General features: G+C 39.8%; 4 protein-coding genes and 2 pseudogenes across 30 annotated transcripts; 2 read left to right on the plus strand and 4 right to left on the minus strand.

Moving 5' to 3' along the window:
* Positions 1-28,758: 28,758 nt before the first annotated feature.
* LOC308343878 (uncharacterized protein) lies at positions 28,759-419,864 on the minus strand. 23 transcript variants are annotated; one of them, XR_013966930.1, is made up of 8 exons: positions 418,466-418,527; positions 413,982-414,106; positions 351,540-351,602; positions 327,490-327,580; positions 218,555-218,613; positions 205,168-205,202; positions 202,633-202,767; positions 165,651-165,778 (listed from the first exon to the last, which is right to left on the minus strand). XR_013966930.1 is itself a non-coding variant. In XM_080805090.1 (4 exons), the coding sequence occupies exons 1-2, from the start codon at positions 418,927-418,929 to the stop codon at positions 414,028-414,030; spliced, it is 543 nt and encodes a 180-aa protein (XP_080661216.1). In that variant the 5' UTR covers positions 418,930-419,864; the 3' UTR covers positions 28,759-29,409; positions 115,869-115,904; positions 413,982-414,027. The 23 variants fall into 23 exon arrangements, 1 of the variants encoding a protein (XP_080661216.1); XR_013966937.1 differs by lacking the exon at positions 351,540-351,602 and adding an exon at positions 329,940-330,065 and having other exon boundaries at positions 165,652-165,778; XR_013966923.1 differs by lacking the exon at positions 351,540-351,602.
* On the plus strand, positions 347,251-374,210 carry LOC308343348 (peptidyl-prolyl cis-trans isomerase A-like; annotated as a pseudogene). The gene is made up of 2 exons: positions 347,251-347,409; positions 373,846-374,210. The product of its transcript is annotated as a peptidyl-prolyl cis-trans isomerase A-like (transcript).
* On the plus strand, positions 418,588-477,618 carry CLINT1 (clathrin interactor 1). Of its 2 annotated transcripts, none has more exons than XM_080805089.1 (12): positions 418,588-418,806; positions 451,108-451,212; positions 451,751-451,847; positions 453,266-453,374; positions 454,349-454,513; positions 457,371-457,548; positions 460,951-461,197; positions 461,997-462,066; positions 469,199-469,273; positions 472,580-472,872; positions 474,733-474,883; positions 475,858-477,618. In XM_080805089.1, exons 1-12 carry the CDS (start codon positions 418,766-418,768, stop codon positions 476,202-476,204), a joined length of 1,878 nt encoding a protein of 625 aa, XP_080661215.1. In that variant the 5' UTR covers positions 418,588-418,765; the 3' UTR covers positions 476,205-477,618. The 2 variants fall into 2 exon arrangements, with proteins under 2 accessions (XP_080661215.1, XP_080661214.1); XM_080805088.1 differs by having other exon boundaries at positions 474,679-474,883; positions 475,858-477,606.
* On the minus strand, positions 434,711-437,023 carry LOC308342630 (Y-box-binding protein 1-like; annotated as a pseudogene). Its single transcript has 2 exons — positions 436,987-437,023; positions 434,711-435,917 (listed from the first exon to the last, which is right to left on the minus strand). The product of its transcript is annotated as a Y-box-binding protein 1-like (transcript).
* A 30,364-nt stretch (positions 477,619-507,982) lies between the features above and the next one.
* LSM11 (LSM11, U7 small nuclear RNA associated) lies at positions 507,983-518,503 on the minus strand (the record flags this gene model as incomplete). Its single annotated transcript, XM_080804567.1, has 4 exons — positions 507,983-508,393; positions 508,848-508,931; positions 511,393-511,532; positions 518,059-518,503. The coding sequence occupies 4 exons, from the start codon at positions 518,501-518,503 to the stop codon at positions 507,983-507,985; spliced, it is 1,080 nt and encodes a 359-aa protein (XP_080660693.1).
* Positions 518,504-520,705: 2,202 nt separating this feature from the next.
* On the minus strand, positions 520,706-527,812 carry THG1L (tRNA-histidine guanylyltransferase 1 like). 2 transcript variants are annotated; one of them, XM_080804810.1, is made up of 6 exons: positions 527,612-527,812; positions 526,615-526,791; positions 525,729-525,898; positions 524,847-524,935; positions 523,321-523,428; positions 520,706-522,309 (listed from the first exon to the last, which is right to left on the minus strand). In XM_080804810.1, the coding sequence occupies exons 1-6, from the start codon at positions 527,800-527,802 to the stop codon at positions 522,148-522,150; spliced, it is 897 nt and encodes a 298-aa protein (XP_080660936.1). In that variant the 5' UTR covers positions 527,803-527,812; the 3' UTR covers positions 520,706-522,147. The 2 variants fall into 2 exon arrangements, with proteins under 2 accessions (XP_080660936.1, XP_080660937.1); XM_080804811.1 differs by lacking the exon at positions 527,612-527,812 and having other exon boundaries at positions 525,729-525,894; positions 526,615-526,745.
* Between the last annotated feature and the right edge of the window lie 26,848 nt (positions 527,813-554,660).

Genomic DNA, 554,660 nt, shown 5'->3' on the forward strand with positions numbered 1-554,660 from the left:
TTTCTGAGCCTATAAGGCAGAGAGCCTGAGTATGGAGGGTAGTGAGTTTCCCAGACGAGATGCCTCCCAGGAGCACTGCTCTGAGTGATTGGAGATCTTCTCAATTGGTACCCTCTATTTTGATCTGTGTGCCTAGCCCAAAATGTAGTTGGCCCAGCCCAGTGCAAGACGGTAGAGCACATGATAAGAACATAGATTTTGGAGTCAGACTGCCTTGGTTCAAAATCTATGCTACTCCTAAAAAGCCATGTGACTTCGGAAAAGTTATTTAACTTTCTTCAATTTTCTCATCTACAAACACAGATAAAAACAGTACCTTCCTCATGTGGTCGTTTAAATGACTAAAAGAGATGATACACATAGAGCATTTAGCACAGAGCTTGTTACCTAATAATCTCTCAAATATTAATTATTACTCCTCAATAGGCATTCTTTTTATACTTTTCTGTTTTTAATGGATTTTAAGTGAATATGTCTCATTTCAGTTCATAATCAGAAAATGATGTTACTCAAAAAACTTGAAATAAATGTAATTTTTGTTCAACCAGGAACGAAAAAAGAGTAAAGAACAGAGATGGAGGAAGGAAGAAGAAAAGAAAGAAGCATCCAGAAATGCTAATAAGGGACATTTTAGAAGGACAGATTATTGAAATCCAGGCCTTTCTGTCTAATACAAGCCATCTGGTGACTGCATCTGAACCAGCCTTACTGAGATTTTTCTTATGAGAGTTCTTTTGCCACTGTTTATTTCACACTTCATCTCAGCAGGCAAATAGGTGTATTTACACTGCACAGAGTAGGGAGGGTCACTGGAAGGAGGTGAGAAGGAAAAATCCAATGACAAAAGTGAGGAGCGATTAAGGGTAAGAGGCAACAAAGACCCCTTCCCCACATTCCTCTCCATTCTCTCAGAGTTGGAATATAAGTCTGTGGTTTTAGACAAAGCTCACGCACGATTTAAACCACAGATGCAGTTCCTTTTCCCAGTCCCCAAGGCTCCCAATCAGCCCTCGGCCTTGTGTAGGGAGCTGCTAAACCCCTACCCATGGCTTAATTAATTTTCTGAAAAAAGTGATTGGCTGACACGACAGCAATAAACATCAAATTCCATTAATTAATACTGAGACATCAGTGTCTGTGTTGTTTCTCAATTACACATTCAGATGCAGCCCCCCTCGTGCTGGCATCAATTTGGTCATGAAGCCCCAGAAAAGACCATTACAATGGAAGGACAACCAAAGGTGGGGTGGGGGCTGGCATCTGCAATTTCACTGAGATAATCAACTTGGAGGAATTCACACTCCAAAGTGCATTCCCCAGAGAAGGGTTTTAGAGACCTAGATGAAAGGATTTAAATGTGGTTGGGTGAGGCATTTTCATTTTGCTGATGGCCTGGAAGGGTAACTATCAGCTTGATGAACACAGAGCTTCCCTTGGGTTCCAAGACACACTCTTCACACTGGTTTTCCCAGCCTTCTTTCCTGGCTCCCTTCCTCATTGTTCTCTCTCTCACTCTTTTTTCCCCCTAACTACAGTCATCTTCAATTTCATGTTAATTCAGAAGAGAGTCAAAGGGGAACAAAAAGCAATCTTTGCTTTTTCAACTCAAGTAAAAACCCTAAAGGGACCATGGCTCCCATAGAGGCACATGCCTTAGGGCCTGAAGACAAAGCAAAATGTTCCCATGAACACTCAGAGGTTAGATCCTGGAGATAAAGCAATGTGATTAAATCTTGATAGATTTTTGTTTTAAGAGCAGAAGTGGGCGGGGGGAGGACCTCTTGTTTGCCTGGTTACAAAGAGTGCCGTTGGCAATCCCTGCTTAATCAGGATCTTGATGAGCATATTTTCCCTCCCAGGACTGAGACACCAAGGAAGAGTCTATTTGAAGCAGCCTCCGGCCCATTCCCATGTGGTTGCTCCATCCCTGCCACTTCACTGGACCCTGCCCTGAGAAACAGCTGTTTCATTATTCCAGCAATCTTATGAAAATTGTTTGTGACTTCAGTTTGAAGATTATGAAAATAAAGCCTCAGCCCCACCCAGCCCCAGAGGGCAACATGCAAAGTTGATCATTGCTAAATGTCTTCCATACCTTTATAGGGAAGTATTATTCCCTTGTAAATAAATTAATAATCTTTTCCATTTTAAGAACAGAGAAACAAAGACCCAAAAAGTGAAGATATCTGCCTAAGATCACTCCCCAACAGGGGAGTTACAGGTCTCTAACACATACACAGCGCTGGGAACCAGGAAGGAAGGGAATGGGATGGGCTGAAACGATAGTATGCTTGCTGGATGCTTGGACTGGGCCTCAAGAGTCCAGATTTTGAGGTTCATATTGTTAAGATAGGGAGGATTTTTTATTGTTATTTATCTCATGCGACCATATTTCAAAAGGTTAGAAAGAAGGTGAGCACTGAGGACTGAAAAGTATAGAGGTGCACAGATAGAAATTAAATAGTAGAGATCACTATGGCATGATTTCATGGGCACCTGGGTGGCTCAGTCAATTAAAGCATCCAACTCTTGATTTCAGCTCAGGTCATGGCCTCAGAATTGTGAAATCGAGCCTTGTGTCGGCTCCAAGCTCAGAGGAGAGTCTGTTTAAGATTCTCTCTCTCCAGGGAACCTGGGTGTCTTGGTCACTAAAGTGTCCACCTTCACCTCAAGTCATGATCCCAAGGTCCTGTAATTTGAGTCCTGAGTTGTACTCCCTGCTCCATGGGAAGTCTGCTTCTCCTTAGCCCCTCCACCCCTACCCCCAACTTGTACTCTCTTTCTCTCTCTCAAATGAATAAAAATCTTAAAAAAAAAAAAAAAAACTGTCTCTTTTCCTCTGCCCCTCCCCCTTTCCTCTCTCTCACTCCCTCTCTCTAAAAACAAAAACAATGGCATGATTTAGGTTCAGATGTACTCTACATGCAAAAAATAAAAAGAAAAATTTTTAATCTGATATAAAGGATTGGAATTAATGCTGAGGAAGAAGTCAAAATATTTCATTCTATTCCCAGGTCCCATCACCACCTTGCATAGGAGTCTTGATCATTTCACTTAACCTCTCAGGTCCATATTTCATTCATTTGTTTAAAGGTGCTTGGTTATACCTGCTCTATTGGTATGAGTAAGAACCAAATTGTCTAGCAGAAGGTTCCGTAAAAACTTCAGATGGACCCAGATATGTGGCAGCAGTTGGATGCCTACTACTTAGAGAATAACGGATAAAGGTAATAAATTTTTTAAAGATTTTATTTATTTACTTGAGAAAGAGAGAGAGTGAGCACAAGCAGGGAGTGAGGGAGAATCCGGTTCCCCACTGAGGAGGGAGCCCAAAGTGGGGCTCTGTCCCAGGACCCCAGGATCATGACCTGAGCTGAGGCAGATGCTTAACCAACTGAGCCACCCAGGCGCCCCTAAAGTTAATAAGTTTTTAATAGGTCTCAGGCACTAGATTACTTTGCAAACTATCCTCATTCAATCTTCAAATATTGTATGAATTAAATACTAGCATTGCTCTAGTTTAAAAGATGACAAAACTGAGGCCACAGAGATGTTAAGATACTTGCCTGAGGGCCACACAATTAGTAGGTGGCAAAACCAGGATTCAAAGCTAAATTTGTCTAATTTCAGAGCTTGAGCATTCACACACTAGGCAATTAATTCTACATGGCAAAAGTACTTTGGTATAATTCAGAAAAGCTGTAGCATACTTCCACTGAACACAACATAAAAAACCCACAGTTAGAACATATTCATACAAAAGGAATAGCATTTCCAGTCTGGAAAACCCCCATCAGATTGGTCTCAGTGTCCCCTCTCAGATTGGAGCCTGCAAGCAAAGAGGGCAGATGGAGGGGCTTTGGGGACAAGGCAGGACTTGGGGCAGACACAGCCCTGGAAGAGCCCTTCTGCTCCACAAATCAGTGACAGCTCCCTCCACTTAAGTTCATTCCAAACAAATCCATTAAAAGCATCATATTAATGAATATTTTATATAGTTATGACATAGCAAGTCCCATTCAGAAGAGGCTCTTACTAAAGGCTGACGCAATGAAGAACTAAAATAGCCAACTAATCATCAAGGCCAATAGAAATTTGGTCAGGGGACACAATAATTTTGCACAAAGAAAAAAAAATGAAAGTCATATACTCCCTTCTTGCTGATTTAAGAAAGCTTTTAAAAAAAATCTATCTAACATGTTCAAATATTGCCATCCATGAGCAAAAGACATCTATTTGGATAATTAATTTGTTTTTCCTTGGCCTATTCATAGTGTCTGAGGAAAGTCAATGTAATACTTGTTTGTTTCTCTTGAATTAGGTCTCTTTTCTGGATCCTTAGCAAACATACATACACATACACACACACACACACACACAGAGAGAGAGAGAGAGAGAGAGAAATACATAAACACATCTTAACCTACTTCTCCTAGAAATAGAAAGTGAAGAGAATCCTAAGTGACAAATTCAGTGGCTGCCATGTACTATGCACTCCCCCAAGTCTTGCACCTCTCCCAGGAAAACATGGTTCGGAGATTTTGGGGGACAAAGGGCAGAACCTATAATACAGAAAGCAAACCAGTGGCCTGTGTGTAAAGAACAATTTGTAGGGGCAATTTGTAGGGGCACCTGGGTGGCTCAGTCATTAAGTGCCTGCCTTCGGCTCAGGTCATAATCCCGGGGTCCTGGGATCCAGCCCCGCTTCGGGCTCCCTGCTCAGTGGGAAGCCTGCTTCTCCCTCTCCCACTCCCCCTGCTTGTGTTCTCTCTCTGGCTGTGTCTCTATCAAATAAATAAAAATCTTTAAAAAAAATAAAAAAGAACAATTTGTAGATGTGTTCTATTTGCTCTGCCAGTGTTGGCTTGTTGGCTTGCCTATTGTTTTTTAAGAAATCTGAATTCATTGTCAACATTTAAAAAACATCTCTGAGTTTCTGACTTCTCTTGAACAATTAGAAGATCTGGCATGATAGAACCTGCATTCCTGCACAGTGACAGCCAGCTGGAGCTGAGCTGGAGCTCATAGTGGGGCCAGTAGCCCTAGTTCCCAGACGCCATCATGTTTCCATGTCAGAAAGACAGTCTCACTGCCATTTGTTATTATCCTTGAGGGTTGTTGTTTTTTTCCCCCCCTTAGATTTGACTAGAGCAACAGAAGGCATATATACCAATGGAACAGAATATAGAGTCCAGACATAACCCATGCATATATGGTCAACTAATTATTGACAAGGACATCAAGAACACACAATGGGGAAAGGACAGTCTCTTCAATAAATGGTGTTGGGAAAACCAGATTATCCACATGCAAAAGAAGGAACTAGACCATTCTCTTGTACCACTCACAAAAATTAACTCACAATTGGTAAGAGACTGAACCGTAAGACCCAAAACTATAAAACCCAAAGAAGAATACATAGGGGAAAATATTACTGACATTAGTCTTGTCAAAGATTTCTTAGATAAAACACTAAAATAAGCAAGTGAGATCACATTAAACTAAAGAGCTTCTGCATAGCAAAGGACGGTTAACAGATGGAAATGGCAACTAAGGAATGAGAGAAAATATTCACAAAACATATATCTGATATAGGTTTAATATCCAAAATATATAAAGAAGTTATACAATTCAATAGCAAAAAAGTAATAGTATGATTTTAAAATAGGCAAAGGACCTGAATAGGCATTTTACCAAAAAAGACATACAAATGGCCAATAGATACATGAAAAGATGATCACGTCACTAATCATCAGAGAAATGGAAATCAAAACCACGATATCACCTCAGATCTGTGAGAATGACTATTATCAAAGACAAGAAAGAACAAATGTTGGAAAGGATATAGAGATTAGGGAACCCTTACATGATATTTGTGGGACTGTAAAAATGGTAAAACCATTAGAGAAAACAGTGGCACTACCTCAAAAAATGACAAATTGAACTACCATATGATCCAGTGATCTTACTTCTGGGTACATATTTGAAGGAACTGAAATCAATTACTCAAAGAAATATCTATACACCCTTGTTCATTATGGCATTATTCACATATACAAGATAATGCAAACGACCTAAGTATCTGTCAACAGATAAATGGCTAAAGAAGATGTGGTACATATATCTGTACCACACATGTATATACAAATACAATGAAATAACATTCCTTGAGAAAGAAGGAAATCCCTCCATTTGCAAGAACATGAATAGACCTTGAGGGTATTATGCTAAGTGAGATAAGTCAGACAAAGACAAATATTATATGTTATCACTTATATGTGGAACTTACAAAATATAAAATATATATAAAATATAAAAATACAATATATGTCAAACTTGTAAAAACAGAGTAGAATGGTGGTTACCAGGATTTGGAAGGTGGGAAAATTGAGGAGATATTGTTTAAGAATACTAAATTGCATTTAGTAGATAAATAAGTTCTATAGCTCTAATGCACAGCATAGTGATTATAGTCAACAATGTTGTATTATAAACTTCAAAGTTGCTAAGAAAATAGATCCTAACTGTTCTCACCACAAAAAAGAAATGATAATTATGTGATGTGATAGAGGCATTATCTAACACTAATGCTGTGTAATCATATTACAGTATATAAATGTATCAAACTGACACGTTATTTACTTTATACTTACACAATGTTACATGTCAATTATATCTCAACTAAAAATTTAACCAGTTAATTATTTTTTAAAAAAAGGAAGTAAAATAGTTTTCAAGACTACATCTCTGTCTAAATTGGGAAAATGAATGGCAGACTGAGATAACCACATATTGGAAGAAAAATGGGAGAAAACTCAAAGTCTTCTGAGGAATCTTATGGAATATGTGTCAAAACTGTCAGCCGTTTGAGTTTATCTTTGTGTATGGTGTAAGAGAATGGTCGAGTATCATTTTTCTATACATAGTTGTCCAATTTTCTGAGCACCATTTATTAAAGAGAGTGTCTTTTTTCCACTGCATATTTTTTCCTGCTTTGTCGAAGATTATTTGACCATAGAGTTGAGGGTCCATATCTGGGCTCTCTACTCTGTTCCACTGGTCTATGTTTCTGTTTTTATGCCAGTACTATGCTGTCTTGGTGATCACAGCTTTGTAGTAAAGCTTGAAATCAGGCAACGTGATGCCTCCAGTTTTGTTTTTTCTTTTTCAACATTTCCTTAGCAATTCAGGGTCTCTTCTGGTTCCATACAAATTTTAGGATTGTTTGTTCCAGCTCTTTGAAAAATACCGGTGGAATTTTGATCAGTATGGCATTGAAAGTACAGATTGCTCTAGGCAGTAGAGACATTTTTAAACAATGTTTATTCTTCCGATCCATGAGCATGGAATGCTCTTCCATCTTTTTTGTCTTCTTTAATTTCTTTCATGAGTGTTCTATAGTTCCTCTAGTACAGATCCTTTACCCCTTTGGTTAGGTTTATTCCCAGGTTTCTTTGGTTCTTGGTGCTATAGTAAATGGAATCAATTCTCTAATTTCCCTTTCTATATTTTCATTGTTAGTGTATGAGAAAGCAACTGATTTCTGTACATTGATTTTGTATCCTGACACATTACTGAATTGCTGTATGAGTTCTAGTAGTCAGAGGGTGGAGTCTTTTGGGTTTTCCATATAAAGTATCATGTCATCTGCGAAAAGAGAGAGTAAGACCTCAACGTGAGGCAGGAATCTATCAAAATCATAGAGGAGAACACAGGAAGTAACCTCTTTGACATCAGCCACAGCAACTTCTTTCAAGACGTGTCCCCAAAGGCAAAGGAAACAAAAGCGAAAGTGAACTTTTGGGACTTCATCAAGACCAAAAGTTTCTGCACAGCAAAGGAAACAGTCAACAATACAAAGAGGCAACCCACAGAATGGGAGAAGATATTCACAAATGACACTACAGAAAAGGGCTGATATCCAAGATCTATAAAGAACTCCTCAAACTCAACACACACAAAACTGATAATCATGTCAAAAAAATGGGCAGAAGACATGAACAGACACTTCTCCAAAGACAACATACAAATGGCTAACCATCATTAGCCATTCGTCATCATTAGCCATCAGGGAGATTCAAATCAAAACCACACTGAGATACCACCTTACACCAGTTAGAATGGCCAATATCAACAAGAGAGTAAACAACAAGGGTTAGAGAGGATGTGGAGAAAGGGGAACCTTCTTACACTGTTGGTGGGAATGCAAGTTGGTGCAGCCACTTTGGAAAACAGTGTGGAGATTCCTTAAGAAATTAAAAATAGAGGCACCTGGGTGGCTTAGTGGGTTAAGAGATTAAAAATAGAGCTTCCTTATGACCCTGCAATTGCACTACTGGGTATTTACCCCAAAGATACAGATGTAATGAGCAGAAGGGCCATCTGTATTCCAATTTTCATAGCAGCAATGCCCACAGTCACCAAACTGTGGAAAGAACTATGATGCCCTTCAACAGACAAATGGATAAAGAAGATATGTTCCATATATACAATGGAGTATTATGCCTCCATCAGAAAGGATGAATACCCAACTTTTGTATCAACATGAACAGGACTGGAGGAGATCATGCTGAGTGAATAAGTCAAGCAGAGAGAGTCAATTATCATATGGTTTCACTTACTTGTGGAGCATAAGAAATAACATGGAGGACATTGGGAGATGGGGAGGAGAAGTGAGTTTGGGGAAATCGGAGGGGGAGATAAATCATGAGAGATGGTGGACTCTGAGAAACAAACTGAGGGTTTTGGAGGACAGAGGGTGGGGGGTTTGGTGAGCCTGATGGTGGGTGTTATGGAGGGCAGGTATTGCATGGAACACTGGGTGTGGTGCATAAACAACGAATTTTGGAACACATACACACAAAAATTAAATTAAATTAAATTAAAAAAAATAAAAAACTATCAGCTGGAGACAAAAGCTTTTATCACTTAATCCTGCACCCATTGGTGGAGGGTCATGCCATGATGTGTTAATGTCCCCAGACAACCAAAGGAAGCCAGAGAGAAGAGCATGAAGTGAAGTGGTAGCCTTGGCTGGCATCAGTGGCAAGGTCAAGAAGATATAAAATGGTGTACACAGGATATCCTATATAATGACTGTGGTCAACTACTTCATTTCTGGAAACCTCAGTTTCCCCTTCTATAAGGTAGGCTAACACTAGTGCTTCCCTTTTAGGAATGTAGGGGGAATAGAATGAAATAATCTCTGTAAAGCTCATAGCAAAATGCCCAGCACATAGTACATGCTAATGAATGGTTGTTTCTAATATAAACTCTTACCTCCAGGACTACACAGTATGGAGGACCTTTACTGACAGTTCTGCAGCAACAATCAATGAAACCAAACAATGATATTTATAATCTCAGTATTCACTTAGTGAGGGATTGAAATTGGATACTGCTCAGCCAGTTCTGTCCTATAAACATGTATTATTTTGCCTTCCCCCCTACCCCACTACAAATATATATATATAAAATTATATATAATAATATAAAATATATATATGTGTATATATACATACATATATATATATATATATATTCAACAGAAATGGATTGCCCACCCTTAAAAATCAGAAAAAGTCACATAAAATTCAGATTTCTAGCTGACCCTTGAAAAATAGAAAGGTCTGACCCCACCGAGTGGCAGCTTTGCCACTGTCAGCTGGAGCTGAGTAGTGGTAGTAGTGGTGACCCTTTCAAGTGGGGCATGTTTTCTCCAATTTGCCACTATCCTCTCCAAGTCCATTTCACTCCTTCGCAACCTGCTGCCCCCATGGACATTTGTGTCTGAAACTCCTGGACTGATACTTAACCTAGAAAGGCAGGGTTCCTGGAAACCCTGCCAGGACGCAAGTTGGAAAAATGCCTGAGACGACAAGACCTTTGTTTTCCACTGAGACAGCTGAAGAGCCACCCCCGAGGCTGCAGAACTCCAAGTGCCTGTGATGGAGAGCTAAGTGAATCCTGCTGAGGTGAGAGTGTGTGGTTGCGGTGAGTCTGGCTATTACCAACCTGAGGCTGAGGTCACCCCAGCTGCTCCCGGCGCCTGCAACTCTGTTTATTTCATTCTGGTTCATACCAGAGATTTATTTTTATGAACAGTGAACATTTTTTGCAACATTCCCTCATTTAACCTTCATTATCAAAGTCTCTGCCCAAAGCCCATATAAGCACCATTATTGCCCATATAACATTTTCCAACATAAACCATTTAAGTCATTTTTTTTCTCATTTTTATTTATTTCTCTTCCGTTACATTTCATTTGAAATGTGCATGGGGGAGAATACGTCTTGTTTTTATGTTGTCTCATACAGACTATAAGCCCTAATGGTGGGGGCTGCCTATTTTGGAGGTTAATAAGCAATGGGGACATTCATCATGTAGAACAAACAACCAGGATATGCTGGCCTCTTAAAAAAAGTACTAGAAAGGAGTTTTGTGTGACTGAGGATATTGAAAGGAAAATAAACCAGCTTCTTTGTCTCTTCGGAAAGTCAAGAAAAGAAGAAACATGGTGGCTCCAAGAAAGGAAACCAAGAAGATTAAAAGCACAGTGTTACAATATTAATCTTCAAATCACCCATTAATATGCAAATTCTGTGTGGAAAGTGATAGTTTGTGTATCCCTGCACCGCTAGTCCCTGGCCAGGGTCTGCTACAAAGTGGGTATAATTTAACAAAACTTGTACTTGACTCTAAGAAATTCAACTCAACTGACTTAAGCAAAAATGGTAATATGCTAACATACACAGCTGAAAGTTCAAGATCTGTAGACACATCTGTATGCAAAAACTAAGTGTGTTTAGGATTCAGCTCCTCCCCCCACCCCCTCTAAACATTTATTCTACTCTCCCCACTATTGATTTTACCATAAGCAGACTCTCTTCTGTTGATAGTCAGCTGTTTACCAGAAACTTTAGGCTTATATTCCTATAAGCTCTGGTAACTCTAGTAATAAGAAAGAGAGAGAGGGGGGTGCCTGGGTGGCTCAGTGGGTTAAAGCCTCTGTCTTCGGCTCAGGTCATGATCCCAGGGTCCTGGGTTCAAGCCCCGCATCGGGCTCTCTGCTCAGCGGAGAGCCTGCTCCCCCCCCCCCCCCCCGCCTGCCTCTCTGCCTACTTGTGATCTCTGTCAAATAAATAAATAAATAAATCTTAAAAAAAAAAAAAAGAAAGAAAGAAAGAGAGAGAAGAAAGGAAGGGAGGAAGAGAGAGGGAAGGAAGGGAGGAAGGGAGAGAAATCAAAGAAGAGGGGGGAGAAAGGCAAGAAGGAAGGAGAAGGTAGAGCGAAAGAACAAGCCTCTTGCCCAGCAGCTCCATCAATTTGGATCTCTGAGCAAATCACTATGGTCCGAGGTAAGAACTACATGGATCTGAAGCCCTATCTTTGAGGACTGAAATTGGCCAAGGTAGAATGCATGCTGGGTGGGCAGAAACAGTAAAGGTCCACAAGAGAAGGCATGAATGATGCTGTTGCATGAAGAGAACCACAGGAGCCAGGAGCCCTGGGCACTTCCTCCCAGCTCTGGAGTAATCAGTGAGGAAGTCTTGCAAGTTCAGTTTAATTATGCATAAGAAAGCAAAGTTGAAAAACGATTGACAGTCATCAGTAAATCTACTAACTGGTAGGAGTCACAGCTACAAAAACAAATCATTAGGAAACCATGTGCTAGAAAAAAAAGTAGAAGTAGGTGCAAGATGCATCTTTGAAGGTTTATCTTTGAAGTCCTCCAGAAGCGGAACCTGAGATTAGGTTCTGAGTGGAAATGATAAGATTTTGGAAGGCAATCTAGGAAGCAGGGGTAGACTAATGGGGAAGTAACCTGAAAAAGGAAGGATGCCAGTATAAGGGGGGCTATTATACTACTATATATATATCTATCTCTATATATATATGCCAGCATACGGGGGCTATTATACTAATACACACACACACACACATATATATGTATGTATATGTATATATTTATGTATATATTATACATATATAGTAGTATAATATTAGTATATATATAATCACCTGTAATATATAATATGTTATAGTTACCACCTATAGCAAATGTTATTATATAATTATAAGTTAATTATATTAAATTATAATATAAGTTACCATTGTGAGCAAGTAGAACATAACAGCTGGGAGCCCTGGAGTGAGTATAGACATAAACACAGGCCTCAGAAATATTTAATAGGCAAGGTGGGGGCTGATGGTGAAGAAACTGGGGTACTTATTTATGGATGTCTATCACTGGCAAAAGACTGCTGGAGTATGGGGCAGTAATTCCCCAGGCATTTCTGGCCTGTCGTTTGGGTGGACAGAGTGAGCTTCAGGGGCAAAAGGAAAGCCCTCAGACAAAGAGGTGAACCTCATGTTAGCGGTCAGGCCAACTGTACTGCAATGGTGGGGTCTGAGGCTCTGGGTGTGGCAGTGGCAATTTCTGATCTTTGGGTAAAACGCATGTTGCTGCTCTTTCCTAAAATGAGGAAATTGAACCAGAAAATCCCCGAGGGCCTAATCAGCTCTAAAATCGTAAGATACAGGAGTTAGTCTGGCAACCTTACATTTTATACTTCCATGTCAGCATATTTCAGGCTAGTTCTAAAACAATTTAAAAATGTATGGGAAACGGGTGGGTTGGTGGGAGGTGGAGGCAGCTGGGAGAGTGATAACATTAATAGTTTTATGATCAAAAAGTCCAGGACTTCACACAAAAATGTATTCATCAAAATAGCTTAACTTGGAGTACCTGGGTGGCTCAGTCGGTTAAGCTTCTCCCTTCAGTTCAGGTCATGATCTCAGGGTCCTGGGATCGAGCCCCACATCGGGCTCCCTGCTCAGCAGGGAGTCTGCTTTTCTCCCTCTCCCTCTACCACTCCCCCAGCTTGTGCTCTCTCTCTGTGTGTCAAATAAATAAATAAAATCTTGGGGGAAAAAATAGCTTAACTTGCTTAGAAAGGATTTGCTTATATTTAATACTGTGGTCTTTGCCCTTGTACTTATAAGGTGGGATCATGGACTGCAGGCCATCATAAGAGGACCCTCAAGGCTGTGGATTCATAGAGAAAATAACTTGAGATTGAAGTGTGGATATGAACTCCAGGTTCTTCAGACTCCTCACTAAGTGCTCTCCCTTCTGCATGGACAGAGACAAGAATCAAGAGGCAGATGTAGCAAACAAGGCTTTATAAAAGAACTTGGTTTTTCTTATGTCCAGGGTCTTAGCTCTACACCACCTTCACGCTTCACTTCCAAATCTTGCTCCTAACCCAAGGAGGTTGGTGATATTTTTTTATTATTTCTAGCATTTCTTATTATCCTTGGAAGTGTTTTAGTAGCTGTTAGGTCAACAGGCCAAACACTTTTGCAATAGGCCTGTGGCTCTGTGGCTCCCCTTTCCAACAAAACCCGTTTCTCAGAAATCTGCCTCTAAAACCCATAGCCCTGTGAACCTACAATTGGCCCTGTACTGGAGCATGAGAGTTCCAAGAGACAGGTTTCTCTTCTTCTCATTCCTTAAGATGTGTTCTGGTAAATTAGATCTCTTCTCAATTTTTTCCCTCCTTTTCTTTTTCCATTCCATAAAACATCACAATTGTTGCTTTTAAATGAAGCTTAAGAAATGCATTTGATTGCAAATGATGGAGCATTTAAAGTGGTAAGTCCGGGGATGGAAAAAATGAAAATCATATAATCCAATAATAAACCATGACAATGGAGGGGAAACTCTTCCTGAAGCACTCTTGACGATAAAAGTCTCTAAATGCCTATGTGCTCAACTCAGAAAGAATCGCATTTCTCTCTTGGTCAAACACAGAATCAAACTCCTGGTAATTAATCTCCTCAGTACACACACAATACTGGATAGCCTGCAGTTGTTTTCCTCCCTCTGTTTGGGTCATTTTCTTAGAAAAGGACTTAATTGGGGCGCCTGGGTGGCTCAGTGGGTTAAAGCCTCTGCCTTCAGCTCGGGTCATGATCCCAGGGTCCTGGGATCGAGCCCCACATCGGGCTCTCTGCTCCGCAGGGAGCCTGCTTCCTCCTCTCTCTCTGCCTGCTTCTCTGCCTGCTTGTGATCTCTGTCTGTCGAATAAATAAATAAAATCTTTAAAAAAAAACTTAAAAAAAAAAGGACTTAATTTAGCAAATTTGGGGAGTGATTTGAGCATTGCTGAGCCCTGTATATTTTATTGGGAATGGGAAAAGGACACCATTTTCTCATAGGGAAAATGCTATTTGTGTTCCTATTTTACAGATTAGAAAACTGATCATATCTTCCTCTTTTCTTATATCCTAAGAAAGAAATACTAAAAACTATAGCTCTGGTTACTACATCCACTACTATTATTAATAATGACAAGTATTAATAATGCATCAATTGGCTTAATTAATTTCACTAGTTAATATCTATTATTGAACACCCAAAGTTTAAGATAATGCCAGACATTACTAGTAAAAATAAGAGAAACAAGAAATTATACTCAGATATATCCAAACAGTGTGAGGGCACAACACAGTACCTTGGGAGCAATTGTATGCAGTGAGCTTCCTTAAGCAAAATACTTTTGTTGCCCCACACTGTATCTGGAAGGAAAAATAGAGAAAATAAACATTGTGGTATTCTTAACAGAATTCTTTCCCAATCTTGACATGTTTTTAAAACTAAAATGTATGAATAAAACTCTTACTGAACCTCAGAATAAAAGTGGCACAATATGTATCAAATATCTTTGTTGATAGAGGTTCATAAGAAAGGATGCTTTTCTAAAAGAAACAGTAATAAAAATTTAAAAATGTGAACAAAATTGAACAAAAAATGTTTTTTCTTTGCTTTCTTTTAAATAGGAGTAAGTGCTAATTTGGTGATATTTCATGTTCATATTACAATTAAATTGAATAAAATAAACTTGCACATGCGTGCATGCGCGCATGCGCAAGTAATCATTTTTCCAGAACTATTGATGCTTTCCTGATTCATGTTTTTAAATGATGTCATGTCCTTAATTTGACAATATGAAACACAAACATTTCTTCATGTAAAAGGCATCGTTTTCTTGACATGTAAAGAGTTTTTATAAACCTCCAAGAATAAGCTTAACAAACAACACAAAAAGAAAACAATAAAAACAATCTAATATAAATAATGCACAACGCAATAGAAAATGGGCAGAAGAGATATGAACAGAAAGTCCACAATAAAAGAAATACTTTATTCAACTTTAGTTATATCAAACAATAAGACACCACTTTGGTCTATCAGTTAAAATTTGGAAGACACTGTCAAAGAACACATATTTCATTGGCCCCCAGTTCACAATAAACATTGGAGGTAGCTCAAATGTTGGTCTCAATGTTCTTCATAAAGAGCACAATTGTTTTTTCCCTTTATTCTTCTTTTATCCCCAGGCTGTGATTTTTCTCACTTTGCCCTCTTCATATTTTCCCTCCAGCAACAATGTTGGCTATGTCTACACAGAATTCCTAATCCAAACAGTTGAATCCAAAATATTTTTTAGATTGTGTATATAATATTAGAGAAGAAAAGTTCAATGAATCTAAATTCCTATGTAAAGAAAGTTAAAAACAGTAGTCTCATGAGGGTACTCATTAATGAGATCTTACTTTTGGGTTGTTGTTTTGTTTTTAAGATGATTTATTTATTTATTTATTTATTTATTTATTTATTTATTTATTTTAGACAGAGAGAGAGAGATTGAGAGAGAGAACATGCAGATGTGAGTAGGGGGAGCATCATAGGGAGAGAATCTTCAATTAGACTTCTCGCTGAGCCCAGAGCCCACAGGGAGTTCAATCTCACGTCCCACGAGATCATGACCTGACCTGACCAAGAGTCAGATGCTTAACCGACTAAGACACGCAGGCACCCCTAAACCCTAAACCCTTAGGTTTTAAATACAGTATTTCCACAGTTGTTGACATTCTTTGAAAAGAGCTGTCCAGATGAGATTGGCAAAGCTATCTTTTTTGACATGAGTCAATGGGGAACAAAAAGAGAAGAGGGAGGCCATTTAAATGAATTTGATTTCCAATTTAGATAAACTTTTATTTTGGAAAAAAAAAAGTGAGTCAGCTTATCTATGAAATTTTTACCAAAATTACCTTTTTTAAAATTTAATGTAAATTTTTAAATATAAATAATAATTTCCCATAATGATCCATTATGTAATTTACCACATTTAACTGTCATAATAATCTTATGACGTAGTGCTATTAGTATTCCTAGTGTACTGATGAAGAAGCTGATGTTTAGAGATCAAAGAATTTGTCTAAAATCACATGACTAGTAATGGCAGAGCTTTGATTCAAACTCTAAAATCTGGATTCTTGAACACTGTTATTCAGTCTATAAACTATTGCTTTGTCTAGAAAATAATTTTGTTTGTTTGCCCTCATGCTATGGATCCAAATGCATTTCCATAGAGATGAACTTTCTTTCCTAGACTCTTCTGCTCCTTTGGGTAAGACTGGTATTCAGTGATGTCTAGAGAGGGCAAAGGTCATCTGCTCTGTGCTTTTCACACCTCTAAGTTCTCCCAGTAGATTAACTTCAAATACAACTCTTGGTTGGATGTGCTCCAAAATGTCCTCTTTCATCTCTGCTTTGGAATGCTAATCAGCTTCAATCATCAAGCAAAATTCCCCATTAAAACAAAACAAAAAACAAAAGCAGATCAAGTCCAGTGGTACATCAGAGGTTTGGCTAAGACCTCAGGGAAAGAGCCAAAAGTCTGCCCTGTGCCATGACCTCTTCACAGATATTTTCTACCTAGCCTAAAAATATAGAATGAAATGGAGAAAAATTTCAGAGAGATAGATTTCGGCTTCATCTGCACTAAGCTTATTGAGAATTGGAGTTCCTTCAGAAAGTGAGATCCCTTGTCACTGGAGGTATGCAAGCAGAGGATGAATAATTACTTGGCAGAAATGTAAGGGGGTCTCAAAACTCAGATGAAGAGTTAAACTAGTTCAGAAGTTTTCTTTTTTTTTTTTTTAATTGTGTTAGGTTATTCACTATTCAGTACATCATTAGTTTTTGATGTAGTGTTCCATGATTCATTGTTTGAGTATAACACCCAGTGCTTCATACAATCCATGCCCTCCTTAATACCCATTACCGGGTTCACCCATCCCCCTACCCCCCTCCCTTCTGAAACTCTCCTTTTGTTTCCCAAAGTCTATAGTCTCTCATGGTTCATCTCCCACTCTGATTTCTCCCCCTTCATTTTTCCCTTCTCTTAATGTCCTCCATTCTATTCCTTATGTTCCACAAATAACTGAAACTGATGATAGTTGACTTTCTCTGCTTGACTTATTTCATTTAGCATAATCTCCTCCGGTCCCATCCAAGTTGATGCCAAATTTGGGTACTCATCCTTTCTGATGGCTGAGTAATATTCTATTGTGTATATGGACCACATCTTTATCCATCCATCCGTTGAAGGGCATCTTGGCTTTTCCACATTTTGGTTATTGTGGACATTGCTACTATGAACATTGGGGTGCATATGGCCCTTCTTTTCACTAGTTCAGAAGTTTTCAACTTTGCTTTCTCATACATTGCTAAGGCCACAATCATGCATATGGTACATCATAGGTAATGTGCTACCACTACATAGGAAAATATTCATAATTTATTTTTTAAACTTATAAATTGAAGTGGCTCTGCGTCCATTTCTTGATAATAAGCAAACAAAACTATTGGAGAGATATGGAATAGCTAAGAGAATTAAAAGATAAGAATTGCACATACCCACAAACCAAATTATCTTTGTAGTGTATAAACTTGACTAACCTACATCAATGGGAGATTTTTATCATTGTCTACATTATTCTTCCTTTTATTGTGCATAGAGTAGAACTTTTCCAGCCTCAGATCCAAACTTGGATATTTGAGGGCACAATTAACAGGTCATGTTGCTAAGACTAAGTTTCTGCAACTTATGGTACTAGAATAGTAGACCAGCACCTTTGGTTCTCTCTGAGGGTGTTGAAAGGGATAAAACAATAGAGCTACTTCACTTCTAGAAGATGTGAGGCCATCTGTGTGAGACTCAAGCAGAGAAATCCAGAGAGAGGCATTTCCCTAGCACTGATAGATGGGGATAAAGCAAGGACCTATCTGAGGAAATTCTTAACAAAGCATGAAGTATATGTATATATGTGTATTGGGGAAAGGGGAGATCTAGATAAACTTAAAAAAATGCAGTGCCTGGCAGTGGAGCCAGGGTCCTGGGCTCAGGGTCACATGGAATTACTATGACATCTGGGGCCTGGGGCACAGCACATTTACTGTAGCATAGGTACCAATGCCTGAGGTATAGGCATGTGTCTAGGATCTGGGTCTAGATCACCTACAGAACTAGGATCTGGGTCTCTAGGGCTCACCATGGTGAATTGAGAGTGGTGAGGAGGCAGGATGCACCAATGAGTATGGGCCCAGGGATGATAAGGAGTACTACTCGCTTGGGCCCAGGAAATGTGCCAACAGCCTAACCTCCTGGGGATGGCAGGTCTAAGTCCCAACTCAGGCCCCAGAGGACAGGGTGTAGAGCAGCAGCAGCACAGCTCTGGTGATGGTGGGTCACATCTGTAACTCAGGACCCATGAGGCAGAGTACAGAGCACCAGCTTCATAGTCTCAGTGGTGGAGGGTCATTAGGACTCAGGAGGCAGGGAGTAGGACAAGGCAACTCTAATTCTGTAAATGGTAGGCACTGTAGTACCCCAATCAAGAAGTGCAGAGCACAGCAACAACTTGGGCCATTTGGAGCAGGTCTCAGCACAGGAACACCTCCAGCCCCAGGAAGGAGATGAAGTGGTAGGGACTCCGGGTGGCTCTATCTATTGAGTTCAACATCGGTGAAGACTGCAGCGGTCCTCAGTAGCAAAGGCTGCAGATGTCCAGGAAGGTGACAAGGATTTCTGGGATCCTCCTGTTTGCCTTGTCCCATGTAGTGAATTCCCTCTGAGGGGATCTTGGCATTCAGCTGCTCCAGACTGGGGGGTTGGGATGATGCAGATAAGTGCTTCCTATACTTCTCTATGCCACAATAAATTAAGACTACATAGTATTGGTGAATGATAGACACAAAGATCAATGAATAGAATAGAGAGCCACAAACAAACCTACACATATAGAACCGAGTGATTTTTAACCAAGTTGTAAAGGCAATTATGGAGTGAAGATAGTCTTTTCAACAAATGGTGATTAAATAATTGCATGTCCGAAAAAAGTGAACTCTGACCTATACAACACTTATTAGAATGGCTAAAACAAACAAAAGAACAACACACGCAATACCAAGTTCAGGCACTGATGTAGAGCAACTAGAATTCTCATATATTGTTGGTAGGAATATGAAATGGGAAAGTCATTTTGGAAACAGTTTGGAGATTTCTTACAAAGTTAAACACAAAACTACCATACTTTACGTAAATGTAAAAAATAATAATAACAAACCAGGATGTGGCAGGGAAGATATAACTCAGTGTATGGCAAATAAATTTAAATGAATTTCAAATGAATCACATAACCACACCGAAGGGTTTGGAGACAATGTAGTTGGCCTAAGTACTTTGGGAAATAATGTTTTGGGAAGGTAGTACTATTAGGCTAAAGACAGAAAGTATTTATACACAAGTACTATACTCTAGCTAGTAAATCTGTTTAGGAAAGGAGGACTGGTTAGAAATTCTGAAACACTATTTGTGTATAAGGTTGAACAAATAAATATATGCATTTTACGTAATGAGAGTCAAGTTTCTTACTGTCATAGAAAGTAGTTAAAAATAAGGAAAGAGGGAAGACTAGAATGAACCTTACAGTGCTGGATTAAGTTGAAGGTATCAATATGGAACAGATAAACAACTAGAGATCTGTATGTATGCATGAGTTAGTACACATACATGTTTTTTCTAGCTCTATCCACTGAGAGAACCTAGAAAGAGTGAGACTTCAATAGCAATAACCACACCTAACACCCAAACCCTCTAAGTTAACATTCTCCAATAAAAGGAACCAGGTGTCTTGGACAACTGGTTGGTTTCTAGGCTGGAGTGAGGAATATACACTAGGGGCCTTGAGTATCTTGTGGAGCCAGAAAGTAAGGAAGTGCCCAAGGGCTCAAAAACAAAACAAAACAAAAGAACAACAATAAAAACCCAAATGATAGTATATGGAAATGCCACAGGGGCCAATCTGGAAATGCTGCCAATGACCAAAATTCAAACAATCAAGCAACAAAATAAATAAAATAATACTGGATCATAATCCGAGTAACAAAAATGTACACGAGCATACTGAATAAATAAATACATGAAGAAGAAGTGGTAACTCTTCCTTACAGAAGAATTCCAACTAATGCATGTAAAAAGAATGAGAGAAATAGAAGATCACCATTAAAACATCACAGTAGACAAGGGCCATCCATGGACGCTTAAATTGGTGAGTAAAAGTTTAAACAGAAACAGAATATCTGCATAATCCCAAAGTATCCTCTAAAAAATATTTAGTAATTTCAAAAGAGAAAATGTTTACAGTGGAAAGTCCAGGCAGCCAGCCAGGCAATGGATGTTAGCCAAGTGGTCAAGGTTAACAACAGCAATAACACACACTGATACAATGTCCCCCTAATATGTGCCTGGAGTAGGGCACCTCACCTCTTTTGTATTCTTCCCAGTAATGTCTAACATCAATATAACAAAAGAAAATATCAGACAAATTCAAACTTCCCAACATTCTACAAAATAATTGGCAAGTACTCTTCAAATGTGTCAAGGATGTGAAAGACTAGGGAAGACAGAGGAACTGTTACAGACTGGAAATGACTAAGGAAACATAAAACTAAATGCAATGTGAAATCCTGGGACATAAAAAGACATTGATGGAAAAACTAGTAAAACCTAAATAAGTTTTGTATTTTGGCTAATAGTATTGTACCAAAATTAATTTCTTGGTTACATTAGCTGTTAGCATAAGTGTATACTGCATGAAGGCTATGGGTACTATTTTGTAGGTCTTCTGCAATTTAAAATCATTTCAAAATAAGAATAATTTTCTAAAAGTAAATGACATCTTATATGGTTACAAAAATTATCTATTATATCTAGAAGCAAAGCCCTGTTCTCTGCTTTCTAGGTAACTAGGATAGCATCTTTCATCTAAAAGCTTGTCATTTAAAGAAAAAAAAAAGTTGCCTCCTCCAACAATTCTTTCCTATTCATTCTCTCTCTCAGGTTGTGAGAATTTTATCCTTGTTCATGAATTCATTGGCTTTTCATGAGGATAAAAAACCAAGGGAGAAAGGAATCATTAAGAAGGTGAAGAAAATGAGGAAAATTGTTTGCTGGAAAAATTCCAAGCTGGCAAAGCCCTATTTTTAATGTTTGTTATTGCTCACTTGCATATGTATGTACATACGTACAGTCACCTGAGCCTGATGAGAGTCATGAATCTCTGGATTAAATATTGCTTGCTCTCACTGCTTTTGGACTCTCTGTGATATGTGTGATCAATGCACTGCTGCACTTGGACCTTTTTCAAATTCCCACTCATTTTAACTGTTTCCTTGTGCCAAGGGAGGAAGATCTGAGGCAGTAATGGAGATAACCTCACATGGTTTCCTCAATGGGTTTCAAGAACAGACCCAGACCGAGCTTCCAAATGGAGAAGGCAGGCCAAGGCGTGTTGAGCTCCATGGAATCAAATGATTCGGGAGCTATAGGGGCCCATATCAGGTCACCTATCTTCCTAAAGGATTTGCCCTATTCTATAAATTTTTCTCCTTGAACAATATCTCAGCATCAACATCCCATCAATTAAATTTGGAGAAATAAGGGTGTATTGGGAAGTAAGGGAAGAGATGCTTTTTGTCATCAGGTTGTCTTATAAAATGGAACTTGGCAGTCACCTGGGAGGACATGATTCTAACACTGTTTTCTTGGCTACAAAAAGGGAGAGATTGTTGCCCTTCTCCATGTCTTAGACTTGTCGTAAAGAAACAATGGAATAACTGAATTATGGTATGAAAAAAATGTAGATCAGCTTTCACTGAAATGTTAGAATTCTCTCTTTTCCATTCTCATTACCCTCAGGGTAAAACGAATATTCTTTGAATGTGTTTAACAAAGCCCTTCATATCTAACTCCAACCCTCCTATCATCTCTGGACACTCCTCTCTTCATACCCCTTATCCAGTCACATGGGGCAGTGCCTCATTCACTTTCCTACATTGTTGCCTTTAACATACTTCTCTTCCTTTCTGGAATAGTTCTCTGCTCTTACCCATTCATGTCTCTACTTCAACTGAGTAATTTTTGCTTATCTTTCAGGTTTTAATTTATATATTTCTCCCAGAAAGCCATTGCCCAAATCCCCAGAACTTGGTCCCACTGGTCTGCTTTACTATGTACATCGCCTACCATGCCATAAATTCCTACAATTAAAGAATCTGCCTTTTTCACCATTATATGTATATTTGTCTCCAAATGGGGTCTAGCATACAGTAGCTTCTCAATAAATGGCCATTGAATGAATGAATGAATGAATGAGAGATGAATAAATGCATGCTTTCAATATAAGTTCTTGGATACAGGTCCTATTCAGGGGACTGAGATGTGGGGAAAGATTTCCAAAGACTAAACTGATTGAATAATTAATGAATATGCAAGAGAAAATTGTGTAGTAGAAAGACATTTTAAACCAGGAAGAATCTAAAACTTAAATCCTGGGCTTACTATTATTAGTGTTATTATTATTTTAGCAATATAATATTATAGCAGCTTACATTTATGTATCCTAACTATATGCTCGGCATCTGGTCAGGTGTTTTGTACATATTAGCATTTTTAATCTCCCCTCACAATCGTCTGAGATCAATACTAGTTTTAGCCCCTTTTACAGATGAGAAAAAAAAAAAAAAATCAGAGAGATCGGGTTGCTTGCCCAAAGCCGTACCACTGTTAAAGAGCAGAGTCATACCTCATGCAAGAATGCTGGACCCCAGAGCCAGAATTGTTAAAAGCTACATTCTCCTAACTCACCAAGTCCCCCTCCTACCTCCCCTGCCAGACAACCAACCTCCAAGGTCTTCCAGGTCCCCAAAGTGCAACAAAACTAGCCTAAATCCAATCCTGGCTGAATTCTTGAGTTGGGGCTCGGCATTGTTCCCCATCATCTTCTCAATCGCTAGCAGGGCTACCCTACTGAGTGGTTCTGACTGCAGGTTCTCTCTGCTTAAACCCGGGGCAATGATTTCTCTCACGGATCCCTATCTGAACGGCTAAGTTTATGCTTTAATACAATTATGTAGCTCTCCCTCCCCCACAGATCCTCTTTTTTTCTTCATTTGCTTCCAATAAAGAGACATTATTTGTTTGGGAGCTTTCCAGAGTAACATCTTTTGAAAACTAGGCTCTGCATCTGGAACATTGAATGATGCTTTGGTGTTGGTTGAGCAAGAGAGTTGGTCTGTGGAAACAGCATTGTTATTTTATTATCTTTAATGCTGTTAAGCCATATTAAGCAGATTTAATTTCCAAAGATGTCTTTTCTTGCCACCACCACCCCCCATCCTTTTTTAAATACACAAGTCCGTTTCTACTTTCAAACTGGTTGCTTTCAAATATGCCACTGAGCATTGATTTGGCCACTTAGCTGAATTAGCCACATGGTCCATTTGTACCTTCCTGCCCTTCCCCAGCAAAACAGGTGTTGCCTTTAACATAATGAGAAGGCTTTTTCTTATTAGACCACTTCTTATCATAAAATTAAATACACACACATCCCAGAATCTCAAATCCATCATATAAATACAAAAAGCACACTCCCTCAGTCCACAAACAGCAGTTCTCTTACAAAAGAGACGTCTGACATCCCCTCGTCCATGAGCCAGAGAGATTTTGATCACCCTAGCCTTCCCAGTATGGCTTTTTATTCTTTGCATCAATACATGTTCTAAATGGAGATGCTCAGTGCCAGCATGCAATAGCTTTGGTAATCATCTCATCTGCAGACCAAGAGACTGCTCTGTTTCTTCACACCCCAGGTAAGATTCTGAACCTTGGAAAAGCTAAAAACAGCTGGTGACTGGTTACTCACTCGTGTTCCCTATCCTCGAATAAAGCAAATAAGAACATAATGCAAAGATAAGACTTCTTTATTTTAAAGAAGAAAATTTCTTCAGGATTTACTCCTATATTTAAAAATTCATATACTAAAATTCCAACTCAAACATTGAAACACATCACCACCATTATAGGATTAAATAACAATGGAATGAGGGGCAGAATAAAAAGATTCCCATGAATTTCCTTTCCTCAACTGAATTTTTTAATCAAAGACTAAATTTGTTTGCAAAATGTGTCCTTTAGCATAAACACACAATTAATTGTTTTAAAAAAAAATAAGTGTTTATGGAACTGAGAGTAAACTCTGTCTATTCTATTAAGTTGATTGTAGGTCCTAAAAGGGGATACTAGGAGCACCTGGGTGGCTCAGTCGGTTGGGACTCTGACTCTTAGTTTCAGCTCAGGTTATGATTTCAGGTCCTGGGATCCACCCTATGTCTGTGCCTGCTCAGCAGGGAGTCTGCTTGTCTTCCTCTCCCTCTGCCTCTACCCCTACTCGTGCTCTCTCTCTCTCCAAAATACTTAAATAATTTTTAAAAAATTTTTAAAAAGGGGGGGTTGTAAAATATAAAGAACCTAAGATCTGATGTTAGAAATGATCCAGTGTTATTTCATGTCTTTTGTCAACTAGTTGGAGGATAATATCTCTGTCTTTTTCATTAAATTATACAAACGGTCTGCAGTGGGATCTTTTTTTTTCTTTTAAGATTTTATTTATTTATTTATTTGACAGAGAGTAAGAGAGAGAGAGCACAAGCAGAAGGAGCAGCAGAGGGAGAAGCAGACTTCCTGCTGAGCAGGGAGCCCTATGTGGGACTCGATCCCAGGACCCTGGGATCATGACCTGAGCTGAAGGCAAATGCTTAATGACCGAGCCACCCAGGCATCTCTGCAGTGGGATCTTAATAGAGAAGGACTCCTCACCCACTGCTGATAAGGATCATCTCCACAGTTAAAAGAAAGAGCTTCAGTTTTACTTTTTCTCTTTTTCTTCTATTATAATTCATTCTACCCAATAATTCAATTGTACAAACATTGCACACCCACTAGGAGCAAATGACAGTGTTAAATGTGCACAAAAAGACCCCAGGCAGCCTAAAGTAAAAAACTTTCCTTTATTTGTATGTTAACTAAAGACATATTTATTACCAACAGCAAAGGCAGCACACCGTTATTAAATCTACCATGTGTAAATGTATTTAGGAAAAACTCCTTTTTTCCCCCTTTTTTCCTTCATGCCTAATTATCTTTAACACTACTATTTCAGGGTTTACTCCTGTTTCTGGATCCTTAGGGATCCAGAGAGATGTGAGATGTGCTACCAGACTTTGAGGACTGCCTAGCACCCCTGCTTGGACACTCCTGCAAATATCTAGCCAAGAAAAATCCAAATGATTTAAAGATGAATAGTAAAAAAGGAGTAAGTACAGCATTGATGCAAATATACTGTGGCGAAGAAAGTGGAGAAGGGCAGCAAAATTCACTGGTAGATAAAGAACACTCACTAGAAAAGTATTAAAGGGAAGCAGGCTTTTTTTTTTTTTTTTTAAGTGACCAAACTTCATTTCATGAATTTAAAAACAATAGTGAAACAAACATGCCTACAAAGGAATACTACAAAACAGAGACACAGAATGCCAGGTAACAGATGATAAGACTATAGATGATGAAACAAGAACTGGCAGGACTCAGTAAGAAATACAAAGAAATGTTTGAAAAATAAAAACCTTCCACCTTTAACAAACAAATGGGAAAACAGACACTGTAGGATGTTCAGTAAGAGAAATAATAGACAAGAGAGGCAAACAATACGGAATAAAGAGTTTAATAGGATTCATGGTTAAAGATACTTATAAAAAAAGGATAAGAAGTTGTAGCAATCATGTAATTGGAGTACACATTCAATAAAACAAAGGCAATGGACCAGAACACATATGGAGAATAAGATCTAAGAAAACTTTAGAGATGAATTTACTCACTGAAAGATGTTAGCATGTACCAGAAAAAAATGATACAAGAAGATAAACAATGATAATATCTAGGAAAGTCTTGAATTTTAAAGACAAAGAAAGAATACTCTGGAGTCAGTGAGCCACAATTAAGTCAGTTATAAGGTGGAGAAAAATGCTCCCAGTTTTTCCACTTCAATATTCAATAAATAGCAAGAGACAGTGAGAAATATCTATAACATTGTTTGGAAACTTTACCTCAAAAAAAAAAAAGGTAAACAAATATTGAACTCTGGTTCCTAACATGCATGCTGAAGTATTTGGGGGACAGGCTGTACTAATATCTATTGCTTATGTTTAAATGCATGAAAAAATAAAATGGATTGAAGAAGTGTTGGCTAGAGGGCTAGGTATGTGATAAAGCAAATACAATAAAATATTAATTGTAAAATCCAGATCATGAGAATATGAGATACTTATTATAAAACCCTATAGCTTTTCTCAACATTGGAGGGTTGTGAATCCTTAGCATTAAACATTTCTATCAATAAAATAGAAAATGAAAACAAAAGAATTTTATGATTTTAAAAGTTATAAATAAAACAATAAAGTAAACCAAAAGAAAGCATAAGGAGATAAGAAGAATAAAACCAGAAAGTAATGAGTTATACAACAGAATGGGAAAACTAATGACAAAATCAAAAGCAAGTTATTTTTTAACTTTGAATTTTGCAATACTTTTTGGTATGCAGAAAAATTACAAAATCAGTACATAGAGATCCTGTATGTCCATTATCCCACTTCCCCAGTGTTAACATATTGCATAACTGTAGTGCAACCATTGAAACCAGACAATTAAACAAATGCAATACCATTAGTGAATCTACAGACTGTACTCAAACTCAAACTTGGCCAGTTTTCCCACAAATCCCCTTTTTCTGGCCCAGGATGCAGTCCACGACTCCACATTGCATTTAGTTTAGTCTCCTCCAATATGTGACAATTCCTAGCTTTTCCTTAACCTCATGACCTTGACATTTTTGATGAGTATTTGTTAGCTGTTTTCTGGAACGTCCTCCAATTTGGGTTTCTTTAGTATTTTCTCATAATCGGATTCAAGTTTGAGTCTTTGGCAAAAATATCTCAGAATTACACTGTATCCGAACATACCGATGTTTGTATGTCTCATTACTGATGATGTCAACTTGGTAAGGAGGGATAGGCCATGTTTCTGCATTGTAAAGCTACTATTTTTCCCCTTGTAGTTAATGAATATCTTCTGGGGAAATATTTTGACACTATGTAAATATGTTGCTTTTCACTGATTGATTTTAGTACTCACTGATGGTTCTTGATTACAATTACTGCAGTGTCCGGCTAATAGTGCTTCTTCTTTTTATCATTTGTTCTACATTTATTAATGGGGTGCTACTATAAGGAAGAGCGGCATCTCTCCCCATTTATTCATTCAATCATTTATTTATATTGACAGAGACCCATGGATGATTTAGTTTATTTTACAGATTATAATGCAATCTAGCATTTTTAATTCTCTTGTCCAAAATGTCTGTGCTGGACACTGGTAGCTTCTTCAAGTTGTTTTCAGTATCCTTTCAAACAAGTCCCCAGCAATGAAAAAATATGTCTTTACTTCTGGAGTCACAGTTCCTTCTAGGCTCATCTTGTCTGTTTTCTCTGCTGCATCCTTGAAATCCACTATTTCTTAAAGAAGCCCTGGTTCCTACTGTTGGAGAACGATCTATGGAAAGCACACCTGAAGTATTGGGTTCAGTGTCTAGCCCCTCTCTGTGGACACACCTAGGAAGTGTCTGTACATGTGTATACTAACACCTGCATACACATATCTCTCCATTTACGTCGGTATTTATGTATCTACTAAAAAGTATTAGTTCCTATTAATATCTCTAATTTTAATCCAACACCACACAGCCTATTCTCTGCCTTCTCCCTTTGCTTATTTTAACTTGTTTCTCTGAAAATAAGAAACCTGCTTTCATTACATGTATTAATTTGTACAGTTCTAGTGTATGCATAGTTTCAGGCTTGCTCACCATATCCCTACGAGAACCACATTTAGTGGCTAGCACACAATATTTATGTACAGTTCTTTTTGTCATTAGCCCTGTAGTGTACAGTACAAATACTATTTCCAGAGCTGCTTAGGTTTGTTCTTTTCTTCCCCATCCCCTTCAGTGTGCTTGTTATTCATCTGTAATACAGTTAGTTTCATTTGTGATTTTCATATTCTATTTTGGATTCCACCCATATCCCAGTGGATACTAATTTTCTTTTTCAGCATGTGAAGTATTACCATGGTTCTAAGCATCAGAGCTAAACAAAAACATTCTTAGTAATGCATTGTTCCCCACTCATCTCTCCTACCCCATTCTCATCCCCTCATTCTTTTTACCCCATTACTAACCATCCCTGTAGGTAACCAATCTTCTTAGTTTATGGTTTACCCTTCCTGTATTCCTTTTGCCCAAATAAAGAGATACATGCATTTTTTTTTAAATATCTTTTCCTTTCTTACCTGAATGTTTACATATTCTTCTGGCCTTTCAAAACTGGTTATTTTGAAACTAAAATAAAGGATAAACTACCTAACCTAAACAAGAAAAAGAGAAAAACACATTTTTTAATAAAATTATTAAAGTTTTACAAAGTAAGAAACAATTTTATTCAGCTCTATGTCAATAAATTTGAAAACATAGATGAAATGGGTAACATTCTTGGAAAACATACCTTACCAAAGCAGACTCTAAAAAGGATGGAAAAATGTAAACTCTAATTTTCAAAGAAGACATAGAGAAATTAGTTTGGTTATAATCATTCTTCATTCCTGCATCTCTACATGTCCAGATGATTTCACAGGGGAATTTTCTGATCTTAAAAATAATTCCAACACTACCTAAAATGAAACAAGGACCTGGCAAATATCAAGCATGTGCTCCTATAGACACACATACACATACACAAATAATGAAACTACTGGCCCAATTAACTTATGAATATTGAAGCTTATTAAATAAATATTAACAAACACAATCTAATAACATACTTTTAAAAATAACACATCTGACCATTGGGGTTTATTCTAAAAATAAAAGGAATTTGCAGTATTAAGATATCCATTGGGACACCTGGGTGGCTCAGTCAGTTAAGCATCCATCTCTTGATTTCAGCTCAGGTCATGATCTCAGGACTGTGAGATCAAGCGCTGCATTAGGCTCCATGTCCAGCGTGGAGCCTGCTTAAGATTCTCTCTCTCCCTCTGTATTCTCCCCTCCACCTAAAAAAAAAGATATCTATTAATATATTAATATGATCTATCATATTAACATAGATTTATGCCTAAAAATCTTATGATCTTCTATCTCCATATACGTTGAGAAATCATTCAAAAAAGTCAATCATTCTTAACAAAAATACCCAATAAGATTTAAAAAAAAATATATCTCAAGCCAATAATCACTGGAAAACACTAGAGTCATGTTTTTCTCAACAAATGTTCTATTAACATTTTACCCCTGAGTCACGCATACTAAATTCCAGAAGCAACTTCCCTGAATTATTATAAAAACAAAATATACCTGACATTCCCAAATGTCCCTCTAAGGAATTGGTATCACCCAAATGTGAGAACCACTGAACAGTGAGTATTTCCACTACAGTGACAGTCAAGACAATCATACACTACCATTGCACTATTCGTTTTTTTTTTTTAAGATTTTATTTATTTCTTTGACAGTTAGAGATCACAAGTAGGCAGAGAGGCAGGCAGAGAGAGAAAGGAGGAAGCAGGCTCCCTGCTGAGCAGAGAGCCCGATGTGGGGCTCGATCCCAGGACCCTGGGATCATGGCCTGAGCTGAAGGCAGAGGCCTTAACCCACTGAGCCACCCAGGCGCCCCCATTGCACTATTCTTTAACACTGTACTGGAAGTACTGGAAAACACAATTAGAAAAGAAAAAGAAAATATGTGTACGAATGTTAGAATTGAGGTAATCTACTACTTTTTGAAGATGACACTTAGTATGCCTGAAAAACCTAAGAGAATTATTCAAAAATGATTATAAAAAATTATAGAGTGAAATAAGATTGAAAATTTGTATAGAGAAATCAATAATCTGTATGTATAAACATATAAATAAACAATAACCACTTAAAAGATATGATGAAAAAAGAGCATAGTTATATTAGCACAACATAAATAAAACTATTGGGGATAAATTAACTATCAAAATGTGACACTAAATAAGAAGAAAACTTTAAAACAGAGCTGAAGGATACAAAATAGCATTTAAATAAATTAAAACACCATACTTTTTGACAGAAAGACTCAATATAATGAAGATTAAAATTCTTCTTTTGTTAATTTATAAATGTAATGTAATCCCAATTTTTTAAAAAGGGTTTTCTTGTGGGGTTAGTTTGGAATTAGACATTCTCATTTTATCTTCATATATATGTGTGTGTGTGTATATATATATACACACTTCATATATATGTGTGTGTGTGTATATATATGTATATATATACACATATATATGTGTGTGTATATATGTGTGTGTGTATATGTGTGTGTGTGATTATATATGTGTGTGTGTACATATATATATATATAAAATGTGTGTTATGTATATGTATATTATGTGTGTGTGTGTGTGTGTGTGTGTGTGTGTGTAATGACCAGTAAGACTTTGAGGGGAAGGGGAGGGCAGAATCTTTCAAGAGCAATGAGAGCATCCTATTATTATCAAATGTTAAAATATAAAGACTCCATACCAGCATAATGCTATTTAAGTGTTGAAAGAAGAAAATCACCAGCCAAGAATTCTGTATCCACCAAAATTATCCATCAGAAGTGAAGAAATAAAAACTTTTTCAGACAAACAAAAATTGAGAGAATTAAACCTGACTTGCAAGAAATATTAAAAGAAGTTCTTTAGGAAAAAGAAAAATAATATGAAATTCTGATAAACATTTAAAAAGGAGCATCAGAGAAAAAATAAAGAAGGTAAGTTAAAATATTTCATTTGTCATTCATCTAATAATTTGTTCAGAATAATAATAGCAATATATATTCAATGGCTCTGATTTGTAGATAAGTGAAATGAGTAACAGTAATGTCATAAAAAGATATAAGAGGGAAGAATTGGGAATACTGTGTTATATAAAATAACCTCATTAACCACAAAGTAGCATAATTAATTTTTATATATGTAAGATACATAAATGGTATATATGTTCATAGTATAGTGTCTATATATGAATAAATTTAGATATACTGTATATTGCAAACTTAGGGAAACCACTAGAAGAATTCTACTAGCAGGGTGCTCAGGTGGCTCAGTCAATTAAGCATCTACCTTTGGCTTAGGTCATGATCCCAGGCTCCTGGGATGGAGCCCTGAGTTGGGATTCCCACTCAGTGGGGAGTCTGCTCCTACCTCTGCCTCTCCCTCTGCTTGTGCTCTCTCTCACGCACATGAGCGAATGAGTAAAACCTTTTTAAAAAATTAAATAAAAGAATTTCATTCTAATACTTTTATTCTATTCTATTTATACTAAGAGAGCAAAGAAAATGAAATCATATGAAATGCTCAATTAAAGCCATTGAAGGAAAGGAGTGGAAAACAAAAAGATACAAAGAACTAGGGAAATGAATACAAATTAATTACAAATATAGAAGATATTAATCCAAATATGTCAATAATCACTTTATAATTTTAAATATTTATTTATTTGTTTGTCTATTTATTTATTTATTATTTTTGAGAGAGAGAGGGCATGTGCATACAAGTAGGGGAAGGGGCATAGGAGGAACGAGAGAGAACATCAAGCAGAATTCATAGTGAGTGTGGAGCCCAACACAGGGCTCAATCTCATGACCCTGAGATCATGACCTGAGCTGAAATCAAGAGTCAGATGCTTAACAGACTGAGCCATCCAGGTGCCCCTCAAGAATCACTCCATAATCACTTTAAATGGAATGGTATAAGCACACCAAATAAAAGACAAAGACTATTAGACTATTAGAGAACAGTTTAAAGAAAAAAAAAAAGACCCAATTATACACTGTCTATAAGGTATGTATGTTAAACATAAAGACAAATAAACCAAGGATAAAGAGAGACAAAACATGCTAATACTAGTCAAGGGAAAGCTAGGGTGACTATATTAATTTCAGACAAAACAGACTTTATCAGTGATAAGGAGGGCATTAGATAATGATAAAAAGGTCAATGTTCCAGGAAGACATAACAATCCTTACTGTGCATGTGCCTAACAGTGTCAATGAGGTAAAAAGTGACAGAACTCCAAGAAGAAAAAGATATATTCACTATTATGTTTGAAGACTTCAACACCCCTTTCAATAATTGACAACCCAGCAGGTAGAAGATCTGTGAATGTATAGTTGAACTGAATAGGACCATCAATCAACTGGATCAAACTGACTTTTATAGAATACTTCACCCAACAACAGCAGAATACACATTCTTCTCAAGCTCACATGGAACCTTCACCAAGATAGACCAAATTATGGACCATAAAACACACTCTAAGAAATTTAGAAGAATAGAAATTAAATAAAGTATGCTCCCAGACCATAGTGGAATTAAACCAGGAATCAATAATAAAAAGATAGCTAGAAATTCACAAAATATCTGGAAATTAAACAACACACTTCTAAATAACATATTGGTTAAAGAAGAAGTATCAAGAGAAATTTTAAAATATTTGAAAATAGAAATGCAACTTACAAAAAATTGTGGGATATAGTAAAAATAATGTTTAAAAGGAAATTTATAGGGGCACCTGGGTGGCTCAGTGGATTAAAGCCTCTGCCTTCAGCTCAGGTCATGATCTCAGGGTTCTGGGATCAAGCCCCGCATCGGGCTCTCTGCTCAGCAGGGAGCCTGCTTCCTCCTCTCTCTCTGCCTGCCTCTCTGCCTACTTGTGATCTCTGTCTGTCAAATAAATAAATAAAATCTTTAAAAAAAAAAAGGAAATTTATAACATTGAATGCATATATTAGAAAAAAAGAAAAATCTAAAATTAACAATCTAAACTTCCATCTTAGGAAACTACAAAAAGGAGAGCCAATTAAATCCAAATTAAACAGGAAAAAAGGGGCACGTGGGTGGCTCAGAGGGTTAAGCCTCTGCCTTGGGCTCAGGTCATGGTCTCAGGGTCCTGGGATCGAGCCCCACGTCGGGCTCTCTGCTCAGCGGGGAGCCTGCTTCTCCACCACCCCCCCCCCCGCCCGCCTGCCTCTCTGCCTACTTGTGATCTCTCTCTCTGTGTCAAATAAATAAATAAAATCTTTAAAAATAATAAAATAAAAATAAAATAAACAGAAAAAAAATTTTAAATAGAGCAGGAATCAATGAAATTGAGAACAAGAAAATAATAAAATCAATAAAACCAAAAGCTGTTTTCTTTTGGAAAAAATCAATAAAATTCACAAACCTCTAGCTAGGTAAAGTAAGAGGAAAAAAGAGAGAAAACACAAATAACTAATATCAAAAACGAAAGATGGGCCATCACTATCAATCTTATGGACATTAAAAGGATAATAAATGTGTGTTTGGCAATTCCATGCCCACAAATTTGATAACCTAGATGAAATGGACCAACTCTTTGGAAGGTATAATGTATCAAAACTTATAAAAGGATAAAAAAAGTAATCTGAATATGCCTGTATGTATACAGAAATTGAGTCAATAATTACTAAATTTCCAAAAGACATAGCATCAGGCCACTCATAATAAAAACTCTCAGCAAGCTAGGAATGGAGTTTTCAACATAGTAAAACATAGTAAAGAACATTTTCAACATAGTAAGAACGTTTTCAACATAGTAAAGAACATGTACAATAGAGCTAACATAATACATAATGTGAGTTTCTAGATACTTTCCCCAAAGTATATGAACAAAGCAATGATGTCCCCTCTTCCCACTGCTTTTCAACAACCTACTAGATGTTCTAGTTAATGCAATAAGGCAAGAAAAAGAAATAAAAAGTAAACAGACTGGGAAGGAAGAAATAAAACTGTCTTTGTTCCCAGATGACATGAGAAGTTATGTAGAAAACCTCTAAGAATCATTAGAAAAATTTCCAGAACAATAAGTGATTACAGCAAGGTTGTAGGATATAAAGTTAATATACAAAAGTCAATCACTTTCCTATATTCCAACAAACAACAATTGGAATTTAAAATTTAAAACATAGCACCATTTACATTAGCATCCCATTCCCCCATTAAATTGAAATACATCGGTATAAATATAACAAAATATATGCAAGATCATATAAGGGAAGTTCCAAAACTCTGATGAAAGAAGTTAAATATCTAAATAAATAGATATTCCACATTCATATATAGAAAGACCAATATTGTTAAGATGTCAATTCTTCTCACGTTGATATAGAAATTCAATGCAATCCCAATAAAATCCTGGTAAGTTACTTTTTGTATATTAACAGGGTGATTCTAAATTTTATATGAAAAGGCAAAATATCTAGAATCGCCAACCCAACTCTGAAGAATAATAAAGTCAGAGAACTAACTCTACCTAAATGTAAGACTTAATTACAAGGTTACAATAATAAAGACAGTGTGGTACTGGCAAAAAATAGATAAATAGATTACAGAAAAAAATAAAAACCCCCAAAATAGACTCACACAAAAATAATCAACTCATATTTGACAAAGGAGCAAAGGTAATTCAATAATGAAAGGATATTTTTTAAAAACAAATCATGTTGGAACAACTGGACATTCACACACAAAGAAATAAGCCCAGTTCTTGCACTTTTCATAAAAATTAACTCAAAATAGACCACAGACCAAAATGTAAAATGCAAAACCATAAAACTTCTAGGTGAAAATACAGGGAAAAATCTAGGTGACTTACACTGGGGAGGGTATGTGCTATGGTGAGTGCTGTGAATCGTGTAAGACTGATGATTCAGAGACCTGTACCCCTGAAGTAAATAATACATTATATGTTAATTTAAAAAAATCTAGGTGACTTTGGGCTTGGTGTTGAGTTTTTAGATATAACACAAAAAAGTACAATCCAAGATGGGGAGCTTGGGTGGCTCAGTTGGTTAAGTATCTGCCTTTGGCTTAGGTCATGATCCCAGGCTCCTGGGATGGAGCCCAGAGTTGGGAATCCTCACTCAGTGGGGAGTCTGCATCTCCCTCTGACCCTCCCACCTCCTCCCCCATGCTGTGCATCCTCTCTCTCTCTCTTTTTCTGGCAAATAAATAAAATCTTCAAAAAAAAATGTACAACCCATGAAAGAAAAAATTATGTTAGACTTCATTAAGATTACAAACTTCTGCTCTGCAAAAGACACTTATGAAAATGAAATGGCAAGTCATAAACCGAGAGAAAATATTTGCAAAACATATCCAATAAAAAACTTGTATCCAAAATATGCAAAAAACTCTTTGGGCACCTGGGTGGCTCAGTCAATTTAAGCATCTGACTCTTGATTTTGGCTCAGGTCATAATCTCAGGGTACTGAGATTGAGCCCTGAGTCAGGTTATGCACTGGGCATGAAGCCTACTTAAGATTCTCTCCTCCTCTCCCTTAGCCCCTCTCCTCCCCTACTAGGGCACTCACGCTCTCTAAAAATAAATAAATAGGGAGGAGACAAGATGGCGGAGAAGTAGCAGGCTGAGACGACATTGGGTAGCAGGAGATCAGCTAGGTAGCTTATCTAACCATTGTGAACACCTACAAATCCAACGGGAAATCAAAGAGAAGAAGAGCAACAATTCTAGAAACAGAAAATCGACCACTTTCTGAAAGGTAGGACCTGTGGAGAAGTGAATCCAAAGCGATGGGAAGACAGACTGTGGGGGAGGGGCCGGCTCCCGGCAAGTGGCAGAGCAATGGAGCACAAAATTGGGACTTTTAAAAGTCTGCTCCACAGAGGGACATCGTCCAGAGGCTAAACTGGGGGGAAGCACAGACGGGGTCAGCGTAACCCCAGGTCCTGCGGGGTCACAGAAGGACAGGGAGTGTCTGAGTGCCACAGAGCTCACAAGAATTAGAGCAGGGTAGCCGGCTACAGCAACAAAGCCGAGGAGTGAGCTCTCAGCCTGGGGTTACCTTGTGCCGGTCGCAGGCTGGGTGGGCTTGGAGCGCGGCTGGAGGCCACAGAGACGGAAACGACCGGGCACATTTCTCCAAGTGCCAGCAGTTGACTGCTTTCCTACCGGCGCGACCGCAGGCCAGGGAGGTGGGGAGGTTGGGCGCTTTTCTCTGAGGGCGCACTGAGGAGCGGAACCCCAAGCTCTCAGCTCCTCTGGGCCGAGAGATTGGGAGGACACCATCTTCATTCCCGTCCTCCGGAACTCTACGGAAAGCGCTCAGGGAACAAAAGCTCCCGAAAGCAAACCCGAGCGGATTACTTAGCCCGGCCCCTGGCAAGGGCGGTGCAATTCTGCCTGCGGCAAAGACACTTGAGAATCACTACAACAGGCCCCTCCCCCAGAAGATCAACAAGAAACCCAGCCAAGACCAACTTCACTCACCAAGAACAGCGGAATTCCACAGCAGGAGAAAGCAAATCTTATCTGGACAAAATGACAAGGCAGAAAAACTCACCACAAAAAAAAGAACAAGAGGCAGTACTGAAGGCTGGGGACCTAATCAATACGGACATTGGTAATATGACAGATCTAGAGTTCAGAATGACGATTCTCAAGGTTCTAGCCGGGCTCGAAAAAGGCATAGAAGATATTAGAGAAACCCTCTCCAGGGAGATAAAAGCCCTTTCTGGAGAAATAAAAGAACTAAAATCTAACCAAGTTGAAATCAAAAAATCTATTAATGAGGTGCAATAAAAAATGGAAGCTCTTACTGCTCTGATAAATGAGGCAGAAGAAAGAATTAGTGACATAGAAGACCAAATGACAGAGAATAAAGAAGCTGAGCAAAAGAGAGACAAACAAATACTGGACCATGAGGAGAGAATTCGAGGATAAGCGACCCCATAAGACGACACAACATTAGAATAATTGGGATTCCAGAAGAAGAAGAGAGAGGGGAGCAGAAGGTATATTGGAGACAATATTGGAGAGAATTTCCCTAATATGGCAAAGGGAACAAACATCAAAATCCAGGAGATGCTAAGAACACCCCTCAAAATCAATAAAAATAGGTCCACACCTCGTCACCTGATAGTAAAATTTACAAGTCTTAGTGACAAAGAGAAAATCCTGAAAGCAGCCCGGGAAAAGAAGTCTGTAACATACAAGGGTAAAAACATTAGATTGGCAGCGGACCTATCCACAGAGACCTGGCAGGCCAGAAAGAACTGGCATGATATATTCAGAGCACTAAACGAGAAAAACATGCAGCCAAGAATACTATATCCGGCTAGGCTATCATTGAAAATAGAAGGAGAGATAAAGAGCTTCCAGGACAAACAAAAGCTGAAAGAATTTGCAAACACCAAACCAGCTCTACAGGAAATATTGAAAGGGGTCCTCTAAGCAATGAGAGACCCTAAAAGTAGTAGGTCAGAAAGAAACAGAGACAATATACAGTAACAGTCACCTTACAGGCAATACAATGGCACTAAATTCATATCTCTCAATAGTTACCCTGAATGTTAATGGGCTCAATGCCCCAATCAAAAGACACAGGGTATCAGAATGGATAAAAAAACAAAACCCATCAATATGCTGCTTACAAGAAACTCATTTTAGACCCGAAGACACCTCCAGATTTAAAGTGAGGGGGTGGAAAACAATGTACCATGCTAATGGACATCAGAAGAAAGCTGGGGTGGCAATCCTTATATCAGATCAATTAGATTTTAAGCCAAAGACTATAATAAGAGATGAGGAAGGACACTATATCATACTCAAAGGGTCTGTCCAACAAGAGGACCTAACAATCTTAAATATCTATGCCCCTAACATGGGAGCAGCCAACTATATAAACCAATTAATAACAAAATCAAAGAAATACATCGACAGTAATACAATAATAGCAGGGGACTTTAACACTCCCCTCACTGAAATGGACAGATCATCTAAGCAAAAGATCAACACGGAAATAAAGTCCTTAAATGACACACTGGACCAGATGGACATCACAGATATATTCAGAACATTCCATCCCAAAGCAACAGAATACACATTCTTCTCTAGTGCACATGGAACATTCTCCAGAATAGACCAAATCCTGGGTCATAAATCAGGTCTCAAACGGTATCAAAAGATTGAGATCATTCCCTGCATGTTTACAGACCACAATGCTCTGACGCTAGAACTCAATCACAAGAGGAAATTTGGAAAGAACACAAATACATGGAGACTAAACAGCATCCTTCTAAAAAATGAATGGTCAACCAGGAAATTAAAGAAGAATTGAAGAAATTCATGGAAACAAATGATAATGAAAACACAACAGTTCAAAATCTGTGGGACACAAAAAAGGCAGTCCTGAGAGGAAAATATATAGCGGTACAAGCCTTTCTCAAGAAACAAGAAAGGTCTCAAATACACAACCTAACCCTACACCTAAAGGAGCTGGAGAAAGAACAACAAAGAAAGCCTAAACCCAGCAGGAGAAGAGAAATCATAAAGATCAGAGCAGAAATTAATGAAATAGAAACTAAAAAAACAATAGAACAAATCAACAAAACTAGGAGCTGGTTCTTTGAAAGAATTAATAAGATTGACAAACCCCTGGCCAGACTTATCAAAAAGAAAAGAGAAAGGACCCAAATAAATAAAATCATGAATGAAAGAGAAGAGATCACAACCAACACCAAAGAAATACAAACAATTATAAGAACATACTACGAGCAACTCTACGCCAACAAATTTGACAACCTGGAAGAAATGGATACATTTCTAGAGACATATAAACTACCACAACTGAACCAGGAAGAAATAGAAAACCTGAACAGACCCATAACCAGTAAGGAGATTGAAACAGTCATCAAAAAACTCCAAACAAACAAAAGTCCAGGACCAGACGGCTTCCCAGGGGAATTCTACCAAACATTTAAAGAAGAATTAATTCCTATTCTCCTGAAACTGTTCCAAAAAATAGAAATGGAAGGAAAACTTCCAAACTCATTTTATGAGGCCAGCATCACCTTGATCCCAAAACCAGACAAGGATCCCACCAAAAAAGAGAATTACAGACCAATATCCTTGATGAACACAGATGCGAAAATTCTCACCAAAATACTGGCCAGTAGGATCCAACAGTACATTAAAAGGATTATTCACCATGACCAAGTGGGATTTATTCCAGGGTTGCAAGGTTGGTTCGACACCCGCAAATCCATCAATGTGATACAATACATTAATAAAAGAAAGAATAAGAACCATATGATACTCTCAATAGATGCTGAAAAAGCATTTGACAAAGTGCAGCATCCCTTCCTGATTAAAACTCTTCAAAGTGTAGGGATAGAGGGCACATACCTCAATATTATCAAAGCAATCTATGAAAAACCCACCGCAAATATCATTCTCAATGGAGAAAAACTGAAAAACTGAAAGCTTTTCCGTTAAGGTCAGGAACACGGCAAGGATGTCCGTTATCACCACTGCTGTTCAACATAGTACTAGAAGTCCTAGCCTCAGCAATCAGACAACAGAAAGAAATTAAAGGCATCCAAATCGGCAAAGAAGAAGTCAAACTATCACTCTTTGCAGATCATATGATACTATATGTGGAAAACCCAAAAGGCTCCACTCCAAAACTGCTAGAACTTGTACAGGAATTCAGTAAAGTGTCAGGATATAAAATCAATGCACAGAAATCAGTCACATTTCTTTACACTAACAACAAGACAGAAGAAAGAGAAATTGAGGAGTCAGTCCCATTTACAATCGCACCCAAAACCATAAGATACCTAGGAATAAATCTAACCAACAAGGCAAAGAATCTGTACTCAGAAAACTATAAAGTACTCATGAAAGAAATTGAGGAAGACACAAAGAAATGGAAAAATATTCCATGCTCATGGATTGGAAGAACAAATATTGTGAAAATGTCTATTCTACCTAAAGCAATCTACACATTTAATGCAATCCCTATCAAAATCCCATCCATTTTTTTTAAAGAAATAGAACAAATAATCCTAAAATTTATATGGAACCAGAAAAGACCTCGAATAGCCAAAGGAATATTGAAAAAGAAAGCCAAAGTCGGTGGCATCACAATTCCAGACTTCAAGCTCTATTACAAAGCTGTCATCATCAAGACAGTATGGTACTGGCACAAAAACAGACATATAGACCAATGGAACAGAGTAGAGAGCCCAGAAATAGACCCTCAACTCTATGGTCAACTAATCTTCGACAAAGCAGGAAGGAATGTCCAATGGAAAAAACACAGCCTCTTCAACAAATGGTGCTGGGAAAATTGGACAGCCACATGCAGAAAAATGAAACTGGACTATTTCCTTACACCACACACGAAAATAGACTCGAAATGGATGAAGGACCTCAATGTGAGAAAGGAATCCATCAAAATCCTTGAGGAGAATGCAGGCAGCAACCTCTTTGACCTCAACCGCAGCAACTTCTTCCTAGGAACATCGCCAAAGGCAACGGAAGCAAGGGCAAAAATGAACTATTGGGACTTCATCAAGATCAAAAGCTTTTGCACAGCAAAGGAAACAGTTAACAAAACCAAAAGACAACTGACAGAATGGGAGAAGATATTTGCAAACGACATATCAGGTAAAGGGCTAGTATCCAAAATCTATAAAGAGCTTAGCAAACTCAACACCCAAAGAACAAATAATCCAATCAAGAAATGGGCAGAGGACATGAACAGGCATTTCTGCAAAGAAGACATCCAGATGACCAACAGACACATGAAAAAATGCTCCACATCACTCGGCATCAGGGAAATACAAATCAAAACCACAATGAGATATCGCCTCACACCAGTCAGAATGGCTAAAATTAACAAGTCAAGAAATGACAGATGCTGGTGAGGATGCGGAGAGAGGGGGACCCTCCTACACTGCTGGTGGGAATGTAAGCTGGGGCAACCACTCTGGAAAACAGTGTGGAGGTTCCTCAAAAAACTGAAAATAGAGCTACTGTATGACCCAGCAATTGCACTACTGGGTATATATCCTAAAGATACAAATGTGGTGCTCCGAAGGGGCATGTGCACCCGAATGTTTATAGCAGCAATGTCCACAATAGCCAAACTGTGGAAAGAACCTAGATGTCCATCAACAGATGAATGGATAAAGAAGAGTTGGTATATATACACAATGGAATACTATGCAGCCATCAAAAGACATGAAATCTTGCCATTTGCGACGACGTGGATGGAACTAGAGGGTATTATGCTTAGCGAAATAAGTCAATCGGAGAAAGACAACTATCATATGATCTCTTTGATATGAGGAAGTGGAGATGCAATGCTGGGGGGTTGGGGGAGGTAGGAAAAGAAAAAATGAAAAGATGGGATCGGGAGGGAGACAAACCATAAAAGACTCAATCTCAAAAAACAGACTGAGGTTTGCTGGGGGGGGGGGGGGACGGGAGAGGGTGGTGGGGATATGGACATTGGGGAGGGTATGTGCTATGATGAGTGCTGTGAAATGTGTAAACCTGGCGATTCACAGACCTGTACCCCTGGGGATAAAAATACATTATATGTTTATTAAAATAAATTTTTAAAAAAAAACTAAACTTAGTTACGTCTGTTGAAAAACTCAAAAAAAATTAATTAATTAAAAAATAAAGATTTAAAAAATTTAAAAGCCTCAAATATAAAAAAACTCTTAAAACTCAACAAGGAAACAAACAACCAAATATAAAAACAAGCAAAAGATCTGAAGAGCCACCTAACCAAAAAAGTTATACAGATGACAAAGAAGCATATGAAAAGGTGTTCAACATCATGTCATTAGGGTAATGCAAATTAAAACAACATGAGATACCAGTACACATCTTTTAGAATGACTAAAATCTAAACTCTGACGACACCAAATGCTAGTGAAGATGTACAATAACAGGAACTTTTCTTGATTGCTGGTGAAATGCAAAATGGTACAGCAATTTTGGAAGACAGTTTGGCAATTTCTTATAAATCTAAACAACACTTAGCATATGATTCAGCAATTGTACTCCTTGGTATGAAACTTATAACCACATAAAAACATGCACATGAATGTTTATAGCAGTTTTTATTCATAGCTGCCAAAACTTGGAAGCAACCAATATGTCCTTTAAAAGGTGAATGAATAAACAAACTGTGGTACATCTATATGAATTATTCAGTGATACCAAAAAAAAAAAAAAAATGTGATCAAGCCATGAGAAAACATGGAGAAATTTGCTATGCACATTGCTAAGTAAAAGAAGCCGGTTTGAAAAGGCTACATACTACTATATGATTCCAACTATATAACATTCTGGAAAAGGTAAAACTATAGAGACATCAATAGTTGCCAGGGACGGAGAAAAGGATAACTACGTGGAACACAAGTAATCCTTAGGGCAATTAAACGATTTTGGATGATACTGTAAGGGTAGAAACAAGACATTATGCATTTTTCAGAACTCATAGTAGTGTACAACACAAGGAATGAACCCTCACGAAAATTATGGACTTTTGTTAATAAAAAGTGTGTTGATAGCGGTTCATCAATTTTAATAAATATACCACCCCAATACAAGATGTTAATAATAGGGGAAATGTGGGGGAGGACAGAAGCAGCATCATATGGGAACTCTGTGCTCTCTGTATCTTAGTAGTTTCTATCAAATTTTCTGTAAACCAAAAGCCATTCTAAAGAAATAAAGTCTATTAGCTAAAAAATGGAAAAGTAATGACAAGGTTAAGCTTTCTATTTATATGAAAAGACCTAAAAGATGCATGAGTTAGAGAAAACAGCAAGAGCAGAATAGTGTACAAAATATGTTACCTCTTATGTGAAAAAGCAGGGAAGAAATAAGAAAGCACATTCATATTTGTCTGTTTATGCATTAAAAAGCTTCAGAAAAAAATCTAAGAAACAGCAGTAGTTACCTGTGGGGTTGGTGTTTTAGCTGGCTGGATGAAGGACAGTAATAATAGACCAAATACGTAGATCTGTCATGTGATTACAGCGCTATTTTATTTTTTTAATTATGATTTTAAAAAACAAACTCCTCCAAAGGTTGGTCTCAGCTCTATGGGAAATTTGAACTTGAATATCCCAGAACAAATATGGTATGTTCATTCAAAACTCTGATTCAGCCTCTAGAATTTACCCTAAAGAAACTTCCACATGTGCACAGTATAATACTCAAAGAAACTACAAAGATATTCATTGCAGCATTATTTGTAATAGCCAAAATTTTGGAAACATCTAAACATGCATTGACAAGAGGAACTGGTTAAGAGAATTGTGTAATAGAGACATACTAGAAATTGCAAAGGACCAGTTTAAAAGAATAAGGTAGACTTACATGCACTGATGTGGAAAACGTCATGATGTATTGTTAAGGCACAAAATAAAGTTGCAGAAAAATGTGGACAGAAATTTTTCAAGTATAATATAATTTTGTTTGTAAATGCAATAAATAAAGATCTGGAAGGATATATAACAAACTGAAAACAGTGCTTACCTCAGGGGAAGTAATGTGGGGTTTTAAAGGTAGAAAGGGAGGGGTTTACTTTTCACTCTTTCTACTTCCTATTGTTTGATTTTTTTTTCCCCTTGCAACTAGGATGTATTGCTTTTTATACATGAATAAAAATATAAAGATTTTTAAAAACCCAGTGGAGTGCTCGTGTCCAGAAGCAGCAGCCATCTCAGGGGCTGTTTGCCATTATTCTGTTCATTTCTTTTATACCAGGAAGGGCTAAAGGAACCTCAGTGTTCTCCATAGCATTGTTAACCGGGGCACTGAATCTAACTCGCTATACCCTGTAATTGGATCCTTCCAGTAAAGCTGCCTCAATAAAATGTCCCAAGTGCTGCAGCCAAGTGTTTAGGAGGCACACAGGACCCTGGTGGCAGCTTTGGGGGGTGGGGAAAGGGGCCTGGGTCTGGGGCCTGGGTCTAAAATGCTGTAGGAGGCATGCATTAACGTCCCAGCAAGCTTAACTAGCAACAGAGGAGCACGTCTGCATTTTCCATGCAGGCTTAGGGAGACTTGTTTGCAGGGCTCAGGATCCCTGGTGAGCAGTTTTCTGTGGCTTCAGTTACAGCACAATTGCAAAAATATTAATGCAATGAGACTTTTGTATAACTACATTAGGAAAGGGAAAAATTAGCTCTGCGGTTCCTTCAGCAGGCATTCAGAACTGCTAATAATGAGTATATCTCAAGAAGGAAGTAATGGTTGAGAATTATCCCCTAAATCGCACTTTGCACAATACCTAAAAATAATGGACAGAGAAAGGCCTACAACTTCTTGTTTCCTTGGTCCAAATCATGATGTAGGTTCCATCCACATGGTCTTTCCTTTTATTGTTTCAGTTCCAGGGCCCATGAATTCCCTTATGATCTAGGGAGTAAGTTCTCTACCTTGGTCATTTTTGTTTTAAGCTTACAAAGTCCAAGAGCTGAATCCAGATGTGGCCTTTTAAATCATGCCAGCTTAGAGTCCCAGAGGGTTTGTGCTTAACACTTGTCTGTCTCACTCCCCCTTGTTCACACAAAGGGAACCAGAGGTCTTCAAGGATGAAATTACACAGAGGTGTCAGGCAGAGTTGGCACTGAGTTCAGATCTCTGGAATTTTATTCCCAGATTTCTGGGGTCATGTGTTCATTCCTTCCCACTTTCATTCATTTCTTCATTCAATGAACACTTACTGAACAACTATTGTGCATAGAAGAAAGATAACATTATAGCTAAAAGCACCAACTTTGGAATCATATTGTGTAGGTTGTCACCTGAGCTCCAGTACTTTTTAGCTGTGTGGCCTTTATTAAGTCATATAGTCTCTTTGTATCTGCTTCCCCATATTTACATGGGAATAATGGCAGAACACCATAAGGTTGTTGAGAACACACGTAAGGGGCTTAAAACACCTTGTAGTATACGAAATGGAAGCTACTACTTTGATTGTTATTGTTAGTCCTATTCTTACCTTTTTTATCATTATGCACCAAGCATTATGCTGTGAACTTTGAACATGATGAAAAAACCAATATGGGATTTGCTTTCACAAAATTTACAGACTAGTGGGGGCCTAAACATTAATCAAATATGAGGAGCCACAAAAACAAATTGTGAAATTGCCATTGTGACTGGTGCTTACAATGAGATATGCTACGTGTGGTGACTGGGATGCAGGCCGGAGAGAGTAGAGGGCAATGGAGCTGGATTTAACCTAATCAGGATAGTAGATAAGGTTTATCTGGGGAAATAATGTAGTTTTAAAGTGTAGAGAAGGAATTTACAAAATGGCAAAATGGGAAAAGAAGAGTCTTTGAGTAAAGGAAAAGAATGTGCAAAGGCCCTCTGGCAGCTGGGAGAGAGTACCTACACGGAACTACAAAAATATGTGTAAGGTTAGAGCACAGATATCAAAGATGGGGTAAGAGGAAGTTGAATCCTTACAAGCAATCACATCTCTTGGGGCCTAGTAGGCACTAATGGATTCATCATTATCCTAGTCACAATAGGAAGCCACTAAAGAGTTTTCAGCCTGAGAGTGCCATGACTTCCATTTTGAAAAAAATCACTCTGGCTGCTAAATAAAGAATGGACTGAAGGAATGATCCTTCTTGATTATCCATTATCTCTCTTTCTTGGCACTCATTTCACTGTATATAAATAGAGGAAGGTGTGCATTCCAGAGAAGAAATAAGTGATCTTTACAAAAGCAGAAACCAGAGAGATACCTAGAAAGGTTGAGTGTGGAAAGTGGGATAGGAGAATGCAAATTTAGCCTGCTTGCCAACTTAGGGAATTGCACACCCAGTCTTCCTTCTCTAAATGCTCACCCCATCAAACAGGGACAGGACTAATTTGTTGAAAGCAATGAAAACTGGTCCTGGACACCTATAAGCAAAAAGGGGATTTGTTAGAAGATGTACAGGTATCCCAGGATCAAAGGAAGGTTGCAAAACCAGGCTCAAAATGATTACAATCCAAGTGACTCAAAGCAATGGAGAAGAAATCTCCACCTCTGTTTGTCTCCAAAAAGAAATTGGAATAGATGCTAAACTACCAAAAAATAACAGATGACCACTAGAGTATTGGTTTGTGGAAGCATCTTCATCTCCCCACACCTAATCATCTCTACCACCCTCCCTCAAAACTCTCCCCTATGAATCCCCTCAAACATGTTTTCACCACCCCGACAGATTCCATGCCATCTGATCCATCTTTCTAAATGATACCATGAAGGAGGTCCTCTATAGTCCACCTTCCCATCATGATCTCCCACTTTGCCTGCAAATTTCCATTTTGCTCTTTGCTTGCTGACAGTGAACATCCTTCTCTCTCTTGGATTTTTAAAGGCAGTAACCTACTTGCTGGCAACTTTCTGGGGTATTCAGTGGAGTAAGAGAGAGAGCACTGGGTTTGCATATAGAGACCAGGATGCTGTCTTCTGCTCACCACGTGATTGTAAATAAATTGCTATCCCTCTGTGAACTTCAGTTCCTTCATCCATGAAATGAGGCAGCAACAACAGCTATCTCACAAATTCTGAGACAATCAAAAGAAATAGTGAATGTGGAAACATTTTTAAACCAGTGGTTCTCAACCCTTGCTACACTTTAGAATCTCCTGTTGTTTGAGTCTTAAAAGACATGCCTTTCCCAGATCTGCTGAATCAGAATATTCCGGGAGAGACCCCATTTCTAAGACGTTTCAAGTGTGATTCAAATGTGCAGCCAGGGTTGAAAACCACTATGAATACACATTTTAGGACATACACTGCCCCCCCCCACTTTTTTTTTAATAGTTGAGCTTACTTTAAGGACCTACACTCTTCTGTCCAACAACACTGACATTTCTGTAGTATGGCTACAATGCCCTAACTCTTCTCTCAGCTTTCGTTCCTAGGCCTCTCCCCACCACCCTCTACTGAAACTGCCCGGGAACCTCCAATCATTGTCAATTAGACATCAATAGTCTCACTTGAATACTCCCAAGAGCTTCTCACTCTTCTTAGGTTAAGGAATAGACTCTTGAACATGAAGGACCAAAGGCCTTACATGATCTGCTCTGTTGACCTCTGACCTCAACCCTTCCCTCTTTCCCTTCTCTCACTAAATTCTGGCCCGTGGTTCTTTCTGGTTCTCTAGTACACCAAGTTCTATTTCCATGAGGTCCTTTGCATTTGCTCACCCTCCTGTCCAGAATGTTTGGCTCTAGACATTTGAGTGGCTGCCTTTTTCTTAACACTAAGGCCACAGGGAGAGCTTCCAGACCATCCAATTTAAATTACTCCCACTCCACCTTCCATCCTTCATCAGAGCACTTAATTGGTGTTCTTCAAGTCACTCACCATCCTCTGAAATTATTCATTTATTTGTCTTCTTAATTTTATCCATATTCCCTAACTAGACTCTGTAAGAGAGGACTACTGCAAGTCAAGGTGACTGCTTTATCCCTGGTGCTAAAAGATGCCTGGTACATAGTAGGTACTCAGTAAATTTATTCAGTGAATGAATAAATAAATGTACATTTTCTCAGGCAAAGGAGACTCATGCTTTGTCATCCCCAATACTTTATCAGAGGTATAAAATGACCAGAATTTTTTCTGTAATTCATCTCCCAATTGCTGAATTGCAATTCCCAAAATTCACAGCCAAGTAGTATCAGGTGACCATAGACTCAAAAAGGTATCATAAATTGCTTAATACGTTTTCTTCTGGGGCTTAGGCAATGAACTTGATATTTACTGTTTGGCAAAGCCTTTCTGTTTTTCTTTGTTGGTAGGTGTAAGTTGATTTTTGCAGCCAAAAACACCTCCTTCTGGCTGGCTTCCCCATTTTTCTCCTTTTTACTAGCATACCCTGGAGTAGTATAACCAAGCTGAGGTGAGTTATGTGCAGGGAAATGGGCCTTAATGAATAGAAAATCCATGGAATTCATTTGATGTTAGCACATTAACACTCTCTTTGCCAAGTCTTCCAAATTTCAGCTTTCTCCCCCACCCACACACACACAAAAAAAAAAAAGAAAGAAAGAAAATAGTGGAGGATGGAATATCTCTCTCAAAGATCATGATCTTGGAATTACATAAGCAATAGTATACATTTTTTAAAAATGAAATGCACTACAAAGCAGTCAACCCATCATCAATGAACTCCAGATTTAAATGTCAACAAGCCCCATTGGTACAATATATGGGTTAGGAGCTTGGGCCATGACATCAATCCTACCTGGTGCTATGGCTTACTGGCTATGAATCTGGAGCAAGTGACTAAGCCTCCCCAGGTTTCAGATTCCTCATCTGTACAATAAGGGCAATAACAGTACCTACATAATATTGTTAACCATTGTTAGGATGAGATGAGATAGATATAGTCAGGTGTCCAGCAGAACACAGGCACAGAATAACCACTCTATGCACTTCACTAAAAACTGCATAAATAAATAGCATTTCACTCTTCCCACCTTTTAGTCTCCACTTCCCACAATATCCTTCCATACTATCCTCCCCTTTAGGAATGCTGACTAATGGGATCAATTTGGACAGAAAGTTGGGTGTGACTGTGGTTGTGCTTCAGCTTTCCTGAGTCCACGCTCCTGAAAAACAGCAAACATTTCTGTATTAGAAATGCCCTGATGAGGCACCTGGGTGGCTCATTTGGTTGAGCATCTGCCTTTGGCTCAGGTCATGATCCTGGAGTCCCAGGATCCAGTCTCGCATCAGGCTCCCTGCTCACCGGGGAGTCTGCTTCTCCCTCTGACCCTCCCCCCATTCATTCTCTCTCTTTCTCTCTCTCTCTCTCTCTCCCTCTCTCATTCTCTCTCTTTCAGATAAATAAATAAAATCTTTAAAAAAAAAGTTTTATTAAAAAAAAAAAAAGAAAGAAATGGCCCTGAGGTACTCTAGGTCACCGTATCTCTCCCATCAAATAGAGGTAATGCTGTATCCTATAGCCTGAATGTGGAGTGCAAATATTCTCAAGAGTCTGGTCCTTTGCTACGTCCTTCACCAGGTCCTGGACATGTTATACTAAATAAGACAAGGGCACTGACTCCACTGGTCTCACAGGTTCACTTCAAGTCTCGACTCTGCCACTAACTAGCAAAAACATGGGAAAGTCACTTGCCTTGCTCAACTTTAACTTTCTCCTTTACAAAATATAGAAGGAGATATCTGAAATCCCACACTCTCCATACTGAAATGGGACCAAAACAATATAAAGCTTTTCTGATGGTCAGAGACCAACTCTGGCTAACTTAAGTGGGAAGGTACTTTGATAAGGGTGTCAGATGACTCAAAGTATCAGCTCCCAAACTCAAAGTCCAGGAAAACAAGCTATATCCAAGAGATCCACAACTATTTTCAAAAGGAACACCGGAGGGAGAATATGACCATTGCTAGAACCAGTGCCATCACTACAGAAAGATACAGCTTTTGCCACTAGGTCTACCACTATGAATAATTCTACCTAAATTTCACTCCCAACTCCCAACCCAAAGGGCCAGGCAGGAACATCCAGTTGGCTGAACCCAGATCACCAGCCAACTGTCTAGTTGCCACGGGTTGGTGAGAATGGACTAGATCCTATCAGCTTCCAACATGGGAGGCAGAGCATTACTTTTCTCTAGGAGTTACACAGTAGAGATCTCTACAGAGGAGGGGTATTCAGGTGCTGAGCATTCCCCCAAATGGTAAATACCCCTTTGAAGGCTATAAACATACTGTGCACAGAGTTGACAGTTATGTCTCTGAATCACGCTGACTGGGCAGAGTTCAAATGCCTATGAGTGGGGTTGATTAGGACTTACAGACCTAAGGAGCACATTCATTGTGTTTTAAGAGAAAGAAGGATGAATTATCCATATCTGAAAGAGATTTACTGTAAGAGCCCACGGGCATTTCCTAGAAAAATTCCAATAGTTTCATGCTGTTAGGACAAGTCATTTGTGTAACTTCTACAGGGGAAATGGCTTATTGCTTTATTCACTAATATCAACCTGTCATCTCGTTACTATTGATTAGTACTGAATGGCCGACGGCATGTTGGCAGAGAGCTGGTTCTTCCAAGATTGGCCCTGACCTGCAAATCCTCCTACCCAGCACCAGGTACTTTCTGAAGGCTGTAAAAAATTCTCCAGCCAGTGGTTTCTTCCCTTATTCCTTCCTCCGCCTCAGGGAAAAGAAAAAAAAAAAAAAAAAAAAAAGAATGGAAGAACGAAAAGGAGGGAGGGAGGGACCAAGGGAGGGAGGAACGAACAAACGACATATATGAATTAAGGGAGAGAAGTATTTTAACCTTGCTGGGAACTGTCTTAAAGGCTACCTTCATTCAGTAAATATTTTTGTTACGCAGTGCTGAAAATTTTTAGAAGGAGGACAGGAGAGGGGAGAAATAATAGCTAGCTTTGGAGCTTGAGTCAAGTCTTGCTTGGGGTCGCCCGCCACCCCAGTCCCCTGCCAAAAGCATGCTTTCCCCCCACCACCTCAATCTTCCTACCTACCCCTATACCCCTTTATAATAAGCAGCCTAGATTGCTGTCATTTTATACACATACACAGGGCTCCCCTGAGCTTGGAAACTCACGCACAACTGTCTCCTTGATAGGCATCTAAGAAACAAATGAGGAGAAAAGATGTCTAAAGGCTCCATTAACATTGTTAGGTTAGAAACGTTGACAATAAGTCGATTCTTTTTGACATGACTGTCCTGGTAATGAAGGGACATTTCTACATGACTCTTCCTAATGTAAGATAAGATACGGATGGCCTCTGATTTTTTTGACACATGTCCAGTATATCAAAGGGGTGGGAACTGGTATTAAAAAAAATAGGTTGCTTCAGTGACACATTAATAGGAGCCCTGGTTGGGAGATTAATGATAATGCTACCTTGTGCTTGAGTGTTCCGGCAGCTCACCTGGGAATGAAAACTGGGATTCCTACACGAGGGGCTAGAAAACTCAGGGACCTGCACCTAACATCTAGATGGAGTTCCCTCATTTGTCCATAATTCCAGAAAAACACCAGGAGGAAAGGAGTTGCCCACACTCTAGAACATCACTTTTCATGTGCCACTGGCTGGGTTCTGAGTAGGGGTAACTATATGGGCCTTGTTCCGATGGGTTAAAAAAAAAAGGATCTACTGGAATTGGTAGCAGACAAGAATTGAGCTATGTACGTGAGATAGGCTTCTGGAGCAGGGAAAGCTGACCCTTTAGAAGGTAACAGAATGCAGAAGCAGCCAAGAATGGCAGAAACATAGCTCTTTCAGCATCCAGTTGTCTCCAGATGCTCAGGTCTGCCTACAGAGCTCAAAGAGATATTAAGAGGGTCACACTTGATTGAAAACAAAACAAAATAAAACCCAGCCTCTGTGATCCCAGTTCTCCTTACCCTGCCCTACATTTTTTTTTCTTTTTCCATGGCACTTACCACCTTCTGACATATAATAAAATTTACTATTATTATCTTAGATTTAGCTCTGACTCATGGCATGGATCTTTGTTTTGTGTGTCCCAAACGACCAGAACAGTGCTGGCACATGGTGAGCGCTCAGTAAACACTTGTTGAATAAATGACTGGTTCAAGAAAAGTGCCAAATGTCAATTTTGTTTTTAAAGAAAGTATAGCCCAGATAGCTCTGTCAGTAGAGTATCAGACTATTTAAAAAAAAACAAAAACAAAAAAAACAACCAAACAAACCAAAAAAAAAACAAACAAACAAAAAAACCACCTTTATGAAGTTAGTTATTTTGATTTTGGCAAGCTAATCATACTGTATGAATGAGAGACTGTATTATTACTATTACTCAAGAAATAAGTAATTGTCAAAAAGATTCAAGGGGAAAAGCAAGTACTTTGGAAAAGGTGAGCATTCAAGAGAAGATTCCTAAAAGCAAAAGACTATCAAAAAGCTGCTTGTTTACTCTCATGCATTTATTTCCCTTTTGATAATAATACAAACAGTTCTTGTACTAGCAAAAATAATAACCAATGTTTATCAAGACTTGACAATGTCCCAAGCAGGAGGCACAACTATTTCAATCCATTATTTCACTTAATTACCCTAGCAACATACTGGAGCACCTGACAAGATTATCAGTGGTGTTTCACAGAGAGACAGAACAACTCCTTGTACATCATACAGTTGGTGTATGGCAATTCTGGGCATTAAACAAATGTTTCTCATTCTGGGCTGCAACTTTAGGTCCCGTGTCATGCTACCTTTTTTTTTTTCTATTATTATTATTATTATTATTATTATTATTTGGCTTTTATTCACTGTCTTTTCCTCTAGCCAAGACCAGTAAAAGGAAGAATTAAGGAAGGGGAAGAAGTAATTTTTTTTCTAGGAATGGGGAAAGCAGAGAAAATGGATACATAATAGAGAACCCAAACATAATTTCAGCCAATCTCCCCTAGAATACATGATACTATGGATGCAGTTAGGAGATTTACATGAACTCAAATATGCTTATTTGTCTCTCCTCTCTTTAATCAGTTTAATCTCAAAGGATGAAGATTACACTTCTTATCGAATAGCGGGTCCCACCTGTGACCTGTGTACCTGATCTACCTCCTTTCTCATGTTGGCTCTTAGCTCAGTCAGTTACAGTCCCACCTCCAGCTTCACAGGGCAGATGGTGCCAGATGGTTCACTTACAAGTTCTGCTATTGAACTGCTGAGCTGTTGCCAAACTCCCTCCTTTGAGTCCTAAGAGTTATTCAAAGATGCCTCAGGTGTCCCCGGGGGATAGGCGGGGGACACTTTACCCGCAAGGGCTCTGCTTTTATCTGTTTCACACCTTAAATTTCTGAACCAGATTTGTTTGTAAAGATTCATCAGAAATAACAGAGAAAAGTATGAAATCACAAGATAGAAATGCACAGTTTACTAGAAGGAGCCCTTGGCTGACGGTCAAGGAAATCGGGTCCTGGTTGTCTCCTTGCCATGGCAAGGGTCAAATCATTTAACCCTCTGAAACTGTTTCTTTGTCTGCAAAATGAGAAGATTGTGTTTAATATTGGTTAATCAGTTGTGACAAATGTACTAGAGCAATGTCAACAAGAAGGGAAATGGTACAGTCTATACAGGAACTCTCTGTAATTCCTGCAACTTCTATATCAATGTAAAACTATTAAAAATTCTATAAGTTTATTAAAAATGTTTGAATAGAATTTATAAGGTCTGTTCCAGCTTAAAAAATTGCACTTGACATTAACCTTTAAAAAGAAAGATACCTTGGCGGGGCGCCGGGGTGGCTCGGTGGGTTTAAGTCTCTGTCTTCGGCTCAGGTCATGATCCCAGGGTCCTGGGATCGAGCCCCACATCAGGCCCTCTGCTTGGCAGGGAGCCTGCTTCCCCCCCTCTCTTTGCCTGCCTCTCTGCCTACTTGCGTTCTCTGTCTGTCAAATAAATAAGTAAAATCTTTAAAAAAAAGAAAGAAAGAAAGAAAGAAAGAAAGAAAGAAAGAAAGAAAGAAAGAAAGAAAGAAAAGAAAAAGCTACCTTGGCAATTTATCACTTACAGACTTTCAACCATACCTGGAAATTCAGAGGTAAACTCTAATTTCCAAAACAGTTTGAAATATTGGTTTATCTTAGAAAATTATGTTCATCTGGATCCCAGAGTTTCTTTCTTTGGGTATCTTTTGTTATGGAATCTTGGGCTTCTTCAGCCACCTTGGCTTTCCTGGTCCTCCTTCTCCACCACTGGTTTTCTAGCTATCTTCCCAGTTTCAATTCCTTCGGTACTACATAAAAAAAATAGATCATTTTCTATGCATCTACTATATTGGTTCATGATATGAACCACAATTATGCATGGTTAGATACAGAGCCATAGACAAAGATATAGGTATAAACATAGATACAGATACATACACAGATAAATACATGTATAGATATATAGATCTTCACCTTTATTGTACTAATGCTACTCCCTTAAAGTCCTGCTGGTACCAAAATGAAGCAGACAGTTGAAGACTTGACTAAGTTTAATAAGACAAGTCTCAATGATCAAAAATAAACTTTTCCCTATCAAATTTCAGCCATTGGGTTTTACTGTCATCTTCTGTGTTCTTTTTGAATCCCCCATCTGCACGCGACTGTATCTTGCTGGTTCCCAATGCCCCATGTAAGAAGTTCTCATTTAAAACATTACTGATATTCACAGACAATTTTAATATATATTGGGTTTTTGAGAACATAGGGTCAAGGGAGAGTGTATTGGCCCTACCACTTCATTTCATTGAACTGCCCTTCTTGTCAGGGCTTCCTGCCCCCTTCCCTGACCCCAAACCCCTTATAGATAGTTAATGACAATGCATAGGCTTCCAAAACCCCCCAAACACAATCAATTCTGTGGGGACTTTGACCAATCTATAAATCAGGTGTTTGAAACCAAACTGCACAGCTATCACTGACTAGAGTAGCTCTAATGAAATCTTAGCTATTTGACCTGCTAACTTGAAAGGCGTTTAGAAAAAAGAAAATCCATTAATCAATTTGTTTCTTGAGGCAACTTAGCAACAGGGATCCCAGTGGCTGATTGGGTGCTTTTGCTAACAAGCAAGTTAGACTGAATGAATATTTAGTTGCATCAACTTAATTTCACTTTTAGGATACCGATTTTCATTAGGAAGATTCAGTGCAAACTTCTCACCTGTATCTGAAAAAGATACAGCTATTTTTTCCCTTTTGAGACTTGCTATAATTCATATATATTTCATGCTCTATACAGAATATCTGCAGAAGCCCCTTACAACATGGGAAAATGTGTGGAATTTTGTCCGGCACCCAGAACTCTCCTTCATTAGGAAACCAGGACAGAATGATTTCCAAGTCCCATACTTCAAAGATCAATCCCCAACTTTTTTTTTTTAATTCCTACGCTTTAGAAAACTTTCTCATTGCATCTTTTAAATATCCCCACTATCCAAGGAACTTTCAGTTTAACATTCATTTATTTGTTCATTCCTTTAGTCATCACTTGTTTGACAAATATTTATTTAGCATCTACTATATCCAGGCACTATACTAGGTGCTAGGGATACTTTGGTAAGGGAAAGAGCCTTGTGGAGCTTATAATCTAGTGAGGAAGACAGATAATTAACAAGTAAATAAATACAGAATTGCCTTACATAATTGCTATATATAAGTGTGGTAAATGCTTTAATGGAAACCAAAAGGAAGCATAACAGTATTCTCTGCTTAATTAATAGGGGCAAACCAGCTTAGATATGATGGTCAAGGAACAATAAAAACTAGTATTTATTGAATGTTGTTCTAAATATTTTATATATATTTTCTTATTTAAACCTCCACATTATCTTATGGGATAGATATCATAACAACTCTCATTTTTTAAAAGGTTTTATTTATTTGACACAGAGAGAGATCACAAGTAGGCAGAGAAGCAGGCAGAGAGATAGAGTGGGAAGCAGACTCCCCGCGGAGCAGAGAGCCCGACTCGGGGATCAATCCCAGGACCCTGAGATCATGACCCCAGCCGAAGGCAGAGGCTTAACCCACTGAGCCACCCAGGCACCCCACAACCCACATTTTTTAAAAAGGGAAACTGAATAACAGAGAGGTTAAGGAATTTGCCCAAGATCACAGAGCTAGCAGTTAGCAGATTTGAACTTTAATCCTGGCAGGCCTTTCCCAAGCTCTACCCTCAACCACTACACGATCCTGCCTCCCTGGAGAGGTGTTATTTATGCTGACACCAGCAAGCTTCCGGTGAGGTGTCCATGCAAGGAGAAGGGCGGAGTTTTCCATGAAATCAGAGCAGCGTGCCCGAAGATCCAGAGGCAGCAACGCGGTGGGCGTTCAAGAAGGCAGGCAAAGCTACAGCATAATGGGTAAGAGAGGAACTTTATTTTCTGTATGTGCACCGTGAAGACATTTTAATATTTTCATAAAACTATGTATTGGTCCCAAACCCGACCTTCTGAAACACGCCAGGTGAAGGCTGTCATAAATGGGCTCATTCGACCACCGACAGAATGACACTGAGCTCCAAATCTGATCAGGACCTTCAGAGCTTCTCTAACTCTACAGAGTGGGCACTTTAACCATCTTTTTGGTTTCCTAAGCCTGTTTAATACCCATCCATGAGACCGAATTTGAACCTCTTGAAGAGAAATCACCATCACAGTCATCTTTGTGGCCTCAGTCCCTTAGAACAGCGTATGGCACAATGAAGTGAAGAAGGAATAAGTGACTAGTGAGTGAATAAATGATAGGCCTTGGATAGAGGATGAATCAATAAATGTCTGAGAAAATCTGAGGGGAAGAGTAGGGAAGAGATTATTGCAGCTCAGTGTTGGGGGCTGGGGGCCAGGGCAGGGAGTCACCAGCGGGAGCTGGTTGGGGGATGAAATTATTCAAAGTTCAAGGTCAACATCCCCACACCTCTCGGTGGGCTGGAACTATAGGAGTACTGCCTTGGTTTTTGGTTTCCTTCTGCCTGGAGAGAACTGTGTTTATGGACCTATTCAGCTGCTGGGAGTTCCAGGGGGAGATGACTTCAGAAGTATGATATTTAAGAGCAGGAGGAAGGAACAGCTCCATAAGGATGCCGGGCCTCTATTTATTCCACTCCGTATGCCAGGCTCCAAGCCTTCTCGGCTGATTCCCATTTGTCTTTCTCCTGTGGAATATTTCAGATTTACAGTGCCATCTGTTGAGGAGCACAGGCCCAGGACGTCACGGTTCAGCCTGCAGCCCTTCTGCCGCCCAAGGCGGGGAGGCGGCCCCAGAGCACAGCGGCTGGTGCCAGGCTCGTGACTTCCCTGCCTGCGCCAGGCTGAGTGATGGATTAGGGCCCCCACCAAACCCCCTCCTCTTATTTCTGCATCTGGATTGGTGGCCTAGGCCCGTTTCTGGTCCTCCGTGTACAACTGTACCTTACGTTCATATTCTCTCCCTCTCTCTCTCTCTCTCTCTCTCTCATTGTCTCCTGGCTTGGATCTGGGCTCCCTGGGCCTTTGCTCTACTGCACTGTACATTAACTCCCCTCTCTTCTGGCATTTTCAGAGACTGCCCTTGCCAGGGCTCTAGGGGGTGGCTGCTGAACTCTGTGACTCTGACTAAGGAATACTGTCATAAAATTGCTAGGTATCATTCAGACATCGAAGGGCACGATGCTTCAAACGTTTGGATGCTCTTTTGGAGGATTTGGGGTCTATCCATGTGTCCCATCTCACTCAGGAATGCCTCTTTATTTCCAAAGCAAAACTATCTGCCTGGAACTGACACATAAAAATGTACCCCAGCTCCTTTTCCATGGCAGGCACCGGTGCAATCAACAGGCCACATGCATGCCCTAGAATTTGCAATTGGGCCATCTCCAGCATCCCAGACTGAAGAAGTAACAGGCGGAAATGCAGGATTGATGGGCAGGAACCTGCTCTGTCATTCAACTTGCATCACCTCCTGCCGGAACAGCACATTCATCTTTTCAGAGTGCCTTCTTTTGCCCATGCTTCTTCTAATAGACTCCCATAATGACCCTGGGAAACACACAGAGTGGGTCTCATCACTCTCGTTCACATTTGGCTGATGAGATTCAAGGAGGATATGTGATTTGCCCAAGGTCATGCTTTTTTGTTTTGGGGTTTTTGTTTGTTTGTTTGTTTGTTTGTTTGTTTGTTTTTTGGTGGCACATCTTCCAATTCGTAATCTACTACTCTTCCCTGGGTATCAGATTTGTACTCCTCATTTCTGCTTTTCTTAACCATAAAATATTCATGCTTATGCCGGTATTCCCTGACACATAACCAAATGCTTGATTTTACAGTTCGCCTTTGAGGATCTCAGAGCCTTAATTCAGGAGTAGTTGAGTAATTTTAGTAATTCATACATGACTGGGTTAAAATCATGTAAGCGTGGACTGGCCCGGTTTCCCTAAAACTACCTATGCAAATGTGTGTGCCAGGCAATTTGCTAAGTAACATCAAAAGTTAACACTGAATAAGTGTTAACTCTATGCCAAGAAACCTTCTGCTCTCCATGAACTTAAGCTTCACCATGACTCTACCTGGTAGGTAATACTCTCTTCACCATCCAGGGAAAAGAGAACTGAAGCAAACAGGTCAAGCAGTTTGCATAAAATCACACAGTGATTATAGTTGAGGCAGGATTCGAACTCCTAACCACAGAGGTCATTATCCTAATCCCTTTCACTACAAATTAAATAAGATTGTTAATGGCAAAGAGAAATTGAGGGAGCAGATATTTAGACAACAAAAGAAAAAAAAATCAAGAATTCTTAAATCACAGTCTTCTGTAAATGATGGACTATGTATAAAAAATTCTTCTCTGTTCTTTAAAGCAGGCTCTGAAAAATCATATCTGATATCCATTAGGTCAGATCATATTAAAGACATTCCATGTTAAAAATCAGACAAAGAGATTAGGGATTTTTTTTTTTTTTGTCCCCCTAGTCTGACTAGCATTACAGAATTACTGTGTTATTTACTCTCTACTTGAATTCCCCACACACAGTCACCCTGCCTGTCATCCTGGGTGTGTTACACATTTTATAGCAGCCATGTAATAATAGATAAATCCCATCACACAGTCTATTTACAGGATCCCTCAGCCCCCTCTCCATCTGCATGTTCAAGATTACAACTTTATCAGTGCAAATAAAACATCATGTGCTAAAAAAAGCCATGAGATGTGATCAAAAGCCAATGGGCCAGAAAAGGCAAATATGGCAAAACAAGTTGCTCACTTCCATGAAAACAAATAAAATTTTAAGATGTAACAAACTCAGCAATTTCTTTTACTGGCAGCAAAAATTATCTCTCCATTCCCTGGCACAACAGACCCAACTGTATGAAAGCCCAACTCTGAGACACAGAGCTGTGTCTGAAAACAGTGGAGCTGGGGTGTCAGAAGAGACTAAAAGGGCAAACAACCATGGCGCAACAGAAAAACCTTCAAAATTCCTAACAATTTACCAGACAAAAATGCAAATAAATTCATCATTAGCCTAGTCCTAAGTTTAACAATTTCTCTCCAAACATATGCTTTATACATTTTTGATGAGATGTAAATTAATATCCTCTTTTTTATCCTTAATATTGAGTAATAAAGACTTAATTTAAGCCAATGTCTATGAAAATATTGGGGAAAACCATTGAAAAGGTTTGTAATATCATGTTCAGATCTTTGCAAAATTTCTACTTTATTTTCAGATTTGCTTCCCTTTAAAGTGAAACAGTTAAGGCAGAGAAAAGCAGATACAGCTTATGTGAGATTACTTTTTCTTAACCTATTCAACTTTTTATACTAAATTTCTTTGGGGAAAAGAATGATTCTAAGGATAGAGAGCCCATTGGGGTATTTTAGAGTGATTCCAAGATAGGGGAAGATAAAGTATCCTTCCAGAGTAGATAAAGAAAATGGTGCCAACCAATCCTCAGGAGCCTGAATTCTAAACATAATATGAATCTGTGGCCCCACCCATGAGGCCCAATTTCCCAATTAGAAAGAAAAAGGGGATTGGAGAGACTTATTAAGCAAGGTGACTCAAAATCCAATTTTGATGACTTAAGCATAAGTGCATCAGCAAGTTGTGGATTAAGTTTCCTTTAATATACACCTAGGTCTAGGAATACTAGAAAAAGGAGATTAAGGGGGGAAAAATGTGCTTTACATTTTCTTCTCTCAATGCTTGAGTAAAAAATGTCTGAAGACATTTAAAAATCAAAACACACAACCAAAAATTTACAAACCTCAAACAGATTTTGTTCTTACAACATCTGAAAGCTAAAGACAGAAGCATGAGAGAAAGAGAAAGAGAGAGGGAGAGAGAAGGAAAGAAACTTAGAACTCCACTGAAATCCTACCTTGCATTGTGAGCGCAAAGGAATTCTGACACAGTATATTGTTTTTCTCTGTCATCACCACAAATCTGTATTTCAAGCTAGGAACCAGCATATTGTTTCCATTGAGTGGGATTAGCAAAATTTGTTTCCAGGAAAACTTTAAAACTAGCCCCAAGTTTCAGTCTCCATCGGTTAGGTCATAAAGAGCAGCAATCAATTCCAAACTTTGATGGCTGTTCATGGTGTCATTTGCTGCTTCACATCTGTTTAACTCGGAAGTGACGTTCCCAATTGAGTGTGTTTTCGGCAAGTTCCCCCTTGAAATTATTTCAGTTTTATGTAGATATCATTGTGTACATTTCACGAATTCATATAGAGCTAAAATAAATAGACACTTTCAAGCTTCACAGTTTCCAATCTGATATTTTTCCAAATCCAGCAGAAAAAGGAGTGGGCAGGGAGGAGAAAAGAGAAATGATTGAACATTGTGTCTTTGAAGAAAATATGGCAAAAAGTAGAAAGGATTATTTTGAAGCTGTAAAAGTTCTGGAAAGATTCCCCTTACAGATCATTATAGCATAAAGTATTATTGTTCTTTTTACAGAGACTGGCTCATTTTTTTACTCTCTCCTATAGATGCTTCGGCTGTTATGTTCCAGAAGTCCCCAGTTTCACAGCTTCCTTGGCCGGCCAGGGCAGATGCTATAATTCTTCCTTGCTTTCCTATACACAAAGGTGGGACTGTCAGCCTTTCACCAACAGATGGGAGGCTTGTCTCCACCCACGGGTATTACCATTTCTGCCCAACAGTGAATTGATTCTTACCCCACTCCAGAGCCGAGCCTGGTGTGGTGGGAATTCCAGGTCAGAGGTAAAAGCAAACGTTTCTGGAGACACAGGAGAAGGGAGGGGGAGTTTAATCTCAATCCTCCTGATTTAGAGTCCCGGGGTAAATGCCGCTATAACAAGGCTCCAAACCAACAACAGGATGACATAAGCTCTTCCATTTCTAACCCAGTTACCCACCAGAACCCAAAGCATCCTGAAGCTCATGATGTATAAATTTAATTTCTCTTTTATGGCCAGAGCAGTATTTTCCATGATTTATAAATCATTTGGTCGGTGATTTCTTTGAAATCTTTGCCTCATTTATGCTCTTGACCTCTTGACCTCCTGATACATTTATTTATGCCAGAGATCTCTCTGCAGTGGTGCAGTCTAATGTCATTTGCCCGAGACTGGGTGGCTGAGAGGCAAAGAAACAAAGACAAGCGTTTAAGGAGGTTTGTGATGCAAAAATGTGTGTTTAAAAAGAAGGATAAACAAAGGAAAATGTGAACACTTAAACCATATTATTCCTGCACTATTGATTTATTGCAGGAACCCTCTATTTATTGAATACTTTATGGGTATCTGATTATATGGCAGTTGATGGGGCAATGAGAGAATACTGATCCTCACAGCAAAAATATTTGCTGTAAATGTCATGACATGCCTTGTCTATAATATGATTCTTTCCAGATGGTTATTTTTCAAGTTTCAGAAATGGAAAAATATGCCTTAAGACAAGTATACATAAAAATGATGCCTTTCTTCTTTGTCTCTTCTTGATTTTCATTTATTAATCTCTGCTGTTTACTATGAAGCAATGTGCTAAAGAAATCTGGTCAGAATGACATCTGATTAATTGGGCAGGGCACTTCCTACATAGCTCTTTGCTGATAACCCAGCTGTCCAAGAACCATTTCATTATAAGAGATGCAGAGGCAGGCGACAGTCACAAAACCACTGGGAAGCCGGGTCTGCTCTAACAGATTGGCACAATTTGTATCACTGGTGCTCAGAACCTACAGGGCTTGCATAGCCCAGAGCCAAGGACAGGCTCTGCCTCTCGGGACAACCTGTATTTCTCTACGCCATTTACTCGTTATTGAAACGTTGTGAAGAAAATGGCTCCTCTTCGACACTCCCTAATCCATTTACCTGATACAGAATTAGTTACTCTGGTTTTATATATATATAGATGGTGAGACATGCGTGCACACAAACACACACATAACCAAATACTCTTTCACAGATGTATTCTAGAGGTAAAATATAATATTCGGGTAGCTGTTACAGCTTACATTAACAATGCGTTAATGTGGAGCAACTGATTTTTGATATTTTAGAAAGATAAGTGTTTTAGCTCCTCTGGCTGCTCTGTTTTACTGAGAAAGTATGTCATTTGCACATTCAATTACATAAATTCAACCGCTGTCTATGGTCTTAGTGGAAAAAATAATGAGAGGGAAAGATAGAACAATTTAAACTGTGTGTGTGATTTTTGCCCTCCATTCTTTTCAAAAGACACAAGTACCACGGTGACTGAATCAGGCATCCTGAATCGGCAGGTCTCCCTACCTCTGGTCCTGGTTTTCTCATGCCTTCTCACATTGGGATCCTTTTGCCACACTGAACCTGGCTCAAGGATAAAGCTGACTGCATCATTGTTTTCACCATAGATGCCGATGCTACACATGAGTGCTTTAAAATGGGGCTAACTGCAGCCCGCGTCACAGCTAGGAATCCTGTGTGAACAGGCAGAGTGAAAGGTGCTGAGAAACAGCAAGTTACAAACCAGAGAGTTAAAAAGTCCAAAGGCAAAATAGAGGCGCAGAGTAAGAATCCAGTTCAAGCAATCAGAAACACAAAGGTCACAGTCAGTGGAAGGTGACAAAATGTTCGCACCGGTGATTTCAGAGTAGGAACTGTTTTCTTCTTTATAGATTCCTCCATTTTACAACTTGTCTGCAGTAAGCACGGGTTGTTAGTTTATGGGGAGAAGAAAACACACCGTGAAGACACTAACCATGAAAATGAGAGTGAGTAAAGAGAGAGAGAGAGAGATCCTGGAATAACACAGCCTGGACCTGGAAAGTACAAGGGCTGGGAAGACACAGAAAAGGCACTGAAAACCTAAGTTCACTTCTTCCCTATTTTTCTTTTCTTTCCCGTCTCCCCCTGCCCCACCTCCCCCTTCTTCTTCCTTTTAAATTTACAATCTCCTTCCTTTCTGTTGTTTAAAAATGAGTTTGCCTGCCCAGGTTTGTTTTTTTGTTTTGTTTTGTTTTGTTTTTATGAGGAGTTCCATAACTGTTGAGAATTCTTACATTCTTCTTTTTTTTTAATTTTTTATTTCTTTTTAGCGTAACAGTATTCATTGTTTTTGCACCACACCCAGTGCTCCATGCAATCCGAGCCCTCCATAATACCCACCACCTGGTTCCCCCAACCTCCCACCCCCTGCCCCTTCAAAACCCTCAGGTTGTTTTTCAGAGTCCATAGTCTCTCATGGTTCACCTCCCCTTCCAATTTCCCCCAACACCCTTCTCCTCTCCATCTCCCCTTGTCCTCCATGTTATTTGTTATGCTCCACAAATAAGTGAAACCGTATGATAATTGACTTTCTCTGCTTGACTTATTTCACTCAGCATAATCTCTTCCAGTCCTGTCCATGTTGCTACAAAAGTTGGGTATTCATCCTTTCTGATGGAGGCATAATACTCCATAGTGTATATGGACCACATCTTCCTTATCCATTCGTCCGTTGAAGGGCATCTTGGTTCTTTCCAGTTTGGCAACCGTGGCCATTGCTGCTATAAACATTGGGGTACAGATGGCCCTTCTTTTCACTACATCTGTATCTTTGGAGTAAATACCCAGAAAATACCCAGAAAATACAGAAAGGGAAATTAGAGAATCGATTCCATTTACTATAGCACCAAGAACCATAAGATACCTGGGAATAAACCTAACCAAAGAGGTAAAGGATCTGTACTCGAGGAACTACAGAACACTCATGAAAGAAATTGAAGAAGACACAAAAAGAGGGAAGAACATTCCATGCTCTTGGATCGGAAGAATAAACATTATCAAAATGTCTATACTGCCCAGAGCAATCTATACTTTTAATGCCATTCCAATCAAAATTCCACTGGTATTTTTTAAAGAGCTGGAGCAAATAATCCTAAAATTTGTATGGAATCAGAAGAGACCCCGAATCGCTAAGGAAATGTTGAAAAACAAAAATGAAACTGGCGGCATCACGTTACCTGATTTCAACCTTTACCACAAAGCTGTGATCACCAAGACAGCATGGTACTGGCATAAAAACAGACACATAGACCAGTGGAACAGAGTAGAGAGCCCAGATATGGACCCTCAACTCTATAGTCAAATAATCTTCGACAAAACAGGAAAAAATATCCAGTGGAAAAAAAGACAGTCTCTGCCCAGGTTCTTAAGCCTTACCAACTTGACTGTCAAATTTTAGGAGCCCCCCCTCCTTTCAGGATTCCCTTGCCTTTTGTATCTAAGAGAATTAGGGGTGGGCAGAGGGGTAGGCATTGGGGAGGTGGAGGGGAGTCGGTAATTACGTTACTTTCCCTGCACCCTGCCTCTCCAGCAGTTCCAGGTCTGGGTTCCATCACAGTGGCCTCAGAGCAGAAGTGAATCTCCTCTCTAGTCTAGAACCCCCAAAATCAAGAGCCGTTTCCCTTGATTCTGCACAGCAGTATTGAGACTAGCCTCCAACTTCTAATACGATTCCATTTATAGTTCAAGAAGAACAAAAGAAAGCTACAACAGAGAAAAACTTGCCTCTACACCTAGAATAGGTTCAGACGCTCCCTCTGGGAGTCACTTATGGAGATATCCCCTGCCCTAGCCTCAACTCAAAGTGTAGCCAAAGCCATCTCCCTTCCTTACAGTCCAGATTCCACAGCCACATCTCCCAAGGAGATCATCTCAGACCATAATCTTCATTCCTAATAGATCCACTCTTGGCCAGGGTGATTGACAGAGGCTATACCATTCCCACCTAAAGCAAAGGCTACCCTCTCCCACAAGAATGTGGTCCCATTCTTTGGTCCCAGCATGAAATTAATATAAAAGAACAATAATCCAGAATCAGAGCATTTCTCAAAGTCTGGATTACTAGATCTCCAATAGATCATCAAAAACTCCATCCTCTACTTCAAACCCGTCTGATCCTCCCAGGATGAAATGGAAGATCTCATTTGCTTATCCTTCTGGAAATCACTTCCCCTGGAGGCAGTAGTTCAAATAACAATTTCCAGGTCACCTGCACACAGACAACCATATCTAAGGCATTGTGCCCTCTAAATCACCCAGAAAAAAGAAACATGAGGAGCTCTGGCTCATACATGGGCCACAAATGTACATGATCATACAGAGCATTCAGTTTCTCAGTCAAGAGTATCTCCATGATTTTACAAGCCCCCCAAATAAGAGGTGGTCTTGCTTTACATTTGGGTAACATAAAGACAATTCGATGATTCTCCTAGAACAAAACACCAGTCTGACCTAGACAAGTTCAGAAGGCTGACTTTCTTATAAGACAGAAAATCTTTGCAGTTTCTAAATGACAGGAATTTTTTCAGCTTTTACTCATAAATGTTTCAAAATCTTCAGAAATGGTTTTAGTTAGGTCATCCTGCTACACTCATATAATTTTTACATGGCTATGATCATATTCCAGATAAAATATTGCATTTGACCTTTCTTTATTTAATATGATGCATACATATGTTCATGTCTCATCTATGTTGTTTAGAATTAAAATGGTGATATGAGTGCTGTAATAATAATGATATTAATAGTGAAGAAAGCAGACTCTCTAAGTGGAAAGGGTGGAAGTCAGTGCAACCTTAAGCAAACTCTGTTAAGTGTATCATTTATTTTCAGAGCTAGTCTCCTCCCTTCTGAAACCTTCCTATGTTCAGGTATCTACATCCCCAGCATTTGGTGCAATGCCTAGAGCTAAGCACATACTTGTTAAGTCTTTGTTGGGTAAATGAACAATCGAATAAAGAAGTGAGTACTGTTCCTGTCTGCAATGACCACTCTGACTTCTCTTCTCTGCAGCATCTCATGCCTCAGACCCATCGGAGCACCTCCCGCCAACATAGCCCCATTCTGTGTTCTCTGCAATTTTAAATCATTGCCTAATAAAAGCAAATTTTACAAACTCATCATTTTAGGAAGTACATTGGATCCCTAAGGAAGACCCCCACTAAATAGGCCAATGCTTTTTGAAAAATCAGTGGGTTACTTGACCTGGGAAATTGTGGCCTGCAATGGGTTAAGGTCAAAGTTGTTCCAGATCTGTGTTTTGCATTTTCTGTTCTCCACGCTCTTGTTCAATGTTCTCCTGGTTTCTCAGGAGACATGCTTTCTCAGCATAATGAAGAGGGGCATGAAAGGCCTCACTGAAAGCCCAAAAACAATCTGCCATATAAACAGTGTTTAGAGACATAGACTTTGGCACCCAAAAGACCTTGGTTCAATTTCTAGAGAACGAGTCTCACTGTCTTCATCTATACAATAGGAATGAATCAGATAATATATGCAAAGTGCAAGTACTGCCTGGCATATATGAAGAACCCAATACATGATAGCTCTCTCTCTTTTTTTTTTTTTAAATAATAATGTAGGCCAAGCAGCAATAAGAGGTGATCATTTTCAAGTACTTCAGGAAAACAGTGAAGAAGCTATTTGAGGAAAAGACATAGCCTTTGCTACAGCTCAAACAATACAGTTTACATCACGGATATCAAATATACCATATCCTGCCACCATTCTCTACTCCTGTGCCCACGACAGACATCATTAATCAAATCCAGACTTGGCCTCAGTCATCTTCTCAGAGTTGACTCTACCGATCAGTATCGTCACAAGAAAGGAAATCTATTTGCCATTCCGTGTTTATCTGTTTCCTGCCTCTGACTGTGCCAATGTTAGCCCAGGGAAGAACACTGTTAACCTAGACAGTTGTATAAAAAAAAAATTTTTTTTAAATAAGGCATTAGGGGCGCCCGGGTGGCTCAGTGGGTTAAAGTCGCTGCCTTCAGCTCAGGTCATGATCCCAGGGTCCTGGGATCGAGCCCCGCATCCGGCCCTCTGCTTGGCAGGGAGCCTGCTTCCCTTCCTCTCTCTCTGCCTGCCTCTCTGCCTACTTGTGATCTCTGTCTGTCAAATAAATAAATAAAATCTTTTATAAATAAATAAATAAACAAATAAGGCATTAGGACAACTACTCGGTTGTAAGCTTCCATTCACCTCAGGTTATAAAGTTACTGAGCGCCAACACAGGGAGCTAACAAACGCTTGTTTTTATCCCCAATGCGGAGCATTAATCCCTCACGCTGAGGAGGTCTTCAATGAAGAGCTGTTGGATTTCACGCTGTTTCAAACCCTGAAGCTGGAGTGTATAAATTCACCCCTGCTCAAACTTAATTCCCTTTGTTTTCCTTTCCCTCCACTACTTCTCTAAACACTCTCTTTGATTGTCATTAGCTAATTTACCAAATGAAGACTAAGTTTAGGAGCTGGGTATGTTTTCAGGCTGGACAATGCCTGTTTGAAGAGCAACCTGACATTTTATTAGACCATCCTCTGTCCCGAGATGCGGAGCAAGTAAAATAATATACCGATTCATTCTTTAACAATAACAACAGTGAAAGAACTTAAATTACAGAAGAATAAGTGTTTTAGGGGAATTTTTTTTATTGATATAACTCTTTTGAGGTCACAACTCAAGGTCTTTTCTTCAGGTTATAAAGGAACCATTTAGCTGAGCTTGTGTTTTCTTTGTCAATTTTATGCCAAATAAATACATGGTCCTAAGGCAAGGTGGCAAGGGACAAGATGATAAACACAGCTTCCAGAATTCTCCTTAAGAACGTCCATCTTACCTCTGCATCCTGGCATGCCAAGGCATGTGCTGGTACATCACAGCTGTGTTTATACAAGAAAAGTGAACTGGAGACTTACGTATCCAAGCAGTGAAACTGTTCCAATCTGGCTAATTGGGGCTCCTAACTTATCTTTCCTCACTAATATTTATTTTGGGGGAGGCTGAACACTTTTGAAAATGGCTGTAATTATATTATCCCTATAAACACAGCCTCAGTGACCTGTTCTGACCATGCCTCAAGACGAGTCAGTTATTTTCTTTCTTCTCACCTCTGTTTCTTTCATTGGGTAAGAAAATATAAACCGGTTTCGGATTCCCATAGTGATAGATAAGTTGCATCCTTTTTCCTCAAATACTTGCATATTTCTGAGCAGCAGGTAACAGACATCTGGGCAGAGTTCAGGGCTTGGGACAGTGTTTCTTACTTGGAGTTTTGTGTATTCTCTTCTTGCAGCAAAAGGGGAAAAAAATTAAAATGCTTAAACACTTCTAGACAGTGTTTCAGCCTATCTACTGCATCCTGCCATCACTTGTAAGTGAACCGAGCAACATGCATTCTGAATATAAAATTGCGGGGGAACCATGCTGGCTTTGATGAATGCAGTCCTGTGCTTTAGCAACCCCATATAACAGGCCAACAAATTATGTTCCATCTCTCCCTCTGTGCCTTGCACAGTCCCAGGAGGATTGCACCGTCGTCAGCTGAAAATCCCCAGAGTAGCTAGCTGGGAAGCGGGGGGAATGGCATAGCAAGGAATAGCAAGAATATTGATTGTAGGCCCACCTCTCTAATTAAGGAAACACGGGGGTTGTGATTCTGAGGAGCTTACAGCACCAATTTCCCAAATCAACCTGATGTACTTGCTTTTCTATCTGACATCCCCTGAGGGTCTACCAAAGGCTTTGTATTCAATGCAAGAGAAAGAAGCACAGCAACGGCGCCAGGTCCGTTTTCCATTTTGACTTCCGAGTATGGATGTTACATACTAAGACCCAATGTTTCGAATTGTTGTTCCGAAGGCCCGGGCAGGACAAGCTTGAGTAAAGGGGCAGCAACCAGTTCTGCCCGCTGTGGGTCTCTAGGTGGCCCATGTGGCCCACCATAGGAAGACCACCATCTTCTGGCCTGAAATAAAAATGCGATGACTACAAGCTAAGACAGAGGATGAGCAATATGGCATAGAGGTTACCAGTACAGTCTCTGGAGTCCCAGAGTGCCATGTTGCAGTGGCAGCTGTTCTACTTACTAGAAAACTTCTTAAATTCTCTGCTCTCCACTGGGCTCAGATGTTAAGTCAGGATAGTAATAGTATCTGCTTAAAATTGGGTTCCTGAGAATTTAATCATATAATTTATGTAAAATGCTTATAATATCATCTAGTAAATAGTAAGTGCTCAAAGATGCTAGCTGATAACTAACCCATCATTGAGTATATTGGGCAAGAGGATAAAAGTTCTCTGCTGAGATCAATCATGACTTGCTAAACTAGAGAATTAAATTGCCAAAGAGTGTTAGAAATAAGGTTTATCTGGCCTGCAGTTATATAATATTATGGCTGAGGGATCTTGAAATACCCCAACTTTTTTTTTTTTTTTAGATTTTATTTATTTATTTGATAGACAGAGATTGCAACTAGTCAGAGAGGCAGGCAGGGAGAGAGAGGAGGAAGCAGGCTCCCTGCTGAGCAGAGAGCCCAATGTGGGGCTCGATCCCAGGACACTGGGATCATGACCTGAGCCGAAAGCAGAGGCTTTAACCCACTGAGCCACCCAGGTGCCCCGAAATACCCCAATCTTACCCCAAACTGCAGCCATCCCCTCAAGTGCGAGGCTCAGGGGATTGATATGCTCAAGGAATAATGGCAGATGAAAATCAAAGTAATACTATCACTAGAGACTTGGGCTCCAAATTTCAGTGCAGAGAATCTGAGTGGTCTGGACTGGACCACGTGGAACACTGCTTTTGTCTTAGATGGTCTTTTGTCTTAGGTGGTCAATCTATCATACCTGCCACCTCCAAAATGAATAAACCCAGACATCCACAGACTACAAAAAAGAGCATGTTTGCTCTCAATGCCCCATTTCAAGCTGGCCTGGGCTGTGGTCAGTGAAGTAGCTTGCACACTTAGCTGCCACACAGGAGAAGAAACTGCAGAGAGATGACTCAACTGTTTCTGAGGCAAACACCCTGGCCGTGCCAGTACTTCGGCTACAGGGAAGGCAGAAGCAAAAAAGAAGAAAGGCCAGAGGAAATAGACAAAGAGACCCAGAGACAGAGAGAGGCGCAGGTGCAGACACCATTTGACAGCAGACTTATGTCTGCAGTGAAGAGAATTACCCGGAAATATAGAGAAAGAATCCTCCACTGGTGAGTGACCTTGGCCTACATCACTACATACACAATGACTCAACTCTATATTAACACTCTTGGTCCAGTCATTATGCTTGATTTTCACCAAGCCTCATTGGAGGGAAGGGAAAAAAACTGGCCTGAATATGCTGAACAAAGTCAGGGGACCTAGTGAAGAGTCCCCTGGGATAGAAGCCAAAAACTCAATGGGATTCCACTTGCTTTGGTAAACATTTGCTTATTGCTATCTCAATATCTTCAAGTCAAGGCCATTTCTACCATTCCTATAGAGCAGAATTGTAGACTTTTAGAATATTTATGTTATTTTAGCAAGCCACATACACTATATCAGGGTTTCTCACATTGGCACTATTGATATTTTGTGCTAAATAATTCTTTGTCCGGTAGGCTGTCTTGTCCATTGTAGGATGTTGAGCAGCATCTCTGGACTCTCCCCACTGCATATCAGCAGCACAACTCCCCCACCCCGAGTTGTGACAACCAAAGTTACCTCCAGACATTGTCAAATGTTTCCTCAAAGGCAAAATCAACACCCGGTTGGGAACTACTGCACTAGGTTATGCCATTATAACAAACAGTTGCCACTTTACAACCAGTGACCTTTATTTCTTGCCCATAATACTTGTCCATTGTAGGTAGGATGGGAGCTCTGTTTCTGTATCAGGCTAATGGAGCAGCCACCATCTGGAGCATTGCTATTCATTCAGCAGAGCTGAGGGAAAGACAGAGTTCTTTGTAAATCTTGCACTAGCAAACAAGTTTTCCACCCAGAAGTGACACATCCTCTTTCCGCTCACATTTCATCAGTCAAAACAAATCACATGGTCACACATAACTCCAAGGCCAGGGAAAATGCCACCCCATTAATCCAGGAGTGGAAATATTTGGTGAACAGCGCTAGTGACAATCATGGCTAGCATGGGAAGAAGTTCAAAGCTCCCTCCTACATTAATTTCTTCATTATCTTTACTAGTTCCTTGCTTCTAGTTCCTTGTTTCTCATTTTTTTCTAATTTAAATTAGATGTTTGCTTACTAATTTTAGCCTTTCTTCTTTTCTATTCTAACCAAATATAGCTTTGAGTTGCTTCTAGCACCATCTTTCTTATATCCCACAAATTTTAATATGAAATTTTTAAAAAGATTTTGTTTATTTATTTGACAGACAGAAATCACAAGTAGGTAGAGAGGCAGGCAGAGAGAGAGGGCTGATCAGAGAGCCCTATGCGGGGTTCGATCCCAGGACCCTGAGATCATGACCTGAGTCAAAGGCAGAGGCTTAACCCACTGAGCCACCCAGGCGCCCCTGTAATGCTTTTGCTGTTGTTCAGATCCAAGAATTTTCTAATTTTCATTATAATTTACCTTTTGACACAAGTTATTTAGAATTATGTTTCTCTTAGTTTCTATATGTAAAATACTTTGAGGGACAATTCATTTTTTTATGTCTTATTTACGGTAAGAAAATAGGGTCTATGTGAATCAGTATCCACATGATATTGATTTTTTTCTTTTTTTAATGTTGATTTTTTAAAATTTGTTGGGATTTGGTTTATGGCCTAGTAAAGAGTCAATTTCCATAAATGTTATATGTATCTGTGAAAATGAGTTATAGAACTGCGTGTGACATATAAATTAATGTTGTTAATTTTACTATTCAAATGTTCTCTATTCTTACCAATATTTTATCTGCCTGATCTGTCAGTTTTTGAAAAAAATTATGTTTAACTTCCCACTAAGATGTTTGTCAGTTTCTCTTTGTAATTCTTTCAATTTTTACTTTATATAATTTGAAACTATATTATTAGGTAAACGCAAGCTTAAAAATATTATCTATCCCTGATGAGTTGAAACATTTTCATTTAAACGGTAGCACTCTTTATCCTCAGTAATGTTTCTGCCTTAACACATATTATATATATATATATATACACATACACACACACACACATATATGTGTATATATATAATGTGTATATTATATACACACACACACACACACACATATATATATGTGTGTATATATATACACATATATATATATAAACACAGATATATAATCTTTCTTTTGGTTACCTGGTATGTCTTTTTCTATCCTTTTATTTTCAACCTTTCTATGCCCTCATAATTTTAGGTGGATCTCCTTTAAACAACAAACAGCTGGGTTTGTGTGTGTGTGGTTTTCCTTTTTCTCCTTTCATCCCTTCTTTTCAATTGCTTGTGTTATCTCATTCAGTCTTGTTTCCTAAGATTATTTTCCTCCCTTCCAAAGTCCAGCTTTTTAAAGATGTTTTTATTCATTTGAGAGAGAGATAGCACACACAAGCAGCAGGAGGGGTAGAGGGAGAGACTCCCAGCTTAGCCAGGAGCCCAACAAGGGTGCTAGATCCCAGGACCTGGGATCACGACCTGAGCCCAAGGTAGATGCTTAACCATCTGAGTCACCAGGTGCCCCTCCAAGTGATTTTGTTAGGAATTGTTGGTAGCTTATAAACACTTTCAGTTTTTGTCTGTATGCAATTTTCTTTTTTTTCCCCCTAACCTTTCTTGAAAGATTTAATTGGATCTGTAATTCTAGGTTGACAGATTTCTGCTTTCAGTCTTTGAAGATATTCTGGACTCCATTGTAGCTACTAAAATTCAGTGCTTGTTGTTTAATTATTTTTCATTTGTAGAAATTAAGACTAAGTATATAGATGATCTAGAGGTCTTTTTCTGTTTGCTTTTAAGATTTCTTTGTTTTACTCTTATGTGTTTGGCTACAGATTTATTTTTATTTATCCTGCTCATTATTCTTTCTTAATCTGAAAGTTTTATTAACTCCAGGAAAATCGTCAGTCATTATCCCCTCAAATATTACCCCCATTCTTATTCTCTTCTTCTGGAACTATTTAGACATAATTTAGATTCTCTTAAATCTATGACTCTTTCTCTTAACATTTTCCTCTTTTTCTGTGTTGTATTCTGTGTAATTTCTTCAGGTTTACCTTCTAATCCACTAATTTGCTTTTTAATTGTATCTAATATGCAATTTGATTCACCTAGTAACTTTTTCATTTCAATAATTCTACTTTTTTAAGTTTTATTTGCTTTCTTTTTCATATTCCCCAAGAGTCTTATAGTCTCAATTTTTTTACCCTTAGCATAATTCTCTCTCATGGAAAAGTAGTATAAAAACCAGATATATTTTAAATAGTTCATAATAACAACAGCAATCAAGACATGATGCTTCTTATACAAATACCTGTGAGGCAAATCTTCCCCCTCCCAAGTTCAAACTTAGGGAATGAAAGAGGTTTTCTCTATTTCACTGGATAATTATAGCTATGCAGACACATCCTCCTTTGGCCCTAAGCGTTTGAAAGCTTAGAACCTATATTTATCTCCAAGTGCAATGGCTTTCCTCAGTCTAGACTTTTTGATTCAACCATTCCTCTTTCCACCTTACCTTAAAAAACTAAAACAGACAAACAAAATTTGTACCCATGAACCCACTTCTATTATATCTGTATTTTCTATTATAAGGCTATTCAGATCTTTGGAAAGTATATGATGCAAAAATAACCATCATAACAAATGTCCCTAAGCCTCATTTTCACTATCTGCCAATTAAAAGTTTGCACTAGATTATTATTTATGGATTTAAAATATCTAATAGTTTGGTGCAAAGAAGAATGAGACTTCTAGCAAAACACAGTTGAAAACTTATGGTAAGTCCTCTAAACGAAGACTTTCAACCCAAACTATGAAGAACATCTTAGTATAGCAATATATCTTAAGTTTATTTGGGGGAATCATTAAAATAACCCATCTTCAAGCACTCTGCAACTCCACCCCTAGAATCTGCACTGGTTTTGTGACTTGTTCTCATCAGTAGAATGCAGCAGAAGTAACATAATCAGTTCTAAGTATAGGCCTTAAGAGGATTCTCATCTGTTTTCATCTTTTTAGGATAATCCCATCACTATGTGAATAAGCCCAAACTAGCCTCCTTGGGGATGAGAGACCACAGGGAGGCCCATCCCACAGCCAATACCAACCCCCGGATATGCAAATGAAATGAGGTCATGCTGGATCACTAGCTCACCCTAAGCCACCAGCTGATATGTGACCAGAAGAATGAGTCCAGTTAAGGCTGGCAAAAGAACCCAGTCCAAACTGCTAAACCACAGAATTATAAACTAATAAATACTTATTGTTTTAAACCACTGAGTTTTGGGTGGTTTGTTACACAGCAATAGCTAACTGATACTGTTATTATAGTCACTATTATTTCATTTGATGCTCTTCACAATCCTGTGAAATACACAAGATAGATAATAATCCCATTAATGAAATAAGAAAATAGACTGTATTACTACTCTGTCAAAGTGGACTCTCAAATGGAATGTGTGGAAAATGACTCAAACAGATATGGAAGTAGTACAGCTTGTTTTTAATCCGTATTTTCATTTAAAAAAAAGGAAACAAATGTAACTTTACTAATATCAATATATAGCAAGGGAGCAATATGTATATAATTTATCACAACTGTGCATACATTAGAGATGCATGCTCAAAGATGTTTTATTGATAGTGATATGACATGATAAAGTTTGTAAACAACCACCTTAAGCAAAATGGTAGAAGAGAACAGTTTAGAATACAGGTCTGCGAACACTACTATAACTTCCTGGACTCTAGGACCTCCAAACCCAAAGAGCAGGAAGAACTGAGTAGAATATAAAAATGAATAGAAGATTTGCTACAGCAAATGAAAGAAGTTCCAATGACTAATTGCTTTCCTTTGAGGAATTAGGCATGATAGTTAAAAATTCAAATTATATAGTTTTCCAAAGCATAAATAAAATATCTCAGTGTGGAAAGAATGCATTTTTTAAAAGCAGAATAGATTAATTTAAATTATACCCTAGTGGGCATTTCATAATTAGGTTTACATATGATTGCATCTGGAAAACATCATTCTTCTCAATAGGAAAATTATGCAATATGTATTGTATTGTGGGAGAATCACATGAAATTATTTTGCTGCTCCCATCAGCATGAAGGTCCCAACTTGCTTCAAGAATAATTATGAAACTATCCTATCACATATGTTATATGGAATAAAAAATATCACTGGCCTCCAAATTCCATATCCAGCAGATAGGAACGAAATTGTTTTGTGGAATTCAATTGATAATTCATTGAACTTCAACCACATTCTCTAAACAATGTCAATAGGGGAAAGACATTGGAATCCAGTTATGTGATCAGCTAGCCAAGCATTTTTATGTCTGTGTTTATCAGGAATTATGAGGATCAACTGATATAATACATATGAAACTCTTAGAATAATGGCACATAAAAAGTGCTCAGTGAAGGTTACAAATTACAAAGACAGGAATAGGAATAAAGATGTAATCTTTGAGGGACCTTTGGATTGGCCCATCTCCTTTGCCTTCACACACACACCTGGAAGTAGGAGCCGTTGTCAGCCTGGGTGCCTTAGAACTGACCATCATCTAAAGCAATCTTCCCAGAATCCCTAATTTTACAGAGGAGGAAGCAAGCTCATAGAAATTAAATGACTTGTCCAGGAAAACTCACATCAGAGTCTAAAGGTCTTCTAAGCATTTGCTCTTTGTATATATCAGGCTACCTATAGCCATCATTCTAGGACAGATGCAATTTTATATTAAAGCTAACATGAATCTCAGAAGTAACCCATAGACCCTTTGGAGTCCTCTCCCTTCATCCAGGTTCCAGGATAAGGGACTTGCCAGTTTATAACCAATGTGCCATGACCCCAAAGCCCTGATATGACATGACTCCCTTATTCACACACACATAAACACACCTAAGTGGCTTTACAAAAGACCCCATTAAAGCTTCACCAGGCAACTCCTACACCTATAATAAGTGTAACAAATACACCATCGGTTCATACACACTGTGAGGGGCAGGCAAAATAAACCGTCTTTCAGAGTTGAGCTCACTTTGGCCTTTCCTTTAGTACAGTAGCTCTCGACTGGGGGTGATTTTTCCCCAAGGGGATATTTGACAATATCTAGAGACAAATGGGGAGGAGGAGGTGTGTTAATGGCTTCTAGTAAATAGAGGTTAGGGGTGCTACTAACATCCTACAAAACACAGGATAGCCCTTTACAACAAAAAATCATCGAACCCCAAAGCTAGCTGCTGTCACAATTAGGAAACCCTGCTTTAGTAACTATTAAACCAATGTACCCTCCTGTAAGAGCATAGAAACTTCTGGGTCACATTAGGCAACTTGCTTTAACAGTCATGACCTCTTTTTGACTTATCAGTAAAATGGGGGTAATAATAATACTTACCTTACAAAATCCTTATGAGGATTGAACGAGAAAGTCTATGTTAAAGCCCCAGTATAGTATCTTTCTTGCAATAAACAGTTGACTCATTCATTCAGTAAATATATATTGAGTTACAAGACACAGCGGACATAGGGGTGTGTGAAAACACTTATGTTTTCCTGAACTGTGTTCAGGGAGCCACCGTTTGTGGGGGGGCAGACATTAATCGAAGAGTCACGCAAACAATAAAAATTAGTTGTCATTATTGTTGTCGTTATTAATAAGAAAATCTCCTCCCTTTCTGTGGACATCCCCATGCTTCTATTTCTAAGTCTTTCCTGTGCTTTTTTTTTTATTATATAATCCAAGAAGGGCTAATACAAAAGGTGAGTAGGCTAAAAGTCCTCCATGCCCACAATGGGATGGAAGAACAGAAAAGCTCTTTGCTCATCTGTCAGCTTTTCGACCTCTGAGAGAAGCTGCCCCCAACTTCTAATTGCCTGCTCCAAACTCCACTGTGTCTGGGGAAGGGGCACGTGATCCACAGGCAGCCCTGCCACCGTGCTGCGTTGCTATAGTAAGGATGCCCTTTATTGATCAGACTTGCCTGGAGTCATGTAACTCCCCAGACTGCTGCTGGGCTCCCCAAGGGGCAGTTGGCAGGCAGCAGTGTCTCTCTGGACCAAGGCTGATCCCCAGCCCTGCCCTCTCTCCCACCCTGGACACATGAAGCCTGCCCACAAAACACCTAATGCTTCTTTGTAGTGTCTTGTCATTCACACACTAATTTGAAGTCACAGATCAAAACTGCATAGAGACACCAGGGAAAAGAGATTTGAAGATTCCCTGCCTTCCCTAAAGCGACACTGCAGTCCTGCATCAGCAGTCAACAAACCCCATTGTTTTCCCCAGAGAATCTCTCTCCTACCCTTTAATTTCACCACTTTCTGGAGTCTCTCCATCTTGCCAACATTTTTATTACAGGAAATTTGACACCGTATCTTAGAAGAAGCGCAATATGTCTGCTACCGATTAGAAAGTCGATGCCCTGAGAGGTTAACGGACTTGCTCAAAGGTCACAATCTGGTTAGTAGCTACACAACCCAGAGACATAGCCAGTTTCTCTAGTACCCTCAGAGAATGAGGCAGCCAGAAGGTGTTTCCACATAGACTTTCTTTTTTTATTTCCCTAGCTTTTTAAAAGGCAAGATTAATAGTTTCTCCCTATAAATGTTTGCATAGAAATATAGGTGAGGGGTCATTATTTCTAAAAATAAGGCATTTAATTTATCTTGCTTTCTCGGGGACTCCAGATGTCATTGAATATCCACATTTATCTATTGAAACCCCACCTCCCCCCCCACACACACACCCCCACATGCGTTGGTGGTCTGAGTCCACTGTGGGTACTTGTTGGTGAGTGTGAGGCAGAGGGATCACATAATTAAGTAAAAATCTTATAGCAAGTCAGCAGCACAGCCTGAATTTTGGGCTTTAGTTAATGCAAAATTCTTTCAGCCAAAAAAGAAGAGATATACAGAAAGGATTCTGCAGTGTTCTATCCCATACCCATGGCAGGCATCGTTAATTGATCACAGCAACTTTTCCTTACAGGCATAGATTCAGTCTCAGAATCCTTCTTAAGACCACAGTCCAAACAGCTGTTACCCATCAACCGGTTCCACATAATATGTGGTAACACAGGAAAGCCTCTTCAAGCAGAGTGCATTTCACGTGAGACTTGAAGATGAAATGAAGACAGATTTGAGAAGTGAGAGGAAGAGCATTCTAGGCAGAGGGAACAACACATGAAAAAGTGACAAATGTGAAATGATACTGACATATTCAAGGAACTAGAAGAAGGAATTCTGGTTGTACTGCAATGAGCAAGGAAGAGCTAAAGGTAGGGGATTGCCCCCAACCATTCAATCACCTCCCATTACCTTAGAGTGAATTAACCTACTATATTCGTACGTAGAGCATAATAAAAAGAAGATGAAAAGTACAAGAAATTTCCCCAAGGAATACAGTTTGAAGAGAAGACCTGGACACTGGGGCATCTGGGTGACTCAGTCAGTTAAGCATCTGCCTTCAGCTCAGGTCATGAGCCCAGGGTCCTGGGATCAAACCCCACATCATGCTCCCTGCTCAGTGGGAAATCTGCTTCTCCCTCTCCCTCTGCCTCTCTGCCTGCTTGTGTTCTCTCTCTCAAATAAATAAGTAAAATCTTAAAAAAAGTACCTGGATAATAAAAAGAAGATAGTAGCACTGAGTATTTTGCCAGAAAAAAAGAATCACTGTCAGCTAGGTGAGGGTGCTTACAATCAACTATTACCAGTCAGGATTCAATCAGAGAACCAGAACCAGGAGAAGGGACATGTATGTGTGTAGATATGTATATGTACATATTATAGGATGTAGTACAGGAATTTAACTCTACACAATTGTGGTAGCTTGTTAAACAGATTTTATAAAGCTGTGATCTTTCCTTGCCTGCTGAATCATGGAGCCAGGGAAGGGAAGATCGGCTTAAAGTGACCAAAGACAAGCTGGAAGCCACTATGTGAGCTGGAGCCCACAAGGAAGTCCTGGAGCCATGTAAGTTCTCATTGCTTCCGACCTGGATGGTGTGGATTTCCTGCAGGAGCCTAGGTCTTTCATCATGGATCTAAACACACACATTGCCCAAGAGTTAGAAAATCTGAAGGAGGGTCCCCAAGAAGAAGGAATAGTTGGGAGACCTGCCTGACTGCTTCCCCATGCAACGGCGGTAATCCTTCAGATAAGGCACAATGTGTAAGCTACAGAATGACAACAGCTTCATCTCCAACCTCCAAATCTCACATAAGGAAGTTCTCTGCGACCCACCGTAACTGGACACATACCAAGAAGACAACTTGGGGACATCAGGTCCAGCCTACCAAGTTACTATATTACAAAGCCATCCATCAAGTGAAAGATGGACTAGTAATGCCAGTTCTTGCCTACTCATGGGCACCCCCAACTACTCTTCTCCCCTCTATAATCCCACACAGCCATGGTCATCTCTAGATACAGAAGACTGGATTAAGAATGACACTTGGCACAAGGAATATCAACCAATGGCTCACTGAACCATTAGTTATTCTCTCTCTGTCTCTCTGTATCTGTCTCTCTCATTTGAACCAAGAAGCATAGAGAAACTCCATTGATTAGATGTCTGAGGGGACTTTTAGAGACTGAGGACAGTAGAGACTTAGTAGAAGTTGATAGGTCCATTCAGACCCTGTGCAAGCAGGGAGAACTGGAGCGATTCGGTGATGCTTGAAAAATCCAAAGCCACTCGGTTCCTGGCTTTCTCTGAGGGACCCAACTGTACTTTGCTTTCTATGTAAACAAGTGATGGCCATTGGCAATAAAAAACTCCACTTTCACCTTTACTTTTGCCAGTGGGGCTGTTTCTGGGTTTTGCAGACAATCTGTCCCTAAGTCAGACAGTGGAAGTTGAAGTCAATCTGTACCTGCTTCCCAATCCTCCTTAGTTACCATAGTCAGTGACCCAGACGGCACAAGTTAGAAGTGCTTCAGTTAACACTCACAAAGATGTGCCATGAAGTCATAGCAACTAGGAGGAAATGGAAAAAAAAAAAAAAAGTGAGAGCCTAAGGAGTCACGGAAACATCTCCCTCCCCTGCTGAGCGCCGGGCACATCACGTCATGTCAGCAGAGGCTTCATGCTGTAGTGAGAGGGGGGCAATTTCAACTCACTGATACTCCTGAAATGCGCACTTGAGAGATGGCGCTCTTCCCAGAGCTGTCAATCTTCCAGCATTCACGATCCTAAAAATCGATTTAATAGAACATTTTAAAGTAACTTTTTCGAAACTTTATGCCAAAAAGAAAGAAGAAGAAAGCAAGGTGCTAATTGCACTTAGAGCTTCAGGTGATTTTCAGTCCAGGCAGGATCTCAAAGTATTTGATGAACTCTAATTTCACATAACCTTGCTTCACCCCTTAGTGGGAACAGATCAGTATTGTTGAGTTCATTTTACAATATGGAGAAACTGAGGCCCTACTCAAAAAAGATGAGAATGTCACTGCTTCCACTTATTGACTTCAAGAGGAATTAAAGGAAAATGTGGCTTGTCTGGATCACTGGTCTCAGACTGAGATACCATGTCACGCACATTTCAGTTGCAAATGCTCCACTCAAGATGTCAGTGTCACTGGTCAGTATGCCTTTGCCACAAGTTTGGAAACACGCAGGCAGCTGATAGCTCATATCCCTACAATTCTCCAAATAGAAATGGAGAGAAAGTGCATTTATCATCCAAGCTTCTTTTTGCTAAAAATCTCAAGGAAGAATTCTGACTGGGTGGTTTGGGTATGCATACCTACACTTGGACCAATTGTTGAGATCAGAAAATGGAGGCCAGGCCTAGATCACATGGGTCACCCCCCCATGATTGTGAATGGCCAGCTCTAGATCACATGGGTCGCCCCCCATGGGTGATGGGAGCATGGAATACTACCCAAAAAAGCGGATTAGCCAAGATATACCCCAGCAGAGGAATTGTGGCTTGAGGGGCCATCCCAGATTGTGTCTTCAATCAACCTTCTACCTCAGCAAAAAGAGGCCGCCAAAAACACACATCTTTTCCCCTCCCTATCTTAAGCCCTCTAAGATAAAGATGACTTGCCACTAAATCTTTGTGTGTGCACACACTTGATTCCTTAGGGTAAAATCACAGCAGTGGCACAACTGGGTCAAATGGTACTCACATTTTTTGAAGGTTTTGATCCTCCTTGCTGGCCTGCTTTTCCGAAAGGGGGTACGAATTTACATCCCCACCAGTATGTGAATGTATTATCATTATTCTTTTTATCTGCTTCCTAAAGAAAACGCAAAATGGCCAAAAGGAACAAGTGAAACAAAAGAGAAGGAAAGGATCCAAATAAATTACCATTTAGACAACCAAGATCTGAACAACTGAGAAATGTTTGCCCTGACAAGGTATGAATGAAATCAGGCAAAAGACAGACGATGCTGGATCCTATCTATGAGCAAGGGCCGTGACCTTTCAGAATCAGGCAGCAATGTGAACAAGAAGTGTCCTCATGTCAGGCAGCTGAGCATTTAGAAGTAGCCGGCCATGCATAGCTTACGTCCCCAGCCTCCTCTGACAAGAAAGCCAGATGAACTCCCGGCAGCATGTAGATGGGATTACATTTCTCAAGGATAACAGCCCATCAAAGCCAGGGCAACATACCTGTCAAAGGCAGACTCAGTCCCATACCTGCCCCGATGAACTGTGGGCTAATTGCCATTGCCAAAAATAATCTCCACAGATTATAGCAAGCATCATAAATAATAAGAGGCTCTGTGACGGTGCATTATGACAAGGTCTCAATCGCTCTTATCTTTTACTAGACTGGAGCTTGTGCATTCGTGTTACTAATGAATCGTTTTCATTTGTGCAAGTGATGTTTCCATTGACAATGACATGAACATAAAGTGGAGGTTAATTTACTCCATTGCGAGAGGTTCATTATTTAACCTGACGTTGAGGACAAAACAATGTAGCTTAATAGATGACAAATAGAAATTAGTTGTGATGAATTTTGCCATTTAATTCTAGCAGGCTCACTGAATGTTTGCCATAAACATGGCAAGAAAGCCAGAGTTAACTTCTCTGTGGGTGGGGTTTGCTCACTCTGCTATTTCCAGGGTATCATCCAAGGATCAAAAGACTTCCATTGGAAGTTTCCACTGGAAACCAGCAATATCCAGTTATATAAAAGACTTTAGAGGCTAATGGTGATACACGGTCATTGGGTCAAGTTTTATTGGATTGTTTTCCTTTAACGCCAGATAAACAATTGACTTACAATGCTAGACACTAAAGTTGTATTGAATTTTGATAGCTGTTAGCACCGGCATCTAAAACCCTATGCTTGTGCTTTTTGTTCTTCCACATGAAGGTAGCTGACCAGGAACAGGAATGAGCTATAAATCTACAATCAAACAGAGCTTGTGTTTGAATTCCAGGCCAACCAGTCACCAATTAGATGTGTTTAGATTAGTTATTCAGCTTCTCCTACCCTCGGTTTTCTCAACCACAGAATGGGAATGATAATAGTACTTCCCTCGTCCTATAGATCAGATGGGATTCTGAGGAGGAAGAGGTATACACAACTTGGAATTTTTATGGAGTCAGTGTTCTTGAATAATGGTTAGAAATTCAGTCATTGATTCTGATTTCCCCCCTCCTCTGTCAAGACATACTATCTGTAAGAAACTCAGGATATGTCATTTATGCCATCGCACAATCAATGTGTGCCTCACCCCAATGGTGTCTACATTTGTCTTGCTTTTTCGCTGTAGAGAGAAGGACTGTCCCCAAGTTAAGGAATTTTAGGTTCAGTTGATTGGGTAAGGAAGGAAAGAAAGGATAAGGCCATTTTAGACAAAAAGGACTGCCTACGCAAACCTCTGTGTTAGTAAGAAGTGTGGGAAATAAAGAAATCCAGTATGTTCAGAGTGTAGAAAACTAGAAGGTCATGTAGGAGAAATAGGCAGGGCCAAGATTTTGCAGACCTTTGAAGGCCAAGGTGAAGGGTTCTTGTCTTTTTCCAAAGAGCAATGACTGGAAGGTCAATGTCCTAACCAGAGTCATAATATGTTTGGATTTCACTTTAAATAGATAACTCTGGAACTAGTATGGAAAATAGCTTTGGGTGCCGGCAAGGGTAGATGCACTCAGGCCAGGCTGGAAGCTACTGCAGTGGCCCAGACAAAGATGGCAATAACTTTAGATGAAGCATTAGTAGATAAAGAGAAGTAGAAAGATTTGATAAGTATGTAGGAAGTAAAATTAACTAGACCTGGCAGTGGACTGGATGTGGAGATAAAGAAGGGGCTATCAATGATGATTTGCATGAGTCACTGAGCTCAGCACCCTTGTTTAGAAATAAAAGAATAAGTCTCAAGGAGAGTGAATTAATTTTCCAGAAATCAACATATCTATTAGTGACTAAGTTTATAACATGTGCTTATGTGTGTGTGGTATCTATATGCATGATTTGTGTATGTAAGTGAGAAAAAGTATTTGTGTGTATACTGTGTATATACACATATCCAGGATATATTATTTAGATAAGCTAGAAATTTGAGGATTATTTTATCTCTAAATAAAAGTTAGAAATCCTATGCCCATCTCCCATCTCCATTAGCTGCATCCCTGTGACATAGTATCCCTGTTCTGTGCTTATTTTTCTAAACTGCAGAGTGTATATACAGCCCTCTACATACTTTCTTTTATCTATCCAGTGTGTGGCCACCTCATTTTTATTGTTATTCTGGCTTCTATTCAATTTATTAGTTTGTGGTCTATGAAAGCATATTTTAATAATTTTGAAGGAATCTTTTCATCATAGAAGCTTGTCTTAAGAAGGCCTGAAATAATCAGTATTTCAGATTTTTACTACTCTCCAGCCCCTTCCCCCACCACGCACACATACTCATATATGTTTTGCTATTTTAAAGAAAGAGATTTAACAGCCATAAGGCACTTTTAAAAATAACATTCACATCTGGGCTGACCACCTGTATGCCAAAATTTAGCTTGATGTTAATTAAAACAGGCATGTTATAAACCTCAGGAAATGGCAGCTGACCCCTAACTATGAATGTAATGCTATAATAATACGTAGTAAAAATAAGACATTTTGAGGCTGTTGCCCAAACCACTCATGCATTAAAATTCTCACCACTGTATACCCTGCGAGAGGACGGGTAAATCAACTGCAGAAATGGTCCAACCAAAAAATAATAATGATAACAATTCAAGGGGTAAGAGCCATTCATTCATTCAACAGATGGCTGTGCTGGACAGACATGGGCATTCTGCCTCATGAGGAAGATTCTGTGTGGAGTTTGGAAGACTGATGAGCTCTATCCTGCCAGACATAATAATAATGATATCGATGCAGCTGATAATTACCAAACCTTTTATTCTGCCTCTTGCACTTACATTTAAGCTAGGCACTTAACACAGATGACTTCATTTAATCCTCCTAACTACGCTACGAGGTAGGTTCTATGATTATTCCCATTTTACAGATGAGGAAACAAAGGCTTATGAGATGTAGTGACCCTCTCCGGGTGGTGCAGTGGCAGAGCTGGCAGTGGAATGCAGGCCCTCTGACCCCATGGCCCATGTGTGTCACAATGGTTCTGCATGGCCACAGAAGCCTGCCCCCCACTCCCGCTTGGACCTTTCCACCTGTAAACTCACCCCATTCTTTTCATACCCACCCACAAGTGACCTCCTACATTTTCTACCACCTCCCTTCCTTATGCTTTTTTGTCACTGCACTCCCATGGGACCCCAGAGCCTCTCCCATGTCCTTTTCCCTTTTCCATCAGCCCCACTCTTGAAGCACTTCTCTGACACCCAGGCATTTGACAACCCAGCTTTTGCTCTGCTTTTCATTTGACCCAGCTATTTGCCATTGCCTCTGAATTCGAAAATTGTCCTCTTTCTCCTTGCACCTTAAATTTTTGCTTCATAAAGCAGGGTATTGGAAATTTGCATTTTAGATCTGAGGACACGTATATTTAGAATGTAACCAGGTAGAATAACATATATTTTTACAGCAACTGGATATTAGAATACACAGACACTGGCATTAAAAAAACAAAAAACCCAGGATTCTCTATTGTACAGACTATACTGTCAGGAGTGCCCACTGGCACAGTCATGAAGAGCATTTGAAGTGGTAAGTCTAAGTTCATGTCTAAAATTTCCACGTTCACTTCCAAATGTGTACTTCTATAAGTATTTTTTTTAACTTTGCAATTCAATTGTATTGCAGTGGATGGAGCTACAATAATGATGGTGCAAGGTACATAAGGGTCACTGAATCCCCTGCATATGCAATATACAACAAGATTTGACCAAACCCTCCCACAGGACCTCTAAGGCTTTAGGTATGCTAGTCTGGACTCCAGCTTGGAATCAGAAAGATCAAGGTTTTGTTCACACATCTACACATATTCACTAAGTGACCTTGGACAAGCCATCAAACTTCACTGTGCCTTGGTAAATTACTTTAAAATGTGAACGACTAAGTAGAGCCCTCCCTGAATAAAATGAAATGAGAGAATACATTTAACATGCCTCATCTAGTTTGTACTCAATAAATAATATCTGTTGTTTGTGCCAATTCTTTTGTAGTTGTTTTTGTACTCGTAGTAGTTGTCCTAGTGTTTGTTGCAACAGCACATCCAAGTTCTGAGCTAGGGAAATTCTGCCTGCTCCTTCCCTCTTCAGCCATACCAAACTGCTTGTGGTTACTCCCAAACACCATATTGTTTCATCCCTTCTATGTCTTTTTATACTTCCTTCTCCTTTCCTGGAAGTGTCAGTCCCCTGTAAATTGGCCTGATGAAGTCCAAATCACTGTCTGAATTTATGAAATTCACCCCAACTCCTCAAGATAGCCTTAAATATTCTTATCCCATTTTTCTTAGAGAGGTCTCCCTACTAAACTGAGCTGGTAGAGAACAGGGACTATGTTTTATTTTATTTTTTGATGCTATATTCCCAACACCTGGCATAGTGACTGGCGGGCTGTAGATACCTATGTAAGACGCCTTGGCATCAAGGAACAGAAAACCCCACATCAAACTGGCTGAGCATTAAGGAACTGTGCCATCTCATACAACACCAAGTACAGAGGCAGGATAGGATCCAGGGCTCGTGCAATGATTCAACATCACATCAAGAACCTGGCTCTTCCCACCTTCCTGCTGCCATCTCAGGGAGGTGGCCTTGCCTTCACGTGGAGTCTTCATGAGCATAAGATGGCTGCCACAGTTCCAGGCCTCTCATCCAGGTACAACAATAACCGAGGAAGAATGAACCATTTTTCTCCTGTGTCTTTTTTAGAGTAGCCAGAACCATTTTCCAGAAGCCCTCAGCATACTTCTGATATTCCATTTCCCAGGATTAGGTTTTATGTTTATTCTCAAACCATTGACTCACAGGGGAAATGAGATTACCACGATTACTGTAGGCTAGGGATCAGCAAACTTTTTCTGTTAAGAGCCAGACTGTAAATATTTTTAGGCATGGAGAACCATACAGTCTCATTGCAACTATTCAATGTGCCCTTACAGCACAAAAGCACTCATATATAATGTGTAAAAAAAAAAAAAAAAATGAGTGCTGTTACGTTATGTTCCGGTAAAACTATTTATGGACACTGAAATTCAAATTTTATATAATATTCATGTGTCATGAAATAGTCATCTTTTGAATGTTTTTCAACTACTGAAAACAATGTTGAAACTATTCTTTGCTTGAAGGCCACACAAAAACAGGCAGCAAGTCAGATTGGCCCAACATCTATGGTTTGCCAACCCTTGGCTTAGTGTTTGGAGTCAAATGTAAGTTTAAGTGCCATCTACCATAATTTCCAAAGTGCATAATAAATATTTTAAAAATTAAATGAATAAATGATTCAAGAGAACACAGTTCTTGCCTAGGAGAAGTTCATATGATATACATGCATATGATTTCCCAAAAGATATGTCTTAAATAACTGTTTTCCCTAATGATGGTGGAGTTAGCAGGACTAAACAAACAGAAAATTATGGTTTCTGACAGCTTAGATGCTAAATTGTGAAAATGGAAGGTAAATAATTTTTTGTGTTAGGATGTGTGGGAAATACAGATTTGAAAAACCCTTCATGAATCTAAAGTCATAAAAGGTTTGCTTTGATGGTAAGTAGGTGAAAGAGATTACTTAATGGGTGTTTTCTATGTTAACATCTTCTGACTTCACAATTTTCCAAACATAATGTTGCATGTATCCTGATGCAGGCAAAGAGATAATTATAGAGTAACTGCTTGCACTCAGTGTAAATTAATCAAATGTAAATTAAATAAACTGTAAATAGAAGATACTCCTTAGCTGATACGGCAAGTGAATCACCTCCATTATAGACTCATTTTTGCAAAATTACATCTAATCATAGTATTTTAAGATAGTGTTTGGCAAAACATCTCTAAATCTGTCAACAAAAGCAGCGATTACTTCTTTGCGGCTGAATACCTTTGCCAACAAACACCCATCTGTCTGGAAAGATTTATGTATGGTTCTGCCTAAAGGCAGGGCTAAAATCTCAATGACCTCTGGAGGTTTCTTTCACCTTTGTGCTCTGAGAGTCAATAAAAATTCATTTTAGAGCAATACTGCAATCCTTAAGAAACTACAAACCCACGATGTAATCAAGTCTGTTCCAAGAATCCCCAAAATAAATATTCTTCTAGGTAATTATATAACTTATTTTGCTTGATCAACATTTTAATCTTGCTTGTCAGTTGCGGCTTTAACAGAGTCTGACTCCTTAATATGGCTCATAAGACCCAGCATAGCTAGAGTTGAAGTCAGCACTGTTCTTTATGCTCCACTGGACTGATTTCCTCAGTTCTTCAAGCATACGGTGCTTGCTTCCAGGCCTTGGATCATGCAGTTCCTTCTGCCTGGGCCACTTTTTTCCTCTTCCTATTTCACTCACCCCTTGGTGTGGTTTATGTTTCCTCTTCCTTCAGGCCTTGGATTAGCTTGGAGGATCTGGAAGCCTCCTCTTCTCCTCCTACCCCATCATGGGTTAGGTGCACCTTCCATGCGCCCTGTACTTGTTGGCTCCTTTCTTTGTATTTATAATCCATGTACTTTCCTGTGTATTTGTTAGTCTCTTGAGAGTCAAGGACAAGAGCTGTGACTTATACTAATGACAATAAAAATTATAGTAAAAAGTAGAGGAGGCCAGGTCATGAAGGGATTTATATGCCTTGCTAAAAAGTTTAGACTTTGCCCTGAAGGGTATAAAAAGAAACCACTGGCGACATTTGCTGTGCTCGTATACGACTTTGGAAGCAATATCAGAGAATGGACTTCAAGAGAGCAAAAGGATGGATGGTGAGAGGTCCACACTAGAGGCAGCAAGACCATTTGGGAAGTGGTTTCTGTGAGAGAGGATAGATGTCTGATACAGCTGTGAATACAATGAATGGAACATAGTGGTCAGTGACATTTAATGGGTGGAAATCTATGGAGTTAGTGACCACCTATGTATGAAACTGAAAGACTGGAAGAGAGAGAAATCAAGGTTTGGACAGCTAAGCAAAGGACAGTGCTAGTTAAGTCAGAAGAAATCTAGGAGGAGAAGCAAGTTGAGGATGGGGGAAAAAGAAGATTAATTCCATCATAGACAAGATGATTTCAAGGAGCCTGCAAAGCATCTAGGAGGAGATGATCAATAGTTGTCTGTATACATATGGATCTTAAAGTGACTAAGTCCAGACCAAAGAAAATATGAGATCCATCTGATTATAAAGAGCATTGAAGTCACAGGTATTTAGATCATTCAAAGAGAATGTATATTAAAAAAATAGAGGAGAGCTTGGCCAGAAGCTTGAACAATGCCAACACTTCAAGGGCAGGTAAAAGAGGGGGGATCATAAGGAAAACTGAGAAGTGGCCAGAGAGGAGGGTAAAATCAAGAGGAAGTATAGTCAAAGGAAAGAGAAAGTTCGAGAAGGTAGATAATAGTAATCAGCTATGATTACATAACAATCATAAAATCTCAGTAACAAACTAGAATAAGCATTTATTAACCAGCTCACAGGTCTAAGATTCAGCTACAATGATTGGGGCTGATCTGCCCTATGTGTCTCTCATTCTTTTGGGACCAGTAAGCTTCCTGGGGTATGTTCTTTTCCTAGTGATGGCAGAAGTCCAAGAGGAGCATGTGGAAGCTTACAACGCTTTTAAATTCTAGTCTCAGACTGGCACTCTACCACTTCTACCCATATTCCATCAGCCAAAGTAAGTCACAAGGCTGGGCTCCACACTACTGAGTGGAGAAGTGATTAATAGGAATAAGAATTATGACTGTGGCTGAAGCAATTTCATAAGAGGCTTAATAATGCCCTCAAGTAAAAAGTGGCATTGTTCACTCAAATGAAAATATTGTTTTATGTGCTTTAAAACATACCTAGAGCCAGTGACCTGATTGGCCCATCCCTTTGGAGAACTCTAGCATGCCAGGGTCAGCCCCTACAAGTCACACCCTTATAAGAAACCAAAGGACTTCCCAGGAGAAAATAATTATATGTCATACTAATGTTGTGTGATTGTGGGGTCAGGATCTGGTATCAGGAAGACTGACTCAAGTAAGCTCATAAGAAGGAGAGTTCATTGTAAGTACATATGTCGAATAGAAATGGGAAGCCATCAAGAATGGAGTCATATCTAGGGGCTGAATACCTTGCCCAGCTTTCACACAGGTCTAATGGTCTCTTTTTCATATTATTTTAGCTACTCTTTGCACTTCTGCATAATTCTCCCCATCTGTCAACTGGATACTTCTTGTACTCATACAGTTTCTATTCCATTCTAAATTCTATTTGCATGTAATTCCGGGTGTCTGTGGCTCTAGCTTGGGGCGTTTTGTGTTCCTGGGCTCTCCAAGTTTCCCAGTTCAAACTCTTAAGGGTGAGATAGGCATCTCTTCAACTCATTTCTCACACTAACCTGTGTAACTGGCAAATTTATTAATTGGTTATCCTTGAGTCTTACAGCCGTCTCTAATCTAAATATTTGTGACCCGCTGGAGGGAGTTACAAAGAATAAGGAAGTTTCCCTCAGGAAGTACTATGGATAAGAATGTATCCGCTGAACTTTCTAGTATAGGGAGGTTCCAGGAACTTGGGAATTAGGATTCAAGAAAGAGCAAGTAAAATGCTTACCCTTTAACTATTGGGAGGGTCCCTACACAGAAAGTTCATCCTGAAGGAAGATGTGTTGGAGATATGACTAAAACCCACATCACTGATCTATTATAGATATAAAGAGAGATTTTAGCAAGCTACATAATGGAATGTTTCTTGTTTATCTCTCGGTCCAACCTCACTTTCAGGAGTTTATCTCAAGATTCTTGAGATAAGAACCAAAGAAATACATGGAATATAAAATTATAATACTGGGAGAGATGTAAGAGAAACTAAAGCCACACTGTTTGGAATCCCTACCCAAGGAATGAGATGGCTGGCAGAAGGTCCTCCTCCCACTTCCCACCTCACCAAAAGGAACGATACAATAGGGCAGGAGGGACCAAAGTCATGGTTATGTAAGATGACTGGTGAGATACCAAGTTAACCAGGATGGCTATGGTTTTTCTTCCTACATTATCAGAGAGGAGAAGCAATCTTAGAATAATGAGCTAAGAGTTCCTGGCTACATCATGGCATTCTTAAAGGGAATCATTTGAATTCCATTTCACAAGATTTGATTTCCATCCAGGAGCACAAAGAATAGACATCATAGTGTCTGATAGTAGGGCTGTCACTGCTCTTTCCACAGAATTTATAGGGAAGCATCCTTAATTGATCATGGGGCAGATTTTCTTCTCTATTCTCTAGAAATTATTCAATGAATACTGAGAATGTTATGTTCCAAATATGAGTTGTACCACCACTCCCAACCAAGGATGTCTCTGAGTACTCAATTGTTTTTGTTTTTTTTTTTTTTAACTGTGCATCTACTCTGCTTACAAAAGAATCAGATCTGAGATAAATGATAACACTGGAGACCTAAAACATATTAGAAGCAATTAGAGAATACCATATGGCCAAGTGTCACACAAGAGAGTACAAATAACAGTTCAAAGAAGGCAAGGTTAAATTAGCTAAAATCATGGTAATGGGGTCAGGGATAAAGAGAGGATTAAATTTGAGCTAACCCCAAGGAACCAGCTATTGAGGCCATTAAAAAGACTCCAAAGTACTTCTCTCTTCCCTCACCCTCAAAAATAAAGCAAAATAATAACAAAAATATATAAATAATTATTTAATTTTTTAAATAAACATATGCCACACCTGTTACTTTTAAAAGGAGGGAAAAGGTGTTAGCAAATCAAGCCATAAGGTGTCACAAATCCAAGAAGGTTGGAAATCACCACATTCAAGTCCCCCTTGGGTTTGGAGAGATTTATGCTTCTTAAGGGCGTTCAGACATTAACAGCTCAAACCCCCACACTGTACCCTGGCTTCATTTAAAGGACCCATAGGTCAGACCAAAACACAACAGAGCTTTATATGCCAATTTTTCTTGACTCTCTGTAGGTCAGGGGAAGTTAAGCTCATGTAATTAGGGGATAAAGACGGAGACTGGGAGTGGGGGATGGAAGCATGATGAAAGTTCCAGAGTTTAAAGGCTCAGTAGGAAGCCAGAGGAAAAGTCGATAAAGTCATGTCTTTATGAAACATGTGTTTTCCATGGTAGTGTAAACGTATTTGCCATTAAACCCAGGGAATCTCTCTCTGTGACTTGGCACTCTCACCCACCTGTGGGGCAAGGACAATTCAAAATCATTATGATGATTGTGAGACCATTGTTATCTCAACCTGCCTTCCCAATTATAAAATATCGATTCAGTTACATTCAGTCTAATATCAGCACTAACTACATTACATTGCATTAACTTTATTCCACAACTGATAATCCAGGTGACTTTTTGTAATTCTTTTTTAAGTAAAATTGTTGATTAATTGAACTATTCATAAAAGACACCAAAAAACAAAGAGGTTCCTCAAAAGTTCATTCTCAACATGTAATCATCAAAAGAGGTCAGTAAGCAATGACCAGCAGCAATACAAACAAAGCAGTGAAAACTAAGAACAGCCATAGCTGAGAAAATAAATGAAGAAAATCCCATAATCCTCAGAACAAATACATGGAAAAGAATCTTAAGATTGTCCCAATCACAAACATCAATACTCATATAAATGACCAGATCCCAGAGTCAGTCTCCTAGATTCCAGCTGTGCTATTAACAAACTAATGAAACCCATGAGTCCTTCAGACTGGAGACAAGTGTTAATGGATCCAGTGAGCTTCTTCTGAAAACTGGGTATCATATTGATGATCGTTTACAGTACATACTTCCACCAGGAACTATTAACAGTGGTATTTTTGTGACAACATAAAATTGCATGTGTTAGTCAAATAGGGTTTGTCTATTAGAAATTTTTGATATCTATCACTACAAAGAAGGAAGAAATTTTAATGTTTTAAGTTTTTTCAGTCTCTTTATTCATTATCTATCATCTGTCCATCTTTCCATCCATTCAATCATTTCTTTCTCTCTCTTTCTTTCTTTCTTTTTCTCAATTTCTTCTCTCTTTCTCCTTCCTTCCTTCCTTCCTTCCTTCCTTCTTTTCTTCCAAGAAATGTGCACTGAGCATCTGCTAAATGTTAAGCCTTGTCTGGGCTTTGGGAAGACAGTGGTAAACAAGACAAACAAGGTCCTTTTTTCAGTATACTTTACATTTTAGAGAGGACAGGCAGACAAAAAAGTAGTAAATAAATACATAAAGAAAGAAAATCTCCTTTTATAGACCGTTCCCCTTAATATTTATTGCAGGGCTGGCTTAGTGGTCACATATTTTTTCTGTTTCTGCCAGTCCCAGGAGCTCCTTATCACTCCAACCATTCTGAATGACAGACTTCCCAGCTAAAGAATTCTTGGCTGCATGTTCTTCTCATGTAGTACCCTGAATATGTTTTGCCAGCTGTTCTGACTTTCCAGGTCTCTATGGACAGGTCTGATTTTATTCTGATGTTCCTCCCTCTGTACTTAAGGAATCTCTTCCCCCTAACTGCCCTTAAGATGGTTTCCTTGGTTCTAAGATTTGTAAGTTTTACTATTACATGCTGGGGAGTTGGTCTGTTCTCCTTGATCTTGGGAGGGGTCCTCCCAAGGACAGGAATGCTTGTTTCATTCCCCAGATTAGGGACATTCTCGGCTATGATTTGCTCAAGTATACCTTCTAGTCCTCTCTCACTCTCCACCCACCTCAGAGATATCAATAATTTTGACATTGGAACATTTCATGGCATCATTTATTTCTCTAAATTTGTTTTCATGGATTTTAAGCTGTTTGTTCCAGGCTTCCTCCTGTTCTTTCTTTTCTATCAGTTTGTCTTCCAGATCACTAGTTCATTCTTTTGCCTTGTTTATTTAGAGTATCTAGATTAGATTGGATCTCATTGACAGCATTTTTAAGTTCTGCCAGATCAGCTCTCATTTCTGCCCTTAGAGAATCTATGTTGCCATTAATAGTTTTCTCCAGCCTAGCTATTGTCTTCATAACTGTTACCCTGAAGTCTATTTCTGACATCTTGCTTATATCCATATCCTTTAGGTTTGCAAGAGAGGTCATTGTCTCTGGGTCTTTTCTTTGCTGGGAGTTCCTCCTCCTAGTCATTCTGTTAAGTTGTAGTTGAGGGTATGTATAGCTGAAAATATTAACCACAATCCAGACAAGGTGTACCCTTGGAAAGTTCGGAGCAATTGGAAGCGACCACCAAAAAAAAAACAAACAAACAAACAAACAAAAAAAAAACAGCCAAAATGAAACCCAAGAATAAGATTTATGAAGTACAAAAACAAACAAACAAAAGGACCCACAATAAACAAATAAATAATGAAAAATAAAAGGGAGGGGTGAAGGGAAGGTGGCTTCTTTCACAACACATCTCCAAAGGCAAGGGAAATAAAAGCAAAAATGAACTTTTGGGGCTTCATCAAGATAAAAACTTCTGCACATCAAAGGAAACAGTCAACAAAACAACAAAACAAAGAGGTAACCCATGGAATGGGAGAAGATATTTGCAAATGACACTACAGACAGAGGGCTGATATCCAAGATCTATAAAGAACTTCTCAATCAACACCCCCCCAAAAAAAAAAAATAATCAAGTCAAAAAATGGGCAGAAGACATGAACAGACACTTCTCCAACGAAGACATTCAAATGGCTAACAGACACATGAAAAAATGTTCATCATCATTGGCCATCAGGGAAATGCAAATCTAAACCACATTGAGATACCACATTACACCAGTTAGAATGGCAAAATTGACAAGGCAAGAAACAACAAATGTTGGAGAGATTGTGGAGAAAAGGGAACCCTCTTACACTGTTGGTGGGAATGCAAATTGGTGTGGCCACTTTGGAAAACAGTGTGGAGTTTCCTCAAAAAATTACAAATAGAGCTACCCTATGACCTGGCAATTGCACTACCGGGTATTTACCCCAAAGATACAGATACAGTGAAAAGAAGGACCATACGAACCCTAATGTCCATAGCAGCAATGTCCACCATAGCCAACCTATAGAAAGAGACAAGATGCTCTCAACAGACAAATGGATAAAGAAGATGTGGTCCATATACACGATGGAATATTACTCAGCCATAAGAAAGGATGAATACCCAAATTTTGCATCAACATGGATGGGACTGGAGGAAATTATGCTAAATGAAATAGATCAAGCAGAGAAAGTCAATTATCACATGGTTTCACTTATTTATGGAACATAAGGAATAGCGTGGAGGACATTAGGAGAAGGAAGGGGAAAATGAAGGTGGGGAATTGGAGGGGGAGATAAACCATGAGAGACTATGGACCCTGGGAAACAAACTTAGGGTTTTGGAGGGGAGGAAGGTGGAGGATAGGATAGCCTGGTGATGGGTATTAAGGAGGGCATGTATTGCACAGAGCACTGGGTGTGATACGCAAACAATGAATCATGGAACACTACATCAAAAACTAATGATGTACTGTATGGTGACTAACATAACACAGTTAAAAAAAAATGAAAGAAAATCTCATATGATGCTTGGAGTTATAGAGAACAGAAAACAAAGTAATAGGAGAGAGGCTGCTTTAGAGAAGGTGGTGGGGAAGGCCCCTGTCCGAGAGAGAAGTTACATTTGAGCTAACACTTGAACATGGAGAAAGATCAGCTATAACTCAAGGTTTCTCAGCCTCAACATTATTGATATTTTGGACTGTATATTTCTGTGTTGTGGGGAGTTATCCTGTATATTATAGGATATTCAGCAGCATTCCATATTCAGCCAGCCTCTGCCCATGATTCTAGTTGCAACCCCACCGCTAAGTCATGACAATCAAAAATATCTCTAAACATTGCCAAATATCCCCTGTGGGACAAAATAACCCCTGCTCAGGAACCAATGGACTATATGAAGACCAAGGGGAAAATCATTCCAGACAAGAAGGACCAGCACAGACAAACCCTCTGAAGGAAATTAGTTTGATGCATTGGAAGAAAAAGAAAAAAGACAAATGTAGATGGAATGCAGTGAGAAAAGTTTAGAGTAAAGCAAGGTGAGGTTGGGAAGGTGCCAGATGAGGCAGGAATTTGCAGGCCATGGTAAGATTTGCACTTAAGTCATGAAAACACATTCTTGATATGGAAGCTGTTAGTCCAGTGCAATAAAGAATAAATGCATGAACCAGATTTTGGAATTGTCTATGTTTCAGCAATTAACTAAGGATATCCTTGATGTAATGTTCCACAGTGTGAGGATACTTCTTGCCTCCAAATGCTCATACCTGGAGCAGCATTAGAAAAGAATCATAATCATCTCCATTCTGGTAATTGTCTCCACAGTAGGTTACCATATTGCATTAACTGCCCTTTGTAAAAATGCTCCAACCCATTTTTAAAGGTTTGCTCTGAAAACAAAACAAAGCAAAACAAACAAAAAAGGTTTGCACTGAATACCTCCAGTACTAAGTGAAGAAGTACTTAATTTATCACCCTGTAGACAGGATCAGGATGGTCAATGGTAAATAAATTGTATGTCACCTTTGATTTGTGTTCAGTTTACATGTTACTTTATCAGAGGTTTAAAAAAAAGGTCTCAAATTTCCCCAGCACAGACACATCTTTTGGAAAGTTTATTCTGAGACAGGAACAAAATGATTCTTCTCTTCCTATTTTGCCAAAAGAGAGATATAACTAATGAAAACAGTCTTGAACACTGAAATAACCATACCTTAACATGGTATGGTAGGTAATATAGAATTTCTCAGCTGGGTTAGATCTAGGGAAAATAGTGCTGAAACCTGGAAGACCAACTCGTCAACACCTTTCAAATTTCAACTAAACAAAAGTTCCCTTGAAAATTACTCAAGCATGATTAGTTGAGCTGCAAGCTAAGAAATTGACTATATGTCAGAAATAACAATAAAAATACTGTGTGGAGCAATTTGTAAATGGTATGGCAGATACAGACTTCAGGTCACATTTAAAAAAAGAGCCAAGGAGATTTTGCAAATAAGCAATATTGACAAAGTGAATAGGAGAACAAAACACCTGTATCCTCCTTTCAGCTCAATAGTCATGAAAGCTGCATGATCTGGTGAAAAGAGTTTGGGGCAAGGAAATTCAGTTTCTAACTTGGCTGCCACTAAACAGTGGTCTGACTTTGGCAAATCTCCATGATCTGCCTCGGTTTTCTTACCTGCTGAATGGGTGCAATAGTTGTAAGTGTACTTAACTCACAGAGTGGGTTTAATAACCTAACATCACAAATGTGCAAAAATTACATATAAAACATAAAATCTTACAAGTGTATAAAGAATTATGGCCAGAAAATCACCTGGGTTTTACCCTATGAATAGTCTTTTTTGGGCTGAAAAGAAAATTCCAGGATAAAATTCCATTTCAAATGGTCTACATAATCCACAGATCCAGATGATTTGTGGAGAATTCTCAGTTCATTTCCCCTGCATGGAAACTGAGATACAAGAATGAGAAACAACTGAAAGATATCCTCTCTGGGCTTGATTTCAACAATTTCGTTTATTCACATGGAGAATTAAACTCATTCATTCTTTCATTCATTCATGCATTCATCCATTCAACAAATAGTAACCGAATGCCTACTAAGTGTAGGGATGGTGTTAGGTCCCGGATATGGAGAATGAAACTAGATCCTTGTCTGTGAAGAGTTTGTCACCCTGTGGCTCACAAACAAGAGAAGAGGGAGCTCCTAACATTTATTGAACATAGGACTATGCCAGGTACTTTCTAGATGGTTTTATACATTTTACAACCATTTTGCAGGTGACAAACTGAGAAATGGGATATTTGAAAAATATCTTGCATAAAATCGCAAAGCTCCTAACTCAAGAGGCAAATCAGAGCCTATTCATTCATTCACTCACTTTCTTTATTTATTGAGCACCTACTGTGTACCTGACACAATGCCAGACACTGGGGATGCAACAGGAAGTAGACAAGAATCTCTGTTCTCAGGATGTTTAAATAATTGTGAGGGGAGACAGATAAAATGCAATATACGTAAGTCTGCCTGACACCAAAAATCCAAGACCCATCCAAGCTGTCTTCCTCTGGATCACCACTGTATGGCAACAAAACAGAACAAGAAGGAAAATACATACCCATACACAGACAGAAAAAAGAAACAAACAAACAACTAAGTATCCCCAGTAAACCAGAAGGCTACAAAGAATAAAGCCAGATAAAATGGCTAGCAAGACACTAAAATGTCCTCTTCCAAAATCTAAATCGAACATGTTTGCATTTGCAATGGAGCGCCTGTAAACCCAAAGACAGGCAGCTCACAGACCACCGACAGCACAAAAACAGTGCCTGTCAGGGCACAAACATGAAAACCAGCTCTCCACCAGAAGGTCTGAGGCTTACAGGAATTAAAAGGCCTGGGTCCCTGGCTCTTGGAGACGGCGAGACAAGGCAGAAACATATGCCTGCCCGCCTGGCAACAGCTCTCCCTGGCCTGGAATGAGCGTGTCTACACCGTCCAAGGGAAGCTGGCAGCCTCAGTGGCCTCGGGTGGAGAGAAGCCGTCACCAGCCAGCACCAGCACGGGGCTTCCCTACAGGCAGCTCTTGCTGAAACAAAGAGGGACGAAGGGAAGAACTGTGGATGTCCAGCCTCCAGGCTCAGATCTAAAATCAAGAGCAGCGCTGCGCTAATGGAAGGCCGGATCTGCTCCAAAACCTTGACACTGCGTCTGGGATGCAATCTGAGTAATTTCCTGATGACTCTTCTCTGCATAATGGATTTGAGTTATAAAGGAATTTATGCCCTCAGGACCAAATTACCCAGATAATTGAAGATACAGTGGGGGGGAGGAGGGGAAGTAGAAGGAGCGAGAAAGGCCTCAATTACACGGGTTTCTCCTTCACTCTGAATGAGTTCAACATTTGAATTCACCACGGTGTTTAATTTTTAAAGTCACTTTACATCCACAAACGGACCTGTGAGGAGGACAATGAAATCGCTTCAAGCCCTAACTTAACGTAGGCTTGAAGATTTTGCAGCCTGGACCTACCACCCTCCCACCGCCCCAGTCCTCCAGGATGAGATTCCACTTCCCAGTTTAAGCCTCACAATCACAACTAAATCAAGGACACTGCATTAAGGGTAGAGCGGCTTAATATTAAAATAAGGTCCACTAAAACCTGTAGGTAGCCAGGCTGGCTTTGGGAACTCCCACACATCCCCTAGTCACAGCTAAGAGTTTGATGGGGTTTTTAAAGATAGAATGGTTTGAATTCCTCAGACCCGAACACCTACTCTGCTCCTGTTCCTTTTTGCAGTATTTCTCATACTTAGAGAATTACTTGCAGAATTGTAAGCACAAAATCACTAACTGCCTTGTATGAGCACATTAAGGGATCTTCAAAGGGATTTTCAAATTCTGTCACTTCTGTGTTGACTTGACACCCAAGCCCAAGAAAACTGTATCCCCAGAACATTGCTTTTAGGCCTACCTTTGGGATTAGCGACTATAAGGCAAATGCAAAATCTTGTTCCATTCCACACTCAGTGAAAGAAATTTTGAAACGTCAGTGTCTAAGGGCACCTAGGTGGCTCAGTGGGTTAAAGCCTCTGCCTTCAGCTCAGGTCATGATCCCAGCGTCCTGGGATCGAGCCCCGCATTGGGCTCTCTGCTCAGTCGGGAACCTGCTTCCCCCGCTCTCTCTCTGCCTGCCTCTCTGCCTACTTGTGATCTCTATCTGTCAAATAAATAAATAAAATCTTTGGGGGAAAAAAAAAAGAAATGTCAGTGTCTAAAAAAAATCACATAAGAGACCCCTAATCCACATGCTCTCCACCATCTAGGTTCCCTTCATTGCCATAGAAGGTGGGAAAAGGGACACAAAGAAGCTACTTTTTCAAAGTTTCCCATGATTTAGTCCAGATTTATTGAGAGACTGAGGAATCTTCATTGTGGGGGTACACTATATTTTATCTATTGACAGAGTCTCATTTTGTCACTATTTAGAGAACTGGATAGACGAATGAATAAAAGTCAAAGGCTCTGAAATATCACTGGAGTCTTGAAGCCCCAGAATCAGGGCCATAACAGATGGTGGCATACATAAGTAAACTTGGTAAATTATGTATAGAATTTATAAGGCACACAACACTGGCCAGCTCAAGTAAAGTCTGCCACGAAGCGCCAAAGGGCTTGGGAGTCGGGGAAGGATAAAGGGTGGTGAGTAGTCTGTAACAGGTGTTAAACCACTTATTCAAGCACTCCCACAAATGGCCTAAAAGATTTTCCCAGCATCCCCCTGCTCTCTATGAGTCACTGTGGGAATAGCAGTGAGGTTCGGAGTTGAGTTATAACCATTCAGTGAAGCATTTCCCTCCAGACTGTACAAAGGAAAGGGGCTATGTTAGTAAATTTATTGACTATTTCATTAGATCAATATGGAATATGATTTAAAAGGCTCTGCTCAGGCTCTTTAAATCTATTTAATCAAACCAATTAATAAAAAAGTAAGAAGTTGAAGCATATCCTGTAAGGTGCATCATAAATATATTCCCTTACTTGGGCTTTTGATCTCACCCAGGTAATTAACAGCTTTAGTTAAGTTCAGTCATTCCTTCATGCCTGGCTATGATCATAAAAACCCCCAGGCTATGTGTAGCTCTTGGATTTATTATGTTTTTCTTACTGCAAGAATGTCTCTCTCATTCCGTTTTCTCCCCTCCTTGAGAAAGTTTATGTAGCCATTGCTTTTGCAGCTGTCATAAAGGCTACACTGGCTGGTGAGCTCTGTGCTCCAGAGGCTGCGTGCACTCAGCTGTCGGTATCCAGTTCGGTAGCTTCTTCACTCTCACCCAACTATGCCACACTAACTCCTCTCTAGGAGTGGGGAAATAAAAACACCCTGAAGGACTGACTTCCAAGGTTCTTCTCTCCCATTGCCTATTTATTCTCAGCTACTTTTCATGAGGGAAATGGCCTCTCCTTGTTACACAGCATATGGTTCTTATGATGGGATTTGGAGCAGCCACTTTCCCTGTAACTACTGAGGAAGTACCAATCGTATCAGCTGTTCAAAGACCCCACTCTCCTCAAACTTCCTTCAAGTCCTCTACCAGTTCCCTAGGTCTATCTTCCTAGCTACAAAGCTTTGAGATGCCTAGTCAAGCCAACATATCACCTAAAGCTGGGAGGGAAAGTTCAGTGTCCTTCCAATGACAGTCAGTGTTAGCCTGGGTCTATGAGGCTGAGCTTGTAGCTTCATTCTGCTTTACAAACAAAGAAATCTCAGTTTGGAAAGGCAGCAAATGTTTCCCTCTACACTCTCCTCTATCTCCATTTGAGGAGAAGCCTGGTAAATATAATTACCCAGGTAACTGCTCCAGGGTCCCTCCATAGCTGAAAGCAGAGTCTAAAAAAAAATACGGTAGTTAGCTATCAAATCCAAACTATGTGTCAACAGTTGAACTTCTTAAATAAGTCACAATCCTTTGTGCAAAAAGTGGGGGAGATAAGACTCTCTCTTGATATGACCAGTTTTCCATGGGCAATCAACTTTCGTTTCCATGCCCTGGAAAGGCAGGAAGACTCACAAAAATTCGACTGAGGGTCTTAAATCAGAGCAATTGCTTTCTCAGTTTACGATCAATAGCAGCCTATTTTATTCTGCCTCCTTCTACTTACTTTAGCCCAATTCAGTAAGTATTTACTAAACCTCCACCACTCTAGACACGGTCAGAAAAGGCACAAAAGAAATACAAAACACATAGTGAGCACAAGGATTTCATAATCTGTGTAGGAGATAAAAGCAGGCAGACATGAAATGGTCATGTTTAAGACCATCTTCCCCTTAGCCAGCCCTACAAATACCTGTTTCCACAAACTCTTGACCATCATTCATTCAACATTTATTGAGCATCTACTCTGCACTATACATAAGGCTACAAATGGTGTGTGGACTGTGTGTGATAAAAAGATAAGTGAGCAATTATTAGTCTCTATGGGTTTACTGTGGAATAAAGGAGAATGAAGATGTTTACAAATAATGTCACGGCTCTTCACATCAAGGAATTTATATTAATAAAACTCAAAAGAGTTTAATTCAGATACTCATATAATTTTAACACAGTCTAAACTAGCAACTCTATCGTACACTGAAACCCCACCAATTTGTTCAAAAATAGGTAAAGGTCCCTTTGATTTAAGTAGATATCTGATTTAGAGAACATATTTAATAAAGCAATATTTTTAAAACTTAAGGTAATTCAAATTAGAATTGACAGAATATGTAGCAGAGGGCATACTTGAATAAGTACCTAAAAATAATATATGATTTCTATGCCAGTTGCTTATAAGCAGGGTTTAGAAGACACATGAGGGGAGCTGCAAACTATACTGAGTTGTTCAAGCATTGCAGTTCTATTATACCAGTGCCTTAAAGAGCAAATTTCTTCAAAGAAATCTTCCTTCTTAGACTAACATTAGTATAAGAAGAAACATCCTCTTCTAATAACATGATAAATTTTAGCTCAACCCCTCTGTAAATAATCACTTACAGAAAGAATAGTCATTATTATTCCTAGAACTTTTTGAGGTCTTGTGAAATGTCAAATACTAGGCTAAATGCTACGAGCGCATAATCTCACTGATCGTCACAACAACGCTCCAAGGAAGGTTGTCTCATTAGTTCGATTTTACAGATGAAAACATTGAAGCCAAAGGTCCCATAGCTAGTGAAGACTGTCTGAGTTCAGAGCTCCTCCTTTTAAATGAATCCAAAATCAATGGAGTTGTGTCGCTCATATGCAGTTCAGGGTTAAAAGAAGTAAGTAGGTTGGCAAAAGTCCCAAAAATATCCACAAGCACAGAGGGAACAAATGTGATTTTTTTTTTTTCTCTACCAATTTCCTTTCAACCTCCTGATTTCTAGGGGGACCATTTTTGCCCTGCGCCTCCTGTTCTTTCACCTGCTCTCCAATCAAAGATGCTCAAGTGGCCAAATCCATTTAAAATATTTAAAAAAAAAAAATGTTCCTTCTTCTTGCTTCAGGTGCTTGTCTGTATGAGGCGACTCAGGGACGCCTGGCGAAATGGGAGCCTGGAGAATAGTATAGAATTCCCATCACTAAAATTAAATTATTAATTTTTTATCAATTAATTGGATGAGGATTGGTGGGAAAGAACAGGCCCTCAGCTCAGCAGAGCTCTACTGGGTGCCAGATAAAACAAGAAATCTGCCTGGGTGAAATGGGTAAGAGGGGAGGAAAAGCCACAATAGTAATAAACGTGAGAATACCCTAGTTTCAGGAGAGGGAGAGCACACCAGCTCCCAGGAGGAGAAACACAGAATCACTAAGATTTCTCCAAGGGGGCTTTGACGGAATCAGCCCTTCAGGCCTTGTGAAAGAGATGCTAGTCTTTGCCCGGGAGTTGATTTTCTTAATTCTCTCCCATACTGAGGAAGATCAAATCCCAGAGAAGAGAGGTTTCGAGCCTCCCTTTGAACAGATGGAAACTGTTCTTACTCAAAAGACTGTTTAAAAAAAATTAAAATAGTTCATTTTCTGGGTATATAAATAAATCACTCATTATAAAAAATATCAACCTATTAAGAACACACATTTTTAAAAATGTCTTTTTTTTCCACTTGAAATTCTATTACCCCAAGATAACCATTGTTAACACTACAGGAAGCATTATTCCATTCATCTTTTTTTTGCTTATAGGGAAGTAGTGGAAAGCTACAAAAATCCAGTGATTAGTTTGCTGACAAATATTTACTGAATATGTATTATGTGCCAACAATCATAATTATACATGTTATTCTTTAACCTTTTTTAATTCAATAATATGATGCGAAATTCTTTTCATATCTACGGAGGTCTCTATAATTACATAATTATTTTGAATCATTTCATCACATTTGACCATAATTTCAGTGACAGGTCTTTAAGTGTTTTGCAACTTCTTGCTATCAAAAACAATCATGCAACAAGAAAGCGTTTAAGATTTCTTCGATTATGTCCTCCAGAGAAGTCACTTGGAATTCAAAACACCTTATATTTATGTAATAGTTCACTATTCAGTTGGTGTCATACGTATAGCATGATAATAAAAAGATTGGTTTCTGTAAAACTCACACCAGAACAGGTCTCATTCACAGTTACACTGCATAAATCCAGCTTTCCCTAATAAATTCGAGAGAGTAAAGATTTGACAGATGAGGAAATCACAAGATAATGTGTGTATGAGGGACAGAGATGGTAAGAGAGGCTTCAAGATAATTCTCTGAAACTAGAAAACAGGTATCTCAAAAACATCGATATGCATGTGCATATCGACCAGACCAATAGAAGATTCTAGTAGCCTCACTGATCCTTCTAGATAAAAAGTTCCCTGAGGATAGAGGTTTAATCTTACTCACCAGTGTATTTCCAGTACCTAGCTTGGGGCTTGGAATATGACAGGTATTCAATAAATAGTTCTAGATTGAATGAACAAACCACAAAACAGGTCTTCATGGACTGCTGCAAACCACAGACAACCTCCCTCCCACCGGCTGCCCCCTCCCCCCTCAGCAATGGAGACTCTGAAATGAAGCAAAGAAATCCATAGCTAGTAAATTATCTGTAGTTCTTATCCTACCATGAATTTCTCACTCTGAAGGAGCTGTGGATAGTAAGTCTCCCCCAAAGCCACAACAAATCCTTGAACTGGAAGACTTAGTTGAAGGAGCCTGTTAAAAAGTAAATGGAGGATTCTCCCACTGAGTGCTTTATTTTCCCCTTTCTGAAAATTTCCTTCCAACTGCTATTAGCAAATTCCATTCATCTCACCCATCTGTGCCCCTCCTCTTCTTCAACCTATAATATTACCTCACCCTTCGCCTCTTTGTCAGAAATCCGTCTTGTGTACTAATTCATATATACATACACTGTATATGTAAAGGAGCATTAGCAAGTGGGTGGTTCTTGAAAATCAGCCATTCATCATGCATATTGATCACTGGGGTAGTACGGTATGAATCAGAGAGCAGCAATCATTAAATCAAAGATTTATACTAGTAAAAGAGCACCAAAGCAATTCATCAATTCCATACCACCCTCAGTGATTAATTAGGTTCCAATCTGACAGCTTAGAAGCTAGTTCACAATTAAGGCTATTACAGTTAGAGGTAGGTTGCCTTTCTTTCTTTCTTTCTTTCTTTTTTTTTTTTCCTTCCCTTTAGGAAGAAAAAAAGGGGGAGGACACTAGCCTATTGGACTTATGGCATCCTGTACTTTTCCTTCTTAGTACTTATCAGAGTTTGTAAATATAGTATTGAGATTATATGTTTAAATTTTCTCTCTCTATTAGACCACAAGGTCTTCAAAGCCTTAGAGCCTCTAGCACAGGGCCTAGCACATGGTAGGTGCTCAATAAATATATGACAAACAAATGAATTTATTCACCAGATGCTTCTGATGCTTCAGCCCAAATATAGCACACTTACAATGGGTCTTCCAATGTTTTCCACTAGGTCTTGTCCTCTCAAAAGTTAAACAAAATATTTCTAGACTGGAAAACTATCCTGGAAAATTGCCCAGCATCAACTAAAGCCAAAAACACGCATTCGCATGACCTAGTAATTCCAAACCCAGGTATATACCCTATGGAAATGGAAACAAATGTTCACCAAAAGACACATCCAAGAATGTTTACAGAAGCACTGCAATTAATAAACCGAACTGGACAAAAAACTAGTTGTTCATCAACAGAAGAATGGGTAAATAAATTGTATATGGTCATACAATAAAAAACTACATAGCAATGAGTAAGAAGAAACCATAGTCTTATGCAACACGGATAACTCTCACAAACGTTATGTCGACAGAATGAAACCAGATGCAAGGAGCGTATGCTGTGTGAATCTACTTATATTGTGTTCAGAAATGTGCAAAACTGGTTTGTGGCATCAAAGTCAGAATAACAATTACCTTTGAAGGGTTAGTAACAGGAAGAGGGCACAAAGAAGGCTTCTGGGTGCTGGAAAAGTTCTGTTTCTTCTCTGGATGTTGGTTACACATGTGTGTTCACTTTGTTAGAATTCATTAAGCTATTTTCTGTTGTTTCATTTTGTGAAAATAAAGCTACATGGTTAGTGCTCTTTTCTGTATATATGTGGTAGTTCAAGTCAAAATGTATTTTAAAAAAGAATTAACCTGGTTTGTTTTCCTCTGTGTGACAGAAAAGTGGTAAACATCTTCGTATATATCCCAGCCCCAAATTCAAATTTTGCAAAGTATCCCTTAGTGAGGAGTCCAAAGAAGGAGGTTAGACTGCATATCCTTTCGAGTCCCTTTAAATCTACCATTAATCACCATTCTGTGATAACTTTTTTTTTTTTTTGGCTAATTGATATAGAATTCATTGCTCAGTCATTCTGGATTTCTTATGCTAATCTTGGCCACTCTCAGAAAAGTGAAATGATGCAATTAGAGATGACTGTCTCTCTAACTTATATTCATGAGTCTCCATCACCTTTTATAATGTCCACCAGCAACACTTGCAAAACAAGTAGGGGCTATATATTGAGAGGGTTTAGAAAAATTGTGTGTGATAAAGAAACACTGTGGGTTTAAGAAATTCAGAGATTCCTGATAATCCCTAGCATTCGATCAGAAAACCAAGATCTAGATTTATAATAATAAAGCCCTCCATTTTTTAAGGCTTCTTCTATACCAGGCACTACATTTATTTTTACATATTCTTCCAGTATATTATTTCATTTAATACTTAGAACATTCTATGAGATAGGTACAAATTCCCTCAACTGTAAATAGGGTGAATCATGTCCACTGTCGGAGGCTCAGATTCACACCTGCACCACTGGGAATAAAATGCCATGCTCATATAGTAGTAGTTACGAAAACAGGCTCTCAAAAAAAATAGCAGTGTTCAAATCCCAGCTAAGTAACTTACTAGGTGTGTACCCTTAGAAAAATATTTAACCTTTCTCTGCTTCAAGTTTCTCTTCTGCAAAACAGGATTACTAATAGTATCCGCCTTACAGGATTACTATTAGAAGTACATGACTATGCATATATGGCATTTAGAACTGTGCATGGCACATAGTAAGTCCTCAATCAATGGTAGATACCTATTAATGTTAATTATTTTCATAGTATTTTTTATATATCTACTCTTCATAAGTGCTATAAAATCAGCAAACATTACATATTCAATTTGTGTAATTTTTAGTAAAACAAAACTGCTACTAATAGTTCTTTACTGGTTTAGAATCTTTAGAATATAAAACATAGAAGATATAATTGTTATATCAAGCTCCAAACTTGTGAAAGCCAGGATCATGTCCGTCTTATACATTATTATATCCCTGAATCCAGTCACAGTGCCTGACACACACTAACCACTCAACAAGTATTTGATAAAGGTTTTATTAAATACTTTCCCAGTATATCTATCTAATCTCCCTACTTTGTATCCATTGAGAAGAGACCTGGTTATTTATAGACATTTTCTTTCAACATACAAATGGCTAACAGACACATGAAAAAAATGTTCATCATCATTAGCCATCAGGGAGATTCAAATCAAAACCACATTGAGATACCACATTACACCAGATAGAAGGGCAAAAATCAACAAGACAAGAAACAAGTGTTGGAGAGGATGTGGAGAAAGGGGAACCCTCTTACCCTGTTGGTGGGAATGCCAGTTGATGCAACCACTTTGGAAAACACTGCAGAGAATCCTTAAGAAATTAAAAATAGAGCTACCCTATGACCTGGCAATTGCACTACTGGGTATTTACCCCAAAGATACAGATGTAGTGAAAGGAAGGGCCATATGTATCCCAATGTTCATAGCAGTAATGGCCACAATTGCCAAACTGTGGAGGGAGCTGAGATGCCCTTCAACAGACTGGATAAAGAAAATGTGGTCCATATACACAATGGAGTATTGTGCCTCCATCAGAAAGGATGAATACCCAACTTTTGTATCAACATGGATGGAACTGGAGGAGATTATGCCGAGTGAAATAAGTCAAGCAGAGAAAGTCAATTATCATATGGTTTCACTTACTGTGGAGCATAAGGAATAACATGGAGGACATCAGGAGAAGGAAGGGAAAAGTGAATTGGGGGAAATCAGAGGGGGAGACAAACCATGAGAGACTGTGGACTCTGAGAAGCAAACTGAGGGTTTTAGAAGGGAGGGGGGTGAGGGGATGGGTGAGCCTGGTGGTGGGTATGGAGGAGGGCACGTATTGCATGGAGCACTGGGCATGGTGCATAAATCATGAATCTTGGAATGCTGAAGAAATAAAATAAAATTAAGAAAGAAAGAAAGAAGGGCACCTGGGTGGCTCAGTGGGTTAAAGCCTCTGTCTTCGGCTCAGGTCATGATCCCAGGGTCCTGGGATCATGACCTGCATCAGGCTCTCTGCTTAGCAGGGAGCCTGCTTCCTCCTCTCTCTCTGCCTGCCTCTCTGCCTGCTTGTGATCTCTGTCTGTCAAATAAATAAATAAATAAATAATCTTTTAAAAAAAAAGAAAGAAAGAAAGAGAAAGATAGGAAAGAAAAAAAATTTTCTTTCAACCATAATAACCACAGTTATTCCCTATTTTTTTAAAAAAGAACAATTTCATAAGATAAAAAAATTGTCTTTTCAAAAGGATTCACTGTGTGTTCTCAACACATCAAAATCTGACTTATTCTTACTTTTTTAAAATTTGCCCATTCTAACGTCAGATACAATAAAAACTTTCATTCTTAGAACATAAACTTCAAATGCATTTCCTTGTTCATTCATTCATTTGTTCATTACCAAGTGTTTATTAAGGACCTTGTATCTGTGTTCAGTGATCTCAGTTTTAAATTACAGAAACCTCGAACAGATTTATGGCACATAATGGGAGGTCTACAGGTAGTTGGGCAGGCTTTTTATTTGGTTTGATTCAGCAGCTCATTATGTCATCAAGGACTCGGATTCTTTCTGTCTGTCTACCCTGTCATCCTTGTGCTGGTTTCATTCATACTGTTAGCCTGATGACAATTGTTGCAGCCTGTGGCTGACCCTATTGATTATCTATCCAACAGTTACACACTCCCACTTCTTCCTTTCCAAAGAAGCCCCGCTTTGTTCAGGTATCAGACATCAGTGTACTTCATTAACTCCTCCTAAATCTGGTGGTTAATTATCTAAACCAATTATGGCCATTCCATTTGTCTTCCCACAATTGTTTGAAGAATGTGCATGTAACAAATCTTGGCAATATAAGGGGAAGTCAGCTTTGGCCCTTCTAATGTTTTCCAGACTCGTGTAAAGGGACACAAGTCAGGAACTTGCCCCATTTCCTGCCTCTAAACATTCTTGCCTCTCCTGTGTGAAATGATTCTTGGAGTTGCTATGACCATCTTGTCACCACAAAGAAAGTTACCAACACACATTACAGAAAGACGGAAGGAAACTTGTGCCCCTATTATTAGCCGACACTGGAACTGTCCTACCTCTGAACTTCATGTGTGACAAATTAGAAAATAAACCCATATTCTTTAAGCTGATTTTAGTTGGGTCTTCCAGAAAGTTATACAGCTCTGTGAGATATATATAGTTATCACTATACAAACACAGCTACTTCCAGAGTAAAGAAAAAGATAAACTTTCTGAGCTTTTCTCTTAAAATAGAAGAAAATTTACCCGGACACCTCAACCTCTCTCCCTCCTCGCCCACTTCCTCTCAATTCTGACTGGCCAGTATCAGGTCATACGCCCACTGTTGAACCAATCACAGGCTAGAGGAATTGGAATACCCTAAATCCAATCCGATCTACCCCTGGGATCTGAGACTGGGATCGGCTGTGTCTGAGGTAACTGGCTGTATTGGGGCGGGGGGGGGCGGGGGGGGGGTGGTGGTGGTGACTGCCTGAATGAAACGGAGTTCTGTTAGCAGGAAGAGGTTGGATATTAGGGACTCATTTGTTGTATCCTGTTTATTAATGTACACATGCTGTGTACTGGACTTGGGACTCATCAATGATAGGAAATGTTTAGCACAGCTCTACTTCAGTAATCAAATCAAAGTCTGTATCCTTCTTCAGGATCCTATTTTTGGAATCTCAAAATCTCTTACATCTAAGGCAAATCAGATCTCTAACTGGGCTGCTTGGGCTGAGTCCAAGTGTGGATTTTGCTAACAGAGATTTTTATCTGAAGTCAGGTCAAACTAGGCTTCTTTCTACCTCCCACTAATTTTGCAGAACTGCAGAAACAGTTCTTTTTTTTTTTTTTTTTTTTTTTTTTAAGATTTTATTTATTTGTCAGAGAGACAGGAGCAGCGAGAAAGGGAACACAAGCAGGAGGAGTGAGAGAGGGAGAAACAGGCTTCCCGCAGAGCCAGCAGCCTGATGTGGGGATCGATCCCAGGATGCTGGGACCATGACCTGAGCTGAAGGCAAATGCTTAACAACTGAGCCACCCAGGCACCCCTGCAGAAACAGTTCTTAAGCATATTAGCATAATAAGAAGTACTAACCTGCTTCTAGGCGCATTTCTAATACTCTCATTTCCAATTAAACTTTTCTAAACCTAAGTCATCAGACTTCCTGGAGCCTAGAAAATCATTCCTCAAATTGGAAAGAGCTTTTTTCCTTTGGAGGTAGTAAGGTATAGTGGTTAAGAGAGGTTTCAAATCCCTACTCTACCACTAACTAGGTGGTCCTTGAGCAAGTTGCTTAACCTCTCCATGCCTTAATTTCCTCAACCGTAAAATGTGAATGATAACCATAGTTCTTACCTCAGAGAGTTGTAGAAAGTATTGAAATAGTGCATGGAAAGTGCTAAGCACAGTACTTGGAAAACAAGATGTTATCTCAATAAGTATTAACTATTCATCGTGTTTCTCTCTTCATCTCTATCTTTCTTCACTCTTTCACTGAATTCTCACAGTTAGCACAACTAGTTGACTGACCATCTCTGACTGAGTTTTGTCAGTCAATTAAATAGCTCCAATTTCTTTTTTCCCATTTGGTTAGACAAATTCACTCTTTGGTATTATCCTTAGCTTGGCCAACTAAATGGGGAAAATTTATAACATTTATATGGTAATTATCTCTACCCTGAGTTTTCTGGGAGGTCGCAGGACTGCGCCTTTCTGGACCAGGCCTCTGTAGTGGAGGTGGCTTCCTTCTCTTTAGGCTGCCTTCCTGGCTTTCCGCCAGTTCATCTCCACAGCCTCAGAAAGCCTGAGCTCCGAGAGTGCCTTGGGGATTCAACTTCATTGACTCGCAAAATCAAAATATACAAATTCCCCTTTTAAACCATGATATATAACTGGGAGAATATTGCCTCTCCACTGCATTAGGGCCCACCCTATTACCTTATGGAATTACCCACAGTGGCAGAAATCCATTCACCTGATCCACTGACACCCTGGGGGCAGCTCAGATAGCATAAAGCCAATTGATAGATGTATATTTGATATATATTTTATGCCTGGAATTTATGTCTCCTGCATGTTTCATTTGCCATTCTGACTCACTTTATGCCACAGGAGAACTAGAGAAATTTCAAGAGGGGCTGAGAAAGAAACGGCACAGAAGAACAGTGTGGAAATCAAAATAGCGATTTTTCTTTCTGATCTAGGACCTTACAGCTGAGCATCCTGATCAGCTTTAAAGCAAAAAGGATGTATTCCCCCCACCCTCCCCTTCTCAGGAAGAGATTATGAGAAGAGCTGAACCTGGAAGAATGGAAAAACCCTTTTCCTGCGATCCAGTAGCTGAGCCAGGTCTCCACTACAAAGTGTGTGTACTGGGGGCAAGGTGCGAAGATATAAGGTATATGCATTTTGTTCTATATAGTTATCAAGCCCCCACTATGTATTTTAGCTCATTTCACTCTCAAGGTAGTCAAGACTGCTATTTTCAGAGCTATATTACTGATGTTTCAGGGAGGGGAAGGACCTGCCTAAGATCATAGCTTATGGCAAAGCTGGATCTTAGATCCAGCCTTCTACCTCCCTAATGTGAAGAAGAAGAAAAAAAAATTTTTTTTAGAGGGCTTCTTCATAAGCTCCTATATATATAGGGAAATAATTCACCATCCTGTGTACTACGCAAAGCCCTACTGTGTGTCCTATATTTTCCAACAGCTTAATTTTAGGAATTTATACCAATTTATAACAGCTTACACACACACACACACACACACACACACACACACACACACACACACATATTCAATCCTCATAACAACTCTATGAAAGTAATACAAAGGAATCTGACTCTGGGAACTGTGCTCTTAACCACTCTGTCAGCTCATGAATGGAGAAAGGAAGGCAACACCTAAAAGGTCTCCTATTGGCTCAATACCTGGTACATAAAAGACAGGGCCCAGGGAAAGACAAAAATCAACTGACCTAGTCCCTTTGATTAATTTCCTTTCTTCCGTTGGAGCTAAGCTGCTCCATTAGCCGTGGCTACGTAGGATGGCAACCATTCATTTTACCTCACCAGGTAACTATTGAAAACAAAGCTCTATGCCAGGCTGTGGTAATTCAGTGTGAACAAAATAGACATAGATAGCCCTCATCCTCACAGAGCTTACAGCCTACAGGGTAAAGGAGATAATAAGCTAGTAACAAGAAGGAAACCAGTGAGGCAGCTAGCCTTTTTTATAGCCTCTCCACTGAAAAAGAATGAAGAAGCCATGTATCTGGCCCAATCAATGCAGAAATCTCCTCTACGAAGGTCTCCTACAGATGGCCATGCAGCTTCTGCTAGAATCCTCAAATCCAGAAAGCTCCCTCTTCTAACAGCAGTGTAGTTCAGTTTAATCTACAAAGCTTTTCCAAATATTAAGTCTACATCTTCTGCCTTGTGATATCTCCCATTGTTTCAAATATGTCTTCTGCATCTCACAGAACAGTATCTATCCCTCTTCATCATGGCAGTCCTTCAACATGTTTGAGGACAGCCAACAAGTGGCCCTCAAGCTTCTTTCTTTTTAAGACTAAACTCCCCTCAAACGTTACTTTTAGGCCATGGCTTCCCAAACTCTTCTCTACAAGGTAGCATTCTGGGTTCTATCAAGTCTGCCAAAAACTAAAGTAAAAGCCTATAAAAAATACTTTAAATGTAGTCTGACCAATAGGCTAAAGTAGAACTATAACGTACTTTGACTAGGATTCTGTGCTCCAATTAATTATCGCATTTATAGTTTTAGTTTTAATACTGACCACAAAGAATTGGCTTATGTTGCACTCAGATAATCGCTCATGTTTTCAAAGAGAAAGGTATCAAAAATGGGTTTCCTTAAAGCTTTATTCAGACAACTGATTTTTTTTTTTTAAGGTATATGCAGGGCTTTACATCTCCTTCTGTTAAACTTAATCAGGTGAAACTTAGATGACAGTGTCAGTTATTGAATAACCAACTCTGTCTTAGCTTTACAAAAACGATTTTCATAAGAAATCTATTCAGGGGGTGCCTAGGTGGCTCAGTCCGTTAAGCCTTTGCCTTTGGATCAGGTCATGATCCTGGGGTCCTGGGATCAAGCCCTGCATTGGGCTCCTTGCTCAGTGGGGAGTCTGCTTGTCTCTCTCCCTCTGCTGCTCCCCCTGATTGTGCTCTCTGTCAAATAAATAAATAAAATCTTAAAAAAAAAAAAAAAAGAAATCTATTCAGACTAAGCACTTGATAAGCTGAATAGTCTTTTCTGAAGACCTCAGAGTTGTGGAGAAAGATCCCATTGTATGATATTTCATATGAAAAATATTTTCTCTGAAAATTTTTACTGTCCTCACCATCAGCTCTAAGGCCTTTGTTTCAGCTTCCCTCTCACAGATCACAGCCTTTCTAACTACTGTCCACCTGCCCCTTCTCCATCATCCCAACTCTGATCAATTCCTCTCTCGTCTATTATGAAAACAATCCAGTTCATCCCAAGCTCCACCCAAAATATTATCTCAACATACACCGAAAATAAAGTTAAATTTAAAGTTTCCCTTTATGTAATAGGCCTACTCTCCTTAGAAGTAAATGCATGTAGATAGATGGTAATCAGTATTCAGAAAATGTTTATTGAGCACATAATATGGGCTAGGCACTGAGCTCCTTGAAAGATGCAATATCAGTCATAATCCTGGACTTCATGGCATTTACCACCTAATCGGAGAAGATAGATGGCAATCAGCTAAATATACAGTCCATGTAAATTATAAGCATAACAAGCTCTGTGAAGAAAAGATAACTCCAGATAACTGAAGGATTTGATATAATCAGAGGGTCAGGAAGGGATTCTTTTACGAAGTGGTGAATGAGTTGAGACTGAGGAGAGGGATTAATAAGACTCTTCATTGTCACTTATTTACAATGCTGAAAACTAGAAGCAACATAAGTGTCTATATAAAGGAACCATCGTGACATTAATTTGTGCCATATCCATGTGATAGACTATTAGAAATCCATTAAGAATTAAACTTTTGACAAGTAAAATATCACAAATAGAAAATATGCAAACCAACCTAACTTTAAAAATATTAATGTAAAGTCCTAAATAAAATGTTAACAATGAGAGTAATGGCAGTACATTAGGCATATTGATTCACTCCAGGAATTCAAAAGTATTTTTTAATCTTAGAAAATCCATTAATGAAATTAATCATATAAATAGGTCAAAGGAGAACACTATGATTACCAAGAAAACTGCCAAAAGCATTTGATAAAATTTAAATCCATCTCCAAGTTAAAAAAAAAAAAACACTTACTTTTTGAAAAAGACACACATATCCCCCCAAATTAAGAATCATAAAAAAAAAAGAAGAGGAATCCTACTAACTAGTGAAACACTAGAAGGATCCCCATTAAAGCCAGCAATATGACAGAGGGGTGGGAGGGGCATTCTTTTTTTTTTTTTAAAGTATAGTTAACACACAATTTTATATTAGTTTCAGGTGTACAATATGGTGATTTGACGAGTCTATATGTTATGCTTATGCTTACCACAAGTGTAGCTGCCATCTGTCTCTGCACAACAGTATTATAATACCATTCACATACTCCCTATGCTGTACCTTTTATCCCTGTGACCTATTCATTGCATAATGACACCTGTATCTTCCACTCCACTTCACCCATTTGGCCCATCCCCCACTCATGGGGACATTCTTTTATATTTGTTATTTAATATTGTTCTAAAAGTGCCAGCCAGTACATTTAAAATCCACAAAATAAGAGATACAATTATTGGAAGAATGAATGTACAATTTGCCATTATGTGCATAGGTGATATCATACTTAGAAAACACAAAAGAATAAACAAAACAGTAGAAACAAGAAAAACATTAATAAAGTGGTCATTTGTAAAAGAAATACACAAAAATCAATTCTGTTCTTACAAACAAACTAAAACCTATAGTAACTTCAAAGTTTTGATTCTAAAAAAATAAAAGATGGACAAATGATACAGACAGAACAGAACAGAGGCTCAAATATGCATGAAAATTTAATATGTGATAAAGAAAACATTATAGTGATCATTTTTAAGAACTACATATGTTGAATCTATAAAACATGGGCACCTGGGTGGCTCAGTGGGTTAAGCCTCTGCCTTCAGCTCAGGTCATGATCTCAGGGTCCTGGGTCAAGCCCCGCATGGGGCTCTCTGCTCAGCAGGGAGCCTGCTTCCCCCCCAATCCCCTGTCTGCCTCTCTGCCTACTTGTGATCTCTGTCAAATAAATAAATAAAATATTTTTTTTAAATCTATAAAACACAACTAAAGCATCTGTAGTAAAGATGAAGGAATAAAAATGCATTAAACAACCAAATCAAAAGTTTGAAAAAGAACAAAATAAACCAAAACAAAGCAGAAGGTAGAAAACTAATAGCAAAACCTAATGTTTAGAAAAGAGAAAAAGGTAAAACTAATAAACAAATTAAAAAGCTGGTGTTTCAAGAAATCAATAAACCACTAGCTCAGTTAGTCGAGAAGAAGAAATGGGAGAAAGTGCAAGTATACAAAGTAAGAAACAGTAAAAAGCAAACAAAACTAAAAACATCATTAGAAAATACTTTGAATTCTGTGCAATAAACTTGAAAACCTAAATAAATGTATAATTTTAAGAAAATGCAACTCACCAAAGTGATCCCAGTAGACAAAAGTTGAACAATTTCCTAGAAGAAAAAAAGAAATTATCAAAGACCTACCACAAAACAAAACAAGAAAACAAAGCAGCAAACAAAGCAACTGGCCTAAATAATTTCATACAGAAACTGGACCTTCAAATAAAACATAATATAAAAATAAGATAAAAAATAAAATGAATAAAATGAAATAAAATATAAAATAAAAAATAAAAGCACACTCCCTCTGGCAAAGAGGACAAAAGTAGCTATGGCAGAATACACTGTATGCAGGTGATGTCCCAGGTGGGGCTAGGGGATCTGAGCAGGTTATGGGTGTCTGCTGCATTAGGGAACACACTCTAATTGCAAAATGTCAATATCAATAAAAATATCAAGGAGCCCACAGGCTACTTGCACAATGTGAAGGAAAAGGAAAAACACACCTTTACATTGCCTAAATCTGCCTTGGTAATTTCCAATGCAGCATCTAATTTAACCCTCCACACCACCACCCAAGAGATAGGTAGACTCATCTCTATTTCAGAGATAAAAATCTGAGGGGCAGAGATGTTTAGTAGTTTACTCAGAGTAAAGAGGTTGGGTTTATATCCAGGGGCGCCGGGGTGGCAAACTACTTTAGTTATAGGTCACTCTCCTCCCTCTATCCTGCTATCTTTCTAAGGAAAGCTAGGAAGCTTTCGTTATCAGGGATCTCCACTGCCAAACCCAAAAGGAAGCCAGAGGGCAGGGGAGCAGTGGATGGGATCCTTATCTGTCAGCCTTCCAGGTACTGAACAGGGTGCAGAAGTGTGAGGTACACACCTAGAGGGGCTAATGCAGGATAACAGGCATATCCCACTTCTTAACTGTAAGACCAGGACAATGAAGAGCTCCTGCCACAGGAGCTGTTCAAGGCTTGACAGGATATTGCATGTAAACATCTCAGCACCTTCTTGGCACTGATCAAACTCTCAACAAACGTTAGCCATGTGAAAGATCGTCATTAGCTTGCATTGGTTAAATGCTCTGAATCAATTAGACTTCATTTTTTAGTCAAAAGTTTGGCTTTGATAGTTTAAGAACAAAAAGCCACAAAGAAATGACACAGCTGGCTCCATCCATCAATATCCAGTGAAAAAAAACAGTTAAATATCATAAACAAACCAACACCTGGGCAGAGAATGCTGATAAAATGAGCAACACTGATTTCCCCTCCAAACAACACTTTAAGTCCATTTTTAACAGTGGTGCCAATGAGGAACATTCTTATTAAGGGAATATCTTTTTGAGCTGTGGCTCACTGTAAGAATATTCTCTTTGTCCCATCTTGTAAATGGTAAAGTTCATACTTAATAATTTTGGTCATGAATGACCACCTAAATATGTCAGGAATAATTTCGCATCTCTGACCCTCAGAGCCGAAAATATAGATGAATGTAATTAACCTACTTCCAAAATTGGAAAAAAAAAAAAAATCTGCTCTATTCTCTCCTGACTTGGGAACATATGGTGTCAGATTACATGGTTGGCACCTGGCTGACTGCTGGGTCCATGTGTCGCATTCTAACACAAACAGGCAGAGGCACAAAGCCTGCCCAGAAGAGTCGCCAGCCAAATCCAAAATGGGCAGCTCAAGCCACAAGCTCAGCCAGAAACTGCTATTAACATCCTGGTGGAGGAAACAGAGCTCTCAGCACCATCCTCTGAGCCCAGTTCCCCCTCTTGCCCCACGACCTCCTTCCATAAACATCTTGAGAAGGATCCATGAGGTTGGTTTCTCCGTTGATGTACATCGTCAACACTCCTGGCTCTATTTATCAGGGAGAAATTGAATTGGCCTCAACTCATTTTGGGGGATGGCTCTCTTCAGTTAAGGCATTTTGAAGCAAGTAGATCCAACGAAATGCTTTCCATACCAATTAAAGGTATGCTTGTCATTCTCCCCACCCAAGTTCCTAACTCCTGGCTTGTTTATACTGAGTGAAGGACATTCACCCCTAGCCTAGTGCAGAGAAAGCAAAGGGAGTGTCAGTGGCTTCCTGGCTTCACTTTTCTGTTCTCTCCCCATCTTCCTGTAGGCCCAGTCTCTGTCTCTGTAAATCAGTTCAAACTGCTGATACACCGTGAGACTGAATATACTCCTTCACACTCCGGTTCCCCAAATTGCCGTTACAATACCGAAATGTTGAATTGTATTATTCTTTCCTGCTTGTGATTATTTTATTCCTGCTTTTTACTTCTTTTTCTGAAATGTGCCCACTGTTTCAAACTGAATCGTGGATAAAGAGGGTTTAGCTCATGTCTGCTGTGGGAATTAAGAAACCGCAAGGAACCAGGTGGAGTGCTATGGTTAGAATGAGAAGCAGCCTAAGGCAAGAGACCAAGGGTGGCAGATGTGTGACTTTTTTGACTCACCTGAAGCAATCCCTTACAACAGACTGGGAGGTAGAAGACATAAGTGACAAGGAGGAAAGGTCACTGGTGGGATTAAAAACTGGGTCTTTTCTACAAGCTAGAAGGATCTCTAAGACCAAAGAGAAAAGATCATCCACATGCACTAGCAAGAAATTCAACTCTCCTACCCGCTTATCGGTACACATTTTTTGGCCAGAACAAGATAGTGGTATGGGAAAGTGTCCTCTTCTTTCCATAACCCTGTCTTGGTGGTTGTGGTACATATCTGCTGTTCTTGTAGGCCCAGAGTCTGTCTCCCATTTCTTTTGTTAATAATATTCTCATTTCCTCAATGGAAGGCTCCTTTCCTGCTCTAAGTGATTATTATGGGGCTGCCAATCTAAACACCTTGTCCCTACCCTACTTGTCCCTTTCATCGCCACTGGCCACACAGATAGGCATTTGACCTACACGAGACATCTTATTTTGCTGGTGTAAGTGAATTAATTCCAAGAAGTAGGCATGTAACCCAAGCCAGGTTAATGAAAAACTTCTCTGAAATTTACATAAAACTGGAGTCTTGGGGAGAAGCATTCTTTTTGCTATGGAGTCATCAAGCTGGGAACGTGTAAAACTGGAGCTGCCTGTGTCACGTTCCCCACTACATTGAGGAAACAACTACATAGTCTGTATGAAAAGGTTGAGAGATGGGGGGCGCCTGGGTGGCTCAGTGGGTTAAGCCTCTGCCTTCAGCTCAGGTCATGATCTCAGGGTCCTGGGATCCAGCCCCTCATTGGGCTCTCTGCTCAGCGGGGAGCCTGCTTCTTCCTCTCTCTCTTTCTCTGCCTGCCTCTCTGCCTACGTGTGATCTCTGTCTGTCAAATAAATAAATAAAATCTTTAAAAAAAAGAAAGAAAAGGTTGATAGATGGGAAAGATGTGGAGGAGAGAGAGTCAGATGGGGTAGAGAGAAAATGAGCTGGAGGAGACATGAGAGAAAGACAGGTGGGAGAGAGGTTGGGGAGAAGACATGAGAGGAGAGAGATGGGGGGGAGACAAAAATGGGAGATGGAGATATGGGTAGAAATGGGGTGAAAGAAAGATGGAGGGGAGAAAATGGAGAGAGCACAACAGGGGAGAATGAGTGGGAAGAGAGAGAAATGGAGAAGAGAAATGAAATATAGAGTGACGCAGGGAGAAAGAGAAAGATGGGGAGAGAGGGGTGAAGGGAAAGAGATAAATTAGAGAGGAAAGTAAAAATGGGCAATGAGGAAAAAAAAAAACAAAACAGGGAGAGGAAGATGTGAAAAGAGAGATGGGAAGGGGGGAGGGAGAAAAGACAGAAACCTGATGACGTCTCTTAAAGTCCTACTTCCAGGCCACCCTTGAGGCCACCTGCATCCTCGTGTATCCTCATGTACAACCAGGTTTGAGTTACAGCCTATCTTAGTTGCAACCAAGAATGATAACCATTCTCATGCCCTTAACCAAATCCAATCTTGTTTCAAACTTAGCTCTTAATGGCTGTGTCCTAGAACCCAAAGATGAAGCAGAGGTTTCACGGATCACCTCAAAACATAATCACTCTTAGAATCTACCCAGCTGATTTTCACACTTCAAATAAGTGGAGAAAATATAAGTTGCTTTTCCCTGCCTTCAGAGAGCATGTAAAGATCTTCATTTTTCCCTTTCTACTCCCCAATTGGGATCTGGCTATCAGAAACCAATCTTCCATCAAAAATACAAAAGAAACTACTTGGAGGTTAAAAGCATTTAGGGGAAAACCATGTTGTACATCGTACCAAAATTTAATATGACTTTATGCAAAATAGTAATGTGTCTGGTAATACAAAGATCCTGCTAAAGTAGGTTAATAACAATCCAATATTATTCTCCTTAAAAAAAAATGAAAATGTATGTCAAAAAAAGAGGCCTAAAGTAGCTGAATCTTGTACCCATTGATGGAGCTGATTTACATAGATAGCATTTAACATTCCATCATCATTATCCTATCAGTCTCCTGTCTAATGTGCAAGCCTAAAGACATTCAACGTGCTTAGAGGTTAAAAAAAAAAACAACAAAAAATCTATATCCACAAGCCAAAATGGTGGTAAGTGACAAAAAAAAAAAAAAGGAAAAAAAAATTTAGGCAGACAGATGAATATCAACTGGGATGAGAAAAAGACTGTCTCCCTGCTCCCTTCTGTTCCAATATAGTAACCTAAAAGACTGAATAAAAGAAAACGAAATATTTAAGAGTAAAATGTGGTTATCAAATGGAGAGAAGGGGAAAAAAAGGAAGCATTATGATAATGTCGAGTCTGCGTCTGCTAGAGGAAGCGGCTTTGAGTGTGTGCACCTTGACTTAAAGGGAAAGCAAATGTAAATGAAACACTGTTCCTCCTTTAGAGTCCAGTGTGTGAATATTTTCAAATGTTTTTTCTTTTAAAATGTTAAGTGAATTTCATTCCGGTGAGAAGAACCAGAGAAAAGAGAGGCTCTGGGGAGACTTGCTTGTCCATCTGTGTAGAGTGTGGAGAGGGGAAGCAGAGGGTTACATGTGTGTACATCTTCCTCATGTTGAGAGCTCCTTCTTGGCCACGTACTTGACTGTGGCCTTGCAAATCCAATGACCTGGCCTCTTTAGTCCCTCTGCCAGCATATCCAAGAAGGCCAGAGGGATTAGAGGCAAAACAGAGCCTGGGGTGTTGTAAAGCCATTGACCTCTGTTACCCTAACCACTACATAGTTCTGAACATATTTAGACTAGCCCAGAAGAGCCATAGTTACGTCCGATGTGTGTAGCTGGGTGAGTGTGGGGAGGTACACTTTAAATCAGCTGAAAGAGAGGTATGTGGAGGCAGAGAGAGAAGAAAAGGAGAAACAATGGAGCATGAGAAGAAAGAACAGGGAAGTAGGACCAGGGAGAAAAGGCAACAGTGAAAGAGACGATTATAAAGAGGTGGAGAAAAGATTAGTCAAGGGAAATGAAAATTTTCTTAGGCTCCATTCATCTGGTTCCTTACCCAGAGCACCTAAACTAAGGCTCAGCCTTTCAATAGTTGCTCCAAATCGATGCTACAAGTCCCCATCCCCTTGCCCCTGGGCAGCCATCACTAACACTGCTCTTCCCTACCATGCTCGAGTACACATTGGAATCCTTTCTAACACAACATTCCAGTCGCTGCTATTAAAGAGGACTATGGCCCTGATAGATAAATGCCATCCCTAGAGCTTTTCTTCAGCCTTAAATCCAGACTGTGTGCCCTCTAGCAACTGTCCACTCAACAGCAGGCCACACCTGGGATTGCTCCTAACAATGTTGAATCTTATTTACAAGAAAAGGAGACAGAAGTCAATGAAATAGAGTGTACTACCATGAGAAATATGCAGAAACTCCCCCCAAATTTTTTAAAACGCTAACAACCTTGAGCCATGTCTCTTTTTGTCCTACCCCACAGTGTGACAAGACTAACCCAGACAAACCAGGTTCTCCCAGCCAGCAGTCTAGTCTACTAAAGAACAAAGATAAAATAAAGTGACAGCTTTTGAATATTAATAGGGCATATCAGCAAGGGTGAGCAGCAAACAGTGGAAGTCATCCACAAGTTCTAAAAGCAGTTCCTAAAAGCCCGAATTCATCTCATCGCTCCTCACTTAAGAATTCCACTAAGAAAATGAATCTTTATTTCAAAAATAAACTTCTGAGATGACTAGAGATAAAAGCAGAGAAAGAAATACTGAAGCGCCACAGGACCATCCTTCACTCAACTTCTCCCCCTGGGGCCCATCACAATGCCAAGTATATTATAGATGCCCAGTAAATGTTTGTGGCATGAATGATGTGAAGAGAAAAAGAATATTTTAAAATCAACTTCAGAATGGGAATGAGCTTTGAAAACAAGCTGGCCCCAATCAGGATCACAGAAATAGAAAATAGAGTTTGAGGTCACTGAGAGCTACTCCAGATATTACCTATAGAAACTTTGGAGAGTTTTCATTTCTAAAGAAAAGTAGGAACCAAGTTTTCTGGAGCACCACATTTCTATTTTTTTTTTTTTAATTCACTCACCCACTTACTCACTCACTCATTCAATCATTCATTCACTCAATAAACGTTATTGAATGCCGACGATGTGCCAAGTGCTGTGCAAGGCTCTGGGGCTCTCGTGTAAAGAAAGACAAGCAAAGGCCAGACTCTCGTCGAACTTGTATTTGTTTTGTTCCTTCCCCTCACCCTAAACCTAAGCCTTACATGCTGAAGACATTTCAGCCAACTGAAGTGCCTCCCTTCCACAAATGTCCTCCACCTCTAATTCATTGCCCACTCACTCTGCATTAATTTTTCTAGAAATGAACTGTCATCTTGTTGTTCACCTGCTCAAAAACGTCCAGTGACTCCCTATCATCTTTAATTCATTCTGGGACCCATTTATCAACCAGGCACTCGATACAAAGCATGGGGCTAGGATTATAAGATAAAGTCTAAATTCAACATAGCACCAAGGGCTGCACTGATTATTTATTGCTATATAGCAAGTTATCCCCAAAGTTGGCAGCTTAAAACAATAAACAAGCGTTATCTTCCAGTTTCCGTGTGCAGGAATCCAGAAAAGGCTTAGCTGTCAAAATGAGATCGCCGTCAAGTTGCTGGCCAGAGCTGCTGTAATCTGAAGACCTGATCAAGGCTACAGGAATCACTTGCGAGAAGGCTTGCTCACATGGCTGTTGGCAAGTGCCTCCGCTCCTCACCAGGTGGGTCTCTCCATAGAGCTTCTGGAGTGACCTCACAACCTGGCAGCTGGCTTCCCCCAAAGTGAGACCCAAGAGAGACAAAGAGGAGGAAGCCGCAATGCCTCGATGACCTCGTCTTAGAAGTCACACAGCTTCATTTCACTGTATTCTATTAGAAGTGAGTCACTCTATACTTAAGAGGAGGGCAGTCCAGTTCCACCTCTGGGAGGAATATTGAAGAATCCATGGATTCTAAAACCTAAAACCACCACAGATGTATTATCGGGTTCTGTTCTGTTCTGTTCTATTCTAATCACCACCAACTATAATCACACCCAAACCTATTTACCTATTTTCATAATTCTCTCCTAGTATTCCCAGTATTAACCTCCAAACTCCAGCCCAGCTGTACCCATTGTAAATACTCTTTCCTCATTTGTTGCCCACACCTTTCTCCTGTTCTCTGCCCTCCCAATTCCTTACTCCAAGAGTAAGTAGTAGCTAAGATGTTGGACACTGGGCTACCTTGGGTTCAAAGCCCACCCGACTTCTGGTAAGTTAGTTAAGCTCCATCCACTTGAAGTTCCTCATCTATAAAATGGTGATAAGAGTATCTATTTGAGGGCGGCTGGGTGGCTCAGATGGTTAAGCCTCTGCCTTCAGCTCAGGTCTGATCTCGGGGTCCTGGGATCGAGCCCCACATCAGGCTCTCTGCTCGGCAGGAAGCCTGCTTCCCCCTCTCTCTCTGCCTGCCTCTCTGCCTACTTGTGATCTCGGTCTGTCAAATAAATACATAAAAAATTTGTTTTTAAAAAAAGAGTATCTAGGGATGCCTGGGTGGCTCAGTGGGTTAAGCCGCTGCCTTCATCTCAGGTCATGATCCTAGGTCCTGGGATCGAGTCCTGCATCGGGCTCCTTGCTTGGCGGGTAGCCCACTTCTCTCTCTGCCTCTGCCTGCCACTCTGCCTGCTTGCGAGCACTCACTCTCTCTTTCTCTCTGACAAATAAATAAATAAAATCTTTAAAAAAAATAAAATAAAATAAAATAAAAATTAAAAAGAGTATCTATTTGAAAAGTTTGTTAGGAGGATTAAGTGAATCAGTATTTATAAATTACTAACAATAGTGCCTGGCACGTAATAAGTGCTTTCTTAAGTAAATAATATAGATGTTGTCCTTCTACATCCAGTTCTAGTTCCAGGCTATAGCCCATAGTGAACTTCTTTAGTGAACTCCTAATGCTATAATTGTGCCCCTTCTTAATCCTGGTCAGATCTACAAATTATCACTTAATTACCTCACTTGTAGATGTTTTGCCTCATCTCCCAATTGCTGTTTCCTGATGGTCTTTAAATTCTGTACCTCCTTAGAGTGCTTAGGAAAGTCAGCATCCAATTCAAAAGGAAGACAGGAGGGAATTCATTCACATTAGTGCTTAGGAAAATATTCGTGCTGCTAGTCTAGTCATCCCAAATACCAAGAAAACACACTCTCATTATTTCCATGTGACCCTGTGGTATCAGTCAACCTAAATGAGGATCTCCTATAAGATCGGCCATGTATGGACTCCCTTCCTCATTAAGGGAAACTTAAGAAAACACATAATATGGAAGAGGTGAGATTCCCTTAGTCCTACAAGTAGGGAAGGAAGAACAGGTACGAGCATTAGCAAAGAGACCCAGGTACTACTATAACCACAGGTAAAGCAAACTTCAACATTATGAGATTGTTAAATCTTTAAGAGTCTAATATTTCAAAATCATCACTAACAAAAGGTCCTTCTCCAGCCCTAACACAAACACTATGGAATTTAGACTTCCTACCTACTTCTAGCTTCTGGTAAAATCCAAAACCTGTGCTGACCCATTTCTCATATTTGGAAACTGCTGGTACTGCCAGGTGAACATACAGGCAATGGCAATTAATAGGTGTAGGGGGGTTGGGAGAAAATGTTCCCTGCCACCCCCATCACAGACAGGAGGTTCAGTGGTCCTGATTTAGCTACCAAGAGACTGCCTTCATTTATAGAGTCATTTCTGCATTCATTCCTTTTTCAACTAATCTTTCTTAAGCATTTACTGGGAATAGTAGATGATACCAAGAAGTAGAATGCAAGTGCCTGGGCTTCAGGTAACTTACCTGGAACAAGTCACCCTCTCTGGCATCAATTTCTTTGTCTATAAAATGAGGAGGTTGGACAAAGTCTCTAGGGTTCTTTTCACTTAAAAAAAAAATTGCTATTTTTCTGATTCTAATGCTGGCTCTGCTTTGCCAGGCAGGGTTGCTATGAAGATGAAGTTAGAAAATGTGCATGAAAGTGCTTTGAAAACTATAAAGCACTGCTCAAAATGTGAGGCATTATCCTCATTGTTGTTGCCATAGCCCCAAAAATCCCTAGAGGAAAGTTTTCAAAGACCTGCTTGATAACATCCCACTGGGATCTTAAATAGGAAAAGCTCTTCCTCAAGTCTCACTGGGATCTCTCCTGCTGCTAGAAAGTCCACAAAGTTGTTTCTGTACATTAGCAGCTTCTCATAGCAAATGCTTTTCAGAGATTGCAGCTGCCCCCAGGGGAAAAAAAAATCATTATGTGACCTAATCCTGGAGGTCTAGTCTAAGTCCAGAAGGAAAAAGGCTGAGATCAATTAGTGATGTCTGCTATGAGCACAGGAAGAAGTGGTCACCAGCTGATCGACACTCCTGGACCAGGTCCTTCTGCAGCTAAGATGTATGTGCCCTGCATTTTACTAAATGTTTCACAATTATCTCATTTTTGAAATAAGGACTGATATCAATCCCATTTTACAAATGAGGAAACTGAGACCCAGAGAGGCTGACTTGCCAAGTTTACACTGCTAGTATGTGGCAGAGCCAGAATTAGAAACAAAGGCTGAACGATCCCAAGGCCAGTGTACTTTATTACATTACACTGAACTTTGAATGAGATCTTAAAAGAGCATACAGATAGGTAAATTAAAGGAACTTCCTTATATTTCATTTTCCTGTACAATAGGTGAAACTGTTAATATCAGTTCAAGGTTAGATGGTTATTGGCAGCCTCTAGTTCAGCACAGGGATTGAATCTCTAAAGTAACACCGTGTTAACATTTTTTGTTTTGTTTTGTTTTAAGTAGGCTCTGTGTAAGTAGGCTCAAAGCTCGGTGTGGACCCTAATGTGGGGCTTGAACTCACGACCCTGAGATCAAGACCAGAGCTGATATCTAGAGTTGGACACTTAACCAACTAAGCCACTCAGGGCCCCCAGCAGTCTGTAAACTTTGATTGCATACTCCATTAGTTAAAACAAAAAATGGTGTCATCCAATCCAACCTATAAATATCTATATATGCACGTATTTATTTTCATATCAATATCACATACATATATCACAACACTAATGCAATAGAGACATATTAAAACATACAAAAAATAGGAAATTCTTAAATGAGAAATCCATATAAATACAAATTCTAATATTTTCTACCCAAACCCCAAAAGGATTATTGGGCCCAATCCTTGGGGCACACAGAGTCACTTCTTACAACACAGAGCAAGAATGATGTGTTTTCCTTATTTTGCCTCTGTTTCCTCTTTGGGCTTAGCTTTAGGGCTTGCCCTAAGCAAAATGTTCAAAAACAGAACCAATCCCTCTTCCCAACCTCCCCTATCTACCTCTACTCTCCATTCCCCTTCCTATACCTCCATGCTACATGCCCCCTTTTCCCAGGCTCCCAGGCACACAGGCAGCTTCATGTTTTTCATAACCACTTCCCAAATTTCCCACTTTGAGTTCTTGTCCAGGGCTGGCACCTCCCGCTATGGCCAACAGCCATGCATTTATACATTCATTCATTCTTACAACCAACGAATACTTACTGAGCCCCTCTTATAGGAAGGCACTGTAGGAGCTCAAGAGAATTCAAAGATGAACCAGTCCCAGGCATATCCAGACAAGAAGGGAAATTAATGCACACACACAAATCAATATGATATTAAGTTAAAAGTAATAAGTTCATTATGAGAGACATGAGAGAGGTTCTTTCCAGGTGGAAGGGTAAGGGAAATGTGCACGAATAAGAAGGCTATGAGCACATGCGGATGGGACTCACAACAGCCAGGAAGTGCACTTCGGACTCATGGGATAATGGGGAGGAAAGGCAAAGAGGTAGGGGAATTCGCTCAGTGGAACAGAAGATGTGCACAACAGGTGGGGATCTGGTCCTATGTTATATGAACTGTGCAGTCCAGGCAGAGACAAGAGCATTCACAACAAAGTAAAAGAGGAAAAGAGCACAGTGGTTGGAGTCAACAGGCTAGGGAGTGCAGAACTTGATGAGGCTGAGGGGTGGGCATGGCTCAAAGCCTGAAAGGCTCACAAGGCTAGTTAAGTCATTGAAATCGTGCAGAGCAGCCAAAATCAGATTTATCTTCAAGAAAGATAGCTCTGGCTGCAGTGCACAGAATAGACTGAAGACAGGTAAGGGAGGGCACATCACTAAGGGAGGTACGGTACACGGCCCTCCAGGAATGAACACATCATTCCAGGGTGTCCCCTGAAACATCTTCATGGGGTAAAAGACTACTGCTCTGCAAAATGCTCCCAGCCTAGGCGCATCTTCTCTGGAGCCAGGCTATCAGGATTAATCACAGAACACAGGCTGCAAAAAGATGGCAGGAGAACTCATGGTCCAACCCCTGTACATTTTGTAGGCCAGTCCCTCTCTTTATGGAGACTTTGGGAAAGGATTTCCTGCCTCTGGGCCGCTTATTGCCTGGGGTAAGCCTCCTCCTGGCAGGACAGATTCTTCTCTTGGTCAATCAGAAGCTCGGGAATCAGATTTCCTGTTCAGTTCCCAGGGTGCTCCAGCTTGAGCGGACACACTGCCTCTTTAAACACATTATGAAGATTATCAGCAATGTATCAAGGTGTCTTTGCAGAATAGTATAAACTTCGGCTGCACTACTTATTGCCATAAACCACACTTCCAGGTTTTTATTTATATGTGCATTAGTTCAATATGATTGGATCTGTAGGCAGCAGAGGGGATTGGGGTAATTTATATATATATCAATAAAGGTCTCCAGCCAGCCACTGGGTGCTCTAAGGGGAACAGTAGTTCCATTTAAAACATTAGGAACTGAAGAAATTGAAAATAACTCTCTATTTAGAGGCCAGGGATTAAGGCATTTTGCAGGGAAGGTCTCAGTCCAGTCAGGCTATGCTAAAAAAGCTGTTAAAATGCCATTTGGCTGATAGTTAAGCCACAGAATTTACCTTAACTCCTTCATTTCAATTGGATTGTGCATGTGTGCGTGTGTGCGTGTGTGTGTGTGTGTGTGTGTGTGTGTGTGTGTGTGTGTGAGAGAAGCATTGCCCTCCTCCAGCCACCGACAGAGGAGACTACACAGCGTGGTGGGAAAGGTGGCTAAGGGCATGGGCATGATGTTGTTTTTTGCCTCCTAACCTGCATTTCACTTTCCATGGTAGCATCACCTCACTAAGATCTATCACACCCGGCAAATAAGGGATTAAGGTCTTCCTGCAACTGTCGGTCAAGGTTCGCTGTGATCAGCCAAGGGGACCTCCTTGTCAAAGCTGTGCCAATCAGACCCTCTTCCCCAAGATTCTGACTACTGATAAAGTGCCCCAAGGACCAACACTGGTGCTAACTGACTGTTCTGGGCAGTGGTGTCCCGAAGGGACTCTGTTAATTCCTGCTTCAGTGGAGCATTAGTGACTCCTGGGTCTTGTGCTTTCTCTTCCACTTTCTGAAGCATAAAATAGCTTTCCAATGAGTTCTTCTGCTTATGTTCGCCAGAGTTCCTATTGCTTGCAACTAAGGAATCTAAGTGAGCTGCCAGGAGCCCCGGCTGTTAGGCGTGGACCCATCGCTAGTTGTGTGACTACAGACAAATAACCTACCTGCTCTGGATGTCAGTTTCCGCGCCTGTAACAAAAAGCACAATGATTCTTGAACTTTAGAGAATGTGAGTACCTTGTTGAAAGTTTAGATTCTGATTCCTTCCTTTTTGGGGTGGGACCCGGGCATCTGCTTTGTAACCAGCAGTGATTCTGCACCTATCCAGGTTTAAGAGCACATTTTCAAATTATGCTCTCCAGGATCCCTGGTTCTGGAGACGACCCACAGAGATGGGCTCTGGTGCAAGAAAAGTGGACAAGGGTGGCCCTTTTGCTTCAACCAGGGCAACTCTCCTTTCGTGTTTTATATGTTGAGGTTCTACATTAAATTTCCTCTGTAAAAAAGGATCTACCACTGACAAAAAAATTAAAAATCAGTGAAGTACAATCACACGATAATTTGTGAGATACTTTACTGTCTGATTCCATGAAGCACCTTCGAAATGGCTTCCAAATGGAAGCAGGTGTCAAACCCTCTGGGGAACAGACCACTGTATTTGACTTGAACTTCAGTTTAGAGCAACCAAGTCAAGACCTCAATACTGGAATTATCTTCCTAACAAACCCACGAACAGTTTATTTACCCTACTGCTGATGAGGCAGTTGCAGAAGCCCTGAGTGACTTGCCCCGTGCGATGCAATTAGATAACAGAGAGCCGAGTGACCTCTCAGTCATACGGTGGGGCTCCTCCTACAGTGCTTCTTCCTGCTGTGGAATTTGAAACACCATAAACTGGAGCCAGAGGAGATCCATAAACAGCCCAGTTCTTATTTTTTACTTTAGAGTCCCTATGTGGCTTCATTTATTTTCAAAAGAGCATGTGACATGTTCGTTGGCACCTTCTCTGCCATAAAATATCTGTTGACATTTGTGGTTTGGGGCTGGGTTGGATTAGTTGCTGTTTTATTCCATTCACCTACTGCATGTCTTACCAGAAGAAACACCCTTCTGCCCTGAGCCCCCATTACAACTTCTACCCTCTACTCAGAACAAACCATGTGTGCCCTCTGCAGAATGGGAAGACTGAAAAAGAGCTACTCCATCTTGAATCAACTATGCATGACCTTAGACAAGGCATGGAACCTCTGTCTCCATTTCTTGGTCCATGTGAGGTTTTTATAAGGATGATAATTTTAAAACAAAGAAAAGAAAAGAAATAAGGAGATTAGTGACAGTGACTAACATTTTTCTACCACCACTTACTATGAACTAGAACACCTGAATTGTTTCCATTGGACCTCTCACAAGCCTACAATGTAGGTATAACTATCACTACCCCATTTTACAGAAGAAAAAATGAAGGAGTGAAAAAGTTCAGTAATTTTCCCAGGGTTACATAGCCAGTGAGCGGTAGAGGAGGCTTCAGTTTCATGAACTCTGACACCACAGATGTGTGTTTCATTGCAATACTATCTTCATGGTGCTTCTCCACATCTGGTTGAAAACTTTGGAGGAGGGTCAGGCTCCAATAGTATGTTGGAGGAATCAGATGGAGGGTGATTTAGGGAAAAATAATACAAAATAAAAGCGTGATACAACGGAAAAACACCAACCTAGCCCTCACTAGCAGTGGGATCTTGCGTTACTTGTCCTCCCTGAGGCTTAGTCTTCTCATCAGTAATATGGGGAGTTTTCCTACCTTGTAAAGAGAGTGTAAAAATAGAGATGTATGCACAACCACCTGTAAGTATTTAGTAAATCAAAGTGCTGTAATGTGTGTGCCAGCATTCCAAAAAGCTAGTGGAAAGCAAGACATTATTCATATAAAGTATTAATATATATTAGAGTAGCATTGAATCCCTTACAAAATTATAAAGCCAACCTAGAGTTTTCTTCCCTAAGTTAAACTCACAGAGAGATTCAGTCAAAAGTCCACAGAGTTAAAACAAACAAACTTGTCTCCATCTTTCACCCACCCTATTTACCTAGGCCAAGAGCCTTGAAATTCCTACAATAGGAATGTCAGGGCATTACATATGAAGGGCAATTTAAGTATTATCCCATATGGGAAGTAATCTCTTTTACACTTACCATTTAGATAGAATTTCTATTAATATGTGTACATAAATCCTTTTAGATATATTTCGGTACCTATACACATACACTCACAAATACATATTTACTTTAATGAGATCATACTACAAATGCTAAAATTGAAATCTACCCTTTTTACCTTAAAAATATGCCATAGACATCATTCTATGCCAACAAATGCAGACACATACCATCATTCTAATACCATCCTTATATTCTACTGTGTAGATTTACGATGATTAACCAATTGGAAGTTTAAGTGGCTTCCAATTTTTGCTATTATAAATAGCACTGGAGGGGGAGACACACCATGAGAGACTGTGGACTCTGAGAAACAAACTGAGGGTTTTGGAGGGGAGAGGGGTGGTGGGTGGGGTGAGCCTGGGTATTAAGGAGGGCATGTATTGCATGGAGCACTGGGTGTGGTGCATAAACAATGAATGCTGGAACACTGAAAAAAAATAAAATAAAACGGAAAAAAAACAGCACTGCAACAAACATCTCTGTACATATGTACATCTTTGTATTTTTATCCTTTAAGTCTTAGGATAAATTCCTAGATATAGATTACAGTGTCATGGGTGCCCTGGGTGGCTCAGCCTGTTAAGCACCTACCTTTGGCTCAGGTCATAATTCTGGGGTCCTGGGATCAAGTCCTGCATCCTCTGATCAGCAGGGAGTCCTCTTCTCCCTCAGCCCATCTATCCTGCTCCCTACTCCCTGCTCATGTGCTCGCTCGCTCTCTTTTTTCTCTCTCTCTCACAAAAATAAATAAATAAATTTTAAAAAGAAAAGAAAAGAACTGCAGTGTCATATATACACACATTTAAAACTTTGCTGTGAGAGCTTCCAGGCTGGTGAACACTTCCACATTCCAGGAGAGGGGTACACCCCAGTTCCATAGGGACAAAAATCTCCTCTAGGGACTATTAAAGACCTCACCCTATGTACCTCTTCATTGGGATGTTCATCTGCATACTTTATAAAATCTTTCATAATAAGCTGGTACACAGGGGGTTAAGAAAATTCAACACTGTGAATAAAATTTACCACTGGTCAAGTGCAGGGCTAGTAATAAAAACAAGTTTGCTGGACTCCAAAGCAAATGTCCTTTCTGCTCTTGCTGGGCCTCCTCATGGCTTGTTGGTCCAAGAGTCAGATCCTGGCAGTTGGCACGTTGAGTACAAAATTGCAGAATAAGAAGACTGGCCACTGTGAATAAATTAAAGATTCTGAGTGGTTATTAACTGACCTGTTTGGAGCAACATTGTTCATGGTGATGAAGACAGTTGACTGAATGTACCAAACAAAAATCCCTAAGAAAACTAAGTACAGGTTTGGACAGGAAAACATAGCTGTAGGGTGCTGGGAGCTCAACAAAGCCTTAGAGGATAAATATTAGACCTGTGAAGAAAGGATGAGAAATTTAGGCTTCCTTAGCATAACAGGACTGGGTGGTAATTTGATAATGACTCTACTATATATAAAGGTTTATTCTGTGGGACTACAGTCTGAATCCATGATGTGTATGTGGCTTAATCTGTTACTTTACACACAATTCTCAACATTTGCTCTTGAGAAGGCTTAAATATAGTGATTTTGCATATAAAAAAATACCTTGCTATGTATTTCTAAACTATATTTCTTCATAAACGCAGTTCCACCTTAGCTTCCCAATAGCTGTTATGAGTAGAGGGACTTATTATAATTAGTATGTTGAATCATATGAAATTGTCATGTTTTGTAGGTCAAAGTGGTTGAATATTGGTAAATTCATATAGTTCCATTTAATAATTCATTCCTTTTTTAAAAAGATTTTATTTAATTATTTGACAGAGAGAGAGAGCGAGCACAAGTCGGGGGCGGGGAGATAACAGAGGGAGTAGGAAAAGCAGGCTCCCTGTCAAGCTGGGAACCCGATGTGGTTCCCAGAATCGATTTTATTTAAAAGATTTTATTTAATTATTTGACAGAGAGAGAGAGCGAGCACAAGTCGGGGGCGGGGAGATAACAGAGGGAGTAGGAAAAGCAGGCTCCCTGTCAAGCTGGGAACCCGATGTGGTTCCCAGAATCGATCCCAGAATCCTGGGGTCATGACCTGAGCCAAAGGCCGATGCTTAACTGACTGGACCACCCAGGCGCCCTAAAATTCATTCCTAATGGGAACCAAACATTGCCTTTTCATTGCAAACACTATGTCAGCCATTAAGAAAAGGGCAAGTAACATATTTTCATTGTGTACCTTTTCAGGTGGGATGGGAGGAGGAAATAAATAAATGAAGATTGTTTTCACTGCCCCTCTGACGATGAGCAATATTTTAAGAACTCTTACTTTCTAATCTGGAAACCATCTTGCGTAAGGTAAGGCCCTGATTCTGCGTCACTTGATGGCGAGTGAGTTGTTACTCTACACCCCCACTTTTTTCTTTTCAAGAGAAAGATAGATTTAATAAAACTGAAAAGAAATCAGTGCACATTGTCACAAGCCCTTGAGACCATGACCTTAAACACAGACTAAATCTGGAGGAATGTAAAGCTGAAGAGACTTATGACAACCCAGGGATTCCTGGACCATGTTCCAGGGAGAGCCAGTCCTGCAAATGCTCTGAGAAGAAAAGTTCCACGGTCATACATGTTGGGATAATAGGACATCGTCTTTATTTTTTTTTTTTAAAGACTTTTATTTATTTATTTGACAGAGAGAGAGCAGCAGGCAGAGGAAGAGGGAAAAGCAGGCTCCCTGTTGAGCAGGGAGCCCAATATGGGGCTGGGATCATGACCTGAGCCGAAGGCAGACACTTCACTAACTAAGCCACCCAGGCACTCCAGGACATCCTCTCTAATTTAAAGTTTTTGATTTATTAAAATTAAATTACGTTAAAAGTTTAATCCTGTCAAGTCATAGTGCTCTGAAACCTTCAAGGCCTTGAGAAGCCCTACAGTAAAGAAACCTGCTCCTTTTATTGGACCCCGTGTTTTTCACACTTGTTTGACCACAAATCCCTTTGATCCCATGATATTTGTTACCACCCAGTGCAACAGACTTTCAAAAGTCTCCCAAACTCCCATTTTATTAGAGAAGAACTTGAATTATGAAGATTACACAGTAAGTCAAGGACAAAACCATGATTAGATGTGTTATCTCAAGCCATTTAACAGGTATTTATTGAGTGCCTGCTATGTACCAAAATCTGTGCCAGGCACTGGCAAATACAGTGAACAAGACCTAATCCTTGATCTCAAAAAGGTTATGATCTGGTGGGAGGAAAAAACAAATCAACAGGCAATTTCAGCTAACTGGAACTTGCAGTAATCTAGAACATGTGGCTATTGAACACTTAAAATGTGGCTTCTGAAACCGAGGAACTGAATTTCTTAATTTAATTTCATTTTAATAAATTTAAATTTAAAAACTAAAGCAGTGTGAAATATTTTTCTATTAAATGCAGCTTTGTTATTTTGGCAGGACTATATTTCACTTTAACCACTGAAAATTTAGCATCTAAATTGAGTGGAGCTATAAGTATAAAATACACACCAGATTTCAAAGATTTAGTTAGAAAAATGTAAAATATCTCATTAATAACTTTTGTATTGATTACGTAGTAAAACGTTAATGTTGTAGAAATATTGGGTTAAATAAAATAGATTATGAAAATTAATTTCATCTGTCCATTGTTTAATATTTTTAATGTGGCTACCATGAAGACCTTAAACTACATATGCAGCTCATATTCCTTATGGAGAGAGTTGATCTAAGACTTGGAGCTCAGGAAGCACACAGGAAGATGCTTAGCCAAGATCTAGGGAAAGCCTCCCAAGAGACGACTGTTGAAGTGAGACCTGAAGAAAGAAAACGAATGAGCCAGAAAAGAAGGAAGAGTGTTCTAACAGAGGCAATGGCTGTGCAAAGGCCCAGGGGCCAAACAGAGCAGAGCACCTGGTTTCAGATCAGTATCATTTCTAGTGCACTGCGCCGTCCCTGCTCCAGGCCAACAAATGCTCCCCCCACCTCTGAAACCCCTGGAAGCTCTTTATTTGAGTGGAATATCTCCGAACCACACGTAGATATTAGGTGCTTGAAAAAGAGTAATATATCCACCTTTCATGTAGATTAAAGCTAAGTGTAGACTCCACTCTTGCACAGGCCACTAATACATTCAAGCTGTACCATGATTTCAAATGTGCTCAAAGGAATCTTCTTTATAGGAAATAACTCCCACCAAAGCAAACATCATATTATTCCCAATAAGCATAATTATAACTGGTTGTTGGGAGGGCGGAGAGGAAGCTCACCAGCGAAGGATTGGTGCAGAGGGAGACACCAGGAAGCCATCTAGTGTGGTGATGAGCGCTCAGGCTCTGCCAGCTCCATTACTTACCAGCCGTATGACATCAGATACTCTCACAATCACTCTGGGCCTCAGTTTCCTCATTTGTAAATGAGGAAAGGAGTAGCATCTACCACCATTGTCGGGACCTGCTTGCTGTACTGCAGGGTGTTGAGCAGCTTCCCTGGTCTCTGCCTACTAGTTGCCAGCAGCACCCCTCACCCCAGCTGTGACAACCACAAATGTCTCCAGACGTGGCCAAATGTCCACGGGGGGAAATCACTGCTTGTTGAGAACCACTGATCTACCGAATGAGTTGTTGTAAGGCTTAAGTGGGATCCCGCCAGAGAAGCAGTGGTACAGTGCTGAAACTTGGCCAATGCTCAATAAAGGTCTGGTAAATAAATACAGAAAGGGAGGAAATGCTCCTACAGGGATGACAATGGTGCTTAGCAGATCTGCCATTTTGTGAATTTAACCAGCCGTCATGTTAGCCCAAGAACTTTCATCTATTCCCTCTCCTCCTCCCACCTCAAGAAGCCAGGCCCTGAGTCTCCCGGGTAATGTGGGCAGAAAGGCCCTGCAAATGGGACATGACTGCCTCAATGGATTTAATGGTGCTTTTTAAATGTGGATAATTATAGGGCCTCTTCTAAGCAAGTGCACCAGTGGCAGGAGGCTGCAGGCTCTGGGGCACCGTGGGCCCGCATAGCTCAGCTCCGTCGAGCTCATGGTAATGTTATTAAATGTGCTCTCTCCTTTTATTAGGCATCTTAATAACCTCTAAGTTGCACCCAGGAGAGTTGGTGCAGAAAAGGAATTCTGGCCAACCTAATTTGTATTTGAAAATACCCCATAGGCCAACGGAACAAGATTCAGATGAATTTCACAGGCAGCTGAGGGCTACACAAGGCAAGTGTTTCCAAATTGTACTCGATTACTGAATGCAAAATGCGTGCCTCCCTGCCTTCCCCACCCCCGTTCTTTGCCCTCCTTCTCTGTTAATGCTGTTGTACCCCCACACATGAATATACAACCCACACTTCAGCCACTGGCTAACTAAAAGGCTTAATGTGGGTCCTCCCTTGTCTACAGGGAAATAATGATAGGAGCTCAGACTTATTGACCATTTATTACCCTGAGGCAAACCCCAGTGCATTCCTTAGAATAACCCAAAAGGTAAGTGTAATCGTTATCCCATTTTATAGTTGAAGAAACTGCAGTTTGAAGAGGTTAGTGTCTTGCCAGAAAGAATTACACAACAAGATAATTACAGAGCATGGATAGAAACCATCTAACTCCAATTCCATCTAACTCCCGAACTGGTGCTCTTCACCATCCACTAACAGTATTCAATAGCCAAGCAGTGAAAAGGACTAAGTCTAATTATTAGTTCACCATGTTTGGGAGACCATATGTTTCAGAACTGTATGGAGTGTTGGGAAAAGACACTGCCCCTACCCTCAGAGATTTCACAATGGTCATTATACACAAAGGAAAGGACGTTTTAAAGGAATCAGGAAGGAGGAGTCACAACTCACATTCATTTAACAAACATTTCATGAGAAGTTACTATATACCAGGCAGTATGTTCCGGCTACTGGGAATATTGTCAGAGTTACAAATAAAGGGGACAGATTTGAGAAACATTCCAGGTCTAGAATGACTGAAAGGGAAAGCAAAAGAGACTTAGATTTCCCTTGTTCAAGAGGCTGTGAGAATGAGCTAGCCATTAGGAAAGGTTGAAAGGTAGAATTTGGAGAAGTGGTGAGTTTGTCTTTGGGATTGTTATGTTAGAATCATCATAAGACATCGTAATAGTTTCTTGTTACTGCTATAACATATTACCATAAGCCTAGTGGCTTTCAACAATGCCATTTAATTTCTTTCAGTTATGGGGATCAGAACTCCAAAGTAGTCTTATGAAGTAAAAATCAAGGTGTTTGCAGAGCTGGTTCTTCCTGGAGGCTCCAGGGAAATATCCATTCCTTGCCTCTTCTAGATTCTTGGGGCTGCCAGCATTTCCTGGATCCTTGTCACATCATTCCATTTCTTGCTTCCATCATCACATAGTTCTTCTCTGTCTTCTTGCATCCCTTTTGTAACCAGGCTTGTAATTACAACAAGTCCACTGGGATAATTCTGGAAAATTTCCCCATTTCAAAATCCTGAACTTTTTGTCATCTAAGTTATTGTTCACAGGTTCCCGGGACTGGGACATGGACATAGTTGGGGGAGCCACTATTGAGCCTATCACAGACATTTAGGAAGAGATGTTCTACACACAGTCAAAAAGGTAAGTCTAGAACTTGGGTGAAGTGATATTCATTCATCCGTTCAACTATTAAATAAACTTTCATTAAGCAGTTAATACGTGCTAAGACGATAATTGCATCAAAATAGTGGATTTGGAACTCATTCCCATCGTTCATAGGTGATGGGTGCTTATGCAAAGAGAGTGTAGAGAGTGAAAGAGAGTGTAGAGAGTGTTCTTTAGAGAGAACTAAAGACACCATCTTGGGGGAAATTTACACATTTCTGGAACAGACAAGAGAAGGAAAACCAACGTGAATGTGTCCAGATTAAAACTTATCACCCAGCACCCTTTGTGCAGGCTTGTTTGTATTGAACGGGTGACCATAGGTGATTATACATATATACGAAACGTGATTTTGAAATAAGCTGTTTAGTGGCAGGTAGGTGGGGCAGATAAAGGGGGGCGGGATCCAGGCACATTTCTTCTTGAGCCACAGCATCTCTGGAAGGTCTATTCTCCAGCCTCTGATCAACACTAGTCACTGTGGTTCTGGCCTATTCTTTCCTTCTCCTTTTCTCAGCCAAGTGCAGCCATTAAGCACTTCACATCCAATCGCTACAGCCCAAGCTCTTGGCTGCCCCAGTAATGGAGGCAGCAAGAATTTAATCCATGGCAGCCTCAGGTGCAGAAAGATGATACTAAATATTTCATTCCTGGGATGATGGGAACTGGAAGCCCCTGGAGAGGATCTGGCTGAATCTTTTAAGTGAGCCCTTCCAGGAATCCATTGGGTAACTGTGCTATTGGCAGTAATGATTGCCACTCGGGCCTTCGCTTCCCAGTGGGAGGGGAAGCAGCATTAATGTGCAACAGTGTTAAAAGGCCAACTCCAACTCTGGTTCAAGGAAATTAATTTTTTTTTTTAATTCTGCTTTCAGAGGTTTCCTGTCACCTCTCTGGATCCAAAACACATTTGTCACCCATTTTTCCCTTTTTTGTTTTTCATAAAGAGCCAAATGAAAGGAGAATAAAAAGATCTAACAAAGAGAAATCATTTAAGGTACATTTCTTCTCTTCAGGAAATTACCTGCTTTGGCTTACATCTTTAACTCCTCTCAATCTTTAATAGCAAGCACTAGAAGACGGTAAGTGTTAGAATGGACGAGAGAAAAACAGATGCATTATCTTGGTGAAAAATTGCATAGATTATGTTGGTAAGTAAATACCACTTGTTAAGTACTAAAGTATTAAAATGAAAAAAAAAGACTATTTTTTCTTAAAAAATTAAGTGTTTTGAGAAACTGGATTAGATTTTTTTTCGTTACTCTTCACAAAATTGAAAACAGATGGTATATGCTATAAACTTAAGAGTAAAAAAAAGAAAATGAAAAAGGTGAGTTTCAGTGTAATATGAAGGTGAGATGACCTGAAATATGACCTTTTTGCCTTTGAGACCTGAATCTGATTTGTGATTTTGATCAGAGCTGCATACACTAAAGGGGTAGGGTGCAAATTAAAAGTTAAAGAACTACTGAGCTGGAAACTGGGCTCCTATGGGCACTTGGAAGTAACCATTTCACAACTCCTCCCTAACCCTGCCCATCCTGCAGGAAACTCCACTATCCAACCCATGTCTTCTGCCTCCTGTGAGCTCCTTCCTTGCTATCTGGACCATTCCCCGTGTCATATAGCTTGCTTCCCTCAAAGAAATATGAGCTCCTTGACGGACAGTTGGATGGAAGCTATTAGGAGCCCACATGGTTTATTTACCTGCTCCCAAACTATTGTTTGCTTCATAGATTTGCAGATGGAGCAAATTTTTATGTATCCTTGTATCCTCTGTTTCCCATGGAGGGATGAGTGAACTAAAGGAAGTGTGAAAGGAGACTTTAGATGGTAGTACATTTTCTCTAAAGAGAAAATATTACGAAATAATTAACATTACTACATACTAAATAGAAAGCATTTTCCATGAATACCAGTATTATTTTAATGTGTCCTAGAAATAAACACATTAAGAATCCTTCAAGGGCACCTGGGTGGCTCAGTCATTTAAGCCACTGACTCTTGATTTCAGCTCAGGTCATGATCTCAGTGTCCTGGGATAGAGCCCAGCATCTGGCTCCCCACTTAGCAGGGAGTCTGCTTGTCCCTCTTCCTCTGCCTCTGCCCCTCCCCCTCTCACACATACTCGTGCTCTCTATCTCAAATAAACAAATAAAATCTTTTTTAAAAAAAGAATCCCTCAAAATATTATTACTGTGGAATATAAATATATAATAGCTTTCAAAGATGAATTTCTGTAGAAAAATGTTAAGTCAAAGTTCACAGGGAATTTAGATTCGGCAAAAATCATGAAGATGATGTACAAAGACTGAAGTGTTGGAAAACACTGCCCTAGGCCATTGAGCACAATATTTTTTATATCATCCAACAAATATTTGTCAACTGAATGTACCTCAAATGCTATCATTTGCTTACCATCATAGTAGTTTTTTTTTAATATATCCTGAGAAAATACCAAGAGGAGAATCATTTGACAGAATAAATAAATAGAAGCTTTCACAAGCGCTGATCATCATGGCAATGAGCTCCGGAATAAAAGCAGACCTCTGGTCAAGTTCTGGCACTGTTATTTTCCAGCAGAACTTCTAAGTGTAAATAATTATGAGTTCAGTGCCTCAGTGTTCCCATTTGCCAAATGAAATTGTTATGAGGAGGAAATTAAATAATGTTTTCAAAGTGCTAGCATAGTGCCTGGCACATAAAAAGAGCCCAGTATATGGTAACTGTTATTATTAACAATAATAGCATCAGCAATAACAATACCATTTGGCATTTGTATGGAAATTCGTGTCTTTCAAATGGATTTTATCCAACCATTTTCATTTATCCAACCCATCTACTAGGTGCCAAGTACTGTGTAAGACTCGGGGATTCAACTATGGAACAAGAAAAGCATGACTGCAGGGTAGACAGGGTAAAGAAACAGTATAAAAGAAACAGGTGGCCTATTTTGAAGTCCAAGTTTTGCTACTTCTACCTCAGCAAGTGACTTATCTTTCCGTGCCTTCATTTTCTCATCTATAAAATAGTAGTAATAATAATAATAATAATTAGTATTATTATATTGTATATAATATATATATTTATAATATATAAAAACATATATTTATAATATATTATATATTTATATATAAATATTATATTATAAATTATAATAAAATATAGTATAGTATATATAAAATATAATTATATAATAATATACATTATATATTACATAATATATACATATTACATTATAATTATAATAACCTTGTAGGGTTGCTGTGATGATTAAATAAGTCCACAGATATAAAGTATCAACATTATCAGAAAGGTATCTCTACATAGTACCCTAAGTTTATTTTGGCTTTTATTATTGTAGTTCTTGCCCTCACAAGGCTACCATATTCTTCAAAGGCAGCTGCTTTCCAAACTTTGTATTTGCCACAGATCATACCCACTAATTCAGAGACAAAGGTACAGCCATTTACGGATGTTTGAGGTTTCTCTGCTGAGAACATTTTATCACTGAATCCAAACAGTTACTTTATACAGATTCAGATCAAGCCAGTCTTATAATTAGAGCAGAAGGTCATCTACACTGTGCATTCTTTCCACCCTCGTCCACTATACCTAGAGACTAGAGCACACAAACATAGACACATACACTTTCCCATTGTGTGGAAGTTCTGCTGCTAATAAAAATATCAAACAAGGCAACTGCATGCTTCACACTTGAACCTGAGGCCAATTTGGATCAAGCACTGACCTAAAGCCTTCCGTAGGAATGACTGGTTATCTGAAAGCAGCTGTACTATCTGTGTAAGAAGGGATATAAAAAGCCTGATTTTTTTTTTTTAATCTGAAAATCTTTTTTTTTTTTTTTTTTTTTTAACGCCGATAGAAAATCCAGACAGGTACCTGAATGGCCCGATTCAACATGTAGATAATGTAGCTGCATGAACCCAGCCCCAGATAGTGTCAGAACAACCGTTCTTTTGACAAGTGAAAACAGCCAAATCAAGACATTTCCAACCAGAGACTGTGGCTTCTCCCCCTGATGAAAATAACTGCTTCAATCTGGGCTGTGCCAACGCAGCCTCAGACATAAAGGTGATGAAGGGCTGTTTTCAAAGCCCAAAGTCTTGCCTCAGGACCATTTAGAAAACACTGCTGGCTAGGGAGCCATCATACACATAAGTCAATGAAATATTACCCCTAATTGAGTGGGCCATTTGAGAATGCAACCAAGAGCATGTCCAAGGAGTCAGCACTCCCCTTTACAACTCCCCAAGCCCCTCCTGGGTTAGTATCCATTTAAAGAGAGAGGAAAAAAAAGACCACTTTCATCACTTAAGTGTAAATGAATCAAAGTATGATATGGATAGGGGAGCAATCAGGTTCCCCTGATGACTGATCTATTAAAGGGAATGAAGGGTGATTCATTCCGGATGTGGTACTCCTGAAACACACTACTGGGTCATTGATTCTAGACTCCCCAAACTTCCACAAACACAGAGGGATATTTAGGAGTTCAGTTGGCATGAAGGACATAGGAGAATCAGTGGCCTTAAACACGAAAATGCCTTGGATGCATCATATTTGGTCACCAAGGGCAATCCAACTTGTCTCTAAGTCACTCTTGAAAATTCCATTAAGAAGTCTCCTGGAGAAACTAATTCCAAAGCCAGCTTTGAAAAGCCAGATATCTCCCAGTACTAAAGAGGCACATTAAAGTCAAGCAGTAGCAAACTGATCTGTTTCCTTTGGTCTGAACAGTGTTTTGTTGTTTTCATTTAATTTATTGTCAATATATAAAAATCAAGATATTTGACTGGGATTTTACATCTCTTGAAGATCATCTGACCCTCTATTTTTATACAGTGAGAATCAGCAAAAGTTGAGTACTGACTACATCTTCATACAATCCCTGTGGTCTCTATCTGGCCTCTGTGATTAACTATTGGCCTCTGTAACCAATGACTTTGCAACTGCTATCAGGAAGTGCCTGTATAGACAGAAATCAATTCTATTCCCCCGGTACCAACAAAGAATCTATGTTAAAGACTGAGTATGGGAAAAGACAGAATTGTCTCTAATTGGCTTGACTTGAAACCCCACCCAACAGATGCCTCATGCTGAGTGAGGACAAACTGGCCAATTTAGATCCTTTCTCATGAAAGGTATGACGTATCTGTGAGGCAGCTTGAGCTAGTTGTCAGTTTGCCATAAGGTCTGCCATATATCCCAGTTTTGAAGATATCAGAATCCAGAATGTTGTGTCCACTAAGGTTGACTAAAATTTGCAATAACTCCTATTTCTGGAGATAGGCTAAGCTTGTCTCTTTTTAGAAGTTTTAGAAACAAAAATATGTGCCTTCTGCCTATCTCAAAGCTCTAATCTCTCTACAATTGCATCACCATGGGGTGATATTGCTTGAAGAGGAAGCATAGCAGAGTGGGGATGAGCAGAGCCTCTAAAATTCAAATGCCTGGGTTTGAGTCCCTGTTCTAGCCCTTGCTACATGATTTCAGTCAAGTTTCTTTACCTCTCTGAGCCAGTCTCCTCTTGTAAAAAATGAGATCAAAAATAGTACCCACACCCTGGGTGCCTGGGTGGCTCGACGGGTTAAGTGTCTGCTTTTGGTTCTGGTCATGATCCCAGGGTCCTAGGATCAAGATCTGCATGGCGCTTCTTTCTCAGAGGGGAGTCTGCTTCTCCTTCTCCCTCTACCCCTCCCCTCTGCTCCCGTTTACTCTCTCTTGCTCTCACTCTCTCTCAAATAAATAAAATCTTTAAAAAATAATAAAAATAAAAATTAAAAATGAGAATAGTACCCACATCAAAAGAAAGGGAGGGAAGGAAGGAAGGAAGGAAGGAAGGAAGGAAGGAAGGAAGGAAGGAAGGAAGGGTACCCACATCATAGGACTGTTGCAATAATTAAATAAAGCAACACATGTTGGAGTGCCTGGGTGGCACAGTGGTTAAGAAACTGACACTTGGTTTCAGCTCAGATTGTGATCTCAGGGTCATGAGATTGAGCCCCACTTGGGCTCCATGCTCTGTGTGGGATCTGCTGAAGGCTCTCCTTCCCTCTCCCCCTGCTACCCGCTCCACCTCACCCCCCACTCTCTCATTCTCAAATAAATAAAAAAATAAATAAATCTTTTTTAAAAAGAAAGCATGAAAAACACCTTGTGCAGCACTTGCCTAGATAACATGTATTCCATAAATATTGGGTTAAAAAAAAGTGAAATCTACAATGTGAAACTTTTCACCTATAACTTGTTTAAACCTTTCACTTTAGCTTTCCTGTTGCTCCCATGGACTACCCAAATATAAATTGCATAACCCCATATTTTATACTTTTGTTCCCAAAACTCCTCTCTTGTTTGAATACTTTTTTCTCTGTATTTAATATACTCTAATCAATATAATAAGGCTTAATCCAAGTACCACTTTTCCAACAAAGCCTTCCGTGACAACCCCAACTACAGCATGAATTCCCACTCTTCTGCAATCCAACCTATGAACCAGTAGCTATTTCAAAACTGCCCAGAGCATTGCAATGGAACTGATATTGTTGCACACTAACACAGCAACCTGAATGTAGCAAAAAGATAGAACTACGTACAGCTTTTCACCTTGCAGTCATGGTCACGTAGATCTATATGATACTGTGAACATTTCACAGTCACCCAAAGGCTTAGAGATATTTCATCTCAAAATTCCCTGCAGTAAATTCTTTCTTTATATTAACAGTTAATGTCTGCTTCCTAATCATTGTAGCTACTGAGTTTAATATGACAAAACTTAAGTATTACAATACAAAGTATTTATCATTGATGGGGGGTAAAAACTTTGAAAGTAGAGGGGCGCCCGGGTGGCTCAGTGGTTTAAGCCTCTGCCTTCAGCTCGGGTCATGATCTCAGGGTCCTGGGATCCAGCCCCACATCGGGCTCTCTGCTCAGCAGGAGCCTGCTTCCCCCTCTCTCTGTCTGCTTCTCTGCCTAGCTCTGATTTCTCTCTGTCAAATAAATAAAAAAAAAATCTTAAAAAAATAAAATAAATAAAAAAATAAAAAAGAAAGAGATTGTGCCATTTCCAACAACATGGATGAACCTAGCAGGTATTATGCTAAGTGAAGTAAGTAGGACAGAGAAAGAAAAGTGCCATATGATTTCATTTATATGTGGAATCTAAAAATAAGACAAATGAACAAACAACAACAAACCATACTCTTAATTACAGAGAACAAAGAGGTGGTTGCCAGAAGGGAGGGGAGGGGTGGGAAAATGGGCAAATGTATAATAGGGATTAAAGAAATACAAAATTCCTTGGGGTGCCTCGGTGGCTCAGTGGGTTAAGCCTCTGCCTTCGGCTCAGGTCGTGATCTCAGGGTCCTGGGATGGAGCCCCACATCGGGCTCTCTGCTCAGTGGGGAGCCTGCATCCCCCTCTTTCTCTGCCTGCCTCTCTGCTTACTTGTGATCTCTCTCTCTGTCAAATAAATAAATAAAATCTTAAAAAAAAAAAAGAAATACAAAATTCCAGTTATAAAATAAATAAGTCATGGAGATGAAAAATACAGCATAGAGAATATAGTTAATAACACTGTAGGAAAAAACTAAAGGTCAAAAATGTGAGTTTTAAGCTGCAGTTCTGACTTGGCCAGTTATTATCTGCATGACCTTGGTCGAGTTACTTGCCTTCTCTAAACCTCAGTTTCTTCATTCATAAAATGGGATAATAATAGCACCTACCTCATAGGGTTTTTATGAGGATGAACTAAGCTGATGTACATAAAATCATAATGTCAAATAATCAGTAAGGACTTAATAAATTGATAGCTATTAGTCTGATTTGTTGTCTTTTATTTCTGGTAGTTCAGGTATGAATTGAGAGGCCAAAGAATCTTTTTTTTTTTTTTTTTTTTTTTTAAGATTTTATTTATTTATTTGTCAGAGAGAGAGAGAGAGAGAGTGAGCACTGGCAGACAGAGGCAGAGGGAGAAGCAGGCTCCCTGCCGAGCAAGGAGCCCGATGTGGGACTCGATCCCAGGACACTGGGATCATGACCTGAGCCGAAGGCAGCTGCTTAACCAACTGAGCCACCCAGGCGTCCCTTTTTTTTTTTTTTTTTTTTTTTTTTAAGATTTTATTTATTTATTTGTCAGAGAGAGAGAGAGAGAGAGTGAGCACTGGCAGACAGAGGCAGAGGGAGAAGCAGGCTCCCTGCCGAGCAAGGAGCCCGATGGAGAGGCCAAAGAATCTTAACAACTGACAATGACTGGGAGAGAAATTCTAAGCAGAGAAAAGATCATGATCAAAGTCATCAAGGAAGGGACCACAAATCATATTTGAGGAAGAGTACAACACAAAGTAATAACAAAACATCATTTTGGGGCTCAGATTACAGAGAGTCAAAAGGAAATTCAAATTCACACAGATATGGAGCTTTTTTTTTTTTTATTGCTAGTCAATTATATCTGGGGACTCTGTGATTCATGAATCAAATGAGCATTTGATTCCTCAGCCCTGCAAGATAAGTCAGGCAATTACTGTTATTATTATGCCCATTTTAGAGATAAACAAATGAGGCTAAGAGAGATTAGGGCCATGAAATCTAATATGTCCCAGGGCCAGAACTAAAGTTCAGGTCTCCAGTATTTTCCATTTAGGTGTCTGATTACTTGGGAGAACCTAAATACAGCTTCTGTAGCATTTGATGATTTTATGATGTGCTTTGGGATTTATGGATGTTATTTTGTTGGTACCTCTCCACCTCATAATCCACAAAAGCAGTGTCTGCCTTTTGTCTATGAAACATATAAAAGTACCCAGAGGTTGTTAAGTGGTGGGTGCATCCAATAAATACATAAATCATAAAAATACAAAGAGCATATGATGGCTGGTTTCCTTTCTGACAAATCTGTTTCCTTCCTGACAAGAGATGCTGCCCTGTGGTTCTTCATGTGGGGAAATAAATGTCATAAGTTATCAGCCATTTAGTATTATGCCGTGTATGCACCTAGAGTCCTGTGGGGATTTAAATTTCAAATTGAGGCATATCATTTATGAGGGCTGGTCTAGTCCTGTACATAGGCAGTCAGTGGATCATTTTAAGAGATTACTTGAGAACCCTCAGACGTGTCTCTTCTGTCCCCAAAATTATTTCTCTGTTTTGCCAGTCTCTAGAATTTCCACCTTTATGCAGTTCTTTGGGTTAAGTTATTTGAGGTTCTTCCTTCATTATTCCAGAAATATCTGTTGAGTTATGACATATTAGCTATGACACTGTCCTTGGAGTTGAAGATGCAGCTATAAGTAAAAGAGATGAAGACCTTACCATCACAGAACTTTCATTCCATTGAGGGATGTAAGGGTAGATAGACGGCAGGGTTGAGAAACAGGAAATAAACAAAGATAACATAATAGTATTAAAATACTTTCATTCAACCCATATCAGTGAAGAGCCTATTATGTGCAAAGTCAGCACAGGTCTTGAGAGAGTTTACCCAGGAGGTCATTTAGAATAATTTAATTTGCCAGATTAGCCAGCTAATACCTTAAAACCTCAAAGAAATCCACATGGTGCCAAGCTCTATATAGCTTCTTGTCTGTGTCTCCTTTCCCTGCCTCTGAAATCATTTGGTTTAGTTTCATCTCTGGGACCAGTTTTCACCATATATGAACAGGAAGGATCCAAGCAATGCCAGTCACCAACCCTTTGGAATTCCTTCTCCCAAATTATCCCAACAACTGAGTTTCCTTCATTTCCTCAAAAGATATTCCTGAGTATCTATTATGTATATTAAATGTTAGAGATACAAAGATGCACAAGGTAATCCCTGCTCTAAATACCTCACATACTCTGGCAAGAAGAGGGACAAGTGAAAAAACAAATGAATTGTAGTCCAGATGCTAAAGCCCTATTACTACCTATAGACCTCCCTGCTATTTCTTCTAGATAAATTCACCATCTAGAATTCCCATACTGTAGAGCAGTATGCCTAATAGAACTTTCTGCAATGAAGTAAATATTCTATATGCATACTGTCCAATAGGACGCCCCTTGCCACATGTCAAGTTGAAATACGGCTAGTACAACTAAAGAACAGAAATCTTTGTCTTATTTATTCTAATTAATGTAAAATTCACATCTAGTAACAACATGTAGCTAGTGGCTACCATATTGGACAGCACAGGTCTAGAATTAGGAATGTTTCCCGGGGAGGCCAATCTTGATAAGAGATCTTAGAATCCAAGGTCTATGAGGTTCTAGGGTTCTGATGTCAGACTCTACAAAATGTTGTCATTGTCCTGAAAGTTCACTTGGGCTTTCTTAATTGGAGACCTTTTTCCTTCTCCATGTAGTGATTCAGGACCCAGGCACCTTCCTCTTGTAGCTCCAAAAGCATCCCCTAGAATCTTGGAGGCCTCTGTGTTTAGGCAGTACATGGAAAGAAAGAAAACAGAACTGTCACACTGACTTCTTAGAAAACCCAAGAAAAGTTTCCTCCATATTCCAATTGGATAAATTGGGTAATGGAAAATGTAGTCCCTGACTAAGCAACTGCTTTGCGGTGATAACTACATGGTATAGAATGAGGATAACAGATTTCTGGTGGACAGGTATCCATCTTTGCCACAACCAACTAACTCTCTGTTGGGATTCTAAAGTTGAGCTGAGAAAAGCACCTAATACATAGCCCCAAGTAAAAGCTACTGTTCTGTCAGTGAAAATAGGTATAGCATTCATCAAAGTGTCACTGAACTCAATTCACCAAACAGGAAATCAGAGGGTAAATTCGTGGTGAACTCCTAGGAAGGAATGTCCTTCCTAGCCAAGGAGAAAATATCTCCTTGCCTGTGGATAAAAGAAATTTGCCCTGTTTACACTATTTCTTTTTCATACATTCATTAAATGGTCCTCTAACTGTCCCCATTTCTCAGCGCATTTGCTAAAAGGCTGAGTTGTGACTCTTTCCCCATCCCCTTCCCACCCTCCATGATCAGCTTCAAAGTGTGCCCAACCATTTGACAACCTAAGTCCAGTTTGAAGGGAGAATTTAGGAGGTGTGAAACAGGAGGTTCCTTTCATCTCTGTGGCCCTGAAATGCTATAGTTGTATGTGTCAGAACAGGAGGAAGAATTTGAATATTTGTGATTTATGGCTTTTATTTCTGTTTTGGCAGCTTCAGCTTCAAATTCAGGTATCCTCGATGGTGAGACCACACAGAATGCATTGCTCTGTTGTCAGGATCATGAATTATGGTTGTATTGATGACACTGGAACAGTGTTATATGAATATCTTTCCACGAATAAATACAATGTAAGGCCCATATTTCTTGTTGTTCATTAGAATGGCCTGAATCACTAAAGCAAGAACATTCCTATACCAGACGATTCTTCCCTTGGAATTCCATTGTTCCTTTACTGCAAGAACAATTAGATTATCAATGGATATGGTCACTGCTGCAATCATGTTAGCACTAAAAAATATGTATAAATTCGCATCAAATCTACATTATGGAAAATGATCAATGATGTCATTGCCATTACTCCATAAATAACAAAATCTACCTCCTCAGGTTCTTGGGGGGGTCTAAATGAAATACTGTTTCACAGTATTTCATTTATAACACAGAAAAATGTTTCACACTTTTCTAACATACAGCAAGTACTTAATAAATATTAATTTTAAGTATATAATTTGGCTATAGTGAATATCCATTAACCTTTTGGAGACTAACAATCCAGTTTTCTTTTGAGGGACATTTCTACACCAATATTAACCTATGTGGTTGGCAGTGGAAAGCTGTCACCATCACCAGTCTCCAAGGGTGACCCTATAATCTAAGCCTGAGCAAACAACCACACAGTGCCGGACCAGTTCAGGGATGAGTAGGGTCACTCAAGCCAGGCCATAAAGGCACTCCCTAGAGACTTGCTGGAACAAATGGTAAAAAGGTGGTCTCAGATTTTTGTTATTCTTCCTAGCTGGTAGAATATAAGTTTTGAATAGCCAGGGACACCCCACCCCCACCCCAACCTCTGGAGAGGGTATAAATGCAGATAAAGTCAACAGTAAGGAAGGAAGAACTGAGACAGAGAAAAACAAGTCATGATAATATTTAGAACCCTGGGCCTCAAAAATCCTCTACCCAAACCCCTTACGTACCCCACCCCCAAAAGTTTCCCTTTTCTTATAGAGCTTATCCAAGTGGGATTCTGCCATTTGCAACATAAAGAGGTAAAAACAAGAGCAATTATGATAATGTGATGATCACTGCACATCTTTTATCAGTAAGAGAATATAAATAACGATTAAATCATAAAATATAAGTTATTTTGAAGTTTACAAAGGGCTTTCATATATTATCACCTGTTAAAACAAGCTGTTACAACAGATAAACCCTAGAGCTTAGCACAACAAAGTTTTATTTCCCATTCACATCATAGTCCATGGGACTTAGGTGACCCCTCTCCACTTTGTTGACACAATTCTAGAACACATGGTTCCCATGCAGGGAAGAAGAGGGCTGGAGAATCACACATGACCATGTAAAGGCAAAGTCCTGGAAATGGTGTACATCACTGCTGCCCGCGTGCAATTAGCCAGACTCAGTTACATGGTAACAACTCAGCTGCAAGGGAGGTTTGGAAATGTAATCTTCCTGCATGCTCACAAAAGGGAAAAAATGTGGTGGCTCAGTGGGTTAAAGACTCTGCCTTCAGCTCAGGTCATGATCTCAGGGTCCTGAGATCGAGTCCCACATTGGGCTCTCTGCTCAGCAGGGAGCCTGCTTCCCTCTCTCTCTGCCTGCCTCTCTGTCTACTTGTGATCTCTGTCAAATACATAAATAAAATCTTTAAAGGAAAAAAAAAAAGAAGGAAAAAATGTGATGAGTAAGATGTTATCTTTGCCATATCTCCTTTTATTTATTGTATTTAATTCCCTGCCAGACGGGCAGGAGCCTGGGGGTCTTGACCCAAGCCGGACTACTGGGTCCCAGGAGCCTATCTGGGGTACAGGGTCAGAAGCTGACTACAGAATATGAAACTGAGGTGAGTATCCTGGGAGGCAACATCCCAAGGTGAAACTGAAACTAGCTCGCCAACCTAAAGAAATCAGAGAGGATGAGAAAAATCAAGTACAAGTTCATACGATGGATCCAGAGAAAACAGATCCTGGTTAGAAGAGACAAAGTAGAGATCAGGGACAGAGCCTATAGGAAAGTCAGGGGCAGAACCTATAGGAATGTCTCAGCTATGAAAAAAGAGCTATAGACTCTTTTTGTAGAGTGCTAATCACCTCTGTATAAGCAAAGGGACAAGGATACTCATAATATCCCTTTGACATAGGCAAGATAAATATAATTAACCCTATTTCACAGGTAAGGCTCAGAGAGGTGAGATGACTTACTTGCCCAAGGTCACATGGCTAAGAAAGAAAAATAAAATTGAACCTAAGCCTTCTGACATTCAATTCATGGTTCGTGAGCTAGACTACTGAACCTACTCAGCCCTCTTCATTCTCTCAGCCCTCAGCAAATCCATGTGCTTGTTGATAAGCAAGAAAGGAAACATCTAATCCAAGATATTGAAGTTTCTACTAAGCAGGAAATGCATTCAGAGTCTGCAACTGTGTTCCTTCCGTCTCTATCTGAAATAGTGTGGGAATCTTCACTGTCCCCAAGTCCTGGGGGCTAAGTTGGGTATATTACTCCTGTGTCCTCACTACCCTTGTATCACCCATTTTAGTACACATCACCATGTGCTTTACTGGCTCATTCGCCTGTCTGTATCCTCCATTTGAATGGGAATTCTATGAGGACAGAGACTATACTGATCTAAAACACACTGATGTCCCCAAGATATAGCACAGGGCCTGGTACACAGTAGAGGCTCACTAAATATTTATCAAATTAATTAATTTAATTAATTTTTATCAAATGGATGAAGAAATATAACTTCTCATACTGTAATAGAATCTCCAGTTACGCTAGAATTCTTTAAATCTCTCATTAGATTTTAATCTCCATGGAGGGCAGGCACTCTATCTATCAGAATCTCTGAGTATCATTCCCATTGCCCAGTCTCTAGCATATATGAAACACATAATAGAGAAAAAAATAGTTATAGCAATTTTTTGTAGCAATTCTATACCTAGATTTTATACCTAGAGTACCTTTTTGGAAATCAAACCTACTCATTCCGCCTTATTTCTTTTTTTTTCTTTTTAGATTTTATTTATTTGACAGAGATCACAAGTAGGCAGAGAGGCAAGCAGAGAGAGAGGAAGGGAAGCAGGGTCCCCGCTGAGCAGAGAGCCCGATGTAGGGCTCGATCCCAGGACCCTGAGATCATGACCTGAGCCGAAGGCAGAGGCTTTAACCCACTGAGCCACCCAGGCGCCCCTCCGCCTTACTCCTTTAAACTTTACTGGCTGCTCATTACAGTGTCCAGAAAAAAAACTCCTTAAAATTAATCACAGAGCCCTGTCTGGAGAACTGAACAGGACAGCCCTCTATTTGAGAGTCACAAACCCTTGAGATGCTGATGAAAGGTATGGCCCTCTCTCCTAGAAAAAAAAAAGCCCTATGTTTATGAGGATATACTTCTGCATGCTGTTTTACAAGGTTGATAGAGCCCCTGATGTCTAATCCTGGGCCCTCCTGGGACCCATAACCCTAGGTTGAAGGCATCTCAGTGGCTCACCTAATCTGTTCTCAGAGCGAGGAGGGAGGTCAGGTCTGCTAAGGACCTCTCTGCAGCTCCTCAAATACAAGGAAGCCTACCCCCACTTGAATGCTAGCTCTCTGTTAGCAATTCAGAGTGATTTTTCAGAGTAATCCCTCAGTCTCCCATGATACTTGTCTGACAACCCCTTAATCTTGGCAAAAGCTGCATTAAACCAACCTGTCATCATCGTCGCTGCACAGAGCAGCAGCTCTGAGAGAGACACACACACTCACTTAGAAGCAAACCCTTCAACCCGTTAGAAGAAATTAGAATTTTGGGGGCCTATTGCTCTGTAAGTAGCACTCAAGAGCAGTCAGACAGGGCCCGCCAAGAGGCACTGGGCCAAATTCAGGCTTAAGGTGAGCTGCTTCCATCCTAGGCTCTGTCAGGAGTTGTCAAAAGGAATGTTTAAACAATCACTACTCTCAAAACCCAAGTCCATGCCCCCTTGGATTAAAACAAAGGCATGGAACCATGATATGAAAAGGTGTCAGGGGAAATTTGCTGAGAATGGAATTTATTTTGACAAATTGAAAGAGCCTTATGGTTACCTTGGTTCTGCAGAAACTGTTTCATCAGTTACTTTTGTGACCTGTGAAATCTTAGCCCTTTTTAAAAGAAAAAGTGACACTATATCCAGCTGACACCCCAATATATTTTGGAAACTTAAAGAAAAACAACAACAAAAATGCGTGATTGGTCAAAAGGCATGTATTGTCAAATCCCTCTCCTGGATTAACCCTTTTACAAAACCCATAGTTTATCAGGTAATTCTGATAATTGTTTTGACTACTATTTTTTATTATGATTTTTTTAACCATCAGGATTTTTTTCTTCAATTGAAGTATAGTTGACATAAAATATTATATTAGTTTCAGGTGTACAACATAGTTATTGGACATTTATACACATTACAAAATGCTCACCACAGGAAGTGTAGCTACCATCTGTCACCATACCAAGTTATTACAATATTATTGACTATATTTCCTGTGTTATACTTTACATCCCCATGACTTATTTATTTTATGACTGTAAGTTTGTACCTCTTAAATTCTCTTCAACTATTTTGCCCAAAACGAGTAAACTACCATTTTTTGATCCTTTATCATGCCCAAGCACTTTCAGATCCTTTTTTCAAATATTTACTGAGATCAATTGTGGTACATTGATTGCAAATTGGCCCCAATTCTTCACCTCTCCCACCTTGGTCCAAGTGACCTATCCTACAACTTGACTCTGGGCTTGGCCCAGTGGTGCTTTGGCCGGTGGTATATTAGCAGATGTGAAATAACCAGAGGCTTGAAAAAGCCTTTGTGCATTTCTACTTGCACGCTGGTACTCTGACATTACTATAAGAATGTGCTCAGGCTGTCCTTCTGCAGGAAGAGAGATATGTGGCAAATAACTAAGTTGCCTCAGGTACCCTAAACAAAAACCAAGTGACCCTCAAACCCATGAACAAACCCACACAAGATCAGCAGACCTATCTATGTAAGAGTCCAACAGACTCTTTTTTTTTAATTGAAGGATAGTTGACACACATTTTTACATTAGTTTTAGACGGGCAACACAATGAGTCAACAAGCTTATACTTAAGCTGTGTTCACCACCAAATTGTACCCAGCTACCATCTGACACCATACAATGCTATTACAGCACCCATGGACTATATTCTCTATGCTGTGCCTTTTACTCCCATGGCTTATTGACTCCATAACTAAAAGCCTTTATCTTCCATTCCCTTTCACCCATTCCCATTCCCCTACCTCCTCCCCTTGGCAACCATCAGTGTGTTCTCTGTATTTATGGATTTGTTTCTTTATTTGTTTATTCATTTGTTTTGTTTTGTTAGATACCACATAAAAGAGAAATCATATGGTATTTGTCTTTCTCTGACTTATTTCACTTTGCATAATGCCCTCCAGGTCCATCCATATTGTCAGAAATGGCAAGATTTCATCTTTTTTGTGGTTGAATAATATTCTATTGTATATATACGCCAGTTCTTTTTTATTTATTCATCTATTGATGAACTCAGGTTGTTTCCATATCTTGTTTATTGTAATTAATGCTGCAATAAACATAGGGGTTCACGTATCTTTTCCAATTAGTGTTTTCATTTTCTTTAGGCAAATATCCAGTAGTTGAATCACTGGATCATATGTTCTTTCTATTTTTAACTTTTTGAGGATCCTCCATACTGTTTTCTACAGTGGCTGCACCAATTTACATTCCCCACCAACAGTGTACAAGGTTCCTTTTTCTCCACATCCTCAACAACATTTGTTATTTCTTATCTTTTTTCAAAAAGACATTTTATTTATTTTATTTTTTTTTTAGAGAGAGAGAGAGAGAACATGTGCAAACAGTGGGGAGAGGCAAAGGGAGAGGGAGAGAGAATCTCAAGCAGACTCAACGCTAAGTATGGAACCAGACATGGAGCTCCACCTCACAACCCTGAGATCGTGACCTGAGCCAAAATCAAAGCCAGATGCTTAACTGACTGAGCCACCCTGGTGCCCCTATTTCTTATCTTTTTATTTCTAACCATTCTGGCAGGTGTAAGGTAAAACCTCACTGTAGTTTTGATTTTCATTGCCCTGATAATTAGTAATGTCAAGCATCTCTTCATGTGTCTGTTTGCCATCTGTATGTTTTCTTTAGAAAAATGTCTATTCAGCTCCTATGCCCATTTTTAATCAGATTTTTTGGTGTTGAGTTGTATAAGTTCTTTACGTATTTTGGATATTAATCTATTGGATATAACATATGCAAATACCTTCTCTTATTCAGTGGGTTGCCTTTCCATTCTGTTGATGATTTCCTTCAATGTGCAAAAGCTCTTTATTTGGTGCAGTCCCAGAATTAGTATTGTTAAAATGTCCATACCACCCAAAGCAATCTACAGATTCAAATTCAATGTAATCTTTATCAAAGTACCCATAGTTCTTGGGGGGGTTTTCCCCACAAAAATAGAGCAAATAATACTAAAATCTGTATGGAACCACAAAAGATACCGAATAGCCAAAGCTATCTTCTTCTTAAAGAAGAAAAACAAAGCTGGAGACGTTACAATTCTAGATTTCAAGATAAACTACAAAGCTGTAGTAATCAAAATAGTATAGTATCGGCACAAAAATAAAAACAAATCAATGAAACAGAATAGAGAGTCTAGAATAAACCCACATTATATGAGTTTATTCTATGACAAAGGAGGCAAGAATATACAATGGGGAAAGGACAGTCTCTTTAACAAATGGTGCTGGGAAAACTGGACAGCTGTGTATGAAAGAAGGAAATTGGATTACTGTCTCACATAAGAATAAACTCAAAATGGATTAAAGACCTAAATGTGAGACCTGAAGCCACAAAACTTCTAGAAGAAAACATGGGCAATGATTTGACGTCAGCCATGGCAACATTTTTCTAGGTGTATCTCCTAAGACAAGAGAAACAAAAGTAAAAAATAAGCTATTGGGACTACACCAACTGACTCTTGACATACAAGCAATAAAGTTACACTTTATTGCTCATTACTACATACCATTAAAGTTTTGTGAGTGGTTATTGCATGGCATTTTGGCAATGGATAGCTGATGCACCAACTATGTGTCCAGGCACTGTTCTAAAATAAGGCATACAACAATAAGCAAAATGGGCAAGGCCCTTCCTCTACGTTCCCAGATTGCATTACCTAATTCAAAATGTATAATAATTTTATAAAGTAAGCTATATTCCCATTCACACACACGCAAAGTGAGGTGTAGAATGGTTGCTGACACAAGGCATTATAGCCAGCAAATAGAGCCAGGCTCCCATCTCAGGCTACATGATGTGGTGGGTAAGTCACTCCATTCAGCCATGATTTCTGTGTCTGAAAGACAGGAATAATAATGTAATGCATACCCCAAGATTTACTGTGAGCATTAAAGGAGATCATGCATGTCAAAGCATTTAGCATAGGGCTTTGTACATGGGAAATTCAGGAAGGTTTTGCTGTGGATTATACTCTTTCTGTTATCATTATTACCATAGCTGTTGTTGTGATGCTGTCTGAACCCAAAGCCTGACTATTTAACTAGTTCTTTATTCTTTTATTCCCTCTGGTCTAGTTTCCTGCCCTTTCTACCTGATCAATGTGTAGATAGTACTGATTGATAAGCCTGGTAAATGTCACCACTTCTTTTCATAGGGAAATAATCAACTTTAAAAACCTTTATTTCAGTGACCCTACAGGGGCAATAGGCCATTTCTAACAGGTGCACTAATGAGGGCTTATTATACATTTAGGCTAGAAGCAGACAGATCTAAAGGGAAAAATGAGCTACATAAATTATAGGACTCACTGAAAAATAAAAATACAGGGCCCCTTGCTCAAATATTATTAGGAATTTATACCAGAGGTATGGTTACACAGGAGTATTGATTGAACCAAAGATGGGGCCCTTCTAAATTAGTACCTTCTTCACGGAATTGTTTTGAAGAACAAATGAAATGAGTATATCAAGTCTAAAGAAATGCCTGGCAAAGACAAATACTCAATACGAGTGGTCTAAGTTTTCACTGCTATCATTACACGTTTGTCAAAGTAATGAAGGGAATCCCAGCCAATGTGTAAGCCCTTTTCAATGACTCTTAGGCAGTCATTTGCTCACGTGGTTTTGTAAACAGCTTGGACAATCAGGCAGACTGAAGCCTTGTCTGTCCCACGGTTAAAGAAATAAAAGCTCAGAGAGTATTTGGGGATTTCCAGAAGCTACACAGGAAGAAGGATTGCAGTCAGCCATCTGGGATGCCCCAGCCCGGCAGTCCTCCCACCAAGTCCTCCTGGCTCCAGCTTTATCTGGTCCTGATGGAATTGCCACGCAGAGAGCATTTATTTATTTGGTATAGTCAGGACCCCAAGATCAGGCAGGCTAGAGAATACAGATTTACTTTGCACAGAGATCCCCACCAGAGGCTCCTGGTTTGTTCCCTTGAGTCACTTACCTCCCCCAGCCAACCCCATTCATGTTATAATGGAACTGTGTCTTCCGAGCAAACCATAGGGTGTCCAAGCAGAGGGGGACTGGGAGAATTGTTCAGTAGATGATCAGCACACAGGCCCTGGAGTCAGATAGGGAATTTGAATCCTGGCTCTGCTACTTAACAGCTTGGGCAAGCGCTTAACCCGGATTATCTCAATATTGATATTTTGGGCTGGATATTCTTTGTTGTAGGAAGGTGCCCTGTGCATTGCAGGATGTTTATGACAACCCTAGCTTCTACTCATTAAGGTGCCAATAGCACACCTGCCCACCTTCCTTACCCTGGCTGTCTTCAGAATGTCCATTGTTCCTTTTGTTGGGAGAGTGGGGAGGGAAATCACTCCCAGTTGATTACCACTGACTTAACATCTCCAAGCTTCATTGCCTTCAATATAATCTAGAGGTGATAATGAGAAAAATACCAGTTTCATCGGGTTCTGAGGATTGAATGAGATGATCGTGTACTGGCATGGCACAGGGCCTGGCACACAGTTAGATAGTCAATAAATATGATATGCTGCTATTATTGCAGTTTTGGCCAAGGAATGGGGACCTCTGCAAGAACTCCATAAGCTTGCTGAATTTAAAGCTGAAAATTCATTTCAGCAAATATGTATTGAGGACCCATTACCCAGGGTATTTTCCCAGGTACTGGGAATTAAAGCTTGAATAAGATTTAGACCCTCCCCTCAAGGAGCTAGTCTACCTAGTGGGAAGCTCACAGCCTAGACCCAGTTCACATCCTAGCTCTGTAACTTACATATGTGACTTAGGACAAGTTTGCAGCACTTTGTGGAGTCTCGGTTACCTTATCTGTAAAATGGCGGTAATAATAAAAATCCCTAAGGGACTTAGCTCTTAACCAGTCAGCTACACTGTCTCCCAACAACACCCCTGGCTCCCTGATTGTCTGATTCCTTTCCCCTCACCATGCAGCCTGCAACTCAGAGCATAAGCCCATAGCATTCCCCAATGGAAGATGCTCCTTCCTCTCTTCCGTGAACATTTACAATCACCCAGGAGGTGATTAGGAGGCTGAGTCATGAGATCAGATGGCTTTGGACTCATGGCCTTGCCCAAGTTGCTTTACTTCCCTCATCCTTCGGTTTATTTACCTGTGCGATGCGGACAACAATGTACCTACTTCATAGTGTCTCATGCGGATAAAATGAGATCATTCATGTAAAACACTGCAGAAAGCCCAGCACGGAGCAAGCATGCAATACCCTGTCGCCATGGCGATAAAGGTGTTGAGAAGGGGGAGGAGGACGCTGACCTACCGGGAAGGGAAGGAGGAAGATGTGGCTCTCCATGGCCTGATCCAATAGTCTTTTGAGAGCTGACACAGGAGCCCCGAACTCAATTCCCTCTCAGATGGTGGGGCATAACCTGCTAAACCTTTCAACACCCAAACCTCCTCTCCACCTCAGCCCTTCCCCGGGCCGGTTGTAGCGGCTTTTTCCCAGGCCCTCACCAAACCGATTCAAGCGGATTAAAATATGTATGTATATATTTATGCGGACAAGAAAGAGGAAAAGCGTAACTTCTAGTCATAGCCTAAATTTCCTGCCTCCAAAGCCCAGCTGGATAGCAGGAGTTCTAACAGAAAACAGCCGCACAATTAGCTGGAGTTCTGTAGCTGTCTGCAGCAGTCTGCTTACCCCGATGTCTCGATAGGTGGTCTCCCAGTTCATCAGTTCATAAATAAGTAATTTGAAATGTGTTCCTGAGGGAAATTTTCCTCCTGCTCTCCCCAACAGACTGTACTCATCAGTTTTCCCATTCTCCAGGTAGCTGCCGTCCTCATTTATAATGGCCAGAGGAACTACGCTGTTCTAATTCCTGCTTCATTACATTGTCTAATGCGAGTTTTCACCAGCCTCACAACTCTGCGTTTCTTTATATTGATAAGAAAAAAAAAAAAACTTTGCATATATTATTTATTGGCACTTTGGAGGTAGCTGGGCTACAGGTTTAAGTGGAATATTTTTACATACAAAGCAAGACAGGCAAGTTGAGCTCTGGACAGAGGTTTGGAAATGTTGATAAGCTCTCAAGTGGCACAAACATGTGCGCTGGGCGGGCACGCACATGTGGCACACAGACTATGCACACCGTGCCCCAGTCCACACACAGCCAAACCACCACCTGCCCCCATTTTACTTCCTCTGCCTTTGTTCCTACCCCTTGCCACACATTTAGGCCGGCAGATATTTTGTACCCATTTTGATGCATTGTTCCAACCCCCTATTTTTTCCACTCGAGAAAATGTACAACCAGATCAAAAGCACCTGGTGACTTAGGAAAACCAGGGTCCCCCACTGGTGAAGCTAATGGAGTCACTAATTTGCCTGGCCAATAAAACCAATGATTTCTATACTAAAAGCCTTTGAGTGAAGCCTCCGGGGCTTGCTCCAGGGGTAATGAAGGGGGGCTAGCTTCCTCTTAGCCAATAACCTAATTATTTTTTTAAAGCACTAACTGTACCTTTCATTATAATAATGCATATAATTGATTTTACTGATTATGTCTTTTATGGCATCTATTAGTCACTGGGAACTATATTTACTTCTTTTTGTTGTTTTTATGATTGTTTAGCTTTGGGGGTCTCATAATAGGTAATTAATAAAATATGTTAATCTGAGAGTAATTTACCTAATGAGATCTCCAGGAATGCTTTTCTCTCCTGATAAAGGAATTTCTCAGAAGGCTTTTGTGGAAGAAAGCTTTCCTGTGAAATCTTGGCACAATCTGGAACTGAAATTCAGATTTATTTTTGTTTTCCTAGCCTCTGGACAGCCAGAGAATTTCATCAAACATTTTTAAAAATGAATGTCAGGGACTGTCCTGTTTCAGAGGAAATTGTCCTCTTCTTCGGCCCAGTGGCAATCGTCAACACTCTGTCCCCCAGGATAACCATCCCGTTAGCCATCAGCGAAGGTGGCCCTCCAGCTATTTGGATGGCTCTTTAAGAAAGGGGTTATAGTTATAGTTTAGAAGGCGAGCTAGATTATTGCAGTCTGAGAAAAGCAAAAGCAAGAGGTCCAGGCAAAGAAATGAAAGGAAATGAGGGGGTAAACAGGGACAAAGTTTACTCTACAGGTGACATTTGGCACAGAATACACCAGCTGGTAAAAGAGAATGACAAAATCTAGACTGGTCTCTCCTGGGCAGGAACAAGTCACCTGTATCTGTGCGGGCTGCAGCGTACTGAGTAGAAATAGCTCATTCTCTGGGATGCCGGTCAAACACAGATAGGGATGTCTGCAGCACAGAGTGCTGCTTAAAACAGTCTGGAAGATGGATCTGGCTTACGCGCAGTCCTGCACCTGGGCCTTAGTGGCCTTGGTCACGTCATTTCTTCTCTCCATGCCATATTACCTTTCACTTTCAAGGGGGGAGGATAGCGGTACCTAGCCCATTGGATCTGTGAGAAGTTAATGGAAACTTGCCTGTCATGAAGGAACAGAGAGCTTGGCATTCACCAGGGTTTCTCAACTTCAGTATGACTGACATTTGGGGGCAGCTCATTTTTTGTTGGGTGGAAGAAAGTGTCTGCATTGTGCTCTAGCAGCATCTCTGCTTCTAGCCACAAGATGTCCAGAGCACTCCTGCTCTCCTGGTTTTGGTAACCAAAATTGTCTCCAAGTATTCCCAAACACCCTTTGGAAAGGGAAGGTAAATATGGTATGCAAAACTGCCACCCCTGAGAACCAGTGGCCTACATTGAAGACTCAACAAACACTAGCATAGAAAAGATCATCTTTCCTGGGGTGTCTGGGTGCCTCAGTCATTAGGTGTCTGCCTTCCGATCTAGTCATGATCCCAGGGTCCTGGGATCGAGCCCCACATCTGGCTCCCTGCTCAGTGGGAAGCCTGCTTCTCCCTCTCCCACTCCCCCTGCTTATATTCCCTCTCAGTGTTTTTCTCTGTCAAATAAACAAATAAAATCTTTTAAAAAAAAAAAAAAAAGGATACTCTTCTGAGACTCACATAGCAAGACAGATGAGAAAGCTACTTGGGAGAAAAAATGTAGGGTGCCCTGCAGTGAATTCCTCCCACTCTTGTGATGATCACTGGGAATATAACTTCCGACTTTGTTTTGAATGAGTATCTCACGCTAACATGCAGAAACTTCTTTCCAGAGGAGGCCAAAGTCTCTAGAGCAAATAGGAATCAAGCAGGGGTTACACTGACTCCAGGTTATGGATTACAGACCAAGATGTGCAGGAACCCTCTTACCTCCTGCACCTGGAGAGCCAAACCAAAGGCCACCAATATGAAGCAATGTGTGTATGTATGTGTGTGTCTACATAGACAGATACAGAGATATAGGTAGAGATATATAGATGTATCTTACACGTAAGTTGCTAATATGTACACACAGAAAAACTACAGTTAACTCTTAGCTGATTGACTCTTGCCTCTACCCATAAAAAGCAAATTATGAAAATCTATAATGCCTGAAACTGACCTGCCCTATCTTTGACTCCTATGATACACAACTTTCTCTAAAAATTCAGGTCCCAGATGCTTTTCTAACTCAGACTACTTCAAGTTTAGATGGGGATTCATTTGGAGTGGTTCTATCTTTTACTTGGTGAGGAAAAAGTAACCGTGCAATGAATACAGGCCATGTGAAAGGCTCTTTGACAAATGTCATCTCATTTAGCAAACTAGAGCCTACCAATTTTAGCAATTAGGTTGCCTCACTCCATAGAAAGAGAAAAGAGAAAACTGCATATGTATACATACATATTCACCCAGAAAACCCATATGCATTTAATACCCTACAAAACCACATAAACACAAAATAGCAATTGCCCAAATGTGTGTTCACACAACCCTCTCATGCATTCATTCAAAACTACGTATCTCATGACACTTGAGATCCATACACAGGATTTCCCAATAAGGAAAAAAAAAAAAAAAAGCATGTGCCTGAGACACACTGGTGAAACAAGAGCATCCAAAATAAAAATTTTAAGTCAAATTTGCTATTTGGAATTTATCAGAGTAGTCGTCATGGAAAAGAATCATTCTCTATTCTACTTTCTTGTAATTCAATTGCAGTTTTGCCTGGTTTTTATTTTCATTCACCTAAATTGGGAGGAGGGAAGGTCACCACAATTTTTTGAGTTATTCAGATCTTTAAAATCTTAACTGAGCCCTGAGACACAACCAAATATTCACATCCAAATTATGAAACATGGAAACCCACGCCTGTTGATCCAGCCACCTCTTAGCATGACACTCCGGATGGGTGGAGGGACTCTGTTTTGGCAGCCGGGGGACCTGGATTTTAATCCTTGCCTTCTACTTACTCTGCACTGATACCTCAGATCTCAGGTTTTCAATGTGGGGGGGAAAAACAAAAACAAAAAAAAAACCAAAACAACAAGAAAAAAACCCAGATGATGAAATTGGAATGATTTCAACATTCACTTGAGATGTGACTGTCTGTGAATCCCACCTCTTGCCCAAGGTCACCCTCGGCTGGTGGCCACAGAGACAGAACTGGAGGTAATTCCACCTCCTCGTTCAAGGCCTTTTACACAAAGTTGCACCCACCCACGAACGCCCCCTTCCTTCTCTCTCCTCCCTCAGCTTCTCATTACTATGCATCTCCTCTCTCATCTCCTGTAGAGCCAATCCACAGCCCCCTCCCCACCCCCTACAGCTCACACAGCAGGTAGTGCAGGAAAAGATAGCAATGGGGAAAGACAGCCAGGCACATTGAAGGGGTTACTTTGCCCGGGGACCCCTTTATCTGAAGTTGTCCTCAAAAGCGGAAATGAGTTGATTTGCATTTTCCCACTGAAGCATGCAGAGTAGCTGAGGAGTGTTTCTCGTTACCAAGTATCGTCTTCTCTGGTTTGCCCTGAGGCCTTCTCTGGGGCTGCAGCAGCTCTGAAAACACCTGTATGCTGCCCATTTAAATACATGCTTCAGACAAATTTTTCGGGGGTTTCAAAAGGGAAAGACTAATGCTTTCCCTCCCCAGCATACATTATCCTTCCTGTGAATGCTGAAGGCAGAAATTAACCCTTTCCAGATTGCTTTATTTCGTGTCTGTCTATCCATGCAAGGCCTGCATTTCCCATTCAAAGACTGGAGTTGATAGCTCTCTCCTTTACTCATTCATTCATTCGACTGGTCATTCAGTCAGTCAGCAAGTATTTACTGAGAATCTGCTGTGTGCAAAAGCACTGTGTTGACTGCATTTAACCTACAGAAACAACTTTGATAAGGATCTTGTTCTGAAAATGCTCACAATTTAACCAAGGCGATAACATGCCTGAATGTACCCACGTATACCCAGATGTTACCTAGGGGGCTCACCCGAACTCAAAATTGGTTCAGACAATATCATAACTTCTTGGAATCCATAGTTTGCCCTATGACTTCTGCAAATTCCTGGCCTTCCTTCTCTGCTGATGCATTTAAGCCTGCTGCTATGATTGGGCACCAGTATCTCATGATTTTGTGGAAGAACTGAGATGAGTGGAAGAACTGAGATGAGTGGAGGGGATGACATCACACACACATACAGTTTTCTGCCACCTTGGTGCCCCTTTACCTCATTCTCCTCTGGCTCCCAAAGTCTGGGCTTTCTAAAAGATGACCTGCCTCACTATGTACATTCCTCTGTGAAGTGTAAGCCCACCCTGCTTCTCTCATAGCTAGCACAACCTACAGGCCAGTCTTCCTTCCCTGGTATTCTGGGAATTTGGGGAATAAAGTTTTCTCCATCCTTTTATTCAAATAACTGCAAGTGGGAAAGTGATGGGAGCCATAAAGGTATATACTAATGGCCCCAGGCAGGCAACTAATAAATACACTGAATGAACTTACTTGTTGAAGGAGAGGGCGGGAAAAGGACTATGGGTGTTAAGGGGAGGGAAAGATGGCTATCATAAATAACTCAAAGGAAGGCTTTTCTGCAAAAGCATGTAGTGGCACATGAGCAGGCAGTATCTCCTATTACCTAATCCATTCTGACCCTCATCTATATGTTTCTTTTCCTCATTTCTTCTTTTGGGCATCTACCCAGCTCTTCATGAAGTAGTAGGAGATGAAGGGATCTTAACGGTTAGAACACAGAACTCAAGAGTCCAAAAATCTGGAAGGATCCAAGGAAGAAAAACCAGGGGAGCTCATCTACCCCAATCATTTGGTTTAAAAATGAGTAAGCAAACCTTTCCAAGGTCATGTGGCATGTTAATGGACCATAATGCTCTTAACCCTCTTTGTTCTGTGGCAGAGACATCCAGAAATCTGATCTGTTTTATTTGGCTGGTAGGGTGTTTTGGTGTTTTTTTTTTTCCCCCTTAATTTGAAGAGTGATCAGCATTTTTAAACCATGAGACTTCACACAATAATCCAGAAAAAAAACAAATCAATGGTCTGACAGCACTGGGCTCACATTCCTGCCCAACAGCAATGGCTGAGGTTGGGTGGTGTGGTCCCCTGTTTGCACAGTCCTTCACTCCCAGTTGTCTAACACTCAGATGGGTTCACTCATTCTCCCTCACAGTCATAGCTCCTATGTCTTTAAACTGGGAAACCCTGCCCTTCAGCAGGCTTTTTGCTCTGACCAAGAGAAAACCATTTAGCATGACTAACCTCAAGCATATATACATAACCTCAAACTATAAGTAATGTGATTCTAGAAGAACCCATAAATTCAGTAATTTCTCTCACCCTTCCTCCCAATGAAAAGCTAATAATAATAATAAATTGCAGGTAAACAAGCAAATAAGAAAAGCTTTTCCCATTGTCTGGTATTGCCTGGAATTCCACTGTAGCTTGGGTTAAGTACTGTGGTCCTCTAACATCTTGGACTTGGAATAAAAGTGATGAAGAAAAAGTGGTCCTTAGCACACATCTTCATCTACTTTAATATTCTCCCTGAGGGTAATTCTTGCCCAAGAATGCTCAGGCTCTCTGTGTGTACTTACACACACAACATACAGTGCAACACACAGTCCCTTCTCTCGTTTTCTCTCTCACTTTTAAAATCAGCCCCATACCCAACCTTGTTGAAATCTGATCCAATCAACAAAACAAAATTTTCCCCTTAAAAAAGAAGAAAATACAATAATTTTCATAAAATGAAAACACAGGGAAAACATACCTTTTGAAGAGGAAAAGGTGATGGTTTCCTCTAGAGGATGAGTCAAAGGAATAGACTTCAAGAGTACAGGGTAGTGTATTTTGCTAATGTGAATGTGTGGACTTGGAGAGGCAGAACGTATGTGAACACAAGGCAGAAAGAAAGAGAGAAAACCTGTCATTTTAGCAGCAAGTACTTTATTGTGATACCAAGTTAACAGGCGGGTGAGTACCAAAATGCTCTTCCCAGGATTTCGACAAATCTTCTTCCTTTTTCATGTTTCCATTGTGAGTTCCAGGAAATGGAGAGAAACTGTAATGAAGCATATTTCTTTTTAAGTGGCATGTAGCTGGCCTCTATGTGGATCTTGTTTTCTGGCATCATTTTAATTAGGGAAGGCGAGAAAGTTTCCAGTGTCCCCCTACCCCCATCCTTCTCTGTGTCTAAGTGAGGGTTTCACAGAGAACTGGCAACCAACACAATTTTGACAGAGTGAACTTCTTTCTCTCATAAGCATTCCTCCAATCCCCAGATAATAACCCTCATTCCTCCCACATTAACTAACACACACAACTTTCTTCCTCCCACCCTCCCCCAACCCACACTTCTCTCCAAAACGTATAACATAATTGTGAAGGCTAATTATCAAATAATGCTTAAGCCTTTGGGAGCAAGATAGAGGGTTCTAGAAATGTTTTAAAAAGTCCCCAGGCTGCAATAGAAACGTGATTAACTGAAACAAAAATGCCTGGTGAAAAGTTTCAAAACTAAAATCAGTCAAAAAAATTCCTCATATACATGTATTACACACAAATATGTGTAATATTGTAATATGTATTATACATTATATCATATATTGTAAGTGTGCATATGTATATATGTGTGTGTACACAGACATATAGATATAATGTATCAGTTTGTTAACTGGTCACAGAGAGTCTCTGACATTCTAGGGCAAGTCCCTTAAAGAGTAAAATCATCTGAAGTTGACCCATCCTTTTCCTGATACTAGGATATCCACCCAGTGGGTAGATAGATTTCTGTGCACTCCGTCCCTCCGAGAGAGGGCCTCTCAACTGGCTCTGGAGGAAGGGAAGAGATGTCTGCCTCTAGTAAGAGGAAAGGAGAGAGCAATTCTGGGCGATATAATTCTCTTCCTGACCCCTACATGAGCCAATATAGCCTGACAGATGTAGTCTTTATCATAGAATAAAACAGGCTCACAGCAGTGTGCCACACACACGAATGTCACATTTTATGAATTGTCGTATTGCCACACTACACATTGCAGTAAGCAGAGCTGGGTGGGCCAGGAGGTGGTTAGAAAACAACTGGGCCTCCTGCCTCCCATGCCCCCTCCACTCCAGGCACAGGCATTGGTTTTCTGTCTGCATCCTCCGAGAGGAAGAAACAGTGGGTGGATGCAACTGTGTGGGGGCCAAGTCCTCAGCTGTGCTGTGTGAAGAAGTTAAAAATAGCACCCCAGGTGCCCCAATTTCAACTGTCCTGGGACCCTGAGCAGTTACAGAGCAGAAGGGGTTGGGGGTAGAAGGAGAGGAAGGATTCAAAGAAAGTGGGCATAATAACTATGCATGGCCTGTCATGCAAAGAGCTTCAGGATAGGAGAAAAAAAAAAAAAAGCCTCCTCCCTCTTCCATTAGTAGAAATCAGGCCTAGAGTACTGACTCTGTGCATGGTAAGACCTGTGACAGGAAAGAGAGATCATCCATGGGCCCTGGGTGAGGAAAACAAGGAATCTCAATCCACAGATGAGCATTCATGAGAACCAGCTCCTGACCCAACACTGTAGGGTAGATGGTATCCATGATCTCCTGGGACTCACTCTCATTGAAGGGCAAGTGTGACTTGCCATCTTTACCTCACGCCCCACTGAGACTTCCTGCCTCACTCATGGGACTCAGGCATGATTGGGGATTCTGAGCAAGAGAAAATCAGAATCTACTGGGGATCCTCTCCCTCCAGATTATCAAGCTAGACCTGAGTCAATTGTAGTGGAAGCTAATGACACCTTTTAATTCGCACTCTTTCCTGTGATGTCATGTCATGCCATCCAAATAAAATACAGTTACTACCAGGGTGTAAGGCAGTATTCCAGACTTCTTACAGCCATGGAAGCATCGTGGCCCATCTTCTGAGACCAATTTTTCTTTTGTTGCAGGAAATTAGGCTAGCAAACATATGTGTAGAGTACTCTACAAAATTCAAACACCTTTAAGGTAAAATGCTAGTCTTCAAAGAAACCACAGGCTTCCAGGAGACTGTTTTGAGCTGCAACTCAATCACCAACATGGAAATGAGTTTACTTCCCTCTGTCATTAGAGATTCCTTGGTATAAAAAGATTATGCATATGTTAGGCTAAATAGTGGCTGCCCAAATATATCCATGTCCAAATCCCCAAAACCTATGAATCTTACATTGTATGGCAAAAGGGACTTTGCAGATGTGATTAAGTTAAGGATTATGAGATAAGGAGAATATCCTGGATCATCTGGGTGGACCCTATATGTAATCACAAGTGTCCCTATAACAAAAACACAAAGGAAGATTTGGGGGCAGAGAGAAAGCAATGTGATGAGGCAGAGATTGGAATGATACAGTTTGATGATGGAAAGAAAAAGCCATAAGCAAAGAAATACTGAGGGCCACCTAAAGCTAAAAAGGCCAGGAAGCAAATTCCTCCCCTAGCCTCAGAAGGAACCCTGCCAACACTTGATCTTACCCCATTTTGGACTTCTGACCTTCAAAACTGTAAGAGAATAAATCTTTATTGTTTAAGCCATTAAATTTGTAATTCAGAAACAAAAGTCCAGGTCATGTGGGTCAGCAACTTCACACTATTATAATGAGTGATTTTTCCTTGAACCACACAGAACACAGGATGCTGAAGATAATTATTTTATCCCTTCTCCATTAAAAATTATCCTATTAAACCATAAACCATTTTTGCTCAAACTGGCTTCCATACATTTGCTCCTATCATTCCCCCTGCATCAAGAGTCATTCTCATCATTGCTATTTTAGGTTCTATAGGGAAACAAATAAATGAAATTTCCTTAAATTTATATGCTTGAAGAAAGTGAAGCTTTCTGTGCCTAATGGGCTTTAGTAATTAGAAGAACCAAAGAAAGGATTTCGAATTCCATAAAAGGTAGAGTATTCATCTCGTACCAATCTCAGATCTTTAGGCTGTATGATTTGAGGGACAATGAGTCTCAGGACACCAAACTGTCTTTTCTACTGGCTTACTATTCTACTGGAAATACACACTGTTCTTTGGGGATTACAGCTCAGATTCTCAATGCCCCCTCAATACAAAGAAAATAACATAAAAGGCCATGGTCAGCCATTACCCCCAAATCAGTTTAGAAATAAGCCCACTTGCCCAGACCGCTTATGAATTATGATGAAATCAAAACAACTGGAATTTACATTTAAAAGAATTAACTGGAAGATAGGCAAAGAGGATCCAATATACAACTATTAGGAGACCCTGAAAAAGCAACCAAGGGAACAGAAAAATCTCAAGAGAACAAAGAAAATATCAAAAACTGTAATATAATAAAGTTTTCCTAATATAAAAGATGATTTGAACTATATGTTGAAAAAAGCATACCATGTACCTGAGAATATTAACCCAGAATGACAAAAACCAAGATATTCTAGGAAAAAAAATATTGTATTTAAAAGAAAAGGGGAAAAAATTAGGTATCTAGGCAAAAAGGAGCATATAACTTACAAGGGAAATCAAATTAAATTATCCTTAGATTTTTTTTTTTTTGACAGCAAAGCTTTTTGCCAGAAGAAATTAGAGTAATGTATTTAAGATATTCAAGGAGAGAAAATGTGAACTAAGGATTTTTTTATCCAGGAATTCACAAACTGCTAATAACATGTTAAGACTGAGAATATTATTCCCAGGAGCCCTTCCTAAGGAGTCTACTAAGGAACAAGTTTCAGACAGGTATATATTAGAATATTAGATATACAGTTACTTGCAGATAAAAGAATAAATGAGGGTTAAAAGGTAGAGACTCTAGTATATGATTCAAAGTATGAATATACTACAACCATTAAAAAATGGGGAGATGATCAGCATATGCAAAAAAAAACCATTTAATCTACTTTCAGTAACAATAATGTCAGTGATAGTATGAATATTACTATCTTGATAAAGTTGTATATGTAAAGTCTAAAAAAGCAAATGCTAATTATGGGATATTCTAATTCTACCATCCCCCCTGCCTTAAAGGATTTTCTGGTGAAAGAAAGGAACTACTCCGATAATAGATGTTCAGTAAACATTCTGTAGATATGAATCTGAATTAGAAATATCAGTATGAACTCATGGGGTAATTGTTTATCCCAGCTCTTTCCATTAAAAGGACTTAAAAACAAAAGTCAACCGAATAGCATTCGGATTTGATCTTCAAATGACATATCCCCTTGAACTAAACTAGGATTTCTTGGAGAAATGACTAATTCCAGGTCTGAGGCAGGAAATGTTTATGATGAGTTTGGTACATCTTGACATGCAGTTAGAAGGAAGCTGTCAAAGACTACTAGAGTCATGTCAGAAGAACTCAGGAAGCACCTTGAAGAGTTTTCCACTGGCCAAAGATTTGAGTTTTATGATAGACTGAAACTCATCAAATATAAATGTAAACAAATTCAAGAGTTTATGACATATATTTAAGAAATATTAATCGGTCACCTTCTGAGGAAACAATGATCCAATTGTCATCTTGAAAATTGGGTAGAAGAAGGAAATAATCAAACCTTTTCCTACCTATCCTATATGAGTTACAGTACTGGGTAACAGAATAATAGATGAGGGGAAGTGTCTCTTGATAAAATTATCCCAGGTGATAATTAAAAGAAAACGTAGAATTAAAATATTACTATTTTTTAAATCCCAATGAATTAATGGTTGTAGACACTGAGCAGCTGCTTCAACACAAGACATAACACCATCTTAACCTTGTTAAAGGAATCAGACCTGTGTCAGGTCAAGCCTTTAGATTCAGCTCTCAATTTGCAGGAAATTCAGAAGACAGAGGAACACATTGAACTGTACCATGACTAAGAAGTCAGCAAATCTGACTATAGGAAACTTGACAGGCCAAATGACCCAAATTCGTCACCAGATAAAGAAAAGAAAGAGGTAAAGGGAGGAGACCATAGATTAAAAGAGACCTAAAAGGCACATCAAGTTAAAAAAACATATGGGCAAGACTAAACTATGGAGTTTAGGGGTACACAGTTGAGTGATAAAACCATAAATAAATGCAAGAAAGTGGTTATTATAAAGGTCACAGTGGTGACCTTTGGGAGGTAGAAAGGGATTGTGTTAGGATGAGGCATGTGGAAGGGTTATAATTCTATTTCTTGATTTTGGTGGTAGTTATAAGGGTGTTCACTGTATAATAATTCACTAAGCCACATATTTGTTTGGTTTGGTTTTCTGTGTCTGTGTTTAATTTTACAATAAAAATATTTTTTTTAAAAAAGGAATTAACTGTAGTGGTTATTTGTATTCTTTCTCTCTGGGTTAACTATTTGGTCATGATGAATTAAGAAGCTCTCCCCAAAGCAAGGACTCCTTTGATTTCTGAAGGAACTAGGACATAATAACTAGTGTCCAGCTATGATCATTGAATTAAGCACTTAGGAGAGCTCATTAAACTTGTGTTGCATGAAATCAGTGAATCAGTGAGTCAACAGATAATGCAAACACCCCATACTCAAAATCAATCTGCAGACTTCTACTGATGCCTCTCTCTGGCTAGAAAAAGGGTTTAGAGTTCTTTATTACCTATAGGAAATACTTATGCTCCCCAGCTTCACATTCTAGCCTCTTTTCCAGAAATCAGTCTCAAACAACCTTTCCAATCTTACCACCACTACTTTCTCAAATGCTCTACTCCAGCCAAATAGGTCTACTTTTAGAATTCTATCTTCTAACTTTTCCCATTTCTCCAGCCTTCTCTTCTCTTTCCCTTTTCTTTCTACTCACACAAACTCTACCCATCCTTCAAGGCCTGGCTCCATTCCCATATCTTCTCTAAAGTCAGTCCTTATTACTCTGCCCCATTGTCCTGCTTCTTTCCTTTGAGCCTCAACAATGTCTCTTGGACACTTAGTCCTCGCTTGCACTAGTATTATGAGAGAACTTCTTATCTTATCTTCTCATCTTTTTTACTTGTTTTGAACCCGCAAACACATTCTATATTTCTTAAGTCTGGAACTGTGACTCACACTTTTTAAAATTATTAAACAAAGCCTACCACCATATTTTGTGCATCTCCAATCAGTATTTTCCAGTTGACTGGTAAGGTGGGTGGGTGGTTGAATAGATGAATGGGTAAAAGAATGGACCAAGTTATCATACATTTGAGAACATTCAGTGGGTACCGACAGACACAAGACAGATAAGTTTATATACTCGATTAGAATTATGGGGTCTATTTGACTACAAGGGCCTCTGGTCATCTACAGGCAGTTACAGATGTTGAGTACTTGAAGACTGAGATACTAAAATGAAAAAAGGGGACAGTGAGAGTAAATGGAAGAAGGTACTAATAAGATTTCTTTCACTCACAGCTTTACCCATATCTAGACCTATCTGTGGCAGGTCATGCACTTAAATACTAAAACTTCCAGCAAAAATTTCAAGAGTCCCACTCCATATACTTTTTTTAAAAAACGTGTTTATAAAATCACTTATGGCAAGTTTGGGGGTGAACAGGACTATTGATTGGGTTGAGCAAGAGCTCTTTTGGGCCTAAAATCTAGGTATGAATGATTACCATGAAAAATTAGAGGCTCAATCCTTCACTTAATGATGGTGACTTCTGCATAAAGAAGAAAGGTAAAGTCCCTGAAATATGTCAGCTATCCCAGAGAACTCTGAGCTGTGAAAAAAATCCTTGTCCTGGTCAGAACACTAGGTAGCCGAGTGGCATAGTACCTGAGGCCTGCTCCTAGTTCCCTCCCTCCAGCTAACCACAGACCTGCCCTCCTTTTGAAGGACTTGCTCTAGGGAGAAATCTTCAAGGACAGACAGATTAGAAGGAAAAAATGAATTGGAGTCTGTGAGCTAAGATGTAAACAAATATAAATAAACAGAATTAGAGGTGGAAAGAATGGAAACCTCCAGAGCCAACAAATTTCTTTCCCCTCATGTTCAGGCATTTTCCCTTTAAGAAAGCCAGGAAAGAAAAGAAAGGTTCTAACATGGATTGAATGCCTCCCATGTAATGAGAGCGATTCTAGCTGCTTTCAAACATGCAATTTTATTTAATCCTCCCCCTCAACTTACATGTCATCCTCGCACAGGGCCCATGCTAATCTCCTCTGTATCATTCCAATTTTACTGTATGTGCTGCCAAAGGGAGTACCCCCTCAACTTCAAGGGAAGTGTTACCTCCCATGTTTTACTGAAAATGCAAACGAAGATTCAAAGAGATCAAGAGACTTGGCCAAGGCTACACATTTAGGAAATATAAAAACCAGGATTCAAAATGCTTATTTTCCTCTAAACCCTGCCCACTACACCCCTAGAGGAAACAGAATTATAGCATGCTTTAACTGAAAGATGGTCTCACCATCATCTCCATTTCATAGATGAAGAAACTAAAGCCAAAAGCAGAAGCAACTTGCCCAGGTCCCATAGTCAACTTGTAATAGGTTCTCAGCTGTAGCCCAGGCCTTCTGATTTCCAAGTAGGAGCTCTCATTACTTGTATCCTTCAAAGGCCTACAAGAATGGTACAACACTCAAATGGGGGCATTAGAAGAGAGCTTAACGAAGGGACTGTTAAACACAAGGACACATTTAAAGGAAGCCGACAAAGGATGGTGAAGCAGTCCAAGTGTAGCAGCTATAAGGGTACCATGAATCCCCCTGTGCCTGAACAGACAAGGACAGTGCCCTGAACTCACTCTTACCTTTGGTAGAGAAAGGCACTGCCAGCCTGCAACCTGGCAGGGAGGGAATCTAGGCCATAAGGCTCTGTTCTCTCTCTCTCCTAGCCTACCTGTGTCCTACCGGGACCTCCCATAAGCTGTACTCTACAGAACGCCAGAAGATGACGGATTTCCAAGATGCAGCTTCCAAGGTTGGGAGCAAGAAAGAAAAGGGAGGAAAATGGACTGGGAGGGGCAAATGGCGACTTCTGAGTACACTACTAAACAGGGATGCTTGTCGGAACCTGTCTTGGGAAGAGTCCTGCCTTAGCAGGTCAAAGACAGTAAAAACAATAAATCTACCTCTCATGCTAGGCAATGTGGGGCCAAGAAGGCTTGGCATGGGAAACTAAAGGGCAGCTCCCAGCACAGAGCTAGATTTCTCACTATCCACCGTGGGAGCATTATCCTAGTCTCATCAACTTGTCTCTGACAGAAGGGGACAGAAGCCCTGTTCTAATCACCTCAGGATCAAAGGCATTGTTTTGGGACTCTTCTGCTTTGGTATGAAGGTCTCTACTAGTGTTCAAATAGGAAGTTGCTAGTGCTTCAAATGAGCTTTTGTGGGTATTTGAGAATTAAAAACAGGAGAGGGGTAGGGAGGGACTGCATGTGTGCAAAACCATATCTGTTATTTACCAGTTCTTGGAAATCGATGCCACTTTTCAAATGAAGACAATCCCTAAGTGAAGGCGACTTAGGCATCCCGGTGAGGCACATCCCTCTTCTCAATGCCCCTTAGCACACACATCCTTGCTCTGGTCCTACCTCTCTCCCCCAGCATGGGTACCATGCCCCATCAGGTCCCTCCATCCCACCCTTCCATTCCTGCCTGAAGTTTCAACTTCGGCTTCCACTGAGCCCCCATCCTCTCCCTGATTTGGTCATATTTCCTATTTAGTTTAAATCAACAGTCTGATTTTATCAACAGTAATGCTTTATGGAGGTTTATTTCTTCAAACAGACTGCGCTCCTCTTTGCTATAAAGTTAATTTTATGTTCTTTGTTCACTTTCCTAATCTGCAAATTACATCCTCCTGTTCCCTGATTACTTACTATTGGAAAAACAGCCCCTTTTTGCTTCCAGTTTGAATATTCTCTGTCTTATCTTGATGACCCTAATCTTTGTCCCCTGACTGGCCTCTCAAGACAGCCCTGAGTAACAGGGAGGGCACAGCTGGTCCAGCAGCACAGACCCCAGCCTGAGCTGGCCAGGGCTGCCTGCCTTGCTCCTTCACTGGCTTTTTCCCCTCCTCAATCGTTTTTTTTTTTCTCAAACAAAGTGTGGGAAGAGGCTCGGTTGCAGCAGGAAGGATTAGAAATTCTGGGATCCACTCCATGCTCTCAGAAAGTCCTAGTGGGAAGACGGAGAACTTCCGACACTCAGAGAAACAAGGACAAACGCTTTGGAGGCTGACACTCGGCTGATACCGCATGAAAAATGACCTGACTCTTTTGTTGGAAGTGCCTGGAGGGGGAGGGGCTGCCAAAGGAAGCGAGATCACTGGGAATGGTGAAGGGAAAAATAGAACCGGTTCTTACACGATCAGGATTTTAAAGAGGATGGAGAAGAAATGGCCCTGCTGTCAGAAATGCCAAAGAGAATTAAGCATGTTCCACATAGAGGGAAGGAAGGAAGGGAAATGAGGAAGGAGGGAGAAATTGGCAAAAAATAAGAATTGGAAGGGATCTTAGCAAACCTCAGGCTTTAAGAACACCAGGGTCCCAAGACCAGACCCCAAGTCCCAATGACAGCAATAGAGTCATAATAGTGATGGTAATAATTACAAGTGAGATTTGTTTACTGTTATTTGCCAAACCAATCTACCATCTTACTGTTGTTTCAGCATATGTCATGTTCATTTCCATCCCTGGGCCTCTATGTTCTCAATAATAGCAAAAGCTAGTATTTCTTGTGGGTTTCAATGCTTTAGTCCCAATTCTCTAATTTTCTGGGGACATTGCACTCTGTCTAAAACCTCTCCAGGCTTCCCAATTTGGGAGCACACTCTTCTTCTGATCCCTAAGTGGAACCGAGTTGTGGTAACTCTATAAAGGGCCAGATAGTAAATATTTTGGGCTTCGCAGACCACATATGGTCTTTGTCACAGGTTCTTCTTTGTTTTCATTTTTTTTTTACAATCTTTTTAAAACATTAAAAAAAAAATCATTCTTAGCTTGAGAGCTCCCTCTGACCTTGTTCTACGGCCACAAACCTTAAAGTCATATGTAAAACGTCCTTTTCCCACCACCTGTCCATCATGAAGATCTTTAGGTTTGGGCTGCCTCTCAAAATACCCTTTTATATTTTTTTCAGTTCCCCCAATCCCTAGTCCAGTTTCTTACTATCTCATACATGCTTTGGTCACCAAAATGGTATCCTTACTTCTCAAAGCAGCACACATGTCACTGCTGGTTCTATCTTCACAAACAATCATTCCTTTGCTGAGACACCTTCAAATCTAAGGCCCGTACTCTGCATTCCCCAAGGACTGATTCCCCAAAACACGTACAGGCACGGGCACACGCACACGCGTGCACACACACACACAGAGCGTTATCTGGTCTTGAATAATAATACAAAGAACAACAGCTAGCAGTTAGTGAGCATTAATATGAACTAGCCACCCTGCCAGCTGCACAGATCATCTCCTTAGGTGTCATCAGAACCCTATGAGATCGGTGAGACTATGAGCCCAATTGTACAACGAGCAGCTGAGGCTAGAAGAGACTAAAACATATATGCTGGTTTACACAGTAAAATGGAAAAACTAGGAGCAGAATTATGACTGTCAGACTCAAGGGGCCCTCGCCTTCACATCCATCCTCAATTGCCTTTAACGTGCCTCCCACTATGCCCTCGCAGAGCCAGCCCCACTGAGAAACATCCTCAAAGGAACCACTGATTCAGGAGACAGCAAGCAGGTCACCGGCATGATACACATCTCAACTCTCAGCCCCCAAAGCGAAGCAGTTGCCCTGGAAGAGAAGCTGGTGCGTCTGAACTTAGAGCACCATAAATCGAGCAGGAATGACCCTGGGTACAGACAGCAGGTTGCATCGGATGTCCCCGACAGCAGGCTGCCGGCCACCAAGTGGGCAGCTCAGAGCAGCTGCATTTCAAAGCTGCAGACCAGGGCACGCTACTCACGTGTGGACCAACCACTCCACAATGTGCTTAAAAGCCACACTGTGTTTCCTGGACAATGGCTGCAGGCCAAAACACACACATTCCAGTTTTTATGACTATAAGGTGAGCATTCTTTTCATGGTTCCCTCCCTGTTCCCTCACTCTCAGTTGTGCTGTGTTTTGCTTGTTCCACATCCTCGCTGCTCTGCTCTCTGCCTCCCTTGCTTCCATCCCCCCCGCTTCAAGGCTTCCTCGCCACCGTCTCCTGCCTTGCTTTTCTGCAATGTCCCTATTGCAGTGGTTTTCTCCTCCTTTCAGGCCCTTGGTCAGGTTTTCTCTAATTACTAGACTTCCTCTCCCTCTGTTTTCCTGTTTGCCTGGCACAGCCTCCTTCCCCCTGCCTGCGCAGTTTCCCGGCTTTAGCACAGATTTAAAAGCTCCATTCCAGCTTCCTCATCTTCCCCTGACCCCCGTTGGTCCATCCTCTCTCCTCCACCACGGCTCCTCTATACGGCCCTTCCTTTCTTTACGGACACCTGGTCCCTCCCGTCCCTCTGGCCTCTCCCCACCCCCTTCACCCTTCACCTCTGGTCTTTGTTCCCTTGTCTCCTGCCTTTCCTCAGCCCTCCCCTCTCTCCTCTTGGGTCCCCTCCTGGTTTCCATCCCCCCTTATCTTTGTTTTCCTTCCTTCTGGCTGCTGATAGAGTGGGAGTAGTTGCAGGCTACGGCCCTGATTTCACATGCAGACCCGGATGGAGCCAGCCTGTCAGCCTAACACTAACATTGCCTGGGGAAAGGGAGTCTCAGTCCCCACATGTCGTTCGTCCCCGCAGACTGGAGCTGAGCGAGAAGGCTTCAGAGTAAAGAAAGCCACCAGGAATCTCAGGGGTCCAGCTTGGTGAGCAGAATGAAGAACGGACTGGGTTTTTTTCCAACTGATCTCATTTAAGTCAAGGTCAAAGACCAGGGCTGGGACGTGTCATTTGTAAGTTGCAGCCTTGGGGCAGAACCTCAGTGACCATCCCTGCCCTCCTCACACTGCGTGCACACACACACACACACACACACACACACACACACACACACTTCCCACTCACTTTTGTTAGGAGCAAAAGGCCCTGTGACTTTTCAGATGGAGTGTGTGAAACACCCACACTGCAAAATAAGAACTGTAAAGGAAACCAGAACCACCACAAAAGGAGATGTCGCTGGGGGCGAGGATGGGGGGGGTGGGGTAGGGGGAAGGGGGGGTTCCCAGCTCCTCTACCTCTAGCCCATCAATTCCTTTCAACTTCAGTTGTTCTGTTTCCAGGACTGAGCCCCAGTGGAGCAGAGCCGGCGTTTTTCCTTAGAGGACAGCGCCATCTAGCAGGTGAAATGCCAAACCCTTAGCTAGGAGCTGAGAAGAAAACCAACCTCCAACCCCAGGCATCCAGGCTCCCAGTTTCTACCCTCAGCCAGTAAACCCCAACTGGTCTGAAAAAGAAAGGTTTAACCCTCGGCTTTGGGGAGATTTTAGTCCATTTCCAGCCACCCCTATTTCTGCAGTGCCTGATTTAGTTTCAGTTTGTGGCCTTTGTCCCTAGAAAAGGCGAGGAGGTTCTAGGTGAACCAACAGGCTCTGCCCAATGCTAGGGAACTCCAGGAGACTTCTCCTATAAGCAAACAAAATAGAATGTCTTAAAGATGAATATGCAGAACTGCTCAGACCACCTCCAGAATTCTCTGGAAACATCTGTTATTCTTTCCTTTTTCCCCCCAATTGTTTCTTCCTCCTTCCTTCCTTTCACATGAATTGAGTGCCTGCTGTATAACCTGGCATCATGGTAAGTTACTTAAGAGATAGCTCCTCTCTCAAGCATCCCACAGTCCAACAGACTCAGATGTTAGACTCTCAGATTTGCAGAATGTCTGACTTGGGATGGGGTCTTTTTAATTTTAGCTGTGCTAAGAGTCTAGGGAATAGGAGAAGACAGGCTTAAGACGCTCCCCTCCCCAACACTTCTACCTCATCACAACAGCTTCATTTTTATTTAGGTTTTACCTATGAAATTTATGCCTAAATTTTGTTTGAATGAAGAATTTTTATGCTTGTGAAGGAATCTGAAAATATCTGCTTCAATCTAGATCTCCCTCTAGAGATGAGGAGATGAGGTTCAGAGAAATTCAAGCTTACTCAAGCCCATAGAAATAGGGGAATAGCTCTCCACATTCTACTTTTATAGTTCCTTGACAATAAACCCCAAACTCACCAGGTCTTCAAGGCCAGGCTTTGACAACGGGAATGAGGACAAAATAAACTGCTCTGATTATTTTGTATTTTTGTTTGCTTCTCTCCTGCCATATTCCATATAGGCAAGGATGGTATATGAGTCTGCGAGGGCTGCCATAACAAAATACTCTTAAGGGGGTGATTTTAACAACAGAGAATCATTTTCTTATAGTTCTGGAGGCTAGGAGTCCAAGATCAAGTTGTCAGCAGGGGGACTTCCTTTCTGAAAGCCATGAGGAAGGATCTGTTCCAGGACTCTCTCCTTGTCTTGCAGATGACCATTTTCTTCTGCGTCTTCCCATCATCTTCCCTCTGTACATTGTTCTGCCCAAGTTTCCTCTTCTTCTTTTTTTAATATTTTATTTATTTATTTGACAGAGAGAGAGAGAGATCACAAGTAGGCAGAGAGGCAGGCAGAGAGAGAGGAGGAAGCAGGCTCTCCACTGAGCAGAGAGCCTGATGCGGTGCTCGATCCCAGGACCCTGAGATCATGACCTGATCTGAAGGAAAAGGCTTAACCCACTGAGCCACCCAGGAACTCCCAAGTTTCCTCTTCTTATAAGGACACCAGTCATATTGAATTAGGGCCCACCCTGTTGACCTCATATTAATTTAACTACCTCCATAAAGACCCTGTCTCCAAATACAGTCCCATTCTGAGGTACCAGGGATTGGAACTTCCACGTGAAGTTTTGGAAAGACACAACTTAACCCACAACAAATGGCAAATGGTTTTCATTTTCCTTGCAAACCTCAGTTGGTAGTGGCTTCCTGCATACCCCCTGCTAAAAAGAATGAAAATGACTCTAAGACCAAGTCTACACAGGGTCCATATTACCAGTGGAAGCTATGGGCATGGGAGTGGAGAGTAGAAGTGTGATTGTCACATGTCTACCCTTAGTGATGTGGGGCATATAGACACTGCCCCCTAGGAACAAGGGCATGCTATTTCTCAACATAGCCACACTACTAAAAGAGGGTCCATGGCAATCATGCACTCCTCTCAAGCCCTTCCTTTTACAGATAAGGCATACAGATCCAGGAAGGTGATGCCTTGCCTAAGATCACTTAATTCCTTTGTGACAACGCCGAGGCCAGATCCTGACTTCATATCTTTGATTTAGTGTTCTTTCCAAGACCCCAAGTTATCCTAAGTGATATCCAACAAAGACACAAACCCCTATATTTCCCAGGAAGGATTCCCCAAGTCTCCTATTCCTTCCCAAGAAGGAACTATGTGGAGAGAACTAAGCTAAAATTCAAAGGTCGTGGTTGGCTTCTATGGACAACTCCATGATTACACAGACCACTAAGTATTAAAGGATTCTGAGGCTGCATCTAGGCCTTTCCAGAGAGAATGCTGCCATCAGTTAGTAATATCTGCCATTGCTATGGAAACAGGGCTGGGGAGTGGGAAGATGAAAATTATATATTTGCTAGATTAGATAATCTCTAAAGCCCCTTCCAGTCCAAAGACTGGAGAGCCTTGGGCAGGAACCATGGGTCTTCTCCTTGATCTTAACCAGGAACCTGGGTTAAGAGACATTCCATGATGATCCTGATACCCAGACAGAGTTATGTGACCTGCTCCAAAGGCTTTCAGCACATGCCCTTTCTTCGTTACTTCCCAACCCAGAAGCTCCGGCTATCCATTATATGTGCCCCCATAGGTTCAATCCCACTTAAATTATCACTGGTATTTCTCCATGTAGCATCTCCCTTCTGGAGATCTAACTCCTGGTCCCAATCGCACACTGGCAACTTCCATTTACTTAATGCAGCAATAGTGAGGAATGTTTACTGAAGAGTTAGCCCTCAGCCACTGTTGGTGAGGGGGCATACAAAGGTCAGCTGGCTCATGGGCCCTGGAAAAGGTCAACTTCGAGAGAAGAGATACCATTTCTCAAAGGCTTTCTAACATGCTACAACCTCATACGTGGCTGAACCATGGGGCTGCTCAGAGAGAGGCACTTCAGAGGAGTTGAAGCCATTTGCCTTTCAACTTCATACAGAGGAAATGAGTCTTTTTTAGGCTCTTCTGTTTCACTCGGCTCAGAACTCCCCAGCTCCTTCTTACTTCTGCTTTCAGCAGGCAGACCTGGACAGCTTCTGGAATAGATATATGTCACCTGGAGGAAGATGCTCCATGTGAATGGGCACAAGAACCTGGAAATAACTGGTTAAGAGCTCAGAGCTGAAGATGGTAAGATCTAGATTCAAACCTCAGTCCTGCTACTTTCTAGCTGTATAACCTCACCAAGTTAAGTAACAAGTTAAGTAATAATTTCATTATTCCCTAGACTTCAGTGTTCCTGTCCAAAAAATGGGGACAATAATAGAACCTAGCTCATAGGATTGCTATAAGATCAAGTGGGCTCATAGTGGCACGATTATCAGTAGAATTAATTCAGTAGATATTTAGGGAACACCTACTCTGAACTATTTAGGATACAAATATGCATAAGACGTTGTTTTTTACTTCACAAAATTCCTGGCCAATGACAATTCAGTCATGGTATGATATCAAGTGCCTAATTAGATATTTGTCCAAACTACAAGGCAAGAAGGATTAATTCAGCCTGGGGAGCTGGAGAATTTCCTTTACATCATCCATATTTGAGCCTGACTTTGAGGAAGGAATAAGATTTTACCACAAGTTCTTACCAAGACATCAATGTATGCCAGAGGAGCAAAGCTTCTTGTGGAAACTTTCGAATATGGGCTGTGCCTGGAGATGATGAAGTCCCTGGATTTATTCTCTCGGGTCCAGGAGGGAGAACCCTGGAAGTCAGGAGACCTGACCTCATCTGGGCTTGCTGTGTTATCTCAGTCAAGCCACCCTACTTCTCGGTGTCTCGGTTTCGTCAACAGTCAAGTGAGATTGATTTCCCACAAAGAGTTTCCATTAGGCTTGAGATTTTAAGTAAGAGGTGTGTGAAAGCTTTGGGAAATTAAAAGAGCTATTCAAGCAAAAAATGAGAATAGTAACAAATGTTTACTAAGCACTTACTACCTGCCAGGTACTGTGCCAAGGGCCTACAAGTCATCTTATCACAACCACCATTACCATTTTGCCAGTTTACAAATTGAAAAATTGAGAAGATGACTTGCTCAAGGTGACAAAACTAATGTTGATGTGTAAGTGAGGGCAAGGGAGAGTGCCCCTCCCCCCAACCTCTAGACATGCTGGAACTACTTTCTAATTATCATGGGGTCTGGGGTCTGGGTAGATATCATGAGAAATGGAGGCACCAAGTAATATCACATCCACACCTGGATTCAGGGTGCAAAACAGTGGTCTGCTTGAATCTTGGGGTTTGCTAGACCCTAGAGAAGCACAGAGCATTCTAGTTCCTTCTGTTTTTTTATGGGGGAGATTAGCGCATAGCACAGCATTCTTCTTTGACCAACAGGAGCCAAGAAGAGCTCAATACATAAATGCCAATTTTCCTTGAAACACACCCTGGGGCACTGCCTGGACAGAGTAGGGGGCCAATCAGGGCGCGGAATACATGCCTGACTCCTGTTGCTTTGGTTGCTATGTCACTGGGGTCATCCCTGGGCTATAGGCCCCAGTCCCACAAGACACCCCACTGGAGGGCCTAAGGCTCTGAGGAAGAGCTCTCTTAATCCCTACAATGAGCCTTGGCAGAACAGAGCTAACAGAAAGTAGGCCCAAGGACACCAATGCCTCCAAGCCATAAACAGGAAGGATCAGCTGTGAGAAGCTGAGTGGGAGGCCGGCTGGGGTTCCCATGGAAGGCCTAGTGGGGAGAATGTGGACGATGCATTGGACTGCCTGGAGGTGGGGATAACTGAAGCCTCACAGCTGAGAAGGTCAGCTCAGGGCATCGGAGGACTCTCATCTACTGAGAAAGCCAAGAAATAGAAGCTCCCAAAGACAAAATGGCACCCAAGACACTGGAACTGAGAGAAATCCCTGGTTACAATTATTTCTGCTTTTGAGAGAAAGAAGTTATAGGGAGGATGGCTGCTGGTGCATAATACAGGAGTTACAGTAGGGCGACCTTGAGTGCTGACTGTCTATCTGCTATGGCCCCTGCCATTTCAGCCACTTGTCCAATTTTCTTTTTCCTCCTTCCATTTTTCCTCTTCTCCTTCGTCTCTTACTACTACTTCTAGATAAAGTTTATTGAGTACTACCTCCAAGCCAAGCACAGTGTTAAATGCTTTATGTGCATCATCTTATTTAATCTGCATAACAACACTCTGAGGTGGGTAATATATAAAGATTTCAGAGAGGAAGAAACTAAAGCTCAGAGAAGATTAAATAAGCTGTCCAATGCCACAGATCTGATGCAGCCTCCAAATCCAAATTCGCACTTTAAAGCTCATGATCTTCTCATTGCACTACCTTTCCTGTGAAACTTGTTTGTAGAGAGAGAGCCCATAAGAGGACTGTCTACCAGAGAGTGAGCTTGAGCTAAGTTTCTTTTTCTTTCTTACTGGCTATGTTATGGTAGAAATCCCTGATGGGAACTTTCTTCAAAAGGGAGATGTTGGGGCTCCTGGGTGGCTCAGTTGGTTAAGCAACTGCCTTCTGCTCAGGTCATGATCCTGGAGTCTGGGATCGAGTCCCACATCGGGCTCTCTGATCGCCAGAGACTCTGTTTCTCCCACTGACCTCTCTCCTCTCATGTTCTCTCTCTCATTCTCTCTCTCTCTCTCTCTCAAATAAATAAATAAAATCTTTTTAAAAAGCTGGGGGGAGATGTTGTGAGAGTACTCAACTGTTCTTAGATAGGGATGTAATAAACCCACCTTTTGAGGGTTTGAGAAAGAAGCAGCCCCACACCAGGGGAGGGGTCAGTGGTGAGAAAGTGAGATCCGTGTTCTAGGCTGGAGAAGGGGGAGACTTTGAAGCCAGCCCATAGCAGATGATGCTGTTGACAACCTTGATTGGAGCAAGTGAAGACAAGCTAAGAAAGCCTAAGTTCCTAGTGTGAATATGACCAGACTTGAGCCAAAGCCTCCCCCAAGAATGCTGCAGAACTATGCTTCACCAGCCACACCATACTCCAATGAGAAATCATATCACTAGAAGATTGACCATACTCCAATTCCCTCCTCAGTAAGTGTCCAACAAAGATTAACAACCCTTCAGGCTAAGTAAGCTAGCCCTGGGGTTTGGAATAAGTCAAGGGGTGATGGAAGACTCTGAGTTTGCTTCAGTAAGTCATGGTAGGATTGTTTGTTTGTTTGTTTGTTTGTTTTTAAGATTTTACTTACTTATTTGCCAGAGAGATAAAGAGAAAGAGAGAGCAAGCACACAAGCACAAGCAGGGGAAGTGGCAGGCAGAGGGAGAAGCAGGCTCCCCGCTGAGCCAGGAGCCCAATGTGGAACTCAATCCCAGAACCCTGGGATCATGACCTGAATCAAAGGCAGACTCTTAACCAATGAGCCACCCAGGCATCCTGTCATGTGAGGATTTCAAGCAATTACATGGAAAAATAAGAAAATTGATTCTATTCACACATTTAAGGTTGCTCCCCAAGCAGTGATATGACAGAATTTTCCTTTGGTGTTTCTCCTGTTAGTCCTTTTATTCTGTTGGCGAGATATGACAAAGGAGTAATTGGAATAACCTGCTCAAGAAAGCCATAACTCAGGGCACCTGGGTGGCTCAGTGGGTTATGCCTCTGCCTTCAGCCCAGGTCATGATCTCAGGGTCCTGGGATCCAGCCCCATATCGGGCTCTCCATTTGGTGGGGAGCCTACTTCACCCTCTCTCTCTGCCTGCCTCTCTGTCTACTTGTGATCTCTCTCTGTGTGTCAAATAAATAAATAAAATCTTAAAAAAAAAAAAAGCCATAACTCACCAACACAAAGATGGTTTTTCTCCCCTAGTCAAGTCAGCATGGCCATATATGGCTATTCAGGCTGTACACTGCTCAACTCCAAGGGGCACTATTCAAATAGACCATGATATAAATGGTTTCTCCAGGAGTTATGCAATAAAGAGGCAATGAACTGCACTCTCCCATCTTTTAAGAATCAAGTCAGACATATCCTTCTCCACTCTGCCCTCCCCAAAGAGCCCAGCTGACAAGAATCACTCCCTCTTTTGTACACAGTGTACTCCCACAGTGTATACTCTACAACAAGACACTTCCTGCCTGGTAGTTACTGCTTCATGTGAATAGCTTATCTTTCCCACCAGACTATGGTTCTTAACCCTTTTGGAGGAGTCCTGGGCCCCTTTGAAAATCCTATCAAAGATACAAACATTTCCCCAAGGGGGGAAAAACATGTAATTTTGTATCCAGTTTTAGGAAGTTCATGGATGCCCTGAAGTCCATCCACAGCAAGTTAGAACGTAGCTTCCATAAAAACAAAGACAGTGTGTGTCTTGTTTATGATGGTACCCTGAAAATTAGCACAGTGCCTGAGACACAGTAGCATAATAAATGCCAGCTGAATGAAGGAATGATTGAACCCTGGGAAGGTCTTGAGTGCAGGGTCAGTGTCAGAGCCATTTCTTTAGCCTCAAGAAGGTTTCCAGGACAATAGACCCTCAACCAACCTGACATAACACTCAAAAGGCCAGCTGATAAATTAAGGCTCAGTCCCCTTCTGGCACGGGCACCTCAGCCAGCCTGGCCCATCCAGGCCCAGCCAGACAAGGAAACTTTATCATGCACCAGAGTCTCCACCATAGAAAGGCAGTGTCCCTGCTTGGCGAATGGGAAATCTAATCTGACACAATTGGCTCTTTTGGCCACTTAGAATCCTAAGAACTTATGCTTCCCTTCCTTTCTGCCCAAGGAGATAGAGAAGTTTGTTTAGGGACATGAATGATAATGTAAATAAAATAATAATAACCCCTTTTATAATTTGAAAATTAAACCGCCCTCCACACGTTCACACGCATGAGCTCTTCCAGTCTTCGTACAACATCCTGTGAAACAGGTATTGCTCTCATTTTACAGGTCAGGAAGTCGCGGCTCAGCAAGGCCAAGTGACTTATCCAAGTCACACCGCCTGTCAAAGGCTAGAACTGGGCACCCTGGAATTATATCTGTTTTCCTAGATTCTTTTGCTGACCTCAGGCATCCATCTGAGCAATTACTGAATCATGTATTAAATGTCTTCCACATGCAGATGTCAGCTGATTCTGAGTTTAATCTATCTAGGCCATGCCCCAGAGTCTTTCTACATCAAGCTAGCAAAGTTAATCTGCTCAGCGACTATCACCTGCCACAGGCCTCCAGCTGCCAGAGGCTAGGCTAAATCTGACCAGGGACTGCCACAAGGACTCTCTTAGGTCAACGATCAGCAACACAGTGGACCAAAATGGCCCACCTCTCCTCTATTACCAACTGCTGGTCACAGTGACTTCTCAATCATACCTCCTCTCCGTCAAGAGTAGGCTAGGTATATCCTCACTCCTGGGCCACAACACAGGAAGCACAGAAATTGGACAATTGGAACCTCAGCTACCACAAAGAACAGTACAAATAACTGAAGGAAAGAAAGTGAGATTGGGAAGTAAGTGAAAAGACCTTTAAGAGCAGGGACCCCCTCCTGGAAGGAAAAGAAGTCCGTGGGGGGCACTCCTGGTGTTCTTTAAAGACACAAAGGTACATGCCTCTGTGGATGATTCAGACTTGCTTTCTTCCACCTGTATCAGAAGTAAAGAAAGGTAAGCGCTCCCAAGGCAACAGGCAAATTTTAGGTTAAGTACCAATAAGGACAGAGGAGTGAATGAGACTGTGGAATGCCCACCCACAGAGAGTTCCAGAGTAGGATTTGCAACCTCCAGCATCAAATCGCTTAAGGGCAAATCACCGTGCACTGAGATGAAGGGGTAGATCGACAGACCTCTACACAGGGTTCCCTTCCAAATTTGAAATTATATTGTCACCTCAAATCAGGGTAGTATCTTATAGTTGTACAGACTTTACAGTGTTCAAAGCACTTTTATGGAGATTGGATTGCCTTTGACAATTCTGGAAGATGGTCTGGGAAGAAATTACTATCTCCATTTTACAATAAAGAGTGAGATCTAGGACCCATACAGGACAATGCTCCTTCTACCACGCTATGGAGGACCATGCATCTTACCAGCTGGTATTTCAGCTCTTAGCAGCTCAGCTGACAAAGTCTGGATCTTTAATGCCAACCATTTGGATTTCTGAGAAAGCCCAGGGAAGCCCGTGCACAGACACTGAGGCCTGGGGTTGGACACAGCATAGTCATAGCAGCCAAGAGTGAGAAATTACAGTGACACCCCTTATCTGGCCGGAGCTGCCTGAAGATAAGTAGAAAAAGTGCACGTCACAGCTACTTCCTGGGTTTGTGTTCAGACAACCATGGCCCCATAATCCCATTAAAAAAGACTCAGGTCATGAAATGCTTCTCTCTTCCTGCCTTTTTTGTCTTCTCTCTGTTCTTTGCTCTCTCCCCAAGCCTCCTTCCTTATCTTACTGATAAGATAAGAGGCATGCTAGTCCTCACCTCTCACCTCTTCCTGTAGGACAGAGAAGCCACTCGCACGATGACAGGTGCTGGGAAAAGTCCCTTGCCCCCAAAGATCACCCTCTCATAAGAGTTAATGTTCCCAAAATGAAGGGCAACCTGACATATGTATATTAATTAGTTAAATCGCTAGCAACTTCGTGGGAATTATTTTATCACAATGTGTCCCTTTGCACCAGGAGTGGTTCTATTGATGTATCTAGTCAACAATTGTGCTAGACACAAAGACACATGGCTCCAGACCTCCTGGCAGTCCTGGTCTGTTACACAGCTTCCCACAACTCTGTTACAGGAGTGCATATCCTAATCTCCCTCAGCCTGCAGGCAGCTGGGCAGCAGACACAGGGGTAGCCTGGCCTCCCCTATGAAGTTCTCATTTGTCATTTTCTATGTGTGCTGCATCATGAGAAAGGCTGAGTACTGGTTTGGTGGGTCTACACAGTGAAATCCAAGAATCCTAGAGAGGAAGAGACAACCCCAGACCAAAGAATGGGAGAGCCTAAAGATAAATGTCACTTCACAGTATGTGTGGGATTTACCACACTCCCCACTGCCACTCCCAGTCCATTCACACACACACACTACCACCCAAGCAAAGAATTGCTATGGACTCTGCCTTTTAACAGCATCTGATCTTGAGATCAGGGTCCTTGAGAGCCTCTGACTTCCCACTTGCTGCAATTTCCAAGCCTCCTGAGATGTGAGAGGTGAAGTGGCCCAAGACCACTTTATTACTTAACTTGCTTACCTTCCCTTATCTATACAATGGGTATTCTAATAGTACCTAAGTTGCTGTGGTCTACTGAAGACTAAATGAGATAGTACAAGGAGATGCTTAATACTTGGCAAATAAGCATTCAGAAATATTAGTAGCCAGGTCTAGAGCCTTTCCGTTTGGATTTGTGGTAGTGTTTGTTTTGTTTTGTTTTGTTTTGTTACCAAATTACCCTTTGTGTCATGGAGAGGGGGGCTGAGAAATTTATGATTCAGTTCCTGATTCAGGGAAAAGACCGACCCTTTGAAATCTCACCAGAAGAGCACTTTGTCCTGCTGCAGAGTTTTGCACCTCCCCATGTCTTCTGTATTTCCTGATAGAGCAAAGCAGACCCCAAACTGAGGTCTCCCCCACCATTCTCAAGACCAGCCTCTTGTATCAAATTACAGGAAGATGATCTTTTCAAATGCAACTTTGATATCAGACTAGCCAAAAAGATACGGTGCTCTGGTCTTAGTGACACAATTCTTATCTCACTAGCAATTCTTGCAAAAGAAAGATATGAAAGTCTCATTCTTCCACAGAAGGGCTTGAGTAGAATTGAAGATTGTGCAGTTCAGGGGAGACTTGCTATATAATATCTGAAATCGCTAGACATTTGAAAGCAGAAATGTCTTTCTCCTTTGAGTATTGCATCCTAACTGCCATCCAGAGATGATTTATATGTGCTCATCCTTATTACAGACTACACATAATAAAGGCATGATAGAAATCATATCTGCATAGATTCAGGCAGCTCTGGGAGAGAGGCTGCCAGTTTTGTTTGACAAGACACTCAATCAAGCAAAAAGGTTTAAAATATTCCAGGAGGATCTCACTGCCTGCTCAAGACTGTATATTTTTATCCAGGTAACAGAAATCCTAATTGAGCACAACATTAGTACTCATTTTTCCTAACTCCTTCCTGCAATAAGAAGCACCAAAGGAAAATTATGGAAACACTTTGCTTTTGGGGGCTAGGGTTATGAAGGAGGAGAGTTTGCCATTCGGTCGTTCTCATAAACTCAGGCATTGCCATTTGTTTGGATGCTTCTAAGTAGAAAGTGAGGTCAGTGCACACCATGCTCAGAAAGAAATACACACAGCTGAGTTTTTCGCTACATTTTTGACTCACTGTGTGAAAACTTGCCTTCGGGACTTCTTCATATGCTTAAATCCCTTTTAAAGTCTTCTTTGCCCTTAGGTTTATAGTAGGGTCTAAACTTACAGGGGAGGCAAATGAGACACTTACCCAGGTGCAAAATTTAAGGGCATACCAAAAACTCAGGAATCAAAAGAAATAGTTTAATGCAATTAAAAAAAAATGAAATGAAGGCCAAAAAAAAATCCATAGTGAACAAAATACCAGAATTTTAAATAAAAACAGAAACCCAGTCTATAGTTGCACAATGTTGCCTCAACTCACCTTATCCCAGCTTCAGCCCTGGATCCGGAAAAATTCATTTGCAAAATCAGGCCAGCTGGTCTGCAAGTTACATTTTCCTGATTTTACTTCTTAATGTTGCATTAAAATATTATTTATCTCAATTCCTGCACTTTTCATTGCCTACTTAAATTTTGCCCAGGAGGAAAACACTTCACCTGCCTCACCCTAGACCCAGCCCCAAAATAGACAAAGATGCTCCAAAACCCTCCAGGAAACTTAGAAACCCCGAATTCACTCATTTAAATACCCCCTCATCACCAGGCCATCCAGTGGCACCGAAGACCTTTAATCCAGACTAAAGGGGAGCAAAAGCAAGGGTGTGGGGGAAAGTCATCATCCTCCTTCCAAAAAGAATCTCTTTTCTAGCCATTACAAGAGCTGACAGGTTGATAAAATGTTTCAAGGCATAATGTTCAAACAGAGAAAAAATTAAAAATGTAATAATAAAGTTAAATGTAACTGTTTTAAAGCATAATTCTTTTGAGAGACGAGTTTTATGTTGGACCAGCATTTGAAGTAGCAGAGTAGTCATTATTAACAGGAACCTCTGAGAGAGAAGATTTAAATCACCAAAGTAATAAAAGCAGAACAAGGACTAGCACCTTGAAAGGCACTTGGAGAGAAGATTGCATACAAATGCAATTAAAACGATGCTTATAAAATACTAAGATGTTAATTGGGTTCGGTCCCAGAAGCCCCAGCAGTACAGTATGTCAGAAGTTAGCTGGTTTGAAGTTTAAAAAGAGTAGTTTAATTTGTACACCTTGTCCTAATTACAGAGCTTTCTGCAGCCCACGTATCTGTATGGTTTATTGTAGCTTGGAGCTTTGTAAAACAAACACACACACCAGTTAATTGGGTTATTGCGATGGAAAATTGGGCTACAGAACAGCAGCCTCTCTTGCTGGCGTGCCTTTACGGCTGGTAATGAACGCTCCAGCCACGTCAGGGAACCCTGATTTGTAAGGTGTGCGGTTTACAGCTTGGTGATTCTGTTGGTCTGAGGAATCGGAGGTGATGCCGTGAAAACAAAGAATCACACCAGATAATGTTCCCTCACGACCATGCTCCCGCCCCAGCTGGCTTGTTTAGAACTTTTAACACGGCCACCCTACTCCCTGGTCCCTGCCCTTTCAAACATCCCAGCCCCCCGTCTGAAGGCCACGTTCTCACATTAGAGCCCTAAGCCCCCGGAATGGAGCAAGGACGAGGGGCTCCTCCAGTAGGCCTGTTTTTAGAGCACCTGCGGGGAGAAGGAGACGCTGTGAGGTGGTGGTTTTTCTCCTAACCAGCAAATAAATACGTAATGCTATCAAAATAGGACCATTAAATCGGATTAGGGGTGAGTGTGGCTGAATCATTTTCCAGGAGTCCTATTGGAACGTGCTTCCCACGGTTGGGATTCAGGCCATTTCGTGCCTGAGACTGGCAAACTTCCTTCACGAGAGAGGCCATAAAGCTGTGACATATCCCGGGTTTACGGCCTCTTGCAGTCACTCTCCCCGTCCCCTTCTACCTCTAGCTGCTAAATGTGAATCCTAAATGAAGTGAGACGAGGGTACTGGGACTTTTATTCCTAGGCCAGCTAAATTATTCATCTCTGGGAGGTTCAGCGTGAGCAATGAGGTAGCAGAGAGTGTGGAAAACAACAAATGCAAGATTTCCAGCCCAGAACCCAGCTTGTGGAAAATACAGGAGGGCCCCTCAGTCTAGCCCCGGACAGACCCAGAGCAGTTTTCCACACGGAGTCTGTGGTCCAGGCCAGTGCCAGGTGGCTGACACAAAGCAAACCCAGACAGTCAACACCTCATTCCCACTGCGCTTCTGCCTGGGTGCAGCGACACTGGTTCCTCAAAAGAGAGAGGAAAGGGGTGCCTGGGTGGCTCAGTGGGTTGAGCCTCTGCCTTCGGCTCAGGTCTGATCTGGGGGTCCTGGGATCAAGCCCCACATCGGGCTCTCTGCTCAGCGGGGAGCCTGCTTCCTCTCTCTCTCTCTCTGCCTGCTTCTCTGCCTACTTGTGATCTCTCTCTGTCAAATGAATAAATAAAATCTTTTAAGAGAGAGAGAGAGAGAGAGAGAGAGGAAAGTAATCTGGTAAATGAAGCACCCTAACGAGCTGATGTCTCCAAGTTTTCTCCAATCAAGAATACTGCAGCATAAAAGAGAATCACCATGGCTTGGCCATGCTTTACACAAATTGGAGTAGGAAGGGCTTGCAAGCCAGGACCCTCACCCAAGAACTCATTCACCATGCAGAATGGACTTCAAAACTCTCTTAACATTGGGGATAAACTTTCCAATGTGCTGTAAAGAATCTCAAAATGCAAAGTCTGTCTGGTCAATGAGCTGATATTCGGGAGAGGCAAAGCCCGAACCTGGCTGTAAGGGCTTGTCTGGGGGATCGAGCAGAGTAGGGATAATTATCTGTACCAACGATCTCCCTGGACCTGAAAATTTGGACTTAAAAGTGTTTACTTTGGGTTAATCAAAATCCTAAAGGGAAAATTCCCCTGTCCCACAGTCTGGATTTTAAGTAAGCCTGGCCATGCTTACTGCCACTTAGCATGCAGGAGACATGGAGCAGAGGCTCAGCCCTGTGGGTGATCCCAGCCCACTACTCAGCAGCCATGTGGCCTGGGCTACACACTCCTCAACTACTCTCTGCCTCAGTATCCACATCTGTAAGCCAAAGACAATTCTATTACCTCCCTCGTGGGGTTCAAAGAACCAATGCAGATAAAGTACTTAGGATACGGCCCAGGACACAACAAGCACTAAATAAATGTTGCCTATGATAATTACTACTATTCATACTATTCTTGTTTTACAGACGAGGAATTGAGGCTCGGAGAAGCTGAGTAATATGCTCAAGGTCACACACATACAGAGGTGAAAGGGCAGAAATTCACATTCGAACCTAGGCATTTGGAGCCCAAAGCCCAAGATCTTAATCATTATGGAGGGCAAGTCTCCCTGAAGTGGGTAGTCCCTCAGACCCCAGGACTCATTTACCCAATCGGGGTCTTTTCCAACTCATAACCTGGAAGAAAGAGGGGGGGGTAAGTCGGGACATTTGAGAATACCATGGTGCCCGAGACAGGGTGCATCCAAAGAGAGAAAAAAAACTGCAGATCTGAGAATCCCAGGTCACAACAGACACATCACCCATTTCACAATCCCACTAAGATGGGTCCCAACCCTGGGAATCAGACTTAAGGACAGTGGCAAAGAGAAATTCCTGCAGTGCAAAGCTGCTATGGTTTCTGCTTAAAATTGACTTTGAGGTTGTATTAAGAAGCGAGAAAGCGTCAGCAAACCCAACCTCCCTGGCTCCGACAAGCCTGCGGCAGGCAGGTTATTATTATTATTTATTATTTGTTGATGGATATTCAAAGCCATCAGTCAGGTCTTCCCCCGGGCCAGGAAACCGAGGAGCAACAGAGCTGGAAATCTCGCACTTGGTTTCCAGAGCTGCTCGGGAAGTGAGTTATTAAAGTACACTTTGCTATTGCTATCTGCTCTGTGGGGTGCTTGACCCTACATCTGACTGCAGGCTTCTGCTGTCCCTGCAATACAGGCAACAGAAAGTCCTACAAATTGCAAAGAGGGACTCCAGGATAGGGTGAGGAGGAACTGGACGGAAGCAGGAGAATGCAGGAACTTGCTGGAATGGGGATTTCAAACCCTTGTTTTGAACCCTCTCTGCCTTAACCATTCATGACTCCATAACCACTGGACTCAGTGAAACCAGAAGATGAAGAAATTGCCCATGTAAAGATGGATGAAGCTGTCGATGGCGATAAAAGTCCATGGAGTAAGAGAAGAGTCACTTGCCATATCATGTCACAAGGGTGAGTAGTGACTATATTCCTCCCCAGCATCTTTCAAATTTTTTTGACCTTGACTATGACCCACAGTTACAATAACCCCCCAGCACCTCATGCACATACTCATAAAGTGAAATGAACATTTCACTGAAACAGTACTCACTTTTACCCCATGGGATGCCCTCCGATTCTTTCTATCATCTTTTCATTCTCCTTTTTTTTAAAATCATGATGAAGACCCATAAGTTAACTTCATACCCACTATAGGAATAAGAATCCTCTTGGGATTAAGAATAAGAATAAGAATCCTCTGAGAATGAAGTCAGGGAACCAACATTTTTGACAACAAGCACTCTGATGGTTTTCTTGCACACTAAACTACGCCTTCAACCCTCAGCTGCCTCAGCTTGTCTTCTCAAGGAACTAGTGAAATCAGCCAGGAACTCTCAAAGTCTGGAGGTGACCAGCTCTGTAACACCTACTTCACATCCGTGTTGCTTAATTTTGTGTGTCAACTTACCTTCCCTATGGTGGCCAGTTATCTGGCCAGACACTAGTCTAGATGTTGTCGTAAAGGCATTTTGTAGGTATGACTTATTGTTACTATCAGTTGACCTTAAGTAAAACAGAGTATACTCCATAATGTGGGTAGGCCTCCCCCAGTGAGTTGTGGGCCTTAAGAGCAAAAACTGAGAAGACAAAGTTTTCCCAAAGAAAAAATTCTGCCTCAAGACTAACAGAAATCCTGCCTGAGCAGCCAGCCTGCCAGCCTGCCCTACATATCAGACTTGCCATCCCCCCAAGTGCATGAGCCAATTCTTTAAAACACATACACATATACACAAATATATATGCATATACATATAAAACTCCTAGTGGTTCCTCCTTGTGGTTCCTTTTCTCTGGAGAATCCTAACTGACACAAGATCCTAAGTCACATTTACCATTCTGTGAACGTCTTAAAATAAAAAAAGAGGATGTTTACTCTGGCCACATGGTGGAAACTAAAGGGCAGGAAGAATTGAAAGAGACTTGAAATCTAGATGAGATAGAGGCACCTGAGCTTGAATAGTGGGGATGGAGACAGGAGGGTGTGTTCCCAAGATGTTTATGAGCCATGAGAATTAATGGTCAATTTCTTCAGGAGTTTGAAGGAGAGTAAGGAATACAGAACGATGCCCAGGGTTTTGACTTGGCATGGTGTGTAGAAATAAAAAAGAAAGAGCAGTTTGGGAAAGAAAGATCATGAGCTGAAATTTACGCGGTTTCCAAAAACCTGCAAGGGAAGATACCTAGGAGGTGGCTGCTACATGTATCTGGATTTTAGAATCAGATCCAATCTATAGAGATATTTTGGAGTCATTCGCTCCATAATAAGTAGTACTTGAAGACATGGGGGTAGATATGTATATTAATTAAGACGTTAGTTAAGACACAAATTGTATGAACCAAAAAAGTTGGGGGGGGGCGGTGGCAGGCAGTAGTATTTTCTGGCTCATGTGTTTAAAAATGCAAGAATATGCTGGCATTAGATACAGTTGCATAAGGATGTCCAAATATCCAAATAGCACTACTAGGTATCAGCCTCTATTTCTTATCTGAGGGTTTCTCTCCCCTCAATGTGGGAAAATGAACACCGCCAGCACATCCAGACTGACATCCCCCAAATTTAGTAACCTCCACATAAAAAGACTACCTCTTTGCAAATAAATCCAGCAAAAGTTCCAGGGCTACAGGTTTGGGCTGCTCCCCCAACTCTTACCTGTTTTGCTTCTCCTCATTCAGGTCTGAGCTCAAATTTCTCAGTTTCTAGTGAAGACTTCCCTGACCACACTGTCTCAGATAGCTTCCTACCTCAATCATTCTTTTTACTTTTATTCCACTTTATTTTATAGTACTTGCCATTACCTGATATTACCTTGTTAATTAATTTATGCACTTATTAATTGTTTTTATCTATCTTCACACTGGAATAGGAGCCATGAGCACAAAGACTATCTAAATTCTATTCACCTTCTGGATTCCCAGTTTCGAAAACAGTACCTCCTGGCACATATTAGGTGCCCGATAAACATGTGTTCAATAGGCACTAACTATGGTGGGCGTATTTACCACAAAAATGTTAAAAATCATGCCCCCCCCAACCGAATGCTGATTGTTAAACATTCGCCAGCATACCAGAACCACATATACTGAGATTAGGAGAGGTTTTGTTGGTTCCACCACAACAAATCAATTCGCTTTAGCTAAAGGAAGAGTAGGATGAATACTAGGAGGGCCAAAACAGCAGATGGCCACCGTAACAAAGTTGACCAGGAAAAGGTCATAAACCAAGAGAGATATAACAGTGATAAAATCTTGTAGGATACCAACATTTAAAAGAAAAGTGGATGAAGTAGAACCCACAGAGCATATATTGAGAAGGAGTCACCAGAAATGAGAAAATCAAGTCATTGTGATGGCACAGAAGCCAAGGAAAAAATGAATTTCAAGAAAGAAGAAATGGTCCATTCTATCTTACACTGAAAAGGATCAAGGGAGCTTAAGGTAGTAGTTCAAAACTAGGGTCTTCATTTGATTGATGAGATGGCAAGATTCTGACAATCACTGGTCCACATTTCTCTATTGGGCAGAATTAACATATTGAAAGTTATTTAAGACCCCTATCTCTTTTTCTCAACTACTGGGGTTCTTTGTGCCTATGGGATAAAAGCAGGGCTCTACACTTTATGTGGCTCATTGGAGTACCACTGGCACAACAGATCCTATTCTCTCCTTGAGTGATATCACCTTAAAACTCCAATTTGGTTGTGCCAAACACTGCTATCAGATACCTCAGCTTCAGATACCCCGCCCAAGATTCAAATGCTTGGAGAAAAGGCTGATTCTGCCTGTTCTGGGTCATATACTTACCATGGTGATCAAAGAACAGTGACTCTTCCTAGAAGAATAGTGTGTATATGGTATATGTATATGTGCATATATGGATGTGTGTAGTGTAAGTGTGCATGAACATGTATGTGTATGTGCATATGTATGTGTGTATACATGTAGCTACATCTGTATATCGTACATGTGTATGATTCTATGCATATGAGATTGTGTATGTGAGTGTATCGTATGTTTATACATATACGTGACTGTGCACACATGCTAGGGAGGAACATGCTGGGAAGATAAAGTCTACAGTCTCAGATATTTTTTGTTAAAATCTATAAGATATTTTTGAACTTCAGTAACATTCCCTACCAGCTATGTAACTAGTATATATAGCCTATTATCTTTAAACACTAGTTACTCCCTTTTATAAAATGGGAATAGCAGTACTTCCCTTTCAGGGTTGCTCCAAGGATAAAATAAGACAATGCATGCATGCAGTACTGGTACAACTGGTACAATAATCTTAACAAATAGGAGTTACTATTCTTACTACCTTATTATCTCTGATACGCTATGGTGTTCATAAATAGGTCAAAATCAAGTCCAAAAAAAAAGTCCTATTCAATCTCATTGTGTCTGCCCCAAAAGCATCACTTTGGGAAATTCACTCTTGTCCCAACCCCAGGAGGCTACTCCCTCACTCTCAACTCAGGGGCTTTGTTAATGTGCTTCTTTCCACCTGGAATATTTTCCGTTCTTACAATTCTACTGCTAAATTCTTCCCCTTACTCAGAGCTGGGCTTCAACCCACCATTCCCATTTAACATTCACTGACCCCTCCAGGCCTCCTTAATCTCCTACTCCTCTGATTGACAACAGTACTTACAGGAAAGATGCGACTAGATCCAAGAGTTATGGCCACCTGAGATGCTACATTGAGAAGGATTCTGAGACTGAAACCATGTCCAGAATCAGCAAGAAATGAATTACAGTGTCTGACATGGGGTGCAAGAAGTAGCTGCTGTGAGCTACCCAGCACATGGTTGCAATACTTGCCATATTAGTCTTTCATCACACAAGATACTGTACTATTCACCTAATGCTTCATGTGTGCTCTTCCCTTGAAACCAGGGACCTCGTTTCATATTTTTTATTTACGCCCACTCTAACTAGTGTGGTGCTAAGTATGAGGCAAGGAATCAATCAAGGCTGGTGGGAAGAGTAATTCATTCCTTGATTGGTAGCCAAAAAGCATGAGGTCATGTACTACAAACTCAGAGCATCTGGGGACAATGAACAAATGCAATCCCACAACCCCCCCGCAGGGACCATGGGGACAGTGGTATGGTCGTGGCTTTTTGACTGAGCTAGACTCCAGTCTACCTATTAACTGGGTGGCCTAATGGCCAGGTCATGTAACCACACCAAATGTCAGTGTCCCTATCCAAAAAGAATGGGGCTAATAATATCCACATTGCAGGATTATTGAGAGGATTAGAAAAGATCACATATATAAAAGGCTTGACCCAATTCTGGGTAGAAAAGAGGCATTCAGTGTATCTGAATTTCATTTTTCAAGATATGAATAATATATTTGAGAAGAATTCAGAAAATAGGGAATCCCCTCCTCCCCTCCCACTTGGCTGCTAGCCTACTCCCCACCTTCTGCCCTCTCCACCATCCCCTTTGCAGGTAATTTGGAGCTCTTCCTACTAGCACAACAGGCTCTCTTTATAAAGGAGAAGGGAGGACTGGAATGTTCAGACACGTTTTCCACTGAATCAAGCCTATATTTCTCAGGCAGGAGCTAAGCATACTTAGACATGTGGAATGTCAGCCAGGATCAACAGAGACCCTGGATTACCCTTGCTTATGTAATTTTCTGGGGAAATCCAGGGCATTAAAGTCACTAACCACTTTGCTTCAGTTGAAATAGTGCCTCCTTTTAGAGCCAAATGTCAATCTAGGATAAACCATACATTCCAACCCATAGATGAAGCATTTATTTTTGAAAACAGCTACCATTTATTGAGTACTCACTATGTGCTAGGCACTATGGTAAGAACTTAATAGCCAGAGTCAGACTTTATCCTCCCAACAATCTCAAGAAGTAGTTCAAACTACTGCTTCCCCTCAAATCTATATAAAACCCAGTCATTATCTGAAACGCTGTGTTTCTGTGGTAATTAAAATGCACAGAGACATTGCTCCCCCCCCCCCGGGCTATATCTCTGCCCCGCCAAACACTCAACACAATCACCAGGAATCCAATGGAGAGAGATGCCCAGGGACAAAATCCCCAGTCTTGCTCCAGAGCACCCAGAGATTTCCTCCAACAGTATCCATTAGCCCTAGCAGACGTTCCTGGTGTAAATCACCACCCAGCACTAGATGAGAATATAGTTATTATAACAATTGCTGCATTGCATGATGCTTGTGCCATTCGGAAATGTAGGTCTAATTAGCTCTAAGCTCTAGAAGATTTGACTATGGCAGTTTCATTTTGGCTTAATGCTCGGTGCCTGGTGTAAAACCTGAATTTATTACTCTTTTTTTAATCATTTCTGCATGGCTCAACCAGTCGTATCAAAACTACTGCATGTTATAGACTTTAAAAAGTGATTCCCTGTGGGCATTTTAAGGTATAGGATCTATTACGAGAAGATATATATTTGACAGCATTCTGTTTATTACTCAGTTCCGCTACATTGTTCACGAACCCAGTGAAAGATGTTCACAGTGGTAAGTAACACTTTATTCCAGGAAGAAGAAACACAGGCAAATTCCTTCAGTAAGTACTCGAATCGGTGTGTGACAGGACTAATGGTCAAATGCTTCACATACTCCATCAAGACTTCACAGGTAAGAAACTGCTTTAGTGCTACATGGCTCCCTAAATTTTATCCAAAAATATTTTTGCATTAAAAGTAGTGGGTCTCAGCAGTAGATAATCTATGTTACATTTCTGAACGTTTTAAAGAACAAAACCCAGGTAGCATCATCCCTCCTAACTCAGCCCCTGAGAACAGCTGTTTAGAGTTAGAAATGGAAGACATCCCTGTTACTCCTTCTCATATTTATTTCTTTATTCTGTTTGTGCCTGAACTAGTCCAGATCTGGGCCAAGTGTCCTGGGGAAGCTAACCCAGAGCCCTAACCTCACTGAGCCAAACCAACAAACCCCAGCACTTCCTAACCTCCAGAATTCTTGTGTGCAATAATGCTACTATTTAAACCACTTTCTCTTGGACAATCTGTCATGTGCAGCCAAAAGCATCCTGATTAAATCACTAGAAAGAGTATAATCTTCCATCCTTGAAGTATACAAATAGGTAGAGAAGAACACGTACTTGACACTTGGACCTAGATACACATCTTGACTCTCTCATTTATTGATTTATCTGTCTCCCTACTGGACTATAGTCCTCTTGAGGATAAGGAACATGCCTAGGTTATTCTTTATTTGTAAAAAGAATGTACTAGTCTTTTACAAACTCAAACATCGTGAATGCAGCCCAGGCTCTGCCATTTACTAGTTCTGTGACCTTTGAGCAAATGATTTAACTGCTCTAACTAAAAAAAAAAAAAAAAAGTTAGAAAAATAGTACCATAATACCTACTTTATAGAATTGTAATGTGAACTAAGATAATCCATGTAGTAAACTACTTAGCACGGTACCTGAGACAATGAAAGAATTTTTTTTCAAAGACAGTTAATAGTAGTAGTTTTGTATATTTACCACCTGCCAATTTAATAAGAAATTGTTGAATCAATGAGTGAATGAATGAATGCATGAAAGAATTAGTGAGTAAATGGATTTGAATGTTCCAAAAGGCATAAACCTTAGAGACTTGAGACACTGGGAATTAACTTAGAATTACTGATACGCCAAAAAAAAAAAAAAAAAAAAAAAGGAAATTAACTTGGGTTGTGATATAATTTTTAAATCATGGACTTTTCAGCTTCTTTGTATCAAGTTTATGGTTTCTTATTCATTTTTAAGAATCTCTAGGAAAAAATCTGCCCAAAAGCAATCTGTTCTCTTCTTGGGAAATAGTCTCTCTTGATCTTGCTCCCAAGGACACAGAGGAGAGATGCCTCCCACTTTCATGTCCAGGATCAGCTTTCCAAAGCTGAAAAGCACCTCTGGCTTCTGAGGCTGGGCTTCTGCTGACTCTACCTATGTCCTCTGCATCATTCCACTGTATCGCCTGGCTTTGGAAAGCAAACATTTTGGAACATTAGCCACATCTCAATCACATGTAGAGGTGCTGTAGGACACCATCCAAACTGACATATTCATTCTCATAGTCACTGGGAATATTGGCCCTTTCTCTGGCAGCTGCTCACATCCAGTGATTGCTCATTTCTGGAGCACAAAGGTCTAGTCCCCTTGCTTCAATTCAGGGCAACCCAAGGTCCATCCCAGTCCTGAGGCCACAGTCTCTGCTACAATTCTACATCCACCTCTGTCCAATCTTACTTCCTCACTCCCTCCTAGGTGTTGTTCCTGCAAACCTGCCCCAGGAGATACCTTTCTCTTTCTCACTAGTCTCAGAGTCTATTTCCAGGAAATCTGGCCTAGGACAGAATGATTTCAGGTGCCAGAGATAATAGCAGTGGGTTTTTAATGGAGGCTTCAGTACATAGGCATGATTAGTCAAATCATTGGTAGTTGACAGTTAAACTCAATCTCCAGCCCCTTTACCCTCCCAGGAGGTCGGAAGAGGTGGGACTGAAAGTTCCAACTCTAATCACAGGCGCAGCTCCACTGGCAACCAGCCCCCATCTTTAGCTGCACTCTAAAAGTCACCTCATTAACCTAATAAAAGACACTTTTTTTGTTCCCATCACTTAGGAAATTCCAAGGGTTTTAGAAGCACGATGCCAGAAACAGGGACAAAGAACAAATACATACTTCTTACTATAAATCATAATATCATACCCTTCAATCCTCATTTCTGAAGACTGTCAACTGGAAGGAACTTTTTCCAGAAGTGAGTTGTCCACACAGTAGGTTTTAGGTATTTAGCCAAAGACCCAAGGGCATAATAGCTATAAAGGTGGTAAGAAGTAGTTGGATTCCAAATTTAAATTTAACGTAGTGGCAACAAGATTTTCTGATGGATTATACATGGTTTTAAAAGAAAGACAGGAAGGAAGGAAGGAGGGAAGGAAGGTAGGTCAGCAATGACTTCAAGATTTAGTCTGAGCAACTAAAATAAAAGATATTACGGGGAGAAATAGGCTTGAGGAATAAAATTAAATTGTTAAATTTTAAGCATGTTAAGCTTGAGTCATCTAATAGCCACTTAAGTGGAACGTTAAATAGGGAGTTGGGACTCGAGTTAAAGAGAGGTCCAAGCTGAAGACACAATTTGATCATTATTGGCATACAGATGGTATTTAAAGCCCTGAAACTGATGAGATCATCAAACGCGAGTGGAGACAGAGCAGGGTCTGAGGGCACTCCAGTATTTAGCAATGTAGGTGATGAGAAGGAGCCAGAAAGGATATTGAGAAGGAAAAATAATGAGGTAGGAGGAAAACCAAGTGAGTATGGTGTCCTAGAAGCCAAGTGAAGAAATACATTAAAAAACAAGGAGAGAGGGACGCCTGGGTGGCTCAGTTGGTTAAGCAGCTGCCTTCGGCTCAGGTCATGATCCCAGCGTCCTGGGATCGAGTCCCGCATCGGGCTCCTTGCTCGGCAGGGAGCCTGCTTCTCCCTCTGACTCTGCCTGCCACTCTGTCTCCCTGTGCTCTCTCGCTCTTTCTCTCTCTGACAAATAAATAAATAAAATCTTTAAAAAAAAAAAAAAAAAAAAAAAAAAAAAAAAAAAACAAGGAGAGATCAATTGCTAACAAGTTGAACAAGATGAACCCTAAGAAGTGATATTTGGGGGCGCCTGGGTGGCTCAGTGGGTTAAGGCCTCTGCCTTCGGCTCAGGTCATGATCCCGGGATCCTGGGATCGAGTCCCGCATCGGGCTCTCTGCTCGGCAGGGAGCCTGCTTCATCCTCTCTCTCTCTCTCTGCCTGCCTCTCTGCCTACTTGTGATCTCTGTCTGTCAAATAAATAAATAAAATCTTAAAAAAAAAAAAAAAAAGAAGTGATATTTGGTCTTGGCAATATGGAACTGAATCACCAGCAACTTTGACGAGAGTTGTTTTTGTCCATAGTGGAGATGAAAGCCTGCACAGAAGAGTTCATAGAAGAACGACAGAGGTCTCTAGTCAAACGACAGAACTGCCTGGAGTTCTGTGCTAAGACTGTGAAATTAAGCCCAAGTTCAAAGAGTGCTATGCTCCATTAATGATGTCTTCCATGAGTACAGGATAGGAAAACAGTGGTATGTACAATACGTACTTACTATTCTTAATCCAGGATCGTCATTCACTCCGTATTCTCTGTACACCTTTTTACTCTATAACCCACTTGGGGGACTCGTTAATGGTTAATTCAATGTTGTTTCAATGAACTTCTGGTTTTTCAACATCCAGTTATTCTTGAATAGAAAAAGATTTTTTATTAAATTCCATGCCCTGGTTGGATTGTTTTAAACCAGTTTCCAGTGTACCACGGAAAGTAATTTATGAGAGTTCTGAACGAACTCTGTATGCCTTAAGATATCACATCTCTGTGAATAACTAAATGACTACGCAAAAAGCTTTCAAAAGGGTTAAAAAAAATCACATTTGACTATGCAACACATACTTGCATTTCCTGTCTCCCTTTTCTCTGGGAGTCAGGACTAGGTAAGAGAGATTTTCACATATGCATGTGAAGTTATTTCTTTTCATTGAAGCTCAAAAGGCCATAATGGGGCATCTGGGTGGCTCAGTGGGTTAAAGCCTCTGCCTTCGGCTCGGGTCATGATCTCGGGGTCCTGGAATCGAGCCCCACATCGGGCTCTCTGCTCGGCGGGGAGCCTGCTTCCCTCTCTGTCTCTGTTTGCCTCTCTGCCTGCTTGTGATCTCTCTCTCTGTGTCAAATAAATAAATAAAATCTTTAAGAAAAAAAAAAAAGGCCACAATGTACAGTAAGAAAAACTGGTAGGAATAAGAGGTACACAGAAATATTAAAATTTGATTCAATGACCAATGGATTTTCAATATGACCACATTTTCTCCAAGTCTTATATTTTCTCCTGTTCTCTGAAAGCATTTCTTTGGTACTCATTTCCTTAGGAAAATATTTCCTAGAAGGGTATGTGCTATGGTCTTCAAAAGTTAATTTCCCTTTAAATTTGCATGCCCGCATTCTAACACTCAGCGCATCCTAACTGCTCAGAGTTGGAAAGTTTCTTGAGTTATCTTTTTCAAAAATCTATTCCGTGTGTGAATGAATCCTACGTCCTCTATCCCTGACAGATGGCCTTCAGATCTCTGGTTAAACACCTCCAGTAATGGACAACTCACTTCCTTGGGATAAAGCAGTTCCCTCCAGCTGTCAGACTTCTGAAATGAGAGTTGAAGGGGAACCTGGACGTTCAAATAATTGAAGGGATATGCACATACGTGAGTTTCTTTTCTCACACAATTTGTAGGGTTATATAACAAGATGCTCAGGTTCTTTGGTTATCTGGGGTTGACTTCTTTTGATTCTTCTCTGATTTCTGAGACTCCAAGACAGAGTAAACACTCTTCATTTGTCAAGTAAATGCCCTCCAACTATGCCCAGACTTAAGAGGGTTTCCACTGAAATAAACTCAGGACTGTCTGATTTTTAAATCTCTTTTGTTCTTGGCCTAACAGAGAGGCATGTAGTTGGGAGGGTGGAGGGACAACTGGCATAATGACCTCCTAGTTCTCTAATTATGGCACCAATAATCCCCCTTTATATTCTGGTGTTTTGTAGCATGTTTATGGTTTTGTCTTGTTTCATCTTTAAGGCCAAACAAAAGCTGACTCCAATTGCCACAAACTCATGAGGCCCTAGCCACAGGCCTCAGGCAAGGAAACAAACAAATAGAATGCATGGGAACCCAGTTTCTCAGATTAAATATGACAATGGTGTAGAGTCCATATGTCCCAGGAAAAAGAGGACATTTAAAAAGTCTCCAGAGTGCTCTGTCAAATAGGATCATCCAGGACCCATGCAATTGTTCATTTTTCATCCTCAGTGGAATGTCATATGGATTCTGTCCTTCACTTATGCTTAAAGATGGATGGCCAATTGTGTAAGCCTGGTGTTTTTCATTAATTATTCTGCCAACAAAGCTTTAAGTAAAGTCATTTAATTTAGGCTTTGCTTAGTGGGTTATAGAAAAATCAGTATTTATTACTATATTTTTTTACTCCTCCCATCTTTTATTACTATTTTTATTAATTTTTATTTTCCATAGGACTCAACCAAAGAGACTAGCCTTGAAATTTTACAAGCCAATTCCCCATTGATAACACAAAGCATTTGATTTATTGCCAGGAGTAAGCAATTTTGTAACTTATGCTTAGGTATGTCCAGAGAAAAGAAAGAGTAAGAAAGTAGAACACACACACACACACACACACACACACACACAAAGAAAGTAGAACACAAAATTTGGTTTTTTCCACGTGTGATAAGGTAAGAATGTGTTTTAGTTCATCTGTGGATTAGAAATGCTTCTTTACAGACTCAAATACCAAAATGACATTCTCATCTATTCTGGGGGTGGGCGGGATAATTTGGTAAGGACTGATTTTCTTTTTTTTAAGGCCAGCAAGGCAATCTGGTTATATCCATCATTACCCTTAGTTAATGACCTACTTGTTTGTTAGCAGCTGCTGTTGGAAAGGTACCTGGTTTCTGACAGTAGTACCTCATTGCTAGTTGGAGTGAGAGAATGAGAGGAACCAATGGCCTGCCTCAGGGCCATGTGGGTGAGTGGACCCAGCTTGAAAAAAATGTGCTTTTCTTCACTTACCTAGAACGACTGTAAGTCTCTCCCTTGGAAGAAACCTAGGAAAAGAACAGTCCAGGCACAGAGTTATCCTAAAACTGGACAGAAATAATTTGATAGAAACAAGGTTATAGTGAAAGCATTTCTAGGGTTCACATTTACTTGGAAAAGAATATAAAATATAATTTTGACAACAAAATGCCAATTTATTCATTTCTAGTGAGAAAATTATTGAGCAAAATGAAAATATTTGCACTGTATGACTGGGGCATTCTCCTCCTGTTATCAAGCCACATGCAAAGTAAAACATGGGAATCAGAAGGGGTTTGGAGCTCATGGAACCTTAAGAGAAAAGGGTGGATAAATGGGTCTTTAATGGCACCCATCTGACAGTGACAAGAATCTTGACAATCGGACCATAAAGTTTCAAAGTCCCTCAGCTAGAACTCCTCTCATTCATTGCCACTAGCCCTAACCTGTGATTAAAACCAAAAATAAACACAAAACTAAAATCAAACCTCTCCCACTGTCTTTGAGCAGTCTATGGAGAATTTTGCTGCTTCCCTTCCAGGTGATTGGGAGGCAGGGAGATAGCCAAGTTTCCAAGCACAAACACTGACCCGTGTATTCGGAACATTAAAAACAATGGAATAAAAATTAAAAATGCAATCTAGGAATACATCAATTAATACTCAAGTCCTTGAATTTATAACAATAGTTTTTAAAACTAACTGGTTACCTTCATAGGAGGATAGGAACCAATTCATTATCTTTATGGTAAATAAAGAGAAAGAGTCAAGCATATCCTGAACTGCACCACTGGGTAATCAAAGAGTAGATGAGGGGAAGCATCTGCTTATAAGTTTTCTAGCTAATAAATGAACGGAAAATGGTAGAATTAGACATCACCATTTAGTCATTCCCAGCGAACTAATGGATCCGAACATTGACCATTGACTGATGTTAACATTCAAAAAAGAGCAAAAATTGGATATCATATGCCTCCTGGTGAAATAGCTCAATGCCACCTGCCAAATGAACCTGAATTTAATCAGGTCTCTAAACACAGTTCCCAACTTGCAGACAATACAGAAGACAGAGGAACATATTGAACTGTACAATAAGTACATAATCAGCAACATCCATACCTTAGGAAAACTCCAGAGGTCAAAAGGTAAATTGTAAGAAAAAGAAGGGACTGTATGAGAAATGTGTATGTTAAAGGAGATTTGAAGATAATGTCAATTTTTTTAATGGGTAAGACCGAACTAGAGAGTTTAGGGATGCTCACTTGGATGATAAAACTATATGGGACGCAAGGAAGTGATTACCATAAAAGTCAGGTTACTTTTGGGGAAAAAGAGGGGTGAGATTCAATAGAGCAGATAGCTTTCTGGGGTGAATGACGAAATTTTATTTCTTGACCTCAATGGTGGTGAGAAGGGTGCTGCCTTAGAACTCATTAATCTATACAGCTATTTTGTGTGACTTTTCATATCTGTGTTTAACAATAAAAAGTTTGCAGAATGAGAAATCTACTCTTCCTTTTCACTGTGGGTTTTTTTTTTTAATGGTTTTGTCTCACTTGGCCTGAGGAAGACTTCTTACCCTCTCTATAAGAGACTCAGCCAATCATCCAATCAATCAATCACTTCTCAATGTCTAGATATTTGGAATAACTATGTGATGGGTTATGCTCATTTTAATCTGGTGATTTGGATTTGACTGACACCCCTTGGGCTACTCTGGCCCAAAAGCAACATTTCTAAGAGGCTCTCCAGGAATACAAACCCAACCGAGGAGCCCTAGTAGGCTATATCCTAGTGGTGAAAAACAGGACTGATAGTTTGAGATGGTTGAAGTCATTCTCTTTAATAGCCATCCCTCCCATTGACCAGAGTGTGGTGGCAATGTGTCTCTTGGGGAAAAGAGGGTGATTTCAGTATCCCAGCACATTATCATGGGGGAAAAAAATGACCTCATCAAAGCCAATCAAGAAATTACACATAGTTTAGGACAACTGCTCACAGTTATAACCAAGTGGCAAAGCTACAAACAGTTCATAAAAGCCTTCCAGGGCATGTAGTAAGGTGGGGGAGACAGGATGACTTCAACTGTATCCATTTTTACAGATCCCTCTCCAGCCCCCTTCCACTGCCTGAGCAGGTCTTGGCTGTATACATGCCTACCTTGCCTAATAAAATATAAGAGCTCTCACACTTTTCTAAGACAAGCCCATCTCATTCCCAGGCAGTTTTCAGCCACTGCCTAGATACAAGAAAACTGGTGCCTTGAAAGAAGAAGTGAAGACTTCAGCTTCAATCCCACAAAATCAACTAACTTGGTTTTGTAGCTCCCTGACCCAAAATCATTTCTATTATTTTCAATAATAATGATTATAAATTACTTTTGGAGTTCAAGGTTCAAGAGCCCTTGAGACTGGCTTATATTAAATTGGCCAATAAAGCACCTTGAGTCAATTCAAATTGTGAAAGGATGCAGAGATCTGGGAGTATGGCGCATGGGAGAAGAGGGAGCTATTGGAAAAAATCTCCAAGCAGAAAGCACTTTATAAGTTTTCAAAGCATTTTAAAAGTCAATCTGATATGTAAGTAAAAGCTAACAAACTGCACATTTATATCCCTCACCTAGATCACATTCACACTGGGCATGTAAAATCCAAGATGCAAGATTTTATGGGAGCTGGAACACATAATGTGTCTGTGTGTCAGGAAGCTGATGAGACAAGACTTTTAATGACCTAAGGCAGTGGCACTCTGGGGCACAGACAATAGCCTTGATCATCCAAAGCCCTGTAAGGAAGTTTTGACCCCATTACTAAAGGGGACAAAGTCCACGGACTCTGTGGTAATAATCTGTTATTGGAAGCCTATTTGCCCAACATTCTCAGATTATTAGTGGAGGAACTAAGGTCCAAGGAGGAATGTACTTGCTTAAGGTCTTTGAGGTAAACACTAATTCCATACTCCTGCTCTTCCCAGAGGACAACTTTGTTGGGGTAATCACTTGTCATACAGCCATGGGCTCGGAAAAGGAGGCCACTGCCACCCCCAAAATGAATGAACCATGGCTGGTCAAAGCCAACCTCAGCCATGTCACTGCCATTGCTCAGGCACAGACATGTGACCAATCCTAGCCAATGGGATCTGGAGATAATTTCCTGGGGAATTACCAGTAAATACTTTCCTCCATAAAAACAAGAAAGAAGAGGAGGGAGGAGTCAAGATGGCGGAGAAGTAGCAGGCTGAGACGACATTTGGTAGCAGGAGATCAGCTAGATAGCTTATCTAACCATTGTGAACACCTACAAATCCAACGGGAAATCGAAGAGAAGAAGAGCAACAATCCCAGAAACAGAAAATCGATCACTTTCTGAAAGGTAGGACCTGCGGAGAAGTGAATCCAAAGCGACGGGAAGATAGACCCCGGGGGGAGGGGCCGGCACCCGGCAAGCGGCGGAGCGACGGAGCACAAAATCGGGACTTTTAAAAGTCGGCTCCACTGGGAGACATCGCTCCAGAGGCTAAACTGGGGGGAAACCCAGGCGGGGTCAGCATAACCCCAGGACCCGCGGGGTCACAGAAGGACTGGGGGTGTCTGAGTGCCGCAGAGCTCGCAGGTATTAGAGCGGGGAAGCCGGCTATAGCGACAAAGCCGAGGAGTGAGCTCTAAGCCCGGAGTTACCTTGTGCCGGTCGCAGGCTGGGTGGGCTCGGAGCGCGGCCGGAGGCCACAGAGACAAAAGCGACCGGGCGCTTTTCTCCAGCTCCAACAATTGACTGCTTTCCTCGAGGCGCGACCGCAAGCCAGGGAGGCGGGGCTGTTGGGCGCTTTGCTCTGAGAGCGCACTGAGGAGCGGAACCCCAAGCTCTCGGCTCCTCCGGGCCGAGAGATTGGGAGGCCGCCATCTTCATTCCCGTCCTCCGGAACTCTACGGAAAGCGCTCAGGGAACAAAAGCTCCCGAAAGCAAACCCGAGCGGATTCCTTAGCCCGGCCCCTGGCAAGGGCGGTGCAATTCCGCCTGCGGCAAGGACACTTGAGAATCACTACAACAGGCCCCTCCCCCAGAAGATCAACAAGAAACCGATCCAAAACCAACTTCAGTCACCAAGAACAGCGGAATTCCACAGCAGGAGAAAGCAAATCCTACCTGGACAAAATGACAAGGCGGAAAAACTCACCTCAAAAAAAAGAACAAGAGGCCGTACCGAAGGCTGGAGACCTAATCAATACAGACATAGGTAGCATGACAGATCTAGAGTTCAGAATGACAATTCTCAAGGTTCTAGCCGGGCTCGAAAAAGGCATAGAAGATATTAGAGAAACCCTCTCCGGAGAGATAAAAGCCCTTTCTGGAGAAATAAAAGAACTAAAATCTAACCAAGTTGAAATCAAAAAAGCTATTCATGAGGTGCAATCAAAAATGGAAGCTCTCACTGCCAGGATAACTGAGGCAGAAGAAAGAATTAGTGACATAGAAGACCAAATGACAGAGAATAAAGAAGCTGAGCAAAAGAGAGACAAACAACTACTGGAACACGAGGAGAGGATTCGAGAGATAAGTGACACCATAAGACGACACAACATTAGAATAATTGGGATTCCAGAAGAAGAAGAAAGAGAGAGGGGAGCAGAAGGTATATTGGAGACAATTATTGGAGAGAATTTCCCTAATATGGCAAAGGGAACAAACATCAAAATCCAGGAGATGCTAAGAACGCCCCTCAAAATCAATAAAAATAGGTCCACACCTCGTCACCTGATAGTAAAATTAACAAGTCTTAGCGACAAAGAGAAAATCCTGAAAGCAGCCCGGGAAAAGAAGTCTGTAACATACAAGGGTAAAAACATTAGATTGGCAGCGGACCTATCCACAGAGACCTGGCAGGCCAGAAAGAACTGGCATGATATATTCAGAGCACTAAACGAGAAAAACATGCAGCCAAGAATACTATATCCGGCTAGGCTATCATTGAAAATAGAAGGAGAGATAAAGAGCTTCCAGGACAAACAAAAGCTGAAAGAATTTGCAAACACCAAACCAGCTCTACAGGAAATATTGAAAGGGGTCCTCTAAGCAAAGAGAGACCCTAAAAGTAGTAGATCAGAAAGAAACAGAAACAATATACAGTAACAATCACCTTACAGGCAATACAATGGCACTAAATTCATATCTCTCAATAGTTACCCTGAATGTTAATGGGCTAAATGCCCCAATCAAAAGACACAGGGTATCAGAATGGATAAAAAAACAAAACCCATCAATATGCTGCCTACAAGAAACTCATTTTAGACCCGAAGACACCTCCAGATTTAAAGTGAGGGGGTGGAAAACAATGTACCATGCTAATGGACATCAGAAGAAAGCTGGGGTGGCAATCCTTATATCAGATCAATTAGATTTTAAGCCAAAGACTATAATAAGAGATGAGGAAGGACACTATATCATACTCAAAGGGTCTGTCCAACAAGAAGATCTAACAATCTTAAATATCTATGCCCCTAACATGGGAGCAGCCAACTATATAAACCAATTAGTAACAAAATCAAAGAAATACATCGACAGTAATACAATAATAGCAGGGGACTTTAACACTCCCCTCACTGAAATGGACAGATCATCCAAGCAAAAGATCAACAAGGAAATAAAGGCCTTAAATGACACACTGGACCAGATGGACATCACAGATATATTCAGAACATTCCATCCCAAAGCAACAGAATATACATTCTTCTCTAGTGCACATGGAACATTCTCCAGAATAGACCACATCCTGGGTCATAAATCAGGTCTCAATCGGTACCAAAAGATCGAGATCATTCCCTGCATATTTTCAGACCACAATGCTCTGAAGCTCGAACTCAATCACAAGAGGAAATTTGGAAAGAACGCAAATACATGGAGACTAAACAGCATCCTTCTAAAAAATGAATGGGTCAACCAGGAAATTAAAGAAGAATTGAAAAAATTCATGGAAACAAATGATAATGAAAACACAACAGTTCAAAATCTGTGGGACACAACAAAGGCAGTCCTGAGAGGAAAATATATAGCAGTGCAAGCCTTTCTCAAGAAACAAGAAAGGTCTCAAATACACAACCTAACCCTACACCTAAAGGAGCTGGAGAGAGAACAACAAAGAAAGCCTAAACCCAGCAGGAGAAGAGAAATCATAAAGATCAGAGCAGAAATCAATGAAATAGAATCTAAAAAAACAACAGAACAAATCAACAAAACTAGGAGCTGGTTCTTTGAAAGAATTAACAAGATTGATAAGCCCCTGGCCAGACTTATCAAAAAGAAAAGAGAAAGGACGCAAATAAATAAAATCATGAATGAAAGAGGAGAGATCACAACCAACACCAAAGAAATACAAACAATTATAAGAACATACTACGAGCAACTCTACGCCAACAAATTTGACAACCTGGAAGAAATGGATACATTTCTAGAGATGTATAAACTACCACAACTGAACCAGGAAGAAATAGATAACCTGAACAGACCCATAACCAGTAAGGAGATTGAAACAGTCATCAAAAATCTCCAAACAAACAAAAGTCCGGGACCAGACGGCTTCCCAGGGGAATTCTACCAAACATTTCAAGAAGAATTAATTCCTATTCTCCTGAAACTGTTCCAAAAAATAGAAATGGAAGGAAAACTTCCAAACTCATTCTATGAGGCCAGCATCACCTTGATCCCAAAACCAGACAAGGATCCCACCAAAAAAGAGAATTACAGACCAATATCCTTGATGAACACAGATGCGAAAATTCTCACCAAAATACTGGCCAATAGGATCCAACAGTACATTAAAAGGATTATTCACCACGACCAAGTGGGATTTATTCCAGGGCTGCAAGGTTGGTTCAACATCCGCAAATCCATCAATGTGATACAATACATTAATAAAAGAAAGAGTAAGAACCATATGATACTCTCAATAGATGCTGAAAAAGCGTTTGACAAAGTGCAGCATCCCTTCCTGATTAAAACTCTTCAAAGTGTAGGGATAGAAGGCACATACCTCAATATTATCAAAGCCATCTATGAAAAACCCACCGCAAATATCATTCTCAATGGAGAAAAACTGAAAGCTTTTCCGCTAAGGTCAGGAACACGGCAGGGATGTCCGTTATCACCACTGCTGTTCAATATAGTACTAGAAGTCCTAGCCTCAGCAATCAGACAACAAAAAGAAATTAAAGGCATCCAAATCGGCAAAGAAGAAGTCAAACTATCACTCTTTGCAGATGATATGATACTATATGTGGAAAACCCAAAAGGCTCCACTCCAAAACTGCTAGAACTTATACAGGAATTCAGTAAAGTGTCAGGATATAAAGTCAATGCACAGAAATCAGTCGCATTTCTTTACACTAACAACAAGACAGAAGAAAGAGAAATTGAGGAGTCAGTCCCATTTACAATCGTACCCAAAACCATAAGATACCTAGGAATAAATCTAACCAAAGAGGCAAAGAATCTATACTCAGAAAACTATAAAGTACTCATGAAAGAAATTGAGGAAGACACAAAGAAATGGAAAAATATTCCATGCTCATGGATTGGAAGAACAAATATTGTGAAAATGTCTATTCTACCTAAAGCAATCTACACATTTAATGCAATCCCTATCAAAATCCCATCCATTTTTTTTAAAGAAATAGAACAAATAATCCTAAAATTTATATGGAACCAGAAAAGACCTCGAATAGCCAAAGGAATATTGAAAAAGAAAGCCAAAGTCGGTGGCATCACAATTCCAGACTTCAAGCTCTATTACAAAGCTGTCATCATCAAGACAGTATGGTACTGGCACAAAAACAGACATATAGACCAATGGAACAGAGTAGAGAGCCCAGAAATAGACCCTCAACTCTATGGTCAACTAATCTTCGACAAAGCAGGAAAGAATATCCAATGGAAAAAAGACAGCCTCTTCAACAAATGGTGCTGGGAAAATTGGACAGCCACATGCAGAAAAATGAAATTGGACTATTTCCTTACACCACACACGAAAATAGACTCAAAGTGGATGAAGGACCTCAATGTGCGAAAGGAATCTATCAAAATCCTTGAGGACAATGCAGGCAGCAACCTCTTTGACCTCCACCGCAGCAACTTCTTCCTAGGAACATCGCCAAAGGCAACAGAAGCAAGGGCAAAAATGAACTATTGGGATTTCATCAAGATCAAAAGCTTTTGCACAGCAAAGGAAACAGTTAACAAAACCAAAAGACAACTGACAGAATGGGAGAAGATATTTGCAAACGACATATCAGATAAAGGGCTCGTATCCAAAATCTATAAAGAGCTTATCAAACTCAATACCCAAAGAACAAATAATCCAGTCAAGAAATGGGCAGAGGACATGAACAGACATTTCTGCAAGGAAGACATCCAGATGGCCAACAGACACATGAAAAAATGCTCCACATCACTCGGCATCAGGGAAATACAAATCAAAACCACAATGAGATACCACCTCACACCAGTCAGAATGGCTAAAATTAACAAGTCAAGAAATGACAGATGCTGGCGAGGATGCGGAGAGAGGGGAACCCTCCTACACTGCTGGTGGGAATGCAAGCTGGTGCAACCACTCTGGAAAACAGTGTGGAGGTTCCTCAAAAAACTGAAAATAGAGTTACCCTACGACCCAGCAATTGCACTCCTGGGTATATATCCTAAAGATACAAACGTGGTGCTCCGAAGGGGCACATGCACCCGAATGTTTATAGCAGCAATGTCCACAATAGCCAAACTGTGGAAAGCGCCTAGATGTCCATCAACAGATGAATGGATAAAGAAGATGTGGGATATATACACAATGGAATACTATGCAGCCATCAAAAGACATGAAATCTTGCCATTTGCGACGACGTGGATGGAACTAGAGGGTATCATGCTTAGCGAAATAAGTCAATCGGAGAAATATAACTATCATATGATCTCTTTGATATGAGGAAGTGGAGATGCAAGGTGGGGGGGTTTGGAGGGAGGTAGGAAAAGAAAAAATGAAAAGATGGGATTGGGAGGGAGACAAACCATAAAAGACTCAATCTCAAGAAACAGACTGAGGGTTGCGGGGGGGAAGGGGGACGGGAGAGGGTGGTGGGGAAATGGACATTGGGGAGGGTATGGGCTATGATGAGTGCTGTGAAATGTGTAAACCAGACGATTCACAGACCTGTACCCCTGGGGATAAAAATACATTATATGTTTATTAAAATAAAAAAAAAATAAAAAATAAAAAGAAATTTCACATATCACTTTCTTTTTTTTTTTTTTTAAGATTTTATTTATTTATTTGAGAAAGAGAGAGAAAACGAGCAGGAGGGAGGGGGTGAGGGAGAGGGAGAAGCAGGCTCTCTTCTGAGTGGGGAGCCCAATGTGGGACTCTATCCTAGGACCCCAAGATCATGACCTAAGCTGAAGGCAGAAGCTTAACCAACTGAGCCACCAGGTGCTCTACACATATCACTTTCACTCACATGTCATTAATCAGAGCAAGTCGCATAGTCTAGCTTGATATCAACGAGGAAGTGAAAAAGAACAATTCCTTTAGGCAAACACCACATTTAGTCTATATTTAATGCTTCTAAGAAATAACTAAGCACCCCGGGGGCAACTAAAATGGTTACTGAATTATTTTGGTAACATCTCTAAACTTCAGGATATTTTGGCAAACACAACTGCCATGCCTTCTTTTTATAATAAACTCTTCTTAAAATATCTTTTATTTTAGAATGATTATATGTCCATTAAAATTTTTTCCATACTGTACTATATACTTGACTATTGCTAAGAGACTAGATCTTAAATGTTCTGACGACAAAACAGAAATGGGAATTTTTGTGATAGGATGGAGGTATTAGCTAATGCTATGGTGGTTATCATTTTGCAAAATATGAGTATATCAAATCACTATATGCCTTAAGCTTATACAATGTTAGATGTCAATTATATCTCAATAAAGCTGGGTATAAAAAGAGAATTAAAAAAGTCCAAATCAGGGGCGCCTGGGTGGCTCAGTGGGTTAAAGCCTCTGCCTTCGGCTCAGGTCATGATCCCAGGGTCCTGGGATCGAGCCCCGCATCAGGCTCTCTGCTCAGCAGGGAGCCTGCTTCCCTTCCTCTCTCTCCCTGGCTTCTCTGCCAACTTGTGATCTCTGTCTGTCAAATAAATAAATAAAATCTTGGAAAAAAAAAGTCCAAATTAGTAAAAGATTAAAAAAATAAAATGTTTTGCTTTCCTAATCCTACCTGTCAAAGATAAATCACTAATAATTTGGTGTATGTCCTCTAGTCCTTTTCTATGTATGTTCACATGTCTGTATACATATGTACATCATACGTATATTTGTGGCTTATTGCAAACAATACCATTTTAGAGGTGCCTGCGTGGCTCTGTTATTAAGTGTCTGCCTTTGGCTCAGATCATGTTCCCAGGGTCCTGGGATCAAGCCCCGTGTTGGGCTCCCAGGGAAGCCTGCTTCTCCCTCTCCCACTACCCTTGCCTGTGTTCCCTCTCTCACTGTGTCTTTCCCCGTCAAATAAATAGATAAAATCTTTTTTTTAAAGTACCATTCTATATAATTACACATAATATCATGAACATTTTTGCTTGTCAACATATAGCTAATTATTTTTTTCTTTTTTTAAGATTTTATTTATTTATTAGAGAGAGACAGAGACAGAGAGAAAGAGCATGAGCAGAGGGGTGAGGCAGAGAGAGAAGCAGACTCCCCACTGAGCAGGGAGCCCAATGTGGGGCTCTATTCTAGGACCCCAAGATCATGACCTGAGAACTGAAGGCAGACAACTGACTGAGCCACCCAGGCACCCTGGCTAACTACTTTTCTTTTTTAAAGATTACATAGTATTCCACTGTGTGTATGCACCATAATTTATATCACAATTTCTCTCAGGATGGACATTTAGGTTATTCTCATGCTCATTATCACAAATAATTCTGTACTGATCACTCTTTTACATATAGACATAGATATTTGCATACTCTTATGAGAATTTCCGTAGAATAAATTCCAAAAAGGAGAACTGCTGGAAGAGAAGGCATACACATTCAAAAATTTGAGAGATATTGCAAAATGGTCCTCCAAATAAGATTACATCAATTGTGTCTTTTAACTGGTAGGCTTATTGAATCCAGGCAACAGTGTATTAGACAGTGATCCTTTTAGACAAAAAAATATGTGCTGACAAAAAATATGTTAATACTGACTGCATATAAATATAAATATTCTGGACATATTCATAGTGGCCCCCTCTCTTCAGGGAGCTTAAATCTAGTAAGGGAGAAAACAGACACATATGAATATACTAAAAATACATAAATACTTAGTATAAGAAATTGAATCAGGCACATGTGGAAGCAGCTGCAAGAAAGCAGATGTGATAAGAGCATGTTCAGTGAAGTGAAGGGTGTCAGTGTAGGGACAGGAAAGGCTTTCAGAAAAGAAACAATGTCATTAATTACAATTGATAGAAGGGGGAGCTGAGTCTTGGCAGGATGGCTATTGGAGATGGGGTTGATGGTAGCACTGGGAAGGGAAGGGGTAGCTTGCCTGGGTAAATGAGCTCACAGGGTTTGCATGCTGGGCGAATCGCATTAGGGCCAGAGTCTCTTCTTCAGGCCAAGATTTTACATAACTAGGTCTATCTTGGGTCATTGTCTGTAGACTCTCTTAACAACAAGGGATTGGTCTGAATAGCCAATCTAAAGAAGTGAAATTAGAAGAGGTCTGCCCTCCTGCTTAGAATCTCTAAGCTATAAACCACCACTACAGCTCAGCCATTTGATTCCATGGAGAAAAAAATAAATCATTCAACAGGATATATTCAAATCCCCCAAAGGATATGGATTCTGAGGCCCCTATTGAATACCTTAACCTTTAGCTTTCACAGCAAATAGCCTAATGGGGGTATCATTAGCCCCTTTGGGAGCCTGGTTTCATGGGAAAGACCATGACCGAGTTCAAGCTTTAGGGAGTAGGATACAAATGCATGCAGCAAATGCTGCCACATCCCTCCTTCTAGCCTAAGACATCTCTGATCACAACAATTAGACCTAGAAAAGCCTCAAAATCCTCAACACAGCCTTCCAAGGAACTACTACCAATCAAATGAAATGGGCATTGGCACTGAAGCCCATTTGTCATCCCTGATTTATAGCAACAGATTAATCATTTCCTTGCCAGGCATTCTTTCCCACCTATTACTTCACCAACCATAAACTTTCTCAGAAGAAGCCATAGGCATTAGGACCTCATACAGACCTAAACAGCCCACACTGGGAAGGGGGGAAGTCACCCCTACCCAGTATGGCATCCACTCCTCCAAGCCCCCACATTCTTATAAAAGGGTATCCCTCAAAGATGTTAGCTCTTCATCTGTTTTTACCTCTATCTAGAAGTGGTTACTTCCATTCATTCTTTTAACCAGTATTTATGAGGGCCTACTATGTGCCAAGTCATGTTCTACAGACTGAGGCTACAGCAGTGAGCAACGCAGACAAACCCCTGTGCCCATAGAGCTTACTTGGAGGAGAAAGACACAAACAAGAAGCAGGTAAGTGCCCAGCAGGCTAACTGACACTAAATGCTAAGGAGACCCCAAAACTGCAGGAAAGGGGAATAGGGAGCACTGATTGGCAGGCAGGGGATGGAGAGAAATTTTAAAAAGAAATAATTTCCCTAGTTGATGAAATTCGACTACAGACCTAAAGAAGGAGAAAGAGCATGCCATTCAGACTGAGAAGAGCAGGTCAGGAACAGTGAAGAGGTAGATCTCAATGGACAAACTGGGGAGTATAGAAGAGGGGAGAGAATGAAGAAAGGGGGTAAGTGTGGGGGTTGGGGGTTACAGATCATAAAGTGTCTCATAGTGGGGGGTCAAAAGAAAGTCTCTGATACAGATGGTCTCTGCCTTCACCAAGTTTCTATTTATCATGGAAGACAAAGAGTAAGTACATCATTATAAGTAATTCATTCTAAGTGTAACAAATACAGTACATTTATAAAGGTTGGGGGCTGCAAGGTGCCATGGGAGATATAACAGGACAGCCTGATGGCATCTGGTGATCATAGACGATTTCCTGAAGGGTAAGGAGGAGTTTGCCCAGAAAAAAAAAAAAAAAAAAGAAAGAAAAGAAAAGAATGTGCCAAGCAGAGGAAACAGGGTGTGTTCAATGAGGTTGGAGGTAGAAGAGAGCACAGGAGAGCAGATGGGTGTGATATCCATCCAAAGAAGCCCCCAGGAACTGGAACCCTCAGGGCCCTGAAATGCTTATTAAGGATCTTTGACTTTTAAGCACAAGAGGAAGCTTCTGAAAGGTTTTAAGCATAAAAGCAATCAGTCTTACCTTTTTTGTAAAAAGATCTCTCTGATTATTATGTCACTCTCCATGCTAACCTCTTAGACCTGTGAGATGACACAATAAAGCAAAATTGTTTTAAAAATTGCTCTTGCTTCTTTTCTAATTAGCATCTTGAAGCCCACTTTTCATCTCTGACCTCCCTTCCTGATCAGTGGAGCTGACCAGTGGTCAGTGGAGCTGCTGTTCTCCCATTCATTCTGGTAAAATAAAGCCTTGGCCATTCCTCACCTGTCCTGAGACAGGTAAGTCCCCACAGCTGTTTCCTAAAGCAAGGCAGGACATAGATGTATGAGAATACTTCTCTGAGAATAAGGAGAAGAAAAATCTGGTTTACTCTATTTGATCCAGGCTTTTTCCATACAGAAACTCAACAGATCAAAACCATTCCAAAACTGGGATGAAACCATATGGTTTCCAGAATCACACATTGTTTTTACAAGGTTCAATGGCTAAGACTGCCTTTCTCTATTGGTGGAAATGAACCAGACTTTTCCCATTTGCTTCTCACGGTCATTGCATGGAGGTTAATTCATTTGTTATCCACGTAGACAACATGTAAGGTGCCACAGGTGATCTGGAACATACAAAGCATCAAAGAAGACATTCCTTCCTTCTGCCTGAAATAATCTTGGGTCCTGTGTTTCTCAAAAAGCAGCGAATTTGTGCACCTCCAAGCAGCAGGAAAATGTTGCTTTTTGTATCATGTTCTTTGTATTCTACAGTTCTTGGTATATTCCATACTCTAAATTAGGCCTCAAAAATATTTCTGATTAAAAATTTATACAGCTCATGACAGCCTCTTTCTAGAACATAACTCCTAACTAATTCATGTTCACTTACCCTGCAGTTTTCTATTTATAATATTTTAGAATTTCTGTGTATTTGTATTATAAATTATTAAATGACATCAAGGTTCTTATTTTGATGAGAGAATTTTTGATGAATTTGACAGTGTAATTACTTCAGATACTGCTCTGGATTGCTGGGAAAATATTTAATTTTATTTACCACGATGAATAATTAAAGTATGCAAGTGGTGGGCTCTCTTGCTGTGCCTTCTAGCTCCTTACTTCTGTTTGCTTCTTGCTAATTAAAATAGTGATGCTTATATGCGTAGTGGCTTAAAAGAAATAAATTACCAATTTGGGGCAGGGGGTGGGGTGAGGAAGAAGCAGGCATGTGATAAGACTTGAAAAACCTGTATCAAAGTAGAGAGGAAGGAGGGAGATGATGAAAACTTGTCTGTGTTTTATTTCATGTTTTTCTTGCAAGAGCAAAGAGAGTGAAGAGTAGTCTCCTTGTTTATTTGGTGAACTACCCTCCCAGTTCTAGAAACTTTTCATGTGCCAGCTTCTCAACTAAAACAACAGAAATGGTAATGGCAAGAAAGGCTGGGAAGAGCACCACAACTTCATCTATAAAGCCCAGGAGATTCCTGATTTTCATATGGGTTACCATTTTGGGTTCATTGATTACATCTTTATGATTTTCATTTGGTTATCAGAAAATCCTACTAAGGTACGCACAAGGTCAACCTTAATATTTCTACTTGAGGATGAGAAAGTGGAGGTTCAGTTCGATGAACAGCCTAGTCCCACATCACTCAGATGTACAAAGTCCCAGGTTTGATGACTCTTTATCCACAGGGATTAAGAGATCAAGGAATGAAGTTTTTCTTACCACCTGATCTTAAGCTATGCAAAATAATTGTTAAAAGTGAGACAACATGGGGCACTTGGGTGACTCCATCACTTAAGCATCTGACTCTTGATTTTGGCGTAAGTCATGCCTGATCACAGGATTGTGAGATGGAGCCCCGGGTCAGGCTCTGCACTGGGTGTTACATACAGTGCTTAAGATTCTCTCTCTCCCTCTCCCTCTGTCCCTGCCTGCTCATACTCTCCCTAAAATATAATATAATAAGAAGAATAATAATAGACAAGAAAACATGTCCAAAATGGAGTCACTTATGCTAAGCCCCATGTCACCAAACCAAGACTTAATTAAAGTTTCAGCTCTCCCAGAGATGGAACCTTAATACAGTCAATCAGGAATTGCCCAATTAGCACTAGCTAGATAATCGGCCTTCCCCTAAAGGAAAGTTACCTTGCAATAACCAATCTGTTTTTTTGCAATACAACGTCCTTGTTCCGGCTCCCTTTTGCCTATAAAAGTCTTTCATTTTGTATAGCTCCTCACAGTCCCCGTCTACCTTCTAGAGTGGATGCTGCCTGATTTAGAATTGCTGAAAAAACCAAAAAGATCTTCAAAATTCACTCCGTTAAATTTTGTTTTGTAACATAATAGACATATTATTAGACATTTGGTATATTTTCCCAAAAGAGAATTTACATGTATATATGTACATGTATATGTATGTGTGGGTATGAATTCCAAGTGCTAAAACACTTGCAACATCGGTGGAAATAGTACTAAAGTGTAGATCAGTACAAGTCACTGTTCTACACTAGCCCTCAGTTTCCACATCCAAAAATGGGGACAATACTGAGGAGGAGACAAGATGGCACAGAAGTAGGGGGAGGCGCCGTTTCAACCCGTGCCCTAAAGTGAACTGATTACCTACCAACAAATTCTGATCACCCATGAAATCAGCCTGAGATTAGAATTATACACTCCTGGATCTCTATGGGGGCAGAAGACGCCAGTGGGCAGAAGCGTTCCAGAGTGCACCTTGCCTGCACCACAGTCGATACATTCAGCTACACATCTGCTCAGCCATCTCTCACCAAAATGACTAGGAGGAGGAATGTCCAACAGAAGAAAAATTCAAAAAAAAAAAAAAAAAGAAGAAGAAGAAGAAAAATTCAGAGACTGGGCCTTCTGCATCAGAGCTATTGGATATGGACATAGACAGTATGTCAGAAAGGGAATTCAGGCTAACAATTATCCAGGCAATAGCTAGGTTGGAGAAAGCCATGGATGACAAAATGGAATTGATTAGGGCAGAAGTGAAAGCCACCAGGGATGATGTTCACAATGTTCTCAATGAGTTCCAATCTAATCTGAATTCTCTAAAAGCTAGGGTAACTGAGGCAGAAGATAGAATTAGTGTTCTGGAGGACAAACAGAGAGAGAAAAAGGATCAGGAGGAAGCCTGGACCAAATAGCTTAGAAGCCACGAAAACAGAATTAGGGAAATAAATGACACCATGAAACGTTCCAACGTCAGAATTATTGGAATCCCTGAGGGGGAGGACAAAAATGGGGACAATATTGGTATCTACCTCTTAGAGTTATAGGCATTTAATGAGACAATACAGAAAAAGGACTCAGTAAGTCCTAGCTATTTCTATTTTTCAATGGCATATAGAGTTAAATATGGTACTGGGGGCACCAACCACATCTTGCCCATCTTTGTAACCCAGCCTCCAACACAGAGCAGGTTATTCAATAAATGAGTTGGATGGATGACCGAGTGGCTTCTGGCTATTCCATAACCAGACTGAAAGCTCCTAATTACATCCTAAGGTCCTTGAAGGCAGGACATTACCTTGTTCTTTTCCCCAACTCAGGATATTGCTGGAACATAAATGATGCTAAAAAATGCCTGCTGAGTTTTACTGGAATAGAATACTCAGTACCATCCACACAGAACTGAAAAGGGTTTGGCAGCAGTTTTTCCCAGGAGTGTTGCCTGAGGCTGGGGCTGTAAAAATCCTCGGAAGTGTGGAGGCCACCTTAGTAAAGAACAAGGCATTGTTTGGGGCCAGAACCCCTAGTGAGTGAGGTCTTTTCCAATCAAAGGCCCAGTCACTGGCGTGTGTTCCACAAGCCCCTGGGGACCAGCTCTCATTGTGTGGCAGGGCCACTGGGGGCAGGGACGCCCACCCCTCCCCAGACTGTATCGATTAGCTGCTCCATCTGCCACTCTGCAAACAAGCTGCACGATCCCCCATTGGATGAAAATGTCACCCATGGTAACAGATCCTCACAGCTGGCATCTGACCACAGGACCCTCAGGGAGGGAATAATCAGATCCTGAAAAGCAGTCAGCCCACACCGAGCTAAATGCAAAATGAAAAATAAATAAATGTCTATTTTAATCTCCTCCCTCCCTTCTCAGCCCCAAGCACCAGACGTTATTCTCAAGTTGCACTGCCACAGCAGGGGACCAGTGGCCCTCAAGGCAGGTTGCTTGAGGGTCCCATGTATAGTCTGTGGGAATTATAACTCAGAGACCTCCCCTGGCGATTCTGGAGCTATGAAGAATGCAATGAAATCCTGCTCCAGCCACTCCAGTTTCAGTTTTACTCAGGTCTTGAGATCCGTGGAGACCTCCCTCTCTTAATCTCTCTCCCCACTCCCATCCCTGTCCATATCCCTGTCCTCCTCTCTCCCTCTGCCTTCCCATCCCCCACTTCTCCTCTCTTGGCTCTCTTTTTCTCTCTCACACCCAACATCTCCCTCTTCTTCCTGTTCCCCCTCTCCTCCTAATTTTGTTCTCTCTGCACAGGACATTCTTCCTCATCCCCTTTCCTGGATTACTTCTCCTCCTCTTTCAGACCTCAGTTTAATTACCATTTCCTCTGGGGTTTCTGACAGGAACATTGCCCCCAAACTATGTAAGTATCCCCTGCTACTGTGCCCCTCCCACTCTTCCCCTCTCACTCTTTGGCTGTCTGTTTGACCAGGAGAGAAACGACCTTGTCTGTCAAGCTGGCTCTTATATCCCCGGCACCTAGCACAGTGCTTGGCACATAAAAGATGCTTAGTAACTATTTATGACAAGACTAAACAAACAATGCCAGGTACAAAGCAATTCGTATAGGGCTTCCGGATTTTTTCAGACTCTGAAGATGGGCATGCCATAAGACTGTTTGTCAGTTTCCAGTTACTGAACTAGCTTAAGTCAAAAATAAAGAAATCTGTCAGAAGGGCTCACAAAGCTAAAGGAGCTGTTGACATTTTGGAGCACAGTCTTCTTCGTAGTCAGGGGCTGTGCTGTGCATTGTAGCTCTACCCAACAGCACCACTGGATCCCAAAAGCACCCTCTAACCCCCAGTTGTGACAACCGGAAATGTCTCATCTCATAAGGTGAGGATTCCAGAGTAACAGGAAAAGGGTTCAGCAAACCAGCCAAATGCATTTTTCCAGTTATGCCAGTGGTTCCCTGGGAATGTGCCTGCCTCTGCTAGGATATATTTACAATGTCTGGAGATATTTCTGGTTGTCACAACTGGGGGCAGGGAAGGGAAAGCACAGCTCCCCCACAACAAAGAATGCTTTAGTTATAAATGTCAATAGTGTGGCTATTAAGAAACCCTGATCTACATGGATAAGATAAAGTTTCCACTAGATATTTTAACTTTTCACTTGAAAACCTGAACTATACACTGCTTAATCTTGGATTCCAAAGATACATCAGGGCCCTTGCCTTTTTGTAAGCCAGCAGACACCCCTTTATCCTGGCATGAATGCAGCAGGCTGTCAAGAGACCCAATGAGGCATCTCTGGTGGACGGCATTATGTGGTGCAGTTAACAGTATCATTATCAGTATTACTACCACTATTATTTTCAGGTTTCAAATCCCAACTCTGCCACTTTCTATTCATGTCCTTGGACAAGTTACTTAATTTTTCTGAAATTTTTTCAGTTTCCTAATCTAAAATATGGAATGATAACATAGCCACAAATGATAATCCAAGGAAAGCACATGACACATTTCTTAGCAAAGAAGGAATATTAAACTATGTTATTTATGTGACAATAAACCATTGACATTTTGTAACACAGAGTTTTGACTGATTCCTACTTAACTTTCCTTTTTTGACAAGTGCACTGGCCATAATTACTTGAACTATGATTAATCCATAGCTATTACAGATGATTCTGTATAGATGAGCATTGTCCCTGGGTACAAAGCTAGAAAGGTATAAGAGGGCAGGGTCTATTCTGGACAAGGTAAGGTTCTTAGCACAGGAGGAGCTTAAAGTGCATGGATGTGGGGAAATGGGGGTCAGCAGAGCTCAGCCATACTTTGAGGACAGATCACAAAAGGCCCAACCAAGGGATTAGAACTTGATTCCTCAGGGATCAGAGGCAAACAGGGACTTTAATTAAGCAGGTCGGTCTTTTAGGAAGCTGCAATGGCAGCACAGTGGCAGCTGTTCACTTCCCCCTCTGTAAACCCTACCGTCCTCTCCCGATGGTGGTTCTTCATGTTCCATTGCAATAACTTTGAAATGTCAGGGATGGGAAAAGGACCATCTTAATTACCACCCACAGTACTGTAAGTGAATGCCACTTTTCTGAAGACAGTTTGGCAACATGTCATAGGTGTCTTAAAAATATACATGTCCTTCTTCCCTGGAAATTCCACTTCTGGGAATCTATCCCGAGGAAATCATGGAAAATGTGCACAAATATTTACCTACAAGAAAGCTCATTTGCAGCACTGTTTTTGGAAGTATAAAGCTAAAAACCCTAAAAGCTCAATAACAATTAATTGGTTAAATAAGTTAAGGTACAATGACTTGCTATGTAGTCATGAAAGCTACATTACTGACATGTAGAAAAACAGGTTACAAAAGACTGCATAGTGCATGATGCCTTTTTAAGGTACCAACATACACACACACATACACACACACACACATGCATGCATGGGTGTGCATGCCTATCTTTATACGTTACAGATATCCTTTTGTCCCAGCAAATTATTTCTGGTAATTTATCCGAAGGAATGAATGAAGGCAGTAATAGCAACATATGTGAAATTGTGTGTATACATACATATACCACACAAAATAGTCTGGAAGGGTAGATACCAAAGTATTAGCACTTGCTATAGGTGAAGGGATTATAGGAGATTATTTCATTTTCTTCTTTTAGCTTTGCGAGATTTTCAAGTCCTTCTAACAGCAGTTATTATATTTATAATTTTTTTACATTAAGAATAATAATAAAGGCAAAGAAAATGCATCCCCAATAACTGCACCCACCAAAATTTTGTAGAATATCCAATCATACTGTAACTTTTGAATGACTAGAGGGAGACAGGCTGAGCTATACTTTGAAAATTGTTGTTGATTCTTCTTAGATTTCAGTATAAATTAAACTTGGTGTCTACTGAATTTAGTATGGACTGAGCTGCCAATATCTGCTTAGCTGTATCCTGAGTGATGTGCAGCTACAGTGAAAACGGAACCTATATGATTCCTTTCCTCAAATTACTCATAGTCAATCCAGGATAAATGATACATGTGAAAGAGATACTAGGACTAATTCAAGGCTACTCATGGTAAAGTGCTAAATCATAAGGGAGAGCTGCCGAGTTGTACAGAGGTTCAGAGAAGGAGAAGATAATTATTGGAGGGGTCAGGAAAATCTTCACACACGAAAAAGATGAGATGGCAGACAAGAGAAGAGCACAGCATCAAAGATATAAAGGCAGGAATGATGGTGGGGGAGGGGTGGGCTCAAAGACAGCGAGAGGCTAGCCTGGCACACGCATCGAGTTTTAACTGAGGACTGAAGACAGTGAGGACAAATTAAGGAGGAGCCTCCGTGCTGGGGTTGGAAATTTGGAAAATAATGTGTGTGAAATAAAGCTCTGGGTCTAAACGTTAACAAGTAGATAAGTACTTAAAAATACCAAACATGAATAAGATGTCGATAACTTAAGCCTTCATCACCTAGAAACCACCTAAAAGAAGCAAGTGATACAAAGAGGGACAAAGTAACCTCTTTGAAATGAATTCCCAAAACCCATTCTAAAAATACGTTTTTGGAAAAGGGTAACAGTGGTCCTTTCAGCAGGAAGTAGGCTTCATGAATCCTAAGGAAGTGGCAAGAGAGAAACAGGCGTAAGGAAAGGAAAGTTCATGCTGACAAATGGTGGTTGAGAAATTTGGATGAGACCCTAAGTATGTAAAATCTGTTTCAGTCCCCAAAATGGAAGTTCTGTAATGAGTGAAATTCATTATCTTAAACTTTTGGCTATGATGTGTAATTGTTAACCTCTACTGCTTTGGTTCAAGGCTCCCTTCAGTAAAATATATTGTTTGCCATCAAAGCTGATGTGGATTAGGAGCTGAGCATGTGCCCTCCCTTTTAGGTTATATTAATATACTAAAATCGATAACATGCCATAGCTTTCAGAAGTAGTAATAAAATACCCTAAAATATTCCCAGAATATGTCTATAAATTATTTGTTCAATGTACTTATGTTAAAAGTACATTGTCAGTTACAATGCTCTGCAAGACTCAAAAATTACAAGCCATCGTATTTGTATTTGATAAAGCTCTTGCTGTTTTGGGTCAGAGGGGGTTATGCTGTGGGGGAAAAAAATCATTATTTTCCCTAATAAATAAATTACTTGCCTATATTTCATGTATCACTCAGGCCAGCCAGTATTGAAGGTTTAAATAATAAATAACAAATAGCTCCATTCATTTATTAATAATGATGCATCATGTGTGTGAGTGTGTGTGTGTGTGTATTTGTGTCTTGAGTACATGAGTTTTCCTTTAGAGGCTTGGGGTGACAGATTGAACAGTAGTCATCAGAAAGGACAAAAAGTCATGCCTCTGAGATCATTAACATTTTTCCAGGTTAAGAAAATCATGTAGTGCCAACAGACCTTTTCATTTGGCCAGTGCCTAATGTAGAAAACCATGCCGGGATAAAATTCTTGAAAGGCACAGACCCACCCAACAATACCTTTAGCCTGAAATTCTCTCAAGGGTCCCTTTATTATTAACTCTTCTCAAATGCGGCACCAAGACATAGTTCTAGGGGAAAAATAGGGGGAAAAGGAGACGATCAGACTCTCTTCCAAACTTTCTCCTTTTATTTAGCAGCAGAAGAAAGGAGGTTAGCCACATCTGCTTTGGGCAGTTTACATCACCATTAGTCCCAGTTAATTAACTGACCTCACAGATGTAAGTATCAATCTCCACCATATTGTCACAAAGTGACCCTCACCATTACCTACAATGCTACTCCTTTCATTTGAAGCAGACAGAGGCAGGTTGAGCTGAGGTACCCATTCCCACAAAAAGCCAGCTAAGAAATATATTGCACTACATTCCATTCCCAAAGGAATACCTGGACCAAGGAAACGGCTGGCAACAGCTGGACCTTACAATGAGTTACTGTTGGCACTAAGCCAGAGCAAAAGCAATCAGCCTTGCGCAGTGAATCCTAAAACAGATGGATCCCCTCTGTTTGTCCTTCCCTTCTCCACACACCTAGGGCAAGCACAGGGCTTGGCAGGAGCTCTGGGGACATGTACCTATATTTAAAAGGAGATAAGTCTCAGAACCACTATTTCATTATAAATTGCATACCCTTTTTCTAGATTATGTAGCTCTAGGGCAAAAGATCTTTCACCTCTGAAAATACATATGAAAAATCTGGCCTGCTCCAGTGACCTAGCTAATTGGGCCCGAGAATGTTGGGTGGAAGAGTCAAGTTCTGCCTACTCTTTGGGGTCTGTTGCTGATTCCTTTTGCCTTAAGTAAATCACTTCTCATTCTTTGGTCTCTTCTTTATGTGACCCTCACCACCAAACAGCAACACAGAGCAGGGCACAGCAGGCTGCCACACCATCATCCTTGTTTAAAGAACAGGGTCAGCTCCTTGCTGTGAACAGATTTTCCTCTGTGGAAACAGGTTCATGTTTATCTTTCAAGTTCCAGCAACAAACTCAGGATCGCCAACATGTGCCGCACAGCTGCTGCAGTGCCTGATTTATGAAGAAATCTGCATATAATTGTGTTGGTTCTTTTTTTTTTTTCTCCTGGTCTATTTTTTTCTTTAAATAAAATGGCTTAGTCCAGGCTGCATAAAGCCCCAATTCTAAAGCCATATAATTTTATGGACAAGGGGAGGGGGTAGGAGTAGGGGAGTTCTTTTGTATGGCACCTGAACTCATTAAAATCCTAAATTCCATAATTTTACACTACCATGTGCTACAACTGAACAGCCTAATTGCTTACCGTCTTTATGAGAACCACAAATGGAGCAAGAAAACCAGGGAACAGGTGGGAAGGCCACACTGAGGTTTGGGTCCAAGCCCTGTCAAGAGGTGCTGATCAGACTAGAACTGGATGATTTTGTATAGTAAGAGACTTTACTCTCTACAGAGGCCTGAATTTAGCCAAGTCAGTGGTGGTGTGAGGTATGGTCAAAAATGAAGAGATTCCCAAAATTAGACATCTTATAGTGACCACATAGTTGAGATTTTTAAAGAAAGGGAACTATGGGATGAGGTAAGAATCAATGGCTAACAATCTTATCATCCCAGGTTCCTGGACACAAATAAAGTTAGATCTAACAATTAAAAAAAAAAGTGACTTGGATCTCAAGAAATCAAGTTTCTACCCTGGTCCTTGATGATAGGATCTGGTGATGTGGGAGTCATGGATGTAAAAATTCTTCAGCATCTATTCTATAGACAGTACAAGTGATCGATTACCTAAAATGACTGGCATTTTCAGCATCTTGTTTGATCACTTTGCTTTCCCCACAAAGGAAATTATTTCCTTTGAAGAGAGTATTATAGTTTGGTGATTGTGGGAAGGAGCCCAGAAATGTGCAGTTAGGAAGAAGTCTTCAGCATTTTTTTTTTTCTCACCTGCCAATTGATAGCAATGACCAGGCCAACCCAGCTCCAACTCTCAGACCCCATTCTGAAGACTGGAAAAGCAAGCTGCTTGTTTTCTTCACTTAAAGAGGAATTCAACATACTTCCAAAATCCAATACTTCAATCAAGCTTCTAGAAGCCTCACCACTGAAAATCAAGGGTACTAGTATAAGACTATCAACCTAGATATAACCACAAGACATGAGAAGAGCAAGTTGATGAGATCCAGAAATCTATTAAGTTGAAAGAAGTTAGAAGATGACAAAAAATCAGGGAAGATGCCAAGCCATATACCCTAGTAATGGAATCCACAATGAAGAGTTTTTCAGAACCAGGGTGAAAATTAATAAAGTAAGCATTAATGTTAATTGAAGGGTTCAATGGATGGTTGGATGGATGGATGGATGGATGAGTGGATGGATGGGTTAGTGGATGAGTGGACAGGTGAAACAAAGAGATGGAAAGACAGTGAGTTAAGAAGAAAACAGTCAATGAGTTCTAATCTCAAGGAGAGTCCTAGAGGCAGAAGTGAGAAAGGGGTAGCCAAGGGCATTCTGATGATAATCACAATCAGAAGTTGCTGAGAACGCTGCTAGTGAATGTGTCACCTAAGAGATGGAGATACCTTACCAGAGATCTAGTAAGACCTAGAATCAGGGGTAAACTCCTACTCTACAAGGAAACTTGCAGAGCAAGCTCCCAGGCCTGGCCAAAGCTTTGGCCTCTCAGCAGTATTTCCAAAAAGCACTGCCAACTTCTTTAGAAATGTGCAGAAAGATCTTCTCCTCTCTGAACTAGAGGGACAGGATGTTTCAGCTTAATCCTTTGCCAAGGCCCAGGATCTCACACCAAGAACATGGTGTTTTGCATTAGGAATTCACTGAGACAAAGTGAGGCCAGATGGATGTCTGGTGTGCCAGACATGGTCATGGGGGTACAGAGGTCTCATATTTAGGCCCAGAAATTAGAAAGTAAGACTGGTACAAGTGAAGAAACACTGAGAGTCCTACTTCTAGCTTTGTTAATTTCAAAATTAGCCCAAAAATACCAAGCAGGACAATTCTTTTTGTTCACCTTTCTTCCCCTAACTTCTCTTTTCTTCATTGCCCTCAAAATCTGTTCCCAGGTACCTGTCCTCACTAAATATCCCAGACATTCCTTACCATTGACCAGCTCACAACTATGTAAGAACTTACTTAGCATTAAACATTTTGCATTCATTGCTTCATTCCGTCTTAATGACAACCTGGTAAGGCAGATACCATAATTATTCTCATTCGGCAAGAAAGGAAACTGAGGCTCAGCAAGATAATATAATTTGCTTAAATGTAACCTTACCGCTGTTGACGTTTCACGTCTGGTCCCCTGCCTTCCTCACATATCCTTTGTTTTTATGGATCTCTTAGTTCCTAAAAGCCATGGCTATCTCTTCAGACTGCAAGGTTTCTCTTCATCCAGCTAATGACTTAAGGCTGTTACACTCTGCATAATGGTAATGAATATGAAAGCATTTCATAAACCATAACAAATAATATAAATGTGAAGTCTTATTTTAGTGTGTGTATCTGTAGCTATACGTTGCGTTCATTTCTGCTTCCGTCCAGTTTCTGACTTGTTACTTTGTCTTTTTTCTGGATGCGTTCACCTGAAATTCACTCCGCAGCCAGAGTAATGCCCACCTCCTAGGCTAGTATTCATACATCTCCAATAGGCCTAGGTGCTCCCAGTCCTAGTTCCTTTCAAATTTGGAAATGACCTGGGGCCATTTCGGTACTAGACCTAGTAGCGAGGTACTGCCTTGTTGATAGAAATTCTTTATGAAGCATCCTTTCTCCCAGCATCCTCTGGCTATCTCATATGACCCTAAGTCCCTTGCATTGATTCGCACAGCCCATCAGATTGGTCCCTATGTACCCCTTTAAAAAGCTTGAAATAGCCTTTCTTATCAGACCCTTACATCACCAATAGTAAAATTCGATAGTGACCAAGGAAAACAGACACATAATCATAGCTAATACTATTTGAGCATTTACTACATTCCCAGCACTGGGCTAAGCATCTTATTATGCATGATCTCATTTAATCCTCACAGTATCTCTAGAGATATATAGAATTTTTATCTCCATTTAATGGATGGCAGAATCAAGGTATAGAATGTACCTAAAATCACACACAACTAAGATGCCAAGCCAAGAAGGTTCAGACTGGATCTTGTTTGCTTCCAAAGCCTTATGCTTGTAATTAGTATGCTATATTCCATGACATAAGAGATTTTTTTTTTAATTCTCTGAAATCAGTGAAGGCTTTCCTACTCTTCCAGATTCATCAGAAGTCTCCTGTAATCTCCAGTAGTTTCCTGACTCCCAAGTCAACCATAGTCCCAGTGGGGAACTACAAACAGAATAGTTTGTGTCCTCTCCTTGTGTCAACCTGCAACGTGGTTCAAGGTCCTGTGAAACAACTAAGAGATTACAGGACAAGAGGACTTATTAATAGGCCTCAAACAAGGAAACCAAACATAAGTGGATCTTCCACATAAAGGAGAAGACACACTGTGGCTTTTGGTGTGTGTGTATGTCTGTGTGTATGTGTGTGTGTATGTGTGCATGCGTGCTTTTCCAGTCAGTAGGACTCATCTGCTTTCTGGATATAGGAACCCAACATTTAGAACCCAATTCTAGACTACTATGTCCTTTTCAGTATTCCTGTGCTGATCACTTCATCCCTTAAGTGGTGGAAAGTATTGTAATAAATCCATTCATGTTAGAGAAATGATAACCAGTGTTTGCTTCCATTCAACTGACACTTGAGCAAGTGTTCTGACGTCTGACCTCCTTGGTTAAAACCCCTGCTTCATTAACTTTTTAAATTTCTCTAAGCCTCACTTTCCTTAGCTGTCATGAACAGCAAATGAAATAATGCAAGTAAATTACTTAGCCCAAACTGACCTCCACAGGTAGGTAAAAAGAACATTCAGATGCTAAACCAAACAAAAACAAAAATAATAAAAATATGTAGATCAAGCCAATGAGAAGAGAAAAATGATGATGGCTGGCCTAGCTGTACTCCTCCAAATTTTCTGTCACAGCCAAAAGGAAAAATATAAGTGGGACATTAAAGGGCAAGGAAGAGAGAAAGGATATGAAGCTCATCTTTTCCTAGGCCTTATAAACGGCATTTGGGACTCAAAATGGACCTTCTGTGGAGGGGCCAGGTCTCTGGGTTCGCATGTCTGTCTCCCAGTCCCTGTAGGTCAGTGGGAAGCATAAGTGCTTCAGGCAAGGAGGGAAGCGTTTCAGCCAAGGTCAAGAGCCTGATCTTATTAACCAAATTTTCTCCCTCTTTTAGGGAAGGGAGCTGAGGAAGGAAATGAAAAGTAAACGGGAAGGAATGGGGTGGTGTGAGTTAGTGGAGAGTGTGCAAAAAATCCGATGTGTTTTCAATAGAAAACAAATTTTCACCTCCTCATACCAGACATCATTGCCTTGACAGCGAGTTAGGACAATCATGTTGTATGAAACAAACAAGGGGAATAAACAAATCCAGAGCTGTGAAACATTCTCTCATGGAGTCCAAGAACATCTCCCATTGCCAATTCGTCAGTGGCAAAAATCTTAGCATGTCACCATTTAAGAGCCCATGGAACCTCCAAGTGAGGAACAACTTGTTTCCTGGCTCCCTTTATTACAATTCCCTCTAATTTAAAATTTATAATGAATGCGAACAATAATCAGTTTGTAAATACTGTTTTTAAGTTCACTAGAGCTTTGCCAAGATACTCCTTCTAGGTAACAAGTATGTGGCTCATTACTCTCTCATTAGCGAGAAAGAAATAAAGATAAAAAAAAAAAAAAAAGAAAGAAAAGAAAAGGAAAGAAAGAAACGGGGAAAACCACTTCCCAAAGATATTGTTGGAGTCTAATTGCCTGCAAGGAATTCTTAATAATGTTTACTAATGCCTTTTCAGCCTTGCCAATTTTATAATGCTCATTCCAGATTCCAGGTGTGACGTCTGTGGTCCCTGCTGTGATCTTAGCTAGTGAGTTTAGACACCTAGAATAGCAGCTTTGGAGAGTTTTTAGCCCCATCTTATGTCCCCAAAATGCAATCACACCCACTGGGACTTTAAAAAGGAAATCTGAAGCTCTGACATTTTTATTTAAAATTAAATCTCTAATTGGACAAGGCCGGCTCTTTACCTAGAGAAGACATGACACCATCTCGACCTGGCTCACTGAGGGCAAGACTCCAGAGTAAACCTTGTGCTAGCTAGACAATGCAAGTGGCTAAAAAGCACTTTCCCCCTTATCTCCTAGAAACTCTGGGAATCGTGGATTCTCCTCTTTTGACTCATAGATCCTGTGTTTGCCATCTCATTTGGCGTTTTGGAAATCAAAAGACGAATGGAAAATATTTTACAGAGATGAAAAGTCTATACCAAATATTAGCTTCTTGAATCTCACCACTGTTAAAGCAAAGAACAGCAGCAGGACTTTCAGTAAGAAACTACAGTAGTTTGGAGTGGGGTGGTGTTGGGGGAAGCAAGGGTTTTTTCTTATTCTGGACAACAAATGAGTTATTTAGGAGCAATATTTAGGAATTCACTCACTGACCCTTGCAAGAAGAACTCTGTATGTGAAGAAACTAAGGCAGGAAATTTGTAAATTGACTGCAGTTTAGACCAATCCCCACTGGAAGTTTACCGTCACTATTCCATCCCAGACACCTTTCTGCCGCTGTAAGAAATTGAAATGGTCTTCCTAAGCCCATAGGGTGAAGGCTGAGTTGCAGAGCTTTCATTTCGGGAGCTAATTTTGAGATGCAAATTCAAACAGGACTTACTCCATTTCCTTTATGCCAGTGATCCTTTCTCTTACAGTTTTATAGTGAGAAGGAAGAAAAGGGGAGGCAAGTCCTAACTCCATCAAAATTCCTTCCAATTCTAGTGTTTAATTTTATTTATTTATTTATTTATTTTTAAAGATTTTATTTATTTGACAGAGATCACAAGTAGGCAGAGAGGCAGGCACAGAGAGAGGGGGAAGCAGGCTCCCTGCTAAGCAGAGTCCGATGCGGGGCTCGATCCCAGGACCCTGAGACCATGACCTGAGCTGAAGGCAGAGGCTTTAACCCACTGAGCCACCCAGGCATCCCTAATTCTAGTGTTTAAAGAAAAACTTTCGGAATGGACTTGTTTGCAGGAGTCTGCTGTTGATCACATGTGGAAACCAAGTAGAGAACTGTGAATACGGTCTCCTAACCAGGTTCATAAAACAAGATCCAAGATCGAAAAAAGATTTAAGAAGCTATAATTTCAAAACCATCAAGCCGAAAATCAGACACTGTGCCCAGATCTGGATCCATTCCTTAAGCAGGCCAAAGCCTCCAATGGGCAAGCAAAAGCTCCTTTCAGCCCAGGATGGTGAAAGAGACTTGGGCTAGGGTTTGAGAGTTGTAGGTTCTGCCATCAACTAGCTGTGTGATCTTAAGCAAGGCGCTTGACCTCTCAGGCTGAGTTTCAGTTTTAGTATCTACAAAATGAACAGGCTGAATTTGAAAGCAGGTGAGTTCTGATGCTTGGTTTCAAACCCTGGCTCTGCTATGACTTAGCTATGTCACCTTATGCAAGATACTCAACCAGAGCATGCCTCAGTCTCCTAACTTGTGAACTAGGAATAACTATAGTATTTCCTTCACAGGGCACATTGGAAACTGCTGCTGTTAAGTGCTGTTAAATGACTGTAACTTGTTGAGACTAAAAGGTGCAGGAACGGCAAAGCAGTAATCTAAACTGACTTGGAGTGAAAAGTTTCTGATTTCCTGATGAGTTGTCCTCATCACTAACTGACTCTTCCGGAGACTCTGAAATCCTGATCTCTGCCTCCATGAAGAGGTTTTGTTTTGTTTGTTTGTTTGTTTGTTTAATGCAGGGCTCACACCCACAACCCCGAGATTAAGACCTGAGCTGAAATCAAGAGTCGGATGCTCCACCAACTAAGCCAACCAGGCACCAAGAGGCATTTGTACCTGCGCTTCTTCCAAAACACACCTGCAGATAACCAAAGTTTAAATTCCAGATTCTCAAACCACACTTGGCAAATGCCAACCACTATCCTGGTCTAGCTGCCCTCAAAGGCTCTCTGCAGTTCCTTTCATAGAGAAATTTCTTTTATTTTTTAAGATTTTATTTTTTTATTTGACAGAGAAAGAGATCACAAGTAGGCAGAGAGGCAGGCAGTGGGGCGAGGGGGCGGGAAGCAGGCTCCCTGCTGAGCAGAGAGCCCTATACGTGGGGCTCGATCCCAGGACCCTGAGATCGTGACCTAAGCCAGAGGCAGAGGCTTAACCCACTGAGCCACCCAGGTGCCCCCCATAGAGAAATTTCTAATTCTAAACTGGATTTTTTAATTCATTAGCTGTATGACCTTGACCAAATCATTTAATTTCTTGACCAATTTCTTTTTCTAGAAAACAAAAACAAAAGCATAACATCAGCATCTTGCATGGCTCTAGAGAGGAGAAAATGAGAAGATAATAAAATATGACTACCATTTATTGAGCAACTACTAGTCAGTAGGCACTGTAATAGACATTTTACATACGTTATTTCAGTTAAATAATCCTCACAACAATCCTAAAAGGCAAGTAAAAAGCACTGTCACTTGCCAGTTGTTTGGGTCAAAAACCATGGAGTCATTTTTGAATCTTCTCTACTATATTCTACACCAATCTATAAGCAAATCTTGGTTCTTCTTTTAAAAAACAGATCCAGACTAATTCTCACCAATTCTATCTCTATCACCCTAATCCCACCAACCTACCCGGACTCCTGCAATAGCCTAGTCTGCTAACAAGTGTGCTTGGCCCCTAGTTTCATCTGCTCTCCACCAGTAGCCACAGTTATCATTTTAAGAATATAAGTTAGAGGGACACCTGGATGATTCCGTCATTAGCATCTGCCTTCGGCCCAGGTCATAATTCCAGAGTCCTGGGATTGAGCCCCGCATCTGGCTCTCTGCTCAGCAGGGAGACTGCTTCACCCTCTCTCTCTGCCTCTCTGCCTACTTGTGATCTCTGTCTGTTAAATAAAATCTTTTATAAAAAAAAAAAAAAGGACTAAAAGTATGAATCTATGATTTTTAAGTGTCTGATAATTGACAAAATATCAAAGACTATTCAACTTCATTATCATTATGCTTATTTGGCTATTTGGATGAATAATAAAATAAGTATGTGGATAATTAATTACTATGCATTCTATAAGATTTTCTTGTTTTAATTCCAACAAAACTAATCATGTTCAATTAATAGAAGTAGTCCAAGGTATTAAAAAGTAATTATATTCAAAGTATATAGTATTTGAATAAATTTTCATCACAAACTTTAATTAATATAAATTTAAAAATCAAAACACTTAAATTTTTGTTAGCAAAAATGCTATTTGTATTCTTAAATATTCAAAATTATCTACTAAAATTTAAAGGCAAAAAGTTAATTATATTAATGAATATAAATTTTAATATAATTACTTAAATAGAGCTGAAATGTATTTATTATTTAATTAATTAAATATATTAAATATTTTTCTAAAAATGAAACCATTTGTAATTTTGGCTTGAAAGGTCACCTTATCACCAGCATAAAGATTCAGTATCATGAGGCACCTGGGTGCCCCAGTCCGTTGAACATCTGACTCTTGTTTTTGGCGCAGGTGATAGTCTCAGGGTCATGGGATCCAGCCCCACGTGGGGTTCTGCACTGAGCATGGAGACTGCCTGGATTCTCTCTTCCGCTCCCTCTGTCCCTCTCCCCACCCCCCTTCCACCCCCCTCACCAATCCCACTCACGTGCGTGCCCTCTTTCTCTCAAAAAAAAAGACTCGGTATCATACCACACTTCACACTTTTTACTGATAGAGAGATAGATAGATAGATAGATAGATAAGTTTAAGAGTAATATGAATTTCTTACTATTGTAAAACCTTCTTCAGCCACCACATGCAACTGTGTTCATGAGTATTTTCAGAAGCACATTTTGAAATATGAGGTAAAGCAAGAAAATAGATGCTTCACACTGTTGGGAAATAATTTTGTACTTCATTATGCAAAAGTTTTTTGACATCTGAGGGGCAGAATTTATCAGATGAATTTATCTTTTCTTTTACCTAAATACTTCATCCACTCAAATCTTTTCCACACTCCGAATCAGTGCCTATTTACAAAGTCAGCAGCAGCTTATACTTCAATCAAAACTTTACAGAATCTGGATGCATTGTTGACCTTCTGTTTTGAGATCATAGGGCAAGAAACATGGGGAAGGGTTCCTCTGGGGCCTAAACAGTGGTTAGTTGCAAGTCTGGGTTGCTGTGTGCTAACACCGAATGCTGAATCACAAGGAATATAGGCCTGTGTGTCTGTTAATAGGTTGGTGCTTTCTGTGACTGTGGTATGGAGGATCCTCTAACGCTCTTGCATGGGGATAAGGACGATACTGCCTACAAGGTCCTATATGATCTGGTTCCTGGGTATCTCTCCATCCCATCTCTTGTCACTTTCTTCCTCTATCATCCCAATGCAATGAGATCTGCCTTCTTTCAGTACCTTGATCACAACAGTCATGTTGAACAACTCCAAGGACTTGTGCTCTCTTCCTCTATCTGGAATGTCCTTCCTCTGGATATTGAAGCAACTTACTCCCTCCAGACTTCATGTTTCCGTTCAAACCTTATCTTATCAAGGCCTCCCTTGAATGCACTACCTAAAACAGCATTCTCATCACTTTCTATTCCTTTACCCTACTTTATTTTCCTCTTCATACTACCTAATAATTAAAAATATTATTTATTTCTTTATTGCCTGCTTTTCCCACTAGAATGTCCTACTTTTGTTCACACAATGTAGTATAGCACATTCTCAATAATTGCTTAGTATATGGGAAGCACTCAGTAAGTCTTGATTTCCTTTTTTTCTGCTGCAATGTATTCTTTGTGGCGTTTTGGTGGTGGTGGTGATGGTGGTAGGTGGGTTTTAGGGAGTTTTCTTGGTTTTGGTCAGGGAGAGATTTCTTAGATGGGATTCCTTAATCACTGTGAGGAATAATTGCTTGGTGTTTCTCATACTTGAAAACAGCAGAGATGCACTAGGTGGGGGCCTGACTTGTAATCCCCAAATGAGGGACAGAAGACAGAGAAAACTGTCTCGAAGTCATGGGAAGAGAGTAAATAACAGCTGTAACCTCTAAGACCAGATCACTTTGAGAGTGAGCCACACCTCCAGGGATTATCACTGTTGGATCTAGTTAAGGGATTCCCCGCCCCTCCCCTCCCTAGCCACACCCTTTTCTGTTCCCAAAAATCTGAGGTCACCATCCTTACTGTCTACATTCCCTTTTCCCTTTTCCTACCACTTACTGGAGCAAGGAGCACATGCCTACCACTGTGCTTAGCCCTCGCACTGTTCTGCTTCATTTAACCTTCACACCAACCTAAGCAGCTGCTATTGTTGTCCACATTTTACAGATGAGGAAGATGACATTTAGAGAGAGAATAACTACTTTCAAGGCTGGCAGGTATAGAGCCAGCTTTCTAAAAAAAAAGTTCTGTTTCTCTCTGAAGTCCATGCTCTTAACCACTATGCCTTCTGTCTCCTCAAATTTACTTTGGTTCTTCAATTCAACCAACATTTGCCAGGATCCTCTAATGGAAGGCTGTGATAGATGCTATGGGGACACAGGATAATAAGACACAGTCCATATACTTAGGTTCTTCTACTCTGAACAGAGAGGCAAGATTTCCGCATGCCAAACCAAGAACAAAGACTACAGTGTAGGAGTTCTCGGAGACATGAGAGTATGGATAAAAAGTGCTCTGGGAAGATGGGGGGAAAGGGAAACATAACAGTGGACTTTAGTAAGGTGAAGAAGTAAAGATGGGTGAACATTTGAACCTCCCCCCAAAATATGGCAACAGAGTAGAATATGGCTCTATGGGCAGAGATACATGTGTGGATGATGTTTTCATTTATTTGTGTATTTACTGCACAAGATTTATTGATGTCTTATCACATGCCTGGCAGTATGCTGAGTTCTTGGCAGACTAAAATAAGTGCTTTGCACGGGAAAAGTAAATGGCCAGTGAAGAGGACAGATCTGGGCACTGCGAAGAATGGGAGGCTGCTTTCCTGGCTCCAAAGATGCCATTAGGAAAAAAAAAAAAATGTGTTCAGCATTCTTTCTTTACTGCTCAGAGCATAAGAACATTTTGTAATCAGGAACCACTAAGTGTCCCCTGAAGAGCATCCATCCAGTGCCAGGTCAGATATCAGAGGTTCTTCCTTGTACCTGTCCTAGAGGGACACACTACAGTAGTCAGAGGAGCAGGTTTGAATCTTGACCTCAAAACATGAGTTCTGTGTCTCTGGGTAAATGTCTTGACTTCTCTGAGCTTCATTTTTCTCAGTTACAGAATATAGAAGATAATCCTTACTTCACAGGGTTGCAGCAGGGATTAAATGAGATAAAAATCTATATATATGCTGGGCATATAGTTGGGACCCCCAAAATAATCGTTCCTTTCCCCTCTCCATTTTCCTTAGAAAAGAGTTTATTGCTCTCTGAGCAAGGAAGTGTAAGGAACTGTGGTCTGACTTTTTCTGAAACTATAAATTTATTGGTTTCACCCACTCCTGCCAAGTGATTCCTACCATTTAACTTCTTTTGCAAGGTCTTATCCTCCCTGAGCTCTCTCCAATACACCTCTAGGCCCCAACCCACCCCACTTCCCTTCATCTTTCCCTTAGATTCAAAGCTTTGGCTTCCCTACCCAGGGTAAGAATCCACATGGAGTGTCTTAGACTTATTTGAGCTCATGTAGCAAAATCATTATAATGGGTGATCCCCTGCTTTCCCCTGCAATAATCGGGCTCCCTCATTGGGATAAATGACTTGGCCATCAGGTTTATAATTTACCCATTTGGGAACTGGATTATTGCTTCATAAAACTGTGCTACATGGTACTATTATCGTTTAATTATGTTGCCTAAAGAAAAAAAAAATAAAGATTGCCTTTTTGAGCACTACTCTCTAGCACCACCCTAAGTTTTGTGGGAGCTGACTCCTTCAGCACATTTCCTGGCCTCAAATATCTTTAAGGGTGGAAGGTCATTCTGTCGGGCATGCTCTCCTTCTCCAGGCACCTCTCCTCAAAAGAGTAATTTGATCTCCTTTTTACCATGCTGTTTCAAATCTCCCAGAAAAATGTGCTAGACTTTAAGGCAACATTTTCCTTCCCAAAAGCATTAGGTGTCTCATGGTTTTTATATATATATACACACACACACACACATATATACACACACACACACATATATATGTATGTATACACACACACATATATATAATATACAATTGTTATTGATGTATAAATATATATACACTTGTCATATATACATGTCATGTATATGTATGTGTGTGTGTGTGTATGACAATGCAAGAACTGAATTTCCTTATATGCTATACAGTTGTTTAAAAGAGCACCTATGAAAATTATTTTTCCATAACCATCTAGTAAAATGCCAGTAGTTTCCCCTCAAAGATGCATTCTTTGAGGTTAGTTTGTTTTGTCTACTACAATGCAAGTGCAATTTAAGATATCTGAGGAAGGATGGAGTGGGAGGGAGTGCAAATGAAGCAATACTTGCCTTTAGGTGATTACTTGGGAAACTGACCAGTGTTATTTACCAGCTCAATATACTATTCTCTCCATTTTCAATAGGTGGGAAGTTTTTGAAAAGCTGTTGCCCTGGGAGGGGTAATAGATTCAGTTTCATTTACATTTTCGTATAAATAAATTTATCGTGTCTGGTAAGATCTTTCAATAGACAAAGCAAGTAATGATGATGGAGACACAAAGATGAAATGCTTAATGCTCATCTCCACAAGATTGCTGCAGTTCAGTGCAACCGTGGGTTATACCCCATGGAGCAACTAGTAAAACGTGGACCCATGCACTGGGGAGAGGAGAGTCAGGAAGGCTTTGAACAGCTGGCCACTTCAAGGTGCTTGAGGGAAGGGTAGAGTTTGTATGGACCCAGGGAGAAAAAAACAATATTCCAGAAGAGTGAAAGGATGTAAGGTGAAGTATTAAGGATGAGCACAGTTGCCTGGACAGCTTCCTGACTGGCCCTCAGTGTGGTCTCCACACTGCAGTCATAGTGATCTTTCTAATATATGATCATCTCAATCCTGCTAAAATCCCTTGTCATCTTTTCATTGTACTCAGAATAAAGTCCCAAATCCCTAGAACATCTACCAAGCTCTGAGTCTGGTACCCCACTCTCTTTAGCCTCATCTTGCTCTGTTTTCTCCTCCCTCTCTTCTCTCCACCCATAAACGCCAGGAAATACGCTAGTATTTTAATAACGGCTCTCTCGGGGTCATCGGATTAGGGGTAATTTCTATATTTCTTTTTGCTTGTCTTTCAGTTTCTAAATTTTCTACAGTGAACCAAGATTATGCTTTTAGTAATAATGATATTTTTTAAAAGGCCTAGAAAGTTGTGTGAGAGGAAGTGGTTTAGGAGGCAATTTTGCCAATAATTCTGGAGGCTTTAGCGAGGGCAAGTAGGATAAGAGCTAACGGAGAACAGGAGACACAGAGCTGCAGTGATGAAATGGCCCAGAAGTGACAAAAAACAGGGAAATCCTGGGGGGCAGGCTGCAAAGTAAGGCAAGACTAAAAGAAAGGTAACATGTAACATCTATTTTTATGAAGAACGTCTGGAAACACAGGAGACAGAGCAGTGGTTCGGGAGGGAGGCAGAAGTAAAGACCATTTTTTGTTGCTTTAATTTGATTTGAGTTGAAGATCCTTCAACACTCACCAGGAAGAGCACTCTCCGTCTTAGCGTCTATCACATGTGGTCCTTCAGTGGTTGCTTGGGCAACGATTGACAAGGGTTACAAAATATTTTAAATGAACTTTATTTTCAACAAACTTCAGTCAGTTACCATTTATTAAATGTAAATGTAAATGTAATTACAAAAATTAAATGTAAATGTAGATACATACATACATACACACACACATAAAGATGAAACTATCATAAGGATGAAGGTGGTTGGGAAAGGTCCTTTTATTATCAACAAATGACTCAAGTCTCACTATGTTCAGCCTGCTTTCTTATTTGTTATTTCTCTAATTCCTTCCAGCCTCCAAATCTGGTTTGTTTTGTTGGTATTTTTGTTGTTGTTGCTGGTGGTTGTGGTGGTGGTGGTGGTGGTGGTGTGTGTGTGTGTGTGTTTTCCCCCTCCGGATCTCTATACTGATGCTAATCCACAAAAGTGGTTCCCAGTGACCTCTGGAGTCTTTTCAGACCAGCTCACAAGGACTCAATGAGTTAGGAGCTAGATAAATACATATTTTCAAAGAGCATTTCCCAGCGGTCTCAGGAGCTAGAAAGGGTTATTTAATTACATCACGAAGAGGCTAAAGAAATCAATGCTTGGTACTTTCAAGCTACACAAAAACTCCAAGAGTTAACTAACCCAAATCTCACATTTAGAGCAGGAACCTGAAGCTGCAGGGGGTCAAGGATCTGCCCAGTGTCCTCCACAAAATGATGGCTGAGCCAGGGTTGACAACTCAGGTATTCAGATTCTCAACCCAGTGCTCTTTCTATAGACAATCATTTTTCTGACAGTGCTCCTGGCCAAAACAAACATCTCTCTCCTAAACCTCTAGAATTCCAAACTTCCTGGGGAAATGGGCCTGATGGAGTTCCCTGATGGAGTTCTCTTTAGTATTAGTATTATTTTTTTAAGAAATTTTTTAAAAGATTTTATTTATTTATTTGACAGACAGAGATCACAAGTAGGCAGAGAGGCAGGCAGAGAGAGAGGGAGGAAGCAGGCTTCCTGCTGAGCAGAGAGCCTGATGTGGGGCTCGATCCCAGGACCCTGGGATCATGACCTGAGCCGAAGGCAGAGGCTTAACCCACTGAGCCACGCAGGTGCCCCTTATTTTTTTCAGAAATCTTAACAGGAAAAAAAAAAAAAAAACCTGCCTTGGAAATGATAAACATGGCACCAGCAAAATAAATTCCCAGCTTTATTGGAACCAGAATTATTCCTTAGTGCTATCTGCTATGTCCTGAATGATATATGAGACCTATACACTTAATGGAGTAAAATGGGAGTAGATATTAATTAAGTGCTCTTTTTAACAACCTAGTGACCAGCAAGGCTACTTCTGTGTTTGGTTGGTTGGCTGGCTGGCTAGTCGGTTGGTTGGTTGGTTTTGCCAGGGCCTCAGAGCCAGATCTTGTGTTCAGGTGCAAACAGCTGGCTGATGAACACTCACCATGTTCACCTGCCCAGGTGTAGCAAGAAGCATTTTCTTGCAGCAAATGGCAATATCCTGCCTGATGACCCTCCCCAGTTCCTTTCTTTGGCCCTCTACAGATGTTTCTAGGGCCCTGCTTAGCCCCTCTGTACTTGGCCCTGCTTCTTAGGAGCTAGTCTTTCTTAACTCCATACCACCTCCTCTGATGACTCAGTGACATCATAAGGTTAGCCCAGGCCATAAAACTGCACAACTGACTCCAGAGAAGCAACCCCGAGTTCCAGAGAGCAGAGGATTTGCAAATCCTAAAAGGGATGTGACCTGATTTGGAGGGTAGAGGATGTGCCTTGGCTTTGTGCACCTTTTTCTTTTTAACTGGCCTTTTATGACACAACCCAGACATCCAGTCACCAAGAAGAGATAGCCTAAAAGTAATATGATGAAACTGCTGTCTCTTAAAGAGTGAGCAAATGCATTTTAACCATCAAGTTACCAGGCCTCTGGTGAGAGAGCGTCAGGACCTCAAGTAGAGCATGGTCCCCAAATCATAAGCAGGACTTCAAAAGAGATTAGTCCCATTCCCTGCCACCATCACCCTTTCTCCTCCTTGAATTCAACCACCTTCAAAGCCCACTGCCCACAAGATGGAGATTGTGGTTTGGATAAGAGAGTCTGAACACTGGAAAGCTCAAACGTCAACCTGGGTCAGTTCATTATGATAGACATAAGTGGCATCAAGACTCCCAAACACAGTTAAATTTGACTTGGAGGAACTGCCACCAGGTGCCAGCTTAGTGTATATCGGCAAAAATAATCAAAGATCTTTAGTCATGGGGATAGAGACCCTATTCTCCAGATTTAGCTGATTCTATTATTTCAGTAAGTCAGTTGATTCCTAAATTATATTTCATATGTATGCAATGTGAATCAGGAACTAGAATGGCATAGTGAACAAGGCAACAGATTTGTGAGTCAGAGAGAAAAATGGCTTTTATAAGCTTTGAATCTGTTAAGTCTTTTAAATTCTCTAACCTTGTTTTTCTCATCTGTATAGTAAGCATATTCCTGATACTTAACTGACAGGATTGTGGGAAAATGAGAAATATCATGAAAAATCTCAAAACAGTATTTATTCGATAAATGTTAGCTATCACTATAGAAGTAAACATGATTTTATGTTTAAAGCTTCATGAGACCTTGATTAAAAACAAATTCACAAATCAAATAACTCCTTGACCTCATGATCTAATTTTTGTTTTGGAAACCAGTCATAGTAGACATAGATAACTGGAAGAATCAAGATATAAAGGTAAATTACACAACAATGCTTTTCTCTCTAAGTACATCATTTCTTTTTTTTTTTTTTCTTTTTTAAGATTTATTTATTTATTTATTTATTTATTTCTTTGACAGAGAGAGCACGAGCCAGGAGAGGGGCAGAGAAGCAGACTCTCCACTGAGCAAGGAGCCCAATGTGGGATTTGATCCCAGAATCTGGGATCCTCATGACCTGAGCTGAAGGAAGACACTTAACCAACTGAGCCATCCAGGCACCCAAGTACATCACCTCTGTAGAACTCTAAACTATTCATCAATGTCTTTTTCTCCTTATAAAAAATGTAATGCCATAGAGTTTATAAAAACAAATCAACAAGTCAAGATAATAACTGAACACAGGTCAGGAGAACTTGACCTCAGGCCTGACTCTGCCACTAGCTGGATGACCTGCCCCGTCATACTCTGTGAGATTTGGCGGCCTCTTCTATAAGGGCCTTGGAATGTGCCTGAAGGTACTTTCCAGCCCTAAGGTTCTAGTGATCACTATTTTCGTGATTTAATAAGACTCATAAATAGTAGTAAAGGGTTCTAATATTAGTGATTGACTTCTGCTGTTGGCTATGCGGAAAGCCACATGTAAGATGACAAGCAAGTATCCAGACAAACATGGGATGGGGTAAGGTGACACTGACAAACTCAGCAAGGCATGCTATTCAATTGCCAGGATGGCAGTGTCCTGGGCTGAGTTTATAAAGCAGTAGCTATCCCTGCAGCTAGTCCCTCTGTCCCCAGATATGGGGCCTCCACATACCTATCAAGATATTACCCATATCCTTCTGGTGCATGGAGTACTGGCAGCAAGGGAAATCCTGGCTCTAATCCAGGCCACCAGGCAAACTTCATCAATATGAGAGTAAGCCCTCAGCCTGTCCCAACATCATTGTTCCTGGAAATAAAACTATCATCAAAATGTCTTCAAATGGAGTACAGCCACGATGCAGTCCTTGACAGTATGCCAAATAAATGCTTCTCCAGACACAGTCCTCAACCACGAACCAATAGCAATTATCATTAGTTCATCACAATACCAAGCACCCAGATGAGGCCTCAGAAGCCTTTTTAATATCAATCAATCAGATGTGTATTAGATTGAAAACCTACTTGTCATGGCTAATACAATTTTAAGTTGTAAAAATAAAATAATATATATACATATATATTCTGATATCAGCTATGCTTTTAAAACATGCTAAAATGCTAACACTATCTCTGGGTGGTAGAATTATGGGTCCTTATTTTATTTTACTTTATTTTGTTTTCCAAGTTTTCTGCAATTGACTTATATTCATTTTATATTCAGAAAAAAATAATTAAAGAGAGTTTAACAACAACCAAAAAAAAATCACCTTTACTGCTCTTTGGCAACGTTTAAGAGAGACTACCAAGCTTGACCACTCATTTGGGAGACTAATTTGAATGAATTGAATGCTATATTGAATTTGCTCCTTTGAAATGTCATTCCTGTGGCAGTTTAAATCAAAAAGCGGTGCAATATTGTTTAAAACACACACACACACACACACACACACACACACACACAAATCAGAAGCCCTAAATTCTAACCCTAGTTCTGCCCTCTAACTAGCTTGAGTTAAGATTGTGAGTAACTCACAGCTTGTCTGGGTCTTCCAGTATGGGACTAGAATCAGATTCCCCATGTCCAAACCCCACCTCCTCTGCCTTCTGGCTGGGTGACCTCAGGATAGCGACTTTCCCCCCTGAGCCTCAGTTGCCAATTCAGAAATTGAGAATAATAATTATCACTCCTCCCAGGACTTCTGTGAAGATAAAATAAGACAGCCTATGTAGGCCTTTAGCCTCATGCCAAACACTCTGAAAGAGCTCATGGAACATTAACTGAAATCGTTATTATTACATTTCTTGTCCCCAAGCAGAGGGACAGCTACAGTATTCTTGAGGGGGGCCTTCCATGAGAGGAGCTGTGTCTCTGCTCTTCAGTGCTCTGCCAGAGGCCTAGCCAGTTCTTTCCCACAGAAGCCCAAACTTTCCACAATGACCAAGCGCTTTCTGTTTGCCCTTGACATCCATTTATTTCCCACTGTTCCTCCTAAGCAGCCTCTGAGATCGCCAGGTTTCCCTGGGGGACAGGATGGGGTCAAAGAAAACATGTAGTGCCTGCTGACACCCATAGAACATCAAGATGACCCCTCTTACCTTTCAAAGAAATGGTTTGCCTGTGTGGCCCAAGACAAAGGGAGCAATGTTGACTTTTATTTGTTAGACACTATCTCAGATCCCCTGAGTTCGTTTGATGAATTGTTTTGGGTCGATAAAATAGCCCTGTTCCCACTCTCCCTGATTCTGCCACTGAGAGCAGATTAACAAAAAATGTGCTCTTCACATCGGAAAATGCAGCCCTACAAAAACAGTTCTTGAGGGAGAAATTTTTTTTTTTTGGTCTCTGCTGATAATTTTCCCACGCTTTGTGGACAGCCCATGCTGGCCTGAACTTGGGGTCACCTTCACTCATTTGGAAGTGTCAGGAGGACTTCAGGTTGAAGACCCTACACACAGTTTACAGCTAATGCTGGAACAGATGGAAGAGAACCCCAGGAAACCCATGGGGAATAGAGAAGAACAACTCCCACTCTCTGCAACCCATAAGCCTATGACAGAAGAGGGCAGACAAGAATGACCTTTGGCTGCCAGAAAATGGAGCTCAGAGAAGGCACAAATAATGGTTGCAAAAGGTTATATAGCCCAGGGGTTAAATGCAGGGTCTTTGAAGTCAAACAGACCTTGGTTCCCATCCCTGGCATTGCCCCACTCAGGCAGGTAACTTTGCTGAGGCTCAGCCACACACGGGAGAGGAAGACTGTTCTCATACAAGTTGTTGTAAGGCCCAAAGGAGATGATGGAGCCCAAGCACCTGGAGGGTGAAAATGGTGGCTTTATTAATAATATGTACATCCTTGGTAGGGGCTCTTCTCTAGAGCAGGAAGCATTTTACCACAATAGCACTCCCTTAAAGAGAACTCTTTTCTTTAAACAAGGTTCTGGGGCGCCTGGGTGGCTCAGTGGGTTAAACAAGATTTAAAGAGGGCCATGGAGAACCAATGAAATCCTTGTGCATGACCTACACTCTGTAATTATAACTGATATGAAATTATAAAGGCTGATGGTTATTGAGCAGTACTATAGACCAGGCACCATTCTAGGGGTTTTTCATGCATCCTCTTATTTGATTCTTAAAGAAATCCTTGTAATAATAAGTATTACTATTATTATCCTCATTTTATTTAAAAAACTGAGGCATAGAAACTTGCCCAGGGTCACCCAGAGAGTAAATGGCAAAGCCAGAATTTACCTATGCACATACCTGATCCATTTCATGCATACTGGTTTGTAGTCACCAAAGACTGTAACTCTTCTATAGAAAGATGTTGGGATAACATTTTATCACATCACATTAGTCCTTAATCCACGACCAGACTCACATCCTACTTTTGTACCATGTCTCACATTAGGACCCTATTGACAGTGCCTAGAAATCATACTGAGAAGTTTCTCCAGCCCAACCCTGAAAAGCCCTTATTTTATCAATCATCCAATGGTACATCCCCCAAACCCTCAGAGATTATCACTCAGTGCCCTACTTTATAAATTAGAAAACAAGACTTGGAGAGGTAGAATAACTACATCAAAGACAAACAGCCAGCTTCCAGCCCAGCCAAGTCTAGAGGAATACAGCTCTCCAAATTCTTTGCTACAATTTCAAGCCGTTACCTCTATTATCATAGTCTTACTTGCAGACGAAATGTGGGCTTTCACCAGGGTTAATGATAACATTTGGTGGTCCACCTTCTATCCCTCATTTCCAATATATGTGCCCATATAACAACAGAGGAGCCTTCACCATAAATCTGACAAAATGATACCTGCCACCATACCAATGACAATGCCCACATGACAGTATGACATAGCTGTCCTAAGTATAAGGTACCCACTCCTTCCTCTAACTCATTTCCTGAGCCCATCCTTCTCTTCTTGCTATCTTGGTGTTTGGGACCCTTGGCTGGGACCATGCTCATCCAGCATGCTAAAGCGTAAGTCCACTGTGGATGTTTCTCTTCTTATCTACAAAGAACTTTGTTGGTGGGTTCTAGGATGTAAAGATCATGAAGAGGATGAATGTTCATCCATTCATTTCATAACTCAACAAATATTTGTTGAGCACCGATCATGCAACAGGCATTGGACTGGAGTGCTGGAGTAAACAACCAGATGTGATCCCAGATCAGAACCCATAGCCCAGAGGACGACACAAACATTAAGCAAACACAGCAACAAACAAGATGATGGTGAACATGCAGTGAAAGATACCAAAGTGTTATGCAGAGAATATTAGAAGAAGCTTAGCTCAGAGCAAGTGCTCAGGACAAGGCCTCTCTGAGGAGGCAATCTCTAACCACATGACTAAGGGATGCTTGAGTTCTTTGTAAGAAGAGCACGGAGGCTTCCCTTCTAATTCTGTCCCTGGCTACCATTCCAGATTTTCAGCTTGTCTCAAATCATGTTTAATATTTCTTTAGTTATAAAAATAAAATATACTCATTTTAGAACATTTAGATACTCAAAAAAAGATAAAAGAAGTAAAGTTAAATGGCCCACAAACGTATGCTCCCCTTATTGTTAACTGACACATTTATGTATCTATACCATTATAAAAAAGAAACTTTCATTATTGAAAAGAAAATGTATGGACATGGTAAAAAAAAAAAAAAAAAAGAAAGAAAGAAAATCTAAGGCAAAAAAAAGGGGGGGTCTAAAAATTAAGATCTTCTACTCTATTCTTCACTGTAACTACTACCACCCCCAGTTTTATTCCCCAGAGTAAAAGTTTTTTGTGTGGACTTGAAATATATACGTTTTTACATGAAATGATATTATTCAATAGAACCTATTCTGCTTCTTGCTTTACTATTTAACAATATATCCTGGAGAAGCAAGTAAAGATCATCTTTATTCTTTTTTAATACCTATTAATGCCTATTTTTACATAGCTGAGACCACACTGTATAATAATCTTGCATCCTGTTTTCTCACTTAACATTACATCATTAATTCTTATTTCATTTCAAATTATTTGTAAAAATTAAAAATATATATATTTTAATGACCACAAAGCATTCTACTATATGAATAAACCATAATTTACATAAACATACCTAATTATGCATAAAGCCATCGCTGTGTTTCTCTACTTAAAGAATCTTGCATTCGTTGCTATAAGAATTTATTGAGACCTCTTACAAACCCAGCATTGTTCTCTAGTCTACTACAATATACCAAAGATAGATATGATATGCATATTAATATCCTTAAGAAGAAGAAGAATATGCACTGTGCTATATACAAAGGGTTTCTAGATGATCCCATCACCAAGCAGTGTAAATCAGCTCTGCTGTAGGCTGCAAGACTAATGCCTGTTGTTGCTATTTTTGCTCTTTGGCTTATTTCTCCCACCACTGACCTTTGCTCACCCCTAGAGTGATAAGATAAAGAGAGACAAGGACTCAGAAAAAGGGGCAAAGAAGACTTCTTTGACAGCTTCGATTCTAGGCCTTGTTCTCCTGTCTTAGTCAAAACATGTCCTCCAGATGGTCCAAAGGAATCTATTTTAGGTACAAGGCTAAGCATAAGCTGGTAATAAAATGTCCATTTTTATGGCCTCGTTATGGGCATATATCTTTTAGGAACCTTGCAGAGGAATGGTTGAGACCAGAGAGAACTTGAGAGCCCACCTCCATTAGACAGTTTCCTATCCAGAAGCACATAATTTATTGGCTTAGTATATATGAATGCAGGTTCTGGAACCAGAGGGCCACCACTTACTAGTCAAGTAATTTGACCTTTCTGTGGCTCCAGTGTCCTCATCTTTAAAATAGGCAATAATAACAGAACCTACCCTGTTGGACTAATGTGAGAATTTCATGAGTTAATTTCAGTTAAGTAATTTAGAACCATGCCTGGGATATCATAAGCACTTAATAAATATTTATCATTAGAATTTGTAATAGGTGAAAAATGAAGTTAAAAAAAAACTTAAGTTTAAGTTAAAAAAAAAAGTGCTTAAGTTTAAAAAAAAAAACTCATTAAATTCCAACTGCGTGACAGAAGAAGTCCAAAAGGAATCAATCACTTTATGAAATCAACTGTAAATATTTAACATTCCTCAGCATATATTTAAGAATGGGACTGTGGGGAACATGGTTAGAATAAAGTAATGAAACATTCCTTAATGTGTTGAACTGTTAAGACCAAGGACTAGACCAAACCATATGAACTTCTTTTTACCCATTACACAGACTCATGATAGAGGAGATACTACCTATTATTTCAATCATCCAATCATCTAATCAGTTCAATTATCCAATCTTATTTCTAACTCCTCTAGGAAGGAATTGGGGCATAAATTTCTCTAAGAGGCATTCCAAGCAGAGGGAATCATATTACACAGGCACGAAAACATGGAACTACACTGTGTGCTCAAAGATGACAAATGACTCATTGGAGATAATACTCGAGCATTTTGCATGGTTGAAGCCAGAACCTAGCAGAAGAAGATGATCTTAGAAAGACTGGAATTGGGTCAAAATATGCAGGGCCTCTAAGGCCACATAGAAGTGATTGCATTTATCCAACAAATATAAGAAAAAAGGTAACTCTTCATATGTCTATTTTGAATAACATATATGGTCATGTAGAGAATGTATCAAATGGCAGAAAAATTAAAGGCAAAAAGAGTACTTTAAGATTGTTATGAATTTAGGTCAGAGAGGATAAAAATCTGGTGTAGGGTGATGGAAAATTCAAAAGAAAGAGAGAAAGAAATCAAAAGACATTGCAGAGATAGAAACAATGTATCTTAGTGACTGTCTAAAGTGAAAGGCAAAAGGAAACGAGAGAAGAGCTGAAGTTGTTCCAAGTCATCATTTAGAAAAATGAATGATTAGAGCACAGCATAGTGAAGTGTTGGTGGTTAGGAAGCATTCATTGCAAGCGGGTGTGTGGAGAAAGGCACATTGTAGTGGTGTTGAGCCACAGAAGAATCCCTGGGTATCCAAGTCATTGGTTTTCCCTGGATCAGGAGATACCTCAAGTGGAGAGAGAGAGTTCTTGAAACCAGAGACTGAGGCTGTGCCAGAAACAATATTTACCCATTTGACTATTGTGCCAAGTATTGGTCCTACCAATAAGAATCTTCCTTCATTGCCTTCCAATGCCATGACATAATCCCAAACCCTCCACACTGCCTCTCTCTGCTTCCTACCAAGAATGATGTGTCATTCCTCTGTACCTCCATGGAACCAAAGATGTAAGACCACACAATATCATAATTATCTGTTCCTCTACCTGGTTTCCTCTAGACAATGAGCTTCATATTGGTAGGAAATGTATCTTATTTATCTCCAAAATATCGATACCCAGCACACTGTCCAATATACAAGCTATAATCATAATTCTATAATGCAGGATCCTCTCATTGTCTAACACACAAAGGTAATCATATGCAGTTGCATCTGTCCCTCACAGAGAGTTGCAGTGTTAATGTTCCTTGACCTGTTGAAATTGATAGAAGGAGATGTATAGTCTGACAAATTTTAATCAAGACACTCAGATGTTGTCTGCTGCACACTAAATGCACTATAGACCCACCTGCCTTTTCTCATATTCCTGTCACAACCATTTTGTTATCTCTATTTCTAGAGTCTCACAATAAAAAATTTTAAAATCTTTATCCTACCAGTACCCAGAAAAATAGTAGCAAAGAAAGACCAAATTCTAAATGAAAAGCTGATGACAAGCAATATATTTTTCTGTTTTAATTATTTTATTTATAAACCTGTTAGAAATCTGAATGGATTGTAAAGAGTATGCCAGGATTTCGAGATTTAATTTGGGTTTTACAAGCAGTGAAAGCAAATGAGGCATTCATCTCAAAGTAATTTCTCAACTGGTATTATTGTCCTCTGTGCATTGACAAGAAAACCAAGACACCGAATAAAGAAATAAACAGTCCAAAGTCACATGCAGAACCTAGGGACAGTAAGAAATGGAATAGAATTCCTGATTCTGAGCACAGACCAGTGACTTCCACCCTTAAGTAGGCAGAGGAAGAAAAACCACCTGGTATATTTGTCTTAAATGCAGATCCCTAGACCCCAGTCCAAGCCTGGTGAATCAGATTCAGGAAGCTGTACTTTTCCAGGCTTCCCAAGTGGTTCTTACAAACACTTAAGCTGGAGTGCCACTGATCCAATGGTCAGGGGTCAGAAGCCACACTGAGGGAAGTTACTATACTTGACTCTTCAACTGGTTCTGCTCTATTTGGCTCAATCAGAAAGCCACTGTGTCAAGAGTCTAAAGGAAATCAGCAAGTGGGCATAATGGGAGGCTCCTCCCCATAAGCCCTTTGGATCTCCACCACATTCTATCTTATCAAGCCAAGCCTGGCCAACATGAACCAGCCCCCCACATACCTAGTCCATTTCCCAACACCACTGTGCAGACATGGAAACTTCCCCTTCAGTGCTGCTTCTGAAGAGCTGCTGGGACAGGACAGCTCCCCTTTCCCAATCCTTCTTGCAAGATTTTTGGGGTTTTTTTTTTGTTCTCTGTACAATTAATTAGCTAATAATTTTTGCTTCTGATCCATTCCTCATTAAAAAGCTGAATCCCCGAGTTGGAGCTGTCGGAACAAAGGTGGGAGAATTTATGTCTTAATTTTGGTTCATTATGGCAGGAAGCCTCTTGCTCCCATCACTCTCTCTCCTCAGCCCCTCCTCTTGGAGCTCTGACGGCTCCGTGACCCTAAATGCCTCTCGCGCAGCAGCCGCCATAGAGGCACTGTCTCTGCCCTTTATCTTCCGCCGCCTCATTAAGAGAAATGAACCTGAGTCTGAGAAAGACGACACAGGGGAAATAAAAATGTAATCCCTTGGTGCCACCTATAATGAATTGTTATGAAAACCATGAAAATATCTGTCTGCGGATATTGTTCTTTGATTTGAAGTCAGTGTTGTAAGCGGTAATTTTTGTCATTAAAGCTGTTAATCTGCTCAGCGCTCCTCATAAGTTTTTATGAAGAAAAACAGCCCTGCTGCCTCCCCGTTCATTGCAGGGTACTTTGGAGGCCAACACACATGCAGAGCACCGTGGAATAATTAGCTTTAATTATGGCTGATACTGCTGTCTGTTGAAAGTGGAGGGACTTCCTGCTGCTAGGGCTGGGGATGGGGCCTGCTCAGCCCTCCCAAGGCCAGAGGAGAGGGGCCTACAGCTTAGAGTCTGGGCTCCCAACAACAACCATACCCCAGCCAGGGCAAATGCTCTCTAGCCAGCACATGCTCATACTCAAGCATGCACACGCATATTTATGTGTACACATACACACACACACACACACACACAGCCCTCACAACATACACACCCTCACAACTTCATCTCTCTCTCTTTCCCCAGTCATCATGTCCAAGTTCAACCATCACAAACACCAATACCATCCACATACACTTCACAACCTATGTATACCAAATTGTGAGAAGACATGCACCAAGACGGGCACCACAAAAACTCAGCATACACAGTCAGCTACAGCAATATAATTCTTCAGCTACATCACAGGCATACCCCCAACCCCTCAGCCACAATCTACACCAACCACAACACACATTCATCCACCATGACATATGTGCCTTGAAATATAAAGCCAACCCAAAACAGACACGTACCCAACTATGAAACACATACCCGTGCATTAGCTCTAAAAGGCAGCCAGATAAATCTCCTATATTATGTGAAAAACCTAGTAATAAGTTCTGGAGGAGCAAGTATTCTTCATTTCAAAGAATTCATTGTATGGTCAGAAATAAGAATCTAGATGCAATTCATTTAGCATCTATTGGTGCTCTGAGCATTGATTTTGTGTCAAGCACAGGGCTAGGCATTCTAGGCCTTCACAGATATATAAGACATGGTCTGTACCTTAAGAAGCTTGTGGTAGACACTGATTACCTCTTAAGAAAGTATTTGTCCTGGGGCACCTGAGTGACCCAGTGCATTAAGCATCTGACTCTTGATTTGGCTCAGATCATGCATGATGTCAGGGTTGTGAGATCAAGGCCCATGTCAGGCTTGCACTGAGCATGGAGCCTGCTTAAGATTCTCTCTCCCTCTACCCATCTCCCACACCCCACACATTCTGTCCTTGTCTAAGAAAGAGAGAAGGAAGGAAGGGAGGGAGGAAGGGATGGAAGAAGGAAGGAAGGAAGGAAGGAAGGAGGAAAGAATTTGTCACACCTGCTGGGAGTGCTATCTGCAGAGAGCATTAAGCTGCTGCCACTCCAGGGAGTATAACAACTCTAGAAAGCTGCCTTGTCCAAGACCACTCCCAGTCCAAAGTGGCCACATCCAGGGACTGATTACCATATGAATGTAAGAGCTGGGCCATTTTAGCCAATGCCAAGCAGCTCTGACTGGCCACAGCTCCCCTCATCAGTGGGGTTCTAGTAAGGTCTGTTTCTCCCTCTGCCCACTCCTGAATCTCCCTGCTATAGATGTTAGTCCAAAGGGCACGCCTAACAAACATCCTGCCTCACTCAACTCCACCTCAGAGTCTGCTTCTCAGGGAACACAGTCTCTGACAGAGCTAAATTCAACATCATCAGGGCTATGTACTAAGAACGAGCATCAGAATGTAAGTGCTAAGGGGACTTTTTGGAAAGAGGGAGGAACTGAGCCATAAGTGAAGAGTTTCTGGAGAAGGTGAGGTTTAAACTGGGTCCGGAATGATGTTTAGCATTACATAGCTGAGGAAACAGAGTTTTTTAGAGAGAAATAACTTGGGCAAAGGCAGAGGAGCAGGAAATACAAAGTATGTTCTTACCTCAGGAAAACAGTGAGATGTGAGAATGAAGCCAAACTGTGGATGGAGTGTGAACTGAGGTTTTTTTTTTTTTTTTTTTTTTCCTAAGAATTGCATTTCATCTGTTAGACCAACTGACCTCAACATTTGGCACTGACGATTAATTACAAGGCATGTAACCCAAAAGTACATCTAGCAGGATTACTATGATAGTCGTGGGGGAACATCATAAACTGAGGACTATCTAAAAAGACAGAGAGCAGGTTATGGTCATATTCAAAAAGTCTGGCAACCACTACTATAGCAAAAACAATATTAGAGCTCTCTCACTGTGGTTCTCCAGGCCACCTGCCCAACCGTCTATTCAATACTTACTGGAAATATACTATGAGCAAGTCACATTCCAAATAACTGCCCTCGTGGCGCTTAACCTCTAGTTGTGAAGACAGATATTAAACCAAGAAATAGACAAAAATATGGAAATAATTTCATTTCAGATGGGATAATAAGGTGACCAGAAGATTCAAACTGACCTAAGTTGGGATAGGATAGCAGTCAAAGAAGTTTTCCCTGAAATATTAAGATTTTAAATGATGGGACCATTTAGTACTGCAAAGGCAAATAAGACCTGACCCTTCCTGAAAACATGGAAGGGGACAGAGATGCAAAACTGAAGGACTAAAGAAGTATTTTGCTTATTTTACTTTTTCATAGGAAAACAGCTACTCCTACACCTACACCTACATAGAAAAGTAGCTAATGCCACTTGCTTCATCATTATGATGGCAGGTAGGGTGGTGGTTAGAGATGAATTACATATATATGTACATGCAGTCTACTTATTCCTCCTCAAGTATATATCCTGGGAAGTGATGCCTTGAGCTGGATTTCTAATACCAGGTAGACCAAGGTTCATATTCTGTTAAAGTCCTGGGGTGAGGCTGGAGTAATACTGCAACATCAGAAGCAAGAGCTGGAGTTTTGCTGCCACTTCCAGAATCTGGCCACCCCAACTCCGGCAGTATGCCTCCTGTTACCAGGAACTTTGCATGGATTAACCATTTGTCCTGGCAGATTGAATTTAGAGACATTTGAAGTTCTCCCTTTGTTCCATTTCAACAGTACTCAAAAAATATATAGCTTTGGGACTGCTCTGAACAAATTTCCTAGGGACTTTTAAAAAGAAAAAAAAAGAGACCTTTTCTTTGACTCTCATTCAATTAAACAATAACATTTGGGTTTGGTTTGACAATTCAAAAAAATTAGTATTCATTTTTTTCAGTGATTTATTTAACCAGTTTCGTTCAAGTTCCTGTAGTTGGCCTAACTTAGAAGAATCTATACAATGAGGCATTGTGGTTGCTTAAGATTCGTCAACACTTTCCACCAACTCCCTCCTAGGCCTTGACTTATGGGTCCAGGGGGAATGGGAAGATGGCCCTAGTCTGAATAAATGAAACTAGTGACCTCAACCAAAGAGAACAGACAAATCAAATTATGAATTCTTATTAAGCTAGAAACTGAAGGAAACTTTCTTAACATGGTATTTAAAATATATATCATATAGTAACAGCAAACATACATAATGATGAAAGACTAAGGATACCTCTATTGAAATTAGGAATAAGCAAACACGCCAAACCATTGAGATTTGTTCTGGAGGCTTTAACCAATGCAGTAGGACAAGAAAAAGAAATGTTAAATAAATATTAAAAAGGAAAAGACAAAATTATTTGCAATTATAATTATCTCCCTAGAAAACCCAAAGGAATCGGCTAAAAAAAAAACTATTTAAGCTAACAAGGGAGCTCAACATGGAGTAAGATAAAAGATAAATAAATAAAAATTAATAGCTTTACTGTATGTCAGCAAGAATCCATTCGAATATTCCCTATTAAGGAAAAATCCCACTTACATAGAAATTTAAAAGATAAAATTCCTAAGAATATCTTACCAAAAAAATCAAGACCAGTATTTTTTTAATTTAAATAAACCCAGGCATGACTAAAAGCATCAAGCAACCTGAAACTTAAACATACACTATTAAGGGCTTATAGATCTGAACTTCCTTCTGTTATTAATTTTTATTCTTGAAGAATTCTCTACCTGGAAATAATGACTGTGCTTCATTAACAACCAACCCTTTCCATCTCTGGGTCATGGAGATCAATAGAATGCAATTTTAACTTTTTGTCTGCTGGAAGCCCATCAAAGAATATGATTCGGAGATTGCTGTACCTCTGACCAACAGCACAGCCACCTACCTATTCAAAAACACTTGGATTCATCCGAGAAACTTGAAGGGAAATACCACAGAATTAAAGATTACAAATTAGAGTTTACATATAATGTAAACACATTAAGTATTTGTTAAATGAATAATGTTTACAAATGTCCAAAATTGTCACATCTTTAGCAATAAAATTACTTAATTCTACACAGCACCTTCATGTGCAATGTTTTACTTCGTCCTCACAAAACTATAAAATAAGTTGTACAAGTGTGATTTTTAAATACTAATATGTATGAAGCACATATCCTGTTTCATGGCATACACAAGCAGTGAACTAAACATTTTATACACAATAACTTATTCAATGGTGTCCCATGACATCATTCTGAGGTTGATGTTATTCATTTTATGTTCAGATAGGTTAAAAATCTAATTACAGAGCCAGTAAGTGTCAGAGTTATGATGAGCCTAGTTAATTCTGACTTCAAAACTTCACTCTAAATCTCTGTAGTATGTTTCCTCTGAGGGTGATAGTATTAATGTGACTCTTATCACAATCATCACCATCAGCACCAGCAGCAGCATTATTACCTATTGTATTAGTTTGCTCAGGTTGTTATAAGAAAATAAAACAGATTTGGTGGCTTAAACAACAGAAATTTACCTTCTAACTTCTAGAGTAAGTTCTGTTCTGGAGGCTTTAAGTCCAGGATCAAAGTGTCAGCAGGGTTAGTTTCTGATGAGGCCTCTCTCCTTGACTTGCAAACAGCTGCCTTCTGCAGTTTTACCTGACACATGACCCACGTAAAATTCCTCTCATGTCCTTTCCTCTATGCATGCACACCCAGAGTCTCTTCCTTTTCTTATAAGGACACCAGCCATATTGAATAAAATCCCCACCCTTATGACTTCATTTAACCTTAATTACCTCCTTAAAGGCCCTGTCTCCAAATAAAATCATGGTTAGAGCTTCAATCTTGAATGTCAGTCCATAACACCTATACTTAAAGATAAGAAAACTGAGGTTTAGGGAAGTTAATGGACTTGCTAAGGGCACATAGCTATAAAGTCAAGGAACTTAGACTCAAACCTAGATGTATCCAAGTCTAAATTCCACGTTCTTTCCACTTCCCCACAGTAATTATTCACACTGTGGGAAGGGAAGTGCTATGTAAACAATGTAAATGAACAGATAATGCAAAACTCATTTTCATTCAGCTTTGGAACACTCAGTTTACATTTCCATACCCCAATTTATCTTCATCATTATTTCTAAACTGCAACTAAAATGAGTTTGCATTGCCTTATGGTGCCCTCCCTGTTACTTCCAACCTAAGAACAAAGAGAGGTAGCCCAAAACCAAATTGACATGCATTGCAAAGACAGCAGGACATCAAAAATCTACCATAGCTAACCACACACATATAAACCAGAACTGACTGTATGTACTTTGATATACTTAGTAGAAAAGGGCTATATAAATTCAAATTGCTTTCCTACCTGGATATCGAATTCAACTTCACAGGGTTCTAGGATGCATGTACAGTATTATTTTCCAGATACATTCATTCATTTATTTTTTTCAAACAGCATTTACTGAGCAGGGTCCACCAATTAGTCAATACCAAACTAATTCATTTAGTCAATGGATGACAGTTGCTGTTCTCACTTTCCGACAGGCACAACCATTTTGGTCAGGAAAGAAATTTTTGTTGGGATTTCCCCTCAATGTCTCCACCCATATCCTTCCACTCCCAAACCCAAAACCCAAAATAAGGTAATCTATCTCTGGAAATAACAATGAGGTCTTGTTATTGTGTTTATTCATAGATGGAAAAATTGAGACAGAAGGGATGATGTTAATGTCATACAACTTATAAACAACTTATATACAGTGCCAGAATTAGAACCCAAGCAGCCTGAGTCTATACTTGAATCTGCTATGCTGTACATTTTGATAAGCTGTATTTTTAATTAGTTTATCAACATAAGAACAGGAGGAAAATTTAGGCTTACAAAGTTCACGCTTGCCAAAAAAGGAAATTCTTAAGCTAGAAAAGTAAGGCCTGAGAAGTCAAGTCATTTGTTCAAAGCCAGCCAATGAAGCAGGAGACAAATAGTGCTCAGAACATGGATTCCCCACCTTACCATCCTTACCAGGTAACCCCCTTTTCATAGCATCCAAGGGATCTGGCGTCCCCCATAAACCTGGGACTATGGTCTGGAAGGTTAGAGGAACCTAAAGCTCAGGCCCACTATCCATTGTTCAGGTGAGCATGGCATCCCATCCATGAGTCAAGGTAAGTTTAGGGAAGGTGTACATATCCTGCACAGCCTTATTATAGGCAACTGCCATTGTTGTGTGAAGACTATGAATAAAAAATAAATTCAATAGGTGAGTTACTGTATAATATGTAATATGTAACTAGTGTGGTCAGGGTAGGCTTCATTGAAAAGGTGGCCTAGGAGCAAAGACCTAAAGGAGACTGCCATGCTGATATCTGAAGAACTGGCATTCCAGACAGAGAGAACAGCATGCAGCAAAGTCCCCAAGGCAGGCAGACATAGGAGATGTGTTAGAAGGTCACTGAACTAACCCAAGCTAGCGATGATAGTAGCTAGACGGGCAGCAGTAGAGGTGATAAGTGGTTGAATTCTGGATACATTTTGAAGGCCAAGTCCATAATATTTCCTGACAGCCTGGTTGAGGGACGTGAAAGACAAAGTATTCAAGCAAGACTCCACCCTTTGTGCTTGAGCATAGGAAAGGATGTAAATGCTATCAACTGCTAAGAGAAAGACTGTGGATAAAGCAGGTTTGAGGTGGAAGGGAAAAGGGAGATCGGGAATTCAATTTTGAACAAGTTGCATTTGAGATGTCTATCAGGTATCCAAGTGAAGAAGCTGAGCATGCTGTAGAATGTATGAGTCTGAGATTTAGGAGAGAAGTCTGGCTGAAGATATAAATTGGAAGGTCACCAGCACACAGATAGCATTTAAAGCCAGGTGACCAATCAAACTCTCCAAAAGAATGAAAGTAGATAGAAAAAAGAGGAAGACTACGGATGAGTCCTGGGGCACTCCAATATGCAGAAGGCAGGAAGAAGAGAAATGAAGAAAGGAGATTTGGACACAACAACCAGTGAGGTAGGAGGAAAGCTAAACAAATGTGTGATGTTCTGGAAGCCAAGGAAAGAAAGCATTAAAAAGGAAAAGTACTCAGTGCTCATCAAAAGCTGCTGATAGGTCAGATAACAGGAGTTCTGAAAAACAACTACTAAATTAAACAGTACGGAAGTCACTTGGTAACCTTAACAGAAACCATTTTGATGAGAGGTATGAGGGCAAATCTTGAGTGGGGTAGGTTTAAGAGAAAAAGGAAAGTAAGAAAATTAAGACAGTTTAGAAAAACAAAGAAATGGAGTCACAACTGGCATAAAAAAGGTAGAATCAAAAGATGTGAAAAATAACCACATATTTAAATGCCGATGAGAATAATCCATTAAAGAGGAAAATATTGAGACTGTAGGAGAGAAAGGGAAGAATTGCTAAAATAATGTCCATGAGCAGGCACAATATCAGGATTTAGGGCACAAATAAAAGAACTTAGCTTTGATAGACACATAAGTAATTCATTTATTACCACAGGACCAAAACAGTATATGGGTGCAGATGCTGGTGGACAGGATAACATAAAGGTTTTTGGAAGAGGGACTGTCAATTAATAAAGACTAGTGAAGGAGGCAGGGCCAGACTATTATGGACCATACAAACTGCCATAAGTGGTCCAGGCTTCATTATGACTACAATATGGAGCCACATTAAACTTTTAAGCAGACTTTCACATTATAAAATTTATTCACAGAAATATGTAAGATAGACTTGAGGTGCACAAAAGAACCTAAGGCAGGGAGATCAGTTAGGAAGATGTTGAAGATGTCTACATCATAAAAGAGGATGATTTAACATAAATAATGGCAATAGGAATAAAAGAAGTCGACAAATTTGAATTTTTTGAAGCAATGGGCCCCAAAGGACATGATGGAAGAGGGGTGAGAGTCAGAAAACGACTTCAGCTTCCTGGCACAGGCACCTGGAAGATAGACATGCCATTCACTGAGTTAAGGAACTTAAGAGGAAGAATATGATTGGGGCAAAAGATAAATAGTTGGTTTCTGGACCTCTATAGGGTACCCACAGTGAGGATGTCTCCAAGGTTATGGATTATGGAGAACAGGAGCTAAAGAAAGAGATGTGAATTGGAGCTAAAGGCCTAGGAGTCATTCTTGATAGTTACTACTGTAACACGGGCAAGGAAGGTCTCAGGAGTTCATGCATGTGTACAGTGCTGTCTGGTCCTACACTCAATTATCCAGATAACTTTGCTTTCACAGAACTCCTCTCTTTGTCCCCATAATGTCAACAGAACTTGCTTAAAAAAAAAAAAAGATTTTTTAATTTATTTGTCAGAGAGAAAAGATTTTTTAATTTATTTGTCAGAGAGAAAGAGAGAGAGAGAGAGAGAGCACAAGCAGGGGGAGCAGCAGACAAAGGGAGAAGCAGGATCCCTGATGCGCAAGGAGCCCAATGCAGGACTCAATCCCAGGACCCTGGGATCATGATCTGAGTTGAAGACAGATGCTCAACTGAGCCACCCAGGCATCTCAGAACTTGCTTTTAGTCTGCCTTTATTTTACATTGACTATATCTGTATAAAGGCATGAAAGTAGCTAGTCCTCCAGAATAAAATAATGGACCTTTGTCACAGCAACTCAGAGACATTGTATATTTTCAATTTTATGGATATGTTCTTGCTAGTTGACATTTTAGATAAAAGGATGCTTTTATAAAATTCGTTCTAGTTCTTAACTATAAACAACTTTATCATGTGCTAGTGTAAATGATAGAAGCGTTGTTTGTCTTTATCTACAAGATTAGCAAAAAGCTAATTATCTAAAACAGTGCTTCCTAAAATGTGGACACATATCCTTCCCTGTGACCTCAAGACACTTTTAGGTGGTATGGGATGTGATTTAAGATGGTACATGAACATATTACTAAATAACACTGACTCTCATTATAAGAAAGTTCATTTCATTTCCATTTTCTTTCAATTCTTCTGACCAGATCAGTACAAGGAGAAAGATACATTTTGATGTAGTGTGTTCTTAATTCCCACTAATATCCATTATAACAGAGATAAAGCAAGCCCTGGGTTCAGTGTCCACAAACCAGTTTCCAGTTAAAATTCAATAACATTGTTTTATTTTCATTGTATTTCTTTTTTATGCTTAAATTCTATTTCTGGTAAACAGTTTCCACTTATATTATGGATACCAAATATCCTCCTAAAATAGTTTTAAAGTGAATTAATTTCAAGAAAGATATTAAGTAAAATATGGTTCTTCGATACGTCCAAAACACATTATGGTAGTGTTAAAAGATAATTTCCACCCAAAAAAGCAAAATTAGAAGTTACACACATATAAAACACATGTTAAAGATATCATTTATTATTCAACTCATTAAATGAAGGAACCAAGCAGATGATATAACCAGTTCAAATGTTGAAGCACAAATCTGTGTTATCTTTTTTAAAGATGTATTTATTTATTTGAGAGAGAGAGCAAACAAGGGGGAGGGGCAGATGGAGAAGGAGGAAATCTCAAGCAGACTCCCCACTGAGCACAGAGCCTGATGTGGGACTTGACCCCACGACCCTGAAATCATGACTTGAGCTGTAATCAAGGGTCAGACACAACCAACTGGGCCACCCAGGCACCCCACAAATTTGTGTTATTTAAAAGAATATGAAAAGGGACATAAAATGACTGGTTGTCCACTGGATAGAACTCAATTGCATATTCATTTGCTTATCAAGGAACAAGAATTATTTTTGCTTTGCTACCTGTTACCTATACTTTACAAAGTAATAAAACACTTCAAGGGCAATGAAAGGTGAGAATCCAACAGTCTAGAAGGGCATGTCCTAAACAATGCATAGTTTTCCACTGAATTAATGGTCCAAGACAATTTATAGTCCAAGTCCTAAGGAGGCAGCATTGAAAGATAAAAGGTACATAGTCATGGAAATCTGGAAATTTGAAGTCTTGACCCTGCAACTGGGTGAGCTTGGGCAAGGAATTTCTCACTTTGGGCCTCAGCTTATTTATCTATAAATGCAGGACCAGGATATATTTCCCAAGGGTCCTACATGTTAGGAAATTCTCAGATTCATGATACTTAAACTCCCAGAACTTCAGGGGCATAAGAATGGAATTTTTAAACAGTACCTCTTCTTTGTAGGGGTTGTCAACCTGGAATTGGTCTGCTCACCAACCTTCCTAGAACAGAAGTTGGGAAGCTTTCTTACTCAGATCAGAAGTGCAATCCATAAGCAAGTAGTAAGTGATCACCATTCATACATTAATGCCTTTGTTAAAAAGAGTGTGTCTTTGTGTTCATCTTGTAATTAAGACTTTGCTGAAATCCAACAAATATACTTCATTTATCATCATTATTAGTATCATTAATAACAAGAGTAGATGTCCCAGCTTCCAACGACTACCACATCACATCATTAACTTCCTTCTCCCTGAACTAGTTGTTGATCCCACTCTTGCTTAGAAAGTTCTTGTGTCATGGGAAGCTTTAACATAGTTGTTTTAAAAATAATTTGATATGAGAATTTCAGAGATGCACAGTTCAATTTTTGTACCCCCTTCTGAGTTTTTCTGGACCACCATTTTTTTTTTTAGTTTTTGTTTATTTATTTGACAGAGAGAGAGAGATCACAGGTAGGCAGAGAGGCAGGCAGAGAGTGGGGGGAAAGCAGGCTTCCTGCTGAGCAGAGAGCCCGACGTGGGGCTCGATCCCAAGACCCTGAGATCATGACCAGAACCGAAGGCAGAGGCTTAACCGACTGAGCCATCCAGGCGCCCCTGGACCACCATTTTGAGGAATATAATTTGCACTGAGTTCCTCAAAGGACAGTGGATGGAGACAAGGGCAGAGGTTAAGAGAACTGCTCTCCATGACCTTACCCCAGGAAAGAACTCAGAGGGGAGCAAATTCTGCCTTGTTCTCCTCACACACTACTCCTCTATCATCATGGTATCTTGGCAGAGTTGGGGTGAAAAACCAAGAAAGTGGGCTTTGCTGCCAGTAAGTGTTGGATCTTGCAAGCCACTTAACTCAAACAAGTAGATTCATTTCTCTGCATCTCGGTTTCTTGAGCTGTTAAAAGAAATTATAATTGAATCACAGGGTTCTTATGAGGCTGAAAATCAGGCACATAAAACACTTAGCACGATGCCAGTAAGCACTTAATAAATGTTACCTGTTGTTGTAGTTGTGGTACTTGCCATGTCCCTGCCTCGGCTCACTTGGAACGGGGAATAAGAAATGACCACAAAAAAAAAGCATTCCCATTTTTTAATATGATTATCTGTTTTGTGTGTGTTGAGTTTGAGGAGTTCTTTATAGATCTTGGATATCAACCTTTTATCTGTACTGTCATTTGCAAATATCTTCTCCCATTCCGTGGGTTGCCTCTTTGTTTTGATGACTGTTTCTTTTGCTATGCAGCCAAAATTAGCAAGACAGGAAACAACGTGTGTTGGAGAGGATGTGGAGAAAGGGGAACCCTCTTACACTGTTGGTGGGAATGCAAACTGGTGCAGCCACTTTGGAGAACAGTGTGGAGATTCCTCAGGAAATTAAAAATAGATCTTCCCTATGACCCTGCAATTGCACTGCTGGGTATTTACCCCAAAGATACAGATGTAGTGAAAAGAAGGGCCATCTGTACCCCAATGTTTATAGCAGCAATGGCCACGGTCGCCAAACTGTGGAAAGAACCAAGATGCCCTTCAACGGATGAATGGATAAGGAAGATGTGGTCCATATACACTATGGAGTATTATGCCTCCATCAGAAAGGACGAATACCCAACTTTTGTAGCAACATGGACAGGACTGGAAGAGATTATGCTGAGTGAAATAAGTCAAACAGAGAAAGTCAAGTATCATATGGTTTCACTTATTGGTGGAGCATAACAAATAATATAGAGGACAAGGGTAGATGGAGAGGAGAAGGGAGTTGAGGGAAATTGGAAGGGGAGGTGAACCATGAGAGACTATGGACTCTGAAAAACAACCTGAGGGTTTTGAAGGGGCGGGGTGGGAGGGTGGGGGAACCAGGTGGTGGGTATTAGGGAGGGCACAGATTGCATGGAGCACTGGGTGTGGTGAAAAAACAATGAATACTGTTACGCTGAAAATAAATAAAAAATTTAATTTAAAAAAAAAAAAAGCATTCCTTCATCCAGTCGTTCAACAGTTATTTTCTCCTTTACCCATTTTAATTATTTCCTAGCATAAAAATTGTGCATAATGCAAGTCTATTAATCTTTGCAGCCAATGTTGGAAAGTATATACACAAAGTATTAGGAGTAATTTCTGAAGTGTGGGATTAGAAAAATTTCACTTTAGACTTGCAACACTATGGGATTTCATTAAATAACAAATATATGTCATCATTATAAATTTTCTTGAAGATTTCCATTTTGAAAAAAATAGAAATGCCAGTCTCATGATAAACAACTTACAAAGACAGAAAAAGAGAGAAGACTCACCCTCCTATTACTCTAGCTATCATTGTTCTAATTCCTCTGAAAACCCAGGAACATCTTACTCCTGATGAATGCCAATAAAAGATCCTGAATACAGGTAAAACAGCATTGGAAAGCTGGAGTTCTTAAAATCTGAAAGGTCATGGATCCCACTAAGTATCTGAAGAAAGCTGTGGACCTTCCTCTAAGGAAGAGTGAATACACAAAAGAGCTGCATACAATTACAGGGCAGCCTGAAACCGCCCAAGACTTGTCAAGGTAAAACAAACATTGATATTAAGGTCCACAGTATACCATTTATAAGATCCTTCATCTATCTACTTATTTAATTAAAGGCATACCAAGAAGTTCCCATGACCAAAAATATGTTCCCCACAGGCTTGATTCTGACACCTCATATCATACTATTAGGAATTTCTTTGAATCAAAGCATTATTACTTATAAAACCACAAGAGATCTATAAAACCCTAAGACATTTAACATGTTAAGGTTGCAATATTCATTCATTTTCCCACAAATATTTATTGAGCACATACTATACACCAGGTAACAGGAGAAACAAGGTAGTTCTCTTTGAACTCAGTCTAGTGTTTCAAAGATGGGCAGAGAGCTGGACAATAAACATGTAAGCAAACCAATTAGTGCTATAACTAATTAGTGTTAATGATGAGTACTATGAAGAAAAGAAAACAAAGTAATAGAGTAGGAAGGCTTGGGGGAAGACAACTTTACACAGGGTGCTCAAGGAGGATTTCTGTAGACCTGCCTCACAAGAACAAGCAAGTACAATGAGTACGTCACAAATGACTTTTTGGTTTTGCTCACTTGGTTTATTCCCTTCTCTAGCCCTTTGGGAGAGGTTCTGCTATTGTCAGAATGGTTCTTTAAATTCTGTGACAGAAGCAGGGGAGGTGGGTGAACAAAAGGCACAAAGGCTAGCACGGGAGGTGGAGCTTTCCTATGAATTTCATAAAAATTTTAGAGAAGGAGAAGCTGCAAGGTATGGGGGAGTTAGATGATTAGATGAGAAGAATATTTTTAGAAGAGCTTTTGTGGCATTTGTATCCCTTCTTAATGTTTGAGCAATTTAGATAAAGAACTTGAGTTGTTTGATATTAACATTTTTTTTTAAACTATGTTCTTTGCAACACAGCTCCGAGACTGGATTATGAGGGCCTTGTCTTCAGTAGGGTTACACACTCATCCTCAAACACACATACATGCACAAATAGCAAAAGCTCAACAACTCTGTTTCTCACACCCCTTGCTAACAAGGTTGTTGTGATCAGCTTCAGTGTCAACCTTGTCTAGGCATGTCAGAAGGAAAGAGACTGGAATTTTTTAAAGGTCATTGACCTCTGGGTTTACACTACAGTTCAAGCCATGAACTCTGTACTATAAATCATTATTATTAAAAACAGCTGGGGTGTAGGAGAAAGGTCTTGGATTTATGAGCAGGAAATGGGGGTTGAAAAGCTATTCCATAGCTTACTAGCTGAGTGATCTTAGTACATTCCTGAACATTCCTTTAGTATCTGTAAAAGGGGCATAATAGTACTTACTTTACTAGGTTAGCACAAAACTGAATTCCTTGAGTATATGGACTTATACATGTAGAATATTCCTTACTCATTTGTGTATCCTTAAGATAGCTCATTGGTAGCAAATACACAGCCCTAATGCTGCAATTTCCAATCCATGGAAAATAAAGCTAATAAATAACAGTAGTTTGTTCCATTAAATCTGGCACATAAAGGTACCAAATAAGTAAATAAATGTTGAGTGAATGAATGAATCAACTGTTCTAAGCACTCACTACCAACTGATCAGAGCTGGCTCTTGAGATGAAGCACAACTGCTATCCCTGGTCCTAGCCTTTATTCCAGCATTATCACAATGTATGTAATTGATGCTTGCCTATGCCCTCTAGACCATGGATCCACCAACTATTTTTGCAAATAAAAATGTTTTGGAACACACAACATTCACTGTTTATATACTGTCTATGGCTGCTTTCACATTATAATGACAGAGTTTAGCAGTTGTAATAGAGACTTTATGACTCACAATGCCTAAAACATTTACTACTGAGGTTTTTACAAAAAAAAAAAAAAAATTAAAAAAATTTAAAAAAAATCCTGCTCCAGAACATGACCTCTTTGAAGATAGAGGCTGTGCGCTTCATCATCTTATCCCCAGCATCTTGTGAAAAGCAGGCACTTGATAAATGTTCATTGAATAAATATACATTGAGTATTCCAAGAAGAATGTTGGTTGACCTGAAATTATGAGTCCACTAGAATAGCCATTCAATTTCTCATCAATACTCTAAGGTGATGAAAACAAGACAGTCTACTTTCATTAGGAAAAGGGCTATGGCGAGCAACTGAGACTGCATTGTCATGGTCAAGAGCACAGGAAGTGATGGTGGAATTGAAGGTGACAGGAGATTGGAGACCAAGAGCAGAAGAGCATGGAGAAAACATGAAGGACAAAGTCAAAGTCAAACATGGTCTCCCACCTGCTTCACTGAAAACCAACACTGCCTAATCAATGTAATTTAGTGAAGAACCTTAAAGTGTTGTTTGTGGGGTTACATCAGATTCACTTGAAGAGTGTATTAACAAAATGTTCTAGAAAGCATTCCAGATTTAAGAAGTCGTGAATTTTAGGGGTGGGTCAAAGAATCAACATTAACAAACTCTGCAGGTGCTTCTTGTACCCACTAATTTTTAGAACCACTGACCTAGAGAATATGCTCTTTTCCTAAGTGAGTGTTCCTAATAGTTATCTCAGATGGCTCCCTTGTCACATATATTTTCCATTTAAAGACTTTAAGATCAGTGCATTCTTACTGAAGATTTGAGTACTATCTGTTGAGAGATACTTTTGCTGTGTCCACACAACGCCAAATGCCGGGTCTACCCAACCAAAACTACTGGATAAATCTGTGCTTCAATGAACTGGACAGTCAAAAATTGATTGATGATCCAAGAGTTTCATGGAAAGATAGCCCCAGAGAGAGACAAGGACGGTGGAGGGGGTACATGACAGAATAACTACATCTTACTGGAAAGTATCTTTACCCCAAAATAACCAAGATAAATGATTTGTGACTGTGACATAGGACAAAGAATTTCATATAACAGAGTTGACTATGGAAAAAATGTTGCCAGTACAGTAAATCACTCTGTGGGGAAAAACAAAAAGGAAACAGTTCAGACTAAGTGCCTCTAGAGATAAAAATCACCTCTCTGAGATATTTTTGTAAAAAAATTTCCTTAGAAATATTAAAAAATAATTTATAGTAGAAAAAAGCCATTATAAGCTAAATGGCCTTCCTACATGATAGCAAAGTATATATTTAACATGGGCTCGTTATACCTTATTTACTATCAATTCTTTTTTTTTTTTTTTTTTTTTTTTTTTTTAAAGATTTATTTATTTATTTATTTGTCAGAGAGAGAGAGAGAGGAGTGAGAGTGAGCACAAGCAGACAGAGTGGCAGGCAGAGGGAGAAGCAGGCTCCCTGCCGAGCAAGGAGCCCGATGTGGGACTCGATTCCAGGACGCCGGGATCATGACCTGAGCCGAAGGCAGCTGCTTAACCAACTGAGCCACCCAGGCATCCCATTATTTACTATCAATTCTAACTAGGTTTTTATTTGCTGCCAAGGTTTGGCACCAAGAGTGTTACCTCTAGCCAACCCTTTCTTCTCAAGGCTATAACCATCTATGAAAGGGGTTAAGAAATGAAGATAGTCTCCTCCCCGCCCCCCCTCTCCTCCCAGCCACCTCTGGGACTCATTTCCTGAGTTCTCAATAGCAGTCATTCATTATTTGTGTACCTGGGAAACTCAAGCTACCTGCCAACTAGTCGCACTCAGATTCTGGAATCAGAATTCAGAAAGAGCATACATTCCAAAGAATTCTTTTTTTTTTTTTTTAAAGAACTGCAAATGAGTAAAACGGTATTGGGAAAACTGAAAAATCGTTTGATTCCTAAATCATTCCCTACACAAAAGGCATTCCAGATGAGGCAAAGATGAAAGTGCAAAATAGGAAACCATAAAGGTTCTAGAATAGAAAACACTGAGGGAAACGTTATAATCTTATAACAAGGAAAGCATTCCTGTATGTAACGTAAAATTCGGATGCCAAAATGAATTATAGATGAATTTTGCTCCACAAAATTCTGCATGAAAGAAAACAGAAAAAAAAAAAAGCCAAAGACACATAACAAACTAGAGAAAAGGTAGGTTGCAATGCATATTATAGACCAAAGGCTATTTTCATTAATATACAAAGGGCCATTAGAAATCAGTAAGAAAAACCTGACTACCAAAATAGAAATAGGCAAGGACATATACCCTTCATAGAAAATTAGATAAAATGACTTGTAAACATATTAATCTTATACAACTTCCTCAAGTTAAGAGAAATGAACATTAAAAACTGTACTGAGATATCATATTTGACCTATCAGATTAACAATGATAAAAAATTACACCAATTTGCTTTGAATGTAAGAAAACAGACACATTGAAAATTTGATTGATAAGAATGTGATTTAATTTAACCTCTGAGAAAAGTAATTTAGTGAAGTTTGTCAAAATTTAAAATGTACATATTTTTTAACTCAACAATTAAAGTTCTAGTGATTTGTCCTGAAATTTATCTAAACCTGTATACAGTAATTAGGATTGTTATTATTTATATCAGCAAAAGATTGAAACATCCTAAATGTCCATCAACAGAGGGCCGGTAAAAGAAATTATGGTAAATACATAAAGTATAATATAGTTAAGGTTAAAATTAAAGAGAGAGCTCTGTATAATTACACGAAAGAAGTTAAAAATATATATTAAGCAAAAAAATAAGGTGCAGAATAATATACTATATTCATATATGATCATACATGCACAGAATGTTTCTAGCAGGAAACACAACAAACAGGTAACAGTGATTGCCTCTGGGGTGAACTGGTGGTTGGTAATAAGGTCAAGAGGGTGTCTTTTTTTTTTTTTTTAAGATTTTTATTTATTTATTTGACAGACACACAGGCAGAGAGACAGGCAGAGAAAAGAGGAAGCAGGCTCCCTGCTGAGCAGAGAGCCCGATGCGAGGCTCGATCCCACAACCCAAGGATCATGACCTGAGCAGAAGGCAGAGGCTTAACCCACTGAGCCACCCAGGTGCCCCGAGAGGGTGTTTTTTTATGATACATCTTGTCTTTTGAATTCTGAACCACAAGCAAGTAGTATCTATTCAAAAGATGTTTTTTAAAGAGCAACAAGAAAATTAGACAGATACCCAAACCCTTTCATCATATTCTAAAATGTTCCTGAAGACAGGATTTTTTTCCTGAATGATTTGAATATTATCACTGGGCAGAAAATTTCTTCAAGATATTAATTAGTGTTTTACTTTAATTTTCCTTCCTCCCCCTTCCCAAACATGTGTTCAGATCCTTAATATTCCTTGCCTTAGAGAGTTCCACAGGATATAAAACAAAAGCTGCTTAAGTTAATGATTCTATCTTTCATAAAAACCCCAGAACTTTGAAGAGATTGTGGCAGTAGACCCAAAGGGAAGGGAAGAGGAACGCTTTTGAGGAAGGGAGTAGAGAGGGAAGAAGAAAGTTTCTATAATAAAAAAGAGGTGAAGTACAAGCCAGTGGTAGAGCTCATAGGGATAGATATTTGGTGTACTAGTGGAGTCTCAACCCGGGATACAGGGGCTTCCAGGCTCATCAGAGTCCAAACCCCAACAGCCAGCAACTGAAGGGTCTGGAGAAGCACTGAGAGCCAATCTATATGGACCAATGTGGCCACTTCTATCTAGCATTAAGAAAAAGCCTAGGGCCTTGGCAAATCCCTGGTGCAGGGTTGAAGGAACAGCAGGGGTGGCTGAAGGAACTCGCATAATGATAGAGGCTGGGTTTTCCTCCAGCCATCAGGATTCAGGACTTATAGCTGGGTTTAAATTGATTTATTATATAGGCGATTTTCCCAATGGAGGGTCCACACCACTATACAGCAGGGGGCTTTGTAAATCAGCTGGTATGTAGTATATACTCAATGTACTTTAGTCCCACTACCCAACATCTTTTTTGATGGCATCACATGGAAACATCTTTTCTTTTCTCTTTTCTACCGTGTTTGGTTCCTCAAATATTTCTACATTTCTTATACTCTACCTTTGTCTTTTCCTATCTCCTTCCTTTCCTGCTGTCCAAGATGTAGACACACCAAAGGTATCAGCAAGGACAACTTGACATGAATCCCTCAAAGATGAAGCTTACAGAATTTGTGCTCTGAATGTAGGAAATTGTCTCCGAATGGCTGCCTCTTCTGACTAGATTTCTCCGTGAGGCTGGAGAAGATGTTAATGTGGAGGCAGACGATGAAGATGACCCTCTGAGGCTTCACAGGAGCCTCCGACAGGGATAGTTCTCCTTCAGCTGAGTGGAGAACCAGCCTGTGGAGCTGGCACTGAACACAACGGTGCATTTGAACAGAAATTCAGAGATCTTGTCCTTTTCAGATCCTAACAAGTGGACAGTATGGGACTCCTGAGGGACCCCAGCATCATTAATCATTGAAGAAATGTCACTTAGCTGTCTAAAGAAACATAACAGAGAAATGGAGAAAGTAAATGGGGAACTGAGACCCTGGGGGTGTAGGGATTCCCCTGAAGTGCTTATTTTAAAGAGCCCAGAAAGGCCAATTTTCCCCAGCACCTAAAAGTTTCAAAAACACTTTTTAATTCTGTGTTTTCATTTCAATGATAATTTCAAAAGAAAAAAAATTAGCAACCATAAAACCAAAACTTCTCTTTAGCAATGACAGTTTGTAATTGAAAGTTTAAGCAGTGTTTTCCAAATGGGAGTTGTCTTCTCTAGAGTTGAGAGAATTTTTCCCTTCAAAAGGGGTCGACACATCACAAAAATTTGAGAAGCCCTGGTTTTAAGCATTGCCTTTTCAGGAAAGTGACATAAAATGTGAAGGTCTTTATGATCTCCCATCAGTGTCTTAGTATTGATCATGTAACAACCAGCCACAGCTTTGGAAAGCAGGGTCCTCAAGACACAGGGAAGGCTTGGAGGAGGAGTGGTAGAGAGTATGGAGTAGCCAGGTGAGACACGAAAGGCAAAAGAAGGGTAGAAACCAAAAAGCAAAGAAGGTCACTAAAGTACCATCTAACATTCGATCAGATGTCAACCTAACAGATTGGTCCATAGAGAATCCTGAACTTGAGAGGCACCTGGTTGGCTCAATCAAGCAACTGCCTTCAGCTCAGGTCATGATCCCAGGGTGCTGGGATCAAATCCCACATCAGGCTCCCTGCTCAGCATGGAATCTGCTTGGGCTTCTCTCTCACTCTCTTTCTCTCCCCACCCCCACCCCTCCTCCCCTTTGCGTGCACTCTCTCTCTCTCTCTCTCTCTCAAATAAATAAATCTTTAAAAAATTAAAAAAGGAACCCTGAACTTGAGCTGAATCCATCCAAACAACCTTCCCCACCACCATCACCAGGGTTTTCCAACTGCCAGTATATACATCAGCATCCCATATGCCCAAAATATAGACTAGTCTGAGACTCCTGCTCTTCTTTTTCTAAACCCATCTTGTCTTCAAGGCCTACCTTCTTCCAGACTTGATTCAAATTATTTTATCATTTGTGCCACACACTTTATTACTTATCCATAAACTGAACTACTTACTGCTGATCAACTTATATCCCTCTTGTCTACCTAGGAATTCTGTAAGATCCTTGTGGGTAGGCCCTAGAAAAGCACAAGCCCACAATAATAATCCCCACTGCTTTCATTGACTACAGAACACTCTTTTGCATATTTCCTTATTTTACTCAAACATCCGTCTTATTAGGCAAACTAGACGGAATTACTATAGACTTCTATGAAGAAAAGAAAACTGAGTCCCAGAACTGTATGGTGACTGGATTTGAACCCATTAAGTGAGCTGGAGCACAACATGCTAATAAACTCCTTGGTAGGCCATCTTTATACTGCTCTGGGAATCCTTTTGATAAATATTTGCTAACAAATGGATTCTACCTCCTCCAGTAGACTGTAAGTTTCATGAGAGTAACACACACCTGTTTTGCTCACTATCCTATCCTCAGCTTCCAAATAGTGCCTAGCACACAGTAGGCCCTCATTAAATATTTATTGATAAACGAGTCTATTAATCAATGGCTAAGTACCCTCCTGTGAAAAGCATTCATGGTGCCCACAAACATATTTCTTTTAAACATCTACTTTATGTCAACCCCCCAAACCAGGGCAGTGAACCCAAAGCAGAATAAAATTACTTCCAATAAAATGAACTGTTCCCCAGTTGCAAATTGGCTCTGGATGCCGCTGCTTCTCTCCCATTTACACTCTTTTCAGGCAGCTATTTCAGGTGACGGCATTATCATCGATGGAATTCAATAAAGCAACTGGCTTTCCCCCCCTCGACGTTTATTTTCTATAATCCGTCTTACAGCGGGAGACCATTATCCAGTCAAACAACGTTCAATTTCTTCGGCATTACCGCTTCAAGGAAACATACAGAGGGTTTGCACAAACGGGTGTGTAGTAAATTTAGTCTTTTAATAGGTTCATTCTTTATTAGGTATTTATTTCAGGAGGCGAAGTCCTAATTAGATTAAGTGGAGAAACTAAAAAGCTATGGAAACACACAGAGAGATTCCAGAATTAGATGGATTTGGTTTAGGTTTCCTGTTTTCCTTTTCTTTTCTTTTCTTCAGATGGCTGGAGAAATCCACACTGCGATCTCCAGCCCCTCAGATAAGAGTTTGTGAAATGAAACCCCCGTCAACATTTTGTGTGAGGAAGTCACATTTGTCTTTCTCCCACGCAAAGTTATTGTGGGGCCAGAATCTAGGAGAAAGCAGCTCCCGGAGCCAATGGTGAACCCAATTTACTGTGGCAGATGAATATAACAAAGGTGGTGGTCTAGATGTTTGGCCTCAAGGCACAATTCAATTTTCAGCTGTTTCAAAGCTATTATGTCAAAGGCTGTTTGCATAAACATAATGTTGCTGGGTAATCTTGGGTAGGCAGGAGTAGAGACGACTGCCCTCTACTGCCTAAAACGGAAATAGCACTGGATGGCTCTTTAACCCAGAATGAAAGCTACAAGAAAGTCTACAGGCCCCCAAATAATGGGCCATCTCCAGAACGTTCTGAAACCTTTTTTTCTCAAGCTTTATGATCAGATGTGATTATTTCGAAGGAGAAAATGAAGTAGACTGAGGATGTGATGAGTTGATTGATGATGTGGGAACATACGAGAAAGCTATTTCCCTTCTTAGAATTTAAAAGAAAATTCCCTTCACCCTTCCATCCACCCACACATATATATTTATATTATCACACTGATATTTAATATGTTTTTTTAACATAGAAAGAAGAAACAGACAATGAGTCACAGGAAACAAATCAATACATTTCTGAGTGGGCTAAAAATGTCACCATAAAAAAAAATGTTTCATGTTTATGAGGGCAAAAGTAGAAAAGGATATCTTTTCAGTTTCATGTAAAATTCTAGCTCTTTCTTTGGGTTTCTTCCTTTTTTTGTTCTTTCTCTTTAATAAAAACTGTGCCAAGCTCTATGTTAAGCACTTTGTACTCTCAGAGAACCACTGTCAATATTTAAATGTTTTCGCCTCCAACTACAATTAATTTTTTAGTGAAAGAGGGGATGGGCCACTTCTGGGGAAGATTTTTTAAGTAGGGCCCTATAGTGGAGAGTCCCCAGACAAAGAGAAAGGTCATGTGCAAATAGATGGAAGACATGTTCCAAAGGACACTGACCTAAACCCAAAACTGTATAGAGTCAATCTTGAACCAAACATAGAACAGAATACTGTCCATCAGATGATGTTGGCCCCAAATAACAAAGAATTAATCCCCGACTGGGTTTTGTAAACTAATATCCCTATATCTAGAGTCATCCTTATAATTTTTTTTATATTCTAAAATGTCCAAATCTTGTTTAAGCCAGTGAACACAGATGTTCCTTCTTTATACCAAGGTCCCCAATGAGGCCATGCATCAAAATCAGACAATATAAACACATTCATTGAGTTCACAGACTAGTAGAGTTTATAGCTCAGTGGACTTTATAGTTCAGTGAAAGAGATTGATATTCATCAGATAACACAGTCAAGGATTAATTACAAAATGAAGGGCTTGTTTCTTTATAAGGAGATTTTTTTTTTTACATAAAATGTTCATAGGGCATTTTTAATAGGGTACCTAACAAGACCATCCCTATGGTGGCAAAATGTTAGTCTGTAATAATAAAAATATGTATTACTTATGTGTCTTTCTTCATTCCAGGCACTATATGAGGTCTTTACATGGTTTTCTCTTTGATTCTTCAGTAAACCCCATGAGGTATGCATAGTATTACCCCATTTTACTGATTAATAAACTGAGGTTCAAAGAAGTAAAATAACTTGCCCAAGGTCATAGAGCCAATAAATGGTTCATATCACTCTAAGTACAAGGTCAATGCCCTTCACAGCTTCCTACTTTTCTAATTATCTCAGCTAAGTATTACAGAAAATTTAGTCAATGAGTTTAAGCTGAGAGCCAGCAGTGTTCACTTTAGACAGAGCTACTGTGTTTGTTTTCTTGAAGTTTCAATGCCTATTTTTAAGCAACTGGGGAATGGGAGGTTACTGCCCAGGGTAGTTAGCAAGTAAGTGCGCTTTCTTTCTTTTCTTTTCTTTTTTTTTTTTTAAGATTTTATTTATTTGACAGAGATCACAGGTAGGCAGAGAGGCAGGCAGAGAAAGAGAGGAAGGGAAGCAGGCTCCCCACTGAGCAGAGAGCCCCGATGCAGGGCTCAATCCCAGGACCCTGAGATCATGACCTGAGCCGAAGGCAGAGGCTTTAACCCACTGAGCCACCGAGGCGCCCCGTAAGTGCGCTTTCTGAAGCCAGACTGCTGGGATTCAAATCCCAGAGCTACTAAGTACCAGCTGTGTGACCTTGGGTAAATTTCTTCATCTTCCCATATTCAGTCTCCTTACTTGTAAAATAGGAATGATAATAATAGTATCTTATGTCATGGTGTCGTTTGTGAGGATTAAACAGGTAATCCAATATATCTGAAGCACCTTGAGCAGTGTCTGGCACAAAGTAAGCACTCTAGGGACACCTGGGTGACTCAGTTGGTTAAGCCACTGCCTTCGGCTCAGGTCATGATCCCAGGGTCCTGGGATCGAGTCCCACATCGGGCTCCTTGCTCGGCAGGGAACCTGCTTCTCTCGCTGCCTCTGCCAGCCACTCTGTCTGCTTGTGTGTGCTCTCACTCTCTCTCTCTCTGACAAGTAAATAAATAAATAAAATCTTAAAAAAAAAAAAAAAGTAAGCACTCTCTTTTCGATTCACAACAAAAACACAAGTGCTGGTTCCTTGGGTTCAAATGGGTTCTTGAAAAGATTAAATGAGATAATATTTGTAAAATGCTTAGAACAGTGCCCAGAACCAAGTAAGTACTTTTTAACTGTTCAGTGAAATCCCCTGCAGGCTGCCTGTGACTTAGAGGAAGGGGCTCAGCATCCCTTCATCCTTGTGGCAACAATCACAGCTTTGAGATGAGCTGCGTGTGGGTGGCCACCTAGCTGTCTGAGGCCAGGGCATTTACCAAAGGCTCTGCTCTAACTGAAGAATGGCTTTATGATGTACATTCATTTGCATTTGTTAGGGAAGTCTCAGTGTCGGGACTCTATAGAACTGCCCTACGTGGAGAAAAATTAATTAATTAAATGAAGCAAGAGGTTCTTTGGTTTCTTTCTGCATTACCAGTGGTTTGCCTCACTCTCCACAAAAAAACAGGAATTCAGGGATTGGGTAACTTACATCTTCTCAGTTGGTATAGTAAAGGATAAGAAGGCAGAATAAAAGAGTAATTAAGGACACAGAATTTGGAGTCAGGCAAAACTGGGTTCAAATGCTATGGGGCGCCTGGGTGGCTCTGTGGGTTAAGCCTCTGCCTTCAGCTCGGGTCGTGATCCCGGGACCCTGGGATCGAGTCCCACATCAGGCTCTCTGCTCGGCGGGAAGCCTGCTTCCCCCTCTCTCTCTGCCTGCCTCTCTGCGTACTTGTGATCTGTCTGTCAAATAAATAAATAAATCTTAAAAAAAAATAGAAAAACAAACAAACAAATTCCTGCTCCATCCCTTACTCACATATGACCCTGATTGAGTATCTTACACTTTCTGAGCCTGTTTTCTTATGGATAGAATGGAAATAAAAATAGTATTTTCATTATTATTTGTGGAAAGAATAAAACAGGGTAATAAAAAGTGTCAGTTGTAAAAAAAGATTATATAAAAATAATAATGCCCAGTATTCATTTAGTGGGAACTACGCCAGGGACCTTTGAGGTCATATTTATGCCTCACCAGAATCCAGCCTACGTATTGCTCTTGGTCCCGTTTTACAAATGATCTTGAGATAACTGAGTCATTTGCTGGCATATTGGAGATTTTAAATCAAGTCTGATAGAGTCTAGGACATAAGGTTCTATAAGTGGTAGCTGTCATTTCCTTTTGTATCACTGATTCCTCAATGATTCAAACCACTAAGTATTGTTTATATGTTTAGTTCTGTGAAGTCAGGTCCTGCGAGAAAAAAACCAAGCAGGATAAGGCATAATTCTTACCTTCATAGAGCTTTTAGTTTTATTGTTTAAATGGGACATAGGCACCTGATGAGTTATTGCTCCCATTCTTTATCTTATGAGATATAACCAGAGTTCTCCAAATAAAATATTCAACTTTTCACCTCGTTTGACTTCCCCAAACCATATCTCTATTACATGAAGTTAACATTATTCACCATCAGCATGTTGGTTAGGAATTCTAAAGATGATCCAATGTATTGGGGATATGATGGTGAGAACCATATACTTACTACTCTACTCAGCACAGACATTTATTATTTTTCCACCCAGCATCCATATATCCTTCTTCAAATAACAGCATCCCAGCTTTGCTCAGGAGCCCCCATCTCTAAGTCTTAGTTCATGTGCTTTGGGAAGGGTTGATTCTGCTTCAGTCTCTAGGGGGCCCTCTTTGAGGGGTTGGAGGCATAAGACTGATATTAACTCAGGCTTGGTTGATCAAAAAGCTGCATTCTCCAAGCCAAGCAAGTGACTTGGGGAATGGGCTCATAATCTAATCAGAGTCAGGGAGGCTTTTCCTGGGACTAGGGAGAGAAAGGCATCATGTTTTCCCAGGGATCTGTTAGCAGGAAAGAGAATTTGAGCCTGGAGATTCCAGGGCCATCACAAGAAGCCTGGGAATGAAGCCAACGTGGCAAGAGGCAGAGCTGAGAAATGAAGAGAGACCAAGTCCTCATGACATCAGTTGAGCCCTTGGACCATGTCACCCCTGAAGCATACCACTGGAGAGAGACAATTTTTCACTTTTCCACAAAAATTCCTCCTCTCCTTAAGCCAGTTTGAATTAAGTATGTGTCACTTTCAGCCAAGTAAATTTGGACTGAGAGAGGGTTTCCTAAGTATAAATTCATTCACTGATAGTAGTAGAAGTAGGAATTGATTGTATATACTCTTCCACACTAGTCATCTTTTGAGTAGAGGCAACATCCCTGTGAAATGTCTCTCCAGAGTTGAGAATGCTTTCTGAAAAACAAATTTGCATCAAAAACTAGGAATAAAACAAAGTAACCTCGCTACATCTTGACTCCATCAATGTGAAAACATAACATTAACTTTAGCACCCAATAGGTATAAACTTCATGATGAAGTATGTAATAAGTGTGTGAAATTCAGGCTGAAAAGTTAGTTGACTTATTAATTCCCAAGCAACTGATTTGAGAAAAGCAAAGCCTAAGACTTAAAGAAGATTCCTTTTCAGGAAAGCAGACATTGTGAGTCAAAGCAGTGTGTTTTATTGTCACACAATCGTCTGAGAAATTCATTTATGTGCTTTTCTTTCCTGTCTTTTCCTTTTTCCTTTCCCCTGTACCCAATCAGGTACCAAGCCCTGTGCTTCCCTGAGGGAAGGTCTGTGACTATGAAACACTTTCTTCCTCGACTTTTGCTCTCAAAAGCTTGTACTGGTGATGACAACCTGATGGCCCACGGACAATTTAATCTGGCCTACACAGAGTAGTTCTAAAGACTTTAGCCAACATTTGACATAAAGGAGATTGCTCCTAAAAATCTGGATTTTCAGCTTTTCTTGAAAAATCAGAAGATCCAGCAACACGGGGCACCATGAATGACAACAGCAAGCCTGAACTAAGTAGAAACCTCCCCTTTATATAGACCAAGCTGCCTGACAAGCTGCTTTACTCTCTTCCATTCCTATCCAGCCTCTGTGGGCATTTGAGTTTGCAATTCTTGGCCTAAACCTACTGAAGAGAATATGCCAGGAGACTTTAATGCATAAGAAAATAGGGTTGGAGACCAGAGGTAATTCACCGGATAGAAACAAGAAGAGAAATGAATTATCTCAAAAGGAAGAAGGAGTTTCCTAAACATGGAAGGAAAAGACAGAGAGGGGCGCCTGGGTGGCTCAGTGGGTTAAGCCTCTGCCTTCAGCTCAGGTCATGATATCAGGGTCCTGGGATCGAGCCCCGCATCGGGCTCTCTGCTCGGTGGGGAGCCTGCTTGCCCCCCTCTCTGCCTGCCTCTCTGCCTACTTGTGATCTCTCTCTCTCTCTGTCAAATAAATAAATAAAATCTTAAAAAAAAAAAAAAAAGACAGAGAGCTGTATTCTCTCAGTGAGGGGAAAACACCTGAGGGCACTATCTGGTAGTGTTCTGGAAAAATAGCAATACTTTAGCAAGGAATGGCTGCGTGGTTCCCTGCTTTGACAATGATGTTCTTTTCCCACTTCCCACACAAAAGCAACAGGGCAGGAATCACACCATGTGAGCCGAGTTTATGGGAATCTCAGCATATAAGGCACACTGATGGCTGATGACCTGGACCATCCCCAGGAGCTGGTCCCCAGAACTCAGCAAGACTAAATTTCTGGTCTACCAGTGAAATGGGGACTTAGGTTGTTTTAAAGAAAAGAGAAGAGCAATCTTTCTTGAGCACATGAAATTGAGAACTGCTGTAATTTCCAAGTGTTCCAGGAAGTCACAAACATACACCCGCCCTCACATGAAAAAATTACTTCTCCCTTGGTTTTGCTCTGTTGTTTTGTGATCTTTTTTCATACATCTGGGAAGGTTTTCTCAGATGGCCATTCCTGTGTGCACTGTTCCAATGGCTGCTACGGCCTTGGCCTACAGAGGCCTGGGTTTTATAGCATCATTAGCCCCAGCGTGTTTGGAAGTTTCTCTCTGTTGCTCTGACCTGGACACCATGATCTTGAGATGGCACAGCAAGCTGCACGTTCCTCACATACTGGAATAAGCCCAGAGGATAACTTTTTAGCTGCAACAGAGTTCAGCTCAGGCAAGTCTGCAAATGGGGTGAAAAGATACTTCCTGTGGTTTCTCTAGAACTGAAAGAAAAAGAATAGACTCTTTGATTGCTCAGAGGCTATATTTCCACATAGTCATTAAGAGTGACTTTAAAGCCAGATAAACCAAGTTCAAACCCTGGCTCTGCCACTTACCAGCTTTATTCATTTTTTTTAAACTTAGGCAGCCTCAGTTTTCTCAAAATAATAGTACCCACCTCACAGTTCTGCTGGGAAGATTCAATGAGATAATGCATAGAGAGTGGCTAGTTCATCACATATTCATAGTAAGAACCCAACTAAGGGTTAGTGACTAAAATAATAATTATTATTGTTAATGGAAAACTGTCCAGGCCCCCTGGGAATTCAGAACCTGGATACTGAAACCAGCTAAACCAACATCTGCCCAGTGATTTCATCCATGGAATATGCATTAAAGAAAACACAGCATACAGCATCAGTACATGGTCAGTCCAGCCTCTGCCAAATCCAATATAAAGACTTATTTGCCCCTCACTGTCCTTAGGGAAGAAACAGAGCTCCCCTGTGCTCAATACATGGAAGGCATATAAGAAAGAAATTTCACAAGGCCAGTTGTTGGCTATTCCAGGGAACACAAAGAAACCAAAGTCAGCCAGCAGGGTCTAATGGTCAGGGCCAAAGCCATTAGACAAAACTGTGAAAAATATCAAGATGCTGTTCAGCTCCTTGTTATTCTCTTTATTTGGTATCCTCCCAATGAAGCACTCAGTGCATCATGGTGCCCTTTTGATGCCCAGAGTCTCAAAGTTAGCTAAGGTTCTCTTTCAAGTACTCTCATGCACTCTCAACCTTCAGATAACACACCCCCTAGTCAAAATATGCCAAGTGTTCCCTTCCCTTGAGACTCTACTCTCTTTTTATTAATTTGGAAAATTAATTCATTCTAAACTATTATGGGTGGATGGAAGTTTCCTCCATTACCACTTTTATCAAATCTGCATTTTCACCAGGCTTTTAATATCTTAAGAAGCAAGCATTAGGCCTACCTCAAGAATGACTAAAACTTGGTGTGGAGTAAATAGGACTGGAATTATGGTTTGGTTTTAAACTGCAAGGCACTCCATAAACATGCTAAGGTCTGAGCTTTCCTGAGAGAGGCACTGTTGCACATACCACGGCAGGATGGTGAAAATACCTCAGATCTGTGCAGATAAATCCTCCCACCTCCTTCCTCGCACCCCAGTCTCCTCAGCCATGCTGAGCCCTAGGCATACAGAGACTGAAAAGAAGGTAAAGGTGGTCTAATAGGTAGATCAGTCCTAACAGCCTGTGGAGAGAATTCATGGCCCATAGAAAATCCCACTTGTAAAATCACCTCTCTGGTCCTCCCATAATATACAAACATCTATGAAAAGACACAGGGGAATTTCCTTTTGAATTAACATCTAAGCTCCTTGAACACGTTTATTTCTTTATCATGTCATCTGAGACTTCTCTGGCACTTGAAATCTCAATAGAATTACCTCAAAATCCTAATTCTGTGGTGTGCGGGAAGCCCTACATCTCTCTAAGATACCTGTAATTCCTTAGACTTCCTCAACTGCCCTTCCCTGAGTCCTGTGTCCAGGGAGTCATCTAAGTTTTCCACTGATGGCACCCAGATGTGAACTTCAACTCCTCCTCAGGTTGCCCCCAAAACATCCCATCCCAGAGAATTAGGAGCAAACAATGACGATTTTACTAATGATCTCAGAGAAAGACAGTCTGTGGCCTCCAGTGAGCTACATTAGAAGCCACATTGAATGACCCCTGTCTGACCAGCCACACTTCCCATGACCTCTGTACAACTCAGAACTGATGCCCCAACATTGTTATTCCCTAATCTTGTTTGGGACAGTTGTGCTGCTATTGTAATTATGTAATTCAACTAAATATAAACAGATAAAATATAAGTATAAAAATACAGCTCTCACTTCTATCAAAACTGAGGCAAATGCATTGTATAGACTTGATAAAGGTGCGCTTTTAAAGGAATTACTGTCAGGTTCAATCTTTGAGAAAAAGAGTAACTACAAAAGATGGGGGATAATAGTAAACCTCTGGAAGGACTCTGCACTGAGATAACATCCCAAGTTTCTTTTAAGCTGACAATCCAATTTTAAAAAATAAAAACTAGAATTCACAGATGATGCATTACAGAGTGTCTGGTGCAAGAAAAGCAAGGAACTTCAATGGCAGGAGACTTGACCAGGAAACAAAGACCTTCACTGGACATCAAATGATGAGGAGATGAACATTTGCTTTGTGTGTCTTTTACATTAAAATAAAACGTATAAATGTGTTTTTAAATGATATCTTGATTTAACCTCTTTTTTAATTAACTGTACACTGCTCCTATCATATCAGATTAGAGGACTTCTGCTAGTCTCTTTTTTTTATTTAAATCCAATTTAATGAACATAAACTGTATTATTAGTCTCAGAGGCAGAATTTAGTGATTCATCAGTTGCATACAACACCCAGTGCTCATTACTTCAAGTGCCCTACTTACCCCATCTCCACCCCCATCCCCCCATATCTCCCCCAGCAGCCCTCAGTTTGTTTCCTATAGTTAAGGGTCTCTTATGTGGGATTTCTGCTATTCTTAAAAATACACTTATGGGGCAAATAATAAATTGTATGTTAATAAAAAATAAATATAAAAAATACACTGAAAACATTTTTAAAACTTAGGGGCGCCTGGGTGGCTCAGTCGTTAAGCATCTGCCTTTAGCTCAGGTCATGATCCCAGGGTCCTGGGACTGAGCCCCGGCATCAGGCTCCCTGCTCCGTGGGAAGCCTGCTTCTCCCTCTCTAATTCCCCCTGCTTGTCTTTCCTCTCTCGCTGTATCTCTCTCTGTCAAATAAATAAATAAAATTTTTAAAAAAACTTAAAAAAATTATACAAAAAAATTATAAAAAAGCAAAAAATTGTATAAAAAATTATACAAAGCAAAATAAATAAATGAATAAATAAATTTAAATTTAAATTTAAAAAAATACCCAGTTGACAGTTTCAAAGTCCCTTCTCAGGTACTCTACCCCTAGAGTGTCCCCTACCTAGCCCTTTCTCTACCCAACACCCAGCTGCCCTTGTCATCTCAAATCCCTTCAGCAATGCAGAATAAGCCAGCATTCTATGATTCCCAAACTTATCATTAGAAACATATAACCTGGGTTTTCACTCAGCAGAAAAATAAGAATAACAGCCCACATTTATGTAGTGCTCACTACCTACCAGTCACTGCTCAAAGTTCCTTGTACTATTCACTCAACAATCCTACAAGATAGCATTTTCCAGGTAAAGGATTTGATGCACAGCAAGGTTAATTGCCCAAAAGTCACCAAGCTAGTAAATAGCAGAGATTTTCTACCTAACCTGCTCTGTCCTTCTCTGTGAAAGGCAGTTTCAAAAACAGCAATAACAATGACTCCTTATTACACAACATATTTATGTGTAGGTATACTTATATGTTTATATTTATTGAACACCTACTATGTACTTCAGGTGCTGTACTAGTACTGAGGACAGAGCTAGACTCCATGCCTGGCCATGGTGCTTGCAATCTAGTCAGAGGGGCAGACACTGAGCAAGTAGTTATAAATATGACAAGCATAAGCAGGTAACAAACCACTCTTCATAGAGAGTGACAAGAAAAGCCACAACCTGGGAAGTGACATTTGCAACATATATAAGCAACAAATCTAAGCAATAAAAATAGAAAATTGGCAAAAGACATGAATGGCCATTTTACACAAAAGGAAACAATGAATAGCAATAAGCATATGAAAAGATACTCAGCCTTATATGTGATAACAAAAAAATGTTTTAACCTCGATGAGACACTATTTCACATCTACCATATAGACAAAAACTAACAAGTCTGACCATACCAAGTGTTGGTGTTGATGTGGAGTAATGGGGTCTCCCATACACTGCTGGTGAGACTGTGACTTCTCTTCTTCTTCTGAGACCTGCAGAAGCAATCAGCATAGAGTGGAAGCTATATCTGTTCTCCAACCCAACAATTCCACTCCTAAAGGTACACCACAGGGAAACACTTGTCCTTGTATATCAAGAAGACATGTGTAAAAATGTTCATAGCACTGCTTGGAAAAAAGAAAAAAAAAGAAGAAGAATAAAAAGAAAACCTGAAACAACCCAAATGTCCATCAGTTATCATGAATAAATAGGTCAAAATATATTTATTCAATGGAACACTGTATAACAGTGAAAACAAAGGGCATACACATGTCTTTGAATGATTGATGATATTCTAGTTCTTAGGCTGTATGGTGAGTATGTGGTTGTTTATTTATCATCACTCTCTATCCTGTCCTTGTCTGTTATATTCAGCAACTTGTGTGTATATTTCATGATATTTTCTAAAAGAGAAAAAAACTAGTAAGTACTATAAGGAAAAAGGAGCGAGAGCTAGGTAGACATATGCTTTATTCTATCTTCTATTTCATATCTCCCAGATTCAGATGGGTCTGGGACCTGTCTCAATTCTTCATATGGGAAAATAATAAATATGAAAGTTCAATCAACTTGATCAATTTGGACCATCAAAACAGATCACTGTGGCCTCAAAGTGGATTTAGAAAAAAGCTTGAATTAACTAAGTGGATGAAATTCAACATAGAGACGATCTCATCTTACGATACATAGACACAGGCACTAATCTTCCTTCTACCAATCAATGTACTAATCTCCTGAAAACTCATCTGGGGAGTGATTCGAGGTCCACAGCTCCCTCACCACCTATTTCTTGAATCTCCTCAAATGATGTTCACAGGTTTTGCCAGAGAAGAACAAGGAAAGTTGCTGTAAACTTGGACGATTTTTCAGAATCTCTATTCCTAACCAGGAATTCATGGGATAGGCTTCAAAGAGTCCAAGAAATTCCTGAAAATGTATGCAAAACATAGACGTGTATTTTTAGGGAAAGAGTCCACACCACTATCATCTGAATTTCAAGTGTGACCTTCTAAACAGCAACCAGACTGCTACCTTAACGGAGTAACAAATCATGTCCGTGTGACTGTCCTGATTTTAGATTAGAAGTCCTGTGTCCCAGGAAAGCCTGTAGACCTAGGATAGCTTTATCATTCTAATACAGGATTGCCAGATAAAATGCAGAATGTCCAGTTAAGTTTGAATTCGAAGTTAATAATGAATAACTTTTTAGTATAAGTATGTCCTGAGAAATATTTTTTGTTTATCTGAAATTCAGACTTAACAGGCATTTGTATTTTTATTTATAAAATCTGGCAACCCTATCCTAATAGAGTATTTAGTAATAATAGTAGGAGTAGGAATAGTAGTAGCAATAGCAGTAACTAACAATTATTGAATACTTCCGTCATGTCAGTCACAGTTTCATATTCAATGCTAACCACTTCACCGGAAGTTAGGAATGATTATGTAATTCCCATTTTATGGATACAGTAATTAAGGATTAAGGAGGTGAATAGTTTAGCTATAAAAAAGAATGAAATCTTGTCATTTCCAACATGGATGGAGCTAAAGAGTATAATGCTAAGTGAAATAAGTCAGAGAAAGGCAAATACCATACGATTTCACTCATATGTGGAATTTAAGAAACAAAATAAATGAACAAAGTGGAAACAAGAGAAAGAAAATGACAAAAACCAAGAAACAGACCCTGACTGTTACCAGAGGGAAGGGTAGTGGTGGATGGGGATTAATTTGTGTGGAAACACAAAAGACCCCAAACAGCCAAAGCAACTTTGAAAAAGAAAAGCAAAGCTGGAGGCATCACAGTTCTGGACTTTAAGTTGTATTTCAAAACTGCAGTAACCAAAACAGTATGGTACTGGTACAAAAACAGACACATAGATCAATAGAACAGAATTGAAAATCCAGAAGTAAACCCAAAACTACATGGTCCATTAATCTTTAAACAAAGCAGGGAAGATATCCAATGGGGAAAAGACAGTCCCTTCAACACACGGTCTTGGGAAAACTCGACAGCAACAAATAATAGAATGAAACTGGACCACTCTCTTACACCATATACAAAAATAAATTCAAGATGGATTAAAGACCTAAATGTGAGACTTGGAACCATAAAAATCCTAGAAAATCCTGGAAAAGGCAGTAACTTCTTTGACATCAGCCGTAGCAACTTCTTTCAAGCTATGTCTCCTGAGGCAAGGAAAATAAAAGCAAAAATAAACTATGAGAACTTCATCAAAATAAAAAGCTTCTGCACAGCAAAGGAAACAATCAACAAAACTAAGAGGCAATCTACAGAATGGAAGAAATATTTGCAAATGATACATTCAATAAAGGGCTAGTATCCAAAATATATCAAGAACTTGCACAACTCAACACCCAAAAAACAAATAATCCAATTAAAAAATGGGCAGAATGGGGTGCCTGGGTGGCTCAGTGGGTTAAAGCCTCTGCCTTCGGCTCAGGTCATGATCCCAGGGTCCTGGGATCAAGCCCCACGGCAGGCTCTCTGCTCAGCAGGGAGCCTGATTCCACCTCTCTCTCTCTCTCTGCCTGCCTCTCAGCCTACTTGTGATCTCTGTCAAATAAATAAAAATATAAAATCTTTTAAAAAAATATGGGCAGAAGACTTGAATATACATTTCTCCAAAGAAGATATCTAGATGGCCAACAGACACATGAAAAGATGCTCATCATCACTTATGATCAGGGAAATGCAAATCAAAACTACAATGCGTTGGGGCACCTGGGTGGCTCAGTGGGTTAAAGCCTCTGCCTTCGGCTCAGGTCCTGATCCCAGGGTCCTGGGATTGAGCCCCATGTCGGACTCTCTGCTCGTCAGGGAGCCTGCTTTCTCCTCTCTCTCTGCCTGCCTCTCTGCCTACTTGTGATCTCTATCTGTCAAATAAATTTTAAAATATATATATATAAAAAAAAAACTACAATGCGTTATCACCTCACATCTGTCAGAATGACTATAATCAACAACACAAGAGGGATGCCTGGGTGACTCAGTTGGTTAAGTGTCCAACTCTTGATTTTAGCTCAGGTCATGATCTCATGGGTCCTGAGACAGAGCCCTGAGTTGGGCTCCAGGCTCAGCGGGGCATCTGTATGAAGATTCTCTACCTCTGCCCCTCCCCTCCACTCATGCTTGCACTCTCTCTCCCACTCTCTCTCTCCAATAAATAAATCAACCTTTTCAAAAATAATATAAAATCAACAACACAAGAAAGAACAGGTTTTGGTAAGGATGTGGAGGAAAAGGAACACTCATGCAATGTTGGTGGAAATGCAAACTGGTGCCGCTACTCTGGAAAACAGTACGGAAGTCCCTCAAAAAGTTAGAAATAGAACTACTATATGATCCAGTCATTGCAGTACTGGGTATTTCCCCAAAGAACACAAGAACACTAAATCATAAAGATACATGCACCCCTATGTTTATAGCGGCATTATTTACAATAGTGAAGATATGGAAGCAGCCCAAGTGTCCGTTAATTGGTAAATGGATAAAGAAGATGGGTATATAGTGTATATATATGGCATATATATATGTGGTATGTATATATATGTGGTGTGTGTGTGTGTGTGTATATATATACACACACACATATGTATGGTGTATATACATAAAATATATATATGTAGTATATATGGTATATGTATGTGGTGTGTATACATATGGTATATGTATGTGGTATATATATTTTTTATAAAAAATAGAAAACTATTCAGCCATAAAAAAGGAATGAAATCATGCCATTTGCAATGACATTAATGGCGCTACAGAGTATAATGCTAAGTGAAATAAGTCAGAGAAAGACAAATACCACATGATTTCCTCAACAAAACAAACAAGCAAAAGGAAAAAATAAGGGAAAGTGAGAAAAACAGACTTTTAATTATAGAGAGCAATCTGATGGTTACCAAAAGGTGGGAGGGTGAGGGAATTAGTGAAATAGGGGATGGAGATTTAGAATACACTTATCATGATGAACAGAGTACTGTACAGAATTTTTGAACCACTAAATTGTACACTTGAAACTAACATAATACTGTATGTTTACTGTACTGAAATTAAAATTTAAAAACTTTTAAAAAATAAAATAAAGAGGTAAAGTAACTTATTCACTATCATATGGTTAGTCAATGACAAAATCAGATTCAAATTCACCAAAATGCATGTTCTATAAAAGAAGAAAGGGAAAAAGCTTTACCTGGAGAAAGCCAAAGTTGGCTGAGTTTGCCACCAGGGCTCCCTGCCCCCTACCTTTTGCCTTCCCACCCCTGCCCCTTGTAATCAGTAATTTATCTCCAGCCTCTGAACACAGGCTGTGCATCAGAGACTTACAGATGTAAAGCATTAGAACCGTGGCTTGACAAGCATCCTGTTTCCTGCATGCTGCTCTAACTCCCCCACTTTTCTCACAGGCTTTATCAGGGAGACTTCCCTTAAGCCTTTCAGCCCACAGAAGTTGACAGTGGCTTAGATCATCAGCTAATATTCATTTGCCTCCTCAAGCTGCTTCCTGTTCTCCCAAAATCTATGAACACTTTGCCCAAAGAGTCTACAGGTTGGAAGGGGACTTGCTCAGAGGTGACCAACTGTCCCAACTTGCCTGGAACTGAGAGACTTCTGAGGATACAGTACTTTCAGTGTTAAAAATGAAAGCCTCGCAAGAAAATTGGGACAATTGGTCACCTTACCCGTCAGACAGATTAACCATACACTTTCACTATTATTAGCTCATTTGTCCTCAACACAATCCTGGAGCAGAACCTATTTTACAGATGAGGAAAGTGAATCACAGAGAAATTCAGTCATTTCCAAAGCGTGCAGCATTGTGAACTGCAGAGCTGAGCCTGCCAGATGGGCCAAGAAGTGGTTTAATGACCTGGGCTCTGGAGCCAGACTGCCTAAATCCCAATTCTGGTATCTGTAAAATTAGGGATGATATTAAAATGTACCACCCCATTCTGTAAAGATTAAGTGAGGTAATGCATTTAAAGCACCCAGCACGATGCCTGGTGCTTAATAAGTACCCATTGATGGGAACTCTCATGACTCCATCCTATTGCTAAAAGAATGAGATACGGAAAAGAATTCTGTCTTCTCTGTATTAATGTAAAAGTTTGGGAATATCCCCAAAACATCTTTCTTTCCTTCATACCTAGTTATCCATCTAGCATCAAAGTATTTTCCTAAATATTTTTAAAAGCTACACTTTCAGCTTTTACTGTGTCTCTGAGTTCCATATTCTGATCAGAAGTTGTTGAATACCCAACTTTTGTATCAACATGGATGGGACTGGAAGAGATTATGCTGAGTGAAATAAGTCAAGCAGAGAGAGTCAATTATCATATGGTTTCACTTACTTGTGGAGCATAACAAATAACATGGAGGACATAAGGAGATGGAGAGGAGAAGGGAGTTGAGGGAAACTGGAAGGGGAGATGAACCATGAGAGACTATGGACTCTGAAAAACAATCTGAGGGTTTTGAAGGGGCGGGGGGTTGGAGGTTGGGGGAGCCAGGTGGTGGGTATTAGGGAGGGCACGTATTGCATGGAGCACTGGGTGTGGTGCATAAACAATGAATTCTGTTACGTTGAAAAGAAATAAAAAAAAAAAGTTGTTCCTACTAGGGCTTTCTTTTATTCAACCTACATTTAGCTGTATCTTGCACACACTCAAAGGGAGTAAAGATCAGTCAAGGTCTACTTAGAAAATAAATCCTCCTTGATCCCACCTCAAGTGACTTGGTGAGCACAGGGTCTGAATCTGCTTTAATCACTTCTGAGTTACCTCTGGTACCCCAATCATTTCAGGTTCCCAATAAATATTTCTTGTATTCATTAATTCATCAGTCAATTTCATTCCCCCCTTATCAACAATTCTTGCTACTCTGTGTCTGGAATAAACCATTCCACCCTGAGTCTCCTTTTACAGTAATTTGTAATCCCCACCTTATAGTTGCTAATTTTCTAAAATTTATAAACAAACCGAGTCACAAGAAGAAAATCATTCAGACTGCACAAGAATCAAAGAATGAGTGAATGTGAGGTAGAAGGAATACCAAACCAGAAGTCAAGAAAACGGGCAGCCAAATTTGCCATTAATCAGCTCTGTGCCTTTGGGAGGAAAGAAAAGGCAATGAGACATTTGTATAGCCCTTGCTATGAGCCAGCTCTGTACTAAAAACTTTCTACAGAATTTTTTCAATCTAATTCCCCTGCTAAGAAGGTGTTTCTATCCCAGTTTTAAGAGTAAAGAAATTAAAATTCAGGGAGGTTTTTGTTTTGTTTTGTACTTTTGTTTTTTTACCCGTTATACCTAATATGAAGACTTGAACCCAGGTTTATTAACTCAAAAGCACATATTTCATTTTTCTCACCACCACCAAGTTGCCTCCTTAAAATGAGAAATCATAAGAAAATTGCTTCATTCAGCCTCCAGTTTACAGGCCCAACAAACTTCCCTTGAATCGGATCATGCCATCTATTTAAGCCTTAGATTTCCTCCAGGTAAGATGAGGAGGTTGAACTAAATGATGCCTTTCACATTTTAAATCCTATGACTTGGTGCCAATGTACTGAGTTTCACTCTGAAAAAAGAAACTGCTAGTTGGAGTACTCAGAAGAAGGCAGCCTGTGTGTTCAAGCATCCATCCTTCTAGCATTATCAATCTGCCACATTAATATGCTAATTGCAAGGGAAGAAATGTGGAACTAATTCCATGTTTCATTCAACTAAGGGCATCCAGGTAGCACCAAGACACTAGAGAATCAAAACCAGCATGATTGCATTGACTTGGAGTGTGCCATGGCGGGAGAATAGGAAATAGGTTCTTCCATCACACCTCCTTAACATGTTCATTCCAAACAGTCCAACAGAAAGAGAGCTCTTCTCTCCATTTTCTTCTGTTGTTGGCATTGTCCAATATATAACTCACACTGGCAGCCTCTTCCAGCCCTCTAGGAGCCCATCAAAAAGTAATAACCCTGATGCCTTGGGGCTGGGTAAATCTGCTGCTCTCAGAGTCCCCACCCAGCTCTGAAGGGTCGGCTGACTTGAATAGATGGAGCTAAAAGAATGTTCCAATTGGCTTTTTCAGAATCTCGACTAATTGAACCATCTGGTGGAGGACAAAAACCATGTCATCTGGGGCAGGATGATTTAAAATAAGTTGCCAGCATGTGCAGGATAAAAAGGATTGGTGGCATATGGGTGATAGTTACAGGAGAACCTAGCTGATATGCCAAAATGGACCTTGACATACAACTTCTCAGATGCAAAATTACCCCCTTTTCCCCCACTACCCCTCCGTTTCCTCTAATCCATAAAACCAAATATATGCTTAGATTATTTTTTTACATCCATTGCCCAAATAAGGGCATTCCTAGAGTCTTCTTTTCCTTCCTTTACTAAGAAGAAACCTAACATAATAAAACGTATGGCATCGGGTGCCTGGGTGGCTCAGTGGATTAAAGCCTCTGCCTTCGGCTCAGGTCATGATCTCAGGGTCCTGGGATAGAGCCCCGCATCAGGCTCTCTGCTCAGCAGCGAGCCTGCTTCCTCCTCTCTCTCTCTCTGCCTGCCTCTCTGCCTACTTGTGATCTCTGTCTGTCAAATAAGTAAATAAAAAATCTTTAAAAATAAATAAATAAATAAATAAATAAAACGTATGGCATCTACATGGCTCAATTTGCAGGGCTCCTTGAAGTCCCCCTGTCTTATCCCCTATACGACCTCCCCACAAAAAAAGTATACTAAGCACTAGCTTTGCCTGGTGGCTGATATTCCCATTGTATCTCTCCTCCACATTAAATGCATATTATCTCTCTAAGATGTGGGAAACTTAGTGTTTTAGGTGGGGCTCCTTAGAAACAGAGTCTGGGAGGGTAGAGGAAGGGAAAGAAATAAACACACTCTGGGAGAATGATTCAGGGGCAAGTGATTTGTTAAATGTTCCCAGGATAAATCAGTAAGGGAGAAGTAGGACTGGGGAGAGAGAAAAGCTAAGTTAAGGCTTGATTTCTGGCAAATCTGCATGGATATAAGAATAAGTCTGATCCCATAGGGAACCCTGGAACATAAAGCATATACCTCAGAGTTTGTCTCAATTCAAGGCAAAGAAGCTGGGCTTTTGTACTAGTTGTTGGCAAAGAGCAGCCCTGGGCAAGTAAATCCCAAGCATTTCTACCCCTCTGAGAATTGGGGTGAAGCCATTGCAATCATCCTAGAGTGTCCCTCAAAAACACTAACAAGTTCAGGTCAGAGAAGAAAAAGCACTGAGGGGAAGGTACATGAAAGAGATCCAAGGGGATCTGGGAGAGCATGACAGTGTCTGCTACACACAAAGTTCTTCTCAGCCATCAAAGGTTTACTGCAAAATAGGAAGGTTAGCCTTAGAAAAGAAAAGGATCCAAGAGGAAGAATGTAGATGGCAGGAAACTTAAGAGACAAGAATGAGGAGGTGTTCCTGAGTAAGAGGAGATGGCGCTCTGTGAAGGGGTCTGCAGTCAAACCACTTGAGAGCTGAAGGAGAGGATACGGAAGGACATGGAGATATCCCCACATACAATACAAACAGCCATGGAAACAGCTATAGTGCAAGGAAGGGAGAAAATAAAGAGTAGACAGAAGGGCAGCAGATCAAGACGGGGTTCTACTCCTGGTCCGCCATGAACTCTCTGTGACTTTGGACAATGATTTTTTCCTCTCTCTTTTTTTTTTAAGATTTTATTTATTTGACAGAAAGAGAGAGGTCACAAGCAGGCAGAGAGGCAGGCAGAGCAGGGAGCCCAATGTGGGGCTCGATCCCAGGACCCTAAGATCAGGACCTGAGCCAAAGGCAGAGGCTTAACCCAGTGAGCCACTCAGGCACCCCCGTTTTTCCTCTCTTAATCTTAGCTTCCTCCTTTGTAAAATGAGGGTTAACCAGATTAGGACTTTCCAATGCCTATTACAAGGAGTACCAGGGTTCCAAGAGCTATTAATAGTTGTTCATGGAGGGCGCCTGGGTGGCTCAGTGGATTAAGCCTCTGCCTTTGGCTCAGGTCATGATCTCAGGGTCCTGGGATGGAGCCCCGCATGGGGCTCTCTGCTCAGCAGGGAGCCTGCTTCCTCCTCTCTCTCTCTCTGCCTGCGTCTCTGCCTATTTGTGATCTCTCTCTGTCAAATAAATATATAAAATCTTTAAAAAAAAAAAAAAGAGCTCTTGCCTTAAAAAAAAAAAATAGTTGTTCATGGAAAAGAGCTCTGAGGACATAAACTTTGGGGAATATTCCTGGAAATCCACATTAGCATCGTAAAAGTCCTGCCTTGAAGAAATTGGTTTAACAATTTGAAGTTATTGTTTATTTACTTGACCACAGGACTCTTTTGGGTCCAAACATCTAAAACCTTCTCTCAAGACACTAATGTTATGGGAAACTGAGGGGTCTTTCCTGCTCTAGTGTTGAGTCCATTTCACAACTGAACAACTCTTGCACTGAAAAATTCGATGAAATAAGAATATGTCACACACACACACGCACACAAAGAATATGTGACAGAGATTCATGACTATCAAAAGATAGTCAAGAAACTTGGAGATAACATTTACAGCTACCAGGTATTGAGAAGTTAACCTAAGCCAGTCACCACAGCAAGCACTTTATAAATACTGTTTGATTTGATTTCCATAGGGACCTTGAAAAATATGTTTAGCTCCATTTCCCAGATGACATAACTGAAGCTCAAACAGGTTAATAGTATGCCTTGGTCACACAGTAAGTTTTAAAGCCAGAAGCCATACCTTAGCAGCCTAATACCACGCCTTGGTCTCCATCATTACCCCAATTCTGTGGGCCTTCGTTTCTCACACTTCTCAAGCCACTCTTCGTGTGCTAGACCCTTTGTCGTTTGTCACTCCACCTTTCATACATCATCCATAAAATGGGAATAACTACCTGTCATCATGTATATTTGGAAACTCTCACAAAATCATTGTAAAATGGGGGCACCTGGGTGGCTCAGTTGTTAAGCGTCTGCCTTCAGCTCAGGTCATGATCCTGGGATCCTGAGATCAAACCCCGCATTGGGCTCCCTTCTCCACAGGGACCCTGCTTCTCCCTCTCCCACTCCCTCTGCTGTGTTCCCCCTGTCTCGCTGTATCTCTTTCTTTGTCAAATAAATAAGTAAATAAATAATTTTTTTAAAAAAATCATTGTAAAATGCTTTCAAATAAGGACTCTAAAATGTTATCACCCGGCTAGAGTAGTTATTTGAAGCCAATGTTAAAGAAAAAAAAATTAAAATTCCATATTTAGCTGTATGACTTTTGAAAAACTGTTTTTAATGAATCAATGAGGGGAATTATGTCAGCATTATAGGGGAGAGACATGATGAGTAAGCACTGACATTGTTTGGGATTAAAGCTAGAGCTAATTTTGCTGAGGTCTGTTATGCTTTCTCTCATCCTTTTCTCTCCATCACCTTCTACTAGACTACCTTATACCAAAGTCTAAGAGACATTTCCCTGTCACTGTATTATTCTAGAAATGCCCTTTGCTACTCTTCTACCTACCTGGTTTTAAGACCTTATTTAGGTCTTGACTCCTCTACTATTCCAGAACTGAATGCCATAAAACCAAAATTTAAGTAATGTTTGTTTTTGTCTCCTTGAGGGCAGAGATATGTCTGCTTTGCCAGTTTACCCTCAGAATCTGCACTGTCTCTAGCATACAATGAATTCTTTTAAGAAAAATTATTGGTAAGTGGAAGATTAATTAAGTGGGAAATCCTCAGCTAATAATAATAGCAACAATGACAACATTCATCAAGTACTTGCCATGTGGCAAGATTATGTTTATATAATATATATAACCACCTGTGTTATAGTCACAATCTCATCTGAGCCCCACAACAAACTGTGATGCTGGTGCTATAATTAAGCCTCCTTTAGAGATGGGAAAACTGATGCACAGACAGGCTGAATCCCCCACCCAAGTGTCACAGCAATCAAGGATATAAACACAGTCAGTCTAACTCTGTGACCCATACTCTTAATGATGAAGCTAGTATTAGTATCTGGACATCCTGAAACACCTGTATAACATCCCTGGAAATGGAAAGGATCCAGAAACAAACTCAGATTTTTCAAGGGATCCAAGGCACAGAATACAGGACTAAAGTTTCATAAACTGGCCCTCAGTGTAGTTGCTGGGTCAACATGCTGACTTATGCATGACACACTGATGGGCAAAAGACAGTGAAGGAAATGAAGAAAGTCTCTGCACTGCTGGAGAGGCATGCACGCAGAATGTGATGCCAATACTCCATGGCGCTGCTGCCAGGAGGGCTGATCCATTTACTCATTCACTCAACAAACTTTTCTTGAGTATTCATGTGGGGAACACATGAGTATTAGAAATACCCTAATGAATAAGACAGTCAAGGTGCTTACTCTCATCAGCTGCCATTCTACTAGGAGAAAGCAAGCATAATCCAGTAAACCAACCAAGATAATGTAACACAATGACAAACGCTAGCAGAGCAATAAAATCAGGTAATAAGATAATCATGAGGGGATGAGTTGGAGGCTGCTCTCAAAAGAGAGGGCAAGGAAACCCATTCCAAGCAGAGACTTGAATGAAGTGGAAAACACATATCCATGCAAAAATCTGAGGGAGGTTATATGATCAGTTTTGGTTTAAAAAAAAAAATCATTGCAGCTGTTATGTGGAGGAGGAACTGTTATTGGGCAAGAATGAAAATAGACCAGTGAAAAAGCTGTTCTCAAAGACCAGGAGAGATGGTCATGGCTTATTCTTGGGTGACAGCAGTGGAGACGATGAGGAGCAGAAGACACAGGAGGCACTAGAGAGGAGAGGAAAGGATTTCACCTCGTGTGCAGCCCTGGGAGCTGCCTTAGGCGGAGAGAGTTTTGGGATACCAAAACTACCCTTTTAATTCCTGTCTTCTTCCCTTAACCTGCCTGTCTGTCTATTTCATGAAATACTCAACTTCATCAACATCAAGAGTCATTAACCAAATGCATCAACAACATAAAAGATCTCGAACTCTTCTAGTCCCAACGCTATCCTTTCCAGACCCCAAGTCCAAATTCTTCTTAGACAGGGGATCAGCCGATTTTTCCTACAAATGCCCAGATAGTAAGTATTTTCAGCTTTGCCGCCTCAGGGTCTCTGTCAGAACCACTCAATTTGTACAGTGCAAAAGCAGCCACAGATAATAAGTAAACAAATGGGCGTGGCTATGTTCCAATAAAAAAGAAGTTACAAACAATGAGATTTGATTTCATATAATTTTCCCACGCCACAAAATATTCTTCTTCTTTTGATTTTTTTTCCAACCATCTAATGTAAAATGTGAAAAGCCATTCTCAGCTCATAGGACATGCAGTATTTGGCCCAAGGGGCATATACTTGAAGCCAAATTCCTGCTCAAAGAGGATGCTGACTAGAAGCACAGTATCTCTAACGGCCCCTTCCCATGTAGTTTCTTATGTGGCATCACTCCTATGGGCTCAATATATGTCATAGTACATATATTACATATAAACATTAGCCAGATTTTTTTATTCCCCTCCATGGAGTTCCCCTGGGGCCTCAAGAGTCTAATAGCCAGAGTGAGAACATTTTGCCAACAATCCCCACTTTCCATAATGGAATTTAATTATTTGGCCTGAAAAGCATTTAAGCTTCACTATACAGAAAGAGTCAAATAAATAAATAATAAAGGGGCACATTTTGATAGCACCTGCCTCAAAGATCTTAAAGGCACTGTCATGCCTGCTTTAATATTTTATGGTGTAGAAATGTGACTGTTACCAGGTCATAAAAATATACTGCTTTTTATACCAGGTCAAAATCTAGGGCCAGGAGTCCTGTTTTGTGGCAGGATGCAGAAAGCCAGCCAGAAAAAAGGATAGTGTTACCTTTTTTGAAATCTGAAAAGAGCTATTTGAAGATGATGGACCAGATAAATGCATATTGGGTTCTCTCTCTCTCTCTCTTTCTCTCTCTCTCTCTCCTGCATCTCAAAACAGAAGGTTTCAGAGTCTGCCGGCAGCTGGTGCAACATTCATTATTTACCACTGAAAGCCAAGAATCTCAGCCTCTGACCCTCCATTGTTGCTTAGGCATATTCTGGGAAAAGCTAAGGGGCAGGCAGGTGTTTCCTGGAGCCAATAACACATGGTTTCTATGCAAACACTCCAAATCTTCAAGTTGAAAGTGACACTAGCAATGATCTACCATGGCTTCCTACATCCTGGAAGAAAGACGCACAGCATTACTGACTGAGGATGATACCATCACAGGACAGAGAGTATATCCACTCCCTGGACAGCCTTAGTCATCACTGGCGGCAGAACTAGCTGTTATTTAATTTTCACAACTATCCCAGAAAATAGGAACCATTTTCATGTCTGCTTTAAAGAAAAGGAAACTGAGGTTATCTAACCTGTCCAAAAATAACACAGTAAGTGGCAGAGCTGGAGTCTGAACCCCAGTTTTTCTAGCTCCTTAAGGAGATTGCTACCAGCCTTCTCTCATCCTCGCCTCACACCTCTCAAAACTCTTTAGTGTAACAAAGTCGTCCTTAATACAAGAGCTGCCCAGAGTTCCTACTTAAGGAAAATGACAATTTCCAAGATAGAGATGAAAAAGAGAATGAGAGAGAGGGAGAGGAGTAACAATTCCACCGCTAGGGTTAGGTACTAACAAAGCTAATAACTGATATACAAGCAAACAAATGCACAGAAAGGTTTTTGGCGTTAAAAAACAAAGATTAATTAATACTAGATTACAATGGAATTCCTATAGAATTACACTTGATCCAGACCCCAGAATAACAAAGGAATCCAACATGATTAATGCTTCGAATAGCAAGGAACATCAGAATGATTTACCTCTTATTACTAAAAAGGGCTGCCAGATTGCTTAAAAAAGCTCTGGCTGGCTCAGGATACTGCTATCTCCAGTGCAGTCAGCAATCTGAGTTTACTCATTTGACAGGAGAACCGATTCTTTGCCAGCTCTGCTTCGTTTCACAGATCTGTTTTTCTCCCTTCCTCCCCCTTGCCCCACCCTCTCTCCCAGTTTGGAGGAATTGTGAAATCCCCAACAAGCTCAGCCGAGGAACCAGCTGGGTGCTGGGAAGAACCAGTTACAGGCAATGGGCAGCACAAGCAAAGCCAGACTGGACAGGAGCACCAGCTGTTCCGCCAGCTCCTTTATTTTATCTTCTCATTTCTCCTGTTCGGAAAAATCTCTGCTGGTGAGTCATTTGTGGCCATAGGTGTTTAAAGCACTTATATGAGGAGAAAGACAGATTGATGCCTTTAGCACAGCCTGCCTGCTCTGGTCTAAAGAGAGGTCAGGAGGATGACAAGAATACTAAAGCTTAAGACGACAGAGTCGGCGCCAACATGCATTTAAGCAGAGACTAAGAGTCCAGAATTCCTGGACATCATAAAGAATCTATTATCATTGTGGTCACTTTCAGCAAGACTGATTTCATTACCATCTGTCTTCATCCACCACTGCTTAGTGAATAAATATTAAATATGGAACTTTTCCTGGACTCAAGTCACTGAGGCTGAGAGGAAAGCAGTTATGTAACCATGTGATCTCTGCACACCTCATAGCTAGAAGGAGAACAGATGAGGCAAGGGGGTTGGGGGGGGGAATTACCTGGGGAGGGAAACACTGTGGAGTGAGATAAGATCATTAGCTCTACTGAGTCGAAAATAAGGGTTCAGTTCTCGGTTGAGTAATAATTCTCTTTTCAAGGTGGGCAATATTTAAGCAATCATCTCTTGAAAATTGGTCATTACCACCAGCTAATAACTGATTTGTTAGTTAATAGCCCAAGGTGAAGCCAAGGGCAGCAAATGCTCTGGCATACCATTCTCTGATGGCAGGATTAACAGATTTCAAGGGCATTATTGCTATTATGAACCATGTTCATTGATTTATAACAACACTAATATGTTTTATAAAAAAAAAAAGTGGGTGCAATGTCCTGGAAAAATTCATCATTGTCTGGTGCTCTGAAGTCGAATAGCCACTATAGCATGTCCAAGAGAGACACCCTCTGGTCCAGTTCCGGGCATCATCAAGATCTAGGTATGCACCATGTGGGATTACAGAATCCAAAGCAACATCACTCAGAAGGGCCCAGGCTATAGTTCTGATTACAAAAATGTCACTTCTTCCCCTAAACATGTCCTGATTGTGTATTTTTGTTAAACCTACCACTATAATGTCTGAAGGATAAACAGTAATATTTTATAAGGGGCACCTCTGAAGAGTGGGATTGGCATGGGAAAAGAGCAATATTCCTTCATTTTTTACTTTAGAATTGGTTTCTTTTTTGAATTTTTAATAAAGTTGGCTCAGGAAAAAAAAAAAATCTTGAAGCCAAAGCTTTCCTAGGAAGCCTGGAATTGTGTCTCCTTCATTTCTTGTGAAAGTCCTTTATTCCTTGAGGTCACAACTCAAATTATATGCTTCAAAGAAGGTAGGACCCCTCCCAATTCCCAAGAGTAAATCTTAATCAATCTAAGCTAATCATGATAATCCCAATTCTCTTCCAGTGATTAGTTTAAGATGGGCATGTAACCCTGTTCAAACCAGTAAGATTAAGGAGAGATTAATAGAGGGATTTCTGAGAAAGCTTTTCTTGCTCCTAAAATCAAATGCTCAAGAAGAAAGAAGCCAATATTTTCCACTCTCAGCTTAGCTGGTGAGAACATGATACCTGGAACTTCTAGAGCTTTACTGCAGCCAAAAAAAGATGTCAATCCAAGGACAAAAGCAAATATGCTAAGGACGGCAGAGCAGAAAGATGGAAATAACTGAGGAATTTCATTGGTTGAGCCTCCAAATGAACCAACCCAGCAACTGCCCTATCTTCCAACTTATTTGACCCAACAGAAATGTCCAGATTATTTACACCACTTCTCATAGGGTTCTTTTTATTTACAGCTGACAACACCCAATCTGATACACTCCTGTAGCCTGTCTCAAGAGATGTAAGACCCACAGAGAAGAAAGTGTGGTCGGTATCACAACATATGCCAAGGATGCAGGATTTAGAAAATCCAAGAAACTTTGAGTTCCATACAATGAACGATTCCTTGTACCCTAAAACTTAGGTGGGGTCTTTTCCATGGCAAACACAAAATGAGTATGTACATTAGCCAGGAAAATTAACACTTACCTGTGCCAAAGCCCTCAAAAAAATCAGAGTACAGCTGGTGGAACTCAGTTGGGATACCCAGTGAAAACCAATCCATACCGGACAAAGTTAGAGGACTTTACCTCAAAGCCAGGGGTACTGGGAAGAAGGAACATGGTGTCAAGGCAGGTCAAGTCAGGCCTGGAAGTGGCATACAACACTGCAACTCACATGCTAGTGGCCAGAACTGTCATATACCCACGTAACTGCAGAGGACGCTAGGAAACATATTTTAGCTATCTAAATACATGGGAACAAAGTAACAGTGAGCAGTATTTGCCACACCCCAAAACCCAGAGGGCTAAGAATTGTGCACTCACCACCACATAGACCCGTGACTGAGCCATGGCTACTGCAAACTACATCTGACCAGACTCAAGTCTTTTGTTTTCTAAGAGCTTCCTCTCTGGGTTTCTGTCTGTGAGACTTGACAAAGATCTTTTGCTTGACCAAACTTTAGTCAGTCTAGCTGAACATTGTCCTAGACCCATCTGTGCACTTCCTTGTAAAATCCAGTTTTAGCAAGAACCCAGCCAACTCAGCTTACACAGAATCCTCCACCCTGGATATCTGATCAGCTTCCTCACCCTCCACCATCCCCCAGGTGATATCTGATCCCCCTGGCCTATCTTCAGCAAGAATCCTGTTAGGTTGATTGAGCCAGAACTCCCCATTACACCTGATGTTTTTTCTAGTAATTTTCCATCCACTGATCCCCACTTGCTCCTTGGCTTTAAATTCCCACTGGCCTGTGCTGTATTCAGAGCTGAGCCCAATGTAAAAGCCACTGTAAAATCCCACTGCAGTGGTCCCTATTCCTATTACAGTGGTCCTGATTAAATCCTGCCTTACCATTCTAACTTGTGTCACCGGATATTTTTTCCTTAACAGACTAAAAGCATGACTCTTGGAGAGATAAAGGCTGGAGGGCTAGATACTCTCAGATGTGATGGGTTCTTCCAGAAAAATTATCTTCAGTTTGAGAAAAATTATACACCTTCCAGAATCTTTCACCTTTCCAGAAAAACTGAATTTCCCCTTCAGGAATTTTCTGTTCCATTTCCCAAAAAAAATATATCCATGAATATGTAAGGGGAAAACTCCATACTGAGTTTAAATAGCTTTCTTTAATGTGGACCCACAGCATTTCCTTTTGGCTGTCCACTCCATAGAAAAAATAGAGAAATCCTAACCCAGGGATTACAAAGACTCTTTGATCTAGGGATCATTTCATCAAGGTATTCACCACTCACAGTCCAATCCATCCACTTCATCCTCAGAAAACCTTCCCAAAGTACCTGGAAGGAAATTCACTGCTTTCAATTAGACACCAATGAGGTGATGTCTGGTTTGTATTCAATAGGATAATTATTAATTCAATATCAAATTATTAATTTATGCCAGAAACTAAAGTATGGATGCTGTCATATCACAGCATGAATAATAGAGGAGACCAGACCTCGGACCACACTTTGAGAATCTCTAATGTAATTGACTGCCATTCCAAACTGGCCCCTCTGGGCAGAACCACATGACCAGTTTACCCTCTCAATCTAAGCAGCACTGATTGAAAGGGACTTCTATTTTGTGAATGATCAACCTCACTAAAGATGGCTTTTTTAAAAAGATTTATTTATTTACTTGAAATAAATAAAGGGGGGAGGGGCAGAAGGAAAGGGAGAGAGAAACTCTAAGCAGGATCTGCACTGAGCCCAGAGTCCAAGGTGGGGCTTGATCGCAGGACCCTGAGATCACAGCTTCAGCAGAAACCAACAGCTGAATGCTTAATGGACTATACCACCTAGGCACCCCTCAAAGATGACATTTCTAGCACTGAAGATAAAAGCAAATGTTGACTAGTGAAAATGTTACAAGCAAAAAAAAATTTTTTTTGGCCTTAAGATGAGTCTTTCTATCCCATAATTTATTTATCCTTATAATCTCTAGATTTATTGAGTTCTTACCATTTGCCACAAATAGTTCTAGAAGACTTTCCATGTTTTATTCCATTTACCCCTCAGAATAATCCAAAGAGGTACATACAATCCCTGTCTTTAGCAGATGAGGACAGTGATGTATTTACTTAAGGCCGCATTAATACCTCATATTTGTATCCAATACTACAGGTTTTAAAAATACTTTTACTTGCCTTATCTCACTTGATACTTATTAACAACACAGGAGGTAGGCAGAGTGTGTCACATATTTCCTTTTTAGAGATGAAGAAACTGACGCTAAAAGAAGTTAGGTAACGTGATCAACATCTCTGAAGAAATGATGGGGCCAGGACTCAAACCTAGATCTTCAGACTCCCAATCTCATTTTTCTACATCACACTACTCTATTTTTAAAAGCATCCACAGTGGGGCACCTGGATGATAGTCTGTTAAGTGTCAGACTCTTGATTTCAAAGACTTACGTCATGATCTTTGGGTCATGAGATCGAGCTCCACATCAGGCTCAATGCTTAGCTGGGAGTTTGCTTGAGACTCTCTCTCCTTCTCCCTCTGCCCCTCTGTGCCTGCATCCTCTCTCTCTCTCTCTCTCTCTCTCTCTCTCAAATAAATAAATAAATCTTTTTTAAAAATGCACCTACTGTTTCATTTTAAGAGAGTGGACTGAAGGGGCACTTGGGTGGCTCAGTTGTTAAGCGTCTGCCTTCAGCTCAGGTCACGATCCCAGAGTCCCAGGATGGAGCCCCAGGTCAGGCTCCCTGCTTGGCAGGAAGCCTGCTTCTCCCTCTCTCACTCCCCCTGCTTGTATTTCCTCTCTCGCTGTGTCTCTCTCTGTCAAATTAATAAATAAAATCTTCTTTAAAAAGAGAGACAGAGAGAGTGGACTGAACCAAAAAATTAACTTTGGAACGTATCTTCAAACTCTTTAATAGAGACAACTCAAAGTAACATGAAAAGAAAACATAAATGATACAAAATGCTATCTGAACAGTGGTGTTGAAAGAGCCTTTCCTCTGGCAGAGAGAAGAGAATGTCTGTAGGAAAATCAGCTCTATTATGTCCACCTATGAGAACATATAAATTGGACCAAAGGACCCACAAGCATTGAGTCAAGAGCAAACTCAGCAATAAACTTCAAACCCCAAAGGTATGAAATACTGAACAAAGCCCCTGTCCTCCAGGAAGCCCTTCCCAACCCCTCATCTCACAATGATTCTTCCTTCTTGTGAATGTATTTCTCTCACAGTCTATATCACACAATGCAATGCCTGAGGGTATCTGGGATTGACTGTCTTCTATGTATTACAAATACATGTCTAGCTATTTGACTTTTAGAAAGTAGAAACCACGCCTCCCTTATACTTCTGTATTCGCCAAAAGATGAGCACCATTCTGGGTCCAGAAGAATGATTACTAAAACCTGAAAAACATTTCTAATGACAATAGCCATTCCGCTAAAACACTAATACTGTATGATAAAGCTAACCATTTATGAGTGAGTCACATTGTACTGAGATGTCATTCTGTGATGTTTTATTTCAGTGTACATAATCTGAACCATGTCAAATATTGTGCATCCAGCACTACATGATAAAGGGGCATGTTTAAGATAGTTTCCCCACATTCATGCAGATGATATCATTTACTTATTTATTTATTTATTTATTTATTTATTTAAAGATTTTATTTATTTGACAGAGAGAGATCACAAGTAGCAGAGAGGCAGAGAGAGAGAGAGGGAGGGAAGCAGGCTCCCTGCTGAGCAGAGTCTGATGTGGGACTTGATCCCAGGACCCTGAGATCATGACCTGAGCTGAAGGCAGCGGCTTAACCCACTGAGCCACTCAGGTGCCCCAGATGATATCATTTAAAACCTACTACTAAATTTTGAAATCTTAGAAATGAAAAGATAGAGTTAAATATTTGGTTAAATATTTGGTATTTACACACAAAGAGTATGTAAATCAATCATAATAAAGATACATTGTAGATACTCCCACCCAGCAATTTTTAAAAAACAAGGATTTAAATCTCTATTTCTGTTTAAAGAAAAATGAAACTATTTTTACAACTCAGTTACCTAATGAACTGTGCGTATCTTTTCCTTTGTCTTGAAGGATGAGCAGAAATGGATAGGAGAGGCTATGCTTGGCAATGATATTACTGATTATTGGAAGATCTTTTACTATTGCCTTTACTATACAGACCTCTAGTGATTTACACACTGAATTTGTGACCATCAATATATAATAACATATAAAGTAGTTGACAGCATAAAAAGGTTGATGGTCAGGAACCGCCTGCAGAAAACCCTGTTCATCGCCATTTGTCATGCTAGGAACAGAGGATAAGAACAAATAATAACTCACTGTGCTTTATCTCTGCAGAAATACCTCCACATTATTTCCCTCAGTCTGAGAACCAAGGCCATGTCCCTGGACACAAAACCCCATTTACTTAAGCAAAACATCCTGCACAATAAGAAGTCAGCACGCTAAGCCTTTCTGTAGGTATATGCCTGCTGCATGCACATTTGCCAAGACCTTGAGAATGCCTATAACCACATAATACATATGGCTACACATTAAAACTACTGTTTCCAATCAAGCTTAATAGCACAAGGAATTATTCACAAGCTGGTCCATGGGTACAGTTCTTGACCTGACTAGTCTGACTCATTGGTATCCATAAGCGTGGGTGCATTTATGACTATGATCTAGAAAAGCAAGTGGGAGGAAACATAGACTTCCTCACAAAGCCAGAACAATTCCCAAGTCTAGACACAATGAAGGCTGCCTGCCAGTCAGCCCTAAGGAAATAGTACCCAGTGCCTAAGACCTTTATTTACAAAACTGACCTGAAAAACAACTCCAGATTCTGGTACCTGCTAAAGCAAATACTTACAAAGATAAAAATTGGAGAAGCACATTTGGGCAATTATAGGACAGCATGTGTTTCCAACATAGTCTTGAATGTTTGAGTCACAGAGAGAAAAAAAAGACATGAGTTGAGACACCAGTTCTGAGAGCACAAACTAGTTACCAGCCTTAAGCAAGGTGACTGAAACTCTCTGGGCATTTGTTACCTCGCCATTCAAATGATGATGAGCCTGTAGAATCATCAACAGCAGTCATTTGCTAAATTTAAAAAGTATAGCCATTACATTCATTGGCTATCTTAGTGCTACTATAACAAAAATACCATAGACTGGGAGGCTTATAAACAGCTGAGACTTATTTCTCACAGTTCCAGAAGCTGAGAAGTCCAAGATGCCAGCAGATCTGGAATCTGTGAGAGGCTGCTTCTTGGCTTGTAGATGGCTATATTTTCATCATGTCTTCATAAGGCAGAGATCTAAGAAAGGAACAAGCAAGCTCTCACATACCTCTTCTTATAGAGGCACCAACTCCATTCATCAAGATTCCACTGTCATGAACTAGTCACCTTCCAAAGGCCCCATCTTCTAACACAATCACATGGGGGTGGGGGGTAGGATTTCAACATACAAATTTTGAGGGAACATAAATATTCAGTCCATGACACTGACCAAAGTTTTGACAGCTTTATCCATCGATGCCTTCAAATTTTTTAGGTGGATGCTATTGAGTCTTACAAGTTTTTATAGCTATATTATGCCTTAAATCTAGGTATTCTGAGACAGTATTTCCCAAAGCATGTGCTGGAGACTGCAAGCTCCAAAGACAATCCACAAAGAAAAAATTCTGTGATAAAATAAATTTGGAAAACACAGTATACCATAACCTCATTTTAGATATTCAGTATCTACACTAATATATTAAAGGCACTTAGAAGTCCTGAAATAAAGAAACCTTTGTTTTGTTTTGCTCATACCCCTTTACTCCAGTTGGCTTCCACTGTCTCTATTTGCACCTCTTTGTCTAAGGCCTCTCACTCCTTCCTTCTTGCTCTCTCTCCCTCCCTCCATCACCCACCCCCACCCCAAGCCTCAAAAGATTATTCTGTCTGCTTGCAGAGCAGGCTGGAAGTACCAGGAAATTAACTCACACCCCAAGAGCAGCCCCTCAACCAAAAACTGGGTGTAATTATCCCAGCCCTCTGCAGCTTGGTAGGGATAACTCTGAGGCATGTGCTCTATATTACGTCCCATAGCTTCGCCATGAAATTAAGTTCTAGTTGTCCACAGTGGATGTTGGCTTGATAAAGTACCAACAATTAGATGCCCTCTCTTCTTCACTGTCTTACTTCCCCACTTCCCAAATAAACTACTTGCACACAAACCTTTTTTTTTTTTTAAGATTTTATTTATTTACCAGAGAGAGAGAGAGAGCACCCGTGCACACATGAGCAGGCAGAGTGGCAGGCAGAAGCTGAGAGAGAAGCAGGCTCCCTGCCGAGCAAGGAGCCTGATGCAGGACTCGATCCCAGGACCCTGGAATCACGACCTGAGCCAAAGGCAACAGCTTAACCGACTGAGCCACCCAGGCGTCCCTACTTGCACACAAATCTTATTACAGGGTCTACTTCTGAGAGAACTCAAACTAACAGGCCCATGGTTTCCCACACATGTTCAATGACAGATCAGTCTTCACAGTACACTTTTTCAATTAGCCAAAACTCTGGGTGGCAAGTGAGAGAAGCCCAGTACAAACTGACTAAAACAGGAAAATTAATTTATTTAAATCCAAGGATAGGTTGGCTTTAGGCCTAGAGGACTCAAGCTCTTAGACAATGTCAAGTTGACTTGCTCTGTCTCCATTTCTGGGCTCACATTCCTTTGTGCTGGTCTCATTCCAGCAGGTTCTCTCCACAAGGCAGAAAGATGACCATTAGCGCTGAGCTTACATCCTCTCTTTTCAGGATCCCCAACGAAAAAGGGGCTTTTCCTTCCCAGTGGTTCCAAAAAGGGCCAAGGCGAATCTCAGGAAACCATCTTTAATCCTATGGTCATCCTCGCACCAATTCCCAAGACAGATATAACAGACTTATGCTGACTGAACAGTCCTAGGCCATCTACCCATCCCTAGACCAAGCCACACCCAAACCACTTGTACCAGTGAGGAGGAGTTCTTCAAGACAAATCAGGGTGTTATTATCAGAAAGAAACAGCTTCAGGGCAGTCACAAATAACAGGTGTCCACTCCACTCTTTAACATTCTACAGAAGTCACTTTGGGAGATGCTGTTCCATCACATTCACAACTACTTCTCCAAAATTCCTGAAAAAGCCCTTCTCAGAAACAGCTGAAAGTACACTTTGAAAAGAACTGAGTCTGTCTGACAACTTCATGTCAGCCCAATACACTCTGTATACATGACCATTTTACTGGTGTTACCAGTTCTCTACTTGGCTTTTTGCTTTGGATATATTCAAAGAAGTATTGATTATCAACACAATTCCTTTCCATCAACCTAGATCCTTATGATAAATTTCTTTACCATTCCTATCAAAAAAAGGTGATCAAAGAGCCATAAGCAAATGGGAAAACACATTCACAGCAATGAGAAGACTAATAAAAGAATCCTGGAGGTTAGAAATGTACTCTATAAATCACCCATCCACTAGTGGATTTTTTTTTTTTTTAACTTTCCTCTCTTTCCCAGAGGAAAAAAGATTAAAAACGTAAAAAAAAAAAAAAAAAAAAAACACACACAGAAGAATTTAAATGCACACTTGTGGTTATACTGGTCTTCCTAGAATTTACTACAATGCCAGAAATTAATTTATAAATAATGGCAAGCATGGGATCTCAACCATCATCACATGAAGAAAAGGAAAACACCTCAAGAATGTTCTAATTGGCAAGGAAACACTCATCTGTGGCTGAAATAGCCAAAAGAGAAGGGTAAGTTTCACATGCCAGCCCTGAAAAGCATTATTCGTTTTCAAATTCTTTCTTTTTTTTTTTTAAGATTTTATTTATTTATTTATTTATTTGACAGACAGAGATCACAAGTAGGCAGAGAGGCAGGCAGAGAGATTGGAGGAAGCAGGCTCACGGCTGAGCAGAGAGCCCTATGCGGGGCTCAATCCCAGGACTCTGGGATCATGACCTGAGCCAAAGGCAGAGGCTTTAACCCACTGAGCCATCCAGGTGCCCCTGGTTTTCAAATTCAAGACAATATAACATTGTCTTGTCAATTTTTTTTTTCTTAACTATTTCTTTTCTCTGCTCCTAAACTCACTCTCCTGGAGGAATCTCACTGAAATAGGGAGACTCATCTGTACTATTAAAGGAGGCATTATGCTAATTTCTTCCATCTTGCTTTGATAATTCTTCATTTTTTAAAAGAAGGCTCCTGTGTCATTTTTATTTTTTGGCTCCCTTCACAAATATAACTACTGATGTTTATCATAAAAAGATGCACTACATTAAAATAATATGATTTCAAAGTTCTTTGGTCTACCAATGATAAGCAGCTTTTCAAATAAAGAACAAAGTCTCCTTTGACATTTTGTCTGTAATGTCTACTATGCTCATGCATGTGTGAGCTTGGAGAAGGGCATGGATTAATTCCATGTTGCCGTTCATGCCCCAACTAGCTACTCCCCTCACAGCCAAGTGCACTCAATGTGGGCACACTCCCATTTCATGAGACTCTAGTTTCCCCCATGTATCCTAGGACATGCTCAATATTAGGTCTATGTAGCCCATGCAAATGGGAACTTACTTATAAAAATATGAAAAGACACAACATTAGGAGGCTAGCAGATAAATAGTGAAACATCAGTCCCATTCAGCTATTTAAAAAATATTCTTCCAAAGGACATTAATGATGAGGGAAAATGGCAACAATAAAACTTTGTGTAAAGAAAGACAAGAAAATTGGGGCGCCTGGGTGGCTCAGTGGGTTAAGCCTCTGCCTTCGGCTCCGGTCATGATCTCAGGGTCCTGGGATCGAGCCCCACATCGGGCTCTCTGCTCAGCAGGGAGCCTGCTTCCTCCTCTCTCTCTGCCTGCCTCTCTGCCTACTTGCGAGCTCTGTCTGTCAAATACATAAATAAAATCTTAAAAAAAAAAAAAAAGAAAGAAAGACAAGAAATATACTCAAACATTAATCAGTAACATTCTATCTCTGGATAATAAGACTATGAGTAGCATTTTTCCTTAATAGTTTTCTGTTTTTCCCATGTTTTCTATAATGAATATCTGTTCCTTCATAATCAAGGGGGGAAAATAAAAGATAATAATGAAAAGTACATAAAAGCCTCTGAGAAAAGTCTATAAAATTCTGGAGCAGAGCTGGTGGGACCAAGTAGATCATCACCATCAAAATCAGAGCCTTAGATTCCCCCTCTATAATCTTAAATGCTTGCCATTACCACCTCATTATATATATTACATTGGAACCTCCTGGACTATCAGTGCCACGTCTCAACTCTTTCACCATCTCAGAAATGCTTAGTACAGTGCTTTGCACAAAACAGGTGCTCAAGAAAGGTAGTGTAAATTGATTTATGAGAGCATGGTGATTACAGGATGGACGCGAGCAGGCAAGGACCATCAGGGGAAAGAAAGAATTAAGGGTCCAGGAGTTCCAGAGCCTTGAAATTTCAGGTAAATATCTGAAATCAGAGAAGCTGATGGAAGAGTCAAAAGTCCAAGAAGTCAGGAAGGGTTTTGGGGATTAGGGTGTTTAAAAAAAAAAAAAAAAAAGCATCTAGGAAGACAGTTGAGTCAAGGGCATTGAAAGTCAAGACAGCAAAGCACCCCTGAGACTGCTTTCAACTTTCTTTAAAGCAGGGTGGTCTTAAGAGCAAGTGTGCTCTGTGGTTACCCAGAGTTGCCCCTGCATACACCAGGTCCAGATGGTTTGACTGAAAACAATCTGGCCACAGAAATTTACTCAACTGAGCAATTTATGCCAACAATAGAAGATTCATTGGAACAACCTAGTCCCACAATAGAACTTCTTTTAAAATGTCATTTATTGTTTTCTTCCCAAATTTCAAAAACAATCCATTCTTGTTAGCCTAATGAGCATATCACGCTTAAAATATACAAGCTCCAGATCTTGCTTCCCAAACTCTACCTTCCTACAAACCTTCCCGTCCGATTAATGAAGTTCAATCCCTGTTGCCCAAGCCAAAAAAAACTGGATTCATTCATAACTATTCTCTTTACCTTATACTGCCCCTCCACCAAACCCCTGCCCCGCCACCCACCCCCCCACCCCCACCTCCACACACACAAGTCCTGATCTCCAGGAAACACCTTTTGAGTTTGCTCTTCCTTCTGCTATCATGTTTTCCCCAGATATCCACTTGGTTCACATCCTCATCTCCTTTAGATCTTTACTCAAAATCTACTTAAACAAGAGAGACCTCTCCTTCCCCAACACTCCATCCCCCTTTACATAAGGGGAGGAGAAAGACTAGCCAACCTTCAGCTATTCAACTCTCGGCTCATCTTGAGAGAAATGAAAAGAGGAAGGAAATAATATTCTGAACCTGTGTGGCATGCCCTGGGCTGGGGCTTTCACAACGTGTTATCTCCGTAGTCCTCACAACCAGCACATTAACAACCACCACCTGTAATATGGGTGTCATTATACCAATTACACAGATGAAAATGTGGCTCTAAGAAATGGAAGTAATTTCTAAGAAGCAGTACCAAATTTTGGCATTTTCCTAAAACTTCTAATTCCTAGTTCATTGCCCTAGTCTAGCCATGCTGTATTTTCGGTCTTCAAATTTAAATGCAACAGTGGTATCTAGAGTTGTGGAAAATGGGAGGAATAAGAGGTGACCACTTAAAGAATATGAGATCTCTTCTAAAATTGGCTGTGCTGATGTTTCCCCGCTCTATAAATACACAAAAATCCACTAAATTATATACTTTAAATTGGTGAGTGGTAGGGTATGTGAATTACATCATAATAAAGCAGTTAACAAAAAATAATATTTAGTGGAAGGCTTTCCCTTCTATACCAATGAAGTCACAAATTTTTAAGAATCAATGTATTCTGGGGTTCAAAGACAGTCCTTTATATCTCTTCATAATCTTATATGGTGGCAATAAATCAATGGCTCTTGACAGAGATGACAAAACTGATCTGAACTTCCCCACTTCAGTTGGTGGGGGAAATGCCCAGTTAACTGCAACTGAATGGAGGTCAAAATCATAATCCCAAGGAGAAACAAGACAGTAAATTTTTCTCTAGCATAGTCCAGCTCCCATTTCAATCATCAGCCCCTACTCCTCACATTTCTTCCTTTTCCATCACCACCACCATAATCTTGTGGTTACACAATTTCATTCAGAGTCAGAATTAGAAATTAGCTAAAGAAGCTATGATATTCTCCTGATCCTAAGGTGTTATCCCTTTAAGATGGATCAACAATTTAATAACAACCTTCCAAGGAATAAAAAATGGAATATTACATTAAGCACATACATTGTATACTAACTGAACATTTCAGAAGTGTTCAAATGTCAGAGAAAACACCCTTAAAATTTTTCTTTTAAACGGAGTAATTCCCACGGAAGTGGTAATCTAGTTAACATATGATTTCTCCATATTTGAAGCAAAACAGAATCAGAGTGCTGAGGAATCTTTAATAAGAGAAATACAGCCCTGAGACTACAGAAAAAACAGTAGCATTTATTGCTGGGTTGAGTGAGCAGCTTCCTAGAACCTACCAAATGCTCAAAGGCCATGCCCTGCTCATTCATTTTGGCAGATGAACCTTCACTCCCATTTTGCAAGGCTAAGGGGAAAGGGAAAAAGGTGAGGCTTTGGGCATGCACACTGAAATCTACATGTTCTCAGAGGCCTGAAGAAGTGTGCATACTTGCTGGGACTTCATGGCCATCTCCAGCAGGCTGCAGAACTTTCCACAAAGAACTGGTAATTTGGACCACCCAAACTCTGACAAATTGTAAAGACCAATTCCTCATCGTCCACAAAAGTAAGTAAATAAATAAAAATTGAACAAGTTAAAATTTTTTAAAAATTAAAAAAGACTACTTAAGAGAGAGCGGAAAGGGAACCAAATCTTGCCCATAAATGAATGCTTTGGCTCTTTAGTATTGGTCAGCCCCTTGCAAGGACGACTTGGGTTGGATCTCTGCCACTGGCTTAATCATGGGAAAGATTTGCCCAGCCCAAAACCCCTGGATTCTCTTCTGCCGAAAGTAGTAAGACCTGGAAACTCCCCTCACCACTTCAGGAAAGGGATTAAGCAGGGCGGAGTTTAAATCTCCATTGTGCTGCTCTTGCCAATAACTTGATTTTTTAAATTCTGGACTACCTATGCTCCCTGCCTATTCCAACTCCTGCTGGATTTAAGCCTGCTGAAACCTCAGGTATTTGCTTGATAGGGAACCCAGGAAAGCTCCAAAACCATCCCTATATCCACACGATGAAATTTCTTCATGAAAACAGCAATGCAAAACTCCATCCAACTGGGAATAAGACAAGATTGTCAATAGTGAGTTCCATAAAGGTGGAAACTACCATAAGTGCTAGAATAGAGGTTGCAGATATACTTTGCATAGAGATTTTCTAAGGGAAGATTTTTACTTATATTATTACATATGAGTTAAAAGTAACTCTAAATTGTAATGATGTAAGATAGTATTATTTTGTTTTATAAATACAGCGTATTTCATGTTGGAATTCAGTAAGAATGTATACGTTTTGAATTTCCAGTAATATTAGCTTTGAAAGTTGTAAGTCAAATGGCTAAAAAGTTGGTATCAGTAAATATAGGCACATAGCAGGGCTACAGTAAAGAAGTCCTTATATTCATACAATTGAGACTGGTAGTTGACCAAATAACATGTAAGTTAATTGGTAATAAATAATTATACATAACAGGTACATCACAATTTTATTTTAACTTTAGACATATAAATGTACATTTGTTCACTGATTCATATATACTTATTCATTGAGAATAGGTATGTTGATTGAAATTGGTCATTTTCTTTTTTGCATAAACTAAACTCATAATGCAGTGTCTACAATTTCCAGCTTAGGTTTCCTTAAAGAGTAACGAAATCTTAAAGACACTTATGAAAAAAATCAAATGGATACAGAATCCATTCTGGTTTTTACAACATTGTTAAACCAATCTTTTGCAGTTATTTCTCACACTTCTAATTCCACAGCTATATATATTTTTAATGATCAAATTAATGAGCTTTTAGAAAGTATCCAACCTTATCCTTACATGTACACTAACTTTACTTTTACACAGGCATCTTACTGGTTTTCTCACTAGCAAACAAGGATAATTTCTCGATGGAGAAACAGTGCATTATAGTAGGAAAAGAAAGGACCCTTATATGTAACTGTATCTCAATAAAAATGGAAAAGACGAATAGACAAACAGGCAAGCATACAAACAGTACCTTTGTAGTCCTTCCTTAGAATGGGAAGGAACTATAATAGATTGATATATGTGGCTTCCAAAGAAACTAACAGGAAAACAAGTATAGGCATATTTGCAGAAATATACATGAGAGTATAAAGTAAAAGAATGTATAAAAATTTAGCAAGTGAAGCAAAACAGAGTGCTCAGAAACATAAGACCTAGTTCAAGTGTCTGTTCCACCTCTTTCTAGCAGTGTGACCTTGAACAACTCAAAGCAGCTCTCTGGAACTTGGAACTCTGGAACTTCCTCAGTAAAATGAGGGGGTGGTCCAAGACCCAGAATTTTCAAACTATAATCCTGAGTTCAGTGTACCAGGCTGATAGATGCTCTGTCCTAGCAGAGGAAGGTGAGGCACACACACCCACGTTCACATACACTCTTTCACACCTGTACCCACATGTGCACATCCTCAGTACATAACGGGCTCGAGGCTATCTGCTTTACATATCAGACATCTGGGGAAGATGGTATTTGTTTTCTGACCTAAAAAAAATTGGAAACCACTGGAGTAGATGACATCAGAGTTCAGGCCAGCTCTAACTTTCTCTGATTCTTCTTTCTATACTGCCATTTGTGCAAAAGGCACTCAAACAAATATGAGTTGCCGATGGTGTCTGATGTGAGTGTTGTAAAACTGAACCCTCAACTATCAAGAGCTGCTGGAATTAAGCTTCTCTTTACATGCAAGACCCCTCACAATTTTGCACATGTTTATGATTTAAAATGTGCAGCCTAATTAGCAGAGAAAGAAAAAAAAAAGTTAAAAACCTGGCTGCTTAAATTTGGCACTGCCTTCAAATTATATTCCCATTTGCAAATTTTACCACTGGATTTTTTTTCACATGTATTTGACATATTATCTCCCTGTTAAGGCAAAACTCAAGGGAGAAGAGAAAAGAAGAGGAGAGGAGAGAAGAGGAGTGAAGGGAAGGGAAGCAAAGCGGAGGGGAGGGGAGGGGAAGGGAGGGGAGGGGAGAGGAAAGGAAGGGAGGAGGAGAAAGAAAAAAGAAAGAACCAAACAAGCCGCATGTAGGAGGCTGAAAAAGAACAGCTTGATAAAGATCACCGGAAGATTGCTGCCTCTAGAAATTTCAAGAGCCTTGTAATAAATAACCTTGTATAATTCTAAAGAGGTCTGAAATGTTCAGCTAGTTTTTAAATGTGAGCGAATACACATACACACAGCAGTCTAATATGCTTTAGCTTCATGTCCCAAACACTATAAAAATGTCCCATTATTGTGTTTACAACACTTTAACAGCTTGGATAGATTATATTCTTTAGGGGAAGAAGGCAGTTACAATGCAAGATTCAAGTTCCTGAAGTTCAGATAGTTTTAGGACATTTAAAAAAAAAAAAAAAAAAAAAAAAAAAAAACAACCTTCCCATAGGAAGAATTAATTTCAAGCAAAAGACAAGGAGTGAGAACTTGTTCAATTAATCCCATGTATCGGACAGAGCCAGTGGAAATTCTCAGCCTCATAGGCGACTTTGGCAGAATGGCTTAAACCAGCATTTTCCCAGGAGGCCCGATCCAGGTGTTAAAAGTGTACAAGCATGAAAATATGGAAGAGATTTGCATATCCATTGCACAAAGTTTACATAAACTGACAAAGTTCAAACAGTTGATTCTCAGGCATTTTTCAAGTTCACATTTTATTGCTGCTACCTCTAAGTTAGGCATTTGGAAGATTCACTCATCTATATTGATTCTCACTTGGCTAATAATACGCCTTGGGTCCTGCGAGGGGATGTACATTACTTAATTTATAAAATTGGAGGTAGGATTAATGAGATGTGAGCATTGAAGGAGTTTTGTTCTCCACCTCTCTGACATACAGAATTAAAGAAATAAGGCAAGGTCATCCAAAATTTTCCTATGGTCCCTCAAAGTTGATGAGCCACAGTTTGGAAAGCACTGAGCAAAAGGGGGAAAATGCACAGAAATCCACCTGAGTTTGGAGTACAGATTTTGGAGTCAAATGACAATGGGTCCTTGTCCCAGCTCTGCTTTCTGCTAACTAAAATTTGGCAAGTTATTGAACTTTCAGAGGCTTTATTTTCTCATCTGTAAAATCAGGATGATATTAAAGACTGTTTAGTAGAGTTGTGCAAATTTAGAGAGATGCCTATCAAGTGTCTACTATAATGAACTAGACCTTGTTCATTATTGTTTTTAGAACCATTAATTCTATCCTTTGCTGCAAGACTCTGATGTTTAATAGCATCAAAAGATAGAGAATTGCTTCTGACTAAATGTCTATAAGCAGTCCTTTTATTTTCCACATTAGCACGAGAACTAAGATTATTCATGGAATGAATGCATATATCCTTTAAAAAATTGTTTTGGCAAACTAAGTTTATAGGTTATTAATCCAGTTACAACATCACCAGTGCTATCCCTTCTCATGTTTCAACAGTAAGCTAAGGTCACTATCCCCTTTTGTACCACCTCACAGCCCCCCAATACTTTTCATGGTCATTACTCTTGTTTGTATCCACTTTTTAAAAAGAACCATGTCTGAGACATTTCAGGAACAAGGGTACAATTAGGCATTGATTGTTTTTTCCCTCTCAATTCTTCCATGTTAAAAAGGGGATAAAGAAACAAAACTCAGCAACGAGTAGGAAAGAGGATGTTAGACCCAGCCCTTGGCTGAATTTAATTTGAGGCATTTCAGTATGGTTATTTCTCGGAGTCATTGAGGGCTAATGGTGCAATCCGATTTTGCCCAGATGAATTTCCCATGACAAACGATATTGGCTCATCATTTGTGGTCGTGACTGAGTGCCAGTATTTTTCTTCCTCCAAAGCTTGGGTAGGACAGCATGGAGCTCTTATGTTCCTTGGGACATTTGTTTCCAATTTTGCAAACACTATGAATGTGGTTATTTTTGTAGCTCTGTTAGGAAAGTGCATGGCATTTGGTTTTTCTTGTTGGAGTTAATTATAAATCATTAGGGTTCCAGTGCCCACAACAAAGTCCTTGGGCCTTGAAGCTCAATCACTGGTGATTGCGATAGTCCTGCCCACACCCCCCCCCCTCCAAAACCTCTTGCTAAATCCTCCATTTCTCATTATAGAGAAGGAGGGAGGAGGGGGCGTTATTTTAAGATGTTTTTATTGGCTTCTAAATGTGAAGCTTTGGTTCCAAGGTCTTCTTTTTTCCCAGAGCAAGATAAACTTTTTTGGGTTGTAAATCATGGGATTTCTGCATCACTTGACAGGGTCCATGTTGCCTTACTGGTGACTTAGAAGCAGAGAAAGTTGCCCACGCATCATGAAAAGGACCCTTTCAGTAGCACTGAGCCTACACCCAAATCTGTTGCTTTAGGATAATAAATCATTCTGTTTTCACCCACTCCCCACTTCCATCCCCCATTTATAGAAAACACCACTGTGACCTGACCAGTAACTTTAGTTCAAGCCACTGGTAAAACCGGGAGGTCTTAAGATGGCAAAGCTCAAGATGGGAGGCCCTCGTCCACCTCTGAACTGACTGCTCTTTCTGCCTGCAGTCAGGAACCCACATCACTGGGCTGTCCCAAGCCCCCTATAAGAACCTACCTCATCTCCCTCTCCAGGATGGCAGGCATTGTCCTAAGTTATTCCCATTAAAATATCCCTGTCCCAAATGTCATTTTCCCATAGTGTTTTGTTTCCTGCTAGATAGTAAATAAGTATTCTAATTTTAAAAAACACCTGAATTCATGTATCAGTGGGTGCCAAATGGATAATGAAGAGAGGAGAAGACTTGTTTTCTACTTTTTTTTTTTTAACCTCCAAACTCTTTCTTCATTCAAGGCCTTCTTTGGTTGGATCAGAGTGGGCAACTGATACTCTCTTGGTCACCTCTACCCACAAAGCTTGGAACAGTATCTGGCACCCAGTAGTCTTCAAGAACTATTTAATGAGTGAATGAGGGCCCATAAAACTTTTCCTTCCTTTCCCCACCCCTGGTAGGTCCTGGGGGTGAGATGGGCTTGGAGCAGAGCTTACACACTACAGAGTTAACAAAATATATTCAAAAAGCACAATAATCCTACCTTACCACTTCATAGACAAGGAAACTGAGGCCCAGAGAGGGGAAGTTTCCCTCCCAAGGTCACACAGTGAGTGACTGGAACAGAATCTGATTCAAGTCCCTTGACTCCCAGATCAGGGCTCATCCTCCACATGGTTTGCTTCCATGTTTTTCACTTTTTAACATAAGCCTTCTGGAGAAGAATAACTTGAGACAAGTGTTCTCAACAGTTTCCTTTAAAAAGGATTTACTTTTAATCACACACACACACACACACAACATGACTTCTGATTATGGAAGGAGCAGAAGCTTCTGGTCCTGAATGTCCCCAACTCCCTTTCCACCCCAGGAATCCCCACAAAGCAGAGACAATCATGACAATCAGCTTGAAAGCAAACATGAAGACCTTGGAGATCATCTTAGTGTGGCTTCCCTTCAAAAGCACACCCAAGGTAGAAATCCTAGGAAGCACTGTGAGGAAATGAGGGAGGAAGTAGGCAGAGAAAGGAGGAAAGCCCATTAAGGATGTTTTGAGGTACCAGTCACACAGTTACTAAAGGCTAGTGGGGTCTCTGTCCCATCCATCACATCCAGAATCCTCTCAGAGGCTGTGTCACACACTTCTAGAATGGTCCACTGAAGGGTGAGGATGCTAGGGTCATCTACCCTCTAACTCCTGTCCCGTATCAGTAGAAAACCAGTAAGCAGCATTAAATCTCTAGTGGTCCTGGCCGCCCCCACAAGACCCCCATAGTCTCTGCAGCCAGACAGCCCAAGCATACACAGGCAGGAGACATCGCAGATGTCCCCTGTATCTGCTGCAGAGAACAAACAGGTCATCAAAAACTACCAGTACTCAAAAAAAAAAAAAAGGGGGGGGGGGGGAACCTACCCTTGAGAAAAACCCATGCAATTGGAGGTGGGGTTTTAGCAGCACAAAGAAATTATACGAAACCTGGTGAGAGGCTGACCTCTTTTGCAAATAATATCTTTATTCCCAGAAAGCTCTTCCTCCTATTCATTCTTTAGGTCTCATCTTCAAAATAAATAAATAGATAGAGTGTACTGTGGAGGCTTTCCCGGGCTTGCTCTCATGCCCTTCCCTTTGGTAACACTCTTGCTTATAAATATGTATTCAGTGTCTATCTTCCCCCACAGATTCTACGTTCTGAGTGCAGGAACATGTCTTTCTTACTCATTTCTATGCTGCGAGAACCTAACACAAAGCCCGACACACAGGTGTGGAATAAATATGTAATGTGTGTCATTTGCAGCTTATATCTAATGTAGCTTCATCGTGGGTCATATTTGCTTAGCATGGATGGATTGAATTACACCTCTTGGCTGGTTCTTGCCTCTTTATATTTGGTCAGCTGAGCTGCTTCTGTGGTTAGTAGGTGAGGTTGTTCCTCAAAGAAGCTTAGGCAGTAAAAACTCAGGTGAGAGGATCTCATTAAGTTTCATTAAATGAAACTTGCTAAAACTTCCTCCTTCTAACCTCTTTACTGTCAGGACCCATTTATAAAGCACAGGGCTACAACTACAGAGGATTTAATCAGGTTTCCTCTTTTCTCGAGAGGATGAAAATTTAGCTTCTTCATAGTGTAAGCTTTATGATGTTATCACTGCCTGTTTGGGGAAGGACAAACCTCCTCCACCTAATGACTAGCATTTTCTCTGGATTTTATATTCTCAGAGACTTTCACAGCAGTAGACAACGGTGAACTGGCAGAAGAGCTGCCCCTAGAGAGTGGAGGGAGAAATGCACAAGTCATTCTTAGGGAGTCATCCTTTGATTTTCTACCAATGTGTTTTTGGTCAAGACAAGTAACAGTAACTCACTCATACTAACTCAAGTAAAGGGTGGAGGTAGTTATGGGAAGACTCAGGAAAGACAGGAAACAAGGCATCTTTGGGATTTGATCCCTAACACTCCCCCGCCCCGCTTTCATTCTCCACATTCTTCTCTCTAACAACCACCTAGCTCATGATTTCTGCTTGCATATAGCTATTATGTTCCTCTCTTCATAAGTTAATATTTTAATTCTACCTCCTACCACTAACTGGCAGCTAGCTCTTTGTTTCTCAATTCCATATCCCCAAAAGAGGAATGTGATCTACCCTGCTAGTTTGAATTGGAACAAACTCTAATAACAAGTCATGGGTTATTGACAAGCCCTTAGCACTACTAACTTAAAGATAAGTTTGTACCCTGGTTCCATCAGTACAGTAGGAAGGACAGTAGGAAGAGACTCCCAAGGCAAAGAATGCAGACATATCCAATCAAGTGAGAGTAAAGGCAGAATTTCCTAAAAAAGGAGTGTAGATGGTACCAACAACCCAAAATATTAAGTACTCTAATCCTCCCCCAACATGGGTGGGTATCTTGAGGGGCTAAAGATGCAGAAATATAAAACTTGTTAAGACTGTTGTATCAGAGCCTCTCCTCCACTCTTCTTCTGCAGGCTGACCACTTCCAACTACAAGCATCTTTGACCGCCTGGGGCTTTTCTTAGTCATAGGTGCACACTCAGACCAAACTAGAGGTACCTGGTTGATGGCACCAAAAGCAGCATTTACTCAGTGGCAAACAAGAGTTGGTAAATACCGCAGACAGTTTGGCCCTTAGGTTGGACAACTCTGAGGCATGTTCTACACTTTCTTCCAGAAGTCCAGACTATAATGGAGCCCACAAAGATAAGCTGCTCGATAGTAAAAAATTTTCCAGATTAAGAGTTTGAACCAACACTTTGTCTGGATTGTCCTCCAGACCTTGTTCTCCTTCCTCTGCGTCATGGTCTCCCTGCTCCTGTTCTATGAAGTAATCACCAAAAAACATTTAGGGACAGCAAGGCAGTGACAAAATCCATACATGTATCATTTCCTACAGTAAAGTGTGTTTGCTCTGTGTGTTTGTTCATTATACACGCAGAGCTTCTCAACTTGTGGAACACGTGTTTCAGCGATAAAAACAATAATTTATATCAGCTTAACAAATGAACCCAGTGGTCCAGCCTCAGAAAGATTTTCATAGTCAGAAAAATTCAGTCAATAACCAAAAAGGTAATTTAAAAACAACACAAGTTCTTCAACTGGAAAGGTATACTACATCCATGCTTAAGAACTCAACATCAACTTCATAGAGATGTCAATCCTGCCAAGTTAATACATAAATTTAATGCAATGCAAATAAAAATTATCAGCAGTATTTTTGAACTATTTTCATATGGAAAAATAAACAAGTAAAACTGGCCAGAAAAATCCTATTAAAAAAAGTAATGAGGTCAAACTAGCCCTGCCAGATATTAAAATATGATATAAAGCTACATTAATTAAAGCAACATAACAGTGACCCATAAATAGTCATATCAGTGGAATATTCCAGTAATAGACCTAAAAACATACAGGAAATTAATATATGATAAAGATGTATTATTAAAGAAATAGTACTCACACAATGGGTAGCCATTTAGAAAACAAAAAATTGAATCCACTCCCCTAACCTCAAAACAAAATAAATTACAGATGCAGCAAACATTTAAATGTAAAAACCAAAAACCACAAAATTATTAGAAAAAAAGGCAGAAATTGTTGTGCCATCTCAGAGTAGGGTAGGCTTTCTAAGCATGACATGTAAATCAGAAGTTTTGGAAGAGAAGACTCACAAATTTGACTACACAAAAATTTTAAAAATTTGTACAGCAAAAACTTCCATACATAAAGTCAAAAGAATACCTTTTTAAAAATGGGATAGACTTGTGCAATTCATATCATAAAGAGCTCAGTTCCCTGGCATATAAAAAGCTCCTAAAAATTATTATGCAAAATCAACGACTCAATATTTGCCAAATGACATGCCAAGGTTGCAAGCAGACAGTTCATAGAAAAGAAAGTACAAATACTCTGAAAACATGATTGGTTTCAGTTGCAGTAAGTCTAAAAGAAAAATAACCTCTTTTGTCTCTCCTTTACTCTCACACTACTTCACTTCTAAAATCAGTGGTGTGGGTCTCCCACACATCAAGCAATTCTGCAACTCCAGCTGGATGTCCCATGATTTAACTCAATTCTGACACTATGAACCTGAAGATAGCATTAGCTCCCACAGGTGAAGGGCTCAGTCCTACAAGACAGACTGTCCCCACTTCAGAGGTGAATTACCAATCCAGATTGTTATCTATACTTCTGATTCATTGGCTATATATGGGGAGGTTCCCAATATCCCCTCCTTCAGTTCATTTAATCTGCTAGAGCAGCTTACAGAACTCAGAAAAGCAGTTTACTTGCTAGATAATCAGTTTATTATAAAAAGACATAACTCAAGAACAGCCTGATGGAAGAGATGCATAGGGCAAGGTATGGGGAAAGAAGCACAAAGCTTCCATGCTCTCTCTGAATATGGCACTCTCCTAGCACCTCAACATGTTCACCAACTCAGAAGCTCTCCAAACCCCACTGTTTCGGGGTTTTACTGAGGCTTCCTTACTTCCTTATGTAGGCATGATTGACTGATTGATTCAACCTCTACCTCCTCTCCCCTCCAAGGTGGGAGGGAAGGGGACTGTAAATTCCAGTCCTCTAATCCTGGTTGGTTCCTATAGCAACCAGCCCCACCCACAGGGGCTTCCCATAAATCACCTCATTAACATAAACTCCGGTGCAGTTAAAAGGGGTGTGTTATTAATATAAAAAATGCTCCTATCATTAGGAAATTTCACAGGTCTCAGGAGATCTGTACCAGGAATCAGGGACCAAAAAAATATATATATTTCTTATTATAACTAATACCAAATCTTAGTACTAATAAGATAAATGCAATTAAAACTATAGTTGAAATATCATTTTTCACATATCAAATTGGTCACATGAAGTTTGATGTCACTCAGTGTTGGTGAGGATACTGGCAAACAGGCAATCTCACACATTGTTAGTGCAAGTATCAAGAGCAAAAATCTACCAAAATTTAAACGCACGCATCCTTTGATTCAGCAGTTCTATTTCTGTGGGCAATTCAGAACAGTCTCTAAAACAGTGTTCAGCAGGCAGCAACCTCTTCCTCCTTAGCCGCAGCAACTTCTTCCTAGAAGCATCGCCAAAGGCAAAGGAAGCAAGGGCAAAAATGAACTATTGGGACTTCATCAAGATCAAAAGCTTTTGCACAGCAAAGGAAACAGTCAACAAAACCAAAAGACAACTGACAGAATGGGAGAAGATATTCGCAAATGACATACCAGATCAAGGGCTAGTTTCCAAAACCTATAAAGAACTTATCAAACTCAACACCCAAAGAACAAATAATCCAATCAAGAAATGGGCAGGAGACATGAACAGACATTTCTGCAAAGAAGACATCCAAATGGGCAAGAGACACATAAAAAAATGTTCAACATCACTCAGCATCAGGGAAATACAAATCAAAACCACAGTGAGATACCACCTCACACCAGTCAGAATGGCTAAAATTAACCAGTCAGGAAACGACAGATGTTGGCAAGGATGCAGAGAAAGGGGAACCCTCCTACACTGTTGGTGGGAATGCAAGCTGGTGCAGCCACTATGGAAAACAGTATGGAGGTTCCTCAAAAGTTGAAAATAGAGCTACCCTACAACCCAGCAATCACACTACTGGGTATTTACCCTAAAGATACAAATGTAGTGATCCAAAGGGGTGCATGCACCCGAATGTTTATAGCAGCAATGTCCACAATAGCCAAACTATGGAAAGAGCCTAGATGTTCATCAACAGATGTTGGATAAAGATGTGGTATATAGACACACAATAGAATACTATGCAGCCATCAAAAAATTATGAAATCTTGCCATTTGCAACAATGTGGATGGAACTAGAGGGTATTATGCTAAGCAAAATAAATCAAACAGAGAAAGACAATTGTCATATGCTCTCTCTGATACGAGGAATTTGAGACGTAGGGTGGGGAGGTCGTGGGGGGTAAGGAAGGAAAAAATGAAACAAGATGGGATCGGGAGGGAGACAAACTGTAAGAGACACTTAATCTCGCAAAACAAACTGAAAGTTACTGGGGGGTGGGGATAGGGTGGCTGAGTTATGGACATTGGGGAGGGTATGTGCTATGGCAAGTGCTATGAAATGTATAAGCCTGATGATTCACAGACCTGTACTCCTGGGGCAAATAATACATTATACATTAATAAAATTAATTAATTAATTAATAATAAAAACCGTGTTCGGGCTGCTTTTAGGCAACAGACTTGGGCAAGACAAAAGTTCCCAGAGTGACCGCTAAGCTGACACAAACAGGCTCATTAAGTGACTCTCATTAAAATAGCCATGAGCCCTAACCAACCAATACAACCAGACACAGTTCCTGAGATTACCAAAAAAGAGAAAACTCCCTATGTCCCTGTACTCCTCATTCCATCCATAACTGTGGCCACTTACCACCAACTCACAGCAAACAATTTCTCCTTTGCTGTCCTGCCTGCTGATTCCTTGCAGTGTATTTAGCAAACTCTTATCTCATTTGTTCTGCCTTGGATGAATGCTTTCATCCCAATGCCACCAGCCCCCACACAATCAGATCACCCACACAGAGTCAGTCAACTTTTTCTGTAATGGGCCAAAGAGTAAATATTTTAGGCTTTGGGCCATGTTGTCCTTGTCTCAACTATTCAGCTTTGTTGCAGTATGAAATCAGTTACAGATGGTAAATGAATAAATGAGCATGGTTGTGTTCCAATAAAACTTTATTTACAAAATAGCTGTATGTGGGATTTGGCCGTGGGCCATATATTGCCAAATCTTGCTTCAGAACACAGTAGTCTCAGAAAGGCCAGGCACACCCCCACTATGGCAAGTTTGCTGTCCCCAAACTTCATTTCTTCCCCATAGTAAAAGATCTGCAGTTCAGATGTGAAGTTCTAATTCCAACCTCTCTCGTTCATTTGCTTAAGGCTAAATCTCTGTTTTGACAGTGACCAAAATGGCATTAAAGCCATATACTGAAAATGGCAGAGCTACCATCATTCAGGGTGCCTAAATGACTGGATGGGACAGAGTGGCCCACAGTCCTATATGTAAGAGAAATTGTTCCAAACCTGGTCTGAGGACAGAACCTTTTTGCTTCACAACCTCTTTCTGAGAAGTTAGCATTCCTGATAAGATGCTTAAGCAATTTCCTGTGAACTTGAATGGGATTAAGGTTTGCTCTGGGAAACCAATTACCCACATGCACAATTACCCATACACTCAGTTGCCAACTGTCAATCAAAGGTCTAGTGACCTTTAACCAGACTTTCTTTTCTCTGTGTGTCACTCTAACAGTGATTATCTAACTAAACCCTTTACCTATCAAGGTTCCCTGCCAAAGTGAATTTGGGAAGTGGCCTTCTAGGGTCCATTTCCCTTACGTGCATGACCATAAGACTCTGAAACATGCTTATAGCTAAATTGTCTGAGAAGTTTTCTTTAACACTTGGAACACCTCATACTGTAACAAGAGTGAGAAATATTTTTTTTTTTTGAGGCATTAAATTTCGGTCTCTATTTCAGCCACCTAATCTACCTTAATACAGTCACACTTTATAAATTAGTTTAATTTACTAAATGCTTACTATATGCCAGAGACTATACTAAACAATTGACATGCATTATATGTCACCAAACACCATTTCTTCTGCATCGTAAAGATCTGCAGCTGGCATTGGACATCCTCTTGACTGTACTCTGATATGTGACTGTGCCCTTGAAACAGGAAAGGGCTCAGATTTGCAGTCTTGGGAGCCAAAGCTCTGTGCACCCACTCACCCTGGCCCTGAAGAAATGGAATCCTCTATGACCCTTTCAGTGAACCAGCTTCTTGGGACTGCAAAGAATTCAGCTTCACCCACAACAGAGTCTGGCAGGAAGAAAGAAAGAGAGGATGAATGCCCACCCATCATTTGAGACTAAGAAAAACTCCTGGAATTCATAGAAATGTTCAGGTCATGTAAGTCTCAGGAGAGATATTTGGAGTTATTGCATATAAGGTAGAGTTTACGCAATCTATTGGAAAATCAACCATCTATGCATCTATCTCTTCACTATGCAAATAATTATTGAGCACTTACTATGTGCTAGGATGAGCAAAGCACTGGGCAGTGGTGGGAGAAAGTGTTAAACAGGGAGGTATTGGTGAAGAGTACAACGTTTCAGGTATGCAAGATTAGTTAAGACCTAGAGATCTACTGTACAACATGGTGCCCACAGTTAACAATATATACTTAATATATTAATTAATTATTATACTTAATATATATATACTATATACTTAAAAATTTGCAAAATGGGTAGATCTGAAGTTGAGTGTTCTTATCACTAAATAAGTAGGATGGGAAGAAACTCTTAGAGGTGATGGATACATTTATGGCATTGATTGTGGTGATAGTTTCATGGGTGTAAACTCATGTTCAAACTCATCAGGTCGTATACATTAAAAATGTGCAGCTTTTTGTACATTGATGATACCTCAATAAAGAGGTTTTTCAAAAAGACCACTAGCAACACAACAGTGAACAAGATATCAAAGAGATGTGACTATATTTGTACCTTGTGGTTGTGGGGCAGTTGATACAAGCCATCAAACATGTGATTATCTTGTAATGTCAATTGTGTATTTTTTAATTGGCACTTGCATCCCCCCACCCAACTCCCATAGTGCTATCTACCCTCACCCAGGGGTAGGGACATCCATATATAGTGATAGTTATATACAGACAAATGCCTGCTTCATTGGCCAGCCCCAAACTGTAATTCTCCTCAAGGAGTCATTTCTCTGGGTTCAGACTGTGCGAATGCAAAAGTCCCCATTTAAATGCAAATAGTCCAGCAGCCATGACACATTACATCATTGTCATTCATTAACACCTCTCAAGTGTAACAGCAACCAGGAGGTCTAAGAAATCCTGAAGAGGGAGAGAATCTAATAGAGCGCTTCCAGGAAGAAAAAGGCTAGCTGGCCAGCCCTAGCAGGGGGATGAGACGGGGCTTACCAAGAGACTGAGTAAAGTGAAGTGAGCACAAAAATTCCACTTGGAGTGGTTGAAGGACTCTTGAAGGAGAGACCAGGGGCAACGGGATAAACTGTAACAAAGTGAATGATGTCCGGCATTATGTAGTTAACTACTCCTATATATTTTTACATATATCTGAACCTCTTCGTGGTTCACATTTTTGGAAGTAGGGAGGATATACCTTAATAGCAATATGAGAAAAATCTTTACTCAGCAGGAGAACACATCCACCCAAATAATTTTAGTTGGAGGAATAGCTAAATTGGAAGCTTTGATGAAGGAGGAGGTCTCCAAGAGACACTAGATGACCACTCTGGAGCTAATTCCAGGGTTTGGTTCTGTGGAAGCAGAGGGGGGAGGGACAGGGGACGGTGAGGGCGGAGGGGGGTGAGCTATAAATTGGGGACATAAACTGAATAGCCTGAATGATAAAGGAGTCTTCAAAGGCTATTTGGAGTCAGAGACAGGGAATGACTGGTTTGCTGGCGGAAGACAGAACAGGGGTGAGACATTTATTAGTTCTCTACAACATGGTCTATGGTGGAAATCGTCTTCCTCGTTTCTTCATGAAATCTTCAGTAGAAAGTGCATTTTTGTTTACGTGTCCTAGAACTGAGGGTTTACCAAAGACTCTGGTGAACAGCAAGAGAACCAGCTTTCCTCGGGAGGTCTGCTGAATCTGGATTCCAATTATAATTATTTAAACACCTCGAGACGTACCAGACCCAATGCATGGAGCCTGCTGTTTAATACAGATTTAAATATAATTAAATTAATATAATATAACTTAATATAGATTTGGAGATGGGATTTTTTAACAGTAGTGAAAAGGGCTGGGTATTCAAAATACAGTGTTTTTAATAGGACAACACCAATCATTGCTTTGTTTTCCAAAACCAGTTCCCTACTTTTTAAAAATGAAGATGCCTAATTCTCAAAGCCAGGGGAACACAGTAAGCATAATTTCCCCATTTTCAGGAGAGATGTGACTTTCACTGGGCAAGACTAGAGAATTCCACCAATGTCACTTTTTCCAGTGATGACAAGAATCAAAGAACCTAGCTCTCCACTGATAGACAGACATCATCCATGGGGCCTGGGAGCCACATTTGATCATAGAACTTCATGAGCTGATCTGAAAGTAAAATCCATTTTCCCTTCCATCAGAAGACTGCTGAGGCACCATTGGGTGGCACTATTGCTTACATTTTGAAATTCCAGATAGTCAAGGCAAGTCGTGTTTCAAACCCAGCAGCAGGAAGAAGAGCAGAGCATTCTCCACGGAGCCTAAAAGTTGGCATTCCACCACGGTGTATCACCAAGACAGTTCAACTACAGAAGGTTCAAGGTAAGTAAAATATAATGTCTTAGAAAATAACCCAACTCATATAAAAGACACAATCTACAGATTCAATGAGCATTAGCAACCTCATTACAATTTCCATGCAATTTGACATCCTAAAAAGCTCTACTCTTGGTTCGAGATGGATTGCCAGCAATTGCCACTCACTTCTATTTAGGGGATAATGGGGGAAGGCATACTGTTTTGTGGCTTTTGCTTTCCGCAAACATGCTTAAGCCTTGGTTAGTCGATTACCCCCATGACTCCTATATCCATTTACAGTAATTTCTATTAAGAAAAGTTCCACCTCTTGCACTAATGGGAGCTTTGATGATCAACTCAAGGTCCCTAGCTACTATGTTTAGCTACTATTCCTGCTTGGACTTCCAAGACCTTTCTCTGAATTACAGAAAAAATGGATCTTCAAGGAGTTTGTAATGATTCTGATTACTCCTCCTCTCACATGCACCTCACTAGCAGACAGAAATCAACATGGGTGACAGCCAGGAAATCAACACTAAAAACAACACTGAAAACAACAATTGTTAAAGTTGTCATTGTCTGCCGTAACACACACAGGCATACATGTGCCACACACAATGGGATTTTATTCAGCAGAGCAATCCTGTATTAATTATACGTTTCACTGTTAATACTTTTTCACTAATTTAAATAGTGCGTTCCATGCTGCTTTCCCAGAGTAAAAACAGACATGCCCACTGTTAATTGCATTACAATAAAGATTCCATTATCACAATGAATTACATGTGCCACCTTTTTTCAGGGCAACATTCCCAGCTCATGACAGCCAGAGGAGCAACAGGGGAGAAGAAAAAACCAAAAACATAAGTCATATATAAAACAGGAGGAAAAAGACAATAGAAAATTATACCAAGTTTGATGTAATGACTATGACTGGTGGTGGGAACCTTCCCCAATCAAGCCTGATTCCTAGAAAACTAAAAAGAAAAGGCTCCAAAGAAGTGACTTGAAGCAAAGTCCTCTCCTTACGACTCAAAGTGTGGTCCACATAGTAGCACCAATGGCATTGCCTGAGAGCTTGATAGAAATGCAGAATCTCAGGCCTTACTTAGACCTACTGAATCAGATTCTGCATTTTAAGAAACATGCAGGTGCTATGCATGCACATTAAAATTTGAAAATTACTGCCATTGTCAACAATCACAAACATAGGATCAAATGCCCCCACTCCGCTCCATGACACCACATGAGCCCATCAGTACTCAGATGTCATCTAGAAATAAGAAGGCAGGCAGACTATACTGACTTGCCGGACTATAGCTAGAATAAACTACTATTACATTTCCTGGCATCAAGCAGAATGAAGTCTCAAAAATAAGACCAAGTTAAGCTATCAAGAACGAGTGACTTTTTTTGCACAGCTAATTGTTAAATCCACACCTTTACTGTTATCAGCCTTCAAGCATCAGTCCACATGTTTTTCATGGGTCAGTTATTTAATTAGGTTCTTTGTAAGACAGTTCACATTTCTCTATCATCCATGAAGACCTTCCTGATAGGCCCACCAGGCTGTGTTATTCACTCAATACTCATTACACATCGTCTTACATTGTTAGGTTTTTTTTTTTTATTTATTTATATAGCTTATGTCCCCACTAGACTGTTACCTCCTTGAATCCATTAATACTTGAATTTGTTAATGCAAGCCTTTTTTAAGAGCATCTATGTAGGTTAGAATTGCTTTCAGCCCCAAGTAGCAATGCATACCTTACAGCTGCTTGCAAACTTTCACAATTCAATGCCCTTTCTGGCAGTTTCAGGACTGACACAGAGGTTTAGCAATGTCACCCAGCATTCAGAGTCTCCCCACCTTTCTTCTCTTCAGTCTTTACCATATTATCTTTTTCTATTTGGGCTGCTTGTTTCAGCAACATGGCTGACTCAAGTCCAAACGTCACATCTTCACACAACCACATTTAAGACAAGAAAGGAGCTAATCCCCTCACCCATCTCATTTTATTCAGAAGCAAAATCCCTCCCAGAAGACTTCCTTTTACGTCTCATTGGCCACAAGTTGATCACGTGGCCACCCTAAATCTCTGGAGCAAATGGGGAATGGGATTACCAAACTAGGTTCCGACTCTGAACTCAAGAAGTGGTTCATATTCCCAGGTCATACTGCAGGCTGAACAAAACTGGGGGTCTCTAAACTCAGGAAGAAATGAGGAACAGATGCTATGTAAGCAGCCAACAGTGTCTGCTTGCAACCATGATGCTCAAGGTATCCTTCTAGACACTGTTTAGAATACAAAACTGCAGGCCTAACTCACAACACTGGTTGTTTGTACTTAATAGACACTTGGTGGCCTTAGCAGACACTGGGACCCATGATCTCTGCCCTCCTAAAGCCCCTTTCCCCCATCCCTAAGCACAGTCCTCAGAGCTAACTGTTCTCCACAGTTCAATGTATATCTGTGCCTGTGGATACCCCCACATTTATTTTTATTAAAATATTATCAAAGTCTTATCAAACACTTACTATATGCCTAAGACTATTCTAGATGCTTAAAAGAAAACAGTGAATGAGACAGATGCTACAGAGGCATGCTTTGTTCACATTAAGATCTGCTTCTTTCTCATGGTCATCTCGAAGGCCTACTTCTTTTTTTGTAATGGTTTTTTGTATCACATTTTATGCTTCTACCAACACATATTTAACTGTTCCCTTTTTAACAGACACTAGGGTTCTAATTTCCTACCACTGATGGCATATAAGATCTTGATGAACTTTCTTTAAATATATCCTATGAATACATACTGAAGTTTTTCTGTTGGATAACTTTCTGAAGTAGCTTGTTAATTTGTCTCCTCAACACAAGGCTTAGTATTTGATACACAGTAGGTGTTTCAACAACATTTACTGAATGGTCAGTCTCTACCATCCCCACCCAATCAAGAACCCCTTGAACTTTCAACATGACTTTTTTTTTAACCTTTCAATAAGAAACTAAATTCTTGCATTTAGAATACATAAATTAAAAAATTTAAACCCTAATTCTATTTTGTACATTTAAGTTATAATTCACTCCAGTTTATTAAAAGAATTCTTTTGTACTTTCCCAACACAACTTGGCATTTTTAATATGTTTTTATTATTAATAAAAAAAAATCTATGTTTTAAGGAACACGTTTTCGAACTGGCTTTTGAAAGGGTCCCCAGAGAACCATTGTGGATAGCTACTGACGTGAAGAAAACCCAACATTTACCATGTGAAATTATCATCTACATATCCACAGGGTCCCTTCCCAGAAGCTGTCTGGGGACCAGGGTTTCACACATGGCACTCGCACTGTGTGACAAACAGCAGGGAGGATGTCTTCTTCCATATCTCACCCATTTGATGTTGGTGCCAGTAAGTGACAAATGAGCACAATTGTTATTTGTGTTGATCGGGATCAATGTGGGCTATCACCTAATACAGTGCTTATTAAGTGTGCACATTTTTTGTCATTTAATAATCAAAGGGAACTCTGTACTTACAGGATTGTGAAGAGAACTTCAAAGGCATGCAGCACTGAACTCGGAACTCACCAACCAAATCTTATAAAAGGTATGGAGGGTAAGTCAGGGATGGTTGTGAGGGAGCAAAAAAAAAAAAAAAAAAAAAAAAATGTTGTACTTCAGGGATTTGTGAATTGTGAACTTGGAGGATGAGTGGAACTTCTCCATATTTAAGAATGCAGAAACTAGGGGCACCTGGATGGCTTAGTTGTCAAGCGTCTACCTTTGGTTCAGGTCATGATCCCAGGGTCCTGGGATGGAGCCCCACATCGAGCTCCCTGCTCGACAGGGAGCCTGCTTCTCCCTCTCCCACTTTTCCTGCTTATGTTCCCTCTCTCACTGTGTCTCTCTCTCTGTCAAATAAACAAATAAAATCTAAAAAAAAAAAAAAAAAAAGAATGCAAAAACTAACAAGAACCATTTAGACACATAAAAATTCAAACATAAGGAGGGCCAGAAATGAATGTATGAGTAGCTTAGCACAGCGTTTCTCAAACATTTTTTACTGCAACCTACAATAAGAAATACATTTTACATCATGACTCAGTGCAGACGTGCCACACACATGTAACTAAAATGAAAGTTTCATAGAGTAATACACTTACTACATGGTATTTTCCATCCTATTCCATTCCATTCCATTTCAGTTTTTTTTTAAAGACTTTATTTATTTATTTGACAGAGAAAGAGAGATCACAAGTAGTCAGAGAGGCAGGCAGAGAGAAAGGGGGAAGCAGGCTCCCTGTTGAGCAGAGAGCCCGAGATCCCAGGACACTGGGATCATGACCTGAGCCAAAGGCAGAGGCTTAACCCACTGAGCCACCCAGGCCCCCCTCCATTTCAGTTTTTAATGAGGTCTCTGCCCCACTAAATTGATTTCAGGATTCACTGATGAGTGGTTTATTATCACTGATGGTCAGCATGTACCCAATGTGACTTTTTTTCAGTCATCTCCATGAAAGACAGGAAACTCAGGCACATAATCATCACAACCTACAGTTTTAGAATCATAAAGATCTGGGTTTTACCTGGGCTCCTGCTCTATTACTAGTGTATAACTTGGGAAAAGTGCTTAAATTTCATAAACTTCAGTCTCTCCGTCTGTAAAGTGGGGATAATAGCAGTATTAATTATATAATGGACTCTCAAATGATAGCTACTATCTCCAATATCAGGAGGATGACAACGATGGTGATTTACTCCTTTATCCAGAAAAATGTCCCAGAAATGGGAACAAAATCCAGGGGAGGGAAAGCTCTACAAAATGCAAAAAATTTCTGTGGACACACCATTCCATATATGGACTACAGCCACCCAAATAAAGTTTTCCTAAAACAATAGTGATCACATTTTTCAAATTCTTAAAGGGCACAGCTTATAAGATACTGCTAAAACAAGTACAAATACATGTGTGTCCATAACCACACTATTCACAATAGCCCAAAGAAGAAAGCCTCACAAGTCATCATCAACAGATGAATGGAAACAAACACAACAGAATATTATTCATTCATAATAAGGAATAGAGTACTGATAGATGCTACAACATGGGTGAACCTCTAAATCATCCTAACTGGAAAAAGTCAGACACAAAAAATCACATATAGACACAAAAAGCCACATATTTTATTTATAGGAAATATCCAAAATAAATAAAACCATAGACACATAGAATGCAGAATGGTGGTTGCCAGGAGCTGAGAGGAGGGGAGTATGGAAGAATACACTTAATGGGTAAAGGGTTTTATCTTGGGTGGTGAAAATGTTTTAGAAATAGAGTAGTGGTTGTACAACTTTATGAATATACTTAATACCACTGAACTGTTCATTTTAAAATGGTTAATTTTATGATCTGTGACTTTCACCTCAATAAAGTATGTTTCTTAAATGAGCATGCATAGTATATAAAAAGAAACCCACTAATTATTAGTGAGTTTTATTATCTTACTATAATAAGTTACTTTCAGCCTCTCAGCAAAATATAATAGTTTTATCACATTGTTGTTCTTAAAAGATTATTACAATCTAAAAGCAATAAGTCTGTCTTAATAACATTCTGACTTAAAAAATTCACATTCTCCCCAAGAGATAGAAAGAGAAGTCAGTATCTAAAGAAAGCAATGTATTAAACACACAAAACTCCCACAAGAGCGACGCAAATAGAAGAGGGAGACCCAGCCAAATCCAAATGCCAAAACATGGCACAAACCTACAATAAGAAAGTCAAGAAAAGTTAATATTTTTAAAAGGCAAATTTACTTATTAAATCTGGAGATGACACCCAAAACAGGGAGGTTATTCTCACCGGACCAAGACTATTTCAACAAGCTAGAAGAGAAACAGAGAGAGATTGAGAGAAAACAAAATTGAAAAATTTTATTTTACTTTCTTTATTGAGAAATATTTGACATACAACATTTTGTTGGCTTCAAGTGTACAAGGTATTGATTTGATACATTTATTTTGCTTTGATTATCACTATAACATTAGCTAACACCTCTATCGTATCACATGATTTCTATTTCCTCTAGTGCTGGGAAAAATTAAGTTTGATTTTTTTTTTAAGTTTGATTTTATAACAAAGTTTTGTTGTCTATAATCACTGTTCTGTGTATTAGGTCTCCAGGACTTATTTTTCTATTATGTGCACAAAATAAAATTTAACAGGAGCAATGTGACCCTGTGTATCTCAGTGTCTTAAAACACCTACATTTTGGGGGCACCTGGATGGCTCAGTGGGTTAAGCCTCGGCCTTCAGCTCAGTCATGATCTCAGGGTCCTGGGATCGAGCCCCACGTCGGGCTCAGCGGGGAACCTGCTTCCCCCCACCCCCTGTCTGCCTCTCTGCTTACTTGGGATCTCTATCTGTCAAATAAATAAATAAAATCTTAAAAAAAGAAAAACCACCTATATTTTGGTGTTTTTAAAAAAGCATAGATTTGGGGCGCCTGGGTGGCTCAGTGGGTTAAGGCCTCTGCTTTCGGCTCAGGTCATGATCCCAGGGTCCTGGGATCAAGCCCCACATCGGGCTCTCTGCTCAGCAGGGAGCCTGTTTCCCCCTCTCTCTCTGCCTGCCTCTCTGCCTACTCGTGATCTCTGTCTGTCAAATAAATAAATAAAATCTTAAAAAAAAAAAAAGCATAGATTTACCTGGTAAATCTGTTTTAAAAGCTATACTTTAAAAAAAAAAAAGACATAGGGTTTCAATTAAATAACTGATGTGAGGCTGCTTAAAAAGAAAAAAAAAAAGAAAAGAAAAAAAAAGAGAGAAAAAGAAAAAGAAAAAAAAGTTAGATTTCAATAGTAGAAGTAGTGTCCATGTCCAAGGAAAGGATGGCAACTGTCCCATTGTTATCCCTATACTGAGTACCACATTTGAAGAGGGACACTCATCCACTGCAATATATTCAAAAGAGAACAGATTAGCTTGGTCTTCGAAAGCTACAAAAGAGGGGTCTATGAAAATATTCCAAGAAAAATGGGAAGAATTTTCTCCAGGGGAGAGAAAGCAAAGAGAAACACAATACAAAGATTAGGGGTTACACTCTAAATGATTAAACAAGAAAATTCCAGACAGTCAAAATTATCCACAAAAATATTCTAAAGCAAGGATAGAATACATTTATGTATTTTTGTTTATACACACTGATGTTTGAAAACCTCAGAGGGAATGAACAAAAAAGGAAAGCTTCTATGCAACTGGGATTCCAATCTTTCAGATAGTTTATCAACCAAACCCTATCCATGAACAGGAGCTTGTATTAGATTCTCAGGGCTTCCATAACAAAGCACCACAAATCAGAGAGCTTGAAACAAAAGAAATTTACTTCTCCACAGTGTGGAAGCTAAATGTCTGAAATCAAGGTGTCAACAGGACCGCACTCTCTGAGATTCTGGATAGAATCCTTGTTTGTCTTCCTAGCTTCAGGTAGTGGCTTCAACCCTTGAGGTCCCTTGTCCTGCAGCTGCTCCACTGAAGTCTCTGCCTTTGTTGCCATATGACGCCCTTCTTGTGTGTCTGGGTCTTCATATGGCACTTGCCTTTTCTTATAAGAACCCCAGTCACACTGGATTAGTGCCCACCCTAATCCTTCATTTTTACTTGGTGACATCTTACTTAGATCCTATTTCCAAGCAAGGTCACACTCACTGGGACTGGGACTTAGGATTTCAACAGCTATGAGGGACACAGAATTCAACCCACAAACAGAAGAGTATGTAAAATAGATTCTAAAGTAAATTTGCTCATGACAAAATGCCTACCGTTAGGCATTAATAGTAGCCCCTATACATCAATAGATGTGACTAGATATGTCTGTTGACAGGGTCATTAAAGTTTCCTAGACTTTCCTCTAAATTTTCCTTGTTCCAACCCACTTACATACTGCATGAAACTCTGAAACCTGCAAAGTTTTGGAAAGGAGCTTGGTCAGCTGCCTTCTGTCTTTCTAAATTGACATTTTCGATGGTGACCCCACGGACCAGCTTCACTCTTCTGCCCTCGGGCATCTTGCTAGGGAGGTCAGGTTCTAAAGCCACAGATGAATACAGGCAGTGAAGAGGGGACTGTCTTGGCCTTGGTACTCAGGAGCTGCAGGGCTCAACCATCTCATGTATAATATGGAGAAAGTAATACACCCCCTCACACACAAGGTCGTGGTGCGTAAATGTGGTAATACTTGTGAGAACTGCGCTGAGAACAAATATTAGCTCTTGTAAGTGCTCTACAGTGACAGCTGCACTCGCTGTTATTTTTAAATGCAAACTCTATTGTGGGAAAAGAGATTTAGTGAATTCTGTGATGAATGCTGCAGTGATTTTAAGTGAATTCTTACTTAAAACAGGAAGTAAGCAATTAGGGCCATCCACAAGCGGTCCAGTGTGCTTTGCAAAACAGAGCTCCCCCTTCATAAACAGGTATAAGCAAAAGCTGTGTCCACACATCAGGGATGCCACAGGATGTTTGCTCTCCTCTGAACATAGTGGGGGAACCCCTACCTCATAGGTTTATTTTAAAGATTAAGAAAATCACAAAGGAAAAAGTCATGGCCCAGTGCATGGCACACTGCAAGAGGTTCGGGAGTGTTATTACTATGGTAATCACTTCTGTTACTAAGTCATTATGAGAAAAGATTCTTGCCCAGAAGAGATAATCAGAAGACTCCCTTCCAACTCTTGGCGACACGACTTTACAGGAAGACTCACTGCTGAGTATATTTTCCTATTTACTTAGTAAGAATATCTGCCTCGTTAATATTTCAGGAAGAAATACAGCCCTGGGGTCTTAAGGGCTGAGATTTTTGAGGACACATAAAAATGTTTATCCTGAGATATTCCTGGCAGCATTGTTTATAAATGTTAAGACTGAGAAATAACTAAAACACACAAAGCTCAAGAACTGGATAAAAATAATGGTGCATGATTAACAGCCATAGCCACAGCCAGCCAGGTTTAAAGCTCCACTCACAGCCATGCTTTCCTCTCATTCATGGAGCTGTCGTGAGAATTAGAGCAGGTAAAGCACTTGGCACAGTGCCTGACCTAACAAGCCTCCAATGATGGTGATGATGATGATGATGGTGATGATGGTATGATGCTGCTACACTATGAAAAATAATGCTGGAGGTCTATCTTTTCCTGCTTCATAAATAAAATTAATATATGTGGCTAAATATGAGGTCATGCAATAGAGGAATCATAATACCTTAGTCCTGTGATGGGTTACTGTCTCCTTTATACCTTTCTTTAGTGCCTGAACTCTTCTCTTACAGTGACTTTAGCATCCACAGGAAAAAAAAATCTTTTCTATTTTATGAAAACAAAAACAAAGAACAAGAAGAAAAAAATAGGAAAGAGAAGGTTGGGAGGGGAAAAGGAAGGAAGGGAAGGAGAAGATTTGCTCCATAGGCCTAAACCCAGTTTCCCCTATAGCTGAACTCTGTGCCTTCACTGGACCATTTTAATTACTATTATTTGAAGGCTTGGGGGCTGTTGTTGTTTTTTCCTGGAAAATGAAAAATTATTTTGTAATGCAAATAGTCTTTCTCTGGTGTATTTGTCCTAGAATTTGGAAATTGGAAGATGCTTTTTTGTAATTTTGTTTATTCAAATTCAATTAATTAACACATATTGTATTATTAGTTTCAGAGGTGATTCATCAGGGATTCATCAGTTGCATATAACACCCAGTGCTCATTACATCACGTATCCTCCTTAATGCCCACCACCCAGTTACCTCAACCCCCCCACCGCTGACCCCTCACCCCTCCAGCAACCCTTGGTTTGTTTCCTTTTTTTTTTTTTTTTTTTTTTTTTTTTTTTTAAAGATTATTTATTTATTTATTTGACAGACAAGAGATTACAAGTAGGCAGAGAGGCAGGCAGAGAGAGAGGAGGAAGCAGGCTCCCTGCTGAGCAGAGAGCCCGATGCGGGGCTCGATCCCAGGACCCTGAGATCATGACCTGAGCCGAAGGCAGAGGCTTTAACCCACTGAGCCACCCAGGCGCCCCAACCCTTGGTTTGTTTCCTATGATTAAGACTCTCTTACGGTTTTTCTCCCTTCTCTGATTTCATCTTGTTTTATTTTTCCTTCCCTTCCCTTATGCTCTTCTGTTTTGTTTCTTAAATTCCACATAGGAGTAAAATCATATAATCGTCAAAAAAAATCATATAATTGTCTTTCTCTAATTGACTTATTTCACTTAGCATAATAACCTCTAGTTCTATTGAAGTCATTGCATATGGCAGATTTTAAATTTTTCATGGCTGAGTAATATTCCATCGTGCATATATACCATGTCTTCTTTATGCATTCATCTGTTCATGGACATCTGGGCACTTTCCATAGCTATTGTTGCTATAAACACTGGGGTGCAGATGCCCCATCAGATCACTACTTTGTGAGAATGGAAGTTTCTTAAAGGCAGGGCAAACACAAGTGCCCATCCAAGTAACAGTAATCTTTTTTCTTTTCCAAACTTATATTTTGATCATTTTTAAGCATATAAAAGTTGAAAGAATAATATGAACACCTCTGTAGCCACCACTTAATTTCAGGAATGATTAGCATTTTGCCATGTTTGCTTTCTCTTCTCTGACACAGATATACTTTTCTTTTTTTTTTCACTTATTTACTTATTTATTCATGTACTTACTTTTTTGCTGAGCCAGTTAAGGTGCAGGCACCATTCCACTTTGCTCCGAAACACTTCACTTTAGCATAACTTGCTGAAGAATGGGGCATTCCTCCAGATAACCACAACAGTATTGGATAACGGCAGTCAGATTCTCACACCAGTAAAGATTACCGCACAACTATTTACTCATTGCACAAATATTTATTGACAACTTACTACCAACCAGTGAGCTAGAGTGATAAGCAATAGAAACATGATCCTGCTCACAGAGAGACCGACATTTTATAACAGTCACACGGATGACTATATGGTATATAATTACAAACGTGGCAAGAATCATAAAGTGCTACATCGTATTTACTTCAAACTTACCTTACTACTTCTATTTTGACTATAACAAGACCTAGTCCTCATTGTATTAATTAGAAGATTTCCCATTGCAAGTGACAGAAACCTAACTGAAACTAGCTGAAGAATAAAAAGGAATTTATCGGCTCACTCTAGGCACAAGAAGCAGGAGCTAAAATGATAAGTCCCTTTCAATTTCCAGACCCCACCTTCCTCCTCTATGTTGATTTAATTCCTAGGCAGCCTCTCTCCCTTGCGGCCAAGGGCATGGCTGCAGGCAATCCCTATATACAGGACCCATAAACTTCTAGATCCAGAAGAAGGAGCCCTCTCTCTCCCGAGGCTCCTGTACCAGCTCCTAGAGAAGGCTTGATTTGCCCAGTTCGGGCCATGTGCTCTTTCTGAGCCAGTCCCTGCGGACAAAGGAATGGAGAGCGTCCATTGGTCTTGCTGGATTCCACACCCACCCATTGTGATTCAAGTACAATCAGGACTGAGACCATCCAAACTTTAAAGAATGGCTCTTGTACCAAAGTAAGACATACTGGATGGTCAAAAGCCATCCAGCCACCCCTGGCAGTGTCTGAAATTGTGCCTCTCTGCAGGCCCTGGAGGCCTTCATAATACAACGCAATGCACACTCCAAGCCAAATACCGGTAGATGGGGATAGGAGGCAAAGGCTTCCCGTTTCTAGCCTGATCTATGTCTTAACAGGCCGAGTCCACCAGAGGTCGGGGCAGAGCGTAAAGCAGGAATCGTCCTGGGGCTGATTCTTCAACCCTGCTGAAATCAGCAACTCACGCTAGAGGTCCGTGGGCACACACAGGCTGCAGCCACCAGAAAGAAAACCCAGATTGTGGCAAAGCAACCATGTTTCCTTCAGAACTGCCCTCCTAAGGTACAGGTCTAGACTTCGAAGCAGGGGCAGACAGGGTTAAGGAAGTGATTTTTTAAAAACACTGTACTTTGTAACTGCGCATGTTCTGCTGAAGAAACACAGATACCTGGGCTCAGAATCACGTAAAGGGAGATACAAAATTACCAGTTAATGACCAGAAAAGCTGGATTCTCTTGCCTCTCACCTTCCACCACCCTTCTGCCCGTTCACCACACCACACCAATGACCTTTCTGCAACTTGATCACACCAAGCCAGTTTCCACTGAAAAGCCTTTGAACTTGTGGAACCCCTGGTTTGGAAAGTCCTTTTCTTAGACCTCCCATGATTGAGCTTCTTCCTGTCCAGGAGTCTCTTATGAAATGTTAGCACCCTATCTAAAGTAGTGCCCCATCCAGTAGCACTAACACATCACCTTGTTTATTCCCTTCATATCATTTATTACCCTCTCAACTTACCTACTAATTTGTTGATTAGTTCCCCCACAATAAAACAACAAAACTCAGCGACTTTATTCTGCAGTTTACCCAGCACCTAGAATAGTGCTTCCTCGGATCATATGGGCACCGGAAACATTTGATGAATGAACAAAGGAATGAGTCCCAGTTTCCCACATATAAAATGAGATGACTAGATTATATACTAGTAACAATGGTAAAATACATTGAACATGCACTGCATATTGGGCACACTGCTAAAGGCTGTGGGTAGCACTGTAGGTGGCGGCCTTTACAGCTTTTCACCCCTAACAAGATCTCAAATATTCTCAGCATCTCAAATATCCAAGATGTTTCAGATGCCCATATTCCTCACTTAGCCATTTATTCCTTTGGCTTAGCTCAGAACCTCTTAACATACATTTTTGTCACAGAAACATTTGTTGAAGTGAAATTCCACCCAGAAGCCCTACATGAAAAACAACTCAGGAGAAAAAAGTACGTGTATTAGACCATTTTAAAAGCCTCCAGCAAATTTCAAGAGCAGGATCAAAGACCATCATCTTGACCACAAGGTAATTGGGTTAGAAATTTGTAAAAACAGATGAGGAGACATTTCTCTTTGTAGAAGCATGCCAGCTAATAATTGAAAGGATGATATGGTATTTTGCTACTTGTCGTGATTTAATGGATCTAAGCAATAAGAATGGAAGCCAGCTAACAAGACAGAGACCATCAGACACCATGTGCCTCCTGATAAAAGAACACAGCGCCCATGAAGGCATCTCACCAAAGAGATCACATAAAATGTGATTAAACCTCAAGACTGAACTATTGATTTGCAAGAAATATAGAACTTGTTAATTTACACCACAGAAATACAATCAGTAAATCCAAACAGGACACCAGAAAGCTGAATTCCTCCAAAATAAATTATAAGAGAAAAAAGGAGATGGAGGAAAAACTAATTAAAAGAGGCTTAAGAGACATATCAACCCATCACAATACGTGGACCTTTTTTGGATCCTGATTCAAGCACACAACCTGAGAAACAAAAGATTTTGAAATATAGGAGAATTTAAAATATTGGCACTGAATAGATGGAGCACGGTTTTTAGTCATTTTATTTTACAGATACACACTGAAATACAAAAAGAATGAAAAAAGTTAATAAAAAGATAAATTAAAAATTCCCACCTATATGGACATTTAAAAATACTCTAACAGAAAAAGTTATTACAGCTTTTCAAACTAAAAATGAAAAAGCCACTGAAGCATCAGACAGGTTTTCAATCCTAATAAAGTAAATATCAATAACTATAATCTACATAAACAAAAAGCTGTTTGGGGTTCTCGGTAATTTTTTTTAAGACAGATTCTTGAGACCATAAAAAATGAGAAAAACACTGTGGATGATCACCAGCCATAATAGGTCCCTTTCTTGCTGTGACCTCATAAGGAGCCATTATTATGGAATTCCAAGCACCTCTAAAAGCCCCTGCTGTGCCTAGCTTCCAGCTCAGAAAGCTGCTTTTCAGTGACCTGAAGGACACTTGACTGAAGTTAGCTTGTTTTCGCCTTGACATTGTGGACTTTTCGTACATTTCATTTGTTACTATGTTTTTTCTTTTTTCTCATTTTTCCATCTTCTTTATTTTTTCTCACATATTTTTATTTTTTTCTTTTCTTTATTTTTCCTTTTTTTCTTCTTACTGGTTTTCTTTCTTCTTTATTTTTAAAATTTATTCTTTTGTCTCATTTCTTCTTTTTCTCAGTGTGTTAATGTTTCTTTTTGTTCATTTTCAGTCTGCCATTATGTTTTGGTTCCATTATAAAGATCAGTTCATCGCATCGGGTGGTCTCTGGAAGTGATTTTCTTTTGAGATGACCTGGACCAAGCTTCTCACCAGCTTATCCCAAACTTAAGCTGACCCTGAGACACCCTGCTTTCAAGCCCAGCAGTTAATCCAACATGGTGCAGGCTTCTCAGCCATCTCTCCTGAGGAGACCATTTTGACAACAACCAGATCTTCAAGACAATCAGCAAGGATACCGTTGCCATGGTGAATTTGGTCTGACACACCCTGACTAGGAAGAGGTAGCCATAAGGATCACTAACAAGACTCAACAGAATTCCTCCAGCCTCCAGAGACTATCCCAAAAATTAAAAATCATGAAGGCTTTGAATCATCTGTACATAGTGAGATTATATGAAGTGATGGAGACTAAGGACAAGCCGCCTTGTCATGGAGTATACTAGTGGAGATGAGTAGCTAGTGGCTCATGAAAGTATGCAAAGAAAGGGCACCAGGAGGGCTCAGTCACTTAAGTGGCTGCCTTCGGCTCAGGTCATGATCACAGGGTCCTGGGATTGAGCCCCACATTGGGCTTCCTGCTCACAGAGAGCCTGCTTCTCCCTCTCCCTCTGCCTGCTGCTCTGCCTACTTGTACTCTCTATCTCTCTGCCAAATAAATGAATAAAATTTTAAAAAATAAAGAAAGCATGCAAGAAAAAGCAACCCAAGCCAAATTCTACCAAATAGTGTTTGCTATACAGTACACAAGTATACAGCACCATACTATAGTATGATAAAGTACAGTATAGTATAATATAGTATGGTAAAGTATAGTATAGTAAATAGTTTGCTATACAGTACACAAGTATACAGCACCACACCATAGTATGGTATGGTATGGTATAGTAAAGTATAGTATAGTATGGTAAAGTATAGTATAGTATACTATAATATAATATAGTATGGTAAAGTATAGTATGGTATGGTATGGTATGGTGTGGTCTGATATGGTATGGTATAGTATAGTATAGTATGGTAAAGTATAGTATAGTATAGTATGGTAAATATAGTATAGTATAGTAAATAGTGTTTGCTATACAGTATCACAAGTTTATTGTGATAGAGATTCAAAGACAGAAAACTAGCTCTTGGATGCTGGCATGAACATCAAGACTGCAGACTTTGGCTTCAGCAACTAATCCACCATTGGCAACAAGTTAGACACCCTCTAGAGCAGTCCCCATTTATGCTACCTTGGAACTCTGCCAAGGCCCAAAGTGTAAGACACCCATCGTAGCTGATGGAGCCTGGGAGTCATTCTCTATCCACGGGCCAGTGGATCCCTGCCTTTGATGCACAGAACTTCACGGAACTACAGGAGGGAAAAGTGAGGAGAATATACCATATTCTCTTTGACTTGAGCGTGGAATGTGAAAATCTGCTCAAGGAATTTCTCATTCTCAATGTCCCAGCAAGAGAGGTATTTTAGAGGAAATTGTGAAAGATCCATGGGTGAATGTGTGTCATAAAGATGAAGAGCTAAAGCCCTCCATAGAGCCAGTCTCTTAAGAACAAGGACCGCACAAACTGAGTTGATTGTGTCCATGGTTTAGTCTTGGGAGGATTTCTAGGACTCACTGATGAGCCAGAGGTACAAGGAGGTGGTAGCCAGCTATCTGCCCCTGGAACACCAGAGACCAAGCTGCAGGTCTACACCCTCACCCTAAAGCCTCAGCCTTCGGCAGATCTAACCAACAGCAGCACTCCCTCCCCATCCTACAAGGTATAGCACTGGGTCTCTGCCAACCCCAAGCACTGAGTTTCAATGAACCTGTCATTCTTGCCTACAATTGCTGTATTAGTCAGCTACCATGGCCACAACAAAATGCCACAGGGTGGGTGCCTTTAACAACAGAAATTTATTTTTTCACAGTTCTGGAGGCTTGAAGTTCAAGATCAATGTGCTGTAATGTCTGGTTTCTAATAAGGTCTCTCTTCCTGGCTTCCTTGTTGTTCTCACATAGCCTTTTCCTCGTGCTTATGTATCCCTAGTGTCTCCTCTTCCTATAAGGACACCAGTCATATTAAATCAGGGCCCTAACCTTATAATCTAATTTAACTTTTATCATCTCTTTCAAGGTGCTATGTCCAGATATAGTCAACATTGGGGGTTAGAGCTTCATTATATGACTTTGGTGTTGGGGGGTGGGGAGCAGTAGGCAGGTAATTTAGTCCATAACAATTGCTAAGAGTACTCAGAGGAGCCAGGCAGATCTTTAGAGGATCATGAAACAAGGCAAAAAGCAAGCAGCAAAGCCATCATGTATACCAGCCCCCTATCCTGCCCAGAGAGAAAGGCCACCCCATGACCCCCTCTGCAACAGTAATCTCTCTACCAGCCCAAATGACAGCAGGAATTCCCTACTTTGGGGAAAAAGCCACCTTTGGCCAGGCCTCCATACAGAAAGGAAGACAGCCTAATCGTGTCAGAGTCTCAGGGCCTCCAGGGCCTCCAGGGCTTCTGCTTCCCCTGCAGTCTCCCTGGTCTTTTCCTGTCAATGCCAAGCATCCAAGACAGCCTGGGTGTAGCTCAACCAGGTCTCTGGGCCAGCCCACCATGGAGGGTAACTGCAAAGTGCTACAGCCCAGCAAAGCCCTCCAGTGTGTCCCTGTGGCCTCCACTTCATCCCTCAGTATCAACAGCAGCGCTGGAATCCCAGATAATGCCATTTTCCCCCAGGGTGTATCCAAACTAAACTCCATACACACTGAGCAGCACACCAGATATGGGACTAGCAGCTTTTGCCCCAGTGTGCCCCCAGCCTCTCCCTCTTACAACAGCCACAACCAGCACTGTGCCACAGAGGGCTCCTTCAAGAGGTTCTCCTTCAAGTGCATGGGGAGACATCTTTGTTTCAGATTTGCTAGGATGAAACCTGAATGAACCTAAAAGCAAAAACTAAGTGAAGAAAACCCTCGAGAGGCCAAGCCACACTCACCGCACTTTATACGGAATATGACCATTGCAAGCTCCATGGAGCCCCACAAGATGATGCGAGAATTCAGCAAGGTGCTTGACACGAATAGCTGCCAGGACAAGTTGAACCAGAAACGGTGCTGCTGTGCATGCAGGGCACCCCAGGGCCAAGAAGACTTCCCGCAGTGGAAGGCGGAGGTATGCAAACTCCCCACAGTGGTCTCTCAACAGGGTTCATTTAAATGCATATCCAGCACCTCCAGGACCCTCAAAAACAAAATAATCAACACAAGCTAATCTTTAAAAGCCTGCCAGATTTGGAGGGCAGCAAAACGATATGATACCGTAACAATGGATACATGTCATTATACATTCCTCCAGACTCACAGAATGTGCAACACCCAGAGTGAATCCTAACGTCAACTAAGGACCTTGGGGGGTGATGATATGTCAACGTAGGGTCATCAGCTGTAACAAATGTACCACCCTGGTGGGGGATGTCAATAGTGGAGAAGGCCGTGCGTGTGTAGGAGGAGAGGATTTATGGGAAATCTCTGTACCTTCTTCTCAATTTTTCTGTGAACCTAAAACTGCTCATTAAAAATAGTTTCAGGGGCGCCTGGGTGGCTCAGTGGATTAAAGCCTCTGCCTTAGGCTCGGGTCATGATCTCGGGGTCCTGGGATCGAGCCCCACATCGGGCTCTCTGCTCAGCCGGGAGCCTGCTTCCCTCCCTCTCTCTCTGCCTGCCTCTCTGCCTACTTGTGATCTCTGTCTGTCAAATAAATAAATAATCTTAAAAAAAAAAATAGTTTCAAAAACTACCGGGTAGGGGCCCGCCAGCTCCATTTGCCTTCACGGTGCCCCGCCTCAAAGGCAGAGATGGACTGGTTTGTTGCCCCTGGGGCACTTCTCCCCTCCCCTACCCTTTTGTGGCTTTTCCCCAGGGTTTCTGAGAGAGAGGAAGTGGTTCTATAAAATAAAGACAAAAACAACAGTCCTCCTCCTTCCACCTTCCCCTGCTCCTCCCCCACGGCTCGTGTTTTTGGCCTACACAGTAAGAGTCCTGCTACATACAGAGGGGAATAGAGCAAATACAGCACAGATAATGGAAATCAGGGTTCTCACTGCAATAAGAGGGTCACGAATATGGAAAAAGTGAAATTAAGAATATGCCCTATGGTTTGGGATTGGAATTGGAGCTATTAGTGTGTCCTCAACAGTTTTAATATATAGATAGATAGGTGTTATGTGCCTATTCTGTCCACTAAGACCGAAGCATAATATACCAATAATAGTGAGTACCGCCTAAATCTTGGTTCCTGTGTATCACCCTCCACTTAAGTAAACCAGGCTCTTTGAAGAAATGGCTAATTCCAGGGTTGGATAGGGAAAATACAAGATAAACCTGCAACATCTTTTTGCTCCAGAAAGCAAGGAAGAGCTCAAAGAATGAGGGCACACCAAAAAGATACAGAAGGATCTATAAAATAGAACAGTCATTCTAAATGGGAAAATGCTAGAATCATTCTTTTTAAATAATGGGATTGTAAGGGCCAGAGCAGCTCCATCTCGGTTGAACAGCCATTTTGTTGTTTTTTTTTTTTTCTTAAAAGGTGTTTCTTTTTTTTTTTTTTAAAGATTTTATTTATTTATTTGACAGAGAGAGAGAAATCACAAGTAGGCAGAGAGAGGAGGAAGCAGGCTCCCCGCCGAGCAAAGAGCCTGATGCGGAGCTCGATCCCAGGACCCCGAGATCATGACCTGAGCCGCAGGCAGAGGCTTAACCCACTGAGCCACCCAGGTGCCCCCATTTTGTTGTTTATGCAATGAAACTTAAACTGACCCTGCACCACCACCACCACCTCCCGCCCCAGGCAGGGGACTTACTTAAAAGCAAGTCCAGGAAACTAGTAAAATATGGTCAACCAGTCCCAGGTAACAGAGCCCAAATACAAGGGCGGGTCAGGCCAAGTGGAGACATCCAATCAGTGGATGTCTCCATCCAATCAGCTACCAAGGAGTGTGGGCCCCGCCTTTTGGGTGCCTTTTGGGAGCCAATTCTGACCAAGGTGATAGGCTAGTTCAAATATCTACTATAGGGTAAATTATAATTCAATTGGCCACCCGTGTGTGACCTAGCATGACTGTGCAACTTTCTCTGTGTGTTACAATCTCATTGGCCAGGCTCAACCACATGGCCTTTGCCCTTCAAAAGTTAGTCAGTAAGGCAGGGAGTGGTCGCCCTCTCTGTAAGAGGCGGCCCAGATTGGTGGGTTTGATTCTCGACGCTTGGTGCGAAATAAAGCTTTGCTTGACCATGGCGCTCCTTTGATAGCACGGACCTAACAGGGATAGTTCCCATTAACACCTCTTCTACTCACATTGTGAAGGTCTGAGCCAGGATGACAAAAACAAACTGGAGTTCTAAGAATCGGAAGACTATAAATCTATAATTCGTTGCATACTATTTTTTTTTTATTAACGTGTACTGTACTATTAGCCCCAGGGGTACGGGTCTGTGAATCTCCAGGTTTACACACTTCACAGCATTCACCGTAGCACATACCTTCCCCATTGTCCATAACCCCACCATGCATACTGTATTTTTTTTAAAGATTTATTTATTTGACAGAGAGAGATCACAAGTAGGCAGAGAGGCAGGCAGAGAGAGAGAGAGAGAGAGGAGGAAGCAGGCTCCCTGCCGAGCAGAGAGGATGCAGGACTCGATCCTAGGACCCTGGATCATGACCTGAGCCGAAGGCAGAGGCTTAACCCACTGAGCCACCCAGGTGCCCCTGCATACTGTATTTTTGAAAACAAACCCCAAAAATAAATAAATAAATAAATAAATAAATAAATAATAAAAACAAAACCCAAAAGGATATATCTAGATAAATTATTAGAAATAAAGTTTAGCAAGTAGGTTGGCTAACAATTCTGATGTACAGTTATTATCCAATCTCACAGAATAAGGGCTTAGTCCCACATGAGTGCCCTCCTCCGACTACACCTCAGATGCCAATCTCCATTTTTTTTATGGGGAAAAATTTTTATATTTACAATTAGCTAGCTGGATTGTTTAGATGATCTTAATTTTGTTGGCAATATACAAAGCTCATAGTCAGGAGTCAGTCAAACTATGCCTTTTTCTCTCCATCAAGCCCAATAAGGGTGTTGACCTTGGCCAGGTCAATGTCACAGTACTTCTTCACAGCCACGCTGATCAGGTGCTCATCGGCCTTGACATCCACAAGAAACAGAAGTGTGTTGCTATCTTCTATCTTTATCATGACTGACTTGGTGGCCAGGGGGAACTTGATGAGATAGTGGTCAAGCTTCTCTCCTAGAGGCTCTCTAATGATATTTGAGTTGCTTTCTGAGCTGCTGCTAGAAGCTAGTTGATGTGTACATCTTTTCCCTGTGGCTGTGGACATCTTTCAGCACTGCTTCTTGGACTTCAAAGCCTTTGCTCAGCAACAAATAATTAGAAATTGTAGTTTGTTTGTTTTTTTTTAATCCATTTATTGGGACACCTGGCTGGCCTCAGTCTGGTAGAGCATTTGACTCTTGATCTTGGGGTTGTAGGTTTGAGTCCCATGTTGGGTGTAGAGATTACTTAAAAATAAGGGGCACCTGGGTGGCTCAGTCGGTTAAGCATCCGACTCTTGGTTTTGGCTCAGGTCATGATCTTACAATTGTGGGATCAAGTCCCGCCTGGGGCTCTGAGCTCAGCACACAGTCTGCTTCTAATTCTCTCTCTCCCTCTCCCTCCTGCTTGTGCTCACTCTCTCAATATCTTTTAAAAATAAAATTTTTAAAAATAAATATAATAAAATTAAAAATTTTGAAGATCCATTTACATAATTCAGAGAACATCAAGAAAACAATCTAAAGGTGTGTCAGAACCACAGAGGAAATTCTAAGACTTTATTAAAATATTAAAGAGACCTGGATAAAAGAAATATCTAAGTTGTCCATGGGTAGAAAGACAATACTGTGGAGATACACATTCTCTCCTGGTTTATCTATAAATTTCAATGTAATATCTCAACAGTTTTATATGGATAAGTTGATTTTAAAATGTATATAGAAGAGGAAAAGACAAAGAATGGTGAGTATCATCCATAGAAGAGTAGAGCAGAGGACTTGCCTACAAATTATAAGAAATATTATGAAGCTACAATCATTAAAACAGTCATATTTGTTCAAGGTCAGATAAATGAATGAGTAGAATACAATGAAATGGGATAGGGTAGGATAGGGTGGGGCAGAATAGGATAGGAGTAGGATGGAATAAGAGAACTCAGAAATAAACCCACACACTTACATTTTGATAAATGACAGAAGTGGCATATCACATCAGTAGGAAAGGAGTAACTGTTCAATAAAGCTGTGAAAAAAAATACAGTTCATATAGAAAAAGAAATTGGATCACTGTCTCACTCTATATCCAAAAATCAACTCCAGAGGTATTAAAAACATAAATGTTTAAAAAAAATTGTATTTTTAATTTAAAAAGCATTAACTGGATTTTTTTTTTTTTACCTTGAGCTAGGGAATAATTTCTAAATAACATAAAAAGCATTGACTACAAAAAAAAATTAAGAAATTGTCAAAAGACACCTTAAAGAAAGTGAAATAAGACACTTGCGGGATGTCCTACAATTTAACTCAATTCTGATGTAGAGTTAGCATCCAATCCCACATAATAAGAACCCAGTCCCACATGACTGCCCCCCTCCCACTACACCTCAGATGCCAATCTCAAGTCCAGGTGGTTACCTACACTTCTGATGAGCTATAAAGCAGAGGTGCCCACGACCTCCTCTTTAATCTGAGAAAGAGGTTTATTTACTAGATCACTGGTTTATTACAAAGGATATTAAGGATGCAAATGAACAGCCAGATAAAGAATACAGGTGATAAGAAGATAAAGAGATAAAGGTGAGGTCTGGAAGGATCTGAGCACAGTATCTCGGTTCCCCTGGAGTTTACAGTAAACCACCCTCCCAGCATTTTCTGGTTCGCCAAGCTGGAAGTTTTCTGAACCCTGCCCTTTTGGAGTTTTATGGAGACTTCATTACATAGGCATGCTTGAGTAAATCATCGGGCTTTGATAATGGAACTCCATCTCCAGGGGTCAGACTAAATGTTGGAACCCTCTAATCATAAGGATGGTTCCCATGGCAAGTAGTCCCCCATCCTTAAGGGTGGTCCAAAAACCGCTTCATTAACATAAACTCAGGTGTGGTTGAAGGAGGCTTGTTATGAATAACAAAAGACACCATCGCTTACATTACTTAGGAATTTCCAAGGATTTTAGGAGCTCTGCGCCAGTAACAGGAATACCAAATATATATTTATTATAAATCATAACAACAAGACCACAGAGAGCTCCCTCACCCATTCCACCAAGTGAGGACAAAGCAAAAAGACAGCTGTCAGTTATCCAGCCTCTTACCAGACATTGAATCTGTTGGCTTCTTGATCTTAGACTTCCCAGCCTTAAGACTGAGAAATACCAGGGCACCTGGGTGGCTCAGTGGGTTGGGCCTCTGCCTTTGGCTCAGGTCATGATCTCAGGATCCTGGGATGGAGCCCCACATTGGGCTCTCTGCTCAGCAGGGAGACTGCTTCCCCCTCTCTCTCTGCCTGCCTCTCTGCCTACTTGTGATCTCTCTCTGTGTCAAATAAATAAATAAAATCTTAAAAAAAAAAAAAAGACGGAGAAATACCTGTTATTTATAAGCTACCCAGGGGCGCCTGGGTGGCTCAGTGGTTTAAGCCGCTGCCTTCGGCTCAGGTCATGATCTCAGGGTCCTGGGATCGAGTCCCACATCGGGCTCTCTGCTTGGCAGGGAGCCTGCTTCCCTCTCTCACTCTCTCTGCCTGCCTCTCTGCCTGCTTGTGATCTCTCTCTCTCTGTCAAATAAAAATAAATAAAATCTTATAAGCTACCCAGTTTCTGGTATTTCATTATAGCAACGTAAACAAAGACAGGGTGGCTTCACTCATATGCCTGGTGGTTGGCAGAACTGATGGCATAGGGCTCTAGGCACCCTGTCTTTGCTCCCCATGTTTTCTTATCTTCTAGCAGGCTGGTCTGGGCTTCATGTAATGAGAAAAGACGTCCTAGCCCAACGTTTTTTTTTGTTTGTTTGTTTGTTTGTTTGTTTTCAAGCTTCTGCTTGCATCACATTTCTTAATCCTCCTTTCACCAAAACAGGTCACATAGCCAAGCCCAGATTCACAAGGTAGACAAAAAAAGATTCAATCTCTTGATGGAAGAACAAGCAAAATCACATGGCAAAGAGGAGTGGATCTGGGATGGGAAGGATTTGTAGTGTTTTACAACCTACCTAAGTGTAAACATTTAAACAAGGACTTGGATTCATATTCTAAGTAGTCAGTGACTAAGCAGATGACTTAAATTACTATCCTCTCATCCTTGCCCTCTGTGGTTTGATTCCTAAAGGAAAGCTTTTCCACCAAGTTTATAGAACAGCCCATGTTTCTGCTTTTCACAGAGCTCTCTTGTGCAAATCTCTTATCCAAAGGGGTTGACTGAGACATTTCTATAAAAATACTATTCGTACCAATGATTTTCAAGAGAACAAGCATCCCCTACTACCCCAAAACCTCACCCACAGAGACTCACCAGACATGGGGTGGGGGTGTATAAGTTGAAAACACTCCAACAATTTTATAGGTAGAAAATGAAATACATACAATTATTTTTATAATACAAACTACAGAATTCATCGCATTGGTAAAATGGAGAAATGAGTTTTAAAACTTGAGAAATGCCAACCAGATGCCAGAGGGATCCCATTTTCCAGGTATTCCCTGAGCTCAGTGGAAGTCATTTCTCTTCCAAAAGAGACCCTGTGGTCATAGGGTCCAGTTAGAGAGACAGCATCCCTGGAAAAGTCACAGGAATATTATTCTCCTGGCTGAATCCACCCACTGGCTAGTTGGCACTTGGCAACCTGACAAGTGTTTTACATTCAAAAGGTCAAACTCTGAGTGAATCTGCCCAGAGACTCTAGTACCACTCACGCCTGGATGCCCAGGCCCAGCATCCGTCCCCTGCCCCTGCCATTCTGACAGCTGTGGAAGAAGGGACCCAGGTCCCCTGTTTGGGCTGTCAGCACAATGACGGCAGCCCTTTTACTGAAGGTCAAACTCTAATTCTCACTCCAGGGAGCCTTCCCGCTCTCTTTCTCTCTTTCAGCTTGTCTACCTTAATAATTGTTGGGATTTTTCCGCTACTTTATAGTCTTCAAAACATCTTCCCTTTCCTTTGATCCTCTCCAATAGGGAGAGGGTATCAGAGCAATCCGTTTCCCTTTTGTAAAAACAAACCAAGGCCCAGAGAGACCAGGTAATTGAGTGTTGGGGAAAAGTATAATATGTTAAGAAAAAAGGCTCTGGAGTTAGACCCCTGCCAGTTACCAACTGTGGGCAAACTACATAAGAGCTCTCTGACTTAGTTTCCCTATATATAATATAGAGATAATCTTTCCTATTTCATAAGGTTTTTTTGCAAGAATTAAGTATAATAACACAAGTAAACTGTCTGGAGTATAACAATAGCACCATCAGCCATCAGTATGTTTTTATTATTTATATTGCACACAGCTGCTGAGTGGCAGAGTGAGGACTAGAACACCATCCATGGCCTGAACGCCACACTACCTATCTCCATCTTTCAATAAAGAGAGTGGGGCTTCTGTCCCGCTTTCCCAAGTAAGAAACAAAAGCTATCCCATGAAGAAGTAGTCTAGAGGTCTCCTTTAAGCCAGTCTTCTTAAAAAGAAAATGTTTTCTTACAGCTCGCTGAGACTTGAGAACAGAACCCCAGCTCTACTGATAATCAAAGTTCTTGCTTCTCGCCAGGAGTTTCAAATTCTTCCCAACCAATCTTTTATCAAATTTGCTCAAAAATCACCAAGTGCTAACTGTTTCGGTTATTCCCCCCACCCCCGCTTCACCCCACAGTAATTATTAATAAATATGTTAGTGAGTAGGGGAGGATTATAATCGGCAACAGCAAGAAGAAGGAGAAAGCAAGATCACATGATCTAGTTACCAGGTGGCCAAACCCTGAATAACCACAATTGGACTTTGCCCACCATAAAGAAAATTAGAAATGTGTAGTTACAGGTTACAAAAATAACCAAATGAGAGCTTAGAAGCAGAAAATAATTAAATTTCCAATGTAATAGTAATAATATAGGAAAAAAATTAAATAGGAGAGAAAATGAAGACAGTCAGAATCCCCAGGAAATACGTTAAACCATGACTGTGAAAAACAAAGAGAATAGAAAAGAGAGAGGAAAAACAACATAGAAATCTACCTTCATTGCACTGCGTCTGACCAGAGAACAAGATAATGAATCTCCCACTACCATTAAATTAAACACAAATTGCTTTTGTTTCTAATTAACATCTGCCTGGCCAAATGTGATGTATGAAAGTCTTCTTTTTAATGCCTTTCCCATGCCATGGAAATATTACAACCAGAATGGAAGCTTATGGATGTTTTTCAATAGCTTCCTCTAAAGTACAGGCCAAACCTTACAGAAGGTATATATGAGAGTCATTTGAATTCCAAATGCACTTATAAGGACCAGCTCTATTACAGTGCATAGCAAATGAATACATAATGAGGAGATATTTGAGACCAATTGTTCCAAATTATGCTTTAGATTATCTTCATTTCTCTTTTGAAAATATGTCTTATTATTTTTAGCATAACATAAGAAACCCTTGACTTTCCTGGTATCAAATAGCACCTCTGATTTCGATAGTTGCTCTCCCTCATACCTTTACACACCAGTCTGACCACACTGTACTTAGATTCTTGTCATTTCTTATCAACTCCTACCATCCTTTAAAGCCCAGTTCAAACCTCCCCTGCCCCATGATATCTTTGCCAGCACTCTCAGATGGAGTAAAGAGTCCCTCCTCAGTGCTCCCATCACCTTATGTCCATGCATCTATTATTCTACAGGCGGCCTTAAGCAAGAATCTTCCCCTTTAATATCTGAACTCACCAGGTTACGGTCATAGCCATAGTGCCCATATAAATGGATTGTATTAATAATTGAGTAACAGAGCGGCACGTAGCTAGTTCAGTTAGTAGAGCATGAGACTCCTGATCTCAGGGTTGTGAATTCAAGCTCCACACTTAGTGTAGAGATTACTTAAAAATAAAATCTTTAAAAAAAAAAAAAAAAGGGAGCAGACTCCCCGCTGAGTAGGGAGCCTGATGCGGGGCTCTGTCTTTTATTTATTTGGCAGACAGAGATCACAGAGATCAGACAGAGAGGCAGGCAGAGAGAGAGGAAGGGAAGCAGGCTCCCTGCAGAGCAAAGAGCCCAATGCGGGGCTCGATCCCAGAATCCTGAGATCACGACCTGAGCGGAAGGCAGAGGCTTAAACCACTGAGCCACCCAGGTGCCCCTTAAAAATAAAATCTTTTAAAAATGGAGTAACAAATCTATGGGAGCTAGCTTAAATTTAAAAGGGTGGAGAGGTGGGGTACAAATTATAAGCATACACAGAAAGCACACAAAATTCAAGCCAAGATCCTAGAAGAGACAGATACAAGAAAGGGAAAGTCATCTGGAATCCAAAAGTCATAGTCTCCCATTTCCATCACCAATTCACCCCTGCATCTGCTCTGCACTACAGACTGACTATTATCAGATTACACAGCAAAAGGGGAGGATGGTGGTGGAGGGACTCAGTTCCACCACAATTTTTGCCCCTACAGGGCAGGAGTCCACCTACGCAAAAAGGATGCTTGTTGTCTCCTTTTTGGTCCCAATTCCAAATTCCAGGGAAGGAATGAGAATGCCTAGTTTGAGTCAGGTATCCACAGTGGTCCAATTTACTAAGTTCAGTTGGTCAGGGCTATAGGATTCAAACACAATTATTGAGGACAATAGAAACAGGGCCAAAGAGAAGAAAAAAATCATTGTGACCTAAGCAGACAGCCCAAAAGATGACTCTTAAACAGGTGTTCTGTTGACTAGAAGGGAGAGAGGAAAACAAGGAGGGAAGAAGGAAGGGAGAGAAGGAGGGAGAGACAAATCCAGATATATTTGGAGGGATTCCCTGTAGTGATACTAGCCAAACCAGAAGGTTAGGAACTGAGTGTCTTCCTGGAGAAACAACGAAATCCACTGGTAGTAACATCATCGATGTCCACATGCATGTGATCAGTATCTGCAAGTCAGCAGCACAGACAGGGACTCTTACCTCTGACAACACGTATGCCAATCAAAAGCAGAGATCTAGAGCTTAGGAAAATAAAAAAACAGGCAAAGAGTTCACTGAAGGGGCACCTGGGGGTTCAGTCGGTTAAGCGTCTGCCTTCTGCTCAGGTCATGATCCCCGGGTCCTGGGACAGAGCCCCACGTCGGGCTCCCTGCTCAGCGGGGAGCCTGCTCCTCCCTCTGTTCCTCTCCCTGCGCGAGCTCTTGAGCTCCCTCGCTCTCTCTCACTCTCTCTCGCTCTCTCTCAAATAAATAGATAAATAAATAAAATCTTCAAAAGAAAAGAGCTCACTGAAGAACCCAAAACCAAAAATCTCCTATACCTGTCAGCGGCATCTGCTCCAAATAACCCAGGGGTCTGCAGTCTTCACAGTTAGTGTGTATCCAATCCTAGTGGGAGGCAAAGGAGAAACCCATGTCTGCTCACACTGATGGGTCAATGTGCACTTGCAGCAGACAATGGTCCTCAGCCTGTCAATAAGATTAAAGCCTCGGTCCAATCAACATTCCTCAAAGTGTGGTCCACATCAGAGTCTCAAACAAGAAATCTGCAATTAACGAGCTCTTCCCGCGCACAGCACCGCCATGTCGTACTAGGGTAGGCAGCCCCTAAAGTGAAGCTCAGGAATCCCCAAGCCACACCGTTTTACAGCTGCTCCCCCCAACATTGTACCTGGTCGGGTCTATATGACCAACAGCAGGCGTAATGGTATGTCACTTCCAAGATTAGGTTATAAAATGGTTTCAGTTCTAGGCTTGATCTCTCTGTCATTCTCTGCCTTTCTTTCCCCTTCTCCCTTTCTCTCTCCCTCCCTCCATCTTTCCTTAGATCACTCTTACTGGGGGAAACCATATCATGAGCAGTCCCAGGGAGAGAAGCTTGCGGTGGGAAACTGAAAGCCTCCTGCCAACAGCCCCATGAATCAGCTTCAAAGGGGATACTCCCGCTCCTTCAGAAACCGAAGCACCAGCCCACAGCTTGACTGCAACACTGTGAGAGACTCTGAAATCAGAACCACTCAGCTCAGTCATTCCCAGATCCCCAACCCTCAGAAACCATGAGAGAGAATAAATGTCCATTGTTTCGAGCTGCTTGTTTTAGGGTACTGGTTACACAGCAATAGATGATGGGTACTGATAGCTCGCCTCTGTCCTGCGTGACCTTCCTCTCCCTGATTACGGCTCCTCACATCGAGGGATGAAGTTTATTTTTTTTCTCTCCAGTTAAATTTGGGTTGGCCCTGTGACTGATTTGCGTAATAGAAGGCTGCGGAAGTGACATTCTGAAATTTCTGGGCCCACATCTCAGAGGACTAGCAGCTTCCACTTCCTACCACTTGGAACCCAGACACATGCTGTGAGCAATCAAAGCTGCGTGGGAAAGATATGTGGAGGGGAACCAAGGTGCTCCGTCTGGCATCCCCAGTTGAGCTCACAGCCAACAGCCAGCACTGCCTGTGTACCACGTGAGCAAACTGTCTTGGGCATCCCACCCAAATGAGCACCCCAGATGGATGCAGCCTCCCCTAACACCATGTGAAACAAAACTGCCCGGTCAACTGAAAGAATTGTGAGAATAATAAATGGTTCTTGTTGGTTTTTTTAAGATTTTTAGAAAAATGTATTTATTGGACAGAGAGAGATCATAAGTAGGCAGAGCAGGAGGCAGAGAGAGAGGAAGGGAAGCAGGCTCCCCACTGAGCAGGGAGCCCAATGCCAGGCTCAATCCCAGGACCCTGAGATCATGACCTGAGCCGCAGGCAGAGGCTTAACCCACTGAGCCACCCAGGTGCCCCGGTTCTTGTTATTTTTAAGTTACTAATTTTAGAGGTAGTTTTTATGCAGCAATAGATAACGAAAACCCACTGTCTTGGGCTAATAAATTTATTCTTTAATTGCATTCTGAGCATCAGTCTATAAGTGAGGTATAGATATCTGTCCAAAGAACCTTTCTAGGCAAAGAATTCATGCCACGTAAGATAGTTCTGCACCTCATATCTCCCCTGCATCCCCCATGATGTGAGGATCCACCAGAAGACAACTTGGGCTTTTTGACATTGGCTCCCCCAATTTCATTCCTGCTTCTAATGAAGAACTTCATTTCCTGAGCTCTCCTGGGCCCTAGCACTTCCCAAACCACTTTACTTCTCTCAATTTATGAAATTATTATGGCAACTCTAGGAGCTACGTCCTGTGGTTAGCTCCATTCTCCATATGGGGACACTGGGCTGGAGAGGTAAGTAGATTGCCCGAGGTCACACAGAGCTAATACACAGCAGAGCCAGCAGTGGGACCTGGACACTCTACCTACATGTCCACACTCCTAACCACAATCCCATATTGCCATCAGTTCTATGAGGCAAGTTAGAAGATGTTATTGCCTCTATTTTAGGGACAAGGACCTGAGGCTTAAGGACAGTGAGTCCCTGGCACAAAGTTCGCACAGCTAATAAAGGGAAGAGCTAGGAGGAAAACTTCCACTAACACCTACGTTCCTAACATAACCTTATTCTAGATCCCTACATTTGGAGAAAGTGCAGATTGCAGCCAAGTCTGGTCCAGTCACATAATCTCAACTCTTACAGACTCCGCTTTGTCAGGTATTTTAAGAACAAGGGTCAGTGAATCACACATCTGTGGAATAAACCTGGCAGCTCCTTAATCCTCCCCCACCTCCCTTTTGGAGGTCCTCAGAACTTAGAAACATTCCCTTGAGTTCTTTAAATACTCTGCAAACATTTGGCCCATTTTCAGGGACTCAGAAGAAACTCACCATATTTAGAAGTTCTGAGAGAAAAAAAAAAAAAAGAGTCAGCAAACTCACAGATCTGCAAAAGAGAGGTACTACTCCCTCTGTGATTGCTTCCATCCTGAAAACCCTTTTGCTCTGCCCTTGTTTTAACGTCGCTTCCATCCAGGAAATTTTTCACATCTATACCCCACAAACAGTGAGAAAATAAAAGAAAATAAAATTTCCTATACACTATTTCATCTGGGTTTCGTAAGCTTCTTTTAATAGCAAAAGGTATTTTATATATGTAGCATGATGGTTTATTGAGAATTTACTGCAGAATAATCTATGGGTCGGCCTCTTTGTCTATCAGGGAAGAATGAATGGTATTCACCCCTACCCAAAGCGCCTCTGTTCCAGGGCGGAAAAAGGAAAGCTGCTTGACAGGGGTGGGGAATAGGAGGGCCCTGATTACAAACCCAAATCAGACTTGTTAAGTCCTGAAGGCTTTGTCCAGGGTCAGGAGAGATGGGCTCTTTCTAATAGCGCTGTAACTACTCAGCCAGCTGCCCAGAGGGGATTTGGGCAAGGTATTCTAGGAGCAACTAGTTTGCAACTAACTAGGTTATTCCAGAGTGGAGAGGAGTGGTCGGTCACTTGGTCCTTTGGTGCTTTGAGAGTAATCTGAGGTAAGATTCCTCGGACCAGTGGGTGGGGGATAAGGAAGAGTTGACCCTCTTCACACATCGGGCCTATGGGGCATGGCCTCAGGAACCTCAGGAGCAATCCATCTCTATCCATCTTTGCAGGATGCTTTAATAGAAATCAATGCAAAGCGTTCTGGGGAACCCCATTAGGTTTTAAAAGGTCCTGTAAAAGGGGCGCCTGGGTGGCTCAGTGGGTTAAAGCCTCTGCCTTCGGCTCAGGTCATGATCCCAGAGTCCTGGGATCAAGCCCCACATCAGGCTCTTTGCTTGGTAGGGAGCCTGCTTCCCCATCTCTCTCTCTGCCTGCCTCTCTGCCTACCTGTGATCTCTCTGTCAAATAAATAAATGAAATCATTAAAAAAAAAGGTCCTGTATACATGGTTTATAGCACATAGCTCATCTGTATGAAGCTGAGGCTTCACATTACAAATATAAGCTATTCAAGCTATATTTAGTCAAAAATAAGAATTTTTCATAGAATAACATGATAGCGGTTTCTTCTCTGTCAGTCAGAATTCAATCCGATAACAGAACCACTCTCAGCATTATAGAATAGAAAATGTATTTAGGATAGAAATGATACCTTGCGCAGCTGTGGGAGTCGCTGGGGAAGAAATGGTCTGAAAAGGGCACTGGAGGATCAGGAAAGCCACTAACCATTCTTCCTGAAACCCTGGGCTGGGGGACAAGCCAGAGTGGTGGGAAGTAATGAAGATACTGTAAAGCTTATGCCTACTAATGCCTACTCGACATTGCCTGTTTTATCTCTTCTCCCTTCATAAGAGTCCCACTTGCACCCATCTAAAGAACAGAAATGAACCCCCAAATTCTACCCTTTGGAGAAGTTACAGTGCTCTGGCTTCCACTGGAGAGAAAAGATCCTCATTCAAACTCCTTATTTTCATGCCTATATGTAAGAAGTGACAATGGTATTCTAATTTTACTTCTCTGCAGGAGTTCTCATGCAGAACAAGCCTTCAAGCCTCAACTTAATTGATTTTGACTTTATTGATTTTACAAAACTTCCAGAACAGTGAATGGATGAGTGATGGTTTTGAAACATGTTTTTGAGTTCTCCCAAAAAGGTATGATCTAATTCAGCCTCTCCTTGATTACAGGCTGACCACAGTGTCTTCTTCAAAGGGATAGAATGCAGCAGAAAGTGACGCCATGAGACCTAGGAGGTTAGATGACAAAAAGCAATACAACTTCTACTTGGCTTTTTCTCTCTGTTTAGAACATGTGCCTCTGGAGCCCTGTGCTATCATGTAGGAATTCCAATTACCCTGAAGCTGCCTGCTAGAGAGATTACACAGACCTTGCAGAGCTGGAAAGAGATGTCAGAGGAGCCCTGGTTGATCCAGCCCCCAGCTGTTCAAGATTCCCAGCCTAGGCAAGGAGCAGCTTTCAAATGACTCCCCTCTCCAATGGCCAAGCTGCCCCAGTCCACACCAAGGAGAGCAGAAATAAGCTTCCTCCACTGAGCATTATTCAAAGTGCAGTTGTATGAGCAAAAGAAATGTTACTGAGAGGTAAGTCATAAGTTTTGGGGTGGTTTATCATGTAGCATTTTTAACTGAAACAGGAAGCAAAGCAATTTTCCAAATAAGCTATAAAGTGCTAACTTAAGTAAAGTACAAAGATAAAAGTGCAAAAAAAAAAGATAAAAGTGCATATATGACAACACATGGCTATGGAAGTTCATTCATGTGTCCCTCATCTACCCATCCAACAAATACATATGAACTGTCTGTGTGCTGAGAACTCAGTGGCAAAGACAGAAATGATCTCTGCCTTGATGAAGTCTCATGCTTTAGACTACTGTGGATTAAAGAGACACTGAAGGAGTGATTTATGAGTGTTACAAAAGGGGAAGCCTGGGATACTCTGTCAGATAATAAGTCATATGTCTTTTCTAGAAATTTCTTAAAGATGTATTCCTCTTAATTAGCCAGAGTCCTTTAGAATCTGGCAATATTCTGGATATACAGAGCAAAAGAAGAGATAGCGATTTACAAGTTCAGCAAATGCAGGCCACCTGTGTCACAGAGGTATACGGTGGCTGCTTTCAACTGTGCCAGTCGGCTGTCCTTCCTCTGAATCAAACACACATAAACAAGATGCTAATTGTATGCCCTTCCTGAACCTACTTTGAAATTATTTATGACGATGAAACTGTAAGATCATCTTGTCTAAGAAACACTGCTGTGCAGAGTGGCCATAGTTTGGTTACAAATCGAAATTACTCACAAGGTCTATATTAGAAGCTAAAAGCTTTCTCATCGGGCTGCTGATAATGAAGTTTGCTAACCATTCTAGTGCATAAAGTAGAATTATGAAAACTGATTCAGTCTAATTATCAAAGGGTCGAAGTTTTTCCACCATTCTCAAAATGTAGCCATTGAAGCAGCTTGAAAACTCGTTGTCCAGAATTTAAATTGCCTATTGCCAAGGCTCAGTGACTGTTCCAGGAATGAACAAAGGTGCTTAAAATCTCCGGACTGTTTGATTACAGGTACCTATCTGCCGTTTGCTCGGTCATGTACAACTGTGCAATTAAAACAAATGGTGGCACATAAATGGCTGACTGAGGTAGATTCGGCCTGTGGGCAGAGTGCCAGTCTGTTAGAAGGAAGTGCCAAGCACAGTGGGGAAAACAATGAACACAAAAGACACACAGGCCCCCATGCAAGAGACCCTCTTGAAGCTTACAGCCTAGTTGGGAGAAAGACAAGCAAACGGCATCCATAAGACAGTGTGTAAGAGCTGTGTTGCAAAGGATCAGTGGCGTGAGATGACAGAAAGTTACCCTGAGGAAGCAACCTCTAAACTGAAGGTTGTGTAGGAGTCAGCAAGGCCAAAGTGTGGGGAAACAGAGGAGAAGAAATCCTGGTTCAGGCTGAGTCAGGTCCAAGCTAGGACATAGGAAAGACTCAGAATGTTACAGGAACTAAAAAAAATTCAGAATGGTTGGGAGATTAGGAGACAAAATGGTGGAAGATGAGGCTGGACAGGTAGGGAAAAGGGTTTCAGCTGGGTCATGAAGGACCTTGTAAGCCATTTTAAAGAGGTTCAACTTTCTGTGCCTAAGATTTCATTTCTAACACGAAAAAGATGAGTTTAGCTAGCACCTCAGATTTATTCTGTAAAAAGATACTCACTTTTGTGAGGATCTCTAAAAATCAGGTAAATGGAAGAATCAGTTCTTCTCTGGCCTGAGGTTAAGACAGCAGAGAACATGGAGTTCCCATTGTCATGCTCACATTTTCGTCTTCCCAAGACCGGTAGCAATTTACTCCTTTACCCACTCAGCCCTGACCTCTCTCTGACCAGCAGATTGGAGAGGGAGGACACAGAATGAAGTCTGAAAGCTTGGAAAATATCATTTTTTGTTCTTAAGAGGGAATCATGCAACAAAAAGGATAAGGATTACTGTTTCAGACAAGCACAAGACTAAGTAAATATTGAGAGTTTAGAATTGTCAAAGATTTTATTTTTAGTGTGAGAAAGACTCCTGCACAGAACATTTATGCCTTTTATCTGGTTCTCAGAAAAATCATGTATCTTATAGTTTACTACACAGCACATGTCAATACACTACCAGCACTTGGCAGCCACCCTTTACTGCAGGCAAAGTCACCGTTTACTGCAGGCAAAGTCATAACGCATCTGTAAATTTACTAAGTAATGGAATGACCTCCTCTCCTGAATGTTGTTGACCTGTATGCAGAAAGGGCCTGAGCCAAGTGTAGTGTGCCTCCTAGATTGAGTGCTAGGCATTTAGCGCACCTAGTATGGTACTAGGCAGTGAGAAAAATAAGGGATGAATTAAATACAGGTCATAGTCCATTGGAAGTGCAGACACAGGTCTGATGACATGGGACAGGCAGAACTTAGAGAGCAAAATCTTTACACTTGCCTGTTTCCTGAGCTAACCAGAGAAAACTCATAATAAGGAAACTCCTTAACACTAAGCAAAAAGACAAGTATTAGTATTAGTTCTCTATTGCTACTATAATAAATTACTACCACAAAGTAGTGGCATAAAACAACACAAATTATCTTATATTTACAGTTCTAGAGATTAGAAGTCCAAAATGAGTCTTAAGGAACAAAGCCAAGGTGTCAAGAAAGCTGTGTTCCTTCTGAAGGCTTTAGAAGATCCATTCTTCTCCTTCTATTTCTAGAGGCTTTGCACATTCTTTGGCTCATGGACCCCTTCCCATCACTCAGTCCTGTTGTCTCATCTCCTTCTCTGACCCTCGATCTTCCCCTTATAAGATTCCTTGTAGGGGTGCCTGGGTGGGACAGTTGGTTGAGCACCCAACTCTTGGTTTCAGCTCAGGTCATGAGTTTGCAGTTGTGAGACGGAGCCCCACATCAGGCTCCACACTCAGTGGGGAGTCCACTTGGGATTCTCTCTCTCTCCCTCCCTCTCCTGTGGTCCCTCCCACTCATGTTCTCTCTTCCTCTTTATCTCTCTCAAGTAAATAAATAAATATTTATTTTAAAAAAAGAATCCAAATAATTGCATTGGGCATACCCAGATAATTCAGGATAATTTCCATTTCAAGATTCTTACCCTACAACCATAACGTTCTTCTTTTTTTCTTTTAAGTCAATATAAATGTAAAAGGGGAGAGAAATCCTTAATTTCATCACATCTCACTATCCCTTCTGTCATGTAAAGAAATACTGTCACAGGTTCCAGAGGTTAAGGCATGGATATCTTTGGAGGGCCATTATTCTGCCCACCACAACAAGAAGAGAACAATCGGTAAAGTCGGAGAGGATGAGATTCTGTCTGGTCTGTTCAACATCATCCTCACACAGTACCTGGCTCATCATCAGTAATCAGCATACACCAGTTGAGCAACTGCATAAATATATAATGAAAGAGAAAGAATGTGCTATTTCTTGCGCTAACTCCTCATGTGAATAAGGAACAGATGGTTCCAAAATCTGTAATTTGCTGTCTCTTAAAAATCTGAAGGACTGGGGCCCCTGGGAGGCTCAGTAGGTTAAGGCCTCTGCCTTCAGCTCAGGTCATGATCCCAGGGTCCTGGGATCAAGCCCCGCATCGGGCTCTCTGCTCAGCAGGGAGCCTGCTTCCTCCTCTCTCTCTGCCTGCCTCTCCACCTACGTGTGATCTCTGTCTGTCAAATAAATAAATAAAATCTTTAAAAAAAAAAAAAATCCGAAGGACTGAATGTGTACTGAGTGTCAGTTTGGGAAGATGAAAGAAAAAGTTCTGGAGAATGATGTTGGTGATGATTGCATGACAGGATGAATGTATTTAATACCACTGAGCTATACACTTCAAAATGGCTAAAATGGTCAATGTTATTTATATTTTACCACAATGAAAGAATACAAAGAAGTCAACTCAAGGAAAAAACTACACAATGGGCCTTAACCAAAATAATCCCTGACTTTGGATATCCCTCCTAGAACAATTTCCTGGAGAGAAAGGTGTGGCGTATCTTCAATCCTGGGACTGAATCTTCTCATCATTTTGTTTTCCTCTTAAAGCATTGGAATTTGTGACAGATCATGTTCATTATGAAAAAATGTTTTCCTTTTGCTTTTTAAGTTATACTAATGTAGGAGAGATGAGTCAAGCAAGCAGATTTTGGGGGGGCCTTTGGTTAGTTTATTCTTCTAAGTATTTTCATTTGTCTACATCATGATTTTACACACTCCTTCTCTCTAGCGCACCTACAAATACACACACACACACACACATTCACACACAAACCTGCACAAGAAGTCAGAGCTTTGCTCAGAACCAATGACTCTGTGAAGTGAATTTTTCACTGATTTATCAGTTCATTTGAGCAAATGGCAGACACAGCCTCAGAAAGACCATTCTCAGAATAGATGGTCAACTTTTATCCCAGAGCAACAACTAGGAACCAATTAGAGTCATTCTCTTCAATGGGGCTTATTATTGGTGCTAATCTGTGAATAGAAGAGTCCAATTGTGAGGAAGGTTAGCAACCCCAAATAACATGCCCATGAGGTTTATTAGGCTTCTGCCAACACCTTTAGGCTGCCTTAATTGCTTCTTCAGGGCTGATTTCACACAGAGAATGGAGTCATTTCCAGTGCTCTAGTCTAGTTCTCTCAGCTTCAGGTATGGAAGGCAGGGAAGAGAACAGAAAACTTGGGTCACTCTACTAAACCTATAAGAGGTATTTTAAGGAACTTCCACAACATTGCACAACTAAAGTCAGTAGAACAGAACCTGGGGCCCAAATCTGTCTTACTCAAAATCTATTACATTTCTACTACATCACACACTAACCCACTCCTGAAGAGTCAGCCCTCAGAAAAAGAACAAGCCAAGGTGTGCCTTCAATAAATATTGTTCAGTTCTTCCTATATCCTGGTCCCCTTTCAGCAGCCCTCCTTACCGTACTCTTACAGGAGTCCAGTCCACTGCCACACATACCCATTAAGGAATAAAGCAGTTGGTGAGATGAACTTCTAAGTCAACTCCAGCTAGAACTAACTGGGTGCCTGGACCTATGTTAAATGTTTCACATGTGTTATGAAAAATATTGTATAAAGTCTCATTCTTAGATATGATCGGTGATTCTGAGGTCTGAGAAATCATCAGCAAAACCAGAGCCTAAATTTATGACACCAGACTGAGTCCCAGGCCTTTCCATTTCACCACATTGCCCTTGGGGCCAAAACATACAACTCCATCTTCCTCACCACAGTGAATGTCAGTAAGTGGAGTACAATATTGACTTTGTCATATAAACAAAGCAGGCAAGGGAAAGAGTAGAGATGGCAAAAGAACAAGGAGCCCTTAGCCAAGGGAAGAAAGGACTTTTCTATGAACAAAGCTCTCTTACATTTTGCTTTCAAAGAATTTCTTTATAGCAGCAAGGACTCTATGAAATACATTTGTGTTGGAAAGCAGAAGAATGCACCAATATTTCTTCTGTGTTTTCTGTCTTGGGTTGAAGGAGTGTGGCAGAAATCGTTCCTTCCATCAGGAAGCTAACCCTGATTCTGGCAGATAAATAAGGTAAGACGGATCCAGAGTCAGTCCTGATAGCGTCCCAAAGTCCTCTCGCTCCTCTGACCAACATCTTAGAAAACTAGATCAGACATTTCCTAAGAGATTTGCTCACAAGAGGTTCATTATTCTTTGAATCGGGCTGGAGTAAAAATTCCCCTGTGAAATGGAGGGGAGGGGGGCCTACCCCTTGGATGGCTTCATGTTATTTCCAGTCTCAAGATCTCCAGGGCTGAGAGTGCTTACCCTAGGGCACCCCCTTGCAAAGTTGGTGAGGGGGGTGGTATGCAGGGAAAAAAGACTTTTCAAGGATATTCAGGTCAAGGAGCAAGAGAAGACTCAAGCTGGATCTTGATTTTTCTTTTCTTTTCTTTTACTCAGCCAATGAAACCACCCAAGAAATTGCTTCTACAGACCAAAAAAACCTGATGGTTTGAAAGGAGGGATTCTAAGTACTTCCTTTTCAGCTTTGTGAAAAGAAATCTTTTTCTCTGAAATTAAGCACAGAAGCAAGCTAACACCAAGACAAGTGGTAAACAACTTTGACAGAAATTAATCAGGACATATCAGTGTGGCAGGGATATTTGGTCTCCTATGGAAGTGTCAGAAAATCATACAATTGTCAGACAGTAAGTGTCTAGCCTGGAAGCCAGGACAATGCAGGAAACTTCTCATGGATGAAATTAATACACAGAACCCCTCAGTGGGCAGGAGGTACTTTTTAGGGAAGTTTGTGCCTGAGCTTAGGAAGAATCAGAGTCAAATGCAACAGACAGTTCCGGGACAGAGCTAAGCTGACCAACAGCATGGTTTTTATGCCTATCACTTGAGCCTGTAAAATTTAAAGAGTTGAAGAATTAAATCTTCCACTGACAAGTCTCCTGGAGAGCTTGTTTCTGTTCTCTTGCTGATTATAGCATGTGAAAACCCCAAGCAAAGTGGTCCTAGTGGAATGTGCTAGGAAAATTCCACTTCATCTGACCGCCATCAAGCTAGACTCAAATTGTGAAGTTACCTGAAGCTTCATGATGAAACTGGAAAATAAAACACCTGGGTTCCCATACTGACCCAGCTGCCATCTCCATGGGGAATCAATGCTAGACCTTATTTCTTGCCTCTGAAAAATTAGGGTTTTGATGAGAGTCTCTAGCATTCCTTTAGGCCTTCACAATCTAGATTTCTAAATTCCTCTCTGGCTCCTTTTATTTCCCTCTATTCCAAGTTCTCCCCTCCCCCGCCAGTCACTTGCCTACTATATTCCAAGGCAGAAGACTGACCCATGATAATGTCTGTAAATGTTATTTGATTCAAAATACACACACACACACACACACACACACACACACACACAGCCAAAGGATAAAGATTTTACAATCTTCATTTTGCAGAGCAAAAGCTGAGACTCAGAGGGATTAAAGCATTTGCCCAAGATCAAAGATCAAGAAGACGGTTGCTTTGGAATTTGAATCCAGGACCATCTAACTCTGAAGTTCACATCCTCCTTGCTGTAGACTGTATCCTACAGTCTCTCTCTGTGGCTCTGGACCTTTCTTATGAGTCCCAGGGCAAATGGCTCTTTTTCTCTCAGCTTGAAACTCCTAAGGAACAAACCTCTGTTCCCCATCAAAGCGTATTTGTCCTCTCTCTGATTTCCTCAAATGTCTATCAGTTTTGCACACATTTTCTTTATAACTGAGAGGGGATAACCTATTCTAATTACCTATTCCAACCCATTTATAAAAAAGAGAAAGAGGGGTGCCTGGGCAGCTCAGTTCATAAAGTATCCAACTCTCGGTTTCAGCTCAGATCGTGATCTCAGGGTCACGAGACGGGGCCCGGCATTGGGTTCCACACTGAGCATGGGGCCTGCTTAAAATTCTCTCTCTCCCTCCACCCCTCCTGTGCTCTTGCTCTTTCTCTCTCTTAAAAAAAGAGAGAAAAAGGGGGGGAAGAAACTGAAGTCCAGACAGGAAGCATTTTCTCATACAAAGAGTATTTACATGTAAGGCCCATTTTACACTTTTTTCAGCTTTAAGCTATCACACAGTCGTGACTACTAAAATATCACTGAACTGTCTCTGATTAATGAATTAACTCTCATAGGTAATATTTTTTTACAAATAAGATACATTTTCTACCATAATAAAAGGAATACACGCTTATTTTTGACAATTTGGAAACTAAAGCAAAGTAGGACAAGAAAGAAATCCATTCATAAATCGTCAAAGAAGGGCACTATTAAGTTTACCAAATTTACTTCCAGTACTTTTTCTTTCTCTTTCTTTTCCTTGGCATCATTTCAGTTTTATTTTTTTATAAAGCTTTTTTTCTGATTATAAAAATAATATGTGGTCCACAAAGAGATACCACTGTACACCCAACAGAATGATTAAAATTTTAAAAAAGGCGAACACCATCAAATACTGGCAAGGGTATGGAGCAATGAGAACTTGCTTACATTGTTGGCAAAAGTATAAAATGGTACAACCACTTTGAGAATGGGCCTGGAGTTTTCTTACAAAACTAAATACAGGGGAGCCTGGGTGGCTCAGCGGGTTAAAGCCTCTGCCTTCAGCTCAGGTCATGATACCAGGGTCCTGGGATCGAGCCCCGCATTGGGCTCTCTGCTCAGCCGGGAGCCTGCTTCCCTTCCTCTCTCTGCCTACTTGTAATCTCTCTCTGTCAAATAAATAAATAAAATATTTAAAAAATAAATAAATTAATTTTTAAACAAAACTAAATACATACCTACTCTACAACCCAGAACTACACCCAGGGATTTACCCAAGAGAAAAAAATATGTCCACAAAAAGACTGTGTAAGAATGTTCATAACAGCTTTATTTATAATAGCTCAAAACTGGAAATAGCCTAGGTGTCCATCAATAGGAGAACGGAAATACCAACAGTGGTACATTTGTCCCACCCCAGCAAACGAGAGGAACAAACTACTGGTATACACAATAGCATGGGCAAATCTCAAAAACATTATGTCGAATAAAAGAACTTTACATAAAAGCCTACATACTGTATGATTCCATTTACATGAACTTCTGTGACAGGCAAAACTAACCCATGCCAGAAAAATATAAGCACAGAAATTGCTTTGGGAAAATGGACTGACCCGGAACGAAGGCACTATCCAAGGTGATGACAATGTTCTTAATCTTTCTAAGGATTTGTCAAGTGGATGCATTTGTCAGAACCCACTGAATGGTACACAGAATTTGTGCACTTCGTCTTACAAGTAAATCTCACCTTATAAGGAAGAAAAAAAAGGTACACAACAAATACTGAATTTTAACAGTAATGCATAATGAAGTATTTGGGTACAGGCATACTGAGGCCAACAACTTATTTTGAAATGCATCAAAAAATAAAATGGATAAGTAGGGAAATGGGTAGATAAGTGATGGAGTGTAATAAAATGTTAACTGTAGAATCTAGGTGGTGGATATAAGGGTATTCACTAAAAAATTCTTTCATATTTTCTGTATGTTTGAGAATTGTCATAATAAAATATCGGGGGAAGGGGAAAAAAAGGAAAAGAAAAAAAGTAGGAAGTATGGGAAACTCAAAAAGTTCAGAGAAAACAAGACTCTCCCAAAACACTGATACCGAACAACAATATTGAAAACAACAGTGAATTACTCTCCATCCTTTTTTCAATATTTAGGGGTGTGGGTGGGTGTTTTACAAAATTAGTACCAAACAGATATAAATCTTCATATTTGAAGTAGCATTTTATGAACGGTACTTTCCCAGACAATTATTCTTCAAAAATACTGTATTATGGGGCGCCTGGGTGGCTCAGTGGGTTAAGCCTCTGCCTTTGGCTCAGGTCATGGTCTCAGGGTCCTGGGATCGAGCCCCGCATCGGGCTCTCTGCTCAGCGGGGAGCCTGCTTCCTCCTCTCTCTCTCTGCCTGCCTCTCTCCCTACTTGTGATCTCTGTCTGTCAAATAAATGAATAAATCTTAAAAAAAAAATACTGTATTATAATTTATTTCAGTTTATTTTGGATATTTTAGGTTATTTTTCACTGCCGTAAGTAAATGACAGTTTCACGAACATGCATGAGTAAATAGGCATTTTGTCTAAGGCCTTATAGCCACCTAACGCTGTTCGCAAAAGGAAATACTTTCCAAACCAATACAGCACTGGGGTTTAAAGGGTAGAAATGCATCCACCTCTATCACCTACTGTCTTTCATTAGGAAATGTACTGAGTCTCCCTAGGTCTATTTCTTCTTCTGTGCTCCAAGGTAGTATTCTGGAAGTGCCTAGCACTGTGCCTTGTACATGATTAACTCCCAGTGAATGGCAGCTGTTATTATTTCATGTTATTTGTGCGTGGTGACAGCTAATTGAGAATATTTCTGACAAAAGAAATATTCAGGGAGACACAGCAAGAAACATAGATTATAACAAAAACCTGCCTAGCTTGACTTAGTATCACCACATCTTGCAATTTCAATCCTGTAAGAGGTACTCAATAAATATAAGCCGAATAAATTGGTAATGAATGAATGTATAAATAAGAGGGTAGGTACCTGACTTTAATTTACCTAGCCGTGAGGGCAGCCTCAACTTCCCTTGTAAGCTTTTCCTGTCCCTATCCCTCTGGAAGCCCCTGAACACATCTCCTTTGTTAGCTGAAATTGCATGGGATGAGTTAACTTGGAGACCAGAGTTCAAAGTCTGGCCTCTATCTCTAACTAGCCATGTGTCTTTGGACTAAGATACTGGTTGAAAGAAAGAAAGAAAGAAAGAAAGAAAGAAAGAAAGAAAGAAAGAAAGAAAGAAAAAGGAGAAAAGAGAAGAAAAAGAAAAAGAAAAAAAACCATTATTCTGTGAGTATTACAATAGTCTCTAATGAGGGAAGGGTACAGAACATGTCATGAACCCCCTCGTTCAGATGTGAAAACCGAGGACCAGAGAAGTGAAATTATTTATCCAAATTTCCTCCTCCAGACCAAGAGGCAGTCAAGTAAACAACGTCCACAGGCCCTTCTGGCTCTAAGGGGCTTAGGCTGCAAATAGCTTCCCCATAGACTACCCTTCCGGCTACATCTTTCTGAGTGCCCTCCCACTCTCTTCTGCTTCCCCAAAGCCAGCTGCACCAAGCTATGCTAGGGATTTTTGACAACAGAGGGGGCTGCCGAGACAAACTGGGCTTTCTCCAAATGAGGAAGAGAAGTGTGCCAGCCTACTGAGATGCAGCCCAAGTTCCTCCTTCCACTCTGAGTTCTGTGAAGCCCCTTGAGGCACAGTAGTATAAAATACTCTTGAAATCAGTGGTACGAAATATAATCCACGAGGAATATGTGCTCTGGTCCTCACTCTGCCAGTAACAACCTGTCATCCCAGGAAAGTCCCTACACAGAAATGTAAAAAAATCCTTGCTCAGGAGTTCTCAAACTTGGCTGCGCATCAGAATCTCCCAGATTCTACTGAACATACACAATCCAGGCAGATACACACACTCCCCAGCCATTGTCATCCCCACTGTGTTCTTAGACATGGACCTGCAAGGCGAGCCTTTGGCTGCATCACCTTCCTGCTATTTGCAAACAAAGTTCAAAACTTTCATGCTCTGGGACGCCTGGGTGGCTCAGTTGGTTAAGTAGCTGCCTTCGGCTCAGGTCATGATCCTAGCGTCCTGGGATCGAGTCCCACATCGGGCTCCTTGCTCGGCAGGGAGCTTGCTTCTCCCTCTGCCTCCGTCTGCCAGTGTTCACTCTCTCTCTCTCTGACAAATAAATAAATAAAATCTTAAAAAAAAAAAAAAAAACTTTCATGCTCTGAGCAGTGGGGAGAAAGGATTTGGTTCTAAAGGTTCCTGCTTTCACAGGATTATTCTGGGATTTCTGTGCCAGGATGGTGACTTCACACGCCATACTGGCACCGGTAGCAAGTCCATCTATGGGGGGAAAATTTAATGCTGAAAATTTCATCCTGAAGCATATGGGTCCTTCCATCTTGTCCATGGCAAATGCTGGACCCAACACAAATGGTTGCCAGTTTTTCATCCACACTGCCAAGACTGAGTGCTTGGATGGCAAGCCTGGACTTTGTCACGATTAAAAAAAAAAAAAAAAAAGGCATGAATATTGTGGAAGCCCTGGAGCACTTTGGGTTAAGGAACATTAAGACCAGCAAGATCATCACCATTGCTGACCATGAACAATCTAATAAATCTGACTTGTGTTTTAACCATCAGACCATTGCTTCTGTAGCTTAGATGAGCCCCCCTTCACCCTCGTCTGCTCCAAATATCCCAAAATCTTTGTGTTCTCATTGCAGTTCTATGGGTTTCATATTTGTCTTACCCCTCCAACTCTAGCTGGATTGCAGCGTTAACTTTATCATATAAAATAAGAACTAAACAGAAGAAAAAGAAGAATGAGGAGAAGTAGGAGAAAACACACAACCCAGGCCCCATCCCAGACCTATTACTCTCCCAGAATCTTCAGGGGTGGAACCTGGAAATCTATAACTTCACAATTTAAGATCCTAGGCCTTTCTACTACAGAGACATTTTCGGAAGCCACTAAATTAGATAAATTCAAGGTTCTTTTTTTCATTCTGAGATGTAAACTCGAAATGCATCAACCTCTCTCCTGTTCCCATAAAATACAATGCCTTATATTTCCGGTTTACTGTTCATCAGATGCCTAGAGAACTGTCTTGAGAATGATTTGAAGGCAGAACTGTACAGCAGAAATAGAACATGAGCCACAAATGTGAGCCACATTTATAATTTTACATTTTCTAGTAGCCCTTTAAAAAAAAAAAAGTTAAAAGAGTGGTGCCTAGCTCAGTCAGTTAAGTGTTTGCCTTCGGCTCAGATCATGTTCCCAGGACCCTGGGATTGACCCCATATCAGGCTCCCTACTCAGGGAGCCTGCTTCTCCTTCGGACTCTCCCCTCTCTGATGCTCTCTCTCTCTCACTCTCTCTAAAACAAATAAATAATTTTTTTAAAAGAAAGTTAAAATAAGGGGCGCCTGGGTGGCTCAGTGGGTTAAGCCTCTGCCTTCGGCTCAGGACGTGATCTCCGGGTACTGCGATCGAGCCCCGCATCGGGCTCTCTGCTTGGCAGGGAGCCTGCTTCCCCCTCTCTCTCTCTGCCTGCCTCTCTGCCTACTTGTGATCTCTCTCTCTGTCAAATAAATAAATAAAATCTTTAAAAAATAAAAATAAAAATAAATTAAAAAAATAAAAAGTTAAAATAAACAGGTAAAGTTAAGCTTAATAGCATATTTTATCGAACCCAATATATGCAAAATACTATCATTTCAACTTGTAATAGATGTAAAAATAATTGAGATATTTTACATTTTTTTCTTTTGTGAGGTCTTCATGATCTTGTTTGTATTTTACAACATTCATCGATTTGGGCCAGCCACATTTTAAATGCTCTGTAGCCACCTGTAACCAACATTAACCCACATTAGTCAGAGCTGTTAAACCACGTCAATAGGAGGTGGTGCGATAATCAATTAGTAGTGTCCATGATGAGCAGGTGTTTGGTGGGGGGAGGCACATGTGCCCTACAGTAGTCATCACTGGGTAGTGAACACCAAATGACCTAATTTCTAGTTCTCTAGAGATCAGGCAAAAGGACAAAGGTCAGAGGGGACTCAGCCTAGGACTCATTCATAGGAGGGGACAGAAATCCACACTAATGTTTAGTGGTTAGAAGCACTGCAATCAACTGTAACAAACATTAAAATAAGTAAGACAAAGATTAAGCCAGGAGGGAGTAGAATAAGCCCAAGCACCAGCACTTGAGAATATATGTTGTATTCTTTCTATGAAAATAACCTTCCTAACTCAGGGTCAATATAATAAGCCTATTGAAGAGCTCCCGATTGATTTATAAGGAACATTCACAGTGTGGTCGAATATCCAGTAGGAGAGATAGTCAGCTGATACACAGGGCAGAACAAGTAGGGAAGGAAGGTGCCTAGACCATGAAAATAATAATGTAATCAGGAATAATGAAAGATCATATTTAGAAGTTATCATTTTAAAAAAGCACTTTACTATTCATTTTCATTTGTTCCTTATGACATGCACAAGCAGGTGGGGTGCACATCCCCATTTCAGAGGGGAACCGAGGTTCAGAGAGCTATGTGTTTGCCTAAGTCTCATAGTCAGGGAGTAAACAGCGTAGTTTCTCCACACGAAGCTCTCTGGTCCATATGGGAATTCAACCCTAGCCTCATTATCAGTGAACTCTGGCCAGCTACTCACCTGATGCAGCTATTAATACCATTAATTCACTTTTCAAAGGCCTTTCCTCTTCTAATAGATTAAGACCCAGTTAGCTTTCTATCCACCCTCTCCCCTGTGTCTGCCTCTGCGCCTCTCCTCTCTCTAATCATGTGTCTCCCTGGAAGGTGTAAATGCCTTTGCCTGGGGCAAGGATGCCTTTTCTACAGCACCACGTGGAGCTGACAGCCGGCTGGTAACACGGGAGCAGCACTTTCCTCTGCCGGCTGAGTCCATATAACAACTTGCAAAGTCACTCAGGGAGGCATGGAAGGGTTTTGAACAGAAAAGTCATGTGATGAAATGAGCCGGACAGCTGAAGGGGAAAGAAGAAGAACTAGAAATAAAAAGAGGAAGAAGGGAAGAACAGTAATAGTCCATATTGGCTCTTTTCTCATTCAGCTCTTAGCTTCTGTGACTTCCTCAGAGAGGCCTTACCTGTCCAATCTTCCTAATGTAGCCTTCCCAACATCCTATCAGACGACCATTCTTTGATTTGTGCACACCATCTGTCACGCTCAGACGTCTTTGTTATTACCTGTCACTACCCCAGGTTGACTGTAAAGTCCATGAATGCACAAACCTTACCTGTTTTATTCACTGCTCAATCTGCAGATATTGTAGCCACCCCTGGCCCATAGTAAACACTCATTAACTATCATTTTAGTAAATGAATGAGAGGCAGAACTAAGTACTTAACATCGTTTACTAGTTATATCACTGAATCATCGCATTAATCCAAGTAATCAAGTCTTACATCTGCATTTTACATGTTTTCATAATCTAAGTATGAGGTGATTAAGTGTTTATAATCTGCATACTGTAAATTCACCAGTGATATCCTAATCCTCCAAATCCAAAACCCTCTTAAAGAAACCTTCCCTCATTCATTCTAGCCTTGTTTCAACACTGGGGACTGTTGACCTTGGGTTCCCCCTAGAAAATCTCTTTAGGAATCCATTCAGTCAATCATTTAACAAAAGTTTGTTAAGCACTGACTATATGCCAATCACTTAATTATAAGAGCGGAGGGGGCAAAGTTTTGGCCAAGCAGAAATTGGGAAGGGGCCTAATACAACAATGCTGTTTTTCTCCCCATCATTTCTTTTCAACTTTCTCCCTCACTGGTCCCCATTTTTCCTCAGTCTCTCAAATGTGAGTATTCCCAAGGTCCAGCTGTAGGCTTCTTTTTGTGTACATTCCCACCTGAAATGGTGACATCAATCTACGAGTGTATCTTTTGTACTCACCAAATGCAAATGCCTTCTAAATCAATAATCTCCAATGCAAACCTTTCTCCTGAACTCCAAATCTGCATCTCCTTTCTACCAAAACATCCCATCATCGCCTCTTTTCAATTCAGCAACCCACAAACGGAATCCTTCAGGTACCCTGTCCTACCAAACTAGCCTGAATTCCCAGCATCTATTCCCTCAGAGAGGTCACAAGGGAGATACCAAAGAGACCCAATAATTTTCAACTCCAATTAGGTTTATAATCAACAAGAGAAGCATCTGCTCCCTACCAGGACTTGAACCCTGTCCTCCACCTCCCCAAATGCCATAACAACAACAACGACAGTAAATTTTCTATAGGTCAGCATATGGAGGAGTGTCCTTAATGCACTGGGTCAGTCCAGTGGTCTAAAATGGCTAAAATAGGGGCACCTGGGTGGCTCAGTGGGTTAAAGCCTCTGCCTTCCGCTCAGGTCATGATCTCAGGGTCCTGGGATTAGCCCCGCATCAGGCTCTCTGCTCAGCGGGAAGCCTGCTTCCCCCTCTCTCTCTGCCTGCCTCTCTGCCTACTTGTGATCTCGCTCTCTGTCAAATAAATAAATAAAATCTTTAAAAATAAAAATAAAAATAAAATGGCTAAAATAGCAAACTAGTAGTAAGAGAATTGGCCTCATAAGGTGACATACAGATGGAGGGCAGTGGACTAGAAATCAGGGCTGTAAGTACAATGGACACATTCTCTGCTATACTGTAGGGTCAGCAAAGGGCCCACGGTCTTAGGTTTCAAGATAGGAAGTGGGAACAGGGGCTCCTACAAGAGTGTTAAACTCCTTGCAGTTAAATCATGATACACTATGTAAAGCCTCTATTACACTGATTCCACTTTAACCCCCATGCAGGGATGGGCTAGACTCAACAGGGAAAACTTTTAAGCAAATAAACTTTTCTAGTACAAATTCAAAAGTGCTCCTGGAATTTGAGTTGCAAAACAAATGGAAAATCCTTGGCCTAGCAAATTCAGGTGTAAGGAATGAGAAATGGACAGACTTTAGCAAAAGAAAAACCCTTGCTAGTCAACTCAACCCCTTGATCACTGCTGGAAGAATTCCCTCTATTGCAGAAAAGGTAAACTGAGTCCGTTGAGGACCACTACTAATAAATGGTATTAAATAAATAGGAACACTGCTAATAAATAATAAATAAATACCATCTGTATACACATTCTTTGAGAAAGAATGTCATGATTGATGAATGACTTCTGCTATGATGAATGAGACACAAGGTAATAACAGGATTATCCCACATACTGGCCATCCCAAATGGTCAAGCAAGTTTTAGATTTATTCTACTAATCACAGTCAACAAACATCAACATTTTATTTTTGTACTACATAAAAATGTGAATTTAATTTGACCAAATACATTTTATTAGAATCAAGCTAAGGAATAGCTACTAATATTCCATAATGCTCAGGACAAAGCCATGGGTTCAGTCTCTGTGGGCTAGTTAACTTTGCTCTGTTGAGCAATTCCTGATTCCATCCCTTAAAAAAGTCATAGAATTACTTATAAATATATTCTATCCAGTTATGTAAAAAACAAATCAAAATGAAATGCACTCTCAATGTTATGATGTCAACTCTCCCCAAGTTAATCTATAGATTCAATGCAATCCCAATCCAAAATCCAAAATAAAAGAAATTTATAATCTAAACTTCTATTCAATTATAGAAATTGACACACTGACTTTAAAATTTGTACAAAAATGCAAAGAACAGGCCAAATAATTTTTTTTTAAGGAACAAAGTAAGGGAACTCACACTACCTGATTTCAGGAGTTATTATAAAGTTATCATAAACCAAAAAATGTGATACTGGTGAAAAGACATATTTATAGATCAGTGGAACAAAATTGAGGGCCCATAGCAAATATGTTAAGCCAGTTCAATGACAGAGAGGATAATCTTTTCAACAAATGGTGCACCAAAATAAACTTCAACCTTACTTTATACTACAAACATAAAAACAACTCAAAATGCATCATAGAGCTAAATGTAAGAACGAAAACAACAAAACTTTGAAGGAGGCAAACATTTCTTAAATCAGACACATGAATTTAATAAATTGGACTTCACCAAAATTAAAAATTTTTGATCTACAAAAACCACTATTAAGAAAATTAAAAACCAGATGCCTGGGTTGCTCAGTTGGTTTAGCAACTGCCTTCAGCTCAGGTCATGATCTTAGAGTCCCAGGACTGAGTCCCTCATCAGGCTTCCTGCTCAGCAGGTGGGTTTGCTTCTCCCTCTGACCTTCCCCCTCTCACGCTTGCTCTCTCTCATTCTCTCTCTCCCTCAAATAAATAAAATCTTTAAAAAAAGAAAAAAACAAGCAAGCCCAAGACTAAGAGAAAATATAAGCAAAACAGATACCTCATGAAGGACTACAAGCAGATATATATTAAGAACACAACTCAGTAATTATTTTTTTAAAGATTTCTTTATTTTAGAGAGAGGGAGAGAGAGAGAGCACAAGCGAGAGCAGCAGAGGGAGAGGAAGAGAGAATCTCAAGCAGACCCCGAGCTAGTGCAGAGCCTGACTTGGGGCTCAATCCCACCACACTGAGATCATGATGTAAGCTGAAAATAAGAGTTGACACTTAACTGTGCCACCCAGATGACCTACAACTCAGTAATAATTAATAAGAAAACCAATTATAACCGAGGCAAAATATCTGAACCATCACTTGACCAAAAAAAAGAAAGAAAGAAATACAGATGGCAAATAAGCACACAAAAAGGTACTGATCGTTATTAGTAATTAGGGAAGTGCAAATTAAACCACAATGAGATATCATTATAATTCTTAAAATGGTTAAATAAAAAGACTGACTATGCCAAGTGTTAATAAACACATAACTGAAACTTTCATATACTGCTAGTGGAAATGCATAATGGTAGAACCACTTTGAATAGTTTGGCAATTTCTTAAAAGTCAAATATGCACCTACAATACCACTCAGGCAACCCTCTCCTAGGTATATACTCAAAGGAAAATAAAACATATATATGTACAAAGACTTGAATGTGAATGTTCATAGCAGCTTTATTTGTAATAGCCCCAAACTGGAAACAACTCAAACGTCCATCTATAGGTCCATGGATAAACGAATCAGAAATCCATAATGGAATACTACTCAACTAGAGAAATAAACAAACTGTTAAGAAACACAGCATGGTTGAATCTCAAAATAATTACACTGAATAAAAAAATCAGACAAAAAAGACTATATATATGTTTAATTCCATTTATACGTAATTCTAAAAAATGCAAAAATAATCTATAGTAAAAGAAAGCAGATCAGTGGGTGCTGGGAAATATAGGGGAGAGACGGGATTATAATGGAACGTAAAGAAACTTTTGGGAGGTATGAATGCATTCACACCATAATCACATTGATTATGGTGATGGTTCACAAGTGTAGACATACATGTAGACTCATCAAATTGAACACTTTACATATGTGCAGTTTATTTTATGGAATTGATATTGAACAAAGCATTTTTAAGGCATGAGAAAAGACTTGAAATTTAAATAAACTAAAATGTTTAAGAAATTATATTTAATCACTGAAGTACAGATGTCCTAATATATATATATACATATATTTCCTTTGCTCTATTTATATTTTCCAAAATTGTAATCTTTATTTTTAAGTGCTTTTATTTTTTTCTCAAACATAACTTTATGTTTGCTCCTTATAACGAAGTTAAACAACAAAGAAGTTTAAAAGGGAAAATCTCCTCATCACACTCATTACCGCTATCAAATACCAAACCCAAATTAACTACCATTAACAATTTGGTGTGGGGCTTTCCAGGCCTTTTTCCATGAATAAACTGACAAGAATTGGGGTGTGTGTGTGTGTGAATTTGGGAGTGGGATCTGATGGTGAACTTCAACCTTCCCAGTCTCACAAGAGCTCTTCTTTTGGCCAACTCTAACAGAGTCATACAGAGACGGGAACTGTGGGAAACAGTTCAGTTCAGTTCCCAGCTGAACCATACTTACCCAGCATAATCTAACACATATAATATAGTATACCGTGCTTTATTTCTTTATCCCTTTATTAATTGTATGTATTTAAGTTGATTCTATGTTTTTGCCGTGTTGTGTTAAAATTGCTACCAGGGGGCCTGGTTGGCTCAGCAGGAAGAACATGCAGCTGTTGATCTCAGGGTCCTGAGTTCCAGTCGCACGTTGGGTGCAGAGATTACTTACTTACTTACTTATGTACATACATCTATACAAACACACATACATACATAAACTAACTTTAAAAAAATAAAATTGCTACAATAAATGCCCTTGAGTATACATATCTTTGTACCAGTGGTTTTTGTAAGATGAATTCCTAGAAGTGAAATTGCTAGGTGAAAGGATATGTGCACTTAAAGTATTTATAGATAAGTCCAAATTGCCCTCCCAAATGATTGTGCCAATTTACACCCTCTTCTGCCTTGCTTCCTTGTCAACACTGGATATTACTTAGCAATACGGTAGAGGGAAATAGTATCTTGCTGCATTTTGCATTGCCTAGATTATTAAAAATGATTGAATCTTTCATATTTCATATGTCTAACGGGCTTATACTTCTTCTTTGAATTGCTGCTTATATTCTCTGCTTGTTTTTTTTAATAGAACTGTCATTTTCTTGTTTTCTTGCTGTTCTCTATCTTTTAAGTACATTTTAGGTAAATATTTGCAAGTATTTTCACTCAGCCTGTGGTTTACTTTATAATTTAGCTTATAGTGTTTGGCTTTTGTTTTATTTTGTTTTGGTTAGGGCCTCCTCAATTTATTTTATAATTAAAAAAATTCAATGTATGCTGAAGGACTAAGTCATTTCATTTAGCTGTGGCTCTGTAAGTAGGATTCCACACTCCTAGAAAAAACACAGACGTATAGATTGGTGGCAGGTCAGAAGCAAAGCTGTCCTAAATGCAAAGAACTATACTTGACCCTTGAAAACACAGGGTTAGGGACAGCAACCCCCTCATGCAGTCAAAAATCCACATACGACTTTGGATTCCCCAAACACTTAACTACTAATAGCCAACTGTTGACTTAAAGCCTTACCCATAACATAAACAGTTGATTAACATGTATTTGTATGTTATATATATTATATATATACTATATACTGTACCCTTATGGTAAAGTAAGATAGAAAAAAGAAAATGTTATTAAGAAAATGATAAGAGGGTGCCTGGGTGGCTCAGAGGGTTAAGCCTCTGCCTTCGGCTCAGGTCATGATCTCAGGGTCCTGGGATCGAGTCCCACATCGGGCTCTCTGCTCAGCAAGGAGCCTGCTTCTCCCTCTCTCTGCCTGCCTCTCTGCCTACTTGTGATCTCTGCCTGTCAAATAAATAAATAAAATCTTTAAAAAAAAAAAGAAAATGATAAGAAAAATACATTTATAGTACCATATACATGTGTTTATTTTTAAAAAAAACTGTATATAAAGTGAATCTGCACAGTTCAAGCCCTATTCAAACAATGTTATTCAAGGGTCAACTATAGGGGCACCTGGGTGGCTCGGTCATTAAGCGTCTGCCTTCGGCTCAGGTCATGATCCCAGGGTCCTAGGATGGAGCCCCACATTGGGCTCTCTGCTTACCAGGAAGCCTGCTTCTCCCTCTCCCACTCCCCCTGCTTGTGTTCCCTCTCTTTCTGTCTCTCTCTCTCTGTCAAATAAATAAATAAATAATCTTAAAAAAAAAAGATATTCTGCTCTATATAAAAAAATAGAAATATTCTGCTTTGAACAACCTAACTATAGTTTTGGGGAAATCCACAGAATTCTAATTCTGAGTACAGAAACTCTCTCTGAATATTTAACCAATATTCACATTGTCTCAGAACTCTGCTTGGAATTTCTCAGAGCCTATTCAACCATGGAATACTAAAAATGAAGCACCCCTGCTCTAATCACCATCATCCCCTTTCTGCACTCATGGTAGACATTGCTAATGATGTGATCACTCTTTTTTTCCAGAGCCCAGATGTGGTCCCAAAAGTGTTCTCTAGGAATACCTGGCTGGTTCAGTCGGTAGAGCATGTGACTCTCAATCTTGGAGTTGAGAGTTCAAGCCCATGTTGGGTGCAGAGATTACTTAAAAATAAAATCTTAAATGAAATGAAATGAAATGAAATTTAAAAGGCTTTCTCTATGCAGCATTCCAGAAGTCTTCTTCTACCAATTGATCAGAACTGATGTTTATGACAAAACTTGTTTTGGCACTCTGGTTCCTGTCCAACCTTCTATTTTTAGAAAAAAGAAAAAAGACCCAGGGTAGGGATGTGACATCCACAAAAAGCAAGCTCGTTACAAAGCCAGAACTCAAAACCAGCTTTCTGCCTCCCAACTGAATGCTCCTCCCAACGCACCATTACGTCCTGCCTCTTCTGCCACCACCAGGGAAAGCCCTTCATGGCGCATCTGGGGAAGACCCTTTTATATAATAAGACATATAAATGGTTTGATCACAACATCTGTGTCAATAATATCCTGATAGGCTTAGAGCTGGATTAAGAAGGGGACTGGTTGAGCAATCAACACTCTATTAAGGGGCACTGGAAAATAGGTGCAAATGTAAGAAAGTGGAGAACTTGTCTCAGCAAGGCATTCTATGGAATTGGATGAAATATCAAGTAAGTTGTTTGTGGTGGGACTGGGGCACAAGGGTCCCCTCAAGAACCAGTCTCACTACCAACAGATGGTTTCTTTCTTTTTGTTTTTTTAAGATTTTATTTATTTATTTGACACACAGAGAGAGAAATCACAAGCAGGCAGAGAGGCAGGCAGAGGGGTGGGGGGGGGGAGCAGGCTCCCTGCTGAGCAGAGAGCCCGATGCGGGACTCGATCCCAGGATCCTGAGATCATGACCTGAGCTGAAGGCAGAGGCTTAACCCACTGAGCCACCCAGGCACCCCCAACAGATGGTTTCTAAGCTGGTGGTCTGATTAACTTTTATTTTGCAGAGTGGAGCAATAACAAATACTGGGGACGATAAAGAAAAGAATAAAGACTGACAAAAGCTAGCTGCATCCTCTGTACTTCCTTCAGGCATGTTCCTCTACAGTAATAGTGAATCAATCTCCGATTAGCAATCTAAGGGATCACAGTATTTTGGGTCTGTTCTGAGCACCAGATCATTGATCCTCAGGGTATAGTAATATGTCTCTAACCAGCTTTGTTCCCCATCCTCCCTAACCCCAACAACCCCTAACTCCACCCATCCTTCTATCTTACCTACTCTACGAAGGCTTCCCTAACTTCCACAATGCCAATGGTTTCCAGTTTCTCCTTTTGAGTATCATCTGTATCTTAATTAGGCCTTGGGAATATTCACATCACCTGTTATTAGCAAGTATTTCTCTATGGAAGGACAACCTGCTTCTTCTCCACCAGGCACAAACTGTGCCTTTTCCCTTGTATGTCTGCCATATAGCACCTAGTTGATGCTGCCATTGCTCAAAAAGTATCTGGTGATTAAATGGCAAAAAAGAAAAACTCACATTCGCTTTTGGACTTGACTTTCAGAGGGTCCATGGAGATCTTGGCAGCACACAGAGTTTCTTCTTCTCAAAGGCCTATCTGACTGGGTCCTGTGCCAGTCATGCAAGGATTCTGCTTATTCTACTTGCAGAAGCATGATTTTGATTTGCCTAAACTGTTTCTTTTCTTCTTTCTTTCTTTTTTTGGTAACTGACTCTTATTTTATCATAGTATTGCACATATAGGAGCAATTTTTTAAAAGATTTTATTTATTTGTCAGAGAGAGAGAGAGAGAGAAAGAATACAAGCAGGAGGAGCAGCAGGCAGAGGGAGAAGCAAGGTCCCCACTGAGCAAGGACCCCCATGCAATGTGGGACTCAATCCCAGAACCCTGGGATCATGACCTGAGTTGCAGGCAGACCCTTAACCAAGCATCCCACTAGCAATTTGTTTCTATTTGCTCTCGTGCCCAAGGCTAGCAACAATTTGTGGTGAGGTCCCCAGTGTAATTTATTTTATCCTCTATCATGCAGGCCAGAATTAGAGAGAAAGGTAGGGAAGCAAGAAAAGTGGGGCAGGAATAAGAGAAGGATGAGGATAATGTGAGTTCGCTGATAAATGCAAATCTTTATCTAGAACACTGGTTCTTAACTTGAGGGAGAGTCTGTCCCCCAGGTAGGTGCCAGATTAAATACAGTACACCCAGATAAATTGACAAATTCTAAAACTTATTCATTGTTTCTCTGAAATTTAAATTTAACTGAGCATCCTGTATTTTTATTTGCTAAATCAAGCAATCCTATCCCAGGGGACACGTGGCAATGTCTAGAGGCATTCTTCATTGTAGTGACTTGGGGGTTGTTAAAAGACAAACTGGGGTATATCAAAATTTTTAAGAGTTTATTTGAGCAAAAATCTATCCAAATCAGCAACACCAAGCCCTAAGTGGCTGGAAGCATTCTTGCAACAAGACTATTGCAGAGAACACACGGAGACAATGCAAGGATTGACTGGCTACAGCTTGAGTGGTTTGGTTGCCTTCGTTGGGAAAACCCAGTTGGATGTTTGTGATTGGTTGTCCTTAGCATTTGATTTCTTCACCTTGAGGCATTTATAGGTTTACGTTTTGCTTAGGTCTGCTAAGGTTGTAGCACCCCCTCGGTCTAATGGCCTCCTTGTTTAATCAGTTTAACTGGGCGCTACTGGCATCTAGTAGGTAGACGCCAGAGATGCTGCTAAAGATTCTCTAACTCCCAGGACAACACCCCCCTCCCCAGATGCAAAGAATGACGTGGTGCAAAATGTCAACAGCACCACTTGGATAGTGCTTGGATAATTTTTTATCTCTAAAAAATACCTAGTATGGCTAAAATGGCACAGTAGGAAAACAGTCCACATGTGTATGTATAAGCATATATATCTTTTCCCCACAGAAAAACTATTTGCAAAGTTGCTTTCTTTTCAAATCCACAAGCTAAAATAATCTAGAGCTTCATAATGGTAATTTCTCCCCAGGGAGAGATGACAAAATTCAGATCACATTTGGGGGGAAAAATACTCAGAAATAATAAGTGATTTTCCAGGATCCCACAGAGCCCGAGGAAAAATAGAATTAAAACTCAAAACTGCTAAACACATTGCTCATTGAAATAAACCCAGCCTATCTGCACCTCTCCTCCGCTCTCACCGTGCTCAGAATAGGGCAATTGCGAAGGGTTTTAGTTTTCAAGAGGAGATCAAAAGTTTTCACGACTGATTAGCATCCAGAAAGCAATAGCTTCCCTTAACCTTGAGATGCAAATAGCCCAAGATTGTCAAGGGATCTGAAGGGCTGGAGGATTTGATGGAAGATCAAATTCCCGACATTTCCAGGGCAATTAGTTTCACATGCAAAGTCACAGGAAGGTCCTGCCTACTCTCCAGGAGCGGTAAAGCTGTAATAAGACTCCGAGCTTCACAAACTAGGACTAATTGGCCTGCATCCAGCCGGCAGAGTTCATTATTGTTATCCCCATCTCCTAGAACACCGAAGGTGGGTAGAAATCTTTCTACTCCACCACCACTAGGCACGGGCTTCTTTAATATTTCCCACTTCGGATCACCAGGCATAAACTCTGGGTACTGGGACTGCTTAGCTAATTATTCACACTCGAGGAAAGGAAAGGCCTGAAATTAAGTCAAATCTCTTTGCAGATGCCTCTTAAAATGCCACTGGAAGGTGAGTCCTGGCCACAAAAAGGTTTAAAACTGTTCAACATTTTTTTCTGATAGTTAAGGAAACCAGGGAGGAAGTTGTTGTCAATTACAGCCAGGACTTTGGAGCATGAGCTAAATTGATTTTGAAAGATCTGATTACTGAACCGCTTCCCTCACCCTGGCGGCTAGGGCTGGAGCCACGGCTGACTTCCCCGAACGTGCTGTGGCAGTCGAGATCCAGCCAGGTGGCCGCATCCATGTGGTGACTCAAATGCAGCCTGTTGTCACGATGGATTTTCTGCTCACAAATGTACAGTTATGCCTGCATGTCTTTTTGTCATCGACTTGGCTCTCTCAAGGGCAACATGTCAGCTTCCTCCGGGGCCATTTAATGGCTGGGGAATCTTTCACTGGGCGACCCTGCCTGACTGACAAGGTATATGACAACCCCAGATTCTCTAGGGCTTTCACCTCGATGTTTCTCTGCCTCTGGTACTACCGATGAGGCTTCACGTTATGCAAGCTGGCAGCTGCTTTCTCAAATCGGCCGAAGGATATGGGTTGCAAAGATGTGCCCAGGAAGAATGTGGCCAGCCGAAGATGCTGGCGCAGTCCTTGCAGGCAAGACTGACTCCCAACTGAACATCTTGGCATTGGCTTCCTCACCCTTCAGGCTTTCCACTAAACTTTCATCCAAAGGTAGGGTTGGTAACAGGAGGCCTGGTCCTGCAAAGGTTTCTGCCCCCTTTACCTCTCAGGGGTGCTTGTAACAATAAGCTATTGTGGTTAGGAACAGGGTTCCACATTTTACTAGCTTCGTAATCTTACACAAGTTATTTTTTAACTACACTTTTCTCATCTATAAATGTAGGATAACGATACTGAGACTGCAAAGAGTTGTAGGAAGCAATAAACAAACCGCTGGCACATGGTAAGGACTCAATAAATACGACCTTCTTTGTTGGTCATGGTGGACGTGGTGGTGGTCGTTTGGGCTTCCCCTGTCACTCAAAGGCATGGGCAAATTCAAGCCTTCAGGCCCACTCTATAACACCCACAAAAGTGAAAGAAAAGCAAAAAGAAAAGAAAGAATGAATCATAAAGGGGGAGAAAAAACTCCAAGTTGCTGCATTTTCTTTTCTGCTTGTTGCATTCTAAAACCTCTCTCCAGTCCCAACCTGTCTCAGTGTCCTCCTCCTGCCCTGTTTTTACCAGAATCGCTGCCACCCAACGACCTTTACTCCGACAGCCCTCTCACGTGCACACTGGTACTGTTAAAATCCTGCTGTCCGTGACATCAAAGTTCCCACTTTCTCCGACGCTCTGGTCTCCACCATCACAGCATACCCACCAGAGTGGCTTGCATACTGGCAAATCCCACTGCTGCCTTCAAGGGGTGACCTGAGGGGTGCTAGGAGGCTGTGCTTGCCCGAGAGCCTCCCCACCCTGGTCTGTCACAGAGCCTTCCTTTTGTCCTCACTGCTCTGAAATGTCCACTGTGAAACTTCCAGGTTCGGCAACGTCAGGCCACAGACTACTAGAGAGATGTTCATTTATTACATGAGAGGAAAGCCGTGTCCCTTACTAGGTACTCACAAGAACTGAGCAGATGAGTGCACTGAAAAGAGAGCTGGGTGAGAGCTGGGCCACAGGATGAGGAAGTTTTGATGGGATCTTAGGGAGAAAACATTTTCCTGCAAGAAAAGCAGGCGGCTCTGGGGGCCGTAATTGTCAGGGGAAGAATAAGGCCTTGATATCCAGGAACTTAGAGGGTAAGATGCCCAAGACGGTAGGCAGAGATAGATGAAAGGTCACCTTCTCCCACTTCACTTTTAGTAGCTGCATCCTGTCTCCCCTAACCAGAAGGCAACGCTGTCTGGCTGGGTATGCATATTCATGGCCCCACGCTGCTGCAGACAGAAAGGCATGAATATCTTAAATCGACTTTTCTGGTTCTGTCATGAGTATGGAAACTTGCACAATCACACTGTGGAAGGCAGGAAGTTTGCGGGGAGAGATCATTACCTTTTTGAGCTTTGAGAGCAATAAACTTTTTCACCTGCAGGGTTTGTTGGGTAACTGATATCAAAAGAAAGGGGACAGGGGAAGGGTGCTCCATGTGGGGCTTTTATCATGTCCCCGTGGTGGGTCACTTTATGTGGGGAAAAGGACCTAAGGATAGAAAGAGCAATAATAAATGGGGACCAGAACAGCAGAGTTCAAAAGTGTCTCAATTTATAAAGTTACTTGGGGTTACCTGGAGCACCTTAAGTATCAAATGCAATTTTTTATTGATTTGCACAGATGCCATTAACATTTGGCATCTAACTCTTCTATGCCTACATACCTAAAAATAAAAATAAAAAAATAAAACTTTAAAATTGAAAAAAAAAACCCCAAACCCAGGCAAATGTATTAGGATAACAACTCTCCCCACAAAATCTCAGTGATTTGACAGAAAAAGGTTTATTTCTCATTCCCATCACAGTGCAATGTGGGGTGCAGTCTCTCGGGTACCCAGATCCTGCCAGTGGACTCTCTTTGGAGTGGGTAAAGAAGGGAGAGGGAGAGAATACAAAGAAGGCTTCCTTGTCCTTATGCAGCTCAGCCCAGAGGCAACATCTATTATTTCAGCTTATATCACATTTGTGGGAACCAATCATATGCCCCAGACTTAATGCAAGGGGCTGGAGAAACAGTCTAGTATGTGCCCAGGCAGAAGAGAACATGCACTGGTGAGCACTTACCATAGCAAGGGACACTAATTTCAGCATCTAGTCAGCTTAACATTTGGTTTTTCCCTTCATTAACACAACATATAGTGCAGATATGACTGGGCTGAGCAAGATTCCGATTTGCAATAACTGGATTAGAGAAACAAATCATCTTTCCCTAGATTGGCACATCTTTGGCAGGTTTGCTGTCACTTCCTATTTCCTGACCGTGGCAGATGCGGCTAATTAATCATGATGTTCCTTCCCTATAACTCCAGCCACAGCCACACAACCTTTCTCTGTTTTGAACTGCAGACGTTCAAGACCAAGGGATCAAAGCTGACATACAAAACAAAACCTATTTTCATCCCTGATTCTTTTCACCCCTCACATTTTATAAACAAGGAAACTGAAATGGAGGAAAGGAGAATGACTTCATTTATCCATTGACAAAGTTATATTTTGTCCCTAGTATATACTAGACGTTATGCTACGTGCAGACAATATTCCTTCAAACAAGATGGAGGCCTGCCTTCAGGAACTTACAGGAGAGTGGGAAGTCAGATGAGAGGATGTGTAATTATAATACAGTATGACAAGGGCCATGAAGGAGGTAAGGGCAGGATGCGATGGGAGGACACGGCAGTGACCACTAACCTACTCTTGATGAGGTTTAGGGGAATCTTGCTGGAGGAAGAGCCAGCTAAGCTAGTCATGAAAAATGAACAGACTTTAGCCCAGCAAAGAGCGAAGCTGAAGGATAAGAACCAGCCTGTGCAAAGACCAAAAGGTAAAAATGAAGATGGCATATATAGAAAACTGAAATTTATCCTGACTGGAGTCGACGGTGCAGAGAGACGGAATTAAGGGTGTACCAGTTGGTCATCACTGTGTAACAAACCACCCCAAAACTCAGTGACTTAACATAATAACAGCATTATTATTGCTCATGAGTCTATGGGTCAGCTGAGCAGCTTTTCTAGTCTGAGCTAGGCTTATACGGCTAATGTCTGGGCATGAGCTAGCTGCATACCCTGGTTTCCGATAGCCCTGGCTGTCACAGCTGGGCTCTCCTCCAAGTAGTCTCTCATCTCCCAGCAGGCTAGCCTGGCCTTGTCCACATGGCAGTGGCAGGGTTCCACAAGAAAAAGCAGAAGCACTCCATGCCCCTGATGCCCAGTCTCAGAATTGACTCAGTGCCACTTCCAGTCCATTTGGTAAGCCAAAACGAGTCACAAGGACAGGCCAGATTCACGAGGTAAGGAATCACACTCTACCTCTTAATGGGAGAAGCTACAGAATCTTTTGGCAAAGCACATGGATATAGGGAGAAAGAATTTAGGCCACTTCTTAAAATCAATCCAGCACAGAGGGAGAACAGTTGCAAGCAATAAACCTGCAAAGAACATAAAAAGAGTTGTTCAAACTCAGGTGCTTAGGGAGACAACAGAGAGCCGCGGAGGAGTGATATGTTCAGATACAAACTCTACAAAAGGGTTGCTTTAATCCAAAACATAGTTGATGAAGGACTAGATCATGGCAGGAGAGATGCACTGCATAGTGGCTAGATTCAAAGCGATAACTACAGATACTGTTCTGGGGTTAAAAGAGAAGCATCTAAGGATACATAGCTGGTGAGTGGCAAAGGTAAAATTAAAGCCAGGTCTTCTACATCCCAATCTGATGCTAGTGCCCTTCTTCCCCTGAGTACAATATTCCAAGTTCAGAAAATTTTCCATCACTCCCCTACCAGGTACAGTGATTCCTTGGCTTCTTTCTGAATCCATCTCCAGAACACAGACACAACAAGGCCATTCTAAGAAGTAAACCTCATTGAAATGGGAAGCCCTGCTTATCACGCTAACTGTCAGTAACCAAAAGCCTTTGGAGATAGGGAAATAACAATAGACCCTAATAACTAGCCTGTCTACCAGGTGTGGCTTAGAGAATCATTAACCATCCTTAGATAAATAAATCCAGGCCGTTGCTTATCCAGAAGTGTGTGTCTCAGAATTGCTTATGTGAGAAGCATCTCAGGGGCAGATCGGCACCTGCCATGAGCACCTACCCTTTGGACTTTCAATGTAGGGCTCATATTTGAAACCAGTTCATTTCCTCTGCCCACACCTTCTTAATCCTCTGGCATGTCTCTCCCAGCCAGCAGTCCACAGGCCTCGGTTTAATGTCAACTGCACTAGTGAACGACTTCCCCAGAGCTCCTCACAGTGAATCCCATGTTTGCCAAATAAATATTGCCTATATTTTGTCTAATCATTGCAAACATACCCTCCAAATTTTATGTAAGTCTATCTGATTGATTTTACAGGTCACAGAGATAACAGAAACTACCTCTATTTATAATGGATACTTGCCCCTCTGCTTGGACTGTACACTGCACTTTTCTGCCAAGGGGCTCAACACAACTTGTGAATGTTGTTTCATTTCATAGTACACTATTGGAATTAGGTTCAAATCAGCTGTCATTACTCCTTATCTCCCCCCAGGTCCAATGTGATGGCTGAGTGCAGCCAAGATGGCCTCAGTACTCCTGCCCATCCCTTCCACTACACACCCTTTTGCAGCAACTCCCACCGAAACGTGGAGTCTCTGTCCCCAACTCTTGAATCTGGTTTGGCTTCAGCATTTGCGTGAACTAACAGAAGATGGCATATGCGACAGTGGGCAACTCAACAGGCCTTGCAGCTTCCGGTGCGGCTCTCCTGGAGCTGCTGCCATGCTAATTAATGAGAGCCTGCCAGATAGCCTGCCGAGCTCTCTTGCTAGGTGATTAAACAAGAGCATGTGTACTTAGTCCCTAGCACATTGGAGGTGTGACAGTAGATGTGAGTTTCTCACCTCATTTTCTATAGGAATCAGTTTCTATCCAGGTAAGACTTGAATTAAATTAGTAATTTTTACACTTTTCTTTTTTAAGAGTAGGAGAATGGTTTTTCCTTCTTACTTGCTCAGAAATGTACTAAGGACCTGGTGTGATGATGGCCAGTTGGTATGTCAAATATGATTACCATCTGAAGGACAGCAGCAGGGCTCTTCAAAAACCCTTTGCCCCTTACTGAGAGAAAGGGTTCACTTTGTAATACGTTCTCAAGCAATGAGCACAAAGAGTACTTTGAGTTCTGAATACTAAGTATAGTTCAAAAATCCAACTCATTGGAAGCAGAAAGGAAAATCACAGGCTTTACAACAAAGTCACTCTTCAGGTTCTCAGAATCACTTGAAAAGACCAATTTTACTGTTTGTCTGCCAAACCTGAGTTTTTTTGTCCTATGGCTGCTAACCATGTAGGTCTCCACGGGTCACAAAGGCCTCAGAAGCAGAAAGACTGGGCTGCTGGGGCAGGAAAAACCAGTCAGACTGGTGGAGGGCAGTGCAGCAGGTGGCAACTTGCTCCTTCCTTGGAGTCCTTTGAGGTTTATAAGGAGAAAGGGGTGGTAGGTGGATGAGGGCAGTGGAGAGGGTGGTCTGATAGTTTCTTGCCAAGACTGTGTGTGTGAGGGCAGCAGCAGACTTGATAACAGTCTAAACCCTGGAAAGCTGCTAAGAGAAAAAGATACAGTGCCTGCTAAAACATCCTGACCACCATTAGGAAATACTATAATAAACCCAGGGTCAGAAGTCTTCAAAAGCACCCACCCAGTGTTCTGATGCATGCTGTTCCCAGTACATAGGGTACTGTGGGCACTAGGGACTGAAAGTAGAGAAGGAGGGAAGTGAGAAGATCAAGAACTCCCACAATGAGGTGTTTGTTGGGGCCATAGGGCGGGGAAGGCTACCCATATGCCAGTTTTCTTTGGCATGTGAGTTGATGCTTGCCAATACTTGCAATGAACTGAAGTCTCTATGAAAGTTATTTTAATGAGGAGAAACTGTGACTCAATTCTCCATTTCTCAGCAATGTCATATGTTTTTCTTTTTCTAAACCACACAAAATCCACCTTCCTGTCCTATGCTGTGAGGTCAGTGAGAAGACTGGCATCTGTCATTTTTGTGGCTTCCTCTCTCTGCCTTGGTCTGCATCAGAATATGGGGAAAACAGAGGTCAGAGCTTGGGTTCAAGCCCCAGCAGTCACTGTTATCACCACTGAGCCCTCTAATGTATGCGGGCAATTGAGAGCTGCTCTCTCCGTTGGTTGGTGCTAGCTGCTCTGCCTGTTCCTTCATTCTTCCTCTCCCTAGGTCCCCAGGCCACAGGGGCTGAGACACTCTTCCCCAGAGCACAGCAAACCCACACCCACCTGCTGGCCCACAGCCTGCAATTTTTGAAGGGCTTCTTTACAAGAGGCAGCCTGGAATTCAGATGCTCTATACAGAAGTTTATGAACCCTATCCCTCTCAATCTACAGGACAGAACTTGAGCATAGCCCTCTCGGCCGGAGAAGGAAAAAGGTTGTCACTGCACCTCTGGGTCACGGAATCCAACATTCAAGGCTGCCTGTCCTTCCTCAGATGTGAATGGAAATTTGAGGCCCTCATTCTTTGCCTCTTGAGTTTTTACCACAGTGAATAAAATAAAGCATAAGCTAAGTAATTATTAATGACAACTTGCCTGATGCCCAACCGGGGTAACTTCTCTATCCTCCCACTTTGGGTAAATAATAGAAAACCTTTATTGATAAGCATAGAAATGCAGAGGTGCTTACACAACTTGTTTATGTTTTCTTTGTCCAAGCTAGTATGGTCTCTAAGACAGTAAATTCCCTGGGAGTCATCACCAAACATTTACTTTTCAATATAATTACACTATGATGCACAACTAGGCAGTTATTTATGATGGGCCCTTCTAATAATAATTATCATCATCATTATTGTCAGATATTACCATTATTGGGAGAGCTTCTCTTGTGATAAACACTACACCAAGAGCCATACACGCATTAACTCATTTTATCCTTGGAACAAACCTTAGAAGTAGGCATTATTATCCCCATTTTTCAGCTGTGAAAATTAAATTTCAGGAAGATTACATTGCCTATGATCACTAGCTAATACATGTAAGAACTGAGGTCAAGGACACATGGTCTGACTTGAGAGCCCAAGCTTTCAACCTGAAAAATATGCAGTCTTCCTACCACATACAGGATATGTCCAAGAGTGACTCATGAAGCCCCTGCCCACCTTTCCAGACAAGTACAGCCACACATCACATTTCAGATCCAGTAAAGAACACATAACCCCCTGAACACGCCCTGCTGTTTTACACACTGGAGCCTTAGTTCATATGGGTCCCTTTGCTGGGATCACTTGTTTCCCACCCCTTTTGATCATTCATCTCACAAAAAATCAGCTGAGACACAAGGTCCCTAGAAAATCTTCCCCAATCCTTTCCCCAGGCTGTTTGTATACTCACTTTGTTGTCCCCTAGTACCCTAGGCATTCTTCTGTCACTGTCCTTCCCACACTGTACTGTAGTATTTTATTTCCTGTTTATCTGTCCTACTAGACTTTAAGACCCTTTAAAAAACAGAAGATATATATATTCATATACACACATCCACACATATACACATATAACCTGTTATATATAATATATATTTATTATTATATATAACATTATATATCCTATTATATATAAAATGTTTACCTATATTTTATTTATTTATACTTTATACTTATGTTTAATCTCCAACACTTAATATATTCTGTATCAGATGGTCAATAAATATTTGCTGAGCTCCACTACCAACAATGTTCACTGAATTTCCAATGCTTATCTAAAAGTATTACCCACAGCTTTAGAACAATAGGTAAAAAATGATAACCTTTTAATTCAACCAATATATATCACAAAATCACAAAAAGAACATGAAGGGACCTTGGAGAAAATTTAGTTCCAAATGGTATATAGACGGAAGACTCTGAAATGGGGAAAAGGGAAATGAGTTCAAGTCCCTCTTAACTACTTCCCAGCTTAGGCAAAATTGCAACCTCTTTACATTTGGTTGGCTTATCTATGGAATAGTGTTAAACATATCTTATCAGGCACAAATGCTTGGTGAGAGAATCAATTGAAACAATATTTATGGATGTATTTTACTAAAACCATCATATAAGCAAATGTTTTTGTGTTGTTTTTGCCTTTCACGGAACCTGGGGCATAGTAAATGTTCAATAATTGCCATTAAAATGACTTAATACTTAAACCCTTCATTTCCTGGTTGAGATATCAGAAATTAGATTGAGTAACTTGCCTAAGATTCTCCCTAGACTGCAAGCTCACCGACCACAAAAGTTTTTTGTTTTTTGTTTTTTTATCCCCAGCATCTATCCCAGTGCCTGACCTATGGTAGGCGCTCCTGGCCCATGGAGGTGCCCCTCCCTTCCAACATTCATGGAAGGAAAGAAAGGAGGAATATCATAAAACTGGGAGTGACTGAAAGCTCCAGAGTGGCTGATTCTCTAGTCATAGGTTTTTCCATTTGATCATGGCACTGAGTGCTGTAGGTTGGTGGTTTTCAAAGTGTGGTCTTGAGAATCAGCAGCATCAGCATCACTTGGGAACTTCTGAGAAATGCAAATTCTCAGGCTCCATCTCAGACTTGCTGAATCAGAAACTCTGGGGGTGGGGCCCAGCAATCTGGGTTTGAACAAGACCTCCAGGGGTTCTGATGCTTGCCAAAGTTTGACAACCATTGCTGGAGGAGAAACTCTTCATTATCTGCCAATGTTTGAGAATAAGTGGACAGAAAAAGGTGAATTTATTTATAGCTTTTAAATAATTTATTCTAGAAACCTAAATGCACAGTACTTTCATTGTCATTTCCTACTAACTTGACACACTTATGATACAAGGGGGAAACATTTCTGGAAAGATTACATCAATAATGCAATACATTTTTGGTTAAAAATAACATTTACTGAATTGTTTTCTAAGTATAGAAGACTACATAATCGTTGTTAATAATAAGGATAAAACTGAAAATCGTAGTGACACTTACATAGAGCTTACTGTATACCACGCACTATTCCAAACACTTTTCCTATCTTAACTAGCTTATTACTCAAAACAATCCCATGAGACAGGTACAGTTTTTATCATCCCCATGTTATTTTTATTTTTTTTTAAGAATTATTTATTTATTTATTAGACAGAGAGAGAAATCACAAGTAGGCAGAGAGGCAGACAGAGAGAGACGGGGAAGCAGGCTCCCTGTCGAGCAGAAAGCCTGATGCTGCCTTGATCCCAGGACCCTGAGACCATGACCTGAGCCAAAGGCAGAGGTTTAACCCACTGAGCCACCCAGGCACCTTATCATCCCCATTTTATAGAAAGGTAGAGGTTATACAACTTGCCAAAGGTCAAATGGCCTGGTAGATCCAGGATTTGTGTTCATGCAGACCAGCTCCAGGGTCCATGAAATTAACCACTATGCTATATTATAAATCACCCTAATTGAGAGATCATCACTGATTATTAATAATTATGGAGAGAGAACTTGGTGTTTTCCTTCAGCTTAACAAATATACATATATATATGTATATATATATATATATATATATATACACACACACATCTGGGCATACATACATGTATATATACCCTATTGATAAATATATTTATTTACAATTAATTCATTTACATGTAAATAATTATAACATAGTTTTTACATTTTTAACATATTTTTTGTATTTTTTATATGTGTATTATAATTTAAAAAATAAAATCAGGTCACATGTGGCTATAACCTAGTTCCTTTCATAATAATTATAAATATAATAGTATCACAATTCTAAAACAATTGTAATGTTGTACTTAATTCTCTTCAACTTTATTTAATTAATTCTCTAGTAATGGACAAAAAAAAAAATCGTAGCCAATGTTTTGGATGATACATAACATGGTAATGAACACCTCTGAACTTAAAACGTAATGATTATGCACTTCATTTTTTTAACTCTGCATAACTCTCCAATGTGCGCTCACACAAATAATGAAAAGTAACTCTCTCCCATAGTACATCTAGTCCATAGATGTTCTTACTTTAAAACTTTATAACAGCAAAACTGAATTATACCCCATAGCCCAGCAGCTAGACTGTCAGATAATTATACAGGTCATTTAAAAATACTATGAATGACAATTTCATTATCTTTATGTTAAGGAAACCACAGGTACTATATCATCAGGGAGTGAGAGAGGCAGTGACGGAAGAATTGAAGAGCAGTCAAAGGTCAAAATATCTGTGAAGGGAAATAAAAGCTCGCCTTGCATATAGATTCATGCCATGGGTGAGACAGTTATCTAGAACAGAGCAGATGTTTTGTAGGTGAATGAAAATTAAGGCCTGGTAAATAGATGAAAACATGTAGGAAACTAGGGATGGGGAGAACATAGGCCCTCTTTCCTGACTTCTCTGAAAAAGCCATTCACTCCATTGTGGCAGAAAACTTGACGATGATCACACACCAGCACTACAGAGAAATACAAAAAGCAAAACACATCGTTTCCATACAACCACATTCCTGGTACGGACTTCTGGGGCTCAGCATGTTTAGGTCTGGCCTGAGGTCTCCCAAAGTCAATCTCCCAAGGAACTCAACAAAAAACAAAATACTTAAGCCAAATTGGAGGTGCCCAGGATGTCTGCTGCAAATAATAGGATCTCTGTGTCCACACTTACTACAGCAGGAAGGAGAAGCATGATTTTAATAAGATGTAACATGATTCTCCAGACTTAACCAGAGGGTCAGTGCTGGGAAATGTTTAGGGAGGAGACAGGTTGATAGTGCCAAAAGTTTCAGGAAACCCCCTTTTTTGGTCTGCTGTGTGTGTGGGTGGGGGTAAGGAAGAAATCTGGATAACGAAACACCCAGCAATCCCAAAGTCAAAATGACACCGTGGTACAGGAGTGGGGCCTATATTAAGAATAGATATTATACATCAGGATGCCTGGGTCTTTCAAACGTTAAACATCTGCCTTTGGCTCAGGTCAGGATCTCAGTGTGCTCCCTGCTCAGCAGGGAGTTTGCTCCTCCCTCTTCCCCCTCCCCCTCCCACACTCGTTATCATTCTCTCTCTTTAATAAATGAACAAAATCCTTAATAAGAAAAAGAGTAGATATTATACATGAAATTGTAGGGGAAAAAAAGTTAAAAGAAATACTGTTAAAGGAAATATATACTGCCAGAAAGAAGCAAGCCGATCATTTCAGGGTCAGAACCTAAGGTGAATTTTTTCCGTATAATTATGTCATTCATCTTCCTGCCAGGGAAGAGTTGGTACTGCAGAGAGATGGGTTCTTCCAGTATAACTGATCCTCTTGGATTGTGTAACTTAATCAATTAATTAACTTATTAATTAATTAATTTATTTCTCTCTTCCTTTATTTGATTGTGCGACTTTAAAGGCGTACTGTTGATGTAAATGTTTGAGAATTCTTAAATGCTGAAGCTGGAAGGACTTTTGTGTTAACAAATCTCATTCTAATATGTCTCAGATGAGAAAATTAAGTCCTAAAGGGATGAAGCAACTTCTCCAGAATGGCAGAGCAAGTCCACAGCAGAGCCAGGGGGAGGTTGATCCCCACAATCCTGATTCCCACTCCTACACCGCAATGGCCACAGCCCCATGTCTGTGGTCTTAGATTAATGATAGCACCTCCTTCAGACCACTGGCCAACAGATATTATTTTACCCAAATGCTGCTTAATTCCTTTGCCTCCTTTTATTCAATACCTATTTTGAGTACTTTCTACATGTCCATGTTCTAAAGGCAGGTGAGACATTAGCAAGATAGGTCAAGCATTCCCAGAGTAGGGAAAGAAACAGACAAGAAGCAACTAAACATATCTAAAGAAGATAATTTCGGGTTGTAATAAATGTTATGAAGATGATACAATAGATGAATGTGGTAAAGGGTGTCTAGGATTGGAAGAGGCTGCATGAGAGAGAGTGGTCAGGAAAGGCTTCTCTGAGCAGGTGACATTTGCTGTAAAACTTGAAATTCGAGTAGGAGTTAGTCAACTAAAGATCTGGATGAACAGCATTTCAAGCAAAGAAGGAAACAAGCGTAAAATGCCTGAGGCAGGGGTTCCAGTTCCAGGTAAGATGGGGTAAGAACATTCCATCCTCTCTCGCCCTCCCACTCGACACTGCTAGGAAGCATGGTGTTTTTTTAATTTCAAACAGAAGACAAACCGAAGAAGCCCAAAGGATGAGGTACCACCAAGCCAGCAGGGAGTTTCCTTCTCTTTTTTTCTGGTGTCCCAACCTGGTTTCAAGAAATTTTGATATCTGGAGCTGGTTACTGGCCAGGGAAAAAGAGAGGTCCAGAAGAAGCCCTCTAGCTCTGGCCTCAGGAGAGGAAAGGGGAACTTGTAAGGTGAAAGGAAAATGGAAAAATTGCCTGGAGTTCTCTTCTCTGCCCTCTCCTGCACCAGCCCTGAGGTAATCCCGTGGTGGCAACAGCAAAAACAACAGTGGCAATAAAAGCAGCCAGGGCCTACAGAGGCCTAACATTCTGAGGAAGGGAGAATTCCTCTCTGATCAGAGAGGCTGTGGTCCCAAGGAGATGGGGAGAACACCTATGGTTTTCTTTCTCTCTCACTGTCCTCCCACTACAATGGCCCCTGACAAGCGTGCAGGTACAGGTAGTCCAACGCTGACTGTTGTACCTAAAGGCCTAAAGACCGAACCAGAAAGCACCAGGGACCCAGAAAGGACTGGAGATCATGGAAAGGGAGGAGCCAGAAAGAACTGTCCTTTCATTAAAAAAAAAAAAAAAAGAAAGAAAAGAAATGCAAATGACTCAAATATATAAAAAAATGTTCCGCCTTACTGATAGTGAAAGAATGTGAATTAAAACAATGCTGAGATATCATTTCTCACCTATCTTTTGTCCCTTATTTGGCAATAAAAAAAAAAATCCAAAAGATTGACAACATATTCTGTATTGATACTTTGGGGAAACAGATCCTTTCATTCCTTGATAATGGGAAGGCAAAATGGTACAGCCTGTATCAAGGAGAATTAGCAATATCTCAAAAATTTTCATTTTCTTATTGACCCAGAAATCCCACTTTCAAGTATCTGTCCCCCAAAAATTTATGAAATATGAAAAGTTGTATCCCTACTTTGCCAAGTATAAACTGGCATTATTTGGAATAGCAAAAAACTGGAAACAACCTATTTGTTCAGCAATAGGACACCGGCTGCATAAACAGTATTATGTGCCTGCAGAGTTCTCTAAGCTGTGAAAAGGCTGTGAAGTGACCTCCAAGGTGTAACAAGTAAGAAAGCAAAGCAGAGAAAAGTTATTTTAGTGACCTTCTGTTTAAACAGAAGTCTCCCCTGCTCAGTGGGGAGACTGTTTCTCCTTCTCCCTTAGCTGCTCCCCCTACTTGTGCTCTCTCTCTCTCAAATAAATAAATAAAATCTTAAAAAATATAAACCAAAGAAATAATACCCCATAATAACAAATTTTAGATTATTATGAATTCATAATATCTTTTTTATTTAAAATAAACAAAAAGTATTTCCAAACTCTTTCCATTAGAAAGTCTAAGAAGTAATAAACTCAATAGTAATGAGCATTTCTCTTCAGATTGTGGCCTCTAACTATCATTTCCTTAGAGAAATGACTGACTCTAAGTTGGGGCAGGAAATATAAAAGACAGCCTTGATATCTTTTCATAATAAAAAGTAAGGAAGCAACACAAAGAAGTCTAATATGAAGTCAAAAGGACTCAGGAACCATAGCGAAAAAGCTCTCCCTGGCCAAAGGTGGGATAATTTGAACACCAAAAAGAACAGAAACTATAGTAACTGATTAGAATGGAAGGTGGCAGGGGGTGTGAAGTAAGTGATAGGGATTAAAGAGCGTACTTATGTTGAGCATCAGGTGATATATGGAAGGGTTGAATCTCTCCACTGTACACTGAAACTAATATTATACTCTATGTTAACTAACAGGAATTTAAATAAAAACTAAAAAAAAAAAAAAAGGTTGATCCCATGAAGCTGAAGCCTGGCTTGCCTGTGGATGGTATACAAATAGGAGGAGGAGGAGGTCTATTATTCAGGTACTGGAACGTCAGCTTCTCTCTCCCCCTCAGATTTTTACCTCCCTCTGCATATAGTAAAAGAGCTGAGGTAGGCAATAATGATTTGTCCATTTTGGAATTGCCTTCTTGACACTGTTCCTCCAAGGGGTTTGTTTCCTGGCCACTCCTCTCTCTGCAAAGGTGGTGGGAGGAGGTCTGGGGAGAGGGGCCCTTACTACCCTTTATGAAACTACCTAGAGCCCAAAGGATTGGGGATAGAAGGATGCAAAAGAGCCTTTTTGTCTGGTCTTCCACTCAGGAAAGGACGAAAATTTACCTTTAAAGCTATTTCCAAACGAGGTTAGATACAAAGATAGGAAGATAGGCTGGCAGGACTGGAAGATACCGATGCTCGCCTTGCAGCTTGAGGCTTGCATCCTAATTCCTGAGCTATGGCGTCCAGAGGGTGGAATTTATGTACTGTGTAATTACCCTGTGAAGGGCACAGTTTTATGGCTTGTATTTTTGTGTGTGTTGCAAAGCATTAATTTGTTATATGTAAATGTTTAAAGCATACCATAATATTTTGCAATCATATTTGGTAATTTCCTCATTTTTTAATATACTAGTTGCCTCAAAAAATGAAAGTAGTCCTGGCCCCCATTGAAGTTTGAAAGGTCTCAAGAAGAGGAAGAGGAGGGGCGCCTGGGTGGCTCAGTGTGTTAAAGCCTCTGCCTTCGGCTCAGGTCATGATCCCAGGGTCCTGGGATCGAGCCCTGCATCGGGCTCTCTGCTTGGCAGGGAGCCTGCTTCCTCCTCTCTCTCTCTGCCTGCCTGCCTTTCTGCCTACTTGTGATCTCCTTCTGTCAAATAAATAAATAAAATCTTTAAAAAAAAAGAAGAGGAAGAGGAGGAGAAGGTGTGGTAATAACAGTTACAACAACAGCGAACATATACTGAGGACTTTTATGCGCTAGGTACCGCCAGGTGTCCTAATGGAACTCACATTAATTAGCACATTAATTAACATGTACTAATTCATTTAATCCTCACTTACATCATGGGTATTATCTCCATTTTACAATAAGAAAATTGAGGGGCGCCTGGGTGGTTCAGTTGGTCCTGGGACCCAGCTCCTCAGCATGGCTCCTTGCTCAGCAGGAGGTCTGCTTCTCCTTCTCCCTCTGCCCCTCTCCCCCCATCGTGCTCTCTCACTCACTCTTTCTCTTTCAAATGAATAAATAAAATATTCTGAAAGAAAGAAAATTGAGACACAGTTGATAACTAGCTGTGTATCAAACTTTACTGAAAGGTTAGAAGAAGCAAAAGGAAATCAAAGAGTATGAGGCAAACTGTATAAAACTATAGATACTAGGTATGATTTTTGTGGTTAAAGGAAAAAGTACCTAAGAGGTTAAAACCTTCATAAAGAGAGCTTACTTTTTGGAAACCTCCAGATCCTAATCTTATTTCTGGATCTTCATTTTCTCATATGGAAGCATTCCCTTCCTCTCTACCTCACTCTGGAAAATGCCACCTTTCCTCACGGGGACTGTTCTTGTCCCAGGGCCATCCCTCTTCCCCAACCAGGTGATATGTTCACCAGAGGTGAAATATCTCAGATTCTGAGTTACTCAATGTAGAATAACACTTAGAAATTTGTCAGGAGGGGTGGGATAGTAGAGAAGGGAGTTGTTGGTACTCCAGGAGTCTTGACCAGTCTCTGACACAATAGGTGACAATTAAAGGTCTTATTCTATCTTAGCCTGTCAATAACCGTTGTATCTACTTGTATCTTCCAAAGATTAACCGTCAGAAGCAGTTAAGTCTAAAACAACCCATAGGGATATACAATATCATCCCTAAATACTTCATAATTTGTAAGTGTGTCTTTCTCAACAATGGAATCAGTGCTTTGTTACTTTGGTTTGTTTCACTGTCCCCCTCCCTTCAAATTGGATTCCTCTGGGCAAACCATCTTTCTCTGCATGAATGCCTGGGAGAGATGGAAGGTGAGTGGCTGAGAGTACAAAGGCTTAGGTCTTCCAACTCCACCACAATGCCAATAAGGTTATCTTTTTTCTTTTTAAACATACTTCCTCTACGCTCTAAGTGACCAATAAAAGACTGTGGTTGATAGTCTTTGGTTGCATTTCACCATAGCACCAAGAGCATTCACAGAGCTCCCTGAGGGCCTCGTACTTATTAAACACTGTATAACTACTTTCTTTGAGCCAAGTACCAGGGCCTGGCCATCACCCAGCTAAGTGGTGAGAAATCTCATGTTAATGTTTCATTACAGTAAACATTGCTTGGGGCTGGTCCTAAGCAAAGGGATAAATCAGTACTATAAACAATTCAAAGTCAGTTTTTAGAATGAAAGCAAGCTGGTCTCTATGAATTATTCTCAATGCCCAAAATACAAGTTAAGTTCTCCAAAGCACTTTTATACGTACTACATCATTTCAATCTCATAATAACACAGAAAGGTCTTTAGATTTGGCAAGATTACCTATACTCAATAGACCAAGAAATTGAGACTTGTGAGTTCAAGTGACTGGACAAGGTCACCCAGCTAATCACAGAGCAAAGCTTGTTTTTGCACAACTTAGTCCAACTCTTGCCAAAGCTTTGATGTTTGCCTTATCTTTTTATCTGTAAAGTATTTTATTCCCCCAATACAGTTTCATGGGCATCTTTTTAAACTCAATCCCTGTGATAGGTAATTTTATGTGTTAACCAGACTGAACTAAGGGAGGCCCAGAGAGCTGGTAAAACACTATTTTTGGGTCTGTCTATGAGGGTGTTTCTAGGAGAGATTAGCATTTGAACTGGTGAACTAAATAAAGCAGATGGCCCTTCTCAGTGTCGGCGGGCACCATCCAATCCACTGAGGGCCCAAATAGAATAAAAAGGTAGAGGAAGAGCAAATTTAAACTCCCTGTGAGTTGTGAAATCTGTTTTTACCTTGAGCTTAGACATCTGCCTTCCTGGATTTCAGGTCTTCAGACTTGAACTCTTGAACTGGGACTTACACCATCACCTCTGCCACCTCCCTTGATGGGCTCAGTGTTCCGTTAATCAAGAATACAAGTTTGGGGTCCTTGGGTGGCTCAGTGGGTTAAAGCCTCTGCGTTTGGCTCGGGTCATGATCCCAGGGTCCTGGGATGGAGCCCTGCATCGGGCTCTCTGCTCAGTGGGGAGCCTGCTTCCCCCTCTCTCTCTGCCTGCCTCTCTGCCTGCTTGTGATCTCTGTCTGTCAAATAAATAAATAAAATCTTAAAAAAAAAAAAATACAAGTTTGAGATCCTAGAATGATCCCTGAAACAAAAGTGCTCAAATGGAAGGAAATAAAAATTCTTCATGTAAGCCAGGAGGCAGTAATTATTCTAGTCACTATTATTAATTTAGATATAACACCCAAACCACAAGTAACTGAAGAAAAAATTGATAAATTGGACTGCATCAAATTTAAAATTTTTTCATGCTTTAAAGGACACTATCAAAAAAGTGAGAAGACAACCCACACAATAGGAGAAAATACTTGCAACTCACTTACCTGATAAGGGATTTATATCCAGAATATATAAAGAATTCTTACAACTCAACGATAAGAAGACAATTCAATTAGAATATGAACAAATAGACAATTAAACCTCAATAGACAAATAAACCTCAATAGATAATTCCCCAAAGAAGATACACAAATGACATGTAAGCACATAAAACGATGCTCAACATCAATAGCCACTGGGGAAACACAAATCAAAACTACGATGAGATACTACTGCACACGTACTGGAATGGTTGTAATCAAGTGTTAACAAGGATGTGAAGAAATTTGAACCCTCATATGTTGCTGGGAGGAATAGAAAATGGTGCAACCACTTTGGAAAACACTCTGGCAGTTCGTCTAAAAGTTAAACACGGAATTACCATTTGACCCCATAATTCCACTCCGAGGTATATGCTCAAGAGAATAAAAAACATATGTCCACACAGAAGTTTTTACACAAATGCTCATAGCAACATTACTTCAAGTCGCCAAAAAGTAGAAAGAATGTACATCAATTGATGTATGGATAAACAAAATATAGTATACCCACACAGTAGAATAGTATTTAGCCATAAAAGAGAAATGGGGGCATCTGGGTGGCATCCAACTCTTGGTTTTGGCTCAGGTTATGATCTCTGGATCCTGAGATGGAGCCGGGCAGAGAGCTCCACACTCAGCAGGGAGTCTGCTTGGGATCCTCTCCCTCTCCCTCTGCCCCTCCCCTGAGCATGTTCTCTTTCTCTCTCTCTTGCTCTCTAAAATAAATAAATCTTTAAAAAGAGAGGGAAATGAAGGACTGGTATATGCTACAAATGGATGAACCTTGAAAATATTATGCTTAGCATAACAAGACGGAAATGAAAGGTCACATATTGTATGATTCCATTTATATTAAATGTCTACCATAGGCAAATCCATAGAGACAAAACATACAGTAGTGGTTGCCAGGGGCTGGAAGGAGATGGGGAAGACAGGTGAGTGCTAATGAATATGAGTTTGGGGTGTGGGGGATGGCACTGAAGATAACATTCTGAAATTAGATAAGTGGGATGGTTGCATACCTTGTGAATATATGAAAAATCATTGATTTTGAATTCACACTTTAAAGGAATGGATACATAGTATGTGAATTATATGTCTTTTTTTTTTTTTTTCTTGAAGCATAGCTTGTGGCTTCTCGTAGTCCTACATTAAAGAAAACAAATCACTTGATTTAGGGCACCTAAGTCCATCATCAGGGAGGCAAAGGAGAAAAGCACAATGCTCTGACAATCACCAGGGAGATCAGATTGGGTGTCATGACTCAAACATATTCCAGAAGCACTCTAGGGAACTGGCATTCATATTTTATACCACGACTAGCCCCAGAGTGTAACTGTGGCCTTAGGATCAGGCTGGTTTCATTTGTCACTTAACCTCCATCTTGCCATGTTTTAGGTGTTTCTTCTGCAGTATCGGAAAGACTCCTCCTCAGGTAACTAAACTCAGGTCCATTCAAAACATTTTTTTGAGTATCTAGGAAGTGCCAGATACTCGTTAGCTCCAGGGAATCAGTTATGATCAGGATGGATGCTCCCCTCCCCTGATGAAACTTAAATTCTAATGTCAGAAACAGATAATAAAAAAATATGCTTGTTCTTCGTCAATGCCCCAATTCATTCCCAATCCATTCAGTGGCCTTTTCTGAGCTGCTTTGCTTTCTAGAAAGGTGGGGCTGACTTCTGAATTATGTTAACCAGGCTTCCTTGTACCGGCAGGAAATCAGAAAGCAGGAAGAAAGAGATCAGGGTAATTCGGCCCTTCTCCCCCTGCCTCAGCCCCAGTTATGGCAGCAGATTTCAATTACTACATCTCCTGTAGGACAGACCTTCCTCCACAGGGCCAGATCTCATTGGAAACTATTCTTCCCTATCTTTTTGTACTGAAGCATCTGTAGTAGATTATCCTCAAGGATGGCTATTGGGGTGTCTGGGTGGCTCAGTTCTTAAGCATCTAATTCTTGATTTTGGCTCAGGTCATGATTTCAGGGTGGTGAGGGATACTGCTTGGGATTCTCTCTCCCCCCTTTCCTTTGCCCCTCCCCCCAGTTGCACAAGCATGCTCTCCTCCTCTGTCAAGTAAATAAATAAATCTTTTTTTTTTAAAGGTGGCTACTAAAGATTCCTCTCAACTCTATATGCACACGATGCTCCTCTGCTTAAAAGGTAATATCTATTTCACCTTCCCTTGAAGCTGGATTTGCCTTATGACTTGCTTTGACCACTGGAATGTGGTAAATGGGAGGCTGGTCTATTCTGCGACAAGTCTTTAAAAGGCCTAGCAGCTTCCACTTTGACTTTCTTGGGATCTAGCCACCTATTAACAGCTCAGGCTAGTTATCAAATGAGAGACCACATGGAAGGAGAGACAACCCCCCCAGCAGGGCACCAGACATGTGAGTGAACCCATCCTGGATCCTCATCCAGCACCAGTTGAGCTGCTCTAGAGAACTCCACCAAGTGCAGAGTAGGGATAAGCCATTTCCACCAAGCCCTGCTCAAATTGAAGAATTCTGAGCAAACAAATGGTGGTGTTTGTTTTTTTTTTTCAAGACACTAAGTTGTGGGGCAGTTTTACACAGCAATAAATAACTGAAACTGATGGTAATGGCTCCTCACCAGCACTACTTCCAAGTGCTTTGACATCCTTATTAATACCCTTAACCCTGACCTTGCATCTATAAATAGTCTGTTTGCTTCGTTATCTTCAATCAAACCCTTTTGACTTGAATTCTGTTTTCTGTTCTAAGTTCTGTGATCCTGCCTAATACAAGTGAGCAAATAAACAGACACAGATTCTTGTTGGTACCAGGATGAAAATATGCAGGCTGCTCTGACAAGGGATGACAAAATAAGGAATTCTTCCCATTAAGCTGAATATTTTTAGCCAAAAAACAAACAAACAAACAATGGGACTAGCTCCCTCTTGGCCATGCCTGCCTTCTATCTCCCAATACACTTGAAAGTGCTATTTTGAGGGATGTGAGCCATACCGACCAAGAACAGGACTGAAAAATGGGAGAGATGTTAAAAGAGTCTTTTATACAAGGTATGAAAGCATAGGTTTACTTTAGTTAGAACTACTTTGAGATTAAGGCAACATATTTTTATCAATTCAATTGGCAAAAATTCAAAAGAGCAATAGCATCTAGAGCTAGTGAGGACATGACAAAATAAGCTTTTCAATATGTTGCTTAGTGAGAGTGAGAACTGCTGTAATCTCTTTGGTATACAATCTGCCAATATCCAATTAAATAAAAAACACTTATCCTTTCCTGTTCCCACTTTTGAGATCTAAACACCATATGTAAAGATAGATGTACAAAGATATATTTTATTGTAACATTGTTTACAGTGGCAAAAACAAAAATAGAAACATCCTAACTACTCATCACTAGGCAAATGGCTCAATAAATTATGGCACATTCATATTAAGGAATTATGCCAATATTTAGAAGAATGAGTTATATCTATATATGTTGAGCTGGAGGGATATCCATGATGTATTATCAAGCAGGTATTTTATTTTATTTTTATTTTTTTTTAAAGATGTATTTATTTATTTATTTGACAGACAGAGACTACAAGTAGGCAGAGAAGCAGGCAGAGAGAGAGGAGAAAGCAGGCTCCCCGCTGAGCAGAGAGCCTGATGTGGGGCTTGATCCCAGGACCCTGGGATCATGACCCAAGCTGAAGGCAGAGGCTTTAACCCACTGAGCCACCCAGGCGCCTTATTTTATTTTTTAAAGATTTATTTATTTATTTGAAAGAGAGAAATAGAGCAGGGAGAAGGGCAGAGAGAAAGAGAATCTCAAGCAGACTCTCCACTGCTCCACTGAGTACAGAGCCCAATGTGGGGCTCAAACCCATGACCCCAAGATCATGGCCTGAGCTGAAAGCAGGAGTTGGATGCCTAACCTGCTGAGCCACCCAGGCGCCCCTCAAGCAGATATTTTAAAAAGCAAGCACTGCGTATGGCATGACCCGAAAGCAAAACCTGCATATGTGCACATGTATTTTTGTTTGTATTTAAAAGCATGGAAAGAGTGTGAAAAAGTACTATCAAGCTTTTAATAGGATTAGCATAGTGGGTAAAAATAAATGGGAAGGGATTATACTTTCTTTATGCATTTTTGGAATTTTTCAGTTGTTGAAATGAGTTTTTATAACTTATTTTTAATTCTCCTCTTCCCACCCCTCTTTCCACCTCAAGTAACAGTAGCTCTCATTTATTTCCTTTGATGAACTTTGCCTGTTCTAGAATTTTATATAAATAGAGTCATAACTTTTTGTGTCTGGTTTCCTTCATTTGCTATCATGACTGTGAGATTTGTCCAGGTTGTTGTATAGATTCATAGTTCATTCCCTTCTATTGCTAAATCATGTTCCATTCAAATGATGCATTACAACTTGTTTGTCCATATCCTACTGATGGGCACTTGGGTTGTTTCTAGAGTTTGTCTATTGTGAAGAAAGCTGCTAAGAACATTCTACATGAGAATTTTGACATAATTTCCATTTCTCTTGGACAATTACCTAGGAGTTGAATTGCTAGGTCAAGGGATAGATACATAAGGATGTATGAACATGTTTTAGTTTTGTAATTTAAAAAAACTAATAAAAATTTCAAAGAAAAAAATTGAAAGAAAGAGAATGAATCTGTATCTTTTTGGAGTTTATTTATTTATTTATTTGGAAGAAAGAGAGTGAGCAAGAAAAGAGAGTGTAACCCGGGGCAGTAGCAGTGGGGGGTGGGGGGGACAGGTGGAGGAAGCAAATGGAGAAGCTGACTCCCCATTGAGCAAACTTGATTCCGGGACCCTGGGATCATGACTTGAGCTGAAGGCAGATGCCTAACCAACTGAGCCACCCAGGTGCCCCAATGATTTTGTATCTTAAAAAGATCATAATACTTGCTATCTTTTTTCCATTCCCTCCTTTCCCAGTAGGTGTTTGGGTCTGTCAGATCTTAGGCTTCCCAGGCCAGACCAGTGGCCTACCATTCTTCAGGGTGAATAACCAAAGATAGGGAAATTCTAATGTTATATATGCCCAACAAGAACTGTGTTTAGATAGCACTCACCAGAAACCATAAAAACTGCTAACACACAGGAAATCAGCTTCCACAGTTGGAGACCCCTCATGACGTTTCTTTTCTGTAACAAGGTGTCAGCAGAATAGATATTCAACATTAAAAAGAAGAAAAAGAAAAAAATATGTTCTGAAAACAGTCAAATCATACATCAAGAATGAGAGTAGTAGAAGTAACCTCACCACATGGAAGGGTTTATAAACAAATTATGAACCAAACTGTAGTAACTTCCAGATTTAAACCAAAAGTCCAAGATGTGATAATAATCCACTCAATATCACAAAGACCTATCCTTGGGAAGCTTTGACTGGAAAATATGTATATTTTTAAACATTAAAAAAAAAAAAAAAGTACTGCCATGCTGCCACTGAATTACTTTAGAGGTACTTGATGGGCCCATGGCCATCACCACCCTTTTTTCTAGGAACTGGCCTTGAGTTGTAACCCACATGAGGGTGACAGTATCAGTCTTCCTCCAGGGTAACAGCGGTTTAGAACAGGGATGGGCCTCTGATAGGTTTAGAGTCTAAATGCCATGAAAAGCCACCAAAGAATTTTGTGCAAGTAATAACATGGCCCAATTTATGATGTGAAAAGATCTTGGAGGAACAAATGAGGAGACATTTAGTTCATATGAGAGATGATTATGGTTGGCATTGCCAGTGGAGAAGAGGAAAGAAGTAAGCTCTAGAGAGCCCCTCAACATCTACAAGCTGGGGAGAGCAACAAAAAATTTCTAACAAGCCTGAAATGTAGGAAAGACAAGACCGTGGGATCTTGAAAGCTGAGAGAGCAGGGAGTTTTGAGAAGGAAGAATTGGTGAACTGTGGCTTGAGAAGTAATGAAGAGAGCCTGTTTGGGAAGAAGACAGCCTCCTGTTAAGAGGAGATGAGAAATGGGTTGTAACTGTAGGAGAACGATGTGACAAGAAAGTAACCACAGCATGTTTGTAGCTTCTCATTGCACTTCAAATAAAAATATGAAAGACCAGGTCCTTAACTTGAAATACAGGTCTCCCAGGGACACCTGCAGTGGCCACAGAGGGACTAGGCTACTGCCAGAACCATGTTGCTGAAGCAGGAAGGAAAAGGAAAGAAATATCAGGACTGATTGCTTCAGCATTTTCTGATCCACCCTCACAACACTGGTGGAACCCAACCAGAAGCCAGCAGCCACGAGAATGTAGGTAATGGAGGCCAAAGGGGTAGGTCAGGGGGCACACAACAAGGCAGAAGAGGATGGAGAATGGATTGAGCAGGCAAAGAAGCAACATGTCCTTGCTCACCTTCCCCCACACATCTCTGATCATTCTTCCCATCTCTGTCCGGTCTCACTGGGCCTTCTTTCATGTTCTGGAACATACCAAGCTGTATCCTACCTTGGGCCTTGGCACAGACTGTCCTTTCTATCTGGATTCCTCCTCCTCTCTCTACCTCATTAACTCAGAATTATCTTCCCACCTTCACCTTAAATATTACTTTCCCAGGGAGGACTTTCTTGGGAATGAAATATGAATGAAAGGGGCACCTGGGTGGCTCAGTGTGTTAAAGCCTCTGCCTGCAGCTCAGGTCATGATCTCAGGGTCCTGGGATCGAGCCCCACATCGGGCTCTCTGCTCAGCAGGGAGCCTGCTTCCTCCTCTCTCTCTGCCTGCCTCTCTGCCTACTTGTGAGCTCTGTCTGTCAAATAAATACATAAAATCTAAAAAAAATATATATATATGAATGAAATACCACTGCTACATTGTCTCATAGCACCCCATTCTTTTCTTCTTGTAGCTTTCATCATAGTTTGAAATGATAGGTTTGGGGAAGGTTTATTTGCTCCTCTCTCAGACTGCAAAATACACAAGAGTAGGAATCATGTCTGTTTTTCACAGGACAGTTCTTGGTAATGGGGCAAGTGTCCAAACACAAGTTTATTGAAAGATTTAATTAACCTGTTCTAACACCCTCTGCCACAACACCCATGATCTGTGGATATAAACAGTTTAAGAAAGATAATAGATCTTATTCAATGAGTCCTTGGTACATGTCAAGCAATTTAGTGTGTCATCTCATTCATTCCTCACAATAATGCTATGAGTCAGGGGCTCTTATCAGCCTCATTTTCCCAATGAGGGAGCCAAAACCTGAGAGGTCAAGTAATTTAGCCAATATCCCAGAACTACATGACGTGAACCAAGACTCTGCTGATGCCACAGCCAGTGCTCTGACCTCTACGTATTACACTGCCTCCTTAAATATCTTGCTGTGGTTTTTATTTGTTTATATGTCTATCTTCCATATTAGACTAGCAGGTTTCTGGGTAACAATAGGTTTTAGTCATCTGTTTAGCCCCAATGCACATTGCAGGTGTCCAACAAATGTTGAATGCTGACTCTTCTCACCAAGAAAACGTGCCTTGTTCTAACAGACCCTCCAAGTTTGTAGCCACATTCGTTTTGCTCATTAAAAAGCAGCAGTCAGGGCTCCAGGATGGCTTAATCAATTCAGTGTCTGACCCTTGTTTTCAGCTCAGGTCATGCTCTCAGGGACCTGGGTTGAGCCCCATGTAGGGCTTCACAGTCAGAGTGGAATTTGCTTGTCCCTCTCCCTCCCATCCTGCACCTGCCCCTCCCCCTCCTCCTGCTTGTGCTCGTATGCATGTGGGCTCTCTCTCCCTCACCTAAATAAATAAACAGATAAATAAATGAATGAATAAAATCTTTTAAAAAAGAACAGTGGTCTGTCCATCAGACTCCTTTGATGTCTACTGCAGTGAGCTCTTTCTCTAGAGCCCAATTCTTTTGATGAACTGATGAAGTTCAAGGACTAGCAGAGACTCTGTGTGAATTCTGGACACCTGTGGGCTTTCCCAAGACACTTGACCTTATTGAGAAAGACCCTGCCTCAGAAACCTGCCAGCACAGTTTTCTGACATCTGCACCATTCACCCCTGAATGAGACTTGACAATGCAGGATCAGTTCCCACAGTCACAAGCTGCCTCATTGCTTCAATGACTGTACCCTGGCTTCCTGTGCATAGAGTTTTCAGAGAACTAGACACTAGGAGCAGCACATCCATTCTGGGTTCACCTCTGGTCAAGAGACAGAGAAGCCCAGGAGGGAGGGAAATGATTCCAAGAGCACTTCTACCTCCATCTCACCTCCTGCCAGTGCCTTCAAGTTCTCGCAGAAGGACTGGAAATGTGCTAGCCCTTTGGAGCCCCTACCAGGCTTTCTGAGTAGGCCCACCCCTGAGCCCTGCTGACAGCCTTGAAAGGAGACAAAATTTCAGCCAAGAAGAGGCCAACTGTCAGCAGACCAAAGAGTTAGCAAGGGTGTGCCTTGCTACCAGCTTACCTGCTGCTGCACAGTGTGGCAATCTGCTTAACCCCCTCTTTCTTCATTACTTCTTTCTCCTATGAATGCCCATGGTATTTTTTTTCTCTTTTGCTGTTCCGAACTCAACTTTGTATAATTTAGACCTTAAAAAAAGAGAGAAAAAAGGTGTCAGACCTAGAAAGGATGTGGTGTCATCTAACTTGGGGCATCCCAAACCCTGGAAAAATCATTTAAGAGATTAAATAAAAATACAGATTCCTCAGACCAATGGTTATAAATAACTGTTGCTTTTGTCTGCTAAGGCAAGGCTTTCTTGAGAGTGTCGTCAGAGCACTCTTTCTTCCCCACTCCATATGGTTCTCCTAGATCTACCAATTCTGTAATATACTCTCTCTAGAGGATGGGTCCCATGACAGGTATGTGATCCAAACTGGGCCAGAGTCCTTCCCTGTGTTATTAGACTCAGTGGATGAAAGACAAAAGTGTATCTTCCCCCTTGGTTGCCTAATTGAAAAAAATGGAGCCCATTCTCCACAAAGCAGTAGCCCTATTTCCTGCCAACTAGAAGGAACCTATCCACAATAAAGGAAAATGAGCGTCAGAAATAGAGTTCTGGCGGTATTTGCTAAGTTCCTGAGGCAGTTTATCTGAATTCCCCAGTTTCCTGTGTCCTGCTTAAGCTAGTTTGGACTTACTGTCCCTTGTGACCAGAAGTATAGAAAATAATACACCAGTGAATCAGGCACTTATAGGTCAGGATGAAAAAAACCCTGAAACTTTTAAAGATATCTGAGAATTTCTGATGTTTGGCTAGGTTTAGGATACTCTGCTAGAATAACACTTCAGTTAATAAGGAAAAAAGCTGAGATCCACAGACGATAAGTGATTTGATAGCAATAATGGGGTAGAACTTAGTGAGCACTTTCTACATGTAGGATGCAGTGTGAAGTGAGTTATATACATTATTTCATTTATTTCTCAGCATTTTGCTTTGCACTTACTATGTCCACTACATCTATTTGTTGTATACTCTGTTGGTTTTATCTATAACTGTATATCTACCACCTAGCACAGTGCCTGGAACATAGCAGGATCTTACTAAGTATTTGTTGACGATTGAATACATTTCACTGATTAATACAATTATTAGTAGGGCTAGTAGTAATAATAGTAGTTACAGCAGCACTGCTAACATTTACTGAGCGTTTGTATATGGTACTGTTCTAGACTGTTTTTAAACGTTACCTTTTTAAATTGTCTGAAAAGCCCTTTATGGTAGGGTTCTATTATTAACAATTATGATGAGAAAACTGATTCACAGAGGTGTCAAATAATTTCCCCATGGTCGCACAGCCATTGAGTAGCTAAAGTAAGATTCAAACCCAGGCAATCTGGCTCCAGAGTCCAGTTCATAATCACTGTGTTATACTGGTGTAATTAACTTATCCAAAACGACCAACCCACTTAACAGCAGAAGGAAAAGATTGAGCCTAGGTTGGTCTGAATCCAGAATCTACTCTTTCTAACCATTACTTTATACTTCCTCTCTGTGGTTAATCATCTGGCATTCAGCGGAGTCCATAGAAACGGTGCCCCTAGGGTTGTGCAATATATAATCTGCATGGCTCTTGCAGCAACTCTTACAATATGATTAGAAACCGCGTATGTCAACTTCTAGAGAGGAACAGTCAGTGTGATCAGAAACAGGACTCACCGGGCCAAATACTGAAACCAAGGTAGAACTGTTTGCCTGTCCTGTCAAGTTAGTTACTGCAGGAAGCAGAACCAAGATGGAATTAAATGGTAAGAGATCAACTCGGGGAAACACCTACAAAGAATAAAGGGAAGTGGGAATAAAAGGAGGTGGGGACAGCCTCAGACTCCAAGGAAGTTCTGACACAGGTTAAGAGAGAGAGAGAGAACGAAGGAAGATTGAGTAGGAAGACCCCCTGATTGCAAGAAAACTCAGAGGAATATTGCACGAGACTGATGGGGAGCCCAGGGCAATGCACTGGGGAGAAATGGCCTGGCTCCAATGTGCTCACTCCCCGCCTGAGAGTAGCCCAGTGAGAGCGCAGCCTGGATGTCAGTATTGTGGTTGATCCCTGAGGAGTGGCTGCTGGAAGCTGTCAGCCATCCACATTCCTTGCAACTGGTTCTCTTAAAAAGAGATTTGGGCTGTGCCTTCCCATGGTTGCCACACCTGTGTACCATGAATTAAATCTTCAGAAGGAAACACCAGGGAGCCAACCACACAAGACATGCAGCCAGCATCTACAACAGCGCCTCACACATCTGAGGACATCTGCTTTCAAACCTTGCATTGGTTTGGCCTTACTCAAACTGTCAGCTCATTTAGTGAAAAATGTGTTTTCCTGAAGAGGGGTGAGTGGGACATTTTCTCATTTATTTTTCTACAATGGACACATTTAAATTGCCACAAAGAAGTTACTATGGAAACTGCTCCCAAACTTGCAAGATAAAAGGTAAAAACGGAACACTTTGTTGACATGCAAATGGTTAGTCTTTGGAGACCACTTTTTAACAGACTCTCTTTGTCTAGTTCTTCTGAGTCCATTAGCAACTCTCTGGAATCAAAGGTAGACAGGCAGGTTTTTTGGCGTTACATTCTAGAAGGCCCCAGCATGACAACTCGGGAATAAGTCTAGACACTTCCAAACTTGGTGCTGAAACAAGCAAAGTAGACAGTGACATTGTAATCTCTAGGTAATTCTGGCGATGCTGATTGTGAATTGCTATGAATGTGCAAACAGGCCCAGGGCAAGAAGGTGGTTATTTTTATGTGAGGCCCATTCTGCTGGTGTACCCTGGACCTGCTTGTTTGAAAGTTAACTTGCTGAGCTATTATTTATACAAGGTAGTTTCTCTTTCTTATCTCCTCTGGCCACATTCCATCCTTTGAATCTTGGGCTGGACAGTCCTTTCCACAGGAAACAAACTTCTCATTTGAAAGCCCCGTTTCTCTACCTATCTCTTCTCATCTTTCTCTGCCTCTCCCCACCCACCAATCAAATTCACTTTATGTCTGCCCAAGCACTCCTATCTTGACAAAGCTTTGAGATAGCTTTGTCCCGATTTCTGCTTTTTTTTTTTTTTTCCTGTCTGGCAATTCTTTCAACTTGCTTCTTTCAGGCCTTAATCCCAAAGCTGCATTGAAACCCTTTCAAAAATGCTTCCAATAATTATATGGATGCAATGTGAAGAGGGGACTTGACCTGAGCAACTAGGGGGTCAGAAGTTCTGGGTTCTTGATTTAGGATCATTGTTAACAGGTGTCACAACTGGCAGCAATCAATCTCACTTCTCCCTTGTGAATCAGTCTTCCTCTGTTCCCTCCACCAGATACTCTTTTCTTGCAGATCTTTTTTATGGCCAGCTCCTTTTCATCATTCAAGTTTTAGCGTAAATACAGTGTCCTCAAAGAGGCCCTAAACACTCCCTAACATTATTCTCCTCTAACGTCATTCTCTGTAACATTATCTTCTGTTTTCTTCAACCACTATCTATCTGCAATTATCTTAAATGTCTCTTTAATTATTATATTTGCTCTAAAGACATTTAAGATCCTAGAGAGCCGAGGTTGTATCAGTCTTGTTCCCAACTGTATTCCTTACTCCTAGCACACTGAAAATTCTCAATAAATATTTACAGAATGAAAAGCACTGTAAAATTTAAGCAGTTGGATCAAATGAATTTTAAGGTTTCTTGCAGCTTTAACATGAACATTGTTAAAAATGAGTAAGTGAAAAATGAAGCGACAGCAGCCACTACAATAAAACACTGAATGCAGTGTGTATATACCTATGCTTTAGAATATAAACCCGCCAAGTTCTTGGTCATGTCCTAGTGATGTCTTTCTAGTTTTCTATAGGGTGCGAACTAAGTTTCTGAGCTTCAAGATGAAGTATCTAAGGAGGATATTAGATAGCTGTCTAAATATAAAACCACTGTATCATAGAATTAGAGTGGAGTAAGTTTTAGAATACAGTCTCTTCAATTTACAGGTGTGGAAATTCAGGCCCTAAGAAGGAAGTATATTTGGAACCAAATACAGTGATGCTTCTGTCACTATGGAATACAAATACATATGGCAACAACATTTCTGTATAATCATTATTAATAACACAGCAATACTTTATATTTCTTAATTTTTTCTGGACTGTTCCCACGTTATTTATTCTGGACTTTCTCAGGTAATATTTTAACAAGACTTATTTCACAAGAAAATCCTTTCATTTTGAAGGCTCAAAATTATAGCACGCTGTGGACTGTTTCTGTGGAGAAGCAATGGTTTACGTTTGAAAAGTTTGTCTGAATGCAACTAGATCCTATGCTAATGCTTCTGACACTTGAGCACGGAGGATTCGTTAAAACACAGATTACTGGGCCCCATCATCCAGAGTTTCTGGTTCCGGAGGTCAGAGGCATGGGGAAGCGTGCGTAGGACTGGGAAAGTCTGACAAATATAGTACCAAACTTACCACACCAACACGCTCAGCTTAACGGGTCCGCTATGTCCGCAGAGAACTACAAGTCCCGGCGTACCCCGCGCACAGCGGGCGGAAAGTCGGGCACTTCCGCTCCACGCAGCGCCTCTGCCCCCGCGTCTCGACGTGTCACCGGCGGCGCCGCGGCTGTGGCAAGAGAAGGACCTAACTGGGGGAGTTCGAGGCGGTGGGCGGCGGCAGCGACCCCGGCCTGGATCTGCCCCGGCGCGGAAGTGTCCCGGGGTCCGTGGGGAGTTGGGGAGGGAAGCGGCGGCTCGGCCCGCACGGGGCACAATGTTGAACATGTGGAAGGTGCGAGAGCTGGTGGACAAAGCGTGAGTATCGGGGGCCAGTTGTGGCCGAGGCCCACGCAGGGGAGGGGAGAAAGGGGGAAGGGGAGCTGGCCCCGCGCCCGGGGCCTTCCGCGTCACGCCCCCCGGCTCGGCCAGCCCCATCATGGCGGCGGCCGGCTCTTTCCCTGGCCCAGAGCTCGTCCAGACCGGCGAGGCTGAGAAGGGACCCTTCCTCGTTTCAAAACATCCCGTTAGCCCCTTCCTCTCCTGTGCAGGCCTTCCTCATCTTGCCCCTACCTCCATCCCACTAAGCATAGACCATTTGGTCAGGGGAGGGGGCGGGGGTTGTCTAGAGCTGGGTCACTGCCCTGACCGAAGGACAGTCTTCGGCCCCAGGCTTTGGGCTTTGCCTCCAGGGTAGCAGCGAAGGTTTGGGGGTGAGGGACGCAATGCACTGACGCACTGTGTTCCTTAGGGTGTGGTGCGGAGACCTCAGGCCCGGTCGGATTGTGTACTTTACCTTTTGGGTTTCTTCTAATTCCTAATGAACCTGAAGTGTTGGGGTGGGTGATAGGTGTAACAAGTGGCGGTTGTGGTCAGACCGAAGTTACTCAAGAGGAGATTCATCTTTTGCTTTCCTAACGCTAGTGAAAGTAGATCACCATGTAACTTACTGTGATCTTCTTTTCCTCTGTTTCTTTTCCACTACACTTCATTTTTGGAGGGCCACTTGTTCCATTTGGGGTAATTAACAAGTCATTAAGAAATTTCCCTTAAAGAAAGAAACAGCCCAGGTTTATATCTGTTGATCTGCTGTTAACTTCCCTGACAAGTAAAATGACTAATAATGTGGATGATTTTCTTTACACTTAAGTGATAACTTCAGTGTCTCACTACACTAAGAAAACCTTATTTAACGGATATAACAATGGTTAAGTAAGTTCTTCTAGGCCAGCAGGAAATAAAGGTTAAGATTTTTAACTGGGTCTCTTCCTTTTGGGTTCTAGTACTTAGGCAATATGTGTGGTGACAAAAACGTTTGTGACACCAGCCCAACCTAAAATCAGGAAGTGTAGATGGCAAACTATTGAGTCTTTCTTGACACCAAAAACAAAACAAAACTAAAGCAAAAAACAAAAAACCACCATTCATAGTGGCGTGGATAATGCATCGGATAGAACTTAGAGTTTGACTGCATTTTCAGATTTTCTGAGCTACCAAGGCAATGGAGCACCTAAAAAAACCCATAGGTTTCAGAACCTGAAGAGCTTTGTAACCTAGGCAAGTTACTTAATCTTTAAGTGCCCTAGTTTTCTTAGGTGCAGTGTGTAAATAATAATAGATACCTACCTTACAATGTTGTAAGGATTAAGGGCTAAAGGCTTTACATATAAAGCCCCTAACACAATATGTTTAGATCTAGTATACTTTTGATAACTGTAACAGATGTTCTGCATTGAGAGTGAGATAAACATTAGAAGAGAAGCACCATGTTTGAAGAGTGATTTGCTTTAATAATTTTCCTTTATCAGCTATTCATTTGATGGTTAAGCCCTCAGACATTTATTTTGGGCTTATTTTGCTATTTATACAGCCTTTGCTTTCTAAAGATAAAATCATCGTTCTTTTCCAGATACAGGTTCATTAGTTGTTCTTTAATTTTTTTCCCTGTGGATGCCATGTATGTCTTACAGGATCATTGGTTGGTTTTCGTTTTGTTTTGTTTTTTGTTTTTGAGGGTTTTGTTTTTTTTAAATATATGATACAAGGACTTAGTTACCAGCTTAAATCGTTTTTAAAAGTCTAAAAGTCTCTACAAAACTATCTGTTTCTAAGTCAGAGAACAGAAGAGGAAACCACTAAGAAACATCTTGTTATCTTGGAGGACTAAGTTTGTGGTACTCACAAATTTGCAGAGACTGTATACATTTTTCAGGAGAAAGAAATCAAGACAATGTTCCTGCTCTTGTACAGTTCATATTGTTTTGTCTTTATCACCTGTGTTACTAATCAAGTGTTCAGGTTAAATTTGCCACGGAAGTAGTTATCAAGTCGTAATGGAACAACTGTTCTTAAAAAAGAACTCTGTCTTCCTTTTTACTACCCACTTTAGAATGGAGACTTGAACCAAGTTATTCAAGAACGTGTAAGAATGTTGCACCAAGGACTTTTTAAAGCTTTTGTGGGTGTCTGACACATGATAATAAGATGTGAGGTTATTTTACTGATGAATACTCAGGATTTAATTTTCGTCTTTCACTGGCAGAAGAGAAGAAATTCTTCCCTCAAAATGTAAGAACCAGTACCTCTGTTACTGTGTTCAGTTAGACTCTCCACCTTAAAATGCCATAATGGAGGAGAAATGGATCCATAGAATGGCCACTTTGATTATTGGGGGATAAGGTATTGAGGGAACTTGACATGAAGAAACAACGGAGTGATTAAGGATTACTCAGTGAGTTTGGATTAAGGGCGCTAGTTGGAGACCTGGGTTCAGATTCTGATACTGCCCTTTAAGCTAGCCATATGTCTAATTTTAGAGAGAATCACATAGATTTCCAGATTATAGATTCCTTATCTGTAAAATGAGGGGACTAGGGTAGAGAAAGACTGTTTCCAACTTCACTGGCTCTTTGGAGACATGAATTTCCATTAATGGGAAAGAAGTGAAAGTAGTATTTCATAATAGCAGATAAATTTTGGAAGTCATTATCCTCCAGAGATAGTTTGGGCTGAAAAGGGAATTTTTTTTTAAGTGGTAATCATTGTATGTTATATGTAAATGCTTTATGCAGTAAATAAGTGCATCCCGTGACTCAGGAGAACAAGGATTTTCATTTAGCATATATCCCTAACCACTGAGGTTTACTTCAGAAAGAAAAATACACTTTTTCAGAATAAGTTCCCTGGAGCTACAGTTAGATCAAGTATGGTGGCAGTCCTGAAATATAATGATATATTTCAAATACTCGCTTTTGAGAGCTTGAAGACCTGGAGGGTGAGAAGATACTTTCCACAATTCTTGCACCTCCTGGCAGTATTAAATGGCTTGTTTTGCAGAACACTGAGAAAAGCAGATAAAGTCATAGGCCACCCAGAGCTTGGAGGACCTGTTTCCTCCCACTTGTACTCAAGTTGCATAAAAGGCAGCGTTGGTAGGAAAGGATAAGTGGCACCACTCTAACTGACTAGGATTAGCTTGACCACTATTGTGTGACCTGCCTTCTTGTAGTGAAATTGGATAACTTTTATATTTTGTCATCCTACATGGTACAGATTGAAAGGTGCTGCAATTCTGCTCTATTTTTTCTCCAAATTTTGGAAATACAGTGAACGTGACATGATAGTAGTAGATCACAACTGCTGCTTGTTATTCAGACCCAGCTAATCCTTATCTTTCATCTCAGGGAGTAATATTAATGGTAAATCGATTTCATTAGTGATCCTTACTCTTTTTTTTCTTTTTAAAGATTTTATTTATTTATTTGACAGAGAGAGACACAGTGAGAGAGGGATCCCAAGCAGGGGAAGTGGGAGAGGGAGAAGCAGGCTCTGATCCCGGGACCACGACGCAAGCCGAAGGCAGACGCCCAACGACTGAGCCACCCAGGCGCCCCAGTGGTTCTTTCTCTTTTTATGATAGTGATTTCCAGGTGTGGGCTAACTCCTATAGAAAGGCAGCTGCTATAGATAGTCCATTTTAAGTTATTTTCCTAAACATCGCTTGCATTTTCCCCCATAGGCTGATTTTTGTTGGTGTTACAAGCATGTTTTAGCTCATGTAACGGAGCTACAGAAACTACTGTTCTAGCCTAGAACCCAGAGGGAGAACTTTTGGCTTTTATAGGAAATAGTTTCATTCGGTTATTTCAACAGATAATATATTTATTATTTTTTTGGAGTAGTACTATACTTTCTGAACTTGAAAAGTATAATACCTGCCTTCAAGAAACTTGACATTGGGGCACCTATGTGGCTCAATCGTTAAGCTTCTGCCTTCTGTTCATGTTCCTGGGAGCAGCGTCCCCCATCGGGTTCCTTGCTCAATGGGAAACCTGCTTCCCTCTCCACTCACCCTGCTTGTATTCCCCTCTCTTCCTGTCTGTGTGTGTGTCTCTCTCTCTGTCAAATAAATAAAATCTTAAAAAAAAAAAGAAACTTAATATTACAGATATGCTACAACTTGAACTTATCAGTTTTGCCTTTTAGTCCGCACATGGTTTCCCCTATATTTCCCTATCCTACCAGTAAATCTCTCATCCGCGTGTGTCTTAGAGTTTGAAAGCAAACATGACTGTCAGCTTTTTAGTCGTACCATATCAAATTTTGGGGAACCAATTGCAGATAATTGTTACTGCTGAAATAATTACCCTCCTTCTCCTCTAGCAAGTGGTTATAAGACGATATTAAGAATTTAATTCCAAAGAACAAAGAGTTTAATTTATCTTCTGCCACCATTTCTTTAGTTTAAATTAGCCTATTTAGAACTAGTGTCAGAATGCTTTTAAAAATCACTTAGTTGCCTCTTGTGTTTTTCTGTGCCATGTAGTATTAGTTTGCCAGTAGTTTTTCATCTGCTTACTGATAAATCCACTAAAAGTACTTGGCTTTTTTTTTTTTTTTTTAATTTTAAATTACACTTACTAGTACTCCTAGTTTTTACAGTATGACTCCACAGTTGAACCTTTTTCTCTATGTTCTTGTATTATTTTCTTATTTATTTCTAATGTTTACTTATATTTCTTTTAAGAAGAAAGAGTATAGGCAGTTTAACATTTTAATCTTGAAGAAATTTTACTGTTTCATCTTTCATATTAAGATATATTTAGCTTTTAGAAAGTTTTTTGGTGGTTTTTTTTTTAGTATTTGTCATAGCTCTTAGATACAGTGAGTTAACTACTTTTAGCCTCAGCTGACATTACTTAACATTCTGGAACAACATATTTAACTGTTTATTCCTTTATGCTTTTTTAAGGTGTCATTTCATAAGTTTTCCTTGTTTAGTCGACTTATGTGTGTTTGTCCATCCACCTGTTTTTATAGTAATTTGCTAGCAAAACACCTTATCCTACTATACCTCCAGGCAATACGGATCTGTGAAGCAGTTTGGTTTAGAGATCAGAACCTGACTAAAATCCTAGGTCCACTACTAAGAAGCAGTGGTCTTGGGCATTGAAACAATATCTCTACATTTTTCTGTCTAGGAAGTGGAGATACTTTTTTTACAGGGTTCTTGTAAGGATTAAATTCATGTGAAACACTTAGCATATTATCTGACATAAACTCTTGAAATGCCTATTGTTATTATGTAATACAGAAAGTAATTTATAACGTACAAAAAATTCAAAAGAATAAGTGTTTAAAAGAATGAAAATATTGTTGTCAGACTACATTATTTACAAGTATGTAAGAACTGTGTTTTAATCCATGAATCATTATTTTCAGGGGCACTCTTTCATAAAGCTCTTCATCTGAATGGACAGCTTAACCTACATAAAAGAAAACTCTCATAAGTATCTCTCCTACCTGTGCTGTGTGGTGTTTTCACCAAGTTATAAATGCTTTTACTTTAATATTGTAAAACATATTTCAGAAGTAGTTCTTTAAAAAGACATGTTGAGGAATAGTCTTTGGGAAGACATAATGCAATTTCCATCTGCTAATTTTTGTTCAGTTTGTTTTGTATTTTTTTCAAGATTTCAAAGACAGGGCTAATGTAAACTTTCCTCCTAAGATATAAAAAGATTTATTTTTTTAAGGCAAATTGAAGTTGATGACTTATTCTTAAAGAAACTGAACAGTATCAGGAAAAAGAAACCTCTGGGGCACCTGGGTGGCTCAGTGGGCAAAAGCCTCTGCCTTCGGAGCCCCACATCAGGCTCTCTGCTTGGCTGGGAGCCTGCTTCCCCTCTCTATCTGCCTGCCTCTCTGCCTACTTGTGATCTCTGTCTGTCAAATAAATAAATCTTAAAAAAAAAAAAACTTAAAAATAAAAAGAAACCTCTAAAATATATCAAATTTGTGACCTCTGACAATAGATGAGCAATATATACAAGGAAAGTACATCGCAGAAGGGGCTTTCCAATTATTCAGTCCATTCTCCCAAGTTGGCAAGAAATTTTTTTGCCTTACCAGAGCTCTTTAGCCTGAAAATTAAATACAGGTAAAAGAATATAATGTATTCCCATGTTGGAAACAATTTATAGCTGTTTATGACTTGTGGATAGATTTAACTAATGAATTATTAGATACGAATAATTTTGTTAATTTGCAACCATAGGCATGTTTTGTACTTAAGGAAAGTAGTTTGCCAATAAGAATGTCTTTTGACATGTGAATTTTGCTAAGTTTCTAAATTCTTAGGAGAGTAGGTTCTATATAATTCAACTGTAAATAATTTTAACTTCCACCTACATTCACCACTGCATGGCAGATGTGTATGCATGCTTTTGAAATGTTTCACTCAAAAATTCTCACCTAGGGTGCTTGGGTGACTCAGTGGGGTTATGCATCTGCCTTCAGTTCAGGTCATGATCCCAGAGTCCTTGTATCAAGCCCTGCATTGGCCTCCCTGCTCAGTGGGGCGTCTGCTGCTCCCTCTCCCTCTGCCCTCCCCTGGCTTATATGTTCTCTATCTCTCTCTCTCTCTCTCGTTCTGTCAAATGGATAAAAATCTTTTAAAAAATCCTCATCTAGATCTAGCCTTACATTTTTTAAATTGAAAAAGCATCTGCTTTGAATATTCAATTTCTTGTTTCTTTTGCCATTTGTTTTCATGTATTTTTAGCAAATCATTAAAGAACAGTGCAAATAAATATGCTGAGGGTTTTTTCCTATTGATTTTTCTCATATTCATTCTTCAACTTAAGGTTGTCTGATTAAAACTATTTTTATTTGTAATTAACCCATAATAGTTAAATAATACCCTTGGTTTAATGTGTTTGGCTTGTATTTATAAGTTTGGCAATCAGTGGGTTTTTGAAGTGTCTCTTATTTCTCATGAAGCCAAATGAAATTTTTAATCCTATAACCTGCTTTTCACATAGCACTAGTGATTCTTTAAAAATACTGAATCAGGGGGCGCCTCGGTGGCTCAGTGGGTTAAGCCTCTGCCTTCGGCTTAGGTCGTGATCTCAGGGTCCTGGGATCGAGCCCCAAATCAGGGTCTCTGCTCGGCGGGGAGCCTGCTTCTCCCGCTCTCTCTGCCTGCCTCTCTGCCTACTTGTGATCTCTCTGTCAAATAGATTAAAAAAAAAAAAAAATACTGAAACAGATCTGCCTCAGAGCTCCTCTCACTCCTCACTGCCTCCCAGCCTGTACTTGATCTGTCTCTCTACTGCCCCCTGTGACCTCATCTACCACCACTCCCTGATTCTCTGTTTATTCCCCATATAAAATAGCATGCATTCACCTGCATCACTCTTTTCCCTCTACTGCCTTTATTTACATGTGTTCTTCTGCTGCCTCAGCGATTAAATTCCTTAAAGGGAGGGACTTTGTTTTGTTTACTCCTGTATTACTGACTCTTAGAACAGTATATTACATATAGTAGGTGCTCAATGAATATTTTTGAATATCTTTAATTTGATAAGCCGATTTATATTACTGAGGAAATCTTCCAAGCCCATATATTTTTAATAAAAGCTAGTAGTTATTTAACATTTGCCATATGCCAAGAACAATTGTGACAACATTATTATCATCTTCAATTTATTGATGAGGAAATGGGCCATAGAGATGTCCAGGCACTTGCCCAGAGTAACACATCTAGAAAATAAGAGTCTAGATTTAAATCTAGATGTCTGCTGTAAGGACATATATTTAACAGTTTTCGCTAACTTTTACAAGACATTAAACAAAGAATGCCTTATTTTACTATAATAAGGGTGAGTTACTAGTGTATACCTTATACTAATTAAAAATTACTTAGGAAGAAATTCATAATTCTTAAGTTTCTGAACCAAATTTGGTGATTTTTTTTCCCCCTGTATGTACCTATTATAAAAGAAAAGCTTTCTGGACTCTTGCAGTACTTTGAATAATGTCTGTAAGTTGGATGCCCTTTAACAGAAGGAAAGCAAACAGATGTCTATGTAGGTGCAAAAGAAAATCTTAGGTATTGTAGTGAAGGTGCTCACTACTTAAATCTTAGAAAGTATAACAGTTATGAGCTATACTACGTGCTTCAGAATTAGTAGTCTTGTTGCCAGCTTCCACAACTTTAAAGTTTCATATAATCCTTTGATCTTTAGATTGTGGTCTTTGCTGTGCATGTAGTACTATGTTGTATGAATCTGTGATTTATGCCCAACTTTTCCCAATTTTTCTTCAGATTGAGCATTAAGAATATATTCCATAGTCCATTATATACTTACCTAAGTACTATGTTTTTGGCATAGGTTATAAATATTTAAATGCTATGCAGTAACTGAAAATCCTTACTAATCATGGCCATTCATTATAAAGGTCCTTCATTGAGTACTCATTAAACATCTTCCATGAGCCCTATGGAGTACTATAAGATGAGAGAGACCTTATGGTTCCAGTGGCAGCATTTGATTCTGTCAAGCAGATGTACCCGAGAAGCACATGAAAAAGAAATAGAGAATAATATAAGATGGTATGATACCTGGATTTGGGGTATAGGAGTGTAAATACTGTTGAAATTCAGAGAATAAAAAGAACAAGATAGCAAAAGCTTCATGAAAGAGAAACATCCTGAGATACTTTCTCTTTTTTATGTGTATTTGCCTGAAAGGAAGATGAGGCTAAATAAGGTATCAAACATGAAGTGCAAAATCTGAAACCAGTCAAATAACAGTGTAGAGTCACTGATAAGAACCTGCTCCCAAATGGTTCCAAACATAGGATAACATGAGTGAATACTGTCTGAGATGATGTTCCATCACAAAAGGAAGAGCCCTTCCTACTCCAGATAGTACAAAGTAAATAATTTTGAAGTATAGATATTTGGGGGTTTTTAAATAGCTTCAGGGGAGCTAAATTATAGAGGCTTAAATTTTGGTGGTGGGGTTCTGAAAGTAATTTCCTATATGTCAGAAAAGTTGAATGTAGTTTTTAGGATTTGGAAGTACATTTATATGGATAAATCTTGAGTTCAATCAATCAAGGGTAAAAAATGAAAAACTCAATTTAAACAAAATATCAAATACTCGACTTCATATAGAGGTAGTTTTACAAACATTACTATTGAAGTAGGTACAGGATTTCTCATTTTAGCTTTGTTGATATGATTTTTAGTTACAGGGGCGCCTGGGTGGCCCAGTTGTTAAGCTTCTGCCTTCTGCTCAGGTCATGATCCCAGGCTTCCTTCTCAGGGGAGGTGTGCTTCTCTCTCTCCCACTCCCCCTCCTTGTGTTCCCTCTTGCACTGCATCTCTGTCAAATAAATAAAATAAATAAATAAATAATCGATCTTTTTTTAAAAGGGGGGGGTTTAGTTACATACTTTGGTTAGTGCTTGATATTTATCAGTGTTTCTGAACTTAATCAGGTAAAAGTGAAAATAATCAGTCATGTGATCACACTGTACAATATCGTACAGTGTCAGGCATTTGTATCTACAAAGATGTAATTTTCATGTCCCAGTGCAGAATTTTTCATCAATTTATCATTCTCTTAGAATAGTATAAAGCTATTTTTTTAAGGGTAACTAATTTCAGAACTTCCTTTTAGATTTTTTTCTTGAAGGAATCAGGTAGTACATTTACTAAAATTACCTTAAATAGGGTGCCACATATTTAGAAAGATACTGGTCATTAGTATGCCGAAGCTGAGCAGATTTCTTTGGATTTCAGTTTTATTATTAAATGAGTGGTTGTAGGCCACCTGAGAATGAGCCTGGGCTTTGAGCTCTGTGCTCAGCAGGGAGTCTGCTTAAGATTCTCTCTCTCCCTCTCTTTCAAATAAAATCCTTAAATGAGCGGTGGAAGGGTAATTAGAAGGGAGACCTGATAAATTAAGAGATTTTGTCCACTTTTCCTGTATAAAATGGGATAAGTTCTACCTTTCAGGACTGTTAAAAGAATTTATTGAGTTACTATATTATGAAAATGTTATCACTGTGTTCTCAATGAATTCTTCAGTGTTTTTGTTTTGTTTATGTAGTTTCGTCATTGGGAGACAGCTTTAAAAACAATAACCCAGGATTAAAAGAGATGAACAAAGACTGTTATTCCTTAGATTAGTTCTAATTAAAAGAAATTTAAAAGTTGGCAGAAATTTTTAAATAAACTGTTAAACCCCCTTAACAGTAAAATTTTTACTATTAAAATTATTATAGTGGCTGTTTTATCCATACCTATACAAACTAGAATTGGGATCTAGAACACAAAATTAACACTACACTTTTTAATACCTTGGATATTTGATCTGTTTGTGAAACCATTTTAACACATGATACATCCTAATAAAAAAATCACAGTTTTTTTCTTTATAAAACAAAAATTTGATTTCTTGACTAACCTGCGCAAGAGGCATTAAACAACTGCCGTCAGTAGCAAAAGACTGTCTAAAGCTGCTTTAAGTAGAGTAGGAGTGGTTTTGGTTGTTGAATAGGAATAATATTCCATACTTTCAAAAAAATAGGACTTTGAGAGCTTAGGCTTTTAAAATTTATTACCTCGGGAGCTTAGGCTTCTAAAATTTATTAGAAATTGCACTTGAAGAACTTGTACTTGAATTGATAATGTGTACCACAGGATATACAGTTGAATTTCTAATGACTGGTATTTCCAAAACAACTTTCAAATAAATATCTTATGCTAAATATTTTACTAAAAGTTTTTCTGGCAAGTGGGAATGGGTGTCCTGGTTATTTAGAGTCTAAATATTCTGTCACTGTTGTATCTAAATATAACATTTTGCTAGCTTTTATTGTCATTAAATATGGTAATAGGTTACTGTGTTACATGGAAACTTTAGAACTAGAACAGCCCTAAGAGTTTCATTAAGGGTGTTTTTGGCCTATTTATTAGTTGAGTAAAATGTTTAACCATTAGGATTTTTCAGTTGTGTAAGTATTTAAGACTGCTTGACATGCTAACATGGTTTGGAAAAGGAGATGTGGTATTTGCTGTACTAAAAGGTTAAAATATGCATACTTCATATTACTAATTGTTCCTTTTACTGTAAGTTAAATATAAAATGACATTAATTATAAAATTTAGGCTAGCCTAAATTTCCTTATGTTTTAACTCTGATAAACTTTAACATTTTAACTTTTGCGTTCTATATCTGAAAGCATAATGTTCACTCTGCATCTAGATTCTTCAGTGCTTTACTAGAATAATGATTGCACTTGAAAAAACTAGTCATTGCCTAGTTCAAGACTGAAATAAATGTTCTTCAAATTGTAGAATCAAGAAAATGATAGCTCAAAATGAAAAGGTAATAAACCTAACCATTTTCATGGAGTTTGACTTTTGTTCCAAGTTATGTATGTTACCTAGAGAGACAAATTAAAAAAAAAAAATACTGAGGTAAGAATCACATAGCCTTAACCATTTTAAAGTGCTGAATTCAGTGGCATTTAATATATTCACAATATTATGCAATTAGGCAAAGTTTTAAATAACGTTTTATTCTGAAATTAAAATTGTAAGAATAGTAAGGGAAAGACCTGTAATCCTTTATCCTAACTCACCGATTTTTAAGATTTTTGCCATATTTGCTTTACATTCTCTTCTTGCTCTTCCACTTCGTCTATACACACACACACACACACACACACACACATTTCTGATACATTTTTAAAAGTAGGTTACATACCACCTTTGCCTCAGAACGTCAGTGTGCATTTCCTAAGAACAGAGATTATTCTACATAACCATAATATGGGTATCAGATTCAAGAAATTTAACATTGAAAGAATAATTTTCTCTCTCTATAGTCTGTATTCCAGTTGTGTTAAGTCATCTCATTCCAGTGCAGGATTCTGTCCAGGATCATGTATTTGTCATGACTCTTTAGTCTCCTTTAATGAGGAGTTCCTTAACTTTTCTTTGCCTCTCATAACATTGGCATTTTTGAAGATTATAAGCCAGTTATTTTATCTCTGTACTTAAGGTTATTCCTCAATTTAAGGTTAGCTGATGTTGTATGTATTCTGAGCTGGGATAGTACATTAATAGTATGTCCTTTTCAGGAGGAACACAAGGTCCGTATGCTCTGTTAATTTTGAGCACTAAGTCAAGGTGTTGTCTGGTTTCTTCACTGTGTAGTTAACTGTTCTCATCATAATAAGAAATAAGCAGTCTGTAGGGAGATAGTCTAAGATCTCTTCTCTTCTCAAACTCCCCCCTAGATTTAGCATCTGCTGATGCTTCTTGCTTTAACTAGTCTTCATTGTGATGTTTACTGGTTGGTGACTCACCTCCTTCTGTTACCTTCCCCCACATTCCATCCCTGTATGTATTTATCAGTGTACCATACAAAAGAGCTTTCATTACTCCCCCTCCTTCCCTACATCCCTCCCTTATCATTTTATTCAGTGGGTTGTAATCCCTTGTAATTTTATTCAGTGGGTTGTAATCCATACTGTCCTTATTTATTTCAGCATTCAAGTTGTCACAGTTTTGGCCAGTGGGAGCCTTGTAAAGCAGGCCTTTGTCTTTTTAGTGTGTGTTTTGTTTGGTTTTATTTTCATTTTGTTTTTTGGGCACTTTCTCACTTTCTGGATAAGATGTTTCAAACTTATCCTGTACTTTTACTACTTCAGCCCTGAAGTCAGTAATTTCTCCAAGGACCCCTGGCCTTGGTTACTTTTAGTGCTGAGGCATATTTATTTATTTTTTATTTAATTTTATTTTTTTTGAGGCAGATTTTTAAAATACAGATGACAGGGTAGATTATATATAGAGAGATATTTGTCACAATTAAGATGTTAGAATTTCTTAGTATGTAGAAACACCTACAGTAAGTACAAAGAGTTGGCACGTGGGAGAAGTACAGTGATGACTTTTTTCTGGATAATTAAGGTTTTGTTTTCATATTTTTAAACTTTAAGAGAATAAGCAATGTGAAGCCTGCTCCATTGCTAGTCTCTCCCCGCTTTTCCCACCTCTAGCATTGTAATTTGCTTTCTACAAATCAGTTTAGTATAAAAAAACAATCAAAACACGTGCTTTACAAGTATATGTATTGTAGATAATATAATTGTCAATAAAATGCTTCTATAAAATGTATTCTTCCAGTGGTTTCTCCTGTTACAGCCACCTACCTATAATTCATATACTTCTGTCATAATATAACTCTTGTTCAGTTTATGCTAGCAACTGATTACTGAGTAATTTAAGTTTCAATTATGACAGCACGATTCTAATTAGAACGCTGGATGCCGACACTTCATTTAGCAAACAAGTGTAAAAATATCTATGGGACTTTTGTAGAATTAAGTATTGAGGATTAATTTTCTATAGATAGTCTTTGGGTATATATCTTAAGTTTAGATTTATGCTTACTTTATCTGCAAACCAAATACATAATTCATTTGGAATATGAAATCCTTTTGACTTAAATTGGGAAAAATTGGTTATATGTTGAGAGTGGCATTTTTCCAACAGTTAAAAAAAATCATGTGTGTATATTAAAAAGCAGTGAAATTACACAATTTTAAATAAAACAGGGCACCTGGGTGGCTCAGTAGTTCAGTGTCTGCTTTCAGCTCAGGTCATGATCCCAGGGTCCTGGGAGCTGAGTCCCATGTTGGGCTCCCTGCCCAGCCGGAGCCTGCTTCTCCCTCTCCCACTCCCCATTTGTGTTCCAAACATCTCTCGCTGTCTCTCTCTCTGTCAAATAAATAAACAAAATCTTTTTTAAACCTTTTTTTAAAAGATTTATTTATTTATTTATTTGACAGACAGAGATCACAAACAGGCAGAGAGGCAGACAGAGAGCAGAGAGAAGCAGGCTCCCTGCTAAGCAGAGCCCAATGCAGAGCTCCATGCCAGGACCCTGGGATCATGACCTGAGCCGAAGGCAGAGGCATTAACCCACTGAGACACCCAGGTGCCCCAAAATCTTTATTAAATAATCCTTAAAAAAAATAAGATAAATACAAGTAAGTTGTCCATTAAGAGTAAGAGTTTGAGAAATTTGATGGAGATACAACACCACTGTTTGATTTTAACGCAGATAATATCTCTTTGGCCATGTTGGGATTTATAAGGAGTAATTTTGAAAATAACACATTCACATTCCTTTTAAACTGATGACATTTTTCAGAGTTTTTTAGGATATATGATGAGAATCTTTTAGTGAATGAATTAAAGTATATTCTTAATGTTTATATAATCTCTGATAACAAAGCTAAAATTGTAGGTGTGCTTCTCATGTCAGATACCCATATGACAGAGAATGAGGTATTATATTAAGGATTGCAAAAAGCCACAGGATGACCTGGTTTATTCATTTCATTAGTATTTACTGTTCATTTAGAATGGTTTCAGATACTTGAAGTGTAGTTGTAAATAAGTCTTGGTAGGAAGAGATCAATAAAAAACAAGTAAATAAAATAATTATATTTTTAAGTGTGAAGTGAAGGGGCTAACGTAGAGAATGATGAATGGGACTGTTTTAAATAGAACAGGAGAAGAAAGCCTTTCTGAGGACGGGGGGTTTATGTTAAGACTTAAAAGATTTTTAACGAGAGTAGAGGAAGGAGGTTCCCAGAGAGAAGATAATATGGAATAATCAAAGTGGTGAAAGAGCTGGTGAGAAAGAGAACAGTATGAAAGAACATGGAGGAAGGTAGTCTCAGGGAATGTTTGGCCATTGCATGGAGCTTGGATTTATTGTAAGTGTAATAAGAAACTGGTGAGGAATTTCAATAAGAGAGTGAAATGATTCCATTGGTATAACTACTCTTGCTACTCAGTTAGATAATAGATCAGAAGGGGGACAAATAGAAAGGGGCAGTGGTTAAAATTGTGGTTGTAACATAAGCAGTTAGGAGCAAAAGCCCTAAACCTTTATCTCTGGATTCAGACTAAGTTGAAATCCTAAGCATACCACTTAATGGTCATATGGCCTTGAGCAAGATATTTAACCTCTTTGTGTCTCAGTTTCCTCATCCGTAAAATGGGAATAATAATAGTAATTGCCTCATGAAGTTGCTAGATTAGATGAATTGTTTGTGAAGGGCTTAAAACATTGCCTGGCCCATAGAGTTAAGTAAGTGTTTAAAAACTGATAAATAAGGCCCTCTTATGGAATAAAATGTGAAGTGGGCAATAAAATGTGCTCAGTTGCTTGTGCTGTTTGCCTTATTTGGGAAAGAATACACAAGAGTTACTGCTGTGCAGAGTCTTTTACACAGCTCTTCTGCAGTAACAGTGTAAAGCGAAGGCATAGTACTAGTATGTCCAAGTTTCAGCTAACAAGGTGCCATGCAAAGTGAGAGCTGCTTGTATTAAGAATTAAACCTCTGTAGAGGGGAAACCTTTGATGGCCCCTTAATCCATAGTTGACAGCAGGAGTAGGAGGTTTAAAGGTTTTGAAGTATTTTTTAACTTTAGATTTTGGTGTTTAGCTCTTTACAGTTTTCTGTGGACATAGAATTCTTGTGCCAGTGTGTGTCTTAACTCTTAAGTTTTTGTTAGGGGTCAGTAAGCCAATTTTAGGGGATATAGCAAATTAACAAGTCTTTCTGGCCATGTCTTCAAAAGACCTCAGATTGAAACAGGAGAGCCTTCCCCTCCCCTTTTTAAATTATTATTTAAGACCTTTATTAATGGGTGTTTGCCATTTGTTGACTTTTTTGAAAAAATCAAGTTGTAAACTTTTATTACAAATTAAAAATGAGATTCTTAAAAATCTCTGCTTGACCAGATATGAAGCAATTTAAAAACCTTTAAAGGTATATTGAGAAAAAAACAGGCTTTTTTTTTTTTTTTAAACACATTTGTCATTACCAAAAAGAGACATCTTTAGGTAAAAATAATAAAAAAACCCATGCTGCATAGATAATGCAGATAGCTCTGTTTATCTGGCCAGTGGGCAAAAAGCAAGCACTTAAGGTCTTCAGCTCCAGTCTTTTGTTCATTTTTTATTGCTGGAATTCCATCTTCATTTCTTCGTGTTGGATGACTGAACCGGATGATGGTAGAGATGGTAAGCCAGCATTTACTCAGCCCCGCGAGTAAATGGGAGTAAAAAGCCTCCGGAGTGGACGAATTCTCAGCTGGTAGATCGTTTGCTTTTGTTTCTTTGCCATCTTGTGGTTTAGGGTTTTCTGGGCGTCTGCATCCATAACTGAAGTTGCAGTGGTACTGACGTTGAGGTGGCTGCTGACCCTGGGTCTCATCTTGATTTTTCTTACCTTCCTCGTTGCCATCCTTTCTAGGTTGTGTTTGGTGAGGAGGAGCCCTGTAGAATCGTCATCTATAAGCCCAATACATACTCTGTCTCACTGGTCTACATTGTTCTCCTGCACCCTGGTTGTCAGCACCTTCCATCACTTCTCCCTGCACGGGAGGGTTGGCATACTGTGGTCGACGCCCATAGGGTCTCTGCATGTAGTAAGGTGGGAACCGTCGCCTGTGGTTGGGCCGGCGCTGTTGGGCCTGGCCTTCGGGAGCACTTTCCGATCCCTCGTTCTTTTCCCCACTCTCACTATTCTGGTAATTCTGCCGGTAATTGCATGGAAGACCCCTGCAATGTGGATAGCATCTGTAATGGTTATGGTCTGCTGCATATTTACTGCCTTGCGCTGGAACTCCACCAGGGCCTGTCAACATTTGCTGCCTCCGCACCCTTTTCTTCTTCAACAACATCCAACTGAGCAGTCTCTCCATCTCCTACACTGTGAAGGTACTTCCTGGGCTGGTTATTCTTTATGGCAGTCTGGTGTACAAATACATCTTCCTTGGTGTCATTCCTATTGATGAAACCACATCCGTTTCTCACACTGAACCATTGCACTATTCCCAAAACCTTCCTTGCCATGACCTTCTTGTCCCTGCTGGCAGGCGCTGCGGACTGCACCACTGCCTGTGGTGCTGGACTTGGTGTCTGGGGCACTGAGGGCGGGGTCAGCAGGCAGCTGCTGGGTCTCGGTCTTGCTGCTCTTGGTTGCGGTGATCGTGAGTGGGGTGGCCTCCAGCAGCTGCAGCTCCTCCTGGGGTGTGATGGTAACTAGGCCGGCAGTGGCGGTGGGTCTGCTCAGGGCTTCTGGGGTCCTTTTTTTTCTTTTCCCCTTGTGTTTTAAGTAGGCTCCATGCCCATCTTGGGTCTTGAACTCAAGACTCTTGAGATCAGGGGTCATATGCTCTACTGCCTGAGCCGGCCAGGTTCCCTCCCCCCCCCAAAAAAAATTTCATGAAGGTAATATTTCTCATGTCATTCTCTGTATATTTGTTGGTTAGAGTATATTTATTTTAGCCCCCTCTATTCATGTCTTAATCTCAGTTTCTTTGTTTTACATTCCCCTCTCTGTTACCAAGAGATTATGGATTCCACTCAGGTATTCACTGGTCAGTTATTAAATATCCATTTTATGTGAGGCATTCATGGTTAGATACTGAGAGGGAAATAAGAATGCATAATATGTGGTACAGTCATTTCTTCTTGTTTGAGGTGCACAGGTTCTCCAGAGTCACCACAAACATTGAATTAGCAAATACTGAACCTTTGTTCCCGGGTTAGGTTTCTGTGCACCTCTGTGCACATTTTCATCATCCCATCAATGCATAGCCATGTTTTGTGTCAATTTCTATATGAACACATTTATCATATACATTGATGATTCAGTGACCCTGAGCATAGGGCCAACAACACTATACTACATGGCTGAACAAAGCTTACTGACACAGGCATTTTCTGTGTAAGGCACATTATAGCCTTCTTAATACTTAGAACACTATAGACAGCACCTTCACACCAGGCTTGAAGGCCATTAAACAGTGAAATCACCAAAAAAACCACAAAGATGTGAAAAATCATGTCATTGCATAGACTGGGAAAAGGGCACTTCTTTACAGTATGAGAACTAAAACAATAAGGCAGAGCATAACCTTTCTGACCTCATCTGGGAATATGCACAACAGATGACTCAAATTTTTCACTGCTCTGTACATCTTCACAAATGACCGTGAAAGTGCTGTGAATATTGATTTTAGTGTTAGAGAAACATTTTAGTAAGCAAACTCAAATACAGAATCCTCAAATAAGAGAATCAACTATACTTGTTTCCAAAAAAACTTACAATGTTTCACGGGGGAATTAAGATTAAGTTCATACATAGCTATTGTACAGGGCACTATAATTCATAAGGGCTATAAATGTAATGTTTATTTCATCATAGAAAAGGGAGGTTATGGGTTAGAAGGAATCATGTAAGCTTCATTTTTGTGTCTTTGTTAAAAACTAGGTTTGAATTTAGCTGAAAGATGATTCCAGGAGTGAACAGTTACTGAGGTAAGAAAGGGCCTGTTTAAATTTCAGATGGTAATAAAATATAATTATCCCATAAAGGAAATCAAACAGAAGTAATGGGAGGAAAGGCTAGACAGGTAGTTTGAGGCCAGATCAAGCAGGTCCTGATCACAGGACTTTTTTAGTCAGAGGAAAGAACCTGTTTAAGTTATTTGTTCAATTACTCAATAAATATTTATTGGATATCTGCTATCACCAAGCCTGTTAAAGGCACTGGGGATCTTTAAGTGAGAAAGACAGTTTGTGTCTTCTGGATGTTTTCAGTCCAGAAAAGGAGAAAGACAAGAAAATATACATGTCTGTGATAGTACACTAGTTTTAGTTTTAGGTCAAGATAAAGAACAGGATGCTTTGAAGTGCATATAGGCAGATCTCCAGAGTTAAAGGAAGATTTCTTGGAGGAAATGACATTTAAACTAAAACCTGATGGTAAGGTGAAGTGAGGCCAGGGGCAGGGATGGACAGGCAGAGGGCTTTCAGACAGAGGGAACAGCTTGTACAAGGGTCTAGTGGTGAGAATGACAGTAATGGGACTAAAAAAGTAAACTGATACCTCATACGAAGGACCTTTTTTTGTCATGTTAAGGAATTTGGACTTCATCTTGAAGGTAGTAAGGAAGACTTCGTAGGATTTAAAATGGGAGCATAGATAGGATTGGTATTTCAGGAAGAGTTTGCTTTGGCCCTAGCATGGTGGGAGATGGAGGAGAAGCAGAGACTTTAGTTACAATATTGTTGGCAGTAATCTGGGTAAGAAATGGTTGGGACCCCCAGTCTCTAAGGTAGTGGCAGTGGAGGTAGGGAGAAGTAGATGGATATATTAGAGATACTTACAAACTACAGGAGAAAAGACCAGGGAATGGATTTGATGCTGGATGGGAAGAGGGGAGGGAAGTAATCAGTTACAAGGTTGAAGCCATAACTGTGGATGTTACTGTCCATTGATACATGAAGAGGAGAATGTTTGGGGAAGGTGGCGATGAATTAGTGATGGACCAGCATGACCAACATTAAATGTTGGAAAACTGAATCTGGTCACAGTTTGAAGGATGAATAAATAGAGAATACACCCAAAATGGAGAGATCAGTGGCTCTTATATTTATTTGAGAGAGAGAGAAAGAGCACACACAAAAGCAGGGGGAGGAAAAGGGAGTAGCAGATTCCCCAGCTGAGCAGGGAGCCCAACGTGGGGCTTAATCCCAGGACCCTGAGATCAGGACCTGATCTGAAGGCAGACGTTTAACTGACTGAGCCACCCAAGCGCACCCATCCCGCCCCTGGGTTCCTGCATTTTTTTTTTTTAAGATTTTATTTGAGAGAGAGAGTGAGAGGGAGAAGCAGACTCCCCACTTAGCAGAGATCCTGATGCAGGGCTCAATCCCAGGACCTTGAGATCAGGATCTGGGCAGATGCTTAAACGACTGAGCCACCCGTGCTCCTGGTATGCCTGTATTTTTAATGCAGCACGAGCAGGTCTTGGAGATTAATGGGAAGTAGGCCTTGAGAGAAAAGACTCCCAGAGATGACTCCAAACATCCAAGAATTGCATGCAGTCTACCCAGCTTTATGACGTGCCCTCAGATCGTTTTTCAGGATGAGAAGTAATGAAGCTGCCTTCATGTTGGCTCCTTTTCAAATACGTGGAAACTAATATTGTTAAAAAGCAGCTCTAATGCATAAGAAGAATAATTTTTTCACCCTTGGGACTTGATAAAGCTAATTTCTTTTTGAGTATCTCATATATGTATTTCATCAATCCTTGTGAAAAATGTTACCCCTGATCAGAGTCCCCATAAAAATAGCAGTCTGTGAAGGTAAGGGCTGTGAGAAGAGGCAATCCCTCTCTTTTCTTGAGCTCTTGTGCCCTGTTTCTGTTAGTTCAACAATACGTTATAAAATACCATAAAAGAAGCCAACATGCAGGAAAAAAAAAAAAGGAAAGATGTTTAATATAGGGTTCTTAAAGAGGATTAAGAAGTTAACACTTAAAGCTAGAAATAGAAAACTTTGAGGGATGGAATAAAGTTTAAAAGGTTTTTAAAACCCAATGGGGAAAAAGGGCACAAACAGTAAAACTGATGAGACTTAAACAAGATAGGAAACTGAAATCAACAGTAAAGATCAGCCAAGAGGTTTGATTAAAAATAAGTGAGATGTAAAGCAAGATAAAAGGCTGAAAGCCATCAGATAGGAATTTAAGAACATAAAAATGAAAGGTTAAAGGAAAAGCTATCCATTAAGAAAAAATAACTAACAGATACTAAAAATAAGTGGTAAGAGGAAAGGTATAGACAGTTTTGGAAGTCTAATATAAAGGGCAGTTTTTAAAAATAGTGAACACCAAAGTGGGTTTTGGGGACACTTAGAAAATATTCCAGGAAGAAGATACGTTACACCCGAAGTTTTAGAAATGTTTAGTGTAGTCCCCTCTTGGAGACTCTCAGTGCAGTTCAGAATTATAGTCTCTGAGGGGCGCCTGGGTGGCTCAGTGGGTTAAAGCCTCTGTCTTCAGCTCAGGTCATGATCTCAGGGTCCTGGGATCGAGCCCCACATTGGGCGCTCCGCTCAGCGGTGAGCCTGCTTCCTCCTCTCTCCCTCTTTGCCTGCCTCTCTGCCTATTTGTGATCTCTCTCTGTCAAATAAATAAATAAAAAATCTTAAAAAAAAAAAAAAAGAATTATAGTCTCTGAGGAGTGCTATAGTAATAAAATTGCCTGTGTTTTACATAACATCTCCCAAACCTTACCATGTTTTTACCAGATACTAGAGTACTGTTTTAGAAGAAAATAAAAATGGAAATCTTAAAAGTTACAGAGATAGACAGTAAAAAAGAAGAAGTCTGCTGGACCTGGGGCTGGATTTGGGTTGGGGTTGGCATTCCTAGGAAATAGTGTCCAGCACTGTTCAGCTAGCCAAAAGATAACACATGACACCCTTCCCTTCTGGTCCTCCATCCAGAGCTGTCTTCAAAAGCTTTTATGTGTGCAGACGGGGCACTGATAGAACATATAGGCTGCTGAGCCAGAAGAGTGGAAACTGATACTCAGCAGAATTAAATCAGCTCAGCCATGGGACACTACCCTAGCAAATGAAGAGAGAGGTTTTATATAGAAATGCTGTTTTTCTTTTCCTTAAGAGAGATTAACTTTTTCACTATGTAAATACAATTTTAAACAAATGTGTCCCTTCACACAGTTTTTCATGGTTTTTTTCCTTTTAGGTTTTGTCTACATGAACATTTGTTTTTATATAGTTGATAGTGGTTAGTGTTCACCAGTTTTGGGTAATGAGAGCTCTTTCTCTATGGCAGGGAGAAGAAAATATTTTCCAGTATGGCAGCCTCTGCCTGTTCCATTGCTGTATTGTTCCAAGCACCATTGCTGCCACATTTTGGAAGCAACTTTTTATCCTGCTTTCCTGAACCACTTAACACCTTCTTTTCTTTTGCCGCCAGTAGAACATCCCTCCCCAAAATCTTACTGCCACCAGAGTGCCTCTCCGAAAAGTAACTCTTTTAACATCATGGGACTAACTAGAGAATGGTTGGGACAGCTTTTTTGTAAGCCTGTCATCTGCCAATTCATGGTAGCAGCAGCACCTGTGCTAGAGGGAGAGTAGAAGGGCTTCTATATATCATCAAGACCCATGAACGTCCGTACATTTCCTAGTTTAATGATTTGTGCTCTTGGGCCCTTAAATGCTTTGTTCAACCAGCCACCTCGTGGAGTGAATTATATAACCTTATTTTGGCATTTTGAAAGCTCAGAATTCTGCAATTTCTTATATTCCTGAATTGTAGACATAAAACCTCATGCTAGATAATTTCTCTTCTTACTATAATAGCTTGAAAGTCTTTGTTTTTTGTATAATTTGCTTTGGGATGTTCAGTTCCAGTAGTAGATAAAAATGAGGTTAGTGAATCCCAAAAAAGTTAGAGACTTTATCAGCTGATGTCAGATTACCACTAAAGGAGAAATTCTTTATGTAAAATAAAACCATAGCTCACAGTTGGTGGTACCACAAGATTAATAAGGAGAGTGAACTTCGAAATACAAATTCCCTTGAGTGTAAAGTAGCAGTTCTGTGCTGGCGCTTGTAGTAATAGGTACTTGTCCTCTCTCTTAGTAATACTCATTTCCAGGTTTTTGGCCACTTCTTAATAACAGGATTGTTTTTGCCTTGCTATACACTTATGTCCTTAAAATCTTCATTTCAACGTCTACACTGTGGGCCAGGTAGGCTGCTAGTTACTGTGACTGTAAAGTTCTACAGCAATGAATGAGATGTGGGTAAGTAATAGACTTATGCTAGTTTACTCTAAGGGGCCGCATAAAGAATATCTTCAAACTAAAAATAATACATACTGGCAGAAAAATAACCATGTGTGCTGAATGGTAGGTACACTGACCATTTCATCTCTTTTTTTTTTTTTAATTTTTTTTTTAAGATTTTTTATTTATTTCACAGAGAGGGAGATCACAAGTAGGCAGAGAATCAGGCAGAGAGTGGGGGAAGCAGGCAGAGAGAGGGGGGAAGCAGGCTCCCTGCTGAGCAGAGAGCCAGACGCGGGGCTCGATCCCAGGACTCTGGGATCATGACCCTAGCTGAAGGCAGAGGCCTAAACCACTGAGCCACCCAGGTGCCCCTGACCATTTCATCTCTTATATGTGAGAACTATCTTTGAGATGAGGAACTCTGAGACCCAAAGGGTTGATTTGTCCAGGGACCTGAGACAGAATTCAGGCCTTATTAACTTCTAATAAATTATTGGTCAGTTAATATACATATTATTTTGTTTTTCTACAAAATAGCCATAAAAGATGAAGCAATTATGAAAATACATAAGTGTGCGTATTTTTCCTTTAGGGTGGCCTTGTGTTTTGGAACAGTTCTGGAATTGGGACCCATTTTAATGTTCGAAAATGGGTTGCTATCAAACGACTCATTTTATTTGGTATTGCTAACCACTGAAGTTTTAAGGAAAGGGAAATAGTTTTATAGTTTCTTCCTCCCACAGGTCATAATTTAGTTGTGGACATCAGGATGTTTTTCTTGGCTTATCTCATTCATGTAGTTTTTCTTGCACATCTGTTACATAAATTACTAAACTATTTCCTTGAAAAATTGCCAGTTTAAGTCACACTTAATAGTGATCAAGAGGTCGGTAACTGTTGGAAAAGAGAATTAAATGACAGACTGTGAGGGGCAGAAATCCAACTACCATCCTGGTTCAAGTATTTTTTGTTTTGGATCATTTCCTAAATTTTCTGAGGCAGTGGAATAATTATGTGTGGCTTCTAGTGTTTCCCAAAAGACTTTATAAACAATTAATGACTTTTTAACATAAAAAGGTATTTTAGTCACTGCTTCCATAAGTTTTTAATCTTTGAGTGATCAGTTTATGTATACATCTAATCTGGTACATAGTTTGCCATGTGAAACTAAATTTGGAAATACTGACTTCTTTAAGTCTTCACTCATTTTATGTTACCTTTCCTGACCTCGAATTCTACGTAAACCATAAAGTAATGATTTTCTGTGGTGTTTTTGGGGGAAAAGTTCGTAAGACATTAGTTCTGCTAGTTGCATTTTAGGATAGCTTTACACTTAAGTGATGAACATACTAATTGTTAGAAATCTCAGAAACTTTAGATGTAAGTGGTTAGTTTTGGCTTATGTAAACTAATATTGAATCATTACTGGAAATTCTTCTGGAATGTTAGGAATACTTCCATAAGCAAGAGGAGGCCAAGTATTTATTTAATGTAAATCTGAAATTGTACGGATTTGGAATGCTAGTTTTTAAGCTTGAAATCTTTAAATAAAGATCTCATTTGGAGTATTGATTATCTATAATAGGTATGTTTACAGATTAGAAGAGAAAGTATGTCATGAGTCAGTCAATATCAGTTACTGATAAAAGTCCTTAAGTATTTTTTGCATTACATTTCCTACTGTGTAACTATTCTCCTTTCTAAAGTGTGGGGTTTTTTTCAAGATTTATTTTAGGGAATGAGAGACCATGCGAGAGTGGGGATTCAGGGGAGGGAGAGGAAGACAGAATCTCCAGCAGAGTTAACTGAGCACAGAGCTGAGAGGAGGCTCAGTCCCAGGACCCCCAGACTGACCTGAGCTGAAACCAAGAGTCAGATGCCCAATTGACCAAACCACCCAGGCACCCCTAAAATGACACAGATTCTTGATTCTCTGTTGTTTTTACTTTTTTAAAATAAATTTAGACTTGTTAACAGGAGACAATGTATAATTTTATTATGATCCAAATCTGATTTATATCTGTGGGAACAAGTCACTTAGATAAGCCAGTCACTGGTACCCACAAGGCAGCTCGGTTTTGTTATGCTGCAGCTCTGGGGTTGTTGTAACTTAATTTCTTTGTGAAAAACAACTCAAGAAAACCAGCCTCTGGTACTGGTACTGAAGGTGGCAGAGCCTAAGAAAAAGATGATTAACAGACAGAAAATAGTAGCATTACAAAGTGTATTTAGAGGGGGACACATTGGGTTTGATAGTACATTGGATTGATGATAATCAAATGTATACAGAAACAGTAAAAAAATTATAAAGTATACTGCCATGCATAAGTTTCTTACCTAAGGAAGAACTCTTGATGAATTTCTTGGTTATTCTGTGTTGGGAAGGTATAATCTGTACAGAATACTTTAAACTTTTGATCAAATCTGGAAGACTGTCTTCTACAAACATTTGTGTTTTCATAATTTTGATGGTAAACAAAGGTCTTCAGTTAATCGTTCACAAATGTTAGGTTCTTAGTCTTTTCTACCTGCATAGTATGTTTAGAATTTAATTTTGCTCCTCATTGTCCCCCCGCAAAAAAATGAAAATATATTTTTATAGAATTTATCTTTCTACTTTATCTGTAAATGGTACAGAGTCTAAAAATTTGAATTAAGATTATAAGAATATTGAGCTGTATCAATCACCAGTGTTCAGTAACAGGAAAACATCAAGAGTGATTAAATTTTATACTCCCAGTTCCCACCTCCATGATAGTACTGGACTGAACTATAACTGAAATTGAAGGCCAACATCACTCAGAATGGATCAGAGAATTTGGTAGTAGAATGATGGAGGAATAGCATTTGGCTTAGAAAATAGTATGTATAGCCCTTAATTTTCTTACAACTTAAAACAATTAGAATTTCAGTCAGAATTACATCAGCTGGAGGTACTTTTCTATCATGTGAGGAAGGAAAAACTAAAATGGTGTTTTTGAACATTAATACATGTTTTATGGTTTTCATGTCTTAGGCGGGCAACTTGAGTTTGTACTGTGTTTTTAAAATGTTTTAGGTGTCCAGTTATATTATCCAAATGGATCTTTGAGTATCCAAAATTACCTTAAAAAGAACTTTAGAAAGTTGAAGCTTTTAAAAGAACTGTGGGACTCCTCCCCTCCCTCATTAAAACCTGTCAGTAAAGTGTTCTTTAATATTTATTTGGTGTTAATTTTTTTTACTGTGATAGCTAAAGGATGAGGTGTAGTATTTCAGTGCAAATTCTTCATGGTTATTTTGAAAAGCAGAGTTTCATGTTTCAGCATTTAGTGTTTTAATGTTCCCTCTTGAAAAGTAAAGAGGAAAGCAGAAGGTGCATAATCCAGCATAGTCCTCTGTGTAAATAGTGAAATCATAAATAATACGCATATGAGCATCCCACATATTTATGATGTAAGTGGATTGAAATGGGGCATATGTTTTTTAAGTAACCAGCTTATTCTCCTGGAATCTTGTTACTGCAGAAGAATGAAAAAGAGAGCCTCAGATTTTTGATGTCTTCAATTTCAGTTTTTCCCCATTCAGACTATTTGTTTTACTTTGCTTTTTAGAGTATTTGCATTTGTGTGGGGGTACATTGGTTTCTCCTTTTCAGTTGGATACTTTGTATTTAAGATTTAGTAAAACCAAAGAAAATGTAATTTCCATGACTTTCTTTAAAGATTAATTCAGCATTTAGTTCTTTTAGTAGTACAGTTTGTGATGTCTTTTTTTTTTTTTTTTTTTAAGATAGAGAAGGGTGGGGGGCAGAGGGAGAGAGAGAGTCTTAAGCAGGCGCCATCCTCAGCACTGAGCCTGATGCAGGGCTCCATCCCACCACCCTGAGATCATGACCTGTGCTGAAATCAAGAGTTGGATGCTTAACCAACTGAGTCACCTGGATGCCCAAAGGTCATCTTAATATATTAACTGGCAAACTTTTTCTTTTAGGTCATGTAGTATTAGTAATTCTCTGATTGATAGGGTGTTGAGACATAATAGAACAGGTCTTTGAAATTAGGAAACCTAGCAGAGTTTGAACATCAGTTGTTTACTAATCTGTGATAGTTTATTTAACTTCTATTCCAGGGAGTTGCTATTAAATATATTTTTCCTTTTTGTTCACTCATTTTTTCTATTTGGTTGAAGGGGCTGCTGCTGGTAATGACAGCATGGCAGCACTAGAGAGAAACTGGCCAGCATTAGGTTTGTTACATTTTTTTTCTTCTGTACTTTCCAGTATTTATTTTACTAGTTTTCTTCCTCTGGTGTGGAAGGAGCACTGTAGTTTGTTCCTCGTATTAGCACATCAGCTCTTTTATACCTAAAATCCTATATAATCAAATATGATGATAACATTTGCTTTAGCAACATGAATTCTTCTACTGAACCACTGCTTGTGTTAAGACATTTTTCATTACAGTGTGTTTTATTTTCAGATCAAGAAAAGACTTTTTTTATGGATAGCAGATATCCAGCCAAGTAGATGAATCAGTTTTTCCACCTCCTTGCCCCATTTCTATGCAACCTCAGATTTCTGCTAGCAATGAAAGTTACGGATTTGTTCATTTAGGAGTACTAGACTTCTTGGTTGTTGATTACAAATTTGATTTCTATTCACAGGACTGTAATAACATGTTACTTGATTTTAAAATATGAGTATTGAACCTATAAAATGTTCAGCTTGCAAATAAGGGCAATGTGGTAAAGGCTATCCCGTGATGAAAAATGAATATCACATGGTCTATTATCAAACTTTCAGAGCAAGTATTCTTAAAACTATTGTCCTAATTTTGGGCCATAAGCTTTTAAAAAGAGGAAAAAAAAAACAGGCATTAACAAAGGCACTTGTTACCTGAGAAAACTTTGTCTTTTGGTGTTCATTTTATTGGTTTTTAATATTTTTTAAGTTATTGAAAGATTGAAACTTTACAGAGAGCATACAATAGTTTAACCTGTATTGTAAAAGTGTCTTTCGAAATCTTTGTGACATTGGGATAAAGAGGTGACTTTTAAGTGTAAGTTTTAATGTTCAGGACTCATTCTTTCTTAAAAGCATTTCTTAAAAACGTGTTAATTTTAATATTAGGTACTTGAATGGTTCCATATAGTTTTACACATATAGCACTTGGTATACATAACTGTAGTGTGTATTACATATACTTTAGTTTCTAGTTTGTTGCACTTATTAGCCTGATAAAACAAGACTTTGGAAGTACAAATAATACTTAACATGGTCTACCATGATGCTAATTTGCCTAAAAAGAGTTTAAGTGTTGCTAATGATGTTACGTGTAATGATGATATAGCACTTTCTATTTTTAATGGCATTTAATACTTTTCCCTTGGTTACAGTATAATGTTCATGGGAGGAAATTCAGAAAATACAGGAAAGTATAATATATGTGCTGCTGAAGTGAGCACAATACAGGAAAGTATAAAGAAAAAAATACTGTTATTTAAACCGTAACTTTGAAAGCTGTGTTTCTGTCTCTTGCTGCCTGTTTTCCTGTTACTTGGACCCTCTGTGTCTGTAAGTGTCGATGTACATATACATGCATACAATAAAACACAGATTTAAAGGTCTAAAAGAAAATACTGCCAAATATTTTCCTGATCTCAGAGTGAATGAAGTCGTAAAACAAAAAGAAGAAAACATTGAAAATATAAGTCTATTTTTTTAAAAAGGAAGTAAAATTAAGGCAAGCTAGGAAAAATACTGTATCAGTCTGTTTCAGTTTCCTTATTTATTCCTTCGTTAGCAGGTGGAACTGAATTATATACAAGGTTTACCTTTTCTCTTAGTGTATAGTTTTGTTTTAACAAAACATTCTTAAACTTTTCAACAATAAAAATTATCAGTAAGGACTGTTCATCTTTTTTTCTTGTCAGTCATTAATGCAGATTAGAAGAAGCACTGACCATCTATAAGTACAAGTCCCATTTTAGCTTTTATTTCAACCAGCCTTGCCTCTAAAACCTGGACCCAAACTGTTATTAAATAAAATATCTTGGTGTTTTATCAGTAGTGAGTGGTGAAATAAACAGGAAATGAGAAATAAAGAGGAGAGCCAAAATGAACACTAATAATTTAGAAGGTGAATAATCAACCCTTGAATAATTGAACATTGGCTGTGTGGGCACAGCCACAGAAGCATGTATGCAGAATTTGAGGACAGTAACTTTCAGCATTTGGCATCAAAGATCCAGTGAGTGAGTGGTGCTGGGTTGTCCAGCGTTAAGTACTGTCAATGGGGACTCCCTTAGTCCTGTCCTACCTATTGGGGTGTTTTGAGGAGCAAATGTAAAAAGCACTATAGATGCAATGAAGCCTTACCAGTACAAACAATAAGGATTTTAATTGTGGATTTTATCCTTACAAAAAGCAGTGGTTCAGTATTGCTTTAAGGTAATATCTTCAGAACACGAGCAGCTTCTTATATTCTTCACTCTTTGGTTATCTCCTAGTAATTTCCTATAATTTTGTTTGTAGAACATCCCAGACCTTTGTCTTGAGTTTTGTGTGTGTGTTAAAAAACTGTTGGGAGAGCCCCCTCTAGTGTCTGAAGTATCCATTTTTAAAACATTTTTGTCACTCCTAGAAGTTTTAGGAATTAAACTAGCTATTTTTCCTTTCACATCTGGACATAATTTCTTTTTTTCTTTTTGCGGGGGGAGGAAGGGGTTATTTTCCTTTTTTAAAAAGGTCACTGGAATTATGGGTAGGGTGTGGATTAAGGGCAGCAGAAAACATGGGAAAGGAAGGCTCAAAATGCCATTTCTACCTTTTTAGAAATAGTTATTTTTAAGTGAGCTGGATTAAGGCCAAACTATACAGTGTCATGTTGTTTTGTTTTGTTTTAGTTTACATTTGTTTCTGAATTAGGTGCAGCTTAAAAATACTTTGTTTTGGAATTCATCAGATCTCATTTTAGAGTTCTTTGCAGTTTCTGAAAGCAGCAATTTCAGTAGAAAATGGCTTTCAAGTAGAGCCTGGTTTTCTTCATGGAAGTTGTGTTGCTTTGTTACTTTTTGTTATTGTTGCTGTATCTTTTTGTAGGTATACTTTGAAACTATAAGTGTTCTAATGCTGTTGTCATTTTACATAGTTCCCATTGTTTTTCAACCAAGGAAATAGGCGATTCTTAAATTATTGGCTCTCTGCCGCCTCTCCCTGTAAACACACAGCACTCAAACACACAGGCCTTCAGCTAAGAATCTTGTGAAGGGTTAGAGAAACAGGACCTTTCTCATTTGACCCATGGGCTTTTGTAGCTTGAACAAGGAAAGTAGTGTTCTGAAAGCTACAACATTTATGAAGGTTCTAGTAAAAATATTTCATGTGTATGGAGTAGAGATTAACTCCTTTCATCTTGTTCTCTAGCAAATTAAACAATGCAAACAGATTTTAAGTGCATTCTTGGTAATGAAATGCTTGGGTGAATTATAATCCTAATTGCTATTGTTCATTCCCACAGCTGCATGTTGACACTTAAAACTGCCTAAGCCATGCATTCTTCAGCCACTAGGATAAACAGAAGCATTTTGAAATCCATCATTTTATGGCATCTTGAATTAGAAATCTGTCATTGGCTGCCTTGTTTTTATTTTGTTTCCATTGTTGAAGAAATTAGGAAAAAATGTTACTCCTTTGTATTTATACACAAAATTATTGTCAATAGAATCATTATTGGGTTTTTATGAACATTAATTAATAGTCTTAATTTTTAAAGGAGGCAGTGGAATTTATGTTGCAGGGAAACAATTTCTATTTATGTTATCAAACTAGTTGATATTTTAGGAGCCAGCTTTCTCCAAAATTTGAAAGAAAGTAATAGGATTTCACTTTTCCTCCGTAGTAGAACAGTCTTCTGAATGTAAATCTAGAAGCTACATTTATTCTGTGATTTGGCAGGTCATATTTATATGTGTAATTGTTCCTTTCAGATTTGACCCCGAACCATTGATTAGTCTTTTTCTTTGAAGGTAAAGAAGGAGAACTATTTGCAGTGAATTTAAAACTTATATTTCCTTATATTTGAGAAACAGGTTGAATACCAATTATAGCCGAACCTTCCTTACTTGAAAAAAAAAAAAATAGAACCTTTTGATAACTGAAAAGCCATATAGCAAGAGTGGGGTATATGGAAGTAATAGTGGACAAATATTGTTTTTTTCTGTTTCTGAGGCTTAATTTTAAGTGGAAGATTTGAATGACCAAATCCATAGGCATCTATTAGAACAAGTGCTGGGTAATAGTTGTAGCTTTAGATTTCAGTTGGATACTACTACAAGTCACATTTTCACAGTATTTCTTTATTTCTTAGAATGACTAAATTCTTAAATCCATTTGAGTATGGAAATTCTGTTTTAATAACCAAACTTTTTGCCATCTTGTATCTTAATTTTAAGGTACCTATTCAAAGTTCATTCTTTCTTATGAAAATATTGCTTAATATTTTTAAATTCTCTTAATAGATGATTATTATCTGTAATAATAATAGCAGCTAACCTGTATTGAGCAATATCTGTGAGTCAGACACTGTGCTAATAGATACCATTTGAAGTGCTACCCTTTGAGGTAGTGTTCTTCTTACTTACTCCCATTTTGCGCTTGAGGAAACTGAAATTAAGGCAATTAGAATAATTTTGCCAAAAGTCACAGAGTAATTGAGTCAGAGCTTTCTGACTACTAGAACCCATGTTCTTCATCTTTTTTTTTTTTTTTTTTTTTTAAGATTTTATTTATTTGACAGAGACACAGCAAGAAAGGAAACACAAGCAGGGGGAGTGGGAGAGGGAGAAGCAGGCTTCCCGCTGAGCCGGGCCCAACGTGGGGCTCAATCCCAGGATTCTGGGATCATGACCTTAGCCAAAGGCAGACGCTTAACGACTGAGCCACCCAGGCACCTCTAGAACCGATGTTCTTGACACTGCTGAAGTTTTTTGTTTTTTTTTTTGATACTGCTGAAGTCTTACGTGAAAGTTAAATATGTTGTCATACAAGTTCTTGATGAAGTATTATGTAGCCATCAAAAGTGAGGCTTATGGTGACTAGTGACATAGAAAACATACACATGAAAAAAGACCAAGGGATTACAGTTAAATATTCATAGCAATTCTAAATATTTTTAGTGTTATCTTTGGTTTGCCATTGCCTTTTTTTTTAATGCAATATAAATAATCTTCTCTTACATAATTTTGCTAATTTACAGAAAATCTGTAAGGAAACAAGAGTGCATGTAAACCAGATCTGGTCAGAAAACTAATAACTTAGTTTTATAATAGACTCTAGCATGTTCAGTTTTCTTTTTAATTTGACCCAAAACCATTTTTTACTGGACTTACGCCAGCTCTAATGTAATCTCTCATCTGTATTCTGGAAGGCTAATGGAATAGTAAAATTTTCTTAAATACAACTTAAATGTGTTACATAGTGTCCTTGAAGTAGCTTATGCACAAAAGATGTTTTCTTTCCCACCCTGTAGAGGTATCTCATTAGGACACCCACTAGTGTCATTATTAAGTTTTCATGTGTTTCTCAGTTTTGATGCTAATCTTTGTGTGTATGTGCGTGCATTTTTTTTCTCTGCAGCACCAATGTGGTTATGAATTATTCAGAGATCGAGTCTAAGGTTCGAGAAGCAACGAATGACGATCCTTGGGGACCTTCTGGGCAACTCATGGGAGAGATTGCCAAGTAAGTGATAATTTGACTCAGCAGTGCAGAAAGAATCCAACTATCTTTACACAGAAATACAAAATTTGCTTTCAGTTTTAAACAGTTTAGCTGCCAGATACAAATTTTGCACAATCATCCAGATATTGAGAAAGTTTTATACAGAATCCATTTCCCTTTAAAAATGAGCTCAAAAAGTAAAAATTTCTCATCAGTGAAGTTTAGAAGACTTACCGTGGCTTTTCATAAAATTTTGACAAATATGTATAAAATAACTTGAAATAAAGTTAGGAAAATTTTTTTGATGAGCATCTTGACCACTATCCTGGTAAGTAAAGGGCTTGTAAAAGATGATATTAATTACTGGGGTTTTCACGTGTGCTACATATTATACAAACTATGAGAAAAATATTTTAATGGAAGCATATCTAAATTTTTTGAATTAAGCTTACTAAATTTTTTAAGCTCTTTGGGAAGACACAGTAACTTAGAACAATCCTGCCATCTACTGTTAAAATTAATATATTGCAAAGTCTTGAGGAAAGTTATTCTTTTTCAGGGCTACATTTATGTATGAACAATTTCCAGAACTTATGAACATGCTTTGGTCACGAATGTTAAAAGATAACAAAAAAAATTGGAGAAGAGTTTACAAGGTATGGACATCAGTTTTTATTATTTGACATGTTGAAAACAAACACTTGAAATTTTAAGGTATAGATACATAAGTGATTACTAAAGACATTAAATCCTAAAACAGAATGTTCTTAAACACGTGAAAGAAGATTCGCTATGTGTGTTGTTTTCAATTAACCATAAACAACTATTCTGAATGTTAAATGCTTAAAATTAAGATTTATAAATATTTCCATTTTATTAATTTTTTTCTACTGGAAATAATTTGTGCATATCAAAAGTAATAAATCTACAGATGCATATGTATTTAGTGGATGAGTGATTAAGATGAAAACCACAGTCTAATATAAATACGGTTTCTCATCTCTACATCAAAATTCGCCTGATTTACAATATTAACATAATACTCTACACGAGCAATATGTTAGTTTAAAATGTAATTAGAAATTGTAAAACATTAAAATTCTAGCATTTTAAATTTCAAATATGTGCTTTTTATCAGATTCTTTTCATGTAGTCCTAATTTTATCCATGTGGAGTTCTACAGATTGTCATCTGTTTTCCAAACCCACCATATTTTCTTGCTACTCAGAATAAGTTTTTCTTTGCTTTCAAAATGGCATATAATATTTGTATTTAAAACTTTAAAAGCAGTATGTTGGCTTTCAGGATTGAAGAGCAGTACTTCATTTAGTTCCATGTTTTTGATGTTATTTCTAAAAACATTCACTGTCATTCTCTCAGCTTGTATAATATTTGTGATGAAATAGTTGATATTTCTTTATGTCAGGGTTTGTTCCAAGCAAAGTTAAGTTCACAATACATAATTCAGTGAATTTTAGTGTATCCACAAAGTTGTGCAGCAGTTACTACTGACTACAATCAGAATATTTTCATCACCCCAAAAAGAAGCCCCATAAAATGTTTTTTTCTCTTACTTGTTGGCAGCCAGTTCTTGAAACAAAAGCCACATCATTAACTTCAAAATGTAATTTAATCTGGGGAAAATGCTGTGGGATCATATAATTACCAAATAATTGTTCTCTTTAAATTGATATTTCGAACAACTCACAGTTCTGTATTGCCCAGGTGAAAACTAAAAATTGAGCCACTTTCTAAAAGCTTAGTGTTCATTTGTATGATACATCAGGTATTTCTTAACATTGGAGAGCTATTTTTTTTAAATCTTTTGATGCATGGTGTCCAGTGGACAGTTTGTAATTACTTACTGTGGTTATAAAAGGAATTTCAAATTGGTGATGTAAGTTTTAGACTACGTATTTAAAGTCCAGTGTCAGTTAAAGAAACTCTCCCTGCCTCCCACTTACCCCCACAAAGATTATTTATTTGCTGATGCTGAAATTATTTTTTTAACCATTTACCAAAGCTCTATCAGAATTTATTTTGTTAAATCATTTGGTGCTTTGTATTTTTACAGTCATTGCTGCTTCTAGCTTACCTCATAAGGAATGGATCAGAGCGTGTTGTTACAAGTGCCAGAGAACACATTTATGATTTGCGATCCCTGGAAAATTACCACTTTGTAGGTGAGCAATAGAAAAACCTTATAAGCAAATTAAAACAGTAGTTGGAGTTGTCAGTCACCTGAACCAGCTTAGAAGCTTCTCCGCTCTAATTAGAATGTGACTATTGCTGGTTGTGTGACGAGTGCAGAATCCAAGACGTGGGGCCCTAGAGTATTAATTAGTGAAGACAAGAACTTGCAGAAAAGACTGGCTAATAACAACAGAACCAACACAACATGAGTGTTCGGGTTTATATTAAAATATGCACTGGAGACTGGTCCCCTGTGGTGTCCATAAAGGAATAGCTTTAATCATATGGGAAGAAAAGGTTAGAGCTCCAAAACACACACATCTGTTTGAAGCTGGGGTTTTTTTTTTTTTTTTTCCCTCCCACCAAATAATATTTACTGTGCAAAGGCAGCAAGGCCAGAGTGTGTTTTGAATGTGAACGAGGATACAGAATAAACCACATTTCATTTTGTAGTGTACCCCAGTTGAAAGCACTTTAAAAATTCAGTTTTTTAGCCACACTAAATTCTGGTAATTATTATTTCCAAACTTGTATTGGGGAAACCGGAGCATTTGAGTACATTTTAGTCATTAAAATGTTAAAAGTGGATCTTTTGTTGTGGTGGTGGTGGTGGTTAAAATACTGTAGGGAAAGAAAACATTTATGGATATAAGTCTTTTTCATATGGCCATCATTAGTAATGCTTTTTAATAGATCTTTCATTGATATTGTGTAGCACTGGTATCTATAATCCTTGTAAATTCATCTTTACATGCTTTTATAAGCCAGAATTGCTTCTTGAGACTTAGAATTTGCTGATGAGAAAATGACAAAATTCCATAGCACTATTTGCCTTTTTGTTAATTTTAAATATTGAAGTTGGCTTTTTTATGTTGAAATTTTCATGTCTGTTTTTTGTGTTAAAGGGTTTGATACTTATTAATTGAATTCTTAAGGTTTTGTTTCTCCCTTACCATCCTCACAGATGAGCATGGCAAGGATCAAGGTATAAATATTCGCCAGAAGGTGAAAGAATTGGTTGAATTTGCCCAGGATGACGACAGGCTTCGTGAGGAGCGAAAGAAAGCAAAGAAGAACAAAGACAAATATGTTGGGGTTTCCTCAGACAGTGTTGGAGGATTCAGATACAGTAAGTATCAAAGACAAACTGACACCTACGCTTTTGTTTAGTTTCCTTCTGTGTATTTTAAGAATCACGGAAATACAAAAGACCAAAATCTCCCCCCACCCCGCACCCCCTGCCCCCACCGCTGAAATAGAATACTAATGTATCTGAAGTACTCATTTTGGTTTCTATTATATGGATATTAGGAATCTTCTTTTCTTTTCTTTCTTTCTTTTTTTTTTTTTTTTTACTTTTGGGGGTTCAAGAATACGATTTTAACCATTAGTTGTTAATCAAATGACTATAAACTTTTTAAATTGACACACAGAGAATAAAACAGATATATACCCTTTCCTCTTGGAATTACCGTTTTTAAAAAGAAAAAAGCATTTCCCTTCCTCACCATCTAAAGCATAAAAATACAAAGTTTGAAGAGATTTGAACAAATCAGCTCTATTTGGGGCCAAAAACAGGTAAGCTTCCTATAAGTTAGTTTTGCGTCAGTCTCTTCCCTTAAGTAAACAGTACTTTAATTTGACGTAGAAAAAGGAGACTAACAATACAATCAGTTTTTCACCTAGGCCTATCACTTTATTCCTAACACATTTAAGAACAGCTAGAACATTGATTGCTCATGTTTACTTTTAATATACTAATACAGTTTCCCCAAAATAGATCACTAGGTACTTGAAACAGGCACAGAAAATAACTCTCTGTTACAACATGTTGCTTTGGATTCATTCTGTCTTCTGTAAGCTCTGACCATCCCTTGGTCATTTTGTGTGTACGCAGACAGGCTAGTGCTGTATGTACTTAGCCACAGATTGGGACTTCCCAGTTCCCCCCACCCATATCTCAGTTTTTTAAAATATTTGGATTACACTGGCCTCTCAGAACTCCCGCATTGGAACCATGTAAAAATTTTCTATTTCTTATCTTGTGATTATCTAAAAAAAAAAATCTTTGTTCCTTTGCTTTTTTGCTTCCTTGCTCTCAAAGATAAAAAATTATACTTAATTATTAAAGGATGTTTTTAACAGGAGAATTCCTTTTATGACTAAGCATCACAAAAAGATCTTTAATTGGGCAACAGTATTTCTCTTAAATCATTTGTATATGTTTTGGAGTTTTTGTTTGTTTAGTGGAGTAACAAGTTTTTGGATTATTCACCTAAGTAGTTATTTTGTTCTTTAGCTTTTTCAAAGTAGTTATAGAGCAATTTAATGTGTTTTTGAGGAGAAATTGCTATTTGCAACTCATTTCCTCATTGTACTTGTTTGTGACCCTCTTTTTATCAACACAATATGTAATTAGATAAATTTATAAAATTGAATAAGTTCTCAGACTCAGTCACTGTGAACTAATTACAACATCTGCCTTAGAGGGAGAGTTGAACATCTTATGTATTTGTATCGCATCCTTTTAAAATTATTTGTGATGTTATATTTATTGATCAAAGACTTAATTAATCAACTTTAGCTGTTTTGTGTCTTTTCATTTTGACCTTAGATGGTGTCTTGCCAATAATCCACTATCTTTGACACTCATTTAGTAGGATATCCATTACATTAATCAGTTTTGTTTTCATCTGCTTTCATTTTTCCTATAAATTTGTCTTTTCAAAATCTAGTTTATCACATTTTCATTGAAATGTATGTTCAACTTATTGGAAAATCACTCATTTTTATAAAGCCATCTGGTTAAAATTCTGTCAAATTCTCTTTAAGTTGGTGGTCACTTTCAGATCTAGTGGACGTATTTTAAGATCCTTTTACAAAAATTTTGGCTTTGCAGTTTTAGCAGACAGTTCTGCAAAATGGTGTTCAATCTCCAAAGGGCTTTTTTGCCACCAGAACTTGGTCACAAAAGTTGTAGCACAAAGGCTCAGCCAGCCACCTTTTAATTATTTTGTTATTTCTCATTGCATTTTCCCTTTTCTCTCCAGCCTGCCTTAGTTTTCATTGTTTTCTTCTTTTTAACCTCATCTGATTTCTCTGTACCTTCTACTCTTGTCTTTTTGGTTGAGTTTGGATGTGGAAATGGAGAGGTTCTTTTTAGTGCTTAGAATCCCTCTCATTTAGGCCACCAAGGTCAGGGTCTAAAACAAATTTTGACATTTGGGGGTTTTTGTTTATTGCCATGATCTATTCTTTTCATTCTCAGATTCACACAGAGTCTCCCTAGGTTTTGCCATCCCAGCATATGTTTAGACTTGGTGTTTTAATAGATCATCACTGTTCTGAATTGCTTGAGCATATTTCATGATTCTAGTCTGTGTAGTTCTGGGAATATTCTTCTTTTTTTATAATAATTAAAAGATGTTTTCCCATGCTGTGAAATCCATTGAATTATTTTTCTAGTTTGACACTTAAAGAATGACAGTTATTTTCAGCATATTTACAGCATACCAGGATGTATAGCATTCAGAGTGCTGTCACCTATAGTTGGTGTTTTTTTAAGAGACTAATGCTGTCCAGTACTTTTCTAATAATTGAAGAACTGTTGAGACAAGAATGAAATACAGTGCATTGTGTGACTTTTATAAAAACAAAAATATTCCCATTTCTCTTTGGCTTATATAGCCTGTGTTGGTTTTTGTGTTTCCCTCTGCTCTTTTAAGAACTTCCTTATATGCTGTGCTGTGCATTAAGGTGGTGTAAGTTTTCATAAACAGAAGCTTTTGAATCCGCACTCCTGCCACTTACTGACTGGTACTACATGGTGTGCCTTGCTGTAATTGTGCTGATCCAGCACTGTACGAGCGCTCTGTTTTCCTTTGAAAACTATTTTATTATGAGGAAAAGCTTCAGAAATAAGGACTATAGACACCTTTTGAATTTAATGGCCTTAGAGTTGCTTTTCTTTTTAATGCTTTATATAGGTGAAAGATATGATCCTGAACCCAAATCAAAATGGGATGAAGAGTGGGATAAAAACAAGAGTGCTTTTCCATTCAGTGATAAATTGGGTGAACTGAGTGATAAAATTGGAAGCACAATTGATGACACCATCAGCAAGTTCCGGAGGAAAGACAGAGAAGACTCTCCAGAAAGATGCAGGTATTAACACTTTGCTTCCTGGGTCTCTTGGAAAGGATGCTACACTCCACATATAAAGCTGGGTTTTTGTTTATCTGAAGTTCAGATTTTCTTTTTTTTTTTTTTTAATAGATTTTCTTTTTTTAGAGCAGTTTTAGGGTCACAGAAAAATTGTACATAAAGTAACAGAGTTGCCATGTTAACCCCCCATCGTGAGCATGGGTATATATGTACACACGCATGCATGCGCGCACACACACACACAGATACATTTCTCCGGTTACTAACATCATGCGTTAGTGTGGTACATTTATTAACAGTTGAAAGCCAATATTGACCTACTGTTCTTAACTAAAATCTGTTACTTGCATTAGGGTTCACTGTGTTGTGCAGTTGAGGAATGCATAATATCCACCATTATAGAATCATACAGAATAGTTGCACTGCCCTAAAAATGCCCTGTATAAAAATACAGAATGATTCATGAATTTGCATGTCACTCCTGCACAGGGGCCATGCTAATCTCTGTATTACTCTAGTTGTAATGCATCTGCTGCTGATGTGAACACTCTGCAGCTATTTTTAAGATGCTAGGTCAAACATTGTTTGTAATTAGTATAGATACACTTTCCATGTTGTCTGTGTCCATTTATTTCTAAAGTTGACTACATTTTTTGTGTTTTTATTCAGATTATTGGGGGAAAAAAATTTCCCAGTAAGAACTTTCGTGGCTCATTTTGCATTTGGGCAACAGATCAGCCAGCCATCTAAGTTATTGCTGAGGAATATTGGAGTTTGTTAATAATAAACTTAAATAAGTTTAAACAAAAGTTAAAGTGTTTGAAATTTAACTCTTTCTATGACATTTTATTATGATTTCATGCCAGTGTTACAGGAAAAAGAAATCCAGATGAACTTTTAAGGTAAAATGTTTTCAAGTGTAGATCTACATTTTCATAAACTGTATTTTCTAGTGTTAGGGAATTTGTATTTCATTTTATGTAGAACAATACTTTGAACTTCTCAGCATTCACTTTTTGTTCTTACCTACCAATGTAGCTATATAAAAGTTAAAAGGGTAATATATATATAAGCACTTCATTTGCAAGGCAAGTTTTACAAGTTCTTTGTCATTTGTGCTTCAGAGTATTTCTCTTGGATAGGCTGAATCAAGGATTTACCGTTATTTTTTAGAAGTAAAACCTAATGCCTAATCAGGCTGTGTGGAACTTTCCTAAAGTAACAGTTAGTGATGGAGCTGTTTCTTCAAGGGAGTTCTTGTAATAAGTACCATCTCTCTCTCTCTCTCTCTCTCTCTCTCTCTTTTTTTCCCTTAAAAAAAAAATCTTAATAGTTCAGATTTAGGGGTCACTAAAAAGAAATAAAAATAAAAATATAATTGGAAATTTAAAATATTTGTTCGGTGCCCTTGGTATGTTTCTGTATTAAATTTCTCAAATGCCTTCTTCAAAGACTTTTCCTGGAGTATAATCTTCGAAGAGCCAGAATTTACTTTTCATACTTTGAATATATCTATTTTACAACTACATTTTTAGCTCTTCTATACTGAAGAGTATGTATGTTATAATAATAAATGCTAAACTTGGGAAACCGTGCCTACTCAAATATTCTGTGAATATTCTATTTTTTCTCTTATTATTGTTCTCATGGCCTGTGTGTTTGTGTTTTTAGTTTGGTTTAGAAAACATAGTGGCCATATAATGTGTTGCTATTTCCTGAAGAAATGTGGAAATCAGGTAGGTAGGCTGGTTAGAGATCTATGTGCATTCTCGTGTTGTTGCTTTACCCGACCACCCTCAATTTTTCTTTTTTTTTTTTCTGTTTCCTGCTTAATTTTTTTTTTTTAAATGTTACCTCTACAACAGGTTCTTCTAGTTCCTAAATCTTTTATATAGAGTATTTGGGTTTAAAAGAGTAAAAATATAGAGTGTATTATTCATCATAGTAACTGAAGAGCACACCAGGGGACTTTATATCTTCGAATATTTGTGAAAGAAGAGTAGACTTTTAGACAAAGTTGTGTGTGACCTCTGGCATGTTATCAAAATGTCAGACTTATTATTAGTTCATTATTAGATTCAGGAATTCTTGAACACTGATCAGATATGAAGCTTCCATTTCATTATGTGCCAGTCAGTTTTATAGTCTCATCATATAAAGAAATTACTGATACTAAATTGGACATCAGAAAGGTAAGAAATTCTAGTTTTACTTACAGGGCTGATGGTGGGAATCTTTAGGTCATCTGTTGCTAAAAAATTGATGTGAGATAAGGGCTTTTGAACACTTAATCAAAACTTGTGGATTCCCTAAAATGCTTATAGATAAGAATGCATTTAACCCTTTTGCTGTATCTGAGAATCTCTTCTTGATCCTTGAATTATAGAGGTTCCAAATTGATTTATCTTTAAGTAGAATGGCTTTAGATTTGTTCGAGATGAATTAGTATAATTTTAAGTGTTTTATTTCAGAATATTTATATATTAAACCATCTACTCTAAAATTAAATAATATAGGTAATGGAACATATTTCAGGTAATTTCTGTCTTGCTAGCACCAGAAAAAAGCCTCAATGCTTTATTACTGAAGAACAAATTAGTGCTTATGTTTTAAATTCATGGCATATGAAAAACCCAGTTTTTTTTATTATTACGTATGTTTTTCTTTTGCCCCATTAAAAAAGAGAATTGTTTTGCGTATGCCTAAAAAGGAATTACTTCAAAACATTTTAAATATACTTGTTTCCTATAAAGCAATTTTCATAGTAAGGTAAAAGTTTATTCTCCTTATACTAAGTAAAATAGAGCACTGTTGTTGTAAAGTGCCATACTTCATATTTTTTTGCATTTACAGGTGAACATTTAATCATTTGAATTTAGTTGGGATAGTGTTGAAAATGTGTCCACTGAAATTGTAATATTTTATTTTATGTTTATATGAGTGTATGAGTCAGTGACAGAATTGTTACTTAAATGGGACTGTAGTTTGCACACCACCCATTTCAAGAAAATGGTCATCAAATGCAGATGTTTGAGCTCACAGGATCTCATCAGTTGATTCTGATATGATAATACTACCATTTTATTTTTTAATTAAGCTTTAAATCTATAACAAACACTTGAATTACTTCAGACTTTATTTGTACACATTTATGTAAATATGTTTTTGTAGCAGTGTTTTAGACTTACCTAGGGAATTGACCGGGATCCCATTTCCCCTCCCCAACACATACATATCATTATTCAGATAGCTTAGATAACATTCTGTTGATCCCTGTCAAATAGTCAGGGTATGGAATTTTGGAGGTACTGCTTTTGAAATTCTTTAGCTCAAATCACTGAGGGCTCCATTTTAAAATAATCCCTAGTCTTATTATTTTGCTTCATTTTTAATATCTTTTAGCGACAGTGATGAGGAAAAGAAAGCAAGAAGAGGCAGATCTCCCAAAGGTGAATTCAAAGATGAAGAGGAGACTGTGACGACAAAGCATATCCATATCACACAGGCCACAGAGACCACCACAACCAGACACAAGCGCACAGCAAATCCTTCTAAAACCATTGATCTTGGAGCAGCAGCACATTACACAGGGGACAAAGCAAGTCCAGATCAGAATGCTTCCACTCATACACCTCAGTCTTCACTTAAGGTGGGAAAGGCTTGAGTTTACACACTATATACAGTTTCGTTCTTATAGGTTACTTCTAGAATTACTGCATTAATAGGGTTTGGCATTCCTAGGCAATCATATTAATTATAGATCGTCTGGGCTATATTACTCAGAGTCAATAATAAGAAATCTCTTTGGGGGAAGAAACCTGTCCAATTGCTGCATGATTGTGTATGCACTTCCTATGAAAGTAGAAGTGACACTTCGGGTTCATTTGGGAAGGGTGGCAAGTCAGAATTTAGTGCATTTGTTTCCTTCTAGACACCATCACTGGTTGCCAAACACAATTGAGATTTACTAAGGAAAACAGGAGTATTTAGAAGTTGCAAGAAATGACAGAAGAGGACCAACTACATATATAGGGGAAATAGTCTCATTTTATATTCCCTTATGAAGGGAGGCTTATTTGCCTCTTTACTGATCAGTGGCAACACTGCTTTCTCCTGCCTTCATCATTTGTTTTTTTATTCACCCACAGAAATGAAATCCACCTACTAGATACCTGGCCACAAGCTAGTGTCTTGGCAGTCTCCCCACTTGTGTTTACCCACTTTGTGTCTTCGCATCAGAAATAGCAAGGGGAAAACATTTTTCTTATGTATCCTGCAGATTGTAGTTAACTCTAAAAAGAAAGTTAGTTTTTCAGAAAACTAAATGTACCTGTAGGATGTTACAGTTATTTGTATATAAGTTGAGAATCAGAGATGACTAGAGCAGGTTTATGAAAATAGTAGAAATTTGTTTTCCAAGCTTTGTTAAGTTGTGTGTGTGTTTTCAGACTTCAGTGCCTAGCAGCAAGTCATCTGGTGACCTTGTTGATCTATTTGATGGCACCAGCCAATCGACAGGTAAGCTTCCACATTGGCTTTTTTCTTTTCAGTAACCTTTGATTTCAGAGTAGTTTTTCAAATGCCAAATAAAGGATAGAATGAAAAATAAATTTTTTTGCATTGGGTTTATTTTTAATATATTAATGAGCCTTGACCATTATTTGGGAAAATGATTTAATTGCCTCAGGTAAAGAGGAGTGCTTAAATATTTGACCAATAATTCAGTATTATCTCTCTGTCTCCTTAATTTCTTAATGCTGAATTGGGTTCCTTTGCTTTCTCTATAAGCAAAATGTACTGCTCTGCCCATTTCATTGCCTTTCCTTAAATCTTAATTCTGGCTCTCAGCATTAGCTATAGTAGCATTCATTTAAACTTTTTACTCAATTATTCAACAAGTATTTATTGAACCAGACACTGGTCTGCGTGCTTGAGGTATAGTGCTTAGTGAAACAAAGTTCTTGCCCTCATGGGAAGGTCAGGTGGAAGAAGTAGTCATTAATCAATGAGTCACAAATAGTTACCTAGTTATAAACATGATGAGAGCTTTGGAGGAAAGGGGAATTCTGTGAAAGTACATAACCACCTACTTGACATATTTTAAGGAGGCCGTAGCAAAACAGTAGTCTCTTTACCAAGATTTTCTTTGAGATAGGATTAATCATTTCTTCGGTTAGACTTTCAGTAAATGCCAGATTTGATTTGAGTAATTGTATATTGGTTTCTTTTTCCCCCCCAAGAAAATTGGCATTTTAGGTTGCATTTGATGATTATGGAATTCTAATAAAGTCCTATGCTACAAGTCAAAACACCTTAAGAAATACAACTTCAGTTTAAAGATGATCTTTCCCAACCTGTTTAAAGTTTATTTCACATTAAAATGTAGATGGTAAGATTACTATATAATATGCAAAGTAAATCTCTTGTTCCTCGATGTATGTAGTGATTTTTCAAGTGAATTGTTTTAAAATTCACATTAGTGCTTAAATGGAAGTCTGTGATAGAAAGTACTTTCATTGATAGTATAGTACATGTAATTAATAGAAAATTTTTTTTTAAAGATTTTTATATATTTATTTGACAGACAGATATCACAAGTAGGCAGAGTGGCAGGCAGAGAAAGAGGAGGAAGCAGGCTCCCCGCTGAGCAGAGAGACCGATGCGGGGCTCGATCCCAGGACCCTGAGATCATGACCCAAGCTGAAGGCAGAGGCTTTAACCCACTGAGCCAGCCTGGCACCCCAATAGAAAATCTTCTGGTATTTTCTCCTTCTCCTTGCCCACTATCATAAAATTCTTGGATTGGGATTGAACTTCATGGGGCATCTGGTTCAACCAAGTTTCTGAGCTTCTTCAGTTCCTGTTCCCTTTTTTCTATAACTCTTAAATATCCCTAAAATATTTTGTGAACTCCATTGAACTCTCATGCCCTAGATTACGAAAAACTACATCAGTTGTTTAACAGTTTATGTGGTGTCTTTTTGTATGTTTAAAATCGGGGCGTTTGCGTGGCCCGTCGGTTAGGTGTCTGCCTTCAGCTCAGGATCCTGGGATTAAGCCCCACATGTGGGGCTCCTTGCTCTGCAGGGAGCCTGCTTCTCCCTCTCCCTCTGCCTGCTGCTCCCCCTGGTTGTGCTCTCTCTGTGTCAAATAAATCTTCAAAAAAAAAATAAATAAAAATAAAATCTTAACTGTAGTGTTAACAGTTAGTGTGTAGTCATATAATAAGACATAGTGTCACAGAGTATCAACTATTTTGGACTTCCGGGCATGAAATATTAAGGAGCCCCTTTCATGCATCTGTGGAAAGTTTTAATGGAGCAATCAGAGGAGAATTAACTAGGAAGGTCAGATGAGTGATATAACTTTTTTCCTCAGTTATACCAAGATTACTCTGAACAGACAGCATTATTAAATCCCTACATGCTTCCTTTGCTTGGCAAGAAACCATTGAGAGCTTTTTCTTCTCCAGTGCAAACAGTAGATTGACTAATTAAATAGAAGTAGCAATTAATATTATTACAATAATTAAGACAGAGTCTGAAATCTTGGAAATTTCTTGCCTTGGCATTTGTTTTATCATAATATTCTCTAAAAACAAACTGAATATAGGTCTACATCAGAATTATTTTTTAAAGTTATCTTCTGCTTGAAACAGTATGCTTACCCAGTTTGTGTAGAACGCCCTTCAGTCAGTACATAAATTTTGTTTCCCAAATCTCTATTTAAATACTTTAGTAATCTATTTTAAATTGACTTGAGCAGTGGAAAAAATATTAGATTTTAATCTTCGCCACCTATATGTGAAAAAGTCGAAGAATCTACCATATTAGTGTTGCTACTTGGTATGACGTATGGGTGTCATTTACCAGATGTGCCTGTACTTACAATATTACCATCATGCAAGTAATATGGGCATGAACTGTAAACCTAAGCAGATACGGCAGCATCTGTACCTCTCACCAGATAAATACCTCCTCTGAGAATATGCTCAGATTTCCTTTCTTTTTTTTTTTTAAATGTTACTACATCCTTTTTGTTAACATCTTTAAGACTGTGTGTGGTAGTCATTGGAGAATATGTACCAAGTTTTAAAATAAACATGTGAAACCCATTCACCAAGAATCCATCACCACTGTGGTGATGTTCTTTTAAAAGCTATACTCTAAGGATATTCTGGTGGCTTTTACATACAGTACATTTCTAAGTGAACATTTAAAAAAATGAATTAACTTTTCAGTATTTAGAAAATAAGCCAGTTAAAACCAGAATCCCAAAAACATCCCATTTCATTTTCTACTGTATCTCACTTTTGTAAAAGTTCACATTGTCTCCTTTGTCCCTTTCTAATTAAGGAATTTAGGTCTTGATTGACCTACTATTCTTTAAGTTATCTCTAGTACAATAAATGAGGTTGAAGAGAAAATATGCCATAGTCAGTACAAATAGAGGGCCATTACATGTTTTGAATTCTTTTTCTTTTTTTTTTTTTTTTAAGTTTAAAATTGTTTTAAAGATCAAGGTATGTCAAATCCAAAATGTTGATTACATTTGTATTTGAACCTGTTGTCTTGTACCCAGTAATCACAAAAATTAGTTGAGGATATTTACATGAGTAAGAGCCACGTGGTTACATACTGAGTACACTGACTTATATGTTAGAATTTCCATGGGGTTGTCTCTAGTTTAAGCCAAGTTTACTAAAAATAAAATGTTTTAACATTTTCTCTTCACTCATTAAAAGTCACGCATGCTCATTTTAGAAATTTGATGGAAAACAAAGTGATTCACTCTGATTTAGATGCATAATTATTTGGGTTAATACTCTTTTAAGTACACTTTCTATATATTGAGTCTCAATATATTAAGCATTTATTAAATGGCAGATCTTTTTCAGACTTTTGATAAGGCTTTTACTTCACTGTGAACTGCTTTTCACCCACGTTCTCCTGACCATTTCCCTATGATTGTTGGTATTCTTTACAGACTGGTAATTGCTTTATATCTTAACATTGTATGGGTATGCTGTAATTTATTTAACCAGACAGTCTCTTATTTTTTGGGTATTAGGTTTTGTTTTTTTTTTTCCAAATTTTTCTTTTGGAAAAGTAGTGGAGTAGCATCTTTCAAAACCATCCAGTTTGGTAAGGAGAAAGTAGTATTTCATTTTATTTTGTATTTGTTTGATGTCTGAGTTTGCATACTTTCCTTGTTCTTATAGGCCAGTTGTTCCTTTGTCCATTTCTTTTAGTGGAGCTATTTATCCTTAGTGTTTTTTATGTAAGCTTCTTACATATGTATTAATCTTTGTCACATGTTTATAATTTTTTACTGCATTTTGTCAGTTCTTTTAATTTTAAATTTGCTAGAATTTTTCTTGCACAGTTCTTTATAATGTAATCTAGATTAAATTCTCTGTTGAAGAACTTTTCATTTGAAGCCTAAGCACTGTCTAGTTCAGCTATATTTTTCCTGTTCACAGTATTGCTTTGGAAAATACGTGTTCCCAGCTGGTGATTGTAAATAACCTCCTTGCTATCCTGAAAAGGCAGATGGAAATGGTTCATTTATAATGACAGCTCTCATGTGGCAATCTTGAAGGATAGGTCTTGTGAAATTTAGCAGTCTTCTACATGCAGCAATTTTTGGTACACTCTTATTTAAATTCCCTTAGATAGAAGTTATCTGGGAAAATGCTTCAGTATAGAAAATTTCTGTTGAATTTGAGGCACTGGTATGAATAACGTCACACATATAGATAAGGATAGTCCCTCCTAGGAGAGGGAAGCTTTTCCTAAAAGAAATAAAAGATTTTAAATTATTGAGATAGTTTGAGATCATTTTCAGATTGAAGATCACATTGTGTAAAACCCAAGGAGAAGCATAATCTGTGGCACTTCAGAAGGTTAGAGAAAACTTAAGTCCTTTTCGAGAAAAGGTAGCTTCTATTTGTAAAATACTTATGTGTGTTTCCATTCTTGCAGTATTCTTTAATTGGTTATGTTGAAATCAAACTTCTGTAGTGTGGGTGGAGAGGTACAATATTTGCTGTAGATAAATTATGAATACAATATAATTTCAGTTCAGATGTTAGAAGGTAAAGCAGTGGAATAACAAAGTAGGTAATTATCTGAAATACTAAATCAGGATATGACAAAAATAAAATATCTTACCTGGTTTGAAGTTATGATCCTATAGTATTCAAGTGCCTTTTTCTACATAGGCACTTTAACCCAGACTGGATAAGACTTGAAAATCTCTTAACTTGTTTAGCGTAATAAATTACATATTGATGTTTATTCGCTGCTGGATGAAGCAAATTAAAATAATCCCCAATTTTCAAATCCCTTAATGTTTTAGCAAATGATTTAACTGTCATTCTATTACCTAACATTATACTTTGATCAATATTTTTAACATGCAGGAACAATACAGAAGACAAATTTATGAATATAAAGCAGCAGCTCTTTGCAACATTCATTTCCTTGCTTGTTTTTATTAATACATGTGCTTGTTTATATATATTAAAGATATAGCTCATTGATCTTTTATGCCCCTCACCACATTTTATCAGATTATGTATCTTTAAAGAAGAGAAAAACAAATTGCTGTGATATCATCCTTTGGATAACTAGCCAGATGAGCTATAGTGTTGGTAGAAGTTGAGAATCTTGGCCTTGGTGGAAGTTAGGTTAGTTCATGGTGAGTGAGGATATATGAATATGTGCATCTGTAATGAGGTAAAGAAATGAGAAATCTGTTATGCTTGCTGATAGTTGACTACAGTAAATGTGCATTAAAAAGAAATACCAGGTACACATGTATCAGAAACTGATTTGTTCCTTTTATTACTGCTGGCCATTTATTAAGAAAGGAAGATGGTTCTAGTTTAATTAACCCAGTTGAGTGTAGCAGATGGGGCAGAATGTCTTGCAGCGATAAGACAATTCAGAAATGGCACCAGATGTTGGAATCTGTCCCTGGTGGTATTTGAGTGCAGCCCAGATGTTCCAGTCCCACCTGGCTAGTTTCTAAGCACTGCAGGCTAAGCAGCTGTGATGTAACCTATATAATGTTCGCATAACACTAAAAGCACCATAATTGAACTGCTGCTCTAAACTTCTAAGGTTGTGACTCTTAAGAGGTGAAATCTTTAAGGACAAAGAAAAATAAGGACAGCTATTTAAGGTTTCAGATCCTTTGGCTACTGCTATTTTGTTGATAACTGAATTGGACAGAAATGGAATATTAAAATTTAGTATAATATTGTTCAAATTGTAGGTAAAAGTAAATATTCTTATCCACATAGTGTTTACAGATAAAAATTTGTATGTGAATGTACTGTTTGTGCACAGAGATTGATTTGCAACCTTTGGATCTCACCCCTTTAAAAACACCAGTCTAGAAGTAGCAAAAAGCTGCTGTTTTTCCATGGATTAAAAGTATTTGCCTATTCATGGAGTAGATAATAGAAAACAAATAGTCCACTGAAGTCATTGCACTCATTTATTTCCTATGTAGATATTAAAACTGATTATTATGCAAATAAGCCTCAAAAATTTTTCCCTTGTTTAAAAAAAATTTCAAACCTACAGAAAATTTGCCACATTTTCTTCATCTCTCTCTCTCTAGGTCACTTATTTTTTTACTGCATACCATTTGTTTATTGTGTACCACTTGAGAGAAAATTGGAAATAGCCAGGATGTTTTGCCCCTAAAATAACTAAAGCATATATCTTAAAACAGGGAATTCTCCTCTATAATCACAATATAATTATCATACTTGAGAAATTTAACATTTAAACAGTATTGTCTAATATACAGACCATTTTCAGATTTCCTTGATGTCTCAATTATGTCATTTCAGGTTAGCACTTTTTAAAAAAATCCAGGATCCAATCAAGGATCATGTATTTCATTTACTTGTCATGTTTCTTTAGGCTCCTTTAATCTGTAGCAGTCCCAGTCTTCTTTGTCTTTTACAACGTTGACATTGTCTGAAGAGTCTTGAGAGTTGTTTTGCACAATGTCCCTCAATTTGTAATTTGTCTGATTCATTCCTCATGATTACATTCGGGTTAAATATTTTTGGCTGCTATTCTTAACACGGGTGATGATCTTCTTTCAGTCCCTTGCGTTAAAGTGCCCATGAATACTATTTTATCTGATTATTAGTGGCATTAAATTTGATCAGCTGTTTATGTCGATATCTCTTGAATTTCTCTATTGTAAAAGTAGCTCCATTCCTTTGTATTTATCAGGTAATCTGTGGGGTGATGTTTGGTGATTATGTGAATATTCCCTAGCAACATTTTACTCAGGTTTTAGCATCCACCAAAAGGTTCTTATAAAGAGCGTAATTGATTGGATAAACCACAGGTCCACGCTGTGTTCAGGCACTGTAACTGAAGGGTAACTAACCACAAATGTAGTGTCAATTACTTACAAGATAAAGAAGGTAAGAGTTTGTGGTAGCTTAAAAGGAGCACGGTGATGTGAAAACTTAGATCAGCAAGCTAGCTTCTGTGGTAGGTCTGGAGCCTCTAATATTAGGTAATTTTTAAGTGTGGTGCTAAAATGGCTTCCTGAAATTGATATCGGTTGTTCTGTGGCTTTAACAATTTAACTTTTCTTCATGCTTAATTTCTAGGAGGATCAGCTGATTTATTTGGAGGATTTGCTGACTTTGGCTCAACTGCTGCGTCAGGCAGTTTCCCTTCCCAAGGTATGATACAGTTTGGCCAGTAATTTAGGGGCAGTGAAAAGGTTATCAAGACCAAACAGTTCCCTCCTCCACCAAATAAGCTTCTTTTTGGTGTTTTACTCCTCATAGTATTTGTAAATCCTAAATTCTAAAGAATTTATTCACAAAGGTATTTTATTGGGTCAGTGTCTTAAATGTGCTAAATGAGTTAATTTAGTTATAAACTACTCAGGCAGGCACACCTAAATAAAATTGCCCTCATTTATAAGCAACTCTTATTTAGCTTTTTTTTTTTTTTTGGTGGGGGAGGGGTAGTGTGGTGGGGAGTGTGAATAAGTACAAAGTATAATCTCAGTTTAGCAGGAAGAATATTATGGTTTATGTTTAGCTTATGTGATATGATTCCAAGGACATTGGGATTGGGCAGATTATCTTAATAAAATTCATTTCTTTGTAATTTAGATATATTAAGAGCATTTCTATAAAACATAACCGAACTACATTTTGACACATCCTTAAATAGAGAGCAGTTGAATCTCAGGCAAAACTTCCCCTCCATGTTAGATTAGAAATTTTAAAATGCCCTCAATTTATTCTGGTGATCATTTTGCAGTATATACAGATACCAAGTCTTTATATTGTGTACTTGAAACTAACAATATAGGTTTAAACATCAAGGATTGAGGTGAAGCATTTGTCTTTTTTTCCCCATTATGAATATTTTTACCTTACTGCCTCTGCCATATAGTATGGTAGCTGTTTAACTTTGGAAAAAGCTGCTGAGCCTCCAACTTTCTAAAATGAGGAACACCTTTTGACATGGTTCTTTATAAGGATATAAAGTAGTGTCTGTAGAAGTGTATAGAATAGGGACTATGTTATTAAGTGTGCTTTCTTCAAGTTGTAAAGGAGTTGGCTATAGTGGTTTTTGTATAAACTCTTGTCACTCTGAAGTTTGAGAGATAATATGACAATTTAGTTATAAATTTTAAACATGAAGTAAAGCAGGGAGAAAAGATGTAATTTAGCTGAATTTGTCTTACTCATTTCAAGTAGAGTTAATGCCATTAGATTAATTGAATTAAAATTTATATTTAGTAATATCTGATGTAGTTTTGTCAGGATTTAGGAAGAAAGATACATAGGCTTTAATCATCTGGGGTTATTTTGATAGCCTACTTGTATAAATTCTGAGTATTTCCCAGAAACCAGAATTGTGCAGTAATTAACTTCATTTTAGAAGTATGGTTTTGTCTTCTAAAAGTTAATACCTTACTTCAGGCAAATCAAGTGGAAGATAAACATTGCCCTAATTTTACAGACTGCCTGTGTAATTCTTAGAGTTTTTATGTATATAAAGTTGACTACTATGCAAATAATTAGAATATCTTAATGTTGCTAAGTGATACATCTCTTCATCTGTATGCATGTGATTAATATAACCTGATCACCATTACGCAAGGGGCTGAAACTGTTGTAACAATGATTAATCATTTCTGAACAATATATGCCCCACTAGAAATCTCTTCCTCTTATGATTAATCATCTCAGATAAAGTTTTCAGATGGGGCAACACATTTTGCCCCAGTTTCCATTTGTACTCTGTTTTATAGATCAAGCATATAGGAAATCGGCATAAAGTTTACCTGTATCCAGCAAGTCTTTCTTAAATTACTTTAAATTGTTTAATATATAGAATTAATTGTAAAACTTTTAAATCAGTCTTTTTTGTAAAGATGATCAAAGACCTATTTTAATAAAACCCTGAGGTGATGAATATTAGCCCAGCTCTTACATTAAATTGTTGGTAGAACATGGCTTTTCTAAGTGAGTTATTTTCTCTTGAAGGGGCTTACATTATAATATCGTAATAGAGAAATATAATTTTAAAGACTTAATATTATTGTTCTCTTTAGATGCTTAGCATAATGAGACACAGTATTGGAGTGGTTGGTTACCTTATAGACTAGACAAAATGTATTTCCAAGTTGTAAGTGAATATGGAGTACAAAGAGATGGTGTTAATTAACTTGGAAATATATACTATTCTTTTTCAGATGACCATTTATATGTAGCTCTTTCTTCATCTTTGCTTTTTCAACTTCTGTCAATTCATATTTATCTATTTATTTCTTTCTTAGATTTATTTACTTAGAGTCATGTGTAGCCTATTTAAAGAATTTTTTTCCTTTGTATCAATTGCCTTTATATTTATTATGATCCAAATAGTATATGTATGCAGAATTTTAGAAGCTTGGCCTCTACTGTTTTATGGCGTACCTAAAGAGAAGAAAATGTGATGCCTTTGGCCCTCCCCTGTGTTTTCACAATTAATCCATAGTAATAATAATAAACCCTACATGGCACTTAACATATTAAATTCACACACAAAAAAGTTAATCTTCACAACTTAGATTTTTTAAAAAGTGAGACACAGAGAGGATTATATAGTTTTCCCAGGGTCACTCATCTAGTAAGGTACAAAATCTATGCTCTTAAACACTATAGTCCGTTAATTAACCTATTACCAATTTTTATATTATTGAATGCATTAAATCTTAAACTTGTTATAATTATCTTTGAATGTAATGATAAGAGTTCCCCCTGAGTTCCCCTCTGTACCCCAGTTTTTATTTAAATAACTAAATTCAACAGTCCCGTTTGGAGTAAGCACTGTACTAGGGTTATACCATGGCTATCTACAGCCCTTGTCAGTGTTGTCAGTGAAAGTGTGGCCAAAAAGGTAAAAACTTCTTACAGAAACTTACTAACCCTACTCTTGATTTTACTGAGTTTTTCTTTTCCATGCTTTTCTGTTTTGTTTCTTTATGAGTTTAATATCATGAATTTGGGATTTTATTTACTTGAGACCATATAAATCATACTTTAATTTTTCTGAACCTTTCCAAATAATGAATGGGTGAAATGAGTTGAATTCTCTGACTTTATTGAGTGTCTCCTCATGTGAAGATTCTCGATCTCCCAACCAAAAGTTTAACCAGTTAAGTTTTCTCACTTTTCAGTGTTTTAGGCTCATCCATAGTTGTTTAGCTGGCAGCATATTTGATGATACGCAAACTTAGGTTGAAGGAAAGTTTTGATTATAATTTCTGTGTATCACCTCAGACCCGCTAGGAGGTGGATTTTTCTTTCCTTTGCCACCTTGTTAACATTTGTGGAATATTCATGAGAAAAATAATGTCCAGATGGAGATGGTACCTGCAGATGTTAATCTCGATGGACACAGATCAGCTCTAATTTGTTTCAGTTCTGTTGTTTTGCTCTGCGCATTTCAGAAAGTTTCTTACCCTTACTGTTCCCTCTTAGTTACAGCGACAAGTGGGAATGGAGACTTTGGTGACTGGAGTGCCTTCAACCAAGCCCCATCAGGCCCTGGTGCCTCCAGTGGTGAGCTCTTTGGCAGTGCCTCACAGCCAGCTGTGGAACTTGTCAGTGGCTCTCAACCAGCTTTAGGCCCACCTCCAGCTGCCTCAAATTCTTCAGACCTATTTGATCTTATGGGTTCATCCCAGGCAACTATGACATCTTCCCAGAGTATGAATTTCTCTATGATGAGCACTAATACTGTAGGCCTGGGGTTGCCCATGTCAAGATCACAGGTAAGTTGTCTGCCTCCCTTGGAAACTTCGATTTTTAATCTTTGAGATTCTGTAACTAATGTAATGGTAGACTTGCGTGAGACAGGAAAAAAAGCCATACATAGATGGTTTTTGCATACGGCGTGTACTTTATACTCTTTGCGCTGGTAGTCATTTGAATTCTAGAGATCAAGGCCTTCTCACCCATCCTGTAGTCTGTGCAAAGCCAAGCATGATGCCTTGCACAGAGGAGGCAATTGCTAAAAGTTTATTGCGTTCATAAACAATTTCGTATTTGGTGTTTTTAAAAAAACTTTTTTAAGAAGGAATAGAGATCACCTGTGGCCTGTATTCACTTAGTAAAATCTCTGTTCCTCAACTGGTTGCAAGCAGTCGTTACCAATATAGAAAATCATTCTCTAAAATGACGAATGCTCTTCCCTATTTTGGGCCTGCTCTACATTATGTAATTTTTATATAGGCTCTTCTTTCAGCTCATTTTGATAAAGAAAGACAACTAAATGGGAGTTTTTTAAATTCACTTTTTTTTAAAGGTTTTTTTTTTTAAGATTTTTTTTGTTGTTGTTTATTTATTTGACAGACAGAGATCACAAGTAGGCAGAGAGGCAGGCAGAGAGGGAGGGGGAAGCAGGCTCCCTGCTGAGCAGAGAGCCTGACGATGTGGGGCTCAATCCCAGGACCCTGAGATCATGACCTGAGCTGAAGGCAAAGTTAACCCACTGAGCAACCCAGGCGCCCCTAAATTCACTTTTTTACAGTTAAATCTAAATTACCTAATACTAACTTGAATGCAGACAAGCAAGCAAGCACAGTGTTAGAGTACATGTGTCTGAGTTGTACCGGAGTGCTGTTTTTGATTCAAGCAATTCTGAGTATTTTTTATGATGCTAATTACTCATTTTAATGTGTAGATTCTCCCCTTTTGGGTGTTAGGATGGAGGAACAGAAGAAAGAAGCAGAAAGGTGACTGTTCTGTATAACAAAAGTTGGACCTGACATTAAAAAAAAGGACATGAAAGGCACACCAGTGCCATTAAATTGAACTATGCACCTCTAAACAGGCCCAAACCAGTTTATTCTTTTTGAGTTTCTTTCATGTGGTCTATACATAAAGCCAGTTTACTTATTTGCAGTCTTAATTGCGCTGTGTTTTAATTCTTCACATTGGTACCTTTTTAATTATTTTTCCTGTTTCTATTCCTTTTCTTTTTTTCTGTCCTTTTCATAGTTTTCCTTAGTAACTACGAGGCATCCCTGCTTCTTTCTCCTGAATTTCTCCTATTTCCTGAATTGGTGCACATGTATCAAGTTCCACTAATGTTGCTCACTTTAGGCAATGGAAATGTACATTGAGCAGGAAGATGTCAGAATTTGTGCAATATAATTTGTTGGTTTTGTAGTTTTTCTTTTTATAACATGGGAAATCGTATCCTGAATTCCATCTTGTGATAATAAATTTCCATTTGTATATTTCCTTAAAGCTGTACTAACCTGAAGTTGGTCATTCCCTGGGATGGTGGCTTCTAGACTTTGGGTGATGGGAGAGTAATTGTTCATGTAAATATGTTGGGTTTGTTGTTTTCTTTTTTTCCTTTAACACCAAGTATGATTTGGGATTCAGAGGAACTTTGGGGGGAAGCTAGTGATTCAGCTTAAAGAACTTAGCCTAGCACTTCTGTGGTTCTTTTTGGTTTCAGGAGTTTGTACTAAGTCTTGTGTATCTGGAGTTATTGTGATTAAATTGCCATCTGATGACCTTTATAAAGAGCACATGCTTAATTTTTAGAGCATTTTTCTATTTTCCAGCCTTTGCAAAATGTTAGCACAGTGCTGCAGAAGCCTAATCCTCTCTATAATCAGAATACAGATATGGTCCAGAAACCAGTCAGCAAAACCCTGCCCTCTACTTGGTCTGACCCCAGTGTAAACATCAGCCTAGACAACTTACTACCTGGTATGCAGCCTTCCAAACCCCAGCAACCATCACTCAATACAATGATTCAACAGCAGAGTAAGTTACTGCAAGACATCTTGATTCTTTGTGCACTTGTAATCTTTACCCTGATGCCAGGACTGGTTCAAGCCATGAAATAAGAATACATGGCACAGACCATACCGAAGACAACTGTGTGATTGCTTAGGATTTTTTTCCTGTGATACTTGATAGACATCCTGGCATATTAGATTACTTTGTATTCTGCTCTTGGCGTGATTACATTGACTGTATTTTGGTGAGTTTGGAGAGTCTGATCGCTAAAATAAAAATAATTGGTGTAGAAAACATTTTATTTCTAGGTAAATATGACCAGGAAACGAAGATCATCGTAACTCCATAATCCAGGGATAATCACCACTAATTGATATTTCTTTCTATCTTTTCTAACCACATTTTTAATACTTGAAATCACCTTTTATATTATTGTTTCTTATCATTGTTATTCTGCATAAAGTTATCATTTTTCCTGTATTTAATACTCTTAGGGAAAAATGATATTTAGGTATTTATAGTTATCCATTGTATCAGTGTACAATTTATTGTTGGTTATTTCTGTTGTTTCTAGCTTTTTGCAATTATAAACAACTCCATCGTGATTTTATATAAATCTTTGTACTTGTGATTTTTTTCCTTACTGTAATGTTCTAAAAATAAAGTGAGTCAAAGGGTATAAAGTTTTTCAAGGCTTTTGATACACAGTAGCTCCTGACAACTTGTTAGACTGGATTCAACAATAAATTTTGTTGGAATGATTTTTAAGTGCCTCATGTTTTCCCCCAGCCTACTCTTTGTTTCTACATCTGTGGGAAACCAGAGTTAACAGCCACAGACTATTTTTCTAGAACAAATAGTGCGAGTTAATTGACTTACTTTGTAAAATCACTGTAAAGGAATTTTATTAGGGCTTAAAAGTGTTGATGGTCAGGAATATTGTATTATTACTCTCCTGGATCTAATGTAAAGTTGTTTTGTCTTTTTCCTTCTGGTAGATATGCAACAGCCTATGAATGTGATGACCCAAAGCTTTGGAGCTGTGAACCTCAGTTCTCCATCAAACATAATTCCTGTCCGGCCCCAAACTAACCCTTTGATGGGGGGACCCATGCCTATGAGCATGCCCAGTGTGATGACTGGTACCATGGGAATAGCGCCTCTTGGAAACACTCCAATGATGAACCAGAGCATGATGGGCATGAACATGAACATGGGGATGTCACCTGCTGGGATGGGCCTCACAGGCACAATGGGAATGGGCATGCCCAACTTAGCCATGACTTCTGGAACTGTGCAACCCAAGCAAGATGCCTTTGCAAATTTTGCCAACTTTAGCAAATGAGAAATGGTAAAGGAGCAGATTGAATGAAGGATTTTTAGTGGTGAAGATAGGTGATGTTGGGATGGAAAATGCTAATCAACTCCCGTTTCTTTTATTAATTAGTTAAAGTAAACCTACATAAAGAACCAAAAAAGGCTGTTTTATAAAAGTGAAATATCTATTATTTCAGATGACCAGGCAAGGGCACTTCAGATGAGGCAGTCAAAATCATTTTTCCCAATGAGAATAGACCACTCGTGGGGTAGTGAGACCTTGAAAGCCTTTATAAATTGAAGAGCCCATTTTAACATCATGATTTGTGGGAAGACTGGAATAGGGCTGAATAAATGTGTTTGAATCTCTAATTTTATACTTTTCTTTTCCTGAGGAACTTGATTTTTCTGTCCCTGAATCGCCTTGTCATAATTGGGTCTGTTCCTTTTACTACCACTCTTGAGTCCATAAATGAAATCATTAAAGTTGGATGATCAGTTTTTTATAAAAATATATATTTTTGTCCAAAAAAAGGCATACATATGTGATTATGGCTAAATCAAAGGTAACTGGAATGTATATACTTTTGCTAATGTTCCAGCAACACTGCTATTCCTATTATACTATCCAAATTTTTATTGTAACGAAACCTCTTCAAGCGACTTGTGATAGCTATGGGATTTTTCCCATATCTTCTGCTATAATTATCCTTTGCAGAACGAGGAAAAATATTTTTTTTTCAGGACTGCTCTATGGTTTCCTTTAAAAGAAGAAAAAAAAACCTCCAGTATTTTGTTTGTTTTTAGCAGTCATTATTTACAATTTGCAGTGGTTAACTTGGCAAGGCTTCCTTCCGTGTTTATCCCTGTAGCCACCACTTCTCAGTCAGGAACAGTCAAAAGAGAAAAATATTTATTTTTATTTTTTTGGTGTCTTTTAAAAAATTGAAAAGGTAAAAATTCATTAAAACCTTAAGTTAACTATAAATGTTAGAACTCAACAATGTTGGCTTTTAGATTTTATACAGTATTCGTTTGGTTTTGGTTTTGAGTGTATATAATATGGCGTTAGCAGTATGGTTCCAATAGAGAGGAGTTAAATATATATTATTAAAGGAGACCTGTAGCAGTCAAAAGATTTTATTGATTTAATGGCAAATAAAGGAAATTAATTAAAATGTTTTCATTTTTCCTGCTGTAATTCTGCATTAAGCTCACATGAAAATCATGATCCTAGAGTTTGGAATGCACAATTAATTGTTTCACCCTCAAGCTGGGAATATTTTTAAAAATAAATATTATAATATAGGTATCAAATTATTACCTCCCCACTTTGTGTTGAAATTTTTTTTATTAAACTGATAAAACTTTGTTTCCATTGTATTCATAATGTTCTGTTATACATAACATTAAAATGTTCATTAAAATCAATGTTGAACTGCTTTTTCTTTCATTCTGTTAGACATTTGAGACCGTTTGGGGAAAAAATAATTATAATTTGGGCAAAGTAATTTTTATAAATAATTTAAAATTATTTAATGACTTCTCTATTCTTTCCTCTCAGACTCTGCTGTTAGGAATTAAAAATGAAGCAGCAGAGATATCCTGACCCACTCCATTCTTGCTAATGTTCCATCTACAACATTTCTAATTAGGCAGAAATTCATGTACTTCAGCTAAGTGGTAATGAAAAGTGATTCATTTGCTGAATAAGAGATGAGAGGGAGTGTAATTAGCTGACTGTGGTTTTTAATCTTTCAACAATTCAATGTGTTTAAATTAGTTTCAAAGAATAGGAGCTTTCAAGTGTTGTTACTTCAGAACAGTCAACCCAGGCTCCGGTGGCAGCATGGAGAGTATCTTCACTGATATTTAAAACCCGTCATCTTAAGTGAATTTTTTCATTAAACTGAGAGTCTATCCTCACCTTTTCAAATACATACGGTTCTTGGAGGAATTAAATATTTTGTTTCCAAACTTTTGTGTTGAAAAGTTCTTTTCTAATAAAATTAAGATTTATCTGTAAAGCATTTTCTGTACTATGCCTCCTTCCTGTATTGTGTCTCTGAAGACAGAAGGGAGCCAGCCCCATCTCATGCACCTCAACGTACAGTTTGGTATCCAGTTTTTTTGTTCCAGAGCCCATGAAAGGAAAGAATTGCCTCATTAAGGGGTCCATCCAGTCCAGTGACTTACTTCTGGAAGAGTTACTAAGTGATACTTCAGAGATCAAAGAAAAGGTCTAAATACCCCCAAATAATTTGGAGTTGGCAAGAAAATACTCTTTAAATAGTCTGCTGGGCTCCCTTCTGCCGATCCTATACGCCTTCACCCTTTTACCAGCTTCTGCCTAATGTTTTGGTTTTTTGTTTTGGTTCTGTATGTGTGTGTGTATTGCTGGGAGAGAGGGACATAGTTACTGTTGTCAAAATGTACAGGTGACTCTCCACTGCCACACCAGATTTCATTTTTTTCCCTTTTGAAATTGTTTTTTTTTTTAACCTCTCTGACAAAATCTTCAGGAACCACAGATGTTCTCAAATGGGACTTTGGGTGTTTACTTTTTTGTTTATAATAAATTGTCTGAATGATACCCGTAATGTTGGGTTTGGGGTAGTCAGTAAGTTGAGGCCTATAGTTACTTTCTCAAATATTTATATGTAGCAAAATAAAGCTAACTGTCCTAAGCACAGAACACACCCAGTAAATAGGTTTATGAAGTAAATTGGCTTTGTGTTTCAACTCTCCTGGGAGACAGCATTGCACTGTGGAAAGACCATGGACTTGGAAGCAGATCTATGCCCATTTCAACTATGCACACTATCTGTGTGACACTGATGAATTTACCTGACTTCTCTGGGCCTTAAGAAATCTTTTCTAAAATGAATGAAATAGGGAAGTGATGGATAAATAATGATGTGTCAGATCTACTGACATGGACATAAGCACACAAAATATTTATTTGCCTCCCATTTTTATTTTTTGTAAACGCGCTCACCTATCAAGGCTGCATGCCAGTCACTGCTCAAGAATTCGCATGCACGCCATTCGTGCAAGAAACCCAAAAGTTGATAGTCCGGTTGTATTCCTAAAAGCAGTATGTAGTTAAGAAAACCTTAGAGACTGATACGCAGTTGATTTCGGAGGGCTTTCCTATCTGCCTGAGTTTAATTCCAATCTCATAACAGACAAGGAAATTGTAAATGAGCTATTTTGTGAATGTATTGACTCACTTCTACTTAACCACATTCGTGCAGATGTGGGGGAGAAAACTATGAAGGTGGTATGGGATTTGCCACACAAATAACTCTCATTAGAATGTTCCTAGCTCTTAGGAGCAGTCGAGATCTCAATTTTTCTATTGACTTCTTGCAGTTTTGTTGACTAAGATCTTGCTATTCTTATATGCAGATAAGCAATCAGACATAAAGACTGGAAAAAAAAATCAATCCATGAAAAAGTGTTCCTTTTTTTAAACATTTACTCATTATGACCTTAATTCTTGTGTGGTGTGTGTGTGTGTGTGTCTTCTTAGTAATGGCAACCTTGGTAATGCATTGTTCCTCGCAGACAATAAGTAGCCCCTGGCACCCCTTCACACTGCACTTACTTAGCCCAATGGGTGGGGGAATCAGCATCCAGCCAATTCAGATGCTTAGCTTCCCAGGGATTTTGGAGGGATTTGAAATTCCTGATGGGCAAACATGGGTTTTATTTGTTACTCTTTAAAAGAAATGTCTTTGGGCACCTGGGTGGCTCAGTGGGTTGAGCCTCTGCCTTCGGCTCAGGTCATGATTTCAGGGTCCTGGGATTGAGTTCCGCATCAGGCTCTCTGCTTGGCAGGGAGCCTGCTTCCTCCACTCTCCCTCTGCCTGCCTCTGCCTACTTGTGATTTCTCTCTGTCAAATAAATAAATAAAATCTTTTAAAAAAGAAAAAGTAAAAAATAATAAAATAAATGTCATTACTTGAAATAATTGAGTCCTGGACTGTGAAACCCTGCATTTTTTCTCCATTTGATTTTTCTTAACTATACATCTTGCAGCTGTGTTCCTTAAGTGCTCCAAGCACACTCTGCCATTTTATTCTGAGTGCTTACAATTGGTTTATGTAGCAATTTGGTCTCAGAACCCCCTTTATACCTTAAAAATTATTGAGAAACTCAAAGAACTTTCATTGTTATGTGGGTCATATCAATATTTACTGTATTTGAAATAAAAACTGAACCTTAAAAATACTGATTTTTACAGTAACTCCATTACCTATCAAGTTATGATTTTTTTAAGAGCGAGTATGAGCAGGGGTGGCGAGCCAGAGAGGGAGAGGGAATCTTAAGTAGGCTCCCTGTGGCATGCCTACGCAGGGCTAGATCCTGTGACCCTGAGATCATGACCTGAGCTGAAAATAAGAATCAGATGCTAACCAACTGAGCCACCCAGGCGCCCCTGTCAAATTATAATTTCAAGTTATAATAAAAATTTTAAAGCTTCCAAAATAAAAATCTATGAGAAGAGTAGCATTTTTTTTTTAAGAGTAGCATTTTTTAAACATTTTTGAAAATCTCTTTATTACCTCCCTTAATAGAATACAGCTGAATTAAATGCTTCTGCATTCAGTCTGCTGTGCTATGTTGTTTTGGTGGAAATAAATGAAAAAAGTCTGGCCTCAGGGATATGAGGTTGGAAAGGGTGGGAACTTGCTCAGGGCTCCCCGGTGGCCCTCAGGCCACATTGCTATCTATTGAGAATTAAAAGGTAAGATTATTTCATAGTAACTATCCATTTGCTTGATTTATCGTCTATAAGGTAATCTGCTTGAGGTACAAAGAATTTGGTTTTGTTTTCCACTTCACTCACAGGCAGAATGACTGTCACATGAAATCTCTCTGGATACTGAGTACTAGAACTCTGTGACATCAGTGTTTGCTCAGTTTTTGAGCTTGTTTCTTCTGATACGTAGTGCATATTTCCTAGCTTTTAATGAAGAAGTAAGTTTCTTACCCACGTTGGGTTTTTTAGAAAATCTTAAGACTGAGAGACTGGGTGTTGAGTGCTTGGTGTGTTGTAAACCTTTTAAGCCTCCCTTTCTGTCTTTTGAGAAGAGCATAAAATGGGTCAAACCTGAAGACCTCTGACTTGTTTCCGAGGGGGCCTGGCAAAGTTGTAGACTGCGTTCTCTGCCAAACACTTCACAGAAGCCTAACACAATAGAAATCGTGCACCCACAGTGATAGTGTTCCTGATGAGCCTGGATAAATCTGATCTCCCAAACTGGGGGAATCCAGCAAAGTTTCCATCCATTCATGAAATGGCAGGAGCAAGCTCTGTACTGGGCACCTTCGCCTTCAAAACATCAACTCCTTTCGTTCTCATAAGCTGGAGAAGAATGACCTCCCTCTGATAGATACAGAACGCGGATGTCCGAAACTAGTCGAATGTAACTTTGTGAAGATTGTTATGCAGGATCCCAGAAAGGGAGACTCTCAATTTTCAGTAACTGATCGGCAAAGTCAGCCCTCAGTTAGTACGTATGGCAGAGTTTTTGCCACAGAAAGAGAAGGAAATCCTTGGCAGGACTCCCTCTCGGAAAATTTGGAAATTAGTATATAATGGGCACAGAATCAGCTTCTGTTAATGAAGCATTGAAGATGTGATCTTTCATGTCTGGTGACTCATAAACCAGTTTCATTAAACTACTTTCTAAAATGCAGTTAAAATATTAGGTAGTAGACTGGGTCCTAGTCTTCCTATTTTTCATGGTATTTTTACTTCACAGTTAATCAAAAAATAAAAGGAACAATAGCAAAACAGTCAACGATAAAAATACAGAACGTCTAAACCCTCCTAGCTAGGAAACAAGACTGTAATATGGCCATGGGCCACTACCTGAATTTTATTCCATGTGTTTATTCCTACTTCTCTTTTAAAATATTGATTGATTGATTGATTTACTTATTTATTTGAGAGAGAGAGAGAGAGCACGCCTGGAAGCAGGGCGAGGGGCAGACGCGGAGCTAAGAGAGAATCTCAAGCAGACTCCCTCTGAGCACAGAGCCAGAGGAGGGGCTGGATCCCACACAATGAGATCAGGACCTGAGCGGAAACCAAGAGTCAGACAGTTAACTGACTGACCCAGGACCCTGAGATCATGACCCCGGGTGCCCCCGCTCCTCCTCCTTAGGTGCCTGCTGCCGGCACTACCTCAAGTTCCGTGCGGTGGTGACTGCAACCAAACCTACCCATCAGGTCCAGCACGCGGCAGTGTGCGCATCTGAGTGTTCTGAAGGAGACGGTCAAGTGGCTCTTACACAAAAATAGACCGAGAGGCCTACTCTAGGCAGGAGAGTTCAGGAAGGCCTCTCTGAGAAGGGAGCTTTTATGGAGAGATCAGCAGAACTTGAACCAGACGTGTGAAGACTCCCAAGTGGAAAAAAAAAAAAAAAACCACATCAGAAGCTTAGTGGCTGTGGCGGGAGGTCGATGTAAAAGAAAAACAGAGGAGATAGGCAATGACATGGGTATCGTCGATATTTAGGATGCCGAGGTCAGTAAGTAAGTACTGCCGAGGTAAGTAATTACTTCACTCTCCTCCAAAGTTCCTCAGACGGGATTATGCCCATCCAAGATGGCACATTCTGAAGGCCTCAGGTTATTCACAGGTTGCTGTCCAACCCATGGTTGTCACAGAGCTCACTTTGAAAAACTCGAGGGGAAGATTACATGGCAATAGTTTGATGTTTACTGTCCAACCTGAAATACATCAGTAGTTGATATTCATATAAGGATTGTACAACGGGGCCACTTATAAATACAAACTGACTTTTTTTTTAAAGATTTTATGTATTTATTTATTTGACAGACAGAGATCACAAGTCAGCAGAGAGGCAGGCAGAGATTTGGGGTGGGGGGTGAGGCAGGCTCCCCAACGAGCAGAGAGCCCGATGTGGAACTCGATCCCAGGACCCTGAGATCATGACTTGAGCCGAAGGCAGAGGCTTAACCCACTGAGCCACACAGGCGCCCTAAACTGACTCTTTCAAGTAGTAATAGTATGTATTTGCATATTATAGTTTATAGGGTGGAGTCACACTCATTTCCTCCCTGATCTTCACAGTCACCCAAAGCTAAGCTTAAGAAGGTAAGACGGTCATTAGCCCCTCATGGTGGATGAGGAAACTGACTCCGGGAAAGCAAAGTAGTTAGTGAAGTCAGGTCTCTCGGGACAGGTCTTTGGAATCCAAATCTAGTTCTAGTCCACTATCCCTTGGTTCTCCTCTATTAATATATCAGACCTCTTAATTTAAAGATTGTACCTGCCATTCAGATCGTCAGGTTTTTCTTGCCATTTCCTTGATCTCATACCACATTGTCCCAAGTGCCATGTAAAACTCCACATAGGGTAGACAGCTAGGAAATGGTTGCTAAATAATATGTTTTTAAAGTAAGCACTGAGGGGTGCCTGGGTGGCTCAGTGGGTTAAGCCGCTGCCTTCGGCTCAGGTCATGATCTCAGGGTCCTGGGATCGAGCCCCGCATTGGGCTCTCTGCTCCGCGGGGAGCCTGCTTCCTCCTCTCTCTCTCTCTCTGCCTGCCTCTCTGCCTCCTTGTGATCTCTCTCTGTCAAATAAATAAATAAAATCTTTAAAAAAAAAAAAAAAAAAAAAAAAAAAATAAAGTAAGCACTGAATGTTTAGGAAATCTATTTGCATTTTCTAAAGGTCACCAGCAGGAGATGAGCCACAGAGCAAATAAAAACTCATCTCTTCTGAAGAGTAAACCTTTTGTTTGTTTTGTAGAAATGGTGATATAACTTAGCGTAAGACATTAGCCAAATCAGATGCAGAAAATTCCAGCAGGCTTGGAGCAGTATAGCACAAAGGCCCCTCAAGGAATCAGAAGAGATGTTAAGGGCAAACTGCAAGAAAGGTGGATGGCCTTGGATTGCTTGTTTAAGAAATCCATTTCAAAAAGTGCACAGCAATGTTTTTTAAAGATTGTGTGCTCTCGGCAATTTTTTATTTGCTCCTGTGATTCTTGCATTTGACAAACAGAATTGAGATGCCCAGCTACCAAATAAAACTAGAAATGGGATTTCCAGATTTAAGGTGTTCTTAAGGGAATATTTGAATTGACATCTTTAGAGTAAGTTTTTATTTATTCATTTTTAATATTTTTCTAAAGGGCATTTAGAAACACGTGGCTTTTTTTTAAAGGGCATTTAGAAACGTGGCTATTTGAAAACTAGTTTGCCTACAGTTGAATTATTTTTTATATAGAAAAAATAGTTGCTTTAACAGAAAGTATCAAATGAAGTGTACACAAAGTTGAGATGACTGAATGGCTAAAAAACCATTTCTCAAGTCATCTTTTACAGGAAAGTGATAAGATTAAATAAATGTTAAAGTATCTCTAATTTTAGTAAATGTACTAGCTTTACCAACGTCATCTTTTGCCTGTAATGAGCCAAGGAAGCGATGCTCTAGCTGAAAATTTTTCAGTTGTTGAGAACTTTCCACATACTTTTTAATCCCTCCAACATGGAAGTGTGTGTATGTATGTCTCCACACAGAACAGTATCTGTCTCTCTATATAAATATATAATAGAGGTTGGCTCTTAAATACTGTCTCTTCACCAAATTTTTTAGATGTCCCAAGAGTTCTCAGATTTGAATGATAAAAAGGGTGCCATAAGGTACCGCTTTAGTAATTAACTGGTTCCTTAATAAGTCCTCAATTACTTTGTTTCATGATAAGGAAAAAAAAAAATGTTCCAAGACAGAGTTACATTCGACATCTGGGAACCTCCTAACAGCTGGCTACCTAATGAATATGCATCTGCTTAAGAGGCTGTAGACCATTAATAAACCAATAGATGTAAAGCAGAAACAATCTTTGTCAGCTTCAAATGAGATTGGATGCAATGTGCTGTGAAGTGTCACTGTCACATTGAATCGAGTTTGGGAGGTTAACAATCAACTGTTAGCTACTCGTGTCTCTGTAGCTCTGCACTTGTGCTAACACTCTTCCCAGACTGATGGCCACGTTTCTGATGTACAACTTCTTGCTCCTGATTGCCTGATTTGAGCCTTACAATGTCTGTGTTTCAAAAATCCCTTCCATTTTGTTCCACTAAACCACACATTTGCCAAGATGCTTTAAAACAAAGGAGTCATCTCCAGATAAGAAACGCAGGAAATAATCAGGATCAAATTGGTACGAGATGGACTTCCAGTGAACTGGAAAATGTTTAGAACTAAACTTCCATGTGTCTGCAGGTAATCTGGGAACTGTTGGGTCCTCCTGAGGGAAGCCCTCACCCCATCTGCACATAGCAACTCAGACCCTGATAACTGGTCTCCATGAGATTCCTGTCTTGTCTTAGGGTTGTGTGATTAGGACCATCCCTGCCCCATTTATTGGCTGAGATTCCTTGAGGGCCATGTTCTATGAATTTTTTCTATGAATTTGCTTGAGATTATTATCCTGGTTAAGTGAAGATTATACCTTGAAGAGCTTGCATGTTCTTAGCTAAATATATATCCACCACTCTAGTCTCATCCAAGTTCTCGCATATATGTTTTGGGGGAATATTAAAGGCAAGGAGGAAGGCTGAAAGTTTCTTGTAAATTCAAGTAGCATCTCTATTTCATTTTGATGATCTCTTTAAGTTGTGGTAAAACATACCTATTTTATCTTACGTGTATAATGTAATTTATGTGTACAAGTGTGATAAGTAACATAAAATTTACCATTTTAAACATTTTTAAGTGTATAGTTCAGTGGCATTAGGTACCTTCACATTGTTGTGCAATTATGACCACCAGCTTTCTCTAGAATTTTCTTCTTCCCCATCTGAACCTCTGTACCCAGTAAGCACTAAACCCCCATTCCCCACTCCCCTCAGCCCCTGGCAGCAACAATTCTACCTCTAGGTCCATGAGGTTGATTCCTCTAGAGGTATGGATACCTCATAAAGTACAATCACACAGTATTTGTCCTTTTGTGTCTGGCTTTTTCCTGTTAGGATATTTCAAGGTTCATCCATATCATCAGAATTTCTTCCTTTTAAGACTGAAAAATATTCCATTGTATGTCCACACCACATTTGGTTTATCCATTCATCGGTCGGACGTCTACATTGTTTCCACCTTTCAGTCATTATGAATAATACTGTTATGAATTCAAATTCCTGCTCTCAATTCTTTGGGGGCATATGTCTGGAAGTGGAATTGCTGAATCCTACGGTAATTCTATGTTTAATTTTTGAGGAAGTGTCATTTTGCTCATTTTGGATTTGGGTTATTTCCTTGACATAGTTCCTTCGATCAGATTCCATTTTTTCCTCCTTGGTACCTTTGAGGAAAAAACCCAATACAACCTCAGAGTTTATTCTTTTTTTTTTTTTAATTTTTTTTTCTGATTACATGTCTGGAAAATAAATGAAAATACCCATCATGGGGAATAAGTGTTTTTAAAAAGGGGTAGGGGGGATTTAAGGTCCAGCGACTCCCTACAACACCACAGACTGATGTTCTGTCAAAAGCTGAGAATTATGGTTCTTTTTGAAAAACCCCATAGCATTGAATACATATGTAAAGCCACATAATCTCTCAGTTGTGGGGATGGCTCCTTTATTAAACAAAGCAACAATCTGAATTCCTACCCAGAGATTATCATCTTATTCGTGGGGATGTAAGATTCATTTTCCCCCAAAACTATATGAAAATTACCACCACCACTACCACACATCTGATACGCTCATATTACAATTGGAAAGCCAAACACCCAAAACTTCAAATGATGGGTTCCCTAGAAACAGGAAAGTGGTTTGGTACGGAAGGACAGTTCATATTTTTCACCTAAATGTGGCAATATTCTCTACCACAATCCAGTAGGAAGTCATATTTGGATCTGTAATAATATTCTCTAACCCCGAGCAGGTGGGGAGACATTTGAAGGAATTCCAGTGCCATACACAGGCAGAGATAATACTGTATCTTTCCCAGTCCAAGTATGATGAAAAAATAAATTTTCTTTTTAAGAAAAAAAATTCCTTTAAAAACTCGTGGTACATCCTGTACAGACATAGACGTGCCTATCTCAGACGTCAGCCAATCAATGGCTTAAACTCAGGAGATGTAAATAATACTAATTATTCACCCCTTGTGAATTATTTGCAAGACAACTTCCTTTTAATATTCAATTCTTCTTCTTTCCCTTTATCCCACTACATTTCAAAGCTATTTGGGGCAGATGATAAGTTCAGTTTCTTTCCATTGGTACTGAGGAGATGGTGTTTTTCCCTGTCAAGGTTGTATGTTATGTTTTTATTGTTCTGAAACATGTGTAGGTTCATGTAGGTTCATGTATGTTCATGTCTCCTCGGCTCGTACATCACCGAGGGCTCCCCATTCCCAATGGAATCAAGCCCAGGCATTCAGGGCCCTCTAATCATGGGCCACACCTTCAGACTTTCATGCCTGGCTCCTCTCTCATGTGCCAACCAAAAGAAACCACTCCTCAGTGCTGGCCCACTGCGTGCCTGTTTCTCCTTCCCTGACACTGGTCCATCCAGTCCTGGCCCCAGGACTCTGGAGGCCTTCACCCAGACCCAGGGTCTGACAGTGAGCGTACCCTTTCTTCTCTGCGAAGAGTGAGCAATGCCATTTCATCCTCCCCTCCCCGCCTCTGGCCACGCCCCAGTTTGCCCCTCATCTGTAGAACCAGGCCTACACGGTGGATTACAGTGCCGTTTGCTGGGTCCTATAATTTCGTTGAGAGAGCCAAGAGAAAAATTGGGATTCAATATTTCCAGAGAATAGAAAAGTAAATTCTCAAATATTTACTGTCACCAACACCAGATTAGGTCATTTTTCTTTTTTTTAAGATTTATTTATTTATATATTTATTGGACAGACACAGAGAAATCACAAGTAGGCAGAGAGGCAGGCAGAGAGAAGGGGAAGCAGACTCCCCACTAAGCAGAGAGCCCAGTGCGAGGCTCGATCCCAGGACCCTGAGATCATGACCTGAGCCGAAGGCAGAGGCTTAACCCACTGAGCCACCCGGGCACCCGGTCATTTTCCTTAATACAAAACAGAAATGTGTGATGTGGGAAGTGAACCTTTGGCATTTGACAGAACTGAGAGTAGTGCTGACTTCTTAGTGATTCAGATCCGTGGATGGCTGTTGGGGGGACTGGAGCCCTGCTCTGCACAGGGCGTCCATCAGAATCAGTGGGAGAGCTAGGCCCCAGCCCCTGGGCCCTGGCAGAGAGGGCTATACTCTGTGAATCATACGGTCCCCAAATGGACAAGGAAAGCACATGATGGAGCTGAAGGTAGAATTTGTTGCTTGATTACAGGTGTCAGGACAGCCAGCAAAACCACGTCAGGAAGATCCAGCAAGTATTGTATCAATTTTTAAATAACTTAGGGCAATATTTCGCAATGTGTGGTGCTTTAGTTTTTTTGCTTGTTTGGTTTGGTTCAGTCATACTGGGGAGCATATGGAAGAACTTTTTTTGTGCGGGGAGAACATTTTTAAAGGCTTTTAAAAAATACTAGTTTTACTGAGGGACATTTGACAAATAAAATTGTAAGGTTTTTAAAGTATAAATCGTGGTGATTTATATTCATATACACTGTGAAAGATCCCCCCAATCCCGTTCTTTAACACATCCAGCCCCACACATATTTATCTCTTCTTTCTTTTTTTTTTTTTTTTTGCGAGACCATTTAAGTTCAACTCTCTTAGCAACTTTCACTTATACAATATAGTGTTATCAACTATAGTCACCGTGTTTTATGTTGGCTCCTCACACCTTATTCATCTTATAGCTGAAGGTTTGTATTCTTTTATCAACCTTTCCCTATTTTCCTCACCCCCAGTTTCCGGCAGCCACTTTTCTACTCTTTGTTTCTGTGAGTTTAACTTTTTAAAAAATTCCACATATAGGTGATACCATGCGGTATTTGTCCTCCTTTATCTGGCTTATTTCATGTAGCATAATCCTCTCAAGGTCCATCCCTGCTGTCACAAATGGCAGGATTTCCTTCTTTGTTGCGGCTGGATAATATTCCACAGGATATCCGTACACCACATTTTCTTTATCCATTTGTCCACTGACAGACACGTGGGTTGATTCCATAGCTTGGCTATTATGAATAATGGTGAATGAGCCTGGGAGCTCAGATATCTTTTCTTTTCTTTTTTTTTTTTTTAAGATTTTGTTTATTTATTTGACAGGCAGAGATCACAAGCAGGCAGAGAGGCAGGCAGAGAGAGAGGAGGAAGCAGGCTCCCCGTCGAGCAGAGAGCCTTATGCGGGGCTTGATCTCAGGACCCTGGGATCATGACCTGAGCCAAAGGCAGAGGTTTAACCCACTGAGCCACCCACGCAATCCTCAGATATCTTTTCAATATCTTCTTTTCACTTCTTTTGGATGTGTACCCACAAGTGGAATTGCGGGATCATATACTATCCTATTTTTAATTTTTCGAAGAATCTCACACTGTTTTCCACAGTGACTACACCAATATATATTCCCACCACCAGTGCCCAAAGTTTCCCTTTATACCAACTCCTCACCAACATTTATCTTTTGTTTTCTGTTTTGTTTTGTTTTTACTTAAAAGAAACTCATTTTTTTCTTTTTTCTTTTTTTAAATATTTTATTTGAGAGACAGAGATCACAAGTATGCAGAGAGGCAGGCAGAGAGAGAGGGAAGCAGACTTCCTGCTGAGCAAAGAGCCCGATGCGGGGCTTGATCCCAGGACCCTGGGACCATGACCTGAGCCGAAAGCAGAGGCTTTAACCCACTGAGCCACCCAGGCGCCCCAAAAGAAACTCATTTTTATGTATCCCCTGCAGAGGGAGATCCCTGCTGAGTTTGGACAGTGGTGACTGAACGTGAACATCCTCTGGTTTTCCATTTAACATTTTGTTATCGTAGGTAGCTCAGAAGATGAAGGCTTTCTCCTTTACCCTTCTGTGACAATTTCAGATGAAGATCGACATCACCTAGGCTTCCCCTTGCCCACCTCCTTCTCTTCCTGTGGGAGTCATCGTTGCAGTCCCTGTCACCTCCAGACCCCTCAGGCTCATCTCTTGTCTGTCTGATGACAGCCATTCTAACAGGGGTGAAGTGATACTTCATTGTAGTTTTTAAAAGTAATTACATGCCTACTTTTTTTTATTTCTTTCACTTTATGGCAAGTGAGGTTGGCATTCCGTTCATGGTCATGATATAAAGGATCTTTTTGAATATATTAATTTAAGTGCAAATGAGAAAATTTAAAACAAAGTATTTCGAAAATAACGATACCATGGTGTTGATGCGGCAAAAATGTGATGGTAATATAAGGGCAGAACTTGGGGAGACACTGGCAGGTGACATGATGCCACTTCTCTTTCATTGTTTTCACCAGTGACCCCCCCAGAGAAGCTCCAGAGAAGGTCAAAAGCAAGAAACTTTTTTGTAATACATTTTCCATCCGAATTCATATGTAAGAAATGTTCAAAACGCTCTTAAGATGCTTCTAGCAGAAGATCTGTTCCCCATCAACATGGGACATATTTCTGCAAGAAACCACGTCTATCTTAAGTTACCTCAACTGCTCAGTGCGGTGATCGTCAAAGGTAAGTTCACAGGCCCTGGGAGAATGCCAGAGGATCCCTCATAGCTGATGAGGATGAGATACCTATCTGTATTTATTTTATCTAAAATGTAGAAAAATAAATTTTACTAATGCTTAATAGGTACACTGACAGAGCAGATATCTATTTTATAAGTATGTACACTTGGAGGTCAGACAGTAAACACCATTTTATGAATCGGATGTTTAGTCAAAATGGTTCAGTTACTACCATATAGGAGAGAAAACATACTGTTGGTGTGTTTGCGGTCTGTCGCTCTAGGCGCGCCTGCTCTCTCTCACTCTATTCCTGAGGGAGGGCAGAAGACTCTGAAGAATTCACTCCTGAAGAAAAGAAGTGTGTCTAAGAGGTCTCCCTCACATGGGAGGAATCCTATGCTGTCTTTTTACAGCCCTTTGGAAATCTCAAAACCCAACCATCTTATTTGAGTTCCAAATTTAAAAAAAGGAAAGACAACCCAGGCCACAGATGGACTGTGTTCCCAAATTTTCTCACTATGCATTTATAACAGAATTTATTTTCCTGTAAAAATGGTTTATAGTAATTCATTTTCTTGGAAAATATTTATTTAACATTCAGTGTGGCAGAAATAGTTGCAAAGACAATTTACAGATTATAATGCTGTTACAATGCTAGTGATTTAAGTGGAACAAAAATTGGGTAAGAATAGTTTATGTTGAACCACAGGGAAAGCCACAAGAATGAGAACTGGAGACTCTTGCAAGCACTTTGAAAAGGTCCCCTAGTCTGCTGCTAGGACATGAAAGCGGCACCGGACTAGCTTTCTCTTGTCCAGGTTCACTGCAAAACTCACAGCTCTCCTCTTCAATACTGAAGTACCACTAGTATGCTCTTCTCGCTTACACGCATGGGTAGGGTCTATTTGGGGTCAGTGAAGAGAGGAAACAGCGTCCCCCACCGTAGCAGCTCTTCATTATATAGGGGTCTGCTTATAATTAACCTTGTCTTGTGTCGTTCAAAAAGGAGGTTTTTAACACACCTCTCAGAGATCATTCAGCTGGCGCTGGGAATTGGAGGTATATCGGTCCCTGTGGGGGTAATAAAAAGTCCCAGAGGCCCACTAGGTAAGGGAAGGGCACACCTTGCTGGAATGCTGTTTAGTTCACAGTTGACAGAGACGCAGGAGGAATGATACTTTTCCCCACATATTTGAGCAGCGCCCACATCAGAGTCATTGTTTTGGCTGGGTTGCTCCTTCCCAAAGAACTTAGCATCCATGGGACAATGTGGAAATTTAAAGTTCCATCAACACATCACAAAGGTGCTAGAAGAGACTGGTGGTACATAAACCAGAGCTGTAACCACTTGCGGAGCGTGACAGTAGCAGGGAGAAGTAGGGATGAGAAACCACTCTCTCTGCAGGTTTCTGCCTCCCAGAGCACACACGGACAACATGATCCACGCCAGTTCGTGCTGGAGGCCGACTGCACATGAGTGCCTGCCCTTGCAAACGAGTGACCAGGGTACCACCGAGGGCGACAGAAGGGCACTACCTCCTGCTTTCTTTCAGTCTCTGTTACTCGCCACTCTCACCTCCACCCTGCCTCCCCCTCCCTAGTGGCCTTCCCCCTCCACCCCCACTAGCTTGCAGAAAACAACTGGGGACATTGCAGGAAGAACACACTCTGAAGTTGTTCCAGACCCTCCCGTCCGCTCGCAAATGTTGCTTTCCTCCAAGAGACCTTCCCTGACCCTCAGTCACCCTCTGTCACAACCTCCCGCTCTCCTGCTTGATTCTCTCTTGGCACTGTGGGTCATCTGAAGTTGTTTCTACCTTGTTTCTTGGAGATGTATGGCTTTTGTCTCGCTTCCCCAATAGAATGTAAACACCCTAAGAGCAGGAAACTTGTCTGTCCCGCTCATTCCAGTATCTCCAGGGTCTAGAACAGTGCCTGGCCCCAGAAGGTGCTCAGGAAATGAATGTCCACTAAACAAATTCCCTGAAATATCCAGCAAGATGATACAGATGTTCAGTACATGTTAGTCAGTAGACAGAAAGCACTTAGCAAATGGTGGTTATTATGTTTTTTTGATTAAGTTGTTGGTAGCCAGAAAAAAAAAAATTACCTGGCCTCTAGGATTTGATAATATTCTTTCCCAGCCCAGCAAAATGATTTGGTTCCTCTTGCTTCTCCCTGACCCTTAAAATAAAATTCTACTCGAGCCTGAGAATTGCACCCCCAGCCATAGCCCCAACACACCTGTGAATTAGCAATGCAGGCTTAGTGCTAAGATGTATGGTCTCCTTTGAGAATATGGGGTGAAAAATCCCCACAGGCTTGGCCTCAGCTTTCTTTGTTCACATTGTTTGCTTTGAAGACCTTAACATGGTGCTGAGAAATCAATACGCAGGGATGCTGCTGACCCTGTATATGTCTCCTTCTGATTCTCCTCTGGGAGGCTTGGCTCACTCCAATGCACTGATAAGTCATGAAGTGCCCAGCTCTGTCTGCAAATTAAGGCTTTGTAAGTAATCAAGGAACACCAAGTTTAGCGTGCCGCGGATTTTCCATCCTGAGTGTCATTAGATGAAACGAAAGTACACATTACAGGTTTGCGTAATGAACAAGCCTCAAGTTAGGTTTGCCGTGATAGGGTTATCAGTCATTGCACAAATTAATTATTTAGGAAAGCACTTTTTACAGTGGGTTTTCATTTAAGTTTTGCCCCTTGATATATGTGTATAAGAATGACTAATCCATCGGACACTGCTCCTGTACTTGTGCATCTATCACTATCGGGCCTTTTTTCGTAATTGGTTTATTAATTATAGCATCTTAATGATCTGTTTAAAATAAATAAACCATTTGCACCATTTCAAAGGTATTTTGTGAGGCTCAGCTGATATTAAAATAGCACCAGCCTTATGTGCTTTTTCAGCAAGTGACCTAATTAGTTAATAAAGTAATTGAATATTAAAAAGGATGTTGCAAGTGATTAAAATTTAAGAGCCTTCAGAATGTTATTAAAGCTATAAATCATACATCACTGTTTTAATTTGCATAGCTACAGAATTACTAATGGTCCCACGTGCACACGGGGCTTGGCAATTAGTCCTTTAACAAAATGTTGGTGATGTTGAGGTACCAAATTCTTTCAAGATCTTTTGATAGCTACATAGAAACCTGCTTTTGCCAGATTAAATATCTAACTGTTGAAGTTGCTGCTGGCTCCCTTTGACAAGCACAGACATCCATTCACTTAACAAATATTTATGATACCCACTGGGTCCAAGAACTGTGTTGTAAGTGTTGAGTGTAACGGTAAGCCAAACAGATACAGTCCTAATGGAATTTAGGGACTGGAGATATCAGTCATGCACATCCCTAAATTCATGTAAATTACAAAAGGTGATAACAAGCTACAAAGGAAAAGTATAGGATGTTCCAAAAGGATTTTGCTGGTGAAATCTGAACTCCTCTGCTAAATTAGGGACCAAACACTTACTTCCAGGTGAACAGACAGGGACTTCACCCAGCAGATTGGGAAGTTTTCTTCAAGCAAGAAATGCTTCATGAATCTATCCATGATGTGCAGGAAGGACTGGCTGAAACTGTTGGTTGTTTACTCAAGAGCGTTTGTTCTTTCCTGGCTATCAGAATCCTATTCTCTTTGGCTACAGCACTAGTACTGTGCTTAGGGAACGTAGGCCCAGGGATAAATGATGAAAAGTCTAAACCTATTATTGTAATTCCATTGCCCTTTGCCTGTGGATTGGTTTATGGTGGATGTGTTCTGATGAACTCTAAGAGGATTTCTGGAAGCATCTTCCTTACTGATAAAAAGAGACACACAAGAACACACTTTCCTTCCATGCTTTTGTATATCATCATTAGTGAAGATAATACTTGGTGTTATAGCGGCCATATTGAGACCATGAGACCATGAGAGGGGAAGGCAAAACAACAAAACAGTACACACACACACACACATCTGCCTGCGCGTATGCACGCGTGTACACACACACACACACACACACACACACGCGCGCGCATGCTAAACCTGAGAGCTCTGATATTGTTGAGTAGGCTGAACCAACTCTGGGAACTTTGGATATCCTACTACATGAAAGAATAAGTTTCCGTTGGATAGTCTGTTACTTGCCCCCTAAGGCATCTTAACTGAAACAGATGGGTCAAAAATGAAGACACTGAAAGCTGAAAGACAAATTAAGAGGCTAAAGTAATTGTCCATTTGAACAGTGATACAACAGTAAGCTATGGTGGGATGGAACAGGAGGAATGGAAAGTGAGGTCAAGAACAGAGCAGAGGCCTTGTGGACAAGATTCAACAGAATCTGTCAACGTACTAGTTATCCACCGTGCCAGGTAATAGTGATCGCCCTCAATTGAGCACTTCCCAGGTTCCAGGCATTGTTCTAAGCACTTCACATGCAGTGCTCATGGAATCATTTCAACAGTTCTATAAAATCCCATGAATTGTCACCATGGTTGAATTCTGTTTCAGTCAGCCTTGGTTTGCCAAGTTGAAGTCCAGTTGCCTCTGCCACCAACTAGTAGGTGAAAGCAGATGAGTTGTTTCTGACCCCTTGAGAGAGCTGCCGGCTATACTGCTGCCGCCAACATTTTTTTTTACTTCCTGACGCACAGAGAAAATGACACTATTTTAAGGCATGCTGAAGGGAACTTAGGGCATCTGTATGGGGCTTGGCAAGAGCCTTCATTATTCTTTCTCTTTATATTATATAATTATAAGAAAATAAAATTCAGAATTTAGGGAAGATATTAAATACTGAATTTGTATAAACTTTCCAAAAAATAATGTCTTTAATTTTTAATGAGAAATTAGCATTTGCTTTTTATGACTATAGCTTTTCACAACAGAATTTGTGCTTCAAATAGCAATTCCTGATGAAGACTTTTGTAATCCAGTCAAGATTCTTTAATCACAGTCTCTCCAAATTCTTGATAGTCACCACGAACAATAAACTTTATTCACACAAGTTAGTAATGCCAACAAAGTAAAACATTTTTTGAAGCCATTTCAAATTTTATAATATTTGAGTCATATTTAAAGAATCTAACTGTTCTTTTTCTTTCACTGACAATTGCCCTATTGGAATTCCTTGAGATTGTGTGACTGGGTTTCAAATCTTTGGGAACTTTTTTAAACCAAATTATTTCAAAATAATAAAAATGCTTTAATTCATAGACCACTCATGCATAGTTAGAGTAGTTACTAAGCACAGCCAACTTGGACACCTCTGAAAGGGCACGTCAGTCACAGAGGGAAGAATCCAATATGTGTGAAGACAGACTCGGCACTGTGCCTGCCAAGAACCTCTGTGCCCCCTCCCTGCCCCTGTTGAACTTGCGACTGGCTGCATTTTGGCCTGCTGCTGTGTGTCTTGCGGGACCAGCTCCCTGGGTGTGCAACCTGGACCGCCATACAGGACCCCACACTCTGAAGGACTCCATTCTTGGTTTCAGCCTTTGTTGTTGGCATCTTGAAATGATTTTTGAACAAGTAGCCCTGCATTTTCGTTTTTCACTGGGCCCTGCAAGTCATGTAGCTGGTGTTGGCATCTGGGGCACCTGGAACACACACTCCTCCAGTAGCAGCCACCCTGTGCCTTTGCCTACGATGGGCAATGGCATGCGTTACCGCTGCCTTTTGAGTCATGAAACAACTTCTTAGGTTCTGTGTTCGGCTCCTTGACATAGGGTGTAACGATCTGGATATCATCAGGCTCACCAGGTTCAATGTTCACATGACCATGGGCTGCATCTTCCTACCTTGTTCCACTCAGCCACCCTCGAGGGACCTTGATGAAGCTGTCAGTGCTTCTGGCTGGAGGTGACTGGTCCAGAGTTTCCAGGTGCTACAAGAACGGAAGCATCTATTATATCACTCAAGATGCCATGGCTTACTGTTTGGGCAGTCCTGTGCGGGGTGTGTTCCTCGGCATGTTACATTCTGCCAAGAAGATCTCTGTGACCTGAAGGAGGTCTACCAGATCCTTGCCAATAGTTTTCAATATGAAGAGTTTGTATTAAATTTTGAATACGCACTCAAAGAGAACGTAGATTTGAGGTATGATCACTGAGGGTTAGATCTAGGAAGGACTGAAGTGGAAGGCAGAGCTGGAAGGGAAGATTCTGAATCCTTCCAGGCTCTTCCTAGGTCATGTGAGGGTTTAGAGCAGTTTCTCCCAAACAATTTGGAATCTGTATTACTTTTGGTTTGATGTCATACATAATGTTGATCTCTCTATTAAAATGACACACATATATTAATATATAAGGATATACAAATATGCATCTATCTATATCTATCTATCTACCTACCTATCTATCTCTCTATCTATTTAAATAAAATAAGCAAAAACAGTTCCAAGATAGTGAGGACAAATGACTCCCAACAGAGGTGAGGGAAGTTTCTGCCAAAACACTTTTCATGGAGCAATAGATGTGCTCAGATTACTCTGGGGACCGGGGAGAAGGAGGGGTAAGAGGACTCAGCTGAGGCATAATTGGACCTGGCAAGGGTAGGGAAGAGGCTGTACATAGGTCTAAGATTTCTCACACAGACTACCAAATGAACTAATTGCTTTCTGCCCTTAGAGGCAAAGATCACAAGTATGCATCAATCTTAGAACAAGGTCATACAAACAGAATCCCAACAGATATTCTTAGGTAAATACTATTTTATACTATTTTACATAAATACATACACAACAGTCCCCATTACACAGTCTTACTGTTTCAGCAAGAATTGTGCACTGAGAACTCTATAGATGTTAATGGCATGGAGTCCTTTCCTTGCTCTGTACGGTGTGTGGGTGTGTGTGCACACCTGCACGAATGTGCAGTCATTAAGTGGTTCTTGTGGTTAAAGTACTCATCAGGTCTACATGCAGTGGAAGAAAACTATAACTGCATTTCTGCTTCTTAATATTCTGGTTTTCTGATCTAAGTAAGTCTTCTGGCATTTGTAAAATGGTCTGGCCCTCTTGCTACCAATCAATGGCTTTCCAAGGATCATGAGAAACCTATAAAAGTATGAAACCCAGGCAGCACCAAAATAACAGGAGTGGCTTTTTGCAAGAGTCCATAAGGTAAGGGAGGAGACAGGAGAAGGAAATACACTCTGTGTTCCTACATTGCTAAAATGTTATGCTCTGCCCTATGGTATATTTGAACACAGATCCCTTTATAAGTCCCTTTTTCTGGTGAAGCTCATCTCTGGACACGGGGGGCAGGAAGGGAGGACCTTCTGGACTTCGCATTCATGAAGACCTCACATACAGACTTGGGGCTCTATTTCTTTCTTTCTTTTTAATATTTTATTTATTTGACAGAGAGAGAGATCACAAGTAGGTAGAGAGGCAGGCGGAGAGGAGGAAGCAGGCTCCCTGCTGGGCAGAGAGCCCAATGTGGGTCTCGATCCTAGGACCCTGAGCTGAAGGCAGAGGCTTAACCCACTGAGCCACCCAGGCACCCTTTAGGACTCTATTTCTAAATGAGGCTACACACCTACTCACAGGTACACAAAGAGGATGGAACGCTATCTTTTCAACTTGAATTTTTAAAATATACTGCAAAGTTTGCAACTTGGCTTTGACCTTTCTTCTTTTTTTTTTTTTTTTTAGTATATTGGGAGCCTCCAATAATGGAAGTGGCTGGGCCCTCTCTCAACCTTGAAGGGATGTGTGTGTGTGTGTGTGTGTGTGCGCGCGCGCGCAACTTTTTATGTGTATTTTTCCTTCAGTGCACATTTTCATAACTGGATTGGATGTAACATGCTCAATTAATTAGGGAATACATTTTTATTACCAACACCACTGCTGGTTATAATTCGATCTCTATAAGGAACTGGCCAACCAGGCAGATTAGCACCAACTGGCTCATGACTGGAGGGGAACAAAGATGTGCGGCCAACACATCTGCTTTGCATGTTTGTGCTTTGTTTATCATAAAACAGGGGATAATGATAAGGACGTGTAAGAAGCACAGTGTTAATGATAGCGCCAGTAGAGAGTGTGAACAAAAGCCATGACTTTTGAGCAAAAGCTAGATGTAAATTAAACTCTGGATTTGTTCAGAGTTGAGGTTTTATAGTTATACATTTACGGCATTTAGAAAGATCTTTGGTGTTGAAATTCCTGCAAGAATAATTTCATCACTTCAAGTGTGAAACTCCCCAGTCACTGAACCCAACTCTTCCCACTGAAGCAACTGCTTCATAATATTGTCTTTGCTAATGTGACCATTTTATTACAGATACTGTGTGTATTATAAAACACATGAAGCTTATATAATGTAGCATTTACTAAAACACAGGTACAAGGATCACTTGTGGCTCAGGAGGGGTCTGCAGATAAAATGTATGAAGACAAACATTTTAATTTCAATAGTTGTATATTTCTTTTAATGTGTACTTTCAATTTAGGGCAAATTTTCTGACTTGCCATCTGACTTGATGGTAGTGATGTACAGCTTCTTTTTAACTGTAAGCTAAAAAGTGAGTCAATTTATAGAAAAATACTGAATAATTAAGCAGTAGTCTGCTTAGGATAAAGCAAAAATGGTGAAAGTGCTCTGCAAATGACCCATGTTTTGGAAACAATGAACTACGTAATAAAAAGAAAGAAGATGTGGGCTTTGAGTTGAGTTTCTGATGGTGATGATGGCCACACTGAGCCATCCTGGAGACCAGTGCCACACACATGTAAGGCTGCTGCCTGATGCCCCAGGAGCGTGCTTTTCCACGTGATACTAATTGGCCCACACAGGAGTGAAACCATGACCCTTCCCTCATTAGCCACATGCTCAGACCAGCTGAGCTAGCTCACTCTGGGTCACTGGGGTCCCATGTAGGAAATTACCATTCCAGTGCCCTGTGGTCCTCTTGTAACCCCAACTAATGAATGTCCCGTGGAGCCTAATGTCATTCCTGGGGGAGCACACTGCTCTCCCAGCAGTGGAGAAGTTGATGATATTCCGACGTTTTAACCCAGGGAAAGCTAAATAAGAAAGCACAGAGAACTCAAGAAGCCTGAGAACAATCTTTCGAACACCTGTGTGCTAGAAAAAAGGATGACAACAGCATTCTGCTCTGTCCATCGTTTGCCAGGCCAGGTCTCAGGACACAGAGTGCAGGCACAGGGAAGTTAAGAATGCTAAGCATCTCACAGCAAGCTCGTCACAGTATAAATGACATTAAGTGCTTGCTGTCTGGACCAACCACTATCTTTCACCAACCCTATGAGGTACGTTTGATATAGGTTAATCCCGATTTTAGAGATCAGGAAGTTGAGGCTCTGAAGTAACTAGTGCAGGAGCCTACAATAGTGAACTCCTCCCGGGATTGGTGTATTCTGGAAATTAACACACTATCAAGTTGAAGGGAAATTCTACAAGATGGACAGACAGCTTGCCAAACCTTTCTGCTTGTGTCCCCTTTCAGGTCTCAGAAGAAAGACTGTGAGCCTTCAAGTAATCTTTATTTTTCTTTGCTTTAGCACATCCATAGTTTAGCCTTGACAAGAGTTTAGGAAGATTAATTACTACTTTTAAAAAAAAGATGAATTTATAGTCAAGGCCAAGAGAACGCATTTTTTCCAAATGTTGGAAAACATTGGAAGGAAAGGGAGAGCAGACTTTCTAATGCATATTGAAGAGCTGGGAAAGACCACTGCATTACCCCAGCTGCTTTTTAACGAGGCTATTGGATCAATACCCCTTCTAGGACCAAACTTACTGGCGGATGAAATACCTCCCGGTGCTCACTTGGCAGCCACTATTCCCAGAGTCACAGTGGGCCTGTTGCCCTGGGGGTGCCCACTACCCTTATCCTCTTTGGAAGCCATGAAGCCCTGTGTGCATGTTCACTTCCAGTTGAAGAACAGTATGAATCAGAAGGGACTAGAGACACTTGAAGCAGATCACCAAACCATATTTTAACACAGCCCTCTGGTTTCTGATTAATCAGAGGGGATGACTCAGCTTTGTCTGTCAATGCCTGGTCAATGCCTGAGAAATTTAATATTTTTAAATTACAGCTGGCTAATAATAAACTCAATAGTCAGACCTAGATAGTATCCCAAATTTGCCAATGATTAGCAAAGAGATGTTGGCAATTTACTTTCTATTTTTTGTGGGTTTTTAAAAAGATTTTATTTATTTGAGAGAGAGCGCGAGCGAGCAAATGCACGCACAAGCAAGGGATGGGGCAGAGGGCGAGGGTGAAGCAGACTCCCCGCTGAGGAGGGAAGGCCAAAGCAGGGTGATCCCAGGACCTCAATATCATGACCTGAGCCAAAGGCAGATGCTTAATTAACCGACTGAGCTTTGCCTCACCTATGTAGGAAAGATAAAAATCTTTCTCTTATGGTGGTTGTATTTGAATAAGGTAATGTATATAATATGCTTGGCACAGGGCTGAGATGCTCAAAAATGACAGTATTTCTTATTGCCTGATCTGTCCTCTGCCCCTTCACATAGCATGATTGAGTGAAATGTGGTGCAAGTTACTATGGTCCAAAAGGGCACGAGATCAATTTTTTAATTATAATCTTCTCTTTAATTATTCATTTGGAGACCTTACCTATTTATGATTTCATATTCGGTAATCCTCTTTATTATATGCTTCTGAGAAATTATTTCTTGAGATAGAGGGGACAAGGTCTTTTGAAGGCCTTGACGTGAAGTGCTAGGAGACTCACTACCACTGACCACCCACCCTTTATACCCCCCGAGTCCAGCCTAAAACAACAGACTTTTCTGTGTCCATTATAAGTTTTCTTTTGATTCAGGAGCATATTTGCTTGGTCTCAGAGTGGAGACTCAAGTCTGGTCATGGACCCATAAGACAGATGCAACCTTTCTCATAAGCAGGCTCTCAGGCATCAACACTGGGTGGAACTGAATTGTTTCCAAAAGTGAGACAACTGCTGAGAAACGGGGGCATTGAGACGGTTTTCCCGGGGTACTCCTTAGCCGGTAGCTGGGAAGAGGCTGGGTGGAGCTGACCAGATGTGTGAGACCATGATGTGAGACCAGTGACAGCCACTCTGAAACAGGGGACGCTGAGCAAGCTCACTGTTCACCACTCTTCTCCAAGCACATTCAGTGGCTGATTGCCATCAGTCAGCTTTCCTAGGCTTCAAATTAGGCAAATCCAATATTGGGAAGAAACGTTTATTTGCCACTTGGGTTGATTATAGCTTGTTTCTCCTCCATCATCTAGGTTCAGACTGGTGAGCATTTAACAATGACTGGTAGCGGTAGCAGTGCGGGAGACTCATGTCCTTCTGGGGACTCCAGTTTCGCCGTTCTCTTGAACCCACTGCCACCTAGCGGCGGCTGAGCAGACTGAGGAGTGCTTCTCTTCTGTTCCGGAAAGAATGTGGTGGGGGCAATCAACTTCTTGTCCTTGCCATTCAAATCCAGGAAGCTTAGGGAAAAATAATAGATATCTCTCCTTCCACTGGCTTCCATCTCCCTGCCCATATTTAACTGTCACTGTACATTTTAAATGTCAAGCTAGCTGACTCTTCTGCCTTTATTTTGATTAATGAGGACATTCTCATTTAATCAGAAGTCTTTGAGATACAAAACAAACAAGCAAGGGGAAGTACTGGAGTATGTGGGTCTCGCTTCCCTTCCCTCCACTGTATTGGTTAGAAAATTCTTGTATGTCGGCTAAGCCCAGTTTAATATATTCTTTGAAAGTGGAGAATTGGGTCTTGATGGTTAACTTGAGGTTTCCCTAAGCATCAGTGTGATTTTTGTCTACCTTACCCAGGTGACTCAGTTCTGGAAGCACACAGAGGAGATCAAGTAGTCCATGTGGCAAATCTTGGGGCAGTTCAACTTCCTGTACATGCACAGAAGGAAGCTAGTGACAAATTCAAATATTTCCGGAACCATGTGAGGATCAATTAGTCAAATGTGGTCAAACCCTTAGAGGGAGCAGAGTGAAGGGTGACCTTAGCATGAAGAGAGGGGGTTAATGCCAGTGAGCTACTAGGTAGAATAAATTCACAGGGCAATTACCACTGCTTGGAGCTTGGAAGAGATAATTCATGATGTGGGCCTAGCTCCTTTTCTAAGAAGGAGTTTCTGATAAACATGGAAGAACAAAGTCACCCCAAGGAGAGTTGATGTAGATGTGTGTGCTTTGGTAAAGAAAAGGCACAAGGTTACAACAATGAGATGGCAGAAGGCTTGAAACACATTAACTTTCAAGGGGTGTCTTCACTTGGTAATGGACTCCCCTGCCTCCTCCCCTCCACTACCCCTCAAAATCAGCAGAGACAAAGCAGTCAGTACATTAATACAATCATATTTATTACAGTTTCCAGACTCCCATATGACACATACCTAAAGCAGAACACTGCAAACTGACATTATTAGCAGCAATCCTCCCTAAACATGAAGAATTTAGGTGAACTTCACAATTGGGAGTAATTTCAAGACAAGATTATAAGTTATGGTTTTTCTTTTAGCAGCTGGTATATGAATACTGAAAACTATAAATACAGAGAGTCATCCAGGTTAGCCTTGTCTAAAAAAACATTAATAAGTCACGGAGCAGAGGGGTGTCCCCAGGGCTGCCAAACAGAAGGCTAATGTCTTTAGATGTCAGTATGAAATAAGCAAATCACTTTTCAAGACATCGCTCACTATCTGTGTTACTGTCAGGACAACAGAAAAAGAACTGGACAGCTGCCCTAGAACCTAGCTTACACATAATTCAGCCAGATAATCATTTAAATAATACCTCCTAAGATTGTTTAGACTTTTTTTTTCCCCCACAGCTCTAAAAACATAACATCAGACATAACATCAGACATTTGCTCCAAAGGATTAAAAATCAAAAGCAATTGCGATGTATTGGGAATAGCTTTTATAGCTTTCCTGAGGGACAGTTGCCATCTTTTCAGAGAGTGTTTTTAAAGCAGCACTAACTCTGGTAGCTTATCAAACTACTTTTCATTCTAAATAAATAAAAGACCAACTGAAGGTCTCAGGTGTACTTATTTCTTTTCCCCTAGATCTCTGAACTATCCAAAGCCATTCCTTGACAGATAGCTTTCATTTTTATTAGAGGAGTGCAAGAGAAGTTACAAACACTTGAAAAGTACTCAAAACACTGAGAGTAAAAGAGGCGCAACCCTTCCTCAGAGCCCAGGAACCTGTGACAGGAACCCCAAAGACTTATCTAAAATCCACCAACTCAATTTGCAAGAAAGTAATGACAGACCACCCACCTTTGCAACATAGGTACAGATAAGATTTTCTTGCTTTATAATCCCTAAGAAAAGCATCTGGGAGTTACTGCCCAGGAAAACATAGGTTGATGCATAGAAGCTACTGAAAAGGGGTTGATTGAAGTCGGTATGTGGCACAGGAAGAGAAAAATTAAAACAGTTGCTAAACCATTATATCTATACAATGATATTCTAAGGTGAACCCTGCCCTTCCCATAGCAACCATTTCATTCACAAAAAATACATAAAAATGGGAAAGCTTTGGGGCAGCACCAGTGACAGCCGGCTGTCTTTGAATAACTTTAATTTTTCCTAAAGGCAAAAATTAAGAGAAGATTTACAGAATCGATTCTATTTCATGATTTTGCCCATGTCAGTGGCTTTGGGGATATTGCAAGTAGAAATATAAAACCCTTCAGCATCAAGTTAGGATTCTATTTTTCTCTCAAGGGGTAAGTGGTATTCCTAGACTTCTGTACATAGCTTCTGAGGATTAAAGACAGCTCATGGTTCATGCTTTGACAATCTCTAAAGGTACGCCTGGACAATTTCATCACAAGGAGAGATGAAGCCCCTCCTGACCCACCAACTCAGAGCAAGGATTCTCATGCACCTAGACTTTAATGCGAATGGTTTCTAGGCTTTCTGACTTGATATACACCATGCACAGAGAGCAAGAAACTGACTGGTGTAAAGCAATCTGCCTTAGACACGGCTAACGCTGGCTACCCGTCTCACAAATGGCCCGCCATCATAAGATGGTCTCTGAAAGAGCATAAATGCTTCCCAAGTTCTAGAACAAACAACCTAAAGCAGAAGTTCTCCTGGTGGTAGAGCCACAGGATCACCTCTGTGCACAAAGAATGGCACATGAAATCACTCTGGGTGTGAAACCACATCTCCCGTTGCTCAGTGCTCCTGAGAAGACCTCAAGAAGTGCACAGGTACGCCCCATGAACTGTCGCGGAAATGGATTCCCATGTCTAGAGATTTCTTTGAAGAACCCACGTTGGATGTTCAAAAATAAGTACTATTCTTACTGAATGCCCTAAGCCCAAATCCCTGGAGAACACCCGAAACCAGTTTTGTTGCATTTCAGCTGTGTCAGGCACCCCTTCAAGTGAGCTCGTGGGGTCCCTCCAGAACTCTACCATTCTGGCTGTTACTTTCCCTTTTTCTTTCCTTCTCCTGAGGAAGACTTCAGTTATTTTCATAGCAACTTATTAAAATGTTCTAGGTGATGACATATTTTGAGCAGCATATAGGTTAATAGAACCAATTTGTTCTTCCTTTTGAAAAATTTCTACAATAATAAAGAAAAGGCAATACTTTTAAAAATTGACTTTCCTAAAAAAAGAATTGTTATACTTTATACAAAACACCACATGTACTATTTAAATAGTTTTCATCCTAGAATCACTAAGAGGGGCATATGGGCACATTAGACGGATCACATTTGTTTAAAATAATTTTCAGAGCCAGAATTATTAGATTAGACAGAAAAGTAGCAAAGCAATTGTTATCTGGACATATGAACATTATATACAAACATGAAAATGCAGCATGTGTTTAAAATAAATCACATTAGATTTAGTCAGGCACTAAAATGAATGGAAACGGATATATTCCTTTTGATACCAAACTTACACTTTATTGGGAAAAACTGGTATCTACTGCAGCTTCTAGCTGAGGGACAGAAGGGCAGACACAGGAAGACATCTAACAGGAAAGACTGGTAAAGAGGTAGAGGCAGGGTGCCTGATGATTAAACAAGATAACTATTAACTGAGGAACTGAGATTTTAGACATACCACTTAGAAGAGAATTTAGATGAGCAGATTCCAAAGGTAACTGCTTGACTTTGTAACATGGAACCTCTCTAAATGTTTCTGATATGGCTCTAAAGAAAAATATTTACAATGCATTTTAAAATAAAAGCAAGTAAACGAAACAAAACAAAACATCTTCCACAATTCCCCTTTGGGGATGTGTCATATTTAGATGTGCATCGTCCCTTTGGTACTACCGTATAAATCCCTTGAAAAGTTCAGGGAAATTCTTTCTGACGATGATCAGAAAAGGGTTGGGGCTGGGATGTGGGGGAAGCAGCAAAGAAACACTACTCTTCTTTTATTGAGGATACTCTTCTAAGAACTTCCATTTGTCTTTAGGAGAAAGGAACGGATTATGGAAAACAGTTCCTGAAGATATCACTGCCTTCTGAGGACAAGTTCATAATTATGACACCTACAGAGATGACTTTCGTATGTAGCACCTACCCTGCTCATAAGACATAGAACTCTTACCAAGCTATGAAATATAGTTAGTAAAAGTTACTCATGGCACTTAAATATGTTTAGAGACTTTAAAATGCCTTCCTAAAATTCTTTGTCTCAGTGCCCCTGTGAGGTAGGTGTCTGAGGGGAAAAACTGAGGCACGGAGGGGTTAAGTCTGCTCTTCCTTCATTGCATGATGAGCCAGTGGCCCAGCTAGCAGAGGGACGAGGTGGCCTAACTCCCTCAACGTTATTCACCCTGCTTCTCAGAAGGCTTACCTAAGTTACATAAAAAACACAGAAGGGGAATTTTTTTTTCAAGCATTTTAACTAGTTATCTATTTCTTATTCTCACTTTGAACATGTTATTCTAAAGTAAAACCAAATACAAACAAAATGAAAAATCAATTATTGCCTAACAGTCTGTGTCTAGATGTAGCCTATTCTGTACTACTAGTGATTGAAAAAGCATATATCATGATTCAAGTAGAAGTACCAGAGGGTGCTACAGTGTTCCCATTACTCAAGCCAGGCTGTGAGTAAAGTGTCCCTTATAGATGCCACCCACTGTACTTTGTAAGAACCTCTTCGGCGTGACACGAGGGAATAAAACTAGCACTCCTGTTTCATGGAAATACCATTCTGAAAGTTACTCTACACAGTCCAGCCCTAACTGGAAAGGGAACTCTCAACCATGTGATGCATACATACTACTGAGTTCATGCAGAACTCTTTGAAGCCATATATGAAGGTCACGGTCACCTGCCATAAAGCTCACGGAACAGTTCACACTACATACAGAATGGCAATACATGGGTACATGCACTAGCACCACGCCACAGAAGTGTAAGAAAAGGACAAGAAGCCACCTCATGAGCATCTTCCAGTCCCACCTGGCATGCCATTCTCAGAAGCTACCTCTGGTAAGTGGGGAAGACTCCCAAAGTCCCGTATCCCTTTAAATAATAAGGAGAAGGGTAAAAACAGAATATTCGTTGTTGGCTGCTTTGAGCATACCAGCTACCCAAATTTTACTCTTTCATAAGTTAGTAGCTTTCTTAGTTTTATGCTATTCAAAGGTAATAAATTGCATATCTTGATGAAGGGAGAATGGTGTAGAGCAAAATTCGAAGGTCAGTTACAAGTTGTGGATACAAGACTACAGGGAAATTTATACTGCTACTCTTAGAATCAAATTCATGAGTACTTAGGGCACTAGCTTTTAGAAATGAAATAACTTTTTTTGAGGTGTTTTTTCCCTTCCATCCTTATAGTATCTGTGGGGTGAATTTAATTCATACCAGACCCCTAATTCAAATGAAGATTTGATACTTGGTTTGAATGTCTAAAGTTGGCCATGACACCAAATCAAATAAGATGCAGGTTGTTTCCTCCTTCTGACTTGATATTAATGCAAATACCCACCCTCCTAAGGCCTGTGTCCCCTGGAGGGAGCTCCTCTTCCAGAGGGCCTGAGCCTGGCTCTATGCTCTGCACATGCATGACCAGAGGGAATTATTCCAACTCAGAGTTTCACTGGGGTACTAGGATACAGCATAGCAGCAATTCATGCATTTTATTTCTAAAAACCAAAGCTCTCATGAGGCCGAGCTGGTCACTGTGCAAGATGAACCAGCAGGACATTCTCGCCTCGAATGAAAATCTGATTTATGTGTCGAGTGAATACCTGCTGGTAATCCACTTTGGGCTTTCGCTTTTTCTTACGGGGCTGACCCCTGGAAAGGGTGGTGGCCCTGGAAAAGGTACCTCCCGCACTTGACCCTTCTGTCCGTGTAGTCCTCCCTGACATCTCTGACCTGGACTCCTCCCTTGCAGATGCCTGCAGGGAAGAAGGAACGGAGCGGGAACGCCTGCGTGAGCCCCGGTCAGTATCTCCTCTTCCCCACACTGAAGCCACCTTCCAAGTAGACGTCTGGGAATATCTGGACAGAGTGGAGTCTTCAACTGCAGACTTAGAATCTCCTTCTTTTTTGGAAGAATCTTGAAGTTTTAGGCGATCAAACAGCTATAAGGAAAGCAATGATAAGTATCAGCCTTCTCTTTAGCCTTCGACATCCCTATTTCAATATATAGAAAAAAACCCACCAGATTGCTTAATTAGGTTTTATAGGCTCCTTGTGCATTTTTTTAAAAAGTTAGTAATGAATCTTCTGTGTGTAGCCATAATACAGATAAATCAATAATGTCAAGAGAAAAGGCACCTTCTTTTTCCTGCGGTATAAAATGGAAAGATTTCAAGAGGTAACCTGTTGCCTAAATACTATGCAGGTCAAAAGCAGACTCATTTATGATTAACTGAAAGCATGAGAAGTGAGACTAACAAAGATCTTCATTCAGGCATACATAGTGGACAGCAACTGAGCTCTCCCACTAGGAAAACCGGTCACCACACTCAGTGATCTCCATTTCTAAGCTTGAAAGCACACTGGATACTCAGGAAGTCAGGGGAAACAGCCTACCCTAGTGAGAGTCAATGAAGAATCCCGCTCATATGCTTTGCCTAGAACAGGTTTTCGGTAGGTCTCATCCACATCAGTAAGTGCCTAGAAAAACACCCAAAAGAGAAAAAATTTCAGCAAAATTAAAAATATTATTGTTATAGCTTCCGGGAAAAATTTTAAAAAGCAGAATAAACATCTCATTTAGAGGAATTAAACTTACCAAGTGACTCTGCTCTTGGGCAGAAAAAAATAGTAATACCTGGTACCCTCTGAATAAGATTTCCAAGTTGCTATCATCATATAATATTGGTTTTGTCAATGGTAAGGGGCCTTTCCAAAGGCATGGTAGAGGTTCTTAAATTTCAGTATGCATAAACATCTAGGAAGCTTGTTAAAATATTAATCCAAGGCTACTTCCTAGATATGCTGATTTAGTAGATTTGGGATAAAGCCCAGGAACTTTCTGCTTTAACCAGAAACTCTACAGTTGTGATGTAGGATGCCCCTAGGCCGCACTTTGAGAAACACTATTCTACTGCTTCTTTTCCTTCCTCAGTTTCTAGGTCTTATGACAGCAATGAACAGGTATTAACCAGGGTTTCATTCAGAATTGCTGGTGAATTTTTATCCCTGAGAGATCAGCCTCATAGGACAGCTATTTAGGATCCAACGAGATCATGTATGAGAAATCAATTTGAAAAGTGTAACTCATCCTACAAATATAAGCTGTCAGGATTATTATTATGGCCATCATATCAAAGATGTTCTCTTAAATACTTTTCCTTCAAAGGTAAAATTGTAACAGTAAAGTACTTTTCCCTACATTTTAGATATAAGAAAAGTGGGCCTCAGAGAAATTACCTTGCCTAGAGTAACACAACTACCAAGTGGTAAAGCTAGGATTCAAGTCCAGGTCTTCCGATTCCACAGTGGTTGAAAACATGGTCTTAGGAGTCAGAAAGACCTGGGATTAAGTTCTAGAACTTCCACTTACTGACAGGATAATCTGGGCCAATCATTCCATATTCTAGCCTCAATTTCTTCATTTGTAAAATAGAACAGTAGTAAACTTTGTCCATTGAGATAAACCCTTAGTATACTATCCAGCAAATGCTAAGTGCTTAATAAATGCCAGCAACTACTATACTCATCTAGGAGAATGCACGGATGAAGACAAAATGCAGGAAAAAGAAAAGTTGGAGATGGAAGACCATATAAAAAAGAAGTACCAGAAAGCCTGGTGTTCCTATTTTAACTGCCTCATACTGCAGTTGTGCTATAACGTATCTCTTCATTCCCACAAATGTCTAGTAAGCAGACAGCCTCTAGGAGACTGAGGGCACACTTCCTTCCTAAGGAAATACCACGCAACGTGTCTGGCTTATTAGGATGCCTGCTTCCCCTCTATCTTCATCTATCTTTCTAAAACTGTAGAGTAAAAGTTCCTTTCTGAAATTTCTGTACTTAGCTCTGTGGTAAAGTACCAGTCAAAGTGCGAAATCAATAAATATTTTGAAATGAATGAAGAATGGTCAGTAGGAAATTGATTCAAAATTCCTAAACAGCTGAAATACGTAACTATTCCTTAAGGCTGGGTTTCTTAACCATAGCACTTGACATTCTTTTTTAGGGTTATACAATTTTTTTCCATTTTATTTTATTTTATTTTCAGTGTTCCAAAATTCATTGTTTATGCACCACACCCAGTGCTCCATGCAATACGTGCCCTCCTTAATACCCACCACCAGGCTCACCCAACCCCCCACCCCTCTCCTCTCCAAAACCCTCAGTTTGTTTCTCAGAGTCCACAGTCTCTCATGGTTTGTCTCCCCCTCTGATTTCCCCCATCTCACTTCTCTCCATCTCCCAATGTCTTCTGTGTTATTCCTTATGCTCCACAAGTAAGTGAAACCATATGATACTTGACTCTCTCTGCTTGACTTATTTCACTCAGCATAATCTCCTCCAGTCCCGTCCATGTTGATACAAAAGTTGGGTATTCATCCTTTCTGATGGAGGCACAATACTCCATTGTGTATATGGACCATATCTTCTTTATCCATTCGTCCATTGAAGGGCATCTTGGTTCTGCTATTGCTGAATGAACATTGGGGTACAGATGGCCCTTCTTTTCACTACATCTGTAACTTTGGGGTAAACACCCAGTAAGCACTTGACATTGTGCACCAGATACTTTGCTGTCGGTGGGCTATCTTGTGTGCTGTATGATGTGTTGCAGCCCCTCTGGCCTCGACCCAGTAGATGCCAATAATCTATGCCACCCTATGCCACCCCTATGACAATTTAAAAAATGTCCCCAGACATTGGCAAATGTCCCTAGGAGAGAGAGAAGGGTAAAACTACTCTGACTGAAAGCCAATGCCTTAAAGAAAAGGAATCAACAGAAAGTACTCTTTTGTTGTCAGCCAAGAATGCAAAAATCCTAGTTCTTCTGGGAAGTTATTCTATAGGTTTTCCTAAATAAGGTTACTCAGGTCCTTTAGACATAAAAAAGATGTAATCACTAAAAAGTTCTCCAACCTCTTAAGAAAGGCTTAATTACCATATTCCAGAACTTGTCAAAGGCGACGAGGAAGCCCGTACAGACGCCCCGAAGACCCTTGAAAGTGCGGATGTGAACATTCACCTTCACTCCCTCCCGGATACAACGATGGAGCTCACCCAGAGGGCTGCCTTCATGTACTGAAACAAGACAAGAACAGTGAGCATAGCATGAACATCTGCTCTCGTTCCCAGAATTAACAACCAAGACCACCTAACCATTTCTAACAACATTAGGCAACACAGTGCAGTGGAAACCTCACTATGGAAACAGGAAAGCCCAATGGGCAACATAACTAGTACAGGCAACATGCACTGCATAAGGCAAGATTCCACCAGGACAGAGATAAAGCATACATTTGTCTATCACCCAAGTGTTTCACTACTCATATATCCTGTGTTCTATGATGTCATTGATTGTAAGATGTACCATTATTTAAAAATGTTTTTTGGGGAAACACCCCATATTAAATGTACACATCAGCAGCAAAATTCTTCTAAGTTCTGTATCTGGGTAAGAAAACTTTTTTTTTTTAAAGATTATTTATTTATTTATTTGACAGTAAGAGAGAGAGAGTGAGCGAGTGAGCGAGCACACAAGCCGGGGGAGCAGCAGGCAGAGGGAGAAGCAGGGTCCCCGCTGAGCAAGGAGCCCGATGTGGGACTCGATCCCAAGACCCTGGAGATCCTGAACTGAGCTGAAGGCAGACACTTAACTGACTGAGCCCACCCAGGTGCCCCAGGACAACGTTTTTAAGGATAATTTTCATGAACCACATACTCAGCTTGACTCTTTACCAAAAAACCCAAAACCAAACAACATGCTCATATGTTTAAAGGAAACAAACCATGTAAAACATCTGCCCTCCACCATGTGCAGTGCTCTAAGAGAGAATGGACTTTTGGCTGCCCATCTGAAGACACTCCATGCCTAAGTTCTCTGAAGCCACTGGATTCCAGTGCACATTGTCTTTATACTAGGAGGAAGAGAGGTGATTGCATTCCAAGCCTGGCTGATACAGAGGCACCTGTTAGGCATTAGGCTCCTATGATACTGCTGATAAGTATCACATAAAAAGAGTATGACAACTCATGGGAAGAATGCTGGGACTATAAATTGCAGCCTTTACTCTGATGGATTCTTTTTTTCAGAGCTTGGGAACGGAGATGAATTTTATTTTTATTACTTCACATTAACTTAGCCTTCACAATATGAAGGCTATACTATATAAAATCTTCCAGAAGAAAACCACATGTGCACATACACACTCTTACACTCACACTCACACATACACAGTCTCAGTCTTTCCTCCCAGGTTTGCAAGGGAAAATACTCTGGAGATTGATTACTGCCATCAATAGCAAACACACAAAAACTTCTGTTTTGTTTCTGGCGGCATGAAAGAGAACAGAAGTCCTGCACTTCAGTTTGTAAAACTGAGCAGGTTACTCTTGATCTCCTTATCCCTCAGTCACATCCCTTACTACCCCCCTTACCCCTCCCTATCCCTCACTCCCAGATCAGCTTATAAATGATGGCAGTGATAATTTAATAAAAGAAAATACTCTTTGAAGAAAGTAACTTAGCAAATGAGAAGCAGGAGTTTGTGTCAGATTAAAAAATCAGCAAGAAGGCACAGCTGAAGGCAGTGTGTGGCAGATACGGAGGCCTTGGAAAAGAACATGAGCACCTTGGTCTGACCTTCATCATCTACCTTTGCTATGGCAATAGCAGTATTTTCAAATTATTTGAATGTTTGAGTAACTTTTTCTCCACAAGTCTGAGTTTCCTTATTCATAAAATGAAGTTAGGCTATTTATCTTCTAGATTCATCTCAGAAATAAGTCTCTATAATTCAATTTCTTAGAAACTGATCATACTGCCTGGATCAGTCTCTTTGCATATACACGTTCCCTGTTTCCCCCCACCCCTGTATGTGTTTCCTCTAACAGTGGAAAGACCATTCTTTTTCTAACTTGTAAATAAACAGAAGTACTACTTTGCCCCCTGAACCCCCAAACCAGAGAGAAAACACAAACACACATCTTAACAACAGTTTCTTATTCTGGTTAAACAAATGATAAACTCAGGTCTTTCAACTCTCAAGTCTGTACTTTTCTCTTGATTTTTTTCTTCCAAAGATTTAATAAGGTGTAATTCCAGGGACCACTTCACTCCTTGTATCATCAAAAATATAACACTAGCACCCCCTATCACAGCAAACTGCCAAGGCAAAAATGAGCTCCACGTTTTGAATCGGAATGCACACTTTGATCTCTTTCTAGCAGTCTCTATAACAAACTCCAAATGGATATATAAGCCAGTCTTCTAAGATTTAATAGAACAACAACAAAAACATATGCCTTATCTTTGAAGACAGTTATTCTTCCAGATCTCCTTCTCCATTGCCATTATTCTTAGGCCCCAACCTTCTAAAGCCAGGTCATTCCTTTTTTTTTTTTTTTTTTTTTTTAAGATTTTATTTATTTATTTGACAGAGAGAGAGATCACAAGTAAGCAGAGAGATGGGGGTGGGGGGTAGGGGAGGGAAGCAGACTTCTGCAGAGCAGGGAATCTGATGTGGGGCTCAATTCCAGGACCCTGAGATCATGATCTGAGCCAAAGACTGAGGCTTAACCCACTGAGCCACCCAGGCACCCCAAGCCAGGTCATTCTTAACTCCATTCTTCTCCTTACTTGTGGCCACACAAAGCTCAGACAATAGATTCTCAATAACTAAGACATACCCTTTCCTTTCTCCTTCCCCAACCAATAATACAGTCCAGAGCCTTATTAGATGATTGGTTTATTACAACAGTCTCCCAGTTCCCCTCAGATCACTCCTGACACCATCAATTATCACCAATTACTGAGCACTCAGTATGAGCCAGGCCTTGGGGTAAGTTTAACTTTATGCATGTTATTTGATTTAATCCTCACAACTTTAACACATAGGTACTATTATTTTGTCCCACTTTACAGATGAGGAAAATGAGGCTCAGAAATGTTTATGTAAATAATTTCTCGGGGCGCCTGGGTGGCTCAGTGAGTTAAAGCCTCTGCCTTTGGCTCCGGTCATAATCCCAGGGTCCTGGGATCGAGCCCCACATTGGGCTCTCTGCTCAGCAGGGAGCCTGCTTCCTCTTCTCTCTCTGCCTCTCTGCCTACTTGTGATCTCTGTCAAATAAATAAATAAAAAATCTTTAAAATAAAGTAAGTAAGTAAATAAATAAATAATTTCTCAAGGTTACCTACCTAGTGGACAACTAAGCCAACACCCAATACAGGCAGGGTATATATACATCCTGACCTGGAGCTTTTAATTATGACAGTCTAAAACAATAACCACAACAATAACCTATAACAATCACAATGACATTTAACATTTACTGAGAATTTCCCTATGTGTAAAGCTTTGAATGGGTTAACTAACTTTAACCTAACAACTATAAGTAGATACTATTACTGTCTTCACTTTACAGATGAGGAAACTGAGGCCCCAAAGAGTTTAAGTGACTTACCTACTGTAAAACAGCTAGAAAGTGGAGGAGTCAGTGATCAAAACTAAAAAAGTCAGCAGTCAAACCCTTGAGTTTGTGGTCTAAACCTCCGTAAATACATTTTACTACTAGAAAGTAAGTTATTAGAAACATTGCCCTAAAAGTGCTTTCGCTTAAGAATATACATGATGGTTCCCACAATCTATCAAAACAAAGTCAAAGAGAAACTCTTCGGTCTTCAAAGTATTTTAACAAATCCTTCTCTGGACCCAAATTCAGTTCTCATTACCCTAGACAAACACCCCTCTGCCTCACTTATGTGGCACCCTCCACCCACCAAAAGAAGCAAGCAAAGAAAAATGAGAATGTACTCCCCTCTTCCTTTACTTGAGATTAGCATAATGGCCCAGACACACAGGCCCTGGACTTGGACAAACTCAGCATTAAGTCTCACATGCAAACTAACTATGTGATCCTGGGCAAGTAGTTAAGCTCAACAAACTTCATTTATAAAATAGTATCTATGGGTAAAATAAGATCTAAGGCATCTAAAGGGCTTAGCAAAGTGCACAGCACTTACCAGCTAAATAACAGTAGCTATAATTAGCAACAATGAAATTGTCTTTTGACTTAAAAAAGGACATGAGGGAACTTTCTGGGATGATGATTTGTTCTGTATCTTGATTGCGGTGGTAATTTCACAACTGCACATTTGTCAAAACTCACTCAAAATGCTTGTCATCTGGCAAGCATTTCTGACATCTGCCACTGAACACAATGACCTAGTTAGTCATTCAAAGCTATTTTGTTATGTGTAAATTATACCTCAATAGCTTAATTTTTAAATAATTACTGTTATCTTCAACCATGTCCTTCCTTAAATTAACTTTAAGACCTGAAGCCAAAATCTTCCAGGAACTCTTTCTGAATAAATTTAATCTTCACCCTTGCTTCTGTACTTTTCTTACTTTCTTCCTTTTTGTTTTTTGAAGATTCATTTATTTTAGAGAGAGAGTGTGTGCATGAGCAGGGGGAGGGGCAGGGGGAGGGACAGGGAGAGAAGCAGACTCTCTGCTGAGTGGGGAGCCCAAGGCAGGGCCCAGGATTGATCTCACAACCTGGGATCATGACTTGAGCCTAAATCGAGTCAGACATTCAACTGAGACATCCAGACACCCCTGCACTTTTCTTGCTTCCTGAAGCTCACCAGTTCTCAGTGATGTCTACCCATCTCTATCATGTATACTCATGTATATTAGAAATGTATACTCATGTATACTATCATGTATACTAGAAACAGCTGTTTCTAGTGATGTGATTAAAATTTTCGGTGCTGGGGCGCCTGGGTGGCTCAGTCAGTTAAGCATCTACCTTCAGCTTAGGTCATGATCCCAGGGTCCTGGGATCAAGCCTGGCATCAGGCTCCCTGCTCAGCAAGGAGCCTGCTTCTCCCTTTCCCTCTGCCTGCTGCTCCCCCTGCTTGTTATCTCTCTCTCTCACTGACAAATAAATAAATAAATAAATAAAATCTTTAAAATTAAAATAAAATAAAATTTTCAGTGTCTATGGCACATTCTGAGATCTTGATTCCAGGCATATATTTAACCATGGGAAATCAACAAAGCTGTTTTCATGCTCTGTCATACCAATATAGCACAGTGCTCCATAGGTAAAGCTAAAACCACTTGTTATATAGAAATATGTCTTTCCCTTGCCAGTCTCAGTAGCAAAGCAACAACTGGCAAAACGGAAATAAATGTTACAATCTGAGGCTTGGAGTGCATTTCCAAGATCTGATAGTGGCAAAAAGTCTAGGCAAAATAAGGTCCCCCAAACTGCTCTTATTTTAGGAACATGCTTACTTTATCTTTGTGTTACTGTTGGGCAAGCAAGCTGGGGTTCACCCTAGCTTTGGCAAGAATGCTCTGGCACTATCTGTCACAGTAAATGATCTGACAAAGATACATCTAACTGCACACAGCTTTTCAGGATGTTTCTCTCTTAATAAACACTTCTAGGAATGAAACAAAATATTCCCTTGCTTAGCACAACCCTCTAAAGGCAGTGATTTAATAATGTTACAATTTAGCTATCAGGATTCAGATGCTTTCTTTGAATGGCTAACTAGGTCATGGCGTTCAGTGGCAGATGTCAGAAATGCTTGCCAGATGACAAAAGACATAACTCTTGGCTGTTTTTATTCCATGTGCATGAGACCTAACTCACACATTAGCAACCTCCCCTGTTTACAGCTTTACTCTAAGGATCTATTAGGAAGGTCCAAGAGATTCCCTTGTGTCATTTACACCTTCAGAACTTAAAATAACCTGCGCATATGGTAATATGAGCCTGACAGACACACTCCTGCGCCCATTCTGGCAGAATGGCTGTGAAGCAGTGTCTGGGTTTAAGTGGCATTTGTGCCTTGCTGCATTCCAGCACTTGTGATTTGGTAATGCAAACATGTGTATCAATACCCCATAGCCCTTCTCCTATAAGCACCCTGGAAGGAAGCTGTCAATGTGCAGGAGTTATGAGATTATGTCCCCTGGACTAACTGAACAGACAGGTCTCCCCACACTCCATCCCATCATCCTCAATCCCACTAACCAAACACTCTCCTCTCCTTAATACTGGTTGTTCCTTCCCCTCTGGCTGTGGCCCCTACGACTTCCCATCACCTCTGCAGATCCTCCTTGTGATGTCCCGTTTCCGGGCCCCACCACCTCTTCAGATCCCCATCACACCCGCAGACCCTCGTTGCAGGCCCCTCATCACCCCTGTAGCCACTTGTACGGACCCCGTTACCTCCGCTTACACCCTTACCCGCCAGACCTTTCCCATGGCTCCTTATTACCTCTACAGCCTTAGCACTCTTCCCCCGCTCCCCGCTCATGCAGACCTCTCATTACTCCAGAAGACCCTCCCCACGCCCCCATTAGCCACTTGACTCAGGAAGAACCTCCTTAACGTGGCGGCTTATCTCTGCAGCCTTCACCAAGACCCTCCCCCTAATGCGTGCGGACCTGCTCCAAGTCCCTAGCGCCCTGCAAACGCCCCCTGGGCCACCACCTTCCAGGCAGCCGGCGGGGCCCTCGTCCCCACCCCCCACCGCCCCGCCCCACCCTACCCCGCCCGCGCCAGCGCCCGCGCCCGCCGGACTCACAGGGCATTCGCGTGAGCACGTTGCGCGGCGCCTTCCTGCTCCGACCCGGACCCCGCCGGCGCGCCCCGGCGGCCCCGTCCCCTTCCTCCTTGGCCACCATGAGGCGACGGAGGCGCTGGATGCGCTCGGGGTCTGGAGCGGGGGCGTCCTGGCGGCGGCGGGTTCTGGCCGAGGGCCCAGCAGCGGCGGCGGGGACCCCCGAGCCCGCGGCCGCGCTCCGCGCCCTCCCGCGCCCGCCGCCCCGGACCCCGGTCCTGAGGAAGCTCTCGTACTCGGCCAGGTTGTTGAAGCAGGGCGCGTTGGGGTAGGGGATGGGCGGCAGGCGGGGCGCGTACAGGGCCAGCAGAGGGTCGAAGCTGTCAGAGCTGACATCCAGCCGCGGGCTCGGCGGGCGCGCGGGGCTCCCGGCGCGAGCCGACCTCGCCCCCCGCTCCCGCTCCTCCATGTTTGAAAGGCCCGCAAGCCGAGGCCGATGGGAAGAAGGAGCGGAGCCGCCAGAGGGCGGCACTGCGCAGCCGCGGTCTGGGGTTGCACTGCGCCGGCGCGGCCGCGGGAGGGCAGCATCTGTCCGCGCTCAGCCCCGCCGGGCCCTTTACACCGGTTGGGTAACAGATTAATCTGAACGGCGTGTTTCCCCAATTATATCATTATCACTTAGGGTGTTTGTTAATACTCCAGATTCCCCGGGGGTGGATCTTGGAACCGGCATTTTAACAAGCCTCCCTAGGCGTTTCCCTGCTCTCAAACTGCAGTATACTCCCAGCTTGAGCTGGTGGGAAGAGGCTGGAAGAGGGCTGAGTCCCAGTATGCTTTCATGGCAAGCCTCACGGGGGGCGAGCCTACCTGGGCTCAAGTTATTTCGCTTGTTTGGGTCTTTACATTCTCACCTGAAATATGATAGAAATAGTACCTAACCCACCAAATTCTCCTAAGAAATGAAGACATACTGCATGGAGAGCATATAAACGCTCTATGTTAGCTAGTTAGGATTAGACAATGAAGCTATGAAGCAAGGATGGACCCCAGTCCTCCGTTTCCTGCACCTGATGCAAAAAGTAATTTGCACTAATACCAGAGCGACCTTAGTATTAAAGAAAACACTGGATCACCTAAAGCACTGCTTAGGCAAGTGGAGGAAACTAGGATCCAGCTCTCGGAAGCCAGGATGATGGAAGATTTACAAGACCTGGTTTTACCACCTGTGATTTTTTAGCTTCTGTTCAGCAAAACATTTTTGCTTTTTGATATTAAAGTAAGAGTCTATACGGAAGGCCAGGTATTACTGCCTCATCCAGCACAGCCAAGATGTTTCCAGTTACCTACAAGCCACACAAATCACCTTCCTGCCATCACTCTCCTTAACTATCTAGTGTTAATTGTATACTAGCTGTTTGTGTTTTAACATTTCTTTAAGCTTTGGAAATCCCAAGAGAATGCTGTTCTCTACCTTAGCAAGATGAAAGTTAATATACAACTGTGAAACCCTGGAAAGAATACATGCTGCAACAAAGAAAAGCCATCAGGAGCACCTGGGTGGCTCAGTGGGTTAAGCCTCTGCCTTCAGCTCAGGTCATGATCTCAGGGTCCTGGGATCGAGCCCCGGGCTCTCTGCTCAGCAGGGAGCCTGCTTCCCTTCCTCTCTCTCTGCCTGCCTCTCTGCCTACTTGTGATCTCTGTCAAATAAATAAAATCTTTAAAAAAAAAAAAAAGAAAAGCCATCAAAGGGTGTTCCAGAGAGCACTATGGGTTTAGTTATGGCAGGGCTATTAAGTGTCTATCCGTTTGCTCAAAACTTCCTGCCTAAACAAAAAACAAAGCTGCAAACTGCTGCTAGTTCAATGATTAAGTGCTCACACCCCTATCTTAGGACAAAATTGGGCCTTTATAGTATCACATAGCACCCACAGAAAGCACATTTCTTCAGGTGGTTTTGTCCTGAAAGTCTGTATTTTAATGCCCATATTTAAATTCACCTATATAGTCGATACCTATGTAGATAAAATCTATGTAAGTTTTGACCTAAAATGCTATCCATTCACTTACCACTAAGTTACATTGGACAGTCAAGAGCTACGTTACCTTATTGCCTCATTTGGCCTATCACGTATACTGAGGGCCATGTTGCCCCAAGTGTTATGTATCATCTACCATGGGCATCACAAGCCTTTTTTTTTTTTTTTTTTTTTTTAAAGATTTTTATCTATTTATTTGACAGACAGAGATCACAAGCAGGCAGAGAGGCAGGCAGAGAGAGAAGGAGGGGAAGCAGGCTCCCTGCTGAGCAGAGAGCCCGATGCGGGGCTCGATCCCAGGACCCTGGGATCATGACCTGAGCCGAAGGCAGAGGCTTTAACCCACTGAGCCACCCAGACGCCCCATCACAAGCCTTTTTGGTTAAAAATCCAACTAGCAAACTTTGTATCTTCATAGGGGGAGAGGTGGAGGCTGGAATAGCACTTAAAACAAACATTCCAGGTAAATTTTTGTATGCAGAAGTCTGTGAACCACTGTTGTGATGAAGGTTCATTTATCCTGGCTTATGTAAAGACACATATATACAAAAGTTGGATTCATATACTGGATTTGTATGAGAAAAGTAAATGAAAAACGAGGCCAAGGGAGTTGAAACCTTTTTTTTTTTTTTTTTAAGAGATTTTATTAATTACCTAACATGCACCAAATCTCTTCCTGTGTAATGAGAACAGGAAGGGAAAAAATGATTCGGATAGATGAGGTATCAGTTAGTGAAGACCACCAGCTGTTGCCTTCAAAAATACATTTTCTTCGTGACTAAAATGTAGGCTGCCGCTTAATTCCTTTTTAAAAGATTTTATTTATTTGACAGAGCAAGAGACAGCACAAGCAGGAGGAGCAACAGAGGGAGAGGGAGAAGCAGACTGCCCACTGAGCAGGGAGCCTGACGTGGGGATTGATCCCAGAACCCTGAGATCATGACCTAAGCCGAAAGCAGACGCTTAACCAACTAAGCCACTCAGGTGTTCCTTAATTCCTGATGAAGCCAAATAAATCTTCCTCTGAAATATGAAACGAGGACAATGGGCACGTGAGTTCTCTCACCACCTATCCTTGCTTCAGAGGCTAGCAGCTTGGCAACATGCAATTACTGCTGCTCCTCCCCCACCTACAAGGGCCCATCAGGAACTGGGACTACTAGGTGTCGTTTGACACCTGCCCCTTGTGACCCAGTGTTGACCACTCTACTGTCTTAACTCAAATGTCAGTGTTCTGATTACATAGAGGCTACCTGAGAATCATTTTCAGGAAGTCCAGCGGGAAGGTAACTTTTAGAACTGAAGTATTTACAGGACATGGAGTCAGTGTTTTCTCTTCCTTTTTCATTCATTTTCACATTTTTCCTCATATATACACATAATTCTCTTTCTTCTTAGAAAAAGGTTAGTGGCCTTGGAAATACCCCTGGGGAGACAATGATCATGCTGACAACTCCACAAAATCAATCTATGGAATGTTTACACAAGGACATCCAAACTACTACTCATTTGTTCAGCCAAAGTTGCCAACTTGGGAACTGGCACAAAACCCTGATTCTCCATGGAATTCCTGAACTCAGAAGCATCATGCAGCCACCAACCCATTATTTACCTCCAGGTCAATGTACATGGGTAGGAAAGGTGAGATTTTCAAGGTTAGTGGATTCTGTAGTTAAGAACAGGTGGTTGAGAGTAAAGTTTGGATTCATATTCTATCATAGGTAGAAAAGGCTTGACAAGTTTTTATAAGACTTATGCCACAATCTAAAAATGATTCATTCTGCAAAGCATAAAATAGTTCTTGCTTTATAAAAATAGCACCACGATTAAAAAAAAAATGCACTTTTACAGAAGGAACCATGTTCCAACATTGTAAAAAAATGTTCTCCTTAAAGCAGAACAAGATAACCACCCCATCCATCCCTTCATTCCTGTTCCCTCTCAAAGCAGTCATGTGTCACTACCGGCACACTGTTCTTAGTAGTAGGGATCTTAGGGCACCTAAGGCCAGGAGACTTGGGGGGTGGGGAAGAGCAGGTCTTGCATGGTTATACATGCTAGGGCTAAAAGCAAAGGATCAGCTGTCTTCGTCTAGGATCTCTGGATGTTCCTTCCAAAAAGCATCCCCGATTATATCACAATATAGAGGCACTGGCTTTGTCCTGGTCCGGGTCACCGCCATCTTTTTTCCTTCCATTTCTGCTGGCAGTTTAACTTCTTTTGTTGTGACTTCACCCACCTACAGGGAAAAGTTAAAATACTGACATTGTTAACTGGGTTTGGGAGAGAAGAGGGGGATATGAGGGAAGTTTAGTTTTTTACTTTACATATTTCTGAGTGATATATATTTATCAAGTAGATATACAGATATCTCAACATTTATGAATTTGCTTATAGTTAAAAACTTTTTTAAAAAGTTATGTTGCTGTATTTCCAAACGCGATCTTAGGAACAAAGGAGTGATTCCATGTTCCCCATCAGCAGTAACTACAGAATTAAAGGTATTTCTGCTCTCTCATCTGCATTACGAAGTATCCAAGCCTGTACTAAAGAGCAAATGTGCTTTAAAAATACTAATAAGCTGAAGCTGCCAATGGGATGACTAATTCTAAAGGCACCACTTAACACCTGGAAACACTCATTAAAAAGAAAAACTACTTTACATGGAAGGAGATAAATTTAGAGAAATCATGCTCAGAAGCTGCTCTGGAGGGAAAATATTGAAAATTAAGAATTTAGGTAAATGTACAGACTTATTACAGAATATTAGGGTAAGTATGAATATCTGGGGAATCTCCAGAATATTCTGCAAGTGACAGAACCCTCATATACAACATCTACTGCCTCATATTATAGTTGTCATGGGATGGATGGACTATTTAATGGTGTTATCCAGTGTGGAAGAAATGTTCTATGAATGCAAAAATCCTTCTATCTGCAGTGTACCCTTTATAGGGTTTTATTTGATTTGGAGAGCTTAGGACACAGAAAAGTAAGTGTACTAATTCTAAAATTGGTGATGCCACTTAGAGAAGAAATTCTAAGCCATAAAGAACACTAACTAGCAAAATTAGCACTGACAAAAAAAAAGCATCCAAAATAATATACAGCATTTCATTTTTAAAAAGATCTAATTCATGTTAGTGACTGGAATCACATCTGCATACATGGAGTAGGCAAGACAAAGCTTGGGATGGGCACAGGCTTTTGTCTTTCTGACCTCATTTTTCTTTGGACACAATAGCATTACCTTCTGCCATATCAACACAGTCCCTTTCCTATACATCAGTGGCTCGTTATTGTAGTTGATGTTGAATTCGGAAAACAAAATCTCATTCTTGTCTGCTGCAAGAGTTCCCTGAGAAAATAAAAAGATAAAAACAGATTTTTATGTCTGCTCTCTGCCGTAATGCTACCTACCCATTCCACCCTCTATCTAAATTTCCACAAACAAATCAAAAAGTGGAAGGGTTTTATCAAACCTCTGATAGATACTAATGAATTTGCATTGTGAGAGCAGCTTAAATCTTATTTAGATGTATAAATTCAAAGAACTGTCTTCTATAACAAACAACTGGCTTCAGAAGTCACAACCGTGATAGGGTGACCAGAACTAGCAGTAAGAGGACCTGTTCTGTACTACGTACATTGTTAACGCTATCTTATTTGATCCTCATTACCGTCTCCACTTGAGAGAACATAACTCTGAAGCTTAGAAAGATTATATAAGTTGCCTAAAGCTAAAGATTGCTTTTATTCTTCCAAGAAAAATCAAAATCTAAACTTGGCTCTTCCAAACTCTGGATAAATCTACCAGTATTCCTATTAATGGTATCTGCAAATCCTCATCATAGTTAATGACAACCATTTATCATGTAATTACAACGTAACAGGCACTGTGTTAGGAGCCGTTACGATAAATCACCTCATTGCAGAGTTAGTCATCCTACAAGTAGTGCTGTCATCTAATGATGAAAGCCAGTGTTTTATTAAGTACTTACAATGTGCTTTGTACTATGCTATGTGTTTTACATGCATCATGCCACTTAATTATCACCATAAACCTACGAGGTGGGAAATATTATTTCCTATGTTTCACTTATAAAGAACTAAGGCAGGGTAGCACCTGGGTGGCTCAGTTGGTTAAGTGTCTAACTCTCGATTTTGTCCAGGTCATAATCTCAGGGTCCTGGGACTGAACCTCACATCAGGCTCCCTGCTCATCAGGGAGTCTGCCCCTCACCCTGTTTGCTCACACTTTCACTCTTTCACAAATAAATGTATCTTTTTAAAAAAGAAAAAGTAAAGAAAAAAAAGTAAAAGAAAAAAAAATAAAGAACAAAGGTAGAGATGATAAAATTAAACAGAAGTCCCTGAGTACAATTATTTGACTCCCAGAGCCTATACTCTTACCAATACACACACCCAGCAGGGAATGGCCATGATGAAGAGGCCAAGTGGAACTGATGAAAAAGAAGAGCACATGCCCTGTCTAAAGAAGGCAACCAATATGTAGCAAGCACCAGCCAAGCATTACCATGTGGGAAGGTAGAGCCAGTGTCACTAATTCCATTTTCCAGCTGAGAACACTAAGTCCCAGGGAGAAGTAGTAACTCACTCCCAGTCACAAAAGAAGCAAGCAGAGCTGCTACTAGTATGATTTTTATATCCTCTCAAAACAAAGCAGTAAAGAGAGCTTTAAAAGAATGCAAAACGCCATGGAAGAGTATAGAAAATGGCCCCAAGGTTAAGTATTAATGCAGTAAGATCTTATACCTGTAATCTCTCTTGGGCTTGTACTGGTGTTAGTCCAGACTGTTGTACAAGTGCCCAGAAAACTGTATTATACAGATTATTGATGTGACCTGTAAGAGAACAGTAGCACTGTTTATACGTAATCTTCATTCAGTATCCACGCTTCAAAGAATATTAGAACTTCACCTCTCTCCTCCAAAGTAGAGAGATCTCAGAGACATTTAGTGATATGCCCAGAACCATACACACAGAGGGGAAGTGGTCAAGTATAAACAAACATTTCCTAAAGAGTTTTATTCTGTCATTTTAGTTATGCATTATATGAACTGGTTAACTTGAGAATTACACTTAAGAATACTTTCAAAGTTATCTGATTTAGATTATTCCTTGCTCTTTCCCAGTTCTTCTGGCAAAATCAAGATATACAAAATGAGTTAAGTCTCACAAACATGTCACCACAGTCATGTAAGGCAGGGGTCACAACTCAAATCACCCACTGAGGCCACCTTGAATATAAAAGCACAAAGCAGAATAGGTGACCCCTGGGGGAACAAGAGAGAATGGTAGAGACTATGGCACCTTGGCGCGCGCACGCGCGCGCGCGCGTGTGTGTGTGTGTGTGTGTAAAGACAGCAGTCACTGCCCTGTACAGGTTATGTCCAATACTAAGTTGAAATGATGTCCGAGTATTGCCAGGTCTTCTGATTTTCCCCAAAAAACTTGGAAAAAAGGAAGTATTTACATAAATTTCCCAATAGTTGGATTATTTTCAATTAAAAAAAAAACAAACTGAAATACTGCATTCTGAACAAAATATACATGCACCAAAACTGGACCAAATTACCACCTCTAATGTATGGAATTGGTGGTTTTAACTACATCTGTTTATTTGGTTTTACTTACAATCTGCTTGCCGCCAACTGAGGTAGTCCTTTAAGGTCTGGTTGCTAGGATACACTATGACTCTTCCATCAAAGCCTGGGGGATACAGAAGGGGCTGATCCTCAAAGTAATCTCGCCAATAAAACACATAGCTGGAGGCAAACTGGGAAGCCACATGAGTCATGAACTTACTTGCAAAAGTAAGGCACATTGGGTGGAGCAAGAAAAGAAAAAATACAAGATATTAATTCAAAACCATGATAGGGCCTGTGGGTGCAACAGAGTGATTACACAAACTACTCAGCACGCCAAAACATAAAATGTGTTGGGCCAAGAAAAACTAAGCAGTCTGCCTCTCTCCAGTCCTATCACTAACTTATTAATACCAAATTTCTCTCTGTAGGATGTGATGTGAATTTATGGTTCAAGAGGTTTTTTTTTTAGTCTTGGAAGGAAGGGAACCATTGTTTTAAAAACATGCCAATTCGCTATATGCTTTGTTTGCGGTGAGTTTCAATATATCTGCCAAATGAAATATCTAATTTGTCTATTTTGAGACCCTCCTTAATTAAAAATTTGAGCAATACTGTAACGCACATATAGGCTGTCACTAGCTAGAGCAAACCTACGAATCATTAATATCATAATATTCTAATGGCCTCTGTTTCTAGTCTTAATATTTAAGTGCTTAAGTGAAGCTAAGGTGATGAAGAATGGAGGGGAATCAGATTGAGAGGCATATGTATATTCAAATACCAGACGAAAGTACAATAGTCTAAACAGAAAACAGACATTCTGCAGTTGCAAATATCGCAGACTCTATCTGTAGTATCTAAGTCAGCAATAAAAAAGAGCAAAACCAAATGCTGGTAAGAAATATTCTGGAGGAGCTAGGCTGCGGAATTACCTGGCTCTTCTTTTAAACCAATTGCTTTTGCGCTTGAACACAAAGCTGTACTCATCGCTCTGTCCATATGCAATCACGATATCCTCCAGTTCTTTCATTACAGTCTGGGCACATTTGGTCATTAGGTGGAGAGCACGGCTGTCATTGGGTTTTGCAAAGTTGTGCTTCTCAGCAAACCTTCATAGAGGAAAGAGGAGAGAGAAAAGGGCAGGAGAGGAAGAGAGCTTGTCATTAACACCAGATATCAAAAAGACTGCACAGAGAGGGAGATACGTACTAGTTGTGAGTCTACTAGCCACAACCTGACTCATTCCCTTAAGAACTCCAGACTTTTCCTGCCCTGAGAAAAGGGGCCTAACTTCTAAGTCTCCATTCCCTTCTCTGTGACACGGAGATAAAGCATGCTTACTTTACAGGGCTGTTCCGAAGATTAGAGAGAGATAAAAATGTAACTATGCATGGCTCCTTGGAAGTGCTCCATAAATGTTAGTTATAATAACCATTACTAAAATAACACTTTCAAGAATTAAATTTCCTTATTTCTGTGACATGTCTCCCTTTTTTCCTGACTTGTTTCTTCTTGAGTCCAGTCACTAATAATAATGAAACAAAAACGTACTGTAAAGTGTTGTCCAGAGCAAGACCTTAACAGGCCTCTAAACGGCCCTCAAAAAACAGCTAACGAAATAGCCAGGCACTTGGCTGAAGAGCTCAAACACTGCACCAGGGAGTGACTTTTCCCATCAAGATTTTGCCAGCAGGTCTCTGCTCACCGGCACCACAGGCCAGCGGCTCACCATGAGCGCACTCGGCCTCAGTCTAACTACTCAAACCGGCTCGCGTTCAGGCACGTCGTAGCCTGCACGTCGGGCGATGCTCAATGCCCCGCGCTCATTGGCTGTCGCGTCTCCCGGTAACCAGGCGCCGCAAAGAAGAGCGGCGTTTGAGTCCCAGGAAGCCCGGGCGCACCATGTGGCCGCGAGCCGGAATCGCTCACCGGTGGAAATTCCTGCCGTCCAGCCGCACCACCACCCAGCAGTGGGCCAGGCAGGTGTCGTCAGCCTCGAAGTTCCGCACGTACTCGAATTTGCTCTTTGCCATGGTGGCCCCCAACTTCAAACACCGTCTCAGAGTGACGGAAGTCGAGGCCCAGCAATTGCAAACTTTCACGTTGCAAGACGCCCACATTCGCCCCGCGGAAGGTGAAGGACCAACGGGAGCTCCGCCCCGGAAGTTCCGATGTCTCTTAGTGGCCGCTCTAGCCGTGGTGGAGGCCGGCATCTCTCTCGACTCTCCTTGTAGTCCTTAATTCACTTCCGAGCGTGGAAGGAGGATTCCATTCTCCCCTTCGCTCTACACACGGTTTTTCGTTTTTCTCCTCCCGTCGTGTCAGTCTACGAAGTTGTAAAAAATAACTTTATGACCAAGTTTGAAGATTTAGTTGTGATTTTTTTCTTCCGAAATAACATATATTAACTTGTAGAAAATGTGTACTATAACGAAAAATATAAGAAAATACTTCCTATCACCCCTCTCCCTTCGAACTATTGTGGGTGGTTCCTTCCCGTCTCTTTTCTCTTTGTATATCTCTGTGTTCACACAGGGAACACATTAAATTGTACTCCTACATCTATGTAGTTTGTATATTTTTCCACTTCACCACTTTCCAATGTTATTAAATATTTCAAAGGGTGATTTTTAAAAGAAAAATAGGCTCTTATTCGAACACATGAACGTACTAAATTAACTCAACTTTTTCCAAACACCCAATTTTTTATTTTTGTTGGTAGATAATAGTAACATTAAACCCTCCTTATTTTAATGATGCTTTATGATTTATAAAGCTCTTTTGAATTCAGTACCTACTTACATTATTCTTGTTACCCTCACGAAAATTATTCAAATAGTATAAAAGAATATATGGTGAAAAGTCTCTCACTGACTCCTAACTCAGTACTTCAGACAACTGCTATTACTAGTTACTTGTATATCTATCCACGGATAGAGAGAAACATGGATCTACATTTACGCCTATATATCTCAAACTGTCTCAAAGCAACAGGAAGGAAGGATGGAATGGAAGGAAGGATATGGCAGATTTATGCCCGGGCTCTGCCACTTATTATGTGACCTAACATAAGTTACTTTTCTCTCAGATCTCTTTGCTAAGTGGAGAAACCAATTCCTCTCTTGCTTCCCTCTGAAGTTATTGTGAGCATCGAAGGACTTCATAGCTGCCATTTGTGGTATGGATACACACACACACACACACACACACACACACACACACACTGATAAAATAATATTCCAAGGTGATATCAATTTGGAACCAAGATCAGGAAGTTCTTAGAGGAAAAGGCTAAAACACACCAAAAGGAAATAAACACACAAATTCGTAATGTGGAACCGTCTATATAATTACTGACCTGACTTCTTAAAAAGATAAATTTCATGAAGAATGAAAAAAAGAAGTGAAATGAAGAAAGGATGTGAAAAGGTAGGACACTGTTCCAGAATAAAAGGTATTTTAAGAGACATCAAAACCGAATACAATGTGAAAATCTGGAATGCATACTGGCCCCCAAAATATTAAAAATAGCTCTAAATTCACCGGGAAAACCTGCAATTACAAACAGCTCTAAATTTCAGTGGCTTACCAAACAAATATTTATTTCTTGCTCAAGTCATTCACAGGATCCTGGCTGGCTACTGCCGTGCTCCAGGTAGATGTTCTGATCTATGTGTCTTCTCATTCTAAACCCCCAGCAGTGATTCGAAAGGCTTCTGCACCATAAGATACATCTTGCTACTCACATTATGTTTGCTAAAACAGTATTACAATATAGTCACCTGCAAAGATTATAGGAGAGGGATGTATTATCTTCCCACAGGGAGGGGGAAAGTGAGTAATTTTGAACAATAATGCAATCTACTGCAACTGTATATTAGTTGACAATAGGGAATTACTGTTAATCTGGCACAACAATAGCAGTGTGGTTAGAAAGAAGAATAACTTCAATCTTGAGAGAATATGAAGAAAAAGTGGCAAAGTACTAACAATTACTGAATCTAATGAGGGTCATATGGGTATTTATTATTTTTCCAATTTTTCTATGTGTTATGTGTTGTCACCCAAAAAGGTATGTTTAAGTCCTAACCCAAGGTACAGTGAATGTAACTTTATTTGGAAATAGGGTCTTTGCAAATGTAATCAATAAAGACGAAGTCATTAGTGTGGGCCTTAATCTAATATGACTAGTGTCTGTGTGAACAGAGAAAACAGAAACACACAGAGGAAGAGCACCATGTGGAGAAAGAGACAGAGATTTGAGAGATGCATCTACAAGCCAGGAAAGGCCAAGGATTGTCAGGCATCACCAGAAGCTAGGGGAGCAGCATGGAGATAGGTGTTATCATTATTACCACTTTACAAATGTGGAGATTGAGTAGAGAGAGGTTAAGTAACTTGCCTAAGGTCATAGAACCAACAGGTGATGATTCGAGAATTCCAAACCAGGCATTTTAACTACAGAGCTTATGCTCTTAGCTACTCCTCACTACTGCCTCCTCTTCTCTCTGTCTCTGTTTTTATTCACCAGCTATTCAACAGTTTCTGCCTGTGCCAATTATTGAGTACTTCACGGAATCCTCAAATCATAAAGGTATATGGGTCATCCAATCCCTTAATTCTCAAACATAATTTATTCATATATGGCCTTTGTGAATTTTGTCATTTGCATATGTTGCCTTATTTTAAAACTATTTTTCTTTATGTCAACTCTCTTCTTTTTAAATCTTTTTATTGGGAAAAATAAATATTTTATTGAAAATGAGCATACACATGGAAAAGTACACAAAACACCATTAACCAGTACCCACTTGAGAAAGAGAACATTGTCAGTTCCCAGGAGTCTATTTCAATTACTACTCCCTCTCCTTTCTAGAGGTAATGGCCTTCTTAATATCTATAACTTAGTTATGTTCTTTTTTTTTAAAGTAATCTCTACACCCAGTTGGGGCTTGACCTCATGACCACAGGATGCAGAGTTGCATGCTCTACCACCTGAGCCAGCCAGGCACCCCAGTTATGTTCATTTTTAACCTTTATATAAATGAAATCTTGCAGTACATATTCTTCAGCATTTGGTCTCTTTGGATCAACATTATGTTTGGGAGATTCAACCAAATTGGAGTGTAACTGTAGTTCATTTTTCCTCATTCTTCTGTAGTATTCCATTGTATAACCATACCAGTTTATCCACTGTATCGTTAAAGAGACATTTGTGTTGCTTGCATTTTGGGGGTGATAATGAAAAATGCTACTTTGAACATTCTTGTACTTGTCTTTTTGTGTACATGTGCCTGAATTGGATATATACTTAAGACTAGAATTTCTGTATCATGGAGAATCCATCTGTTCATTTTGATCTATAATGTTATACTTTTTCCCAAAGTGTTTTTACCAATTTACGTTCCTCAAAACAATATGTGAGTTGCTCCATATTCTCACTAACACTTGATGTTGTTAGTTTTTTAAAAAATTATGCTGCATCACTCTGACTTGTATATAGTAAATCTTTTGTGGATTACATTTCCATGATGATTAACAATGTTTAACATCTTTTATATTAATTGGCTACTTGGGCACCCTTTATTGTGAAGTATGTGTTCAAGTCTCTCGCACATTTTTTCACCCACTATTTAATACTTTGGTGAATTTATTTGAAAAAGAAACTATGTCATTGTCATAAATGGAGAATTAGTATCACATGCCAATAATAGAGGGTGATAATATATTAAGATAAATGCAATTCCAGTATAATGCTCATGCCTTGCGGTAAGAATATATTTTCTTTTTCATTCTGCCAACAAGGAAAAGGAAATACTGAACATTTCCAGGTATCCTCAAAGTCATTCAAAAAGTCAGTTGTAGAACCTGATCTGGCTCAGAGCTCCCTTTCCCTTCCAATGACATAAAAACCTGGAAGAGAAGGGGCAGGTCAAAAGCCATAACAACTTTTCCGAGATCTCCCCCAGGTTTATCAGTTAATACCAGGGACCATTTATTAAGTACTAGCAACTTTACATTGTACTGTACTAGCAATATTACATTGACTATCTCATTTATTTTGCGCAGTTGCCCATTGAGGTTGGGTTTTCCAATGTTGGTGTGTGTCTACTATCCTTGATAGCTGGAGTTATCAAGCCACTGCATTATCTGATCCAGAAAGGAAGAAGAAAGGGGAAGAGAGCAAAGCTCACACCTCCAACCCAAATCATCTCTCTTTATCAGGTTTTTGCTGAAGCTGCACAACTTTTACATATGTATTTTGAGCCTTCCTTCTTCCTTAACTGCAAGGGAGCCTGGGAAATGTAGTTTTTTTTAGCTAGGCACTTGGCCACTCTAATAAAATAGAATATTTCCTCCCTCTTCCCTCATTTCCCTCCCTCCCTCCCTCCCATCCCTCCTTCCTTCCTACCTTCCAAAAGAAGGGAGGGTACCTGCGTGACTCAGTCAGATAAACGTCCAACTCTTGATTTCGGCTCAGGTCATGATCTCAGGGTCCTGGGACCAAGCCCTGTATCAAGCTCCCCATTCCAGGGTGTGGGCTTGAGGATTCTCTCCCTCTTCTTCTGCCCCTCCCCTCACTTGAGATTGTGCATGTTAATGCTCTATCAATCAATCAATCTTAGAAAGAAAGAAAGAAAGAAAGAAAGAAAGAAAGAAAGAAAGAAGAAAAAAGAAAGAAAAGAAAAGAAAAGAAAAGAAAAGAAAAGAAAAGAAAAGAAAAGAAAAGAAAAGAAGAATACTATTGCATGGGTAACTGGAAGTTTCTACCACAAAAGACAACAAGAGTTATAAAGGGCAGTCTAACAGGCCCTGTATCCTGAACTCTAACACCTAGCCTGCTCTTCCCACCACCTTCAGCCAGTCTATAAAAAAAGAAGTCAGAGAAGAAAAAGAAGGGATAGAGGTTTGATGGGAAATTCCAGGGGAAGATGTTACTTTCTTCCCTCCCCATACTGCCCTCTATCACCGGCCTTGGGTTCCCCCACTCCCCACCCCAGAACAGGTAGTAGCAGGATGGGGGAGGCTTCAAAGGCAGGCAAGAAGGGAGGACTACTTCCTTACTTACCAGCTGGGGACCTGCAGAGTTTTTCTGGTGCTGTCACTGAAGCAGGGAACCAGGAGAGTCACTGGGAGATCCTTATAGGTATTAAGCTCTTCTGCTCCCCTTGAGTTTGGGGGTGTATGTGAATGTAGAGACCATTGACTGTATGATACTTGGAGGTTTCTGGAGCAGCCTAGACCAGTAGATGAGAAGGATCAGTAATGTGGTATGCCTGAATAAACTATGGGGATACCTCACTGCATTCCCCCTTGGCCTTTGGGGTCTGAAAAAGATCGTCATCATCACTTGTTCCTTAAGAAGCTCAGAGGTTGGGGCGGGGGTGAGGCGGGCAGGAGCTGGGAGTTGTCTCTGAGACCACTGGGCAAGTAAAAGTCATCTCTCCCGCAGAGAATTTGGAGACAGAGCGAGCTGGAAGGGCCAAAGGCAGCTATGGTGTTCCTCTCTAAGGGATCCTTGGAGATCAGGCTGGTGCTAAAAATGGCCTCAGGATAACCATGCACCATGCCAATGCAGGAAGAGAGAAGATCTTCCCAGCACCAAGTGGAAGGACAATTACACAAAAAGGCCTCTGCTTTGCCTACACTTCAACCCAGCCCTCAATGGGATTAAGTCTTGAAAAGAGGAGGGTGATGGAGAAGATCTTAGAACCAGACTGTGGCTTCCACCTTCATTTCAGGTTGTTGGAGTGGGAGCAAAGTGAAAGAGCAGACCCAGGGTCTCCTACTCTAAGCTCCTTCAGTAATAGGTCTGGCCAGTGCTGGGGCTGTGGTGAGAGGCACTTGTCAAAAAAGACAAATACGGTATGATTTGCAGTCCAATTCATAGAGACAGAAAGTAGAATGATGGTTGCTAGGGAATAAGGGAGTGGGGGAAGGAGAGTTATTGTTTAATGGATATAGAATTTCAATTTTGTAAGATGAAAAGAATTTGGAGATTGGCTGCACAACAGTGTAAATGATGCACACTATTGAGCTGTACACTTAAAAATGGTTAAGGTGGTAGATTTTATGTTATGTGTATTTTACAACAATTAAAAATAACTAAAATCCTGCATACAACAGATATTTATGACTTAACTGGGCAGTGACCTCTTTTTCTAAAAATTTCTTTTTTTTTCCTAAAAATTTCTATTACTTAGAAAATCACTTATCACAGTGACTGACAGAAAAAAATAATTGCCTTTGGTATGGAAGTCAGGTTGTCTTCCCTGATGCTGACTCATTTCATTTGTACTAAGAGCTGCATTATGTAAATGAAATTCAGGGTGGAGAGGGGGTGAGAAGAAGGAATAATTTGTCTCTAAGGTCTCCTTCCTGCTCTGAACCACTCTAATCAAATTTCTGGCTGGGAGCAATGTACACACTTCCAGGAATGGACTACCTAGCTCTGTCACGGTTCTGAAGCAGATAAAAACAACAGCATATATGAGGATATGCATGGGTATAAAATTTAGAACTACTATTCTAGAATAAATTAATGATTACAGGGCCTTGAAATTGTTATAACACATTTGTTCTTTACTTTGAGATGTAGCTTGCATAAGTCAGAGTGAATGGATTTTATTTCTAAATAGTCATCAATTGTGTCCTAAAATGGGCATGTTTTGTCAACTATCCATTCTTTCTAAATACTTAGTAGAAGTTTCAGAAGTCATGAGGATATGGTCACTTAGAGGGCCTGGAAAAAGACATTAGAAGAACAGAAAGGGGGAATTAGATGTGTTTCCTAGTCCATGTGGCCTTGTTACCACTTAATTCTGCAATTTTTCTCGTTCATTGAGCAGGTATTTAATTTCCTATTATGTACTATACTCGATGGGATGCAACAATACAGCCATGGTGCCTCCACAATGGAGTTCATGGCCCGCTGAGGAAGACGGACATTAAACAAAGAGTTTCACAAGTAACTGTTGGACTAGAATTGTGTTAAGTGTTGTGAGACAGGTTGGAGGCCCTGCCCTAACTGGGCAGAGGGGGATGGTCCGTGGAGTTTTCCCTGAGGAAACAGTATTTAAATTATGACCTGAATAATGAGGTGAAAAGATGGCTTGCTTTGTATGTTTCTGGAATTGTTGACTTTAATGTTGAATAAACATTTTGCTAAAACATTTTTCTTGTATAGAATTTTGGAAAACAACCCCAAATAATGTGAATTTCCATACTGTGGATCAGCCAACTAACAAACAACTATCATGCACCTTCAATGTATAAAGACAAGATACTGACCGGGGGGATACAGTAAATAAAAATAATTATTATAATTACAATTATAATTATTTATTATTTTAAAAACACCTTCCAAGTGTTAGAAGCTTAAAGTTTCCAAATAATACTCTCATATATTATCCTATTTCCCCCCTTTCCATGAGTGTGTAGAGGAGCCAGAACAATAATTCTCTCCATTTAATAAGAAAGGAAACAAACTTTGTGGGAACTGGTTAAGGATTTGCCCAATGTCTCATGGCTTCCAGAACTAAGATTAGAACCGAGTCCTTCTGATGCCAAGTCTAAGTATCTCCACTCTATCGCTTTGCCTTGCTATGTTTTTAAGAAAAAAGATGGATAGCTGTCCTTTTTGTTTGCCTAGTATCCCAGCATCCCTCCTCCTGTCTTACGGCAATGGCACTCCCAACTGTCCTTACCCTGCCAGACCATTTGATTTGTTTGGGGAATACCTCATCTGACCTTTGCTCCAAGGTAAGTACATGACCAAGACCACTGTAATGTTTCAGTGTGAACTAGAAAAAGGACCCTCTTTTCAGCAGGCATAGTTGTATACCAGGCAAAGTCTTGGTAAATATGACCATATGAGATTTCAGCCCCTGCTTTCCCCCTTTGCAATGACGAACCTGCACAAATATGATAGCCCCACTCACAACTGAGACCTGGACAGTAAGGTTCAGAGATGTGCACCTGACCTAAGCCAGGTCAATAAGACAGTCTGACATGCTGCTAGAATGACTAGGAAAAACAGATTCTCTTCCTATTGGAAATGCTACAGGGGCACCTGGGTGTCTCAGTGGGTTAAAGCCTCTGCCTTCGGCTCAGGTCATAACCCTGAGGTCCTGGGATCGGGCCCCACATTGGGCTCTCTGCTCAGCGGGGAGCCTGCTTCCCTTCCTCTCTCTGCCTGCTTCTCTGTCTGCTTGGGATCTCTGTCAAATAAATAAATAAAATCTTTAAAAAAAAAAAAAAAAGAAATGCTACACTGGTGACCACATTGCCTTCAAGAGAAAAGAACCTGTCCATGAATTAGGTCTATACAAAAGGCAAAAATCTAAGAGATAGAGAATATGATTTTTGATGACATTGAATTAAGCATTGGTTCTGGAATCAGTGCTGCTCCTAGACTCTTGCAAGTTTTAGGAGGGCAGGGGCCTTGCTTAATATTTTTCAAAGCTCTATCCTCTGTGCCTAGAATAGTGCCTGGCACATGGGAAGCAATCAATAAATAAGTGTTGAAAGATTAAGCCAGTAACTTCCTTTTTTGTATGTGGAATTGGGTTTTTAGAAGTCTCAATTCATTGGGGGTATAAAGAAATTAACTTCATTTCCCCCAATAACTGCTCTCTCATGTTCTCTTTTATTGATGGTTAGAAATTCCCTTAAAGAATCTTGGCCAGGGGTGCCTGAGTGGCTCAGTTGGTTAAGCATCTGCCTTTGGCTTAGGTCATGATCTCAGGGTCCTGGAATCAAGCCCTGCATTGGGCTCCCTGCTCAGTGGGGAGTCTGCTTTCCCTCTGCCTGTTGCTCCCCCTGCTTATGCTCTCCCTCTGCCTGCTACTCCCCCTGCTTGTGCTCTCTCGCTCTTTCTCTCTCTCTCTGTCAAATAAATAAATAAAATAAAATAAAATAAAGAATCTTGGCCAGATCCCATAACTTCCCTGTAGGTGAAACGTGTTAGTGTTGGTATTCAAATGTTGGTCAAAACCACTGAGCTCCTCCAAATGCAGACAACTCTTTCCCTCTCAGTCCTATTCTTCTATCAACTCAGGGTGGAGAGGTGGTTGACATAGCAAGTCTGGTTCTGGCTTTTTTCAGCAGACCCTTCATGGAGCCCTTAGTAGGGGCTCCTAGAACTCTGAGTGGATTACTTCACACTTTATGTTCTAGGCTTTGGGCCTTTGTTATAATTTAAGAACAAAAGGAAAAATCCCACTCAACATCTTGTTTATTGGTTTGAATTAGATCAAAAGCAATTCATATAGAAGAGATGAACTTGAAAGAAAATAGGATGACACTTTTGGATAAATGCAGGAGTATGAGTAATGTATGCAAGGTAGATTGAGGTTCATGAGGAGACCCACAAAGAGATGGAAAGTAGGGAGTGACTCTGTTGGTTGGGCATCTGACTCTTGATTTCTGCTCAGGTCATGATCTCAGGGTCCTAGGATCTAGCCCCATGTTGGACTCTGTGCTCAGCACAGAGTTTGCTTGTCCCTCTTGCTCTGGTCCTCCTCCAGCTCACACTCTCCCTCTCTCTCAAATAAATAAAATCTTTTTTTTAAAAAGAGATATGTAAAGTAAGCAGCGGGGAAGAAAAAACTTCCAAGAGACAAAATCAGATTTGAGGATATCAAGTACAAGGTAAGGACTTTGACCTTGATCTAATGGTGTTTTAGGAAAATTAATCTGGCTATGGCATGAAGGGTAAATGAGAGTGAAAAAGCCTGGAGGCAGCTAAGTCAACTAAAAATCTATTTTAATATGCTAGATATACAGTGCTGACTAAAAAAAAAGAAATGGGTAAGAAAAAGAAAAGAATTTGGCATCTAATAAGTATTTAAGGTCCCAAATCATAAAGATCTTTAATTCTTTTTAGAAAAGCCAAGATATTAAGATATCTTGAAATAATTACAGATATTTTTATTGATAGAGTCATGCTCATTGAAGTATAAATTCTACCATATAACTAGGAGTTATTTATAGGGCTGCATATTGAGTGCCCCATAATGATTTGGACATGAATGGGCCATAAGTTGGTAGTGAGTTGATACAGACAGATATATTTCAATTTAATCTTTTCCAGTGGCTGGGCTGCTTTATTGAGGAAAAGAATTTGAAATCTTCATGCCTATCTAAAAGTGGAATCTGCAATGTGATCTGACTTTCTCTTTAGCTTACACTGTTACTCATTCCTAAGTGATGGAAATTAAAAGTAAAAGAAAATACAGTTAGTAATTTTTGAGTAATGTGCTTGGGAAGAATTATTTCCTAAGTTCAATGAGATCTTCTTTTTCATTTTAACAATGAAAAAAAAAAAAACACCCTGCTTAACAAACTAGTATGCTTGATTTTTATTACTGGTTCTGGCTAACTGGGGAACAGAAGTGGTTCCTTGAACATTAAGACCCAGAATTTCACCTCTAAATATTTTTTACATAGCTTCTTCTGTTTATTTTAATCTTTCAACACTTATTTATTGATTGAAACATAAAATTAGGAAGAGAATTCAAAGGATTTCAGAGACTGAACTACACTGCATCACTGAGACTGCATGCATTTATGCCAAGGAAATCTTTTCTCTCTGACATTTTTGTTTATGAAGATTACTACTCAGAGAGGGAGACAAACCATGAGAGACTCCGGACTCCAGGAAACAAACTGAGGGTTATAGAAGGGAGGGGGGGATGGGGTAACCATGTGATGGGTATTAAGGAGGGCACATGTTGTGATGAGCACTGGGTGTTATACACAACTAATGAATCATTAAACACTACATTAAAACCTAATGATGTACTAAAAATTTTTTTAAAAATACAAATATCTCAATAAAATGTGGGTAAAAGTAAAAAAAAAAAAAAAAGAGCATGTTCTTAGGCAAAACCTCACAAATTACTACCCCATTTTGACTCATCATCGATGCAGTCTGGGAATTACCTCCTCTTTAAATTACTATATTTAAAAGTAAAATTCTGTAACTATATAATTTCATGATGAGTAACTGAAATATAAATCAGAATGAGACTAACTATATAAATACAACTAAACTATTTTCATTCTCGAACTATATTTAGGCTTTGTTTTATACATATTTGAAGATGAACATCATCTTTTCCATTTCCATACTGAATTTTGGCCAGATTTTTCTTCATTTTCCTAGTCAACAGGCTTGAAAGTTTGGAATCATTATTGAATATTCTCTATTTTCCTCTAATAATGGCTAACATGCTTATTAGGTGCCAAATATTTTATTGAGCCCTTTACATAGAACATTTAATATACTCCTAACAGTTCTTTTAGGTATATACTATTGTTATCTGCATTTCATAGCACATAGAGATTAAATTATTTGTCCAAGGTCACATAACTAGTAAACAGTATAGCCAGGATGGGAAGCCAGAAATGTAATGCCAGAGCTTATGCTCTTAACCAATTTTTCTATACTGCGTCCTAATAACACCATAACATTGGTTTATGGATTTATCCATTCAATTAGTTATTAATTTATCTATTCATGGCACAAACACATCTTTTATTTACTTATTTATTTATAAGAGCAAGCCAGGGGAGAGGGGCAGAGAGGAGATAGAGAGAATTTTAAGCAGGCTCCACGCTCAATGTAGATCCTGACCCAGAGCACAATCTCATGACCCTGAGATCATGACCTGAGCAGAAATCAAAAGTCAGATGATTAGCTGACTGAGCCACTTAGGCACTGCTGCTCAAACAGTTCTTAATTGCCATTCTAAATTGGGAACTGTAGAAGGTGTTGGGAATTTAGTCAAGGTCCCTACACCAACAATTTAGGGAGAAATTAGGGAGAAAACATGTTAGCAAAAAATTAAAGTATATTACAAATGTTTAACAAATGTTATTTTTATTCCTTTTCTATCACTTTGGATGCTTCTGGTTACAAATAACTAGGAGCCTAAGAGAAGCTTCAACAATATGGGTATTTACTTACATCACATAGAGAAGCTGAGTTTGGCAGTTCCAGGGCCCATTCAATTATGCCATTAAGGATTCCAACACTTTAAACACTTCTGCTTCACTGTCCATACTGTATCAAAGAGATCTCTTCTCATGTTCACAAAATGGCTGCTATAGTAACAGACATCATGTCCTCATACTATAACTTCTAAAGCAGAAAGGAGATGAACAGAAAAGAGCTTTCTTTGTATACCTGCTCTTTCTTCTATTAGGGAAAATGGTTCCTTCAGAACCATCCATTAGACTGTTCCTTATGTCTCAGTGGATAGAACCGGGGTCACATGCTCACCTCTAGACTAATCTCAGATTAAGGGAACAGTATTTGGCACAGTATCTTCTAAAAAAAAAAGTCAGGATTTTGTTAGTAAGTAAAAGGGGGAGAATGGTTAAAAGGAAGGCAACCAATATTGACTACCACACCCCTCCTCCAAAATTGAGGTATACAGAAAGTGCTGGGAAAGAATAGATTTAAAAAGTGTTTTGCTCCACCTGTGAGAACTAGAGAAGGCTTTTAAAAGAATGGTACATTTAAGCTGACTATTGAAGGATAGATAGAAGTGTGTATATCAGACAACAGACCAATATCTCAGAATATCAGAGATAACAGATCTTAAAGAATATTAGAAAAAATTACATTCATCAACATGTGTACATCTCCTTCACAGTATTTTCCAAATCTGCTTCATTCTTTTTTATGACCTCTGTCTCTAGCCAAGTCAAAGCCAACAGTGTTTGGGCCTCTTTGCTTCAGTCAATAGTGATTTTATGTGGCAGGAGGTCCAAGATAATATAAATGCAAGAACCACATTTTTACCAGCTGACCAAATGCCCTTTGACCAAATAAGATAATAAAGGACATGGTACACACACTGTAAGTGACCTCAAATATTTGCTCCCTTTCTCTATCTTCCCCCTTTATTAATTATCTTGCAGTCTTATTTTAGGGAATGCCAAAATAGAAAAGCTAGAACTTTGATTCTTCTGACAGTAATGTAATAAAAACTGTAGGATACCATGTGATAGAGACCAAAGAGCTCATTTGCTCTTTATTCAGGATTAAAATTATATTAGTCATCCTTGCTGTGTAACAAATTATCCCAAAGCTTAGTGGCTTAAAACAACAATAAGTACATATTGTCTCACATAGTTTCTGTAAGTCTGGAATTCAGGAGTAGCCTAGCAGGGTGGTTTGGGCTCAGGATCTTTTATGAGGTTGTAATTAAGATGCCAGTTGGGTTTGTAGTCATCTGAAGGCTTGAATGGGGCTAGAGGATTTGCTTCCAATAATTCACTTACATGGCTGTTGGCTGGAAGCAGGCCTCTCCCTGTGACCTCTTCATAGGGCTACTCAGTACAGGAAGGTAGAAAATACAGTAGCAGAGAAAACACAGATTGTTAGATGCTGTTAGGATAACTAGATATGAAATGAACTTGGATCCTTATTTTACATCTCACATAGAATAAAGACCTAAACATAAAAGGTAAAATTATAAACTAATGGAAGAAAATATAAAATAATTCTTTTGAGATACCTGGGGTGGGAAACTATTTCTTAAACAAGACTCTAAAAGCATAAATTATAAGGTAAAACAATGATGGCTGTAACTGTATTAAATTAAGGATTCTATTCAACAGAGGATATCAATGAACAGATGGGTCACAGAAAAGAAGATGTTTACAATGTCTGAGTATCTATAATAACAAGGGACTCCATGGCTCAACATGGAAAAAGCAGGAAACAATAATAAAATTATAAATGATTTGAATATGCATAATTACTAATTGGGAAGGCTGAAAGACTAGTAAGCTTAAGATGAGATGGTCAATCTTTCTAATGATCAGAGAAGTTAAAATTAAAACAACAATCAGATACTTCCAGTCTCCAATAAGATTGGCAAAATTTGTTGCATAAAACCAAGTGTTGGTGGGACACCTGGGTGGCTCAGTTGGTTAAGCTGCTGCCTTCGGCTCAGGCCATGATCCCAGGGTCCTGGGATTGAGTCCCGCATCAGGCTCCTTGCGCCACAGGGAGCCTGCTTCTCTCTCTGCTTCTGCCTGCCACTCTGCCTACTTATGTGTGCGTGCTCTCTCTCTCTCTCTCTCTCCGACAAATAAATAAATAAAAAATCTTAAAAAAAAAAAAAAAACAAGTGTTGGTAAAAAAGTGGAAAACGGGAAATCCTCATGCACTGCCATTATGAGTCTGAAGTAGAATATCTACCTGAGAGAGTAATCTGTTAGTAAAGTGTTGCATGTGCACACCTAGAACCTAGCAATCCCACTCTTGGGTATATCTGCAGAGAAACTGCTGTACAGGTTTATGGGGGGTGTGTCCCTAACAACACTGCTTGTGGTAGGAACTTCCTGGAGGCACCCCAGGAGACCATGATCAGGGCAATGGAGAAGAAAAAGTGCTTGACAGAAAACGGAATTCAGGAGCTCAGAGGCAGATGTACCTTTATAACATGGACAGATTTTTCTGTAGATCTTCTGCTTCTTAAGGACAGAAAGTAGATCAGTAGTTTCCAGGGGCTGGGGAAAGGGAAAATGGGGATAACAATTAATGGGTTTGGGGTTTCCTTTTGGGATAACGAAAATATTCTGGAATCAAATAGTGGCAATTATTGCACAATGTTGTGACCATACTAAAACCCACTAAACTGTACACTTTAAAAATAAGCTTTAAAAAAAAAAAACAGTTAACACATCCACTGGAGAAAATACAAATAACCAAAAAGAAATTTTAAAAATTATGTTAAACAAAAAAATGAAACAAATTGAGTCTGTATCTAAGATGATACATGTAAACTAAAAAACAAATACACGTGGGGCACCTGGGGGGCTCAGTTGGTTACGTGTCTGACACTTGCTTCCAGACCAACCAAGATCATGATCTCAGGTCATGATCTCAGGATCACGGTATCCAGCCCCACATTAGGCTCCATGTTCAATACAGAGTCTGCTTGTCCCTCTCCCTCTTCTCCTCCCCTGACTTACATTCTCTCTCTCTCTCTCTCTCTCTCTCTCAAATAAATAAATAAATAAAAATCTTGATAAAAAACACAAAAACCAAATACATGTATTCACCAAACACTGTATGTATCATTCAATGATACTTATATAACCAAAGACACACTAAATAGATTAAACTGGATGCCTGGGAATGGGAGTGAGGGAAAGTAGAATTGGAATGGGAATAGAAAATGGTGACTAAAGAAGTGTCATGAAATAATAAAATAAAAGAGGAATAGGGACTGCAGCAGATAGACTAATGCTCCCCCAAAGATATCCATGTATTAATCGTAGCAACATGTGAATGTTATCTTACATGGCAAAAGGGACTTTGCAGATATGATTAAGTTAAAGATTTAAAAATAGGGATATTATCATAGATCATCTGGGTGATCTCAGTGCAGTCATAAGGATATTTAAAAGATGGCAAAGGGAAATAAATGAGCCAGAGAAAAGATGTAATGATGGAAGCAGGGGGGCCTAGAAGGTCAGAGTGATCATTTGTTGGCTTTGAAGATGGACGAGGTCTGTGAGCCAAAAAATGTTAGTAGCTTCTCAACAGTGGGAAAATCAAGAAACAGATTCTTCTGTAGAACCTCCAGAAGGAAAGCAGCCTTACTGATATCTTAGTTTTAGTTCTGTGTGACCTATTTCAGACTTCTGACTTCTAGAATTATAAGGTAATAAATTTGTGTTGCTTTAAGTCATTAAATTTATGGCTATAACAGCAATAGAAAGTTTATATTGGGACTTGCCCAGAGCAAAAATACCACTCTGCTGGAACTGTAGAGAATAATGAACTCAATCATATGTACTGAAAGTCCAAAAAGAAAAAAAAATGTCCATCTTCTCCCATAAACAATTAGTATTTGGATCATTCTGTGTTTGTTCTAAAAATTAGCATGTGGTGGCAATTATATCTAAACCTTCTAAAATGTAAGTTTAATCAAATCAATTTCACAATTTTATTTTATTTATTTTTTTTTTAAGAATTTATTTGTTTATTTGACAAAGAGAGATCACAAGTAGGCAGAGAGGCAGGCAGAGAGAGAGAGGAGGAAGCAGGCTCCCTGCCGAGCAGAGAGCCCGATGCGGGACTTGATCCCAGGACCCTGAGATCATGACCTGAGCCGAAGGCAGCGGCTTAACCCACTGAGCCACCCAGGCGCCCACAATTTCACAATTTTAGAAGGATAAAAAGTATCCCTTTCTCACCAATTACCAGAGATATTTGGTTCTTGTTTGTATTAACTGCTTGGGCTGCCATAACAAAATACCACAGGCTAAGTGGCTTAAAAAACACATCTATTTTCTTACAGTTCTGGAGGCTAGAAGCCCTGGATCAAGATCTGACAGGGTTCATTCTCAGTAAGAGCTCCCTTTCTAGCTTGCAGATGACTACCTTCTTGCTATGCCCTCATATAGCCTTTCCTAGGTGTATTCTCAAAGAGGGTGGGGAAGAGGAGATAGCTCTCTGGTGTCTCTTCTCAAAAAGACACGAATCCTACTGGATCAAGGCCCCACCCTTATGGCTCCACTTAAGCTTATTTACTTCTGTAGAGACCCCATCTCCAAATACACCTACACTGGGAGTTAGTATATGAAGTTGGCGGGGGGGTGGGTGGGGTGGGGGGGGCTTGTCACAAACATACAATCTACAATACTGTTTTAGTGGATTCATTTTAAGTGGCCTCCTTAAGGGACATTTTTGTGACCTTAGACAGTTTAGTTATTAATTTAAAATTTCCATTAAAAATGTAAGCTGTGTAAGAGAAGAGAAATGGTTTGTTTTACCTCCTGTTATATTCCTAGTACCTAGCATAGAGCTTAACACATTTTAGGGGTTCATTAAATATTTGCTGAATGAATAAATTAATTAATCAGTGAATGGAAACTCTCCTCCAGGCTTTCAGTCAATGGATAGTAGCAGCCACAGAAAATAACAATCCTAGAATTTTCTGTTGCACATACTATATTAAGAGAAGAGAGAGAAGAATAAGGAATACATTAGTTTTCAAGGCGGCTGTAACCAAGTACCACAAATTGGGTGGCTTAAAACAAAGAAACTCATTCTCTCATGGTTCTGGAAAATAGCACTTTGAAATAAAGATGGAGGTAGATTGATTCCTTCTGAAGGCTCTAAGGAAAAATCAGTTCAATGCCTCTTCCTAGCTTCTGGTGTCTCCCAAGAATCCTTGACATCCCTTGACTTATAAGAGGAATCCTGTCAATCTCTGCCTCCAGCTTTACAAAATCTCCCTCTGCCTCTGTGTTCTCTCCTATTCTTATAAGGACACTAGTCATTGGAGTTAAGGTTCATCCAAATCCAGCATGATCCTCAATCCTTAAGAAATTACATCTCCAAAGAACTCGTTTCCAAATAAGGTCACATTCTGAGGTTCTGGACACAAATTTTTGCATATACTACTTAACCTACAACAAGGATCTGATGTAAAGAGTCACTGCCAATAGATTTCTATCATTAAGTAAATAAATAATATCTCCTACTATGCCTTACATAAATTATCAAAAAAACCCTATGGAAGTCCATATATTATTTGACAATTACTGATACCCTTTCATGAAAGATGAGAGATGAGAGCAAAAATCTATCAGACCCATTAGCAAATTGAAAGATAGCTTTCTGTGAATAGAAATTTACTTGGGGGGGTGGTCCAGATGTTGGATTCACAGACAAAATCTTCAAAGAAAGTACTATAAATATGTTCAAAGAATTATATATACAATAATAACTAACAAATTGGAAATCTTAATATGTAAAAGTCATTAAAAATTGAAGTCTGAGAATTGAAAAGTACAATTGAAATGAAAACTTTACTGGATAAGATCAACATTAGAATTGAGACAACAATAATCAACATTAGAATCAGTAAGCTTGAAGACAGATCAATTGAAATGATTCAATCCAAGGACTAAATAGAGATTAAAAGGACAAAGGAAAATGAACAAAGTATCAGAGACTTGCAGGATTATAGTAAGGATTCCAACATGTGTTAATGGGAACCCCTGAAGGAAAAGAGAAAGAAAATGAGTAGGAAAAATATTTGAAGAAATAATGGCTGAAACCATCCCAAATTTGATTTAAGAGGAACAAAACAAAACTTACAGATAGAAAATCTCAACAAACCCCAAATAAGATAAACATAAAGAGAACCACACCCAAATTCCCAAAAGCCAAAAACAAGGAACAAATTATGAAAACTCCAAAAGAAAAAATGACTAAGTATATAAGGGGGAAATAAAAATCTAACTACTGGCTTGCTTCTCAGAAACAAAAGAGGATAGTGGAATGAAGGATTCAAGGTGCTGAGAGAAAAAAAACAAAAAGAGATCAAGTATGAATTCTATATACAATGAAACTAGTCTTCAAAGATGAAGGTAAAATAAAAATATTTACAGAGAAACAAAAACAGAGAGAAGTTGTTACTAGCAGACCTGTCTTCTAAGAAATACCAAAGGAAATGATGCTTGTCAATAACTTGACCTGCAAGAAGGAAAGAAGTGGCATGGGAAATAGTGAATATATGGGTAAGTATAAAAGGCCATGTAATTTTTCTCTCCTTTCTTAATTTCTTTGAAAAACATGTTTGTTCCGTGCAATAAATATAATATTGGATTATTCATTTTATAACATATATGATAATAATAGCATAAAGCAAAGAGGAGAAAATGGAGTTCTCCTGGTGAAATATATTTTACCAGAGTTAAGGCAGTATTAACCTATCTTTGGGACACATATTTTTTAAAAGATTTTATTTATTTATTTGACAGAGAGACACAGCGAGAGAGAGAACACAAGGGAGCAGAGTGGGAGAGGTAGAAGCAGGCTTCCTGCTGATCAGAGAGCCAGATGCAGGGCTCAATCCCAGGACCCTGGGATCATGACCTGAGCCAAAGGCAGACACTTAATGACTGAGCCACTCAGGAGCCCTGGAAATATAGTAACCATGTTACACCTAAAGTAACTAGAACAAGAACAATAAACAAATCTAAAACCAACAGAAGGAAGGAAATAATAAAGATTAGAGCAGAAATAAATAACACAGAAACTAAACAAATAAAAGAGATCAATGAAGCTAAGAGCTGGTTCTTTGACAAGATCAACAAAATGATAAACCTCTAGCCAGACTCAGAGAGAGAGAGAGAGAGAGAACTCAAAATCGTAAATGAAAGAGCAGAAATAACAACCAACAGCACAGAAATGCAAACAGTTGTAAGAGAATATTATTAAAAACTATATGCCAACAAATTGGGCAACCTAGAAAAAAAATGGATAAATTCTTAGAAACATATAACCTACCAAAACCAAAGCAGGAAGAAATAGAAAATTTGAACAGACCAATTACCAGCAAGAATATTGAATCAGTAATCAAAAAATTCCCACCAAACAGAAGTCCAGGACTAGATGGTTTCACAGCCATTTAAAGAAGAGTTAATACCTATTCTTCTCAAACTGTTCCAAAAAATAAAAATGGAGAGAAAACTTCCAAATCCATTCTATGAGGCCAGCATTACCCTGCTATCAAAGCCAGATAAAGACACCACCAAAAAAAAAAAAGAGAGAGAGAGAGAGAACAAGAGGCCAATATCTGTGATGAACATAGATGTAAAAATCCTCAACAAATAATAGCAAATCAAATCAAATAATACATTAAAAAATTATTCACCACAATCAAATGGGATTTATTCCCAGGATGCCAAGGTGGTTTGTAAATCAATCAACATGATACATCACATCAATAAAAGGATAAAAATCCTATGATCATTTCAATAGATGCAGAAAAAGTATTTGACAAACTCCAATAGCTAGTCACGATAAAAGACCTCAACAAAGTAGGTTTAGGGGTAACATAATAAAGCCCATATATGAAAAACCCACAGTGAACATCATACTCATTGGGGAAAAACTGAGAACTTTTCCCTTAAGGACAGGAACAAGTCAAGGATATCCACTCTCACTACCTTTATTCAACATAGTACTGGAAGTCCTAGCCACAGCAATCAGACAACAAAAAGAAATAAAAGGCATCCAAATCAGGAAGGAAGAAGCAAAATTTTCACTATTTGCAGATGACATGATACTGTATATAGAAAACACAAAGAACTCCATCAAAAAACTACTAGAATTGATAAATGAATTCAGCAAAGTTGTAAGATAAAAAATATCCATGTGGAGAAATCTGTTGCATTTCTATATACCAACTATGAAGTAGCAGAAAGAGAAATTTAGAAAACAATCCCATTTACAACTATACCAAAAATAGTAAGACACCAAAGAGGTGAAAGACCCATACTATGAAAACTATAAAACACTGATGAAAGAAAATGAAGAGGACACAAAAAAATGGAAAGACATGCCATGTACATGAACCAGAAGACAAATATTGTTAAAATGTCTATACTACCCAAAGTAATCTATACATTCGATGCAATCTCTACAAAATACCAACAGCATTTTTCATGGAACTAGAACAAAGAATTCTAAAAGTTGTATGGAAACACCAAAGACCCTGAATAGCCAGAGCAATCTTGAAAAGTAAAACTGGAGGCATCACAATTCTGGACTTCAAATTATAATTACAAAGCCATGGTAGTCAAAACAGTATAGTACTAGCACAAAAATAGACACACATATCAATAGAACAGAATAGAAAACCCAGAAATAAACCCACAATTATATGGTCAATTAATCTTTGATACAGCAGGAAAGACTATCCAATGGGAAAAGACAATCTCTTCAACAAATTGTTTTGGCAAAACTGTTCAGCTATATGCAAAAGAATGAAACTGGACTACTTTCTTATACCATACACAAAAATAAACACAAAATGGATTAAAAATCTAGATGTGAGACCTAAAACCATAAAAATCTTAGAAGAGAGGTCAGGCAATAACGTCTCTGACATTGGTTGTAGAAAAATTTTTCTAGATAAGTCTAGATAAGAGGCAAGAGAAATAAAAGCAAAAATTTAAACTATTGAGAATACATCAAAATAAAAATTTCCTGCACAGTGAAGGAAAGAGTAAACAAAACAAAAAGGCAACCTATTGAATGGAAGAAGATATTTACAAGTGACATAGCCAATAAAAGATTAATATCCAAAATATATGAAGGACTTATATAACTCAACACCCCCCAAAACCTCAAATTATCCTATTAAAAAGGGAGCAGAAGACATGAATAGACATTTCTCCAAAGAAGACATAAAGATGGACAACAGATACATGAAATGATGGTCAATATCACTTACCATCAGGGAAATGCACATAAAAACTACAATGAAATATCACCTTACACTTGTCAGGATGGCTAAAATAAAAAACACAAGAAACAAGTGTTGACAAGGATGTGGAGAAAAAGGAACCCTGTTGCACTATTGGTGGGAATGCAAACTGGTGTAGCCGCACTATGGAGGTTCCTCAAAAAGTTAAAAATAGAACTACCATACTATCCAGTAAGTGCACTACGGGGTACTTAAAAAAAATACAAAAACACCAATTCAAAGGGATACATGCACCCCTATGTTTATTGTAGCATTATTTATAATAGCCACATTATGGAAGCAGCCTGTGTCCATCAACAGATGAATGGATAAGGAAGCTGTGGTATATACACACAAGGGAATATTATTCAGCCATAGAAAAGAATGAAATCTTGCCATTTTTAACAAGGATGGGCCTAGAGAGTATAATGTTAAGAGAAATAAGTCAGAGAAAGATAAATCCCATATGATTTCACTCATATGTGGAGTTTAAGAAACAAAACAAATGAGCAAAAAAAGAGAGATAGAGATAGGGAGAGAGAAACCAAGAAACAGACTCTTAACTAAAGAGAACAAATGGGTGGTTACCAGAGCGGAGGTGGGGTGGGTGGGTGAAATAGGTGATGAGGATTAAGACGATGTACTTGTAATGAACATTGGGTAATGTATGAAATTGTTGAGTAACTATATTGTACACCTGAAACTAATATAACATTGTATGTTAACTACACTGGAATTAAAACAATAATAACTTAAAATAATAAATTAAAAATTTTAGAAATTGACTAATCTCTATATTAAGTATACATTGCAGACAAATCAAAAGGAGCTGAGATGACATTTTATAAAATGTAATAATATGCATTAAATGCAAGTTCACTGAAACTATAAGGAGGACAAACTTGAGCAACTGCTGAATTTCAAATACAAATTTCCTTCATCTCAAGATGTACCATTCCATAATATATTCCTTTAAGGTTAAGAAAAAGCTATTAAACAATAGGATGCAACCATAAAAAACTATAATAGATTGAAAGTAATAGGATGGGAAAAGGTATACCAAAAAAACCCTAACCACAAGAAAGTTGGAGAGGCTATATTAAAATAGACTTTAAGGAAATCACTAGAGACAGAGAGGAACATTTTATAATTATAACAGGGTCAATTAATCAAAAAGATGAATCATCAAAAAGATATAGCAATTCCAAATATACTTGCATGTAACAAGGGAACCCCAAAATATATGAAACAAAAATTGATAACTTTGAAAGGAGAAACAGACTATTCAGTAATTACAGTTGGATATTTCAATATTTCTCTCTAATTGATAATACTAATTGATAATTAACTATACAGAAAATCAGAAAGGATATAGAATACCTGAGAAATACTATTAAACAACTAGAACACTCCATCCAACAACAGTAGATTATACACTCTTTCTAGTACACATGAAAGATTCTCTAGAATATACCATATGCTAGGTGACAGACCAAGACACAGTAACATTTATATGGACTGAAATCATACAAAGTATGTTCTCTGAACATACTGAAATTAAATTGGAAACCAATAATAGAAGGAAATCTGGAAAATCACGATATAGTTGGAAATTAAACAATATGCTTCCAAATAATTCATGGAAGAAATCACAAAGGAAATGTAAAAATATCTCTACTGCAACTTTGGGGTGGAATCTTTTGGGTTTTCCACATAGAGTATCATGTCATCTGCAAAGAGTGAGAGTATGGCTTCTTTTTTGCCTATTTGGATGCCTTTATTTCTTTTGTTGTCTGATTGCTGAGGTTAGGACTTCTAGTACTATGTTGAACAACAGTGGTGACAGTGGACTTCCCTGTTGTCTACTCGACCTTAGGGGAAAAGCTCTCAGTCTTTTCCCCATTGAGAATAATATTTGCTGTGGGCTTTTCATATATGGCTTTTATGATATTGAGGTATGTTTCCTCTATCCCTATACTGTGAAGAGTTTTAATCAAGAAAGCATGCTATACTTTGTCAAATGCTTTTTCTGCATCTATCAAAAGGATCATATGGTCCTTGTCCTTTCTTTTATTAATGTAGTATATCACATTGATTGATTTCTGGATGTTGAGCCACCTTTGCAGCCCAGGCATAAATCCCACTTGGTCATAGTGAATAATCCTTTTAATGTACTTATGGATCCTAATGGCTAGTATCTTGGTGAGAATTTTTGCATCCATGTTCATCAGGGATATTGGTCTGTAATTCTCCTTTTTGGTGGGGTCTTTGTTTGGGTTTGGGAGCAAGGTAATGCTGGCCTTAAAGAAAGAGTTAGGAAGTTTTCCTTCCATTTCTATTTTTGAAAACAGCTTCAGAAGAATAGGTATGAATTCTTCTTTAAATGTTTGGTAGAATTCCCCTGGGAAGCCATCTGATCCTGGACTCTGGTTCATTGGGAGACTTTTGATTACTGCTTCAGTATCCTTGCTGGTTATGGGTCTGTTCAGGTTTTCTATTTCTTCCAGTTTTAGTTTTGGTAGTTTATACATTTCTAGGAATGCATCCATTTCTTCCAGACTGCCTAATTTGTTGGCATGTAGTTGCTTATAATATGTTCTTATAATTGTTTGTATTTTGCCAGTGTTGGTTGTGATCATTCATTCATTCATTTTATTTATTTGGGGCCTTCCTTTCTCTTTCCTTGTTGATGAGTCTGGCCAGGGGTTTATCAATCTTATAATTCTTTCAAAGAATGAGTTCCTAGTTTCTTTGATTTGTTCTACTGATCTTTTGGTTTCTATTTCATTGATTTCTGCTCTAATCTTTATTAAATTTCTCCTCCTGCAAGGTTTAGGCTTTTTTTTTTCCTGTTCTTTCTCTAGTTCCTTTAGATGTAAGGTTAGGTTGTTATTTGAGACCTTTCATGTTCCTTGAAAAAGGCTTGTATTGTTATATATTTCCCACTTAGGACTGCCTTAGCTGCATCTCAAAGGTTTTGAGCAGTTGTGTTTTCATTTTCATTTGCTTCCGTGAATTTTTTGGTTCTTCTTTAATTTCCCGGTTGACTCATTCGTTCTTTAGTAGGATGCTCTTTAACCTCCATGTATTGAGTTCTTTCCAAATTTCCTTTTGTGGTTGAGCTCAAGTTTCAAAGCACTGTGGTCTGAAAATATGCAGGGAATGATCCCAATCTTTTGGTAATGGTTGAGACCTGATTTGTAACTCAGTATATGACCTATTCTGGAGAATATTTCATGTGCACCTGAAAAGAATGTGTATTCTGTTGTTTTAGGAAGGAATGTTCTGAATATATTTGCGAAGTCCATCTAGTCCAGTATATCATTCAAAGTCCTTGTTTCCTTGTTGATCTTCTGCTTAGATGATCTGTCCATTGCAATGAGTGGGGTGTTAAAGTCTGCTACTATTACTCTATTATTATCAATGTGTTTCATTAATTTTGTTATTAATTAGCTTATATAATTTGCTGCTCCTATGTTACAAGCATAAATATTTACAATTGTTAGGTATTCTTGTTGGATAGACCCTTTAATTATTATATAGTGTCCTTCCTCATCTCTTATGAGAGTCTTTGGGCTAGATCTCATACAGGAATACAGCAAAGTGGCAGATATAAAAATCAATGCACAGAAATCAGTTGCATTTCTATACACTAAAAAAGAGACAGAAGAAGGAGAAATTAAGAATCAATCCCATTTATAATTGCACCCACAACCATAAGTTACTTAGGAATAAACCTAACCAAAAAGGCAAAAGATCTGTACTCAGAAAAATATAAAGCACCCAGGAAAGAAACTGAGGAAGACACAAAAAAATGCAAAAGTGTTCCATGTTCATAGATTGGAAGAATAAATATTGTTAAAATGTCTATGCTACCTAGAGCAATCTATACATTCAATGCAATCCCTATGAAAATGCCATCAATTTTTTTCACAGAGCTGGAACAAATAGTCCTAAAATTTGTATGGAACCAGAAATGACCCTTAATAGTCAAAGGAATGTTGAAAAAGAAAACCAAACCTGGTGGCATCACAATTCTGGACTTCAAGCTATGTTACAAAGCTATAATCATCAAGACAGTATGGTACTGACACAAAAACAAACATCTATTCAATGGAACAGAATAGAGAACTCAGAAATGGACCCCCAATGCTATGGTCAACAAATCTTCAACAAAGCAGGAAAGAATATCCAATGGAAAAGGGACAGTCTCTTCAACATATGGTGTTGGGATAATTGGACAGCCACATTCAGAAGAATGAAACTGGACCATTTCCTTACACCATACACAAAAATAGACTCAAAATGGATGAGAGACCTAAATGTCAGACAGGAATCCATCAAAATCCTAGAGGAGAACACAGGCAGCAACGTCTGTGACCTCAGCCACAGCCAACTTCTTGCTAGACATGTCTCCAAAGACAAGGGGAACAAAGGCAAAAATGAACTATTGCAACTTCATCAAGATAAAAAGCTTTTGCACAGCAAGGGAAAGAGTAAAAAAAAAAAAAAAAGACAACTAACAGAATGGAAAAAGATATTTGCAAATGTCTTACCAAATAAAGGGCTAGTATCCAAAATTTATAAAGAACTTATCAAACTCAACACCCAAAGAACAAATAATCCAATCAAGAAATGGGAAGAGGACATGAACAGACATTTCTCCAAAGAAGACATCCAAATGGCCAACAGACACATGAAAAAATTCAACAACACTTGGCATCAGGGAAATACAAATCAAAGTACAAAATTATACAAATACAAATCAAAGTCACCATAAGATACCACCTCAGACCAGTCAGAATAGCTACAATTAACAAGTCAGGAAATGACAGATGTTGCTGAGGATGTAGAGAAAGGGGAACCCTCCTACACTGATGGTGGGAATGCAAGCTGGTGCAGCCACTCTGGAAAACAGTACAGAAGTTCTTCAAAAAGTTTAAAATAGAGCTACCCTACAACCCAGCAATTATACTACTGGGTATTTACCCCAAAGATACAAATGTAGAGATCTAAAGGGAGCACATGAACCCCAATGTTTATAGCAATAATGTCCACAATAGCCAAAGTATGGAACAAGCCTAGATGTCCATCAACAGATGAATGTATAAAGAAGATGTGGTATATACATATATAATGGAATATTATTTGGCTACCAAAAAATGAAATCTTGCCATTTGCAATGACATGGATGGAACTAGAGGGTATTATGCTATGCAAAATAAGTCAATCAGAGAAAGAAATTTATCATATGATCTCACTGATATGTGGAATTTAAGAATCCACTGATATGTGGAATTTAAGGATCATAGGGGAAGGGAGGGAAAAATAAAACAAGACAAAACCAGAGAGGGATAAAAACCAGAAGAGACTCTTACTCATAGGAAACAAACTAAGGGTTGCTGGAAGGGAGAGGTGGGGGGATAGGGTAACTGGGTAATGGACATTAAGGAGGACACATGATGTAATGAGCACTGGGTATTATAGAAGACTGATGAGTCGCAGACCTGTACCTCTGAAACCAATAATATATGTTAATTAACTGAATTTAAATAAAAATAAAAAAACTGAACTGCACCTCTGAAACTAATAATACACTATATGTTAATTAATTGAATTTAAATATATATATAAATAAACAAGAAAAAATACCTATTGCATGAACATAAAATCATGATATATCA

Source organism: Martes martes, assembly GCF_963455335.1.
Source record: "Martes martes genome assembly, chromosome: 5".
Taxonomy (NCBI): domain Eukaryota; kingdom Metazoa; phylum Chordata; class Mammalia; order Carnivora; family Mustelidae; genus Martes; species Martes martes.

What these genes read in the sequence shown, in the direction of transcription:
- CLINT1 (XM_080805088.1), top strand. Translation starts at nt 418,766, where the DNA reads ATGTTGAACATGTGGAAGGTGCGAGAGCTGGTGGACAAAGC. An exon ending in CTCATGGGAGAGATTGCCAA is followed by an intron (nt 451,213 to 451,750) that starts GTAAGTGATAAT and finishes ATTCTTTTTCAG; the next exon opens with GGCTACATTTATGTATGAAC. An exon ending in CACCTCAGTCTTCACTTAAG is followed by an intron (nt 461,198 to 461,996) that starts GTGGGAAAGGCT and finishes GTGTGTTTTCAG; the next exon opens with ACTTCAGTGCCTAGCAGCAA.
- LOC308343878 (XM_080805090.1), bottom strand. Translation starts at nt 418,929, where the DNA reads ATGATGGGGCTGGCCGAGCCGGGGGGCGTGACGCGGAAGGCCCCGGGC. An exon ending in AAGCTGAGCGTGTTGGTGTG is followed by an intron (nt 414,107 to 418,465) that starts GTAAGTTTGGTA and finishes TCTTTTTTTAAG; the next exon opens with GTCTAAATTATACAAAGTTG.
- THG1L (XM_080804810.1), bottom strand. Translation starts at nt 527,802, where the DNA reads ATGTGGGCGTCTTGCAACGTGAAAGTTTGCAATTGCTGGGCCTCGACT. An exon ending in CAGTTGGCGGCAAGCAGATT is followed by an intron (nt 524,936 to 525,728) that starts GTAAGTAAAACC and finishes GTTCTCTTACAG; the next exon opens with GTCACATCAATAATCTGTAT. An exon ending in AAGCCCAAGAGAGATTACAG is followed by an intron (nt 523,429 to 524,846) that starts GTATAAGATCTT and finishes TTATTTTCTCAG; the next exon opens with GGAACTCTTGCAGCAGACAA.